Here is a 421,565-nt window from a genome sequence, read left to right as displayed (position 1 = left end):
TCAAATTATATTCTTTAAATAGGTGCAGTTTCTTATTGTGTATGTAGTATACCTTAATAAAGTTGTTGTTAAAAAGGAATGCATTTGATGGGATTCATAGCAGATCAGAGACAGAAAAACAGAGGATTAGTGAATTGAAAGACACGCTGCAGAAAGTATTCACATTCAAGCATAGAGAGAAAAGGAGGGAAAACACAGAAAAGATCAGCAGAGACATGGGACAGAGTGAAAAGCAGTGCCACAGAAGAGAGACTACATAAAATGGAAAAAAATGCTTGTGTGTCTTTGTTGAAAATATTATATAAATGATTCTGCTCTTGATAAGGCAACATCTAGCATTCAGACACTGAGTCAATTAATTTTAAGAGTGTGGAAATTGGAGTATTATTTGACAAAATTTGGTAGCATCATGACAGAACGTTTATGCATAAATCAAATATCAAGAGCAAAAAACTATTACATGTTGCTTAGGGGATGAAATACAAAACTCATTTATTAAAATGTTAGCAGGTACTATAAAAATATTTGGGGATAAGTTAAGAGATGCTAAATATCACTCATTATCTTAGAGTTAATCCCTAATGTATGTAGCACAGATAATAATTATGATTAGGTTTATAGACTTCTAAACTCAAATACTTCTAAATGTCCACATTTTAGGGGATTTTTGTCACACTGGAGAAAGATTATTTAAAATTTGTAATAAAGTATTTACAAACACTGAACTTGGCAAAAATAATTTGGAAAGCCAGAAATAAAACAATGGTGCAAATATATGTGGGAAAAGTGACATTGCAATAGATCTTTGAAAAAAATTATATCCCATTCTATTTCTTTTTTTTAAAGCATTGTTTCAACTTGATAGTGAACAATGCAGTCAAAGTCTCTTTTAACATGATTGAATTTAATAAATATCTTCCAAGAAATATACAACTCCTTTTCAGCTTCAGTTAAACATTTGGGTGTCCTGGAAAACACTGAATATAAATTTGAAACCACTGTTAGATATGTGATGGGAAAATCAAGTTGATACTATCATGCCAATAAAAACTCAGTTACAAATACTGTGTAGTTATCTTTTTTAAAGTGATATTAATAAAGAGCACAGGTTCTGAAACACCAGCCAAAGTTCTACTTTTAAACATATCCATGTCTAAATTTATTAGCTTATTGCTAACTTGGCATGACGCTTTAAGTAAAGTGAGGGATTTAAACAAAATGGTACAGAAAATTCAGTATACCAAAAAAAATTTTTTATATACACAATACTGTGAAAAACCTCAAAGTGATTAGGAAATTCTTCAATGAAAAACTAAATGACGATGTTTACAAATATATATATATTTGTAAATAATATATATAAATATATATTATAATAATATATAAATATATATTATATATAATAAATATATAAATATAAATATATATACTTATATATATATATATAAGTAAATATATATATATAAAAATATATATATACACACACACATATATTTGACTTTAAAATAAGATGCAAAGCCCCTTGACATGGAGTTCCATTTCTGCAACGTGGAAAAATATTAGGATATGGTGATTTTAGTTGCAAATCCCTCAACCCACCTGGGACCTAAAACTAAATTTTAAAATCATATCCCTATCCTACATTGGAAACTGTAATGTCACTTTAAAAATAAACGTTTACAATACTGAAAGAACGTAATGATCATTTCAGTCCTCTACCCTAGATCCCTCCTCTTCAAATACACTCCCTGGACCAGGGGCATCAGCATCACCTGGGAGCTTGTTAAAAATGCAGGCTCTCAGCCCCCCTGCAGCTCACCTTAGTCTGAGTCTTCATTTTAACACAGCCCCTGGGCAATCTGCATGCATATCAGAGCTTGGGCAGCCTGGGACCAGACGGCATAGGTAATCCGAAGAATCACGGTGAACGTGAACTGCAACCACTGCTAAAATGTGCAGTTGAAATGGGCAGTGAATCCAAGTCAGCAATGACACTGATGGGGAGTGAAAGCAGGGACCGAGCATCTCAGGTTGTCTGACAAAGTCTAGCATAACTTCCACAGAAGTACTGCAATATCTTTGCAGCAGTAATTTACCACATTTCCCAATACTCTTGCATCAGGATGTGTTTAACTTTGCTTAATATGGCTAACCAGTAAAGAACAAAGCGTCACAAAATTCAAATTTAGTGAAAACGACTTATGGTCGAGAGCGACCAAAAGAGACTGTCACATCCAGTGACCAAGATGTATCAGAGCAAGGAAGCATTGAGACTCACGAGGAATTTTATTTCCATGAAAGCAAGACAAGTGACTGTCCTACAGAAAACTGGCATACGCTAGTGACTTTACATTTCTAATCATTGTGCTAGTTTCTCTCTCTCACCTCAGGGCATTTGCTTCTGCTGTTCCCTGTGCATGGTACCCCTTCCTCTCCAACTCTGCTGACCTTTCAGGTCTCAGCTGAAATGGCATTTCCTCAGAGAGGCCATCCCTGACCCAGCAAACAAGGTCAGTTTCTCCCAACATACACCCAGATCATCCTGAACTTCCCCTTTCTCCACCCATCATCTTGTCACTTCCCCCTTAAACATCTGCTTTCCTCTCTGAACCATGAGCTCCACGGTGCAAGAACTTTCTGTCATTCTCAACCCGCTGACCTTGACCCTCTATGTATGATTAGGTGCTCAATAATTGCTTCTTAGCTTAATAAGCAAACAAATGGTGACCCTATTCACATTAAACGAGTCATGACTCTGCCTTCTAGTTGTACAACCCTTTATTCTTTTTAGTACATATTTGCTTCATTGAGTTCTGTTAGCCCATTTGGCCCTCCAAAGACCCAGATCCACCTAGGTAGCCCCTTTCAGCCCTTAAAATGCACATGAGACCTCCAACCTCTCAGATCCAAGCATGGCTTAAGGTTGCCTGCCTTCCAGGCCCAACTCTGCCGCTTCAGACCTGTGTCTTGGGCGAGTTCCCTCATCTCTCTGCGCCCCACTTCCCTTGTTTGTACCCACCTCATAGGTTCACTGTGAGGAGTAAATGAATATGTTGGAGCAGTGCCTGGCACCTGCCAAAATGTTGGCTATTGTTACAGGAGAAGAAGAAGCCAGGCCCCAAAGACCATGTACTGTATGATTCTGTTACGTGAAGTTCAAGGACAGGCAAAACTAACCTGTGATGACAGAGGTAGGTCAGGATAGAGGGGTGGGAGGCCCACATGTTGACTTGAAAGGGGTGCACAGCCATCTTCCCGGGTGCTGGAAATATTCTGAATCTTGATCCAGGTGGTGGTTACACAGACGTGTGTGTACGTAGAAATGTATTCTTAAGATCTGTGTGCTTTGCTCCATGCAGTTTTAACCTCATTTAAGCAGAAGTAAGGAATTGTGACCAGTCTCCTCTTATCTTGGCATAGAAGACGTCCCCCAAGTCCTTCTCTGCCTCCCACCAAGAGCCTTAGAGGGGAGCTCTGGTGAGTTTTAAGTCTCTCCCCTTGTTTCTTTCTGTTGACACTCAATAAACCAGATTCCTTTCACTGACCTGGCCTTAAGCCTGACTGGGGTCCGACAAGGCCACATTCCAGGAGACCAAAAAGGGAAGGTGGGGGCGTGAGTATAAATGGTCCCATCCATAGGGTAAGAACCTGGGCTCTCCTTGCAAATCAGATGTTGTTGGTGTGACAGGGCCGCAGTGCCGACTCCCACGGTCCCCACCCCACCCGAGCAGAGCCAAGAGTGTGCCGGGTCGGGATTGCTAGTGGCTGAGGTCTCAGGTGTATTGGTTTACTCTGGTTTCAGGTGCTAGAAATCCAAAGCAAGCGGGCTTCTGCAAAATCAGAGCAATTTACTGGAAGGCTGCTGGTGTATTTATAGAACATAACCATGGAAATGGCAGGGCCTCAGAGACACCTGGATCCCAGCGCACTCTCTCGCCTCTCTGCTTCTCTCAGCTTGATTCTGTCAGGCCTGCTTTCTCCGCACAATAGAGCATGGCTGCCATCAGTCCCTGGTCTTATGCGCTGTAGCCTGACACTAGAAAGCCTGCTTCCCTTGAATCCAGTCCAGAAAAATCTCAGAGGAAGGCTCTGCTTGGTGCATTTTGAGCCCGGGGCCCATCACTAGACAAATCAACTGTGGCCATGAGGGTGGGACATTCTGACTGGCAACACCCACCAGACCACCTGGTGGTTAGAAAGTAGAAGGGAACAGGGGCCCAAAGAAGGTGTCGTTCCCAAGGACTGGTCCCAAGAAGGGGCGCTGAGCAGGGTGGACAGTTGTGGAACAGAGAAGGGTGCCACTTAATCCACGGGGCCCTGTCTGGTTACTCTCCATAACTTTGCGCATAAGTTTCTCAGTCCAGGGATCCAGAGATGAGGCCAGCAGGGTCCTCCTTTTGAGATCCAGCCAGCTCAGCAGGTGGTCAGAGGAAGCGCCAAAGAAGCATCAGTCCTCTCTCAGGCCAGGACCCTCAGCTCTACTCACTGGGATCCCAGAGGCTGGTCCTTCAGCTGCACCCTGCTCAAGCTGTGACCAAGCGCAAATCCCCTTCCCTCTCCGGGCCTCAGTGTCCTCCTTTGTAAAATGGGAGCGATGGAGCTAACTGACTGGAGAGACGGCCAAGTCCCCTGAAATGCCCAAACCGCCCGGATTTAAAGCTCGGCTCTACCTTAGCAGCCATGTGCCCTGAGCGATTCTTTTTTTTTTTTTTAAACAATTTCAAAATTACAAAAATATTTGCAAGAATAAGTCAAAGAACTCCTGTATACTCTTAACCCAGATTCAAGGTCAACTTCCAACGTGCTGGCATATTTATTTAGTCATTCTTCCTCTTGTTTTTTTCCTAAACCACGTGAGAATACCTTGCATACATCATTCCCCTTTACTCTTCTTGGTTCAGTGTTTCCTAGGAACAGGGACTTTTTTTTCTCTCTTACATAACCACAGTACAGTTACCAAATTCCAGAAAGTTAACATTGATGCAGTATCTCCTAGTCAACAGTCCGCATTCCAAAGTCACCAGTTGTCTCAGAGTCCCTGCAGCTTTTCCCTCCCCAGCGCTGAGTCCCGTCCGGTTCAGGAATCACACGTGGCCGTCAGGTCTCTGCAGCCCCCTTTGGGCTGGAATGGTCCCTCAGCCGTTCCTGGTCTTCCGTGACACTGCCGTTACTGAAGAACACAGGCCAACTGTTTTATGGAAAGCCTCCCCGTTTGGGTTTGTCTGATGTTTCCTCACGAATCAGCTAACGGCGCCGCCAACCAGAACATTACACAGTGTTGCAGCCTTTTCAGGGCGACATGTATGGAGGCACGTGATTCCTGGCCAAGTCTCACCAGTGCTGTTGATGCAGATCGCGCAGTCAGCGTTGTGTCTGCTTTCTCCGTTGATCAGTTCCTGTTTTCCCCCTTGCATTCAACAAGCTGCGGGGAAACACTTTAAGGCCATGCAAATAGCACGTTCCTCCCCAAATCTGCCTCCCTGGATTCAGCATAAATTGACATTATTTGCAAAATCAATCTTAATTATGATTGCTGTTAAACTGTCATTTTCCGATTCCACCTTTTCCTCCACATTTATCAGTTGACATAGTAACATAAGGGAGAGCCCTCCCATCTCCCCCACTTACTTATTTTCTATTTATTGTTAATATGGATTCATTGATTCTGATTTTATTCAACAGATTATGATCTAGTACTGTCTATTTTTTAATTGGCATAAAGTATACATAACATAAAATTTACCATATTAATTATTTTTTAATTGGGGGGGTAATTAGGTTTATTTATTTATTTGTTATTTTTAGTGGAGGTACCAGGGGTTGAATCTAGGACCTCATACATGCTTAGCACACACTCTTCCACTGAGCTATACTCTCCCTGCTTTAACTATTTTTAAGTGTACAGTTCACTGAAATAACTAATTTCACAATGTTGTGCAACTATTACCATCATCCATCTCCAAAAATTTTTCATCTTCCTAAACTGAAACTTAGTCCTCTTTAAACACCATCTCCTCATTCCACACCCCGTCTCCAGCCCCTGGCAACCACCATTAAACTTTCTGTCTCTAGGATTTTAATTACTTTAGGGACCGCATATAAGTGGAATCCTACAGCCTTTGTCCTTTCCTGACCGGCTTAGTTCACTGAACAGAATGCCATCAAGTTTTATTCACGCGGTAGCATGGGCCAGAAGTTCCTTTTCAAGGCTGAATAATATTCAATTGTGTGTATACATTTTGCTTATCCGCTTTTCCATCAATGGACATTTAGGTTACTTCCACCTGTCAGCGGTTGTGAGTAATGCTGCTATGGATGTGGATGTACGACATCTCTGAGATCCTGCTTTCAGTTCCTCTGCTATATACTCAGAAGTGGAATTGCTAGATCATGTGATCATTCTATGTTTAATTTTGTAGGAACTGCCATCCTGCTTTCCACAACAGCTGTACATTTTATGTTTCCACCTGCAAGGCACAAGGGTTTCAATTTCTCTACATCCTTGCCATTACTTTCTTTTCTTTTTTCATATAATAGCCATTTTGATGGATGTGAAACTGCATTTCCTAAATGACTAATGATTTTAAGCATCTTTTCTTGTGCTTATTTGTCATCCACTTTTCTTCTTTGGCTAAATCTCCGTTGAAGTGCTTTCCTCATTCTTTTAACTGGGTTGTATGTGTTTTTTCTATATTCTGGATATTAATCCTTTATCTGATGCACGATTTGCAAAATTTTTCTCCCATTCTGTGGGTTGCCTTTCACTCTGTTGGCAGTGTCCTTTGATGCTCAACAGTTTTTTATTTTTGATGAAGTCCGATTTATCTGTTTTTTTCTTTGGTTGTCTGTGCTTTTGGTGTCATATCTGACATATCATTACTAAATCCAATCCTGTATCATTTTGCCATATTCCTAACACTTTTTAGTTCTTTTTTACCTTCTGTGTCTTCCCTGCTCCAGCCCTGGAATCAGCCATTTCTCCAAAGAGCCCAGGTTGTGTTTAAGGGCAATGAAATAGAGAAACCAAGATCTAGGTGCTAAGTGTGCTCATTGTTGTTGGAATGTCACTGCTTCCAGGCTCTCTTCAGTTGACCCTTCAACAATGCAGGAAGTTAGGGGCACCAACCCTCTATGCAGTTGAGAATCTGCACATGACTTTTATAGTTGGCCCTCCTTATCCGTGGTTCCCCCGTATGTGTGGTTTTATACCCACAGATTAAACCAACTGCAGGTTGTGTAGTTCTGTAGTATTTACTATTGAAAAAAAATCTGCATATAAGTGGACGAGCACAATTCAAACCTGTGTTATTCAAAGGGCAACTGTGCATACTTGTGAATACATATACATCCAATCCCACAGGCTCTTTCCCTCATCTCACTCTTGGGGAATAGCTGAACCTCAGATTCTTCATCTGAAAAATGGGGATTATAATTGCATCTATCCCAGAGGATCACTGTAAGGTTTAAACTTGAAAAGATAATCCATTTTTTAAAATACATTAGCCTAACTTGATTGATAGATTCAGCACCATCCTGGTCAAAATCCCAGCAAGTTATGAATCCCAGCAAGTTTGTGACTGTCAACGAATTAATTTTAAAGTTTATGTGGAGTGACAAAAGACCAAGAATAGTCAACACAATATTGAAGGAGAAGAACAGAGTCAGGGAACTGACACTACCTGATTTCAAGACTTGCTATAAAGCTACGTGATTAAGACAGTGTGGTGTTGGGGAAACAACGGACAAATGAAGCAGTGGAACAGAATACAGAGCCCAGAAATAGACCCACATAAATATAATAAACTTTTCCTTGATAAAGGAGCAAATTCAGTGCAATGGAGAAAGGCAGTCTTTTCAACAAATGGCTCTGGGACAACTAGACATCCATTTGCAAAAACAAAATGAACCCAGACACAGGCTTTACACCCTTCACAGAAATGAACTCAAAATGGATCCTAGACCTAAGTATAAAACACAAAATTATAAAACTCCTAGAAGATAACATAGGAGAAAATCTAGACAACCCTGGGTATGGTGGTAACTTTTAATCTTATTACATTTTTTTGTTTGTGGGTTTTTTGTTTTTTTTTTTTTTGGTGGGGGGAGTAATTGGGTTTATTTATTTTTAGTGGAGGTACTAGAGATTGAACCCAGGACTTCATGCATGCTAAGCATACACTCTACCACTGAGCTATACCTTCCCCCACGGTGATAGCTTTTTAGATACAACACAAAAGCATGACCCATATGTCTTAGTCCATGCAGGTTGCTATAACAAAACACCACAGACTAGATAGCTTATAAACAGCAGAAATTTATTCTCACAGTTCTGGAAGCTGGAAGTCCAAGGTTATGGTCTCAGCATGGTTAGGTGAGAACCCTCTTCTGGGTTCCAGACTTCTTTTATCCTCACAAGGTGGAAAGGGCTGAGAAATCCTCCTGGAGCCTCTTTCATAGGGCACTAACCCCATTCATGAGGGCTCCACCCTCGTGATTTAAGGACCTCTTAAAGGTCCCACTCCCTAACACTGTCATCTTTAGTGGGTAGGATTTCAACATATAAATTTTGAGGGGTCACAAACATTCAGACCATAGCACCAGGAGAGAAATAATTGATAAGCTGAACTTTATTTAAGTTAAAAACTTCTGATCTGTGAAAGACACTATCAATAAAATGAGAAAACATGCCACAGACTGGGAGAAAATATTTGCAAGAGACATCCAAAATATACAAAGAACTCTTAAAATTCAACAATAAGAAAATGAACAATTGATTGAAAAATGAGCATAAGATCGGAACAGACAACCCCAAGAGTGAACCCTAACATGCACGATGGACTTTGGGTGACAATGATGTGTCAATACAGGCTTATCGATTGTAACATGTACCAATCTGGTGGGGGATGTTGAGTGGGGAAGTTGGGGGTGGGCAGGGGATATATGAGAGATCTCTGTAACTTCTGCTTAATTTTACCGTGAACCGAAAACTGCCTTAAGAAAATCAAATCTATTTTAAAAAATACATTAGCAGAGTGACATTTAGTAAGTATTTAATAAGTGCTAGCTATTATGATTGTCCTCACTATTTCATGCCCCATCCAGTGCTGACATGTAAATCGGAAACAGGGTACGAAAAAAACTCTAAAAATATGCCTGGTTCTGGGGGGAAGGTATAGCTCAGTGGTAGAGTGTGTGCTTAGCATGCATGAGGACTTGGGTTCAATCCCTAGTACCTCCATTAAATAAACAAACAAACCTAATTACCTCCCCTTCCCCGATTTTTAAAAATAAATAAATAAAAATTAAAAATTTTAAATGCCCGCTTCCTATTTTAAATCCCCAGGTTTAAATCCCTAAGCATAAACTGACAGAGAAGGGAACACTGGGAAATGTAGACAGTGAACATTTATTGAGTACTTACTATACGCCAAGCAACTTTGTTTATTTACTCATATTACCCTCACAGCATCTGCTGAGGTATCTTCTGCAAGGCAGTAGAATCTCTCCACGGTTGGACTGCATGGTTTCAGTACTGGCCTTGCCACTTACAAGCTGTGTGACCTTAGGCAAGTTACTTAACCTCTCTGTGCCTCAGTTTTCTCATTTGTTTAACATAAAAATAAATGGGTTTGTACCAATCTCAGGGATGTTGCATGGATTAAATAAATAAATGAAGCACATATGACAGGGACTGGCACACAGCAAGCATTTTGTGTTCACTGACACTATTTTAGAGATGTAGAAACTGAAGCACAGACAGGTTAGGTCACTCACTCAGGGCCACACAGCTGGGAAGGGGCAGAACTGGAATTTAAACTCAGGCCTTCTCTGATGATAGACAAGCAAGTGTATAAGCAATTACAATGGTACTATAAGCACTGTGAAAGGAGATAGTTTGTAATCCGTGGCAGCCCTGAGGAGGCCTTTCAGCAGGTCTGGGGCAGATCCGGAAGGCTGGCAGAAGAAGAAGTTACCTGAGTTGTGGCTTAAAGGATGAGCCGAGGTTGCCAGGCGACCAAGCGAGGAGGTGGAGGAGAGCAGGGAACATGTGCAAAGGCCCAGGGTGAGATGGGCGGGGGAGGCTGCAGGGAGTTGAGGGCGGACGGGTCACGGAGTGTAACTTGAGGATGACAGCAGCTGACGCTCATCACAGACCGCGGGAGCCAGCGGGAACCGTCACAGCCTCGAAACCTCTCTATTTAGTAGCAGAACTCTTTTTCAGAGAAATCCTTATGATTCCTAGAACAGAAAATTGGTGAAAGCAAAGGAGTTTTAGGGGAAGGGGGATAGTTCCCAGGGACCCCCACCCCAGCTTTCCTGCCAGCCTTGCTCATCTCTGGAGAACCCATGGGGCCTCAGCCCGCAATCCCACACCTGAAGGAACTCAGGCCCAGATGCAAGTGACAAGTGAGGGCCCACCTCTCCTGGGGCACTGGAGGCAGGACTTTGAACTCCCAGTGCCAGGCCCTCTCTCCTCAGGATCCTTAGAAGCTTTTCTGAGAGATAACAGTTTGAATAGAGTTGGGAAGAAAAGTGAGGGGCAGGCAGTGTGGCTCAGAAAACCACAAAGCCTCCCTTTTCTGGGTCTCAGTTTTCCCACCTGTACAAAGGGGGGTGCTGCCCAGGATGACCTCAGGGACTCTGTCCACCCCTGGATCCTGAGGCCATTGGCTGGGCCTCAGCCCCTCTTAACGGGCCCGCATCCGCGAGCCCCAGATCTCAGGCTCTGTCCCTCCAAAGAGCGGGCAGTGGGTGCCCCAGACCTGCCAACCCGAGCACTGAGCAGAGGGCCGGGAGCCCGGAGGCCAGAGGCTGATGTGATCCAACCTGGCGGCTCACAGTATTTTTAGGCCTCTGTGTGCCTGCCACTGGGCTGGAAGCAGATTAGAGAAAAACAAAAATGCAATGACCTCTGCTTGGCCTGACAGTGCCACCAAAGGGAAGGAAAGACTTTGAGAAAAAGCTAAACAGCCTTTGTTGGTGGTGGTTTTTTTTTTCCTCCCTCCTCTCAGCAGTAGGAGCAAGGCCAGGACCCATGAGAGGTTTGAGGGGCTTTGGGAGGGCCCCTCACTCTTGCAAATACCTCGTTGGGACCGGGAATTTCCTCCCATCTGCCCTGGACCCCTACCCCTGGCCACACCCCCCACACCTGGCTACACCCCCACTTTGCCTAGCGCCTTCGATGGCTCTCCAGTGGGACCCCTGCCAGCCTGTAACCAGGCCACACTGCCCAGTCTTCCCCTAAGGCAGCCCCGGTCATTTACTGAACAAACACATACATTCCAGGCTCTCCCCTCAGCACTTTCTACTCGTTTATCCTCACACAGCCTCACGTTTACAGATGAGCAAATTGAGGTTACAGAGAAGGATAAACCCGCAGAGTCGGGACTCACACCCAGGTAGGCGGGTAACCTCCACCTGTGCCTTCAGGCTGCTACGCTGGGTGCCTCTCCTCTGAAGCAGCCCCAAGCGCCCTCCAGCCCGCCATGACCTCTGAGGTCACCCCTGTGCAGTGGGAGCCGGTTGTCCCGGGGTCACCGTTAACAGGTGAGTCGCCTGTCCACCCCATTCTCCACTTGCCTCTGACCTGCCGCTCCAGGCTGCCCTGCCGGTTGTTCCAGGACCTCCCCCCACTGCTCCTCCCCAGATTCCTCTGAGTAACCCGAGTCCAGCCTGGAGCGCTTACACAGTTCTTGCTGAAAGCCCGAGGGAGTGAAAGGAAAGCCGAAACCCAGGCAGCAGATATCTCTGCACTGGCCCCTCCTGCCCTGCAGAACCGGCCCGGGGGCCCCTCCTGGCTGCTTCGCTCCTTGGCCCTTTGCTGCTCTGCCGGTGAGAGGTCGTGCATCAGGATCCCTTGTCCTCTTCCCAGACTCTAGGAATCCTTACTTCCCAGGCCAGCCCCAGCCAGAGCAGCAAACCAAGAAAAAACCCCACAGTCTCTTCAAAGTTGCGGCCTCCTTGCTCTGGCAGAACACAGCGATTCGCATTTGGTTCCTCCAGGAAAGGAAAATCTCAGAGAACAGAAGGGCCCTGGGAGGTGCTTTTCCAGCTGGAAGAGCGGTCTGTGCCCAAAGGGTAACTCTAGTGCCACCAAGGAAATGGGTTCCTGTTGAGGACAGCTCTTCCTTCTGGCTCTCTGACAAAACACATGTAGCAGCTGTAACGACCGAGCAATCTACCCATGGGGTATCTTCCCCAAAGTTTATTTTGTCTCCTGTTATCTCTTTAAAAGGCACTCAGTGGAGGAAGCTCTCCCCTGTCCGTAAGTAAAAATTTGCACCCTCCTAGAGCTTTTCTTTTTCTTTCTTTTCTTTTCTTCGAGTTAATCTTTAATATGCTAATATGAGATGTAAGTTTCTTATCCTTTTTTTAAATTGAAGTATAGTCAGTTTAGAGAGCTTTTCTGATCATTCCCAGGTGTGATGGTTCACTTTATGTGTCAACTTGGCTGCGCCACTGGGTGCTCAGATATTTGGTCAAACATTATTCTGGGTGCTTCTATGAGACACCCAGATGAGATTAACATTTGGATAAGATTAGCATGGAAATCAGTGGACTTTGAGGAAAGCAGATTGCTCTCCACAATGTGGGTGGGCCTCACCCAATCAGTTGAAGATCTGAATAGAAAGACAAAAACCCAGCCTTCCACTAAACAAGAGAGAATTCTCCAGCAGATGTCCTTTGGACTTCAGACTGGAAGTGGAACATGGGCTCTCCTGTGTCTCCAGACTGCTGGTCCAGCTTGTGGACTGTAGACATGCTAGCCTTCATGATTACATGATTCAATTCCTTATAGCAATTCCCTCTCTCTCTATATATATATATCTAGATCATTAGACCCTCAATGCAGGGAAGACCATTTGAATCTTGGTCTGGAATGTCTTATCTATGTTATTTGGTGACTGAGTGGGAAGTTGCAATTTAACATCCTGTTACACACACACACAATGATATGTGCAAAGAGATGGAGAATGGTTTATACATTGAATTTTGGTGGGGAGAGCTCCATGTGTGTCTGGACAGGGAATGGACTGGAGGGTTGGCTTGAGGGTAGAAGTTGAGGACTCTGGGCTCCCATTCCACCATTTTACAACTTCCCTGCCCTACCTGCTCCACCTTTCCCACCCACAGCTCCCAGGCCAAAACCAGAGAAGGTGAGAGAAGATGCTTTGCACAATAAAGGAAGAATTTGAAGAGGGGGAACAGAAAATGGTGAAAGATGGCCTGAAACCTAAAAGTCTCTCCCTAACATCAAAGCCTGGCAAGATTCCTCTAAAATTCACAAGCAGGGTCCAGCCCCTCCCCTGTGAGTGGACACTGAGCCACTCCTCATTCTTTCTGTGGGGCTGGGAACTCTGCAAAGGCAGGGACAACTGGGTCTGTCATGGCCACCACTGGATCACCCAGAGTGGGTGACAAATAAAGGTCAGATGATTGACTAGGGAATCAGGGCAGATATTAAGCTTTGGGATGGGCTGAGATTGCCCACCTGTGTGCCCAGGACTCCTATTTCATTCTGTTCCCTCCCTTCCTTTGTCCTACTGTGGTCATATGAATTATATCTTCATGCATTATAAGTCCATCAACATATTCTTGTAATTATTGCTTTATGCAACTGTCTTTTAAATTAGACAAAAGAGAAAAAAAAGAGCTACAAACAAAAAAATACATGCATGCTATCTTCTATCTTTACCTAAGCAATGACCTTTCCTGGTGGTTTTTATTTCTTCATGTGGATTTGAGTTACTCTCTGGTGTCATTTCATCTCAGCCTGAAGGACTGCTTCAGGTAAGCATCAAGCAATAACATCTCTATTATCCCCTCCTCCCTGCACATAGGAACCTCTAATCTACTTTCCTCTCTATGAATTTGACCACTCTCAGTACCCGATATAATTAGGATCATACAATATTGGTCCTTTTGTACCTGGCTCATTTCACTTAACGTAATGATTTCAAGGTCCATCTGTGTGGTAGCATGTGTCAGTACTTCATACGTTTTTGTGGCTAAATAATAGTCCATTGTATGAATATCACATTTTGTTTATTCATTGTTGACGGACATTTGGGCTGTTTCCATCTTTTGGTTATTGTGAATAATGCTGCAATGAACACTGGCATACAAGTATCTGCCTGATGGACTTCATTTTTTGAAGGATAGTTTTGCTAGGTATAAAATTCTCTGTTGACAGTCTTTTTTCCAGCACTTTGAACATATCATCCCATTGCCTTCTGTCCTCTGATGAAAAATTATCTGTTAAGTTTATTGAGGACCCCCGTGTGTGATGGGTTGCTCCTCTCTCTTGCTGCTTTCAAGATTTTCTTTCTCTTTGTCTTTCAACAGTTTGATTATGATGTGTCTACCTGTGGATCTCTTTGAGTTTATCCTGCTTTGGGTTTACCTCTGTGAGATTGTTGAACTTCTTTGTTGTATAGAGTATTGTTTTTCATCAAATTGGGTCATCTGACAATATGTCTTTGAGTATTCCTTCTTCCCCTTTCTCACTCTCCTTTCCTCTCCTTCTGGGACTCCCATTACATGCATGTGTTTTGGTGTCCTTGATGTCCTTGGTGATCTCTAAGGCTCTGCTGCTTTTCCTTCATATTTTTTTTCCTTTCTGTTCCTCAGACTAGATAATTGAATTGATCTATCTTCACATTAACTGATTCCTTCTTCCACCAGCTCAACTCTACTGTCCTACCCCTCTAGTGAATTTTCCATTTCAATTATACTTTCCAATTTCAGAATCTCTCCTCGGTTATTTTTGTCTGTTTTATTTTATAATTCCTAACTCTTTATTGCTATTCTCTTTTTGGTGAAACATTATTCTCATACTTTCCTTCACTTCTTTTGACATGGTTTCCTTTAGTTCTCTGAACATGTTTAAAAGAGCTGATTGAAAGTCTTGTCTAGTAAGTACAGTCTTGCCTTCTTCAAAAACAGTTTTAATGGCTTCTTTCTTCCCTGTATATGGGTCATATTTTTCTGCTTCTTTGTGTGTCTTGCACTTTTGCCAAAATGTTTACACTTTAAATAACGTGTGGCAATTCTAGAAATCAGATTTCCCCTCCTCCCCAGGGTTCAGTGTTGTTGCCGTTCATGGCTGCTGCTGCTACTTTTGGTTGTTCAGTGACTTTCCTGAACAAACTCTGTAAAATCTGTACTCATTGCCACGTATGGCCACTAAAATCTCTGCTTGGTTAGCTTAGTGGTCAGCTAATGATTGAACAGAGATTTCTTTAAATGCCTTGAACCAGTAAGTCTCCCAGCTTTCAATGGGAGGCTCTGGGTGTGTTGAGACACGCTTTTAATGTTCCATCAGACAGCTCACAAACTCTGCTTTCCACTTCAGCAGAGCCTTAAGGTCAGTCAGAGGTGAGGGATGAGGGCACCTCAGGTCAGCCCTGCATATGTGCGTGTCCTTCTAGACTCCCCAGAATATACCAGAGCTTTTCAAAGTCCGCTATGAATTTCTCATTCCTCAGCTTTTAATTTTTTTCATTCAGCCTATTGTTCGTCCCATCTGTTATCAGTGCCTCAGGCAGCTTCGATGTTAAATTATTACTGCTGATCTTTTTTTTTTTTTTTTTTTTAATAAATGTCCCCCAGGGAAAGGGCTGTTCACACTGACAGGGCTAAGTCAGGTCAAGTAAAGACAAACTCTGAGAGTGGGGATTTCCAAGTAACTTCCAGCAGGTCAAACAGTGACAATGCTCTGGAGACAGGGCATTTTAGGGAGCACCCAGCCCTTCATGCCCCTCCGGAGGCTGCTAGGTTGCTGGGTTTCATGGCTACTATGATTGTAAAACCATCAGTTTTCAAGGCTACTGCAGAGCTAGGGTGAGGAGAACAGAAAGGGATAAGTTAAAATGCCACAAAGTGCACTGTTCTTACTGAGATTCAGTTAGTTTTTCTTAAAATAACTGTTCCTGGGATTGTTGTAAGCCTTTGATTCATTTCCAGATTACTGAAAATGTAAATTTTGACTATTTTTGCCAGCACTCTCATTGCCCTTCTGAACGACTGGATTTTCAGAGGACCTTACTCCATATTCCAGGAGTGCTCTCCCCTCCCACAAAGACTTTGAAATTAAAAAAATTTAAATGTGCAACTCAAACAAAAGAGCTTATAAATTGAGATGGTCTGTGGGCCATCAGATTTGTGGTCTCTGGCCCCCAAAATAAGCCCTCTGAAATATTCATTTATCTGTACAGAATTGCAGGGGAGCAGTATACACAGTGATTTCAGAGAGTGTGGTCCCAAGACTCCCTACGAAGTCTGGTTATGATGTTCTCTCCTGTCTCTTCCCACCTTTCAGACCACATGCCTGGCCCTTGGCTGGGATCCATGGCCATGGTGGCCACCCTGGTGGGCCTGGCCCCTGCTCCTTCACCTCTCAGCCCAGGACTTTCCTCAGGCCCCTCGAGGTGGGCAGTGAAGGGGCTGCTCCTGCAGGGAACACTGTCCAGGAGAGATGCAGTGGGTACAGAGCCTGGTAGAGCCCAGGACCTGTTCTCAGGCAGTTTCTCATCATTTGATCAGTGCACTAACCCCTTGAGACAGGAGGCACAGAAAGGACCACAGGGGAGATGTCTTTTGGATGCTACTGGTTGGTCAGACAATTGGGCACATCTCCCTGACTTATGAGTGAATATGGGACCTTGTAAATGTCTGGGTGTATGAGCATGAATATGTGTGTGTGTGTGGCTATGTGAATGTGTGAGTGTGTGTGTGTAAATACGTGAGCTTGAGCATGAACGTGTGTGAACGTTTGAGCGTGTATAAGTGCGTGGCGGTGTGTGGAAGTAAACGTGCCGGCAAGTGTGTGTGAGTGCTCGTGAATGTGTGCATGTGCGACTGTGTGGAATACATATGTGTTAGGTAATGCAGTGCGGGTGTGTGAGTGTGTGAGTGTGAGTGTCATGAGCATGAATATGTGTCAGGTTTATGCATATTTGAGTGCAAGTGCATGAGTGTGTTAATTGTGTGTGGATCAATGTGCACAGATGTATCAGCATGCGTGAATGTTTGAGTTTGTGTGTGCAAATCTCTGTGTGTGAATGAGTGTGAGTATATGTGAGGGGAAATGTGTGTAAATGCTTAAGTGTATATAGATCTAAGTATGTTTGAGTGTATAAGTGTGTGTGTGTATTATTGAGCGTGTATTTAGATGTGTGAGTGTGTAAGTATAAGTGTCAGTGTGTGTTTGAGAGTGTGTAAATATACGGTGAGTGAATGGATACATGGGTATGAATGCTTGAGTGTGTAAGATACGAGCACACAGGTAAGTATGTGCGTGTGAGCACATGAGTTAGCGGGTGAATTGTCTGGGGTGTGAACGTTTGGCGGAACAAGTGTGCGTACGTATGAGCGTGTGCGCGAGATGAGTGTACGTGCAGAGGGTATCTGCGGGTCTGGAAAGGCAAGTGACTGATCCACCAGAGCTTGGAGATAAAGCCCCGTTTCTCCCCTGCGATGTGCAGGGCAGGTGTCCCCAGGCAGGGAGTCAGGTCACACCCAGCAGAAGTTCACCTGCCCAGTGCAGCACCCATGCGGGGCCCTAAGGGCCCCTGGCCTCCTGCTCCCTTGTGAGTCACTCTCCAGTGGCCAGGCAGGGCTCCCGGGCACAGGTCTCCTGGCTGTGGCCTCAGGTCCCCACCGGAGTCAAAGAAGCCTGGGGTTGACGGCTCACCTTGGCCTCCAGGTTTGCCATCTGAGTCATGGGGAGGTTAAGCCTGTCTTATTGGCACTGTTAAACTTTTGCAAAGGCTTTGAGGCAGGAAGGGCAGGTGTGTTCTGGAGGTTGCTTTTAAAACCCTGCTTCTATTTGAGGAATAACAGGGTAGCTCCACGTTTTGGAGGCCGACACTGTGCTGAGGACTTTGCACTTATTACCTCGTCCGATCTTCCCAGCAGCCATTAGGAAACCCCATTCAGGCTGAGACAGACCTGGCTTCACCAGGCCATCCTGGGAGTGGTTAGCTGTGTGACTGTGGTCACCGAGAGCCCCTTCAGTCCTGGCTACACATCTGGTCAGGGTTGCTGGGGTCCGTCTGGAGGGGGGCAGCCCTGTACTTGTCCTCAGACCGCCCCTCAAACTTCGCCCCCTCACCTCCTTCCCTCTCCTTCCATCTTCTTCATCACATCATCCCGTTTATGTCCTTGATAACAATCTATAACGGTCTTCGTCTTTTATTTCTTTGTTGATGTTGATGCTGCCGCCTCCAAACTCTTCGAGGCAGGTACTAAGTCTGTCCTGGTCAAGGCTGAATCCACCGCATTTAACACAGCTCGTAGCACATAGTAGGTGCGCAACGAATACAGTCACTGACTGGCGAGGCATTCACTCATGCATATGCCACAGAGGTAAACACCTCTTAAAACCGGTTTCTCACTGGAACCTCCCCTTCACAGAGCTCAGTGTGGCATTCCTGTCTTGAGTTTTTGAATTGGCTGATGCTAAGATTCTAGAACTGCACTTTCACACATTTCAGTGATTTGAAAACTTCGGTTCTTGGTCCTGCTCAGCCAGCGGGATTCTGGCTCTTTCTGGCACCAGAGTGCCACCTACTGGCTACAGATGTATCTTCAGTCTCGGAACAGTCCCACCTCTCAAACTAGGAATGAAATTGGAGAGGACCCAAGCTGGTAAGAAATTGATAAAGTGAAACAATGATCATGGAGGATTCTGACAAGCACCTTGGTGGGGAAAGATAGGAGCCCTCTCTTCTTCTCTGTCTGCCCACTTTCTTGAAGCAATAAATTCCTCTGAAGACTTCAATTCTCAAGTTCCAGGGATCTGAGACTCCAACAAAACTTCTCTCCCTCCCTTCAAGTCGGCTTCCTCAAAGCCTTCCCCAGCCCACTAATTGCTCAGGCCAAACCCTGCAGGACCCTGGAGAACACCTGAACACCTCCTTTTCTCCCATGTTCACTCTAGTCCATCAGCAGTCCCTATCCGTTCCATCTTTGAAAAATACTAGAAACTGCCACTTCACATTACCTTCCTGCTCTTACTCTAGTCTGAGCTGACATCCTCTCTCTACTGGAAATGACTCCTCTATCGATGTTTCTCCGAAGAAGATACACAAATGGCCAACAAGCACGTAAAAAGATGCTCAACATCTTTTAGGAAGTTGTAAGTCGTTAGGGACATGCAAATCAAAACCACAACGAGACTCCACTTCACACCCTCTAGGAAGGCTGTTATAAAAAGCAAAAACACAAGTGCTGGCGAGGATGTGGAGAAATTGGAACCCTCGCAGACTGCTGGTGAGAATGTAAATCGGTGCAGCCACTGCGGAAGACAGTCTGGCAGTTCCTCAAAAAATTAAATATAGAGGTTAGTTCTTTCTCTCACCACAGTTGGTTGAAGTTTGGATTTTTTTTTCACTCTTTCTGGACTCTACAGTTCTTTCCAGGCTAGTTTGTAGCAATTTGAGAGTCTTGAGCATCACTTTCTGCAGAATCCAAAGATCTAAGAGGAGCTTCAAGCTGTGGCTGAATTTCCAGAGGGCTCATCACAGAAGCTTAACTCAACCTGGACCCTGGGATCTTCTCAGATGCCCAGTGAAGACAATTCCCAGGAAGATTCAGCTGTCTCACGACCTAAGTCAGAAGTATTAATAAAGAACCTTAGTAACTTGACTCTCAACCCTAGTGCCAAATTCCCTTCTCTTCTACCAGAATGTCTACCCCAGCAGGGTGGACAGGACAGAGAAAAGAACTTTCGAGGGTTTGGTTGAGACACAGGAGGAGGGGTGGAGCCAAGGTCACTGAGAGGGTGGAAAGGGTGACACAAATCCTCAAATAGGGCCACCTCAACCAGCATCCTCTGCTTCAGAAGGCAGAAGGAAGCTGACGCAAACAGAAATTTTGTTACATAGGTGGGTATCCGGTTGGGTTTTTTGGAGAGGAGGAAAGGGGAATTGGCTTGGACTTCCTGAATCTCCACGAACTCTGGAGAAATCAGTTCATGTTTGTAATTTAAAAGAAAATAGTCAAGGGGAAGATGTAGCTGAGTGCTTAGTAATGCACGAGGTCCTGAGTTCAGTCCCAGTACCTCCATTGAAAAACGAATATATGTGTGTGTATGCATGACTGTCCCATTGCGCTGCACACCAGGGATTGACACATCATAACTGACTGTACTTCAATTAAAAATAAATAAATAAACCTGATTACTCCCCCACCCCACAAAATAAAAGTTTTTTTTTTTTTAAAGTTTTAGGTTCACAGCAAAACTGAGCAGAAAGTACAGAGAGTTCCCACATACCCCGACCCCACACATTCACAACCTCCTCCACTAGCAACTACCCCCGCCCAGTGGTAAACGGTTACACTCGATGCCCTTACATCAGCCCATCACCACCTAAAGTCTGTAGTTTACGTTAGGGCTCGCTCTTACTATTGTGTTTGTACTTTTTCACATGGGAATACTGTGCAGTGAGAGAGCAAATACCTGGGCACAGAATGTCCCATAGCGGAATGAGCCACATTTAACATTCAGAGGAACGTATTTTTATGAACTATCAGCTGCTGTGACCATTACAAAGTGACCCACAATTTGGCATTCTTTGGCACCTATACATCTCAATCCTGCCTTCTTTCCCCTCAAAAAAGTTTTCAGGTTTGACCTGTTTTTTGTTTGTTTGTTTGTTTGTTTAGTGTTCTGTATCCCAAAGGCTATTCAAATAACCAACATTAGATTTGAGGATTGTTCTATCTCTTTAGGGTAAAATTAATCCATTTCATAATTTTAATTATAAACCCAAGTAATTCATTTCATTCTTTTTTCCCGACAATCAGGAGATTTAGTTGCAGCTGTCATTAGTGCCTGTATCATAGACATCTTTCTGAGAATTCTAGCATGGAGAATAATTATGACATGGGGTTGATTCAGCCAAAAACCTCATTCATGCACTCATTTTTTCTTGCTGGTAATTTTAGGATCACTCTGCAGCAGCTAGGGAAGGCTACCCTATGCTAGGACAGACTCTATACTAATATTTTGATAACCTATAAGTTCTGTGATGTCTTTTTGTTCGTTTGGGTTTTTTTTTTTTTTTTTTTGGACAGGAAGGTAATTATGTTTATTTATTTAAACAGAGGTGCTGGGGATTGAACCCAGGACCTCATGCATGCTAGGCACTCACTCTACCATTAAGCTACACCATCCCCAATTTTTTATAAATCATTTTTTATGGGGAGGGGTAATTAGGTTTTAATTAATTTATTTATTTAAACAGAGGTGCTGGGGATTGAACCCAGGACCTCACGCATGCTAGGCACTCACTCTACCATTGAGCTATACCCTCCCCCAAATTTTTTATAAGTCATTTTTTATGGGGAGAAGTAATTAGGTTTTAGTTAATTTATTAATTTTAGTAGAGGTGCTGGGGATGGAACCGAGGACCTTGTGCATGCTAAGCACGTGTTCCACCACTGAGCTATACCCTCCCCTCCTATGATGTCTTTTTTCCTGTATCTCTTTTCTACCTTGATACCGGTAACATAAAGAATCTACGTAGTTTGCATTTGAATGACTTCAATACACTTTAGTTCCACTTCTTGATTTGATCCAAAGAAGCACAATGGATATGGAGTATTGCCTGTTTTAGGAGCCTGCCATCAATAAGAGGAAACCCAACACCAAGAATTTGAAGCAAATTATTTTGTGTGGAAGGAATGTAAAGAAAACATTTGGTGGTTTGACTAGAGCATAATTCAGGAAGGGTGTATTAACTAGTGCCTCTGTTTTCAAAACTTTGAATTCTAATAAAATTTTTGATGTGCTATTCACTTTTCAGTAGCAAATAAATGTGTGTACAGAGGATCTTATGAAAATTTGAGGCACATTGAGCAACTTTAAAAAATTCTAGTCTTTTATTCTTGTTCTGAATCTTTTTATTTTTCACTTGTTCTTCCTAGCTATGTATTCAGTCAACAGTAATTCCTATCCTTATCACATTCCTAGGATGTAAAGGTCTGGCATTCGAATATTTTGTGATATTGTCCTGTTGGGAAGGAACCTTATGCATCTGGGTAAGGTTAGAAAACAAGGACACAAAATAAACAAATGGGACATAATTAAACTTAGAAGCTTTTGCACAACAAAGGAAACTATAAGCAAAACAAAAAGACAACATACAGAATGGGAGAAAATATTTGCAAAAGATGAGACACACAAGGGCTTAATTTCCAGACTATATAAACAGCTCATACAACTTAATAAGAAAAAAACAAACAACCCAATCCAAAAATGGGCCGAAGACCTAAACAAGCAATTCTCCAATGAAGACATACAAATGGCCAACAGGCACATGAAAAAATGCTCAATATCACTAATTATCAGAGAAATGCAAATCAAAACTACAATGAGGGATCACCTCACACCAGTCAGAAGGATCATCATTCAACAGTCCACAAACAATAAATAGAGGCTGTGGAGAGAAGGGAACCCTCCCACACTGCTGGTGGGAACGCAGTTTGGTGCAGCCGTTATGGAAAACAGTATGGAGATTCCTCAAAAAACTAAAAATAGACTTACTGTATGATCCAGCAATCGCTGTAAATTAGGCTGCTCCTGGAACTTCACACAAATGGGGTCACACAGTAGGTAGTGCTTTATGTCTGGCCCCTTTGCTCAGTTTAATGGTTCTGAGATTCAGCTGTTGCAGGAATTGGCAGTTTGCGCCTCTTCTTGGATGGAAGGACATTGTCCAGAGTGGCCCCAATTTATTTATTGGTCCACCTGCCAATGGACAGTGGGCTGTTTCCAGCTTTCAGCAATTATGAAGAGTCTTTTTGGCAATTACTAACCTTGCTGTCCAAGCCTCTGGTGGCCAGGAGTCCTCGTGTCCAGGGGCGTCTACCTGGAGCAGAATGCCTGGTGCAGGCTTATCTTTCAGTCAAACTGTTACCAAACCAAACTTGGGTCCACTCGCCCGCACACAGTAACTCCAATCCACTGACGCCAGACTGTGCTGAGGGAAAGTGCAGCGTTTACTGCCGGCGCCCAGCAAGGAGTCCAGGCAGCTAGTGCTTAAAAGACCTGAACTTCCTGAAAGCTTTCAGGGAAAAGGGAAGGCGGGGGGCTGTGGGTGTGTGATCAGCGCGTGGACGTTCTTCTGATTGGTTGGTGGTGAGGTTACCGGGAGTGAACACCATCAACCTCCTAGTTCCAACGGGTCGGGGTCCATGTGCTTGTGGGCGGCACCCAGTTAACTTGTTCCACCTGGTGGGGGTTTCAGGCTCTGCAAAACAGCTTAAAGGATATGGCTCAGAATATTAGCAACAGCCCTGGAGGAGGAACGAGTCCTTGCCTTTGTTTAATGGCTAAACTATTATTATTTTGTCTTGCTTGAATGTTTTCCTTTCTTTCTGCATTTTCTCACGTCTCTGATTAAATGTACTATTTGGAATTCGGAGAAGTCTAGGAGACCAAAGTTTTTCCACAGACAAGAGGCAGGTGGAGAATATGGTGGGGGAGTGTGTGGGGGGGTGTCTGTTCCTGGAAGGGTCCTGCTAGGTTACAAAATGGTAAAGAAAAGAGGCTGGACTTTGGGGGGGGGGGTTTGGGGGAGGAGGTAATTAGGTTTATTTATTTATTTTTACTTATTTATTTTTTGACGGAGGTTCTGGAGATTGAGCCCAGGACCTCATGCGTGCTAAGCATGAGCTCCACCACTGAGCTCTACCCACCCCCACCCCCACTTTGCGTTTTCACTCTTCCAGCAGCACCGAGGGTTCCACGTGTCTCACGCTCTTCCAACCCTCGATGGCGGCATCAGTCTCTCTGACTTGACATGGGCCTTGTCTGCACAATCAGGCTTGTCCTGACGGGAGATTCTGCTGACCGGGCACTCAGCCGAGATCCCAGAGACCAGTGTTCAGCCCCAAGGTGACACCTACCAGCCTTGTGACTGAGTCGCACCATTCCTCTCTCTGGGCCTCAGTCCCTTTGTCTATAAAATGGGAGAGTTAGCTCCAGAGCTCAAAACCGGGCTGTTGTTTTCCTGACAAATCTGGCCCCCACTCGTTTGACCCGCATAATGATATATGGACTTTGCATTGGTTGCCAATCTGTAGAAATCGGCAAGTTTCATCTAAAACCAAGATTTGGGCCTCTTTTGAGAAATGAGTCCTTCCCTCATGGCTGTGGAGGGCTGGGAGAAGTGCCTCCCACTTAGAGGTCTCCTGTCAGCATCAGGGGCTCAGCCTATGTAACTCCAAAGGCCTGTCTGAAAAATATGAGCTTCTCTGAAGAGGATCCTGGAGTGGGGGATTGAGGCTAAAGGGTGTTAGGGTTGCCAGATTTGGCAAATAAAAATTTAAGACGCCCTGAGTGGCGGCCTTTTGCCTGCCTAGGAGGCTGACTTCAAGGACTGCAAGTTCAAGGTGCAATTCTGATCCTTACCACCAGGAGGAAGCAGAGCTGAAAAGTTGACCTCAGTCTTGCAGGAGGAGAGCGGTCCTCTGCTGGGACCTGGGGATGAAGCAGGCGGGAGGGGCCGCAAGGGGGCCCCAGGAGGTGCAAGAAGCTGAAAGGCGATGGAGGAGGGAGGAGCCGATGACTGTGCCTGAGCCAGTGTCTGGCAACAAGGGGAGGGCCGAGGGGGAGAGGTTGTAATGGGTGTGATCAGAAGGCTTCTGGAAAAGGAGACTCTTGAGCCAGGCCTAAAAGACAGGAAGGATTTGGATAGTGAAGGAGAAGGGCCCTTGAGGAGGGAGGCAAGGTTGGAGCAAAGGCGTGGAGGGAGGAATGAGTTTGCACAGGGAATGTAGCCTAGCAGTAAGCCAATGTCAGAAATTCTCAAGTACTTCAAACATTGTTTTAGTCGTTATTTATGGATACAAGGGATAGAAACCCACCTCGAACTGACATGACTTAAGAAAAAAAGAAAAAAGTATGCTCTCATGTAACTAAAAAGCCCAGGAGAAGAAAGACTTCAGGCATGGCTGCATCCAGGAACTGAATCAAATGGTGTCACCGTGCCTCTGCCTCTCTGTCTCTTGGCTCTGCTTCTTCCTGTGGTGGTTCCATTCTCAGGCAAGCTGCCTTCTCCAGGTGGCAAGATAGCTACCAGCAGCTTCAGGCAGACCCCAGAACATTCTAGCAACCACCAGGCAAGGAGAGAACTTCATTCACGATTCCACCAGCTGTCCTGGCGGTTACTCTGATTGGCCTGGCCTCTGTCCCATACCCATCCAGAAACCAGTTGCTGCAACTCTGATTGACATGGTCTGAGTCCCAGGCCACCTCTGTTATGAGGGGTGGAGCCATCTCCCCCTCTCCCCTGCCAACCCTGTGATACCGGGGAAGGGGATAGTCTCCAAAGGGGAAAAGCAAGATGGTTTTCTCAGAAGATGGCACAATGTGTGCTGGGCAGAGAAAAAGAAGAGGCACCTGTACCAGGTTCTCACCTGAGGGATGGTCAATCAGAAGTTGTGGGGCAGAGACGGGTGAGGCATGAGGTTTATTTTTGTTGTATGTTTATTTGTTTGTTTTGCTTATTAAATGTGAATATACAAGTGGTTGTTTTAAAGCCAAGCCTATAGCCTCCATCTCGGCCCAGACCTCCAGTGCGCCTTACCTGGACAGCGGCAGCCTGAACTCGTTCATGTGATGACTAGTTAGTGGCATCTACCATGCCAGGTGCTGTGCCAGAAGCTGAGAGCACAGCAATGAACAAAAGAGATAAAGTCCTTGCCTTCCTGGAGTTTATAGTGTGATGGGGGAGATGGATAAAAACAGACAGCTAAATGCACAATGTGGCCAGTGATGGTTAAATGCTGTGAAGAAAAATCAAGCAGGGTAATGGAAGGTCAGTTGGTGTGTGTGTGTGTGCGTGTGTGCATGTGTGTGTGTGCATGTGTGTGTGTGCATGTGTGTACATTTGTGCATGTGTATGCATGTGTGCAATTTCATACAGGATGGTCAGGAACATTTGAGCAGAAACATGAAGGTGGTAAGAACTGACCCAAGCTGAGATCTGAAGATGAGCGTTCTGGGCAGAGAGAGCAGCAAGTGCAAAGGCCCTGAGGCAGGAATGAGTTTGGTGTTTTCGAGAAACGACAAAAATCCTCAGGGCTCTAAGTGAAGGGGAGAGTCAGGAGGGGAGGTCAGAGGAGTAGAGGAGACTGAGGCAGGTGGTGCAGGGACCTGTGGGCCACTGTGAGAACTTCTGGTTTTACTCTCCCTAAAATAAAGGGCCAGGGGAGGTTCTGAGGAGCAGAGGGACATGATCTGAGTTTGGTTTTTAAAAGAACCATCTAGCAGGAAATATTGAAAAGATACATGCACCCCAATGTTCATAGCAGCACTATTTACAATATCCAAGACAGGAAACAACCTAAATGTCCATCAACAGATGACTGGATAAAGAAGCTGTGGTTTATTTATACAATGGAATACTACTCAGTCATAAAAAAGAATGAAATAATACCATTTGCAGCAACACGATGGACCTAGAGATCATCATTCTAAGTGAAGTAAGTCAGACAGAGAAAGAAAAAATACCATATGATATGACTCATATGTGGAATCTAAAAAAAATGACACAAATGAACTTATTTACAAAACAGAAGGAGTCTCGCTGATACAGAAAACAAACTTGTGGTTACCAGGGGGGAAAAGGAAGGGGGGAGGGATAAATTGAGAGTTCTGGATTTGCAGATACTAACTACTATATATAAAATAGATAAACAACAAGGTCCTACTGTATAGCACAGGGAAACTATATTCAATATCTTGTAATAGCCTATAATGAAAAAGAATGTGAAAAGGAATATATATGTGTAGTGTGTAACTGAATCACTATGCTGTACACCAGAAATTAACACAATTAACTTCAGTTTAAAAAAAAAAGAAGGAAAATAAGAGTTGTAGATTGCCTACATTAGGAAGATGTGAGGATTAAAATAATTCAAATTCTTAGAATGGTGCCGGACACATGGTAAGTGCTTTGGAAACGTTACCCTATTATGAATTACCTCTTGGGCCCAGTCACAGGCTCTCTGAGAAGCCGCAGGACTCAGTCTCAGCTCGAAGACTGGCCCACTGCTCATCCTTCCTGATTCAAAAAAACCCTCAGAAGTGTTAATTCACCAGAAACAAAATTGCAGAATGAGCCCTTCAAGGCCATCTAGTTCAGTCCTCTGTGACCATTTTGCAGAGAGGGAAACTGAGGCCCAGCAAGGAATTTACCCAAGTGATAAATGGGAGGCAAGATGGCAAACTTTAGGAGAAAGATTTTGGAACAGACAGACTCAGGCTTGAAGCCCAGCTAAGTGACCTTGGGTCAGTTCCTCTGCCTCCCTGGGCCTCAGGGTCCTTGTCTGTAAAGTGAGTCATCACTGCACCTGTGGCTGGACATTGAGCGATGCTAAGTGCTTGTTACATGTCAGCTCCTGTGTCCCACCAACATTCCCCTGAAACATGGGCATGTATGTGGACATTCTGGAGGGAGGGGCCTTCCTAGACACCCTGGCCTGGGGGGCTTCAACCCCAGGCCCGCCCCCTGGTTCTGGCTCCGCACGAGTCTCCCAGCTCAGCAGAGGCCCCTGTCTGGCCAGCACTGTGGTTCCACCAGGAAATCAATCCCGGCTGGCTGTCACTCACCGCCCCAGCGCCGTGGAGCTGCTTAATTGCATAGATGTTGGTGCCGCCGCCAAGGCCTCGTTCGTCAGAGCCGTGTGGTCACAGCCGTGCTTGGCTGAGAGGTACATTCATTACGGAGACAGCTTTCATCGGGACTTCCAGAGGGACTGGGCGAGGAGCGGAGCGGGCAGGCACGCTCCGTCCCCGGGGGGCAGCAGGCCTCTCGACTTCACGTGGGGCCCCTCTCCGCCCAGGCTCGATGCTTCATGAACATGGGCTCACAACAGCCCCACGAGAAAGGTGTGGTGTTTCCGTCCTCGTCCTCGTCCCCGTTTTACAGATGGGGCGGCCGGGGCCGGGGAAGTGAAGTGGCTTGTCCAAGTTCACTCAGATGACGAGAGGGGCCGACGGCTGTGGGGTGGCCTCTCAGTGGTAAGGATGCTGATACGGATGATGTCACAAGAACACTGGCACTTCCAGGTTTTGAGAGTTAACGGGGCACAGGTGTCATGCCAAGCACCTTTACGAACTGACTTTATTTCACTTCGACTCAGATACGGATGAATAGCCCAGTTTTCCCCGCTCCCTTGTATGTGGCTTTGGGGAGGTCGCTGACCCTCTTCGGGCCTCAGTGCACTTGTAACCTGTCAACAAGTCTTTTTGTGTGTGTGTGTTGGGGGGGTTTACCAAGCTCCCGCGTGCCTGGATGGGGTTTGGGGCTGGGGTGGGAACCCAGGAGGGAGGGGACGCAAGGCTCTGTCCTCAGGGAGTCAGATGTCTGCTTCCAGCCCCGAGGCAGAGCCATGTCTCCCCGCATTTCTCTCAGTGTCTCAGGACACAGACCGCCTGCCGCACGGTGGCGGTGGCGGTGGCGGTGGCGGGGTAGGTTGGTAGCATGGTGGTGCCTGCCCCAGGAATTCTGATTAGGAGGCCTTAGGGGCCCGGGGACCTGCATTTAAAGAAACTCCTGGGGCTGCTGGTGCACAGCGACTCCAGGCGGCGTGGAAGCAGGTTCTGCACCGTCTGCACTTCATCAAAAGCCTTGTGAAGAGAACGTGTCCTCCATCCAAAGCCTAAGGAAGGTTATTTGGGTCATTTAACAAATTGATATAAAATTAAACAAGTTTTAAAAGTTAGAAAAGTCATACATGTTCCTGTTAAAACAGTCAAACAGCGTAGGAGGGTGAAGTAAGAACTTTTAGCTCGCCTCCCAGAGCCACCGAAGAAAACCACGCTCTGAACGCTACTGATCACCCACCTGGGGCGACACACTGTGCTGAGCACTGGGGACGGATGAGGAGGCGAGGCAGACAGAGTCCCTGCAGAGCCAGTGGCCGTGACCTTGGCTGTCAGTGTTTAGTCAGTGCTTGCTTACAGCGGCCAGTCCTGACCCTCATCCTTATTACGGTGCCATGGGGTGGTACTGTGATTATTTCCCTTTTACAAAAGACACGAATGGAGCATATTGTCCAAACTACAATTTCCCAAGGTTTGTCAGAGTACAGCCAGTATCTGAAGCTCTTGCTGAGGCCATGCTGAAATGCAGGTTCCTGGGCCCCCACTCGCCTGCTCCCTGGAGCAGGGCCAGGCACCTGCATTTTCACACACACACCCTGGTGTCTTTGACCCCTGCTCAATCTTGAGAACCACTGCCCTAGCTGTCCTGGGAGGTGGCAGGACTTTGAAGAGACCCTGGAGGTGGTGGGAACTTGAAGAGGAGGGAAGCAGCCCCTGAGGGTGCAGAGCAGGGCGGGCTCACCCACTGGGTCTCTCTGAGGCTGAGCGCCATCCACGCAGAGCCTCCCCACCCCAAGGCCGGCAGCCCTTGAAGTTTCTCCCTCTCCTTCCCAAGATGTGCAATTATCCCCGCCTCCAACCCCCAGGCAATCCCAGCTGCTTTTTTTATGTCTTATTAGTCAAGTGGAACATTAATTAAATGTGAGAATAATAGACCCGGAGATGAAAAAAAATTGTAAAGCCCAAGAAAGAAAAGAAGTCTATTCACAGGGCTGCACAGTAGCTGGACCCCGAGCTGTGTGACAGCGAGGAGGGCTGTCACCCTGACGTCCTCACTCGGCCGGGTGACTCAAGGCGGCAGGCCTTTAGAAGTGTGTGGCGGGTGGCTGGTGTGGGGAAGCGGGGGCGTGGAGGGGGAGGCCAGGGAGCCAGGAGAAACCAGGGTCACCATGGGGCTCTGTGAGGGAGGGGCACAAGGCGGGCCACCATACTGTGATAAAGCAGACCCTGTGGGAAAAGAAGGAAGTCCAAACTGCCTCCCCTCAGCCCATCCTCACCCTCCTGCTGGCTGCCCCTGGGTGAACTCCTATTCATTTCTCAAGGCCCAGCCCGAAAGTCCCCGCCTCTAGGAAGCAGAGTTAACCCTTGCATTTCCCAGGCTGTGGCAGCACTGGGAGGAGCAGTCTGTCACAGTGCAGGTTCCTATTCCCATGTCCGTCCCCCTCAGGGTCCTCCAAATGAGGCCCGGTGCTGAGCAGGTGTTGACGAGCAACTGTGTTTTGGCAAGACAAATGCTGGAGCTGGTCAGTTCTGGTCATAAAACCCTCCTTTCAAATTAAGTGTTGCCCTGACATCCAGCCAGTACAAAACACGTAGACTAGAGTTTTTTGAACTTCTTTATGTGACATGCAAGGTCCTTTGTGACCTCACCCTCACCTACGTCTTCAGCAGGGCTTCTTGAGTGTGTTCCTGGACCACCTGCGTCAGAATCGCCACGGGACCCTCCCCAGACTGACCCAGTCAGAATCCCAGGGAGTTTGAGGCACCTCAGTCTGCAGGCCATGCTGGGGAGTGGGAGGAGGTGGTGATGGGCAGGCTTGGACTCTGCTGGAAGTCTGTATAAACGCACCTTTGCCACCGCCCCCTACCACCCCTGCCACTGCCATCACTGTCAACAGCTCTCCTTCACCCAGCAGTAGAGTTATCTAAATTAAACACAGAGCTCCTAATGAAACACTGAGAGTTATTACACACTCCTCTACCTCCCGGCAAAGCCTCTAATTGACTCAGCCATCCCGAGGAGGCACTGAGAACATGGTGTGGTCCACCCCAACCCTGCCAGAGAGAAGGGGCTTAGAAGCCGGAAGGCAGCTCAGCAGGGCCTGCCTACCTGCTTCCTTCACCAAGATCCTAGAGCTGGAACGCCCGCCCTGGGTGGGCTGGGGTGGGGGGAGGTCAAAGTGGACCTGCGCAGAGAGTGGCCCCTTCCCCAGCCCGCCTGCCTTCCTGCCTCTGTGCTCAGACTGTGACGGCTGATGCCGGGCCGCTGGGCCAGCAGGCTTGGGCCCCTCCTGGGCTAAGTGAGCCCCTGCACGTCTGCTCCGTGCACCCTCACACCCCCACACCTTTTGCACTTTCAGTCCCCTGTCCCTTGGCTGTCCCTCCTCTCATTTCCCCAGCTGGTAAACTCCAGCCTCCCCTCTAGGACTTGCCCTGACAGTTCCCACACTCCCGGCAGAAGGAGCTTCGCTCCTCGTGCTCCCAGGGGACACAGCTCCAGCCTGGTTCCTTTGGGTCACTTGCTGTTGGCACCCCAGTCACTAGGCCCTGAGGGAGCCCAGGGCACTTGGAAAGGCCACCCGTAGGTTTTCCAGGCCACAGACCCAGCTGAGGTCCCAACCAACAGCCAGCCTCAGCTGCTGCTGAGGGAGCCTTCAAGACACCACCAGGCTCAGCCACAGTCTGACTGTAACAGCACAAGGGACCCTGAGCAAGAGAGCCCCCAGGCTGAGCCCAGGCAGCCCCGGAACTGTCAAGAGAGTAACAGAACATTCTGTCACTCTGTCAGTTACTGTTTTAAGGCACTAAGTTTTGAGGTGATAAGAGACCAGCACAGATGGGGACTCCTGGGATTGGGTAGTAGGGGTGGGGAGCTCTGAAACGACCAAGACTAAGTTTCCACTCCGTAGTGGAAAGAGAGCTTGAGATGGCAATGAAGTGTCAATCTAGAAAGTCAACATTTTTGCATATTTGGCTTCTAGACTTTTAGATACGGAAGTCATATCCTTTATGCCAGCTGTGTGACCTTGAGCAAGTCACTTTCCCTCTCTGAACTTCAACCTCATGATCACGGATGTGACGTGACTGGCGCTCACCTGGCGGTCCTTGTGTGCTCATCCCTGCTCCCACCGCCGCAGGAGGGTGAGGTGCCCAGGGCCTCTCCTTGCCATCCTCCATCTCCACGCGCCGGTCACACTGCTTCTGGGGACACACATACTCTCCTCCCACCACCCTCGGTGCTGAGTGAGCCAGGAGCCTGGCGATCAATGACCAGTCCTGCCTGGATGAGCGCTCTGCTTGTTAGAAGTGCCTGCCACCCCTGCCTCCCTCCTTCCCGACTCCTGCTGAGTCAGAAAGTAGAAATCTGCTTCTTATCCCATTCGTCCCACCCCACTGGCCTGGAGCGGAGACCTGGTCACTCATCCTGCCCCCTGTGCTGGGCAGGGCCTGGATGGAGACACAGACCTTCCAGGGACTTTGAGGCTTCTGGCCAGTCACCTCTCCTGCTTGTCATTTAGCCTAAACATTTACCATTAGTCCAGATAACGAGACCTGTTTACTGAGCACCGATTGTGTGGTGACAGGGCACCTTGTACATACATCTCAGTCAGTCCCATGAATCCCTGTGGCAGGCACTCCAATAAGGTCTGCTTGATGGAGGAGTAACTGAGAAGCAGATAAGTCACTTTTCCTGGAATTCAATTGGGCTTGAATCAGGCCAGTCCCAGGGCTCCCTGCCCTCAAGGGCCATCAGTACAGCCTCCAGATTCAAGCACCATCTTGTCCAGAGCACAACGGGAGAAATCCTGCGGTGCTGGTGAAGGGACAGGCAAAGAGACCTACTGGGCGTGACCCTTGCTTCACGGGTTGAGATCCAACAACTGCCTATCCTGAGATTGTCCCTTTTGGACAACAAGCCATGGTTTTGTTTAAAATACAGTTTGATACATGGTCCCTTCTGCTGTTAATGGGCCACCCTTCCTTTTGGTTTTAGGGACCCAACAGACACTGGGTGCCCTGCCCATTAAATCTCTTACTTGGCACTTGATGTCATTGTCCCATTCGGTCCTCACAGTGGGTGTCTCTGGATGTGTTTATCTCTGGATCTATGACTCTGTGTGTCCATGTGTACCCTTGGTGTGTGTTCCTGTGTGTCTGTCTTGTGTCTGTGTGTCCTTGTGTGCGTGTGAGTCTCTATATTAATCTCCACGTGTGTACATCTGTATGTGCTGAATGTGTGACCTTTTCTTTACCACCTTCCTGGCATCCTGCTTCCTTGTCTGTTCCATCCCATCCCAGGAGCCAGCGACCCTGGCCTCTGTCCACCATGGACCAGCCTGGTGGCCGTGACCCGTCCAGCCTCAGCACTCAGTCCTCCATCCCAACCCCGGAGTGGAAGCGTCGGGACTGTGTCAAGGGTGCTTGAAACCCACGCCTCCATCAGCCTGACGGCAGCGGCGAATCCATCTGTGACTCTCCGGATACGGACTGAAAAATGACTGGCAATAACAGCAGGGGAAGGGTGCCTCTCCCCGCACGACTCCAGCTAGAATTTATTAAACTTTCTTTTTAAATCTCTTTTAATTTCCCTACCTGATGGGCTCAGCTGGCTCATCAGTCATGGGGCACCGCTGGGCGAACCGCACCCTCGGTGCTGCTGCGCGACGCCCGGCCATGCCCACCGCCTCGGCGCCCGCCGGCGCCCGGTGCCCCGGCCCCACCCTCAGCCTGCGTCCCTGAGACGGTCAGGCTTATCCTTCATCAGAACGTTGTCATCGCTGCATCCGTCTCCGCGCTGTGGAACACTGGCTGTGATCACAAGCGGAAGAGGGAGGCCTGAGAGCATGTTTATGGGGAGGGGTCTTCAAGTTTATTATCTGCAGGGCATTCAGAACCCCTTGTGCTGGATGTCTCTGTTTGACCGTCCAGATCCTCTTTCCCACCTCCCTTCCCTGCTCCATGCTTGGGCAGCCAGCCTTCCTCAAGGGCTCCCTTAGCCCCTGGTTTTATTGTGGGTTCAGCCAATGGTGATTCCCAGAGAAGACCAGAAGAGAGAAGAAAGAGGTTGTGGTGTTTAATCCTCTGGCTCCTCTCCATGGGGTCCCTCACCTGACGGTTGCAGCTCCTGCCAAGACCCTCCCCATCCAGTCCCTCTTCCCCTGGGTTCTGGTCATCACTGCCTCGTTTCCCCCTTTAGGCTCAGAGATGCTCCCCCACCCCCACCCCCCCGGTTCTGCACTCTCCCTTGTACAGTCGGCTCATACTTTCATAAATATCCCGTTTATTGAATTATCCTCAAACCATCCCATTTGAGGATGCCATCTATTTCCTAGTAGGACACTGACCAATACACTTTCTCTCCCTGGACCATAGCAGACATACTTTTGTTATTTAAAACGTTTTAAAATCTAACTATATGTATTTCTTACGATAAAAGTGCCTATTGGGGAAGAGTCAGAAAATGAAACAACTTTCACTTTCAAAGCACCAGCTCTGTTTCAGGCAAGACGATGCCAGGCACGTGCCTCATTTGCCCACACCACTTCTGTGTGTATGTTTTACTACCTTTGTTGTACAGGTGAGGAACTGAGGCTCAGAGAGGTGATGTGACTTGCTGCAGTCACACAGCAAGGTGGTGGCGGGCCGAGGAGTGGAGACCAGGTCTATGAGATTCCAGAGTGCTTTCTACGACCTGCCCCACCTCCTCAGAAGCCCTTGCTTATCTGAGCATCATTCAAACTGTCCTGACTATCTCTCTGGCCTCAAAACCAATAAAGGAAAATCTATTTGCTGTAGCCAGCTGGGCTCCCAGAGTAGCCCTGGAGATGAGCCCAGTCTCAGCCTTTGGCATGGCCAGGCCCAGGATGCTGGTGACGGATGGTTCTGTCTCACCTCTCTGCCCCAGTTGTGGACTAGAGTTAAGAGAAGACCTTCCTTATGATTTCTCCCCCCAGAATCCATGCCCTAGATCTGTACCCACAAATAACTCCTGGCTACGTGCTGATAGAGGCATCAGAAATGGCGAGGGCTGGGTGGGTCTGCAGGGAGGGAGCAAGTCTCCTGCACTTGGCCAGCTTCACTTTTCCACCTGCACATGGTGGCCCCTCCTGACTGCCCTACTCACTCCCCTCCAGCTTCCCTAATACTACCCATTCTTCAGCACCCTAACCAGCCCCACCTCACACTTCGAATTTGGCTGGAAATCTCCAGTCCACAGAGGCATCTTCCCATGTGACACATCATTGGTGCTGTGTGTCTTAGCACATACTTGCTCTCTTGCTGTTTATACTGTTTTTCTCTTGTCTCCCAGGTGCCCTAGGAGCTCCGTAAGGCAGGCAACCAGCTTACTTCTGTCTCACTCACTTATTCACAGATTTACTCACTTATTTATTGACTCCTTGACTTGCCCTTTCATTCATTCACTCAATCACCTAAAGCATTTTATTATCCTTAAAAGCTTTCTGGTCTCTCTTGGCCACATATGAATGAGATCAGGAAAATGACCCATCTTTTGAAAGTGCAGGTCTGGTATCGTCCACAGGGGCAAGCTGAGTCCCGTGACCCTGACCTTGTGAATGGCCTTGACCTTGCTTTGTTCTCTCAGAGACTCATGAGACTTTGGGTCACTTCCCCACAGGGACACTTCTCAGGTAGAATTATCGCTCCCCCTGGAAGATGCAGAATAGATCAAAAAGAGCCTGGGGCACGGAGCCCACAGGCAGGACAAAGCTCCCTGCACCCTGCCCCTTCCTGCCAAGCTACACTGTCAACATCTGAGAGGTTGTGTATCATGGTGGTTAAGAGTCAAAGACTTGGTCTTCCACGCCTGACCCTGGGCAAATGCCCACGCTTCTGGGTTTCAGCTTTTCCTGTATGTAAAATGGGAATGACCATAATACTTAAATCACCTAATTTTTATGAGGATTTAATGAAACAGTGCATGGAAAAAACATCTTGCTTAAGGACTAGTGTGTAGTAGCCAATTAGTCGGCTGAAAACTGTTTATTATTATTACTGCCTACGCATTATTTTCATCTTCATTTTACAGAAGGAAGACTGAGCCAGAGAGAAGTTAAATAGCATACCTACACGCGCACACACACGCACACACACAGTGAACTAGTGGCTGAGCTGGTGCTTGAATACAGACCTTCAGAGTTTGAGGCAGAGGCTAAGACACGGGAATTTGCTCTGGTGTCACCCGGTCCTCCTTCCCCGCCCTGGGGTCCCTTTACTTCTTTGAGTTTCATCTGTTAGTCATTAGGCTGCAAGTGACAGAAAGGACGGCCAACTCGACTTAAAAAAGGACCTCTCAGCATACCCAGTGATGTGTTCAGACGATGTCATGAGACACCAGTTCCTCTCCACTTCCTGGCTCAGCTACCCTTGCGGTGGCAACACTGACAAGCACAGTGTTCCACGAGGTGGTGAAAACGGCCCCAGCAGTTCTGGGCTTACACCCCACAGCCCCAGCATGAAAGGCGCACCTCTTCCCATGTGATTTCAGCACAAGCCTCAAGCTGGAGCCTCGTTAGCCTTGCTGGCCACACCTCTGTCCTTGAACCAAGCCCTGCGGCTGGGGCCACGCACACCGTGCCTGGCCAGGCTTGGTCACGCGGGTCTCAAGGCGGTGCCGGCCCTACACCAACCAACAGGCCTGGGGGCAGAGGAGCGTGCTTCTCCTTTGCAAGCCCGGGGTCCTGTCATAAGAAAAAAGTGGACTGGCGGATGAGCAGACAAAAATAATAGCCGCCTACACAAATGGGAATAAGAAGACGTTCTTTCACGTCTGTGAGAATGGTTTGTGATCACGCAGAGAACATTGTTGGTGCATCTTTGGACCCCTGCATGTGTCCTTTTTTTCTTGTTGTCCTTGACGTCCATTTCACCCAACTGTATCCCCTTACCCTCCTCAGTCCCCAGCATTCCTCTTCCAGCCCTTCCCTCCCTCCATCTCTCTTCCTGAAACCACAGCAGGATCTCAAGAGATCTCAGTACGGGGCAGGAGGCCTTACCAGTTAGGATTTCAAACAACAGAACACAACTCTAGCTAACTTAGCTAAATGAGGATTTACTGCTCAGCAGGAAGACCAAAGGCTCAAAGCCAAAAGGAGGGCCTTGGGGAGTCCAGGCAGCAGAGACTTTCCAACCGTCTTGTCCCAGAGCTGCTGCTGGCATGAATGTGCCCCCAGCAACCCTGGCATCTCTCCACCCAAGAGTCTAAGACCCAGGAGAGTGGATTCCATAGGCCAATCTCAGACCACAAGCCGACCTCTCAAACTGGGCTGGGGTGGCGTGGCTGGTGGCCCATCAAGGCCACACTGGATTGGGATAAGGCAGCTCCCCAGACGAAAAGACGGCCCCTGCTTACTGGAAGACAAAGGGTGGATAAAGGCGGCCAGAGCACAACAGAATCCACCCCAGACTCACAAGTGAGTCCTCACAGGGCGATGAAAAGGAGCACTTGAACTCCGAGGAGGGACAACGGGCATCTCACTGGGCCACACTGATGGTCTTCTCCGCCTGTTGCCACTCCAACTCACTTGTAACACTCAGGGTTCAGACCCCCCGTATTCTGAGGACAAGCTCTAATTAGCCCAGAGCATCGGCGTAGCGCCTGCTTGTGGCTGACAGCAAGACAGATATACCTAAATGGCCAAGGTGATTTGCAGTTGGTTTCCATTTTTCACTTCTAATAAGAGAAGCGATGGCAGGGGTGGGGACTCGTTATCTGGGGCTGGCCTGATGGATGACAAGGTGTCTGATCTGCCAGCGACCGCGGCTCACAGGCAGCACCCGGTCTGCCACCCGCCCCCGCCCTGCCCCACCCGAAGCGCTTCCGATTCCGTCCTCATCAGGATGAGCATATATCCTCTCCAGCGGCTCGAAGATAAGCTTCATGCTGTTTCAAAAGTCAGAGTCTCGCTCTTTCTCTGTTATAGGCTTTGAGACACTAGACTCCGGGTTGAAGGGTGGCTTCAGGTATTTACTCTTTCCAAATACTTTCTGTTAAAAATAATAGTTCCTTTAATTTAGTGAGGAGAAGATGTAACCAAAACATCAAAGAGAACTTTGCCAAAGGAAAACAAATTCTCCATATTCATCACCATCCTAACACGGGCTGTTTGCACCTGGATAGATTCCGTTCCAGTGGGATCTAGTGGAAAAGCTCTGGAATAACGCAAACTGGATTTCGAATCCAAGTTCCTCTCTTTCCTGGCTGTGTGACTTTGAACAAGTCACGTCACCTCTCTGAGCCTTAATTTCTTTAAACAGGCAGAATAATTTTGACCTCATAGGACTCTGTGCATTAAATGAGAAAAAAAAAATGTGTGCAGGGCACCCAGGAGTCGGTTCCTACCCACAAACCCTTTCTGCTGTCCCTCACCAGCATTCATCTCTCAGCACCTACTGGGTGCTAAGCTCTGTGGGAGATGAACGCACACTGTGTCTTCAGGGAGATTCCAGGCTATCAAGCAAAGAACAGAGAATGAAAGAGTAGACAGGTTAAGTGTTGAAGGAGGCGGAGAGGGTGGCCTATTCATAGGTAAAACATTAGATCTAGACCAGTGACCAACTGGACCCTAGGATGACCACTGGACCCTGCCCCAAATGAAGCCACAGATACATGTGCCAAGCATGTGCACATTGACCTGTATACCCGGGCACAAACACACACACGCGCACAGGACACAGGCATGGACTGTGTGTATGTACATATGTATGCTCGAGGAGCACGTGTGACACAGAGCCATGTGCACAAACACACGTGTGCACATGCTCCACACCCCCTAAATACATCAGACAACTCTCTCCAGAAGCCCCTCCTGCGCATTCAGCTCCAAGCCAGCCCCGTGTGCTGGTGGTGTCCCGGCAACCCCCAGGCCCTCCCTGAGCACAAGCTCCATTCAGCAGGCTCCAGCTGGGCAGAAAATTGCTCTTTGGAAACAATCTGGACCACACAGACCTGCAATTGGCCTCTCAGCATGAATGTAAGACCTCAGGGGGCACAGGGCCTGGGTTGGTGGGGGCTCACGACTTCAGCTTGTCAGCCTAGACTGGGAGTGTAGAATCCTGGCCTGGTCCTGAGCCCAGATGGGGCAGACTCTGCCTGGCATCGCACAGTGAGTCCGAAACCTCACCAGTCCCAGAACATTACCCATCTCTGGACCGTGGTGCTCTGGCGAGGGGAGGCAAGGGATGAGGCGCCTCTGCTCAGGAAGGGGAGAGGGAGCAGGTCCTTCAACAGCTTGGACTCATCTATTTCCGGTTCTGCTTGTCCTGACTTCCTCCATCCTCCTGCCCCTCCGCCTCCAGGAAGCTTTCTCTGATTGCTCTGGCCCGGGGCTCTCCTTGTGCCCCTCCAGGACTGCTCCCTACGTTGTATGTCCCTCCTTCTGGTAAATATCCTGACCCTTGCATGTGTGTCCAGAGATGGTGGAGAAAGGCTGCCTTTGAGCCCACTCAGGTCGAAAGACAGGACCAGGCAGCTTGGGCTCACTGGCTCTGGGCTGAATGCGTTCATTCCTGCACTCAGTCATTCACTAAATCTTCACCAAGTGCCAGCTCTGTGCCAGGAACTGGATAAACAGCAGGGAATAAGAAGCTGTCCTCACGAGGCTGAGGTTCCGGTGTGCGAGGCAGACAATAAGCAAGGGACAAGGAAATGAATATTCGGTTGCACTGAATGATAAAAGCTGGGAAGGAAGAGAGAGGAGGACGGACACTAGGTAGGACACTGGTCTTGAGGTTGTTGCTAAGTCATGGAGGGACTCAGGCAGACCTCTTCCCTCTCAGGGTTTTGGTTTCGTCATCTGTGCAATGGGGACATAAGAGACCTTGTTTTAATTGCTCAGCATGCAGCTCTTCGTCTAGTAGGTGAACCCCAATATGCCTTTGGTGAACCCCCTCAGTCCACACTGTGCAGGTGGCACTGACTCCACCCCTAGCCCCAGGACTGGCCAATCTGAATCACAGTCATGGTGACATGAGCCAGGCTGGGCCAATGAGAACCAACCCTGGGACTCTTGCTCTTAGGGTAACTCAGCTGGGAAAATGAGGTCCTGGGGACACCTATGGCCACTTTTCCAGCCTTGAGGATGGTCAGCCTGAGAATGCAGCCATCTAGAGGGAGGTACAGATAACAAAAGGAGAAATGGGACAGACTCCTAGTGACGTCATTTGGACTCTGCCACACCTGAAGCTGGTCCTAAGGCTTTATGTTATTGGCTACATCGCCCACACATCCCCCTTTTATTTCGCTTAAGCCGATTTGGGTTGTGTTTTCTCGCTTGCAGCTGGTAAGGGGGATCCGCCAGGGAGGGGGTGCTTTCTTCCTGGTAACTGTTTGGTTTTCACGGGGAAGCTGATTTGTTAGGCACCGGCGTGTGGCCAGGTGCCGTGAAGCGGATGAGGAAGCCAGGGAGGCGCGTGGGGCGGGGGCAGACAGGGCTGAGCCCAGTGGGGCACACAGGCATCAGGAGAGGGTGGACAGAACGGGGTGAGACGGGCAGGACACTTCACAAGGAGCAAGGGCTTCATGGAAGCTCCTCACTGGCTCAGCTGTTTCCCTTTGCTTCCTACGTACACACGACTCACCGAGCAGACAGAGGGGTGCTCTGAGAGAATACATCGGGTCACAGCTCTCCCCTGCTTTAAACCCTCTGTTTTCCCACTGCCTTGAGAATAAAATCCAAACTCTTTTACTCTCCATGGCCAACAAGGCCCCAGGGAGATCTGACCCCCTCCCCTGCTTCTCCCGTTGTGTGCGACCCTCTCCCAGCCCCACACCCACTGTGCACCCCAGGCCTGGAACTGTGCCTGACACCTGGGCGTACACTGGAACTACTTTTTGAATAAAGAAGTAAGTCAGTGATTGAATTCAGAACTGAAAATTTCCCGGTGCATTCAGCATCAACAAAGTCATGCCTCATTTGGGTCAAAAATCTCCAACGGAATGGGCAAGGGGGAGTCTAAATAGAGAGATTTCTGGAGCCAGTTTCTTTGGAGAAATTGCAGACACTAAATGGGTTCTTCTTCCTGGAATCCTTGAGATAATTTTTATGATCTTGGGGAAGAGAGGGCCTTTATTATTTTGATAGCAAAAGCAGAATACAAATACAGAAGGAGAAAATGAATATATAAAAGTTACCATTTTCTGTAATTGAAAAACCACCCTGTGGTGGATACAGAAACTTACACATGTGATAAAATTGCACAGAACAAACTGCACACATGCACACCCACGAGTCCAGGTAAAACGGGGAATCTGAATAAGGTCACTGGATTTTGTCAGTGGCTGGGGTACGGCTGTACAGTTTTATAAGATGTAACCATCAGGGGAAGCTGGGTAAAGGGTACCTATGATCTGTTCGTATAATTTCTTACAACCCAATGTGAATCAACAATTATCTCAAAATTTGTTTCTGCACCCAGCTCCGAAGGTCTGTTGTCTAAGAGAACATTCATGTAGCAGACAAAGAGTGAGATAATGAGAGAAACACAAATAAAAAGATACACACAGGAGAGAATCGGAAGTAGATTGAGACTGAGACTGGGAGACGCACAGAGAGACAGAGCGGACACACACCAAAGAGACAGAAAGACAGACAGACAGAGTAAGATGGAGGTGGGGTTGGAAGGGGGAGGGAGGGTCAGAGAAAAGAGGAAGAAAGGGGTAAGTGGACCTGGGCTCTGATCTTGACTGTGTCACCTCTGGCAAATGTCTCCCCCTCTCTGAGCCCAATTTTCTCATCCGTACGGCCCCCCACGGGGGAGGGGGCGGGGCACAGTTTTCAGAATTGCAAACCCGATGGCCTGCGGGCTATTACCAGTTCATGGTGCGTTTTCTTAGATCCCTATAGTATTTTGAAAGAGTCCGAATGAATAACCAACATTTAAAAACCAGGAGAGCCCAGGAAAAATCTGGACTTCTGACTTCTCTTCAAAGTCTGTTGAAAAAACCGTGAAAAAAAATTAAAAGGTAGGCTAGGTAAGGCTGCTTCAGGCCTTCTGCAGCTCAGGGTTGATAAAGACCCTACAATGTCTGTGGGACATCTCTGAACAAGGTGCAGAACCCTCCTGGATTGAGAGACAACCAGGCTGTTTCCAAATTCTGGCTTCTATAAGCCATGCTGCACTGAACTCTCTGTGTAAACGTCCCCGTGCACAGGTGTGGGTGTCTGCAGGATGAGCTCTGAGAAACAGAATTGTCTTGTGGAAGGCACACAGGTGTTAAACTTTCAGGTTGTCACCCGAAGAGGTGTATCGATTTACGCCTCCACTATTGTATTTGAAAGGTAACAGGTCTGTGTCTGTCTGGTTTAATGCTTAGCTAGGATGACAATTCTTCAAATCTTGGAGCCTGGCTGGGAGATGAAGCCTGGGGTTTCAGGCTTGTCAACTGCCCCGAGCCAACCATCTGACCCTAGGGACATAAAGTGTGCCCGGGGGTTGGGAAGGCATTTAGGCCATCTCTCCAGACTTCAGCTTCTTCATCTAAAAACAAGGAGCAGACTGGAGCTGGTAATCTGAAATTTCCCTTCCACCTCTAACCTTTAAAGTCTTTCTGTCTCCCTGGGCCTCTGTCTCTACCTGTAAAGTGGGACTAATAGTCCGTATCTCATTAATCTTGTGAGGTAAGGATGATGTAAGAGTGATGTAAGGATGCAACGAGGTGGTGGATGTATGTGCCTGGAAAGTTGGGAGCCCTGCCAAGGAAAGGAATAATAATTGATAATTAAACACTTTTGGATTCCCTTGCCAAACCACCAGCATGGCCTGAGGCATACACAACAGATACTCAAAGGTTTAGGCTAAGGAAATACTGTATGCAGAGGGAGGATAATGTTGAGATTATCTCCAGAGGTAGGAGATGCCTTTCCTCTGCCTAAAATGTGGGTCCTTCTACGTGTGCCTGGCTAACTTCGGTGACTCCAGGACGGACCAAGGAGCCTGGCACACTGTCGATACCCGTTAAATGTTTCAGGATGGAGGCTGTGCCCAGGGCCAGACGTGGCAATATTCTCTTCCAAGGCATCACGCCACCCTGGGGGCTGATTGGCGGACAAGCGCCTTTGCTTTTCCTCTGCGTTTCTCCTCCCTGTATCCCCTCCCCTCCTTCGCCTGGGTGGGGGTAGATCCAAAAATACTTTTGTCCCAGGGGTCACTAATGCCCATGTCCCTCCTCTGTGACCAGGGCAACACACTGGAAGACAGCAGGGAGTGGAGGAGCGTGTGGTGACCAGGGCTGCTGTCAGGAGGAAATACAGGGCCACTTTTTTTTCAAGAGACTTTGAAGAGAAGTCAGAAGTCCAGATTTTTCCTGTGCTCTCCTGGTTTTTAAATGTTGGTTATTCATTCGGACTCTTTCAAAATACTATAGGGATCTAAGAAAACGCACCATGAACTGGTAATAGCCCGCAGGCCATCGGGTTTGCAATTCTGAAAACTGTGCCCCGCCCCCTCCCCCGTGGGGGGCCGTACGGATGAGAAAATTGGGCCCAGAGAGGGGGAGACATTTGCCAGAGGTGACACAGTCAAGATCAGAGCCCAGGTCCACTTACCCCTTTCTTCCTCTTTTCTCTGACCCTCCCTCCCCCTTCCAACCCCACCTCCATCTTACTCTGTCTGTCTGTCTTTCTGTCTCTTTGGTGTGTGTCCGCTCTGTCTCTCTGTGCGTCTCCCAGTCTCAGTCTCAATCTACTTCCGATTCTCTCCTGTGTGTATCTTTTTATTTGTGTTTCTCTCATTATCTCACTCTTTGTCTGCTACACGAATGTTCTCTTAGACAACAGACCTTCGGAGCTGGGTGCAGAAACGAACCCGCGCCAGCACCGCGTCCCGCCGCTTGCGCCTCTTCGCTCCCCCTTTCTCCCTCCCCGCCGCCCCCGCCCCACATTTCCGGCGGTGCGGGCGGGCTGGGTACCCACGGGGCCGGCTGCCGTCAGCGCCCCTTCCCGGCGGCCGCGACCCCTCCCCGCTGACCTCACCCGCGCCGCCGCTAGCGCGGATATAAGCAGCGGCCCCGCCGAGCAGCGGACAGGCGGCGCGCCGGGTCCTGCGAGCGCTCCCCGACTCCTGACCCGCCGGCTCCAGACCCCGACTCTCCGGATTGGAGCCCCAGATCCCGGACCGGCCCCGCGGAGCTCGCGCCGGGCAGGTAACCACTCGCCCCTCCTGCCCCACAGGCGGCGTCCGCTGCCCTGGACAGGGGGCCCCCTGCCCGCCCTCGGGCGCGCCCCGGGGAGAGCGGCGGCGTGTACCCCGGGTTTCCCCCGGCGCGGGCTCACTGGCGGCGCTCCCTCCGGGGCGCGCACGGCCCGGCGTCCGGGGCGCTCGCGCTGGGCGCCGGGGGAGGGCTGGCGTCGCACGCCCACCCGGGTGCCCGCTTGCGGTCCGCGCCGGGGCTCTGCGGCGGCGCTAGGCAGCCAGGGCGTCGGCGCGAGAGCCCGGGAGTTACCATTCGAATCCGACGTTCGAAACAGAATTTTCGCGGTGGAATCGAATCTCAGCCTTAGAATCTCGATCTCAGCGCTAGAAATAGGATTTTAGCGGTGCAATTAACGTGGAAAGTAGGATCTTAGCGTTAGAATTCGATTCCTAGCCTACCACAGAATCTTAGAGTTAGAAACAGAGCAGCGTTGCAAACAGAATGTTTAGAGGAGTGACAGAGAAGAACGTTGCGTTGGGACCCTTGGGGAGAATTTTAGCCTGCGGCGCGGCAATTGGCATCCTGGCCGTCGGGCCTGCGCTACAGTCTTGGTTTACATTCCTGGCGCGTCACCCCCAGCGCGCTGAGAAGTGGCGGTGGTGACGGGGCTCCCAAGGTCTCCGGGCTCGCGCGGGCACAACGCAGCGCCGGCAGGCCCTCCAAGCACCGCTGTGAGGACGCCCAGAGCCCAGGGCAGAGCCTCCTGCCCTAAGGTGGAAGGTAGTTCTGCTCCCGGGAGGGTGTTTGAAAGGCTGGTTCCCCAGCCTTGGGGACCCGTTGGAACAGCAAAGGGGGCGATAGAGCCGGCTGGGAGGGGGGCGCTGCGCACTTATGCCGTCTCCCTGTCCTCCCGACCCAGACGCCGAAATGCCCGGCCCTTGGTTTCTGCTTGCCATGGCTTTGACCCTGACCCTGACCGGTGTCCCGAGTGGCCACGCACAGCCAGAGATGGCCCAACAGGAGGCAGCTATGGCTGCCGAGCACCTGGATCTGGACAACCTCCTGCGCCAGGCAGAGCGATTCCTCTTCCTCCAGGAAGACCTCCAGCGGCTTCGAGAGGACCAGGACCAAGGCGATAGCGACTCAGGTGAGCTGCGGGATTGTCTCGGGCTGCGGTTTGAGAGGAGGACAGGAGGAGGCCGAGAGAGTCAGGAGAAACCCTGACAGATGCAGAGGGGAAGGAGCGACTTGGTCGTCCAGCCTCTTGCCTTTCAGAAGCTCAGAAACTCTCCTTGGCCACACTCTCGGCAGGTTGTGAGTTGACCCCTTCCTGGAATCAGATTCCTCTCCCATCTCAGCCCTGGAAATACCTCACAGAGAGCAGACCTTGAGTGGGAAAGATTCTGTGTGAGAGACAGTCTTTTTGTGGTGACAATTTTAATTACCACCTACTGGGCACATATATGCCAGTCACCACTCTCAGCACTTCAAACACCTTATCACACTATTTGATCTTCCTAACCACCTCTTCCATAGGTACTGTTAATACCGCCATTTTACACAGAAGAAAACTGAGGCTCAAAGAGGTTAAGTGAGTTGTTTATGCACACAGCTTAGGGAATGGCAGAGCTGGGACTAGAACCAGAAGCCATGCCCCGACCATCTGTGTGAGTGTGTGTGTCTATGAGGCCTGAGAGGCAGGCGCAAGCCCCTGAATCAGGGTGAATGGTGTGGGAATCTGTCTTGACTGGGAGGAAGGCTAGAGTGGGCACCCAGGGGCCAGGGGCGTCCCTCATTGGCTGGCCTCTTTCCTTTCCCAGAGTCCCAGATCTTTCAACCTGACTGGTTCTCGAAGCGTCAGCATCCAGGCAAAAGGGAGGAGGAGGCAGAAGACGGAGTTGAAGAGGAGGAGGAAGAAGGAGGGGCTGCCGGCCCCCACAAGCGGCAGCACCCCGGCCGGCGGGAGGACGCGGCCGCCTGGTTGGTGGATGTAACAGAGCAGAAGCGCCAGCACCCGGGCCGGCGCTCCTCCTGGCTCGGGTACACTTTCACCAAGAGGCAGCACCCAGGCAGACGGCTGGTGGATCCCAAGGCCCAGAGGAGCTGGGAGGAGGAAGAGGAGGAAGAGGAAGAGGCGGGGGAGCTGATGCCTGAGAAGCGCCAGCATCCCGGGAAGAGGGCCCCAGGAGGCCCATGCGGGCCCCAGGGATCCTGTGGTCAAACCAGCCTTCTGCTGGGCCTCCTGGATGACCTGAGCAGGGGCCAGGCCGAGGAGAAGCGGCAGCACCCTGGGCGGCGAGCGGCCTGGGCCCGGGAGCCCCTGGAGGAGTGAGCCTGTTTCCCGCAAAGTCCACTTGGGGTCTAAGAATGTCTTGAGCCCTGTATGCCCTACCCCTCTGTGACCCCTCTTTCCTTCCTCCTGAGATGCCTGACCATACACCCAAGCTCCCTGTATACACACACATCAAGCCCCTGGCCTCGCCCGCCTAGTTCAGGGACATGAGAAAGCCAGCCTATGAGTTAAAACCCCATATTACCCCACTTTGTGCCCCTGACAAGGGAGCAGATCCCAGAGTCCCTCTCCCCTAACCCCGTAGGCCTGCTCACCTCCTTAGCCCTGGCTAAGATGACCCTGCTGTGTTTTCTAAGGGATCCCCAGAGTGGGACAGGGTGCCTCTGGAGTGAGCAGCCAGCGAGCGTGGGGTGGGCTTGAAGCTGTCACGTCCAAACCCAGCTCCCACCCTTGCCAGGACTGGCCACGTGTAAACTTCACCCCCAGGACCCAGGAGCTCCTCCTCTTCCTGGGCATCCTTTTGTGGGGGGGAAGAGCCCTGACCCATGGCTGTGTTCTGCTTGGGGGAAACACTGTTGGTGGTGCTGTGCTGTGTGGTGGCTGAGGGAATACGCATGTGGAGGAGAATGTAGACGTCGCCCTGGAAGCTTGTATATAACCCTCTAGGCACCTCTCCCTTATCAGTGATAGTCATCCTGCTGATAATAAAACGTGCATCTAGATAATCTCCGTGGTTGCAGTTCTGTCTCAGCTGGTGCGGGATTTCTCTTTTCAGCATTGGGGGGGGACAGGCCCACAGCTCCCCAGCTCTGCTGAGAAGGGAATCCTGGGTGATGACAGGTCCTTTCCACTGGCCCCATCTCAGAACAAGCTTGGCAAGTGGTCAGGGGCTCTGGAGCCCATTTGACACCTGGGGAAACAGCCCTGGAGAAGAGGAAGGGCTGGCAGGGAGACACACAGCTGGTGGGGTTGGAGCCGCGGGTGTGAGAGCAGCTCAGGACCCTGCCTGGAGTTTGCCTCATTGGTGAGAGGGCTGGTCTGGCTCAGGCTTGTAATCACCATTGTTCTGCAGCAGGAATCAACAGTCTGTGTCATCCGGCAGGCACAGTGAGGACAAAGGACCAGACTGTGGCTGGGGACTCAAACCAGGGGCTTTCTGGGGCCGGGTAGGGAGACAGCCTGGGTGTAGGACAAGAGGGAGTGGTGGAGACTTGGGCAAAAATCAAGAGGCCATCTGAAGGCACTTAAATCCAAACACTTTGACATCATGTGAATCAAAGGATGATGATAGTAACAAATACACAACACTTACTATGTTCCAGGCATTTCTTAAGCACTTTACATATATTAATTCTTTTCATCCTCACAATAACCCTAGGCGTTACTATTATTAGGCCAAATTTCCTAAAGAGGAAACCAAGGCACAGAAAGGTTAAGTAACTTGTCTGAGCCCATTCATTTGATGCCTCTGACTTAAACTAAACTCTGAGATGTCCTCAGGCCTTGGACTCTGAATTAGACACCCTCTGTTTGGTGGGTGGCTGGGCTATTTGGCTTTTCTGCAAACAGCTATTGGTCACCTTTTGGCGGAGGGAAAGGAGGTGCTGGAAGGGGATCTGAGACCCAGCTTTTCACCTCAGTGAGCTACAGTCCAGGTGGGGTGGGCATGGAGCGAGACTTGGGGTTTATAAAATACATTCACACCCATCATCTCTGCTTATATTCCCAGAAACCAGCTGGAAAATTGAGCATTTGATGGATTTTCCCATTTTCCTCACTTTCAGATGAGGGAAGGAGCACAGAGGTGACGGCCTCTCCCAAGGTGCCTGCAGGTAGAGCCGGCCTTCCCTCCAGGCCCTCTGGGCTCTTAGTCACTGGCACCACCAGGGAGATCAGGGCCCTAGAAGGAAAACCTCCACTCGCAGACCCACTGCAAAGGCAGACACCCTAGTAGAGGTAACAGGGACCGCTTACAGAGCACTTCCTGGGTGCTCAGTGCTTACAGACACTTTCCCAACTGACCCCACGGCCGCCCCAAGAGGATGGCTGTCATGTCCTTTTGCAGTTGAGGAAAGCTGAGTTGCACTGAGTGTGTGTAAATGAAGTACTCCCCCAAGAATACACCCCACCCTCTCTTCCTTCCAAACTTGGCTGGCATGGGGGTCGTTACCTCCTCAGATATGGGGCCATTTGAAGAGCAGCCCACTCCCCCAGACACGTCATGTTTTCCCCTCTGCCCCTGAGAGTGATCAGACGAGTGTAGCATGATGGAAAGGGTCTGGGCGTTGGCTTCAGTCCTAGACAAATAAGTAAACCAATTTGAGCCTCAGTCTTCTCATCTGTAGTATGGGCACAGTAATCCCTACACCTTTCTCAGAGTTGTAAGGATTCAGTGAGATAGAGCGATATGTGTCCAGCTCCCAGCATACTCCCTGGCACAAAATAAACCCTTGAGAAGTGGCATCTTTAGCTCTAGTGATCCCAGAAGGGACTCAAACTTGAGCCTTGCAGCCTCACTTGTCCCTTTCTTTGTTTATCCTCTAATCACACACAAAAAAAAGAAAAAGAGAGAGAAAAAAAAAAAACCCAGATGCTGGGGCTTTTGTTGCAAGTCCTTGCCAGGCATTGGGGCTTTATCCTTATGAAAGTCTAATAGATAAACAACAAAGTCCTACTGTATAGCACGGGGGACTGTAGTCAATACCTTGTAGTCACCTGTAATGAAAAATAACACGATACTTATGTATATGTCTGACTGAGACATTATACTGTATGCCAGAAATTGATGCCACATTGTAAACTGACTATACTTGAATTAAAAAAATAAAGAAATAGAAACAAGAAAATGAATTTTAAACAGACTCTCCAACATAGTAAACAATCTTATGGTTACCAGGGAAAGGGGGTGGGAAGGGATAAATTTGGGAGTTTGAGATTTACAAATGTTAGCCACTACATACAAAAATAGATTTTAAAAAGTTTCTTCTGTATAGCACAGGGAACTGTGTTCAATATCGTGTAGTAACTTATAATGAAAATGAATGTGACAAGAAATATATGTATGTGTATGCATGACTGCGACATTCTGCTGTACACCAGAGATTGACACATTGTGACTGACTGTACTTCAATTTTTAAAAAATCAAAAAAGAAAGACAAAGAAAATGAATTTAAAAAAAAATAAGTCTATGTGCCGCTCCCAAATACCCCAGTCCTTCTCCCTCTCACGCACATGCCTCTTGCTGGGATGCCGCAGCAGAGATGCCGCAAGTGCCTGCCTGCACTTCCCAGGTGGCGTGGAGTCGTACGACCAGCCCTGGCCAATGGGCTGCGAGCAGGACAGGCAGCGAGTCAGTCCCGGGCTTTCTTCCCGCCCAGGAGGACTGGGAGGCCCTCTGCTGAGATGGCAGAGCAGGTGTTGGAGGGACTCTAGGCCCTGCTGTCACCAGATGGAAGTTAGATCAGACTTCTCACGTACAAAAAATAAACTGGCATTGTACTAAGTGGCTGAGATTTCAGGGTTTCTTTGTTACCACAGCAAAACGTAGGCAGTTCTGACTAACACAGATGCCTCCCACCTTACTCTCTCTTCGCTGAAATCCTTCCCACCTTTCCCTTCTCCTGTGTGTCCGCCTTCATCAAAGCTGCCTAGATTAGAGTCTGGCTCAATACATATTTGTTGAATGGCTGTTGAAAGCTTGATATCACTTCCATTTCAGTTTTCTAGTCTGACTCCCAGCCCTTAAGGGGCTGCCCTTTCAGTGGAGAGACAGGCGACCACTTTGTAGTTAGCAAAGCATGCAAGGTAGACATAGATGGCAGAGGAAATCAGTCTGGCTGGGCAAAGCAGGCTTCCTGGAGGAAGAAACAACCAAGCTGAGTCAAAGGACGAATAAGAGGAAAGATATTTCAGGCAGAAGGAAAGAGCATTAACAAAGGGAAGTGGGAAGAAGGCAGTGTTCTTAGAGTGGCTAACACTGGAAATGTGAGGTGCTTGGCCCCTCTTGCCTCCCCCACCCATTTTCCAGCCCTGAAGGGATGTGCCTCATCCAGGCCTAGTTCCTTAGCCAGTCCTCCCCGCCCCCTGGTTCAGTCCACACACGGACTCTGTCACTGCTTACATGTGTGAGAGTGAGAGAGCATGTGGTTTGGGGTGGAATCATGGAAGCCTTCCTGTGGGAAGGGGCACTTAAGTTGAACTCTGAAGGATGAAAGAAAAAGAAAAAATTTCCCGAGAATTTACTCTGGGCCCAGACATTGGGGAAAGCACTTTTATCCCCACTGCTCAGCACATAGTAGTTGATCTGTGAATATCTGTTGAAAGAATGGATTACCTGTCATAGTCATCTCCACTTCAGAGAAAAGGAAATTAAGAGAGAAGTGAGGTGACAGTTCTCAGCTCATGAGTCTGAAACTTGGGGGTTGCCTCTATGCCTCCCCTCCCCTAGCATCCAATTTTCACTGTGCCCTGTAAATTCTACCTCCTAGATAAGCCTCAAGTCTACCCGCTTTCTTCCAGTTCCTCTGCCACTACCCTGACCCTGGCCACCATCGTCGTCACTGCTGGGCTATTGCTTCCACTCTTGTCCCCCAAACCCATTCTCCCCACAGCCGCCAGAGGGAAGTGCGGCTCTGCCCATGGAACCCACCCTGCTTAAGACCTACCCGTGGTTTCTATCTCACCTGGAATAAAATCCAAACTCCTTACCAGGGCTGCCCGGTCAGCCTCTTTTCTGTTTCCCGAGCACACCGCAGGGTCTTTGTGCATGTTCTTCCCTCTGTCTGGAGCCCCCTTTTCTCCTCCGCCACATATTCCCCAGGTTACCACCTAGGGTGCTTCCTGAATTGTGGAGGTTGGGAAGCAAAAGCTGCATCTCCCAGACTCCCCTGCTGCTGGAGCTTTGGAAGCACAGTAAGTTCTCCACAGGGATGCTCTTGTGTGAGCTTTGGAAGGGCTGCTTTGGTGATTCCTGCTGGAAAGCAAGGTGACAGTGGTGTGTTTCTGCAGCAGCTTCCTGGTGTCCAGACTCCAGTTCTGGAAGTATCTAGACTCATTTGTTGACAGAGGCTTTGCAGCCAGCTTCACAGCTATGGCAGCACGCTCCTTTCCCTTTCAACAACTGTATCGGGGTGTATTTTACATATCACTGCAGGAATACAATTCAGTAACTTTTAGTAAATTTACCTAGTGGTACAAACACCACCACAAATCAGTTTTAGAACATTTTCAGACCCCCAATAAGATCCCTGTGCCCATTTACAATTTCTCTCCTCACTCTCAGCCCCAGGCAACCACTCGTCAACTTTTCCTCTAACAATTTGCCTTTTCTGGATATTTTGTACAAACAGAATCTATAATACGTGGGCTCTTGTGCCTCGCTCCTGCCAATTGGCATAATGTTTTTGAAGTTCGTCTATGACTGTCATGTTTTGTTAGCTTGTTCTTTTTTTATTGCTGAATAGTACTTCAAGTAGTGGGTTCCTGAGCTCAGTGATTCCAGTGGCAGCCTCCTCATTTCCCCCTTTCCTGACTGGAAACAGAGGAACCAGCTTCCCTCAGGGCGCATCTCTGGTGTTACTCTGCAAGCCCTTCGGCAATTTCATAAGCACCTTATTCAAGACATTCAACAACTGGTACAGGACAGGCATCAGCCAATCAGGGCTCAGGTCCAATAAGAAGGGACGATTGGGACACACCTGTGAGGCCACAGCAGTGCCAGGAGCTGAATGCCAGCCTGCTGTGTTAACTCTGTCCATGTAACATTCCTACAGTGGGACCTATTTGCTCAGCTGACTCCTGATGAGTCACACTAGGTGACTTCTCCTCCTCCTCAGCTGTCGTTTTGAGGCAGGAAGCCCCATAAAAAAGACCAGCAGGACCCCCAGGCAGGGCCACTACTCTCCTGCCAGCACCATCTGGTTCCCTGGCCCAGAGGCTCTATCTCACTTTTTGCCTCTGAAACGACTTACTTCTAGGAAAGTGGAACTTACCCCTAAAATTCTATTGGTTCCCTGAGCTCACTCCTGATTGGTTATTTCTTTCACTCCTGATTGGTCCACTTCCCTAACTTCTGATTGGTCCGTTTATAGTACTTTATTTGCATGGAGCTCACTCCTGATTGGTTCTTTCTCTCACTCTTGATTGGTCCATTTCTACAAAGCTTGTTCCTAATTAGTAAACTTTTGTTATACCTTATTTGCATATGGTGTTGCAAAGTGTAAACTGGCAGCCTATAAAAGCCTGTGTAAACCTTCAACTGGGGTCCAGAGCTTGGAGTGCTATTCCTTTGGGCCAGGTGGTGTAATAAACCTGAGTTCTCCAACTCTCTGAGTGCTGTTTGGTCTTTGGCCTGGATCCAGGTTGCTGTCACAACTGAGCTATAACACTGAGCTGTCACACATTTTTCTGCAACAATTTGAGACAACGCCTTGTTGGGATGTGGCTGCATCTCGCTCCTTACTTGCAGCCGTCACAGTTTGTAATTATATCTGTCTTAGCCTGGTTCCCCTAGCACCAGACCCAGAGACCAAGGATCTGAGGGCAAGTCATTTACTGGGAGGGTGATCCCAGGAAGCAGTGGTCTGGGAGGGGGCAGTGATGTGGGGAAAGGAGGGAAGTGAATGCAGATGCACGAATGAGCAGGTTTCCCTTGGGAAACCGTAGAACAGGTCTCAGTGTCCCACACGACAGGGTGAGGATGCTGGGGACCGCATCTGATTCCCATTGATCAGCAGTTGAGGGCTGCTCCTGGGGATGTTAACACCCCAGCCCTTCCAGCTTGTCCCGAGCACCCACCACGAGAGGCCCCGGGGTGAAGAATCAGGATGATGTTGTGTGTACCGCCAACCCAAAGGTTGTAGGCTCTGCCTGTCACTACAAAGCTGCAAGGCCAGCCTCAAGGCTGGCCCCGGGGCTAAGTGCTTATGCTGTGACCCAGCAAAACTTCTGCCTAATTACTCTGCCTTTTAAAATGCCTTGGAGGACCCCAAACGGCCTTCTGTGGGTGCTGGTTTTCACCTCTACACTGTGCCACAGGAGCCTACTCCGCAGAGACTTCCCCCTCAAGATTTACGCCCCCACTTCACGGGTGAGAGGTGCCCGTCTTGGAGAGGTGAAGCGACTTGCCCGAGGCCACACGTCTTGGCACACCACCGGGCTCGCCCCAGTTCTGTAAGACTCCAAGGCCAGCGGTCTTTCCTCCACCCCTGCTGCCCCTCGCTCGGGCAGCTTTGAAGAGCTGGAGAACACTTCTTCAAGGAGCTGCCTCTCACAAATTCAGCGCCGCTGCCTATGAAAGATCCCAATGTCACGACTTCCTCTGTGTTCTTTAATTAATTCCTTCTGCGAATCTTATTTTGATTAATTAAATGCAATCAGAGGACTGGTTTGCCGAGAGACTCAGTTCCTGATCAGGCCTCTTGGGTGGTGGGAGAACATGTGGGGCTTCTTACCTGAAGGATGTTGGCAATTAGAGCCCATTTCGATTGCCCGGGTGTGAGCTGACTGCCTTGAAGAACATCAATTAGCTCAGTGGCTAAACTGTGCTGAGAGTGACGGGTTACCAAGGGGATCCGTGGTCAGTGCCAGGATTTAAGTGGCTCTAGTCTTCGGGGATCATCTTTCCTGAATCGCAGCCACGTTCTGGGCCTGGTAATTATTGGCAAGCTGATTAGACCCTGTCCACGGTGGAGAGTGACTCCCTAATCGCCAGCTGCCGGGAAGGAGAGCTTCCCGGCACCGACGCAGGTGCACCCCGTCCGACGTGCCAGAGGCTGGCAGGCACACGTGGGAGGCGGCCACTTCGGGTCTGTGGCCAAGGAGATGGCCTAGGGCACACACTGGGCTCAGCCCAGTCTCCCCTGGGCAGAGCACGGGGTCTCAGGGTAGCCCTGGAAAGCATGGACCCCCGGCCATCCTTAGGAGGTTAAACATTATCTCCAAGGAGATGCCCAACGAGGAAGAAAGGGGAGTCCCTGTGAGTGCCAGGCTCTGAGCTAAAAATTGTAAGTCAGCGTTTCCTGAGCACTTGCTCTGTGCCAGGCGCTGCTCTGACCACTCCATGGGAAGCAGGGCATTCAACCCCCTCGAGGGGGAGACTGAGGCACAGAGATGTTAGGTGATTTGCCCACAATCTGAGACTTACACCCGGCCGGTCTGCTTCCAAGTTGAACAGCTGTGGAGTGCTGACACTCATGCTTCTCGACACTGTTCTGATGACCTCTCTGGCCCTAAGACCCTTTCAGGGCACCCACAAGGTCTTCGCTTTCCTAACTACGTACGTGCCTGAGGCTTTCGTACACTTCAACCCAAATGTCATCCATTGGGTAAACGCAGAAGCAGATAAGAGGACCCAGTTGTCTTTTATTCAGTCAGACAATTTAAAAATTTGTGAAAATGTGAACCAGTGTTGCTTTTCTCAGGAAACTGTGTTTTATTTGGGAAACTATTTTTTCCATAAACATATTTTAGTTATGTTAACACATCATGGATTTGTTAGTTATCTTTAAACAAACCAACGTTCAAAAAATCTCATGTTAATTTCTAGCATGGGAAATATCAATAGATACAATCAAAAGTTCTTTAGGGGAGTCTCAATTTTTCGGTGCAGGAAGGGGTACTGAGAGCAACGAGACGGAGATGCACGGATACTGTTGGAAAAGGAGCTGGAGTCAGCACTCCTGTGTTTTGCACAGTTCTGAGTGCTTTATGTATGTTGATCTACTTAATTCACACCCAGGAGGTAACTATTGTAATTATCTGCATGAGAAAACTGAGGCACGGAGCAGGTAAGTCTCTTGAGCAAGGCCACACAGTTGGGACGTGGCCTAGCCCACCACCAAGCCAGGCCTCCAGGCTTCAGTCTGAGCTCTGGGCCCTGGCTCTGCACCCCACCTCCGGATGGCACGCTCACACTGACTAGGGGGGTGCCCACATGGAGCTCGGGGCTTACTAGTTTTAATGGCATCATCCTAAGTTCCCCAGGGTAAGGACATTTCTGCACAGAGACATACAGCACTCTGCCTAGATCACACAGCCAGGAGGGGGGCTCTCACCAGCCTGATGTGGCCCCGCCCTGAGCTGGCTCCAGGACTTCCGTGGGAACTTTTGTCCAGAGGCTGTCTCCCTTCGCAGTTGCTACACTGGTAGGAAGTTAGTTGGGGGTTGCTGGAGGCCACCTGGCCCATGCAAAGCAAGAACCTGGTTGAGAATCTTCACCAACCAGAAGACAGTCAAGGGCTAGAGAGCAAGACTGACATCTGGTGACTTTGAGACCCAGATCCAGTCGTACCTGATACCCTTGGTCTTGTCAGTTACGTGAGCCAATAAATTCCGTTTTCTCTCAAGTCATTTGTGTTTCTTTCAAATATAACACAAATTTTAACACAATGTATAAATGTCATACTCTTTGAGCGTGTTTTCGAGTGGGGAATGCCTTCCTTTCTCCTACCCTATCTTGCAACAACCACTTCCCTGGGTCCCTGCCCAGTTAACGAGGTCTGTGAGAAAGGTCTCCAGTCAGTGCCTAGTGCAGTAATAATAAAATCACTCATGTTCAGAACCTGTGGCAGACACTGTTACTTGCCTTCTCAATAGACATTTTCTTCATTTACCTCCGGTTTTGTTCAGGTGTCAAGCAGCCATGCATCTCCAAAGAAGTGACTCTTCATGGGTCCAGGCGAATCATGAAAATTCCATTCTCTTTCCAGTGATCTGTTTAGGGGTGTTTGTTACTCAGTGAAATATGAGATGTCAGTGGGGAAAAGATGGGCGCCTTGGGAAAGGGTTCCTTGCTGATAAAACAGATGCACCATAAAAAATCATCTCTCTTCTTCTGGTTAATGTCATAATGTTCTCAAGTGATGTCCGGGACTCTGGCAGCCATTTCATGACCATAAGGGCAAAGCCTGAGATCCAAGTCAATCCGCTGGGAACAGCAGAGTGGAAAGATGGATACATCTGAGTCCTTGACAATGTCATCGAGCCACGTAAAGTTAACCAACCCCTGGAGCCACAACATCTCCAGACATCTTGTTAAATGGGATAATAAGATTGACTCATTGTTTAAACCACTTCTAGTTGGGCTCCTGTTACTTGTGGCCAAAAGCATCCAAACGGCTACAGAACCTGCCATTTCAGTGTCATCGCCTGCTGCTCCCCAGCTCTCGTGCTCCTCCACCCTTTGCTGTCACTTGTCTTGGTTGTGCACTGTCCCCAAACATGTCACGCTCTTTCTTGCCTCCACATCTTTGCCCCACTACTCTGTCTGCTGGGAATGCTCTTGCCTATTCATCCTTTAATACCCAGGGGCTTGGGGGAGGGTGTGGCTCAAGTGGTAGAGCGCATGCTTAGCATGCGTGAGGTCATGGGTTCAATCCCCAGAACCTCCTCTAAGAATAAGTAAACACTAAATAAACCTAATTACCTCTCCCCACCAAAATAAATAAGTTAATTGAATAAATAGACTTAAAAACAAAACCAAACAACTTTAATGTCACTCCTGCCTCTGGAATGTTCACAACACCGATGGTTAGTTTGGATGACCCTCCCCCGTACTCCCGTCCACCACCAGCCACCCGGGAGCACATCTATTCCCCTTCGGAGGGGAGGGTGAAGAACTGTGTCCCTAGGACCCAGGAAGGATGCTCCTCACGTCCTCTGTGGGTTTGTCATGTTCTGAAATTGCCTCCAAATTAATGCTACGTCTGTGAGTTTATGTGGCAGAATGAGCTGGTTAAAAGACAGGCTTTGGAAGCCGACAGCCCTGGGTCTGAACCCAAGTTCCGCTCCACCATTAGGCAGCTGTGTGCCCTCCAACAGCAAACAACCTCTCTGTGTTTCAGCCCCCAGCACAGAGCACAGATGGCCAAACCTAGGGTGTAGTGAGGATTTAATGAGCTGAGGCAAGTAAAACATTTAATTTAGTGCCTGACACATAGCAAATTGTTCATAAATGCCAGCCCTTGGGATTATTACTTTGTTAGTGTGTGTGTGGTTTTTTGTTTGTTTGGTTGGTTTGTATTTAATTTTTGTTGGGAGAAGAGTTTCGAGCTTTCGTCAGATTCTCAAAGTGATCCACCATCCAGGAAGGTCAAGAACCCTTAGTTTGGGAATAAAAGGAGCGTGGGTCGGCCTGCTGGTGTGGGGATATGCTGGTAAACGTGTGTCTCGCCTTTGTAAAGCCCACCAGGATGGAGAACGACTGTGTCACTGCCTCCTCCAAGGGGTCAGGATGCCCGACCTGGCCAGGATGAGACCCCCCCCCTTACCACCCCTCCCCCGAGGCCCCAGGTCCCCGTGACCTCAGGGCTCTCCAAACGCCTCATTAGCGCCTGCTGGGAGCACAGCCAGCCAGCAAGGCCTCCGAGCCTCTGCCCAGAATGCCCCTCATTAGAGCAGAAGGAAGCGGCGGCTCTGACGGAGGCGGACAGGGCCTGCGGTCCCTTTGTGTCTGGGCCTGATGACTCAGGAACATCGCACTTCTGAGGAAGCTGCTGTCAGCTCAAAGCGGTGGCTCCCGCCCTCTGAGCACTGTCCCCCCACCCCCACCCCCATGATTTTCCAGCCCCAGGCCCCAGTCCACTGTCTACGCAGCCAGCGCGAAGCTGTGTTTATAATAAACCAGTTCTTTACTCATTGGTCCTCCTTGTGGCCAAGGGAGGGAATCAGGCCAGGAGGCTCCAGGGGGTGGGGGGAGGGCAGAGCCAGGGTTCAGACTCTGGGGTCCCTGCTTTAAATCCACGGGGGGTGGCAGTGCACACTTCGTGGCAGGCAAACCAGCATGGGTCCCCGTTCTGCCACTTTCAGGCTATGGTGTCAGGCGAGTCATTTCTACTATCTGTCTCCTCATCTGCAAGGACGGATAATCACACCTGAACCCCTACACTGCAGAGAACTCATGTCACAGGTCAGCACCAATCATGTCACTGTCCTGCTGACATCCCTCAGCAACGCTCCCAGCCCTCAGGACACAGGCCACATTCCTCCGCCTGCCGCTCAAGGCCCTTTGTGAGCTGGATGCTGCCCTTGCTTGTCTCAGCACCCATCACCCACCCCATCCAATCACACCATACAGACGGAATGATCTCTCAGCCCACACAATACTGCCTCTTTACCTGGCATCCTTCCTGTCTCTCTTTTTGACCTGGAAAAATCTCAGCTTCAGTCTCAACTCAGGCACCTCCTCCTCCAGGAAGCCTTCTGTGACTTCCTCCTACGTTGGACCAGGTAACTCCTCTGGGATCCCACCTGCCAGAGTGGGATAGACCTGGCCCTCATATTCTGGGCTTCATCTCAAGCAGTGCTTCTCAAAGTGTGGTCCAGCATCATCTGGAAACTTGTGAGAAATGTGACTCCTCGGGCCCCACCCCAGACCGGAATCAGAAACTGGGAGCAGGGGGCCCAGCAATCTGTGTTATAAAAAGCCCTCCAGGGAATTCTGACGCTCAAGTTTGAGAACCACGGGTCTAACCCAGTGCTCTGCAGCCTGCTGGATCTCTGCGTTTGAGGTGCCTCATTACATCGGCTGCCAGGTGATCTCAACTCCAGCACCTGCTGCAGGAGGGGGAGGCCCGGGCTGAGCTGTGGCTCCTCTGGGCGCCTCGAGCTAATGGAGTTACTACCGATGAGAATTTCCACCTCACATCCCCTCCTACCACTTCCTGGAGATGCTCAACCAATTTCTTTCTTTCTTTCTTTCTTTTTTGGTTAGAACAACTCAGCAAAATAAAATGCTCAACCAATTTCAAATCGTAACTTTCTTTTATTGGCAAAGAAGACTTGTCAGCACCTATCTAGTTTATTTCTCATCAGTGCCTGTCCCCTCCTAATCCTGCCCGCTGGAGCCTGCTGAGCTGGAGAATCAAACTACGGTCACCTGCCTCTCCAGGAAAATGCCATCAATTTCACGTGGCTCCCCTTAGATGCACCGAATGTTGTCTGGAAAAATACTTCTTTTCTTCTCTTTTCTTTCCCAGCACCCCACCAGTGTGGTTCAGAAAGCTGTGAGCGTCTTAGTGGTCTCAGTGTTTTCTGCCCCAGGTTCCCCTCCCGTCAGAAGAGTCATTTCCCTCAATCGGATCCCCCTCTTGCCACCTCTGGAATCTGCCAACCTTTCATACTAGGAAGTTCTTCTTGGTGTCTAACCCAACTCTTCCTTGCTGTCACTGGCTCCAAAGCAGCCTGTGATATATAAGGAGTAAGTAGTTTTATCTCTGTTTTACAGCTCTGGAAACTAGCAAACAGGCAGGCAGTGGGTGCTCAATAAATGCTGGTTTGGAAGATGAGTAAATGAGGAGATTAACAAAATTTGACAATTGAAAATGACCATTTACTCTGAAGATTATGGTAAGTAGCTCAGATTTAGTCAAACAGCTAACAACTCTATGAGGTAGATATTGTTTTATTCCCATTTTACATCTTAGGAAACTGAAGCTCAGAGAGGGTAAACAATGCGCCTAAAGTCACACAGCAATTTTGTGATAGAACAGGCATTTGAACCCAGGTGAACGAATTGTACAACTGGGGGCTCGCTTCCCAGACAGTCCCTTGAGTGTTGCTTTTCTGTGGGGGCAGCTGTCACAGGAGGCGTCCAGCACCTGGAGACTGAGGATGAGTGAGGGTGAGGCATGAGACACAGACCAGTGAGTCCCACAGCTGTCCTTTGAAGAAAGGCTCCCCAGGAAGACGGCGGCAGGCAGCGGTGGAGGGGATGATGGTGTCTAGGCAGGATGTGCCAACAGGTCTAAGTAAGAGGCCCCTTTCCCTGCCCTAGGCTTGTGCTAGAGCAAAGCTTCAGGACCAGTGGTGAGCAGCAAGGCCAGAGCTGCCCCTGGTGTGTCTTTTCCCTCCTCTCCCCCTCCTCCCAAGCCCACCATCATTTGTAATATTTTAAATTTACTCAAGTAATAATGTTGACTTTGAAAAAACACACAAACTTAAAGGCTGTGGGTCGAGTTTATTCAGTGTCTCACTGAGGACTGCAGCCCAGGAGACAGGCTCTCGGGCAGAGCTACTCTTCCAAAGAGGCCAGGGGGGAGGTCAGCACACGTGTGATTTCGGGGAAGGGGTACGTGCAACCAGGCACGCACCTCAGTAGAAGGTCGCTGCTAGTCACGAGGGACAGAAGTCTCAGTTAATGGTTTTAGTGCTTTTCTAAGCATGAGGAGGTGCAAGAGTTTAGGTTCATAAAATTTTCTCCTGAAAATACCTAACTACCTGAAGGCCTGTTCTGCCAGTTTTCCCAGAGCACAGAGCGCCCCGTTCCTGATCGCCACCCTGAACCCCTTGCAGGGCGTGCTGAAGGTCGGGGGCTGCAGGGACTAATGACCTAATCCTTGTAGAGCCAGATGGAAAGCGACCTTCTTCAGGTGGCATAAATGAATACGTTATCGTTTTAAAATGCGTGTAATAGATAGATCTGCAGCGCGAAAACCAGCCTCCCTTTACAACTCGCCACCTCCCGGCAACCCCTCTGAAGAGAGGGCGGCAGTTCTGGGCTTGGAGGAAGCCGGCCGCGGGGCATCGCAGCGAGGGAGGGGAGGGGTCGGGGCGGGGTGACGGGAAGGGCGCGTTTCGGAGTCGCCTGTGCTTCGTGAAGATCCCGCAGACGGCTCACAAGGCCGCCGGTCTCAGCAGCGCCTCCTGAGGGACGGCGTGCCGGGAGGAACCTGAATTCTCAGGCCACCCCAGCGCACGCGCTCACCGAGGGGCGGCCTTTCAGGTAGGGCGGTGGGGGAGGGTTTTTAAATGTAGATTTTGTTATTATTCAAGTGTGGGGAGACCCACAGCCCGGGAGGCAACTGCCGTTGAAAAGACGGTTCGTGACTCCAAGTTCCTGGCAGGAGGGGGCTCGTCGCTCCGTGGGGGGCCCCAGAGGGGAGCGCCGGGGCCGGGAGGGCACATGTGGGCAAGAGGTTGTACTGTGGGTTCTGTGGGAAGGAACGGGTGAGGCGGGGTAAGCGGGTTTGAATGAGCCCAGCGGACTCGGGGGCCTCGGGGCTGTCCCTAGTCGTTGGGTGTCTGGCCCTGGGGTGATGAGGCCCGGGGGATGGTGGCCCAGGGTTGAGAGTCCCAGGAAGGAGGTGTGTGTGTGTGGGGGGGGGGGGTTGGGGGCTCTGGATTGGTTAGTGTGCACAGCAAACCCTTTCCTGTCTCCAGGAGCCGGTCACCTTGGGAGGGGCAGTCTCTCCAGAGCCTGCAGGGCCTCAGAGGTGGAAGCTTCAGAAATCAGAAAAGGTAAAAGGCGCGGTTCACAAAGGGAGGAGCCAGAAACTCGGGCCTAAGGACAGTGCGCCAAGGGGGGTCGGGTCCGCCAAGGGGGGAGGGTCCGCACCTCCAGGCCTGGGACCTCGGATCCCCAGCAGGGGCAGGTCCCTCTGGGTCCTGTCCGCTTGTGACCTCCGGGGAGGGTTTGGCGTAGGGGAGGGACAGTATGTGACCTCTAGCTTCTGTGTGAAGAGCTGCGGAGGGCAGAAATGCCCACTGTGCTGGGCAGCACATAGGAAGCCCTCCACAGGGGTCCGCTGAAAGGATGCGTGTCGAGTCTCCGGAAGGAAACACGGATTTTGGCGCCAGTTATGCCTGTATTTGCTTGTTTGCACCCATCACATGCACACACGCTCTCAGGCGTCGTTTCCAATTATTTCACGTACATGTATTGTCCCTCTGCTCTGTTCATTGTCCTAAGATGCTCGACCTGGGCTGATAGAGACTTCCTCCTGTCCTTTTCAATCACGGAGGTGGTTGATGTGGGCAGAACATCTAAAAGGGAAATTGCTGGGACAAAGGGCACAGACAGATACAAGTTTTGTAAATCCTGCCAATTGCTCTACTGTAGGGCTGTAAGCAATTTATACTCCAACCAATGCATGAGATTTGAGGGCACCCATTTCCCCACACCATTTCCAACACTGGCTGTTATCGGTCAGTCTATAATACTTTTTGGAAATTAACCTATTTCTAATACACATTCTACTTGATCCCCAAAGTGGTTTGAAGCTGTTTTGACTCAGAGACACGCGAGGAAGCATTTTAGAATCGTGTTTAAGTGACATGGACTCTAGAGTCAGACTACTTAGGTTCACATCCCAGTAACAACACTTGAAGGCTGTGTGACCTTGGCAAGTTTCTTAACTTCTCTGTCCATGGGTTTCTTTGTGGTAGGATGAGAAAAATAAGGTTGTGGTAAATGGTAGCCATAAAAATGCGCCTCTGAGGTTTCCAGCGATGGGGCATGTCATGGACTGGCTCAGCGCCAGGCACTGAAGGACCCCCAACATTCCCACAGACACCAGGTTCCTGTGGCCTGCTTCCAGCCAGCCGCTGAGAGCACCAGGCCCCTTCCCATGCAACAGGATGCCCCATGGGTCTGGTGGTTCCACCTTTCACCTCCTCCTTTGACTTTCTTGCCTCCCTTTTGTAAGGACCGTTGGAATTACATTTAGGGTCGCCCTGGATAACACGGGATACTTTCCCATTTTAAGATCGTCGGTCACATCTGCAAAGTCCTTTTGATATATGTCACAGTCACAGGTCCTGGACATTTTGGGGGGCTGTTATCCGCCCAGCACACTGCCCACCTTCCCTCTCTTCCTCTCCTTCCCGCAGGACTCAGACCTGCCCTGTGGTCGGATGCCTCTCTCAGATAAGGCACAGATGCCCAGTTAAATCTGAACACTGGGTAAGCAATGAATAATTTTTGAATAGAAGTAGGCATGGGCCATGGTGCATAGAACATATTTATACTACACAATTATTCATTGTTTCTCTGACCTTCAGATTTAAGTAGGTGTCCCGTGTTATCTGTTTGCTCAGTCTGGTGACCGGACTCTAGCTTCTCCCACACTTCCCCTCACAGGTATGGTCATGCCTCCTAGGAACCACTGTGGGTACCCAAATCCGTGGATGCTTGAGTCCCTTAGTGGCAGCCCTCGGTATCTGCGGGCTCTCCATCCACAGATTCAACCAGTGGCAGATGGAATTCCATCCCGGGTTGGTTGACTCTGCGGATACTGATGGCCGACTGCATTTTCCCCAGTCAACCTCTTGCATGTCTAATAGTCTAATCCCACATTGCTGTCTGCTTCTCAGAGGATGCCAGCTGACACGTGGAGAGGAGTAGGTGAGTGCACACAGATCACAGACGCGCGCCTGGTCCCAGGAAGCAGGTGCTTGCTCTCAGCAGCCCAGCCAGGGATTCCGTGTGAACCTAGGCCTGTCTAACTCCCCAGGCTGGGCTCCCTCCTCCTTCCCCTCACCTCTCCCGCACTTCATAGGTGCTCAGAACACATTCATGGGAGCTGAGTGTATTTGCACGTTTACAGACTATTTTCGGAGGACGCCAAGGTTTGCAGTTCCCCTGGAGAGGAGGTCTGAGCGTGAAGCTCACTTTGCAGTGAAAGTCCTTGCCAAGCTGTTGAATTTGTACCCTGTGAATGTTATCACCTACCACAAAACTAAAAAAAGTTAAACATAGTTTGAATTGAACTAAATTAATTGCAGTTTTTATATCTTGGAGGCCCAAATTGTGCAGGAGGCCAGGAGGCCACCAAATGGCCTGAGTGCCCACCTTGCTCTGAGAGGCGCTCCCCACCGCCTCTGTTCCTGGAGGGTTTGTTTTTTTTATTTGAAGTAGATTCGATTTACAATGTTGTGTTAGTTTCTGGTGTGCTGTATAGTGATTCAGTTATATATATAGACATATACATATAAATTCTTTATAGATTATTATAAGATACTGGATGTAGTTCCCTGTGCTATACAGTAGGGTCTTGTTTATCTATTTCATATACAGTAATTTATATCTGCTAATCCCAGACTTCCAATTTATCCCTCCCTTTTCCATTTGGTAACCATAAATTTGTTTTCTGTCTGTGAATCTCTTTTAGTTTTGTAAATTAGTTCATTTGTAACAATTTTTTTAGATTCCACATGTAAGTGATATCACATGGTATCTGTCTTTCTCTGTCTGACTTACTTCACTTAGTATGATGATCTCTAAGTCCATCCATGTTGCTGCAAATGGCATTATTGCATTCTTTTAAATGGCTAAGTAGTATTCCAGTGTATAAATATACAATTTCTCTTTTTTAATTGATGTATAGTCAGTTTATAATGTGTCAATTTCTGGTGTACAGTATAATATTTCAGCCATGCATATATATACATATATTCCCTTTCATATTCTTTTTCACTATAGGTTAATACAAGATATGGAATTATAGTTCCCTGTGGTATACAGTATAAACTTATCTATTCTATAGATATCAGTCACTTGTGTACTTTTTTTTAGATTTCATGTATAAGTGATATAATATGGTATTTTTATTTCTCTTTCTGGCTTCTTTCATTTACAATGACAATCTCCAGGTCCATCCATGTTGCTGCAAATGGCATTATTTTGTTCTTTTTTATGGCTGAGTAGTATTCCATTGTATATATATGCCACAACTACTTTATTCAGTCATCTGTCAATGGACATTTAGGTTGTTTCCACGTTTTGGCTACTGTAAATAGTGCTTCTCTGAACATTGGGGTGCAGGTGTCTTTTTGAATTAGGGTTCCTTCTGGATATATGCCCAGGAGTGGGATTGCTGGATCTTATGGTAAGTCTATTTTTAGTTTTTAAGGAATCTTCATACTGTTTTCCATAATGGCTGCACCAACTACAAACCCACCAGCAGTGTAGTTCCCTTCTCTCCACACCCTCTCCAGCATTTTTTGTTCATGGACTTTTGAATGATGGCCATTCTGACTGGTGTGAGGTGATACCTCATTGTAGTTTTGATTTGCATTTCTCTGATAATTAGTGATACTGAGCATTTTTTCATGTGCCTATTGGCCATTTGTATGTTTTCATTGGAGAATTGCTTGTTTAGGTCTTTTGCCCATTTTTGGATTGAGCTGCTTGTTTTTTTGCCATTAAGTTGTATGAGCCGTTTGTATATTCTGGAGATTAAGCCTTTGTCAATCACATCATTTGAAAATATTTTCTCCTAGTCCATAGGTTATCTTTTTGTTTTATTTATGTTTTCCTTTGCTGTGCAAAAGATTATTAGTTTGATGAGGTCCCATTTGTTTATTTTTGCTTTTATTTCTGTTGCCTTGGGAGAGTGACCCAGGAAAACATTGCTACAATTTATGTCACAGAATGTTTTGCCTGTGTTCTCTTCTAGGAGGCATATGATGTCCAGTCTTATGTTTAAGTCTTTAAGCCATTTTGAGTTTATTTTTGTGTATGGTGTGAGGGGGGGCCCAGCACCTAGGAATGGGATGGAGAGGCAGCAAGTCTCCAGCAAGCACCAGAGACAAGGTTATTTTCATTCTAAACTTCATTGATTTACATGTGGCTGTCCAGGTTTCCTGACACCGCTTGTCAAAGAAACTGTCTTTTCTCCATCGTATGTTCTTGCCTCCTTTGTTGAAGTTTGATTGGCCAGAGTCTGTGGGTTTGTTTCGGGGCTCTCTATTCTTTCCCATTGACCATATGCCTGTTTTTGTGCCAGTACCGTGCTGTCTTGACTGTGGTAGTTCTGTAGACTCACCTGAAGTCTGGGAAGGTCATGCCTCCGGCTTCGTTCTCTTTCCTAAGTATTGCTTTGGCAATTCTGGTCTTTTGTGATTCCATATAAATGTTAGGGTTGTTTGTTCTAGCTCTGTGAAAAATGTCCTGGGTAATTTGACAGGGATCACATTAAATCTGTAGATTGCTTTGGGTAGCATGGCCATTTTAACAATATTAATTCTTCCTATTCCTGGAGGTTTGTTTGCAGGGCCAAATTCTTACATCAATGCCAAACACTGACCTTTGATGCTGGACGACCCTGAGGACCTCCTCAGTCGTCCCGCCACAACGTTCCTGACCCACCTGGGTCCTTCTCCAGTAGCAAGGAGACTGGTGTGGAGGCAGGAGAGTATCTCAGACCTTCTCTCACATTTCCTTCTCCAGCAAAATAGGAGGAGGCAGGGCTCACGCAGGGAGCTAGAATCACAGAAGCTCAGCATTCAGTCAGGGAAGGTGGAAAACTTCTCCCCAACCTCCCTGAAACGTATCTTCCAGTCCATGCTTGCATGCCTCCAGATATGGGGACATCACTCCCTCAGAAACAGCTTTCCTAACTAGCACAGCTCTGCCAGGAAGAAAGCATTCCTTCTTGGAGATAAGACCTGGTGCTGTGTGACTGTCCCATGACATCCTTGTGGGTCCTTGCTCTGCCCCTGGGCCCCCAGATCCTGTGAGCTTGCTGCAGGGGAGCCCCCAGGATGCTTCCTCCGGATCCTTGGGACTGGAGCCTGCTTGGCCTCCTACTCGCCCTGGGCATGCTCAGCCCGCCTCTCTCACAGGGCCCAGCACCTAAGAATGGGATGGAGAGCAACGTGTTTTCAGAAAGCACCAGAGAAAAGGCTGTTTTCCGGGCTTGCCCTGGCTGAGGCCTGCGGATGCCTGAGTGTCTCACACAGAGGGCAGCGGGGACTAGAACGCCAGGTGCCTATCACCCCGATTCTGTGCCCTCCTGCAGGACTGGACACTCTCAGCCAAAGTTCAAGCCCTGATACTGGCTTCTCCATCTCGGACACCTCCTTCTGTTAACCCATTCTGTCTCTTAAAAAAAAACAGATTTATTTTTAAAAGTGAAAAAAAGGTCCAGAAGACCCAGGAGTAGCTACTTTTTCTAGTTTCTTGTGTGTTCCCCTAGGGATATTTTAAGCATTTTCAGAATAGCTGTGCTGTCCCTGACTTGGGAGGTGTCCCCTCCCCTCCTTTTCTGTGCAGCCCTGGAAGGCAGCCTCTGTTCCTGATCCCACACACCCTTGGGTGTCCCCCTCTGCTCCCTCCCAGGTGTGGTGAGTGTACCCCTGGCTCTGGACAAAATGACTTTGAGTGGTATATGGCTTAAACTTTTGATAGTCTAGCTTTTGTCTCAATGTGTATTAAAAACAAAGAGACTAATACATCAAATTCATAATTCCACATCTGCCTAAAGTGGGGTTAAAATTTTTAAGTGAGTTGTGTTTATGGTAAATAATAGGCAGTTCGTAAAAAGCACAAAATTGTACAGGAGCCACAGGGACAGCTCAAAAGCGCGAAAATGCTGCTGCCGTAACAGGTGGACCGAGAAAGTGAGACGGGGGCTTAGCTCCTGGAAGCAGCCCACCCAGCAGTTGGTCGAGGAAGGAATTCTCAGTCTTGGCTGAACATCAGAATCACATGGAAGTGTTAACAACCCCGATGACCAGGCTGCGTTCCACGCACGGACGCAGGACCAGCATCAGCTTCGTTTAAGTCCCACCAGGGAGAGGAGGGTGGTTCCTAGAGCGCCCCGAGCCTCTCCGGAGAGGAGAATGTTGGGCGCCCCCTGCCGGCGGGCGGAGACGCATGCTCCCACTCTGGTGGGATTTGCTGGAGGATTTGGGGGTGTCTTGTAAACCCGGGAGAGGTTGGTTGGCTTACATAAGCTGTGCCCCAGGCTGTGTATTCACAGTTAACAGGAGGAGGCTATTTAAAGCAGGAGGTTGGGCGGCATGTGGGAGGCCACCAGGTCTGGCGCATGGGCTCACGACGCAGGCAAAAGACATGCCCCAAATTCTGATCCTCGGAGTTCCACCAAGACCAAACAAAAATAGATGAAGAAGGCAGCGGCCAGACAGCTAATTAAAATGTTTAATGCACTTGGTGATATTCCTATTTTTCTCCCAGCTAAAATGTTATCTATTCCTATGCTCTGGCCTTCTGCTCATGAAGTTGAAGGTCATTCATAACTCACCAATTCACTCATTTAGCAAATAATTCCTGGGCCAAGTCCTTTGCGGGGCACTGGGGGATAATAACAAAAATAATAATAGCTTACAGTCACTGAGCACTTACTTTGTGCCAGGAACTATTCTGTGTACTTGCAAGTGTTAACTCATTTGGTCCTCATGCAATCCTATGCAAAGGGTCATTATCCCCATTTGACAGGTGAGGAAACTGATATGCAGAGAGAGTAAATAAATCACTCAGTTTCTCCTGGCTAGAATGTGGCTGGTGCCTGACTAAGACAGCGCTCCTTCCTTGAGAAGCTTACTGTCTGATAGGGTGACAGACCTGGGACTCACAAGAGATGAAGTGCCACTGCTAGGAGAGATCAGTGAGGGCAGGCCCTTGAAATGGGTTTTAGATGTTAAGTAGGAGTTAGCCAGGCTTCAAGGGGGTGGGAGAAAAGGGAAGGGCACTTCAGGCAGAGGGAATGGCCAGTGCGGAGGTGGGGAGGCAGGAAGACAGCACAGCTTGTACCGTAAGTAAAAGGCAGTCGGATATGGACGTAGGAAAGACACTCTTCAGTGCTCTAACCTGTGTCTGGAACAGGGCAGGAGGGGGGCCTTGCAGGGGGCTCTGGGAAGTACACCTGGGGTCCCAAACTCAAGTTTCACGGGTCTAAGAAATACTCAATGTTTCCAGGGCAAGGGAAGGGAGACAGGGTGTTCTCTGTGTTTGCTCCACCAGGAGGCAGGGTCCATTGAGGGGACCCGGAAGCACCACGTGGTTGTCCCTGCCCTGTTCCTCTCACATCAGCTTGTTCAAGAGGAGCAGCTGGTTTTCCAGATGACCCCTGCCCAGGCTGGGGCCTGCCCCAGTGCACACCCAGAGTGGGAAAGAGAGGGAGGGAGCTTTTGGGTAGAAGGACTGAGGCTTCTGAACTGGCTCCACAAGGCACTTACTCACCCACTCCCCGAGCCTCAGCTTCCAGATGTGTGTCCCCAAATTCATAAGTTGCAGACCTAACCCCAGTGCCTGAGAATGTGACTGCATTTGGAGATGGGGTCTTTAAAGAGGCAATCGAGTTAAAATGAGGTCATTCGGGCGGGCTCTAATTCAATATGGTGTCTTTATAAGAAGAGGAAGCCTGGACACGGAGGGAAGACCATGTGGGGACCCAGGGAGAAGGTGGGCATCTGCAGGCCAAGGAGAGAAGCCTCGGAGGAAACCAACCTGCTGACAGCTTGATCTTGGACTTGCAGCCCCTGGGACTCTGAGGAAACACATTTCTGGTGTTTAAGTCACCTGAGCCTGTGGCACTTCGCTGTGGCAGCCTGGCAAACTAATATGCTGCCCTTTGGGGTGCCTCCCAGAAAGAGAAGAGTCTGCTTCTTCATCCTTGAGTCTAGGCTGATCTTGTGACTTGCTTTGGCCAACTGAAGCTGGGCAGCAGCTGAATGACACTACCGAGCTCAGGCCACTGTTGAACAGGCAGCTGCTGCTTTTTCTGGGCTGTCATACAACCGACTTTCTGCTGGTGACAGATGATGTGGAAAGGAAGAAAAGGTGGTCGGTAGGGGAGATCTGACCACCCGCACAGTTGGCAGGAAGGAGCCCAGACACGTTGGGGAAGACTTGGCCTCTCCCAGACGTTTCTCCATTTTGTTCATCTTTTGGGGTCTTCTGCTCCTCACAAGTTCACTGTGGTTCGCTGTCCTGGGTTGTCTGATCTGCTGGGCAGGAGGGTACAGGGCAGAAGCCCAGCGTTCAAGATAGGTTCAGGATCCAGAGAGGAGGGAGAGAGAGGCAGACACTAAGCCCATGGGACTTGTACTGCTATGTTTTCCAGTCCAGGGGCTCGCCTCCCTGAGCGGGGGTACACAGTGGGTACCTGCGGTGGAGGCAGCCACCCCTTCTCCTGCCAGCTGGCTGACCTTGGTGACTTGACAGCCTGGCAGAGGCCCAGCCGGAGGCTCGTGGAGTACGGACCCCATCGGAGGCCTCTGGGGGCAGAGATGCCAGCTGTCCACCAGAGATGTGTGCTCCTCCTGGTGGGTGGAGCTGTTGCCAGGATGTAGCTGCCCAGCCTGGGACGACAGTTCCCAGCCCTCCTTGCTTCCTGGGGGTGGACCGTGGGACCAGTTCTTGCCAGCGAAGGTGTGAGAGAGTGATGTGAGCTGCTCCCAGCTCGGAGGGATGAAAGTGGATGTGTCTTCTCCACTCTCTCTTCTTCCATCTCCTGGCTGGACATCACCTCCTGGGTGACCTTGGACGCTGTGTGCTGAAGCTGACAGTGGCTTTATTGTTCTGCAGTCCCCAAGGGAATGGATGACTGCGTGGTGAGAGGTCCCTCCTCCACCCACTGGCCCACCTGCCCCAGGTCACATATTCATTCACTGAGTCCCGTAACGAGCATGTATTGCGGGTCTGTTATGTGCCTGCACAGTTGGAGGCTGGGGTGCAGCAGCAAATGAGGCAACGTTCCGACCGCGTGCAGCTGGCATCTCAGATCAACACACATCATCAGTGATGAAGGAAGTGAATGCAGGGCATGTGCACAGCTTTAAAAGGGTCGGGTGCGACCAGGAGCAGGTTGGGGGTGAGGCTCCCTGAGTGCAGGAAGGAGGCCAGCGGTGCACGGTCTGGGAGCCAGTGTCCCCTCAGTTTTGCACTCTGGGTGCCTTACTTGCCTCGCCTGGTCCCAGCTGCTGCCTGGGACGTGCTCCTTTGATAGTGCGGTCGGGGATGAGGGGTCCTTAGTGCAGAGGCCTGAAGGAGGTGAGGGAGGGAGGCATTTAGGAATCTAGGAGACTAATGTCCCAGCAAATTCCCGCCACTGGGGTGCGCACCCTCCTCTGCTGAACAGCAGGGGGCAGCCTCGGAAGGCCCAGGACGGGACCGGCCGGCTGCGCGGGTCTTACGCGGTCCTATGGCGCCCCCTGGTGGCTGGCTTGGCTCCTCGCAGCCCTCTGCTCGCCTGCGTGCAGAGCCCACGAAAAGAGAGTACGTTAGAAAAAGGAGGTCTCCCTCCACCTCCCCACCCCAGAGGAACCGCCGCTGGAATTTGTGTTTCCTTCCAGGGACTCAGCATGCACCTTTCAACTGACACTTACTGAGGATTTACTACGTGCCAAGCACACTTGGCATTTCTGCCCTCTCCGTTTCTCCTCAGTACCGAAGCCAGAGGTCAGATCCTGTCCCTCCCCTACTCCAACCCGTCCCCTGGTCCCCATCCCCCTCAGAGTAAAGGCAAAGTCCCTACAATAGGCGTCACTTGCCCTCTGCCCGCGAGCTCTAGGCCAGGATTCCTGTAACTCGCTCCATCACTGCCTCTGCCAGCCACATTGGCCTCTTTAGTTTTCTGGCGGGGGTAGGGGACAATAAAGTATAATAATTTTTTATCACTTTAACCCTTCACAAGTGTGCAATTCAGTGTTAAATACATTCACAATTGAGTGTAATTGGCACCACTATCTACACCCAAAACTTTTCATCATCTCCAACAAAAACTCAGCACCCATGAAACACCAAATCCCCCTCCTTCCCTGCCCTCATCCCCTGGCAACCTCTATTCAACTGTCTGTCTTTGTGAAGTTGTATTCTAGGAACCTCACATTAGTGGAATTGTACAGGATTTGTCCTTCTGTGTTTGGCTTACTTCACTAAGCACAATGAAAAAGGTCCAACCATGTTATAGCATATATCAAATATCTGATATATGATATATCAGATATCAGATATTTTCAGGGCTGAACAATATTCCATTGTGTGGATGAACCACACTTTGTTTATCCATCATCCATTGGTGGACACTTGAGTCGTTCCCACCTTTTGGCTACCGTTCTTAATGCTGCTGTGAACACGAGTGCTGGCCTCATCACTTTTTTCAACCTGCCAGGCACACCCTGCCTTGAGGACTTTGCGCTGGCTGTTCCTTCTTCGTGGTATATTCTTCCCCAAGACACCCACATGGCTCATTCCTAGCTGCCTTCAGGTCTGTCTTCTAACGTTGCATTTTCAGGGAGGCCTGCTCTGAGCACCCAGCTAAATATGGCCACCTGGCCCTCCCTGTCCATTTATTTTTTCTTTTTTTCTATAGCACTTATCACTTTCCAACATACTGTGTAATGTGCTTATTTAGTGTCTGTGTCTCTCTGCTAGAATGTCAGCTCTAGGAGGGCAAGAATCGCTGTCAGTTTGGTTTATCTCAAGCACTATGTGGACAGGTGCTCACACAAAGTTTACTGAATGAACTTAAAATTGTAATCCTAAGTCAATTCTGAGTTACACATTTTAAACTGGAGGCACAAGTATAATGTGTGAGATGCGCTACATGCCAAACTCTCCTAAATACCTCAGACACTTAAAGTACTGCGTCTACACAGATTACTTCAATCCTGGGCCGAAACTGGGATTAACTTCTCTACCGGCTGAGCGTGCGCATCTCCAGAGATTTCGGTCAGAGGAAAGCGATCTGAAGTTGCAACCAACTAGTGTGATATGATTTTTTTCTCATGACCTGAGGACCATGCTGACTTATTCTTGTCCACAGCGCAGTGAAGGGGATGAGTGGGAGCAGAATTCCATGCCTTCCCCACTCTCCAAGCCCAGGGCTTGAGTCCCGGCACGGGGTACGTCTGTTGGATGGAGGGGGGCCTCTCTCTCACGCACCGAAGATCTCTCTGGGCCGGTGGCAGCCCTGCTTAGTCTAAGGAAATGCCAGCCTGTGACCTGCAAATTGGGTGGCCTTGCCGCTTGAATGCCCCCAAGTCAATTCTGAATTTCCTCCTTTTCAGATCAGCAGAGGCTGCCACTCCCCATCCCCTCCCTCACTGGGTTCAGCGAATGTAGCTACTATTTGATTCCTTTCTGAGTTCCCATCTGCCAGGGCCATGACTCTCAAAAATATTTCCATGAACCAGATTGGGCCCTCACACATCCTCTGGCGGTTTCTGACTCAGCCTGACAGGACTGCCAAGGCATCTGAACACCACCTCCTTCCTTCTCTTTAGTTACCAAACATTTACATAGTCCTTCCTGTGGGCTAGGCACTGTTCCAGCACTTTCCAAATGTGGACCTATTTAATCCTTCAACCTAGGAGGGAGGTACTATTGTGATCCCATTTTGCTGGAGAGGAAACGAAAACTCAGAGAGCCTAAGCGACCCGCCTGGGGTCACACAGCAACAGGGCTGGGACTGAAGCCCGAGTCTGTACTTGGAACCACGACGCTTCCCTCCCTGGAACTTTCTTCCTGTTATTCTTTTCTCCCTCTTTCCCTCTCTATCATCCCCTTCCTTCCCTCTTTCCCTCTCCTCCTTCCCCATTCTCTGCTTCCTTCCTTCCTGACCCTGAGCGGCCGCCAGCTGCTTCCCCTGGACACCACCCAGCCTGGCTCATCCTCTGTGGATTCCGCAGACCAAGCCTCCCTCCCGCCGCCCCGCCTGTCCTTCGTCACGACTTGCGTTTCCCTGTGCCAGCAGACGGGTGCCAACCTCTGTCCCCAACCTCAGTGCAGGTGGCAGCAGCCTGGGAACTGGGGCTGGGCCAGGCCGGGGAGTCGGGGAGGAACCGGGGCTCGGGGGAGCCGCGTGACGGGCTGCAAACGCGCCCCTGACGACAGTCCCCACAGCGTGCCTCCCCTTCCCTGCTCAGCGATTTCATTGTGATGCCAAGACATCTCGCGCTGCCGGGGGGGTGGACTTAGATAATAAGGGGCCAGAAAGAGAGAGATCAGAGAGGGAGAGAGGGACGAGGGAGGGAGGGAGGGGGAAAGAGCGCGCGCCCTAAGGCGGAAGGCAAAGGTGAAGACGTCCAGTGTCAGCCATGGGAAGCGGCCCCTCTAGTGTCAGGCAAACACTCAGTTCGTGCAGGAACTTTCCTAAGATGCTCAAAGGATGCAGAGGCATGTTCTTCCCCGTGGCCGTGCCTCGGCACATGCTGTTCTCCTGGCCTGGAAGCCCTTCCCTGTCATTTCCACCCGAGGGCTCCGCTCATGCTTGTCGCCTCTGGGAAACTGTCCCTGAATTCTCACAGAGGATGTCATCAGCCTCCCCTTGAATGCTAGAGCTGCTGCCCACGTGTGCACACCTCTCTCTCTCTAACTGGCTTATGAGCATCTGTGTCCCCTGCCAGTGGAGGCCACTTCGAAGACTAAGACCATCTTGCCTTAACCTCCTCACACCTTCTATTTCTATCGCCGGTCCACGGCTGGGGCCTGGAAAATGCTGAGAGATGCAGAAAGACTCAGAGATCAGGGTATCAGGCCTTCACAGAGGAAGGAGTTGTAGGGTTTGGAAATCTCAAGACAAGATGACTCTGGGTTCAGTACTTACCAGCTGTGTGACCTTGGGCAAGTCACCTACCCTCTCTGTGCCTCAGAGTCCTCACTTACAAAGTGGGAATGATGTTAGTTTGTACCACATAGATTTGTTTGAGAATTGGTTAAGACGTGTAAAGCACATAGAACAGTGACCAGCACATGTGAATCACTCTGTAAATATTAGTCATTATTATTATTATTATTATTAAAATGGAAATAGTAAGATAGTTGCCCAAAGGAGTTGACTAATTAAAGCGCTTTTGATAAACTGTAAAGCATACAGGAAGGTCTTTGCCGCCCTTGTTCTTTAAAATATCAATACAATGGAAGTGGCTGATCCCTCATAATTTCCAGAATTAATTCACAAGTTGCGGGCCACATTGCCATTGCTTTTTTGAGTATAGGAAATGGTGACTGTGACACCAGCTTTTGTAAATCATAGAGTGACAGGCAAAATCATGACGGTTTAGTAAAAGGTTCATCACCTGACCCCAGACGTAGTTCTGCCCGGGAGCACGGCTTGTTCTGGGACCCCTTTAGCCCCAGCCATGCAATACAGTGTTTTCACTCCCCAGTCCTGGCTACCAGGACCCAAGGAAGAGTCCAGCGACAGAGGCAGTTCCAGTGAGTCGCTCTGCTTCTGACAGGTTGGCAACTCTCTTGTGTGTGCCAGTACACAAGGCGGGTGGGGCGTCCCTGACCACACCTCCTAACCCTGCAAAGTGAAAAAAAATGTTGCCATCAGGTTGAAAAAATAAAAGAGCTTGCAAGTCTTTGGAACCCATTTAATCTGTATAGATGGGAAAACTGAGGCCAAGGGAGGGGACAGGACCTGTTCAAAGTCACAAAGTAAGATGCAACCAGGGCTAGATCCCAGGTCTCTGGAAACTGAGCTTCTGCCCTTTCACTGGTGATGACCCTCGAAAAGCTCAATGCTCTCCATGCTGGGAGCCTCATGTCCTTAAACAGAAGGTGATGGAGGCCCAGGGCTGGTCGCAGAATCAATGCTCTTGCCCAGAGGCAGAGCCAGTGTTAAGTACACCCCCACACACCCCTTCCACCCCACATAACCTCACTCGGTCTTCACAATCCTATGAGGTGGCAACTATGATCTTTGTCCTTACATTACAGATTGTGATACTAGGAGTCAAAGTGGTCAAGTAAAACTGCTGGAACATGAATCGCGGTCGACTTCTGACCCCAAAGCTCAGGATCTTTCCATCATGTTCTGGAGCTCCTCTTCTGGGGCCCAGGTCATGGCTAAAGGCCAGCACTTGTGCAGGGCACAAAGCAAATAGCTCCCAAGGACTGGGATGGGGTTTTGTCTCTGTATACCCTGTGGTACCCAGCACAGCGCAGGGCATGGAGTGGGTGCTGATTGAGCATCCTGTCTTTTTTTTTTTTTTTTTTTTGGTATACTTGACATATAACATTGTATCAGTTTCAGGTGTACAACATAATGATTTGGTATTTGTATATCATGCAGAATGAATAGTTAAGTCTAACGCCAATACATATAGTTACAAACATTTTTTTCTTGTGATGAGAAGTTTTAGGATCTGCTCTCAGCAACTGTCAAATATGCAGTACAATATTACTAACTGTAGTCACCATGCTGTACATTATATCCCAGGACTTATTTATTTTGTAACTGGAAGTTTGTACCTTTTGAATCCTTTCACCCATTCCTCCTGCCCCCTCCCCCCAGCCCCCACCTCTGGCAACCACCAATGTGTTCTCTGTATCTATGAGCTTGTGGGTGTGTGTGTGTGCATGTGGGCGTTTAGATTCCACATATAAGTGAGCTCATGTGGTATCTGTCTTTCTGTTTGACTTATTTCACTTAGTGTAACGCCCTTTAGGTCCATTCACATTATTGCAAGTGGCAAGATTTCATTCTTTTTTAAATATATCACATTGTTTTTATCCATTCATCCACTGATAGACAGGTTGTTTCCCTATCTTTCTTGGCTATTGTAAATAATGCTGCAACAAACACCGGGGTGCAGATACCGTTTTGAGTTAGTGTCTTGTGATCTTCAGATAAATTTGAGTTAGTTTCTTGTGATCTCCAGATAAATTCCCAGAAGTGGAATTGGTGGATCATACAGTATTTTTAATTTTTTTAGGAATCTCCATAACCTTTTCCACAGTGGCTGCACCCCTTTACACGCCCACCAATAGTGCACAAGCGTTCCCTTTCCTTCACATTCTCCCCAACACTTATTTCTTTTTGATAACAGCCATTCTAACGGGTGTGAGGAAGATATCTCATTGGGTTTTGATCCGCGTTTGAAAACGGTGCAGATTTTCTTGACCATGCGCTCCATGCCTGGGGTGGATACTAAGCCCCACCACGTGGTTGTATTGCAGGCCTTTCCACATCCTCCAGGTCTCCTGAATATTCCTCCTGTCTCTAGCTCTCAGGAACTTTAATAGAATCAAATTAATTTAGAACTACAGTTAGGGGCGCGATAGGAAGCATTCAAGACCCCTTGCTGCCTCATTCACTGCGCACCTCGGTCAAGGGCCAAAGAACCACCGGTCTGGACTTTCCCATCTGTACAATGGGGTAGAGGGCAAGCTGCTGGCTTTAACGTCCGGCGCCTCGGACGTCAAAACGTCGCAGAATTACCGAGACTCGCCGCGCCGGTTCTTTCGGCGCCTGCGCAGAAGCCGCCGCGCCTCCGCGCCCGGGGACTCCTTCCGGGCTCCTCGAAGACTCGGCGCTCCTCCGGCGTCTGTCAGCCTGCCCTTCAGATTCGGCGCCGCCGCAGGCGCGCCTGCCGAGCGCCGAGCAGTCGATGGAGATGGCGGCCGCGCTTGTGTGAGGGACCGAGGAGGCCCAGAGCCTGGGTCCGAGAAGAGGACAGGCCTGCGCGCCCGCGGGAGCCCGGCGCGGTCCAGAGGGCCGGGCAGGCCTGCGGGGCGCGGCGCCGCTCTCCTCGGGAACGAGACGGGCGGACCGTGCGGCCGCGGGACCCGGGTGTTGTGGTGGGTGTGGCGCGCGCGGTGGGAGCCGCGGCTCTCGGGCCGCGTTTCGCTCGTGTGCCTGTGGTGCTTGGGCCCTGGCCGTGTGGTCGCGCGGGCCGTGTGAGCTGTGTTTGGTTCCGCGGCTGGGAGTGGGCATCGGGGGATCGTCTCCCGCGCGGTTGCGTCTGGGTCTCCGCTTGTGGGAGGTCGAGGCGTTTGGGTTCGCGGTTTGTGTGCAGTCGTCTGCGGTGTTTTGTGCGGCGTCTGTGAGGCTGTCATGTGTGCTCCGTGGGGATGAGCCTTTCCCGGCGCGCGTGACGATGCGACGTGTGCACGTCGTGTTGAGTTGAGCGGAGGGCGGCCGCAGGGTGTGCGGTCGCCGCGGCGTGTGGCCGGCGGCGCTCCCGCTGGACGGAGAGTGCAGGACATGGAGATTTTAATCTGGATTTTGGACATGATTTAGGGTGTGAGGAGCTTGCGTAGGTTACGAACGTGGAGCCTGGCTTGATGGTGTGTGGTGGATCTCTGGTTTGTGGTGGGTGTTTGGTTATACGATTTGAGTTCGTTCATTCATCCATCCGTTCATTCCCGAGTGGAGCGTTGCAGTGCGTTTCTCCGTGGTTGGTGCCAGGCACTGACCTCCCTGCTGGGGAACGTGGACATGGCCTCTGCCCTCACAGAGCTTGCAGGCTTATGAATTTACTTGCTTTGTGTACCTGTGATTATAGATTGAGGTCAGTGCTGTGAAGAGACGTGCAGGACTGTCCGACGGGAGAATGCCTCAAGGAAGGCATTTCCTTGAGGGAGTGAGGGTGCCTTGAGAGGTGGGCAGTGGTGTGGGGTTGGATTTGCGGTTGGTAGGGCTGAGTGCGTGGGAAGGAAGGGGGCTCAGGTGAACCGCTGTCTGGGCAGGGGACGGGAGCTGCTATTTCCGTGACCATCTGGAAGAGAGGCTGAAATCTGCACGTATGTAGATTGAGCTTTTTAGCGGAGAAGGAAAACAGCGACCTGGCGTTTCATTTGTTTATTTTCTGGGTCACTGCCGCCCTTCAGATTTGGGAATGAGGCAGTCTCTCCTCCGTGGCCCTCTAAGCAGGGCCATCCAAAGCTCAAAGCTGAGGGTCATACACTCCCCTTCACTCTACTCTGGTTTGTGGCCTCACATTCTTGGGGAGAAATTTCTCTGTTGTGGGATGGTTTTGTCCGGATTCTCCCTATGACTGGGAGTCTTTCTAAGGTGACATTGGAAGTGACTTTGCCATGGCCCAATAAAACTGGAAATGTAACTTAGTAAGTCCTGAATTGTTTCAGCATCAAACCCTTTTACTTTTTGAAGCAGTGAGAACATTAGGCTTGCTGGCATATAAAACCTAGTAAGTTTATTGGAGAGAACGTACTCTACAAACGTAGAGATCTTTCTTTTTGATCACTAGATTTCTGGTGCTCCTCCTTAGACTGAGATTGGGAGTTTGGTTTGGTTTTGATTTTTGGTTTTTAGGGCAGACTCTATCCCTTTTACGTCAGTGCATTTTTGACATAAGTGCAAGAGCTCAGTATATGTGGTTACAAAAATGATCAGGGTAAAGAGAGTCACATAAAACTTCTGCTTGATAACTACCTCGACATTTCCCCACCAGCTACCGTGGCATACAAATTATGAAGTCGGATCATTGGAATGAATTGCCTTGGTATTGTGTTTACTGTTGAAGTTGTGTTTTCCTTTCTTATCTTCAAGAATCTGTGCTTCCCCCTTCATTGAGTTGCCATTGTCCAGTGATGTTCTCACATCTTAGAAGGTTTTGTATTTTGGGCTAAGGATTTGAGAAAGCAGTTTGTGTTCTCATGCTTGCACTGAAAAACATTAAGTGCCCTTGCTGAATTGTGAGAAGAACAAAGAAAATTTTCAGTTGCTGCTAACTTGCCTGAATTGATTTTTTTTTTCCCCTTGCTTTTCTTTCCTTAGGCCTTCTACTCCAGAGAGGAAGCCGCATCCGGGACCATGATGCCACTTCCCCGTCACCTGTGTGCTGCTTGGTTAAGCTAGTCCTGTGGGAGCCCTGGTCCCTTGTGGAAGAATCAAGCTGACTCTTGGCATGAGGCCCCTGCCTTGCGGGGGCTGAGAGGGACCCTGCCATGGCGTCTCTGGATGACCCAGGGGAAGTGAGGGAGGGCTTCCTCTGCCCTTTGTGCCTGAAGGACCTGCAGTCTTTCTATCAGCTGCAGTCACACTATGAGGAAGAGCACTCTGGGGAAGACCGTGATGTCAAAGGGCAAATTAAAAGTAAGAGGCCAGGATTTTCTGCTTACCCCATTCTGTCATTGGGAACTTTAACTCATGGGGCGGTTTTCGTCAGCTCTCACATTGCCACCAGAGCATGATAAACAATAGTGAATTAATAGTAACAGTAGAGGACACATACCTAGTGCTTTCCATGAGCCAGATGTTGTTCAGAATCTTCCCATGTATTAACTTCGTTTTATCCTCACAGTAACTATATGACTCTGAGCCCCATTTTACTGATGAGGATACTAGGCAGAGAGATTAGACACAGATAACTTGCCTTAAGTTACACAATGAAGTAGAGCCTGGCTTTTAACCTAGTAAGTGTAATTGCTGTCCTCTGCTGTCTCTTGCTAGACTATTTGAATTATCTAACTGCCAGCGTAAGAGCGTTCTGGGGCAGAATTCCTTTCCTTTGCTGTGTAAGTGGAGGCACGCTGTACACTCATTTACCCGTGACAAATTCAGGCCTTCCTGCCGTCCTTACTTCTTCAACTAGACCTTGTCCTCCCAGCCCAGGAAAAGGAAGGCATACTTGAAATGTAAGGAGAAAAACCCAAAAAGTTAAAACTTGGTTTTTGAGCTTCCAAAGACCCTCAGGTCCTGGAGGGTTGCAAAAATAATTTTGCAAAGTCATTTTGACTCTACAGAGTATTCACTTCCCAGACTTTAGATTCTGACTTCTGAGTACGATGCCGCTGCTCTGGAACTGCGTCTCCTAGTGATTCAGCTTAACGCCGGCAGCGTGTCTGAAGGCAGTGGGACTAAAAAGGTCTAATACTGTATCCACAGTTCTTTTTTGGGTGGCAGAGAAGGAATGATCATGTATTCCTAAGTGAACTTTGGCATCCACAGATGTGAGTCACATGTGAGTCACATGCTTCCTGTAATCAAATAGTCCCACTCCACATCTCACTTTTCAATTCAGAAAAAAAGAGTTGTTGAAAGTGCTAACCTTTATAACTTCTGTTAAAAACATGACAAAGTCAATCATTTTCAAACATCCTGAGGGCTGTGATGGACTAGGTGGCTTCTGGCTGTAGAGGCTAAAGCCGAGTCGTAACTCTTAGGAAGCAAAAAAAGAAAAAGAGAGAGAGAAATCTGTGTTCTTTCATATACATTGTTACTGCATTTGATCCCCCGACAACCCTGCAGGAAGATGTTGGTCTCATTTTATAGAGAAAAAGTGAGGCTCAGGGACGTGGAGTGACTTATCCAAGGGCACGTAGGAATCCACAGAGCTATGCCTTGACCCCATGTCCTCCATCACCTCTAAGCCTAGTGCTGCTCTTTGTGCGTGGCATCACTGATGAGGTGAGGCCATGCATTCCAATCACAGCATGCACTGCAGCTGGAAATCTAACACAAAAATAAGCTGATTATCTAAGTGTCCTTTGGACAGCTGAAGGGCCTCCCTGATTTTCAGTGAGCGTCCAGTCTTAGTGTCACCTGAACTGACTCGTATACCGTGATTTCAGTAAGAATTTGATGCCAGTGGGTAGAGAGGTGAGAGAATGTCCTCACATTCCTGTGATGCTGACCCTTTTATTAGGGGAAAACGTGTAAGATTAGGGAATAACAGATATGGGAGTGTATTCAGAGAATACTAGAGTAGAAATCTTGTTCCTTGTGAAAGTAACTTGAGAGACTTCTCATGTGTTTTCCCCTCCATTTTCCCCCCATCTCTACCTCAGAAGAACTAAGAGATTGAGTTAAGCATTCCTTTAGTACTATTAATGATCATTTTTTCAGTCAGGAAGAAATTCTTGCTTGTGTTGCAGTTTTCTGTGTTTCAGAATCAGGAAAATAAAGTTTTGAAGGTTGACACTGAAGGTTTTTGAAGTGTCCTTTAAAAAGCAAATCACCTCTCCATTTGGTCTTCTGGTTCTTAGAAATCTTATGACATTGCTAGTTTCAGGCAAGTGAAATGTTAAAGCAAAAGAGTAAACCTTGGTATCAGATTTTGGGGCAGTTTAAAAAAGAAAATATAAACGTGTTACTACAAAAAAGTGGTCAGTGAGTTTGGGTCCCAGGCCTGGTTCAGCTTCAGTTTAGCACATTTACAGTACATAGAAGAAAAGGTGGTTAAAATGAACTGTGGGTTTGTAGGCGTTTTAAAAAAACATATGGGATTATTCTTAATTGGCCCTCTCTTGAAGGACTACACCCACCCCAAAAGGTTGCCAGACGCCTTTCCTCTGCGTCCTAAAATGGTTAAATGGCATGGCCTGTCTATTTAAGTCTACAGTTGATTCTTGTTTGCAAAAATGAATTTGTATTTGCTAACTCCAGTTTCCTGTCTGCTGAATTCTTTGTTTTCCTCTCCTATTGTTAAGAAAGACTAATTGTTTTAGAAGGTGTTGTTCAGTTCTGGTGGGCCTTATTTTTCCAGTTGGAGAACACCATCCCAGAGTGACTTTCTAACAAAGGCGTATCTCTAACTGTATCAGTTTCACCCCCTGCCTAGCAGCCCCTCTATATCTGCATTTACCTAGATTTTTATTTTTTTATTTTTTGTGAGGGGGAGGTAATTAAGTTTATTTATTTTATTGCTTCTTAGTGGAGGTACCGGGGATTGAACCAGGACCTCCTGCATGCTAAGCAGGCACTCTTATCACTGAGCTATACCCTCCCCCCTGCATTTACCTAGATTTTTGAAAAGCTGTGGGGGTGTTTTTAACGTTAAGTGACAGAGCACGTCAAAATCATGAGAATTCCATGAAGTATTGATCTATTAAATGTAAAAGAAATTATATCATTTTGTATTAAATCTGATATTCTAGTGGCAGAAATGGATAGAAGTCACCTAGATTTAAGAACATTAATGAGAGAAACTTGGAACTGAGAATTTTTTTTCCTCACCAGTTGACTGTTGTTCCATTTTAACAGCAGGTCCTCTCACCTCAGTGTAGGTGGCTGAACCCCTGTTCTGCAAAGGCACAGATTTCAAATCGGTGCTGTCCGGGGAGAGCTGGAGCTCTCGTTTCAGATAAATGAGGTTTCCAGTTCCAGCCCTGCTGCCTGTAAGCTCTGTGATCTTGGGTGAAGTAGTTTCTCCCCCTCTTTGATGTCAGGTCCTCAGTTGTAAGGAGGGTTACCACCTGCATCATGCTGCTGTGGGCATGAACTGGCATCACGTATTTGATAGTGCTTTGCTTTGTGCCTGGTGCATACAAGGAATCAACCCAGGAAATGTCATGTTCTCTTCTTACCAAGTCTAGTTTTCTTTGTGTTGTGTTGTAAGTTTTATATTCATTTCTTGAGGTTTTTTTGTCAGTATTCTAACACATGCATTCAGTAAGTGAGTGGAGGAAGAAGTCCATGTACAGTTGCGCATGATGGGGAACACCGTCTTGGGATGTTGGTTTGGCTGAATCCCATCCTATAGGTAAATGAGGAATGTTTACTCATGAGTCCCTAGGATAAGTGAATTAGTACTGTAGATTTGATAAAAAAAAAACAAACAAACCCAGAAACCTTTTATTTTAATTGAAGTGTCAATGAAAAATTACTCAGTAGATCTAAGAAAGAAATGGAAAATTTTATTCAAGCCAAAATGAGAATTATTACTTGGGAACAGCATCTCAGAAAGCTCTGAGAACTGTTCTGCCCATTAGAGTCAAGGCATAGTTAGAGATGTTTTCTTCAGGCACGTTAACAGTTTACACAATCCAGATCTAAGTGTCGTCATGGCTCCTTACAAGATCAAGAAGGAGTGTTACCTTTTAAGGAGCGTCTTGATGCCAGGAAAATGTTGCTCTTTATGGTTGAGCAGGTATTTCTGCTGGTGGAGGAGGTTTGGTCGACGCATTACGCAGATACTCCGGGCACAGTGCAGGGAGAGAGGAAGTCAAAGGGCAGAGAACATTTTTTATGTTTAAATTATTTTGTCATGCCATAAAATATGAGTTTTATTTCACAGAGGTATCTTTTACACATAAGTTTTTAAATGTACAATTCAGTCAGTTGAAAAATGTATGTACCCGTGTAACCACCTCTCCAATTAAGATAAAGAAAAAAACATTTCGATCACCCTCGTCCCCTCATTCAATTTGATTTAACCCTTCTGTTGGGCTCTTCAACATGGCAACGAGCAGTAATTTCGCTATGTATCGGCCACGTGAACCAACTTACTGCTAGGACTGACCGATTCATGGATTGCTCTGTGATATTTGTACTGAGGCGATTGTGTACTTGTCATTGCATTTTATTTAGGATCCAGAGTTTTCTTGAGCATTTTAAACAAAGCATAATTATTTCATCAACTCCTATGTTTTGAGATTTCTCTCAACTCTTTACTGGGTATTCTTCGTGGATTCATTTATGATTTTGTTCCATTTTTCAAGGTCTTGTCCAGAAGGCTTGGAAAGCAAAGAACAGGCTGTTGAAACGGGAAGGAGATGACCGAGCAGAGGCGGGGACCCAGGGATATGAGTCCTTCAGCTATGGAGGGGTTGACCCTTACCTGTGGGAGCCCCAGGAGCTTGGTAAGAAATTTGTTCGTTCATTCAGCAAATGTTTATTAAGCATCTGTATGTTTTAAGAGTTGGCTGAAGAGGCACCAGTAAACCAGAATGGCCTCAAGCTTCATGTGGACCTTGTGTCCTGGTGAGGGCAGAAAACAGACGAGAATGAGCCAGCACCTTCTCTGTTAGGCACTGCATTGAATGCTTTACAAGCGGACTCTTGTTTAGGCCTCCCAGCACTCCCTGGGGACCTGCCCAGGGTCAGACAGCTGGGAGACCCCGATTGTGGGGAGGAGCCAGGTCTCTGTCATCAGCTCCGGCACCGTCCGCTGACTGGGGCTGTCTCTTCTCATGTAGACGTTACCAGCCTCGTAAGCACGGTTTGTGCAACTCAGTTTTCTGAAGCACGTAATTATAGTTTCATTTACTTACTTTCAAAATAATCATCTTTTTGGGGTGATGAAAATCTAAAACTTATTTTGGTGGTGGTTATACAACCCTGTGAATATACTAAAAACCATTGAATTAGTTTGCTTTAAATGGTGAATTGTATGTATTTGAATGATAACTCAATAAAGCTTTTATCAAAAAGATCACACCACCCAGAGCTGAACTAGCTAATCCTACATGTCCTTGCACTGTTACATGATTGCAGTCATTAATATTTTCTGTCCATGCAATGGATAAATGATTGTTCCATGACAGTTTATTACACTTTGATATTCATTATCTTGTTCACCTTTCACAAGAGCCTTGTGTAGTGGAATGAGTTGTGAGGAAACAGGCTCTAAGAAGGGCAGTGATACTTACCTGGGCTCATCTACCATATGGTGCCGCTGCCGAATGTGTCTTCTTGCATGAGGAAAGTCCTAGAATTGCACTGTCCAATGTGACAGCTACTAACTGTATGTGACTACTTACATTTAAATAAATTAAAGTTAAGTAAAATTTAAAGTCAGTTCCATAACCACATGTAAGTGCTCAAGCTCCACGTGTGGCTAGTGCCTACCGTATTGGAGAGTGGAAACATTTTCATCATGGCAGGAGAAAATGGCTTAAAAACAAGACCATACACATATAGTTATTAGTTACATATGAAAGACAATTAGTAACATGAAGGAGACATTTCAAGCATGTGAATTCTTACTAGCTTTTTGATAGCTTATTTCATGATTGCCATTGTTAAATTATCAGGGTGATTTTTCAGTTAAGTTGCCTGTTTCGGCAACTGAAGGAAGTCACAAATTGTGGATGGTCAGATGAATGGCAGATTTTAAAAGTCAGTGTTTATTGTCAGCCCTGAGAATTTGCAACTAAAATTTGATTAGAGTATGGCTAGGGAAGAAAAGGAAGAGAGGATGGTTAGGAGTGCAGCGGGTGAGAAACTCCGGATGAGGGAAGGTACATTGATGAGTAGGCTGTCATTGGAAGAAATGAGCTGAGTGCTGGGAGGGTTGGGGCACAGGGCCGGGTTTTCAGAAGAGGTGACACCGAGCGGGGATTTTCAGATACACTCAGACAACAGGCTACTAGAAGGATTGTTTAAATTTGATGAGAAACCATGTTGTACCAACTTTGGAAAGTAAAGAACAGTATGAGAGATTAAAAAAAAAATCACCCATGATGTTACTGCCCTTTTTATTTAACACAAATTCATGTGCCAGGCAGTGTTCTGAGGATTTTATAAATTTTAACTCATTTAATCCTGAAAACAACCCTGTGGGGTAGGTACCCCTGTTTCCTCCACATTATAGATGCGTACTCCACATTACAGAGGGGTTGAGGGACTTGTCCAGGGTTGTACAATGAGTGGCAAAAATGAAACCGAGCGCAGGCTGGCTCCAGAGTCCAGGCTCGGTCCTCGAGGCCTTTCGTGCCATACTTTTTGGCCCTGAAGTAACCCTAGTTAACAACTTAGCAAATTTCCTTTCATTTGCTTTTCTAGTTTTAAAATTTTCAGTAGAACTCTAAAATCCTAGCATTTTTACTTGCTTTTGAAATTTGTTGAGGATAAGCAGCAGTTAGAGAGGCTCCCCCAGAGAAATGACGAGTCACTCGTCTCCCCTCCTTGCCTCCTTCTAGGTGCTGTGAGAAGCCACCTTTCCGACTTCAAAAAACACCGAGCTGCCAGAATTGACCATTATGTAGTTGAAGTCAATAAATTAATTATCAGGTTAGAGAAGGTAAATTTTTTTGTTTTAAAACACTTTTTTTCTGCAAGTACAGATTTTCTGGGGGTGAAAAATTACCTTTCTGCAGCATGTGTCATATATATGGTATATGTCTGGTGTGGGCAAGGAAACGCCCCAGCAGGTGCAGAGGGTGTGGTGGACAGTTCCATCCTGGGCCCAGGTTGACGACTGGCCTCATATCCAGCTTCCCTTTTCCTTCCTATGACGCCCGCTTGGCTGCTGGAAAACCTTTATGCCTTCAGTCCTTTCCTGGCTGGGGTGTCCCGAGTACCATCATACAGTGGGGCAGACTGTGTGATACCATTTGATGGAAACAGAGAGCCTGGTGACCAGATGTGTGAGGAGTGCAGGGCCAGCGTGCAGTGTGGGAACCTCTTGTTCTGTGGAATGAGAGTGCGTCTTCAGTACCTTGATTGCTCTGTTTTACTTGGACCCTAGAAATGCTTGTTGCGTACAAGCCAGGCTGTGTGGTGCGCAACCACAGGTTCAGTTCTTGGCGTGTACCTTGTAGGGCAGAACTATGTGGCCAGTTTCATTGTCCAGGAGGACTGTGGAGAACTGGGGGGCCCTTGTTGCTTTCAGCAGCCATCCCACCCCATCCTCGCCCACCCCTGGTTGTTGCTTAAATGGGTAACTGACAATAAAGAGGTTGGAAATGGGTCGCGGGAAGGGAGGTGCCTTCTGAATGCCACGCGAATACTCTGTCCCCCTTGAAGTTGCGTCTGTGACCCTGGGCTTGGGGAGGATGGAGGAGACCTGAGAGGTGCGGGTGTGCTCATTCCCACTTGCTGCCTCCGCCTGGGGAAGGTGTGTGCGCCCCCAGACTAATTCTCCCGGCACCCTTTTCTCCCTGTCAGCTTACTGCGTTTGACAGAACAAATACCGAGTCTGCTAAGATCCGAGGTAACTCGAGAACTTTGCTCATTTCCCTCCCTTCTTCATCTTTCTGCCTGACCAGAGCTCTTTTTCAAAACAGCCTGCTCTTTTGTTTGTTTGGTTTTTATTGTGTTCTTCCCAAAGCAATAGAGAAGTCCGTGGTGCCTTGGGTCAACGACCAGGATGTCCCTTTCTGTCCAGACTGTGGGAACAAGTTCAGCATCCGTAACCGCCGCCACCACTGCCGCCTCTGTGGGTCTATCATGTGCAAGAAGTGCATGGAGCTCGTCAGCCTGCCCTTAGCACGTAGGTGATGTGGAGGGGGGGCCCGGACCCTCCTCTCCTCTGAGACCGGCTTGCTTACTAATCCTCACTGGCTGACTTGGGGATTTTTTTGTTTAAATGAGTGGCCCTTCATTCATTTACTTGTTAATTCCCTGAAGCCCATTACAGCATAGGCACAGTGCGAGGGGCCAGGGATACAAAAGCCTGTAATGGGGTTGGCAAACTTTTCCCACAGAGGACCAGACAGTAAGTGTTTTAGGCTTTATAGACCATGTACGGTCTCTGACATTTCTTCTTTTTTAAACAGCCTTTTTGAAGTGTGAAAACCGCACTTACCTTGCAGGCCGTACAAAAACCAGCCGGACTTGCCCGCAGGCTGTTGTTTGCCCACCTCTGGTCTGTAGGCATCGTGCATTCCCCCAAGGGGTCCAGCGTCCAGCAGGGGATGCTCACAGTCACTTTATAAAGAGACAAGTATGACGGGAGGAGCTGTCAGGCACGCAGCAGAGCTGACCAAATCTCTGTCAGCTCTGCTGGAAGGACAGGTGAGGCTTTGAGAGGAGACTGTAGGAGAGGGTCTTGAAAAATGAGCAGCGGGCTAGTCCTTTCCTGTGAGCAGAAAATCACGAACAGCTCAGGGCCATGTGGAGCAGGCTGTTACGTCACAGTACGGGAGCCCCCGAGTGCTGTGGAGGCTGGAGAAGAGGGGGTGCGTGGATGCCCAGGGTTGGGAGGTGACACGTGAGGGGAGCCTTGCAGGATGACCGGGGCTGCAGGGAGGTGGGGAGGCGGGCGTCCTGAGTGCAGTGAAGAGCAGGTGCCCTGGCAGGGAACGTGGAAAGGCCAGGGAAGGTGAGTAGACCAGCTAGTACAGAGTCGGGGTGGGGGCAGGGGGAGCCCTGTTTGAGGATGTGGGAACGAGACTGCAGAGGTCAGGTGGAACCCGATGGTCCAGAACTTTGAATCTCAGCTGGTTCAAAGTTGCTAATTCTGGGACTCCCGGGTGGTTTGCGGCCCTAGAGAGTTCCGCTGACGCTGCAGGGTGTCTGGATGACATGGGAGAAGCAGATGTGTCCTCTGGCCAGCTCTGATGTCCTGTGGGCACACGTTGCCTCGACATGTTACCTTCTCCCCAGGACAACTGCTTGTCTCACCCAAAACTATAAGCTGTGCTTCGAGGGCACTCTTGGGCTAGTTAACTTACTGGGCAGCTGCTATGGGGCGGCGACCCTGGTGGAGATGTCGGGGTACAAGTCTAAAGAAGACAGTTCCCACCCGCGGAGTCGCAGATCCCTAGGGCAGCTGTCGCGCAGGGGGACAGTGGAAGGTGGGAGGCGGGGGTAACATGGTAGGAACTGAAATGAAGGGCAGACTTTTTGCCTTAAGGAACTGGGAAGAGCTCTCTGGAGGACGTGCTGTTGGAGCTGAGCTTTGGAAGGGGTGGGAGTGGGCGTTTGGGCATGGGGGAAGGCTGTGGAGGACAGTCCTGGGAGAGCCCAGCTTGTGCGTGAGGCACGTGGTAAACGAGGTGGGGCAGGAGGTGGTTAGACCAGGTTAGGAGTGGGCCTCGGAGCTTCCCAGACAGGCTGTCCTCGGCCGTCTGGCTCTTCCTGGCTGCGGTGGCGTCCGTCCCACCGCAGAGTCTGAGCCCAGGGAGCAGAGGTGCGGGTGCTTCTTGCCTGTAGGCAGAGCCTGCTCCCACTGCACTGACACCGTGGAGTCCGCAGGCGGTTGGGTGGTTGGAGGCTGCGGGCTCACTGCTGCCTGTTCCGTGCTGCTCTTACAGACAAGCTCACCAGTGCCAGCAAGGATTCCCTGAGCGCGCACACCAGCCCCAGCCAGTCGCCCAGCAGCGTCCATGGCTCCCGCCGGGGCAGCATCAGCAGCGTGAGCAGCGTGAGCTCTGTCCTGGACGAGAAGGACGACGAGCGGATCCGCTGCTGCACGCACTGCAAGGACACGCTGCTCAAGAGGGAGCAGCAGATGGACGAGAAGGAGCACACCCCCGACATTGTGAAGCTCTACGAGGTGACTCGCGGCGGCCTTGGCCTGCACCGCGGGCCTTGCCGTGTGCTCCCTGTGTGCCTACAGATCTGGAGATGCTTTGGGAAGCTGTTACTTTGAGTCATTTTTAGTTTCTGCCAGAGGGCACTGGCTGGGGCCCTGGATGAGTCACATTCCCTGGGCATGTTGCAACAGACTTGTTCCCTCCCCTTCCTTGCCTTCTTGAAAGTGGGAGTTTGGAGGCCTCGGTGGCCCAGGGGTGGGAGGGGGAAGGGGGCTGCCGTGGGGTGTGGCCAGGTCCTGTGAGTGAGGGCAGACGCTGGGGCCGGTGGTGAACAGTGGGCCAGAAGAGTCCTGGGATGCTCACTTGGGAGTTTGAGAGGCTGCCCAGAGGCTTAGAGCTTCCCCTTTTAAGTCCATTCAAATATCTCAGTTCTCGTTACCACTAGCGACCCCAAAACGCCTTCAGTAGACCCTGTGTCAAAGGGACATAGCTGGTACAAGAACATGTGGTTTAGAGTCAGACCAGGAGTGAGCCTGGCTCAGCCTCCTGATGGCCAGGTGAGGCCTGCAGGCCGAGACGATGAGCCAGGTGGGGGGTGGGCAGGGAGCCGGTAGGAAATGGGAGGAGGAAGCCAGCCCAGACAGCGGAAGCAGCTTGTGCAAAACTGAGCAGAGGAGGAAGGTGCTGCTGTTTGATGATCACTGAGTGGTCACTGTTAGCAGTTCTGCAGGTCATAGAGGGTGTTTCTGGAATCAAGTGAAAATACTCAGGCTGCTAGAAATGGTGTTAAACCTTTGCTGAGCTGCAGACGTAGCCATTGTCCGTCCTTCACGTGGAGCTCGTGATCTGATAACTTGTTTTTGTAATGAGCTGCCATGCTTTTTGCTTCCACCTTTGTTGAAGTGATCCCCAGCAATGCCTTGTGCTGGTGTCTGGCGTCACCTGGCAGAGCAAGGATGTTGCAACTAGTTTCTTTTCTCTGCCTTGGTAAACTCGGATGACCCGTGTCCTGGAAGGCCTTGCTCCTCTCAAAAACAGCTGGTCAAAGTTCACCCTCACTGTCTTTCCTTCCTGCAAGATTTTCTGCTTGGTCTGTAAATCAGAAAATTGATAACAACAATCAAAACAAAAAAACACTCTGCATTTTTTTCATTTTAGGAAACTGCACATTTTAAACATCTCTGTTGATGCAGCATAACTTCTGGGTAGGCTTTTCTGTACCTTGAGAGCACAACTCACCTCTTCTTTTTTGTTCTTAGAAATTACGACTTTGCATGGAGAAAGTTGACCAAAAAGCTCCTGAATACATCAGGATGGCAGCCTCACTAAAGTAAGCTATTCCTCTCTGTTTTTCTCATTCACTGGTGACTGTTCTCTGGCATTTTAGGTCTCTGCTTTAGTAGCTGAAAATGAAAGTCCTGAGTCTGGCCATGCTCTTCTTCTGCCACGGACCACAGAGACTCTTTATCATGTCTGTATTTCTGTGTGGTGCTCATTACAGTCCTGTGCAGTCGTGTTCAGGTGACCCCAGCTCTCTGGTTGAGCGTGTCTGGGAAGGGCCTCGGACGACGGGCACCCCTCCCAAGGGCTGCGTGCCTCATGCTCATGCCTGGGTAGATGCCACTTCAGGGTGACATTGAGATGTCAGGGCTGAGAACAGGCATTTCCTTTAGGGCAGGGGTTGGCAAACTTTGGCCTGCAGGCCAACTTTCACCTATCATCTGCTTCTTTTTTTTTTTAATTAAAAATTAATTTACACCCCATAAAATTCACCCTTTTGAAGTGTACAGTGGTTTTAGTACATCCGTCACATCACATGTAACACAACCATTCACAAGATTGTACAGCCATCACCACTGTCTTAATTCTGAAACATTTCCATCATCCTAATGAGAAACCCCAAACCCACCAGCAGTCACTGCCCTTTCTCCCCTTCCCTGGCAACCACTTGTCTACTTTCTGTCCAGAGTTGCCTGTTTTGGACATTTCATGAAGATAGAATCCTAAGTGTATGATCTGTTGTGTCTGGCTTCTTTCACATAGTGTAACGTTTTCAGGAGTCACCCCTGCTGGAGTGTGTACCGGAGCTTCGTTCCCTTTGCATGAAGGCGTTGTGTGGGCTGGCCATGTTTGTTTATCCATTCTCCCTTGATGAACATGTCGGTTTTTCCCCTTATGGCTATTAGGAATAATGCCTCTATGAATATTCGTGTGCAGGTTTTTTTGTGGACATATTTTTAAATTTCTCTTGGGGATATACCTAGGAGTGGAGTTCTTGGGTCATATGGTAACTCTGTGTTTAACTTTCTGAGGTGTTGCCTGTTTTCCAAAATGACTGCACCACTTCACATTCCCACCAGTGTATGAGAGTTTCAGTTTCTCTGCATCCTCCCCAACACTTACTGTTGACACTTGTTTTTATAAATTAAATGTTACTGGAACATGGCCATGCCCATTTGTTTGGTTACTGTAGATTTTGCTGCAGAGTTAAATCGTTGGAACAGAGTCTGCGTGGCCTCCAAAACTGAAAATAATGATCTGGCTCTTGACAGAAAGCAACTGCCGGCCCTTTCTTAAGAGCACTGATCCTTCTGGAAGTTGGTGATGTGTGAGCTAGAATGCGCCACTGCTAGGACCAGACCCCGCACGCCTTTCCCGACCCGCAGAAAAGCAAATTACTCACGGTGTCCAGTGTTCTCACTTGGAGGATTGTCTTCCTTTACTTTAAGCCTGTGTTGCCCACCTGCCACCTCTGCAGTGATGTGTGGGGAGTTAGTACCTTGTTTGGAACTGACCTGTATTTTTACACGGACATTTACTGTAGCAATACTGTACAGTGGTCCCAAAAAACAAAGGGTGTAATCCTTCATGATGTCAGTGACCACATTCAAAGCCCACGGTGGGTGTCACATACAAAATAGTGAACTTTTTGTTTGTATAGTCCTTAAGGAGTTTCCTGACTTCTGACTCTGTAAACGTCTGACTTACAAAATATGAAAGGCTAAACCCAGTGGTCTGTGGCAAGAACACCCCCTCCCCTGCATCTCTCCCTGCTTCTCTGGGGCTCTTCTTCCGTTCCCTGTTCCTCCCCAGTGCTTCCCAGCTTACAGGGAGGGAAGAGAGCTGGGAAAGGAATGGAAAAGAGGCAGGGAAGCTGTGTAGGCCCTGCCCCGCTTCCCCACGGCCCCAGCAGCAGACTGTGGGAGGAGAGGAATCCCTGTTTGTCGAGCCTTCTCTGCCACCACTGTCCTAGGCCAACCCCCTTCTAGCTGCCCCTGCCAGACCCCAGTCCTCTTTCCAGTCCTTTACCTAGGGCGTGGTTCTGAAGAACAGCAGGGAAAGGACACAGTTTCTTCTCCCCCTGCAGTTCGCTGAACAGTAATTCACCCAGTGAAGTATACTGCCCTTCCTGTGAGGAGGGTGGAGGCAGCAGCTGGGTGATTCTGGTGCAAACCTCCCTGACACGGAGAGCCCTTGGCTTGGAGCATCTGTCTTGTGCTTCTTTCCTCCCTGGAACTTCCTGGAGTCAGCACCGCCCCTCTCCACTCCCCTGCCTGTTGGTTTGAAATTAGAGCAGGACTACCTTCTACCTGGACGCCAGCAAGGAGGGCTCTGTCCCTGGCAGTTTGAGCTGGCTGCCAGCGTCTCCTCGTGACCTCGGGACACCCAGGGGCTCCTCTCCCCGAGCCCTGTTGGTTTTTTGTTTTGTGCCTCAGGCATGATTGTGGAGTAACGGGCTTCCCTACCAAGGGGGGACTGCCACTGCTGAGCACGTTTCCAGGTGTGTAGCTCCTGCTTCTCCAAAGACCAGTTCTCAAGGGCTTTACGTCAGAGCATTGCATTCTGTCACTCATTCATTCAGTGGATAGTCATCGAGCATTGGTTACGTGCCGAGCGCTGCTCTGGGTGCCGGGGCTGCAGTGGTGGACAGTGAGGACAGCTCACTCTCGTGGGCTTCAGTGTGGTGGGAGCGCAGACCATAACCAGGTGCTCAGGTAACGAAGGAGAGCGTCAGCCGGGCGTGCTGGGTGCCCCGAGGGACAGACAGCTGGCTGATGTGACTGTGACCAGGGCAGTGCTTGTAGATTTGGGCCGCTCTTGCCACATTCCACGTGACTCGGTGACGTCAAGACAAAGTGTGAGTCTTCTCAGTTCTGGTCTGATGTTCTTTTTGCAAACCGTGCAGTTAGAGATGATGAAATGACTGCTGAACCCTCAGGTCACAGCACACACCAAGATTTCTCCAGCTGGGCCTGCCTTGTAGATGGGAAGATAGGTAAACGTGGCCGTTCTTTCTGCTTATGAACTGAAATTGCTGCTGCCTCAGGAAGGGAGCTGAGTGGCCATCGCTGAGGCTGGACTAATAGCTGAGAGATCGTCTGAAATGTTTCTCGTCGCAGTAAACACTGATTAAGCCTGTCCCATGTGCTAGTTACTAGAGATATAAAAATGAAAAGCCCTAATCACTGTACTTGGAATTCAGCAGTCTGGTGGGAGTGGCAGACTTGTAAACGAACCCTTCTGAGATCACATGATAATTGCTGCTGTTCCTCTGAGGCTGGGGTCAGCCGCCTCTGGCCTGCCCTGAGGTCCTCCTCCAGCCTGGGCAGAGTCACTCCCTCTCACCTCCTTTCTTGAGTTGGAGTCCAAGTGCTTTTCTCATCCAGGGAGCATCTGCTCACGAGGCCCAGAAGCACGGGCACCTGGCGCGGCGCGCTGCAGGCTGAGGCCCGGATTCCTCGCTCTGCGCTCGCACTGTCCCTCTTCTCCCTGGGCAGTCTTTGGGTGAGAAGAGCCGTGCACCTTCTCTGACGTAGTGTGACCAGCTCACTTAGTAACCACTTCACGCATCTCGCTAGGTGCAGTGAAGCTGTTCGGGGAGATTAGGCTGGAGTACAGTCTGTCACGTTCATTTTGGCGACGAGCTTAGGAGCTGGACCTCATAGGCCTTGGCGCCAGTGTGCCCCTGCGGTGCCTGCAAAGTGCAAGCAACTTCCAGTTGATTAGCACTTACATTTTGAAAAGGAATGAGCACTGTGTTATACACAAGAGTCTGAAATGCTATTTGGAAAGAACTGCCTCCCCTTTTGTGAGCCCCAAACCTTCAGAGTCCTTTTACACCACAGTCTTCATTCAGCGCGATGGAGCTTAGATCAGACATCTCCGTGATTTCTCCCTAGTGCCGGTGAGACGACCTACAGTCTGGAACATGCCAGTGACCTTCGCATGGAAGTTCAGAGAGTGTATGAGCTCATAGACGCTTTAAGGTGAGGTCTGTTAGGTGATGGCTTCCCCGCTGCCCTGAGTGAGGGTGGGTGGCTAGCAGACCTGAGCTTACCCAGTCCTGGTGCCAGAGGGTCTGTGTGAGGAGGAGGCTGCCACATCTCAGTAGCTCCTGGTTGAGGATTCCTAAAGGAATAGGAGCTGATTATCGACACTAGCCATGTGCTAGCCACTGGCTGTTTCCACACAGAGCAGCTCCTTTATTCTACCAAAGCTACCCTGGGGGTAGGGATTAACACCCCCATTTTATAGGTGAGAAGATGCACCACAGCTCGCACAAGTGCTGGAGCCACAATGGAAACCCAGATTCTTTCTTGAAGTTGACCTCTGCTTTTTAACCGTGGACTGTTGGGTTAGACCAGCCCTTTGCAGCCTAGGAAGTACAGTGACTCAGAGAACAGAGATGTGGAATCCTTGTCCATCGTGCATGCAGCACTGGCTATATAATATGCAGAGCCTGGTGCAAAATGAAAATGCAAGTACCTTGTTCGAAATTATTGAGAATTGTAAGACAGTGATAGCAGAGTATTAAACTAAGCGCAGGGCTCTTCTGCTGCTCAGGTCAGCCACCCACACAGCTGGCCCTGCACCGGGGGCTCAGTGTCTCGATGGCTGAGTGTCCTTCACCCCGTGCTTGTTAGGGGCTCTGGGTACAACCAATGGGTAAGAAACGGGCTTCACCTTCAAGGACACCTCAGTGGAGTCTAACCCATCTCTCCACAAATGTTGCCGGCGTGCAGGCCTGGCAGCCAGCGACTTTTCATCCGTTTCGGAGGCTGCAGCGCTTGTTGCGTTGATGTGTTTGTTCCGATTCAGTAAGAAGATCTTAACCTTAGACTTGAAGCAGGACCCTCCGCCACATCCAAACACTTTGCGGCTGCAGAGGATGATCAGATACTCAGCCACACTCTTCGTGCAGGTAAAGCTGTCCCGGGCGGCAGAGGTGCACCTCCCTGCTCTTCTGTCACCCAGAAGCTGATGGCTTCTTTATTTTCTGTTTGTACACTTATTACTTTATAAAATTAAGAATGTATTATGCCACATTTAGAGAAAAATCTGGATTTCAAAGAAAATACTCCTTTTAGTTCTGTGTCCCTAATATCATCATCATTCTGACATATTTCCTTTTTTATTCCTTTTGCATTGGCTGTAAAAGTATTTATAATTAGTGCATGTTTGCCAATTTCTTTCTTTTTGTTTTATTGCTGAATTTTATATCATAAGCACTTTTTAATATAGCCCTCAATAGCTCTTGTTTGAATGGCTACAGGATGCTGCTTTGACTGGGTACATGGTCCTTATTTAACCACCCCCTTTCACTGGGCACTGACGGATCCCATTTTTTGCTGTTGTGAGTATTGATGGACACACCTGCACGCAGCATTTCCTCCTGGGGATGAGCTCCTACAGGACTCTTCCTGGGCTGCTGCTTGGGAGGAAGCAGCTGCTTGTGCAAGGGCAGACTGGACCTAGGTGGTTGGATCCGAGTTGTTTGTACCTAGAAAGCCCTCTTGAGAGTCAGAGTCATGCCCCCTGGGCTCCTGACAGAGGGCTCCAACAGTCCTGTTGGTGTAGTTTTACAACACCATGATGCAGAGAATTAGGCACTTCCTCCTCTTGATGTGTGACTGCATTTCCTGGTCATCAGTGAGTTCCTGTGTGTGCCAGGCAGTGTTCCAGGTGTGGGCGTCCTGTGAGCAAAGACAAACATTCCTGTTCTCATCAAGCTTATAAAGAGGGAGAGACAAGAAACAACTGAAATACATAGCTTATCAGACAGTGAGAAGGGCTGTGAGAAATGGAAAGAGGGAAGGGGCAGGGCTCGGATGGAGGCTCAGGAGTGTGGACAGGGCGGCCGGAGAGGGCCTCGCTGAGAGGTGAGTAACTGGGAGGTCTGGTGCTGAGCATCCTGTAGGGCGAAGGCCGGCCCGTCTGGAAGTCAGCTCTGGCCAGTTTCGGGGTGAGGTCCTTTCCTGCTACTGCTGATGAACGTGCCTGTGCTGGGGGGAGCGGCTTAGCGCAAGTGGGCTCTCACTGTAGAGGGTCAGGCTCGTTTCCTGAAGGGCTTTCAGTGTAAAATTGTCTGTGACTCCCTGCAGGAAAAATTGCTTGGTTTGATGTCGCTGCCAACCAAAGAGCAGTTTGAGGAACTGAAGAAGAAAAGGAAGCAGGAACTGGAGAGGAAGAGGATCCTGGAGAGGGAGGTGAGGGAAGCACGGGGCGGGCGTCCGGATGCTTCCGCGCAGCCGCTGTGATCAGAGAGGCCCCTAAAGGCCTCCCTCCCGTGAGGCTGTCCTAAGTCAGAACCGCTCACTCTCTAGTTTGCATTTGCCTTCTGTTCTGTTCTGGCCTCACTCTCATCTTTAGAAACCAGAATAATTGTTTTTCTACCCAGGTCCTAGTTCTCTTGCAGAGGTTCTGCTGATTTTCTCCTGGGCAGAACACCTCGGAGATGGGCACCCCTCCCTCCAGCTCAGGCTAAGGGGCCCAGACACCAGGCAGTTCTTTGCAGAGCACTTTGGGACGAGCAGAGTAACACGTGTGTTCGTGGGAGATTCTGGTGTAGAGGAGGGGTAACAGACCTCAGAGCTTTAAGGCAAGTGTAAGGCCAGGGAATCTAAGGCTGAGAAATGCTTATCCCTTTACTAATTGTTACTCATTATTTTATTCTTGAAAATCAGGGTTTGCCCCTCCTTTCCTTCCGATAAAAAAGCATGATTTGATTTTAGCAGTTGGATATCTTAGTCCTGAGGTGAGGAGTTGGAGTCCCACTGGTGCAGGGATATTGGGACCGCAGAGGGTGTCTGGCAATGTGGCTGTTGTTGGCCTGGTGACCATGTTCTTCTGTATGGCTTTGGTTTCTTCCTAGGCTGCCCTGGAATCCCAGCGAAGGCTTGAGGAAAGGCGGAGTGACCTGGCGTCTCGTGCGACCAATGGGGAGGTGGCATCCCTTCGCAGGGGCCCTGCCCCTCTGAGAAAGGCTGAGGGCTGGCTCCCGCTGTCCGGAGGTCAGAGGCAGAGTGAGGACTCGGACCCCCTCCTCCAGCAGATCCACAACATCACATCATTTATCAGGCAGGCTAAGGCTGCCAGCCGGACAGATGAAGTGCGCACCCTGCAGGAGAACCTGCGCCAACTGCAGGACGAGTATGACCAACAGCAGACAGAGAAGGCCATTGAGCTGTCCCGGAGGCAGGCCGAGGAGGAGGACCTGCAGCGGGAACAGCTGCAGATGCTGCGGGAGCGGGAGCGAGAAAGGGAGCAGTTCCAGGCAGCATCCCTGCACACGCGGACTCGGTCCCTGGACTTCCGAGACAGCAGGCCCTTTCAGCTGGAGCCAGGCAGAGAGCCTCGCACCCACCTGGCTCATGCTTTGGATCTGGGCTCTTCCCCAGTTCCGGGCAGTGCAGCCCACAAGACCCCTTCACCCAGCTCAGCTCTGGAGCCCAGCAGAGTGTGGTCTGGGCCCCCGGTGCTCGGCCCAGGGTTCCTCCCCCAGAGCATCACATCACAGCACAGTGAGGTGCCCTCCCTGAATCCCTTTGACGAGGAAGACCTCTGCAGCCCCGCGGCAGAGGGCGCGGCCAGCCCTCCTGCGGCAGAGCCTCCCTGCGACTCTGCAGTCCGTGCCCACAAAGAATACAATCCTTTTGAGGAAGAGGAAGAAGAGGCAGTGGTGGGGAATCCCTTCACTGACCCAGACAGCTCGGTCCCCAGTCCCTTCGACGAGGAAGATGAGTGTCCCCATCAGAGGCCCTCAGGTCCCCCTGTTCCTGGCAACCCCTTCGAGGAGGCCCCGGGTACCAACCCCTTCGAGGTGGACGGCGACAGTGGGCTGGAGGGCGAGGAGCCCATAGAGGAGGAGCTCCTCCTCCAGCAGATCGACAACATCAAGGCGTACATCTTTGACGCCAAGCAGTGCGGCCGCCTGGACGAGGTGGAGGTGCTGACGGAGAATCTGAGGGAGCTGAAGCGCACCCTGGCCAGACAGAAGGGGGGCGCCCACTGACCATAGTGGGCAGGGCACCCACTGACTGTGGACTGTGGTGGCGCAGGGCACCCACTGACCACTGACCGTGGTGGGTGGGGCACTCACTGACCGCAAACCATAGATGGCAGGGCATCCACTGACCATGGACTGTGGCAGGCAGGGTGCCCCTGGGGCTGGTGGGAGCCAGGGCAGCGGCAGGGACGGCTGCTGGGGTTGATGCGGAAGGAAGAGGGGCCAGAATGAAGGCGCACGCAGGTTGTGGGGAGGAATCTGCTGTTTCGTGCTGTGCACTTGGAGCTTCTTCCACGGCAGTTGAATAATAAAATGGGAGCTAAAACAGGAAGAATCAGCATTCATTTGCTGTTTCTTCCTGTTCAGTTTTTTTTTTTTTTTTTTTTGATGTTGTTAAATTGGGTTTTCCCTTTAGAAGGGACTTTGAATCTTCACTGCCCAGATGCAACGAAGTGCAGTTCTGTTGGGCCCTGGGCAGAAATGGCTGCCCTGCGCCTCGTGCGTCCATTTGCTGCCACCTGGTGTTTGGTCATTATGCAGTATTATAGGGCAGCCTTACAGGGGCCCTTCTTTTAGGCAAGACAGATGAGATAGACTCCTTTAAATCTCCCTTGGCGCTGGCAGGTCTGTCCCTGTCACCTGGGCGCCCTCTGCCCTGCTGGGCACGTCCTGCCTGTGCAGTGGAAGGGCAGGTTATTGCTCTGAAGGCAGTGGTTTAGACCCAGGAGAACCCAGCATCTCTTTTTAAGAGGGGGTGATGGGGGTTTCCACCCGATGGGGGTCTGTTTCCTACTCACTTTGCATCCTTACTTGTTTCTCCCAGTGCGGGGCTATCACTGTGAGTCTCATGAGCTTTCTAGAAAACAGGAGGGGTTCACCTTTTGGTTGATCGAGGTAGTATAATTTGGGAGAAGAGCCAGAGTGTCGTTCTGTGGAACTGAATGACGGCTGGGACAGTTGTCTGTCCCTGGAGAAAGCTCCCTCTAGAGCTCTGGCAAAATTACTCTGACCTGGGCTTTTTCCAAAGGCCCAGTCTGTGGTCTAGGAACTGGTGACAGGAAGCGTTTGTGGAATGTGGTCAGAAGAGCTGGAGCTTCCCGGAGTTAGAAGGTGAATTAAAACAACTTCCGAGGCGAGCTGACAAGCCGTCTTCCCTTTTGGTTCATCTTGTCCTGCCCTTGGCCCTGGTGAGATATGTTCTTACCCATGTTTAGTATTAAGAATCTGAAATGTTTGAAGGAGGCACAAGCTGGGCTCATTCTGGCAGAACTGCAGTACTTGAACTTCATCAATTAAGGGCAAAAAGGGAAATTGTTAATTAAGCTCTGGTGCTTAGGTTCACAGAAACATAGCCCTTAAGTGATGTCTGATGTTATGATAACCCAAGTGTGCTCAGCTCGGGTAGAGTTCCTGCAGTTACGCTTGTTAATTAATGAACAGTAACTTACCACTAGTCACTTTATGCCCCTTTAACTCTGGGTCATGCTCTCCCTGGTTACTGGTGTGAGAGCTGAAATTCGTGTTGTTACATTCTGGGGAGACCCCTGTTGATGTTGGGAGTGTCTGAAAAACTGTGTGGTGTAAAAGTAATCTGTATTTGTATTAACACTATTCACATTTCTTTGGCACCTGCTGGATCTTTGGGCTGAATGATAGGGTCCTGTACAGGGCCACAGGAATGGGGAGTGGGTGGTGGAGGACCCCTGGAACTTGGGTTCTTTTCCCAGAGGACTGTGAATGGGTTACTAAGGTCTGCCGGTTGCCAGGCTCACTGACTGTCATAGTTTTGGGAAGTCAGCAGTCAGGCATCTAAAATGTTGCCAGCTGCAGGCATCTTTTCTTCCTCAAGCCCTTCGTGCTGTGGCTCTGGAGGGACTTCCAGATAGCTGCATGCTCCTCCCTGCTCAGCCTGTCATTTCTCTCTGACTGGAGAGAAGGAAGCTCCCTGCACTGAAAGCAGGTATTTCTAGAAGCTGTACGCTGCTCTCCCTCATGATGACTTTTCCAATGAGAGTCTCTCTCAGTCAGCTGGTGGTTTCAAGTAAGACTAGTTTACTAACTATACCCCTTTCCTGAAATCAACAGCAGGTGGCGATCTGTAAGTAGCTAAGAGCACAGAACCACACACATAGTAAACATGTTTTTAAATTTAAAAATCACTGAATATACTAAAACAAACTAAAGCCCTCTGATGTGATTGGATTCTTCCGTGGCTTTATTCCCCCATAATCACAGACACGACAGGAGTTAGAATTCTCTACCCCTCAGCTGTACCAGTTCTCAGAATTCACACGGGCACAAAGTTGGATTTACAGAGATGGGTTAATGTCAGGGGAAAGACAGCCCATGAATTGAAATCACAGCTTCAAGTTCTTACCTCGTGTGAATATTTCACCCGTCCTGCAGTCCTTCAAGGCAAACAGCTCCATCTCATCAGAAAATGAGCGAGTCCTTGATGTGACGTTGGCAGAAGTCCCCAGACACGGGTCATGTATGGAAGAGACTTTGGGGGATTCAGACATCACACGAAGCTGGCTTTTCCCTTTTATGCCTTGTGTTTCTCCCCGGCTAATACACTACGGACACTTACTCATTATACTTAGAACTCAGCGTGTTTCTGCTGTTCAGGTGCTGAAGTGCACCCAGGTCGTCAAGAGCCACCTGCTAGCTTGGGCACTGGCATATTGAGGTGACGGGACTTGAGTTACGAAGCTGGTGTGTGCGCCAGGTCACAGACTGCGGTAGCAGGTTGCGCTGGCCGTCTGACAGCGACAGGCTGAGGGTTACGATTTGCATGCACTACTCTGGGGCCTTGTACTGGAACCTTTTTAAAAAATAAAATAGCATCCGTTAGTGTTTGGGGGTGTGTGTGTGTATGTGCACACCTGTTGTGAGGCTCAGCAGATAACATCCCTCCCCGCCTTCCTTCCTCACCATCTGGTATCAGAAGACAGCCCCAGCTCCTGTGTTACCTGTGTGCTTAGGGCCTCTGGACAAAGTCAAGGTCGCTGGGCTCCTAACGGGGTACGTGGGGTTCAGGTTCTGCCCTTGCCCTGTTACTCCTGCAGTGCTGATAACATGATCCGTCTCCCACAGGCAAGTGCAGCACCCTTTGAGGTGGTGACTCAGGTACTCAGCTGACACACGAAGGAACAGGTTGAGAGAGGTGAGCCGGGGCGGGCGGGGGGGGGGGCGCGCGGAGCCAGTCGGTGGTGGAAGGAGGGTGTAGCGTTCCCGCCTGAGGGTAAGCACGCTCAGGGTTACACCGCTGGGCTTGCAGCCCAGGTCTGGTCTCCCTGACTCCAGAACCCACGCGGTCCCAGCCTGCCGTGCGTGCGGACATTCAGGTTTCTAACGGGTACGAGGTTTCATCCACAGGAAGCACCTCCTCTGAACTTGAAGGTCAAAAGCCCTTCTGCCTAAAATGCTTCAGTAGCCTAGCATGGTTTTAAGAAATACTTCGGAAAGGACTTCTGGCTTCAGCTCAGGCACGCAGAGAGTTTGGAAGTTGTCACTCCTGTCCTTACAACAAGGAAAAGCTGGGTAAACTCAAAATCAATGACTTTCTGGACCCATCAGAGAACTGAGTTTGCAGGACCTACTGCCCCCTAGAAACCTGGAGAGGGGCGCAGTCACCGGCAAGAGCTGCTCACCCGCAGCAGAAGCAGCCGGAGCCGGCACTGGTAGGAGCCGGGATGTGTCCCTGGAGGCCGAGTGCGGACTCACGGGAGTGAGAAACCCCGGGGCCACAGCCTAAGGGACACCCCACATTCTTACGGGTTTTATCTCCAGGGACCTCGCCTGGTGTTCACAGGTAATTGCTCTAGCTGGGGGAGAGGAAGAGTAACCTTTATAAAATAAACTCAGAGCATTCTCCGTAACAAAGGCCTAGGGATGGGGGTGGGAGACTGACCCGAGTCTGACTCCACCTGGGGGAGGGCATGCCTACCACTCCAGCCCCTCCACTCTAGCCTTACTGTCTCATCCAGGCGTGGGGAGGGTACTTTTCTGTACATTTGACTACTGACACACTTCTGACACTAAATGTGTGTGTGGAGAGGGTTCCACACTGACCAGTTCTCTGACGCCAGTTGGTTGTCCTACAATTCAGTTCTGACACTACCTGGAGTTAGCACCAGATCCCACACGATAAGGGGTCAGTCCCTCAAGACCGTCTCTCCAGATGCCAGTCACAAGTGCAGGCCTCTGGTACTTCCGAACTTCTGTGAATCGGGTTTCTACAATCCCTCCCATGGTTTTAATAATTTGCTGTAATGGCTCAGAGAACTCAGGGAAACAGTTTACTTACTAGATTATTGGTTTTTCAGAAAAGAATGCAACTTAGGAACAACTGGATGGAAGAGATGTGTAGGGCAAGGTGTTGAGAGGGGTGTGGGGCTCCCGTGCGCTCTCTGGGCAGGTCACCCCAGCACCGTGGTGTGCTCACCCATCTGGAAGCTCTCCCAGTCCCTCGGGTGGGGTTTTTTAAATGGACGCTTTATTACACAGGCATGATTGATTAAATCTTTAAGCCACTAGTGATTAACTCAACCCTCAGCCCCATCACCTTGGAGGTCAGAGGATAAGGAGGTAGGGCTGAAAGTTCCAACCCTCTAATCATTTAGTTCCCCTGGCAACAAGCCCCCCTTAGGGGCTTTCTAAGAGTCAGCTCATTAACACAAACTCTGGTGATACTGAAAGGGGCTTGATGTGAACAACAAAAGCTACTCCTTTATCTTTCCAGGGCTATTTCAGGGACGGGCAAAAATGAGGTATGATGGAAGACGCTCCTATCACTCTTGAGGAAATTACAAGGGTTCTAGGAGCTCTGGCCAGGAGCTGGGAACAAAGACTGAATATATTTATTACAATATCATAGCGGGTTAAGGAACACAAAGGTCACAGCCCAAGGACACAGGCCCACTAAAATACTGAGATTTCATCATAAAACAGAATGCCTCCCCTCCGCCACACCTTACCACCAGGCCAGTTCCACTGTAAGAGTGGATTACAGCTGGAAGAGATACAAAACACAGACTTTCTAGGGAAGCCCAAAGTCAAGAGGAAAGAGAAAAGCAAAGACACTACAGGAACTTGAAGCCTCTGGCACCTACAGTTACTGCAGACGTTAAACACAGCTCAACTCCTAACCAGAATAGCAGCTCCACACAGCAGAGGCTTGTTTACCTCAGTTCCTATTACCTAATACAGCCAATAGTATCTGATTTTCAACAAAAAATTACAAGTGTGCTAAAAAGGGCAAGGGAAAAACCCCCGCAGTCTGGTAAGGCCAATCATTCATTACAACCAGGTTCAGATATTACACACGTTGGAGTTATCAGACAGGAACTTTAAAATAACTGATTAATATGTTAAAGAGTCTAGTGTAAAAGTAAATAACGTAAGAACAGATGGGTAATGTAAGCAGAGATAAGGGAACTATGCAAGATTGCAAGAAAATGCTAGAAATGAAAAACACTAACAAAGAATGCCTCTAAAGGGCTCCTCAGTGGACTGGACACAGCCAAGGAAAAGAATCAGCGTGGAGATGGGTCAATAGAAATTTCCCTACTGAAGTGCAAAAGGAAAAAATAACGGGGTGGGGGGGGGGAACCGAAGCCCCAAACAGAACAGACCATCCAAGAACTACAGAACAATTTCAAAAGAGGTAAAATATATGTAATTGGAATACTAGGAGGAAAAACAAGAAAATAAAAATATTTGAGTTAACAATGGCCAAGAACTTTATAAAATTAACGACAGTTGGGTTGGGTATAGATTCCTCAGCGGTAGAGGTTAGCATGCATGAGGTCCTGGGTTCAATCCCCAGTACTGCCATTAAATAATAACAGAAAATAGATCAGTAAACCTAATTGCCATGCGCACCCCCCAATAGTGTTAAAAAGAAAACAAAACACACAAGTAGAGTGAAATATTTAAAGTGTTGAAAGATCCTTCTCCCACCCCTCAACCTAGAGTTCTCTATCTGGCAAAATTATCCTTCAAAGTGCAGAAGTAAAAACCGTCTCAGATCTGTAAGAGTACTTCAGAAATGCATCTCACCCGCATTTCGCTTTTGAAGAAATTGAGCTCCAGGGCTCTGAAGCGGCTGAACTAGGAAGGGGTAGTCCACAAACTTGCCTTTTTTTCCTTTTGCAAGTAAGTTTTTTTTAAGTCAGTGTTAGAAACTGTGCTGTCCTAACCCTTCATTTTAAAACTGGAGAAATTTGAGAAAGAAAAACTGACGTATCTGAGGTTGAACACAAAGTTATTAGTCGACTAGGTTCTCAAGCTGAGCTCTGCTGAATTATCTCCTACTGTAAGCTTGTTAAGTTTGCTCCTGTGTAAAATATCTCCCCCTGGCGGAGGGGAGAAAGGATGATTCAGAGGCTCCAAGAGCGGGGCGTCCTGGCGCGAACACGCCCGCCCCAAGCCGCCCCGCCGCCCCGCCGCCCCAAGCCGCCCCGCCGCCCCGCCGCCCCGCCGCCCGAGCAAAGCTCCGCCCTCCGGGACTACAAGTCCCCGGCGCGCGCTGCCCGCCGGGAGGCGTCTCCTGAGAGTCTGCGCGGGAAGTGGAACCCAGCACGGAGCAGCGGCGGCGCAAGGGCTGCCGGGCGGCGTGTGCTGCGTTCGTGTCTGCGCGCGGCTCAGCTCGCGGCGGGCTGTCCGCCCCCCCACCTCCCGCCGCCGCGATGCCCATGAAGGGTCGCTTCCCGATCCGCCGCACCCTGCAGTACCTCAGCCAGGGGGACGTGGTGTTCAAGAGCTCGGTGAAGGTCATGACGGTGAACTACAACACGCACGGGGAGCTGGGCGAGGGCGCCAGGTCAGTCGGAGCCGCCGGGGCCGCCCGCGGTCCCGCTAATAACGTGCGCGTCGGGTTACGACCAGGCGCTGCGCGGGCCGCCCGCTGAGGCGTGGGGCTAGCCCCCAGGTGGGTGCCGTTGCCCCCCTTTCACAGGTGGGCAGCCGCGCCGGGTTCCACGGCCAGAAGAGGACCGCAGGGCCACGCCGTGCCGGGTGGGGGCCAGGCTGGGCCGGGGAGGCCGCAACCTCCTTAGCCTCCGGTGCCCGGCGGGCGGGCGGGCGGGCGGGCGAGGTGGAGCCCAGCCCCGGGGTTGGGGTGGGGGGGCGGACAGACCTGCCTCGGCCCCAGCTCTTCCACCTGCTGGCTTTGGGCGAGTTGCTCCCCCTCCGGGTCCCGAACGGGGATGACACCTATGTCCCAGGGCCGATGTGGGGGTGCAGTGAGAGAAGTAACAGCTGCTGCCATTTATTGAGTCCTCGTGTTTCTCGTGCATTAGCTCATTTGATGTTTATAGAAACCCCTCTGTTCTCCCCACTCCAGGGATGAGGAACCGCACAGAAGTTAAGTAACTTGCTTGTCCGGGGTGCCCCAGCCCGCTAGTGAGTAGTAGCTCTGAGGGTGCTTCTCTCTGGAAGGTCTCATCACCGTTGTAATTACGGGTCGTGTCAGTGTCAGCTGCGCCGTGGCAGCCCCCTCCCCCCGCCCAGCCCTTTAAAGTGTGTCAGCCCGCAGCTGAGTAGGGGCTTAGTGAGTGGACGCTTGCCAGGGAAGGGTTTGAATTGAACCTTGAGGCATCAGCAGTGCTTTGGGCTTTTCAGGTATCAGGTATACATTTACTGAGTGCCTGCTGATGGGAATTCAAGTCTTGTCCTTGAGAAACTTTGGGATTGGGAGTGTGGGATGGATCAGAATGAGACAGGAGAGTATCTCCCTGTGGAGGGGGGCCCCACATCAGGGCCTTTAGTGCAGGGCTGTTCAGGAGCCAGAAGCTACCACCTAGGAGTTTGCCTTCCGCAGGTGAATCCAAGAACTTGGACCTGCTTGGGTGGGATCAGCTGGCATGAGGGCTCCCTAGAAGAGTCAGCCTTAGGGGTGAACGGGCACCCAGATACTCCTTCGGAACCCACTTTACGTCCATCCATCCACATCAGGAGTCACAAGGGAGAGGCCAGGCAGGCACCACAAAGGAGGGAGGCAATCTGGATGGGCCTGCAGTCAACTGAAAACATGCCCTGTCTCATGGGGCTATTCACTGCTTGGCTTCATCTTAGCTTTGTTGGCTCCATGGAGAATTTCTGACTTGGCAAGAAGCCAGAAATTCATATTTCTGTGAAAAACTCTGGCTTTTAAAATAGTCAATCAAATAGGCCTGCACCCACAGACATGCTCAAGTGTTTTAATGCTCTCTAGGTAAACAGCCGAACAGCCATTCTGTGTTCCACTGTTCCTGGCGGTAAGGGCTTGCCTGTCCCACCGGTGGCCTTTGGGGTTTCAGCTGCCCGACTTGCTCTGTCTAGCCCCGCAGGCTTTTGCTTGTTCCTGTGCATTCAGCTGTCCCTGCATTCGGTGCAGCCCGGGGCTAGCCCGTCTCAGGGTGTCTGCTGGGTGAGTGGGGAGCTGCTTTAGTCAGTGTCTGAGAGCTGAGTGCCTGCTCACCTCTGCCAGGTGTCCTTGCCTTTAAGATGCGGTAGGAGAAGTACCAGCAGCTGGTCTGGCACTCACTGTGCCCCAGGCCTCGGCACCCAGGTGAATCCAGTGATGACAGAACGGTGTGCTGAAGGCTCTGTGCTCATAGCCCCTGCTCTCTGACTTACTGGTCATGTGACCTCGGGCACTTTACTTAGACTTTTTGATCTGTTTCCTTAATGTCAAACCCCACCCTCCAGGGTTGCTGTGAGGATTCCAGGATAAAGTGCCCAGCAAGGTGTCTGGCACACAGAGCAGGTGCTTAGCTAAAGGTGACCTGTTATCAACTCGCTCCCATGCTTTGGCAAGAACCATTTAAAACGCCCTTTTGAATTTTTGTCCCAGTAGTTCTAGGTGTGAGAAGCTCCTGCAGGGTGTGCCCTGATTTATTTGTATGACGTTGTGTGATGCGGAGATGCTCTGCTGTCGGGTGGGAACTGAGTCGAGGCGTCCTGAGCCTAGGAAAGTCCAGTCCCATGCGCTGGACTTCTCCAAGGCTTACGTAGAACCCCACCTCCCCTTCCTCCCCAGGGCAGCAACTTTCAACTCTTTGACACAAACACTGATACACAGAGCAGTAACTTGCCCTGGGTCATCCAGCTGGGAAGTGGTAAAGCAAGGTACCACTCACACCCTCCCCTGGTCTGCTGTGTGCGGCCAGGTGTCCGCAGGAAGCAGAGGGCACGTTTAGATTTGTGGAGCCTTTTAATCAAGGGACTATTTGCAAAGATGTGGCAAGGATGAGCGAAAGAAACCACAGGAAGCAGTTTAAGACTCCAGGTCTAGGCTGCAGAAGCGAGGCGGAGAATGACAGCTGAGACCTGGAGGTGGAGAGTGTTGCCTAACTGAAGCCTGCAGGCCGGGCTGAGCCTGGGAGATGAACGCCTTGGCTCTCCCTCCTTCCTTTGTTTTGCCGGTGTTCCCTTTGGGCAAACCGAGAAAGTCCAAATCAGTCAGTTGCTCGGGATGGAGAGCTGATGAAGAGGGATCCAGGCGTACAGTTGACTCATAATCTGTTTAATCATTTGGGTGTTTAAGTGGTTTCTGCTCCTTTGCTGCAACAGATAATGCAGTAAACCTCACACGTGTCTTGGCATTCAAGTGTGGAAATACCTGAAGGAGAGGGGAAACCGTTGAGTCAAGATCTGTGCTGGTTCCAAACTGACCTCCAAGGATGTTAAACCGATTCATACACTTAAGGAAACGTTTCGCCACTTTTATAACTTTAATTTTTTTTAAAGCTATCTAAGAGGTGAGAAAGGATCACTTCAATTTATATGACTCTGCTGGGAAGATACTGAGGACCCTTCCTGGGGTGAGAGGCCACGTGGGTTTCCTCCTGCTTGCGGCCTTTGCTTTGGTGCTGAGTTTGGCGCAAGTCTAGTTGACGAGGTGTACAGCTCCACATGAAGCAAATTAACCTCTTGGGTGTTTTGCAGACACTTTTCTTCTGGTTTGGCAACTGTTGATTTTGTTTTTGGTAAAGTTTGCCAGGCCAGGGTTTTAATGTAGTCAAATGTGTGTTTTAAACCTTCTAAGCTGAGGGGCTTCGCCACTCCTAGGTGGTAAAAATATTCCCCATGTTTGTTTTCATGGCTTCATGTATCTTTAAATCGTGGTACCATTTACATAAAGTGCTCACCTTTAGACACACAGCTTCTCACACTGTGCGTGCACCGTGTAACCATCACCGAGGACGTTGCATGGTGGCATTGTTGTATTTATACTGCTGTGGTGAGTTTTAGGTTGGTGTGCAGCATGAGGCAGGGCTACAGATTTCATTTCCCTCCAGTGACAAAGTAGGAGTCCCAGCCCCCACGTTGGGAGAAGACACTAGTGGATTCCTGAGAACTGCTTTTCCTCAGCTCGCCTTTTCAGGGGAGGGTGGGTCCTCTGAGAATCTGGTGAAAGTTTTGGACTTTCTCTTTAGAAGAAATATACCGGTGTATCAAATTCTAGGTTAAAGACTCTCTCAAGTTTAATTTCTTCCCTTTTGCAGGAAGTTCGTGTTTTTCAACATCCCTCAGATCCAGTACAAGAACCCCTGGGTGCAGATCATGCTGTTTAAGAACATGACACCGTCACCCTTCCTGCGGTTCTATTTAGGTGAGTGCGGGGCCCTCCGCGTGGCCCAGGACCCACTTTCCTGCGTCCCTCCTCCTCCTGCTGCAGCCGGCCCCGCGGCTCAGTCCCCAGCTCTGTTCCTGGCACACAAGGTGGCTGCCCAGATCTGGCCTCCTTCCCGCCCTCTGCAGCCGCATCCCCGGGCCTGGCTCCCCGGGCCGTCTTTCTGGGTCCTGTCCCCACACTCTGATGCTTTGCTCACACCAGTCCCTCTGCTGGAAATCCCCGCTCTACTTTTCGTTGCTTAATTGAAAAAAATAAATAAATAAACCTCTGAGAGTCAGCTTGGGCACCATGTCCCCCAGGAAGCCTTCCCTGCGCCGGCTCGCGGCGCGCACGTGTCTGCCGGGTCCTCTCCGGACCTCCCATGTGTCCCTGCCACTCTCCTGCCGGCCCAAGGCGCTCAGGGGAAGGTGTGTTCAGCTCAGCCGGGCTCAGTGCCCGGAGGTCAGGAGACCAGGCGTCCTCGCCGGCTCTACTCAGTCGTGCTGACCCTGAGCGAGTAATGTTCCCACTCAGTATTTCTCGGGGAAGGCAGAGCGTCTGCCTACAGGGTCACGGGAATCAGATGAGGTGTCGACTGGGAAATGCACAGCCATCAAAATGATGCCTTTTCATTCATTCAGCAAATAGGTAGCGAGTACCGCGGAGGGGGGACCAGGCACTGTTCTAGGTACAGGGGGTCTCAGGGCCCCCCAGGCAAAGGCCTCTGGCCCCATAGAGATGATGTTCCAGCGGCCGGAGACAGTGAACAAGAAACTCAGTAGCATGGTTTCTTAGAAGATAAGTGCTGGTGAAGAAGGGAAGATGGAGCGGGTTGTGTTGAGGAGGAGGGTGGCGGTTTGGCGGTTTTGTGCACATACTCTGTGTTGGTGTTTTTAAACATTAACTTTACGGAGTATAATTTACACATAATAAAACGCACAGGTCTGTGCACAGAACGATGCGTTTGACAGCTGTCACGTGCCTGAGTCGCTGCTCCCCAGGGACCCGACAAAACAGCTTGTGATCCTCAAAGTCCCTGGTTCTGCTTTCCAGTGACTCCCCACCTGCATGGGGTCGGGGGGGGGCAGCCGCTGTTGGGGGTCCTTGCGCCATAGCTTAGTTGGGTTTGTTTCAGAAGTTAACACGGACAGAATCTCACCGTACGGCTTCGTTTGTGTGTGGCCATTACTCATATCTTTGAGATGCGTCCACGCTGCGTGTGTCAGTAGGTGATCCATCTACCGCTGAGTAGTTCTGCTTTCTGGGAGGATACTGCAGCTTGTTTATCGGTCGCGTTGATGAACGGGGTGGGGGGTGTTAGGTGCTGGGACAATGACAAGTGTGAGATTTACTGGAAATGTAGGGGGGCAAGTCTGCAGCGGGCGAAGCAGGTCTGGGAAGCAGGGCTGCCATCTCGGAAGGAGGTCCCGTTGGAGGGCCCCTCACAACGCAGGCGAGGAGTGGGGCCCTGCGTCGGGCCGAGGAGGTGGGGAGAGCTGGGGGCGCTCTGCTCCCAGAGGCTTCCTGCAGGGGCCTCGCTTGCGGGGAGACTGCCTGGGGCCGGCGGGGTGTGGGCTGCATGCAGAGGGAGTGTGTATGTGTGGACACAGGCCCTTGGTTCCCCCCGGGCACGAGCCTCCTGGAGGCTCGAGGGGGGAATCCATTTCCTTGCCTTTTCCAGCTTCTGGAGGCCCCCACATTCGTGGCTCATGGTCCCTTCCTCCAGCCGCCTTCACATCTGGCCTCCTTCCCTCTGAGCACCTCCCGGGAGGTTCTCTGAGGACCCTGTGACTTGTGGGGCTGCCGGATTATCCAGGAGAATCTCCCTGTATCCGTGTTCTGACATTTAATTGCACCTGCAGAAGCCCCTGGGCCAGTCCGCTGTCCTGCTCACAAGTTCGGGGAGGGGGGCGTGGGGGGCCTTTCTTCTCATCACAGTCAGTCTTCTCACTGTGTGCCACTCCCATGGGCGGGTATCTCCTTGACATTTTAATTTGCATTTCACTATCTTTTTCTTGTGCTCATTGGCCATTCATGTATTTCTTTTGTAAAGAGTCTGTTTCGCTCTTTTGTCCATTAAAAAAACAATTGGGGCTGTTTTCCTGTTGAATTGTTTATATATTCTGGATTCAGTCTTTGTCAGATAGGTTTATTGTGAATATTTTCTCTGTCTGGTTGGCTTTTCATTTTCCTAATGGTGGGGTTTTTTTGGTATATATATATTTTTTATTGAAGTACAGTCAGTTTACAGTGTTGTCAATTTCTGGTGTACAGCACAGTGCTCCAGTCACACATGAACTTAATATATTCGTTTTCATATTCTTTTTCACCATAAGTTACTACAAGATACTGAATATGGTTCCCTGTGCTCTACAGTATGAACTTGTTGTTTATCTATTTTATATATAGTAGTGTGTATTGGCAAATCTTGAACTCCCAATATTACCCTTTGCACCCTCTGCCCTCCTGGTAACCATGTTTGTTTTCTACATCTGTGAGTCTGTTTCTGTTTTGCAAAGAAGTTTGTCTTCTTTTTTTTAGATTCCACATATAAATGATATCATATGGTATTTTTCTGTCTCTTTCTGGCTTACTCCACTTAGAATGACAATCTCCAGGTCCATCCATGTTGCTGCAGATGGCATTACTTTTTTCTTTTTTATGGCCGAGTAGTATTCCATTGTATAAATATACCACAGCTTCTTTATCCAGTCATCTGTCAATGGACATTTAGGTTGTTTCCATGTCTTGGCTATTGTAAATAGTGCTGCTATGAACATTGGTGTGCAAGTGTCTTTTGGAATTAAGGTTCCCCCTGGATATGTGCCCAGGAATGGGATTGCTGGATCATATAGTAAGTCTATTTTTAGTCTTTCGAAGACTCTCCATACCATTTTCCTTAACGACTGCACCAAACTGCATTCCCACCAACAGTGTAGGAGGGTTCCCTTTTCTCCACACCTTCTCCAGCATTTGTCATTTGTGGGCTTCCTAATGATGGCCATTCTGACTGGTGTGAGGTGATACCTCATTGTAGTTTTGATTTGCATTTCTCTGATAATTAGCAATATTGAGCATTTTTTGCACTTGTATGTCTTCATTGGAGAATTGCTTGTTTAGGTCTTCTGCCCATTTTTGGATTGGGCTGTTTTGTTTTTTTCTTACTAAGTTATATGAGCCGTTTATATATTCTGGAGATTGAGCCCTCATCAGGCTCAACTTTTGTAAGTATTTTCTTCTATTCCGTGGGTTGTCTTTTTGTTTTGCTTATGGTTTCCCTTGCTGGTCCTAACGGTGTCTTTCGAAGAGCAGGAATTTTAATTTCGGTGAACTCCAGCCTATCAGTTGTTTTATGTTTAGTGCTTTTTGTATCTTGCCCAAGAAATCTCTGCCTGCCCTGAAGTCTCAAAGATTTTCTCCTGTGTTTCCTTTAGAATGTTTATAGTCTTAGATTTTACATTTCGGTCTGCATCCACTTGAGCTATTCGAGGTAGGGACCAAGGTTTAGTTTTGCTTTGTTAGATTGGGCATGTTCAGTGTTACAGCACCATTTGCTGAAAGACAGCCCTCCCCCTTACTGAATTTCCGTGGCATCTTTGCCAAAAATCAGTCAGCCGTGAACAGATAAACGAAATCCGTAAATGCACCCCCTCAGCCACGAAAAGGAGTGAACCTGACACGGTGCGATGCAGGTGAACGCTGACGACACGGCCGCTGAGAGGAGGCGGGTGCAACGGGCCAGAGCGTGTGGCCCCGCTTGTGTGAGGTGCGCGTCCCCGCAGGCCCAGCCGCGGGCTGGCGGGAGGGCCAGGAGGTGGCTGCTTCAGGGCTTCAGGGCTTCTGTTTGCGGTGATGACGAGGTGCTGGAATCTGGGTAGTGCCAGCGCTTGCACAGCAGAGTGAATGTACTAAAAACCACCGGGCTGAACACTTTAAAATGGTTAAAATGGGAAATTTAAGTTACGTGTATTTTACAACAAAAAAATCACTTGACCATGTATTTCTGAACTGTTTTTGCCTTTTAAATTTTTAAAATTGAAGTAAAGTTGACATACAGTAACATTGTTACAGGTGTATAATATAGTGATTCACAACTTTAAAGATTATACTCCATTTATAGTTACTATGGAATAGTCGCCGTATTCCCCGCATTGTACAGTATATCCTCGTAGCTTATTTTATACCTGATAGTGTGCATGTGTCACTCACCTACCCCTAGCCGCCCCCCCCCCGCTCCCCACTGGCAACCACTAGTTTGTTCTCTATGTCTGAGGCTGCTGCTTTTTTGTTACATTCACTGGTTTGTTGAATTTTTAGATTCCACATATAAGTGATACCATACAGTATTTGTCTGTCTATCTGATTTACTTCACTTAGCAGAATACCCTTCAAGTCCATCCATGGTGCTGCAAACTGCAAAATCTCATTCCTTTTTAATGGCCAAGTTGTACTCCAGTGTGTGTGTGTGTGTGTGTGTTTATGTACACACTACATCCTCTTTATCCAGTCATCTGTTGATGAACACTTAGGTTGCTTCCACATCTTGGCAGTTGTATATCTTTTAGAATTCGGGTTTTGGTTTTTTTCAAATACATACCCAAGAGTGGAATTGCTGAAGTAGTGGAGTAGGTTTTTTTTTTTCCCCCCCCAGAAATCTCCATACTGCTTTCCACAGTAGCTGCACCAATTTATGTTCCCACCCACAGTGCACAAGGGTTCCCTTTTCTCCACATCCTTACCAACATTTGTTATTTGTGGTCTTTTTGATGATGGCCATTCTGACTGGTGTGAGCTGATATCTCACTGTGGTTTTGATTTGCATTTCTCTAATAATTAGTGATGTTGAGCATCTTTTCATGTTCCTGTTGACCATCTGCATTTCCTCTTTGGAAAAATGATTTTTCATTTCTTCTGCCCATTTTAAAATCAGGTTTGTTTTTTGATGTTGAATTGTATGAGCTGTTTATGTATGTTGAATATTAACCCATTATCGGTCATACCATTTGCAATATTTTCTCCCAGTCCATAGACTGTCTTTTAGCTTTGTTTACGGTTTCCTTTGTTGTGCAAAAGCTTTTAAGTTTAGTTAGGTCCTATTTGTTTATTTTTGATTTTGTTTCCTTTGTTTAGAAGGATCCAAAAAAATATTGTTACAACGTATGTCAGGGTGTCTATGTTCTCCTCTAGTTTTATGGTAGCTGGTCTTTCAGGTCTGTAATCATTTTGAGTTTCTTTCTGTACACGGTGTTAGAGTGTTCTCATTTCAGTCTCTCAGAGATCTGCCCCGTCTTCCCAGCACCACTTATGCAGAGACTGTCTTGTCTCCACTGTGCACTCTTGCCTCCTTTGTTGCAGATTAACTGACCGCAGTGCGTGGGTTTACTTCTGGGCTCTCTGTTCTGTTCCGTAGATCTATGTGTCTGTTTTTGTGCCAGTACCACGCTGTTTTGATTTTGATGCTTGTAGTTTTGTAGTAGAGTCTTGAGTCAGGGCGTGTGATTCCCCAGCTCTGTTCTTTCTCAAGATTGTTTTGGCTGTTGGGAGTTCCTCTTTTTGTAAATTCATAATATGCCTTAAGATCAAGTAGTATAAATTCCACTTTGTTCTTTTCTCCCCCCAAATTACTTTGGCTCTTGTAGGTTCTTTCCATTTCCACATTTACTTTAAAATCTTGAGAAAAAAAAAATCTTGTTGCCAGTTGATTGAAAAAAGTTTGCTGGGATTTTTATTGGAATTCTGTTGCAGATCATTGGGGATAATGGGCTTTTTTTGGGTGGGGGATTAGGTTTATTTGTTAATTTTTAATGGAGGTGCTGGGGATTGAACCCAGGACCTCTTCCTTGCTAAGCATGTGCTCTGCCCCTGAGCTCTACCCTCCCCCGATAATAGATATTTTAATAGTATCGAGTCCGTTTTGAGATGATTGCAATGTACCTTTCAGTTCTCGGTGCCCAGCAGACAGCTGTATAGACAGACGGCTGGTGTTGTACATGGGCCTCGTGTCTTGCAGCCTTGCTAAATTCACTCATTTCTAGTAGTTTTTCTTTTCTAAATTCCTTAGGAGTTTTTACATACACAGCCATTCCATCTACAAATGAAGCCAGTTTTACTTCTTTCCAGTCTTTTTAAAACCCTTATTTACCTTTATGCCAATCTTTTTCTTTCCTTTTTGGTGGATTTTACTTCACTGGCTAATGTGAGCTGTAATACTTTGCATTTTTACCAGTAATTTAGGGCAGTTCTGATTACTCTGCATCCTCACTAGCACTTGGTGGTGTCTGTTTTAAAAAACCTTAGCCAATGTAATATTTCATTGTGGTTTTGTGTTTTTCTTATGACTAATGATACTGAGTATCTTCTCATGTGCTTATTAGCCATTTATTTGTTGTTAAATGTTTATTCAGATACTTTCCCCATTTTTGTTTGGATCGCCTGTCTTACTGACAGTGAATTGTGAGTACTTTACGTAGTTGGGGATATACAGTCCATTATCAGATATATGCTCTTTTTCCTCATTGAATTGTCTGGCCATCTTTGCTGAAAATCCCTTGACCATAAATTTACTAAGTTTTTTTCTGGATTCAGTCCTGCTCCTGTAGTCTGTTCTGCTCATCCCACACTTACTGTAGCTTATAGTAAATTTGAAGTTGCAAAGTGAATGTCCTCCCATTTTCTTGTCAAAGTTGTTTTGACTGTTTTGGGTCCTTTGCATGGATTTCAGGCACAACTTGTCTGTTTCTACAGAACATCTGATTTTGACAGGGAATGACTGAATCCGTAGACCGGTTTGGGGAGGACTGCCATCTTAACAGTATTAAGTCTTTCTATCCGTGAACATGGAATGTCTTTCCATTACAAAGGTATGCTTTTGTACATTCCTAAAGCTCATATGTGCTCCTACCTAAAGAACTATGGAAAAATGGAGGCAGAACTGTGGGTGATGTAAACATTTATTTTACTGTTAAAATGTTTCTCCACCGAAAGCAAATCCCAAATCACCACCATTCGAGGCTGAGGGTTGCCCTGCTGAGTTCTCAGCTTTCTTCCCCCTTTACCTCCTGTTTCCAGATTCTGGGGAGCAAGTCCTGGTGGATGTGGAGACCAAGAGCAACAAGGAGATCATGGAGCACATCAGAAAAATCCTGGGCAAGACTGAGTGAGTTGCTGGGGTTGACGTGGAGGGGCGCAAAGGTCTCCTCAGCCTGGAGATTTGAGAGGGAGGAGACGGTGTGCTGGGAGGGGTGTCAGAGGGCAGACTGGCCAGGGAGCGGGGCCCGGAGTCCCCTGTCACTGAGCCTCAGAGCTGCAGCTCCCTCCGCTGTGAAGATAAAGATGGTCCACGGGAAGCAGATGCAGCTGACAGGCCCTCGTGGCTATGACCGCGCCCCTCCTTGGGAACCTCAGCTTGGAGTTAGTAGGGGTCCGGCCCCAGCGCCTTTTCTTTCCGTGAGCAGAGGAGGAAAGACAGGAAAGTCTGTCTCGAGAAAGCGCAGGCGGCCCCGTCCTGATTCCCACGGGCCCTTCAGCTGTGCCGGCCTCCCTGCGCACTGCTCCCGGCCCGGGGAGCAGGGTGGGTCTCCCTGGCAGGTGGCCGGAGCCGTGTTGCCCACGCCCGTCTTGGTCTTTGGCAGGGAGACCCTCAAGAGAGAGGAGGAGGAGAAGCAGCAGCTTTCTCACCCGGCCCACTTCGGGCCGCGGAAGTACTGCCTGCGGGAGTGCATCTGCGAGGTGGAGGGGCAGGTGCCCTGCCCGAGCCTGGTGCCGCTGCCCAAGGAGATGAGGGGGAAGTACAAAGCCGCCCTGAGAGCCGCAGCCAAGGACTGAGGCCCCGGGGCCCCTGGTTCTGTCCCCAGAGACTCTGAACATCTCTCTGCGATAAAAGGGTCCCCTTCACACACCTGTGTGAAAGCACGTGGGGGGAGGGGGAGGGGGGGCTTCGGCTGTGCTGCTCAGTGAACACCTCCGCCTTCAGGGCAATAAACTGCTCCAGGCTCACTCAGCAGCTTGGCTTCTGACTGCCCTGCGCGGGGACGGGTTTGGGATCGGGAGGCTGCGAGGCCACAGCCTGGGGATGCCCCGTCTTGGCCCTGTGGCCTTTCCTGGTCTCCGGGGCTTCGGCTCTTCTTCCTGACCCTGCTCTGCGCTGCTGTGCGGGGGTCTGGCCGGAGCCGTCCGGCTGGTCATGTGGACGCCCCTCCAGACAGGCTTTTTGGGACTTTCCAGAAATCCCCGGGCGAGCCTCCCTGCAGTGCCCGCTTGTTAAATTAAAGCCACCTGACTTCCGGGTGTGGCTGTGCCGGAGGCACACCCTTCCCTGGGGAGCCCCCCTGGCGGGGACTTTCGGGCCCTGGCCCGAGGGCTGGCGGCGGCCAGTTCTGCCCTCCGGCTCCCGTGTGGAGGTTGAGACCGTGGTGCTTAGAAGAGCGGGGCCATCTGAGCTCCTCTGCGGGCTGGAGCCTCGGCCGAGGCCTAACGCTCGCCACGAGACAGGGAGAAAGGCAGTGCCTGCCCCCTGAGGCACCGGCCGTGGGAAACGGGGGACTAGGGTGTCTGGTGTAAATGTGGGAGGTTATCCCGTTGAATTGGGAGAAGTTGGCCTGCTGTCATGTCTGATGCTCAGGTTGTGGGTCGCTGTGGTTTTGTACCAGCCCTGTGTGCAGGGTGATGGCTCGTGGGGCTTGGGAGGGAACGTGGGCATGTGGAAATGGGCAGGTGTCCTGAATGACCACACCCCATCACCATTTTGGAGGGTAGCTGGAAACTCCTGTCCTCCATCTGAAGCCCTGCTGCGTTTCTGACACCACAGCTGGCCGATGGCCGCCCGGGCTGTCACAGTGGTTCACGGGGCTTTTCAGAAAGTGTTGGTTCCTTTGGTCTGGCTCCAGGGCTGGTGAGACATAGCCTTGGGAAGACAGTCCTTCCCTCCACAGGGGCCCCCAAGGGTTGCTACTAGGAGATGGCCCTGAACCAAGCCGGGTTTTGGCCCCTCTTTAGAGAGAGAAGAAACGTCCAGTGCCTGATGGGTGGCGCTGTGGTTACTGTTTGCTGGACTGTTTCATAGGCGGCAGGCGACGTTCATGGAATAAAATCTCCTTAAACGTTTGCCGTCTGTTCCCTACTTTAACAGTGATAAAAAGATGGGTTTACGACTTACAGAAATGGGAAGAAATTAGTAAAGATTACTATGAGGCTTTTATAACTGACATACTTTAATTTTACTTGCATAAGCAGTGGTCCCCAGATGGGTTTTGGCCTTGTTCTAGGCAAGTGACCGGTCTTCTTACGAGAGGCCAGACAACATAATGAGCAAGTTCTGACTTCTGAAACTTTAAGAACACGTTTTTTACCCTGGCTGGCAAATACCCTTACAGGGTGTCTCCTGGTTTGAGGCCTGGCTCTATGCGGCCCAAGCTGTGCTTTGCTCTTGAAATGTCTGTGAGGCTTCTTGGCCGCCACACCGAGGAGCGGCCCCACTGGGAGGATGTAGAGGAGATGATTTTCCAGTAAAGGTATCTAAGTCCAGTGCGCCATCTAGTGGACCACCAAGGGCTAAGGCACGCTGGGCCACGGCTGAGGTGCGGTGGGAGAGTGGGGCTGACGACCAGGGCACTTACGCGCCACCTGCCTGGGTTCTGGCAGGGTGTGCTGGGTGCCTGTGGGGGGCAGGCCCTACCAGTATTACTGTTAGGAGGAGAAATGAGCAGGATACACGTTAGCCTTTAATTCACTTTAATAGTATAAACCTCATTTAGGTAGTAGTAATTAAGCCACAACAATAATGCCACATGGAAACAGCATTTAATAAAATGCATAAAGCTAATTCATGCACTGCAATACACTATATACAAACACAACAATGCAAATTCTTCTCCAAGACTGAAGACATTGATTAGGTATAAAATTCAGTTTAAAAAGAAACATGCTATTTTTTAAATGCCATCACATAAACAAAGCTGATTTCAATCTACAGCCTTCAACAGATTTTAAACCTGGAATTAAACTGTAATGGCATAAACAGTATTTTCTATATTGTGAAGGGCAGAGGTTACAGAAACGGTCCCAAGAAAATCTAACACCCAAATTTCCTTTAACAGACTTCTTTCAAAAGGCCTGGTAATGCAGCTACATTTTAACAGAGAGGTCCAAACTACAGGTAAAAACTATGGTTTGTACTATGAAAAATGTACATCTTTCAGTTATAAAACTAGCTGAACACTGGTTTACAAGGTAACTGGGAGAACGGAGAGACTAGAAAAATAGTCCAGCACTGGAGTCCATGAGCGCCCGGGTGTTAGAATGATAACCGATCACACTTTCCTAAGGAAAAGCAATTTTTAATGTGGAGTCTGCTGTTTCCAGGCGTCATCCTAGGTACTGAGCTTCAGCACAGTCTGTCAGCCGATAAATGCTGCTGAGCCTTTCCCCCAGCATTTCAAAAGCATTGCTGGTTCCTTAACTGCAAGTACAGCTGGGCATTGAAGACGCCTCAGACCTCCCTCACCCCACCCCCAGGACGCCTTTTTTAAACTCAGTTTAATTATTCTTAGATTACAGTTAAGAAAAGTAGCCCCAAAGGGAAACTTCTAAAGATCCGTTTGGAGGCTGTCAGGCTTCCTCCCGCTTGTACTTTAACTGGAAAGCCACCTCCCACAGTGTGATTGTCACGCCGGGCCAAGACGCGGAGAGGCCCGACGCTGCGGGAAGCTGAAGGCTGAGGATGCGCCGTCTCACAAAAGGCACTGAGTACTGTGGTCTCAATGAAGGGTTTTCAAACATGTCTTTTTTTTTTTTTTTTTTAAAAAGCAACCTGTGGACGATGAGTTTCTGCACTTACCAGGTGGCGCCCCCACCAGGCCCCCGCCTGCCAGGTCTGTGAGCCTCTCCGGCTGGGCCGGGTCTCAGTTTACAGCCCGATTAATGGGGGAGACTCGTCAGGATAGAGTGGGATGAGGAACATTTGCATCTGTGGCTTTAAGGGCATACATCCATACTAAAATCCTATTTTTATCTGAAATTTAAAGATTTTTAAATCATAATTTACAGAAACAAGGTCAGTGGACTTCATTTACGTGCTACATTTAGAGAAGTAATTTATGATTTGTAATTTATAATTTTATGTTATAAAAGTTAGCAATCACCATTCATGCTTATTTTTAAAGAATACTTGTTTTTCGACTGTGTTAGGGAGATGGTCACAGGGCGGTGCCCACATTTGCTGACCGAGCCCAGGGCAGGTGGGCTTTTGCTACCGCACTGGGACTCGGGCCCAGACGCAGGCGGGATGGCGTCGGCTCTCACAGCCGAGTTCCTTTGCTCAGGCCACAGGTCGGTGTGTAATGACTAGGTTCAAAGTCCCCACCTGGTTTTGGACATGAGGATAGACTGCCTTCTAGCTTCCTGGCCCTTGTCTGAGCCTGGAGAAGCGAGTGTGGTCCTGCCAGGGCCTTTCTGTCTGGAACTCTCGGTGTAGCGATTCTGACCTCTGGCCTTTCCCAGCCAGGCTCACCCAAAGGAAAATGGAGTTAAGGATATCTCAGCAGACCTGTCCTGCGACCTTGGGACACCCACAGCAACTTACTGTGGCAACTCTTGTCACGGGTTCTCTGTAAAACAGCAGAATCTGGGTACGTGGCTACACGTCTGTATACATAATGTACACCTATGTACACACACGCTATGTACACTGTACACGGAGAAGGTATAAACACATGTACATTCATCCAGTCACACAAGCCTATAAATCTGTACACACACGGCGCTGCCGCGGGGACCCAGGGCAGGACACGCGTGCACGCCGGAGGGAGGCACACGTAAGAGGCCCAGGACCCATGAACAGACGCCCACCCCCTGCCGCAGTGGGGGGCTGGCTCTGCAAATTTACATCAGAGTTAAGACATTTTCAAAGCGCCGCATGCCCTAGAGAGAACGGGTGGGACGAGGGGAGCACGTGGGCCTCTTCCCTGCCTTCTTGGACCTTCCCAGGCTCTGAAGGGCACCACCCTCCGAAATAAAGGTGAGCATCGGAAGATGCCGCTTTCCATGACCTGGACTCAGGAGCTGCGATGTCCCCGACGACCCCACCACACTTGGGCCACTTCCACTGGAAGGTGGGCAGGGCGCTGCCAGGGTCTAATCTCATCAGGCCCTGGCACCTGGATCCCCAGCCAAGGGCTGCTGGTGGGGCAGACGTGCCCCTCTTCCCCGAGTCACGGCACCGCTACAGCACAAGCCCTTCCAGTGCGTGGCTTCCCACATCCCGGCGCCGCATCCATCGCCACCGCCTCGGGACAGAGTGCACGTTTAATACTGACACTGACAGGCTAGAAAACAATCCCTCTTGAGGGCAGTTACACAACATCTTACAAGTGACTACACCTGAAATTAAATACAAAACCCAAACGACAAAGGAACCCCAACCACAGCCTCATGGCAAAGGCTAGACAATAAATAATGTACCCCCCCACCCCATACAGACATCTCAAATCAAGGGTGGTAACACATTTCTGTAAAAATACTTCCCAGAAATAACTTGGAAAATGCTTGAGTAATTTGGTCTTTTTCTAAATCTCTCCCTGTTCTGTTTTGAGATTAGATGTAATGAACTCCACAAATTCCAACACCTAACTGTCCAGCGTCACCTGAAACAGCTCTGGAAGAGAGCGCACGTCACTGAGCAGTGACAGTGTGTCCGTCCCACCCCCCTGCTAAGGGGGGATGGGGAAGGTGGCCTGGGACCTCGCTCCGTGGCAAAGGACCCGCTCCTGGCTTATTCCGCTCAGATTCAGGCGGCAGAGGGCTGGTCTCACATCACTAAACCAGAGTTTAACAAACTTTCAAGAGGTTAAAACCCTTGTGAAAGTTGAGCCCAAATATTTGCTTGCAATCTCCTTAAGTAATTGCCTTTGGGCTTCTCTTAACCAGTTTGCCAAGAGAGGGAATGGACCCGCTGGCAAAGGCCTAAGATGATGGGGACAGCGAGAATTCAGGGAACCTGGAGCCGATTCGCAAGGAAAAGCCCACTTCCAGGTCTGGCCAAGAGGCTCCGGGAAACGTGTGTGTACAAAGCCCACAGCGGTCCACTGGAATCAGCTGTCACCAGTGAAGGGACTCGGGGGCAGGGCCGGGTAGAACCAGCGGCCCTCCTGAAGCATGTCACTCCTTGCCCGAGTGCTCACGCCTCCCCATCCCGACACGCCTCCACAGTGCCGTGGTCAGGACCTCAGTCTAGGTTTAAGCCTCAGAGACACAGGCCTGCCCCTGGAAGGAGGGGAGCCAGCCAGCACCAACCTCTGCACCACCAAGAGCTCAGACGTGACACGTGTTCCCAGGGAGCTGCTACGTCACCCACAGACATGCTTACATTCAAAAAGCAGAACAGAAAAATAGGCAACTTGCTGTGTAAGACACACACACGTGCTTCAAAATGCCCTCTGCGAAAATCCTTCACAAGCAGAAATGACACACACCTACCTTGGCCATCCTCTTGGCCAGTTTTATCTTAATTTTGAAATTTAAATCACTTCAAAGTTAGAAAACCAAGAATTTAAGCTGGCAAAATTAAATCCTTTCCATCATTTTATAATGGGCACCCCTACCATTTCTCAAATTTGCTCCCAAAGCATGAACTACAAATAATATAATCAAATCCAAATTTTGGTGCCGACAACTTCAGAGGAAAGTGGCCCGCTCTGCTGTGAGCAGCCCAGCACCCACGCACAGCCGCGGGCACCTGCCTCGCTCCCCTCCACTTTACACAGTCGGGCTGCGCGTCCAGACGGACCAGGACGCCTGGAGGCACGAGTGCTCAGGACATCCTCTGATGAAAGCTTGGAGAGATGCCGCTTTGGCCTCACACTGTATTTTCTTAACCTGGGCTACACAGAAAGGAAGTACCACGTGCCGACCCAGCCCCATTGCTTATTCACATCTGTGGGAGTTTACAGGTGCTTTCCTCTGACACAACTGCCCCCAAACCACATTCTGTGTTGTAAGCGACGGCCGCTGTAACTCACAAGGAGAAGGTAACTGGGAATTAGGGGTGGTTTTGAGGAGCAGGCGGCCTGCTTCTGCACCCGCCATCCAGGACACTCCAGGGGTGTCTGCGGGCACAACTCTGTGGAACTCAAGTGCGAGAGGTGCCAGGACCACCAAGAGACCTGCTGACAGAGGTGCTGAGTCTGGAGACACTGAAAACCGTCCCACTGGGTGCCAACACCCACCTCTGCCCGAACTGCAGGAACACAGGCCCTTCTCAGGGGGCATCCGGGGTGGAAACTGTTGAGAAGGGAGCCCTCCCACTCCTCCACCTGACCACGTGCAGCCCCCCACACTGCAGTCAGGAAGTCCTGTTAAGGGTTCAAAATGCCCACCTTGCACCTTTTGGTCAGAACACTTCATCGGCTGTGGGTGGCGGAGGTGTGCTGGGGACGTTTTCGGTCGCTGCAGGAATTGGCAGTTAAAGTCTGACTCGTCTAATCCAATTCTGAGAACCAGTCACCAGAAGAGAGCCCGGGTTTGGAGAAGCCTGCGCGGCCCGTCAGAGCAGGCAGGGCCAGGGCCCCCGACAAGCATGAGCTCTGGCTGAGGAAGCTTCGAGTCTGCGTCACCACGGCCGTGCTGCCACAACCCCACTGACTGCACGGACAGATAAGCCACATCTCACCCACTCCTCGGAGCCGAGCTCGACACCAGCGATGTGCGCGTACAGTTAGGAATGATGCCTGCCTTCCTTAAACACAAATGATTGTCTCCTGTACCCTATTGCATTTTCACAGAAATCATTAGCATTTCGGCAAAAGACACAGTTTTCCATTTGCCCTGCACAAAGGCAAGATGTTGCGAACATCACACATTGATAAGAAGTGCTTAGAAAGTGCTAATATTATTACCCTGGTAATTAGTAGCTATTAATTCCAAGGACATTTTTAATATATACACACATACTGTTCTCTTAGGTTCTTTTAGTTTTTAGTTTTTTTTTTTAATACTAGTCTCTGACGTTATAAAACTTTGCTTTTCTTTTTTTGCCCTTTGAGAATTTCTAAATACAAATTGAGTTAAAAGATTGTTCCAAAATCTGCTGCTTCATCAAAAGGCATTAAAACATTTCTTATGGCAGGAAAAGATCCTACTAGTCTTTCAGTTGCTACTGTCTGGGGTTAACAGGAAGCAGCTAATGTACTGGAGACCCGTGCACGTACCAGGCGCCACCTGTCTGTCTGTCCGAGCGGCACTGGGCCCAGCCCGGCAGTGGGGGCGTGCGAGCTACAGGCTGGCTCCGGTGATCTGGCCGTTGTACTCCGCGGTCTCCATCTTGAGGATGTAGGGGATTATGCTGTCTATGGAGACGTTGCCGATGAGGCCGGTGAAAAACAGCTCCTCCGTGATGCTGGAGCTCATGAGCCTGAGCGCCGGCAGGCGGACGAGAATCCGGGCCAACCTGTGAGAGGGAGGGAGGGCCGTCAGAGGAGGGGTCCGCTGCCGTCAGACTTCGTCCTGGATGGGCTCCTGGGGCCCTGCCTGCACGGCTCAGCAGGGAACAAAACATTCACTCTCCACCCTGCTTGTCTGATTTGTCTCTTACAGGAATTCATCACGAGGAAAAAAAAATCACAAGTGAGTGCAAAGATTATGTTCAAATATGTCCCCTTCATTGTTTATAACAACTCTCTCCAACCACACTGACAAGAAAAATCTGGAAACCTGCCACTGGAGGGCGGGTTAAAATGAAGGACGGCGTCTCTGTGTAACCAGTCACTGCGTACTCATGGGGGGGGTGGGGAAGGCTGCGCGGCGGTGAGCGCGGTGCGACCTCCCCAGCACGTGTCACCCGTGTGCACCTCAGGGGGCAAGGTTTCTGGAAGGACGGTCACTAGAGCGCCAATGGCTGGCCTCTGGCATTGGGATCTGGAGTGACTTAACCAATTCAAGCTTTTTCTATAGTTCTCTAACTTCCAAGTTTTCGCATTTTATAATTTAAAATAAAGCAGTAAGATTACTTTTGTTTTGAAGAGACCCTGGGAGGGCACATCACGGCCCTGTCCTGGCAGGTCGCTGGACACTCTGAAGCATCCGTGGACGGGCCGCCCCATAGCCAGTGCCCAGAGCGTGCTCACGGCAGGGCTGGCCCAGACCAGAAACGACCGGCATTTCCATCAGCAGGGAGGTGGTAAGGAAATTACGGCACCTCCTTGGCCACAAAAGATGATGAGTGTGTATTTCTATTTTATGATTCCAACTGCACATACGTGAGAAATTACTGGAAGTAAATACATGAAATGTTAACAGGTATCTCTGAACAGTGGTATTCACACAGAACTAAAGTTTTCTTTTTGCTTTCCAGAATGTGCTAATTTTTTTCTGCAGAGTGAATATTAAGTTATTTTTCAAAAGGGAAAATATATTTGTATTATGCAAGCGGTATTCCAGCACCACCATCCATCCGCCCAGCCACTGTGGGCCCTGCAGGTGCCAGAGGAGCCGACAGGCTGCAGGGTCTCGGGAAATCAGCAAGGCCATCAGGGAGGACACCACAGCTGGCCCTAAGATACTGGCCAAGGTTTCTACCAGAGGTGCAGTCTCGGCAGAGATGCAAAGAGCAGGAGAGCACTTCAGGAAGAGCGAACAGCGTGAGCAAAGGCCTGAGGACAGGAAAGGGAGACGACGACTGTGCTGAAGCAGGCTACAGCCGCCCTAGGGCCTCTCTCTGGGGAGCGGTCTCGGTGCTTCTGAGTCCTGTGAGAGGCTCCCTGCTGTCATGTAAGGCCTGCCCTCTTCCCCCCCGGGCTCCCTGACTGGACCAGCTGTGACTCAGGACTTCTCAGAAACACGTACTTTCAAAGGCCAGAGAGCTACCGTTCCCGGTGACTCCCGTGTGCTGGGGCTCACCAAACAGCCCCCAGAGGGGCCTCTTCCAGCCACAGGCTGTGTGGGAGTGGGCCCACGGCCTCCTCAGGACAGCGTGCCCGCACGAGCCCTGGCTGAGGGTGTGTTACTTGACAGCCCCATTCTGTGCGTGTTGAAGCTGGAGTTATTCTAGATTTACTGTGAGGTCTTCAGCAATTGCAGGAGAGAATGGATCCTGCTTTGGCAAAAGCTGTGTCTGGGCCGTCGAGGTGTGGCTAAAGCAGGCAGGTCAGCCACAGGCCCCCAGCCACACCTGAGAAACAGTCCCCCTGGGGCTGGGGCATCTCAAGTTCACAGGGCACCTGCTGACTGAGGTCTGTTTGCAGAAGACACGAGGGGGAAAGGTGGGGAGGGAAATATTATGCTTGATGGGGCCCCAGAATCCACATGGGCCTCCAGTGGGTCAAGAACTGATCACGAGGAAAGAGCTCTTCCACTTGGCTGGAAGGAAAGCCTGCCAGTACACTCTGCCCTATTTCAGAACACCTTCCTATTCAAATCTGCATGAAAAAGGCATATATATGTATTTTTTGCTGCACAAACATTATAAATTTTCACTCAAATAAAGGGACTCTTAAAATCAGTTAATCTGAGCGTGAAATTATTATTTTGTGCAACCCCCTCACTCTTTATAGGGGTCGGACTTGGTTTCTGTCAACGAAAACTTCTTGGTCAAACACTCTGGCTAGTACCTACCGCCTCTTCAGTGGATGCAGAGCAAAGGGGCCGAGCTTCTGACTATTGTGGACAAGGGTGTCTCCGTGAGAACCCACATCTCAAGCCCTAAAGGAGATCACAACTTCCAGCCCCTCAAATTACAGAGGAGCACCCCAAGGCCTCACCCAGCGGCACGCGACGGCCTGTAGCCGCGCCCCCCGCCCCCCCCACGACCCGCTGGGAGGTGCGAGGACTGAGTGCGACCACACGGAGCCCCACGGGCTGCGTGCGGACGGCTGGCGCTGCGGGTGCCTCACCGGTAGGTGTCTTCCGAGTAGGTTTTCTGTACATAGTCCTGCAGCTCCATCTGGGCCTTTTCCTGGAATTTTTCAATCTGGCTTGTGCTGGTCAAACCTGGATGATCTGAAAAAAGAAAAATACCCTAAACTGCCCTCTGTATTTGGAAAGCCTCACTTGCAAACTTCTTAGTACTTATTTTTAGTCAAACTTCTGAAACATTTCTCAGGTACAGCAGGTTGAACCCTGAAGGCTGGGCTGGTCTGGATATTGCTGCTAGAATGCTGGTTTCTCCTGTGTGTCCCGCCAAAGCCAAAAGGTTCCCAGGAGCGGGCTCCGGCCTCCTGGGTGGCCACACCAGGCTGAGCAGCACCCGCCCCGGGCTGGCTCTAGACCTGGGGCGGCTGCCTGCTCGCTCTGGGAAGCACACACCACATGAAACGAGAAATCATCGCCTGCTTTCTAGACATTTAATCACGTAATATCTCCCATTTTGTATCAGCTGTTCTGTTGTCGGTGAGTGGAGGGCGGGGGTCCACACTGTCCAGCCCCGCTGTTGAGGACACTACACCGCTCACTGAGCAGCCTCTAGGAGGCCCGAGGAGAATGGCTGAGGGGGAGCGAGCCAGCCTGGTCCACTCTTACTTCCCACCTCTTGTCCCGGTGCTGTGACCACGCCCTGTGGCTGCCCTGCAGCTGCCACTGCCCTAGGGCCCAGGGGGACTCGTGCGGTCTCAGTCTGGCTGCATTGTACGTCTAACATACCTAAAAACCGGCAGAGAGCAAAACAAAACAAATCAAAACAAAAAAGGGCGCTGGATGGGGAGCACAGTGGTCCCCTGGCACCCACGGGGCACTGGTTCCAGGCCCTCCCACGGATACCAAAATCCACGGATGCTCCTCACATTAGCGGTGTGGCATGTAACCTAAGCGTGTCTCCCCATGTACTTTTAAGTCACCTCTAGCCTACTTCTAATACCTAACAATATAAATGCTATGTAAATAATTGTACTTAGTTGCTGGTATACAGCAAATTCAAGGTTTGCTTTTTGGAACTCCTGGATTTTTTTTTCCATTAAATATTTTCAATTCGTGGTTGGCTGAACCCACAGATGTGGGACCCATGGAAATAGCAGGCCAACTGTACACTCAAATTTGTTGGCCGAGGTCCTGTTTGACCAATGGCTTATAGTCAGGACACAGATGAGGTCCAGTCAGTGTATGACGTTGGCTGGCACTCTAGTGGGTTTCTCTGGGAGGGTAAAGGCAGGATTTAAAAGAACGTATGTATGGATGTGAGCTAGCAAAGCACACCTACCGTGGGAACCTCCAGTCACACAGCGTTCGCCAGGGCGCTCTACACTGCCGACCCCTGACAACGCGCCCACACGCAGAGACACCAGTGGACACAGGTGGAAGCTGCCCCGCGCGCCCCCGGGCGTCTTACCGGGGCTGAAGAGAACTATGGCTTTAAGGTACGCGTACTCGTAGCCGTCCACGTCCAGCCTTGCCATGCTGTTACAGAACTCCTGAAGCTTCCAGATGTGCTCCATGACTTGCTTTATCCGATCGCCAGAAAGTTTATCTAGAAATCAACACCACAGATCCTTTGAGAAGGGCCAGGGAGAATAGCACGAGGGCCACAGACTGAAAAAAGATGAGAATGATTTCACTCAAACGAAAAACCAGTTCTCTCAAGAGCCGCACACCCCAACTCCAGCCCACCGCACACTCTGCCTCCACAGCCAGCACTGGCAGGCGAGTGGCCCCGGCGCAGAGGGCCGACTTCCTTCACCCTGTGCTGAAGGCCACGTGCCAGTTCTCAGCAGTGGTTAGATTTTCTAAGTCTCTGCAGGCACGGATGGAATATCTGCCAACCTGAACATGCTGGCAGTTTTTGGTTGCCGAAACAATTTTATCTGTTGTCTGATTTAGTCCTCGTGACAACAGCTTACTGTTGAAGGTCTATGGGATGTCCAGGATCACTATTAGTGTTATTATATTCAGTTAAAAACAAAGAAAACTAAAGCTCATTTGTGAACAAACCTAACTTAGATTCAATAAAATGTTGCAAGGTTTTAAAAATCACCTTTATATAACCAATCCAAAGGAATAACTAGAAAAACGAAGGAGTGACTGGTAACCCACATTCTGAGGTCTCACACCTGGGTGCTCAGTTTCAATCCGGCCACAGGCGCGGCTCTGCTGGGCTAGCCTGGACCCCGGGCAGTGTGTGCTCCCTCCACGGCGCCCTCAGGGCGCCGGGACGCGCAGCACGCGGAGGCCGCACAGGCTTCGTCCCAGTCCTGACACGGCTGGGACCTGACCACCCAGCGTCAGGGGAGGCACCTGTTCATTTCACGCCCCGGACTAGGGCTCCGTGTGACGCAGCAGCGTGCCCCGGCTCCCAGCTGTCCCACTGGCTGCTTCATCCGGGCAAGCCAGGGAGCTCTGTGGGACCTCAGTTTCCCTACATGTAACCCTGAGATAGCAGTTTCTACTTTCCAGGTGTGAGGACTTGTGAGACACCACACATGAAAGGGTAGTCTGTCCATGAAGATGAGAACAAGCTGTGACTGTTCTGAAAACAATACTACATCGTTACATATTGGAAGATAACAACTTTTTCCAATAACCTCTTTTTCCTTTCATCCTCATTATATGAGAAAAAGGCAGTCAGGTAGAAATTTAAACATTCTGACCGTGAGGGTCCCGTGATGTGAAAGTTAAACTTCCCTCAGCTAAGGATGCTGTGGGACACAGGCTGGCCGCAGCCCCGGCTGACCTTCCTGGATGCTGTTCTGCAGGTGGTTGACGATGGCGGCCAGGATGGTGGAGAGGCTCATGACTTGGGCACACTGGGCCAGGCCCAGGGTGAAGAGCTCGTTCCAGCAGGCCCGCACCAGGCTGGTGTTGCAGTCCTGCCTGGAGACAGAGGCGGGTGGGTGAGGGTGCCCGTGGCACGTCCCCAAGTCCCCCCACAGCCTGAAGCTGCTTCAGCATGTTTGTTGAAGGCCTATGGAATGTTCAGGGTCACTCTCCATCAACACCACTGTCTATGAATGTCTTCAGTGAAGTCCCTCTGAGGATGAACGGTCTGTCTCTTAACAGCCACGGGTGGCTTATGAGAGGCTACAGCGATCAGAGGACGGACAGCCGAGGGTGGGCCCTGAGGGCCAGACACTGGGACTGCAGCAGGGAGGAAGGGTCAGCTGCGGGGGCAACCTACCCTCAGGGCAGCACGGCCGCTGCACCACAAAACCACCTGTCCTCCCCTCTCAGGAGCCCCCGGATGCAGCGCCTCCTCCTTGGAGTTCAGGGTGACTCCTGCCTGCTCCACTCCGGCCCCTGCTCCTCACACCAAACCCTCGGCACGTGGAGGAGGCACAGGAAAGGCCCGAGGGACATCGCAGCATTGGCAACCGTGGTCCCCTCGCTGTCAGGCTACTGACTACACTTATCAAGAAAAATCAGGCCAAGGAAACAGACTGGAAGTGCCCTCAGAGATCCTCCCGGCCACTCCTAGAGCAGGGGGCTGGGGGGCCCTGCCCGAGGACACACAGGGAGAAGAGCCCTTACCCGAGGGCTTGGAAGGCCGGGATGGACCGGGCCCAGTGCATGGAGAGGAAGAGCAGGCGGGACGCGGACTCGCAGATGTAGTGCACGTTGAGGTACTCCGGCATCGGGCTGGGCATGGTGAGCTGGGGGAGAGAGCACACGGCACGGGGGACCGAGGGACGGCAGCTCTGTCAACACACGAATCCCTGCCGTGTTTCAACACTCGTGGCCGCCAGAGTCACCGTCTCTGACGCTGGAGCCCCGTACAGACCAGCCGTGCAGAGCAGGTGTCCTCTGCAGGGGCCGCACTGACTCCCCGTGCTGTCCTGCCCAGTGAACAGGCTCTGATGGCCCCAGGAATGTGGAATGACGGGAACCTCCCAGCTCACCTACACAACTCCTGCCTCAAGTACTCTGTTACTTGTTCTAAGGTGATTCCATTTCAAGCCACAGTCTAACTGAGGTCGGGGCACGGGGTCACTCATGGGCTCGCAGGGATCTGGCAGGTGGCCTCAGTAACGGGGGAGAGCGAGCAGGAGCCCCGAGGGCAGGAGGGCTTCCCACCGACAGGATGTCAGACTGGGCTCCGGGAGCCCAGTGTCTAAGAGGGGCTCTAATGCCTCTGAAGCTCGGCACCCTTGGACAACCATGGGCAGGGTCCCAGTCTTCCTAAGTGACTGGCCAGACCTCTCCCAGCAGAGAATACAAGGGGAACTGGAAGACTTGGTCTGAAGACCCAGAGACTAAGGAGCTTCAGGGAAGCTAGGAGTGTCCTGGACAAGTGAGGCCAGGAGGGGCAAGGGCAGGGAGACGCTCAAGGACCCGGCGGCAATCTTCTAGCCTATCTGAGCTCTTCTTTCTGGGGCTCTAGAGGGCAAGAGGTCAGGCCCAATGGCTGGGAAAAATACTCACTGGAATAGACAAAGGGCCTGCCTGAGCCTATGCTGAAGCCAAGCCGTCACCGGAAGGCAGACGGCAGAGTGGCCCTTGCTGGGTAGCCTGCATCAGCCTGTCTTGGCAATGACAGGCGGTCAGGCCTCCTTCAGGGTCACCTTCAGAGCCAAATGGCCACATAAGCAGAAGGTGAGTGAAAATGCTGCAGAATGGGACACTGCTCTGCAGTACAAGGTCCTGACCAAGCACCACTGTGTGGAAATTTGCTCACATCAAGGTTTGGTTTTTAAACTGAGCCTGGCTGAGGCCGGAGCCCCTCCCCCAGCAGGGCGACTGCCCTCACCTTAAACGTGACGTGAGTGTCTGAGAGGAGGGGGCCTTCGACCTCGATGATGGGCGTGGACTGGTCTCTGCTGATGACGTGGATGCTGCCCCCTCCGCCGCCGTCCAGCCCGTCCGCCAGGCTCGGGGGCGAGGAGCCGTCCGTGGTATTAAGAGCTTTAGCTAAGGTGTCAAACGCCCTGCAAGCAAAAGTGAGGCGAGCAAGTGTATGAATCCGCGGCTTCTAGGAGGAGGAGAGCTCCAGCTGAGACGTAATTTAGGAAAATGACGCATCAGGAAGATAACCAACTTCCCCTTGCTGAGAAGAGGAACGCGGCTTCCACGTGCTGTCTCCACAGCGTCTTGGGCACTGAGCTCTGTGTTCCTTTCGTGTGTAAGTTCTACTTTTCACGACTACTCTCTGAGGCAGAATTCTCTCCATTTCACATATGTGAAAGCTAACTCCTCCATGACCGCCCACGTAGCAAGCAGTAGAACCAGAATTCTCCCAAACTCAAATCCCCTCCTTCTTCCATCGGATCTAGATCTAGGTTTTCTATCAGACCACAAGTGAACACGAGGACCGGTGCCCTCCAGTGGCCCCAGCCACACACCTGCCTGGCCTGGCAAGATGGGCAGGAGTGGATGGTCCAACGGGAAAGGAGCAAACCCTGACCCTCGCAGCCGGGTGCAGGCGCCTGGGCCAGCCGGCGCCGTCTAACAGCTAGTGTCTGTCCGCCCTGGTGAGTCGAGCTAAGCTCTAGGCTCACCGCCTGGAAAAAGGCTGCATGACTGATGCTCAGGGACCATAAACAGCAACCAATACAAGTAACAGCTTTCCCCCTACTTCCAGTGAGTTACTCAGTTTCCTTTATTAGCTGGAATAAAAAGTTTTTAGATTGTTTTATGTCATGTGGTATCAGTGAGTCCACGTTCACATGACAGACGTGAGGGGCCCCGTGACGATCCCACAATCCTTGATTAAATACAGGGTGGGCGTCAAGCCGCTGCCACCCACCCTCACGAGGCAGCGCCTGCGCGCGTCGGGAGGGGCCTCCAGCCTCATGGGCTCGTACCGAGTGATCTCACTCGCAGACTGGTCCTCCGGCTGCATTTCCGAAGTGTCACCATTGTTCAGGGACTCACTTAGGTTGGCAAGGGAAGTCACCACATTTGCCAGTGTGCCCAGGGCCCCCTGGCTTGTTTCAGCCTGTTAATCAGAAAATAACAGCGTCAAAGGTGCACACACATGACTCTCAGGGCAATGAAGGTATAAGGCTGCTTTAAAGCCAGCTTCTATGCAGGTAGGACGGGGCAGCATGGGGAAGAGCTTTTTGGGGAGAAATACTTCTGGCGGTGATAGTAGTTACACAAATCTACACATGTGATGAAATGGCAGAACAAAAACAGGTAAGCTGGATGTCCCCAAAATTTAAACCTTTGAGCTTCAAAAGACATAATCAAGAAAGTAGAAAGACAGCCAGCCTCTCCCCCTCAACCACACAAGACAACCCACAGAATGGGAAGAAAGTTTTGCAAATCACCCATCTGATTTAGTAGCCAGAGTATCTGAAGAACTCTTATAACTCAGTGATAAAGATGCGAATCAAAACCACAATGAGAGACCACTTCACACCCACTAGGATGGTCATAATCAAAAAGACAGATAATAACAAGTGTTGAGAGGATGTGCAGAAAGCAGAACACGCACAGACTGCTGGTGGGGGTATAAAATGGTGCAGCCGCTGGGGAACACAGCCTGGTCATTCCTCAGAAGTCTGAGCAGAGACTCGTCTAATGTAAACGACAAGAGCAGTCCCACTCGCAGGCACATACATAAGCGGTGTTAAAACATTTCCACAGAACACCTTGCATGCAACGCTCACAGCAGCATTACTCCTAAAAGCCAAAAAGCAGGAACACCCCAAACGTCCATCAGCTCATGAATGGATAAACAGCACACGGTACAGCTATTCAGCAGCACCTTATCTGGCAATAAAGAACCATCAACCACCGATACATGCCACAACGTGGATGAACCTTAAAAACATTAAGCTAAGAGAAAGAGGCCAGTCACAAAAGGCCGTATATTGTATAATTCCCTTTATATAAAATGTCCGGAACTGATAAACTATAGCCAGAAAGCAGATGAGTGGTTGGCAGGGGTTGGTGGGGGGTAGTGACTGCTTAACGGGTTCAGGGTTTCTTTCTGGGGTGATGAAAATGTTCTGAAACTAGGTAGTGGGGGATGTTATAACAAGCTGAAAACCACTGAACTGTACACTAAAAGGGAAAACTTTCTGGTATGTGAATTATATCTCAAGTTAAAAAAGGGAAAGAAAGCCAAAGATACACTCAAACAAATATGTATACACAAATGATGTGTATACGTGAATGTCTGCTGTATTTTGATTATAAAAGCGAAAAACTAGAATCAGCAGAAAAGATCATGAACGACTGATTAATAAATCACAGAACAACTATGTAACAGAATTTCACGCAGCTGCTAAAAGACATAGGTCCCCAGGACAGACTGCTATGCTGGAGGGAGGACGCTGAAGAAGACTGGAAAGGGGGGACAGAACAGCACCCACACGTGCACCAGCACCACGTCCTGCCTTGGTTCTGTACTGCTGTGCGGGACGCAACCGCGGGAGAGACTGGGTAACGCGTACAAGGATCGTTGTAGCATCTTTGTACTCACTCAAAGCAAACGGTTTTGAATGTGTAATGATTTCAAAGTAAGAAGTTTAAAAATCAGTTTCTGGAAACAGCCAGCTTTAGGTGCGCTGCTTGTGCCTGAGATTCATGACAGGCTGCTGGGCGGGTCCTGTCACTCCAGGGCAGAAGCGGGGACAGCTCTGTCTTCACCACTGTCCTTCTCCACCCAGCGACCACCACGAACCTCAACAGTTCACATGTACTGAGGGCTCACCGTGTGCCACGTGCTTTATAAAAGTGCCTCGCTCGAGTTTCCCAGCACCCCTGTGTGGGGGTCCTGAGGTGGAGAAGGGAGGGCACGGGGCGACCAGGAGTGCCAGCTGGCCCTGCAGTCAGTCTCCGCACAGACGGCATTGCAGAACGGGGGCTGGGCGGGCCCTGGTGACCAGGAGTTTACGGTGGCTTGGGCCTAACTTTCAGGATGGTGTCCCCACCCAACTACGTAGTCAGTCACTGTCTGCCGGGTGATGGCAGGGAGCCAGGCATGATTTGTCACCACCGCCCAAGGACAGGGGGCTCGAAGCCCAGCTGAGGACCAACAGGCAGAGGGCAGCTCTCTGTGCTGGCCACCAGCTCCCATTTTTGCCTTTTCTTTCCCAAAGGAGGATGTTCCTTAAGGCCCTGTGTGTGCATGAGAGCCGGCGAGAGGGAGGCCCGCAGGCCTGGCTCTGGCTCTGGCTCTGGCTCTGGCGGCAGCACCAGCGCTGTTCCCGAGCTGCTCCTTCCAGAGCAGAGACGCTGGGGCTCGGCTGGGGCTGCTGCACCATTGCTCAGGTCGCATCAGGGACAAGAGGGTGAGAGAAACACCGGGTTCCCGTGCCTGGAGCCCCCCTCCCCTGGTTATCTCCACAGGAGACAGCCAGCTCTCCCTCTCTCTCGGGGTGACAAACATCTCTCTGTCCACAAGTTAAACTCCCTGTGGTTGATCTGCTCTGTCCGTTCTAGAATTGTTAGAATCATGGCTGAACTTCTTCCTGCAGATCATCCAATAAAAAGGAACCAGAGGCTTCTGCAAAAGGCCATCTCAGGGTAAGTAGCTCCTTTCTCAGCTCGCCAATAGTTTGCCGATGTGTGTACCAGGTGAAAGCCTTAAAAGAGGAGAGAACCACAGACTTCTCACTGAACTGAACTCTAGACCCTGACATGTAAAATGACCATGATCAGCCGGCTCTGACTGAGTTTCCAAAAGGACACTGGCATCCCTGAAATAAATCAGAGCACAGCTGTATCAGAAGTAAATGGAGACGCAGAAGGCCACGCTGTCAACGCAGTCTCTGAAGGCCAGGAAGGAGGCACACACATTCAGAGAAGCAGCCTGCACTGCGACGTAAAGGTGAAGGAGAAAGCGTAAGTGGAGAACGTCACCTTGGAATCCGTGGCCAGGAGAACCGTACCATCCTCACGTATCAAAGGCTGCTGGATGTTCACAAGCATCCCTGGATCAAGAAGACCTGTTTGTCTATTTAAGACATAAAGAAACCCAGAGTAGCTTCCAACATTTAATGTACAGTATGATCATGCTGCATTTACCTGCCTCGTCCACACCTGCAACGCCAAGCAGAAGGAACGCTTTAACTAGACTCAGCCACTGGGTGACTGTACAACCCCCTGTTCTAGATGTGCACTAAGTCAGGTCTATAGCCTAGGAGGGGAGGACACAGGTGCACAGCCCCAGGCTTCCATGCTGACCCCAGACTGCGGCTGCTCTGCTGACAGCGTTAACCTGACCTCAGAATATCACCAAGGCACTCCCAGCTCCAGTGCTGGCTATGATACATTGCAGACTTCTTGTTTTCCCTTTCTATTCCTTTAAAATTAAGTTCAATAGATTACATTAAAAAGAATGTACGAGGGGGAGGGTATAGCTCAAATGGTAGAGCGCATGCTTATTAGCACACACGAGGTCCTGGGTTCAATCCCCAGTACCTCCATTAAAAACAAAAAACAAAGAACAACTAAATAATAAATAAACAGACCTAAAGACCTCTACCCAAAAATAAAAGTAACCGTGGCACTATGTAGGACCACACCTGGGTCTTAGGCCTTTTATCTGTACCGCACAAAAGCCCCAGTCTTCAATCAGGAAACAGCTGTTTCCCCACATGAATGACGCCTGAGCTACAGCACGTAACCTGAGCCCGAGACAGGAGAAATCCTGACCCCATCTTAAGTCAGCCATCTTCAGGCCTGTCCAGAGGTGTGGCTGCAGTGGCCCCAAAAAGGGAGGGATGAGGCCCAACAAGATCAAGGCTGCAGCGGGGGGAGCCACATGAGCCCTTCCCAGGGTCATCGCGCCTCCTCTGGCTAAGCCCGGAGGCGGCCCAGGGTGCTGCCCTTCGTGAAGACGGGCACTGACCTTGCTCCGTCCTTGTCCGCCACGAACGTGGGCGTGGCTATCAGAGGGCTTCGCAGGTCCTTCCGGATGTAGATCTTCTCAGTCGACGCAGCGCAGTTGCTCGGCTTCTCCCGCTGCACGTCGAAGGGCTTCCGTTCACTCTGCACAGCTTAAACCACAACATAAACACGCGTGTTGAGAGGGAAGATTCCAATCAATAGAAACCTCATCCTTCATGGGGAGGGACAGGTCCTTCTGCGGAAACCCATCACCACAGGGGTAAGCTCCGTGCTAGACGCATACGGCTCAATGCTCACGGTGGACTCTGCAGCCAAAGGAGAGAAATGCTCAGAGCCAAACAGTGTCGTCAAATAAAGGCACAGAAAGGGCTCAAGGCGGCGGCACCGCCGAGGAAGTGCAGCGTGGCGTCTGTGCGGCCTCACTTCCTGTGGCCGACGGAGGGACCCTCTCCAGGAGAACACCCCTCACCAGAGAGCTGCCCACGCCCTGCCGGCAGAGGAGCCACTCCAACGTCCAGCTCAAGCCTGTGCAGCCTCCGCCAACGGTTAAAGGGGGCGACATCACGTGACGCCAGCGACCTCTCCCTCTTGCAGTCTGGTATGAGAGCAAGCACACGTGCCAGAAACACCGAAGAAAATAAAGACCTTTTCAAAAGAAAGAAAAGACGACCCCAGACCCAACATGTAAGTGAGGCCCTGGGGGCAGGCTCCTCCCCGGCACCACGCTCATCCCACTCCTTGGCTGCTGCCGATCCGTCTGGACTAGGTTCCCACTACGGAATCTGACCGACCCCGCAGGGCTGACACCGCGTCGCCCAGCTGACCCTGAAGGTGAGCCACGATGAAGCCTCCGCAGGTGCTGTTTTCTTAGAGTGTTTAAAGCCAGGTGTGGAAACCTCGCCCTCTCCCTCCTTACTACCTCACGTGCCCTAATACTCACATTCCATCTTCATGCCCATCTCCAGGCATTTCTTCAGCCGGCAGAACTGACAGCGGTTCCGGTGGTGTTTGTTGATGATGCAGTCTTGGTTGCTCCGGCAGCTATAGGTCAGATTTTTCCTTACGCTCCTTTTGAAGAAACCTTTGCAGCCTTCACAGCTGACAGCCCCATAGTGACGGCCTGAAAGGGAAAGGGAGCCTGAGCAGCTCCCCAAAGGCAGAGGCACCTGCCATGGGCCCTGCGCTTCAGGGAGCGCAGCCATGGTGCCCAGGGCTTCACATAATTTTTCTACCATCTTTAAAGCAGACTTGTGAGGTTGTGATAGAAAAACGGAAGCTCAGTCAGGCTATGTGACCACTGGTAAATGGCATGGCCCTAATGCTCCAATTCACAGCAGGAGCGCATGGCAGCAGGCTGAGGTGTTCTGCCCGCTGGGCGCACCAGGTCCTGGCTCTGCAGCCCCGGGCTTGCGGAGCCCCTCACCTCCCCTGTCCCACCATGAGGCACAACACAAGCTCACGCTCTCTTACTGGCAGGGTCTCACCCTGCACTTCTCCCTCTGTGAGTCATGCCCTGGACCCCCCAGACTGAGGCGGACGTGGGGAGGGAGCAGAGTAGGGACCAAACCTGGGGGGCCCAGGCCCAAGGAAGGCTGCCACAGATGGTGCTCACTGGCATTGGGTATTGAAAATGCAGTCCTGGAAATACATTTACTAAAGACAGGTTTTTCCTAAGCTTGTTTATTTTGGGGTCTCTACGTTCTAATTACCTCCAACATTAAAGAGAGCCCCAGCCTGCCTCTACTCTGCTGGGACCGACCTCGACTATGCTCCTGTGGGTGGTCTCGTATAACCCACGGCACAGCTACATCACAGGGGGACAGTTCACAGGCTCATCACAGACCCATCGTCCTCAGCTCTGGCACTTGGAGGCACTCTCCCAGTGTGCACTTGGGAGGGTCTCGACTGTGTGCCTTTAAGAACAGTCATGCTAGATGGCCACGTGGACATCGTTTTTCCTTCCCCGCAGTGGATTTCTCTGGGCTCTCTAGACCTTAGAGTGATCTCTGATATCTGGAGACAGCAGCACTGCAAGCCTGTGATGAAGCCTTTCCTTCAAGCCCAGAAAGGGAAGCCAAGCAGATTTGGTGGCCTCTGTTATGTTCACGCTTCATTCATTTGTTCCGAAGTTTGCAGAGTGACTTTCCTTGCTGAGCAAGAAGATGGGGATAAAGACATGAAGGGCTCAGTCATGGTTCTTGCTCTAACAAAAACAGTACACTCTGGTGAGGAAGGCAAGCCTGTAAGCAGCGGTGAGAACAGGACACACACGATGCCCAGAGAGGTCTGTACAAAAGGGCAATGATGGGGGAGGCAGCGCTGGCCCCTGCCTGCAGGGGCAGGTGAGGGCTTCAGGGGCGGGGCGGGGCAGGGCAGAGTGCAGCAGGCAAGGCTGGAGTATCTGGCCTCCTGCAGGGGCTCGCCTGGGGCTGTCTTCCTCTCAAGAGGCTTGGTTCAGCGTTTTTTTTTTCTTTTTTAAAGCCAGGACCACAGAGTGTCCAAAGGTCCTGTGAATATAGTGACCACAGAATAAAGAGAACCAAGCAGTCATTACAGAACTCAGGCCAGTGCCCTGTAGTTTTATTAAATGCGTCTCCACTTCTTCCTGATGGCCTCATCACTCATGGCTCCCTGCCGTTAGGGTTGAAGTCCGAGTTTTCGGGTCAGACACCTTCTTTAGTCTCCTTGTACGCACAACCCTAACCATGGACGCTCAGGAGCGATTCCCCACAGAACCAGTAGTCTGGACGTTAAACTCTCTGGGCCCTGGCCCCGCCAGCTGGAGCCCCGCTTCTGCTTTACCCGACAGCACACACTCAACCACCAAGGTCACCACCACGACCTCCTCCAGGCCCTTTCTGGACCCTGGGACACCAGCCAGAATCGCACGCCCTCCTATGCCTCACACTGTCTCAGTGAGGGCTGACAGGCACAGTCCGGGCAAAGGAGGAACAGACAGCAAACAGCTGGTGAAACGGCAACCACTGTTCAAATAACAGCTCGAGCCGAGAAGCGACTCCTTTCTTAGCAGTACAGCAGTGCCTGGCACTCAGCCACGCCGTGCACAGCACAGAAATGGTTTCCCGACTTTTCCTTTTGATTCTTACCGTCTGACAAACTGGTCTGCTTATTATTCATGCCACCACCCCAGCAGGAAAAGCGGAGTTCATGTTTTCAGACCTACAACCCTCCCCGATGATGTTCGTGAGGCCGGTCCCTGACGCGCACCCAGGGGCCCCAGGGTTACTCACCCGACGCTTTGTCGCCACACACCACACAGTACTCGACCACCTGGGGCCGCTGGACCTCGGCCTTCCCCAGCAGACGCTCCACAGAAGCAGAGTCAGTGACAATCTAAGAAGAATCAGCAAACAAGCAGGGTGCTGATGAAAAACCAGAGCACGAAGCACAGTAATGTTTAACTCAATTCCTAGTCGTGGATTTCTAAGCAGAACTCTGGGCAGAACCGGGAAAAGTTCACCTGGCAACTTGATCTGACACCTGGAGCTGGACCAAGCCCCTTCAGTGGTGGGGTGGGGGCTGTTCAGAGTCAGACACTGGTTTTCAGTGCTTCCCGATAAGCCTGCTCTCCTCCTTCCTGTACCTGCCCCAACCCCATCCCGCCTGCCAGAGCAGGGAGAACCAGGGCAGAGGTGGAGACCAGAACCACAGGAACACGGGCCGAATGAAGAGCCGGGCCAGGCTGAAGTAAGACTGAGGAACAAGTCAGTCCTTGCCTGGCTGGGGTCATCCCTTGGTGGTGTCCCTAACATCATGGGCCAAGGGCTGTCACCATGTGGCCTTAGTTGAGTACAACTCTACAGTGGCCTCATGCCATGTGCTCGGGTCGGTCTCCTGTGGGGCAACTGACTGTGCCCGGCTCAACTCCCACGATCTGAGCACTGCTCCCCCCACTCACATGCTGGCTCACTACTTTAGCCGAGGCAGCAACTTGCTATGCGTGCGGGTCCCCAGAGGACCTCCTAGAGATAGATTTGGCCTCCACGGCAGAGGTAAGGGTCAAAAACAAGTCCAGTAGCGGAAGTGCTGAAACAAACACCTGTCAACAGGTCTTACTTGGATCCTGCCGGGGACAAGGTTGTCGGAGGTGGTGAATATGAGCTGCTTGGCGCTGGAGGTCTCGGGGGAAGCCAGGATCACCTTCCCAGTTCCCGCTCCATCTGGGCTGGTCAGGATGAGCTGCTGCTTGGGGGACCCGGAGGCGTCCACTGCGGTGACTATCTGGATCTTCTGTCCTGTCTGCTGGTCTGTCACGATCTACAAGACACAACATGGAAGCTGCTCTCATAGAGCAACGCGCGGTGGCTTCCAACACCGTCCTGGAGTCGGTGCTGGGTAGGGACAGTTTCACCAGTGTTGGGTGAAATGAGAAAAAGATGACAACAGGCAGCTTTTCAGAAACCAGTTTTCAAAAGCTGATTTTATTCTAGGGTGATATCATCCCTACGATTTTTACAATTAAAATGCCCTTTGGAAGTGTGGGGAAAGGACAACTGGATGAAGGTGGCCAAAAGGTACAAACTTCCATTTACAGGATAAGCACTGGGGCCGTGACCCACAGCACGGCGACCGCAGTTAACTCTGCTGTGCGGTGTACTGGAGAGCTGTTCGGAGAGCAGATCCTTAGAGCTCTTATCACAAGGGAAAAAAATAGCTTTCCTTTCTTCTGCATCTTTTTAAGATGGTGGATGTTAACTAAACTTATCGTGGCAACCATTTCACAACACATGCAAGTCAAGTCATTGTACAGCGCTCCGGACACTCAGTGCTGCGTGTCAATTACAGCTCAACAAAACCGGACAAAGAAAGGCCCTTTCTGTCATGAAATGAAGACAATAATGAACAGTAGATCACAGACTTAACTTAAAAAAAATCCTTGTCCCACACATAATAGAAACATGGGAAACACCAACCTTTTTGGAATGCTGCTAATCAACAAATCCCCAGACCTCGGAATGGCTGCCTTAAAGAAGGGCTATTTCTGAAGGGAAGGCCCTGTAAACAACCCAGCCTTGGAGTGACTGAGTACAGGGAGTCCCTTGCTGACACACACCCAACTTCTCCCACTTCCTGACTCAGAGGTACTTAAAGACAGGGCTGACACCGGAGTCAGGGCTGCACCACGCCTGGCACATGGAGACAAGGCTTCAATAGAAGCCTGTGGCAGCACTGGAGGCCGTGGGTGCTGACTTCCGAAAGTCCTGGCCCTGGTTCCTCCGGGGTACCCACCATTCAGGTGCCCAGCTGCCACAGCGATCTTATCTAAGTGCACCAGTCACAATTAAAATCGTTGCTATGGTTGAGCTACTTTCCCCTATTCTGTTCATGAAGTGCTTTGAAGCTGTTCTAGTCCCCTTCCTGCCTCTCCTCCAGGCCCAGGGCCAAGCCTGGAGCACTGCCCACCTTCTCCCCGAGGACACCGGCAGGCCCTCACTGCAAACAAGACTCCTGGGGGAATCACGGCTGGGCCTTGAGCACAACAAGATGTGGGGCATCTCTGGCTGGACTTCAGCTCCTGGCAGCACGTTACGGGCAAGTCTGGCGCCAGCCCCGCCTCTTGCCAGACTTGCTTTGTAACGTGGCATCCCAAGGTTCAGACAGCAAACTCACATGGAGTCCAACACAACAGCTTCGACAACAGTCCAATATGGAAAATCAACCATGCTGGTTGGTTGAAAAGAAAATGACACAGGCAAGGAAAGAGTCCTCACTTAACATGTGTTTACTGGGTGCCCACTGCGTGTCAAGCACTGATCTTGGTACTGAGGAAGGAGACAGGAACCCGGCGGGGAGCTACCTTCCACAGGGGAGGCAGACTGTGCCACGAAGAATGCAGTCAGCACAAGTGCCACGGAGAAAACCAAAAGGCAGGTAATAGGTAAAATGTGACATGGGGATGGTGGCAGGGGGCAACATCTCTGAGGCAGTGACGCTGGACAAAGACCCGAACAAAGCAAGAGAAGACGCTGTGCAGAGATGCTGCGGGCCCAGCAAGCACAGGACCAGAGGCCACAGGCTGGGCACAGAGCCTGGCTGACGGCCAGGCACAAGCCCCAGCGCAGGGCCACTTCCAGGTGATGGCAAGTAAGATCTTCGGAGGCTGAAGATTCAGAGAGAAGGGAAGGAAGGACCTTCCTTTATGAAAGCGGTGGAGAGTCCCCGGAGCAGCGCAACCTGAGACAGAAAACCGTGTAAGAAGAACTGCTAGAACACTCCCCGCTCAGCAGGAGGATGGTGACCAAGTGGGTGCCACACGCTGCCCTCAGCTGCCACGGAGGGGACTCCTGCTCAGTCTGGAGGGAAGCAAAATGGATTCTGAAAGGCCCTCGCAACCTTGAGACCCGAGAGTCAAATGTTTGACTTCCTTTTCACGTCCGTTGGTTCTTGTTTTCTTCCCAAAATGTTTTTTTGTGTGAAGAAATGAACAGTCCTGGGACCGAGGGGGGTCTCCAACTTCCTGCTTCGACCAAGGCAGGCGGCTGCAGCCTTGCCCGCCGTGCATTCCGAGAGGCAAGCCCCACGCGGAGCGCACACGCCACTGTGCCACACCCTTTCCTGCCGCTCCTGGTCCTCTGGTGGAGGCCTGGCGGACATGGGCGGGGGGTCGGGGCAGGAGATGGGGACAGTGACTGATCCAGATGGTGACAGCTGCTCTTGGTGGCTATATGTAACACATCCAAAAGCCCAGATTATTCCCCCCCCCAGAACTCAGACTCACGTAAGTTCAGTGAATTACTCACAATTTTTTTTTGTCTTTTTGTTTACCTTTCCCTCATAAGACGTTCTCATTTTCCATTTAGAAAAATAAAAAAATGAATGAAAATCCATGAAAAAACTAAAAATGTAAGTAGAGAGAGAGAGAAAAAAGTCCCTCAAATACGTTACTGGAAGCCCAGGGTGACCACGAGGCAAACGAAGACCCTGCTAACATGGGCAGGCAGGCCCCTGCTTAATGAGACCGAGGAAACGTCAAATTGAGAGGATCTATCCAAACATTTGGGTCTCCTGTGCAGGAGTGGGAGAGAGGTGGTGTGGGGAGAATCATGCCCACCCCCCAAAAAAAAAGTTTAAGCCCTGACCCCAAGACCTGTGAATGTGATCTTATCTGGAAACTGCCTATGCGACTGCGACTGAGTTAAGATGAGGCCCGCCCGAATGTGGGTGGGCCCCAAATCCAAGGACTGGTGCCCGCAGACGGCGTTCGTGTGACGACAGCGGCAGAGACTAGAGTGACATGCCACAAGCAAGGAATGCCGAGGCGTGCAGGATCTGGGGACAGGCAAGGAAGGGTGCTTCCCTGCAACCGTAAGAGAGAGCACAGCCCCGCCAAGGCCTTGATTTTGGGCTTCCAGCCTCCAGAACTGTGAGAGGGCGGATTTCTGCTGTTTATTTAAGCCCCCAGTCTGTGGTAATTTGTTGTGGCTGCCCCTGGAAACTAACACAAGCACTCTCTGTTTAATTTCTTTACTGGAAGCAATTATTCATACTCCCCGCCTGTGAACAGTAACAAATGGGGTGGGGTGGGGGGGCGGTTACCGTACAAAGGGACAAGGGACGTCGTTTTCTGTGACTTTTACGGCCTCCCGTAGCTTGGCTACGGCCAGCGCTGCTTCAATGCTGGTTCTGGAAAGGTGCATTTGTTCCAATGTAACCAATAGATTACGAACAACTCGAGTCCACCGTGAACCCGGGGCTTGATGACACACGGTTCCTCCCGTGAGAAGCACCAGGTGAACCCAGAGCGCACGACGCCCGGGGAAGCGTGCTGCGCGGGAGAGGCAGCCGCGGGCCTCCCTCAGGTACAGCGCTGCGATAGCGCGGTCACCACGTGCCTCTTCACTATCAACGTATGTAAGTTATGCAGTTCTTACTAAATCCATACCTGTTTTTAACTGTCACCAGCAGCTTCCGAGAGCTGTGCTACTCACCTCAGCTTTCCCACAAGCCCCGGGAGCTTCACCACACGCTTCCGCAGAGGGTGGGAATTTGCAGGATGCACCTGTCACGTGATAGCGGAGCTGACTGTCCTCTACCAGCCCAGGGCCTCCCTCTGCAGCTCCACCCCAGGACCTCAACATGACCGGACGCACTGCCCTTCTCCACCTGCCCACTCTGTGTCCCAGCCAGGACTCCGTCCCGGCCAGGCTGGGCTCATCGTTGCTGCTGTAAGGAAGCTTGAAGGCAGAAGCCAGCCACTAGGTAACTTTTGTTTGATTTCTCAAAATTTAACATAAAATAAAACATAATTCATTGCCAACTCTAAAAATGGAATATTTCCCATAAAAATTAGATTTATAGTTCTTTTGACAAATGAGCAGCTCTGGCACCAGCTGGCTGGGTGTGGTGGCCCTGTTAGCTGAGGCACAGCTCTCTGGTTCGCCCACCTGCCGCCTTCCCTCCTTCTCTGCTGCCACCTGGGCCTGTGCTCCTGAGAGAGGGCTTTGCGGCCAGAGCCACGGACCGAAGGCCTGCTCTGCTGCTGCTCAGCCGCGTCAACGTGGGGCAGTCACGCAAGCTTTCTGACTTCTGAGCCTCTGTTTATGTATCTACAAAAATGGACTGCTAGGAAAGTGATAGTACTTGGGACACTGCCCAGAACATAACAGGACCTTGAGAAAAGCATTTCCTCCCTCTGAGCTCACATACTTCTCTCCTCACTTGGGAAGTCTTGTCCCTTTCATGCCATCAAATTTCCCCCACTGAGAAAATCAGGACTTCGTACTGCAGCTCAGTCCCTGCCATTTGTTCCTCAGATACAGGCAAAGGGCGAACTCCGTCCGTGCCAGGCGCTCGGCTAGAACACGAGAGCCACGGAGCTGGTGCCTGCCTCGCTGAGAGCTTAGAGGAAAAGACTGGCAAAATACCAGTAAACACACCAACTAGTAAACAATCGAAGTTTATGATACATGTTATGAAGGAACAGATCAGGCTGGGGTAAGAGAGAACAATACAGGCGCTTAACTTCAGAAGGAGGCCAGGGAAGGCCTCCGTGATCAGGTGACATTAAAAACCACACTCGAGGCTGAGGAGAAGGAAGCCAGGTAAAGGTTGAGGGGACAGTGTGTTCCAAGCGACAGGAAACTCTGTAGCATAAGGAGAGCCCTAAGAGGAAGGAAGCCTCAGAACTGAGTCAGGCCAAGGCCCGAGAGAGGGAGGCGGGCTGGCCCTGCTGGGAGTGAGGAGTCCACCCTAAGCACAATGAGAGCCACTCCAGGGTTCTTCCCGCCCAGAATCAGGTCTTCCAGTTTCTTATACTATTTGATACCTATCTTACACATATGTTTTTATATAAATACACTAAATCTGTCATATCACTAAGGTCAGGGTACATTAGAGTAACACCAAAAATGACTAAATTTAAAATTACAAAGGTAAGATAAATCTATGTAAAATTTTTTGACCTGTGCAAAAAGGTAAATGTGTTTCTTCCTTAAATATAAATTTCAACTCATATGAATAGTTAGTGTTCTCACAGGCAATGATCAAACAAGTATCTTCTCCTTTTAGCCCCACTAGCTCAGTTCCTACAAGTTTAGGCAGATAAAATATCCGACAAAGCTGTCTTCCTTGAGTAAAATATAAAACAGTACTTTCGAAATACACTCAAGTGAGGGAATGAGAAATGCTTCACATTTTAAACACATCTCCCTGGATTTTGGATGGAAAAAATGCAGATCCTAAACACGCGGAAGCTGAGGAACCATTAGGTGCCCCTGGAGTGGCCCAAGGGAGAGCTGAGGCCGTGGGTCCAGAGAAGACGGGGAGTGACAGCAGGTGCAGGCGGGGAGGTGTAAGCGCCTGGGAGAACAAGGAGTCAGAAATGACTCTTGGGATTCTAGCCTGAGCAATGGGTGGTGGAGGGCCAAGAGGTGGTAGGAATTCAGAAATCTGGTTTTGGCTTGCCAAGGACGAGATGCCCAAGTGAATATGTCAAGTAAACTACCAGGTAGATGAGTTGGAGTTCAAAGCATACTTCTGGTTTCATCTTCAACATGTCAAGAGCTTGTAAGTCATCATATTGTCCTTAAAACAAGAAAAAGCTAGATGAACTGAAAATCACTGACTTTCCTTGGGCTCATCAGAGAGCTGAGTTTGCAAGGCAAACTGAAATCTGGAGAGATGTGAATTCACCAAGCCTGAGATCTGCTCATGTGGCTCAGAAACCAAGCTGGCAGGACACACAAACGGCAGCAGCAGTGCAGCTGCAGGCTCCTGGCGGGGAGGAGAGACTCCTGGGGATGACAGCCACAGAGGGCCGCAGCTTCACGGGCTCAGCTCCAGGAGCCCCTCGCAGTTCTCCGGTTCTCGCGGGGAGGAGAGAGTCGCCCTGGAGGCTCTGGCGGGGGAGGCGGGGGAAGGGGAAGAGCATCTTTGTGAAATATGCTCAAGGTGTCTTCCACAACAAAGTTCTGCTCCCCGGGGAAAGGACTTCACCAGAGCCTCATCCCCCTGGGGAAAGTGCGTTTCTTTAACTCCAGGCCCCTCTACCCTTCCTTTCCCATCTAAGTGGGGGCAGGGGAAGCTAGCGGAAATTAAGAAACACTTGTGAAGGTCACAGGCCCACTAGAACATTGAGATTTCATCATAGATTACAGACTGCTCCCCCTCCCTCACACCTGACCGCCACACCAATCGTTGTACAGTAACAACGGATTACAGCTGAGCTTCGAGACACAGACTCAGAGGAGGAGTATCTACGGAAGCCCGAAGTCAAGAGGAGACAAAAACCAAAGCACTAGAGGAGTTAAAGCTTCCGGCACCTACAGCTAGAGCAAACATTACATACAGCTAAACTCCCAGCCAGATTAACAGTCATGCGGGAGGCTTATTCACCTCAGTTCCTTTTACCTAATACAGCCAATGATGTTTGACCTTCAGCAAAAAAAACTACAGGCATTCCAAAAACACAAGAAAAACACAATCTGGAAAGACAAAACAAGCATCAGAACCAGACTCAAACATGACACAACTGCTGAAATGATCAGATATGGAATTTAAAATAACCCATCATTAGTATGTTAAGGTCTCTGAAGGAAAAATAGACAACATGCAAGAACAGATGAGAAATGGACACAAGATGGAAATTCTCAGAAAGTAGAAAATTCTAGAAATCAAAAACATTGTAACAGAAATGAAGAATGCCTTGATGGGCTCAACAGTACACTGGACACAACTAAGGGAAAAACTGGTCAATAGAAACTTCCCTAACTGAAATGCAAAGGGGAAAAAGAATGAAAAAAACAAACAAAAAGCAAAACCCAGAACAGAATATCCAAGAATTACGGGACAACTTCAAGAGATAAGGTATGAAAGGGGGAGGGTATAGCTCAAGCAGTAGAGCAGCAGAGCGCATGCTTATTAGCATGCACAAGGTCCTGGGTTCGAGTCCATTATCCCCTCTAAAAAAAGCGAACAAATAAATAAACCTAATTACCTCCTCCTCCCAAAAAGTAAATAAAAAAAAAAAGAGAGATAATATATGCATAATTGGAATACCAGAAGGAGAATGAGGAAAAAATATTTAAAGTAACAATGGCTGAGAACTTTCCAAAATTAATAACAAACATCAAACCACAAATCCACAAAGCTCAGAAAACATAAAGCAGAAAAAATGCTGAAAAACTACACCTAGGCATAGCCTATTTATAAAGGCCAAAGCCAAATTAAAGATCAGCTTAACTTTCCCTTTCCTTTTAGAATTTTTTTCTTCTGTCCTTTCCATATGTACATAAATCTTCATAATCATTAGATCAACCTAACTTGGTGGGCACCTTGTTCCCATCTGCTAGCTATCTCCTGTCATAAAGACATCAATGGGGGCCCTCTACCTCCCCCAGTCAACTAGCTGGCACAGGTGGTCTCCCCAATTTTCATACTTCCTGAACCTAGTCACACTGCAGAAAACCAAAGAGATAATCTTGAAAGAAGCTGAGGAAAGAGGGGGGAACCTACCTCAACTATACAGAAACAAATTAAAGATTTAAAGCAGACTTCTTTTTAGAAACCACATAAGACAGAAAGTAGTAGTACAAAATATTTCAAATGTGTTAAAATAAACCACCAAACTAGAGTTCTATATTTGACAAGAGTAGCCTTCAAAAGTGATGAAGAGTCCACCAGTGGATAAACAAATTACAGTATATACATACAATGGAATATTCACTAGCCATGAAAAGGAATGGAGCACTGACATACGCTACAACATGGATAAACAAACATGCAGCCACAGAAGGTCACATATCGTATGACTCCACTTACATGAAATACCCAGAACTGATAACCCTGCAGAGACAGAATTCAGGTAACGACTCGGGCTGGAGGGAGGGAGGAACGGGGGCCCCTGTCCAAGAGGTATGGGGTTTTACTTCGGAGTGATGGAAACACTTTAGAACTAGACAGAGGCGGTGGTTGCGTAACGTTACAAATGTACTAAATGCCACCAAACTGTTCACTTTATCTTAAGTATTTTGATGAAAATCATTAAAAATAAAAGTTAAGGTGAAATAAAGACTTTCTTAGAGAAAAACTTAAGAAATTCACCACCAGCAGATACGGCGTGAAATGGGGAGTATGGAGAAGTATCTCAGGAAAATCTTAAAATCCACAAAGGTGGCAAAAGAAGCTTTAAGCCAAGATTTGGCCCGAACAGAATGGACACAGCGGTCAAGTGAGTGCACCGTGACCTCTAGCATGTCAAACTTGGTATATGACATGTTCAAGTGTGTTTTTCTTTTAATTACCTTGAAAGCTGGATTAAAAAATGAAATTTGAACATAATGCTTGTGTAATCTGGGAAGCAGTTAAGAACACAATTTGAAAACCACTGGGCCAGAAACACTGCACCTGATGAAAACCCATGAAATTTACTGAGAAGCCAGACTTTGTGACCGGATGGCTCCAATCCCGCCTCCCCCTCAGACAAGTGGGTGCTCTCCTACTGCTCTCCTTATGCCTCCATCTCCTGCCAGTTTGTGTGCTGGACCTCTTATCCCAGAAAAACAAAACCTCTCAGCCCCACTCACAAGGTTACCTCCCCCGCTCTGAGGACCGCCACCCTTCCCACTTGGCCCTAAAGCCCTTCTGCAGCCACTAGGACCCCGTGCCGTGGATGGAAGTCTATGCATCAGAGCAGCCCTCTGCCGGTCTGCATGGCTAGGTATGTTGGTCTTGTGTTGACTAGCGCCTTAATTTTTGTTATCATTATTAAAAACAATAAAATAAATCCTGGAATGGGAAGAAAATAGCTACAGAGGACTTAACTGGGGAATCTGATGAAATTTTAGAATACGTACTATGGATTAGATAGTGGCATGTTTCAATATGGAACTTCCTGATTTTGGTAACTGCTTTGTGATGATGTAAGAGAATGTCCTTTGTTCTTAGGAAATATATCCAGGGCAAAGAGGAGTAATGTCCCCACTTTATTCTCAAATGATTCAGAAACAAGACGCATACACACATTCAGAATGTTACAGCAAACAAATGGTGAATCTGTGTCAAGGGAACACAGGATTTCCATGTAGTATTTTCCATTAAGTTTGAACTTACGTGAAAATAAAACATTAAAAAATTGCTACACAGCTGCTAATATTTATTGATGTCTTCTTCCTATAGGTTTACAAACATTATCTCATTCATCGTGTTAAAAATCTATTAGATAGGTACTATTATTGTTGTCATTTTACAGCTGCAGATGTTATGGAAACTTTCCCCAGGGTCACACTGAGTGGAAACAATACATGACCCCACGTCTGTTCCATTCAGAGCCAAAAGCTCCGAAACGATCCACAGCTTGTCATCCTTACTAAATAATCTTTCCCTCCCAGCCTTACCACAGAAGCCAAGCACTGCTGAGCTCCAAGTACTGTTATTCATTAAAACATCAGAAAAACATAGTCTCTTCCCAGGCCTCAGGGGATTAGATATCCATCACTGAAGTCAGGGCTAGAAATGAAAGCTTCATCAAAGCCATCGGCACCAACATCAAGAACCAAGAAATCATTCTATAACTGTAACTTTCTTTTGAAAAAAACAAACCCTGAAATACTCAGTTCAGCTGCACTGAGGTATATCCAGTTTTACTGACAGTTCACATTGAAAAGATTTTCAACTATATTTACTCCACATAAAACACATGCTAAAGGGTTATCGTCCTTAGAGAAACTGAAAGCTCAACACTAAAGATCTATTCTACAAGACTTCTGCTCAAGGAGTCCTAGAGCATTCCAGCCAGGACAGTGGTGGCACCACAGGCGGGAACAGCCCCACTATACGAATGGGATGCTTGAATAGTCCTTAGGAAACAGAAAGGTCCTCTTACACCAATACAGAGGGATGCGTACTCTCGCTAGAAATACACACTCGCCGCTGACAGATTCTTCTGGGGGAACTTTCTATGTTCTCATCTGTCCTCAGGTGGCTGTGAAACCACGATGTAACAGCCATGGTTAAATGCACAAAATCAGTTCCTCTCCCAAAGTCGTGAGAGCTATGTAGGCGGGATCCTAACACTTACTACGTAAAATTATAAAGAACTCATTTAAGTCATAATCAGCAAATAAGAACAAAGTAAAAGAGAAAAAAAATTTATCTATATAAAGTTTCTAATTCTGAGGAACAGTAAAACCTCATTAATACTGGATCCATTACTTCTGAATTTCCAAAAACTCAGATGTGTTTCCTATTTGGTGTGAAGTTAAAAAACTGATAAGTATATGAACTTCTGTATTTATGATAAAATATTATGTAACTCAGACATATCAGAAATATAATTTTTAACTCACTCCATCTTACCTGTTATAACTCTTCGATGCTTGGTTTATAATAGCTCATGAAATCACTTTTAAGAGTGGGAAACCACTATAGAGACCATTTCGTTATTACAGCATACTGATCGCTTACACCGCGCTTGAAACACAGAGTGAGAGCAGGCCTTTCACTCACTCACTCTAAATATCTGTCCACCTGGTACTCTCTCAAATTCATGTTATATAACAAGTGGAGTTTTTTGCCGTTCATTTCAGTTCACGATTTTTGGTTTGGCCTTTCAATCCAGCGTGTTGAGATAACTATGAACCTTTAACCTATGTGTGTCATCAATCATTTTCCCTTCCTCCTGCTTGTGGACCAAGATTTTGATGCATATACCTTCTCTTTGATAAATGGACAAGAGGCAGGCTCAGAGCCCTGGGGAAGACTAAACTTCCCGCAAATGAAAATCAGTTAGTTAATAATAACAGTAACACTAGAAACAACAGTTACTATATACTATCAGTACACACCAAACATTATTATGTGCCATCCACCATTCTAAGCATTTTGCAAGAATTACCCATTGATTCCTCACAATAACCTTATGACATAAGTACTGCTATTATGTATACTTTCTAAATGAAAAAAATGAGGCATTGAAAAGTTAATTTTCCAAGGTCAAAAGAGCTGTAATGTGGGGTGCTGGATTTGACTTCTGGGGGAACCATACTCTTAACTATTAGGACACACTGCCTCTCAATTATGACTCATGTAAGTCATAAAACGGTACTTCATTCCAATAGTTTGAAACCAGAATTTAAAATTTTGCATTAAAAGTTAGCTAGCTTAGTAAATGTGAATTCTTTCTTCTTTTCTCTTTTAATAAATGAGGCTGTACTGTACTTGATGCCCAAGAAGCACAGCTTCTTAGTGAAACCCTTGGGCAAGGTTGTCTTTGGAACCGATTCTGGGAAGGTAGGGCTGCCTCTGGGCAGGTGGCTGGAGCCACGTGCGACTGGTCAGGTACCTGAATGCGCTGAGGTGAGGCTACTGCAGAGTCAGTGGAGATTATCTGGATGCGCGGGGAGGGGCTGGTCATCCCTGGAGATTCCGGCCGAGAAGTCTGTATACGTGGTACCTGTGGGCGAGAAGCGGGCTGGATCACAAGGGGGCTCAGAAAGATGCCCAGTGGTGGCCGGAGGACCATGCCTCTTGCTTTCACTGTGGCTTGGAATGATAAACTTGCATGATTCTGGATGACACAAGAATCTGTGAGATACTACCACAGGATGGCCTTAAAAAACAGCTAAAACAGCTGCTTCTAATGATGAAAATGCAAGAAAAAAAGGAATTTTCAGGTCTGCTCTGCACAACATCAATAAAATAAAAAGCTACCAAAATAACTTCTTAGAGACGATCTTTGAATTTTTTCACTCTTTCCAAAGCCAGCTGTAAAGCACTCCTTTAAGATGACAGTTAATCAGAAGAAAGGTCCTCACGACACCATAGAGAACGGCAAGCAGAACCAGAATTACACTGAAAATTACTGAGATTAGTGAAAGAGTCTGACAACCTCCCCTACCCACTGGGATGAAACTGAAAGAAGCTCATCAATAACACAAGGTCAATACCCACCAAACACAAGGTTCAAGGTTCTGATTGGTCACCTGGACACCCACAGTGAGCAGATGTTATTCTTCCTTGAATAAAAGTATATGACAAATCAACACTTTTCAAACTTCCAAAAAATAGAAAAGAAAGCAACACTTTCCAATTCATTCTATGAGGCCGTTATTACCTGATACCAAAACCAGACATCACAAGAAAACGACAGACCACACTCCTTATGAATATAAATGCAATAACCATCAACAAAACACTAGCAAAACAAATCTAGAAGCATAAAAAGAATTATACACTATGACTAGTGGGACTTATCCCAGGAATGCAAAGTGGATTCAACATACGAATCAAACAACATAGCACACCGTATTAAAAGAACCAAGAACAAAAGCCACAAGGTCATCTCAACTGACACCGAGAAAGCATTTGACAAGACTCAACACTCTTTCACGGTAAAAACACTCAACAAACTAAGAATAGAAGGAAAGCTTTCAATCTGATAAAGAGTATCTATAAAAGATAACCAAAATAATACTTAACGGTAGAAGACTGAAAGCTTTCTCCCTAAAATCAGGAACATGACAAGGATGTCTGCTTTCACGACATCTACTTGACACTGTACTGGAAGTTCTAGCCAGGGCAGTTAGGAAAGAAAAAGAAACAAAAGCAGCCAGTCTTGGAAAGGAAGAAGGAAAATTATCTCTACCTGCAGACAACATGATCTTGTATTTACAGAAAATCCTAAAGTGTCCACAGAAAAACGATTAGCTAGTAAGTTTCAGAGCTGCAGGCTATAAGATCAACACATAAAAACCAGTTATCTTTCTGTATGCTGGCAAAGAGCAATCAGAAAATAAAATTAAGGAAACAATTCCATTGACCATACCATCAAACACAAGAAAATACTTAGGAATAAATTGAACAGAAGCGCAATATTTGTATACTGAAAAACAATAAAACATTGTTGAAAGAAATTAAAGGAGACCTAGGTAAATGTAAAAACATCTATATTCCTGGATCAGAAGACTTAATATTAATAGTTAAGTATCAATGCTATCCAAATTGATCAACAGATTCAACATAGCTGCTATCAAAATTCCAGGTGCCTATATTGTATACATTGACAAGATCATCCTGAAATTCATGGAAATACAAAATAGCCAAAACAACCATGAAAAAGAACAACGTTGGAGGACTCACACTTTCTGTTTCAAAATTTATTATAAAGCTACAGTAAATCAAAACAGTGTGGCACTGGCATAAAACACAGACACTCAGACCAAAAAAATAGAACAAAGAGCCCAGAAATAAACTCTCACATATATGGTCAGATGATTTTCCACAAAAGTGTCATGATAATTCAATGAGGAAGAATAGTATTTTCAACAAATGGTGATGGGACAACTGGACACAACCTAGAATGAAACTGGACTCCACCCTCACACTACATGGAAAACAGTTAACTCAAGAGAGAATTCTGGGAAGATGTACAATAGGAAGCACCAGGAATCTGTCTCTCTACCTAGACCACAACCTCACTGGTGGTACCTGTCTGATGTACCTATTTTGTAACTCTAGATTCTATGGAGGCTTGCAATTTCCACGGGAAGCCTTGGACAACAGATGAGTTAATTTTGGTCAACTTCAGCTCCTAACACAGTAGCTGCTACCCATCCCCCACCCCTACCCTAAAACGGGCAGCTGGGCACATGTTCCAGGAGCAGCCTGCACAAAGCCTGTGGGAGCCAGGCTGGGCAAAGGTCCCCTGTCCTCCAAATACTGGGCATATGTGTTCCAACTGCTGATTGCTTCTTCTGATCCCAGAGGTGCAGACAAAGAAGGGCAGCCACGGCCGCTGTACTTCCCTACTGTTGCTAGCTTCTCTGACTCTGTCTGAAGTCATTTCCAGGGGACTTAAAGGGCTGTACTGTTTTTCTCCCTTCCCATTTTCCTCTTTTTCCTCTTTTCAGAACCAGACATTAAGCATAAGGACATTCAAAAGCAACTGCACATATGGGGAAAATGAGAAAGTAACTGTGCATGCTCAGGGAAAGGCACAGGTTTAGAAAAGACCTTGGAAGACCTTATGTTTACATGTCAGGATGTGCCTTGGCACAGAGACAGCCTACAACAGCACAGTAAGAAGGTAACAAACAACAGCAAATACTTGAAAAGACAAAGATCTGATTTCCAGAGTTACCACATTATTAGATTCAAATGTCCAGTTTTCAATAACAGCAACAGCAAAACCACAAGGCATACAAAAACCAATAGACTAAAGGTCCACTCAAAGGAAAAAATCAACAGAAATTACCCTTGAAAAACATCTCATGTCAAATCTACTAGACAAAGACTTTAAAACAACTGTCTAAAAGATACTCAAAGAACTAAAGGAAGATGTGGTAAAGTCAGAAAATAATATAGGAACAAAAGGGAAATACCAATAAAAATATAGAAAACCTAAAAAGAAACCAAAAAGAAATTCTGGAGCTGTAAAGTTTAACTGAAATGAAAAATTCAGTACAGGAATTGAAAGGAAGATTTGAACAAGCAGAAGAATCAGTGAACTGGATGGAAATTAGTGAGTCTGAGGAACAAAAAGAAGAAAGATTGAAGAGAAGTAACCAGAGCCTAAGGGGTCAGCAGGACGCCAGTAAGCACACCAGTACGTGCACTGTGTGAGAGGGGTCTTGGGGGGAGGGGTGGGCAGAGGGGATATTTGAAGAAAACAGTGGCTGAAAACTTCCCAAATTTGATCAAAGACGTGAACATGAATATTGAAGAAGCTCAAGGAACTCCAAGTAAAAACACAAAGAAATCCAAATCAAGACCCATTATAATCAAACTTTCAAAAGACAAAGAGAAGGAGAAAATCTTGAAAGCAGCAAGAGAGAAGCAAATTGTTTCGTACAAGGGACCCCCAATTAGATAATCTGCAGATTTCTCATTAGAAACTTTGGAGGCCAGGAGACAGTTATACAGTCACAGTGCTCAAAGAAAAAGAACCTCCAGCCAAGAATCCCATACCTGGCAAAACTGTCCTTCAAAAGTGAGGAAGAAATCAAGACATTCCCAGATAAACCAAAGCTAAGGGAGTTCATGCTCACTAGCCCTGCCATGCAAGACATGTTCAAGGGAGTCCTGCAAGGTGAAATGGGAAGACACTAGGGTAGCACTTTGAAGCCTACTGGAGAAATAAAGATCTCCATGAGGGCAACATATATGGGCAATTATAGAAGCTAGCATCTTAGTTTGTAACTGTTCTTTTATTTTTCTACATTATTTAAGAGACAATACATTTAAAGAAAAAAACCTCAATTATTAGCGTAAAAGCTAGTATTATTGTAACTTTGGTCTGAAATTCAAAATCTTGTTTTCTACATAATTTAGGAGACCAACATATTTAAAAGAATTATTAGTTTATGATTTTGAACATACAATGTATAAATAGATGTAATTTTGTGACATTAACAACTGAAAGGAGGTAGGAACAGAGCTGTAAAGGAGGAATGTTTTTGTATGTGATTGAAGTTACGCTGGTATAAATTCAAACTAAAGTGTTGTAACTTTAGGATGTTAAATATAATCCCCAAGGTAACCACAAAGAAAACAGCTACAGAATACATACAAAAGGAAATGAGAAAGGATTTTAAAACATATTCTACCCCCCCCAAAAAAAAAGAAAAAAGAAAGAAAGAAAGAAAAAAGAAATAAACTAAACATAAAAGAAGACAGGAATGCAGGAAATGAGGGACAAAAAAGCTGGAAGGCACATATAAAACACAAACAAAATGACAGAAGTCCCTCCTCATCAGTAATTATTCTAAATGCAAATGTATTAAACTCTGCAGTCAAAAGAGATACTGGCAGAAATACTGTAGAGAAACTCATGTTGCAAGTATACACTGCATACAAGAGACTTATTTTAGAAACAAAGACACAAATAGATTGATAATGAAGGGAAGGAAAAAAATATTCCATGCCAAAGTAACCAGAAGAGAGCAGAGCTATACTAAAATCAAACAAAACACTTTGAATTTTAAAAGGTTATCAGAGACAGACAAGGATATTTATAGTAATAAGAAGTTCAACACAGCAAGATGTAACAATTAGCAAACACACACCTAACAACCAGAAAAACATGTGAAGCCAAAAACAACAGAACTTAAGGAAGAAACAGACAGTTCTACAATAACTAGAGACTTCAACAACCCATCTGAATAATGGACAGAACCATCAGACAGAAGACATGTAAGGAAACACTACAAACTAACTAGCTCTAACACTATACAAGAGCACTCTACCCAGAAACGACAAACACACTTTCTTCTCAAATGCACATGGGACATTCTCCAGGACAGGCTGTAAGTTAGGCCACAAATTAAATTTCAACAAATTTTAAAAGATATCATACAAATTACCCTCTCTGACCATAAAAGGAGGAAGTTAGAAATCACCAACAGAAGGAAACTGGAAAAAATCACAAATTTGTGGAAATTAAACAATACATTCTTAAATAACCAATGCATCAAGGAGAAAATCACAAGGGAAATTAGAAAAAAACTCAGACGTGAATAGAAATGAAAGCACAACATACCAAAACTTAGGGGACATTGCGAAATTTATGAACTATAAATGCTTACATTCAAAAACAAGAAAGATTTCGAATGAACAACCTAACTTTTACAACTTTACAACTAAGGAGGAAAAAAAACCAAACTAAATCCAAAGATGGCAGGAGAAAGAAAATAATAATCTTTGTATTAATTAATTAATAAAGAAGAGAGAAAAAAAATCAACAAAACTAAACGTTGGTTCTTCAAAAAGATCAACAAAATTGACAAACCTTCAGTTAGACGGACTAAGGAAAAGAGAGAAGACTCAAATTACTGAAATCAGAAATTAAAGTGAGGACATTATTATCAATTCTACAGAAATGCAAAAGATTATAAAGAGAATACTATGATCAACTATGCTTGGATAATCTACATGAAATGGACAAATTCCGAGACACACAAAACCTACCATGACTAAACAGTGAAGAAATAGAAAACGCGAATAGACCTATTAATTACTGAAGAGACTGACTCAGTAATAAAAAATCTCTCCACAAAGAAAAACCCCCGGACCTAATGGCTTCACTGGTCATTTCTACCAGCATTTAAAGGAGCCTTCTCAAACTTTCATAAAAAAACTGAAGAGTAGGGAACACTTCCTAACTCATTCTAGGAGGCCAGCATTACTCCGGTATCACAGCCAGGCAAAGATACTATGAAAAAAGAAAATACAGACAAGTACCCCTCACGAACTCTGATAAAAGAATCCTCAACAAAACACTAGCAAGCTAATGTCAGCAACATATTAAAAAGATTACACTCCATGACCAAGCCAGACTTATTCCTAGAATTCAAGGATGGATCAACATACAAAAACTGATCAATCCAATGCACCATATTAACAGAATGAAGAAAAAAGGCATGATCATCTCAATAGGAGAAAAAGCATTTGAAAAAATTCAACTTAGGGACAAACAGTGTTTTATCATGTTTCATGATAAGAACATTCAACACACTAGGAATAGAAGGAAACTATCTCAACATAATAAAAGCCATATGTGGGGAAAAACCCCACAGTAAACATCCTACTCAATGGTAAAAGACTGGAAGATTTTCCTCTAAGATAAGGAACAAGACAAGGATGCTTGTTTTCACCACCTCTACTTAACAATGCACTGGAGCTCTAGCCAGAGCAATTAGGCAAGCAAAAGGAAGAAAAAGTTTCCAAATTGGAAAATACGTAAGACTTTTTTCAAGCAGCCTACATATATTTGGATTCTAGCCCAGCTCAAGCCAAAGCTCCTTGAAGCCACTCCTCCTGAAAGCTCCGCCCCAACATCAGCAGCCTCGCCCATACCCTGTCCTAGGAAGCCACACCTACTAGAGATCCAGAAGGGTCCCCGAGGGTCGGGGAGCCCCATCCGTGGTAGCCTTGCCCCTCCCTGCCCCTTCCCGGAGGTGATGGTATGATTTTATACACAGAGAATCCTGAAGATTTCTCTCTCTCACTCACACACACATGTATCTTTATAAAAGCAACAGACATCATGAATATTATTTGACACACTTCAAATAAAGACATCGTCACAGGAAAAGTAACTCTTCCCTAAATGGTCATCAAATTACTGTACATTCATGGTCACTAAATAATTAGCCTCTATTTCGTAAACCACAGAAATCACAATCCTCAGATCAGTGTATAGGAGGAACAAGAATGCCTCTGAATTCCTGTAATCTGTATTTTGACTTAGGATCATACAGTGCATTGTGAAAGGCTTTATTTAGACTACGAGAACTTAATCTATGTTAATTAATAAAACTGAATGGTTTTTAGTATGTTAAAAAACACACACCAACACACAACTCTTAGAACTAATAATAAATGAATTCAGGAAAGTAGGATACAAAGCCAACACACAAAAATCAGTAGTGTTTGTATACACAAATGATGAACAATCTGAAAAGAAAATTACAAAAACAATTCTAACTGCAATAGCATCAGAAAGAATAAAATAATTGGGAATTAACTGGACCAAGAAGGTAAAAGATTTGTACATCAAAAATTATAAAACTTCACTAGGAGAAATGAAAGACATAAATGGAAACATATTCATGGACTGGAAGACTTAATCCCACTCAATATTAAGACTTAACATTGTAAAATGATTATAAATCAATAAAAAATGTTAAAAAAAAAGAATATTACTCAAAGTGATCTACAGATTCAATGCAATTCCTATCAAAACTCCAATGATGTTCTTTGCAGAAATAGAAGAGCTTATCCTAAAATTCATATGGAATCACAAGGGATTCCAAAATAGACAAAACTACCTTGATAAAGAACAAAGCTGAGGACTCACACTTCCTGATTTCAAAATGTGCTACAAAGCTACAGTCACAAAACTGTGGCATAAAGACAGCCATATAGACCAAAGGAATAGAGATTGCAGAAATAAACCCATGTATATATGGTTAAATGATTTTTTGACAAGAGAGCCAAGACTATTCAATGGGGAAAGGACAGTCTTTTCAGTAAGTGGTGCCAGGAAAACTGGATATCCACATGCAAAAGAACAATGTTGAACTCTTACCTTATACCATATGCAAAAATTAACTCAAAATGGATCAAAAACCTAAATATAACACCTAAAACTATAAAACTATAAGAAGAAAACACAGGAGAAAAATATCATTACCACTGGATTTGATATGATGAATGATACCAAATGCACAGGTAACAAAAGAAAAAAAACAAATTGGACAAAATTAACTTTTAAAATTTATGCACAGAAAATAATATCAACAGGGTAAAAAGGCAACCTACAGAGTGAGACAAGATATTTATAAACTTGGATCAGGTGATGGCTTCTTAGATATGATACCAATGCATTAGCAACAAAAGAAAAATTAGATAAACTGGGCATCATCCAAATTTTAAAATTTTGTGCTTCAAAGAACACGAAAAGACAGCCTACAAAATAGGAGACAGTTTTTGCAAATCATGTATCTGACACATGGACATGTACACGTAGACTATAAAGAACTATTACAACATAATATTTAAACAAAACAAAGAGGCAAGGGAGCTGAACAGAAATTTCATCCAAGAAGATATAAAAATGACCAGTAGCATGAGATGGTCAACTTCATTAGTTATTAAGGAAATCCAATTAAACCCACAATGAGATACACTTCACACCCACTAGGATAGCTACAACAAAAAAGATGGACAATAACAAGTGTTGAAAAGGACGGAGAAAAACTGGAACTCTATACACTACTGGAGAAAATATAGAATGGTACAGCCTCTTTGGAAAACAGTCTGGCCAATCCTCAAAGGTTAAACATAGAGTTGCCATATGAACCAATAACTCTTCTCCTGGGTATATACTGAAGAGAAAGGCAAACTTATGTCTACAAAGCAACCTGTATAGAAATGTTCACATCAGCGTTATTCATAACAGCTCAAAAGTAGAAACAATCCAAATGTCTAACAACCCACATGTCTATCAACAGATGAATGGACAAAGAAAATGTGGTATATATTTATGCAATGGAGTATCACTGGCAATAAAAAGGAATGAAGTATTGATACACGCTGTAACATGGATGAAATCAGTCACAAAAGATCATATATTGCATGATTTCTTTTACATAAAATGACCAGAATAGGCAAACCCATGGGGATAGAAGCTAGATCAGTGGCTACCCCATACACACAAAGTAGAAAACAGGGCTGAAGGGATGGGGGAAGGGAAACAGCTGCTAACAGATACAGGTCCTTTTGGGGATGGTGAAAATGGTTTAGAATTAGGCAGTGGTGATGGCTGTACAACCTCGTGAAGGTGTCAGAAACTACTAAACTGTACACTTTAAGGAGGGTGAATTTAATGTAAGTGAATTATATCTCAATTTTATAAAGCACAGCATAATAAATTAGTGGGGTGGTTAAGAAAATACTTTTTCATAAGCATTAATTTTACCAACAAAAAAGTCACTAGAAAAAGATAACAGAATGCAATATTCTCACAGTGATTTTTGGTTTACAAAATGCTTATATTATAAATTAGTTTTCTCTTGGTTAAGAGGCAGGCAGTCCAGGCGCAAACCACTTAGAGATGGCTGATGTGCTTCAAATCTGGCAGACGCATCTCTCAGCATCCATGCACACATATCTGCTAGCTATGCTTATTTGTAATTAATTAAGAATAAAAGGCTGGCAGTCGCCTTATCAGTGCAAAGACATTAAATCCTTCTTTAATAATGAACATACAGAATTTTGGTTAAGTCTATTATTACTCTGCCAGTTAATTCTACCCATTTCAGATACTTTAATTTCTTAACTGAGAAAACAGTATGCTGACTTTCTGATTTGGATACTCACTTTATTTTTTAGAAGTCTTAAAGTAACCAGCATTACCTGAGTACTCATAGGCTACAGAATCAGACAGACCTGGGCTCTAAAACATGTACTCTGACCCTGACCAAAGTCACTGAAACTCTCTAAACTTCAGGCTTCTCAAATTCAACATACACATATTTGTTACTACTTTATGGGATTGATGAGAGGGTTAATAAATAATATGTTAAGTATTAATTCCATTCAGTACATAGTTGCTATTAATACTATCACAAACTTCCTGAAAAGTTTTTCTAAGTTTTAAGCAACCTAAATTATAAACAGTGTATAAGTATCTTTGTTACACATGATAAATTGTACTGAGGGTCTCCTTGAACAAAAAATTCTTATTTTCTTTTTTCCATTTTTCTTTTCTTTTTAATTAAAAAAATACTAAACCCTACCTCACATCATACACAAAAAGTAGAAAACACAGGTGTAAATCTTCATGACCTTGCATTAGGCAATGATTTATTAGCTGCTATACTTAAAGAAAAATAAACAAACAAAAGATAGAATGGGCTCTCTCAAAATTAAAAACATTTGTGCTTCAAAGGACACGATAAAAAAAATAAAAAGGAACCCACGGAATGAGAAAATATTTGTAAATCACATATCTGATAAGGGACTTGTACCTAGAACATATGGAGAACACTTATAATTCAATAATTATACCAAAAAAAGCCAATTAAAAAATGGGCAAAGGAGTTGAAGAGACCATTTCTCCAAAGAAGCTATACAAATGGCCGATAAGCCTGTAAAAATTGCTCAACATCATGAGTCATTAGGGAAATGCAAATCAAAACCACATTAGAACACCATTTCATGCCCATTAGGATGGTGATAATAAAAAAAGGAAGGCAAGTATTAGTAAGGATGTGGAGAAACTGGAACTCTCATACACTGCTGGTGGGAATACAAAATGGTACAGACACTTTGGAAAACAGTGTCAGTTCTTCAGTTAAACTTAGCCCTGCCATATGATTCAGCAATTCCATTTCTAGGTATATACCTCAGAGAAATGAAAACATATATCCATGTAAAAATTGGTACACCAGTAGCAGCATTATTCCTTATAGCTCCAAAGTGGAAACAACCCAATGTTCACCAACTGGTGAATGAATAAAATGTGGTAAATAAACACAATGGGGTATTATTCGGCCATAAAAAGGAATGAAGTACTGATTTCATGCTACAGCCACATATAGTACGATCTCATTTACATGAAATGTCCAGAACAGGCAACTCTAGACAAAGACAGAAGGCAAATTAGTGGTTGCCCGTGGCTGGGGGAACAGTAAAACGGCAGGGAGGGGGATATCTAAGGGGTGTAAGGATTTCTTTTCGAAACAATGAAAAATTTTTTGGAACTAGATAGGGGTTATGACTGCACCACCTTATGAATATACTAAAAGCCACAGAACAGTGTCCACTTTTAAGTAAATTGTATGGCATGTGAATTACATCTTAATAGCACTCTTAAAATTTTTTTAACAAATGATGAACAAATAAACAATTATTCATTCCATGGTGTAAGGAATCTGGATAGAGGTCACCTTTAGGGAGGAGGGTGGGCGCAGTAGTTGGGAGAGGGCTAGGAAATTCTATTCTGTTCTTAACCTGGGTAGTGGTTACATGAGACTGTTCTCTCTGTGGTAATTCATTGTGTACCACACTTATGAACTGTGAACAAATGTACGTTATATTGCAATAAAAGCTTATTTAAAAGAATAACAGTATTCAAAAAGTATTCCACAGGGACTCCGAGAAGCCTTCTAAGTCAGTAAGCCACAGGGACTCTTGCCCACACTTCCCTAGAACCTGCTAAGCACTGACCTTGTGCCCCCTGGGGCTGTGCGCTGGGTGTGCCCAGCAATCCGAGTGGCTGTGCCTTCCAGCGTCTGTGGGGGAGGGTGGACAGCTACAGCAGAGGACATGTAGGTCGGTGCCAAGACTATCTGTCAGCTTTCCAGTTCTGCCTGAGCTACAGTTTAAATGTCCTGGATTCTGGTTCCCGCACACGATGGGATACGTTTTCAAATTTTATGATTCCGTTTGTATGAGAAGCCCAAAGGCCTCTATAAATTCGCATGGGTCATGTTGGCAACAGGCTCCCTGTAGCTCAGTAATCAATTTAGATTGGGTGAACAGATTTGACTTTCTCTGGGATTCAGCAGAGGGATGCTTCACTCCAGAAGTGATGGGTGAATGGGAAGATGTTTGGGATCTCCTACTCCTGCGGCCTTTAAAGAGACAGTGTTTCTACTGGCACCAGTGATGTCATGATGGGACCTCCCAGAAACTCCTGCAGCTGTGTGAATTTAGAGTCTAATTTTTATGAACAGACACCAAGGCAGGGAGTCTACTTTTTTTTCCAGAAGCATTTTGCTGAATATCACTTAGCACAGTGATAGAAAGTTAATTTAGTAACAAGGCTTAAAAACAGTAGATGCATTTCTGACTAGTGGCAGCTCTCCTCTCCATCCTCTCCTGCCGACCTTTTCAGCACCTGATACAAGTCTTGGCCCTCTGCCTTAGGCTATTATCCACTCCTTCAATCTGCTCAAGCTGCAAAGAACACGATCATTTAGTTCACACTGAAGTATTAATGCCTGTGTTATACGTGGCAGAGAACCGGCACTTTGACAGGATAACTGCTAATCCAAAGGACTCAAACCATGAGCAAGTAGGGCGTGAAAGTATGTTTCGACACAGGTCTTCCAGAGCATAGTCCTTGACTCACACTTAAAGGGTAAAATCAGCAGTTCCATTTCACACCCTTTCTAAAGTTAACCATGCTATGCAGCCATTATGGAAAATAGTATGGAGATTCCTCAAAAAACTAAAAATAGACTTAATATATGATCTAGCAATCCCACTCCTGGGCATACATCCAGTAGGAACTCTAATTTGAAAAGACACAAGCATCCCAATGTTCACAGCAGCACTGTGTGCAATAGCCAAGACATGGAAACAAACCTAAATGTCCACCAACAAATGACTGGATAAAGAAGTTGTGGTATATTTATACAGTGGAATACTACTCAGCCATAAAGAATGATAAAATAACGCCCTTTGCAGCAGCCCTGGAGAATGTTATTCTAAGTGGAGTTAGCCAGAAAGAGAAAGAAAAGTACCATATGATATCATTTATATGTGGGATCAAAAAAAAAACAAAAAACAAAAAACAAAACCACCCCACAAATGAACTTATTTACAAAACAGAAACAGACTCACAGACATAGAAAACAAACTTATAGTTACCGGGGGTGGGGGGAAGAGTGGAAAACGATAAATTGGGAGTTTGAGATTTGCAGATACTAACATATATATAAAATAGATAAACAACAGGTTTCTTCTGTAGAGCACAGGGAACTACATTCAATATCTTGTAGTAACCCATAATGAAAAAGAATATGAAAATGAATATATGTATGTATATGTATGACTGAAACATTATGCAGTGTGTGTGTGTGTACACCAGAAATAGAAACAACATTGTGAAATGACTATACTTCAATAAAATAAATAAATAAAGATAACTACACTTACCCAACACACAAATGTTTACCGTCTAGAGTTCAGGAAAGTTTTGCTGCTTTGGCCAACCTGCCAGGACTCCTGGGGTTGGCACCCATGTCCTGCCCTGGGCCCCCGGAGTACCTACATCTTAGCACTCTCCACAGGGCCCTTCCTGTAACTGCTCAAGTCCACCTCAGAGGGCAGGAGGGAACATTTATTTTACTCCCAAGGTCAGGCACGTATTAGTCCCACAATGACTGGTTAGAGAATGAGCCCTTTCTAACTTTGGGAATAAATAAGAAGTCCTTTTTATAGTCCTTGATAATGGGACTCCACCTACACCTTTTTTTTCAGTTTTACTCCACTCTTGTGTCTGTTGGCTAATTAAACATTCTGCAGGTACCAAACAACACCTGCCTTGGTAGTTTATTACATAAATAAACCAAGGTGTACTGGCTTCCATTGACACATATGGGATTATGAGGCTGATGGGAAGGCTCATACTGGAGTAAGAACCGTCTCTATTCCACCATAACATGACATTGCCTTGGCAGCATTTTTTAAGGAATTAATTTTTAGAAAAAATTTGTGTTAACAGGCAGTCATTTGCTATAGGATGAACAACTAGGTTGAACAGCATTCAGCTAAGGAGCAAAATTAAAAGTTTCTAAATCTGTAATTTATTCTGGTTTTTGGCTGCAACATTCCCATGAGTTATTAATAGGGCAACAAGGTTCACACCCTGCAGGGGGCGGGGAGGATCCAGGTCATTTAGACCCAACATGTTACCAGTCTCAATCAGGAACTTCCAACTTCTAGTGGAATAATGAACAATGTAAACAAATACCTAAGTGGGTAAAGGGTTTCAGGCAGGGGCCATCTCCAGCCTGAACTGAAATGTACCACATTCTCCTTTTACTTGTATTTCAGAGGACCATGAAATAATAAGCGTGGTGAAGGGTCAGCGCGCAAACAGTTAACCTTCCTTTGTGCTGCAACTCGTATCACAGAGGAAGAATCCAGAGGAGGCTGCTGGGCTTCACAGTGCTCACCTCTCACCGCAAACCAAGGACCAGAGCCTTATGTCACCAGTGTCCATGACCCTACCCTATGCCTGATAAGCGGGAAGGCCAGCTCTTCTTTATACTAAAGTCAATGGAGGCATCAACCCTCAACATTATAAATCAGCCTCATTTATATCAGACTTAACTAGTTTTTAAATTTGCAAGTTGATAATACGTTTAAAAAGATTAAACTACAGCTCTACAGTCTTGGGCACAAAAATAAAGAACCAAAATCAACAGCCACTACCCCCAATTATATAAAATGAGGTGTTTAAGCATGACAAGGTTCACCACCACTGTTCAGAGGCAGGTTAACTTGCTGAAAACAACAAACAGCTCTTGCCTCCCTTGAATCCACCCAGCACACTCAAATACAAGTTTTTGTGAAGAAATAATTTGCTAGGTGCTAAGAATAGCAATCGACACTAAACTGATTTCCTTCACATACATAATAGGCATCTAAACCCACTGCTATTTTACCAACTGCTCTAAAAACAAGTGCCTGTGAAACACGCTGCATTACAAGGAGGCTTCCCTCCAGAAACAGAAAGAATGAGAACAGCTTTCAAAATTAGTCTTGTTTTTCTTCAGGACACTACACTTACCATGCCAATGGCTCTCTGCAGCTTTATTTACATTTTTCCTCAGCAACCTTCCCGGCCAGAGAGTCCAACCAAAACAGCCAAGGGTTGGTGGGGGAACTCATCTGCCAGTGCAGATCCCTCCACCAAGACCAGGCGGAGCTGCGTAGAGATGCCCTTTCTGTGACCCTGCTCTGCTGAAGGTCAGGTACACCATCACTCTCTGTAACTAAGGAAGCAAACTGACATGTTCCTGCTGTTCCACCAGCTGCTGAAGCAGTTTGTCTAATAACGTGATTAATTGTTTCTAAGGAAGATGTACTTTGCTTTACGAAGTTCTCCCTTCATTTAGATTGTTGCCTTTGCTAAATGCCACCCTCCCCACAACCCCCTCCAGACCACCTTTCCTGAATGAGAGCTCAGAAGAATGTTACCATGGTGTCCCACCAACTCAAAACAGTTTTAAAACTACAAGGAGTAAAGGGAAGATTTGGAGAACTCAGAAGTACCACATTCTGCATACAGCATTTTCAACTTCACAGGACATTAAGACAGTATTTTTAAAGGTATGGGGTCTTCGCAAGTTTCTTGTTCATTCAAAGGGAAGGCAACAGCATAACAGTCTGCATTACATTGAAAAACCACAAGAATAACAGCGCTGGGCTCATTTAACCAACATCTGACTACCTCCACCCAACCAGTGCCAGGCATGTGACTACTGCTCAGGTCTGAGCTCTAGCCACCCAAGCCTCCTATTGTAGTGAGCGCGAGTGAGAGACAGGAACAGGCTTCTAATGCAAGCCTCCCACCACCCTCTTCCCCAAGGCCACAGAGGAAAGGGAGCTCCTGAGGGAGGTCACAGAAAGTTAGGAGGTGGAGCTGGAACAGCAGATTCTCTGGCCGGGGGCTAAGAGCACTTGGCCCTAAGCCAAGCTGTAGTCTGCATCTGACACGGAGACTCACTACCTCATTAAGGCTCCCACAAACAACTACATCAAGTGAATCCTGATCACTTGTCAAAAACCAAACCAAACAAATGAAGGCCTGGGGGAAGGCTAGGAAGAAGGTGATTTTAGGGAAATTTACTTTTATATAGGATGGGAGGAGGGGATTAAAAAAGGAAGGAAATTAAAAAAAAAATAAGTTCACATCACTGTGATAAATAATGAACACAAGTCTGTATGCTAACTTAAAACAATCTAAGGTAAAAGCATATGCCATCCATTTTCCAGATTCTAGCACAAACCTAGGCACCACAATCCAAAAGGGAAAAATTAATCAAGGGGAAGAAAAGATGATTCTCCTTTTTTAAAGGGGAGACTAAAAGTCTTTCCACTTCAACAACTATTTAAAGTTCTAAGAAACACTCTATTCACTAAGTACAGTCAATAAATGACACGTCAAGGAAAGATTAATCCCAGGAAGCAAAAAGCTGAAAGGCCTAACTGTTGAGATCAACCAGTCTGCTCTCTCATCAAAAAAACTTGCTCATGCCCTCTGACCCGGCAACGCTACTTCCAGGAGCCCACCTTACACAAATCGCCCGAAGAACAGAAATGGCTTTATTCGTGTGTAGTCCTAAATTCTTTTCCTAGGTAATGCAGGAATTCCTCTCGGGCTCAGATGAGGCAGAGCCCGCCTCCAACTGCAGAGGCAGGAAATGCCAGATAGTCGCAGGTCTGGCCTCCCCTGGAGGAGGGCAGGGGTCAATCAGACATGGCAGGAGCCCGGGTCTGGCCTTGGGGTGGTGCGCAGCCACGGCCTTAGACCGGCTCTTCCATGAGCTCTGGGTGTAGCTCCTAGCTGCAAAGCTACTTCTCCAGTCCTCCGGTAATTCTGTCAAGTTATCCATCCATCCTCATTTATATTTTAATGTTTTTTAAAGAATCTAATTTCTGTTTAAATCAGCAAGAGGTGGTTTCTGTTGCTATTTGCTATTAGACCCCTTCATCACTGGTAAAGCATGAATATATTTATCAGTGTTAATTCATAATACAAAAAGGTCAGAAGCAACTTAAATGTCCCCAACTAGGAGACAGGTTAGTAAATTATACTATGCTCCACTGATACAAAATTATGTAGCTATGAAAAATGATGGTCATTGCAGCCTATGTAGTGACCAATAGAAAGGATAATGACATTCAGTCTGTGAAATTAACATTCTGTGAAATCAAAAGACACAAAGTTGTATGCACAGGGTAATTACAACTGGATGACATGTGTATGAAAAAAAAAAAAAGGACCAAAAAAGAGTAAGTTTATTTATTCAATAAAGAAATCTTAACACTGAGTGCTTACTATGTTCCAGACATTGTGTTTTAGATACTGGAAAAACAACAGTGAATGAAACAAAGTTCCTGCCTCCCTGGAATTTACATTCTACGTGATAAACAAGTATACATGTTTGTCAGGTTTTACCGAGGAAAGTTAAGAGTAAGGAAGACACAGTGACAGAGTCACTGGTGGAACGGTTGTTATTTTACATGGGGAGGTGACAAAGTACTAAAATGATAGTGACAGATGTGTCAAAATGGTGGAAATATGATTTTCTTCTCTTTTTCAAAATTTCCAGAACGTTGTATCACTTTTATAATCAATTAAAAAAAAAAACCTGTTTCCAAAACAAAGAACTGTCACTGAAGATATTTTAAAATTAGGCTATACATTTCTGCAACTACAATCTAGACAGAAACACCTTGGTGGGCAGTTTGTTACTTGCAAACACACTTAGATACAATGCCAGATCCCGTCTGGGTGGCTTGGGACAAGTCCCTTAATTGTTCTAAGCCTCTGTTTACTCATTTGTAAAATTGAGGTTAATACCACTTTCATCACAGGATATTGGAAGGACTAAATGAGGCAATAAGTGCCAAGCGTGACGTGTTATATAAACTTAGAGCATTCCTATACAATTGCTCTGAGGAAATCAAGTTCAGTGTTAAAACTACTGATCTTGAGTTAGATGTTATTTCTTCCTATAAAAAATGTTTAGCTTTTTGGTTTTTGTTTTTTTTCTGGGTAGACAAAAAAAATTTCTAATCCACTATTCTGGGACCAATAAAAGAGTGTCATATCCAAAGCCCTTTTTAAGTATGAGACATTAAAGGTATAAACCTTAAATGCAGTGAGAGTTTAAGAAAGGAGATGTCCTCACTGACAGATCGTCACCATTCATTCTGTTACAGACAAACCAGAGGAAATTATTTTGACACAATCCTTCTACGTAAGGCTCAGCTCTTTCACAAGACATTATACTTCCTCACTTCCTGTGTAACTCTTTTTCTCCTACCATATTACAAACAAATAGGTCTAGTCTTATTCTAAACTAACTTTATTCCAAATCTGCTCTCTATATTTCACCTACAAAATAGCTTCATCTTACTACTGTTGTCATAGCTCACGTGCAACCACCTGACTTCTCCATTACATCTTCCATGACAGCTGTGCCCAGGCATTTACACAAAATACACATTACTTTATAATAAACTGCTTTCCTTTTATTTCTCCTAAATAGTTATTGTATTAGTGATGTTTCTGAAGTTATTTGTGCATGAATGGTTATATTTCCTATGAATATCTTTCTAGTATAGCAAAAGGGTCATTAAAAAATACTGCAGTAAGTAGGAGCACTGGGTCTGAAAGGAACTGAAAACCCCTAGAAGGAAGGGTCACACGGTACGTACTCACTGAATGCTTCCTGAATTAACAACTGAGCTTATCAGTGGCCCAGGTACTTCTTGCATGTAAGGCTAAATGACTACGAAAAAACTGTTAAAAACAAAAAAGGAAAAGAAAGAAAAAGAGAAAAACTCTGAAGATAAAATTCCACCCAGATAGCTTTCAATCCAGCAATCCTATTTGAAGTCTAGAGAAATACACCCAACATGTGAGCCCAGGAGGTGTCACATTCAAAGATGTTTGTTGTAGCACTATTTATGTTTGAGAAAATGCGGAAACAACTTAAATGTGCTTCTAAGTAGAGTGACTAAATAAATGTAGCTCTAATATATGCAATACTATGATAGTAAAAAGAATTATATATATATCATTACATCTGAGACAAAGTAAAACAGGCAACTTGCAGAACATCCTATCTATCTAGTGTGATTCCATTTACTTTAAAGTAGAAAACCTACATATTTCTATAGTTACAAATGTATGAACACAAATACTTAGGAAAAAAGTCCAGAAGGTAACACACCAAACTAAAAATAAATGAATTTCAAAAAATTAGAATCATATAGACCAGATTCTTACTATACTGTGATTAAGCTAAAAATAACAAAAGACAATCATAAATGTAAAGCCTAGAGCTATAAAACTTCTACAGAAAACACCAGAGAAAAACCTTTGTGATCTCAAGTTAGGTGAAGATTCTTAGATATCTATGACATCAAAAGCATAAGTCATAAAATAAAAAAAGCAAATTAGACTTCTTCAAAATAAAAAACTTCTCCAAGAGACATTGTTAAGAAAATAAAAAGATAAGCCTAGATCGGGAAAAAATATTTGGAAAACATATATCTGATAAAGGATATGTACCTAGAATATATATATAAAGAGCTCTCAAAACTCAATAATAAGAAAGCAAACAACTTAAAAAAAAACAGGCAAAAGATCTGGACAGACACTTCATCGAAGATGACATACGGATGGCAGGTAAGCACATGTGAAGCTGTAAACGCAGCCCTGGTAAAAGCAAGCAAGGAGAAAAGAGGGAGATGACACAAATAATGCAATACTAGCAATGAAAGGAGCTGTAACCAGAGGTGCTTCAAACATTAAAAATATAAAACACAGTTATTCTGAACAACTGTATGACAATAAATTTGAAAACTCAGATGTTGAAACAAAATTTTAGGAAAACATATAACTTATTGAAACTGAGTCATTACAAATAAACAATCTGAATAGTCCTTTAAATATAAAAGAAATTAAATCAGTAGCTAAAAATCTTTCCAAGCCCTAGTAGTTTTACTGGAGTTTTACAAGCATTCAAGAACCAAGTAATTCCAATTTTACATAAATTATTACAGAAAGTAGAAAAGGAGGGAACCGTCTTCCAATTCATTTTATGAAGCTAGCATAACCTTGCTACCAAAACTTAAGAAAATTTAAAGCCAGTCTTACTCATGAACACAGATGGAAAATTCCTAAACAAAATGTTATTTAGCAAACTGAATCTAAAATATGCCTGTGTAAATCATGATTAAGTTGAGATTAACCCCAGAATTAAGACAGGTTTAACATTACACATCAATCTGGGGAGAGGGTACAACTCAGTGGCAGAGCGCGTGCTCAGCATGCACGAGGTCCTGGGTTCAAACCTTAGTGCCTCCATTAAAAAATAATAAATAAGTAAACAAATAAACCTAATTGCCTCCCCCCAAAAACCCAAATCAATCTAATTCGCTGTATTAACTGATCAAAAGAGACAGATCATATGACTATCTCAGTAGATTTTTTAAAAAGTGATAAAAACCCAACATCTCTGGAGTATAACAACTTTTTTTTCCAACTAGGAACAGAAGAGACTGTCTTGCTGAAAGCATTGCTTTTAAGACGAGGAACAAGACAACCTTGCCTGCTTTCACCACTTCTATTCAACACTGTACTGGAGATTCTAGCCAAGAAAGAAAGGCAAGGAAAAAAAATCCAAATGAATACATAGTGAAATTATTAGAGTAAGAGATGGATTGCTGAATTTTAAAAAATCTGTAAACAAAATCACGTGCATTTCTATGTACCAGCAAGAGTTGGAAAACAAAATTTTATTATAGTATTTACAAATAGCATCATAGAACAAAGTATTGGGAAGCCAACCAAATGAAAGATATGCTATATTTTTGCAGAAAAAAATTAAAACTAAATAAATGGAAAGATTTGCTATGTTCATAAACTGGAAGACTCAATGTCATCAAGATATAAATTCTAAACTCATTCATAAAGTAAATGTAATTCCAATTTTAAAAAGCCAGCAGGTTTTTTTCTTTATGTATATATAACCTAATAAATTAATTTACAAATTTACACGGACGATCAAAGGACCAAGGATCTTCCCAACACTCTTAAAGACAAAGAATAAAGTGAGGGAAATTTGGCCCTTATTATAAAACTTCATACAATACTTAAATGTCAATTCCAGGGGGTCCAAGGCCTAACTCTGAAAGGCAAAAACTCTCAATCTTAAGTAGACAATTTAACCATTGTGACTTTGGGGTAATGATGAATTTATTAAGACATAGACAGTGCAAACAAAAAAGGAAACAACTGAGGAATATAACATATTGTGAAAAGAATGAAAAGATAAGCCATAAACTGAGAATATTTTCACAAAGCATATAACCAAAAGGGATTAACATCAAAAATACATAAAAGAACTTTTACTAATTAATGAGAAAAGACAAAACAAAAGTAAGTTTAAGAACACAGTTTCACAAAATGAGGCAGCCCATAAAAATAAAAAAGCATGCTCAATGTCACTAATAAATGAAGAAATGTAAATAAACCATACTGAGCAACAATTTCACATACACCTGATTGGCAAAAAACTAGAAAGTCAGGTCCTACTACACATTAGCGAGAACGTGGAGCATCGGTAATTCTCATCCAGCCAACGCTGATGGCAATGGATGGGGTAAAACCCTTTGCAAACAGTCTGGCGTTGAACATGAACATCCCGTTCAAGCAAGCCAGCCGGCTATCAGCCATGTAACTAGAGAAGCTCTTGCTCATGTACACTAGAGACATGTGTAAGAAGGTTTCCGGAAGTGCTGTTCCCAATCTCACCCTCACCCTGTCATCCCCCAAAGGGGGAGTGATAAACAGTCCAAATGTCCACCAGCAGCAGAAGAAATACATGAGACAGCCACACAATGGAACACTGTAGCTGTGCCTAGAGAGAAGGAAGCAATTGTAGATTCACACACCAACACGACCAAGTCTCAAAAACATACACTGAGCAAACGATACAACTAAGAGACGATGTACAAAAGAATTACTTTGATTTGAAGTTTAAAATTAGAAAAAATAATGGAGCAACATATATACAGGTGGTAAAGTCACAGAGAAAAGGAAATGGCTCCATAAAATTTAGGACAATGGTCACACACAGTTACTTCAGAATAGACTACACTTGACCCTTCATGTCAAAAAGAAACTAAGAAAGACAAAACACTGGAGCTAATTCAAGCCCTCTCCCTTGGTTCCTGACCTTTTCCCTGTCTCCACAGCACCCTCCCCACCCCAAACCAACCCATGTGCATAGCCGAGAGCCACAGGCTTGAGCCCCAACAGATAACTTACTCAATTCCATAGGGAAAATGAGTCAAACTAATCTATTTACTGAAAACTGAAGTTTATATCCTTGAAATGTGACATGCCAGACACATATCAAATATTAGAACTGGCAGGGTTTGGGTGCTTTGGCAGTGGCTGTTTGGTTAAAACTGATACGCAACGTTGCTAAAGTGAAGGGGAGAGTTGCGGGAAGGACATTCAGAACCCAGGCTCAGGATGTGCGACCGTGCCCCCTGGGAAGTGGAGTGCTGGGAGGCAGTGTCTCCCCATCTCTTTGAGGCCGCATGCTCACTCCTCTTTGCTTTTTTCTGTGTCTCGCCACTCTCCGCCTTCTCTCTGAGGACCGGCTTTCTCTCACTCCATGTTCCCCAGCAACCTGGGCTCATACCTGGCATCAGCTCAAGCCCAGACGCTGTATGATCCTCTAACCCCAGCGTCTACTGCCGCCCTTTACTGACCATGTATGTGCCAGCAGACATGTCATTTAACCCTCCCCTGAACCTCGGCTTCCTTAACTTTGGAAAGTGACAGCACCAGTTCACAGGTATTACGTTAAGATCAAGCAAGGCGATACACGGAGCTTAGCAGTACCTGGCGCACAGTAAGGGCTCAACAGGCATCGCTGTTAGCAAAGCACGCTCTGTTGCAAGATCATTTCTGGGATGTGAATTCAAGTCTACAAAGCTGTAAACAGAGAAATGATACCGTGAAACAGTTGAGATCATCCTGATTTGCAAGTGATTGCTCCCAACCCCTTAACACTTTGTATCAGAATGCAAAGCACACTGCCATTCACGCTCCCAGGAATTCAGTGTTGTGAGAGACGCCTGTTTGCACCAGGTTCTTCCTCTTGTCTCATTCGGGCCATGAGCTCTGTCTCGGAAAAGCTCATCGCATGGTTCTTCCCAGTCTATGCATTTATGCAGCAATTCAGCATCTTTAACCCTTCCTTATAGTCTCCCTCCACAAAGCTACTTTCACCTTATTTTTAAGACAAAATCCTGTATTTACTCTAATGTTTGATAATTTAACATCTTTTAAACTATATTAGCATTTTTATTAGGATTAATTATTATTTTTGTTAGAGCTCTGGGTGACCCTGAATGCTATTTTCCCATAAGCTCTGTTATTTTCAGTGTGTAGAACATAAGGTTTTTCAGAAATGCGTATTTCATGTAAGGACAGAAATGCTTGCTTTCCAATTGTTAAGAGTAGGAATCTTACCAGTTCAACTCAGTCTATTAGGGACATACTTTGGCTGAAGCCACTTCAGACCAAGGAGTGAGCGGGGGCAGTGTGGTATGGGCGTGGCCATGCAGGTGAGTCCCACAGCAGGGACCACGGGCAGCAATGGTTTAAAAACAGGGAGTACCTCAAACTGCCCACCATCAGGGAGGAGAGTGTGGTCTGTCCGGTCAGGAACTCAGTGCAGCAGTCTGCACGATCAGGAGGCTCCTGGTTCAGCTCTCAAAGATGGGCCAATCTGCTCAAATTCTCCAATGGCTCCCAACATACACAGAATAAAATACAAATTCCTGCCACGGCCTATATAATCCACGGTCCGGCCTTACCTACCACCCTGCCCTCGTCTCCTACTGCCTCCCCTCTGGTTCCCTGCACCCCTGCCACACAGGCCTCTGCACCATCCCCCCACTGTGCCAGGCCTGCGCCCCTCTTCGCTTCCTGGAGCACACCCCACGCCCCGATGCTCACACCCGAGTCACTCTCTTACTGCGCTCAGGCCTCCATTTAAACGTTACCTTCTAACAGATGTCTTCCCTGCGTGCGCTCCCATCACCTCCTATCCTCACTTTCCCTTATAGTGCTTACTGCTCTTGACATTTTTCGTTTCTTTAGATGTTTGTTGTTTCCCAATAGAAGAGAAGCATCGTGTGAGCAGAGTATCTTAAAAATCAGAACAATCCTAACAGCCTGCACACAGTAAGCACGCCTTAAATACTTCCTGGTACGGTCAATGGCTGGGGTATTTACGGAGCACACTGAAGTCTATCAATGAACTACTTCAATTTGCTTTACCAGTAATACTTTCCCTGACTTCCAGTTAAATACAGCAAACACTCACATGCATTTATCACCTCTGCTCCTTTATCAGATCACATTTAAGCAAGAGTAAAGGATTTTAAAAAATGTATAGATGCACAAGGACAAAAAGAACAGTCAAGGAGATGACAGTGGATCACAAATACTAACACATTTTAGGAAGATGGAAAGCAGATGGTGGAGTGGAAGCTGACTCAGCAGGCTGAACAAAGCTGAACTCCAAGTGGCTAGAGGGGAATACAAATGACAAACAAGCTAATCCCCACCCCAGAGCCCTGGAAAGGCGCAGTACCAGATGCGGAGGTCCCACAGAAAGCTGGGCTGAGAGACAGGCTGAACACCTCGCCACCACGGCCACACCTCCTCCTTCCCCTGCAGGGAAGGGGCAGCCTACAGGGCCCCAGACCAGACACATGAAACCATCTTCGCAGTGAGGAGGAAGCCCCCATTCTTCAGTTTGCAGAGGCAGATTAAGTACTGAAGGTGAACCTCAAACGCCAATCTTGCACCACAGCCTTAAAATCAACAGCAACAAAAATATTGGCAACAATGCATATATCCCCAGACAGGAAACGGAACAATTCTTGCCCAGTGAAACTGAATGGCCACAGAAAAGAAACCTACAGCCAGTGACACCGTCCAAACAAAACGTGTTGGTGCCTATCTAATCACCCCAAAGTAAAATCAAACCAAAGTTGACAAAACTTACTTATGTTCGGAAAGTGTTTCTGTTTTCAGTTTTAAGTGCTCCATTTTTAAATATGAACCAACAGTAAGGAACATTAGCTACTTGAAGAAAGCTTCCACATGAAGAAAGCTTCCACATAAAACAAAAAAGAGCTTGGATAAAACAGCAACTATGTAAGAAGCAAACAAAAACTTAAAAAGAGCAAAAAACTGCAATGAACACCCTCACAGAAAGAGGACAAAGTATTGCATCCATGAGACAAGAAAACGTTGCCATAGGTTACGGGTGGCAGGGCCTGGGCGGAGGAGGGAGGGAAGAGCATGGCACCTGCCCAGGGGCTCCTGGCCACACCCGAGGGGCAGGGATGGAGGTGGGGGAACCCAAGAGACAAGGCTGTGGGCTAAACCTGCTCCTGCAAAAATAGAAACAAAGCCAAAAAGAGAAAGGATAATTCTTCAGACAAAAACAAAAACCACTCGGGAGTAAAGGAGCAACAGGCCAAAGTGGCTTACCTACCACTTCAAGACTAGAAGTTGCTATACTAGAACTAGAAACTAAAGGCTTACCTGCAGAAAACAACTGAAAGGCGGAGAGTCCAGCCTCTGATGAAGCAGGAGAGAAAGAAGCCAAAGCACACCAAATCTTATCAGTAGTCCCTGTCACTTCTTGCACAACCCACAGGAATACTGTTGTCAGCTGTTTTGTAAACACAAATTTTTTAGTAGATCTTGAAACATTTTTAGGAAGGAGGGAATCCCACCACATCCCATTTTTCAAGCATCAATGCTCTCGTTTTTTGTTTTTGTTTGTTTGGAGAAGTGAACCATTTGCTGGTTGCTTGTTTTCAGTACAACCAGAAAGTAATGGAAACAGTTGGGTACTGAATGCGGGACGCTTTGTCTTGGGTGTCAGCTTAAAAGGTCACAGATAAGGGTGCTTTTCATGTCCTATCATATCAATCACGCTGAACCTGACAACTTTGAGTCGCAGTTGTGCATTTACTATTCCTTCAGCATTTCAAAATTAGTTCTGCTCTCTTGTTTTCAGTAAAACTGTTTGCTAGAGAAAACCACTCCTTGATCTTGGCTCTGCCTGTCCGAACTGCCTGCTCTCTGTAACATCTTTGGTCATGCTCGTCCAGTTTTCCTAGTAACTTTGTTAATGTGCTGCAAAAGACTGAAAATGTGAGTATGTATATATTAAATGTGAATTAGTGGGACTTATGATGTAACAGTTTATCAACATTTGAAGATACTGGTACTTGATATCTTCTTAAAAAAATTTCTTCCAAAGTTTAAGCGAGAATAACCGTTTAGAAAAAAACCTCACAACTGCATGGCTTTGTAAATGTTCAGAATGTACATTATAACAAATACAAATTGAAACATCTGCGTACTGATCCTCAAAAACAACCAATAAAATTTCAATTGAGAAAGGAAAGAAAAGTTGCTATAAAAGAAAAAAAAAAGAGTTCCTAAAATGAAAAATAAGATAGCAAAAAGGAAAACAGTTGTAGAAACAAGAAGAGCAGGAGCTGGGTGGTTACTATGTGCCACAGTGCACACCTGCTACCAGCCAGGCCTTACCCACGGCGACTCTGAAGCCCCACAATGCTCCTCCACAGTAAGTACAGTCATTAACCCGCTGGCCGGCTGGAGATGCTGGCACAGCAGGTGAAAGAACATGCTCAAGCAACTGGTAAGAGCTGAAGACAGGTCTAAGCCAGGAGATCTCCCTGAAAGTAGATGCAGCAGAGCTGGAAACAGGAGAGAAAAGATGAGGAAATGAAAGGATTAGTCCAAGAGCTCCAGGATCTAATTAATTAGGAATTCTGGAGAGAGACTGGAAAGGTACTGAGGGAAGAAATTATCAGAGAACTAGTCTAAAACAACTTCCTAGAACAGGGGGACATGAGTTTATAGACTGAAAAGACCCTCTGAGTGCCCGTACAATTTATGAAAAAATAAGCACTCTAAGAGACATTCCTGTTTCATTTCGTAACAGGGGTGAAGAGAAGATTTTAACAGTGGGTGCGGGGAGGGGGCAGCACAGGGGAAGGCAGTAAAGGCAGGAGAGAATGAGAGAAAAGGGCCTACGAGGACCAAGGTGTGAATGGCCTTCTCAAAGCTGGAAGGCAATAAAATGATGCCTCGATATTCTGAAGTAAAGTTATTTCCAATTTAGATTTCTATTCCCAAACTATCAATCATGTGGGTGTAAATAAAGACATGTTTAGATATGTAAGGTCTAAAAACAATTTGCCTCTGATGCACCCTTTCTTTGGAAACTATTGGAACATGTTATTTACTTTTTTTAAGGGAAAAAAACCAACAGGAACTCAAGGAAACAAAGAATCTAAAACAAGAGAGAAGTAAAGGATGATAGCTGCGCAGCAGGCTTACAGAGCAATCAGTACTGATTGGAGCAGGAGGTCAGAGGACTTTAGAAGGAATGTTTTCACAGGAAAATAACAAGAAACCGAAAATTCCTCTGATTTGTTTGTATGAAAAATAGTATTTAGAGGGTTCTATAACTATACTGGAGATACTGGGAAGTATCTGTGGTAGTATCCTAATTAGGTAATAGAACATTAACTTATGCAAAGAGGACTTAATTAATTTTATTGGAAGATAGAGGAGTGAGGCACTGAGTGAAAACTGCAGCTTCTGTCTACCTGCTAAGTCAGAACATGTCTAATGCCAGAAATGGAAGCAGAAATATTACAACTGATTTTGCAGAAATAAAAAGGATTGTAAGAGTACTGTGAGCAAATGTATGCCAACAAACTGGATAACCTAGATGAAATGTATAAACTCCTAGAAACATACAACCTACAAAGACTGAATCATGAGGAAACAGAAAATCTGAGTAGACCTGTAATGAGTAATCAACGCCCCACCCCCACCCCAAAAAGCCCTGGACAGCCCTAGTGAATTTTACCAAACATTTAAAGAATCAACACCCTCCTTCTCAAACTCTTCCAAAAAACTGAAGAGAAGGGAACACTCCCAAACTCATTCTATGAAGGCAGCATTGCCCTGATACCAGGCAGACAAAGACACTGCAAGAAAAGAATACTGGGTAACAGCATCCCGGAACACCAATGCAAAATTCCTCAGCACAATACTAGCACACTGGTATCAGCCGCATATTAAAAAGATTATAAACCATGATCCAGTGCAGTCACTCCTGGAATGCAAGGATGGATCAACATACAAAAATCAATCCATGCAACACACCACAATAACAGAAAGAAAGGAGAAAAAAACACAAGGTCACCTCAACTGAAGGAGAAAAGGTATCTGACAAAATTCACACCCTTTCATGATTAAAAACCTTCAACACACCAGGAATAGAAGGAAACTATCTCAGGATAATAAAGGTCACATATGAAAAACCCACAGCTAACACTGCATTGTGATGAAAGACTGCAGTTTTCCTCTAAGATCAGGAGACAAGGATGACAAGGATTTCTTCTACGTCAACTTATGAGAAGTTCTAGCCAATTAGGCAAGAAAAATAAATGCAAGGCATCCAAATTGGAAAATAAGAAGTAAAACTATATCTATTCACAGAGGACACAATCATCCATGTAGGAAAATCAAAGTACTCCACACACACACACACACAAACTGTAACAACCGTTAGAATAAATAAATTCAGCAAAGTTGCAGGATACAAAATCAACACATAAAAATCAGCTGTACTTCTGCACAGTAACCATGAACAATGCTAAAAAAATTAAGTAAACAATTCCATTTATAAAAGCATTAAAAAGAATAAAATACTGCTGGAGTAGAGGGAAGGAGGGAATGGGTGTGAGTGTTTAACAGGCAGTTTCAGTTTGGGGGCAGGAAAAGTTCCCAAGATGGGTAGTGGTGATGGTTACAGAACAATCTAGTTAATGCTACAGAACTGTACACTTAAAATGGTTATGATGGTAAATTTATTATTTTACCACAGTTAAAAAAAAATCTCTTTCAAAAATGGGTAATGTCTAACACTGATTTTTTTTTTTTAAAGGCAGGATAAAGATACTTTTAGACTAAAGGAGTTAAATGCCAGAATAAATCAAATTTAGAGACTTGAGGATAAGGGTGTGGGTGGTCAAGAGATTTCTGTTTTTTGTTTCAAACCAAACATAGTATTGGCCAACATTTAAATCTATGTATATGTACTACTTTGACAAGAAGATGAAAACTTAAATGCCAGTTTGTAAAAGGGCAGAATAACGAAACGTAATGAGTTAGTCTTTCCAGGACACTGGAAACCTGAAACCCGAGCAGTGACTTTGCTTTTTTACACTTGAGGATGGAGCCAATGCTGAGTTTTGTTCAAGAACTGGGAGAGCCCTATGTTTTTAACCATTCCCTTACATGGAAGCGTGAAGTTTTCTGCAATGGTGATGCAAGCCCCGATAAGAAAGGGAGGAAAGGGTCATAAGATTTTGGCTGTTTTCTCCGTGGTGACAGGATCTTCCAGTTCAAAGAGTATCTGTCGGCTGACAGCCACTCAGACAGCACAGGGCCCAGGGGAAAGCCTTGCCAAGATCTGCAAAGCCACATCACATCCACTGCGTAAACATGCGCGCAACTTACCCTCTGGGTGTGAGTGGTCTCCTGCCAATCAGGAAGTGACTTAAAATGCTCCAATAACTTCTAAATTTCTCCTGACTTAAAACATCTTGTAGAGTTGGAAGTGTCTTTATTTCACTTAGGCAATTATGAAAAAACATACAGTATGTGTGTATATGTGTGCTTTAAATTTCCAGTTACACAGGGAAATTTTAAATGCTTAAAAAATATTGAAGCCCTTTAGAAAAATTTATTTCACATATGAAAAGCAAAACTAATGCTGTTAGATGTGATTCAACCTCCCACTGCTTCAGCTACAAATTCTCAACTGTCAACTATCCTTAAAAAAAAAATTAACCATATTTTTTCTTTATCAAGTTTCATAGTCAATTCCATAGCACACAGATTTAGCAGAAGCCTGGATTTAGCCATGCTTCTGACACTGTAACTATGGAAAGAATGAAATAGTTAAGTTTAATTTGTTTAAATAAGCATGTTACTGACTTTTAGAAGTTTTATAATTAAAATGTGGAAAGTAAAGATATTGAAAAAATAAACCTATTGTTGTGATCATTCTGAAATGTACAGAAATATTTAATCACTATGTTGTGCACCTAGAACAGTGTTGTAGGCCAATTATACTTCAAAACACACACACACACACACAAACTCACAGAAAAAGAGATCAGATTTGTGGTTATCAGAGGCAGGGGTGAGGGTGATGGGAGGGGGAATGGGAGGAAAGCGGCCAAAAGGTACAAACTTCTGGTTGTAAGATAAAGAAGTACTGAGGACACAATGCACTGAGATGATTAATGTAATCAACACTGCTGCATGTTATATGTGATAGTTTTTAAGTGGTAAATCCTAAGTTTTCATCACAATGAAAAAGTATTTTCTTTCTTTTTTAAAATTTTGTATCTATGTGAGATGATACTTGTAATCATTTCATGATGTATTTGACTCAAATCATGCTGTACACCTTAAACTTACACAGTGCTACATGTAAACTATATCTCAATAAAACTGAAAGAAAAAAATTTTAATAAAATAAACAATCAACCTATTGTGTAGTGTAAAATCCTGGGCTCTGAAGTTACTCAGATGTGGCAAAGTAATCTCTCTAACCCTTAGTTTCCTCTTATTTAAAGGGGGGAAAATAATGCTTTCCTTATAGTGGTAATGGAAATACTAAACGAGGTGATGAACTAAGCATAACACCCAGCACATCACGTACACTGTACGTGGCATATAGCTATGGATACGTATCAGACATACATACTTTAAAAACTGGAATCAAACTTACATTCTGCTGTTTTTTAATGCATACTTTATTGTATATGTAATCATGCTTTACTGTTTTGGAAAGTATATAATTCTAATTAAGAAGTGGAAGTTGTCACAAATCCCTTTAGTTTTTTTTTTTTTTAATTTCTTTTTGTTCTTTTATTTGGAAAATAACTTCCTAATTTTGGAAGTGGCATCTGGTTGCTCTCATATATTGTTTTTGAGAACCAGTTTTATTGAGATATAATTCACTACCATACAATCTACTCATTTAAAATGTGTAATCAATGGCTTTTAGTACATTCACAGATATGTGCAACCGTCACCACAGTCAATTTTTTTAAGTACTTTGTTTACCTTTTATTGTATTATTTATTTTATTTGGGGGGGGGTAATTAGGTTTGTTTATTTTTAGAGGATGTACCAGGAACTGAACTCAGGACCTCATGCAGGCTAAGCACGCACTCTACCACCTGAGCTATACCTTCCCCCCACCACAGTCAATTTTAGAAAATTTCGTCACCTTAAAAAGAGACCCTATACTCTTCAGACATCAATCCCAATACCTTGCCCTAGGCAACCACTGATCTACTTTCTATCTCTACAGATTGCTCTGTTCTGGACTCTTCATGTGAATGGAATAATATGTTGTCTTTTGTGACTGGCTTCTTTTACTTGGTACTATGTTGTCAAGGTCCATCCGTGCTGCAGCACTTCATTCCTTTCTATAACTGAGTAATATTCTACTGTCTGAATGTACCACATTTTGTTATTCATTTGTCAGTTGGTAGACATCTGACTATTCCTACCTCTTGGCTATTTTGTATAATACTACTATAAACACTGGCGCACAAGTTTTTGCATGGACATATGTTTTCATTTCTTTTGCATGTACAGCTTGGAATGGAACTGCTGAGTCATACAGTAACTGCGTGTTTAGCTTTTTGAAGAACTGCCAGACTGTTTTCCAAAGTGGCAGCACCATTTTAGCGTCACCAGTACTGCAGGAGGCTTCCAATTTCCCTGTGTTCTTACCAACACTTGCTATCCGACCCTTCTTTTTCCTAGCCATTCTAGTGGGTGTGAAATGGTATCGCACTGTGGTTCTGATGAGTAAAAATTAATGAAATAGAGAATACGAAGACAATAGAAAAAAAAATCATTGAAACCAAAAGGTGGTTCCTTGAAAAGATCAACAACTTGACAAATCTTTAGCTAGACTGATCAAGAAAAAGAAAGATTCAAAATACGAGAATCAGAAATGAATGAGGAGAAATTGCTACTGACCTACGGAAACAAAAAGGATTATGAAAAGAACGCTGTAAACAGCTGTACGCCAACGAATTAGATGGCTTAGATAAAATGAACAAATTCTCAAAAAAAAAAAAAAGGAAAAAAAAAACCACACAAACTACTGAAACTGACGTAAGAAGAAAAAGACAGTATGAATAGACCTTTAGCAAGTGAAGAGACTAAATTAGTAACAAAAACAACTCCCTGCAAAGAAAAGCCCAGCCACACGGCGTCATTGCTGAACTCTACCAGACATTATCAATAATTCCAAAACACAGAGCATCACACAGTTTGCGAGTGGCAGGGCCAGGATTTAAACCAAGCAATCTGGCTCCGAGAGTCTATATACTCTTGACCGCTATGTTAAACTGTCTCTCTGAATAACTGAATAAATCTGAGCGGTTATAGGATATCAAGTTGTTACACTGTGTCATTAGACTTTTGTAGTTAACCTTGGTAATGTGACTTATCTGATCTACAGGGGAAAAGGTTGCTCTGGAGGCCTGAGGTAAAATCCTTTACACAATTAACAATGCTGCTGTATCTCATTCATGGAGCAAAAGTATGGCACCTGCTAAAGCCCTTTATTTATTTTTACTTCAATGACTTCTCACAACAACCCCAAGATAAACAGGCTCTATTACTATTCCCATTTTTGAATTGAGGAAACTGAGGCACAAGGCAGTCACCCAGACAGCAAATGGCAGGGCCAGGATGTAAACCGCAATCTGGCTGATCCCTAGAGACCCTCCTTTCCACTTGGAGAACCTGTCCCTGCCTACTCATCCCATGCCTGACCCCTCACAGAGAGCTCCAGTGAGCGGATGCCAGCCCTACTGTTCACCCGTGCCTGCTTCTGGCCAACGGCGGGGAGGGGGTCTGCTCCTCCACTGTCTGCTGACTGAATAAAGCACCACCCCACACTCACTGTGAATGACTACTGATCTGCACTTTCCTCTCAGTTACTGTTCAGCACTGAAATGATGAACTGCAGGCGCTCACTCATTGAGCTGATCTAATGTTATATATAGTTATATGCAGCTTCAAGTCGTTAAGCCTGAACTTTCAAAATAACAGCATGGAAATCTAGGTAATATTTTAAAGAGGACGATTGCTTTTGCCTTCCAAAGTAAATGCCTCCTGTTATTTTGGAAGTCTCCTAAAAATGTACTTTTTGCCATGGGAAATAACAGTTGCACTAAATTAATATATGAAATTCCATTTCCTGACAGAAATAAGGCTTCTGATAAAAAATTTTAGCCAACAAATTTTCTGAATGCATACACAAAATTTGTATTACCCTATAAAATTACTATAGGTTACTACCACAGGTTGCTACACTGACCTCTTTCCCTAAAGAATTAACGATGATCTCTTGGGCAGTGGTCCATATACTAGTCTCCAAGTCGCCCTCAACTGAAAACCACATTAAATGCAAAATTAACCCTAAATAGATGAAAAACCAACAATGATTTTCAAGGTAATCATTCCTATCACAAACTAAAGCAACAAATAAAACACAAGCATTTTACTTTCAGAGTTCTGTGGCTCTTTCAAAAATATAATATTAAAAAAACCAAAATCTATCTGCTTTATCTTCAGCTAAATATTAACCATTATTTGCTGGGGGAGAAGGATGATTATACTGTTGCCTTAAAGTTAACGTTTGATCTAAAATCTGAAAAACCTGCTCACCATTTTTATTGGTTTAAACTGGCATGTGTGTACTTAGTTTTTATTTTTTAAACTCCTTATTTAAATGTCTATTCTTTGGTAGATCTGTATCTTCGTCCTAGAAATATGAGCACTGGTTCAAAAAATGCAAAATCTGAATCCTTCTAATGGCACAGTGTGATATGTGGTTTATTGGAGGAGCTTTGGAAGAAGTGAACAGAATTGGGTCACTGTACCCTTGGCCAATTACTTCTGTCTTTGAGCCTTGGTTTCTTCACCTATCAAATGGGAACAGTGGTCGTACCAACCTCAAAAGGCTGTCGAGGACTGAAGTCCTTGTAGAGGGCCTGGCACAGCATGAAAAGATCTGGCCCTACGTCCCTCCTTTACGCCTCAAGTCGCCTGAGCACACCAAGCTACTTCATGTCTCCATCCTGCCTTTACACAGGTTTCTGACCTAGGATGCCCCCTCCCAGCATCTGCCACGGGTTCCTACCTGCATCCTCGGGTCTGTCTAACAAATACTTACTTGGATCATCCTCCTCGTATGGAGAGACACATCTCACTGTTTTGTAACTACTCCTTACGCAGGCTTCGAGAGCTCTAAAGGAAGGAGGCTCATTCACTTCTGTATTTCTTAGCACCTAGCAAAATCCCCAGTACATGGCAGATGGTCAATAATGACTACAGAATACACAGAATCCAGCTTTCCACTATATGCAGTATTAACAGAGTATCAAATGTGCAAGAAACTAAGAGCCTTGGACTTAAAACTATACTCACAAGTTTGATAAGCGTCAGATTCTTTTACTTTTTGTTCAAGGTGAAATTTTTTCAAGTCACCTTACTGTATTCTGCTAGGCCAGCCTATTCATGCAAAGATACTTTAGGAGTAAATGTTCCTGTGACTGTAATTTTTTCTTCTACGGCAGCATCTTGCTTTGGATTTGGATCACATGCTGACTTCTTCGGGACTGTTTGGAAACAACAGAGCACATGGAGTTACTTTTCCTTTTAAAAGCAAGGGTGCCAGCTATGGTGCTAGCCCCTGTCACTCACCTCAGCCACCTGCTGGGTCCCCACTCTGTGCTGAACCAGCCCCTCCATATTTGTAGCCATGGTGAAGCAAGATCATTAGAGAACCTGTTTGGAAAGATGCAGCAACTTCCATCAGGTGGAGAGAAACCAGGCTACGTGAAAAACATCAGTAATCAAAAGTCATCTTTGGCACTGTCCTGTGCAGATTTTGCCCTCTACAGGAGACAGAGCTAGCAGGCTGAGCATATCTGGATATGCAGCACCAGCTCCTTCAATTACAGGCACCAAAATTAATTAGCAGAAACACTTCAATTTGGAAACAAGACTTCCCCTGGTAAATACAGATGAAGATGAATTTGAAACTTTAATTATTGGGTCTCTTGGGTTGTAACAGCTTGGTTCACCTCTCAGGCAGGCGGGATCACACCTCTCTGGATAGCTCTTGTCACGTATACTGAACAAGAAGGTGGCTATCTGACAGAGTGTGAGATCGACTTTGGATACAGAGCAGGAGACTGCTATCATCAACTACGCTTCTGTTACTAGTGACCCGAGCGAGGAGCAAAACCCTGCCCAGGTGCTAATACACCTCACTCAGGTTGAAAGGCAAACACTATCACTAACAAAGAAAGGAAAGAAGAAGACTGCATTACTAACATGGGCTAAGAACATGGTACCCATAAATTTATCAATCTATATTTTAAAGTCCTCATTAAATTAGGAAACCAGCTAATTCAGCTTTCTATTAACAGAAAAGGTATGCCCTCATTTGTCTCAAAATTGAGAAAGATCATCTCAAGACCAAAAACTACGCTCGTCTCCTGGGTCAGGATCACTTGAGTGCAAGCACTATTGATGAAACAGACTCCCTGGTCTCTTCAGGTCATAAAATATAGCTCCCCTGACTCGTCCCTAAACTCTGTGCAGTAACTCTACCACAAAGAATTCAGGACAAAGGGATCCCATTTTGGACCTAATTCCTGGACAAATCAAAGAGTTCATTACTGACTGCACAGGTTGCGTGGTTAACAGGAACTTAAAGCTCTTGTAGTTTATTTCCAGCATTTACATATACAATCTATACAGTCCTACCCAGTATGTAATACACAAATGCACACAGTTCATCTGCTCTGCCCCTCCCTCAATCACAAACTGGACTGTTTTGCAATGCAACTTTATAAAACAGTTTCCTGTAGTTCTCACCTGAAGTATTATATCCATCAGCACTAAAGTCTATAAAACTTCCTCACACTCTGGCAACTTTCTGTATTATTCCACCCACTATTAAATAGCCACTTCTATTATCCTAATTCCCTTTCAGATTCGTGTATTGCCAAAATGGTAATCAGAGAGAAAGGAGAGCATGAAACCGTGATTGACAAATATAAAAGAACCGGCCCTGCCAGTTCAAGGAGTCAAAACCCTGTAAGAGCAGGTGCCACACCAACTGCTACAAAGATCCCAGGTCACCAGTGTCAGTAGTGAATCATCTCATAGAACAGGGTCAGGTCTAAGACAGGGGGAAGTGTTTCTGGTTATGTATTCTTTTAACAAGTAGTCAACAGTTTTAACTTTTGTTTACTTTTCTTTGTTTCTAGAAGAAAAAGCAGAGAAACACTCTGGTCTTCTCCCCTACTTACAGTTTGGTTCTAACTAATAAGGGATGGAGGGAAGAAACATCATTTCACATGTACCAGAAAAGTTAACAGACTGTTGTTAAAAACACAATTACTGCACAGGAAAAGCCTAGAGTTCTAATCTTTTTTATTAAAACATTAAATAAGAGCTAAGGAAGGGGGGAGGGTATAGCTCAAGAGGTAGAGTGCATGCTCAGCATACACAAGGTCCTGGGTTCAATCCCCAGTACCTCCTCTAGAAATGAATTTACAAATTCCCCCCAAAACACAGACAAACAAAGAGCTAAGGAATCAAGTGGATAAAAACAGCAAATATACAATATATTAAGAAATAAAATCCAGGGGGGAGGGCATAGCTCAGTGGTAGAGCGCATGCTTAGCATGCACAAGGTCCTGGTTTCAATACCCAGTACCTCCACTAAGAAAGGAAGGAAGAAAACCCAAACATGCAACTGCAAGTATGAATTCTATTGCTTTTAGGCATTATTAGCATTTCTGTTGCTGTTAGCTGCAGTTTGACGTAAAAATAATGAATTTGAATATTACAGAAATATTGTTCAGGAAGTGTTATTGAGTAGCACAGAAATAACAAAATATTAGAAAGGCGTATCTTTCTACTGAGTTTCCCTACAAGAGGTGCTTGATCTTTCAAGCTCTGAGTTGAAGTGGATTAGACTTAGAAACTCAGAAAACTTTCTAAAATGACTCACTTTAATACTGAATTTGCAGGACCAGTCAACCTCAGACAGGGTACGGTTGTCCCAATGACTGCTAATGACCGATGATTACAGACACTGGGTCACAGAGAAGCAAGCAGCAGGGCACTGTTAAGCTTAAAAAAGCTAAACATTCTAGATATTAATTATCTGTTGATTACATAAATTATAAATATTTTCTTCTCTCTGTGGCTCATCTGTTTACTTTCTTTATGGTGTCTTTTGACAAACAGAAGTTCTTAAAGTTTCATGAGGCTCAATATATTAATATTTTTCTTTTACAGTTTGTACTTTTAGGCTTTATTTATGAAAACTGTCCTACACCCCCAGAGTCACAGCATAATTTTATGTATCTTCTTATAAATGTTTAAGAGTTTAGTCTCTCACATTTAAGTCCTCAATCCATCTGCAAATCAATTCTTGAGTCTGATGAGGAATTAGGATCCAATTAATTTTCTTTCAGTATAGATGATCAGTTTTCCAACACCCTTTACTGAACAATCCATCCTTCCCTCATTGATCTGCAATGCCACCTCTGCCATATCTCAGGTTCCCCATATGTGTGGATATAATTCGAGGTTCTCTGTCCTAGCCCACCACTGCTCTCCTCCTCTATGCCACTACCGTTACCTTTGCTCTATAATGAGTCTGGCTCTCTGGTGGGGCAAGTGCCCCCCACCTTGCTCTCATTTCCACACCAACTTCCTGGACTTTCTCAATCGCTCAATACTCAAGAGCAGTAACCTTTCTTGATACACTTGAATTCTTACAATTCTTGATCTCACTGTTGGTTTTCTGCCTCCAAAGGAGCTTTAGGTAACATCAACAGCAGCTTTGGAAGCTGCTTAAAAATGAACGAGGAAAGTGCACCTTCTGGAAAAACAAGCAGAGACAAAGAATGAGAATGAGAGTGAAAGAGAAACTATGAAAAGATTTCAATAAAGATTTAAATCCAGTGACAGCAGATAAGTGAGAAAGTAATTCACAAAAATTATTCCATTTCATCATTTTTGAAAATAACTTATCCTCACATATCAACCAAGACAGAGGCTTCCTCTTGCAGGACATCACAATGTAAGAAGTAAGTAAAACAAAGTCCTCCAGTGATGTCAGGAAGTGAGGGAAAACGTAACTCAAGCGAACCCCAGGGGAAAAAAGATGATGTGAGGGGGTCAGACTCTCACCTGAGAGCTTGCAGAGACACAAAGGTCACATAGTGAGAAGGAAGGGTAAAGTTTTAGAAAGGATACTGGGAGATGGTTATCAATTAGGGGCTGTCCTTCTAGAATGAGAAGCTCCAAGGAACAATGGGTTGTGTCTACACACAGTTTGAAAAATCATACTTATTAGCACAATATAATTTTGCACTTGAAATCTGAAAAACAAAACAGAACCAAAAAACTCTACAAAACAGAACTAAAAATACTACAAAGTAAACAAAGCACTTTAAAAAAACCACCTTGGCTGGTAGCTAGCATGACAATGCCGACAATAACTAACAGTCACTATGTGAGTGGTTACTATGCACCAGCACTGTGGACAGAACACTGAAGTAGCTCTTGGTACAGAAACCTGAGTCTTCAAAGGCTGGCGCTTGACCCACTTGGCTCCCTAGCCCTGGAGGACTGCCCCCGCCTCCATCAATTACCTAAAGAGCTATAAAATTATCTTAAGTTAAAATAAAACCTGTTACAGATATTTTCCAATTGTGGTTTTGAACCCATCAAGTTCACCCTCCATCAATCCTTTCAAAATAATTACGCAATAAGCTGGCTGCTGATAATTAATAAGAAAAATAAGAAGAAAAAGAGGAGGGGGAAGAAAAAAAGTCCTTGTCCTTGAACCTTGAAGAACTTCAGGAGGAAACCAGTAAGAGCTGTGCGACGTAAATGCTACAGAGTGTCCGAAGGAAGCAGCACTCTGGGAGCAATGACAGGTTCACCAGAGAGAAGCCGTTTACACTGGGCCTTGAGGGAAAGTGGGAGTTTAGCAAACAGGGAGGATGGGACAGAGTTCTCAGTGGAGCTCAGAGCTCGGACAAACTGGCAGGTATGAGGAGACCAGCAGAGCTGAGGAACAGCAGGCACCAGGTGGGGAACTGCCCAAGGGCAGGGGAGGAGAGAACAAGAACTAACAGAGGTTTGGCAGAGAAATGAGGAGATCACATCAAGATCTTCAAAAAAAATCCTCTGGGCAAGTGTGGAGATGACACAAAAGGAGGCCAGTTAGAAAGTGGTGGCAACAAAGACTATGAATGAAGGCAGAGTCTTAAATGTAACTTGAATTAGTGACTCTTGCCCGTACAGCACATGATGACAACAGGGCACAGTACCTGAAGTGTGTCATGTAAACCACAGAATGATGGCGTAAAACGTATTGATTGGCCTTTTTTGGCACTAGGTTTTATAACATAAATTCTTTCAAATACAGGTACATCAATACCACTCTTAACAAACAAGCAGAGAACACAATGGTGACTTTAATCAGCTCTTCAGACTTACAAAAAGGGTACAGCTGACCAAATTTTGCAGTTTCTTTGTTTCAGTGGGGGGTGCTCCAGATCCTACTGAAGGGAAAGCTGCGCTGGGACTGGGAACACCTGAATTCCCACTGAGTTGCCAAAACAGCCCAGATAAGCTCTCCAAAGGGGCAGGCTTAGAAGCCAGCATCTCAAAGAACAATAAACAAGTCCTAGCACAAGGAAACTCTGTCTTCATTGACAGGAATGGCTGAGCCTGCCTCTCCCTTCACAGTCAACCGATTCACATCGTCCTTCTTTATGTATTACGTGGTCCGTAATTATGTAACATTCAAAATATTTACTTTCTTGGTATTTTCTCATCTAAACAAATCCTAAGTTCTGAGGCTCTGGCACTAAGTTAATTCTCTGATACTGAACTGCATCGGATTATTGTTAAGAACAGATCTTAATACCCATGTAAAGTGCCTAGCACTGTGCCTGGCACACAGTGGGCAGGCGATGCATGGGAGCCAATGGCCACAAGGAGATGGTACACTTCTACTTTCTCAAAGGAATCTGAAAGCAACAACAAACTGTAAAGTGTATAATGTAATCAGGAATAGGTCTCCTACTTTGACATAAGATCCACACAAACTTTAACTACATACATGCGTGTATGTGTGTATGTATGTATATACATGTGTATATTCATTCTGTTAAACTGCACAACTGAACAAAATGAAAGGGCTGAATTAGCATAAATCTCACAAATATTTAAAAATCAATCAACACCTAATAACTATTTGCAAAATACTACTGGGTATACAACTTCTTGATAGGGACAAGGTATTCAGTGTAAATTTTATTCTGTGATTGTCAGAAGTCTCCTTATACTCATGGGAAAATAAAAACAGAAGGAAAAAAATAGGCTGAGTGACAATTAAAAAATGAGAAATACATAGCTCAAGACTTGAAAACAGGAAAGGATGCTCACAGGGATGCCTCTAGGGTCAAGTTCAGACATACATCCTGTCATTGGAAACCTTGCCACTATTTAGACTCAAAGATTACTCAGCTTTTGGATCAGGTGATTTCCTGCCTCAGAGGAAACTTGCTTCTTCCATATTACAAGTCTGGACTATAAGAAAGCGGCAGCAACGGGGTGTGGGGGCTGGGGAGGTGGGTGAGGAGTGACTGGTGGGGGAGAGAAGTGGCTCTCAACTACACAGTTCCTATGCTACCATTTTCCATGTGGAGATCTCCCCTAAAATACCACTGTACACCATGGGTGGTTTTCCTCCCCTTACCAAGGGCCCAAGTGTGAGGGTAAAATGGACCCTCGTTTTTTTTTTTAGCATGACCCAGAGATGGAAGGCAGGGAAGCAGGGCCGATTTTCTGAACATCTACCATGTGCTGTATATCAAACCAGGCATCACTTAATCCTTAACATGCCTTCTGAGTAGGTATTACTGGCTTCACAAATACAGACAGAAAAAACGGAGACTCGGAAGTTTAATCAACTTGTTCCAAGTCGGCCAGCTGGTAAGCAGTGACTCTAGGATTCTAACTAATTCATGCTTCTTTAACTCTAAAATCACAGCATTCCCTGTACCCCAAATGCCCTTCAAAACAGCTTCGCAGAAAAGGAAGTCAAGAGAAAGGAATTTTAAAGGGTGCAGGAGACCATTTAATCATCCAAAAGAAAAAACTGCTTACACCAATAAGCAAGATCATTTAATAACTCATTTAGCTAACCACTAATTCCTAAATTTATATTTATATTTCAGTATTACTCACAGAAGTTCCTGACCTAGCTCCACCCAGACAGTAACATGAGTTTCTTCAGAACTTAACACACTGTTGTCCCTTACAATTTTACCTACATAATAATCATATTGATTAAAGCAGTGAGGATTAAAAAAAACAAACATGCAACAGTGAAGATAATTTTACCATTTTTCTAAAGTAAAAAATTTTACTGAAGTATAACATGCAAATACAAAAAGTGCACAAATCATAAATGAAACAGCTCAGTGAATTTTCACTAAGTAAGCACAAACATGTAACATACATCAGGAAACAGAATGTCACTAGCACCCTAAAAGTCTCCCCTGTACCCCCCTCAGTCACTTAATTCCCTTCTCTCCTGACTTCCATCATCATGATTTGTTTTGCTTGTTTTTGAGCTACGTAATGTATTTGTGTGTGTGTGTCTGGCTTCTTTCGTTCATTATTTTTGTGATGACCATGAGCAGTTAGTGCATTTTCATTCCTGTATAGTATTCCAACACATGGCAACAATGCCACACTTTATTCATCCATTCTGTAGCTGATGAACATTACAGCACAGATGGCCCCTGACTTACAGTGGTTTGACTTACGGTTTTCGACTTCATCATTGTGTGGAAGTGATATGCATTCAGTAGAAACTGTTCCTCAATTTTTGAATTTTGATCTCTCCCCGAGCTAGAAGTATACAGTTCTGATCCTCCTTTGGGATGCCAGGCAGTAGCAGCTACAGCTCCTAGCCAGCCACGTAACCAAACAACCAGTACACTTCAAACCATTCTGTGCCCAGACAACCATTTTGTTTCTCACTTTCAGTACAGTAATCAACAAATTACTTGACATATTCAATACTTTATTATAAAATAGACTTTGTGTTAGATGATTATGCCCAACTGTAGGCTAACTTAAATGTTCTGAGCACATTTAAGGTAGGCTAGGCTAAACTATGATGTTTGGTAGATTAGATGTATTAAATGTATTTTCTAAGTATGATACTTTCAACTCACAATGGGTTTATTAGGGATATAACCCCATCATAAGTCAAGGAAGATCTATCTGTACATGCCTTTGGATGCAATGCTATCTTTTCATTTGAAAATTTTCCTACTTAAAAAATTTTTCTTTTACTTCTTCAGAAAAGAATTATGTTATAAACTTAATTTTTACATTAAAGTGTTATGTTAAATATAATGTTATATTAAATATTATATATTTAAATATATAATTAAATATATTAAATGTCGACAAATATATTCTAATTCCCAGTCTCTTCAGCCAAGGACTGACATATACTTTGAGATACCTGCTTTTAACCTCGGTAAAAAGTGATTTTTCAATAATTCCAGGCTTATTCGCCTTATCAACCTAGTAAAAGGATACTTTATTGCAGAAACAATGGAAGAGTGGAGAGAAAGAATGAGGGCAGTAGAAATGACATTTCTGAAATGTTCTACAAATACCTAATCAGATTCACCATGTAATAAATGCCACCGGGGGAATGCATCCTGAAGTCTGTCTGCAATGTTTACCTTCTTAAATGCCATCCAGTCTCAGCTGTGTATCCCTCTCAGTGGAGACCTGCCTGCCACACAGAAGTGTGCAATTACTGGAGTTTTCATTGGAAGCCATGTATGGGCAGTCAGGTAAGAAACTTTCCTCACTCTTTGGGTAGCATCCACCCCATTTTCTAGGCCCCCATATCTTCTCTCACATCTTCCATTAATCCAAACAGGAGACAATGACATCCTTTCTTATCGCTAGCATATATTCTTCCCTATCGACAAATTAACATTTCCAGGGATTAGAATCTTCAGGGTTACTGCTAACTTTGGAATGAAAAGTTTCACCTCTCATTGTGGACTTTGGGCTCTTATTACAGTGGAGAAGGTAATTTTTAATGTCCCTAAAAATCACACTTTGCCCTTTAGTGTGGCTTTTATCATTGTAGGCTACCTGGAGTCCAGGGGTAATCAGAATGACAGTTGAGCATCTGAGCCAGACTACTCCTTTCCCATCCTTAACAATTCACCTCCCATCCCTCTCCTCCAAGACTCCCAGATGCTCGGTATGACTCTGCTCTTACTGTCTCCCTAACAATGCCCTATGTCGTTGCCCTGACCTGGGCTTTCGTGTTCTCTGTCCACTCCCCATCACTGTCACTGTGCGCCATGCTAGTTAAGCTGTTGTTCCCTTTTGGTCCAGAACTCCTGCTGCTTGAAACTCTAGCACTCAGGCATAATAGGTTGAGGCAAGTGAAACTCCAACAAGAGTATATCTTTTACAATGTGTGACAGGAGTATGAGTGTGTCCATTAGGTGAAAGATGATAATTACACAGAGAGGGGAGAAGTCCACATTATTTAAGTTCCTCATAACCAGCAATAAGGTGAGAAGAGATAAAGTAACCTCAGGCAGGGGAATTCTGCATCAGGTGTGAGGCTGGACTTGATGAGCCTTAAGATGGATTCCTTCACGAATTCCTCCCCCACAGTACTGATTAAGGGGGCCTAGTGTCCACTCTAGGAGGTGCTTTGGAACTAAATGAGCATGTGGCACACAGGTAAGAAAACTGGAGGATAAACATCCAAATGAGAGCCCTCACTATGTGCAGACATACTCAGGAAGCAAGGTACATGAGGCCAGCAGTTCAGTGCCGAGGTCAATGGGGGCCCTGCCCACCTGCCCTGCTCTCAAGGCCATCTGGACAACAAGCTGCCCCTGTTCCTGGCTCCAACCTCAATGTCATCTCCCACCTGCCCATTTTGTAAGTGGGGAATGTGTACACCTCAGAGAGGCCATCCACCCAAGGTTCCAGAGACAGGTGCTCTGCTGTCACTTAAGAGAAAAATGTGAAAACTTCCCGGAAGTCCTCATAAAGTGAGGTTTTTACATATAGGGTTTTTCTTCCTTTTTAAAGGCATGTTGCCAAAAAGAAAATTTCAAGGTCACCATAAGTACAATGAGTAAAAGCAATAAATAAGTAATTTAATGGTATAGAACAATATATAGTTTTTTCATTAAACTATCAGTTCTCTGGTTACTCTGAGTAGGAAGTTCAGGAAATCAAAAGTGTTGTTTGGTTTTTTGGGGGGAGGAGGTAATCTGGTTGATTGATTTTTTTAATGGAGGTACAGGGGACTGAACCCAGGACCTCATGCATGGTAACCTTCCCTCCAGGGAATCAAAAGTGTTGGATTGAACAAATGATAACAAAAAATCCTTGAACAGGATAGAAAAGAAACACCCAAAAACAAACAATAAAAGAACTAAGTAAAAGCATGACTGTTGTGCTGGCTTTGGCAGCACACATACTGAAACCTGGAATAATACAGAGAAGATCAGCATGGCCCCTGTGCAAGGATGACATGCAAATCTGTGAAGCGTTCTGTATTAAAAAAAAAAAAAAAGTATGACTGTTGTTTTAAAAATAACATAAAATTTTATTTGTAAAATCTGTATTATGTAAGTCAACAAAAGTGCTCTATTCACCAGAATTTTAAGCAGAAGCTTACGATGTATACTTTGTAAAATCTACCTTTAACCTTGGTAAAGCAGTTACAAGGTGATTTTCAGTAATTTCATTATATAAATCAATTTATCTTTGGAAAGATAAATATTTTAGATTAATGGCTACTGAGACTTTCAACTCCCAAGTCTCTGCAAACCCACTAAATCTTCTCTGATCCCTGTGATAGATGCAATCAGCATTTTTATTTCAAGAAAATCAAACTGATACTTTGATTTTTCAGTTAAAGTAAATAACATAATACTCAGGCTGTTTACTAATGAGTTCCATGTGAACTCATTAACTTTCATGTAATTTACCTTGTAATTCAATTAATTATTAAATTATCTATTTCTTGCCTTAAAAAAACATAAATCAACATACAAGTGGGTAAAAAGAATTCATCTAGGTTATCTTACCTATATTTACATCTCCAGGCAGTGTCTTATATGTGAGGGACCACTTTCTAAATTCATCCAAATACCCTAACAGATTTATTTTATTGCTGGCACTGCTATCTGAATTGCCAAACAAGCCCACATATAAAGGCATCATTAATAAGCAGTAACTTAGTTATCCGTGATACCACAAATCATCAACAATTCACTCCACTCACCAAGTAGTGCCAGCTATTCAGTTAAAAGCTAGAGATATAATGGTGCACAAAATACTTCCTGTCAAATAAGGGGAGCGGTACCCATCAAACAGTCACATTACAGAACATAATTACAAAGTGACATAAATGTTATAAAGGAAAAGAACACCATGTGAAGTTAAAATCTCATCTAGACTGGCACTGAGCATTAGGAAGGACTTCCCTGAGGAAGTCGTGCTTTAGCTGGTGTTGGCAGGAAGTAGGGGGTGGGAGCCGGGGGCATGTGAGGGTATCAGGCTGAGGGAACGGCATGTGAAAGGTCCTGAGGTAAAGGTAAGCCACATCGTCAAGGAAGTCGAAGGCAGGCCAGTGTGTGTAGTGCACAGGGAGCTAGGGGTACAGGAAAAGGTCTTAGAAAGGTTTTAAAACAGGGAGCAGGAAAAGGACCTCTACCATTATATCCTGGTAGGACTTGAACAATATAATGCCTGTAAGAAATTTTTGAAAATTGTCACGTATCCCATGTTTTTGTGAATACTATTAGTTCCACTACTTCGTTTTCTAAATTTTGGTCGGGATGCCAAATGACTGTCCGAAAGGAGAAGAGCCAAAAGCAGTACAGGGTTCTAATCCAGTGTTTTACCCCTGCGCCGCACTGCCTACAATTTTCACTCTATCGCTTAACGAGTTCATTGTCTTTCCCAGACAACTAGTGCTTCATGACAACAATAACCCCAATCGTGAGCATTTACTATATGCCAGGCACTTTCCCAAGCTTTTTATTTTACATGAATGCATTTAATCCTCAATTCTAGAAGGAAGATTCTATTACTGTCCTGATGAGGACACTGAGGCTCAGAAAAGCTAAACAACTTGCCCAGTCACACCACTAGTAAACGTTGGCACTGTTAACCACAACACTACTTAGCTTCTGCCTACAACATTTTACAGGTGTGTACGTATTACGTATATTTGGGGGAGAGGGAGAGAACAGAACTCAGGTGTAGAGAACTACATTCACATACCTGACACCAATCAATGTCTTAAGTTATCCAGTCCTGGGTAACAGTGGGGCTCAGCAAATATTTGAGGAATTGATGATGAATGTAAGACGATGACAAAGGATTCGAATCTGGAAGTAAACTCATTTCCTGAGGCTCCCCCCACCCCGCCCGCCATGAATTCACCTGATGGCTATTATTTTCCTTGACTCGAACTGACTATTAAGTTGGAGAGTTACTCTCCTCTGCCTTTGCCGTAGTTCACAGACTTCAGCCCGGGGGTAGAGGAGTTAACGGCAAGGACAGTGAGAGGGTTCTCCAGCCTCGCTCACACCAGACGCTTTTCCTCCCGGGGCTCTGCACTAGTCCGTCTCTCTCGGGAACGCTGTCCCTTCTTTCGGTTCCTCCATTCAAACATCACCTCCTCACAGGGCCTTCCCCGACCATCCAGGTCTCCCCAGACCCTCCTTAACGCTCCAGCCGGTCTCATTTCACTTCCTCCGCGGGGCTAGCACTCTCGGAAACCACCTCTAACTGTCCATTCACCGCACCCCCAAACCTAGGAGGGCCGGGGCCTGGTCGGGCCGGCTCTCTGGATGACTCCGCTCATACGCGCAGAGACCACAGCGGGGTTCACCTGTGCTCCCTCAGGCCCTCAATACCCCTGGGCTCTCCACTCCCGGCGGCTCCACACTCCGTTTTCAACAGCAACACCGTTTTTACATGACTTTGAGGTTCACAAAGTGGCCTGGACTCCATTTTCTCAGATGAGCCCCTCAAACGATCCTGAAAAAGGAGGCCTGGCCTGGCGAGAACCATCCTCCCGCTTTACAGCCGCTGAAATTGAGCCTCAGAAAGGGGATTGGCCTGCGGCCGCGCAGAAAATTCAAGCAGGAGCCCTAAGGTGTCCGGATTCCGAAGAGTCCCTCCCAGGAGCCGGCGCCCGTGTTCGGGACGCTCCACCACCTTGACCACCATTCTTCCACCGCACTCCTTCTGGACGCGCTCCAGGCCGAGGCGGCCGCCCGTGCCTCACCGCGGCCCCGCGCCCCACGCTCGCCGCGGCCGCGCCCCGCCCCCTGCGCCCCGGCCCCACGCCGCGCCGCGGCCTTTGCTCCCGACCAGCCAGGGCTGCCGCGCCGCTTGGGGACCGCCCCCTCCCGCCACAGCCAATCAGTGGAGCCTCGAGGGGGCGGAGCCGCCGGACCAGGCCCACCTATCTGGGCATCAATTGGCCAGCCCAGCCGTCGATCACAGGGTCGCGCCCCGCACCCGCCTTCCTCTCTTTCCTCCACCCTCCCTCCAGGAAAAACGGCGGTTGGGCCACGGCGGCGGCCAACGGCGGGAGGGAAGCGGCGGGGAGAGGAGCCGGGGAGCGAAGGAAGGAGGGCCTGCAGGGAGGAGGAGGCTATGAAGGAGGAGGAGGGGAGCCCGGCCCAGCCCGAGCCATCGCCGCCGAGAACAAAATGGCGGCGTTGGCGGAGGGCCAACTGTGAGGCGGGGCCGCGGCCGTCCCCCTCCGCCCCCACCCTCGCGCCGGCCGGGCCGGTCAGGGGGAGCCCGCTCTCTTCGCCCGGCCGCGGGCGGGGAGGGGAGGGGAGGGGAGCGGCCCGGCCCACTATGCAAAGCGCCCGGCGCCGCCGCCGCCGCCCCGTGGCAAAGGTAAAAGGGTCGGGTTCAGCCGCCGCCGCGGCGCCTCCATGTCCGCGAGCCAGGCCCGCCCCCTCCGCCGCCGGCCCGAGCCCGCCCCGGCCCTTTTTCAATTTTACCTCAGGATTTGGCGCCAAAGCGGCCTCGAAGCAGGTCCCGTGTCTGCGGCGGGCGGCCCCCGGCGCGGAGGGCAGGGCGCGGGGAGGCCGGCTTCCCGGCGTCGGCGGATGGCGGGAGCCCCGGGCCGCGGGCTCGCGGGGCAGCGGGGGAGAGACGAGACGCCGAGGTGGGAGCGGGGCGGCGGGGGCGGGCCCGGGGGTGCCGCCGGGGTCGCGGGGAAGCGGGGGTTTGTTATTGTTTTTTGTCAGTGAAAGGTCAGAGTTCGTGACCCCGGTGCCGCCGCCGCCGCCGCCCGCGCGCTGGTAGGAGGAGGGCGAATGTTCTTCTTCCTCTTCCCAGCGCCAGCCTCGCCGCGGCCGCGGGGGGCGGGCGAGCACGCGATTGGCTGAGGCGCGCGCGCGCACCGGAACGCGGCGGCCGGCGCCGCTCCATCCGGCCCCGTGGCGGCCCGGGCGCGGGCGCTGGCTCCTCGCAGTCCGGCGGCGCCTGGGCCCCGACTCGGCCGGCCCCGCCGTGGGGCACAGTGGAGCTTAAGTGCCGCGGCCGTCAGGGTGGAGGGTCGGTTGGTAGTTTTGAAAAGCCAGAAACGCCGGGCACCGTTATTCGGGGGCCCGCGAGCTCCCGGAGGCCGGGTACGGGCTGTGTTCTCGCCGGGACCTCCTCCACCCCGGCCTCCGCTGCGCCGAAGCCTCTGTTTATTGATTGAAGAAGCAGTGACGCGGCAGAGCGCCTGCGGGTCGGAAGTGGGTGGTTTGTCGGGCGGGTATTGAACCGTTTGTGCCCTGCTCGGTACAGGTGGTTTTTAATTTGGGTCTGAAAGGTCTGAGGATGCACAAGCTTCTGGGAGTATCAGGTAAAGTGTTGAAACCTTCCCAAATCTATTATTTATGGTCTTTTCAGGAACCTGTGATCCAAACGTCCGTGCGTCTTCTCGCGATTTGGAACTAGTCAACAGCGATGCTTAAGTGTATTTAGAGAGAGTGCAGAATTGCTTAAATGTATACGTATCATTGCTTCTCTTGATCCTACGGATCTTCGGTTGTAGGTTTGCATTAGATACTTGTCTTTTAATTTATGGTTTGACTTGCTTTGGAAGGTGCTGACCGCTGTTTTATCCTACCTGCCCTTAAGTGCTTAGGCTAGGCCCCTTGATCACTGTGCTTTGTGGGCGGAGATCCCCTGCTGATTGATTTTTCCTGCACTTTTGCTTGTTTATTATGAATAAATACTGACTCCCAAGATGGATGGGTTAATCTTTTCTCTTAAACAGTACCCATTTGGGCTTTTATAAGGGTGACACCAACTTTGAGTATTTTGTCCATAATCTTGTGATTTTTCTATTTGCTAGGAAACGCTTTAAGTACGTTCCTTTTCCTTTCTCCCTTGTTCTCACCTTGCAAGGAAGTAAGTGGGGAAACGAGAGAAATTTATAACGTCATGGTGAACCACAGGTCTTGAAGCTGGAAGAGGTCTCAAGAGATGATACAGTCAAATCGTTTTCTGTCAGAAAGATTTTTAAAAAGAAATGGGTGAGAACCAGAAAGGTCAAGTGATGTGCCTCAGATAACCCTGTATTTTGATGGTAAAACCTTGTAAACATGGACTGCTTTTTCAATGTGTACTCCTTTTCAAAAACTTAAGTTTTTAATATGTAATCCTTCTAGATACAGCTTTACACACATCAGTGAGGTTTTTTGCAAACACATTGCAATTGTACCAGATTTTGAAATGAATAATAAACAATAATTGTTTCTATGATGGCTCATAGTTTTCTTAATTTTCTCCATTTAATACTCAGCAGCTCTGTGAACAAGGCGCTGCTATTTCATTTTACTGAGGTGCAGGAACTGAGGCCAGGTAAGTGAAGTGAGCTTCCCAGTGCTACAGGTGCAGAAAAGGAAGCCAGGACTCTGATCTTGTCCTTTTGACCTTAAAGGGTATGTTGTAAACGAGGCCATAGTGGTTTGTTCTATTTGTAATAGTATTCAGTAAATTTCCGGTTAAAGTTTAGTTGTTTAATATTAATATTAAAAGTAGTAGCAAGCATTCATAATCTTGATGTGCTTGAGCACTTTTCTTCCCCTGAAAACAGAAGCACGTACAATCACACAGACTGTAGTATCAGCAGGTAACAGCCTCCTGCAAGCTGAGTTCAGCATTGCCATAGTCCCATTTTTTGGTCCATTGTGTTTTCCACAGAAGTTTTTTAGTGAGAACTCTTAGTGACTTTGGAACACTTGATGGATTTTATAATTTAAAAAATACACATTGTGTAAAAACATACATGTATTTTTATAGCTATACTTTTTTTGACTATTAATATGAAGTATCCACATTTGCATTAAGAGTGTTTTATCAGCCTTTAAAATACAGTGTTTTTGATTGGGGTGCATTTCAGAACTGCCAGGCCCTGTTGGTTATGAAACTAAGCTCTGGGTGTGGCCTGGCATCAGCACTTCTACCGAGCATCACAGATCATTCTGATGCATTCTACAGGCCTAAATCACTGATCTAACTCCAAAAATGCACAGCAAAAAAAAAAAAAAAAAAAAGACACTTTCTGTTTAACCTTTTGAATGCAATTTAAAAGATTTTTTTCTTTTTAATTTTTTGACTATGCCTGAAGATGACTCCTTCAAAGAGACAGGGCTCGGCAGGAATGACGTGTCTAGTGTGTGCATCATCTCAGCACCTACCCAGTCTGAGCCTTGTATCCAGAGGTGCCTCCTCTCTCTTGCTCAGCCCTCAAGGCAGTGCCTTATACAGGGTGGATACAAAGTGGGCATCTACTGGATGAATGCACTTCCCAGCAACAGTGGATGATGAACGATGTTCATCTCATTATCCCGTTTTTATAGATGAACTTGGTAAAGACAAGGTTTGGTGACTTCCTGGAGCTGTGATGTGAGCCTGGGGCTTCTGGCTTCTTGCACAGTGTTTGTGAGACCTCTGCCTTCTGTGGTCCTCGGGCAGGGCTTTTTTCCCAAAACACTTAACCAGTCTGTTCTGCAATCATTAACTGAGAGCAGGAACGATATCATGAGTTTCATTTTGTACCTAACAGAGTAAATGATTTTTGCTGTCCAAGCTTATTTTAAAATTGCATTTAAATGATAAATGTTGAGTCAATGGGAATCAAGTTTTGATTATGTGATAGCATAAGTAATGGTTTTCCTTTTTATTTTCATAGACGGGAAGACAGTTACCTTCATATGTACTTATGTACATCTTTATCAATTTTTCTGTAATAGCTTATGCTTTATTACTATACACAGTAATGATTTTGTGAAACTTGTTATTTGTGTAATTATGACGTTTATAAAATAAACTTTTAAACCTCATATTACTGTTATTAGCCTTTTTTAAAAAGAATGGAATCTAAGCAGATGTAATCACTGAACACCAAATTGCACGTTAACCATTATCCTGTTTAATCTTCATAACAACCTTGTGAAGTAGATGGTAGTATCTTTTTTTTTAACAACTATGGGGCTGAGGCCTTAAACAGGATGCCTTTTCCAAAGTCACATGGCTAGCATGTGGTGGAATGTTTATTTTATTAATAGTTCTTTCTGCTTATTTCTTCTGTCCTTGAGGACTTTGAAAGGATGAAAACCCTCTCTACCCACCTCCATGGTTGTCACAGTAGAAGGCTACTTGGAGAAGTCTCAACTTCTATGTAAATGGTCCTTGTTCTTCCCAGGAGGAGAGAGTGACCGACCCTGCGGTGAATGGGTGGCTCTGGAACACAGGAACGCTGCCCGAGTGGGTCCAGAGCCCCTCCAGAATGGCTCTTACTGAGAGCCGTGACCCTTTGGTTTCTGACCTGGGGCTTCCTGTGCCTTGAAAAGTTGTATTTGGCTCAAGTATCTTGGAAACATGATGGAAAATCAGATGATCTTCTCAGAAAAATGCACCTGCCCTTGGTCCCCTGTTTTAGAATATGCTCAGGAGGATTTTTTTTTAATGTTGCCTGAAAAGGGACTGTCAATTTTGAGGCCAGCACCTCCCAAAGAGCTAAACTACTGGGGACTGCCAGCCTTTCCCTCACAAAGTAAAAACTCAGTAGCATTCCTTGAGTTTCTTAAAGAAGGGGTTATTTCAACCCCACAGCCTGTTCACTACAGGCCAGGAAATGACCTCGAAGCCAGAGGTTCCTTGGAAAAGCCTTTCTCTTCTGTGCTTTGCTTTGGCTCCTGACCTGCACCTTGCGGGGAGGGTATGATGCCTGAGGCGGCTTGCCTTCCAGGAGGTTAGGGTACACTGTCAGGACTGAGGGTCTAAACACCACCCAACCCTCCTCGTTCTGCCCGCACGTTAGGCCCCTCCTGCTCTGGTCCCTAGTTTAGGCCTTACCTGTCTCACTGCTGGGCTTCCTAACCTTCCTAACCAGCTTCAACTGGCCGCCCTCCCCATCCATTGCTTCATCCTTCCTTTCTTCCCGCTGCTGCCTGAGCGATCAACCACTCCTCGCCCTCCTCTGTTTATAAGTTCTTAAATGGCCTCGCCCTCTTCTGTTTATAAAGTTCTTTAATGGTTCTGCATTGCTTAGGGCTAAAGTGGAAACTCAAAGGCCTAAAGTGGGGGCTGTGGTAGGAGTCTGGCGGATAATCTAAAGGAGGTCTGTAAACACCATTAGCATGTTAAACGGTGGTAGTGACACCTGGAGTGCTCGCTACCCACTTAAAGGGGTAGCCCCTCATCAGCACCTGGAACGTAGCTCAGAGATGACGTATCTCAGATTTCTCAAGAGAACCCGGAAGTCCAGATTTGTAAATGAACTCTCTTAACTTTAAAATGTTGGCAGTTTGCAAGTGGCTTTTAAACTGCAGGCCAAGCAGCATCTCCTCAGCATGGTTCTGGGCCTCAGAACCAGTTAGGGACCTTTGCTAGTGAGATAAAATCCAAGGCCTGAGCCAGGGCCGCTGAAAGTCCTTCACAGTGGGTCTTCTCAGCCCCTTTCAGGTTAGAACATCATTCAGCGGTAGTGGAATCACTTGCACTCGGTGAGAATTTTGATTCCTTCTATTGAGCATACATTGTCAACTGTCAAGGAGAGGGAACTTGGCAGGCAGGACACAAGGCCCCTGTTTAGAAGCTGAATCCAAAGTGTGTGTGTTGGGGGTGGGGGCCTGTTCCTCCTCCAGTTCTTATTTTTTCCAGAGAAGAAACTTCCTGTCTCCTGCCAGGGCAGGGCAGTCACTTGTCTGTATAGGGTCAGAGGGTGAGGGTCTTAGGACTCCTTACAGAGACTCTGAACTGTGCTGCCACTAGTCCCCCACCCCAGCCTTCCCAGACCCTGTACCTCCTGTTCCAGAGCCTTCCAGAGGCAGGGGCCGGTGTGTCCCCCAGCACCTGTCCCTGGGGGGCACTGTGGCGTTAGCTTTCTCCTCTGCCAAGTGAGCTGCCACTGTCCATGAGTGTCAGACCTTCCAGAGAGGAGCTGACCATTCCCGTACCCTGTGCCTCTTGCATTTGCTGTCCTTTACATCATACCTCTGCAGGTAGTCACCGGCCTGTTAGTGGGTTTTGGCAGGGAGCCAAAAAATGCATGTTTCCTGGTTTTCTATAACTGCATGACTAAGCACATCCAAACCCAATGTCCTGAAAACCACAATCACTGATTATTACCTTGTACTTCTGGGGGCTCAGATAGGAGGTCCTCTCTCAGAGTTTCGTGGCTGCAGTCAGATAGTGGCTGGGGCTGGACCATCTGGAAGGCTTCCTTGTACGTCTAGTGGTCGATGCTGATTGGCAGCGTGAACACTGACCCATGGCCTCCGTGTGGCCTGGGCTTCCTCACAGCACATGCTGCTTTCCCAGAGCACGTGTCACAAGAGAACAAAGTAACATCATACACAGGGTCACTTCCTCTGCTGCTGGCCAGGCTCAAGGGGAGGGGTACACACTTCACCACTCCACAGAAAGAGTGTTGAAGTCACACTGTAAGAAGAAATGCAGGAGGGGGGTCTATGGTGGTGGCCGACTTTGACAGAATAGACTCAACCTCACGGGTGTTCAGTTTGTCTTTAAATGGAAGACCAGCATGGTCTTTCTAAAACTTGGAACTGTTCTGGTCACCTACCTGCTTTAAGGCATCTGAAGGCTCCCACAGTCTCCTCGTAACTAAGTGCAGTGGGCCTGAGTGACCTGGCTCCAAGCTGCCCTTCCTGTCCCGTGTGCTTCCATGACTTCCTCCCGCGGCCCGGCCCTTCTGGACTGCCCCGTTCCCTGAACACCACATCCTCCTCCCACACACCCGACTCGTTCTACTCGCTGCCTCCAGGGGCCTCTCCGACTGCTTTCCCCGTAAGGCAACCCCCAACTCTGAAGTCACCCCCAGGAGCTCTTCCCTAACATACCTCAGGGCTGTCATCCGGCCTCCCCCGACTCCCGCGCTCCCCCTCACTCCTACCATGGAGTTAGGGCGCCGTCTCAGATGTGAGCTCCCGAGGGTAAACAGCCACGTGTCCCGTGCTCAGTGCCGCCTGGTGTCCCTGAGTAAACAGCGCCTGGGCGCCAGGGCTGCGGCCCCTCAGCAGCCCCGCCGGCTCACACAGACAGTCAGCCTCTCACCCGCCCCCCTCCATCCCCACGGACTCGGCTCAAAGTTTCTAGCACCAAGAAACACAACGTCATCATACTAACTATGCTCTCCAGCTAATCAATCCTGGAAAGAAATGCGTGTTTCTTGAGGCCCCAGGTTTCAACATGAAATTCGATTTGTTCATAGATGTTTCGGGTATGATTTAGGTAAATCGGCAGCACTTCTCTGGGTTAGGAAAGTCAATACTTACCAGTCACCGGGTATCAGTTTCATTCAGCAGAGTCAGTTTCCACAGCAACTGGAAGTTCATAATGTTTTCGTCGAGGAGGCTGGCACCGGCAGAGGGCGGGCAGCCTGGGTGTCTCCCCACAGCCCAGATTCGCCATTATTGACTGTGGGCCTTTGGACCAGAGACCCAACTCCCGAGTCTGTTGGCTCCGCATCGGCTGAGGCTGTGCCACCTACCAGGGTGGTGAGCGTGGAAGGAAGGACCACAGAGGCTGCTGGACCTCAAAGCTCAGAACTCTTGACTTCAGCCCTGAATGGAACACCTTAAATCATGTTTGAAACTTTGAATGTCTAATGCACTATGTTAAATTTACCTAAAAACTTAAAATATGCTATTCAGCAAATGTTCTATCTATTGTGATTCTTCCCCCAAAGAATTGTCCAGAAACACTATACTGTTGCATCTTTGATGAGAGGTTTTATCCCTATAGTTTTCCTGAACAAAGAGGAAAAAGACTTAAATTTTTTCACAAGGGAAGCTTAACAATGCCAAGGGATGTATCTGGGGAAAAGAAAAGCATTTTTTAAAAATGTTACTTAGCAGGCTTCTTTTTGTCAGGAGGGCATGTGTTTTTGAGCCTGTGTTGTGAGGAATGGATTCATAGAATGAGACAGCGATATCATGATTGTAAAAATGGAGGGTCTTTGTGGAGTAGGTGAGAGGTTGAGATTTAAGAGAAGTTAGTCAAATGGTCACAGCGAGAACCAATTGCTGGTCACTTTTCACCCTGCCCCATAGAGTCAGATTCAGGGTCACAATGAGTGGTCCTGCAGCTGCTATTTTTAAAGAGCTGCCTAATTCTGTGCTTGTAACAACCTTCACAATTACACTCGCTGGAGTAGCCGGGCCTGGGGCTTGGGCACAGCCGAGTACCGGAGCGGTCAGAGGTCCCTGATCCTCGCGGACCCCACGCGGCAGGGTTAAGCCCCGGCTGCTGGATCTGAAGGGCCGCGGCCTGACTGGGGGTGACAGTCCTTTGACATCCTGCTCTCCTGTGCACGTGTCGTTCCCTGGAGCAGGTGCTTGCTGCCCACACTTGCCCCGAGACAGACTTGGTGCAGCTGTCAGTGAACAGCCCCCTCCCAGCCCTCCTTTGGAAGGAATGTGAATTCCACCCTGAAGGAGAGGGCCCGACTTGGAGACCTTGAGGTCAGGGCAGTTCGCACCTGAGGGGGGAATCGTTCCAGAAACCAGAGTCACTACGGAAACGCTGCTGGCAGGAAACTCGTTATATTTTAAAAGTTCTATAACGTTGGTGACTCTTAGCTCCTGGAAAATTTTATCATTTATAATTTACACACTAATAACAGGGTTTTTCCCTTAATGGCTACAGTATCCATTTCCTGATGAAAAGAATTTGTGTTGCTTTGCCACGAATTTTACACACTTTTCCCTTTTGTAATATTCTGAAGCATTCAAAAAATAAAACTGGAAACGTCATTACATTTGAATGTGTGACTTTAAAAGTCTTCCATTTTGGCTCATTGTGTCTAACTGCAACTTTGTGCTCTTTATTTTTTTCCCTTATCTGATAGTCTTAAGCTAGTGATTAAAATTTTCTTCCCATAATCTGTCGGTATAAACATTTTACATCAACAATCAGGTATGATTGAAACAAAAAGGTCATGAAATGGTCCTTCAGGATGACGGAATGTTCTGCCGCCCTCTGCTCTGCTCTTTGGTGTGTGGGGCAGGGGTGGGGTCCTGGTCGTGACCCATTGTGTAGATTTCATGACTCACTCCCAGAGTTTGAAAAAAGGATAAAAAAACCTCATTATGGTGCTTTCTTCCTTTTTTCTTTTCTCCTTCCTTCCACACTTTCTTAATACAGATTTTCTCTTGTGCAAGCCTCTCCCCCACTCTCTACATTGGCTTTATTGTAACGGAACCCTTGGAAGATGATCCAAGTGGAGAAGAGGCCTGCTGTCGTTCTGCTCTGTCAACACAGAACACCCTTTCCCAAAAGACATCATCAACTCTCTGTACAAGGAAAAGCCCGAGACCAGGCAGAGAACTGGTCTGCAGATCGCTCCGCGCCCACGAGGGTGTGATGAGGGTGGCCACAGGGTCGTCAAGCTTCTCCAGAGGAGAGCTCTGTGGAAGGGGATGTTGTCCTGCTGGGCATTGCCGCTGCAGTCTCAAATCTGGCGCAGTTAGGCTGGCTTCCCCTCAGTGTTCACCACCTTGGCCGTGTAGTTCTCCTGAGAATGTTTGGCACGTGTCAAGTTCCAAAAGGTGACTTGCAATCCTGTCTGATGAAACCAGTGACAGCACTGGTGCCTAAAACAGTTCAGACACTCTTGGGTCTCGTTTCCTCCAGCTGAGGGTCTGACTATACGCTGCAGACAGACCCTGTAAACTGGCACCAGATGCCAAGTCTGGCCACAAGCCGAGGACACTGCCCGTGACTGAGTGGAGTTTTTACTCTTATTTAAGATGCAGCTGAACCACCCTTCCTCTTTGAAAGCTTCCCAGACCCTCCCAACCCCAGATCCCCACTCTGCCCGTCCACAGCCTCCCGAGGCCATTGTGGACACTGGGGCCCCTCCCCAGGCCTAGAGAGGGGATGCGTGGGCCACAGGAGGAGCCCAGGGCCATGCATGCATGGGGGTGCTCAGCTCGACCTCGGGTGGCTGTCTCAGGCCACAGACGGGTCTGAGCCCACACAGCAGTCCGCAGGGCCAGCCGTCCCTCTGCAGCTCCTCTCCACGCCCCGCCTGGGGTGGGGGGCAGCCTTGGAAAAGTGCCAGGTTCTGGCTGCAGCAAGCTGCACATTTGTGGTCTGTCACCCTAGACACACTGCCCTGGCTTCACACGACCACAGGCTCCGGGCCACGCCGCACTTGCCCCGGCCCGATTTCACTTCTGGAAATAGCCCCCTCCGTGGGGGGTGCGACCCCCCAGGACAAAGAGGTGTTCTGTGAACACCTGCCCTCCTCCCCTCGGGGCTGGTGTGGCGAGGGTCGGATGGCTTCCTTCCCCAGACAAGACTTCCTGGCAGCTCTCACAGAGCACGTGCTGACTACAGCTTTCAGGCTGAACTTCGCACCACACAACGTACGTTCTTAAAGGGTTTGAGAATAGCAAGTAATTGATCTATTTTTAGGTTATTATTATTTACAAATCCATCTTAGGAATTCTAATCTGTTCCATTATGTAAGTGAGAAAAGTGAGCTGAACCCCCAAAGTCACTTACCTTAATCCCTCACACTTGAGTGTTCAACCTAACATGTCAATTATGGAATACACTAGAAGTGTAAAATGTTAACTTTTTTTTTAAACATGTGTACTTCAGGTTTTAAATCTCCAGATCCCCATCTTCCATTGAGGTAAATCTTGTGCATATGATTGCAGAAAAATAGAACGGTATTCACTGTTGCAATCAGTATACTGAAATAATGTTGGGTTATATGCATGGACTGTATGTTTCATGATAACATCTAAGGATTCTGTTTGGATAAAGAAACACAAGATTCAGGCTGACTCAACACTGTGTTATGGCTTTGGAGGAAGACGTCCTACTGACTGGTCCTCTGCAGTCAGATTTCTGTCGATTTTAGGAGGGAATTCACATTGCAAGGATCAGAAAATGGCCCATTGTATCAGCTCACATGCATTCAAGGGAGGTGCTACGGCGGAGAAGTCACAGCGTGGGTCTGCCCGTTGCGAGTGTGTGACGCTGGGCAAGTGACCGAACGCTTCCACTCCCCACGTTCCTCATCTGCGAAACAGGAATGATAATAATAATAATAATAATAATGAGGAGAAGAACTCACCTCAACAGGTCCTTGGGAGAATTAAAGGAAGGGGCAGGGTTAGGACGCTTAGAGCACTTCTTGCCAAGACGCCAGCTGAGAATCACACAGAGGTCTTCCAGGAGCCAGCGAGAGGTCGGTGCTGCTCGGCTGCCGATTTCACAGCGGTGGTTGACTAGGGACATAAAAGATCAGTAACATCAAACCTGCCTCCTCAGTCCCACTGACGCTAATATTTAGCAAACATGTATAATAGATGGCCGAGTGATGGCCATTACTCTACCACGGAACGTCCCCCAAACCCATGGCAAGGCACAGGCCTTGCACCACACCAATCCACTAGTCTTCCCTCCAGAAGACGTGGTCCGGGGCGGACAGCGGGAGAGCCCCCAGCAGCGCCCTCGCCCCCAGCTGCCTGTCTGTGCCCGCCGGGGCAGTGCCCTCGCAGTGACTAGAGTAAGTGCGGTCTTGGAGCCGTGGGGCGCCTGCTGGGGGCTGCTAAGACAAGGTTACGGGGAGCTGAGCCCTCCCTCCTTGGGGCCTATGAACAGGCCGGAGGGCAGCCCCAGCCCTGGGGGGCAGTCACCAGCCAGCTTCTTGGGAACCAGCCCTGGAATCAAGCTGACGATGGACAGCAGGTCAGAGAAACCCAAAGAGCTTGGAGCGTGGGGGACACTGTTTAAGCCTGAGCCTGCCCTGCTTTCCCACCTCCACTTACTGAGCTGATTTCCTGTTTAAGCCAGTGCTGTTGAAAATAGACATCTTAGTGTGGACACAGTTGTCCTCTTGCCTGACCATTAATACATGGAAGCTCAGGAGTTTCCCTGATCATAGAAGCCGCGTATCACAGGCTGAATCCACTAACCAGAGAATATTCCAGGATGTCACTGACTTCGCTTGGTTGCAGAAGGAAACTGGGGCTTCAATCTGCTCCCACCACTCCCAGCCCGGGGGGCCTGAGTCCCCATTTAGGGCCTCTGCCAGTCAAGTGAGAGGCTGGACCAGATGGAGAAAGGACTCTGACTCGCTTCTGTGGCTGCAGCAGGGCCACCAGGGTCCCCAGCACCAGCTCACTGGTGCACGCCCAAATGCCACCTGGGTGACAGCCCCTCACCTGCCTAGGCCGCATCCGAGGGAGAGCAAGTGGTCAGTGAGTCTGTCAGCCTGAAATGCAGAATTATGATTAGGACCCAAGAATTCCATCAGTGTCCCCGAACTCTACTGTCCCCTGGTGTGCTCCGTGTTAGTGATAACAGACAGAGTTCTCACTACTTCCTAGGACCAGTCCAGACTGCAGACACACATTCAGCCTGCCAACACGATGTAAAGTAGGTGCTACCTGCTTCCAGGGCTGATGGCCTTCCGTGCACGTCTACAGCCACCCGCGGTGCGCGGTGCCCCCTGAACTCTTTGAGAAGCTGGATTGTTCTCTGCATGACAGGCAGGTGAAGGCACCAGGGCTCAGAGCTACTGGACAGAGTTCTGGTTTCTGAGCCACAGCACAGCCTGGCACAGCATCGCTTCCTCCCTGGAAACACAGCCATTGCTGGGGATGTGCAGTGGAAGGGCTGCCCTGTGCCCGGGGAGCAGGGAGCAAAGGCTGTCGAGGGGCCTCGGGTAGCCACTTGTCCGGCCTCCAGGCCCAGTGGGAAGGAGCACCTCAGGCCAGGTGGGCAGTCTCATCCGAGCTTCTCTGGGCTGGCCCCGTGGACAGATGGGTGACATGAACCTGTGAAATGGGCTGGACAAAGAGAAGGGCAGGGGAGGAACAACGAGCAATGCCGGCCAGTAGAAATTGGCTGAAGCGAGTAGGCAAAGAACCATGGGAAGGATGGGTGCAAACCATGCCCAGGGAGCCAGGCAGTTCCCTGCCGGCCACATACCAGCTGTGGAGGATCTTGGTAGCTGCTTCCTTTTATAAAACCCATCCAGTATGTTTTATTGATAAACCAGGTGATGTGATTAGAGTAACTATTCACTGAGGAATAAAAGCCATATTATCTTTTTTCTTTTTCTAAGTAGAGGGTACTGGGGATTGAACCCAGGACCTCGTTCTAAGCAAGTGCTCTACCACTCAGCTATACCCACACCTGCCATGACCTCTTCTTTACAGAGTACCAGAAACAGGATTTATACAGTAAAAGAGGCCTTCAGATGACTTTCAGACACAATTCTGCCAGGAGCTCAGAAATCGACAAAGGGCGGGGGCACAGAGCAGGCTGGGGAAGCGCACACCGCCTGCGCTGGAGTCTTGCTGCGCTTTTTAAAGGCTCCATTCAAATATGTCCGACGATGAAAATGATTCTGCTGGAATCAAGTCCTCAAAAATTAACAAGAGGCCCTGTCTAATCACTTAGCTTGAATCATTAATTAAATGTTTACTCAAACTGCTTTAAAGAAGAACTGTAAACTAGAATAAAAAAATTCCCCTGAAAAAAATTTAATGTAAGTAACTCCTGGATGGTGCTTTTTACAAGAGGCCTGTCAACAAATGTGTTTTTTTTAGGGGACAGGACATCAGAAAATGATACGACTGCTTTTTTATTTTGATGAGAGTAACAAAGGGTCCCCCCACCACTCTGCTTTACGTAAAAACATGTCCAGCATCGCGAGTAGCAGTCATCGGTGGGAGGAGAGCATCCGTAAGCCACTACTTCCCTGCTCCCTCGCTGTGTCCAGAGCCACCGGCCAAGACCACGCATCCACCTCTGATCGTATTCTGTTTTCTCTCCTTGTATCTCTTTCAAGGCTTCGTTAACACAGCAGGAGGATAACCATGTGGATAACAAGAACAGTTCTCATACACATCATGCTGTCGGCTCGTGTGGGGTGAACTCAGGAAGGCACACAATAAATTAAAGCAGACCCTGTCTCTTCGGAGGGTTTGCAGCGACCTCCAGGGCCGGGGGCCGGAGGGGCCAGCAGCCGAGAGTTTCCAGCACGGGCGTGGTGTTGGGACCGCAGTGGGGAGGAGGGGGTTCCTCTTTTGAAGTCACGTCAGCCCGCAGGTCGGTGGTCTCTGGGAGGAGAGCCCTCCCTCCCGCTCCGGTGCAGCGGGGCCCCCGCTCCGCAGGAAGGACACTCCTGGCCACAGCCGGGCTCGCACAAACCAACGGCTGGACGCCTTTGCTGAGTACTGGTGGCAAATTAGTCCACAGGACTCCACTACTATCAACTTAAGTAAATCACTTGGAAAACAGAAGACTGGAGGCTGCTGCTCAGTAAAACAATAAAGTGCTTTCGATGAGAGTAGCTGTCATTTTACCGGCTGTTTCCCGTTCCACCTGAGGCACTGACGTCAATGAGATGAAAGGCGACAGTGTTTTCCAGGAGCAAAAGTTGTAACAGCTCGTTTCTACTAAAAAGCCTGCACTTCTAAAATGTACTTTCCCATTAGTTTCCACGTCTTCATGTTACTAAATTTTAACTCTACCGGAAATGGAAACGGTTTATGCTGGGAGGGCTGGTGGGGGTGGAGGGGTGGGGTGGAAAACACGAAGACGGGAAGGTCCATAAATATCCCTTAGGGGTTCCACTTGTGAAGGTGTAACGGGGGTCAGCGGAAAAGGTCAGGTCCCGTGCTGAAGCCAGCTGTGTGTCCGGACGGGCGGAGACACGGATCGGCTTCTGGAAAGGTCCACGTATCAACCTAGGCGTGTATTCTGAGTCCATGTGCTTGGTAACTGCTATAACACACTCGCACCTTCCATGGCCTCGATCCACCTGCAACACAGAGGAGAGGGAACGCTTGGTGTGGTGGCTCTGCCTGGAACTCTGGGCGTGGAACCCATGAGTGACTAGATGACGCTACTATTAGCCTGAAGTCAGCGACCAGGTCCTGTTTGTATTTGTTTCCCTGGCACTTAGCTAAGGGCCTGGAGTGTAGTACAAAGGTTGCGGAATCAACGCACGCCTGCATGCCAGAGTCATAACCCAGGCAGACCTCGTTTTACTGTGCTTGCTTTGCTGTGCTCAGAGATGCTGCATTTTCTACAAATCGAAGGCAAGTCTATCAGCACCTTTTTCCCGACATTATTAACCCACTTTGTGTCTCTGCAGCACATTCTGGCAATTCTCACAATATTTCCAACTTCTCCATTGTCACTACACTTGTTATGGTGATCTGGGATCAGTGATCTTGGATGTTACTACTGCAAGAAGATTACCACTTGCTAAAGGCTCAGATGATGGTTAGCTTTTTTTTTTTTTTTTTTAGCAAAAAACCATTTTCAAGTTAAGGTCTGCACATTGTTGTTTTAGACATACCGCTATTGCACAGTTAATACCGTGTAGGGTAAACAAAACTTTTATATGCAGTTTGTGCCTCGCTGTATTGGAATATTCGCTTTCCTGGGTGGTCTGAAACCCAACCCGTGGTATATCCGAGGTCTGCCTGTGGACGTGAACCTGTTCTGCTGCTACCCAGGGGACCTGGTGGAACAGGACAGCTGGAGAAGACAGAAGCCAAAGCCCAGGGTTAACGGCTCGGTTCCTCTGAGAGGGAGGCAAGGAGACGCAGCACTAATTCTGGTACCTCTGAGCAGAATTGGAATCCTCTGCTTTGAAGCTATAAAATAGGGTTTTCTTGTGGTAAAGGTGAAATACAGGTCCTACTTCACTGCCGCCCTCCTCCTTCTCTGGAGCGATGGTGAAGCCTAGCAGGGGCATGCTCTCCATGGCCACTGTGTCCTGCAGAGGGACAGAGGGAAACTGACGTTAAACGCGGCACTCCCTCCAGGGCGCGGCTCAGCGGTCACCGGTGCCGCCCTCCACGTTCACGTGCCTGACGAGCCCTTCTGCGTGGCGCGTGCTCTGGCAACATGGAATAACCACATGAGTACCCTTCGCCCCCGCTTCCCACCGGGACCAGTCACGAGGAGGGAAGAAACTGAACAGTCCGTGACAGCATTTAGGGCCCAGGCATTTTCACCTTCATATTACCTTGTTTAATGTTCACAACAATCATAGAAGGTGCCACTCCCATTCGAGGAAGGAACTGAGGCTCAAAGAAAGGTAAAGGACCCCCAACATCACACAGCGAGCAAGGGGCAGAGCCAGCATTTGGACCCATGACCACCTCCTAACCCCACTTTCTTCCTACTGACTCGATCAGTCAGTGACTCAGTTGGATCTCTAGAGTTACTCCAGTTAAGGAAGCCTGTATTCACTCCCCAACCTCATACTGTGAGGCCTTGCTCACAGCGCCTCCACAGGGACCACTCAGGGTGCCTGCGCTATAAGGCTGCTGACAGTTCAGTGACACATACCCAGAGGCACAGATGGATCTTACCATCACAGTGCTAAGTGGCAAAAGAAAGAGCTTTTCATATAGCGATAGAGATATTTTTATACATACATACATTTATGTAAAAATCCACATTCCTAAAGAATACAACTTTATAAAATCACACAAACACAGAGAGATATAATGAGTTAAGCATATTAGAATGGTTGCGGGAGGAGGAGGAAGGGGAGAAGAGTTCAGTTTAAAGGGAATCAATTTTCAAAGACTGCTAAATCAGAAAAAGCACTTGACAGAATTCAACAACCATTCATGACAAAAAAACTCCCAGCAAACTAGGGACAGAAGGGAACTTCCTTAATCTGACAAAAGGCATCTATAAAATACCTACCACTAACATCATACTCAACAGTGAAATACTGAATGCTTTCCCCCTAAGACTGAAACAAAGCAAGACAGTGCTCTCTGACCAATTCAATTCAACATTGTACTGGAGGTCCTAGCCATTGCATTAAGGCAAGAAAAATAAATAGAACACATAAAGATCAGAAAAGAAGTAAAACTATCGGTGCTCACAAAGGACATATTCGATTACAAAGCAACTGCTAGAACTAACAATAAGTTCAGTGAGCTCACAGGATAATCAGTTTTTTTTTTAATACTTATATATCAGCAGGAAATAACTAGAAAATAAACTCCATTCAAAATTGCATCCAAAAATAAAATACTTTAGCATAAAGCTAACAGAAATGGAAGAACAGAAGTGTAAGACCATTACACTGAAAACTACAAAACATTGAAGAAGAATTTAAATAACTGAATAAATGAAGATCTGTCCCAAGTTCATGGATTGGAAGATTCAACATTGCTTAGATGCCAATTCTTGCAAATTGATCTATAGGGTCAACAATTCAAGATGGAATACTACTCAGCCATAAAAAGGAATGGCCTATTGCTGTATGCAACAATACGAATAAATCTCAAAAACATCACAATGTGTGGAAGAAGTCACACGATTCTATTCGTGTGAAGATCTAAAGGAGACAAAACTAATATACGGTGTAAAAAAATCAAAACAGTGTGTCGCCTCTGGGGAAAAGGGTGAGGCGGGAATTACAGGTGTACGCCTTAGTCAAAACTTAATGAACAGTACCTTTAGGATCTGTGTACTTTGTGATATATAAATTGTACCTCAAAGGAAAAAAAAAAAAGATACACAAATACTGAACTCTAGGGGGAAGGATACTTTGAAAAGCACCAAAAAGTAAGGTGGATGGGGGAATGAATCAATAGATCCATAAAGGAAGTATAGTAAAATGCTAATTGATAGTCTAGTTGATGGTATAAAACAGTTCATTGTAAAACTGTTTCAACATTTCCTTTTGTTTGAAAAGTTTTAAAATAACAAATATATTAACTAAATAATAAAATATTAGAAAGAGTAAAAAGGATTCCTATGTATTTCTGACAGTCACTCTCTCCTACGATTGTTACCTAACAGCAAGTGCATGAGCTTTGGGCTGCTTCGGGGTGCATGACGGGGCTCACGGTAGTGTAGACGGTGAACACTGGCTACCCACTTTAACAGATCTTTCTCTTTGATGGAATCGGAAAGCTTGGCCCCGCCACTGGCAAGGCTTACTGAGAAACTGCACAAGTTCCTCTCTCTGAAGAAATGGCTTTGGAAGCATACTTAAATCTGTCTTTTAAAATCAGCCCACACTGTCCCTTCTGCGATGACTGTTGCTCAGGGCTTGGAGACTGGGTTCTCCATTCTCAGACAGGATCCACTCTGTCTGGTGGTTGGTGAATTATCACTAGTCTTCGTCCATCCAGCTAAGGTAGAGCTTCTTTCTGAAGTGTGTTCTGTGCAACAGTGGCTCCCCCATGAGGAAGGGGCTGTGGTCAGGCCGGCCTGGGGTGCCCCACCTTCTGGAGACCCCAACACACCCTCAGACATGAGGCACCGAGAGGCACGACTGTGAGTAAGTCCAGGCACTGCCTCCTCAGGGTCCCTCAGACCCCAGTTCTCAGAGGGCCCTGTGGGTGGCTCTGGGGGACAACCATGAGGGAGACGCTGCCCCAGCCTGCAGACGGGCCAGTTTGAGGAGGAGATCAACACTCTCCTCGGCGCAGAGAGCCCTGTCTGTGGCCTCATGAGTGGAAGGGCCCCTTGGGGACGGCCCGGCTCACACAGCGCCTGGGTCACTCAGGCCCACAGCGGCCCCTCTGGGTCTGTGCCCCTGCTGGGATGGGGCTGACCGCAGCTGTCACAGCCACAGGGAGCTCGAGAGAAAAGCTTTACACTCCGAAGAAGGAAGTGCCTTCTGCCCGGTCGCCGGCATCGGTGGTCAAGGGAGAAGGGCCAGCCCTGAGCTGACCGCATGTCCTCATGGGTAAAGCACCCACTCTGTGCAGCTGGGCAGGATGCATTTAAGTCCTGTCTTCAAAGTGGGTTTAGCCTGTGGAGACCACCAGATGGTGGGGCCTGGACAAGGAATGTCTCACATTATCCCACAGGTTCAGCCCGGGGAAGGACCGGAGCATCCCCTGCTGTACAACCAAGCCCACACCCGTCTGCTCCAGGAGCACGCTTGGCCAAGGCCCTCTCCCCTGTATTTTGGCAGACATAAATGTAAGATGTTCTGTAATATATATAAACATAAGCTTTACTTAGTAGAAGAGTTACCACGAGGCACTATAGTTCCCTGAAAAGTGCACAGACAAAAAGGTGCAGTAGTTTCCTCCAAGCTGCCGAGTTTTGTCGGAACGACTGAGGTGGAGAGCAGAGGGAGCTTTCTTTTCCCAGATGCCGGGCCCGCGACACCCAAACGTGCCGGGGCCCAGGCCTGCCTGCTGAACCACCTTATCCCCACAGGGAAACGGCAAATCCTTCACATGAAACAGATGCGCGGCTGTGTATCCACAGCAACGCTCAGCGCGCGGCATCCCTTGGTAGTGACTGGCCGGGGGCCACACGCAGGCCTCGCACCGCCCACGGCTGGGGCGCAGTGCACACCCCACGCGGACGCTCTGGGGCACGGGCGTGACCCGCGGGCCCCCACGGGACAGAGGGGAGAAAGCGGGGGCACCCTACCTCGCTGGCCACGTAGGTGTAGAGCACTTTGCCTTTGATGACGAACCAGAGCTTCTTCCAGTGCCGCTTGCCCTTCTTACACCGGCTGAGGTAGCCACTGATGGCGGAGCCCTCTCCGGAGGCGGCCACCTGGCAGAGCGAAGCAGGGCCGTCAGGGCAGCAGGGGGCGGGCAGGGCTCAGAGAGAGCACTGCAAGCCGGCTGGCAGAGTGTCTACACCGCTTTGCAGTCTGAGCCTTGGATGAGGACTCAGGGTACCTCCAGCACCTCGAAGGCAGCAACACAGCACCGTGTTTGAGAGACCGGACTGACGGTATGGACGGGACCGGGAACAAAAACTGCTTGCAGGGGTGCTGCCCCAGGGGGGCTGCAGATTCCTGGTTCTCTCCCCCAGCCCCCAAGCCCTCAAGTTACAAAACCACAGATACTCGGGGGAACGTTTCTTCTTTCTAAAACCGATTCTTACACTTTTCAACTTACCTCTTTCTTACAATTAAGATGGGATCCCTCTTAACAGACACTCACTACTATGAAACAGATAGACAACAAAGACCTACTGGACAGCACAGAGAACTATATTCGATATCTTGTGATAACCCAGGATGGAAAAGAATCTGAAAAAGAATATGTGCATGTATATGTATGACTGAATCACTTTGCTGTACACCTGAAACTAACACAACAGTGTAAATCAACTACACTTCAATAAAAAATAAAGAAAAAGGGATCTTTTCTATACTGTTTACCTACAAGGTTCTATGATCTCCTGCCTAATGAATTTGTTAACGCCTCTTACTATCAACAGTAGTGGTGGCTGTCTGTGGGAAAGGCTTTACTTGGGGATTAAGAACTTGGGCTTGGAGCAACACCAATCTCGGGTTCCAACCCGGGCTTCACCAGCTACTAGACGGGCCACGTCAGGCAAGCTCCTTCCTGCCTCTAAGCCTCGTGTCTTTCCAGTAAAACTGGAGGTAAATGATGTAGGATAGACCTGTCAGGTACTGGGCCTGACCCACAGTAAGGGCTCCACAAACACTGACTCCCCTTTTGGAGCAAGAAGGCCAGGTTTTGAAATAATTTCATCTGACTGTCTCATGTCACTGATGGGGAAACTGAGGCCCAGAGGAATGGAGGGACCTACCAAAGGTTGAAGCCCAACGTGGCTGAAGACAGGGTTAGAACTCAGATCTCTCTGCAAATGCCCTGAAGGCAGCTAACTTCAGTGCAGGGAGAGGACGCTGCAGCCAGCTGGACTGCTTTGAGAAGTACCAGGAAAGGAACCTGCCCGCCCACTGGTCCCAGGACCCCTGACACCAGACACGGCTGCTCTCCCCACGCTTGACCTGCTGGAGCAGCTCAGAGCGAGGAAGGCAGACTGGACAGAACACGTGAGAGAAACCCGCTCTGCGATCCCTTCCTGCCAGGTGCTCGGGGGCCGCGATCCCGCAGACCGTCTCATGGGAAGCAGGTCTTATTGCTGAGGCGGAGCAAGGGGGGAGGGGGAAGGGCGGCGGGAGCCGGGGGCACATTCCCCCTGGGGCTGCTGCAGAGCTCAGGGTGCGGTCTCTGCTGAATAATAAAAAGGCTGTCACTTAGGGCAAAAATTGCCATCGTGGCTGGGGCAGATCCACACTGCACCAGGATCAGAATGGCCTGACGTCAGAGGGTAAGAACAGTGGTTCTCAAAGTCTGCGCCCGTGGAATACTCCGGTTCTCAGCTCACGGAGACACCACGGTGGGAGTTGGAGGGTGAACTTTTCTGTTTGCAGAAAGGGAAGAGTTAAGTAAATGACGTCACAAGTGTGACATTTCTGTGTATGAACTAATGTGAAATAATGATATCGAAGATAAATTAAGTGCAAGAAACATACAGAAGATTCAACATAATTATGTCATCTTATGGGTTAAAAAAGGATGTGACCGCCTCCATTATGTATAATCATAAACATTTCTGGAAGGATCCATATGAAACTTCACGGTGGTTACCTTTGTGAAGTGGGACTGAAGGAGTCTGGGGGAGGGAGAGAAACCCACTTTTCATCATGTAGTCTTCAGGGTTTTGAACAAAATTTTTATCACATGTTATTTCCAAGATTTTCAATATGCAAAAGGAAGTAAGTTAATGGATAGAACTGTACCCATTTTAATGTTTCACCTCTAACACTTTTTAAACCCTTTCCACCTGCTACTCAATAATGAATATTAATGAACAAACTCAGAAACATCTGATCACTCTTCTGACAGCTTGCACATTCACGGGCACGCGTTTGTTTGTGGTTGTGATTACAATGCAGACATACTCTGGTCCTATCTGCAGAACAGAATCGAGTTGGGCCAATGCTGAGGTTTCCTGTAAGGAGTCCCACAGCTCACCCCCCAGGGTAGCAGACCGGGGCAGCTCGGGGAGGGGCTGACGTGGGGGAGCGGAGCAGGACTGGCTGCTTTAGTCCTGAGTGCCCAAGCGATCTGGGCAGTAACCCTGGGCACCAGTCAAGACTACGGGGAAGAGGAAAAGAAAGCGCTGGGGGGACAGAAGGGGGAGCGATGTCTCCCAGCACCACCTACAGCCCCCTGGGCCCTGTCCTCTGCCCTCGACAGGCATCCTCTTGGCCACGTGCAGGAGGCAGGGCTGTTCCTCACAGCTGCCTGTGTTACTGGAGTCAGAATGTGTCCCATTAGGGATCCTCTTGCCCAGAAGAGCTGGGTCCGGCTGGGGTGGGGGTCCGAGCCTGTCCCCTGAGGGGGATGGAGAGCCTTGCAAATCCCCTGCCTCCCATGCAGGCAGCCCCACCTGCCTCACCTCGGTCAGGGCTGAAGGGACTTTCCTCTGCTTCTTGAAGGCCGAGGGGTGGATGCTGTGGAAGACGGACGAGAAGGCGCTGCTCGAGAAGCGGGGGGCGGACAGGGGGAAGCTCATGCTCACGGGCCGCTCTGCAGAGGGACAGGCCACAGGAAGGGGTGAGTGTCCGCACGGTGCCCGTGAGGTCAGAGCTCCCGCCTCCCCCCACCCCCGAGATGGGAACCAGCCCCACTTGGGGGTTAAGTGTGGCCAGAGAGATGGGCACACCCCCTCTGCTGACACAAAGGCAGGGGGCAGGGGTGGGGCAGGCTTTCTCAGGTGCCGACCCTCCTCCTTCATGTCTCCCTGAGGCTGGGCTGTCCTCCCCGATGGCCTTGGGCATGGTGGGGGGGTGGACAGAGAGGGGCAGTCCTTGGTCTTACACCCAGGGTCCACCTGCTCTGGGGAAGCCTGTCCCTGAGCTCAGCTCTTCCGGCTCCTCCCTGCACAACACCCCTGCTACCTGGCTCACAATCCTTATCCCCAAAAGGTCCCCTAGGACACAGGCCTGCAGAGAGGGCTGCTGTGGCAAAGAAGACACGAGTGCCTGCCTACTGTCCTCGACACAGAGACGCACAGACCCAGCATTCCCCAAACTGAGCTGCCCCAGGAACCCTTCCTCCGGGTGCACTTAGGGATCTTCCACAAAACCGACACATCGGGAAATGGTGCCCCCCCCACCCCATGTGGCTTTTAGGTCCTATTTCTTCCTTGAGGGCTACTTTTATTCTGAGCCTCCCTAGGAAAGCGGTTTCCGACATGAGCCAGGGGCTGGGGAGAAGCCAGGAGGGGAAGCAGGGCGAGGGTGGCCCTGGGTACCTCTCATCAGGCCTGGGACATCCCCGCCCCTCTTCCTCAGCTCCCCGAAGCAGCCGTCGCAGACCTTGGCCATGCGGTCCTTGAGGTACTTCAGAGGGTACTTGTTCCGCGAGCAGTTCCGGCAGACGATCTGCAGGTGGGGGGGGGGGTACGCGTGTCGGGGGGGGGTCTCAGTCTTCCAGCACGTGCAGAGAGGCGTGTCCCCCACTCTGCTGGCCCCCCACCCCTCCAGGACCCCATGTTCTGAGCACAGTCACTATGTTTCTGTGAAAGTGCTTAGCTGTTTTCCTTTGTGAAGAAATTGAGATGTAAGTGATAGATAACATTACATTAGTTTTAGGTGTACAACACAGTGATTCAATATACACATATATGGCTGGGCCTCTGAATCTGCAGGTTCCACATCCACAGATCCAACCAACTGTAGATCAAAAACACTCAAAAAAAAATTCCAAAAGCAAAACTTGAATTTGCTGAATGCTGGCAACTACTTATGTAGAATTTACATTGTCTTTATAGCAATTTAAACACCATTTACATTGTATTTGGTATCATAAGTGATCCAGAGAGGATTTAAAATATATGGGAGGATTGTGTAGGTTATATGCAAATCCACACCATCTCACATAAGGGACTCGGCATCCTCAGAGCTTGGTATCCATGGGGTCCTGACCCAGTCCTGCCCTGGCCACCTGGGGACGACTGTATGATGCAGCGACCACCAGAAGTCTAGTTAGCACCCATCACCACACAGAGTTATTCTTTTTTCTTGTGATGAGAACTTTCAAGATCTACTTTTCTCTTAGCAACTTTCAAATACACAACATATTACTAACTCTTGTCACCATGCTGTAAGCTTATCTGTGTTTCTGACGAGCCTGTGTCACTAACCATGACGTGACATTTTTTCTCCCAGGACAAGAACCGTGCACGCTACAATTTTCTTTTGAGCACGTGGTGGTGTAGTGGATCAGGCCTGGGATCTGGAGTCCGAGTTTGAGGATATCAGCAAAACGGGAACGAACAACCCCTACTTTGCAGGGTGGGTGTGACACGCCCCAGTCTGGGCCCAACACGCCGCTGGACACCCCTCAGCCCCCACCCCGTGCCACCTCGGTGCAGGGGCTCCCCGTGAGGGAGGCTCACCTTGCCGCAGGCGTGGCAGTGGTGCCGCCTCAGGGTGAGGGAGAAGTCGCAGCCGCAGTTCATGCACATCATCACGTGTGTGACAGGCACCAGGGTGGGGGGCCTCTCCCCCAAGCTGACCCCCAGCCTCTCGCGTATCTGGAGCAACAGAATCGGATGAGCAGCATTGTCAGGAGACCAGCTGGACAGGCACACCCTGTCCTGCGCGGGGTGTGTGTGTGTGTGGCCCAGGGTGGAGCCTACTAGTGCAAGCCCCTCTGTGTCCTCCAGGGAGAAACAGAGCTGGAGGTGCCAGGCTGTGGGTGGCACAGTGACGGCCCAAGCCGGTCGGAAGGAGGACCCAGTGCCCTGACGGAAGAAGATGCAAGTCGTCCTGGAAACCCGGGGCCGCCCCACTCACCTCCACGCTGTGCTGGAAGGCGGCCAGAGCCCGGGCCTTGTGGTCCTCAGGGAGGGCTCTGCTCAGGCAGCTGTGCCACTCGTCCCGTTCCGCACAGGAGCTGTGGGCGCGAGCTGGAGTGGGCCAGGGCGCAGGGGCTCTGCCTCCCGCCCTCTCAGGGCTGGCGGGGTGCTGGCCGCCCCGCCCCTCCCCCACGGCTGAGCCTCCCGCACCTGAAGTCCCACCAGCCAGCACCCGCCCCCTGCCAGGCCGGCCCCGGCTTGCACCTCAGCCCCTCCGCCTACGAGCAGGAGCCCCGCACGTTAGCTGTCCTCGGGGCCCCGCCTGTAACCTGGGAACGCCAACGCTACCCCTTCAACTCCCAGGGCTGCCGTGGGGAATGAAAGGACCCGTGGGGTGTGGACAGGCTCTGTCAATGGCAAAGCACTGTTCCAGGGGCATAAGCGAGGCTCAGAGGGTCCCATGCTTTAGGGTGTGGGCTGGTAGGGGCCAAGGGCGGGGTATCACGGGGAAGGGAGGTAGACAGATGCTGACAAAGGCCCCAGTCTCTCCACCTTCCTCCTCATCTTCCCACATAACTTCCCTGACACTCACTCACCCAGAAAGCAGACTTCTTTACCCCCTTCCTGAGTGGTGGGCGCCACACCCGGCTGAGCTGCCCAAGAGGCCGCGGGTGGAAATTCTCACAGGGCCCACTAGGTGTCGCTCCCACCCCGCGCTAAGTGTGCAGACTCTGCGGGGAGAAGGATTTGGCCTAGGAGGGAGGGTGGTGGGCAGCCAGATGCCGCGCAACCCTAGAAGGAGGTGTCTGGGTCCCCTGGAAGCTTCAGCGTGTAGCATCTGGGCTATCAGGAAGGAGACTGACCTGTCAGTGACAGTGGCTCCTTGAGGCCACTTGGCCAAAGGGCAGTGTTCCTGCCTAGGAGAAAAGGGCAGCCCCACCTGAAGGGCTGAGCGTGGCCTGCCACTACCCTCGCTTCACGTTTGGGCAAAAGGAACCATGCCCTGGGCCTCCTTATACCCCTGATTTCACCTGGAGAGGCCACAGAAACCCACCCAGGCATCACCTCCTCCAGGAAGCCTTCCCTCACTCCCCTAGATGCGGTGGTCACTCCTTAGAATCTCCAAGGCTCCTTCCACCCCCCCAGGCAGGAGACAGCAGTGGAGAAGCGCCCTGGGTCACAGTCCTGCGTCTGAACCTCAGTTCTGCCTCACATGGCTCATGGGGGACACCTCTCCAGGCCTCAACTCCCTGTGCAGGGGAGGAGCTGCAGGCCCCACCTCCAAGGTGGGGGTGGGGGTCAGAGGAGACACCTGGCACCTGGCAGGTGCCCGTGCATGTCACTTTTGTTGTCACTACTAACTATTACAGCAGTTACGTTCCGCACTGTAACCAGTTCACAGCTCAGCCTATGAAGTGGGCCCTCCCCAAGCCAGTCAAGGTTTAAACGGTCTGTGTCTTCAGCACAGGACCGCACACTGAGGAGCAGCTAATAAACACTCAGTGGGCGAGTGCATCCACCAGACAATGTGCGCCAGGGCGGAGTACCGTCCCAGGCCCAGGGCCACCCCACAACGGGACCTGCTGCCGCCTGTCATGTGCTGCTGGGAGGAAAGACACACAGACCTAGGGAACCCTGCCCCCCCCCGCCCCCATGCCCAGAGCAGCCCCTGGCAGGAGCCCCACCTCCCCGTTTCTGAGCTCCGGGGACTGGAGCTGCGCTTGCCCTGGAAGAGGGGAGGGGGAGCTCCTTCTCTGTGGGAAGCCAGAGAGGACGAGGACGGATCCCTGGGCAGCCTGAGGGCTGAGGAAAGCAGTCCCTGATAGAAAGCCCTCACCCTCAGACGGGGAAAGCACAGGGCTGGCTGCTCACCCCTTATCTTTCTTTCTCTCTCCAGACGCGGCAGCCTAAACGCAGACCCCTTTATGAACTAAGCTGCACCACGCACTTTCCTCTGGCCTTAACTTTTCTTACTCCTGTGAAGACCCAATAATCTGTAGGGTTTTACAGCCGTGAGGTATTGTGATTGTCAGATTTAAGCAACGGACTCTGGAAACCCCTCAGATTCTATGTAATGTTTTATGTGTATGCACATTGTTTCTGGGGAGAGAAGCCATAGATTTATCAGATTCTCAAAGTGGTCTGCAACGCAAAAATGGACAAGACATGATGAAAAAAACAAAAGTCCTCTGACCCAAAAGGATACCGAAATGAAAATGGTAATAGGTGTAGTATCTGTTGTTCCAAACTTTCCCATCGTCAAAATCCTGCCCCAGATCCTCCCCCGCCCCACGCCCCATACCTCGCAGACAGAGTCAGGCAGGACTCGGAAGTCTCGATCTTCAGGGCGTAGGGCACTTTCTCCATCACCGGGCGGCTGACCTGGAAACCGACAGCAGCCCTCAGGTGGGGGCAGTGGGGGTGCCTCACAGACCGGATTCTTCTCCCGGTCCTGCCACTGCCCCTCCCTGAGCCAGAGCTTCCTCATCTATAAAGGGCAAGCCTTTCTTTTGGGCAGATGCTGTGTGCTGGAGGAGGGGGTGACTCTGACTCTGCACCGTCCCCCTCAGAAGGCTGTGAGCGTCCCTCTTAGAGCCCATCGTGTGGGACAAGTCGCTGCTCAGCGGCCACCCTCCCTCACCACCTCTCCTGCTCAGCGGCCACCCTCCCTCAGCATTTCTGTAGCAGGCTCCTGAGCGGAAGCTTTGGTCCGCGGTGCCCTCTATAGGCTCCTCCAGCCCTCACCTCTGCCCTCCGTTCTCCCACCTCAGTGTCCCCTCTCTGACCACTTCACGCTACACCAGAATTAACTTTCTAAAACTTCCTGCTCATCACAAATCCCCATTAGCTCCCAAGGGCCCCATATTCGGGACCAAGTTACACTGAGCTTGGTCACAGAGAACCCGGCCCTTCCCGCCTCTCCGACCTCACCCATGAGACTGTCTAGCTGGGCTGGCCTCTCTCTCCCCTTTAACAGGTCTCTGTACTTCCACGTTCACAGCAGCATTATTCACAGCCACCAGAAGGTGGAGACAACCCAGTCCATGGATGGATGAAAGGTACACAAAGTGTGGTCTCCACATATGATGGAGTACTACTCAGCCTTAAAAAGGAAATTCTGATACCTGCTACCACAAGGATGAACCTTGAGGGCATTATGCTCAGTGAAGCAAGCCCATCACAAAAGGACAAATAGTGTGTGATTCCACTCACAGGCAGTCCCACAGTTAACTAAATCCATAGAGACAGAAAGGAGGATGGTGGGGGTCAGGGGGACAGAGAGGAGTCAGTGTTTAATGGGGACAGAGCTTCAGTCTGGGAAGATGAAGAGTTCTGGGGATGGATGGTGGTGGTGGTTGCACAACAATGTGAATGTACTTAATGCCACTGAACTGCACACTTAAAATGTTTAAAATGGTAAATTTTGTATTATATGTATTATAAACACACTTAAAAAAATTAACACCTGCTTGTTTTCTTCCTCCAAGCCTTTCCTATACCTTTTCCTCCTCCTATGACTCCCTTCCTTCTCTCCTTCAGCCTCTACCCAAATATCCACTCTGGGACTCAGCCCCCCTCCTCCAGGAAGCCCTCCCTCACCCCGCTCTCCCAGGACTACCTGCTGTAACTCACATGATGGGGCTCCGGCTCCTCCTCTGCTGGGTCTCCTCCTCCCCTGGGGTCTACCCGCCCACCCTGGACTCCCGCACTGGGGACCCACCTTCATGCTGGCCACCTCCAGCGTGTTCTTCAGCCGGTACTTCCCGTCCTTCTGCGGATACGTGTACAGGAGCACATCGCTCATCTGGGGAGAGGGGACCCGTCAGACATGACTTGGCCCCGGAGGGCTGCATGGGCGTGTCCTGGAGGATCCCTTGTATCCCCAGGGACCCCCGAGGGAGAGCAAAGCCGCTCTGGGCTGAAACGTGAGCCGCTTCCCCACAGTCCCGCTTTGACGCAGACACTCAAGAGGAGCAAAGGCGGAGACTCACAAAAGGTGAGGTCTGGGAACATTCAGAGGCCCAAAAGGGACACAGCCCAAAAGGGACACAGCCCAAATGTCTACCGGTAGGTGACCGGACACACAAACTGTGGTGCAGCCACGCTGCTCAGCACAGCCACTCGGCCACCAGGCGAACCAAGTGACACACAGGACGACGGGGGTGGACCTCCAGCACACATGGAGTGACAGAAGCCGGACGCAGAGGGGTGCACGCTGCTTCCCCGGGACCGTGCTGGGGGGCTGGGTGTGCTCTGATCTCGACCCCGGTGGTGGTGCCACCATGGTGTGCAACTGTCAACACACACTGACACGTACACTTAAAACGGATGCATTTTACTCTCTATAAATTAAGCCTCCATAAGGCAGAGCTAGGGAAGGGAAGGAGGGAGGGAGGGAGGGAGGCAGGTCCCGAGGACAGGGAGATGGTGGTCCTGCTTGCTGCTGGACCTCCAGTAACATAGCAGGCGCCCCACTACTGTCTGCTGAGTGAACAGCTGAAGCTGCCCGCTGCCGTGCAGGGCAGACAAGAGAAACCCAGCGAAGACACCTCACCTCCCTAGGAAAGTGTTCCTGCTTGGCTGAGAGGTTTATAGCTTGAAGAGCCAATGTCACGCTCCGGGTGGGGCTGTGGGCCGTCAATCCTGACCCTGCTCTGCAGCAGCTGTGTGACTATGGACAGGCCGCTTCCCTCTCTGAGCCTCAGCCACCCCACCTGCCACGTGGGGGACATCCCCACCCCCACCGCACTGTGAACACTGAGTGGCGCTGGCGAGCCCTGGCACACGGGAGCCAATGTAAACCAGGGTGTCCCGGGGATGGGACAGGACAGGCATCTCAGGGTCTGAAACAGGACAAGAACTCGGGATTCACCCTCGTCTCCCTGCAGAGTCTGCTGAGGAAGCAGAATGGGTGACTTTTCCCACCACTGGCCCTTCTGGCCAGGGCAGTGCCGAGACCTGGCCTGGGCACAGAGCTGCTGTGTGACCTCAGGCAAACGCTTCCTCTCTCTGGGCCTCACTGTCTCTACATGGAGTTGGAGTAGACCAGGTCCAGCAATTTTTTTGGTCAAGGGCCAGAGAGTAAATATTTCAGTCTTTGTGGGACAGATGGTCTCTGTCGTAACTGCTCAACTGGGCCACTGGAGCCTAAAAACAGCCACAGACGATCATAAAAGAATGCGTGAGGCGGGGTTCCAACAGGCCTCCGCTAACAAAAGGCAGACACTGTTGTCACCATCTCCCCCTCTCATAGGGAGAAACTTGAGGCACAGGCTGGCTTGATAGCCTCCCAGGATCCCAAAGCTCCTCTGTGGCAGAGCCAGGGTCGCGAGTCAATGAGGCTGCCTCCACGAGTGTCCAGGGTGGTGTGCTGGGGGGGCCCGCACGGTGACCAGGCCCCACCCACCCTGGGGAACTGCTGGTGTCACTCACCACGGGGCCCCAGCCTTTCTGTGGCTGCCCCTGCTGCCATGGCAACGGCATTAGCCCCTGAGGCTCCCTGGGTGGTTCAGGACCACGCTGCCTCCCAACTGCCCGCGGACCTCCTGTCCTCTTCAAAGCGTGTTTACAGCCCCGTGGAGGGAGGAAGAGGGGCTCCTCATGGAGGAGTAAGGGGGAATTTCTCTCAATAAGGAGCCACCAGTGGGCAGCCCCACCTACTGCTTGGGGCCAGAGGGGACACCAGGGCCACTGTGGGAACCCCCCCCCCCCCCAGCATCACGGAGGCCCCTGCGTGCTGTGGGCAGATGCCCTGACTTTGCTCACAATAACCTCTGTTAAGGTTATTTTATGAAATTAGCATGCGAGAAGGAAGAAAAGTTCTTCCTTAAGTACATTTGCCATGGTGCTCGCTGGCCCAAGAGCCTGTCCGTCTATCCATCCTCCACCCACCTACCCCTCCAGGGGGTAACTACTAACACCCACTCAGTGGGAGGTCCTGTCCTGAGGCAGAGAGAAGAAGGGGTCCGAGGTTCAGACCTGGGGGGGGGGCCTTACGGACCAACGACAAGAGGAAGGAGAGACCAGGCCTTTCATTGTCCATGGCTGAGACAGAGGCTCCGGGGAGGGGCCACACTGATGCTGGAGGGAGCCCGGGGGAGGGAGAGAGGGGAGGAGAGGAGAGGGTGGGGAGGGAAGGAGGGGGAGGGAGTGGGGGAGGGGGAGATGGTGACACTGTGTCTCTGCCTGGCATCTGATGTCCCTGTGACAGGCACAGGGACAAGGGGGGCACGGCCAGAGGGGAGACGGAGCTCAGTTTGCTGCAGTCTCACAGCCAGCAAGCAGCAGAGCTGGGACGTGAACCCAGTCTGACTCCCAGGCCCATGCTCTTTGCTACCAGCCCAGACCCCCCCACTTTCCATCCTGGAGAAGAAAGGACTCAGGAGACCCAGTCATGGGCTCCAACTCACCACAGGGCTGCCCTGGGGCGGAGACCCATGTCCTGTGGGTCCTCAGAGGGAAGGGTGGAAATTCTCATCAAATAAGTGGTTTTTATGCGTCAGACACATGAGGCCCCCCAATCAGTTCCCCAAACTGCCTAGGATTTCCACTTTCTTGGTGGGAAACTGGAGACTCAGACACGTCTGCGACTGTGTCAGGGCCGCAGAGGGGCTGAGTGTCTGGTGAGGATCTAACCGGCTCAGCCCAGCTCATTCCCGCCCACATGGTGTGCATTTCTTCTCAACAGAAAGTTCTCAAATATTAGGCTCTAACATGGAACAAGGACGGCTTCCTCACTGGACTCCAAGATCCACAACAGGGCGGGGGCCCCATCTGCACACCCCACACACATCCTGGGACACAGGAGGAGACAGACAGGAGCTGCAGAATGAGTGACGTCACAGCAGGCAGCGAGCAGAGGTCAAAAAACTACCGAGAGAAAGGGATTCAAGCATCTGCAGGGACTTCAGGACCCTTCTGAGAACTCAAATCCGAGCATCCAGTGGTTGGCTCTCAGATCCCTCTCAAAGCTCCCCAGGGATCCTAGCTCCTCCTGCCTTTAGCCAGATGTCCCCGGGCACCGCAGCACCACCGACCAGGGCGAGGGAGGTGACAGGTGGCTGTTAGGAGGGAGCAGCGGGTGGGGAGCCCCTGAGCTCGGACCACCTGTGCTCCGTGCAGAGCAGACTGACCCATGCAGCCCGGCGGAGGCCTTGGGACATAAGCTCAGCTAACCTGCCCGGCAGCTGCAGACTTGGGATCCCCTTCTCCGGACCATGAGCTCTCCCCGGGATTCAGCCCCAAGTGGCTGAGCCACAGTGTAGACCCCACTGGGGAGCGGAAGAGCCCACCTGCAGCCAGTGATTCCATGAGACCCACAGAGCTCCTCCCAACACGCCGAGCTGCTCACGCCTCTACTCTTTGCTCATGCTGTTCCCGCTCCTGAAACGCCCTTCCTTCGTGCACCTGACAAACTCCTATCCTTCCTTGTGGGCTTAACTCGGGTACCATTTTCTCCAGGAAACACACGACACACTCAGCACAGTGCGGAGCACCCAGTAAACACTCAATGTCAGCCGCCACTGGGCCGCTCCGCTTTCTGTTCCCTGCCGCTCCTGCATCCTCTGCTTTGCTTCCCTGGCTCTGAGATTCTGCCCACACTGTTCTTATAACTCGGTCTTTACAACAGGCACGGGGGGAGGAGGCCAGGGCACGTGATGTTCGTCTCTTGGTTCCCAGCGCCCAGCTCGCAGGAGGTGCCGGCTCAGTACACGTCCGCACAGACAGGCCCTGGACACCGGCTCAGAGCCGCCCTGCTTCCACTTTGCACACCACTCCAGCCAAGTGTAAGGAGGCAGCCACGGCTGACAGCAACAGCAAGTGACAGCTCACGGGGAAGGAGCCGGGAGAACTTAGATGGCAAAGTGTCTCAGGACTGGCACGAAGAGCCGCCTGCCGCTCAGCAGCCTCTGAGGTGGCTGTCGCTACATCACAGGCTTGGTCACTCCCTGCGGTTCCAGGCCGTGGCTGTAAACCACCAGAAATGTTACACCATAGCCCGCCTTGTGCTCCGTGGAGAAAGGCTGTGGCTCGGGTCAAACCCTGGTTCCCTCGGGGCCTCTGCCTCCCCGCTGCTGGGAGATTCGCCACGTCAACTCCCCTTACATGTTGGATAAGGCAGTTAACAGTCATTCCCAGTTTAAGGACATTTCAGACAGGCACGTGGATCATTAAAATTTGGCAACATTCCACTCAAAATCATTCAAATAATACATGAGGGATGGGTTGTGGCTTCCAAGGGTCAAGCTCTCAGCTTTCTGGAAAGCTCGGCTGTACAGAATGACCCTCCTGCTAAGGATTCGGCTCTGGGCTAGTCCTCCTCCCTCCTTTCCAGACGTCCTGGAATACCGGCCCCAGAACACTGCGCAGAACTGGACAGTCCCCAGCGCCTGGTCGGGGGCCAGGTACTTACCAGAAACAGGTGCCGCGGCCGTCTGTTTTTCCCTGTTACTTTCATCAGCGTCCCTTCCTTCAGAAACTCCTGTGGGGGGAGAAGCAGACCTCGGGGGTCAGGCTGATGCCCCCTACTGTCCTGGAGAAGGGTGGCGGGAGGCCTTTGAGTGGAAAACTCAATTTATGGTGTTGTCCAGAGTTCCAGAGCGGCTGATGGGAGAATTCCCAGCATAGGAGAGGTGGTCTGTGCTCGGAAGAGCAGCTCTGGAGACAGGTATCTGGCCTTGCAGGATCACCCGCCCTGAATTACACCAAGATCTAGACACTGTTCCAGCCAGAGCGGTCCAAAGAACGACTCGCCCCTTGGTTTGCCATCACAAGGGGTCCAGTCAGAGAAGAGCCTCTGAAAGTTTGCTAAAATAGATGCAAACCTGTGAACAGTTGCTACTATAGCCCCCTTAATCTGGAGGATAGAAACAGGTGTTTAATAAATATTCACTGAGCTCAAGACCCAGGCCAAACCCCTAGGTGTGATTTTACAGACGCTCAGACCAGTGAGATCCCTGCCAGTGTTGAGTAAAATCTCCCGAGCACAATCTCTCACTCTTCTGCTTCTTGCCCTTTATGGACGGTAATAGGTAACAAACACAGCTTTTACTGTATAAAATTTTTTTTGACTATTTTTGAGCTGAGTTTTATGCTTTCCATTTGGAAGCTTTAAAGTGGGTAAATTTGTCTCTTGAAAAATGTTATTTTTAAAATGCTTTGTTGGGACTCCTGAGAGATGGTTCCCCTGATTTCCCAGCAATGCTGAACTAAACTAAGAACACTTGGTGTCTCTTCTTCTCAGAGGTGACAAGGACCCAGGGAACACTGAACTCAAGTGGCACTGCTCCTTTAAAGGCCCTGAGAGTGGAAAAGCCCAGGGGTGGCAGCCGGGGGCCTGGGGAGCCCAAAAGAGCCCGCACCCCCCCCGCCGCCTCCCTCCCCGGTGCAGCACCTGCAGCCCGGCCTGTCTGGGGCCAGCCCAGCTGAACAATGGTGCTTATCAGGGCCTTGCCCGCCTGCCTGCCTGCCGGGCCGCCCTCTGCCCCTGCCCCTGGCGGGTGGCACTCACCCTTCCTGGCTGGAGGAGATCCCCTTGGCCCCGAACGCTGTGCTCGATGTGGACCAGCTTCTGCAGGTTTTCCTGTGGGTGGGAGCAGGCGGTGGGGGGGAGATGCTCAGGGCCCCTTGTCTCCTCTGTAAGGAGTGGCACTGCTTCCTCGTCAGAGAAGGAAACGGAGCCCAGAGGGCCTCGCCCCCTGTCCGACCTCCTGTCGGTGGCAGGACTGGGAACTGAGCCCGGTCTGCAGGACGCCAAGCGTGTGGGCTGCCCAGGTCGGCTAGTCCCTCCGGGCCTGGGGTCGGACACCACCAGCTCTCTGTACGCCACAGGGGTGGTCACTTGGCCTTGCTGCTTGTCTGCCGGCCACTGCTCCTACTCTAGCCTGAGTCCCCTGAAAGGCCTGGAGCATCCAGACTTCAAAAGCCCAGAGGTGACAGATGCCCGTGGACAGACTGGCTCTCTGGGCCTGCAGCCTTGGTGGGGGCACATCTGAGGGAGGGAAACCAAGAAAACACATCGTGGGGAGGAAATGGTTCCCTGAAGAAAAGCAAGTGTGCACGGGAGCTCCTTGTCAGTCCCTCACTGGGCATCCCCAATACATGAAGGGACAGGCCTCCCTCCCCTGGGAACACCGCCCCATAATACTGCAAATAACGAGCACCTAAACCATGGGGCAGGTGCCCCAGAACCTTATGCAGGGTTGGATCTAAAGTTAACAAACAAGGTGAAAATCGTGTGTAGAGAAAATGCCTTGAAAAAGCCTTTGTACCGTCCCTAGTTTAGGGCATAAAATCCTACATATTAGAAATGTATGAAAGTTGTTCCACTTCCACTTATGACAGAAGAGTGGCGGGAGGACAAGGCCCCTACCTGAACAGAGAAAAAGCCAGAGCTCCTACGAAATCGTAGCTCTCCTTATGCCAGTTGGAGAGCTGGGCTCCCAAGGCCACCAAGTGAACTGAATCCCACAGACAGACCAGCCCCTCCACGGACACACGAGAGAGTGTATGCGCCGGAGGGTGGGCAGAAAGCGGCTAACATGTTAGTGGCTTCTTAAAGGTCAGGGTGGGCTGGTGGGACCGTTTAGAATAACAGGGAGCTCAGACACAAGGGGAATTTGCAGGAGTTTCTGCCAGGTGTTTACAAGGAAGGCTGGGGGCCAGAGAGAACCCCTCCTTGGTGGTGAAGGCATGCAGGCTGTCACTGGGGGGCTGGCACAAAAACCTGCCTACTTCCCCAGGCCCCTCTCTCCTACAAAACCCTTCGGCCCCTGGGGAAGGCGAGGCAACACCCCCTCCCAGAGCCCAGGCAAAGAGCCATCCACTGCTTCTGGGGAAAAGGCCGAAGTCACAGCTGTCTACCCCAAGTTGAGAGAGCCAACCTCTTGGGCCCAGGATCGTGCACCCACACAAAGCAGAAACCGTTCCAAGACCTGCCACAGACGCGTGGCAGAGTTCGGCTGCCTTGCAGGGGAGGGACGGGAGTGCTGGCAGAGCCAGGCTCGGAGGCCCTACTTAAGACTGAGTGACAGGAACCAGCAGTCTACCTCTGAGAAGGGGCAAGAACACACAGAGATCCCTTCTGTGGTGCAGGGATTGCTAAAAGCTGAGGATGGAGTAGGAATATGAGGAAAACTCTCTGGCACCTCAGGCCCCCACAAATAGCATTAGGTAATGGCAACCCCCTTCTAGAGGAGCCCCGTCTGCGGGGCTCTGAAGGTGACGATGGTGACAACGAAACCCAAACCCAGCTCAACTGCTGACTGGACTGATGCAACTCCCACCCTTGACACGAACGGCATGACCAAAAAAGAGGCATGCCCACTTCTGGGGGTAGATACCATTTCCCTCAGTTCCTCTACACATGAGCTATGGTGTTCAGACATTACGAGAAACACACAAGAGGCAAAAGAGAACCCCAACTGATTTTCAGTAGACAAAGCATTCAAGAAAACCAGAATGTGAGGTGACACAGATGCTGGCACCATCAGACAAGGACATTAGAGTCACTATGATTAAAATGTTAAAGGAGCTAGTGGAAAAGGTGGACAGCATTCATGAACAGATGGAGTTTCAGCAGAGATGGAAACTACACAAGAGAGTCAAATGGAAATGTGAAAAATAAGAAATGTGGTATCAGAAATGAAGAATTCCTTTGACAGACTTAGCAGCAAACTGAACACAGCTGAGGAAAGGATGAATGAACATGGAGATAGGTAAGCTAAGATAAACCAAACCAAAACACAAAGAGAAGAGAAGAGTGTGGGGAAAAACAAAAACAACAGCAGCAGCAGAGCATCCAAGAGAGTTTTCCAAAATTGGTGAACAACAACAAACCACAGATCCAGGAGGCTTAAGAATCATAGCAGGATAAATGCCACCCACCCCCACTAAAAACACACGTATTCAGACATCATAGTCAAACCTCTAGAAGTCAAATGTAAAGAGAAGATCTGGAAGGCAGCCAGAAAAAAAGGGACACATCACATAAGGAGGAGAAACAGAAACATAGCTGATTTCTTATCAGATACTATGCGGGCCATAAGACAGTGGAGTAGCATCTTTAAAGCAGTGAAAGAAAGTATTGGTCAACCCAGATTTCCAAACCCAGGAAAAATATTTTTCAAGAAGGTAGACAGATTGATCAATTAAGTAAATGGACGTTGGGTGGTGGAGCCAGGTTTCTCCCTGTTGGAGTGGAAATTTACAGACAAGCCAGGGGAGGAGGCTGGTATGGTAAGAACTGAAGATACCAGTTAGAACTCATATTTACCTTACAGATGCAGATGGTTATGTATAGAAATAGCTATAGATATATTTCTGTGCTCTGTAGCTAAAAGAACCTAGAAGAAATGCCACCCCAGTAGCAATGAGCATACCTGATGCCCAGATCTTGGTTTCTAATACCATCATCCAATTAAAGGAACCAGAGTTCCTTGGAGAAATGGCTGATTCTAAGACTGGGGCAGGAAATATACATGAGTCTGGAGCATCTTATAGTTCCAGGAGGTAAGGAAGTTCTCAAAAAATAACTAAACAAAATAAAAATCCCCACCCAAACCCACACTAACGGGCGTATGTGAAAGGGGCACAGGGGTGAACTGGTCCGTCTCCCAGTGGCCAAAGCTAGAACAGTTTGAGAAATAAAATTAAGTAGATGCGATTATAACCCAAACACAACATAGATATCCATCAGTCCTTACTGGTATAACTTATTTATTAATACTGAATACATTAATAAATGAGGGAGAAGAGACAAATCTCCCTTGCAGAAGAGTTCCAAATAATTTAGGTAGACACTCCGCCCTCAAGGAGAGGGCTGTTCACATTGACTTTCCTCCAAAGAGGATGGACAGGGCAGGTGGGGGGTAATCTTACAGTGGAGAAATCTGACAAACGTGACCTTGGCCAGGTGGTCAAGGTCAACACCGACGGTCATAAATCACGTTGCCAGTATGTACCCTTCACACGATGTGACGAAAGTAGTACTTTCAGTGATCTTCCTCCCCTCAAAGTATAAACCTAGTCTAACAAGGAGAAAAGCACTGGAGAAGTTCCAGCAGAGGGCACCCTACACCCCACCTGACCAGCCTTCTTCAGAACTGTCAAGGTCATCAAAATCAAAGAAACTCCCGGTCAAGAGGGGCCTAAGGAAACGCGGCGCCTAAATGCGATGTGATAGCCTGGATGGGAACCTGGAGCAAACATCAGGCAAAAATTCAGGAAATCCGAATGAACTGCGGTCTTTAGTTAACAATACTATGTCAGTATTGGTCCTTTAACGCAACAACTGCACCATACTAATGTAAGATGTTAGTAACTGGAACTTGTGTGGAATACATGGGAATTCTCTGTATTATTTTAATTTCTTCTGTAAATTTAAAAGTGTTCTAAAACACTAAAAAATGAACTCTATTCAGAAAGCAGGATGGAGGTAGCCAGGGCCTGGGGGGAGGAGGGGATGTGGCACCTCAGACTGGGTGTTGGGTGGTATGTGGGTCCCATTCTGAATCGGTCTGATGGTGGAATCTGGCTCTGCCTAGACATCATACCTCCAGCTATGACTTTTGTGAGGAATTGTGGGAATGGTTCAATGTGAGCATAAACCTCAAATGAACGTTGCCTCCTCCAGGAAGCCTTCCCTGGTCCTCACGACCAATAAGTACTTTCCAGATTCCACTCAAGGCCATGTGGATGCATGGAAGGCTTTGCAAACGGGGGGACTGGTACCAGTAGACGTATTTTAACAGGATCACTCTGGCTGCCAGATGGAGAATGGGATGGCAGGGCTGGGAGGTGAGGAAGCCTGAGTTGGGAAGTGGCTGGAGTGGGGTGGGAGCAGAGACAGAGCCCAGCGCATCCTTCAGGAATACTCACACCACTGAGCTCTGCCTCAGGGTTGGGCTTATCTGGGAAGAGTCCTAGCCCCGCCCCAGCAAGCCTGAGGCAGAGGCCCCAGGCCCCGAGCAGGCCTGGTGCGGCACCCACCGGCAGCTGGGGAGACAAGAGCCGGCCTGTGCATCCTGGCGCAGCAGCCAGCCTGGCCCTTGGGCAAGGCCAGGAGGGCGTGCGGCCGTGGGCTACTCCAGCTCCTGCTTCAGGAGGGCGCTGCACGCAGGAGCTCGTGGCAGGAGGGGCGACGCGGCCCTTCCTGACCTAGCTGTTCCTGGTGGAGGCAGAGGCTTCGCTCACCACAGGGAAGTGTGGAGAGCCCAGCTGTCTGCTGCCGCGTCGTGACAAGGCGCCGGCTCCAAAGCACCTCTGGTTTTTGGCTGCACAGAGAGAAATCTCACTGTACGTACAAGATGCCAAAATGACAAAGTGCAGGGAGCTCATGGACTGGCCTAATGACAATGGCGTGTCTGACCTGCTGGATTTTCACACCGAGTGGTACACACCCTCCACCAGCGCCCTCTCTCCCTAGACTCTGGTCCAGCCACGCCCAAGCTGTTCCCATCTCCCAGCCACTGCAGGTGGCCCTCTGAACTCTGACATCCCCCCTCTTCGCCATCTCAGGCCTGTGCCCAGGCCAGGCCCTCCTCCGGGACCACCTCCCCTCCCTCTGCCTTCTCTGCAGGTGCACAGCCCTCCGTGTGGGGGCACTCCTGCACCATCTCTTCCCACATCTCACAGTCCCCGCTGGAGAGACGTCTCCCTTCTCCGAACCTTGGGGCACTTTCTCCCTCTCCTCCATCGTGGTCCTTCATGTCCTCATGTTTGCTGCTCCACAAAGCTGTGACTTCCTCCAGGCCTGGGATTCACGCCTTCTGTCTGCACCTCCACCCCCGGCACAAGATCTGACACACGGCAGGTGTCCCACAGAAGTGATTTCCCTTCCACTCTCTCTGCCTGCGGATGGCTCACTACAAGCACGCTCTGTGCCTCTGCCACAGCAAAGTTGAGCAACTGCTCAGCGCACATTCCACCGTCCCTCCCGTCTCTGCCCATGCAAGGCATCACCAGCTGATCCCTGAACTCTCTCCCACAGAGCTAGGACTTGGCCTCAGGATCATTCTCAACACACAGCTCTAACCCATTCACATCTCAGTGGAGCAGAAAATACATGGACACGAGTAACCGTGGAAACCACTGGAACAGAGATAGGATGTGTGACAAAGCTGGCCATCCTGGACAGAAACCCAATAATATCTGATTGGTGTCTCCCGAAAGCAGAGACAATAATATCTGACAGGTGCTCCCTGTCAGAACTGTGTGTGTGCTTAGAGCTCCCGTGTTCCCCTGGATGAACAGCTCTCAAACTTTTGTGGGCAAAACATCACCTGGGGTGCTCGTAAAAAATGCCTGTCTCTGGATCCCAACCCCAGAAGTGCCACTGGGAAGATCGAAGGCCTGCCTAGGAATCTATAGTTCAAAGAACATTCCAGGTGCGGATGCAGATGGCCTCAGACCACAGTTGGGGCATCAGAACCGTGTCTGTGCAAGTTTGCAGCCTCTCTCATCACTCAAATGATGACCTGGAGACCCAGAGAGGGACACACAGGACCTGGGGTCATACAGCAAGTGTCAGGGCCAGAACCCAAGGCTCTCTGCAAGATCCCACGAGACAAATGGTTGCCTGCACTGCCCCCTCCCCAAGAAGTGGGGTCTCACAAGGCAGCCCTGGGCAGAGTGCGGGGCTCCTGGACCCGCACCTGAGGGAAGGTGCCCAGGGCCGGACTTACCCCTTGCTCCATGCTGTCATTGGCGCGGTCTGTGACTTTGGAGACGAGGGTCAGCGCACCTGCAGAGAGAAGCAGAGCAGAGCACAGGGCCTTCTGGGGAGAGCCGGTCTCACTGCCCCATTCTCACCTCTTCCCTGTCGGCTGCCCCTCCCCCGATGTCCCCGCTGCAGTCACAGGGCCTTGTATATGGGAAGCACCAAGCCTTCCCATGCTGGGTCAGGTCACATGCCCAGTCCCAGCTCAGCCATTGCTGCCTAAGTGACCTCGACGTGACAGGACCGCTCTGTGCCTCAGCTCCCCTGGCTTTACATGGAATGTTAAAATAGGGACAGCCCTGGCAGGTCACATGCAGGGACAGCTACGCAGAACCAGGAGGAAACCGGGAGTCTGGGGTGAGTGCTTCAGAGCTGGCCCCACCTCCTATCACCAAATTCTGGTCGCCCCTTCTCCTCCCCTGACTGGATGTCAGCCCTTCCCGGGGAGTCTCTGTGGCTGGGGTGAAGAGGGGTCATCTCAGAAGCCTGCACCCCCAGCTGGTGGGGAGGGGGCCGTGCCGGGCGCCTGGGACCTGGGTAGAGTCTGGAGTCGGGGAAGAGGGGCTCTGAGGTCACGTTGGACTCACCCTGCGTGTTATCGTACTCGGCCGAGTCCGGGCACAGGTTGTTTAAATAGTCTGTGGAGTGAGCAAGAGCAGGAGTCAGTGTGTCCTGGGGAGGCCAGCCCCTCCTGTCCACAGCAGGAGCCTTCTCTCCAGAGATGGAAGGAAAGTCCCAGAAGAACAGGGTGTCCCCACCCCTCCTGTTTGCCCCATCACAGCAACACATGAGCACACCAAGCCCCTGGGATCACCACAGCATCGTGGCCACCGCTGCCAGTCATTCAGTCATTCAACAAACATTGACAGAGCGCCTGCTGTGTGCCTGGGACTGCGATGCACCTTTGGGATACAGATGCGGAGATGAAACCTGCCTCCAAGAGGCACGCAGTCTGCTGCAGGAGGCACGTCACCACCGACCTGGTAGAGCGTGATGTTAGACCTTCCATACGTGCACACCACAGGGCTCTACACGGGCTGGCCTCGCTCCCGCTGCCCCTCCACATCACCCTTCACCGGGCAGTGTTGGCATTCTCACTTGTTCTTGAACATGCAGAGCTCGCTCCTACCCCAGGGCCTTTGCACTCACTACCCCTCTACCTGGTGCTTTCTTCTTCCAGCTCTTCATACCGCTCACGCCCTCACTTCACTGAGATCTCTGTTCAACGGCACCTCCTCGGAGAGGTCTTCCCTGAGGGCTGTGTCTACTAAAGCAGCCAGGTTCTCCTCTAAGTCCTTAATCTGCTTTATTTTTCTTTAGAGCTCTTATCACGGACATACTACACTTTCATTTCCTTATTTGTTTGAGCAAAAGCTCCGCAGCATCACAGACTTTGACTGCTTGCTTCACTTCTACCGCTCCAGCACCTAGCCCAGGGCCCAGCAAACGGGAGAGGCCTAATGAGCACCTGCTGAATTAACGTTGAATGATTAACGGGCGGATCAGTTCTCCGCCCCCGGCCTGAACGTCTGTTCTCACAGCCTGACCGCTCCCAGGAGTTACGTGCATGCCTTTAAGTGCGGGTGCTGTCTCTGCACCAAAGCATCAGCTCCTAGGCCAGGGGTCTCTGCCCACTCGGGAGGCAGATGCTCAGGACAGAGGTAAGGGTGTCCTGGCAGGTGGAGGGAGCAGAGGGGATGACATTCCCATGGGAGAGTTCATGGAGAAAGAAGAAAAGAGGACCTGGGACTGAGCCCCGAGAAACACTGACATTTATGGGCCCGCGGAGAGGAGAGGTGGCCAGTAGAGGCGGAGAGGGAGCTGTCAGAGAGGTCGGAGGGAGGCAGGGAGAGAGGAGACCACAGAAGCGCCAAGAGGAAAGGGCTTTGAGAAGCAGGAAGTGGTCAGTGGCAAAGCCACAGAGAGGGCCAGCAGGTCGGAGGGGGCAAACGTCCACTGACTCAGGAGTGCTCCGGGGATAACAACGGCTTTGGGGGAATGAGACCCACTGAGACGGGGGGACACGCAGAACCAGGGAAGCTGTGAGTTCCTGTGCGTTAGGGTGGGAGAGGCTGAAGGGAGACACAGGAGGTGGCCACTGGGCAGGTTTCCACGTGGCAGCAGGGGGTCCGAGGCCCAGCCAGAGGGAAGGTGCTGGCCAGGCAGGCGGCCGCCTCCCCGGCCCCTCCCGTCTCAGTGGGAGGAGGCGTGACGGCACAGCTCGCCGGTCCGCCCCATCCCCCGGCAGGAGCCCTCCTCCCCGCACCACCTCGGTGTGCCTCGACCCCGTGCGCAGCCCACCTGTGAGGAGGACCTGGTACTGGAACAGGCGCCGAACCACCCTCAGCATCTGGTGCTTCACATTCTGGCCGCCTCCCTGCTGACTCCGCTGCTCCCAAGGGACGAGCAGAACAGAACTCCATGAGACCCAGCCACAGGGCTCCGGCGCCCCCCACACTGTCCCATCAGCACCTCCTCCAGGCTGAGCACCTCCCCGTCTCCAAAGCCAGGCCCCCTCTCCAGGTTAGCACCGCCCGCCCGCACGTGACAGGTCATTCCTTCGGGCTCGCAGACTGTGCTACACTCAGCAGCACGTCTCTCCCAGCCCCCACTTTGCATCTAGTGTCAGTGACAGAAGAAAGTCCTTGATCTGGCTGCCCAATAACTGGATCCACAGTTGGTGGCCCTCTGTTGGCCACTCCCATGGCTGGGGCCCCAGCTTGTTTTGTGCTTCTCTAGGAGAATGACCACTAAAACCCTCCTCATGGCTGAGGCCACGCCTGGGGCTCACCAAGTTGTCACCGATGGCCCAAAGGGGGATTTTCTAGGTTCTTCCCCCTGCTGGGTCACCCCCACCCTCCAAGGGCGGCCCCTCTGGCCCCAGCCTCAGGCCTACTAAGAAGCCCCACTGATCTGCATTCAGCACCCCCGCACTGACCCACACCCCTGCATCCTTAGAGTGGGTTTGTGGAGGACCAAGGGACCCACCTCAAACTCCTGGACAGCAGCTGCCAGGCGGGGGGACTGCAGGCAGCTCTCGCCGAGCAGACTCAGGTACCTGTCGAACTGCAGGATGTGAGCGGCGTGGTGCTCAAACCCCTGCTCCCGGGCCAGGAAGACGTCAGCCACCTTCTGCTGGCCCTCCCTGCAGCCAAGGGGGAGGCGGGGACAGGACAGTGAGAACCAGCCTGTGACCACCCCATGTTAGACAGTGGGGGCTGGCACTGCATCCCCAGTGGGGGTCCCAGGCCGAACCTCCCACAGTTGTTTTACTTTGGGCCGACGACCCAGCACTCTGGTGTCTTGGCTTCCCCATCAGCCAAATGGAGGAGACACGTGGGGGTAGGGTTCTGACACCTCTCTCCAATTCCCCAGAGCAGCGAGGAGGCGGGTGGAGGGGGTCCAGGGGCCGCTCACCAGTGCACCAGCCTCTCCTCCAGCTCCTCCAGGATCCCCTGGTGAAGGTCGCAGATGGCTGGGAGTTCACTCAGGCCACGTCTCAGCTCCTCCCTGGCCAACGTGTCCTTGCCCTCTTGGTCCATCTCATCCAAGGTCCTCAAGACAGCTCTGTGGAAATCCTGAAACCCCGAAAGACCAGTTACACACGGGTCGATAGGACTGAGCACAGGTCCCCCTTCCTGGCAGCTCCCCCGCGGCTTTGGAGGCCTGGCCTCCATACAGACCAGGACACGGGGCCTCACAGCAGTGTCTCAGACCCTGTGAAACAAGGGTGACAGCACGCTCCTGCTGATCACAGGTACCCGATGGCCAGAGCCCCCACGCAGCTCCTGGCACGGAGCAGGGTTTAAAGCATGGTCATTTCTCCCCTTCCTTGTGGGAACTTGGCTGCACACTTTTTTGCCAGATGGCTAAGGGGTTGGGTAGCCCCTTCCCGGAAGGAGCATAAAGCTCTTGCTTTACTAGTGTCCGTCTTTGAGGAGGTTCACGGGCCGCCCTGCTTCACAGCACAGTCTACAGAAATCATAGGCACCCGCTCCCGAGTGAAAATGGTGAGGACGGCGACCGGAAAAACACTCGCGTGTAGTGCCAAGAAATGAGGGGGGTACAAAGCTGTGCCCCCACCCGAACACAGCTGTGTAAAAAGTGAACAAAGAAAAGCTAAAAGGAAATGGAATAAAATGTGAACAGTGCAGTGTCAGGGGCGTGGAATTAGGACTGACTTTTTTCTTTCTTGCCTCTGTTTTCTAAAATTTCTGCATGATTCAGTGCTTTAAAAATTAAAGTAAATTTAATAAGTATTAAAATTATGAAGAGTGTTAAGACTTCTTTCTCACAACAGAAGTACCTGATCTTCAAATACACCTGCAGGAGGCCCAATCTTAAATACATGGGATCCTGAAACCACCCTGAACAGTGAGCAGTGCACATCAGGGGAGCTCCGCATCAGAAGTCACGGGCCAGCCGTGGCCTGGCCCACATCCAGGAGGCCAAGGCCCCTTGACAACACTCAGGAAGGGTGATCTCTGCCTTGTTCAGCCGCCTCCCTGACGGGGAGCTCACTGCGGGGCAAGACAGCTAATCCCACTGCTGAACAGGTTTCACTGTTAGAGACTTAAGAGTTTTCACTCTCTTAACACACACATCTGAACAGGGAGTGAGCCTGAGAGGCAGGGAGGTGGGACAGGGGCAGAAGGCGGGGAAGGAGGAAAGGGAAAGGAAGAAAACATGAGAAAGCAGAGGGAGGGCACTGATGGAGGGAGGGAGACAGAACGGGAGGGGCAGAGGCTGACGGAGACCTCAGGGCACTGCCCCCAGCGCATCTGCAAAGAGGCCACTGTGCTCCAGACGGCTCAGCAGATGCGGAGGTTACGAAGGTCTCCACTTCCTGAACACCTCATCATGTCCCAAGCCGACCTCCTGCCACCCACTGCGGCCTGCTCTGCCGGGAACCGCGGGGGGACACGGGGAGGGCGGCCACCCTGCCTGCAGTCCCGGGGCGGAGGATGAGCTAGTTCCTGCCCGAGGCCGGCCCTCCCCGCCCCATCACTAAGGTCAGCCTGGGGGGCTGAGTCTTGAACTCGTAAGTGGGTTCTCTTTGCAGAAAGCACGTGTGTCCTTAAGTGGAGGCCACAGGCTTGAGCCGGAATCAGAAACCGAATCCCACTGCACCTGCGCTACCAGAGCCTTTCCTGAAAGCATGTCTCGGAGGGCGGAGAGAGTGTGGACGACAGCGAGAGGGCAGCTGGGTGGGGGTGGCCGGCCCACTGCGGGGGGTGGTGCTTTACTCTTATTTCTGCCCACAGCTGGCTCTGGACACGGGTCATTCTGAACCTGGAGCAGAGGTTTCCCTGCTGGCCCGGGGGTCTCTCCTGACCCTCCCACTCTTTCCCGGTGAGTCGCGGTGTTTATCAGGACGCAGCCTCCAGCCCCGCAGGTCTTCTCAGCCCTGGCATCCCAGAGAAAGAGAGAAAACGTGCTGATGAGGCCGGTAACGCCTCCTGCTGGGCAGCGGTTGAGAGAGGACTTTCTGCACACTCCCTCTCCGGTCCGTGCCAGGTTCCAGCCCAGCTACCCCAGAAGGGATCCCAGGCAAGCTGTCAATCTATCTGTGCCTCAGTTTCCTCACCTGTAAAATGGGGATACCAGTACCACCAGGTACACATAGCACAAGGCTCCTGAGAGGCTCATCCTAATGGTTAAAACTGCTTTGTAAACTGTGAAGCGCTACCCCATGGCAGTAATGGTTCTGTTTTAGACATGACATCCTCAGAGCAGAGCCACTGCTTGCCTGTGGCCTCCCATGTTTTTGAAGTCCTGAAGAGTATGTGACACAGAAGAATTTTATAACGCTTGCTGATTGATGGACTGCAGGACCCTTATTTGACAGAAAAGGAGAGTGAGTCACGGGGGAGCCAAGACCTGAATCGGGTCACCCTGATGCCCAGATCCGAGCACAAGGGAGTGGGTGGACGGGGAGGGGGGAGAGGACAAGCAAAGACAAAGCTGATGGCTGCATGTGTATCACACTCCAGGGAGCTTAGATATTAACTGCTTTGCAAGCTGCTTTCTCACCTGTAATTAATTCTCACTAAATTGACTCAGTCCCAATGGGCAGGAAGGCCATCACCAGCATAACTCACTCCATCAACTGGAGCATAATTGGAATCACCACAAACATCCGCTCTGCAGACTCGTGCATCGGCGGGAAGAGCCGAGTGCCCGCCACTCCATCCATCACTCCCTGGAAGGTTTCTGCTGTCCCAGTAGTCCTGGCCTGTCATCGCCCCTGGGGGCCTGGCAGCCACCGCAGAGAGAGCAGGGAGGTAGAAGATACACAGCCTTCATCCTCTCAATTTTGAGTGCCTGCTCTGCCCCAAGCCCTGAGGGGAAGGTGGGGGCAGGAGAGATGCAGTCCTGCCCTCAGAGAGTCTGCAGTCTAGGGGCAAAGTAGTGAGCAAAACGATGTCAACACAGGGGAGTGGGTGTTGGGACGGGGAAAAGCACGGGGACCAGGGGAAGGAGGCCTGGCTTAGCTCCAGGGAGGCAACACCCACACTGAGACAAGAGGGGGAGTGCTCCAGGTGAGGGGACAGCATGTGCAAAGGCCCTGAGGTGGAGGACGGCCTGAGTTGGGTGTGGTTTGGGTGCTGGAGGTATGGGTAAGAGTGGGCATGTGTGTGCACGTTGCACAGAGGACTGGAACATGATAATGCAGGAAGGTCAGACAGGGGTCCCATCCCACAGGGCCCTGCAGGCTTTTTAAGGGACTTGGGTTTCATCCTGGGGTGATGAGGAACCAGTGAAGGATGCTAAGCTGGGGAGCAAAGTGACCAGGAATCTGTCTTAAGAAGTTTGCTTTCTTGGGAAAATAAACTGGCAGTGGCCGGATTGGGAGCAGGACCAGTGAGAAGGCCGTTCCAGTCGTCCAGGAGAACAGGGGAGAGGCCAGGACCTACGGTCCCATGAGGGGAGAGAGTGCATGGATCAGAGACAGAGAGACTAAGTAATTTGCCCAAGGCCACCAAGACGGCGGGATCTGAGCCCAAGGGGGCCCGACTCCAGAGCCCCAGCTCGCCCCACTGCTCCACACCAATTCCTCCTCTTATGACTGGCCAGATGGCAGAGCGACTTGCCCAGGTCAAGGAGCGAGACTGGAACCCAGATCTCCAGAATCCTGGCCAAAGCTCTGCCCAACCTCAGAGACCATGGGGCAGCCTGGCGGAGAAGCCCGAGGTGAGGACAGCCTCTGCCTGTGGATCCCAGAGTCTCCCGGGAACTCTCAGGGTTCCCAGGACCCCGCTCCAGGCTGGCCTGCAGTGGAAGCAGGGTCCTCACATTCAGGGGCCTGGTCTCCTGGCCACTTGCCCCTTCTCCAAACCCACCACTGTGTTCTCTGGGTGACACAGCATCTCCACTCTCTGGGCTGAACTGTTGGTGGGTGGCCAGGATGTCCTGCTCCTTGCAAGCGGTCAAACCACGGATGCCACTGCTGGAAGGCAAGTGGCTCACCAGAATCCCACGCGGCCAAGTGCACACTGTCAGCCATGACCCACTTACGTCACCAACATGCCCCTGTCCCGGAGGCATGACGTCACTTGGCCTGGCCGGTAACGGGAAGGTACTTTGGAACCCTGAAAATAATTCTCTGTGGGGCATGCGAAGATTTCTTAAACTGTATACAAAGATTACTAACCACAGAGGGAGAAAAATGGACTCCATGTTAAAAGATGAATACGGAAAAAGAGAATTTGGTTGTTCAGTGTACAATCCCGGTTAGTTTTGTATAAAATTGAAATTGTTTTAAAATAAAAGGTTAAAAATAATTTTACAAGTGATTAAGATGAGAAAGAATAAAATGCTTAGGAGTAAATTTAACAAAGGAAGCACAGAACCTGTGCTCTGAGAACAACAAAACATCATTGAAAGAAACTGAAGACCTAAGCAAACAGAACGGTGTCCCACGTTCACGACTTCATATAACATTGTTAAGAGGTCAGCACTCCCCAAATTGAGAGGCAGATTCATATCAACCCTTATCAAAATCCCAGCTGCCTTTTTTACAGAAATTGACAAGCTGATCCTAAAATGCGTATGGAGACACAAAGGGCCCAGAAGAGCCAAACAACCTTAGAGACAAACAAAGTTGGAAGACTCACGCTTGCCGATTTCAAACCTTGCTGCGAGGCTACAGGAATCAAGACTGCGTGGTAATGGCCTAAGAACAGAAGGCCACTTAGATTAATGGAATAAAGTTGAGAATCCAGAAATATTTGTGGTCAAGTGATTTTCGGCAAAGGGCGCTAAGAAAATTCAATGGGAAAATAACCCTTTGAACAAACGGTGCTGCTAATTGGATATCTGCAGAAGGACGAACATGGACTCCTTCTTTAGGTCATATACAAAAATTAACTCAAATTCAAAGACTTAAAAGTAAGAGCTAAAACAGTAAAACTCTTTCTAAAAAACGGGAGTAAATCTTTGTGATTCGGGGCTAGGCAAAGCTTTCTTAGCTATGACACCAAAAGCACAAGCAATGAAAGGAAAAATATAGATAAATTAGACTTTATCAAAATGTAAAACTTTCTTCCTTCAAAGGATATTCTTAAGAGAGCGAAAAGAAAACCTACGGAATGGGGAAAAATACTTGCAAATCACGTATCTGTTAAGGGACTTGTACACAGAATTACAATAAAAAGACAACCCATTAAAAAATGAGCGAAGGACTTGAAAAGACATTTCTCCAAAGAATATAAACAAATAACCAAGAAGCACACGGAAGGATGCCTAACATCCTGATTAGTCACTAGGGAAATACGAAACAAAGCCCCAGCGAGATAGCACTTCACACCCCCCAGCATGGCTAGAATTAAAAAGACATGAAACAGCCAGCACGGCAAGGAAGTGGAGAAACTGGAACCCTCGTGCTGCGGTGGTGGGGATGGAAAATGGTACAGCCACAGCGGAAAACAGTCTGGCAGCTTCCCAAAAGGTTAAAAAGTTACCATATGATCCAGTGATTGCACTCCTAGATATACACCCAAGAGAAGGGAGAACCTATGTCCACTCGAGAACTTGTACATGCATGTTCACAGCAGCGTTTTCAGTCAAACGCCCATCAGCTGATGAATGGATAAACAAAGACGTGGTCCACCCGCTCGGTGAAATTTCCCTTAGCCGTGAACAGGAGTGAGGCAACAGCACAGGCTATGACACGGATGGACCTTGAAAGCGCGAGGCTGGATGGCAGAGCCAGTGTCAAAAGACCAACAACTGTCTGACCCTGTTCACAGGAGGTGTGCACGGTGCAGAGACAGACCTGGACCGGGGGGCGCCGAGGGCTGGGGGGGACGGAGCAAAGGTGTAGGGCCTCTCTGGGGTGACGAGAACGTGCTAAAATCGAGTGTGGTGATGACTGCAGTGCTCTGAACATACTAAAAACAGTTGAATTTTATACTTTAAACAGATAAATTGTATGGTATGAGATTTATCTCAATTAAGCTGTTAAAAAATTGAATAGGGAAGCCACAAATTGGGAGACCATAATATACATATCTGAAAATGGACTTGTGTCCAGAATATTTAAATAACTCCAACAAATCAGTGAGAAAAAAGACAGACAACCCAATTGAAAAAATAACCCTAAGACATTTTTCAAATGAGAATTTCCAGTGCGGGGGTACAGCTCAGTGGTAGAGTGTGTGCTTAGTGTGCATGAGGTCCTGGGTTCCATCCTCAGGTTCTCCATTAAAAAGTTTTAAAAAATATGTTTTTAAAAATGAGGATTTTCAAATGGCTAATAAACAGGAAAGACACTTAATTTCATTAATCCTCAGGGAAATGCAACTTAAAACTGCAGGAGAAGCCACACACAACCAGCAGAAGGGCCACGAGCCAAACGACTGACAGTACCATCTGCGGGCAGGCGTGCGGAGGCGTCAGCCCCACTCGTCGCCAATGAGGGCGCCTATCGCTGCCACCCTTGTGTAAACCTACTTGGTAGTTTCTAGTAAAGCTAAATCGATGCTTACCCCATGACCCAGCAATTCCACTCCTAGATGAACACTGAGGAGAAATGAGTGCCCATCTCCCCTAGAAAACACGCGTAACATTCACAGCAGATTTACAACAGCCCAAAGGGAAACAGCCCAAATGACCTTTAACAGGCGGACAGACACACCACCGGTGGTATAGCCATACAGACGAACACTAGTCGACATAGAAAGGGGATGAGTCTCACACATCAAGCTGAGCAAAGAAGCCAGAGACAAAAGAACACATAATTCATGATTCCATGCATATGAGGTTCAGGGACAGGCTAAACCAATCGAATGTGATGGAAAGTAAAGTAGTGGCAACCGCCGGGGGTGGAGGTGACAATGACCAGGGAGGGGCATGGGGCATCTTCTGGGCAATGGAAATGTTCTATCTGGATGGTGGTGGCAAGTGTACACACATGGACATATTAAAAATTTGAGCCCCACCCTTAAGATTTGTGATTTAACTTAAACTGTATGTAAGTTACAAAACATTTTCTAAAAAGCAAAATAGTTCTCTGAGGTCCCTGAGGGGAGTGAGGACATGCAAGTGCCCCCTACTGTTTTCACGCTCCTCCAAGCCCTTCGTGGCCCCTGCTGCCCTCACAGCCAAGTTAACCTCCTTGGCCAGGCACTGAGGGCTAGTCCCTCCCACCTCTGCCCCAATGCCCATTTCTTTACACCAGCGGTTCTCCGAGCTGCGTGTTCAATGGGATCACCTGCTCAACTGATTCAAACCCAGCCTGCTGGGCCCCGCCCCCAGTGTCTGCTCAGTAGTTCGGGTGTGGGGCTGGATAATTTTCATTTCTTCCAAGTTCCCAGATGTCCCTGCTGCTGCTGGTCCCAGGAACACACTTTGGGAACTGCTGCTTTGTAAGAACCCTCTTTTCCAGCCTGTGTCTTTGTTCTGTGCCTCCAGCATCTGATCTATACCTTGTTCATCTTTCAAAGCTGCTTTGAACGCCACCTCCACCATGAGACCTTCCTGGGTTACTTCAGCAGTCAGTCTAAGGGACTCTCAAGTGTCCTACGGCCTCCAGAGACCTGGGTCACAGCCTGAAGGGCGCCACCCTGATCCCAGAATGTCTCTGAAGTCTCAAACTATGGCTTAAAAATTAATGCATATTTTACATTATTCTCCGGAATATATCCATGCCCAATTTAATTTACTTAAAATTACATATCTAGAGCAAAGCAGAGGCTCTTAAAAAACGTGCTGTGTTTCTCCAGTGGCCTTGAGTATTCCCCGGCACCTGCTGCGCACGTGGGGCGGGGTCACCTGCATCCCGGCCTGAAAGGCAATGGCTTTACAGAAGTTTGCACTGTCAGGCTACTCACCTCCTCCAGTTAAGCAGAGAGCTGACCGCGGCTCACTCATTTTTGTTTCACCCTCAGACTGGCCCGTCTTTGCTCACAACTGCGCTGATGGCTGCTTGCTACTTTCCCACTAAGTTCACAGTGTCAGGTGCAAATTAGAATCACCTGGGAGCTTTTCAACTCCTGATCACCAGGCTGCACTCCAGACCAATGAAACACGTATCTCTGAGGGTGGGAGCTGAGCCTCTATTTTTTTTAAAGCTCGCAGGGACCCATGCACAGCCAGGGCTGCGGACCAGTATTCTAGAGGTTGCTGGCTTCCAGGGGACAGGAATCACAGGCCGTCTGTGCTGGAAGACCTTACAGGATGGCCCATTTGTGGGTGTCAAATGTTCCTGTCCATCAGTATTGCTGGAGGGCTCCTTAAAACACAGATGGCCAGGCCCCACCCCCAGGGTTTCTGACCTAGCAGATCTGGGCGGGACCCAGGAATACGCACGCCCACAGCCCCAGGTGATGCTGCAGGCTGGGGACCACACCGATGTGGGTGCGCTTCCCTCACTGTGCTCCCTGGGGACCCAGCTGGGGACCCGGCTTACGGGCAGTGGAGGCAGAGCCAGCTCTGGCCTCCACCCGCCTTTGGACAAAAGCACCTCCACTTTCATCCGCTGTTCACACTGGGGTGCTGAGGAAAATTCCACTTGAAAACAAGCTCCCACCAGCCATCTCAGGGTGAGGGATGAAGGAGAAAGAGCCTTTTCAAGGTTATACAGCAAGTTTTTTTCCTGGACTGAACGAAAATATAGAGGGAAGGGCCACACGCCTGGGGTGGACACTTTCTCTGCTGAGATACCCCCAACAGCTGCTGCCTTCCCGACCTGGGGAGCTCACCCCGTTCCCCCTCACCCCAAGCAATTCTGAGGAAAAAGGGCATGTCTTCTCACACTCAAATAAAATCTGCTACTCTCTGATCCTCCCGAAGATCAGCGTGCTCACTCTGCCCTGGAGCAGCCCAGCCAAGACTTAGAGGCAGAAGTAGCCGCATTCCCCCCGCCCCAAGGGCAGGGGCTGCAAAGACAAGTAAGAGACAGTCACACTCCCTGCCCCTGCGAAACACATCCTCCTGGCACCACATTCCCCAGCAGGAGGCCGAGTGAGGGCTTGGTCTGGCCCCCAGCATCATCCACCCCCAGCAAACCCCAGACCAACCTTCCCTACAACTCCTGCACTGCGTCTGCCCTGCTGGAGTCCTCAGGGCTCCCAACTCCAATGACTCCCTTTTGAAACACACTGGCTCCCAGCATTCAGGCTCTCCCTGAAGACCAGCTCTCCAGATACTCCCTGTACACCCCACACTCCCAAGCCCTCCCCTCTGTGCACTTAGTTCTGCTGTTCCTACCTGCTGAAAGGCCTGTTTCTACTTCCTGTCCATCCATGTCCATAGCAATGCCTCCTCTTCCAGGAAGCCTTCCTTGACTTCACTCCTTCTGCTCACTCTGACTGGTCCTGCTCACACTGATTCCTCCCTCTTTGGGCTCCTTACCACCTAATAGGACTACTCCACATCCAGTTGTTTCCTCCCCTTCTTAGGGCTCTGGAGTCAAACAGCCCTGGCCCCACTTCTCACTGGCTGTGTGACACTGAGTAAGTCACTCACCTTCTCCTGGGACTCAGTTTTGGACCCATTCAAACATCTGAGAAATGCTTACTGAGTACAAGCTACGTGCAATTAAATGAGTCAATGTCTGTAACCTGCCAAGCACATATGGGAGCTCAAAAAATGCTCCTGCCCCCACCGGTCCCCACATCTGGCACATGGGACACTGACTACAACGAGAAGCTAGAGCTGGCTGGGTGAGGAAGCGGGGCTAGCACACCAATCTAGGTAAATAAACGCATAAATTCACTACCAAGTCTCTCTAGGTCCTGCGTTCGCCCATCATGTCAGCACCGAGGCCACAGACAAACTCCCACACGCTGATAAGGGAGGGTTTCTGAATGACTCTCCTCCTCTGAGCAGTGTGAGCAGCTGGGCTCCGTCCTGCAGTGTTCCTTGCGGTGTTTCCGATGCCCCTGCACCCCTTCTAGCGGCCCCACCACTGAGGAGAGTGGGTGGTGCGATCAGTGGTCAGCGGGAGGGGTGCGGGGAGGACCTGGGAGCCTCTCACTGCCCTGCACTGCGTCCTCCTAACACTCCTCCCTAAGTCCTTTCGTCCTCTCACGAAAGCCTGCCAGTCCGCAGGCTCACCCCCTCCAGGGCACCTCCTTCCTACCAGGGTACCTGAGAGCCCACTCCTGACTCTGCAGCCTCCCTCGAGGAAACCTCGGTCTCTTCAGGAGCTTCAGTTACCCTCTACACTTGACCACTTCTGGTGCACATCCTGCACCCAGCTGACCACAAGCATGTCCTTCCTCGAGCCCCCCACCCCAACGTAACTCATCATCTGTCCCCAAGCCTCGCCTGACCCTCTCCAGCACTTGGTTCCTTAGTGGGTCAGCAAGCCAGAAACCTGGGGTCAGCCTCCCTTTCCTACACCCGACAGCCCACCAATCACCAGGCACACAGTCCTCCAACCTGCCTGCAGCACCACAGTCCACTGTCAACCCAGCTGCAATCACCCAACAGCCTCCTATGGACCTTCAGCAGATTGAAACCAAACCCCAAACCTGCCCTGCAGGGTTTGCAGGGCTCTGGCCCACCCTCGGCTGGCCCTAACACTCATCCTTCTCTCACTCACTCACAGCACTCCAGCCAGCCTGAACTTCTTTCAGCTGCCAATCACACCGTTCTTGAGCTGGCCTCTGGGCCTTTGCACATGCTGATCTCTTTGCCAGCTGCAAGCCTTCCTCACTGCTCCCCACCGGACTAACTCCTCCCCATCCTCCAAGTCTCAGCTTAGGCACCTTTCCTCTGGGAATCCTTCTCTGACCCCTGGAAACTTGGGGCAGGCACCTCCCTGGAGCCTCCCCAGCCTCTGGGTGCCCCCACCACTGTATTAATATTATTTCTTTTCATGCCCACCTCCCTCCTGGACTGTCAGTTCCTGGAGGGCAGGGACCTCCCTCTTGTCATTCCTCCATTAGAGCCCATGGGAGGAGCTCAGGAAATTATCTTGATGAAACAAACATTAAGACCGTTGGAAGGACTGACCCCGCCATCACTCACTCATCAGTTATGTATTGAGCACCAACAGTGTACTGGGCATCACAGACCACTGGGAATGAAATCTGTCGGCTCTTTGCCTTCAAGGAGCTCCAGGTGCAGTGAGGGAAGCAGGCAACAAGCAAACATCTAAAAACAACCCCAAATGCACAGAGCAGAGCAGACAGAATTGAAGGGGTGTGGACAACGCAACACCCCCAGTCGGAGACGTCACTAACCCACACTCAGGGAGGGACCCACGCTGAGACAGGAAACCGAGGGTGCAGAAGACTCAAACAGCACCACCGCCGCCCTGACGTCTGTGGAACACCCACCCAGCCGAGCGAGACACATCCCTCCCGAGCACACACGGGACGTCCTCCAGGACGCGCCATGTGTCAGGCCACAGGCGAGTCTCAGTACATTCAAAAGGGCCGAAACCACACAAAGCATATTCTCCACTCACTTTGGAGAATGGAACCAGAGATCAGCAGTAGAAGGAAATTTGGGAAATTCACAAATATTTGGAAATTAAGCAGTTTAAAAAAATTTTTTTTTCCTTTGGAAATTAAGCAATTTTAAATAACTCTAGGTCAAAGAAGAAATCACAAGGGGAATTGGAAAGTATGTGACACTGACGAAAATAAAAACATGACAGAAGAGATTCATAAATCAGATCGGTTTAGATGGTGAAGAGTGCAGTGAAGGGAAGGAGACGGAGCAGGATAGATCCCTGCGTCGCACTCTGGCCGCAGCGTCATCCCTGGGGAGGCACCGCCCTGTGCTCTGCCTCTGGGACTGGCCATGGCACTTGCTCTCCTACCGTCACCCTGGGAAAAGCCTCCCCTGGGTTCCCGCTGCACCTTCAGCCTGGGCCCCAGAATAAACACACAAGAAACACGGCCACTGATCTGAACCCAGCTTTGACCAAATGACTTCCAGTTGACCCAGCCTCCCTTACAACTAGTAGTGCCCAATGTGATGGAAGTAGAAGTTGTCAGAGGCTTTCAGGAAATCTGTTTCAAGTGAACTAACTCAGCTGGGGGCACAACCTTTTCATTTTCTCCCTCTCTTCTTCTTCTTGCCTGGGACACGGATGTGATGGTGAGAGCTGCAGCAGCCATCCTGTTTCACAAGGAACCTTGGAAATGGAGGCAGCAGACAGATGGAACCTTGGTCCCTGAGACTGTTTGGAGCTGCCAAACTTGACCTGGATCTTTCTTACTTCTGGACTTATTTCACAAGAGAAAAGTACCTCTAAATTATGCAAGGCAGCATACTGGGTTTTTATTACTAGCAGTTGAGCACAATTTTTAACTAACACAGAATTATTAGGAAAGGCTTCTGTAATATACTGTATTTTCCAAAAATAGCCCTAACAGTATCTCTTATTTCACACGGTCTTCATGCAACGTGAACTTGATACTCTTCCCACTGAACGGCGAAGACTATGTTCCCTCCTCTTGAATCTCCTGGCGTCTGTGACTGTCTCAACTAACAGAGTGTGGTGGAAGTGGTGCTGCTTTTACAATCTTGCTACTTCCAAGCTAGATCACAAAAAGGCCATGAACTTCCTCCTTCCTCTCCCTTGGGACACACATTCTTGGAACCCAACTACCATGCTAGGAGGAAGCCCAAACCTGCCCATGCAGAGAGACTACAAGTAAGTGTTCTGGCCACCCATCCAGCTGAGGTCCCAAACAGTAGCCAGCACCGACCAGCAGCTGGGTGTGTTCGATTCCAGCCCCTGGCCATCGAGTCACTCCTTGTTTTTAAACCTTCTCCAGACCTCATGGAGCAGACACTCTGTCCCCACCTTGCCCTGTCTGAGCTCTTGGCTTGGAAAGTTTGTGGGCATCATGACATGGCTGTTTTATGCCACAAAATTTGGGGGCACCACTTCTTTGGAGAGAAGACACTTAAACTGACGCCAGAATGAGAAGGAAGAACTGACTCTGGGAAGGTCAGGGGCAGGACACGCCAGCAGAGGGAAGGGTGAGTGCAAAACCCGCACAACAGGCCTGCAATTGCAGCATGTGAAGGACAGCAAGAAGGCCAGTGTGGCCAGGCCCACGAAGGAGGAAGTGGCCAGAGGTCATGGCGCAGGTGCAGACGCGGGGGACTGGATCACTCAGGGCCTCTGGGGTGAGGAACCCTCTCCTGGGCCATCAGACGGCGATAACTAACTTCCAGAGTTACTGCCCCCAGCCACCAGGCTGACTTCTGAACAGGCCTTCATGCCTTAACCCGAAAGAGGGCCCAACAGTAGGAATTTTCTGCTTCCGCTAGGAGAAGAATTCTTTTTCAGATGAGAAAACAGAGAATTAAAGGTGTCTGGGGCCACACCTGCTGAGAACCTCCCGTGACTCACTGTATGCAAGGGAGAGCACGGGCCCCTGGCCTAAGGCGCATTAGGTCCACCCCGTCTGGTCCTAACCTTGTTTACGGGCCCGTCGCCAGACCTGCTTCCACCTCCAACCTGCCTTTCTCAATGTATCCACATTCTAACAACGTGTGACGACACACCCTTCTCCACACACACATCGTGTACTTTCAGGTCCGCGAGGGGCTGGTGCTGACCACCTGCCCTCCTTCACCACAACCACCCTGGCCTGGTGGGCTCCCTCAAAGCCCATCTCAGTGGCGCTTCTTCTGCCAACTGTCCTGGACGTCCCAACAGGGAATAAGCCTCTCCCTCCCCCAAGCTCCTGCAGAATTTTGCACAAATTATAATCATCACAGAGCAGCATAACTGTTAACTGACATAGTACTCCTCCCCACCTCAACCCTTTCCCTCGACAGAAAAAGCAAGACCTCCTCAAGGGCAGGTTCTGGGCCTTTTTCATCTTTGGGGCTCCAAGACCTATCTCAGTGTCTATGGCACTGTAAATATCCTGTGACGTTCAAACCAGAAGGATGGAGGGATGGGTGAGTGGATGGATGGATGGGTCAGTGGGTAGGTGGATGGGTGGGTGGATGGGTGGATAGATGAGTGGGTGGGTGGGTGGGTGGATGGATGGATGGATGGATGGGTCAGTGGGTAGGTGGATGGGTGAGTGGATGGGTAGATGGATGGGTGGATGGGTGGGTAGATGGATGGTTGGATGGGTAGGCGGATGGATGGATGAGTGGTGAATGGATAGATGGATGGGTCAGCGGGTAGGTGGATGGATGGGTGGGTGGGTGGATGGATGGACATACAAGTAGTAGATGAACTCAGGGTGGAGAATGGAAGCATGGATGTATTGTTAGATGCATGGACAGATTAAAGGACAAACGAGTGGGTGAATGCCTGGTTAGATGAGTGGGTGAGAGGTTGATCACAGAGACAGATGGGCAGTTGGAGTAACATATTTATGACTGGGTTCCTGGAAGGAGAGAGCACGTCTTTAAACCAGAAGTCAGCAAACTTTTCCTGTAAGGGACCAGATAATAAACATTTCAGGCTTTGTGGACCACATATGGTCTCAGTCATGTATTATTCTTGTTTGCTTTTTTTCACAAATGTTTAAAAAATGTAAACTTCTCTCAGTGAATAAACTGTACAAAAACAAGATTTTGACCAACAGAATTCAATTTTGGGTGACCAGAATTTTTAGTAATCCCTGAGGTAGCTCTATCTACCATGTGACACACATAGTTGAATTTCAAACACACAAGGCCAGAGGCCATCGCAGCCCCACTCTCCACAACAGCCCGGTAGAGTCAGGACTGTTCCAGCCGGGGAGGTTAGAACGCGCAGCCAGCCCCTCCCCGTCACCGGGCAGCCCTGGGATTCCAGCAGCAGCGGATCTCTAAGGAGAAACCCTGAGAGCACCCGCCACCCTGAGCAGTCAGACAAGGTGCAGGGATGGGAGAGGCAGAGAACGTCCCCAAATCTGTGGGTCTTCTTTAGACTAGCACTCCCGGCTAGGACTGGAGTCACGTTGGGGGCATTTCTGCTGCTTCTGTCCCCACAACCACTGACGTCACGGCGCAGCTCCAGACCACAACTTCCTGCATCTAGCTTACGAACTGCGGTTTTTTTATGGGCTCTTTTTTTGCCTCCTCAGGATGTTGTTAGGATTACCAGCGGCTTCAGCATCTTTCCAACTGGCAGGAAGTGGTGCAAACACAGATGGAAGTTTCCCAGTTAAAATCCTCTTAACAAAGTCATAAAATAAAAATGCCCAGCCCCTCTGACACGCTGCCAGCTCAGGAGCAAGTGAGAGAGAATCAGAGACGGGAGACGATGCTTCCTGCCTTTGTGGGACAGACCTTTCAGGTGTGTGCCTGGGGCTGGTACGCGTCATGCCCGGGGCTTGGGTTTAATCGTGTGCACACAGTTCTCATCCTGAAGGGCAAAAATGAGGGGCTGGGAGTGTGGACCACCTCCTGGGGACCTGGGTGCCCCTGCACACATGGTAATGTGAAACCAAGGTGATGTCACCGAGAGGGACCTCAGTGGGATTTGACCGGAGACCTGGCTTGGTGCCGGGTGCTCTCCTCCCTCCAGGGAGGCCCCTGCCCCACAGAGCTCCAAGGGCGGCGGGGACGCATGGTTAACACATGACGACAGTGCACTGGGAGGCAGGAGGCCCCGGGGTTCATCCTGGCTCAGCCACCATGTGACACCGGCCAAGTCACTCCCTCTGAGCCTCCACGTCACCACCAACAAAACATCCAGGATGGACATTCCCAGCTCTGACGTTCTTGGAAAGACACGCGAACAATACAAAGCCGCGCAGGATCAGATGCTAGGCTCCTCCCTGTGACCCAGCCCCACGTCTCCCCCCAGGGAAGCCTGCCTAGATTCCCCGAGGTTGTCAGTCACGCCCCCAGTGCTCCGGGTAGTTACTCGTTCACTAGTCTGTGTCCTCCTCTGGACAGACTGCCCCAAGAAGGGCTCTGTCTGATCTGATTTTCTATTCCCAGCTCTTGTCGCACAGCAAGTGTCCAAAAAAACGCTGGTTGAAGTGAATGGAACAGACTGCACAGGGAGCCTGTCCAGGCCGTCTGGGGGGCTATGAGGGTGGCAGTGCTGGGACCCCAGGTGGTCCCTGCGTCTAGCCTCCCCTCCTCTAAGAGTCCAGAGGATTCCCCCTCTACCCCTACCAGGCACAGACAGACCCACTGAAGGGATGTGCTATTCACCTCCTGATGCACATGAATCAGGAGACGGACTTCCCTGAAAAGCCTCGGGGAATCCCGGCCTCCATCTGCGGAGGTCATCTCGGCCTCCTCGTGGCTCTTCTGCCTCTCTGTCACAGCCTTGTAAAAGGGCAATTAGACTTGAACAATTAAAATGATTAACTCACCAGATGTAAGTGCTGGAGCATCTCCACGTACCTGCGGGGAGAGAGGGTGGAGCGTGCATTAATCCTCCTTCTGCGAAAGCCGGGGAGGGTGACGGGCCGTTAACAAGCGCAAGGCCACAGGCAGCTGCTTGGGGACTTACGCTTTCTCCGAAGACAGCAGTTCCTGTGCGATGACGTGGGCCCTGGACTGTCCTTCCACCTGCGGGAAGAAACAGAGCCATCAGGAGGGACAGTACTAGAGGGGGCAGCAGAAGGGGGGCCCCAGCTCCACGGCGGCAGGCTTACAGAAGGCCGGTCACGCTGCCGGAGGCAACTTCCACGCACCTCTCAGCCCGCCCCCGGCACTCACTGCCTGCGCCATCTTCAGCCTCGGCAGCCTCGCCTGTGAATGTGGACGCTCACGGTGTCTAACTCGGAAGGTTGCTGCGCTGGCGCTCCGCCCAGTGCCTGGTGCACTGTGAGCACTCGGAAAGCTGCCGCAAGCACGCCCGTGGACTCTGCCTCCTCCCGTGGCCCTGCCGTCTTGAACACCCCGTGGCTCTCTGTGCCCGGCGAGCTCTCCCTTCTCGCTTTTGCACGTACCACCCCCTCGGTGTCCTTTTCCCGTCCTCTGCCCGGCTAACTCCCAGTTATCCTAGAAGACTCAGCCACAGTATCCATCACTTCCTCCACGGAGCCCTTCCTGACCCCCTCCCTGAACTGGTGGCTGAGGTATCCTTTCTGGGCAGCCCCTTCTCAGGACACAGATTGCGTCTCCCCTGCAGGCAGGGACCCGGAAGTGCACCTGTGCAGGGCAGTGCCTGGCACAGGGCTGGTCCTCTTTTGTTAGTGAAAGAACACAGGAGTGAGCGAGTGAATGAATGAATGTTTGTGCCACTTGGGAAGCACTGCCTCTCCTGGCTGACTCAGAAGGTGAGCCATTTAAACCATCTGAGCCCCAGCCTCCTCACCTGCGAGACTCCGAGACTCCGGATGACTGAGATTTTGTCCATAAACAAGAAGGGCAGGCGGGGCTGAGCAGAGACTGTGGCCCCAGACCTGCTGGATATCAGACCCCTGCCAGTGGACTCGGAAGAGCAGAGACAGTGGGGCAGCCTGAGAGGACAGGTGGGGACGTTGGGCCTGTTTCCCATGTGTGGGCAAAGCGACTGGAAAAGGCCCTTCTCTGCCGACCCTGGGTGTTGCTAACCTCAAGGAGCCACGGTCAGCGGACCGTCCACTCCAGGGACTAGAAACGCACCCCATGTCGGGGGAGCAGCCACATGGGGCTGCGGTTAAGAGCACAGACTCCAGAACCAGGCAGTCTGGGCTCAAATCCTGCTTCTGCCTTGTATTAGTTGAACAAGTCATTTAACCTCTCTGTACCTCAATTTTCTTATCTGTAAAATGGGCACAGTGGTGTAACGGTCTCTCACATGTCATGTGCACACATCTCATGACGTTGAAGATAAATGAGGGAACACATCCACAGAGTGACCATCTCTGCGTATCCGCACGTCGCCCTCTGTATCTGTGTCTGTGTCTGACACTTGGAACAGTGTCTGCACACAGTCAGCACAACAGACATAATGGGTATCATTATCCTTGTGGTTCTGGCACCTTGAGGCGGTACCAGGAACAGAACCAAGTGCCCAGCAATGAAATAGGAACAAATAATTTACAGGGTCAAGTAGGGAAAGGCCTCAACTGCAAAGTGAAGGCTGAGCGACTGCTCTGACTCAAGCAGTCGGGGCAGAGGGAAGCAAAGGCACCCTGGAATCAAGCCCCTCCAAGTTCAAAGCCTGGCTCCAGCCTCGTGGAACCGTGTGACAGCTGGGAAACCATGACCTCCGAGCCTCAGTCTTTTTCATCTGAGACACGGTGGAGAACCAGCCCGATCTGGGCTTGGTGATGCTCTCCCGACTCTGGGCATCTGCATTTGCTGTTCCCTCTGCCTGTGACGCATTCTTACTTTTTGACTTTCTCAGGTCTCTGCTCAAAAGTCACATCCTCAATGTGGCCGTACATGACCACCCAACGCAGAGAACTCCCACAGTCATCCTTACCCCAGGGTTCTCAGCCTTGGCACCACGACATTTTGGGCCACACAGCTTTCACTGTAAGGGCTGGCCTGCGAACTGCAGGACGTTCAGCATTCACGACCTCACCTACTGGATGACAGCCGCAGCCCCCTCCAACCTGTGACAACCAAGTATGTCTCCAGACGTTGCCAAACGTCCCCTGGGGGCCAGGGGCTCACGGGGGTGAGAATCTCTGCTTGCACCCTGTATCCCCTGCCTTTTTCTTTACTGCAGTCACACCACCTACTGTTATCCTTGCACACAGGAGATGGTCAAGAAACATTTGAATAAACAAATGAAATGAGATAGAGTGCCCTGCACGTAGTAGGTGCTCAGTAAATGAGCTCCCTTCCCTCGCTGGTCTGCCCCCAATAGCTCCCTGGCTGAGAGCACGGTGTTTTGGAGGTTCCAGCCTCTCCAAGGCCACCTAACAGAGCAGGACCTGGGCCGCTGGTCAGTCTCCCTCCCGCCTCTCACCGCCGCCTCTCTGATGGGCACCGCTCTTACAGCAGCCACAGGGCAGGAGGGAAACTTGTGAGGCCCCAGCCTCCCCCAGCCTCCCCCGACCACAGGCGTCGACCCAGGCCCACTGCCTGCCTTCTGCATCTGCAGGGCTCTGTGGGCGAGAGCAGCTCACTGCCCAAGCAGGGGAAGGCTTCGTAAACACAACCCTCACAACGGAAATGCATCCTGCAGGACGGGCCTCAACAGCTAGGAAAACCCTGTGGTCAAGCTTCCAAAAAGAGAATTACTTTGTAGAGAAAGGAGGTCTGTCCTTTTAGAGGAGGACAAGAATCCAGATGACCTCCAGCCTTCCAGGGACCTGCGATTCAGTTCTCACCTGTCACCCAGCTTGACACTGAGACCTGTGCTCTGAGGTTAGGAGGCCAGGGTTCAAGTTCTGGGCTCTACCCCTTCCTATACTTGTGCCCCTAGACAAGTCACTTCTCTTCTCCAAGCTCCACCTGTAACATGTGGGTGATTAATAATAATAATATAATACCTACTTAATAACATACCAGCTAAATTTAGTGAACACTTGGCTTGTGCTAAGCATGGCTCTAAGTTTTTCCCATGTATTATCTCACTGAATCCTCCCTACAACCTAAAGGGTAGGTACCCTTATTGTGATCTCCATTTCACAGATGAGAAAACTGAGGCACAAATATGTCCTACTCTTTGCCCAGAGTCATTGCTAGTAAGTGGCAGAGCCAAAATTCAAGCACAGGTATCTGGCTCCAACATCCAAGCACTCGGCAGCGTATCTGGCACTAGGTTAAGTACCCAGTAAATGGTGTTTCTGCTCATTGGAGGAGGCGGGGTTTTCAAATCGCAGAACACCTCTGCTTTACCAGCGCTGTGAAGGCGGTAGCAGGGGTCTAGCACTCCAGGCGGCCCAGGCAATTCCCCTGGCCTCAGCTCTTCCTGATTCCGCACCCTCAGAGAAGCGCTCACCGTGGTCCCCAGCAAAGAGACCGGGGCTAGAAGTCAGGACACCCGATCCACATCCCAGCCAGCCCACGGGTACCTACGTGACCGAGCGCAAGCCCCTCTCAGATGCCTGTCTTCCCACAGGGCAAGAGGGGTCATTGCTCCCCACTGCAAAGACCAGATGATGAGATGATGGAGGCAGTGGTCTCGCCCCACCTGAACTTTTGGAGTTGCCGTTATGACCACTCACAATCTCGAAGCTGTCGGGAGGGCCTCCTATGAGGGTCGGGGCACGGGCCGCTCTGCACGTCTCTCCCAGCCCCCCTGCCAGGTGGGCAGGCTCTGGGTGGGCTGCCCGGGCCGTCCCGCGTTAGTGACTCTGCCGATGATGGATGTGTCTTCATCGGCTGGACAGGGAGGCCCCTTCAGAACTGCTCCTGGGCGTTGCCCGACCGGGCCATTCAGCACAGATGTTTGTTTAACCAGGAAATGAGCCCCGAGGTTGGCGGCGGTGTCCAGGGACAGGCTTCTGGGAACAGGTCCCTCCCAGGGCTGCGGGGCTGTGGGCTGTGCTATCGCATTTCTCTGGCTGGCGCGCCGGGCATTACAGCCGGCAGCCGTGGCCCTCCTGCCCGAGGCCCAGCGGCTTATCTGCTCTGCTCCCTGGGCGGCCCAGCCCCACTTCCTCCCCTGGCCCAGGCTCGCTGGCTATTCTGGGACCAGGGCCGGCTGGGAGGAACAGCCCTCCTCCAGGTCCCCTCCAGGCTAAACAGTTTAGCCTGGACTCAGGGGTCCTGGTCCTTGCCCGTGACTCAGTTTGTCCAGCTATAAAATAGGGGTACTTAGCCTCCTTCTAGAACAGCAGCTCCCCAAGGCTGCTCTGAGAAACTCTGGGATTCTGCACCCCCCCCCCCAACTGTGTGAGCCCGGATTTTCACTGAAGTTGACCACAACAACATTTTCAACAGACAGTTTGAGAATCCAGGGGTCTCCTATGAAGCCAGGCTGAACAGTGTTTGTAACCATGGAAAACCTAGTCAGTCCTCTCTCCCCGCTGGCAGGCCTCCCAGGCTCACACCTGTCTGCCTGTAATCACCCTCATCTCTGTCAGATGTCCCGACGCCTTGGTGCCAGGCTCAGTCCCCCACCAAGGGCCCGCCTGTGCCCTCGCCCGCCTGTGCTCACCTGGGCACGGCCCCTCCATGCCGTGGCCCTCGGCCTCTCGCCTCCTGGAGCCCTCCTTCCTCCTCAGACGGCGTTCCCGACAACTGTGTCTGCTCCACCACCCAGCCCCGGCCCCGGCCCCGCTCAGGGCCGCCCTGCTCCGAGGTGGTGGGTGGGGATTCTGGGCCCCCGAGCGCCCTGCCACCCTCAGCTGAGCTCGTCCCTTGCCCACGAGGGCGTAGCCTCTGACCTACTCCCACCCCCTCAGGTGGCGGAAGCTGCCTTCTGCGGTCACTTGTGGCCCCAGCTCCCACAGGAAGCACATGTCGTCCAGCTCCACGCTCAGAGCCCGTGCTGTGGGGTCAGAGGACTTGGGTTCAAGTCCTGGGCTCTACCCCTTCCTAAACCTACGCCCTTGGACAAGTCATTTCTCTTCTCCGAGCCCCACCTGTAAAACAGGGGCGATGACAACGCCTGCTTGTTCACACAGCAGCGGGTGTCTGCCAAACACTCGGCACGCGCTAAGTCTGGCTCCAAGCTTTTCACGTGGGTTATCTCCCTGAATCTTCCCAACCACCTATGAGGTACTATTATCATTACCTCCATTTTACAGATGGAGAAACTGAGGCACAAGTAAGTCCTACCCCTTACCTGTGTCTCAGCCTAAAGAGCCTTTCCAGGCACCATTCCTGCATTTCTCCCTGCCCCACAGAACTCAGTGTTATTCCGTAAGCCCACTTTGTTTTCCCCCATCTCCGGGCTTTTTGGCTCATGCAGGTTCCTGTGGCCAAAACTTCCCTGTGATCTAATAAGTGTCTCTAAGTCACATGCTTGGGCAAAGCGCCAGGGCAGGCACCCGGCGGTGTGTGTCTGCCAGCCTCCTCTGCCACACATCCCGTCAGAGGCGGGGGAACCACATCCGGGAAGAGGGAAGGGGCTGCCGTCCACAGCTGTTTCAAGCCCTGGGGGAGTAGTCTTAATCAGGCTTCGCTGTTTTGAGGGTCCCGGTGAGGGGGTTTGCTGGAGACGGGGGCGTGCTCAGGGAGACAGGCTGGCAGGCGGCACCAGTCTCCAGGAGAACATGGTCTCCAAGGCCCCTCCGGGCACCACCTGCATGGACATCATCCTTCCCCTTGGAATGAAGACCGAGTTTCCAGCACAGCTTTCAGCGGCTGCTGGAAAATTCAGACAGGAGCTCAGAGAGAGAGGGCTCATTTTCATCCCAGCTGTGTTCCCACGGGTGGCAGAGAAGGGCTGAGGAGGGCAAAGGAGAGGCAATGCCTGCAGGACAGCGTGGGAGGAAAGTGGGACCAACCAGAGCCCCACCTCCCAGCTCCCCCAGGACCAAGTGGTCGGCTTCTGGTTCATGCTGACACCCTGCCTGGTTCCAGTTCCCAAGCATAGGCTGCTGTGAGTCTGGGTCTGGCCCGAATACTTAAGAAAACCTTCAGTTTTGGAAAAACTCTGGTTCTGGGTGCAAATTGTAACACATCAGCAGCGTGTTACCCCAGAACGCCCCGAACGAGGCACCAGGAACCCTGACTTCTACTCCTGGCTTTGCCTGCAGGTGCTGGACAAGCATGAGCTAGTGCTGGCCGCCCCGGGAGCCGTGTGCCCCTTCCTGCAAGACAGCGCCGCCTCGGGCATAGCCGACTCCGCGCCCACCTTCCCTCTCCCCACGCCTGGCACCACCATCCTGCTCTCTGCTTCAGTGAACTTGACTGCTTTAGGCTCCTCCTGTAAGTGGACTTGTGCAGGAATCAGCCTTCGGTGACTGGCTTACGTCCCTCAGCACCCTGTCCTCCAGGGTCATCCACCTTGCAGCACGTGACAAGATGTCTTCCTTTTAAAGGCTGGATAACACTCCATCTGATGTGGAGACCACACTGTTTATCCACCCACCCCTGGACGGACACTGAGGGCAGGTTTCACGTCAGGTGCTCTTATCACAGCAAAACATGACAAAGTGACCTCTACATGCCTGTCAGCTCTCTCAGCTCCTAGGATCCCGGGAGAGTGGCGCTGACTGTGACTGGCAGCTCTCACTGCAGAGGCCAGCATGCGGCTCACACGAGACACAGCCTTCTAGTCCCCCCTCCTGAACCCGAGCTCTGTCCGCCCCCCCCACGGTTTGTGCATTTGTTCCCTGCCTAAGCACATTCACTTCCTACACCCACCTGAGCAGTTTCGGGCTGGCTGTCCCACCAGGGCTGGGAGGCACCTGGTCTGACTTGAGGCTGCTGTACCTTCGGCCCTTAGGAGGGTGCCTGGCACACAGTAGGCGCTCAGTAAGTACTTAGTAAATAAGTAAATTTCTGTTAGGAGGGATGGGTGAAACTGGATGAGGAGACAGAGCTTGAGGTGCAGAAGGGAGGGAGTTCAAGTTCGAGAGGGGGCTGTTTTCTGGGACGGAGAACAGGCTGCAGTCTGAGGAAGCTGCTGCAGGCTTAGCACAGCCTCCCCTGGGCCTCAGGGACCGCGCCCCCGCAGCGGAGCCAGCGCGCAGCCGGAACAAGGGGGCTCGCAGTCCCTGGCACGGAGCGGGCAGGCACCGAACCCAGGCTGAGGACTGGCGCGGGGGAAACAGCCAGGACTCAAGCCGACCCGCTAACCCAGGCAGACGATCAGGGCAGGGCCGCAGGTGCAAGGCCTGGGGGCACGAGGTCAGCAAGGGGGGTCAGGCCAGGCCGCCGCCCCCCCACCCCGTGCAGTCAGGGAGGGGACATCCTGCGTGGGCGGGGGCCAGGGAGGGTGTGGCAGGACAGGTCTGCTCCAGAGGACAGGGCAACCTTCTGCCTGGGCTCAGGGGTGGACCTGTCCAGGAAACGGAGTGACAACAGGACTGAGGCCAGGGAGGAGGGAGCAGGGAGGAGCCCCCAGCTCCTGGGCTGGTCTTGGGGAGCTGGTATTTAGCTTGAAAAGTCCCCATTAGTCTGAAAACCCGGCTCGTTGTCAGGGAGGGGCGACTCGCCGGCCAGCCTCTGAATGTCTCCTTTCATTGCTAAATCTATTTTTGTCCTTCTCGATTTTCATCTTTTTGCCCCCTCTTTCCTTCAACCCACCCCTTTTGAATGTCTGCAAGCTGGAGAGAGAGAGGTCAGACAGGTGGGTGGACCAGCTGGGCTCAGCTTCCTGTCCTGCTCCAAAAACCTCTCCCCTCCCGACTCGGTCACCCCAGAACATCTGGGAAGGGCGGGGCTCACCACTTTTTATTTATTGTTACATAAACCTTATCACACTGCAAGGAGGGTGGAGTTCACCAGCTCACGAGCTCACCGCCACACCCCAAACGTCCTCCCACGGCCCCGGGGGCGCCGTCCTGACCACTCACACCTGGTCTATGTCTGCCCTCCCTGGGACGGCTGGAGGTGGAAATCTGGGTCCTACTTCCCCCAGGACATGACGGAGGCACAGGGAGGAGAGGTCTGCTTTTTGGAGAAACAGAATTTTTGGAAAGAATGGAAGACAAAAGAATCAGGAGTAAAATGCACCTCTCACCACCCCGCCCCACCAAAAGAGCCAGGGAAGACTGCTCACCCTGGGGAGCGCCAGGGATCTGGAACAATCCCGCTCCGGGGCTGCCGGCTGGGCTGCCGGGAGCACACTGTGCTGTGGCAGCCTCGGGGCGGGGGTGGGAAATTTAACAGCAGGCAGAAGACCGAACGTGCCCGCTCGCTGGTCCACCGGCCCCTCCCGGATCCACCTCGAGGAAAACATGTGTGTGTGTGGGGGGGTGCATGATAAAGGGTCCTGCAACGCGGTCAGTAGGGCAGAGACATCAGGGACTCTGTAATACCCCTCAGCAGCCGATGGCAAAATAAACGGCAGCAGGTGCACACGCTGAGACGCCATGCAGCACTGAGAACGCAGTTGGACCTCTGGGCACCAGCGTGGGAAGGCCCCTGAGGTTCTCATCAACGAACCCAACCGAGCCACCCTGGGTTTCTTACAGTTTGCTATGACGTATGGAAAAACAGCACCTCCACAGCCGATACCATCCATTCCCCTCATAGCAAACGACACACACAGGTGAATACAGGGGAAAGTTCTGGAAGGACACACACCGAGCTGTGCACCACAGTTACCCCCAAGAGCACAGGGCTGGGAAGGCGGGTCCCGGGCACTTCCACCCTCGCCTGTAATGACTTCACACGTCCTGAGGAAAGTCTAGCAGAGCACGCCTTGTGCAGCGAAGACCTGACTTCTGAAGGTGGTGTCACCTCTGCTAAGTCGTGAAGGCCTCGTGAGGGAGGACGAGAGGGCAGAGGGCGGCAGGTGAGGAGGCCGGGCCCCCAAGAGTGAACCGACCTGCTGCAGGGAGTCTGGCTTCCCCGTCTCTGCTCTCAGAATGACAGGATGCTCCTGTCCCCAGCGTGGCTCCCTATGTGGGCCCTGTCCCCAATGGGCCACCGGATCCACCCAGTTCTGGCCCCAGCAGGACACCAGCAGTGTGACCTTGGGCAAGTTACTTAACCTCTCTGAACCCCTGTGTCCTCAACTGCAAAACAGGGACAATGGTACTGACTTCAAAGTTGTAAGGAGTGAAAGAACAGACAGCTCACTGTCTAGCCAGGGAGGAGCAGGAACAAGGGGAAGGGGAAGGGGACAAGGATGAGCTGGGGTCCCTGCCTGACACCCGATGCCCAGTAAGAAGGTCTGAGCCTCTACTGAGACTTGGACCCCAAGACACTGCCCGCCTTTAGACAAATGACAGCCCATCCCTCGGCCCTGCCCCTCTCAGCATCACTGCAGGGCACGGGGACACCAGCTCTCATTCTAAAACTGTTTTCACTTAATGAAACTCAATCATACCCCTTAATCCATCTCACCCTCACGATTTCCACTTCACAGATGAGAAAACTGAGCCCCGGCGGCCCAAGGTCACTGGAAATCCAGATCTGACTTTGTTCAAACCAGGCAACAATGTTCCATGTCATCCCCAAAGGCTCTGGGAAGCCCTGAACTTCCTCGGAGCCTGGAGACGTCAGCAATCACCCTGTATCAGCAACTCCGGCCCCTGTGTCTGCCATGTGTCTTCAAGCTGCAGCCTCAGCAGGTCTGAGACTCAGCCTCTGTGTCCAGCTTGAGGACAGCTGTTTGCAAACAGCTCCCTCCACACCAAGAGGGGAGGGCGTGGATGGTATACCATCCTCTCTCCACCCTCACCTCCCAGACCCACACTTCCCACCAGCCCCCGGCCTGGAGGGAGCGCCCTACCTTGTGGGTGAGGCTGGGGTCTCTTGGAGCACTGTCCTCCTCCTCCGAGCTCCCCTGCTCTTCATCCGACGTGAGGTCCTCCTTGGGGGCTGCTGTTGAGATGGGACAGACCTTGTAGGGCTCTGTGTAGGCACTGGGGTCAGAGCAGAGGAGAGAGTGGTTAGACCTCCCTGTCCAGCAAAGGGAAAGTGAATGGGCCAGGGGACCTGCTAACGCCATGAGCCAGTCACAAGCGCTCTGTATGCAGAGCTCTGTGTCCTCCATGGGGACCCAGAAATGAATAAAATCAGGCACAAACCTCCTTCCTGCCCCAACTCCAACCAGCCTGTCCTCCTTGCAGTTTCTTGGACATGCCAAGCTCTTTGCTGCCTCAGTGCCTTTACACATGCTGTCTAAGACAGCCTCGTCTCGCTCATCTCCAAAAGGGAGGGTGTGATGCTGAAGGAAGGTACAGATAATTACTATGAAGGCAAGAGGTCTGATTGGTCTGGCAGCCTGGACTGGACTGGTCAGGCAGCAGCGTCAGTCCTCAAGGTGGCCGTGTCCTCTGGGCCTGAAGAAGGGATGTGATGGTGTGGCAGAGAGTCAGGGATGGGCATCGCAGCCCCTCGCCCTAGCCCTGCCATCAGCCAGACCATGCAAGGCACTCGTTTCCACCTCGGCTACTGGGGGATAATGATGTCTGTCTCATTTTCCCAGCAGGTGTTGCGACGACTGACACTTACAAAGCATATACACGTGTGATGATCTCATGTCTGTACAACTGACTATTACGTAGCCATCGCCATTAACTGATTAAGTAAGTAATACATTCACTCAGTAAGTATTTATTGATTGTCTGCTTTATGCCAGGCACACAGCTAGGCAGTGGGTAAAAAATAAAGCAGATATGGTCCCTGTCCTCAAAAAGGGAAAAGCTAACATATGATTACAAATTGTGACATGTGAAGGAGGCGTTTTCACAGAGAGTAACGGGGTTGCTGTTTAGACAGATCAGGGAAGGCTTCTCTGAGGCTGAGACCAGGAGGAGGAGCCTTGTGATAGCACAGGGAAGTGTTCCAGGCAGAGAAGCAGCCTGTGTAAAGGCACTGAAGCAGCAAAGAGCTTAGCATGTGACATAAGCCAATCGGGAACAGAAAAACACTCTCTTCTCTCCCTTCTAAACCTTCCCCACGGAGGAGGCTCTCACCCATCACAACAGCCTCCTTGCCTGCTCCCTGCTCCCAGCCTCCCTCTGCACATAGCAGAGTGATTGTTCTACAGCAGAGATTGTGCATGCCACCCCTCTTACTCAAGAACCTTCAATGGCTCCCTCTTGCCTTTAGCAATGTGGTCCCAGACAACTTCTCACAAAACTCTTTATACTAAAAATGCAGGCATCTGCTCTCATTAAATTCTTATCAAATACTTATTCCTGCCCTCTGGGAATGTTGCAATGAGATGCTGGAGTGATGGATAATTGATGGATGGACGGGTGGGTGGGTGGGTGGGAGAGGGGTGGTGAGGACGGAGCATCCACTCTCTGGAGCAGCTGTACTAACTCTAGCCCAGGCCTTACGTGAGCAGCTGAGCAGGCACACTGCCCTGGCCTCAGGCCTTGGTCCGGGGGAAGGGCGGCGGGGGTGGGGTACACGGAGAGAGGAGACACTGAGCCTTAGGCCACAGTGGAAGCAGAGGCCCTTCCTGGAGCTCCTTCTTGACTATGGGCGGACTCAGAAGCATGGCTACCTATCTCCAGAGCAACTCGAGCCCAGGAGACAAGGGGTCTGCCAGGAGCAGGGCAGCGTCCCCTGGTCCACACAGGGGCCAAGAGGCCAGACAGATCAGGGACAAGTGGCTTGTTCCTGCCCGGGCTTCTGCTGCCATAGCATGTGTGTGGGGGTGTGGGGTGTGTGTGTGTGTGGGTGTGTGTGTAGTGAGGGCTTGTAGCCAGGCCCTTGGGTGCAGAGGCACAGCCCCGACCCAGGCTAAGCCACAACCCACTCTGCTATCCAACCGAACCCCCTTCTGGCTACACCTCTTTCTTCTTCTTTTTCAAAATTTACTTTTCGTTCTTTTCTTTCAAACTGAGAGCAAACAACATAATTTGCAACAAGATGTCTACGGTGGAGGTGTACAAAGGCACGTGAGAGCCTCCCCTCCTGGAACCACTTTCCTCCTCTTTCACTGCCCCTCAACACACCACCAGGACCACCAGTGCCCCCCTCTAAGGAGCTGTCCCCAGCCCAAACGTCAGGGACACCGCGCTTGCTTAGGGAGCTCAGAACCACGCTGGGAGTGACTGCGTGGACAGTCTCATTGAGCCCCAGCTCCCTCCTCCAGAGCTTCCTCATCAATTTGCAGCGGTGTGCCGTCCCTCCACGAGGAAAAGCCACATGAGGCCCTGGCAGGAGCCACTGGGCTCTGTGGAGGACGACCAGTTATGAAGAGGGGTGCAGCGGCTAACCGTGCGCCCAGACCATTCCTCCTCCTCACCAAGGAAAACAAGGTGTGGCGGGCCTTTTCCAGAACGTGCTGTGAAGGAGGACAGGGTTCCCAGCCAAGCCTCCCACAGGGTAAAGGGTGTCACCATCCTCCCAGGCAGCAAGTCAGAAATCAGAACATCTCTCGCACAGCCAGCCGCCGTGCAAGAGCATTAAACCTCTCCCAAATTTGCCTTCCAGCCTTTCCCGACTCCATGGCACCTCTGTCGCAGCCTCGTGGTCACGCCATCTCTTGCCTGGACGTCGGTAACAGTTACTTCCCTGTCTGCTCCGCTCCCCCTGGCTGCCCTCCCATCTGTTCGCCCCATGGCCAGAGTGACCTTCTCAAACCCAAGCTGATCTTATCACCCTCTTGCTTAAACCATTCAAAGATACGTGGCCCCAACAGCTCAGCCGGCTTGGCAAGGCTCTGCTCAACCTGGGGCGCGGGAAGGTGGGCGTCCTTGGGCCCTGATGCTGCCTGAACTCTCCCCAGCATCAGATACCGCTGGAACTTGGGGGCTCCACCTCAGGCCAGGCAGAGGGCTGCGATCCGCAGAGCAGAGCCATGGGTGACACTGGGGGGAGAGTTCATGGAAGCCAAGCCCCCAGACAGGGGGAGGGGCTGGCTCAAGGGCATGTGGCAAACCTGGGCCTCTCCACGTCGCTCCTGTGGGTGCCTCTGCCTGCACCCTGTCCCATTTTAGAGACATGAAAACAGAGGACCAGCCAGGTTCCCTCAGTGCACTGATGTGCGGAGGTGGGTCTCAGGCTGCAAGGGTGGAAAGGGCTTTCTTTTCCTTCTCTGTGGTCGTATTTCCTCTCTGAGAGGCAGCAGAGGGCAGGGCAGTGAGAGTTCACACCCTCCGGCGGGGCTGCCTGGGTCCGAATCCTGGCTCGGCCACTCACCGGCCTCGTCTGACCTCTCGGAGCCTCGGCAGCGCCCAATTCACCGAGCTGCTGGGGGGGATTCAGTGAGTCAAGTAACGTCAGGCACTAAGACCAGTGCCCAGCACACTAACTTTGCGAACGTGAGCTCTTCCTCACCAGCTCGGCCGGGCTGCACATGGCTGTTATCCACTGACCGTTGTCCAAAGCTGGCTCGTTTTCCACATTTGCTGCTATTCTGACCTCCCCCGAAGTGAAAATACCCATGAAGTCACAGTCCGCATTCTTCTGACATTTTAAACTCAACCATATAATTACAACGTGCTTGACGAGGGCGATCCTGCCCTCCACGGAAGACGCACAGGCCTTACAGAGACACACCGGTTCCCGCCGACGCCTTGGCCAGCGCCCTTGGTCCAGCCTCGGCCTCCGTCAGAAAGGCAGCCCGGGCTCTTTTTACTCTCCTTCTTCCTCGCACTTCTGTTTTCTAGAGCGGTCTCACACAGGAAGGCAGGAGACCAGGGTTTGGGCGCTCCGATGATACCCTGGCCTGTCTCACTGTCCTATGTAGGGATGGTGGGCACAACAGACGGGGACAAACTGCCACTAAAGATGTGCCTTCACAACAGAAAAGAGCCAGTGCAGCCCAACGCCTTGACAGAGTCGATGAAAGCTGAAGTGACAGGCCTCATCCTGGGCTGAAGTCATTAGTTAAAAAAGCAAATCGAAACAGTCTCGGACCACAAGTGTCAACAGAGCAGCTTCTGGAGAGTCCGATGCTCGCTACCAGGCTGAGCTTCAAACACAGAGGGAGGAAAAACACCTCCGAGAGATGTTTTCTTAGCAACTTCTGCCCAAACGTTCCGACAGGCCCTGGAGAGCTTGTGTCCTGGCTGAGTAATCACTCTTGCCTTGGGGACAGACTGGTACGGTCCATCCATCTCCCCAGTCCGTCAGCGTAAACCTCTGAGATGGGCCTTTGCACGGTACGCACTAAGGAAGCCTGCAAGGCTCTGTATTTTAAGCTGTCTGGTTCCTATCTGTTTAGTTTTTTGGTCATTCAAAAAAACATATTTTAAGAGCCCTCCATGTTCCAGACTCTGTACTGTATGTAGTTACTGGTAATAGGGTGGCGAACAGACAGATGTTGTCTGGTCCACGGCCGCTCTAGTCAAAATGCCCACTATAATTGTGACTAAGTGAAGCCAGCATTGTCTCCAGACACTTTCTTTGAACACACAATACACTACATACGAGAAAGCCCTCTGGCCTGAACACCCACCCATCTGCTCACTCACCCACCTGTACACTCTCACCCACTGGCCCGTTTATCCGCTCATCATTCACTCCCTCCCCTTCTCCCTCCATTCCCATCCCCCGTCCACCCCTCCATCCACCCACTCATCCACCATTCATCTACCCAGCCACCCATCCACTTCGCCATCCACCCTGAATCCATTCATCCACCCACATACGTGGCCACCCTTCCATCTCACTCAACTTTCCAGCTACCCAATTATCTGTCTTTCCATCCATCCACCCCCTTACTCGCCTATTCACCTAATACGAATTGGCACCTACTTCCAAGCGCTGACACATGGAGGAACTAAAGACGACCAGAGCTCTCTCCCTGGCTGCCGGGGGGCACGGTGCGACGCGCTGGGTAAGCTGGCGGGCTCAGAAGTCAGACGTTTGGTCTGAATCCCAGCTCTACCACTTCAAGCAAGTTACTTAAACTTTCCATGCCTCAGTGTTTTTCCTTCTTAATCTGTAAATCAAGGGCAATGACACATGCTGGGAAAACAGGCTAAAGGCCATGCGGTCAGCACTGAAGTTTAAAGACCAACTGGACTAGAACTTTGGCATCAGATGAAGGAGAGTCACCGTGTGACCTTAGGCAAGTCACCCAATCTCTGTTTCTTATCTGTGAAGTGGTGATGACTGTGTAGGTTCATCGTGGGATTAAATGCAAACATGATGGTGAGAGCGGCCATTGCCTGGAACGTAGTAGGTCCTTTCTGGCCAGCCTGCCGGAGAGCCAAGTTCTAAATCCCCAGACTAGTCTCCACAGAGCTGCGTCCTCGCTCTGGCTTGGCTTGCTTTAAAAGGATCATAAATTAAAGCTGCCCAAAGCTCGTTACCTTAAACAACCCTTCAAATGATCACAGTTTTTCTCAGGAGCCCAGAGTTGTAAAAGGACCAGTGCATCCACGTGGGGGGGTGAGCACTTTGAAACCTGGCCCAGGGCTGCCCAGCTCTGCCCATTAAATCCCATCCTGTGTGACATGCACTGGGAGCCACAACCCCGAGCACGGCCAAAGCAGCCTAATAACTCATGAAAAAGGGGACACCCCCTCACTGGGAACCTCCCGGTGGGCGCCCTGGCCCCATGCTCCGCCCGTGCTGGTGCAACAATATGTGTGAAAACTGCACATGGAACATCCTCTGGCTCCGCTGAGATAGGCTGGGAACGTTCTGAAGCTCGCCAGCTTGGCGGGAGGGGCAGGGGGCTTCAGGGCTGAGCCCTTTGGGAGCTGGGAAGTTTGAGATGGAGGAGACACAGTGACTCGGTGAATGTGACCATCCTAACCAGAGGAGCAGCTGGGAGAGCCTGGAGTGGACGGAGGGGAGGGCTGGGCACAAAATCGGATTTCCAGATTCTGACATTCAATCCTGTCCCTCATCCACTCCCTAATCCCTCAGCACCTTCAGAGTTCACGCAACTGTCCCTCCAGACTTCCCCTTCTGCTCTGTTACTTCCTTGTCACTCAAAACTGACCCCTCGCAGGTTTCCCTTCTTCAAAGGGACATTGAGGTTTTCATGGATACAGATATCACCTGCACTGTAACCGGGAACTTTCCATCCGATACAGTGGAAATTGCCCAAGGTGGGGCTCAGAGACCCAGGAGTCCTGGACTCACTGCTGACCCACCGCACGATCAGGGCTGCATGACTGTGCTGGTGGGCCTCGGTTTCCACATCTGTAGAATGGAGGTGGACAACAAGACGCCCACGGACATGAAGCCATGTGCTGAGACTGGGCCACATGCACCCGATGGCCCGGGGGCCAGGCTCCGAGAGCAGCTGCCTGCCTGGAGTGAGTCTCTGCTCCGTTCCCTTGGAGAGAACACGGCCTACACCCAGGGTCAGCCAAGGGATAGTACTTGTAATGGTTCCCAGAAACATGATTGAAGGAGAGGCTTTTTAAAAAATTCAATTTCCATTTTTCACTAAGTAAAAACAGAAGTGCATCCTTGCCCTCTGTCCTGCGACGCCCCCACCCTCTACTTAAAGCACAGCTTCGATGGCTTCATAGGGATTTGTCTTCTTGTTCTAACAGCTTTAGTGACATATAATTCACATACCATAAAATTTACCCTTTCAAAGTGTGCAAATCAGTGCTTTTAAATACACTCACAGAGTTGTGCAACCACCACCACTATCTAATTTAGAACATTTTCATTAACCCAAGATGAAACCCTGTACTATTTAGCAATCCATCACACTCCACCCTCGCCCCAGTCCCTGGCAACCACTAATTTACTTTCTGTCTCTATGGATTTGCCTATTCTAGACATTTCATATAAACAGAACCATACACAATTTGTCCTTTCGTGTCTGGCTTCTTTCACTTAATACAATGTTTTCAAGGTCCATCCCTGTCACAGCATGAAACCAGTAATTCATTCATTATAATGAGCAAATAATATTCCACTGCATGGCTGGACCACATTTTGTTCAGCCATCCATCCAGTGATGGGCACTTGGACTGTTTCCCTTCTTGGCTAGTACGAACAGTGCTCCTAGCAGCATTCACATAACAGTGTTTGGGTGGGTATGCCAGGAGAGGAATGGCTGGATCATACGGTAACTCTGGGTGTAACGCTTTGAGGAAATGCAGACTACTTCTGGTTGCATCATTTTGCATTCCCACTGGCAGTGTTGAGCATTCTGATCTCTTCATATTCTCATCAACACTTGATATTCTCTGTCTTTGAAAATTTTAGCCTTCCCAGTGAGTCTGAACTGGTTTTACAGAGACTGTCAAGGAATTCTGTCCCCCTTGACCCCAGCTTGGCCTCCTCCCACCCCAAACACACACTACTGTGTTTCCTATTCAAAGAGAAGTAACTGACTACAAAGGCTTTTTATCAGACAATCAGCTGAGATTCAGAGGTCCAGGGAGAAAAATTAAAACTTTTGGAAGATCTTTAGAAAATGACAGATTAAGATAAAGAGGTAACATACAAGTGGAGAACCATAAGCCGGAGCCCCAGGCTCCCCACCCTGACGGCCTCTCAGGCTCCGGGTCAGGAGGCAGAACCTCCCTCTTGCAACTCGGGGCCCCGGCAGGGCAGTGGAGAGAGCCCTGTGTTTGCGGCCCTAAGCAGCAGCCTGGTTCCGCCCGCTGACCCCGGCATTCTGGCCAGCTCTGGGGCCGCAGGAGGGGGCAGTGTTCGAGGGCACGAGTGTTAGAATTCCACCTCCCAAGGTCCCGACTCAGTCCTGCCGCTCTCAGCCCAGCGACCCGAGGTCAGCTGCTTGACATGCCTCAGTTCCTCGTTAGTAAAACGGAGACGATGAAGATTTACTCCCCCAGGTGTATGAATGAGACCACGACGGGATAGGTGAGCTGCTCAGCACAGCGCCTGGCGCTATGATTTGCCACAATCAGTGTGAGCTGAAGCCAGCGCTGAATGAATCAGGCAGAGCCTTGAGGGCTCACAGACCTGGCTTCCAGTCCCTCCTCCGCCACCAGCTTGCTGTGTGACACCGGGTGGGCCTTTTCCTCTCTCTGGGCCACCATTCCCTCATCTGCAGAATAAGGGAGTTAGAGGATCTCTGAAGGCCTTCCCACCATGATGCTCCGTGAGTCTGTGTCCAAAGGGGTCCCCTGCAAAGTCGAGGAATTCTGTCCCAGTGTTTCCTGCCATGTCCCTGCCTTTGTCAGCCGTCACATGCAGCCAAACCGCTGACTCCCTGGCCCACACACACCTCATACCTTCTCATCTCTGTTCCCCTTCCTGCCTGTCCCCCTCCCCTTACCCCTCCAAGCCTACCACGTGCCACCTCTTCCAGGAAGCCTCCTCCATCTCTCCAGCTGGGTGGAGCTCCTGTCACCATTTACCATACTCTCCGTCACTGCATCAGGTCCTCGTTAGCCACCAGTTCTCTCAGGGCAGGAATCACGGGCCCGCTATGCGCTTCTGTATCTTCCATGAATGGCACACAGTAGGTGCACAGCAAGTGTGTGCTGGGTGACCAGCCTCCCCAGCTATTCATCTGATGTCCCATCAGACTGCTGGTGAGCCCCACTTCATTTCTGTGCATCCGGGCAGGGGCTGGGCACACAGTAGGTGCTCAACACCTGTGGTGGAAACTGAGGATGCTGGGGCTAGCCAACTTTAGTGGATAAATGAGCTTCTTTGCTAATTAGGCCATAATTTTATATTGCTTCAAGTATGGCTGAAGGTGGGGTGGGGAGAGGCCGGATCTGGCTCGTCCACAGGTTCAGTGGATGCTGACAGGTGGGTTCAGTTTGCAGATGGGCTCCACAGCTGTCAGCCCTGGCACCCAGAGCAGGGAGGAACTCGGACACATCTTCCTTCTGGCGTGTCTGCTCTGGGGTTCGGGGGAAGCCAGACCACAGGGGAGGCAGGAAGGGCGGGGGAGCCAGGGCTGCCACCCCAGCAGCTGGAGACGATGCCGTGGCTGGAGAGTCACAAGGAGCGCTGTAATTTTATAACCGCACACCACATCTGAAGCTGCCAGGAGCTACGAGAGGGGCCTCTGCGGTGTGTGCGTGCGGTGGCCTGAGAAACAGCCCCCTCCCCCACCCCTCCCCTCCACACCCCCCTACACGGACGCAGCAGCCGTGGTAGCAGAGGCAGAAGCCGGCGATTTTAGTGCTTACAACGTGCCAGGCACCTTGTGCGTCTTCTCAACCACCGTGTCCTGCGGGAATCAACAGGCCCATCTCACAGGTGGAGAAACGACGGGCAGGGTGCGTGCAGAGCTGGGAGGGAGCCCGGCTTCTGGGCCCGTCCTTTCACCTGCAGGTCTACACCGCTTCCACAGCAGGAGCGGCCACCTGCACACACCCCGGGGATCACCCCGTCTGACCCTCTCCGCCGCTTAGTGAGGGAAGCACCCCCATCATCCCCTCCCTTCACCTGGGAACGGGCTCCGGGAGGCTAAACACCTCACCTTGCCCAGGGCCCGCTGTGCTCCCCTCCCGCTGGCTTCTCCCAGAAGGAACCACAGGCCGGTGTTCCGCAGTGGGCCCACCCACAGACACGCGCATCCACCTGGTTCACTGCTGCCCTCTCTGCGCGGGGAACACGGACGTGTGAGAAGGTGCAAGCAGTGTGGACACATGGCACAGGGACAGCCACCCTGACAAGCCAGTCACGTGTGGCTGGAGTGGGACGCCTGGGTGGGGGTGGGGGGGACACACAGCCAGACAGAGATGGACACACGGAGGCTCAGACCCAGAAGGGGAAGGTGACACAGGGCAACCCCCTGGACCCAGACTCCCAGCACCACACACACTCTTGTCACGTGGCTCATCTGTGGTTGTGCCCGACTCCACGCACCTCCTCTGCCCCAAACGGGGAGGAAGCATTTTTAGACAAATGCCCTCCTTTGCCAAAGGCCTGTAAGAGCTTCTGAGTCTACCCTGCTTCTCAGGGCGTGGCTGCTGGTCAAGAACAGATGCCTAGGCAATCAGCCCAGCAGCCCGGGCCTAGGATTCTCCACCCCAGACCCGGCTCTAACCTCACCTCCTACTCCAGGAAGCCCTCCCTGAACACTGAGGCAGGCCCACCATGAACCTCGTAAGGCTTAAGCTTCGGGCCCCACACCTGCATGTCTCTCAGGCGCTACAGATCATTTTATATCCTTCATTGCATAGTCTTCTTCTTAACGAGACTCCCCAAATTACACAAGCTTCAGAATCTGCCCCTGCCCCACCACACCTGCCTGCAGAGGCCCTGCTCCCCTCGACACGGCCCTGCACCCCAGCCTCACCTGCTAGTGGCCTTAACTGTGCACAGCGTTTCTCTCCCTCACCAGACTGTGAGCCTCTTCCCATTGGCCCGCAGTGTCGAACTCTGCATCGAGCAGGTGCTCAGTTAACACCTGCTGGTTTTAATGGACTCTGGGAGGAAGCAGCTCCAGACAGGTTCAAGTCTGCATCATGATTAGACATGGATTTGGGGCATCCCCAGATCAGAGCTGTCACCTCCCCCCGGCCCAGCACAGGCACAACGATGTGCAGCAGACGGGGTGGCCGCAGCCAGCGCCGTCTCACCCGGCACATCTCACACCTGCTCACCGTCTACCCGTGCCTGGTGCGGGGGACGCGGGGATGGAGGAGGTACCCTTTCTCTGCTCCTGACGCACCCACAGCCTGGCGGGAACGCAGACTGACAAGCAGGGGAAGGGTGGTGAGGGCTGCGTGTGCAGGAAAGGGACCCAAACCTACGGGGGGGGGGGCGGGGGGTGTCACAGGAAGGTGAGAGCTGACAGTCCAAAGGCTGAGCAGGAGACAGACAGGAGAAAGAACCTGGGGGAGAACACAAAGGCCCAGAGGAGAGAAACGCTGGAGCCGTGTGCTATGGGGTGAGGAAGGCTAGGAGAAAGGGCTGGTGAGGCAGCGGGGTCTCAAATGCACCTGGGCTGTGCATCCCGGGCCTGACGGGAGCCAGCGAAGGTTCTAGCCAGGGGGAGACCTGCCGCGCTCCCTGGAGCGTCCACCCTTGTCACGTGGGAACAGCAGTGGGAGGAGGCACGCTGGGGGCAGGGAGACCAGAGAAGGCTGGTCACGGTCTTGGGTGGAGGGACAGCGAGGGGTGGGCTCAGGGAAGGCCGCGGGACCACAAGAGGGGGCGGTGTGGGAAGCAGCAAGCTGTTGTCCTGGTCACGGATGAGAAACCGAGGCCCCGAGACACCAGGGGATTTGCTGAGGGTGACCCAGCAAGCCAGGCGCAGCCTCCAGACTTAAGCTCAGGTCTCCTCGTCCCAAAAGAACGCTCGTCTCTCAAAGGGCAAGGCTGGGGATGTAAAAGCAACGAGACAGCCCCCGACACCCGGGCGGCCTCAGTGAACGCTAGTCCCCTTTCCAGTTCTTACTCAGGCTTTAAAAAATAGCCTGTGCTCCCAGTGTAATCAACCTGGGAGCATTTTTACAAAAGGCCAGTTCACACACGCTTCTCAGGCACACTTCTGTGGCCTAAGGGAGGCCAACCTACACTCTCAGGGTCACAAGGCTGAGCGGGATTGGCTGCTCTCCTGCCTCTACCAGCTGGGCTGTGGGCCGCACGAGGGCTGCGGCTATGCTGTGAACTGGTGAGGGCTGTGGCAAGTCACCCATTTAACAGGTGGGGAAACTGAGGCCCAAAGCCGAAGGACTAGCAGTAGGTCTCCTGCCACCCAGCTCAGAGCTCTGCCCACGCTCCCTTGGGAGGAGGGGTCGGCTGGCCTGGGGTTGAGGAGGCCTGCGGGGTGCGGCCGTCCTAGAGGGAAGAGGCAGTGGAGGGGCAGGCTGCCTAGGAAGTGGGACCTTTCCCTTCTACAACAACAAAAAGCCTCGTCCTTGGGGTGGGAAGAGGGGCCCCGCCCTCAGGACACATCTTCCTCCCCTCCTCTACCCACCCCCTAGGCCTTGTCCTGCACTTCCTGTCAACACCCACACTTCCTCCTGGGGAGGGCCTGGCGGTGCGGGGCCACACCCCAGCCTGCGAGCCCAGCACACAATGGCTGGCCCGGGGCTCCACCGGCCACTCCACACCCCAGGCCTTCCCTGGGACCCAGAGAAGTGTCACCCTTGGCTAAAGCTGGACAGTTCAACACTCTCCTGCCAAAGGCAGGCAGAGGAGGGCTTGGGGGGGTAGGGTGGGGGCGAAGGTCTGCCCTGGGTTGCAGAGTGAGCCTGGAATGCGGGTCACGCCCTGCTCATCTGCACCAGCACCTTCTGCCCCAACTGCCAGTCCGAGAAGTGAGGACGCTGCCTGGGAGCACAGACTCAGGAACCAGCCTGCCTGGGTTTCCAAAACCTGGTTCTCTGCCACTCACCAGCCATGCAGCCCTGGGCAAGTTTTCTGTGCCTCAGTTTCCTCATCTGTAAAATGGGGGAGAATAAGAGTACTGATCTCATTGTGTTTTTGTGAGGATTTAGTGACTGGAAATATATATATATACATATATATATGTATATATATATATAAACACACACACACACAAAGGCATACGTATGTGTATATATACATACATACACACTTGTATATCTCCCAGAACAGTGCCTGAGACATAGTAGCTACGTCACTGTTGCGGTTTTTAAGTGTTTACTGACCATTCCCTCCAGGACAGACCTACGCCTGCAGGCTACAGCCCAGTAGGGATGCGTTTTGGGGTTGGATTTCCAGCCTTAACACAGTTCAGAGTTGGAAAGATTGTCCTGGGAGTCAAAAGCCTCTTGTTCTGCCAGCAACTGGCCCTGTGACTCTGGGCAAGGCCACGCCCCATCCCTGCACCTCTGCGTCCTCACCTGTAAAATACGATTGATTAAAGTCCCCGCTCTGTCTACATCCTGGGTTGTCGGGAGAGTAAACGAGACAGTGGACAGGAAAGCAAATCACCGCGTCAGGGTTTAAGGTGGAAGCTGGCATTCCCAAGCAACTCATCCCCAAACGTTATCTTCACTGATAAACTCTGACTCTGTCTGAGTGTGGTTAACATCACAGCCACAGTGAGAGCGTCCTGTGCCCCAAGTCCCGGCCGAGCACCGACTGGCGGGACCTCTCACTGCGTGACTCCTTGTGACAGGCCTACGAGTGGGTGTTACCATCCCACGTTACAGATGATAAAACTGAGGCTTCAACTGCATAGCTTATGCTCTAAGAATGGGCCACACATGAGTTCCTTACAGCCAAGCTGGTATCGGCCCAGCACTTCACAGTCTACAAACACCTCCGCATCTTTGATCTCAGTGGACTCTCATCACCTCCAGCTGAGAGAGGAGAAAATGGGGACCAGAGAGGCCTGGCGACCTGCCCACAGGGTCCCACAGTAGAAAGCAGACATGGGGACGAAGCGCTTGCCTGGCCCCAGGCTGAAGGGTCTCCCCCACGCACGACAAAGCCTCTCCAGTTCCCGATCGGGGCTGGGCCACGTCGGGAGACCCTCCCCCCACTGACCCCAGGTGCCGTGTGAGCAGTTCTGGGGCCCGTGGCTGGGTGTCTGGAAGTATTTAGAGCCACGCAGCTAAGCCTGCTCTGTGTGAGTAATTTCTTTGAAGCATGGGTTCTGAGAGTCAAGTTGTGACGCCAGCTGGCACAGCCTTTCCCCACACGCCCAGGACAGAGACGACACTGGAAGGCTGGGAAAACCACTGTCCCACAGGCCATTCTGGCTCGGGACGAAAGAAAGTGCTGGAAAAGAGGCAGTGAGCTGGAAAACAGCCCTTGAGGACGGCTCGGCACAGTGCCCACCTCCCTCAGCCCCATCCTCATGAATCCATCTCTCAGTCCCCGGAGCCCCCAGGCCAGCTGAAACATACTCTTCCACTGGGAGCTCAGACTGCACCCGGGTTCAGTGATGAGTTTGCCCCCAGCTGGTGACCAGGTGAAAAGTCTTCTGTGAAACCAGCTGGGAGACCATCCCTGAAGGAAGTTTTCATGGGAGTCGCCTTTGCAGGGAAGAAAGTACAGGGCCTGGTGGGCTGAGTTCTCACCTCTGAATCCGCACCAGCCCCACACCAGCCTCCGAGCAGCCCTCCTCCCTGTCCCTCCACCTGCTGGGCCACCTGCCCACCGCCCCAGCTTCAGTCTCAGCCTCTCCCCAGATTCTGGACTCATTCTGCCACTAGTCAGGGAGGAACTGGGCAACTTCATTCGGCTCCACAGGATCTGAACATAAGAAGGGTGTCAAGGCGGTGTCCACACCGTAGAGCCTGTAGGTCAGGGCACGCTGGGCAGATCACCGCTCCAGAGCCCTCCTCGCCCATGCTGTTACTGATACGAAGCCCACCGTGTAACCCTCCCTAACCTAGGGTCTTGATAATCTCTCTCACAACCCAGCCTCAGGAGTACTGCTCCCTTCATCCCACCTGCATCACCTGTCCCCAGACTCCCTGGTTCCCAGAAACTTTCCAAATCTCTGAGAGCATTGCACAAAAGTGCAATGACGCCACAGCCTTGCGTGGGAGACAAGAACCCTGTCCCTGGAGGTACTCAAATGACAGCTTGGTGAGCACTGAAGCATCTAGTGAGCGGTGGGATGGGGCCCCAGATGCGGTGGGGCACCCTCATCTTGAAAGTCCCTTCCAAACCCGAAGTGACTAAGTTCATTCATTTTCATTTAAGCTTCCCAAGGTAAAATAAGTTATGAGTTGATGTGGCTGGCAAATTGAAGATGGCTTCAAAATGCAGCTGGATGAAACCCTTCCTGCAGGAGAGTCGCCATCTGCCTTCAGAACCCTTACCATGGAAATGACGTGGGGTGGGGGGAGCGACATCAGGAGGGGTTTGTTGACATGTACAAGTGACAGAAAGGGAAAACAAAAACAAAAAACCTGGAAGCTCTTGGCATTTTCTGAGCTAAGGCAGAATTTCTGTTAGAACTTGAGCTGAGGTAGACACCTATCTTTCTCAGCTACTCCAAAGCAAAGCCCAGGGGTAGGGACTTCCCTGCACACCTTAGAAGGTAATGAGACACCAGTCACGGGCTCCTGCAACTGACCAGACCCGCAGTATCCAGTTAAGATGGGCGCTGAGGGAAGGCCTTTCCAGGAAGGAGAGTCCAAACAAAGGCATGGAGACAGGTGGGTGAGGCCTATTTGGGAGAAATCAGGTTTCTTCTGTATTCAGGCGCACACACCGCTAGCTCTTTATAGACACTGTCTAATTTTGTTCTCCCAACAAGTAGATGCAGTAGGGACATCAACTCCGAGATGCAGAGACCTGAAACCACTCACTGTTAAACTGTGTAGCCAGGGTTTTCCACCAAGTCTGCCCCACTGAACAGCAAGATGCTTAGGCACTGTGACGTGGATCTATGTGTCCAGGCTGGCCATCCCTGGAGGGACCTGTCCCCCATCCCTTCCTTTTCATAAATACAGGAGTGCCAGCCAGGCCCCAAGGCTGCCTCTCCTCAGCAGTGGACCTGACCGTGGGGGAGGTGACCTCTTCACGCAGCTGGCTGAGGAGAAGTCACGTGGTTAGGGGAGCGTTTCTCCAAGGTGCAATGGGGGTACCTGGGGGAGTCTGTTATAAATGCAGGTTCCTGGGCCACACCCCAGACCCTGTGGATCAGAATTTCTGGGTGTAGGTCCTGGAAACCTGCATTTTAAAAACCTGCATTTTTTTTAAAGGCATAGTAAGAGCTGAGAAATGTTGCAGATAAACGGGTAACAGACTCAGGTTCAAAGCCCAGACCCCCAGCTGTGCAACCCCGGGCAAGCCACTTCTGTTTCCTGAGCCTCAGTTTCCCCAACCGTCAGACAGGACTCCCTTCCCTCTAACCCAGCGGCTGCTGTGAGGACCAAAGGGAGGTAGGAAAGCTCTCTGGGTATGCACAGGTGTAGACCTCAGGAGACCTGCGTTCCTTCCAGCCCCAAACTGGTACTGTGTCCATGGGAACCTAGCCTGATGGGGAGCGGCTGGCTGTGACCTCATCGATGGGGCGGCTGCGGAGGGTCAGGGTGGACCCAGCACACCCCTAGTCAGGGCGGGCCAGCTGCCTGGCATCCAGATGGCGGTCCGTGTGCAACGCCTGCTGCAGGGCCCTGTCTGCAGACTCGGCGTCAGCCCTTAAGAGAGCCCAGATTTCAAGGCCAAAAGGAAAAGACCACAGCAGGGAGGACACCTGGCACAGCACACAGCCTCACTCCCCCTCCAAGCTAGAAACTCACAGCCCATGTAGGGGACAATCTCCAAGCTGCAGAGACCCAAGGGCTCCTTGGCTGCTGAGCACAGTACAACTCAGTCCATCTTGTGCAATTTATATTTACAGAGACCCTGCCGTGTGCCAAGTGCTGTGCTAAGTTCTGGATGGGGACCCTCCTTTTCATGGAGAGCCAGAGTCTAAAAAGAAAAAAAATAAATCAAGCAAAATGTCAAGCATAAGAAGTAGGCAACTTAATTTAGATTCTCGTTTTCTTGAAGAAACATCAAGTTTTCAACTCTCAGGATTTTTAAATTGAGAATAAGAAACGAAAGACTTCATTTGATAAATGTAACTAACTCTTAAAAATAGAATTCTTTTTTTTTTTTAATTTTAAAAGTGAGGAGGAAGACGGTGGGGAGACAGCACAGCATAGAGGTCTCACAGGGCAATCCGCGCTGGACAAGATGACCCCAAGGACAGAGGGACTCGTGTTTGACACCCACCCTCCTGACAACTGTCTGCTCCCCCAGCACCCACACCTTCACCTCCATACACTGTACTGAACACGCAAGACTCCTGCCAGACAAGAAGGAGCGGTAAGGAATGCCTGCTCAGCGGGAGTCTGTGTCCAGGGGACCTCCAACCGGTAACACGCACGCGACGCAAAACATGGAAGGCGGCAAAAGTCCCAGGAGCCGTAAGAGAAGGAGAGAGAAACTGCTGGGGAAATTCAGATGCCAGCAGAGATACCATTTGTGGCCAAAAATTACAACACAGGCTTCAAGGAGAAGGTGGGACTTGAAACAGGTCGAACTGTGCCCTGGGGAGGATGTGACCCTGCAGAAAGAGTCACAGTGCAGCTGTGGGCAAGGGCCAGGGAGCTGGACGCTCAGTGCAACGGGACGGAATTCCACTTGAGGGACAGAGCAGAGATTTGGCAGGAACAGGTCCCAACAACTGTGCAAGACCTTGAGGTCTGGACAGGGAAGAGCCCCAGTTGAGGAAAGAGGGGTGGGCCTCCAAAGCCTCACAGCTGTGGATGCGGCCAGCCTCCGTGACCCACCAGACCTGCGCTCTGATGATGGGGAGAAGGCCACACTCAGAAGTGCCTGGCCCTCCAGGAAAGCCCTTCCCGGCCCCAGGGAGCAGCTGGCCCCATGTTGATGGGTGAGCGGTGCCTGAGACCTGAGGCCTGAGGTCAGGGGAGAAGCTCTCCCTGGGCTCCTTGTGCGGAGACGGCGGAGGGGCTGCCGAGAACACTGCTCCTGGTTTGAGGACAAGTTGGCTTTTTCAGCTTGGAGATGTTACCCTGGGTCCCAGAAAGCTTCAGCTGCCCAGGACGAATGCCCATCCAGGAAACAAGGGCACCGGATTAGCCTGTCAGGCTGAGCTGCACAGCAGAGATGAAAGCCAAATGCCTGAATTTTAGCAACTGCCCAAGTCCTCCTTGGGGAAAAGGACTGCAGAGAGTCGGGGGTGGGGACCCTGGCACCCTGCAGGGGTGGGTGGGGTGGGCGGGGACCCTGGCACCCTGCAGGGGTGGGTTGGGGGGCGGGGACCCTGGCACCCTGCAGGGGTAGGTGGGGGGGGGGGCGGGGACCCTGGCACCCTGCAGGGGTAGGTGGGGGGGTGTGGGACCCTGGCACCCTGCAGGGGTGGGTGGGGTGGGCGGGGACCCTGGCACCCTGCAGGGGTAGGTGGGGGGGTGTGGGACCCTGGCACCCTGCAGGGGTAGGTGGGGGGGTGTGGGACCCTGATACCCTGCAGGGGTAGGTGGGGGGGTGTGGGACCCTGACACCCTGCAGGGGTAGGTGGGGGTTCTGGGACCCTGGCACCCTGCAGGGGTAGGTGGGGGGGTGTGGGACCCTGATACCCTGCAGGGGTAGGTGGGGGGGGCGGGGACCCTGACACCCTGTGGGGATAAGTGGGGGGTCTGGGACCCTGATACCCTGCAGGGGTAGGTGGGGGGGGCGGGACCCTGGCACCCTGCAGGGGTAGGTGGGGGGGTGTGGGACCCTGGCACCCTGCAGGGGTAGGTGGGGGGTGTGGGACCCCGATACCCTGCAGGGGTAGGTGGGGGGGCGGAGACCCTGACACCCTGTGGGGATAAGTGGGGGGTCTGGGACCCTGATACCCTGCAGGGGTAGGTGGGGGGGGCGGGGACCCTGACACCCTGTGGGGATAAGTGGGGGTTCTGGGACCCTAACACCCTGCAGGGGTAGGTGGGGGGGCGGGGACCCTGACACCCTGCAGGGGTAGGTGGGGGGGCGGAGACCCTCACACCCTTCAGGGGTAGGTGTGGGGGCGGGGACCCTGACACCCTGCAGGGGTGGGTGCAGGCGGGTAAAGCCCAGGGTAAAGCACTCTCAGGTGACTGAGAACTGGGAAGCAGGCAGGAGAGGGCTGTTTGGAGGGGCAGGTGCCCCTCAGCCCTGTCTGTGAGGTCAGCACTGCCTGGTGCCTGGTGACGGTGCCTCCTTTCACATCCAGGTTATGGGAGACAGCCTGGGGAAGCCCACCTCCAATCTGTGTCCTCCCTGGATGAGGGAGAAAGGACAGCTGTCAATTATAATCACGCCCTTTGGTGTCTGACTTTTCCTGTATCTTCTCTGAAATCTTATCCTAGAAAAACATGTCTTCTCCTTAAGTAAGCCTGCTCATCTCCTTCCTCCCTCCAGCAATCCCTTTTGTGTCTCAGACTCTTGAATTATTCATGCTGACGATAATTTGATACCAACCCGGGCAGAGCAGCGTCTAGCCCAGCGGCCGGGCTCTCAGCACCCTCCTGCACATGCTGCACTGCCCACCCAGCTCCCACTGCCTCGCTTTTATGAACGATCGTCACAGCTCATCCTCAGTTCCCGTCGCAGACGGGACTGACGGCGCAGGCCCGGGGCAGGGCTACTCTGGAGAGCACTCTGGCAACACAGCACCCCGGTCCCTGGCCGCCTCTCCCGTGTAAATAAGCCAAACACCAAAGAAGGCTTTAATTACAAGTATGTTCACCTGAGCGTCCTTACAGCACAGCCAGAAACGACCAGGGCCCTACAGACACAGCGGAAGGGAGAGCGCACGTTACTTCGGGGCACGTTCACCCAAATGGAGTATCCGAGCCGTCCCCGGGCGCCGCTGTGTCGGCAGAGCCTAGCACAGACCGTCGCCTAGTCAGTTTTTAAAAATTTAGTAAGTGATTTAACAATTATTAGGCAAATATTTATAATATGCAGTTAAGTAAAATAAGCAAGATAAGAGTTTACGCGCAACCTGACTACCTCCACGTTACACACTAGAGACACTCACACAGACAAGGACAAAGGACACCCCAGTGCTGACAGGGATCAAGCTGGCCCTGAGGGACTGCCTTCTCTCTAAACCTTCACGTATTTTCATAAAAGTGTGTGCGTGTGTGAATCAAGTTAGTAACTGCAGCGCCTTCAGAGGAGTACAAGGTGAAACAGCCCAGGCGTCCGTCAGCGGGTGACTGGGTGTTGGAACTCCCTGCAGCCATTAAAGAGGACGGGGCAGGTCTCGTGCCTGGACAGAGAACAGTGTCTCAGGTGACAGAAGCAGGGTCGGAAGAGTGTATTCAATCCGCTTCCATGTATGTTTAGAAGCAGTCAAGGGTCGAGTCAGGCTGTGTGTGTGTGTCTGTCTGTCTGTCTGTCTGTCCCCATATGTTTGCACACGCATGATGTGAAGAGGGGCTCGAAAACAGATCAGTGGTGCGAGGTTTTGCGGCAGATCTGAATTTCTGAAGGGCACGTTACCTTCTACAAAACATTTAAAAAATGGTTTTTGAACCAAAATGAACTGGTCAAACTTCTCTCCCGCTGGACTACTGCAACAGTATGACTTCCTCCTTCGTGGTAGAATTCTGGCCACTGCAGTGACCTCTGTGACCCTGTGCTGTGTCACCCAAGGTGGGGTCCTGCACCTCTTGCCGTCTAAACACAGGTCAGCTCATCAGATCAGCATGGGGTTGGGGGCGTTATTCCAAAGGGGAAGGACAAGGTCTGGGGCAGTCAAACCTCCTGGGCCCTCCCCGGGGCAGGGGTGGGGAGAACCGCAGGGCCCAGACCACAGATACAGCTACTATTTGCAAACAGTTCTAAGTTTACAAAACACTTTCCAGAGACTGTTCCCACTGGACCTTCACATCAAGTCTATGGTGTACACAGTACTATCTCCATCCACAGCAGAGGAGACTGAGGCTCAGAGAGGTGAGATGAATTCCCTAATCCCAGCTCCAAAGTGGCAGATCTAATGCAGAAAATACGTGCATTTCCCACTTCCTGGCGTGGAGGAGAGGGAAGGCGAGGTGCTGGAAACACGCTTTTCCCTTCTCGGTGCTAACAAACCCTTCCCATATCAAGCATCACTCGAGTCATACCTAATCCTTTGCCATATTTCAACTACATTCTCTATTGCTTCTAATCACTTGACACAAAGCTGTGCAAATGTATTCTCCCAAAGTCCCCAAGACAAGCCAGAACACAGCCAGCCACTGCAGGGGGGCGGGGGCGGGGCTGGGGGGCTGGGTCAGCTGTGCTTTTTTCTCCATCGTTTTGGGAGAAGGGCATGGGGTCCCCTGGAATGTCAGATGACCCCGTTTTCCATCTTCTCCTTGTTTGAACCAGAATATATATAACTGGTCCCATCATTGTATTTGGGGAGCAGACAACTTGTTTCTTTAGTTTCCTAGGTTCACAGATGGAGAGGAATTATGCCCCAGGATGGATGAGACCCAGAGCCTCACCCACATCCAGGGAGATGATTTATATGAGATCTGGGATTTCTGAGCTGATGAGATGCAGATGAGATTCGTTGAGAGGATGCTGCCATGGGATGAGATCTTTGGGGACCTTGGGATGGAGTGAATTTTGCATTTGGGACAGACACAAATCTTTGGGGGCCAGAGGGTGGACTGTCATAGGTAAAGCAATGGCCTTCAAAAAATGTCCAACCCCAATCCTGGGACCTATGGATATTTTGCATTGCATGGCAAAAGAGACTTCACAGATGTATTTAAGGTTACAGACACCTTCATAGGGAAATTATCTTGGATTATCTGGGTGGGCCTTAAAACAGAACACTTCCTCTGCTGGAGTGAGAGATCCAAAGTGTGAGAAAGGGTCAACCCACTGCTGCTGGAGGGGGCTCCATGGAAAACCTGCGAAAGAAGGCAGACCACCTCCAGGAGCAAACCCAGCCTCAGTCAAAAGTCAGCAGGAGTAGGGAGGACCTTGCTCCTGCACGGATCTGAGGTCAGCCAACAACCTGAATGCGCCTGGCCTTGAATTCTCTCCCACAGCCTCCAGATAAAAGCCCAGGCCAGCTGAAACCTTGGTTTTGGACTTGTGAGACCCCATGTGGAGTGCCCAGCCTGCTACACTTTGTCAGAAGTCTACAGAACAGTAAGGTTAAAAAGTGGATGCTGTTTTAAGCCAATAAACGTGTGATAAACTCTGATGGCAGCAACAGGGAACTATTATGTCATCTCAGAAGTCACTTCCCTGAACCCTTCGTTTCTGCAAATGGGGAAATTGAGGTTGAGAGAGCGGAATGCAACAAACAGACAGAAGCAGCGGAGAGCCAAGGAGCCCAGATGTCCAGGGCTGGTTCTTGCTCTCACAAGGAGATGCAGGGCTCCATGCCCAAAACCAAACTGTAGAGCACAAGAACACCTGTGTGAATGACCATCATCAGTCACTTCTGATGCAGTGATTCACAGAGAGCCCGTGAGCAGATCCCAGCCTGCCTCCATGTCTGCGGGAGAGTCCACACAGGCTGGACTTGATTTATGCCAAGCCCAGCTGCTCCTCAGGCCAAAAAGACAGGTTGGGACAGGGCAGAGGCCGACTCAGAGACCAGGATTCTGAAAAGCCACAATCTAGAGAAGGCTAGTCCTTGGGCGAAAGCCACCTAAATACATCCCCCCACCCCAGCGATTAGCTCTAATTGGCCTATTCAGGGGGAACTAATTCATACCTGTCACCAGGGCATCGTAGGTTAGAAGCTACTTGAGAACGAAGCCCCCCTGAGCTGAGCAGCGGTCCCTCCAGGGATAACTGGGAGGCAGACAGGACCCCAGCCTCAAAAGACATTGTCACATCCACCCCCTCCCTGCTCCAACTGTGGGGGAGAGGAGTCTCATGTAATCCCAGAAAATTTCCACAGAGGCTGAAACAGGCAGGGCTGGTCTAAGGAGGGCGGGTAGGGCAGGGGGCGCCCAGACTGGGAGTCCCACCCACAGCCGCCCCACACTCTGCCTCCCATCCACCCGCTGCCCTTCAGAACCCCTCCCCTTCTGCCACTCCCTGCGCGCAGTCGGTCACCGTGCCCTGTCCTGTCTTCGGACACCCCGGGCCCCTCTGACTGTGCGCCTGCACGTGTGGTCTCTTGTTCAGAGCGCCCTTCTCGCACGTCCTCACCTGGCCGACGCTGACTCGTCCCTCAAGCCTGGCTCAAACGCCCCACTGGAACCCTGCATGCTCCTCAGGGAAGCCTTCTCTTCGACGCACCTGGCTGCTCCTTCTGTGCTGCCAGAATCTTGTTCATTTGCCTCCTGCACCATAATCGCACCTGGTCGGCTGTTTATGGATACCCCCGCCCCCCGACTGTAGGCCGGAGCTGCATCTGTGACCCTGGCCCCCACTCCTGCAGGGAAATGCCCAGTGGATGCTCCTGAAGTTGGCTGGAGTATTTCTTTCCAAACGTGAGGCTCACAAATGTTTCCCAAGGTCAGAATTACATGTGGTAAAATCCCGGACCATCCGGAGCCTGAGAAAGTCTGTTGCCTGATCCCCTTGGTGCACACAGAGGGAGCAGAGGCCCCGGTCACACAGGTGATGCCAAGACAGGTGAGATGCAGAGTGAATGAGAAAAGGAAGGAGCTGGGGGTGAGTGAGCCCCTGGGTGCGGGAAGGGAGGAGAGAGCAGTGGGTGTGCAGTCTGACCTGTCCAGGGGAAGTGAGGGCACTGGCCAGCACACTGTGCGTCACCACGGCCAGCGAGGGCTTCCTCGTCCAGGGCTGAGCCAGCAAGAGGAAGGGCCTGGCTCTGGAGTTAGACAGACCTGTGTGTACACCCCGGTTCTCCTCTCCACTTGTGTGGCCCCACACAAGTAACATCCCTGCTCTGAGCCTCAGTTTCCCCATCTGAAAACCAGAGCGATGGCCGTACCTTCCTCACAGTGTCCTTCCCGACCCTCTCCCTCCATCAGGTTAATTCCTCATCACAGCTCAGGACTAAGCCCCAGTCTCACTTTCTCAGAGGTCTTCTCCAGCCACAAGCAGGTCAGGAGCTCTCAGAACTGCCTGCACGTCCTTGGAGCACTCAGAACAGTTGAATTTAAACACTCAACTATGTAGTCGGGCACTTCCCGCCTGAGTCCCCGAGCTGACTGCCAACCTGCCCTGTCTTTCCTGTCGTCCCAGCGCCAAGAGCACTGATGGGGCTCAGGAAGAATCTGCGTACAGTCCCTTCTGGGTGGTGCGTCCCTCTGAGACAACACAGTGCCCTTCAGCCTCTGGAGGACATCCCTTTGTTGAACAGACTTACTGGGCATCATCTGGGTACCAAGCCCAATGCCAGGTGCCAAGGACACAGGGACGAGCTGAAGCGGTGATGCCCGGGGGGGCCCACAGTGCAGTGAAAGGAACGGTTCCACAGACACCACAGGTGGGCGGACTCAACACAGAGCTGCCCAACCTGGGCGGGGAGGGCAGGAGGGCCGTGCTCACCTGCTGGGGTCTGGGGAACACAAAGAAGGCTTTCTGTTCCAGGATACTGCCCCGAGCATTGAATACCGCATCTGAAATTCCCCCGCCAGAGTGCCCCGCCCTCCGTCTGCTGCCCTCTCGGTCCTCCTCTCCATCATCACTTCACGAGGGCGGGAGGGCACCCAGTGGAAGGCGGACTGAGGACCAAGCCCCCTCTCTGGGCCTCAATTTTCCCCTCTGTAAAGTGGAGGAGCTCAGACAGGCCAGTGGTGCCCCGAACCTCACTCTCCCACGCTGGGAACAGGGGAGAGTCTAAGAAAGACCAGAAGCTGGGGCAGAGACTGCCATGCACACATGTCCCTTCACCACCGTGCTGCTGGTCAGCCATGGATGAGGCCTCGGGGCCTCCTGGGCTTGGGGGGGGGGGGCTCCTTATCCCAGAGGCTGAGCAGCTGCCTGAACGCTGGTCCCTGCTAAGCCACTGACTCACTCCGTGGCTCTCAACCCAGCCTTGACCTCTGGTCTCAGGCCGGCAAGGAAACTTGGGCTTGGACCAGGGACCTCCCTGGAAGCCAGATGTAGCATCTGCAAGGAGCCTCCCGGGAGGGGAGCAGGGGCCCGGAACAACCCTGAGCCCGTGGCAGCACCTCTGTTCTTCTGCCATCACCCAGAGCAGCTTCAGGTGTGCCCAGGACCTGCCACAGCCTGTTCGGGTCCACCCCGGGTCCGCCTCGCTCAGCTCAATTCCTCACCGGTACACGCGGCCCAGTGGCTACGCCGCAGGTACCCAAGTCCTACGTCCAGCTCTGCCAGTGGCCAGCCGTGTGACCTTGGACAATACTCTTCCAGCCTCCAGTTCCTTTTCTGCTCTTACCACCCCTTCCCCAACATCTTCCAAACCCTCAGCCTTATGGGGACCTTCTCCTCCTGTCCTTCCTCAGACCCCATCTGCATGTGTGGTACGATCATCATAACTGAACTGTATTCACTGAGAACCCACTTCATGCCAGGCCCTGCACCGAGCGCCTGGCACGGGCTCCTCTTAACCATCAGGTCCCTGTCACTCTGGTGTCCCCATGTTCCAGTCGAGGACACAGGGAAACATCCCTGGAAAATGCTAACCACAGGCCCCACGCAGAAAACAACTCTGCCTGACAAGCTCCTGGTCTCCTTCAGCTCTGTTCAAATTTTGCTTTTCATCGGAGTCTTGCCTACTCCAAATGATGGCTGTTGGGAGAATCAACAGAGCTACTAGGCATGGAAAAGCTGTGCAAACTGTAAAGTGCAGTGCACATGCCTATGGCTGCCACATCAAGGTTTCACAACTTTCCCAACTTCCTGGATTTTCCAGGCCAGCTTGCTGGCCCACAAAAGGAATCGGTGGGACAGCCTGTCTGGCAGGGGCTCAGCCAGCCCCTCTGCACACACCCACAGTGAGGGCAAATCACTGCCCCAAGGTGGGGGCAACTCCTGCCAGGAGCAAGCACCGCTCAGTGGCGCGGGGACCCCTCCTTGCGCCCACCCGGTGGGTCCTGGCTCCGGGCTCTGTGTTCTCAGACCCTGTCTGCCTGCCTCCTCCGCTGCATGCCTTGGGGCCTCAGTGTTCTCACCTGTGAAACGGGGCTGACGGTCACTGAGACACTGTGTATGGAGCAGTGGCGCATACACTCATGACTGTTGGCAGACACGGAATCTGCCGAGGGCTGTCTCCTTTCCCCACTGGTGTCGTTAGTGTCATTTCCGTTCTTGTAAAATGGATGGTGAGGGGTCACTAAAGTCCAGAAGTTCACGGCCCAATAATTCCTGACCCCTAAACAGCTTCTCAACCCACCACTCCTTCCTGCCAGCAGAACAAAAGGCCTGTTTTTGAAAGATGTGCAGAAACCACCGTTTCTCCACCTCCCAGACTGTGTCTGGCACAGGGGGTCTGTAAATCTGATTAAATTATTGGTGAACAAGACTTATAAATATGTATACGTGACAGACAGTGCTTATTAAAAGAAGCCAGCCCATATTATGCGAGAGGAGCTGCAGTTTTCAAACTGTAGTCCTGAGAAAAGCCAAGCTCTTGTGGGCCAGGATTCACAGATGTTTGCCTGGAACGTCACAGAGGCAGACACTGCGATAGCATTAACAGTGACCACCAGAGCGTACTAAGCACTTACGAGGACCAGGATCCAGCCAAATTCTTTGCAAGCATTAACTGAGACAAACCTCACAACAGCCACTTGAGGTAGGTAGCGCCATCGTCACTGCTTTTTACAGGTGAGGCCACTAAAGCACAGAGAAGTTAAGTAATTCGCCCAAGGACATACAGCCAGTAACCGGCAGAGCTGGGATTTGAACCCAGCCATCTGCTCTAGGAAACACACTCAGCGCCCATAATCATCACCTCTCATGAGGCCAAAAGGGGAGCACTACAATCCATAACTCCCAGTGTCCAAGATTTCTATTCATCGTGACACTCTTGTTAATTAAATTCCTATGAAAGCTTTCAAACTTTTGAATTTAGGAAAGATAATTATAACAGCAAGCCTTGCCTTCCATGTTGCAGCTCTGAGTAATATTTCATTTGAAAAGGATCCTGTTGCAACAGAAAGTTTGAAAACCACTAAGATTAAGTGTGTGAGGAGCCCCCAGGGAGCCCTAAATAACCAAGCCTCCCATGTGCTTCGAGGCGTCTAGGCCTTTGACTCTGGGAGAGGCCCGCTCTCCTCCTCCAGGCGGGCCAGGGCCGGAGCCCCGCCGCACACACCTCTTCAGCATTTCAGAGGGCTCATGTGCAGTGGGACTGGGCGTGAAGACCTGTTTCACTGCACCAGGAGGCGCCTGTGGAACTCATCTCACAGCTGTACTCAGTGTTCCTACAGTCTCCTGGGGCCTCTCCAGCCTTGGGGCCTGGACACCTTTCGGGGCTGCTTCCTGGGGACTCTACATGCCCAGCCAAAAATTACCCCCGAGCTCGGACTTCCTGGCCTGTGCAAGTCAGGAGAGATTCTGGCCTGCTTTCCACTGCTGCTTAATTACTGACCGTGACGGAGGCTCACTACCGCACAGGGCACCCCTGCTGGACGCCTCCCTCAGTGTAAGAAGCCCCATCCTGACAGTACAGTAGAATGTATGGACTCTGAGCAGATCCTGTACGGCAGGACTTTTGGGTTTTGTTTGTTTTCGGTGTGTGTATGCGTGTGTCTTATTTTCTTAATTAAAATCATGCAAGCAAGCCTGAAATTTCAAGTTCTCGGATCATGCCTTGACCTGGAGAAACTTCTCTTGGGCCCTGTTCAGGGCTCTAGATCAACCCAACGCACATAGAGAATGGGTCTGTTTACATAGAGACCAGCCACATCATCCCCCAAAACAATCTCAACCCTAAGACGTCTGTTTCACAGGAAAACAGCCAAAGACAGAGGCCTCTCCAACACGTGGAAACTGCACTTCTCAGCTGCAAGCTCAGAATTCCCCGACACACAGCTGAGCGGTTGCCTGTGTCTCCTGGAGGCTGGACAGTCTTGGGACATTCTCAAGGAGCCTGATGAAACACATTAATTCATCACTCAGAAATTATTATGAGCTTTTTGTCCTGTTGACCTGGAGTATGGTGAGCACAGATGATAAATTCCCCGAGGGTCTTTCCTGAGCGCAGCCAGGCAATCTTAGGAAGCGTTAACCTCCTGCATAACATCATCCCTCTGACTGCTGCTGCCACAGGGCGCACTGTTCTCTCTAAATAGAGTTTTTACATCATCGCGTGGCCATGAGGATCTAAGCAAGGGGACGGTCATTATGGGCCGTCCACTCTGAATGCCTGTAACGAGGACATTTCCGTTCTAAAGATCCATTCCCGTTGTGCACCCTCGCCTTTGACACCTGGAGGTCAATTCCAGCTGGGCTGCTCTCAGAGAGGGTGAATCAGAAAGAGGAATCCATACCTAGAGACACCTTCCTTCCGATCCTAGCTCCGTCATTTATAGGCTTACAAGTCATGTTACCACCCTGAACCTGCTTCCTCTTCTATTAAAAAAGTAAGACTGGATAACTACTCCCAAAAGGCCATCCAGCAAATTCACTGAAGTGAGGCCCACAGAGTGATACAGGACCTCCCAGCATGGCTGGGAGCACAGATGCTGGAAGCTGCCTGGGCCAGACTCTGGCTGTGCTGCTGGCCAGCCATGTGCCCTTGGGCCCTTCACTTAACTGCTTTGTACCATAGTTTCCTCATCCGCTGAGTGTAGACTTAAAAAAAAGCGCCTGTGTGGCAGGGTTTTTCTCTGGATTCACTGAGTTAACGCCTGTAAAGGGGCTGAGACAGTGCCTGGCATCAGTGAATACGCAGCGACGCCCCCCGAGCCGTGGCGCACAGCGCCCAGAAGCCAAGCCCACGGCTGGCAGTGTTAGTTCTGAAGCCCTCATGCTGCCCCTGAAGGCACAGCGTTCTGGACTCTGCCCGACAGCTCAGTGATGAAAGCCATCATACCGCTTGAACCAGTGAGGACACTGAGGCTCAGATCGGATGACACGGGCCATAGCTCATCTCCTTCGGCTGGGCTGCTGCCTCTCTGCTTGTCAGAGAGGCGCCCTGAGGACCCCACACTGGGGAGATGCAGAGCAGCCGGAGCTCTGGGTCCCCCTGCTCTAAGTGACCATGTAGTAGCCGTGGCTGGGAGGCCGTCATACCACAGTGGCTGAAGAAGATTTAGACACATTACTGTGGGGGCTTCTTTCGCCCCACCACCCACCACGGCTGACGATGACTGTGCCAGAGCACCAGCTATCATGTCACCCCCTCACTCTAAAACCTTCAGTAGCTCCCCACGGCTCACAGATCAAATTAGTTCACACAGGGAGCACAAGTCCCAATGCAGCACACTCCCTCTCAAGACTTTCCCCAGCCTTTCTGCCCTCTCTGGTGCGACTGGGCCAGCTTCCTCTCGGTTCCCGGGACCACCACCACCTTCTGTAATAAGCCCTCAGATGGGGGCACAGAACTGCTCTTCCACAGGAGCCAGTTCAGGGCAGTCACAGGTGGGAGACGGACCTAAGACCCAGATGCTCAAGAATCACACAGCCGGGGCAGAGCCGGGACCCAAGTTCAAACTCCACATTCTGGGAGTATAAGGAGACACCCCAGAACCACCTTGAGAAGCAGATATATTTTGCTCCACTTCCAAATTGTCTGCTGATGTCTGTAAACATACAGGTCTTTAAGAGTTCAGTTAACTCAAACATTTTGGATCCTGACACTTCCCTCCAATGGCGTCTCATTAAAGTAAAATCCAAATCTTTTACAAAGGCCCCTGCACACCCCATCCCCGGGCACTCTCCCCACTGCCTTCTACTCGCCAGCCACCCTGGCCTCCTGGCCTCTCCACAAACCTCCAAGAGCCTCCAGCCTCAGGGCCTTCGTCCCTGCTGTTCCCTCCACCTAGGATGCCCTTCCCCTGACGATGTCTGGTCACCATTCAGGTTTCAGTCAGTTGTCGGCTTCCCTGACCACCCTGTCTGAAACACCCCCCCACTGGTCGTTTCCTGTCACATTGCTCTTTTTTCTTCTTTGTCACAAAAGAGTAATCTCACCACAAAAGAATGCTCGCATCATCTCTGATTATCCTGTTTACTTCCCGGTCTGTTTACCGTCTGCCTCCCCCCAGCAGAGCACCAGCTCTGCCGGAGCAGGGACTCAACTGAGCGCTCGCCACCACGGCCGTACCCGAACCGCCCCCCGCCCAGCAGCACCTGGCACACGGGAGGCACCTGATACATATTTAGTGAAGAAATGAGCCGAACACAGAGATGACTTCTGCTCTCTGGCTGCATCCTTTGCATAATGTGCTTGTCCCCAGTGCAGGGCCGGGAGGAGCGAGGCCCAACAGAGACTCAAGCACCATCCAGACTCAGGCTGGAACAAAGACCTCGCTCCTCCTCTGGGGCTCAGCTGGTCAGGGAGACCTGCCACTGACATTTCACCAAACAGCCCGGGCAGGAAGACGGTCTGCTGGTAGTGAGAGTTATTGTCACGCCTCCCACAGAGGGAAACCCTGACTTTATGAAGGTAAAACCACACTGTGATGAACATTTAATCAGGGTTTCGTCTATATCATAGCTCTGCAAGGGGAAAAAAAAAATAGTTGGGGGCCATAATCTCATGCTAGTAAATGTTACAGTGTGTTCCTGACATGGTTTTCTTATTAGGGTCCTTCCTTGTAAATTTTATTGCATTTAATTAAAAATTATTGCTGAAAGAAACAGCTGCAGATGGTCTTATTTTAAGTCAGAAAATTAAAAACTGAATATTCTCATCAGTCAATTTCAACAAGCAGCGTAGCTGCCTGCATTAGGAATGTGATGGTTTTGAGATTATAATAATTTTTATGGCATTTCCAGGGCCTTTCAATGAAACTTAATGAAAGCTCTGCATGGGTTCATTTGTCAAAAACATAATAATAGGAAGGCTCCTGGCTTACAGGCAGATAGAAGGATACCAACGAACACCACCGCCAGGACGTGCCAAAAACCCAGCCACGCAGCTCCCAGCACTGTTGGAATTAGCCGGTAGGAGGCTGGGTTGCAGCTCTGCCATATACCCTCCCAAGGATGTGTGTCTACAGCCGTAAATCACCTTTGTTTTACAACGATGTGTAATTTTGCTGCTGCAGCACTGTCTGTGGTTGTGAAAAAATAAGTCAGGTTTCACTTGCTCAGGGAGTCACTTCACCCAAACATCTACTGCAGTCTAAAGACATAGGGGTGCTGGGGGCCAGGGACGGGGGAAGGAGTGGCCCTCAAGCTGGATTTTGCACTGGATTTCAGAATTTTAATTGGAGTTGCTGTCCTTGGTCTGGATTGTCTGTGCTATTGCCTCCCCTCAGTTTCTAACTTGGCTTGCATCCTATAACTTTTATTTCAGGGACCAAATTCTCATCGTTTCTTGCTATGTCTTTTATTGGAAACCAACTCAAACCTTTCATTTATTTGGGATGAGACAGACTGTAAAAGAGAAATAGGAGACTAAGGAGAGAAACGCACAGGGTGACAATGGAGGCTGGGCTGCTGGGCACATCCTAGAGACAGAATCCACTCCTCCCTTCCCGCTGCCACAGCCCTGCGTGCTCCTCATTTCCCTGGAGGGGCCCTTGCGACGGCCTCTTGACTAACCTCCCTGCTTCCCAGCTCTTCACGCCCTCCATCCTGCCAACAAAACATCCACGTCAACGCACCGTCCCCGCCTCTGCTTCCCCCGCTGGACACCGCCAGGTCTCCCCGCTGCCCTGGGGTAAAGGACAGACTCCGAGAGCTGATGCATGAGGCCCTTCTTAGCAGGGCCCTGCTGCCTTCCCACGTCCACCTCGCAGACGTGGGCGCTGAGCGCCGTCTCAACACCCCACGGTCTTTCCTTACCCTGGACTCGTGCCCAGGCTCATGCTCCTCCTGGACTGTCTGTCTCCATCCTGAACTCCCGTTCCTCCAGCCATCCCCTTGGGCACCCCCGACAGCGAGGGCTGCCCGCCGCCCCTCCTCCAGACTGCTGGATGGACCTCTGACAAAAACTCTATTAACTTTCCCCACCAGCCAGTCAGAAACACCTTGAGGGCAGGAAGCCTCACCCTCTGACACTCGGAGAGCAGCTGCCGTTGAGTGGACGGCAGCAGATGCTCTGTGTCTGAGATGAGGGGAACTGTTCTCCAGACTAAAGATATCGAGGTACCTTCTGAACCAAGGTTAAGTCCTTTTCACTGTGGCTTTGCCTGCTAAAACCCACAGTCCCACGTTTCTGTCCTTTCTCGCACCTCTCTCCTACCTCCATGTGTCAAAACCCTACTTTTCCTTCAGTGTCCATCCAAATGCCCCCATGTCCATGAAGCGCCCCACCCCCTGGACTCCTACTCCTCGGGTCCAGAGCATTTTCTTTCCTGCGTTTCAGGGACTTGAGTCTAAGTCCTCTTCCCACCCCCACCCCCCACCGACCGTATGTCCCCTGAGGCCAGGCCCACCTCGCCACCTCCGTCTCCGTGTCACGGGGCACAGCTCCTTGCTCAGAATTACTCACTTCTCAAACAGCCGCCGTCAGTTAGCAGCAACAGTCAGTCACCTGGATGTCCCCACCCCGTCCTCACGTGCGTGCTGGAGCAGGTAACCGGAGCTGCACTCGGACCACGAACAGCCCGGAAAGGGAGCCCGGAAGCGCTGGACCCTCCACAGGGCAGCAGCTCGGGGCTGAAGCGCGTGCAGCTCCCCCACCGAGCAGGACAGATGGCCTCTCTAACCCCAAGCTGCGGCTGCTCCTCAGGCACAAAGGGCCGCAGGAGGGAAGGGTCCCCATCCCCCCGCCCCGCCGCCCCGCAGGAGGGAGAGACATCTGAGCACCTCCTTAGCGAGTCCCAGGAAAGCCAGTCAGCCTTGATGAGCTGCCAAGAGAACACCAAACCCACCAGCCGCCAGAAAAGACAGGAGAGGGTCCTTCCACTTTCCCTGAGCCTCTGGGGCAAATCTCGGTGGTGGCCGCGGCAGCCTGTCTCCAGCAAGGGAGACGCTTCACCTTTGTTGGATGAAGACCACCAGCTAACGTCGCAGCCAGAGAAAGTGTGGGAAGTGGAGATAGTGCTGGGCTGGGAGTCGGAAAGACTTGGGTTCGAGTCTGGGTTTGATGGAGGATAGCTTATAACACTTCACTGGGCCTCAGTTTTCTCACCTGTAAAACGGGGACTGGAAATTCCTCAGGGGCCTAATTAATTACGAATTACAAGTGAAATAACAGCTATAGTTAGAGGGGCAGAGAGAGGCCCCTCTGCTATGAGACTATGGAATCATAAACCCTGGTCCTGACTCCACATCCAAGCTGCTCAGGCTGCTGGCTGCAGCCCTGACTCCATCGCACACAGAGCTTAGAGGTGATCCTGACAGCACAGCCCGTGGCCGAAGCTCATAAGTTCATGGTCCCAGTTTATGGATGTGAGGTCCTGAACGCTGAGTCAAACACAGGCAGAACAGCCGTAGGAGAGAGAGACAGAGGGACAGAGAGACACCCACTCAGTGAAAGGGCCCGGCTTCTCCACCCACACCTCTGGAACCAAGTTCCGGTCCTGTATCCAGCACTGCGACCCTAGTCTCGACACTCAGTAACAGCTAGTGCTCACTGATCCTTTCACTCCCGGCCGCATTAACTCGTTTCATCTCAGTGACATCAGGAGGCTGGCACTACCATCACCACCTCTTGATGGGTGAAGAGGTGCAGAGACCTAAGTCACACTCAGTCACTCAGGCAGTAGGCGGTGGAGGGCAGAAAGCCAGGTGGCTCGGCGGGGACCTGCAGCCTCGGCCCTGTGCTCTCACAGGCTCCCTCCGCTGCCGCGTCCCCATCCGTAAACATGAAAAGCCACCCTAGGTGCATCAAAACCAATACGCGTGAATAGCTGGAGGGAGCGCTGGAGAGAAAGAGATGAGGAGAAGCCAGCGTGGCAACACGTCACTGGTAAAATCTAGCTGGTGGGCACGTGAACATTCACCGTGAGACTCTTCCAACTTTTCTGTACGTTTAAAGACTTCCATACTGAAGTGGGGCAAAGTGGCAGCAGGGCTGTGTGTCGAGGCATAATGCTGAGAGATTAAAGCAGACTCATCACGGTGCAAAAAGCAAACTTACAGTTAAGGGGATTTAAATGAGACACTGAGGACAAACCAGTGTGCGTGGCGTTTGGCATCAAATGGGTATTTAACAAGCATATACAAAGCACCTGGAACTGCGTTTCAGAAGATAATAAATAACAGTTCCTTCCCCTAGTGAAGCTCAAAATCACCAACACATCAACATGCATTTATTAAGCTCCTGGTGCATAACCAGCATATCGAGGTCCTGGGCAATCCTGAGAAGTAAAGACTGGGATTCCCCAACCCAGAGTCCTGACTGAGGACATACAACATCCTATCTGAAAAGGACGAGTGCTGGACTAGACCACTATTGAAAACATTTTTTTTTTGTATGAGTCAATTCAGGAAAAAAAGAATGCTGTGGGGATACACTTTAAACTAAACAATGACAAACTTTTCGTACACCAAGGGGAACATGTATATAGGTAACAGTGTATACAATTCTACCTTATAAGATAGAAGATGGTTAATAAGAATATTATTGTAGCCCTAAAATGCTATTATCTGTGTACACAAATCTCAAAGGAAGTAACTGCATAGAAGAAACTTCATAATCATCATCAGGGCCTGAGCTGCTGCTCGGATTTAGGGATCTCTAAGGACTCCGAATTCTATTACATACTCTACACATTTCTTGGAGGGAGGCACTTGCAGTGGAAAAAGGACTTAGATTTAAATAACACTGAATCACACCATGAGAGAGTTACTCCTGTTTCAATTCGTTTGAATCCTTCTGATTACACTAAGCAGAGGGTCTCTGTGTGGTGCCAGCACGCTGAACACCTCTCCCTGCGTAACAAAGGGCCCGAGCTTCCAGTTCACGGCCACGGCAAGTAATAACCTCAAGCTGGACTCTACCCGTGCTATTTTATTTTTCTCTGTATCTTATTTTTACAATTGCCTTCTGTTTATGACAACTAATACTGTTCTTCCATTTCCCAATAGCGACAAAAAATTTCCTTTCTAAACATTTTCTAAGTGAAAAAGATGGACTGATTTAAACAAAAACAGTGACAGTATATGGCTGAGAAATACAGGTCTGCTCCAATCTTACCATTTTACAGAAGAGCAGACCGAGGCCCAGCCTCTCCCAGGACCCCACAGCAAGTCAGTGACAGAGCGGGCTTTGAAGCCACGCCTCCCGGAGCGCTGTCCTGCGCTCCTTCAGGACTGCCGGTATTTGTTCCGGCTTCTGCGTCTGATTCTCCCACCGAAGTAAGGTCTGGGGCAGGACAAGCAGCAGCAGAAGGAAGGAACTGTCTCCCCACCCTCTCGTCCGTCCCGTCCAACCCCACGCACCCCAGGCACGTGTCTCAGATCAGCAGCACCCCTCTGCTTGACTCTCAAAGCCCCCATTCAGGCAAAGAGGCAGTGGGGCCCCACCCCCAGGGCAGATCCTCCTGCCTCTCAATCTGATGTGCCTGAAATCTTCCCTGCCCAGACGTGTTCCAGCCCAGAGCGGGGATCTCTCTCCCTCTGCTCCCATCTGTTTCACGCAGGAAAGCGGAAGAAAGCTTTGCTCACTGATTGATGTCCTAGAGGATGTGGTTCCTGCACAGGAGACTGATCCCAGTCAGTCTGGCCTTCAGTGAAATAAATTCAGAGTGAGGCAACAGTGCTTTTGAAATTTAGAGTCTGATGGTTCAGGATACTCAACCAAGGCCCCAGGCTGTAGCATCAAATGTGAGAGAATGAGGGGAAAGCACCCAGCACAGTGCCTGGCACACAGTAAGTGGCCAAGATATGGTAAACATGGGCATTTTCTTGGGTACTTTATTCCCTTAATATCACCTTAGTTTGGATGAAGGGAGCTTTTTGTGGTTTTTGGACAAAGTACAGATGAATGCAACAGGGCCTTTGTGTATGGCCAAGTAGACTTAGCACTACACAACCCCAGGGCACCATACATAGACTAAAGGTAAGTGTGACCCTGGGGTTGTGCAGTGCACAGCCTGCACAACCAGACCTGGCATCCCTTAGCATAACTCACCACAAATTCCTAACCAGGAGTCAGAAAACCTGAGTCTTAGCACTGATCTCTCCACTAAATTGCTGAGAGACCTTACACAAGTCTCTTTCCCTCTCTGTGCCTCAGTTTCCTCGTCTTAACAGAACCAAATGTCTGAAGTTCCTTTTCAGCTACAAAATTCCATGATTCTACAGGAGCAGATTTCAATTTCTGAAGGGCTGTCATACAGAAGAGGAAATGAGCTCACCTGCCTGGCTTGAGGGGGACGAGCCAGCATGAGTAGGGGGAGGGTTATCAGGGGGAGATGGCTTTTGACTCAGAAAGAAAAACTGGATCAGAGCACCTAGCGACTGACGAGGCAGCTCTGGGACATGGCGAGTTCCCTGTGGCTTGAGGAATTCAAGTACAGACTGGGTTAAGAGAGAGACTGATCAGAGGTGGGAGGTTGGACCTTACGCCCTTTGAGGTCCTTCCCAGCCTGGAGATTTCAGGGTTGCAAAGCATGGCTCTGTTCTCACTAGTGTTGGAGGCGTCAGCCAGGGCTGGGCCTTGTCAAACCCTGCTCGTAACTATCAGTGCAATGAACTTGTCTCCCAGCCACTCTCACCCTCTTAAAGCTCCAAATTAAACTGGGTGCTCCCAGCAGCACTGGTGTTTACCTTTGCTCTGGCAAACAAACCTAGAAAGAACCAATTAATAGCCTCACCCAGACTTGGGGCAGAGAGGAGATGGAGTCGGGGTGGGAAGCCATGTAAAAAATTCAGGCGAATAAAGCATACAAACACGTCTAGTGTCTGTACTCCAGGGACGGCTGATGCTAATTGCAAATCATTCTTGTCTATTCATTACCGCAGGTCCCCGGGGAACTTCTAGCAGCAACAGCTGTGGAGGACTGGGCTGAGCTACTGCGCACGAGGGGAACGAATCAGGGTTTTCTTTAAAATTGCCACCTTTCTGACTTTTCATTAATTCAGATCAGGCGCCCCCAAGGGTGTAAATGGCTGAGGTTGAATCGCAGTGCCTCTAAGTTGCATCCGCGATGTACAAGGAACAGCAAGATTTGGCAATTATCCACTTGGGACGATCAATAACTGCATTCAGTCAGTCTCAGGAAGGTGTGTCCGAAAGCCCCCGCTGTTGTCAATAATAGCAGTGTTTCATTCTGGCTTCCAAGGTGACTGAGCGGCCCCCCCCCAAAAAAAAAACCCAGCTTGGATGTACCTCTTAAAGACCTCTATTCAGAAATTTAGCTCAGGGCATCCTTAGCTCTTCAAGCAATTTAAATAAATTGTCTTTTCCAGTTCCCTTGAATAGAGTGTATATTTACACAATAAAACGGTATCAGTCTCAATTTAGGGTATTTTCCTGATGGTGAAAGAGATTTAGTTTGGCAAGATCCCAGAACCTTCTCCCTTGGTGACGTTCCCTGAGGCGAGCAGCAAAGCCATGCACCTAGGAGAGGAGAAATGCACCCCAAGTAACAGAAATACACACGCTCACACGTGTGCCGTATTCGGCACCTGAGAAGACACTTTCACACAGCTCAGACACTCCGATGACAAGGAAGGAAACGGAGTTCACGTACCTTTCTGCCTCCTGCTCTGCGCTCTGCTGTTTGCTCTCGAAGGCATTAAAGCTGCTCATGTCCACGTAGCCGTCATTCTCGTTCGCCGTGGACAGGGCTCTGCTCTGATCTTCGAACAGCTTCGTAAACGTCCCGGCCCTCGCGGGCCTCCGGGGCGGAATCTGGATATTCTCGTAGTCCGAGTTCATGGCTGGGATGTTCTCGTAGTCCGAGGTGTCGGCGTTGGGGAACGAGATGGAGCGCGGCTTGGTCAGGGGCAGGGGCAGAAAGGGAGGCCGGGAGCGGTCCTCGAAGGACTCCACCCTGGACACTGTCCTGCTGAAGGGGACACCCTTCCTCTTGCCGCTGTCCCTGCAGAAGATAAGGGAGGAGGGCGAGTCGCAAGCCCGCGCCTTGCCGGTCCGCACCTTGAGCTGGGGGGAGTTGCTGAGGCTCCTCCGGTCCAACTCCAGGAGCCGGGCCGGCCCGTGGTAGCTGGACTCCGAGGAGGACCTGGAAGAAGACACGTTGACGTCCACATGCACCTTGCTCTCCGTCTTCTTTTTAAAGGTCAGCGCCAGGAGCCGCTTGAAGGACGACTTCTTCTTCTTGGCGTGCCTGTCTGGGGGCTCGCTCTCCGCCAGGAGGGAGGGTGAGCTCTTCGTGATGGGCTTTTTGGTGATGCAGGCCAGGTCGAAAGGGGGTGGGATGTCGACCACGGAAGACGGCGTGGAGGTGCCACTGGACGGGAGGTGGCTCCGCTGGGAGAAGCTGCCGGAGGAGCCGATCACGCAGGGCAGAGAGAGGCTGTCGTCCTTGCCCCTGATCCTGCGGGCGTCTGAGCCGCATGCCTCGGGCTCCCGGTACAGGGGCACGGGAATCTCCCGGCCTTCCACGGAGAATGACCGAGGGTACAATGTGAAGGCTCTGGGCTTTGCTGGCAAGGCCCTGCTGACATCCAGGGGCTTCCCCTCCAGCGACAGGCCCATCTTCCTCACCTCCGTGATGGCACCTCCAACACTGACGGCTGACGAGCCAGCTTCTGGTCCCATTTCTTCCGGGACGGTTTCTGGGACGTAGCCAGCCACCTTCCCAGAGTGGGGCCTGGCCCTCGCGATGACGTTCTTCCTGTCAGTGGGGACCAGGCCACCCTCGGCATCAGAGCTCACGTCTTCCTTTGTGCCATTACCACTCAGGGCGTCTGAGGCAGCCTGGTCCTCAGGCATCTCCCCCTCCCCAGGGTCCATTCCGCACACCAGACCAACTCCCATCTCGTAGGGGTTGGTGAGTGCATCGTCCATGGCGTCCTCGTCCTCTGGCAGGACCACCACGTCAGGGACAGAGGGGCTGTCCCCGGCACCACCCTGCAGGGAGCCACGCCGGCCACATCCAGTCCCAGCCACGGGGTCCTGCCCCGCATGTTCCCCCTCCTGCGGCTCCTGCTCTGACTCTAAGCCCCTCGCCGACCTGGGAAAAGGAGAGTAGCTTTTACTGCAGAAGGAGGTGCTCTCGGTCGGGAAGAACTCGTAGGGACTCCCTGAGAGTGGAGTCACGAAGTCGTCCACACAGTCACTCTCGAAGGGAACGATCTGGCAGCTCTCCTCCGCCGGTTCTTCCTGCGTGGGCTCCTTGCCTTCTCGAGGGTCTTCTCCTGCCTCCTGGGAGACTGCTGTCAGATCTTCCAGGTCAGCTTCCTCATTCTGGTCTGGAGGCTCAGCCTGACCGTCCTGGCCACCACCGCCGGGGGCGTCCTCACACTCCTCCTGGGAGGGATCCAGGCTGTCTACGGCTGCCTCTGTCTCCGGGGCACCAGTGACCAATCCGTCGCTCTCCAGGGGTGTCTCGCCAGCATCTTCGGCGTCCCCCTCAGCGGGCCCGCCAGAGTCCACACCCTCATCCGACTCTGCATCGGTGCAGCCTTCCTCACCATCCTCCTCTGTCTCCTGGGGGTTCCCAGAGGGCCCGGGCTCGGGGCCACAAGCTGCTGGATCCTCCACGCCAAAGTGCATTCGAATGATGTCGCTCGGAAAGACGGCCTCCCCGTCCTGAGGGCTCCCGGCCTCCAGGACGTACTCGTGGTGTTCTTCCACTGGCTTCTCTTCCTCCTCACTCGTGCCCTGCTCCTCGGCCCCCGGGTTGCAGGCACAGTCCTCGGCCCCCTCGTTCTCAGGCGTGGGGGGCCCACCTTCATCACCCTCTCCACTTGGCTCTGCTTCAGCTGGGGCTGCCACGTCCTCTGTGGCTGCTGTCCCCTCCTGGTCACTCTCCTCGCCTCCCTCCTGGCCCTCCTCCCCGCTGGCCTCCGTGACAGCGTTCTCCACAGAGCCCCTGTCCCCGAGTCCATCTTCTCCCGGCGGAGCCCTGGGGACCACGATGTAATCGTCGGGGGTGGGCCGCGGCTCCTCGCAGAGGCCCCTGTCCACGCAGGGCAGCTTGCCGTTGCTGCACTGGCTCAAGCTGTTGATCATGTAGAAGCTGGCCCGCCACTCGCTGGGGGTGGCCAGCCTGGGCTTCGGGGCGATGGGGGGTTTCGGCCCCCTGGACATGGAGTTGGGGCTGTGAAGACTCTCCGGCCGGGGTGACGAGGGGAACTTGGGTGCCGTCACTGGCGTCAAGGGACTGGCAGCCTTCGGCTTGGGAGCAACAGGTGGCTTGGGTGAATCTAAAGCATAAGAATACAGAAAAGGAGAGAAAAAGCAGTCACCTTTATGTCCATTCAGTCTCCTACTGGCCAGCCCTCACGGGAACACTGAGATGGTTTCCCAAGCCATGAGGACCCCATGGACCCTGTTCTGTCACAGGTTTACGCCTCCAGCAGCATCTTTAAAACCTCTAGACTTTCCACTAAAGGTTCACCCTGTAAGCAAGGTGGACAGACCTCTCTTCTGCACACAGCCCAGCTAACAGAACCCCACCGAACGACGCCCTGCACTCCTCAAGTAAGTGTCCGCCTTGCTGTGCTAGTTCACTCGACAGCTGTGTGTTCAGGGCTTTCCGCGTGCCCGGCGCTGTGAGACGGCGCTGATGGAAACCGTCGCCAGCCCGGCTGCCCTCCCGGGGCCCACGTTCATTCTACCGTTAGTTCACTGGAAACCTACTGTCTGTACACATAGCACTGGGCATGTTAGGGTCTTCCAGGGCCAAGAAGAGTACTTACAATTGAATCAGGGAGATGAGACTAACAGGACAATTTGAGGACCGAGCCGCAGATCCTTGGAATATTATGACTCAATATCTCCCCCCATTATCTCCTGCCCTCAAAAAATGATACATCAAAGGTTTGGGATGGCAGCATGTGATTCTTCTGAGGGTCACCTCTGAATTCTGTATGTTTCAGGACTGGTGTCCAGCTAACTGCCCTGCATCCAAATTGCACAGGTGTCCAAATTTCGTGGGAGAAGTTATACGGTCTTTATCAGCGTGGATATTTGCAAGAGGCCTTGTCCCATGTGGACGCTGAGGATCTACGGACACGGCAGAATAGAAGACGTGCAGCCGCAGCTAGGGAAGCAGGAGTGGCCGTGGCAGGGGAGACCTCCTGCTTGGGGAAGGGGAAGTTTCAGCTCACTTTTGCAGGATGGGAGGGGCCTGGACAAGTGAAAGGGCCCACTTCCAAGTTTAGCATCTCTCCTGCCACAGCCCCCTGCCCTTCATCCAAGCCCCTCCACGCTGCGGGCAGAGTGAGGAACACAGACTTCCAGGAATGCAGCTCCATCCCGACACCTCCACTTCAGAAGCACTGCCCGCTCCCACGGCCCAGGATTAGGATAGACAAGTCTCCCCTCAGCCCAGTCCCATCTCCCAGTTCCATCCCCACTAAGCCTTGGGTGTGGTACAGAGCAGCCCCAGAGTGCCAGCCTGCTGTGACAGAAGGAAGACGGAGCAGAGGGCTGGGAGGTCCGTCAGCAAACTCCTCCCCCCCATGCACTTGACTCCCAGTTCAATCCTTGCAGATCCAACCCCAGCTATCTTGAGTTCAGGGCTGTCTGACAATATAATGTCAGCCACATTTACCATCACACACTTGATTTTACACTTTCTCACAGCCACATTAACAAGTTGGAAAAAAAAAAAAAAGAAACAGCTGAAATTAATGTTAACAATACTTTTTTTCAACCGAATGCATCCACAATGTTCTCATTTTTGGATATTATCATGTAATCAATGAATCATGTTTAGATCAGCAGGTAATCGATATACAAAATTTATTACCAAGACATTTGGCATTCTTTGTCGTACCAAGTCCTCGAAATCTAACATGTATTTCACACTTATGGCGCATGGCAATTCCGACTAGCCACACTTCAAGTGCTCAGCAGCCACACGAGGGTGACGGCTCTGGTGCCGGCCAGCACAGCGCTCGCTGGTTTTACCCTGTCTCCGTGGGACTGTCCAAGTGGCACCTCAACTTCAGTATGTCTGAGGCCAAAAGCAGTATCCTCTCCCCGAAACTGGCAAAGCTGTGTAAAATGCAGCTGGGGAGGCCCTAAAGGAAATAAAAAAGGGCCAGAACAGCAATAATATAGGGCTACAAAGTCCATTCCTGAAAAGGCCTGATTTCAGAGCCTCAGTTGTGTGCTGCACATAAATTGAATGAACTTAGTCATCTGGTTTCCCAGTGCACAGCTAATGAGGAGGGGTCTAGGGAGGCAGTGAGAGCAGGAACACTGCCTTTGTAAGATAGGGTAGCTGAGGGCAAGTAAGGGAGAGAAGGGGCACCGCTGTCAGGGATTTAAAGGCTAAAGCACCCACTGCCTCAGCCCCCTAACCCACACCCACATCTGTCCGCACCAACACCCAGGCCAGCCACTGACATCCAGAAAATAACCCAGAGTCTTCAAGATAAAAGAAGAGACTTTCCAACCCCTTATTTCCATAAGCAATCAAATATGTCCTCATTTAGAAAAACTTCTGTCCAATTTAGTTTTTAAAAAACCACAAATTTTGGAACTTAAACAGCTAAGCTTCAGCTCCCTGTCCACGTGGAGGAACAGAGTAATAAGCCTTTGGAGCCTGGTGATCTGAGTTCAGATACTGCCTTCGCCACGTATAAGCATTAAAGTCGAGCCTCAGATTCCTTGCCTGTAAAATGGGTACAATAGTAACACCTATTCTCAAGAGGCTGTTACAAAGATTAAAAGATAAGTAATATACTGAAAGTGCTTAGTAGCAGGACTTCGTGTAGGATCACTCAACAGTAGCTGCTGTGTAGCCGAGCTCCCCAACCCTACACCTTCCCCTGCTACAGGTCCCCGCTCTGCACTGATCCATAAAGTAATACTAGTGTCACGCACTCAACATCAGGTGTCAGGCATTCGCATGACACTGTTCTTCGGGGGTGGGGACTCTCATTTCTCATCCGTAACAGGTGGTGTTTCGCATGGGATCCAGGAGAACTGACGGAGGGTCAGATGGGCCATGAAAAATGACCGTCACCTGGGCTGCACCGCTCCCACCCCCACCCCATCCTTCATCCAATCAAGATATTGATCCATGGGCGCCGTCTCCTCGGAAAAGGTTACAGTGGGCGTCTGAGGCGTGATCCTGCAAGAAAATGCCTTCCCCAGAGGAGCCAGCGAGAGTGACGAGTACACAGAGTCCACGCCCTGCTCCCAGCTCTGGGGCTCCGCGCGTTTCACCCGCATCCTCTCTGAGATCAAAGGATGCCACGGTCAGAAAGGCCTTGCCTGATGCCTCACGGAGAGGTGAGGAGACTGAGGCACAGAGCAGGGGGGTGACCGGCCTGGATCACTCAGCGAGCTCCCAGCAGGGACCCGGCAGGACGGGGCTTTCTTGCTCCCTGGTGCAGTAACTTGAACCTCTTCCTTGAACCTCTGCCTTCACCCTTTTGCCACTGAGCATTTCTTCTCCAGCGGAGACTCAGGGCTCCCAGCTTCTGGTGAAGCAGAGGGGGGCAAATTGCAGAGGACTGAGGCCAGAGAGACCAGGGGCAGCTAACCATGTGAGAAAGTCACGTAAGGCTGCGTAAGAACGACTAACTGATCAGAAAGTGAATGACTGGCTTTCCTTTGCTCCCAACCAGTTTTCTTTCATCTAATTCCATTACATAGATATTTACTGAGCACCTAGTATGTGCCAGGCATTCATCTAGACTCTCTGGGTATCTTAACAAATAAAACAAAGAACTTACAGTCTAGTGGTGAGAGATAAGCAATAAAAAAGATTAAGTACGTCATGTATCATATGTTATCGTATCATATGATGATCATAAAGCCTATGGAGAAAGGTCAGGAGGCGGAGAGTTTTGCAATTTTAAATAGAGTGACCGGAATAAGCCACATGAGAGGACATCAGAGTGAAGACTTGAGAGAGAACTCACCTGCCGTGTCCAAGGAGGCCAGAGTGGCGGAAGGGAGAGAGGGAGCGAAGCGTGGAGCAGGAGGTGAGGCCAGAGGGGCCTCGGGGAGGGTGCAGATTACACCTGGCCTTGAGCAGAAGGACATGCACACTCCAGCTAATGTGATGAACTAAGCAGAAGTGGTGAGGATGGAAGCAGTGAGGAGGCGCTTGCAATAATCTGGGGAAGAGGAGGTGGAGGCTGGGACCAGGCTGGCAGCCGCGGAAGTGGTTAAAAAAAAAAAAAAAAGGTCAGATTCTGAATATGAAAGCAGAGCTGGTGGGATTTACCAACAGCTTGGATTTGGGGTATAAGAAAAAGAGAGAAGTCAAGGAGAACATGAAGGCTTTGAGCTGGAGCAACTGGAAAAGTTAAGTTGCCACCAACTGAATTGGGGAAGGCTGCAGGTGCCGGGGAAGGAAAACCAGAATTTCCTATCCCACACCTGGGAGGAGATGTCAAGCGGGCTCTTGGATGGAACAGTCTGGGTTCCCAGAGAGGTGGGGCTGGAGGCAGCCATCAGAGGGATGGACTAAGGCACCAGCCTGGTGAGGTCACCAAGTGAAGAGCGCGGGCAGAGACAAGAGGGCGGCCCAGAAGGGAGCCCCGGGGTCCCAAGGTTTTGGGAAGGAGCCACCAGAAGAGACTGAAGAGGGAGGAGAGAAGATGAAGTGAGTGTGAGAGCTTCCAGCCCTGCTCCCTCACTGCCTCCCTCCCAGAAAAGGAACCAGACAGCCACTCTGCCCTCAGTACTCAGTTAGCTGGTCTCAGACCAATCCTGCCTAGAGAAGACCCAGGGGAGAGAGACACCAGGGTGCACGCTGAAGGACAGGGAGGATTTTCATAATCCGAAAAGAGGCTGGGTGTTCCAGGCAGAGGGAACAGAATGTGCAGAGACCCAGAGGCAGTTAGATGCAAGCTCTCTGGGAGCTTGGTAGAGCCCAGTTTGGCTGAGCTTCAGAGTATGGCGGGGATGGGGGGATTACAGGATAAATCAGAGCAGGGGTTTCCTCCTCTGGGTGAAGCTTAACTTTCTGACTGTCCAGAACCCAGCATGGATGGAACTCCTGGACCCTCTGCTGCCTCCTGAGTCCCTCTGGGGGCTGCATGAACCTTCTCTCTTCTGTACCCAGAGGCTGGAGGTCACACCCTCCACACCCTGAGTTACCAACGCCCAGGACCTCCTGGCAATCTGCTGGGCCTGAGGATGACTCAAATGCAGAACACCCTTCCAGCCGAGATGCTAAGAGTTAACTGGGGGATGGGGAGTCACAGTGACAGGAGGAAGAGATTTTTAACAGCTCCTGGTGATAGAAATCATCCCCAGCCAGCCCCATGGTACCGGTTTATATTTTCCCTCTCTATTTTAATTAAATATCTGTCACTCACACAGTCATGCTGCGGCTCCCTTGTCAGCTATGCAGAGGTTAAATCAGGAGGGGCGCTGCGAGGAGCACTGGCCCGGGAGTCAGCAGCTCTGGTCTTCCCTCCTGCCTGGCTCTGCTGCTGACTGAAGGTGAGGCCTTGGGCCAGTCCCACCCCTCCTCAAGCCTCAGTCTGCACATCTGCAGAGTGAGGGGACCGCACCAAACAGTAAGTGCTTCCGCTCTGGCTGGCTGCAGCCTATGGCACTCACAGCTTTCCTGGCGATGTCACCTGACAGTCCCGTCTTTAGCCCCTGCGTCTGTTTCAACAGCAGTTCACTCCGCTCCCCCTGGAACTCTCATAACCATATGTTCCAAGAGTAATTATCTTCCAATTTCACCTTCCAATTGCATCTTAATTTAACTTTCATTCTGGGTGCCTGCTGGAACGTCCGAGCCAAGCCTGATCATTTCTAATTAGGTTGTTGTTAAGCTAGTCCGGTGACCCATGACCTGGAGGGCCCACAGCATGGGACAGAGTGGAAACCACATGGGCCCAGGGCTCAGACAGACCTGGACTCCAATGCCAGCTCTGCTGCACATCGGCTGTGTCGTCTTGGGCACATCACTCTGCCTCTCTGAGCCTTGGTTTCTTTCCGGTAATAAAATGGAAGAAATACCCCCTTTTTAAAATAAAGCTGTTGAGTCCAAGGGAAATAACAGGTCTAAGATACCTAATTAAGCCAAATTGCAAAGATTTCCTGTGAACCTACTATGTGTTAGGCACTGGATCAAAAAGCAGGCTCTCGGGCTGGACAGTCTGTTTCAGTCCTCTCTCTGCTCCTCGTTAAGTCAGTGACTATAAAAATCCCTGAAGCTTAGTTTTCCCACCTATAAAATGGGAACAGCAGAAGCATTCACCAGAAGGTTACTGTGAGAACTGAACTGCTACAAGTAAAACACTTAAAAGCAGCACCTGGTTCAGTATTAGCCGGTAATTTATTGGTCACTTACAACGTGCCAGACACTGTGTGAGGCACCTCACAAGCTCTGTTTAATTCAATCATGAGAACTCAATGACAGAGGTCTTATTATCTCCATTTTTCAGATGAAGAAACTGAGGCATAGAGAGGTTAAGTAACCTGCTTCAGAAGGTCACATAGCTAAGTGCATGGTGGTTCTGAGATTCGGTCCCACAGAGTCTGTAAACCACTACGTTACATGAGCAGGACACCCAGAGCACGCCACACAGAAATCATTCTGTGAGGCCTGTGATTGCCAACGGACTTAAAAAGTAACCAGGTTTATGCTGGAGGCAAATTACAGGATGGCTGAACCCAAGAGTGGTAACTGTTGGGACTTCCTGGGACCAAACCTGCCTCTCAGTGTATTCCAACTCACTCCATCCCCCAGATTCTCAGAGAAGGGAGGGCTTGCCCATGCCTCATGCAGGGAGACGTGGGAAAACTGGACCAGCTCTCACTATTGTTTCAGAGCGAGTTTTATTAGGAGTGTAGGAAAGAGCCAGCCTGCCTCTCTCCAGGCTGTGCTAGATGAGGCAGGAGGCGACCTTCTTCCTTGGAACCCTGCTCCAGCCTCTTCCACTCCCCAAAGGTGGCACCCCGTTCCCACCCCCACCCCACTATTCTGCGACCAAACTCATCCACTGGCCAGGTGTCCACATGCCCAGCAACACAGGGCCTGGACACAGGGAGGCGGCTGCCATAGTCCTAAGCCCCCAAGTGTCTCCTTTATCAGCTCAATGCAGCCAAACGTCTCCCATCTGCACCTCACTCCTAAGACAATGACTTTTTTCACTAAAAAGATTCTAAAAAGAAAAAGCCCACAACACACATACACACACTCAGGGCAGCAGGATATGGTTCCAAGACAGCCAAAATGGTGGCTTCCTGTTTCTTTAGGGATGTGTGTTTTGGAGTATGGCTTCGGACAAGGGTGTTGGTCGGGGAGGGAGCTGCCTTCTACTAAATTCTAAGAGAAAAATATTAAGAGTGATAATCGCTCCTTGGCAGGCAAATGAAGTTAGCTGGGACTGCAGACTTGCAAACTCGCCTCGAGGGAACTTTCTGCCCTACCCGTGGAGGAGTCACGAATCCCGAGAGCTGGGTTCCAGGCACAGCCCATCTCTGAGTCTCAGTTAATAAATCTGTTAAGTGGCACGCCTCTGGAGGGATCGCTATTTACTGTCAAACGCATTCTGGATTTCGCGGGACCCCTGACCTGGCAGAGTCAGATTTGCAGGGCAGAGAGACACGAGGGCTGGGAGGGAACGCCCGGAGTGCGGCTCGGCCTCGGTGTCCCCCAGGCGTTTGGTTCCCGGGGGCGGCCCAACGAGGGCTCCAGGCCAGGGCACGGTGGGGGGGGGGCGCTGCGGAGGGGTGTGATAATTTAGGGCTTTTCAGTTCCACCGGAGAGCGAGCTCCAAGTCTGGGGATCTAGGAGAGAGAAGGGAGCAAGGAACCTCTTAAGGGCGCGCCGCGGGGGAACTGAGGGACCAGGAACAGACTCCAGCGTGGGCAAGAGCTCGGACGGATCCTGTTGGCTACGAGGGGCCTCGGAGGGGCCAGCGAGGGCCAGGCAGGGACCCCTGAGGAGCAGGCGTGAGCGTTTCGGGGCGCGACCCAGCCGCCTTTGCGAAGGGAGCGCCCTGCGTGGCGAGCGGATCCTCAATGTGGGGACGGCGGTGGAGGGGGGATAAGGCCGTACGGGCCGGGGTGCGGCCTCGCCGGGGCTGAGGAGGCGTCCCTGCGGCCCCCGACGTCCGCAGCCTCCGGGGCCGGGGCACTCGGGACCCGCCCAGCCCTCGGCCGGCCGAGGCGGAGCCGGGCGGGGAGGTCGGGGGGCAGCTCGCTCCGGGCGCCCCGCGGGCTCCAACTTGAGCGCCGGGCCGGGAGCCCCTCGCGCGTCCCTCGGCGCCTGAGGCGGCGCGGAGCCTCCTACCTGCTCTGTTCATCTTCCAGCGCGCGGAGCCCGGGCCGCCCGTCGGTGCGTCCGTCCGTCCGAGCGCGAGTCGGCGCGCCGCCTCACTCCATGGCCGCCCCGCGGGGCCCGCACCCCCCAGCGCCCGCCCCGCCCCCAGCGCGCGCCGGACTCGGCTCGGCGCGCAGGGCCAGTGGGGGCGCGGGGCGCGAGCCTCCGGGGCTGGGCGGGGCCGGGAGCCGTGGGGGCGCGAGCGCGGGGCGCGCGGGGCGGCGCGAGCGTCGCGTCCACGCGGGACTCGGCGCGGCGCGGGCCTCCGGGGGCGGGGCCGGGGGGCGCGAGCGCGGCCGGGGGGCGGCGGCCGGGGCAGCCCGAGGCGTCGCGTCCGCTCCGGTTCCCGGCTCCGCGCGCGGCGCTCCGGTCGCCGCGCCTCTGCCAGTGTCGCCGCCGCGGCCGCTGCGCCTCCGCCCCCTCCTAGACGTTTCCTCCCGCTCCCGGAGAGGAAGGCTTTTTTTTTCCCCTTTCTGCTCTGTCAGGGATCGAGGGAGCCGAGGGGCGAGGCGCCCCCGCGCACATTTAAAGGGGCCGTGGCCGGGGGGAGCCCGGACGAGTATGGGGCGGAGGCAAGGGGGAGCCGGCGAGCTGGGCTCCTGAGGACTTCCCGGTCCCTTCGCCCAGCGGACCACCTATTACTTTATTTTCAACCTTGGGCTTTCATTCAGTTACGGGCCAGGCACCGTGCTGAGGGCAGAACAAGACAGCCCCAAATTCTTCCCACCTGGAAGTTAGATGGGAGGTTAGTGGAGACACAAGACAAATAAGCAATAAACATCATTTCAGTGTGATGAGGGCCTTGAGGGAGACAAACCAGTGTCGTGGGGCAGAGCAGTGGCTCTCAGCATGCCGACCAGCACGGTAACTGTTACAAATGCAGGTTCTCAGTACCCTCCCCAGACTTACGAATCAGAAATCCCGTGCTTAACAAACACTTCAGGCCCTTCTGATGCAAGCTAGTTTGAGAAACACTCAAGTAGAGAATGAGTGATCACGGAAGGCCTCCCTGAGGAGGTGACATTGAAAGAGAGACCCAGCGGATGGGGAGCCTTTCTTTGTTCACTCAGTGCACACCGGCCAGTGCCTCCTTGGGAACAGGCCTGGTGCTGGGTGACACAGATGACTCAGAACATGCCTTCACCCTTGAGCTCCCGTGGGATTGGCCACACAAGCACAGGCAGTTCTGCTTCTCCCAACAAGTGCTGGGATGGCGACGGGCATGCACAGGAGCTTGTGGCAATGCAGAGTGGAGAAGTTTCCAGCAAAGGAAAGGCCTTCCAGGTAGAGGGAATAGCGTGGGCAGAGGCTTAGAGGTGTGAAAGGCACCGCCTGTTGGAAGAGCCTCAGGGGTTTGGCAAAGCAGGGAAATAGAGGGTGGCAGCATCTCTGGGGCACAGAGGGGTCGGGGTGAGCGGTGCTTTGAGCGCCATACAGTCAGCCATTGACAGCTGGGGGCAGGACCACGTCTTCCATGGATAACTGGCAGCTACACTCGTGGAACATGTACTGTGTGCCTGGCGAGGTGCTAAGCTCTGGATGTGCCTGTTTACACATTTAAGCGTCACCACAACTTCATGAAGCTGGTATCAAAATTCTTCCCTCAGGAAACTGAGGAAACTGAGTTAAAAGGAGCTTTCCTGACTGTTCTTGCCCTGGTTGCTCCATGCCTGCCTATCCAGAGCCCAGCTCAAAGTGTGGCCTGTAGGGATGGGGTGCGCAGAGGTGTGGAGCTCAGCAGTAGGGCACGTGCTTAGCATGCACGAGATCCTGGGTTCAATCCCCAGTACTTCCATTAAAAATAATAATAAAATAAATTTAAAATGATTTTTAAAAATAAGTTATTTAAAAATAAAATTTTAAAAGGTGTGGCTTGGTCATTTGGTAGTTTAGTTGTGAGTCCACCGTGTGCCAGGGTGTAGGCCTTCCACAATTCCAGAGCTCTGTGGGAGGGGCGCGGGGCTGGGGTATCTGGATTCATGTTAGGCAATTCAGCCAGTGTCTCCACTATGTGGAAGTTGGGGGTGTACATGAAACACACCCCCTCACTACCATCACCATCCTTTCCTGTCCCCCAGATGGGGAAGAAAGGCCCAGAAATGACCCCTCGCCAGGGTGATGGCTCCAGGACAGGGGCTGTGTCTGCTCTGCTCACCCTGCAGCCCTGGCATCTAGTGTAGAACCCAGCACCTAGTAGGTCTTCAAAAATATATATGTTGTCCACAAAAATGAAGACCTAGGACAGAGATTCAAACAATTGTTTGGGATCACTTTGGTTTTCTGGGATTGAAGGTGGCAGAGGTGAGGATTTTTGTGACTTTGACCAGCTGTGCCAGGAGCTCGCGAGGAGGCAGAATTCCGAATGGACACGAGGCACTTCACAGCCTTGGCTGTCCTCCCTGAACCCAGACACCTCTGGTCCAGCCTCCGGGCCAGGCGGTCCCAGGTAACCAGATGTTCTTGCTGCGGAGATGAAACACCTCACTGCTCTGAGCGAGGCCTGTGGAGCAGCAGCAGCAACACCATCGCTCGGGCACTTCTAACAAACGCAGAGTCCCAGGCCCCACCCCAGACCTGCCAAGCTAGACTCGGCACGTTAGCAAGGCCTCCAGGTGATCTGCTTGCACGTTTGGAGAAACATTAGGAAACTCACCTCATTTCTTTTTGGCCAGATATGCTGCCAAGGTACGCAGAAGCAGAGAAAAGACAGCCCAGTCCCCCAGGTTCCCACTGGGGTGAGAACTCAACCCTCTGACCGCTGTCTCTTTATTCAGACATTATTGGAAGGCTGGTAAGTTTCTGGCTATCTGGGGGCTGGCAGCCAGCAGATGCAGATAATTAGGTGCTCACTAAAAATATATAATTTATAGGAAGGTCTGATGCGAAGTGTTTCATGAGCCAGTTGGTGCCTGACACACAGACGTTCAGTGCACGCAGACTGAAGACAGGGGTCAGTACATCTCAGTCAGGTAACGTGGAAAGGCTCTAAGGAGGGGAAGCTCTTCCCCGTCGTTGTGAAAAATCTCACATAGCGTTTCACACTCACCCAGCACTTCCATATGCCTAGCCAGGTTTGGAGGTTTGGTTTGGCTGTTTTCTTTTAATGCCCACAGTATGGAATGAGGCTATGAACACTTTCAGGCAAGGGCCTAGAGTGTACTTCAGTTTCTCCAAATTCAGGAATGAATCTGATCCTTTGAAAGGACCTTTTCATCTCTGAGCCTCCCCAGAGTCCTTAAGCCTGCAGCCTTTTGTGGAGAAATTTTTTTGCCTCTGGAACAGAAAATAGGTGGCAAAATTTGTGCTCCCCACACAGGCTCTTAATAAACTTTATGGATCCCTGCGTGGGAGTGGTAGCAAAGGTGATGGAGGTGATGAAGGAGGTAGGGAGGTGTTGGAGTGAAGGAGGGGCAGAAGCAGCTGTGGAAGCCGCGGTGAAGCTGGAAGGCGTGATGTAGTTGGCGGTGGAGGAGGGGGTGGAGTCAGTGGGACACCCGGGGGTGGTGGAGATGGGGCACTTGGGGGAGACCGTGGAGGTGGGGGCGGTGGCAGAGCTGATGGCAGAGAAGGTGGGAGGTGTTTGAATATGGGTACAAATGAGTGAGTGGACAAATCACTTCGATATTTGAGGCAAGAAAAAAAGTTTTAAAAATGGAGAACGTTCCTGGGAATTAGCAATAAAACCCAAATAACCTAAGACCCCCGAGGCAAGAGCTGGAGAGAGAGGCCCAGGTAATTCAATCAACGGCACTTACCCTTCCCCGCAGGGCCTGCGGAAAGAAGGGGGGGCAGGAAGAGACCTCAGTGCTTTGCTAAGACCCTGCCACGACTGTTGAATTTGGGATCCGAGGCTCAGCGCAAAGTCTGCTTAAAAAGGTCGTCACACCAGTGGCAGCTGGGAAAAACCCCAAGTCTGAACCTGTTCAGCTGGAACCACACGGTGGTGTGGAATGATGGGCTGTGAAGCTGAAATGCTGAGTCCTTTGTTCGCTTGGATGTGAAAGACCAGAGGGCTTTACAGACGGCTGGTGCTAACGCTGGCGGCTGGATTCACTTGGTCCCTGTAGAACGAGCCACAACCGCTCACTGAGTCTGGGGACGGCGGTACCCGCTACACAGCACCTGACCACGTGGGGGTGATGACCATCACTGCTCTGGTTTTGAGCTCTTTTCACACACCTGTTCTTCCCAAGAACCCTGTAAAGGGATGGTCATCACCCCACTTCACACATGGGAACACTGAGGCCCAGTCAGGGGAAGTGGCCTGCCCTTACAGTCCAGCCAGGAATCACACCCCGTTCACTCTGAAAACGTGCTCTGAGCTCTTAACCACCAAGCTACGTGGTTTTCTCTGCGATGGGCACAAAGTCTGCCAAGGTTTTCGTGGGGTAGGTGTTATGCTCAACAGATCAGGAAACTGTGGCCAGAGGGGAAAATAACTGGCCGGGGGGTCCTACGGTGAGTCAGGGGATGCCAGTGCTGGAACCCACACCTCCTGACATCCAGGGCCAAGTCGGAATCACGTGGAGCCTGAAACCTTGCACCTTCTCCTTGAATTTTGTTTTCCTGCAGGAGCCCAGCAGGGTGGGGGTGGGATACCTGCAAGGCAGATCCACAGCAGGAGTCGGGCCTCCTTGACCAGCCTCTCCCTCTTTCTTCCTTCCTATCTGCCTTGGATGGTCAGATTGGCCAGCAGCTCCCAGCTTCCCAGTGATGGCTGAGCTCACATCTGCAGGAACATGGGCAGGGGAGTCCGAAGGGGCCCACGCTGTTGCTCTGAGATGTCCATAGAAGAGCCAGGTGGGAGCCTCAGAGCCTGAGGCACGTGGTGGAAGGGCCTTGGAGGGTGCTGAGCTGCGGCCACAGTGACACTGGGGACAGTGATGAAGGCTGATGACTAGGGCCCCCTTTACATGCCACTTGTGATAATGTGATTGCATCAAGATCTCCACTTCACAGATGAGAAGACTGAGGCTCAGAGAGGTCAGAGACTTACTTAAGACTCTGAGCCGGTGGGGGAGTCTGTCTGTCCCCAAGGCCTGTGCTGTTGACATTATACCATATTTGTCCAAGGTCAGCCTGGCAGATCAGGACCAGAATCCTAGGTGCCCGGCCTTCTTTCCTCCCTCTCTCCCTGCCTCTCCCCACCCCCACTGCCGCCTCCTTCTTTCCTTCCATAAAAATGCAGAGTGCCTCCTCTGTGCCAGGCACTAGGCCAGGTACGGGTAAACAGGCCAGACGCACTCCATGCCTCCCTGAGCCCCAGGGCGGCTGCGGAAGCAGGACACCCAGTGGCAAATTACCCATCAGTTTGATGGGAGCACTAACAGGGGAACACAGACCTCCCGATCCCCCTCAGAAGCCTTTAGACCCTGCCGAGGGGTGACGGAATCAGAGCTGGCCACCGCCGGACCCTTTAAGACCTGAGGCCCCTCCCCACTGAAGCCCCGTCCTGCACACATGTGCACACACAATGCAGCGTAAAAAATCAGGACCCTCCAGGTAGACAAATGTCTCCTGTCTTGTTATGATCCTTAGGTCTCCTGGGTGAACCACCTCCCTGCACACAGCTTGGGTGACCTTGGATTGAAACCGCTGGAATCCAGCCCCCGTCCCCACCTGCCTGCAGCCTGGGCCAAGCGCGGCAGCAGCACCGAGCGTGGCCGTGCTCTCCAGAAGCAGAGAGCGCTCGGGCTCTGTGAGCCCCACTGCCACACCTCCCAGCCGTGCAGGGTCACGAGCCACACTGCCCTGGGTGTGCCCCGGGCGGGAGGGCACGTCCCAGCCTCAGTTTCCCCAGCCTAGCTAGTAGTATTTGCTGGGCACTTCTTTGGTGCGCTCGGTGAGTGTTCTGCATATGTTAGCTCACTCAATCCTCTCAATAAACCTATGGTGAAGGCAATGCTAATTACCCCATGTTGCAGGTGGGGCCACCGAGGCACAGAGAGGCCGAGGCATTCTCCCAGGGACACACAGCTGGTGAGCAGTGGGAGTTCCACCCTGGTTCTGGGCCGGCTTTCGTGCCCAGTTCAGCTCACTGCCTCCCGGGAGGGACATGATAAATAGTGTCTGCTCGTTAAGTGAGACATCTTCTCTAAAGCATTCAGGAGGGAGAGGAGGACACAGAGGGCACCCAAGAAGTGGTCATTGCCACTGACACATCTAGTACCTGGTGGTGTTCCGTCAACGTTACTGATGGGGTCCCCAGACCCCACAATCAGAGGGGGAGAGGGACAGGGCAGAGCACCTGTCCCTGGGATGGGTGCGAGTGGGCAAGGTGGGGTGCCCTCAGGAGCACGGGGTGGGGGAACAATCACGGTTTTGTTTCCTGAGATGGGGGCTCTTCCATAAACTAGGGCCCAAAGCCAGCCACCTTCGCACCCCAGCAGAGTCCCCCTGGATTTCCCAGTTTCCACAAGGAGCAGGTATGCCTTTTGTCTCCAGGGATAAAATGCATGTTATGAAAAAGGAAATGATCCTGGCTCCGCAGCCCCTTCGGCTGTTGACTCCCAGGTCCCCTGGATGGCTCACCCCACAACGCCGCGGCTGTGACATCTTCCACTTCAGGGCTTAGCTCCGCTTGAAAGTAACTGAGTTGCCTTCCTGGCTCCAGGAATGGGCAAATATCAGCCAGACACCTGCCAGGCTCCAAAGACTGGTTCAGTTCACGTATCTCCCACCCCAGCTCCCACCCTGCACACACCCGGGCCAGGCACCAGCAAGGAGGAGCCAGGTTCCACCAGTCACTGGCTGTGGCCCTGGGCAAGACGCTTCACTTCTCTGCACCTCAATTTTCTCCCCTGTAAAATGGGAACAATGAGACCCTTCCCTCGGGTTGTGGTGAGGATTAAAGGAATGTTAGCCCCCCTCTCTTCCCTTTCCTGTCCTTGAACTCACAGTTTGGTCCAAGAAAAGGGCTTGGGTCTGCTAACAATGACACAGTAGAGCTGAGGGCGACAGCAATGGACTGAACTGGGCTGAGGGACAGGAGGAGGGGCAGGGACATTGGGCTGGGCTTGAAAGGTCAAGTGACATTTTCCAGGTGGAGGAGTAGGGTGGCCATTCCAGGTGGGGATGCAGCCCGAGCAGCACCTGTGGGGCTGGAAGAGGAGGCAGGGTTGGGCCGAGGTGAGACGTGTGCTGTGGACAAGCTCTCCGAGGGCCGGCCAGAGTCTGGACTTTACCCTGTAGGTAGGTAATGGGGAGGGAGTGACAGGGTCAGACCTGTGGTAGCTGGAGAGGGAGGGGAGCCAGGGGACAAGCCTGCAGGTGGGATGACCCGAGGAGGCTGGGGCCGGGGCCTCAAGAGAGATTTGGGCCTAAATTCATGAATGTTCCAGACCCACAGTTGCAGGGGCTCAAATGCAAACTAGGACGGCTTCCAGGAGGAGCCAGGCTTTGCTCTGCACCCCAAAAAAATCACACCCAGCAGAGGGGAGCAGGAAAGGGCATGCCAGATGGTGCGGGAACTGGGGACCATGTGTCTGGTGGGTGGGTGGGGGGGTGCATTTAGGGGAAAGAGGCAGGCAGGGGCCTCAGGGGCCTTTGTCCAGCAGGCCTTTGACTTCCCAAGGAAGGGCTGAACCCTGGGGGAGGGGAGTCTGGAGCTGGGCAGGGCCACTCGGAGTTTTTATCACCACTGGGTGGGATCCAAGGTCTGTGGAGGAAGTGACCGCCCTCTTCCGGCCAGCCATTTTTTTTCCTTCTGCTGCCCCTTTGGCTTTTTCCCGAGGCTGCATTTCCACCACGGCCCCTGCTGGCCAGCTGGGCGTGGGCAAGGCTCCACCACACACCCAGCGGCCCGGGTGGCCCAGCCCTCGGCTTCCTGCCCCTCTTTGGGCAGGCTGATTGGAGGAAAACAGCCCTTGAGCCTTCTTCAAAACAGGAAACTGCTCTCCCTGCTTCCTGAAGGACAGGAACTGTCCCCACGGCAACCATGGGACAAAGAGGCCACGTTAACCCTCTGAGGTCGAGGCTGGCTGAGGCCCTCCTTGCCAGCCCCTCGTGGGTGTGGCGCCGCACAGGAGTCAGCCTCCAAGTCTCAGCGCTGTTCTGAGGGCAGGACAGGGCTGGGGTCTTACAGCCCTTGGACAGACGTCAACGTGGAGGTTAACTCAGAGGCGAAGGCTTGGCCGCACGGCGAGTCGAGTGCAGCGGGGCACACGGTGGGGTCCGGCCGTCTCCGTTGAAGTCTTGGCTCCTTGCTGGTTGTACCCTGGGCCGGTGGCTTACCCTTCCCAGCCTCAGTTTCTTCCCCTGTGAAATGGGCCTACGGCACAGGGCTGCTACGCATGTGTGCTGAGGTCCCCGACTTGTCCAACACCTACTACTTGTGAGCTGGTCTAGGTCCCCGTTTGCAGCAGTGACCACAACATTAACAGCAACCTTCTGCCTCGCAGGCTGAGCGCGTACTCGGAAGGCCGACGGCCAACAGGTCCACGTGTCTGTGCAGAAGGGAGACTTGCAGGGAATGACCGAAACTATGAGGGGGCAGGGGAGTGGAGTGTGGACGCTGGGGGACAAGGACACCTGGGCAGCATTCGGGCAGGGGGCAGCCGGGGAAGCCTGGAGGCGGGAAGGGCTGTGCTGTCGGGGACCAGCAAGGCGCAGGGGGCGGGCGAGTGAGGAGCAGGCAGTGGCGGCGCAGGCTGGTCATCAGAGCCTTTAGGTTTATCTGAGAGCACGGCGGAGCCAGGGAGGGTGAAGCAGGCAGGGCACTATGATTCACATTTTTAAAGATCTCCCTCTGGCTGAGGAGACAGCCAGAGTGACAGGGACTCTTAAAGGAGTGTTTCCTGGGGGACCTTGACCTTGGACCCCGGAGAGACCCGAGTCCTGTGGAGAGGCTGTCCATGGTGGTGTCAGGGGCGTGGCAGGGCAGGGGCCCGGACTTTTCCTGGACCGTCTACCAGGATACACCCTTCCACCCTCCCTCCCGCTCTCGACGCCCAAGGGCGACTGCAAGGATGCCGTGCAGGCAGCTCCTGCCCTGTGGCAGCAGCTAGTCTCCTCGCCACGGCCTCGGAGACCCACCTCACCAAGCCCCCTCCCTGGGCTCCAGCCCGCTGACCTTCCCCTCCATCCCAGAGTCTGCCCAGCTCCCTCCAGCCCCTGGGACTTCTCCTGCTCTCTAAAACACCCTCCCAAATTCTCTGGTGGCTGGACTGACCCCCCCTCACCCACCCATCAGGTCTCAAACGCCACCTCTTCACAGAGGCACTGCTGCTCACTGCCCCACCCCTATCCTTCACCACCCCATCACCCAGTGTCTCTTCTTAGCCCACCCTGCACATTCCCATATCCGAGATGGCCCCATTATTGATCTGTTTCCCTGGGTGGTGTCCATTTCCCCACCTGGAATGCCGGCTCCAGGATGGCAGGGCACCTGGAGCAGAGCCCGGTACTCAGTGAGCGCCGCTCTCCTTTCTGCTGCATACAAAAGGGACAGTAGGGACAGAGACCCTCCCCCCTTTCTGGGCCTTGTCACCAAACCCCATTCACCTCCACAGTCTGAAGAGACGGTGGTTTCCCGGCCCGAGGAGTTGGTTGGAGGTGAGGGAGTGAGGGTTAAGTGTTTGCCCTATAAAGGAATGGATTTTGTTCACAAATGCTACAATCACCAAGCACTATGTTGGGGGCTAGTACACCAGGAGGGATGAATCACTATCCCCATTTTTCAGATGAGGAAACTGAGGCTCAGAGAGGCAAAGTCCCGAGCCCAAGACCTCACAGTTGGGAGGGGGCGGAGTTGAGGGGAAACCCGGGCCTGACCCTCCCGAGAGCCTGGGCCGTTCTCCTTAACCTTCCGCAGAGCTGAAAGGGGCTTCGCGCACGGATGAGAGAAGGTGATGGGCTTTCTGAAAAATCTCCGAGGGCTTGTCAAGGCCACTGCCACTGGCCACGTCTCTGGGTTAAGACAGGGGAACACAAACCTCCTGGTCTGAAGAACCCTCTGGGCTGGTTGAAGCACAAATTCCAACGCCCTCCCAGGCCTGGTGCGGTAAGAGTGCCCGTGGATGAAGTGGAGACTCTTCCCTTTGCAAAACGCAGGGTGAAGGCTGTGGAGGCCCCGTTGTGCATGAAGACTGGGCTGGGAGGAGCACAGCCAGAAAGCCTGAGGTGCTGACTGGGTCATCAGAGGAGCACCTGTCAGTTAACAGTCCAACAGTGTGTGGAAACGTCTGAGGGGGCAGGAGCTGTCCACACCTGCCTTGCTGAGCTGAGGCAGCCCCGCAAAGCCCCTGCCGAGCAGTCAGTTCCAACCTCCTACCTCTGATAACCGCCTGCTTTTGACTTTCCCCATGTCCTCATAGGGCCGTCCTCCCCTCCTGGGACAGCTTTGCAGAGATGGGGGTCACCTTCCCTGATACACCAGCAAGACCGACGATTTGGAAAGAGGCATTTTGATGAGCCACAAGGCCGAGTCCTGATTTATTTTCCCCTCGGAGCTCCAGAGAGGAGCTGCGTCTCTGCCGGCCGGTGCAGAGGGCGGGAGAGACAGCGGCTCTGGAAAAAATGTATTAATTAGCTTAATAAGCGCGTGTGCACCAGTGCGGAGGGACCTGGAGGCAATGTGACCCCCTGTCACAGACACCATCAATTGCTGGGGTGAACCTCCCCCATCTGAAATCCAGACACTTAAGAGAAGTGCATCAGGCTCAGGCCGGGAGCATCATGAAAACACTCAGCACTCAGGGCACCAGCGCACTGCCCCATGGCTGTGGCTCCCCCCACTTCTAGCAGGAGCCGCAGTCAACACGCACAGTTCCCTCCCTGCGGGAGCTGCCTCCTAGCCGTCTTCCGACCGGGGGCTGCGGGCTGGGGCCTGAACCTCCAGCCCAGGGGGACCCGACCCTCCAGCCCAGGGGGACCCTTGCGGAGAGGGCCTTCTGCACATGGTCTCACGAATCCGATTCTCTCTCCCAGCGTGATCTGGGGACAGAGCTCCGACAGCTCAGAGGTTGGGACGAGGGTGTGGACCACACGTGGGGTTTGACACCAGCCCCCCCCGCCCCCCACCATTTCCCAGCTCTGAGCCTCTGGCAATTCCCTGTCCCTTCTGGGCGTCCCCCTCCTCAGGTATGAAATAGGGCATTTCTAGCACCTACTGTACTTGCCTGTTAGGGGAGATGAAATAAGACACTGACCGTGCCGCGCTGAGCCCGGTGCCCGCGCCTAGTGACTGCTCCGTGTGTTAGATGTAGGTGCTGAGGGCCACTAACCAGGAGCGCCTGGCACAAAGCAGACGCTCGGGTTTGATGCCTTTTAGCTGGGAGACACTTGCCTGTGTTTGTGAGGTCTAACCCACACGCCATTCCTCACTGACTTGACAGTTCGTTAACTAATTTTTAACTACTTATAAATACAGTTTGTCCAGATTTCACTGATGAACAGACAGCAGCATCCAGACCTTGGTCCCCATGGCACAGCGTCCCGGGAGCTGGTCATGCTCTTCATTTCGAAGCCTGAAGAGGCTCTGCCGCCCGCAGGCTGCAGACGCCCCTGCCTACGTAGGCGTGGGCTCGGTGCCTCCTCCCGCTGGCGGAGCAGTGATGCTTTACACACAATCTGTTTAGTCATCACAGGCACCCTGTGTGGCAGGCATGATTATACGCATTTTACAGATGAGGAAGCCGAGGTCCGGAGACCTGCCTGGGAATACAGCGGCAGCAAGCAGCCAAAGGTTGTGATCCCGGGTCTGCTGTGACCACACAGCTGGGGATTGTCCCACCGTACTTAACTCAGGCCCGTCCCGACCAAAACGAAGATGACTCCCCCCAAAACAGGGGCAGCTGCAGCACTTACGAGGGTTTGAGGGGCTCCCAGCAGCTAGGGCACCCCCGGGCGCGTGTCTGTAACCCTGGCCTCTCCTCTGAGGTTCACTCAGCCTCATTTACCAGCATCCTCTTTGTGCCAAGCCTTGGAGGGAACCCCGGGGGTCAGACACACTCAGGGAGCAACGGGGAAGCATCGCTGGTTCCTGCCTCACTCCCAGGCCCGGCGACACTGCCGTGGGACCCAGGGCAAAATGGAAATGCAGCGCCTCCTGTCCGAAAACTAAGAATTTCAGATGGTGACAGCAGAACATGGGGGTTTAAACGCAGCCCTGGGCCCTCCTGAGCGCGGGTCACTGTGCGGCTGGCCCTGCGCACACCAGTGCTAGGAAAGCAGCGTCGCGGAGCGTGCAGCCCCCAGCCTGCACAGAGGAGCAGCCAAACACGTGTGCTGAGTAGTGAGCTCCCCCCAGCTTCCCCCAGTGTCCACACGGACACAGGATCGTGAATTTGCAGATGGGTAAACTGAGGCTCGGGACGGCTCCTGCCTCGCCAGGCCTCACGGAAGCCCGGGTCGCAGCCTCCCGCCTGGCATGCTTGCCCACTGTTCCAGGCTGACCCCGATCCCGACCTTTGTTTTCCCGATCCCAGAAAGAAGGGGTAGTGTTTACCACAGGCTGAAGCTTATTGTATTTTTGTGTTTCCCAATAATTGATTCCAACAGTTCCTACAGACGTCCTGCTGAAGGAAAACATGTTTTGCTCAGTCAACCTTCGACTTCCTCACGGCGCCACAGTGGTGGGGGCCCACGGCCACAAGGAAAGCGTGGGGTGACTTTTCCCTTGGTTACTTTATTTTTTCCATCTCGCTGTCGGAGGACAACAAAACATGTTTTCCTCTTTCACTGAAGGAAATCGGAACTTTCTTACTACTTGTTGCCTAAAATTCATCTTCCTACTTCTGTGAGTATCCTGGACTGGGTGCGTTGAGTGAGCGAACTTCAAAATAAAGGACTGTCCTTTACTTTACTGAAAGGACAACTGTCACAGCCCAAATTTTGGTTCACATGAAGCCATCAGATGCCACTGAAATTCACCTTGGCTTCCATATCAGAGTCTGTGCACGCGTTTCAAGTGGCTTTCTCATTCCAAGTTCTCGCAGGACTAGGCAAACACACACAGAGCCAACACCGTGGTTGAGATGACGGAGTTCACTGCAGCAGACACGGGCGTAGGGTGTGAGGCAGGAGTCAAGAATCTTTTCTCCCCCACGAGCATGTTCAGCTAACCCAGGATCCTCATTCCACTCTGCAGCAGTGTCTCCGTCGTCATAAATCTGGGGGTCCCGCCCAGCCTGGCCTAGCTCTGGACCTTCCGTCCTGCTGCCTTAGTCTAGCTGTCTACCTTTTGCCAAGGCCGCCTGTCTTAATCACTGTTGTGTCCCCTGAAATGGATACATCACGGTTGGCTTAATAACTGCTCTACTGCTGAACGTTTAGGTTGTTTCCAATGTTTTATTTTTATGACCTGCGTTGTTGCACTAAGTCTTGGCAATAAAAACAGCAGTGATAGCTGAGACAGCGTGCCAAGCTCGGAGTGCTTTCCATATATTAACTCGCTTAATCTTCACAGCAGCCCTCGGAGGGAGGTGCTATTGTGACCCCCTCTTTGAGCGACGAGGCCCTTGGGGCACAGAGGGGGCCGGCGGGGCTGGGGTCCGGACCAGGCAGGCAGGCAGGCAGGCCCTGGAAGCTAAACTTTGTCCACTCCCCTCTAGAATCAGCGCCTGGGTGAAAGGGGAGTGTGGGAAGGAATGAACCAACTGTAGGCAGGGACGCCTTCCTCGTCTTCTGGAACTAACAAGGGGGCCCGGTGCCGCGGAGCCCGAGCCCCAGGGCCCCACGCAGGCTGCACCACTCACTGGCTGTGTGACTTTGGGCAAGTCGCTGCTCCTCTTTAAGCCTCAGTTTCCCTATCTGTAAGATGGAGACTCACCTGTCTGGGCTGTTGTGGGGCTCAGGGGATGTTCCCTGTCTTAAACATCTTGACTGATGGCCCAGGGGCCTTGGTGGCCTCAGAGGGCTCCTCCCAAAGATGTCTTTGCTTTGCAGACATTCTGGGCTTTCTTGCTGGATCAGGAGGAGCCCTCCCCGATGGGGAAACTGAGGCCTGGAGCAGCTGAGAGCATGCTTCACGCGGCCTCTCTCTGCATCTAGAGATCTGAAGCCCAGTGCTTTCCTGAGCAGCAGCCCAGCAGGGCGGGCGCTCCCGCGGGACACCCCTCTCCACGCACTGTGGCGCAACTGCTCCTTCAAGGGCAGCCCGTCTCCCCAGCCCAGGATGGCTCTGAGTAAGCATCTGTTGATGCTGCCGGCTTCCCGCAGCCAGACCATGAGCTCCGCTGCCAGAGCCTGGCACAGGCGCACACCAGGCGGTTTGGCTGAATGGACGAATGAATCTCATCAGGCAGTTACCAGCGCCAACCACCTGGGTCTGCCCGGGACTGAGAGGTTTCCTGGGAGGCAGGATGCTCAGAGCTAAAACCACGAGTGACTTGGTGAGACCAGGACAAGTGGCTCACCCTGAGTCACCACTGTGCGGCAGGCACTGGGTTGAGCCTCTGTGGTCATGGCTCCATCTACTCCTCATGTGTGAGGTCAGGTCCCCTAGACGCAGAGCCTGGGTCAGGGATCCAGGTGCACACGAATTACTAAAGAGGTGCTCTCTGCGGGAGCGAGGGACGCGAGGGCGCAGGAGCAAAACGCCAAGTGAGGCTGTGGTCCCGGCTGGAGTCTGGCCTCAGACTGGCCCTCCGGGAGCTCGGGGGCATCAAGAGCCCCGCACAGCTGGCCCCACCTTGGAGGGAGGGGGCCCTGGAGAAGGGGGGGCAGCTGACAGCGACGCTCCAGGGACGGGGCAGCTGCCAGCCGTTCGCAGCCAACATCACTGCAGTTCTGGGCCTGGGGCACCGTCCAGTAACAGGGATCAGAGCACAGTACCCGGTGTCCACTCCACCTCGTAACAGCCACGGGGGGAGGTCAAGTTAGGACTACAGCCCTAATGACCCTTTTAACCCCAAACCCCCAGTGGAATAAAATCTGAAGTCCTGGCCGTAGTCTGTCTCCTCCCTGATCTCCTCCCTGAACTGCCCGGCGCCCGCCTCTCCTCCACCGCTGCGCACAGCGCAGAGCTTCGCCTGAGCAGGGCCTCGTCCTTGCGGCTTGCTCCCCGGCCCGGCTCTCCCCCTGGGAGTCCCCTTCTCATCATTCACGTCTCAGCTCAAATACCGCCTCCCTGCAGGGCCGTCCCTGGGCACCCTGACCGATGCCCCGCAGCGCTGCTCACCGTCCCTACCACGAGCCTCTGGCTCTTCTATTCCCACGTCTTCGCTGCCTGCATTGCTGTCTGTCTATTTTCTCCAGTTGCTTCACATCTGCCTCCAGCTCCACGCACAAATCCCCAGCAGCGAGCTCCTATGTTCTGCAGGGACTTGATAAATATTTATCAAATGAATGAATACGCCCCCACTTTATAGCTGACAGGTGGAGTCTCTGAAAAGTCACATGACTTAAAGGAAGGGTCACCTGCCACCGAGGGGCAGAGCCAGAAACCAAACCAGGCAGACCCCCGGCTGGGCTCCCAGCCCCAGGCTGTCCCACCTCCTTGGCCGCGGGGGCAGCTCGTGCTGGTGCAGACGGTGTCTGATTGCGCACCAGGGGCAGAGCTTGGCCCCGAACACGCAGATGTGTGGGGAGCAGAGCAGTGACAGGCCGCTGCTGAGAAGCCCTTCTTGCCTCTGTGAAGGGGCAGCAAGGGGCTGCGTGTGCTCTGCCTGCATTTCCTGGGACTCTGGAGCCCCTTCAGCCCTCAACGCCATCCTGCGATCAGAATGCGCGGCCGGCTCCGGGGCGGGGTGGCGGGTGCTGGGTGCTGTCGGCCAGTGATCAATGTGAATAATAAACGTTTAGAGTTAATAAGCTCGAGTTAACTCCTCTCGCTTCGGTGACTAATGGGCTTCCCGCAGCCCATAACTCACGCTGTCGGTGAGCCTGCCTTCCCTCCACGGCAGCCCCAGACCCGGCCTGCTGTGAAATGTTGCCCAGGGAGGCAGAGGGACCTGGTGTGGCCGAGCCCTTGTATTTATGGCCGAGCCCTTGTATTTATGGCCATGAACGCAGGGCTCTGGGGGAGCGACAGGGTCTTTCTGGCTGGTTTCCGGTGCCTGAAAGGAGATGGGTTGGGGTGGCGGAGGTGGGCATCAATCTGCCACCAGGGGCTGGGGTCTGCGGGCGAGTGCTTTCCCTTCCCAGAGCTCCAGTTCCTCATCTGTCAGGGAAGATAATAACAACCTGGGCTGTTCCAAGAATCAGGGATGTGAGGGATAGAGAGTGCTGGGCAGCGGGGAGGGGTTGATCAGTTCTGCTTGCAAATGTGTGAAAAGTTGAGGGAGAAGAGAAGGTAGGAGGAGTGGAGTTACAAAGATCCCTCACCCACACGCCTCAGAGGGTGGTCCTTGGACCAGCAGCACCCAATCTCCTGGGGACTTGCTCGAAATGCAGAATCCCGGGCCCTGCCCCAGACCTGGTGGCCTGGAGTCTGTGTGTGCAAGATCCCCCTTGATTTTGGTGCATGTTTCAGGTTGGGAATCGCGGCCTAGACCAAGCATGGCCGTCAGTAACTGGTGCTTCCCTTCACCAGTCCCTTGATGGAGCAGACATCACTAATCAATCTTCACCAGTCCCCTGATGGAGCAGACATCGCTAATCGGTCACAGCTCTCGCACCAGCAGAGCCCAGAAACGGCCTCAGAGTCCCTTTCTGCATAGCAGCCTCCACCAGGGTTCAGAGTGGGCACACAAGGTGGAAACTGGCTGTTGTCCAGGTTGGAGACTCCACACCCCTGAGTCTCTGACCAAGATCAGGAAACCCAGCCCAGTCCCTTCTGCGCTGTTTCTGGAACCAGCACAGTTCCCAGGGTAGGGGAGGTAGAATGTGGGAAACTGAGGCAGGGAGAACTCACGGGCCGGCGAGCTTGCGTGAGGGGAGGGGTGGACACGGGAATGTCCCCTGAGGGCGCAGGAGAGGGTCTGCGGTGAGCCGGACTCCCAGCCCTGCAGAGAGAGGATGACCTCCTGCCCTAGTGCCCCGTGTCCATTATGATGGTGTGACAAAGGGACCTCCATAAGAACCCCCTGAAGTGGCTTTTAAGAAAAAGTATTTATGACTCAAATGACTGGAGCTGTAAAAACTTACTGTGAGAGTCCAACAATACAGAAGTGACACAAGAACATAATCATCTTGCTCCTAGCCCCCTCCTGCCCCGGGGGGACAATGCCAGCAGCTGAGTGACTACATCTTTCCATTCTACTCTTTGCTCTTTCAAAACATATTTACAAAAGGAAGATCGTGCCGTACGCCTGGCTTTGCAACTTGATTTTTGCCCATGAATATATATCACAAACACAGTTCCAGGTCCACACATACAGCTGCGAATTATTTAATAGAATGAGTGTCCCAGGATTCAATCATCGCCCTGTTGAGGGACACTTAGGATGTTCCTTTTCCTTGAACAAATACCCTTGAACGTATCACCTCCTGCGTCCGTATGGTTTGACAGGATGAATCCTCCGAAGTGGACTTGCCAGATCGAAGAGCACACACATTTTAAACTTTAATGGAAACTGCGGATTATTGTCCCAAAAGATTGTGAGAGCCCACACTCCCACCAGCAGTGTCAAAACATGCTTGACTGTCCCCTCCTTGCTGGCACTGGAGGTCATCAATAGTTAATGCTGTTTTCCAACCTGAGGGGAGAGAAGCGGCACCTCACCGCTCTTTCCGTTTGTGCTCCCACGGCACCCTGCGCAGCCGACGGCTCTGCGCTCACTGACTGGCCGTTCGCATCTCTGCGGTGAGGGCCCTGATCAGAGTCTTTGCCTGTGTGTCTTTATTCTTGCTCCGTATTTTCAGGCACTCTTTGTATGTTACTGTTAGCTCTTTGTGCATCTGACACGTGGCCACCTCTAAGCCAAAAAGAGGAAAGCAGAGGGATAAACGCAAATCCTTGTTCCTGGGTCTACAAACCCGCAGTAGCTTGGAAGGAGGAGGTGGGGCGCTCTGTCGGAGGCAACGGTGGGATGCAGCTTCTGAAAGAGCTAGACTGGGACAGAGGTGCACTCGTAGAGAGACAGGGTTTAAAACGTGGTGCCCGCTTCTGGGGAAGGCCTTCAGCTCATTCTGAGCTGCTGGAGAAGGGCTGGAGCCCCTTCCCGTGAGTAGCTGGCCCCGCTCAGCCTGGAACAGAGCGGGGCTGTTGCGGGACGTGGGAGCACATGGGCTCTGGGCCCAGGGGCAGAGTGGGGCCCGTGGGACACCCCAGGGAGCTCAGTTTCCGCTGAGAGTAAGGGGGGATTTCTCCTGAACCCCCGTTTTTAGAATTGTGTCTCAAGCACCTCCTGCTCCTTCCCCTGCTTTCTCTTCTCAGAGTTCTTACAATTTCTAACGTGCTGTAAACATTAATTTTGTGAATTTGTCCGTGTCTCCTCACTAGAAGGTCAGCTCTGAGTACAGACATTTTTGTCTGTTTTGTTCACTACTGGGTCCCTTCAGAAGTGCTGTGATTGTTCCTCCCAGCCTGAGCTGTGCAGAGATGGGATAGGCTGCCAGTAGGTAGTGAGCACCCCATCAGGAGAGGTGAGCAAGCAGAATCTGCCTAGCCATCTAGCAGGCTTTCTGTGCAGGGGCTCCCAGCATTCATCTGCAATCCTCTCATCAAGATGAGATCTGGAAGGGCCTCTGGATCAAAAGGAGACCCCCGTCCCCCGGGCCTCCCAGGGCTGCGAGGGGCCTGCACGTCAGGCAGCCGGGACACCAGAGCGCTCCAACTGGGTCAGCTTCTGTTTATGTCCTTGTCCTGGCCCATCCTGAGCCCGGCCCCACCCCTGGTCAACCCCAGTCCAATCTCAACTCTCCCCCCAGCATGAGACTCTCGTGTTTTGGAAAATCAACCGGCATCACCCCAGACTGAAAATATCTCAAAATATCGCCTGCGACTTCCTCCCGTTCCTGAGGCCCCCTGCCTAGGCAGGCAGTAACCTTTCCCTTAGTGTTGATTTTCAAGAAAGGCTCTTCCATCGCTGGGACACAGGGAATTTCCAGTATTTTTCTTCCTCTGCTTTTTTTTTTTTTTTTTTTTTTTTGGCCTTCAGACGCTTACATTGTGTTGTCCTGACGCAGCTCCAGGCAGTGTTTGGCCCCAGAGGCCTGGGCTGGGTCAGCGAGGCCTGGACCAGCAGCCCCAGCTCCTTGGGCACAGGAACAATGCCTCCATAATTCATTGAAAACTCCCCTCGGATGACTTTTTCCTGTTGCTGATTGTCCCCGTGTTCCAGGCCTGCACAAACTGCCTTTTCCTGCAGCTAAATTTAAAAGAGCCAGACCCTGGAAACGGTGCACCGGGCTGGCCTCGCTGTGGGCGCAAAGGGGGGAGGCGGAGTGAAAGCACAGCCACCAGCCTGACATACGTACATGTCCAGGTGGCCGCGGCCCTGTCCTCATTTTAATTCCCCAGACTACCCTTAGAGCCTCTGGAGCCCCAGTCACAGGCCTTGGAGCTCAGGAGAGCCTCCTGGGTCTGCAGAGGTTAGAGAGGGCCAGGGCGCTGTCCCAGAACAGGGGAGCAGGCAGGTCGGGGGGCCCCCAGGGCAGTGCCAGACCCCCAGGCGCTGGATTCACAAGGTGCGGAAGAGGCGCCCAGGAGGAGTGAGCCTCCCACCGCTGGGGGTGGGCAAGCCAAGGTGGCGCGCCGCCTACCAGGGATGCTGTCAGGGGCTGACAGGCCCAGGTGGGAAGCAGGTGGCCGAGGGCCTTCCCCACCTTCCGTGGCTCCAGCCTCGACCCAGGCCAGCAAGTTCTAGTGGGAACGGAGACCACAGCCTCGGCCCTGCTGCCTTACAGGCCTGGCCCGTGGCTCTGGACAAGAGGGGAGCCAAACTCTCTGACCCTGACTTGCAGCCCTGCCGCCGACCTGCCGCGTGACCTTGTGCGAGTCTTTTTGCCTCCCTGTGCCTCAGTGCCTGCATCTTCCAAATGGGAATAATCAAAGCACCTTCATCACAGAGTATTTAGGACAAGTGAGCAAGTTAACACCTGTAAAGTGTTCAGAATATGCCCGATACAAAGTAAATGTGATAAAAAAAGATGATGATGATTGATGTCGAGGGACTTTGAGCGGAGCTTTTGCTTTTCACAGGTTGGAAAGGGCAGCCCTTTGTGTGAAGCACTGCCCTCTCTGGGGGGTCAGATTAAACCCCCAGCGTCTGGGGGACCTGGTTTTGCCCCTAACAGACAAGGCCTGGCAGGCAGCCGCTGGCCATGGCTGAGGCCGAGTCTGGGGACAGATGCCGTCCCGAGGCCCCTCACTCCTGCTCCCGCCCCACGTGGATCTTTCATGGGCCGAGGGGCCCAGCACGGCACCACTACTGCCCTGTCACCCTGACTCAGTGCCCATCTGCCAGGGGACCTCACCAGCCCCGTTCCCCCTGTGTTGGTCCCCATGTCCCGGGGCTGCTGGGACGCAGCGGGTGACAGTGTCCAGAGAGTGGGGCCAAGACATGGGAACCCTGGCCGTCAGGTGGGGAAACTTGGTGCTGCTCCCGAGCCCTCAGGAGCAGGGGTCAAGGCGTGGGGTCAGAGCATCAGACAGCGCAAGTGTGGGCAGGTCTGGCTGTGTGGAGACGCCCTCGTGGACTGGGGACCACAGGACGCAGACCCAATGTCCTCAGCTGGTCCCCAGCCTCCAGAGCCAGCGAGGTGGAGAGGCAAAGGCTGGATCCCACCGTCCCTCCTTCTCAGAGGGAACAGCCCGGGGACAAGAAGGAAGAAGGGAGCGAACACCACAGACGGGAGCAGGCACAGAAGCACCCCAGACAAAGTGACAAAACTCACAGCTGCCCTGCACACACGTTACTGAAGGGTGCCTCCCCGGCGCCAGTATTTACGCAGCACCTCCGCGATGTCTGCCACATTTATTGACTGAATATCTATTACTAGACCCATTCACACTTTCAACTTGGATGTACCTGAAAGAAACTTCGATCACTGTCATGATTCGCCTTCTGACCACGGTCACCGCAGAATGGGCGGGTGGAACATAGACCAACACTGTTAAATTCTAGCCAAACCCTGCTGCCTGCAGAGGCTCAGCTTCAGACCGGCTCCCCCTGGGCTAAGAAGGGAGATGAACAAGTGTCAGAAGGGTGTCCACGATGGGGCAGCCCCCGCCTGGGACTCTCCTGGATAGAATGAGAGGATGGGCCCTGACTGCTTCCACCTAAAATGAACTGCTTACAGCCAATGACACAGCTGATGAGCGTCCTTGAAGGTTCTAGAGAGGTGAGAATGCCAGCCCTCCTCAGGGAGCCCCCTCCTGACCTCCCTCCCCGCATGACCCCCAGACCAGCTTGGGAAAGGGTCCTGGACTTCAGGCTGGGAAACCAGGATCTGGCCACACCGAGGTCTCAGGGCATGTGACCTTTTCCGGAATCTCCTTTATAGCTTAGAGCTCCAGTGTCCCGCGTGCCCGAAAGCTCCTCCCTGAGCTGAGAGGTCCTCTTCCACCTGCAGGGGAGACGCTCGCACGGGGGCCTGGAGGAGGTGGCGTCAGTGCTCTCCACCTGGGTGACTAGAGGCACCTCCCACTAACACAAACCAAATGTGGGCAAGTCACCTAACTTGGTGTCTCAATTCCCACTTCTAAAAAATGGGGATAGCAGAAAAACAGAGGACTGACGCCACCTGACTGTAAGATTTTCTCTAAAGCTACAGTAATCAAGACAGGGTGGTATTGGTAGAAGAACACATGGATTCGTGGAGCAGAAAAGAGAGCCTGGGAATAGATATAATCAACTGACCTTTGACAAAGAGCAAAGGCAACACAGTGGGGAAAAGACAGTCTTTTCAATAAATGGGGGTTGGGACAACTGGACCTCTACATGCAAAAAAACAAAAACAAAAACAAAAAAACCCTAGACACAGACCTTACCCTCTTCCATAAGAATTAACTCAAAATGGATCACTGACCTAAATGCAAACTGCAAACATAAAACCCCTAGACGGCAACAGGGTAAAATCGAGATGACCTTGGGTGATGCCCTTCTGGATAGGACACCAGAGGCGCTATCTGTGAAAGAAGTAACTGACGGGCTAGACTTCATTAAAATTAAAAACTCCTCCTCTGCAAAAGACAATGTCAAGACAACAAGAAGACGAGCCACGCTGGGGGAAAACACTTGCAAAAGGCACACCTGATAAAGACTGTTACCCACAATACACAAAGAGCTCTTAAACTCGACAAGGAGACGAACCACCCGATTAAAAAATAGGCAAAAGGCCTGAACAGACGCCTCATCAAGGAAGACGCATAAACGGCAAGTAAGCGCGGGAAAAGACGCTCAAAATCATGCAGCATTGCGAAGGTATAAATTAAAGCAATGAGAGCACACTGCACGCCTGCTTACACCACCAGAATCCAGGACACGGACGACACCAAATGCTGGCGAGGATGTAGAGCAACAGGAACCCTCATCGTTGCTGGTGGGAATGCAAGATGGTGCAGCCACTTCGTTAAGCAGTTCGGTCGTTTCTTACAAAACTAAACACACTTTTACCATATGAATTAGCAACCACATTCCTTGGTATTTACACAAATGAGTTGAAAACATATGTTTCCAAAGCATAAACAAGAACCTGCATATGGATATGTGTAGCAGCCTTATTAATAACTGCCAAAACATGGAAGCAACTAAGATGTCCTTCAGGAGGTGGAAGGATAAACTGTGGCACATCCAGAAAATGGAGTATTATTCAGCGCAAAAGAATGAGCTACCAAGCTGTGAAAAGACAGGGAGGAACCTTAAATGAACATTCTTAAGTGAAAGAAGCCAACTGGAAAAGGTTACAAACTATGATTCCAACTGCATGACATTCTGGAAACGGGAAACCCACAGCAGCTGGGGCTGGGGGGAAGGTGGAGCTCAGAGGGTTCTGAGGGCAGGGAAACTACTCTGATACCATGACGGTGGCCACACATCATTCTACCTTTGTCCAGACCCACAGAATGTACAACACTGAGAGCGAATCCTAACGTAAACTATTGGCTGTGGGTGATGACGACGTGTAAGTGCGCGTGCACCGCCAGCAGCGTACCACCCTGAGGGCGCCGCTGGTGAGGAGGGCTGTGCTCGCGTGCGTGGCGGGTGCAGGGTGGCGGCAGGGAGGATATGGGAACTCTCTGTACTTTCTGCTCACTTTTGCTGTTAACCTAAAACTGCACTAAAAAAAAAAGCCTATTTGTTAAAAACTGGAGAGACCCTTCATCCTGGGACTAAGGTCGGGCCCCAGTGAGGGCATGTGAGGACAGATCTCAGTGCAGGGTCTGAAGGCAGAGTTAATTAATTTGGAGACCAAAGGAAACATGGGGTAGGGACTTAGGACTGGGCAAAGTCACCCCCAAAAATGGCACATCTGTAGAGTCTGCAGGTGGAAGAAGAGGCAGGCATTAGAGACTACTCTTTTCCGTGGACGGCTAAGGAAACTGAGGCCCAGAAAACTGCGTAATGTGTCTAGGGTCACAGGGCTGGGCGAGTGGGCGCCAGCTCTGTGTTTTTGGCCGCTACCCTCAAGGTGACTGAAATAAAGCTTGTCGCTTTCTTATCTGCGGTACACCCAATTTTCTATTCTGGTTCTCTCTTTAAAAATGCGGATCACAACCCACTGAATGGATTTCACAACTCACTAGACTCCCGGCAGGATGTGTTGGTTCTCTGAGACCCTGAGGGCTGGGGGCATGCCCACTGGCTACTCCCCAGCCCGTCAGCATCCTGCAGCTCCAGGCCCCCCTCCCAGCTCCCCTACCCCAACCCCATTTCGCTTTCCTCCAACCCCACAGGGCCAGGAGCTGGAGCAACCCAATTTCTCTTCCACACTCGAGCTGACAGCTCCAGGGCAGCTCCTGGGTCCCTGGAGCCCCAGAACTGGGGACGCGAGGGAGAGCCGAGAGCGCAGGGCCCACCCCACTCTCCCTGGCGGGGAAAGTCATTAGGATGCAGCCCTCGGTGAGCTCCAGCCTAGCGGGCCTGAGCTGGGGGGTGGAAGAGATGGCTCCGAGATAGGGAGCACCGATGCTTCATTCCTGCTCCCGGCAGGCGGCCGAGCCCCTTAACCCTCGATGGAGCCGGAGCCTGGGAGGCAGCCAGCAGGTGGGCCTTGCTGCAGAGGTCGGCACTGGGCTGTGGGCTCTTCAGCCACTTGCTCGTTAATAAACAGCCTTGCTCGTCCACATTTTCCGAGCGTGAGCTGAGTCTTTCCTTCTGCGTTATTATTACATTGAATCCACTCACGGCCCCGGAAGGGTGCTGCTGGGATCATCGCCACCTCACAGAGGGGGAATTAGCGGCCCAGAGACCAAAGGCTTGGACGGGAGGAGCGAGGGAGAAGCAGGTTTTGTTTTCTAAAGAGGGAGATACTTTCAGGTTCTGGGTGAAGGATGTCAGGGGCCTCAGCAACTGGGAGCCTTGGATTTACTCCACGCCTTCCAGGGACCTCCTGGGTTCTCAGCGGAGAGGCCCCACCCTCTCTCGGGCGAGCACCCTGCTCCTTCTCCTGCCTCGGTTTACTCCAGGCACAGACGCCACCGTGCTGTGGGTCTCGGGCTGGCTCTCACCCACCCGTGCTGCGTGCTTCTGACGCCCGAGTCGCTGTGCGCGCAGCCTGCCCCCGCTGCTCACTGTGACCAGCTGGCTTTACGTGCCGCTCCTGTGTCCAGCTCCTTGGTGGAGACACTCTAGTTCTGATCATTTGTCTTTTGATTCTTGGTTGGTTTTTCCATGCAGATGACTGAATCGCCTGCAAATAGTGGCAGTCTTATTATTTCCTTCCTCACCCTTGTATCTCTGCCATGGACTGAGTGAACATTTGTGTCTCCCCTAAACTCACATATTGGAGCTCTAACCCCCAGTGGGGTGGCATTTGGAGGTGGGGCCTTGGGAGGTGATCAGGTTTAGATGGGGTCATGAGGGTGGAGGCCCCATGAGATTAGGGCCCCTATAAAAGAGGAAAAGTTTGAGAACAACTGATCTTCTAAACGTGTGGTAGAATTCACCACGGAAGCTGTCAGGTCCAGGGCAGTTATGGTCCAGGTGCAGAGACAGGTTCACCTACTCTGACTCTTCCTCTGAGTATCCTGCGAATTCCTGCCTTATCAGTATCTCTCTGCCTCCTAACAAGCCAAATGCTTCCTCACAGGCCTGTCGCCTTAGTTCCTCCACCCCCGCCCTTGTAAGGCACTTTCCGTTTCATTCTTAAAAAAAATCACTTCATTCTTCTTGCATCTCGTGTCGCTGTGGAAAACCTGATGTCAGTCTCTTTTTTTGTGGTCTTCCCTCTCTGCCTGGTATCTTGTAGAATTTTCTGTTTCGTTTGCTCAGATTCCACTCTGATAACGCTGTGTGTGGGGATTTCCTCGTCTCTTCTGTTTGGTACTCTGATGTCTTCCATTCTGAAGTCTTTCATTTTCCTAAAAGATGATATATTAATCTTCATTATTTCTTCAAATGGCTCCTCTTCTCAACTTTCATTTTCTGCCCTTTATTTTCTCTTATAATCGGGGTTTGGGCACTTCCCTTTCCTTCCTCCACATCTTCCGGGTGTTTTTTCTCTTCTGTCGTACATACTGTCAGCCCTTCCTGGCGCTTTCCTGGGACGTCCTCGGTCTGATCTTCCAACCTGCCAGTTGGTTCTCCAGCTTTCATCTTACAGGTGTGATGTTCTTTACTTTAACTATTATACTTTTTAAACTCAGAGTTTCCACTTGTTCTTTTTTGCGATTTCTTTCACTTGATTCACATTGCTAATGTATTTCCTTATCTACTGAGCTACGTTGACTCTGCTTTTTTTTTTCTTCTGGTCTTACCAACAGTTCTTCAAATGGCATTTCTTGTCCAATTTCTCACCTCCTTTTGCAGTGAATGATTCCTCCGATGTTTAGTTATCTTAGCCTTTGAGCTCATATTTCCTTGATCATGTCAGCTCCTCTGTTGGCGTGTTTTGGGGAAGAATGAAAGGCCAGGTCCCGTTTACGTCCCGTTTACACCACGGAACTTCTTCATCACTCACCAGGCAAATCCTTTGGATAAAGTACGACTGTAAAATCCTCGGGGGGCGGGGGAGGCAGCACCCACCATCTAAAGGGGGCCTCCTTTGCCTGTGATCCAAAGCCTCTATAGAGGGAGCCGGTGAAGGTGTGAGTGGCCAAAGGCACCTGGTGAGTCAGAATCTGGCCCCTGGTCAGTTAGCATCTGCTTTCATCAGCATCTTAACGGACGAGGCCTCTACACTCCCGCAATACCACCCCTACACCGGTGCCAGCGGCCAGGCCCGTTGCCGCTGTGGCTGCAGCGAAGAGGCAGGTGAGGGCTGTCCCAGAGCTACACCGCAGAGACGTGGGACAGAGCTGAGCGGATGCCATGCCATCCTCCACTGTCACCTCCACCCCCTGTCCTCAGGCTGCCGCCACCCAGTCACCCACGTACGCCACCTCAGGACATGTCTAGCCTTCTGGGGTTTTCTCGAAGGACTTAGTTCTTGGAACCCATGCTTTTCTCTTGCTTCCACAGTTCTCCCAGGTTGGTTGGCAGGGACGGAGACAGCAGTCCACGCCAGTTTGCCATGTTGGCAAAAACCAGAATTGCTCTCGGTGGATGTTCATACCTCGTGGAGCAGACACCTTGCAGGCTCCATCTCTGGCCCCACTGGTCTTTGGATGAAGGGGGAGATTTCTGAGTGTGTTTTTGGGCTTTAGCCTGAGAAGCCCCATCTTATTTCAGTGGAAAGGTGCTGGAAACTGTCTGACTTCTCTTCTGTGGTCTCAGGCACTGGGATAGCTCTGCAGAGACGGGGACAGTGGGTGAGCCTCCTTTAGGCTTTGGGTTCAGGCTGAACCGCCCCAGGCTCTCCAGCCACTCCTCACAGATTGGGGTCTGCAGCACGGTCCTCGACCTGGCTCATTCCTCTGGTCATATAGTAAGTGTGCCTTTATGAGAAATCCTTATAAGAAATCACTAAATCGACTCTCGAATCTCTGGTACCATCTGACATCCCCACCACCAGTGTATGACGGTTCTAGTTGCTCCGTATACTTGCCAGTACCTGGTATTTGGTTAAAAAAATTTTTTTGGTCATTTTAATAGGTGTTTAGTAGTATTTTCTCTGTGGTTTTAATTTGCATTTCTTTCAAGACTGATTTAGGCATCTTGTTGTGTACTTTTTTTTTTTTTTGCTGTCTATATAGCTTCCTTTGCAAAATGTCTGTTTAAATATTTTGTCCATTAAAAAAAAATAGGCTGTTTGTCTTCTTCTTGAGTTGCTATTATAGAAATTTATATTTTTCTCCTGGTTTGTGGTGCACCATTTTTTTCTTAGAGTTTCTTCCCCTCAAAAGAGCTGGAGTTTTTAAATTAGGTGAAGTCCAATCCACTGTTTTTTCTTATATTTTAATTTTCATTATTTATTTTCATGATGTCTTCTTATCATTGTAGGAAATCTCTGCCTTAAAATCACAAATATTTCCTCTCCTATGTTTCTTCTGGAGGTGTTATAGTTTTAGCTCTTAAGTTAACACCCATGATCCATTCTGAATTAATTATTGTGACTGGTGTGACACAAAGATCAGTTCCATATTTTCCCCATATTCCCATTCAGTTGTTCTGGCACCATTCGTTGAAAAGACTGCCCTTCCCCACTGAATTGCCTTGTCGTTTGTCCAACGTCAATGGACCACATGCACATGATTCTGATCCTGGACTCCACCTGTTCCATTTATCTATACGTCTGTCCTTCTGTCAGTGCCACACTGATCTTAATTATCGTAACTTTATAGAAAATCTTGAAATCAAGTAGTGTAAGTTCCCCAATTTTGTTCTTTTTCAAAAAATTTTGGCTACTCTAGGTCTTTTGTATTTCCTTATAAACTTTATAGTCAGCTAGTCAATTTCTGCTAAAAGAGAAATTTTCTACTGAAATTTGGATTGGAATTGCATTGAAGCCATACATCAATCTGAAAATAACTGACATTAACAACACTGAGTCCTCTAAGTGGACAAATTTCTAGAAAGATACAACCTACCAAGACAGAATCAAGAAGAAACAGATAATTTGAACAGCCTGATCACTAGTAGTAAAATTGAATTTGTCATAAAAAAACTCCCAGCAAAGTCCATGACTGAAAGCCTTCACAGGGGAATTCCATCAAACACATAAAGAAGAACTAGTACCTGTCCTTCTCAAACTATTCCAAAAAAACTGAAGAGGGTGGAACACTCCCAGATTCACTCTATTAGGCCACCATTACCCTGATGTCAAAACCAGACATAGATACTACAAAGAATAAAATTACAGGCCAATATTTTTGATGAATATAATATTCAACAAAATATTAGCAGACCAAATCCAACAATATATAAAAAGGATCATACAACGTAACCAAGTTGGATTTATTCTAGGGACACAAGGATAGTTCAACATTGGCAAATCAATCAACGTGATACACTCATTAACAAAAGGAAGGATAAAAATCATATGATCATCTCCACAGATGCAGAAAAAGCATTGTGACAAAATACAACACCCATACATGACAAAAACTCTTATCAAAGTGGGTATAGAGGGAACATATTTCAATATAATAAAGGCCATTTACGACAATCCACTCATACTATACACTCAGTGGTGAAAAACTGAAAGTTTCTCCTCTACATCCAGGGAGAAGACAAGGATGCTCACTCTCGCACTTTCATTTAACATAGCATGGAAGTCCACACCAATCTGACAAGAAAAGGAAATAAAGGGCATCCAAATTGGAAGAAAAGTAAACTGTCACTATTTGCAGATGACATGATGCTTTATATAGAGAACCCTAAAATTTCCACCCCAAAATATTAGGACTAATGAATGAATTCAGCAAAGTTGCAAGATACAAATTAATACATAGAAATCTGTTGCTTTTCTATATACCAGCAATAAACTATCAGAAAGAGAATGTAAAAAAGCAATCCTATTTAAAAACCACATCAAAAAGAATAAACTACCTAGGGATAAGCTTAACCGAGGAGGCAAAAGACCTATACTCTGAAAACGATAAAACAATGATGAAGAAAACTGAAGATGATACAAAGAAATGTAAAGATATCCCGTGCTCTTGGATTGGAAGACATCATACTGCTAAAACGGACATACTACCCCAAGCAATCTACAGACTTAATGCTATCCCTATCACAATGCCTATGACGTTTCTCAGAGAACTAGAACAAATAATCCTAAAATTCACATGGAACCACAAAAGACCCCAAGCTGCCAAAGCAGTCTTGAGAAAAAGGAGCAAAACTGGAGGTATCACTCTCCCAGACTTCAGACTATACTACAAACTCAGAGTAATCAAAACAGCATGGTACTGGCACAAAAACAGACACACAGATCAGTGGAACATAATACAGAGCCCAGAAATAAACTAATGCACCGATAGTCAATTACTCTATGACAGGAGGCAAGAATATACAGTGGGGAAGAGACAGTCTCTTCAACAAGTGGTGCTGGGAAAACTGGGCAGCTACATGTAAAACGATGAGATTAGAACATTTTCTCACACCATACACAAACATAAACTCAAAACGGATAAGGCCTTAAATGAAAGACCTATAACCATAAAACTCCTAGAAGAGAACATAGGCAGAATACTCTTTAGTACACATTGTAGCAATTTTTTGGGACCTGTCTTCCAAGGCAAAAGAAATAAAAGCAAAAATAAACAAGTGGGTCTAATTAAGCTTAAAAGCTTTTGCACAGCAGAGGAAACCATTGATAAAACGAAAAGACAACAAATGGAATGGAAGAAAATATTTGCAAATGATGCAACCAACAAGGGGTTAATATCCAAAATACACAAACAGCTTATATAACTCAATATCAAAAAACCAAAAAGCTCAATCAAAAAATGGGCAGAAGATCTGAATGGACATTTTTTTTTTGATGCACCATTCCTGGAGGTACCGCAATACCAGGGCAATGTGTAGAGTAGATGGAACGAGCTCCCACTCCAACTCCCTGCTCCAAAAATCCATCCAATATATTGTCCTCAGACAGAGGACGTAACAGACATTAAACTGATAAGAACAGATACTATACTTGATCTTAGCCAAAAGGCTGAGAAGTGATGAATGGACATTTTTCCAAAGAAGATATACAAAGAAGATGGCCAACAGGCACATAAAAAGATGCTCAGTATTGCTTATGATTAGAGAAGTTCAAATAAAAGCCACAATGAGATATCACCTTACACCTGTCAGAATGGCTGTCATCAAAATGACTACAAACAACAAATGTTGGAGAGGATGTGGAGAAAAAGGAACACTCCTACACTGTTGGTGGCAATGTAAGTTTGTGCGGCCACTATGGAAAGCAGCGTGGGGAGTGCGGAGGTTCCTTAAAAAACTAGAAGTATATATACCATATGATTCATCAATTCCACTCCTGGTTGTATGTCCAGAGAAAATGAAAACACTAACACCCCTGTACCCCAGTGTTCAAAGCAGCACTATTTACAACAGCCGAGATACGGAAGCAACTGAAGTGCCCATCAACAGATGACTGGATAAAGAAGATGTGATACACACACACACACACAAGCATGTGCAATGGAGTATTATTTAGCTGTAAAAAACAAAGGAATTCTGCCACTTGCAGCAACATGGATGGACCTAGAGAATATTATGCTTAGTGAAATCAGAGAGAGAAAGACAAATACTGTATGATACCACTTATATGTGGAATCTAGAAAATAATACAAATGAATGTGTATGTGACACAGAAACAGATTCACAGATACAGGATATAAACTAGTGGTTACCAATGGGGAGTGGGAGGGGAAGGGCAAATTAGAGGTACGGGATTAAGAGATACAAAATACTATGTATAAAATAGATAAGCAACAAGGATATATTGTATAGGACAGGGAATTATAGATGTAATCTTGTAATAATTTTTAATAGAGTATGATCTGTAAAAACACTGAATCACTCACTATCTGTATACCTGAAATATAATATTGTAAACCAACTACTCTATATACTTCAATAAAAATAAATTTCAAAAAATACTTTTTCCAATACACAAAATGATATATATTTCTCTTTAGGTTGTTAACTTTTCTCAACAATGGCTTATGTTTTTTAAAAACTGAGATAAAATTCACAATTTTAACTACTTTAAAGTGTACAATCCAGGGCCTTTCAGTAGATTCACGATGTTATGCAATGATACCACTAACTCCAGGACATTTTCATCACCCCAAAAAGGAAGCCCATACTTTTTAAGCAATCACTCTGCACTCTAAATCCCTCCTCTTCTCCATTCTCTGGCAACCACTAATCTGCCTTCTGTCTCTATAGAGATTTGTCTGTTGTGTACATTTAACATATGTGGAATCATACAGTATGTGGCTTTTTGTGTCTGGCTTCTTTCACTAAGAGTAACGATTTTTAAGTTCATCCACATGTTAGCATGTACTAGTATTTTAACTTTTTTAATGACAAAATAGCATTTCACTGAATAGCTATACCGCATTTTGTTTATCCATTCATCTGTTCACAGACATTTGGGTCATTTCTACTTTTTGGATAATGCTGCTATGAACATTCATATACAAGTTTGTGTATGTGAGAGTCCCTATTTTTTGATTGGTGAATTTAATCCATAATCTACTCACATTTACTGTAAGTTTTTCTTTTTTTTTTTTGCTTTCATTCTTGAAGGATATTTTTGCTGGATATAAAAATCATAGGTTGACTTTTTTTCTTTTAGTACTTGCACTGTTTTAGATGAGAAATCAGTATTCATACTTTTTCTTCATTATATAATAAGTCTTTATAATTCTAAGATCTTTCTCTTATTATCAATTATCACCAATTTGATTGTGATGTACCTTCATGGTGTTTCCTTTGTGTTTATCCTGCTTGGGATTCATTGAGATTCTTGCATCAAATACAGAAGGATTTCGGTCAGGGTTACCTCAAATATTTTTTAACCATCTTTCTCCCCTTTATTTGGGGTCCCTAATTATATATATATATATATTATATATTATATACAATTACATGTTAAAAATCTAGAAGTATATATACCATAAGATTCATCAATTCCACTCCTGGTTATATGTCCAGGAAAAATGAAAACACTAGCACCCCTGTACCCCAGGGCTCACAGCAGCACTATTTACAACAGCCAAGGTACGGAAGCAATATATATATTAGACCACTTAATGCTTTCTCACTGGTTACTAAGGTTCTGTTCATTTTTTCAGACTTTTTCACCCTCTGAATTTTACTTTGGCTATTTTATATTGCCCTGTCTTTTAAGTTTACTGATCTTTTCTTCTCTAGCTATTCTTCTAATCTACCTTTACTTATGCCTAGCATATTTTTCAAATTTTACATCCAGGTGTTTTTGCAGTTTCTGTTTCTCTCATTGTGTTCTACTAAGTAATTTTAAATTTTATAATAGCTCTTCTAAAGACCTTGCCTGCAATCTGCATCACTTCTATGTTTTCCTAGTCTGTTTCTATTGACTGATTTTTTTTTTCTGGTCATAGCTCATATTTTCTTGTTTCTTCACATACACAGAGAATTTTTAAAATTGCCTTCCAGACGTTGAATGTTATGTTGTTCTGTTATGTTGAATGTTATGCTGTGTCTGTATTTACTGTTCTCCTTTAAAGAGGGTGAGATTTTCTTTTCAGGCAGTTCAATTCACTTGAAGATCAGCTTGATCCTTTCAAGGCTTGTTTTCTCATTTTTAAATTGACATATAGTTTATGTAGAGTAAGGTTCACTCTTTTAGGCATATATGTCTATGAGTTTTGACAAATGCATAGTCAGGTAACCACTGCCATAATCAAGATATAAAATAATTTCATCGCCCTCCCACTTCCCCAAATTCCCTCATGCCCTTTGTAGTCACCACCAACCCCGCCCCCACCACCACAGGCGACCACTTCTCTACTTTTTCTGTCGCCTTGGTTTTGTCAAGGATTGTTTTGAAACTATCAGGGAGTGTGCAGATTAGCCTTTACTACAAGACGAGTTTCCTGGGGTCTCCACTGGAAGATCCAGGTCTTGCAGTTGGATGGAACTTGAGTCTCTCCCAACTCTCAGTTCACAGCTCGCTTCTGGCTTCATGAAGCCACACCCTCAACACCTGCAGTTTAGCATTCAGCCAAGATTCAAAGAGTCCCCTCTGCAGACCCCCAGAGCCCTCCCTGCAGAGCTCCCTCTTCAGACACCATGCACCCAAATTCCATTCACCACTGGCTCCCCAAATGCTCATCTCTCTCCTCAGTTCAGCAATACTGTTGTATTCTGCTTGGATTCTCCTTCTGTGCACCGTGGTCCAGAAAGTGTCTCCGGCAGAAAGCCGAGGGGACTGTAGAACCCACTTTGTTTCTCTTGTCCTGGTTGGTGTGTCAGGAGGACTGCTCCAGTACCAGTTACTCCAACACATCTGGAAGCAAAATTCAGTCCATCTTTTGTTTCATATCTTGTTCCTTGCTTACATTTTCAGATCCTTTTATTTAAACAGTGAAATATATTCATTTTATATTGCATCTGACAATTCCAATACCCAAAGTCTTGGATGTCTAATTTAATGTTTGATGTTTGTTTTAATTCACTTTGGCTTACTTAAAACAATTCTCGATTGTGAGCTCACGTTCAGCTTGATTCTCTCTGTGGGAATCCTGTGAGGTCTTGGCTGAGAGTGAATGTCTCTAGAGGGCATTTGTGTTTGCTTCTGCCAGCCATCCTGGGATGATACGAACTGGGTTTCCCAGACCTCACAGACAGAATATATATATATGTAAACCCAAAATTTCTGGGAAGGCAGACCTGAGTTAAACATTCTCAGGATCCTCAACCAAAATATTTTTCTCTGAGACAGACGGTCAAGTCCCCTTGTCATTTCATGTGTATCAAGGGTTCCAGATTTATATCTGGGGTCTTATTTAAAGCTTGGCATCTTGTTCAGGCCAAGACTTTGCTTCACGTTTCCCTACAACCATTAAAGCCAGGCTGCAGGTCACTGGGGTCAGAACAGCCTCAGGACAGCTATGGTTTTAGCACTTGCTGACCACTGGGCTTCCAAGTCCTCTTTCCAGCCCCTGACGATTTTCCTTACTTTGTGAGTGCCAGTATGCGATTAAAGGGGTATTTGGTTTATGCTGGACAATATTTCTATGTGTTTCTTAACAGGATGTTTTTTTTCCCCCCAGGCCATTTGATCCATACCATTGCTAGAAATGGGAGTCTGATCTCTGTCTTGCTGCCCTTCTCATCCCTCCTCCCCCTGGCCCAGGTCCACCTCCACACAGAGGAATGAAGTGGGGGAGTGGATCTGGCACCTGGGACCTTGCCTAGTGCAACCACGTGCTGACTCTATGGCCTCTGGCAGTCCCTGCCTTTCTCAGGGCTCCGTCCTCCTCCTATTAAGGTGAGAGACTGGATACCTCGATCCCTGGGTTTCCTTCTCATTTTAATTTTTTTGACTCTGAGTCTGTTTGTGGATAGTCTTCCTCTCTCCCAGGCCTTCTACTGGGTCATCTTGGACAAGAATTGGGAAAGCATGCTCCTATTTCTCAGAGGCCCTGGGGCTTCTGACCATTCCATGTCCCCTGTCAGCCTGAGGACCTGGGAGGTGAGGAATTAGATCACCCCTTAGTCCCCTGCTGGCCCAGATGGCACACAGCAAGGTCTAACAAAGCCTACCCTCCCGGCTCTGGCTCTAACCCCACCCTCACTTCCTCCAAGAAGTCGTCCTAAAAACAGAGGCCCAGTAAAGGAGAGGGCTACTCCATGCATGGTAAAGACTGGTAGTTACCTGGTAGTGGCTGCCTGCCCCTTTGTGCTGAGGATGGAATCTTAGGCATCACTTGGGTTCAGAAGGCTGTGATTGATCAATGATGCCTGCAAGGGCCTGGGGTGAATGGCAGCAACCTGTTGTACCACGTTTGCCATCTCCGTAATGTCCACTTGAGCTATGCCACACTCTTTTGCTTGAGGATGCCATAGACCTCCCCATAGCCAGGAAGAAGATGACAGGAGGGAGCTTGAAGGAAATCTCATTATCCTAGTCAGGTAAGAGTCGTGACTTTCAGATAATCTCACACCTCCCATCACGCCTGGTTTGCTGAGGGCACAGCCTCTCCTGGTGCTTCCATGAAGGAGGGGGCTTCCCCTTTCCTTCCTCCTCCCCAGGGGACCCCTTCTCCTTCCCACCCTGTGCTCCGCCAGAGGGAGGCATCCCTGCTCATGTCAGCTCACTTCTGACCCCGTTTCAGCGTGGCAAGCACCTTCAGAGCATGCAAGCTTAAGAACACAGTACATCATTTCAAATCCATTTCTAGGGGGACAAATGTATAATTCAAAAAAAGGCCTTCGAATGATACAGAGGATAAAAATTAAACATCAAAGAATTTGAGTTAAAAAAGCATCTGTTTACAGAGGGAGCACAAGTAGTTAAGTGTGCCCAACGCTGCCCACGGACCAGGGCCTGAAGTTTCTCGCTCCCCGGCCTGCAGAGCAAGGCAGACCCTCTGAGGTCCTTGCCAAGCTCGGAAGTGGCTCTTGGGACCCCAGACAGGTGGGCCCAGAGCTGGTGTGACATGTGCCCCGCTGAGGTGTCGGCACACCAGGGGGGCTGCCATCTCTGGGCCCCGTGATGCTAGTAAGGACTCTTCAGGCTGGCAGCTCGGGGGGGGGGGGGCGTCTAATCTGCAAAGGGCACTGAGTTTGGGCTCAACGGGGATGTTGGCACACCCAGGCCACAGAGGCTCTGGCTCTCCCAGTGCCACCAGGGGGGCCCTGGGCGTGGCCTGTCACTGCCCTTCCACCCCACGCCAAGCCCCCTCCCTCCCCCCACACTCCCTCCCCATCGCTCTCACCTCTCCTTTTGTCTCTCCTCCCCTCACCTGGCTTTCTTGCTCTCTCTCTCCTGCTTTGCCCGCTCACCCTGTTCTCCTCCTGGACCACAATCCGAGCCTTTCCGCACCCAGCCAAGGGAGGGAGGGCACATCTGAGACCTCACCAGGGCTAGTGTGTCACTGGCTTGCCCCCCTGGAGACCTTCACTTCCTTGGCAGTGGGGCATTCTCAGACTGACTTCAGCTGCCACAGAGGAAGCTCTGGGTTGAAGGAGCCACATTTCCAAGGCCTCGGCCTGGAACAGGATCGTCGGGAGCCTCTGGCCTTGTAGGGGCCAGCCTACCCCACAGCCTCACCCAGACGCTGGAGGCAGGCGTATTTATTTGGCAGAGCTCAGAGAAGAGGCAGGAGACTGGGGAGGCAGGGCTGGGGGGCCGGGGGGGCGCATAGGAGGGGCTGCGTCCAGGCCAGAGCTCCGGTCGGCCAAGGGGGCGGCATCACTTCTTGGAGGCCTGTTTTTTCCAGGGAGCTTTCTTATTGCTGTTCCTGGCTTTGCTGAGAAGATGCAGGTCTACTTCAGGCTGCTGCATTCTAAAAATCAAAACAGAGAGAAGCAGATGCTGGGAAATGGGTGGAGAGGGCTGGTCTGATGCCGTCCACAGCCCTCCCTGGCTGGGCTGAGAAGGGTGGGCCCCTCTGCCTGTCCAGCCGAGGCCTCTGGGCGTTGCTCCAACCTGGGGGTTCCAGAGGCACTGGTGACCTTTCCAGGTGCCCACAGTTTTGCTTTTCTATCTTCGTGAGAAATTTGTGATTTTTACACTCTTGCAGAACACGATTCACTTCCGAGTTACCAAGGCCAGAGCAGTGGACTTTTGACAGGTCTGGGAAATTTCTCGCAGGGAGGCAGAGGGCAGTCTCCACCCTTCTCAGACCGATGGGTCCAGGCCGCTGGGCTTCGCAGCAAAGTCTACAAAAGGTCTCCAATTCCACCACCTAGGCCACTGCCAGCAGCTCTAGGGAGCAGCCTGGATGCCCAACTAGACCTTGTGTTGATAAAACTGGGAGCCATCTGGGATCGCTGGAGGACCCCTGCCTGGGGGGAAGTGACTTCCCCAAGGCCACTTACCCCACGTGGCCTCTGTGGTCTGTGGCAGAGCCAGGGGCCCGGCCGTGAGCCACACCCATTCTGCCGACCACAGGAGGGACCCTGAGCCCCAGGTCGGGGTGGCCACCTACTTCTTCTCAGCTTTAAGGGAAGACTCTTCCATCTTGTCCCCCACGGCCAGTGAGGAGGCGCTTCCTTGGATGTCTCCTGACACTGCTTTTTTGGGTGAGTCACAGTCTTCCAGGCCTGGGATGGAGGGCGAAACGCTGCAGGAGAGGCAGGGAGGGGAGGGAGAGCTCAGCAGAGGTACAGCCTAAGGGGGCTTGGAGCTGGGGTGCCCAGGCAAGGGCCCTTGCTGGGTGCTGCCCCTTCAATGTTCCAGTTCCGAGAGAAAAGGGTGCGGGTGCTTCTCCTCCCAAGGTGGGTGAAGGGAGACCCCCCAGGGACCCGGAGAGTCACTGGAGGTCGGCTTCCCTGGCTTCTGTTTAAGGCTGCAATTGCCCTGTGTCCATGAGCCCAGCACTGACCACTGGAAAGGCCTGCTGAGGGGGCTCCGCAAAGTGAGTGGAGGAGGCAGACAGGAGGCCAAGGAAACAAGTCCTCTGGTACAGTGTGATGGGTTGACTGTGTCCGCCTAAATCTTCATATTGGAGTCCTAACCCCAGGACCCCCGAATGTGACCTGATTTGGAAACTGAGTTAAGATAAAATCACACCAAAGTAGTGTGACCTCCACTCTCATCTACCTGGCGTCCACCAGGTTCAAGAGTCTAAAGTCCAATTTCTGATCAAGCCTCTCCCCAGCTCGAGAACTATCAATGGCTCCCCATTGCCTGTATGATCGGGTCACAGAAACTTTTAGTTACAAGCCCTTCCTCTGCCCATCCAGTGCCTGTTTACCCTTCAGCAGGGCTCCTGCTCCAGCTGGTCCTCCCAGGACTCCTCATGAACTGGTCCACAGAGACCAGCTCACACCCGGAGAGCCCAGCACTGCCGCATCCTGGGAAGCTTCTACTGTCTCCTCTCCATGTGCTCAAGGGTCTCATCTCACCAGCCAGGCCCGGCCCACACCTCACATGCCTCTGGTTCCACTGACAGAGTGGCTCGACCCAGAGCAGATGGGCGGCAGGCCCACAGTATCACAAACCAGAGCCCCGCTGAGAACCACCACGGCCAGTTAGGGAAGCTGCCCGGGTGCGGAGGTGGGGAGGTCGCTTAGGTGGAGGTTCGAGGGCCAGCTCTGCCATGCCCTGTCACTGCACAAGCAGAGAGCAGGCACCCTCTTCCCGGGGCCTGGCTAGACTCCCCTCTGAAGGGGTCGAGGTGCCTGAGGACAGAGCAAGCAAGGCCTCAGGAGGCGGCCCCCGGCGAGCCTCCCTGGGCCGCGGGCGGAGGCTGGCGTGAACAGCTGGCCAGGGCGAGCACCGTCACTATGGGGGGCCTGGCGGCAGCTGGCTGCCCCCAGCCCCGGGCCCGCCACTCACAGCGCCAGCCTCGGAGGGGGCCTGGCGGGTGCGGCGGGGGAGGCTGTGGGCACAGCTGACCCAGGGAGAGAGCGGGCTCCCGTGCCTGCCCCTCCTGCCTCCCCCGAGGGGCGTGTGATCAGGTGGCACACGGCGAGGAGCCTCCCCTCGCATGCGGCTGGCACCTGCAGTTTGCGAAGCCTGTGCTTGACAGCGTACAAGGAGCACTGCAGCTGACACCGCCTCCCGAGGACCCAGGGCACCCGCAGCGCTGTGTCCCGTCTGACGTGCTCCCCGTGCCTCGGAGCACCCGGCCGCTCCCGCTCCCAGGGGCTCTGCGGTTCACAGCGCGCGCCGCAAGGCAGGGCCGTACAGTGCGGGAAGCACCGCCCGGGCCCCCGGCTCACGAAGCGCTCGGGAGCAGGCTGGTCTCCGGGGCTGGGCAGAGGGCGCACGGAGTCACCGGACTCTGCAGCCCACGGGGCACAGGCTTTGTCAGGCAGGTGGCGCCTGACAAAGGACTTGGTCTTCCACAGATTTCAGCACAGCGTGCACAGGGCTCCGTAACTTTCTGGGAATACTGCAGCTCACACAGGCTTTGCACATCACCAGGCACGCGACAGTTCACAAAGGACTTCGTCATCACAGGGCATGTCACCCCTCACAGACTGATTCTCTGGACTCCCTGCTCTGAGAACAGTCCTGAAAGAACGACGTCCCCCTCCCACCGAGAGAGGACAAGTGATGCCACCCAAGCCGTGTCTGTGGCGGAGCCTGGCCCCCGCCTCTCCAGGACCTTCCCTGTCCTCTCTGCTCCCTGCACTGGAGGGAGGGGCTGCACAAGGGCCACCCAGCCCAGCCCCTCTGTGGGGGGGGTCACCCCCCAGACCCCCACATCGCCCAGCAGCTAGGCGTGGAGACCCCCACTTCACTCTCCTCTCCCTACCACGCTTGCCGGATGCCAGGCCGGGCCCTGTGGGGTCACGCATGGCAAAGGCAGGCCCAGGTGCTGGCAACCGCACCGACAGCTGGGTGAATTTGTGCTCTGTGGCCCCGAGGTGTGGACTAGGCTGGCTTCCCATCCCCTTCCAGTCCTAGGTGGACAGAAGTGGCAGGAGGGGGTCTCCTGAGACTTTCCGCGCTGGGCACACGTCAGTGAGCAGGGTGGAGGGCAGGCAGGTGGCACTGCGGGGTCCCCTCGCCTCCCACCTAACCTACCCCTACTCCCGGGATGGGCCATGGCTTGGCATGTCTGGGGAACTCCAAGCACCACTAGACTGAGAAAAGGAGCCAAGCTGAGTGGGGCGCAGGGGAAGGGCCCCCGTGGAGGATGCCCGACAGCAGGGCATTCCAGCCTTGCCCCTCCTGGGCCCCTTCTCCACAAACCTGCTGGGCTGCCCTCCTACTCAAAGCCCCGACATTTGCCGGCTGCACCCAAGAAGGGGGCAGTCGTCCCGGCTGGGGAATCAGGGGGCCTCTGTCTTGCCTATAGCTAATCTGGCACCACCTCCACCATCCCCCAACCCCTTGGGTTGGGGAGCACATGGTGCCTCTTGGCGTTTTCAGGAGGCCCCTTTCTCTGCAGCGCCAGCCCTCCTTGCCCTCTGTCACCTCTTTGGTCACCACCCTGCTCTGTCCCCGCTGCAGCTCACGAGCTCCCATCACAGGGCCTGCCAATAGCATGACCTCTCATGGCCACGAGGACCCCAATGAGGGAGGAGGGGAAAAGCAGCGTCCAGGTGGGTGCAGCCCAGACCAACGAGGCCACCACCTCCTCCAGACGCCACCCCGTGTGTTCCAGTCATCCTCGCGGCCCAGCTGCTGCCCACTTCACCCAGAAGCTTTCCTGACGGCTCCAGCCTGCTGAGCCCTCCCTCGGTCGGGGCTCCCATGTGCCTTCCATCTGGGGGCCCCTCGCACATCCATCCCCAGAGCCTCAGAATGTCGGAGAGAAGCCAAGAGGGCAAGGAAAGGGCTGGGCCAGCGTGGACCCAGTGCCCAGCACAGGGCTGTCCTGGGGATGGGGTGGGGGGTCACCATCCACTGAACAAATGAAGAAAGGAAAAAAGGTTCAGGGGCAAGAGGGTGTCAGGGGGCTTTGGCCTCATTCAGCTCTGGTCTCCAGGCTGGTCCTGGCTCCCAGCTGCAGCTGTTTACTGGACCGTGGGCCTTCACTGGGCCTTGCATTGGGGGCCCCATCCTTGGGGTCAAAGACGAGGGCCATGGCAGCTGCCCTCAGGGTCCCTCTCTTCACCCGTCCCCTCAGCCTGGCTGCTGTGCGTGGAGGGGCTCAGAAGGCCCCCTCCCAGGTGGGCCGACGAGGAGGAAGGAGGTGCAGCGGGAGCAGCCCAGGAAGCCTCCGTGGGGAACAGGCTCATGCTGGGACTGCAGGCCGAAGGGCAGATGTGGACAGGTCGGTGGAGCAGGCGGGGCACAAGCTAGTGGCCGGGGAAAGAATGGGACCTGGTGCTACCAGAGCAGAGAGGGTGGGCTTCGGACAAAGTAGCCCATGCCCTGGAAGCTCGCCAGCCAGGGAAAAACGCCCCTTTCCTCCTTGTCGGCTGCAAGCACCCACAGAGCACCTCCGTCCCCTCTTCAAAGTGGTTTTTAAAAGCGCGTAACATAAAACTGACCATCTTAACCACTTAAAGTGTACAGTTCAGTAGTGTTTCACATGTTCACATTGTTGGGCAACAGGTCTCTAGAATTTTTCTCATCCTGCAAAACTGAAACTCTGTCCCCCTTTAGCAACCACCATCCTACTTTCTGTCTCTGTGCATCTGACTCCTCCGGGGACCTCGCGTAAGTGGGATCACACAGTGTCTGTCCTTTTGTGACTGGCTCATTTCACTGAGCACCATGTCCTCCAGGTTCACCCTGCTGCGGCAGGTGTCAGAACATCCTTCCTTTTTAAGGCTGAATAATATGCCACCGTGTGCAGAGACCACATTTTCTTTATCCGTTCTTCTGTCAATGGACACAAGAACTGCTTCCACTTCCTGGGTACTGGGGATAGTGATGCTATGAACATGGGTATGTGGACATTTCTTTGAGACCCTTTCAGTTGTTTTAGGGATGCACCCAGAAGCAGAATTGTTGAATCGTACAGTGATTCTAAGTTTAGTTCTTTAGGAACCCCCATACTGCTTTCCACGTGGCTGCACCCTTCAGCAGTGCATAAGGGTCCAATTTCTCCCGATCCTCACCAACACCAGTCAGTCTATTTCTGTTTCTAACAGCAGGCACCCTGATGGGCGTGAGCCGGTTCCTCACTGTGCTTCTGACGTGCATTTCTCTAACGCTCGGTGCCCCTCACTCCTCACATCCCGGGTCTTTGGATCAGCGAGGGTGGAGCAGGTCCAGGTCTTGTCCACCTCCAAACCCCCAGGGCTGAGCATGAGGCTGGATGTGAAGCAGTTGCTCAGAAACTGAAGGAACAGCATAACTTTAGGCTGCAAAAGGGCGGCCTCTGGAGAGAGGAGCCTCCCATCACTGGGGGTGTGGCATGGGGCGGCTGGACGATCATGGCAGCCAGCTGTCAGCAGACACTCTGTCTACCAGCCCTTCCTTATTTTGGCCCCAGTCTGCCTCCCTGGGACAAAATCAGCCCTCGGTCATCATTTGGCGAGCACTTCCCCAGGGCCTCCGACATGCTGGGCCCTGGGCAGGAGTGGAGGACAGGAAGAGAAGGGAAGTGTGGGGTCAAGGGCATGTGGGGCAGGACACCCATCCCTTTGCTGGCTAAACACACATGGAGACCTGCAGCCCCTTTCCCACCCACTGCCTGGGACTCAGGGCAGGGCTGTCCCCAGGCGGCCCCACAGCCTCTCCCCGGTTGTCCTTGGGCTGGTGTGTCCCCACCCTCCCTCTCTGTTTGTCACAACCCATCTACTTGCTAGTTGGGACCCCTCCCCAACCTCAGTGGGGGCTCCAGGGCTCCTGGGCAGCCAAGAACCTCCTTGGGCTGGAGAGGGCCGGCTCCTCTTCCTGCTCCCAGGCTCTTGCTATGACGGCCCTGTGGACCCCGAGCCCACACTCGTAGGAGGAGAGAGAAAACTGAAGCACCCCTAGCCCTGGGGTCTGGCTCCCAGCCCTGCCCACCCCCTGCATCTCCTCTGAGACCTGTCACCTCTCCCTCTCTGGGCACAGCTGATCAGCGAGTCTTCACATACTCGTCCAAGTTGCACATTTAGGGAAAAAGTGGATGGGCTAAGCACAGAGGTCTCCCCTCCAGGCTGCCACCAATCGTCACTCACTGGATGCAGCCCCATGGGCGGCCAGCTGAGTCACACCTGTCCATCCCGTCCATAAAGACATCAGAGGGGTTTCACCCAGAGCCTTCTTGGAATCCAGATATTCTAGGCTGATAGCACGTCTCACACGACTGGTCTGGTTACCCTGCTGGCGGAGGAACTGGGTGGGAGGGTGGTTTGGAAACATGTCCACGAAGTCTTGGACACTCCTCTCCTGCACCAGGAAGTAGGGTCTTATGCCCCTCTCTCGAACGTGGGCTGGCCCTGGGGACTCCCATAAGTGGAGGTGACGCTACATGACTTTAGAGGCCACGTCATAAAAGGCAATGCAGCTCCCACCTGGCTGTCTCTTGGGACACGTGCTCTTGGAACCCAGCCGCCACCTGGAGACTCCGGGCGAGAACCACCCGGCTGAGCCCAGCCAGCCCCCAACTGTTGGCTCTCAGAGGCAGTAACAAACAATTGTGTGGCTTTACACTGCGAACCTCGTTTCAGTTACAGGTAGTAGGAATGGCTGTTATGGAAACGTTTTCTCATAGAGATTCCATTCCCTTTTTCCCTAAGTGCTTTCAAACTGTCCACCTGATAGGCCATTTCAGAAGTAGGAGGAGTCCAGCTGCTTTATAGTTTTAGGGATCTGCCCCTTTCCACGTTCAAGAACCAAGGTCATCTGTGTGCATGTGCTTCTCTTATTCTTTCCCCATCGTTCCTCAACACTTGTTGTAAGTGTACCATTGAGTCCTTTCCGAAGCCCTGAATATGACAAATTAGGAGCCTGGAGGTCATTTTAGTGATACCAACAGCAGCACTGACAACCGCAGTTTGTAACCTCTCGGGAGGTGTCAGTGAGACACAGTAGTTCACACGTATGATCGCCTCGTCCTCACAACCCAGTACAGCGAACACTAAGCTCATGCTCACTTTACAGGCACAGATACTGAGGCACAGAGAGGGTAAGTGGTCTGCCCGGGTCACACAGCTCAAGGTGGCCCGACTCCTCCTTCCTGCCCCCTCATCTATCTCAGGCATAGGCCGCCCTTTTCCATTAAAGGCCATCCTTTGAGGACAGAAGCCAAATAAGAGCTACCAAGAAAGAGTTTCTGAAAATGCCATCACTGTCCTTCCTTGGCACCTTCCAGCTGCTTCAGCTCATCCTCATTTCGGGCCCTCCTGACGCATCTTCTCCCTCTGTCTTTGGTTATTTCTTACTTACACCTGAGCAGCCCCACTGCTCTGTCTTCCCTTCTCCCTGGCATTGCTGATGCGCTTCAAGGACCTCCAAGCCCTCCCCAACTTTGAGTCTTGGCTGGGGATGGGGGTGCTCTGACCCTGCTCTCTGTGCCATCGGCATCTGCCCTTCTTAACGTCCACAGGCTCCTCTGACTCCTGCCTTCTCCATTCGGCATTCTGGAATGCGGGGGCCACGGCGTGACCTCCATGCCCCAGGAGTGGATTTCCCCCAACTCTCTATAGGGTCAGGCAGACACTCTGACAAAAGGCCAACTCAGTGCCCTGGGGTGACACTGGTGCCAGCACTCCTAGAAAACTGAGGGCCTGGTGGGAGCAGAGGGCTGCCCAGACTCAGTGCAGTGGGGGCACAATCACAGGCGAGTCCCCGCCTGCAGGCAAGGCCTGCCCAGGCACCCCAGAACCCACCTCTGTTCCCCAGTACAGCCATCAGCAGCACCATGAACCCCGCGCTCCTTCCCTCGCCCAGGCTTTGTGCTTCTCGAGAGATCCACCTTTGCTGATTTCACTAGCCGGGGCCCAGGCCCTCCCACAGCACCAGCCCCTCCCTCGCTCCCTTCCACCCTGCCCACCCCTCACCTGACTTGTGTCCTGCTTTACCTAAACTTGTAGTTCTCTGGCAGGAAGTAGCCCATCTTGCAGTCCTGTTGAGCCTGGAAGATCTGTTTCAGCAGATTCCGCCTGCTGACGCCATATCCATTCAGAACGCAGCCCCCAAAGAGGAGCTTGCCCCCAGCGAACATCTGTTGCACACAGAAGGGAAAAAGCGGGGCCTCAGCGCACCAGCACCACGTCTCCAGGCCGTGCCGCGGGCGCTCGGAGCTTGTCCCGAAGCCCAAGCCTTTCTTTGCTGGTTCTGGGGAAGGGCGTTGCCCTCCCGGAGTCCCCCAGTGGGGAGTGACTGGGTCTGTCCCCAGTCCAGGCCTCCAAGTCAGAGGACAGTCCCACCATCCCAGCCTTTGCTCCCTGCAGGCCAGACCAGCTGACACGTCCCTCCCCAGAGCCCTGGTGCTGGAGGAGTGCCTGCCTGCTCAGAGGCCCCAGCCCGCGCTGCCTCTAGCCCGCTTATCCATGTGCACCAATGAGCTGGTCCCCTGGAGGGCAGGAATCTTGTCCCACTGCTCTCTGAACCCCACCCTCTACACGTCAGTCTCAAAAGAGAGGCCTGTCCAGAGATTTCTGTGCAAGGATATCCATTAGTGTTATCTGTTATGGCCCAAACCAAAAAGGAAATAACAAACATGCAACAAAAGGAACACAGGTAAAGAAATCAAATGATTCTTATGCTGCGGTTAAAAATCCTAATTAACAAGCAGGACCTCAAAGTCAGAAGAAAAGCCTAGACAAGCCAGACACAGGGGTGCGGCCCAGGGCTCCCAACAACGCTGGCCAAGCAGGCGCCTGGCGCGGGAGCAATGAGGCTGTCTGGGCTATGTGATGAAGTGATTGTTTTCTAAATTGCATTTTTCAAAATTTCTACAATGAATATATATGTTTTTACATACCCTATTTTTAGTAAAAAGTTACTTAAAAACCAACGGATGAAGAGAATTTGGTTCTCCGGGCTAAGCATCACCTGTCCCTCTGTCTCCTGGGATGGGGGACACATGGGGTCAGTCTGGGGACAGGAGGCCAGGCTTTATGCACTGGATGACTCCGGTCAGTCCTGCTCTCTGAGCCTCAGCCTGGATTGGGGAGGGTCCCACGGCCTGCTCCCGGCCCCCCACACCTAGAGACTGGGGTGGCTGGAGTAGGGGGCGGGGCCCCCAGGCCCCACTCACCAGAACCATCCCCTGCGTCACCCCATACTTCTTCACCATCAAGGGCGGGTCCCTCTGCAGGGGGCTGTCCAGGTCATACCGCAGCAGGCGGTAGGGGTCATGCCGGCACTGCCGGAAGAGAAAGGCGTGCCCATCACCTCCGGGCCAGGGGTACACTCAGACTCCCACGTGCTCAGCCAGGCCAGGCTCCCCCTGAGTCCTGGAGTCCTGCCCAACACCCCTCCCACCTCCTGCCCAGCGGCCCTTCAGCCCCTGCGTGCACCACTCCTTGGCTGTCCCTAGAGGACGTCCTGGATCCATTCAGGGCCCCCTACTGGTAAAGGCCATCACGGAGATGGCTGCCCCCACCACGTGACATCCACTAGCCCAGCTTCCGGGGTCTGCAGGGCTTGCTCATTCCCTTTGCCTGGGAGAAGCCCTGCAGAGACGTAAAGGTGTACGTGTTCCTGGGGCACCCGTTTCCAGGATTCCTCCACCCTCAACCCCACACTGGCTGCCCCTCTGGACATCTCCCAGGCATTCAACCCAGTGCCAGCACCTGAATCGAGCCTACATCTCAAGGTGGGGCCTGGCCAATCCAGACTACAGTGGGCGCTTCCCCTCCCTTTTCTGGATGCTGCAGGTCCATTAATGTGGCTAACGTGTAGCGTGACATTTCCTGGTTTTATCCATCTTTTATTCCAGATGCCCCAGCTGTCTTCCCTGAACTTACAGTTTAAAATGTGAAACACAGAGCTGCACCTGGGGTTTCACCTGTCAGTCCCTGTGGGATGCGCCGCAGTCCGGCCTGTCCCCCGCCCTCCTCAAACCCCACTGCTCACTGCCCCAGCCCTTCAACCACCTCGGGTCAGGCCCTGCCGCCCGCAAGCTGCCTGTGGCCAGGCCAGGCCCTGTGCCTTCCTGTGCGCACAGACAATTATTAGTGAGCAATTAATAGCCCAGAGAGAAACTAAAGTCAACTCTAACTTCCCATGTGGGCAGGGAGTGCATCTGTACACCGGTGGGTGCAGAGCAGTGCTCGATAAATGCTCACGGACTCTAACTAAGTTGGAACTGGCTCCAGAACATACATGTGGCTTTGACGTATGAGACTTGTAAAAAGCCTTCTGGTGTCTGATCAGAAGGGTTCCAATGCCAAGCTCCAGGCACTGCTGGAGTGCAGGCCCGAGGGTGGACGCTCGAGGATCAGACTGGAAGGGGCATCCCCAGGGCAGACAAGGGAACTTAGAACTCAGGGCTACAGCCAAAGGGAGACAGGGCAAAGGCAATGGCCTGGAGAGGGCACAGGGCGAAGAGGATCTAAGGAAGCCGGCAGTGGACATGAAGCTCTCCTGCTCATGGGGCACCCTCTGCTCCACCTGGTCTGGAGACGGGCCACCGCGTGAGATGTGCTAGCTGACGCAGAGTGACCATGAGGCTCAGAGCAACACTGTAGCAAGGAGGTGGGGGTGGGTACACACAGCCCTGACTGACAGACCTCTGGGACTTGAACCACAGAGAGCCGCTGCCTCTGCTGGGACCACTCACCCACCTGCCAAAACCCTCTCACCCTGGGAGACCCTGGCTGACCCTCAGGGGGGGCCAGCCCCATTCCCGGGCTCCTACACACTCAGGCCTGTCCTCTAAGCCCCCTGTCGGGGCTGATATCAGTGTGGCCCCCGAGCCTGGCACAGGACCTAGACACAGGACCCGGCCAAACACTGCTGAGCCCCAGGGCCCAGTGGTGAGCGTGTCTCTTCTAAATACTCCAGGACATGACCACACACTGCAGCGAGTGCTCTGGAAGAAAACTGCAGCCCCCTGACCTGTCTCAAGGTGAGGAAAGGCCCCCACCTCGAGTGGTGACATCCATCCAGGGACAGGAGGGGAGTGGGAGAGAGAGAAGAGGGTTGTGGACGGTTGGGAGTGTGTGTGCAGAAGACCAGGAGAAAAGGAAGTGAAAGAGGGCCCGTGTCCTCTCAGCTAGTCCCGGCCCCGCCAGGTCTCCCCCGCCTGCCCCCTGGGCCAGCCCGGGACCAACCTGGATGCAGGGCGAGGCGCGGCCCTGCTGCCGGTGGTTGTAGAGCGTGTCCAGCAGCCACTGCAGCTGCCCTGAACTGGAGGGGTTCTGGCCCGACACTATCCCGAACACCAGCACCTGGCTGGGGTCACGGGGCGCCGACAGGAAGCGCTCCAGCTCCACGTCGGACACCTGGGGCGCCCTCACCATGCACCTGCAGCCTGCCCGGACGTCCTCCTTGCGAATGAGCTTCCGCAGCACCAGTGGGCAGTCTGAGGGCGAGGCTGCCCACCTGGTGGGGCTGCGCATCTCTGCGGCCTTCCCTCTGCGAGGAGGAACCAGAGGGTGGCGCTCAGTGGGAGGGGCACGGACCCCTGCCCCCAGGCCCTGCTCCAGGTGGACAAGGCCCCGCCACCATGGGGTCAGAGTCCAGCTGCAGGCAGTTCTAGCCTGGCCTCTGCCACCAACATGCAGTGCCACCTTGGATGGGTCCTCTAACCTCTCTGTGCCTGTTTTCTCACATGCAAAATGGGATCAGCATGGGAAGCATTCATTCATCCAACAAAAATTTGGTGTTGTCCCGAATGCCTATCTTTCTCTCACACCCCATGCCCATCTGATCCAACAGCAAGCCTGTCCGCTCTGCATTCAAGACAAACCTGGAACCCGGCCACTCCTCCTGCCCCCCTCCTAGTACCATGGTCCAGGCCTTGGTCATTTCTTGCCTGGATGCCCACAAAGCTCACCTTGTCACCTTCTCAAGTGAGACCTTCTCTGACACAACAAGCTTCCCCCTTGTCCCCAGTTCTCTCCCTTAGCATCGCTCACTATCTAACATACTGCATGTTTTCCCTCTTTATTTTGGTTATTGTACTTCTCCATCCCAACAGAACATAAGTGCCACGAGTCCATGAGTTTGGAGTGTTCTCTTCAGTGGAATAATAGTAAAGAGGCAATAGATATTCAACAAATAGTCAAGCCAATACTTAGCAGGGACCTACCACGTGCCAGAGCCACGCAGGGCGGCTGCAGGCTGCGAGGGGCTCTGTGTTTGGGTGGGGACAAGCACCACCCAAACAGGAGGCGCTGCTGGGGCCCTGCTCTGACTGCCGCTGCCGCGCACCCCGGCGGGCGTTTTGCAGCGCCCACAGCCCTTGGCAGGGACACCGTCTTGGTTTATTTTGTGATAATCCGGAGCAGAAAACAGAAGGCTCCTACCAGGTGAAGGGGTTGCCCAAGTTCACACAGCAATTAAGTGGTTAAGGGCTAGGATCAGAAACTGGATCGCCCTAAAACAAGGGCAATGCAAGGAATTTACTGCTCATAGTTACTCAGAGGCTCTTTGATACTAAGAAATACTTGCTAAATACACTTAAGAATTATATTCTTTTTCAAGAACCTGAACATCTGGGCCAGGGGCAGTTTGGACCTATTAATCACAACTTATACCAAGATAAGTCTAAAGTAGATGAAAGATTTAAATGTGGGAAATTAAGCCATAAAAATTCTAGTAGAAAATATGGGAAAATTATTTACAATTTTGGAGGAGGGAAGGCCTTTCACAATTATGACTTAAAAGTCCAGAAATCATGATAGAAAAAGCCTGATAAGAGCACTCACCCTGGGAGACACAGAGGTAATCTGCAAAGACTGGAAGAATACACGTATTTTTTGGCTCCATGTCCAGGTAGTTAAGAAAGTCTCCATCAAATTTCACTAACTGATCATTTAGCTAAGCAGAGACTTCAGTGACCACATGTGACAAAGAATACAGTCTTCACAAAAGTAGTTGAGAAAGGTCACTAAATAAACAAACAATTACAAACTACAGGAAAGAACAACAAACCCTAGAGAGAGGGGAGTATTTGATTTCTAGAGTTACTACATTATAATATTCAAAACATTCAGTTTTCAACAAAAAATTACGAGGCATAAAAATAAACAAGGGAGTATGGTTCATTCACAGGAAAAAAGAAATGAAGAAAAACTGTCCCTGAGGAAATCCAGATATTGGGTTTACTGGACAGAGATTTAAAATCCACTGTCTTAATTATGCTCAAAGTGCTAAAGGAAACTATGGACAAAAAAGCTAAAGGAAACCAGGAGAACAATGTCCTACCAAATAGAGAATATCAATAAAGAGATAGAAATTATAAAAAGTAACGTATCAGAAATTTGAGCTGAAAAGTACAATAAATGAAATAAAAATTCAGAAGCAAATCTGAACAGGCAGAAGAAAGAATCAGCAAACTTAAAGATAGTCCAGCTGAGATTATCCAACCTGAGCAGCAGAAAGAAAATAGAATTGAAAAAAAATTAGTAGAGCCTAAGATATCTGTGGGACATCATCAGGAATACTAACATACATATATGGGAGTTCCAGAAGGACAAGAAAGAAAGGAGCAGAAAGAATTGCCAAAAGCTCTCCAAATCTGAGTTTTCTCCAAGAAGCTCAGTAAGTTCCAAGCAGGAAAAATTCAAGGAGATCCACACTGAGATGCATTATAATAAATTGTTGAAAGTCAAAGACAAAGAGAGAATCTTGAAAGCAGCAAGAGAAAAGTGACTTATCATCTACAGTGGGTCCTCAATAAGATTAACAGCCAATTTCTCATCAAAAATCATGGTGGCCAGAAGGCAATGGGATGACATATTTAAAATGCAGAAAGAAAAAAAAAATATTAACCAAGAATTCTATCTTGAGCAAACTTAGCCTTCAAAAATGAAAGAGAATTCAAGAATTTCTCAGATTAAAAAAAAAAAAAGCTAAGGAAGTTTGTCACTAGTAGGCCTCCACATGAAATGTTAGAGTCTTTTAGACTGAAGTGGAAGAATACTAGACAGTAACTTGAAACTATATGAGGAAATAAAGAACACTGGTAAAAGTAAGTAAAGACAAAACCAGTATTGTTATATTTTCAGTTTGTAACTCCTTTGTTTTTTCCTATATGATTTTAAAATACAAACATACAAAACAATAATTACCAATCTATGTTCACTGGGCACACAATGCACAAAGATGTAATTTGTGACAACAACAACGTGGTGGGAAATGGAGTTGGGAGACAGATTTTGTATACTATTGAAACTAAGTTGGTATTAATTCAAACTACATTGTTCCTGTAATTCCCCAGAGGAACTAAGAAAATACCTTAAAAATATATAGAAAAGTAAATGACAAGGGAATCAAAACCATACACATTAGTCACGGTTCTCTACAGAAACAGAATCAACAGGAGATATATATAAAAGGGAATTTATTTTAGGAATTGGTTCACATGGTTATGGAGACCAAGAGGTCATACCATTCGCTGTCTGCAAGCTGGAGAACTTGCAGGAAAGCTAGTGGTATAATCCAATCTGAGTCTGAAGACCCCAAAATCAGAGGTAATTCCCAGTCCCAGGACAAAAAAGGCCTAAGAACCACGTGGCTGCTGTGTAGGTCCTGGAGTCCAAAGGCCCAAGAACCAGGAGCTCTGGTGTCTGAAGGCAGGAAAAGATGGACTTTCCAGCTCAAGAAGAGAGAGGAGGAATTTGCCTTTCCTTTGCTTTTTCGTTTCATTCAGACCCTCAGTGGACTGGATGATGCCCCTCCACATTGGTGAGAATGGGTCTCTTTACTCAGTGTACTGAATCCAATGCTAATCTCTCCCAGAAACAGTGTTTTACCCTCAGCCAGTTGACACATAAAATTAACCATCACACTATACACTAAAAGAGAGAGAGAGAGATGAAAAGTCAACAATGGAGGAACTGAGGAACAACAACAACAACAACAACAACAACAACAACAACAACAACCAAGATTTACAGAAAACCAATAAAAGAGATGGAGAGAATGGGGTGGGGGGAATGACCCAACTATATGCTCTCTATAGGAGGCTCATTTTAGGTACAAAGACTAAACTAGGTTGCAAGTGAAAGGATGGAAAACTGCAAGCCAATAATAACCGACAATGAGCAGGGGTGGCTAAACTAATGTAAGACAAGAGTAGACTTTAAGTCAAAATTATTTCAGGAGAAAAATTAGACCTTATATATAGAAAAAAGGGTCACTGTCTCTAGAAATATAACCATTATGAGCATATATGCATACAACAATAGAGCTTCTAAATATATGAAGCACAAACCAACAGAACTGAAGGGAGAAACAGAAAATTCTACGATAACAGTTGGAGATTTCAACACCATGCTTTCAAGAACAGAACAACTAGACGAAAGACAAACAAGGAGACAGATAATTTGAAGAACATTACAAGCCAACGAGATCTAAGAGACATATATAGATCATGTAACCCAACTACAGCAGAATATACATTCTTCTCAAGTGCACACGGAACATTCTTCAGGATACACCACATAATCACCTATGAGAAAGTCTCAATCAATCAAAAAAGAATGAAATCATACAAAATACCTATCCAACAACAATGGAATAAAATTAGAAATTAGTAACACAAGGAAATTTGGAAAATTCATAAATATGTAGAAATTCAGCAACACATTCTTAAACAGCCAATGGATCAAAGACGGAATCACAAGGGAAACTTTGACACTAATTAAAACAAAACAAAACAAAACAAAACATACCCAAACTTACGGGCTACATTGAGAGCGGTACTCAGAGGAAGATGTGTAGAACTGAAGAAGAAAGATTCTAACCAATCTGACTTTACACTAGAAAAACAACAGCAAACAAAACCCAAAGATACCAGAAGGAAGGAAATAATAATGACTGAAGTCAAGATAAAGAAAATAGAGAATAGAAAAGCAATATAGAGAAACAACTAAAAAACATTGGAAAAAGATTAACAACATTAATCTTCAGCTAGACTGACTAAGAAAAAAGAAAGAAGACTCAAAGTACTAAAATCAAAAATGAAAGTGGGACAATACTACTGATCTTACAGAACTAGAAAGGATTTTAAGAGCGTTTTGTGAACTGTACATCGGCAAACTAGATGCCCTAAATGAAATGGACAAATAGAAACACGCAAGCTAGCAAAACTGACTCAAGAAGAAATACAAAATCTGAATAAGCCTCTAACAAGTAAAAATACTTAGGAATAAATGTACCAAGAAAGTGAAAGGCTCATGCAGTGAATGCTATAAAACACTATAGAAAGAAAATTTTAAAGACCTGAATAAATGGGAGACATGTGCTTGTATTGAGAGACCACTGTTACGACAGCAATCCTACCCAAAGTGATCTATAGACTTGGCACATTTCCCATTAAAATTCTAACAGCCTTTTTTTTGCATAAGGGGAAAAGCCAATCCTCAAATTCACATGGAATTGTAAGGGGCCATGAATAGTCAAAACTACCTTGGCAAAGAAGTACAAAGTTGTGGAGGACTCAAACTTCCCGATTTCAGAACTTACTATAGTGCTACAGTCATCAGCGCGCTGTAGTACTGGCATGGAGACAAACATACAGGCCACTGGAGTAGAATGGAAAGCCCAGAAATAAATCCTCCCGTATATGGTCAAATGGTTTGTGACAAGGGTGTCAAGACCATTTAATGGGAAAGGGCAGTCTTTTCAACAAATAGTGCTGGGAACACCGGGATCCATGTGCAAAATAATGAGGTTGGCTCCTAATCTAACACTGTATACAAAAGTTAATTTCAAATGGATCAAGGACTTTAAATGTAAAACATAAAATACAACTTTTAGAAGAAAACATTGCAGAAAAGCTTTACAACATTGGATTCATCAATGGTTTCATGGATAAGACACCAAAGGCAAGGAAACAAAGGTAAAAACAGACAACTTATACTTCATAAAAGTAAAACTTATGTGCATCAAATGTGCAGGTACTACCCACAGAGTAAAAAGGCAACTCACAGAATGGGAGAAAATACTTGCAAATAATATCTGATTGCAAATAATATATGACATTAATAAATAATATATGAGATTAATATTCAAAACATATAGATAACTTTTAAAACTCAAAAAAATTACAAACAACCCAACCGAAAACTGGGAAAAGGACTTGAATAGAAACTCCTCAAAAGAAGATATGCAAATGGACAATAAGCACATGAAAAACTGTTCAGCATCACTAATCATCAGGCAGATGGAAATCAAGCCCACAGTGAGACGCCCCCTCACATCCATTTGGATGGCTGCTATCAAAAAACCCAGGAAACTGGAATGCTTGCCCTGTTGGTGGGACTGTGAAACAGTACAGCCACTGTGGAAAACTGTATGGTGGTTCCTCAAAAAATTTTAAAAAATTAGCATACAATCCAGCAAATCCATTATGGGTATATACCCAAAAGAACTAAAAGTGGGTCTTGAAGAGATATTGTACACATGTTCATAGCAGCACCATTTACAATAGCTAAAACGTGGAAGTAACCCAAGTGCTATTGGCAGATGAACGGATAAGCAAAATGTGGTTATACACACAATGGAATATTATTCAGCCCTTAAAAGAAAGGAACTTCTGCTGTATGCTGCGACATGAATGAACCTTGAGGACATTATATGAAATAAACCACAGAAAGTCACAGAAAGACAAATACTGTATGATTCCACTTATGTGAGGTACTTAGAGTAGACAAAATCATAAAGACAGAAAGTAGAATGGCGTTGCCAGGGGTTGGGGGAGGGTGTCAGTGTTTAATGGATACAGACTGACAGTTTTACAAGATGAAAAGAGTAATGGAGATGGATGGTGGTGATGGTTGCACAACATTATGAATGCATTTAATATCACTAAAATGTACACTTAAAATGATTAGGATAATAAACATTATATTATGTGCACTTTACCACAATTATAAAATTGAAAAAGAAATGAATAGATGCTCAACTTCACTTATAACAAGATAAATACAAAGGTGGAGAGAAAAAACAGCCACAGAACAAAAGACACATTCCGTCAAAGGAGCAACGATAAGACGGAGCTGACTTCTTAGTAGAAGTGTTGGAAGCCAGAAAACAGCAGAAAGACATCTTTAAAGGCTGGATAAATATAACTGCAAAACATAGGAAATAGCCTTCAAAAATGAAAGTGAAATAAAGATATATTGAGGAAAAAAAAAAAAGACACCAGCAGACACACTAAAACAATTCTAAACACAAAAGGAAAATGATCCAAAATGGAAGCATGAAGAACAAAGAAAGAAGACAAATAAATATTCATGCAAAAGGAGGTATCACGACATATTTCACAGTCATTAAAATATCATAAGAGAATTTTTTAAAAAATTTATTTCAACATATTTAAACATTTAAGTAGGTAAATCCCTAGAAAAATCCAACTTACCAAAATAAACACAAAAACAAACAGAAAACCTGAACAGTCCTATCTGTATCAAAATTAAAAGTTTTAATTAAAATCTCCACTGAAAAAAAATTCTAAGACAAATGGCTTCACTGGGTAAACTCTACCAAATATTTAAGGGAGAAATAATCAAGTACATACAAGCACTAGCAGGTAACAGGGGGAAAAAAACCAAATACCTCCCAGATTGTTACACTTTAAAAGGCCAGTCTGATGAGAACATGACAAGAAAGGAAAAATTATTGGCCACCCTCTCTTGTAAATACACGTACCAAACTTCTACATAAAATATCAGCAAACCAAATCTAGCGATATATAAAAAGGGAACATATCAAAACCAAGTTGGATTTATGTTGGGAATTTAAGATTAGTTGAACATTTAAAATTTAATCAATAAAACTCACCACAATAGTAGAATAAAGGGAAATATCACATGTTCAATAGATGCAGAAAAGGTATTTGATTAAATTTAATATCAATTCACGATAAAAAAAATGCTTAGCAAACTAGGAATAAAAGAATACTTCTTTAACCTAATAAAGGGTCTCAAAACAACACCTAGAGCATAACAGAAAAAATACTGAAAATGCTTCCTCTAAGATGGGACTGAGACAAAAATGTCTACTATTACCATTTCTGTGGAACATTGCCTTGGAGGACTTACCCAGTGCGGCTAGGCAAGAAAAGAAATCAACAGGTATAATATTGGAAAAGAAATGAGTCTTGCTGAAAGCAGTTCTGTGTATGTAGAAAATCCAAAAGAATCTACTGATACACTATTACAAGTGAACTGAGCAGGATTGTTGGGTAAAAATTCAATGCGTAGAATACAACGTGGTTTCCAGTTCAGATTCAGATTGAGAAAGCATACTGCTCTTCATCTCATTAAACTAAATACTCTGAACAGAATATGCTTTTTAACCAGTCTGATGACTCTGAAAGGCAAATGGCAGCCGGTGGGTTGTGGGAGGGGAGCAGAAAGCCAAAACTTGCGGCGCAGTCAGTGCGGTGGTGTTTCCTGGTTTTACTTTTTCCCCTTCCTCACATCCCAGCTTAGACTTGAGGAGGACCTGAATCAAGAGAAGTGAGCAGTGGGACTGGTTAGTAAAAACTCCAAGCAAAGACCTTCCTTCTAGCCAGAGGACTCAGAAGAGAGGGCCCTGGGATCTTGAGAGTGTGGAGAAAATTCTCTCCCTGTCTCCTCTTGCCCCTCTCCTGGCTCTGTCACCAGGCCACTCCTAGCGGCGTCACCACACTGCTGTGGCAGCAGTGATGTGGGCACCTAACAACTCAGGGAAATCTGTCCTTCCGGGTAGAGGGACAAGGAAAAGGAGCCCCTGCCGGGCAGCGTGTGGGCGGAGTCCCCACTGTTTCAAACATCCCTCTTCTCTTGCCACTTCACCCAGGGGTAGGCTGGGTTGTGAAAAACCAGGTCAGAGTGTCAACAGCTACAACTCGGATCAGAGAATGGGGCTGCTGGGAGCTGGCGCGTGTGGAGAAAATCCTGCAGAGGAGGGAGCAGAAGGGAGCCATTTTCACGCATGCACTGACATTAAGTCCTGGGCTCACATCCAACATGTGCACACATAGAATACCCCGCAAAAGCACAGCAAGAGCTTTCAGAACTAAACTACCATAGAAACCGCTGCCCTAGTTACAGAGTGACCCCTGAGTACACTGAGTACAGTGAGGAGCAGAGCTAAACAGCACTGTAAATACTAGGAAAACGAAACCGACATTGGAACCATTACTCACAGAAGACAAGACAGAACTTGCAGGCAAAGAGATTTTAGACACAACATCACAAGCACAATCCAGAAAAGAAAAAAATGATAAACTGGGGAGTATCAAAATAAACTCTGCTCCACAAAAATACTGTAAAGAGAATGAAAAATCAAGCCACAGATCGGGAGAAAATATTTCAAAGTCATATTGCTGATAAAGGAATTATATCCAGAGTAAGGACTCTCAAAACTTAACAAGAAGAATACAAATGACCCAATTTAAAATTTTGAAAAGATCTGAACAGATATTTCACCAAAGAAAATACATGAATGGCAAATAAGCCCAAGAAGAGATGCTCAACATCATTAGTATTTAGACAAATGCAAATTAAAATGGTAATAAGATACCACTAGACATCTATTACAATGTCTAAAAGGGGGGGGGGGAAGCTGACAATATCAAATAGTGACAAATATTTGGAGCAACTGGAACCCTCCTACATTGTTGATGGGAACGTATAATGGAACAGTCACTTGGGAAAATAGTTTGGCGGTTTCTTATAAAGCTAAATATACATTCACATACAACCCAGCAATCCAACACTAAAGTATTTACTCAAGTGAAATGAAAAGCTATGCTCATATAAAAACCTGTTCTTGAGTATTTATAGCAGCTTTACTAATAATCACCAAAAAACTAAAGACAATTCAAATATCTTTCCATGGATGAATGGATAAATAAATTTTCGCCCTTCTATGCAGTGTGCCTTATGCAGAGAAGAGGTAACACAGGAGACCCGGGGCTGCTGTCTTTAGAAGGACCTGCTTACAAGGCTGGCCCCTGGCTGGGTCTGGGAACTTCGCACTTGAACCATTTCCTACACTACGCCCAGACTGTTTGTATAAACAACGTGATTCAAGTTGAACACTTGCTTTCCTTCCAGCAGCCTGGAATTCTGACATTTGTTAGGCAGAGAGTACCTACGTGACCAGCATCCAATAAAAACCTTCAACAACACGGATGAATCTCACATGTCTCATGCCAAGTGAAAGAAGCTAGACTCAAAAGGCTATATACAGTATAATTCCATTTACATGACATTCTGGAAAATGCAAAACCATAGCTGCAGAGAACAGGTCAGCCGTGGTTAGGAATTACGGGTGAGGGAAGAGTCTGACTACAAAGGGGTAACATGAGGGAATTTTTTTTTTTAGTTGGAGGGGAAGGTGATGAAACTGTTCTGGGTCTTGGCTACAGTGGAGGTTATAGAACTCTATGCATTTGTCAAAACTCACGGACTTTTACATGAAAAAGAGTAAAGTTTACTATAAGTAATTTAAAACTAAATTTAAATTGAAATAAAATCAATTACCTTTCTATAACCAGGAACAAACAGAAAAATTAAAACATAATTTATAAGAGCACACAAAAATTAAATACCCTAGAATAAATCTAATGAGAGACATAGAAGACCTCTATGCTGAAAAATCACAATATATTATGGAGAGATTAGAGAAGCTAATTTTGAATAAACAAACAGATATACCATATTCATGGATTGACATACTCCAATATTACAAAGACATTAACAACCAAATTGAAATCCCAGGACAATTTTTTAAATAAACGGGATTATTCTAAAATTATATGGAAGTGTAAGTGGCCAAGAATAGCAAAACAGCTTAGAACACAAAGACTGAGAACTTATTCTGTTGTATATCAATACTTACTATAAAGTTATGATAACTAATACAGTTTGGTGTTGGTAAAGTTTGAACAAATAGGGAACAAAATAAGGACTCCAGAAAATGACCTTTGATTTACACACATGGAGCCCCTCGATTTATGACAGAGTCTGCACCAGTAGGGGGTGCTGGATCAGTTAAGTATACATGCGGGGGGGGGGGGGGATCTTGGCTCCTACTTCATGTCATACACAGAAATCATTTCCAGGTGGGGGGTGGATAAATGCAAAAGTTACAAGGTAAAAACCACTAGAAGGCAACTTGGGAGAATATCGTCTTGTTGTTTGAGTTCTTAATTAGGGTACCAACACTAATTACAAAGAAAAAGATTGAAAAGTGGACATTAAACTTAAAACTTCTGTTCATCAATAGACACCACTGCCAGAGCAGAAGTGGGAGAACCATTTCCAACATGTGTAACTGACAAAAGTCTTGTATCCATAATATATAAAGAACTACAAAATATAAATTAAGAAAAGACAACCAGTAGAAAAATGGACAAGGGGACTGAACAGGCACTTTGCAAAAGAGAATATCCAAAACGGTCAATGAACAATTGAAAAGGTGTTCCACCTCTGCAGTCACCAGGGCAATGCAAATTAAAACCCACTTAATCATGACAGAATGGCGGTAATTAAAATGACTGACAACAGCCGGCGTAGCAAGGATGCGGAGCAACTGGAACTCTCATACACTGCTGGGGGGAGTGGGACTTGATACCACCATTTTGGAAAACTGACAGTTTCTAGCGGGACATACACATACTCCACGACAGCAATTTCATATCCAGGCATGTGCCAACCAGAAATAAGGACACACGCAAATACCAGCACAGGTTTTTTTTTGTCATCACCAAAACTGTATCCAACCCAAATATCCGTCAGCATTAGAATACACAGACTTTTTAATGGAGTCATAAAATAGATTACTACATAGCAATGAAAATGAGCAAACCACTGCTACATGCAGCAACACGGGTACATCTCACACTGTAACACTGAGCAAAAGATGCCAGACACTAACAAATGCATATTGAATAGTTCTATTTAAGTAAAGTTAAAAAACAAACTAGCCTTCCCGTCGGGGAGGAGAGTGGGATTACTGACTGTACTGACTGCGAGGGGACGAAAGGGAATTTCTAAGGAGCTAGCAATGTTCTGTTTCTTGGGCATTATAGGGTATGTCCACTTTGTGATACACATTGAGCTATACATTTAGGACTTGCTCATTTTTCTATATTTTATATAATTTTTAAAGTTAAAACATGAGGGATATATAATTTTTTAAAGTTTTCTAAGAACCTCATGAATCAGATGATGTCACTTCCAGACTCAGAGCTACGGTACGGCCTCCTCTAACACTGAGGGCTCCCTGGCCCGGCTCCTGCCTGTCTCTTGGTCCTCAGGTTGCATCCCTCTCCCCGCTTCCTCACAGCGCTCCACTCTGGTCTTCTCACTTTCCCTCACACACACCAAACTTGTTCTTGTCTCGAGGTCTTTGCACGTGCCTTGTCCTCTGCCTGACGTCCCCTCCCCCAATCCTTCTTTGTGGTTACTTCATATCGCTCAGGCCTCCTTTAAAGTATCTCCTCCTCAGAACAGCATCCCCGACCATCCACCTAACCGTCCCACTTCCGGGTCACTCTCCATGCTGGGGTTTGGTCAGCATTTTCTATTCGGAACCAGACAGTAAAAATTCTAGTCTTTGCAGGTCAGATGGTCTGAGTCACAATGACAACATCTGTCTTAGCAAGAAAGCAGCTACAGACGATGTGTAAATGAGTCAGCATGTCAGTGTTCCAATAAAACCTTACTTATGGACCCTGTCACTTGAATTTCATGTCATTTCACATCATGAAAAATTCTTCTTTTGACTTTTTTCCTCCCAAGTATTTAAAAACATAAAAACCACTCTTAGCTCAGGGAGGCAATGGGACCAGACATGGCCCCGGCCGTAGCTGCCAGCCCCTGGTCTGTTCTGACCCATTTCCCCAATTTACTTTCCTCCTAGTCCCCATCACTGTCTAAAATGATTCCAGCTGCTCAGGCTTACCTTCTCTCTTTCCCCACCCCTGGAATTTCAACTCCAGGAGGGAGGGGCCTCGTCTGTCCTGCTCGCTGTTGGTGTCTCCTACCCATCACAGCATCTGACCCACAGAAGCCAGAAGAAATGAGGCCCCAGCTCACCTGGCTGTGACCACGGCCTTGGCTTGGACTTTGAAGGTCTTCTTCTGAGCGGGGCTCACAGGAGCCGACCCAGGCTCTTCTTTCGAAGACTCTTCAATCAAGGACTCAGGTCGGACTGACTGGGATTGTAATAAAAGGATTTCTCCCGAGTATAAACTTAGCTTGTTGCCTCGCTCGGGAATGGGCCCAGATTTTAACCTGGCTTGACTGACTTCCGCATCTTCCCTTACTGGATATTCGATGGTTAACAGGCCTGCGAGCAGAGACACAGCCGCTGTCACCCACCTTGTGGCCCGGCCCCCGCCCCCCGCCCCTGTGAGGCTGCACATCTCCCTCTCTGGGCCTTCACTCTTGCTGGTTCTGCCGCAGGGCTGCCGCCTCTCGGCATGCGGCACAGTGCTCCGGGCCAGGTGCAGTTAGTGGGTCAGGAAGCGCTGGCTGAATCTAAGAACGAGGCAACCTCATTTCTGTTCTCTCATCAAACCCAGCTTAGATCCCTCCTCCCCCAAGGGCCTGTGTCACTCGGCTCTGTGTCCTTTGTAACACTCAGAATAGACTGGGTACAGAGTGCATCCATGCTGTTCCCCGTGCCTCCATGTTTAAGTCATTTCCATCTACACTCTCTGTTACATCGTATTTATTTGTGTTCTTGTTTGTTTTCCCTACTAGACTGGAGAACTTCTGAGGCCAGGTACCTCTCATTCCTTCATTCACTTACCAAACATTTATTGAAAGCTGGGCACCGGGCATACAGAGATGACCCCATACAGGGTTCCCTGCCTCTGGGAACTCCTAGCAGGAGTGTAGTGGGGCATGGGAAAACAAAGAAATATTCAAATGCTAGATAATAAGATTCATAATGCTATGCGAGCCCAGAGGAGAGTGTGACCTGTTCTGCTAGGAGGTCAGGGAAGGCTTCCTGGAGGAGGCGCCTAGTTGAACTAAGTCTTTAGGGACAAGGAGAAACCCCCCCAGGGAGTCCGCGGTGGGCAGCACAGCCTCTCTGGGCCCAGCCAGGGGGTGGCATAGAGTCGGGGGGCGGGAATGTTCCTTTGTCCCCAGGCCCATCAGCAATGAGGAGAGCCCAGACATGGGAGGGGTCCCGAGGCCGCCCACACTGGCCCTGGGGGAGCTCTATGGGCTAACAGGAACAGCCTGGTGAGGGGGCTGCTCATCTCGCTTCTATCGAGAACTTCCACAAGGAGAGAAACAGGGGCTGCAGACGGAGGACAGGCAATGTGGGAGATGGAGCCAGAAGGTGAGCAGGGGTGGGGGTGGGGACAGAGAGAGTGACAGAAAACCAAGGGAGACACCAGGGAAAAAGCAATCACGCAGAGAAATCAAAGACATTAAGACACATGGAGAGTGCTCAGAAGCTGATGCTGGTGGAGGTCGCCTCCTCAGCTGTGTGGCCTCGAGCACGTGTCCCCCCGACTTCTGAGCCTAGCCATCCCATCACCAGTGGGGAGTCCTGCTGCTGTGCCACTGCCCTGGGGTGGTAGAGCTGTCCATGCAGGTGACTTGCAGGTGGCCAAGGATTTGGGAAGCCACTGGGTAGGATTCCAGCCCCCTCTCTGGCTCCTTACCTGCCGCCAACAGGATGGAGTTCATGAAGCGGGACACTGTCTTCTGAAACCGCCTCTTGATCTCCACCAGGGCCCGGCTCATCTTAGACATCTTTTCGTCCATGATGCTGATTCGGCGGGCCAACTGTGGGGAGGCCGAGGGGAAGAGCACTGTCACCTGCCCCGCCAGGAACTGTCTGCCCAGCCCAGTGACCACCAGGCTCTGCCCTGGCTCAAGGATGTACCATGTCCTGCCTGGACTCCCCACCTCCCCTCAGCCCAGCGAATCCCTGCACACTGACCCAGCCACCTCTGGTCTTTGCCTGGGACGCCCTCCGCCCTCTCCATGCCACCTGAAGACAGAGGTTAGCCCTTCACAAAGTTATCATGTGTGTGGGAGCCTGTCTTCCCAACTAGACCCTATGCTCCTGGAGGACAAGGACCAGTTCTCGGTCTCCTTTGTGTCTGCATGCCCATCATACAGAAGGCGCTCAAGTAATGCTTGTTGTGTTATGAATAACTGGATGGACAAATGCCTCTCTGGAGCCTTTGCTGCCAGTCTCCCCCTGTTGAGTGCCCCCCAGGATCCCCCTCACCCCTGCTGGCAGCTCTTGGCCGAGAAACTGCCCTGGACCAGGGTTACAGAGACTGACTGGTCCCCGTGGGGCGCCAAGGCCCAGCCCCTGCCTCAGTCAGGGATTACTCCACAGGGCCGTTCTGGCTCCGGGACTCCCTGTCGGACGGCTGAGGCCGCCCTGCAGCTCCATCTCTGCCTCTGCCAAGCAGAGCGAGGCCTAGACTCCAGAGTTAATGGCAGCCGGAGTCTGACTGTTTCTCCAGGAAGCCCTGGCCGACTTCCTCAGCCAGCAGCAGTCACTCTCCACGCTGAATGTGCACATCCGCCTACCCCATCCCTCCCGCCCAGGGTCCTGGTCACTTTTCACTTTCCTTATCCCTAAACTTTGTCAGCCCCTTGAAGGCAGGATCCATGCTGTCTATGGCTCCCACTTCACACAGAGGACGTGCGAAATAATTTTTCTTCTGCAGAACTGAAGACTCAGGTGGAGAGAGTGGGGTGTGCGGTGGACAGACTTCCTGAAGAATGACGTCAGCCCATGTCCCTCTTTGCTCTGCACCAGGACTTGTGTAAAATGCCTCAATTAATAGCAAAGTGCAACCGTCTTTCTTGTTGGCCCCAGTCGCCGCTTCTGGGCTAATTTTATTTATTTATTTGAAGTTTATACCCAGGCTTGCTCCCAAAAAGGATCTGAGGCAGCACTGGGCTAATAAAGCATTTAAACTGAGGCATTTCCTCGCTTCCAAAGTGCTGCCTTGATAGAAATATTTAGAGAGGAGCCTGGCCACAGGGCCATAAAAGCTGGGACCGCCATTCTGCCTGTCACTCTGATGGGTGGTTCCTTCCAGGGTGATGGGTGTCTGGGGAAAGCATTAAACAAGTTTCCCGGTGACAGGGAGTGTGAGGGAGAGGGCCACCCTGCCCCCACCCCCACTCCCCTAGACTGCCAGGGGCTTGCTGATGGGGGACAGCCAACCCCAAACACCCCCCCCCCGGCAGTTGAATGGATTGTGGAAGTGCTGGATAGGGGTGTGGGGAAGCGGGGTGGGCCTGTACATATCACTACACAGACGCGGAGACTGAGGCCCAGTAAGGGAAGGGACTGGCCCACGGCCCGAAGCCCCCTCCTTGCCGAGGCTCTCTGCCTGCCCCCTCACCCAGCAACACTTCTTGGGGGCTCCTGGTAGATCTCATAGTCCAAGAATCTAAGATAAGACAATTCGCTGAGCCTCAGGATCTCATGTAAAAATATTCCAAGATGCTTAATCTGGAAGCTAGCTAAATCCATAATAAATCTGGTATTTCTTCATTTGTTGTTGATCTAGTTAGAAGGCTGTAACTTACAGTTCACCTCCCCGCATTCTAAAACAGAAGAGGTCACAACCTGAACGCTTTTTGACAAGTCAGCCTCTTGGCTCAACCCTGACGACTACTCTCTGGTTTTCAGAAGCCGCCTTCATGTATCTGTCTCTTTATCGCTCTGCTAAGTGCCCCCAGGACGGTTATGCTTTTTGAATTACAATGTTCCTTTTAATACACAACTTTCCAGCCGCCTTCAGCACTGTCAAACTACCTCTGTGAGCTTCCCTGACTGCGGACCCCACCTGCCAGGCCCCCGCCGCCCAGGAGAGGTTTGATGTGAGCTGCGTGGGTAGTTTTAAACGTTCCTGAGGCCACATGAAAAACGTTCTGAGGAGAAGTTAATTCTAATGACATACTTATCTAACCCAATACATCAAAAATATGATTATTGCAACATGCAGTCAAAATAAATGAGTAATAAGAAACATTACACTCGCTTTTCACACCAAGTCTCTGACGCAGGACGTCCACTCACGTACAGCCCATCTCGACCTACAGTTGTCACATTATGAGTGCCTAATAGCCATCTGCGACCCAGGGGTACCATACCGGACAGCACAACCCTGCTCTTCTGATCCCAGCTCCCTAGGGCTGCGTTTAGGTAAGGAAATACAAGATGTGAATGACTGAGGGGCTTTCCTAGCCTAAAGGGCACATTTGGGACACGGACTTGGCTGTTCATGGGGTCTTCAACTGCTTACGTCCTGGTCCTCAGCCACGTTCCAAATTTCAGAGATCACCAGAAAAGAGGTTGCCAGAAAAGAAACAAAGCACTACTGCAACGTTATGGGAACAACAGCAAAAATTCTATTACCTATTGCCTTCAATAAGAAAAGCAAATGCACATTTTAAACCAGTCTTAAAAGGTTTTCAAGAAATATAGATTCGTGACTTCATACATCCCGTGTACTTAGTCACCTAACAATGACTTTCAGAGTCAGCGTATGGAGCCACATTGACAGATGAGTCATTTCAGCCCAGATGGGCTCAAAATCCTGGGGTTGCTCTGCTCTGTGGAGTGATGAGTGCAGGCTGAGTCGCAGGATCCAAGCTTCCCGGGTGCTCTGAGGCCCCTGTAACGAGCATTCTCCCCATGGACCCCCGCAGCTCCCACAGCGCCCCCATCCCCCGGCACAACAGGCCAGTCGAGCCAGATCATGACCTGTGTCGATGGGCTGCCCCTTCCATTAGACTGAGAGAATTTCAGAGACAAGAGGGAGCGAGACTCCTTCATTCCTACGTCGCCAGCAGCCAGCCTGGCACGTGCAGGTGCTGGTACATGTTTGTCAAATTAGCTAAGGAGCTGATGAAGTTGGAATGCTGCTGGAATGAAGGACCAGTGGGAGAAACAGGGGCACCGCCTCCCTCCAGGAGAAGCGCAGCTGTCCTCTGTGTCTTGTTCAGACGACACGGGTCTCCAACAGACGCCTGCCTCCCGTGTCCCCGTGTAAAGGCCAGACATGAGGCCGGCTGCTCCCGGGGGCGCTGTCCGCCCTGCGGGCAGCCAGCCTGCGGCTTACGGTGGCAATGCCCTCACAGTGCAGGGCCCGCCGCTGGGTGACTGTAACGTATCCTCCAAACCTTCTGGGAGGGAAGGGGTGCTACTACTAGTCGCTGGCTGATGGGTGAACACCGGGACTGGCCCCAGGCAGACTAGGGGGTATGGTCTCCTCGACCCCGCCCCCAAGAGGCCCTCCTCAGTGAGCCAGTCCCACGCAGCACCTGTGTGTGACACAGGCAGCCAGCGCCACCCCGGAGCCCTGGGCCACCCCAGTCTCATGGTGAACGTCAACTGTCCTCCTCCAGACGATAAACTCCTTGGGCATCAGGGACTCTGTCCCCTTCATCCTCCCCACCTCTTTCCACAATGCTGACTCTTGACCAGGCACACAGGAGGATCCACAAAGACCCAGTGAACGAAGAACTGGGTTTCCTGCCTCCACTCACCCCCTGAGTAAGTACTTCATGTGAAGCAGTCCTTGTGCTGGGCCCGGGGGCAACAGAAAGCAGTAGGAACCGCAGGGAATTCCCGGTTTAGTAGTGAAGGCTGGCTTGCAGGAAGGCAGTGCTGGGGTGGAGGTGAGTCAGGGCTGGGAGGGCTGGGCAGGGGGAGGGGACTCTACTTGGGACGGGCAGGGGGTGGTGGAGAGGGTCATCAGCACGTGGGCAGTTATCCTGTCCAGCACCACCTCTCCCTCTTCTGGTATTAGCACCACCACTTTCCTTTAGGAATACACTCCTGCCTCATTGTCTGCCCAACTGGTACACGTGGGGCTGATTGCACCCCTCTGCTCCTGGGACGGACATGACACTTGAGCCTGGCCAGTGAGAGCAACACACACTCCTGGCCACAGAGAACGTTTCAGCCGCGGGCAGCAGATAGAGCCAATAATGTTGGTATTGGCACTTCTACTGGAGCACTTAGGAAAGAGAAGCCCTCCTTCTCCGAGGGAGGCTGAAGCTGGTAGATCAGTGAGCCCAGGGGTGCTCATGACCATTTTGTCACCAAAAGGAGAGAAACTCCTTGAGAATAAAGCCAACAAAGAGGAAGGCAGAGCCAAGAGATGGGAAGATCCAATGGAATCATCTGAGGGCCTGGATCTAGCCATTCCTGAAGCTGCCTATCTACAGACTGACTACAGTTTACTGAGCCAGTACAGGCTCTTTCCATGCTTAAGCTAGTCTGCACTGGATTCTGTCACAACTGGAAGACTCTTGGTAGAAGCTTCACGGAGAAGGTGGTACTCAGGGCAGACAGGGAACGGTGAGTAGGAGTCCATAGGCGGAGAATGTGGGGGGCCTTGTACAGGGAAGGCGAGACAGGAAGGGCAAAGGCGCTGAGATGCGAAGTGACGACCCACGCTGAGATGCCCTGGGCTCAGGCCGGGGGGCCTGGTCTGCGTGCCTTACCCGCTTATCGTGCGGGATCCCGTGGGGACAGTTGTTGGCCGATACAGGGAGTGTCACTGTCTCGTTCAGGGAGGTGAAGGTGACCGTGATGGAGTCCTGGCCTAGCACCGTCAGCTTCATCTGCTCGTTCACCTGCGGATGGAGAAACCAGGACTCAGCGGACCCCTGCTTCTGTTGTCCCGCCCAGCTCTCCCCGACCCACCACAGAGCACAGAGCCCCTCCTGGCTTGGGGCTGAGGCAGCTGTAAGAGCTTTCTGGTTATTATGTCGGAATTTAACTTTCAAGGAGAAGACCCAGGAATTCCAGTTTCTCTTTGGGGAATTAGCAGAAACAGTAATGACGGCTCCTCACGCTGTCCCTTCACTTTCCAAGTCAAACTTGGAAGCAGCTGTGAAGGAGACATAGGTGACCAAGGGGCGAGTCGGCTTCAGTTCCGGGAGAGCTGGACAGGAATGCAGTGCGGGTAACACTGCCCCGGAGTGTGCCGACGCGCCCACCCAGACACCGGGTCTGCCCAGGAGTCCCGCTCCACACGCGCAGCGCTGCCTTGGCAGGGGGCCAGAACTGCCCCTCTGCCGGTAGTGGGCAGGCGGCAGGAGGGGACCCCGCCAGGGCCGAGCACACGTGCTCCATCCCCTCCCCTGCATCACCCAGGGTGTCGCCACTCTTCCCCTGAGGAGGTGCCCCCCTTTCTCATCACTTCCAAAAGGGTGGGATTCCCTATGTGGCCGTCCCAGAGAGAAGCCGGGGGAGGGTGAGCGGCCCTTATAGCCACTCTGTCCTCACTGAGACCTCTGTGGTCGGGGGTGGGTCCCAGTTCTGCCTCCCATGAGCAAGCCCCGGGGCCTCTCTGAAGCTCCCAGTCTTCACTATGGAAGAGCTGAAAGGCTACTCTTAGGTTCAGATGAGATAAAGATCATGGAAGTGGCTGCATAAACCACAAAGGCCCACACCAACACGAGCAGGTACCGTCAGGACACGGCAGAGCAGCACACACATGGGGCCCCGGCCGGTTCACGTGTGCAGTCACACGCACGGCGGCTCCACCTGAGGGCCTGGGAGCCTGCAGCTCTACGTCTGCCTGGTGGCGCCTCCCCAGTCCTCCCGCCCCTGACCAACATGCACCCCGGGATCCCTCGGAAACAAGAAAGCACTCTCCACCGCACTCCTTCCATGTCCTTCTACGACTGCACTTAATGGTCTAAAGATCCACACTCCCCACCAAGCCCCTTCCTCATTCTCTGCAGTCTGGATGCTAGTCCCTTCCACACCCTGGCAACGTCTGATCCATGACCATCTTCCTGCCAGGTCTCTGACACCTGCAAACCTGTCCATCACTCTCACCCTACAGAGACACTGCCGCCACTGGTTCTCCTCCTAGAGAGGGGAGACTAGAGCTGTGAGCTGTGGTTGGACAAGACTGCCACCTGCTAGCTGGGCACTTTGAGGCAGGTTGCTTAGCTTCTCTGAGCCTTGGGACAATAACAGAATCTTTCTCCAGGATGCTGAGCAGATCTCACAGATTAAATAAGCAAAGGTTTCACTGTTTCTAATTATCCTGCTCTCTGGGTGGTTTCTTTTCCTCTCCCCAGTGTCCCAAAGATGGTGCTCTACCAACTCAGCCACTGCTCATCTTCCTGGGAGGTCATGAGCCAGGCACAGGTGTCCATCACCCACCATCTCCGACCCTACGTGAGGACCCCCATCACAAGGGCCCAGCGAGATATGCCCACTGAGCAGAATCAGCCCCTCTAAAACCACATGGATCCCTGAGTCTCTCAGAAACTTCTTCATTTCCGCCCAGACACACACCCTCCACGTGGGGTCATCTGTAATTCCCTCCTCTTATTTATCCCCTGGAGCCCACTTCTGAATGCCACCGACTTCCTTTACTCAAACAGCCCTTTCAAAACATATTACAACTACTCTCCATGAGGCCCGGCCCGGCTAGTAACCCTTAACTAATCTTTCCACTAGTCCCATCCACTCATCTTCCCCTTTCCAGTCCACCTTCCACACAAACGCTGGACCGAGCATGCCAGCTCTCAACTTAAAAACTAACCAGCTGGTTATACTCCCAATCTAGCTGCATCCGCTCCCAACAGGCTGACCCTCCCATAGAACTTGAAAAAAAATACAGAAAACAACTACCAAAGGCCCAGAAGAGTGAGCAAAAGTAGGCAGATTTTGATGAGCCCAAACTTAAAAGGCCCAGCATAGGATGCCTTTCATTTTTAGTGTTAGCTTGAAGGCAGGCCACAGTCATGGCCAAAACCACCATCTTTCTGGCCCAAAGAACCAAAGGACAGAACGTGGGGCAAACTACAGTCACAGGAAAGGAGAGGATTTCAGAAGGGTCAGAGAACCAGAGCCCCAAGTTCTATAAGTAAACAGTCCACAGCTTGGTCTGATCCCTGAACCACATGTGAGCAGTGCAGACTCAAGGCAGCTTGCTTCTAGGGAAACAAAAAACTGAACTGAGATTTGACTTGCTGCCCACTGTGGGTGAGACAAAGTTGGTGGCATGAGTCTAACCAAGTTCATTGCTTGTTAAAACAGAAATATCAACCCTCTTCAGAGAAATACATTAGGATTCAGAGACTCCAATGTCAGCAATCCAGTTACTCAACATGCGAACAATCAGTGAAGTGTGAACAGTTCTCAAAACAACGGATAACCAATCCTGTGTGGTATGTCTCAGGTGCTGAAATTATCAGACAAGGACTTTATAGCAGGTTATTTAACTATACTCAGTGAGGCAAAGGAAAATATACTTGTGGTGAAAAAAAATTAGGAAATCTCAGCAGAGAAACAGAAAAAGTGAAAAAGAACTAAATGGAAATTCTACAGTTGAAAATGTATAAGGGGGGAGGGTACAGCTCAAATGGTAGAGCACGTGCTTAGCATGCACGGGGTCCTGGGTTCAATCCCCAGTACCTCCATTAAAAAATAAACAAATAAACCTAATTACCTCCCCCTGCTCTCCTCCCCACAAAAAAGAAAAGAAAATATGTACCTGGAATTCTAAAATTTCACAGGATTAGCCTTATAGTAGAATAGAAATGACAGAATAAAGTCAGTGAGCTTGGAGATAGATGCAGCTAAACTATCCAATCAGAGAAGTAAACAGAAAAATGCTGAACAATGACAAAAAGAACAGAGCCTCAGGGACCTCTGGGACAGTATTAAAAGGTCTAAAATACATGTAGTTGGAGTGTCAGAGGAAAAGGGAAGAGACTGGAGCACATTTTCCCCCCAAAATAATGGCAGAAGGCTTCCCAAATTTGGTGAAAGATGTAAATTTACAGATTAAAGAAGCTCAGTAAACTGCAAACAATTTATATGAAGACAACGCCATCCAGACACACGGTCAAACTTAGAAAACTAAAGAAAAGAGAGATTCTGAAAGCAGCTAGAGAAAATTAACAGTGGCTTGAATAACTACAGACATCTCATCAGAAGCTACGGAGGACAGACACAATGGAACAGTATCTTTTAAATGCTGGAAGAAAAAGAAATCCAGCCCAGAATTCCATATCCAGCAAAAATATCCTTTCATAAAGACATTTTTCACATGAAAGAAAACAGAGCATGTTTTTGCCAGCACATAGGCATTTCAAGAAATGCTAAAGGAAGCTCTTCAGGCTGAAGAGACATGACACCAGAGGGAAACTGGGATTTTCAGAGAGGAATGAAAAATGCTGGCAACAGTAAATATCTGGGCAAAAGCAAACTGGTCACTGCAGCCTCCAAGACAGCATGCAAACCCCTCAGCCTGCCATCCGATGCCTCCGCCCCACGACACGTGCAGCTCTCACCTTCTTTTACTTCATGAGAAGCACTTGTGAACTTCTAATGATGCCATCTGAGTCCCAACTCCCAGCCTTCACAGACGCGACCACGCTACCCAGAGCGCTCTCCTTGCTTCCCTGCAGCTGCAGGAAATCTCACGCACACACACTCATGAACAACTCAGGGGCCACTTTGTCTTCCAGGCCACGCCTGACGGCACCAGCCCCTACCGTGCATTTCTGCGTATAGCTCCCGAGAACAGGACAATGTACAGTGCAACACACTGCCAGGGCACATTAGTGATGTCAGAGCACCCTCATCGCCATTGTTTCATTTAGTTCTCACAAAAGCAGCGCGAGGCGGGAGGGAGGTTCGGGTGACCCACCTAGGACTGATGAGGCACCAGGACTCAGAGAAGCTGAGTCCCTTTCACAAGGCTGCACAGCCAGGGTTTAGCAGAGCTGGCACTAGTACCTGGCTCCTCAGATTCTCATCCCAGTTCTCTGTCCACTAGGCAACACCGACATGTAATACATGGTGCCTGCCTGCAACCTATTCATAATATTTTTGGATTGTAAACTTTTTATACAACTACCAACAGGTAAATATTAAAACAACAATGGAATACACCCTGGATTGGGGATCTTGGACCTGGTCAAGCAGCAGAAAGACTTGTGAAAACCGCAAAATCCAGAACCCATAACAGACGAATTGAATCAGAATCCCCAGACGCTGTGCCTGGGGTCTGTGTCGCTGTTAAAGTCCCACAGGTGATTCTGATATGCAGCCGCCAAGGAGAACCTCTTCATCTCATGACTAATTGTCAGATGACTGACATCTGTCATTTCAGGCTGGATTATGTTTTAATCCAGACAGCGGGCACTGGGAGAAGAGAGAAATAGATGCGGGCTGGAGTGCCATGAGGACGGGAAGTCTGAGCAGGGCTTTGAGGAGGGAAAATTTGGCTTGGCAGAGAGCGAAGATGTATTTCAGGCCAGCGGGGCAGGGAGGGCGAGACATGTTCAAGGGACTGAATGTTTCTGAGCAGAGGTATGATCTACAGGAATCGTGATACAGGAATGGGAATCCAGTGGCCGGCGTAGAGGATTACTGGAAGGGCACGGGATAGGAGGCTTGAGCCCCGCCATCAACTCCAAGGGTGCTTCTGCCCAGAGTGCTTACCTTGGGTGGAGTTTATGTTCTGTGATCTTTCTCTGAATCCCAGCCCTATGAGCTTCTTCCTCTCTCTCAGCCCTTATCCTTCTCTACCACATGTTCTTACTATTCCCCTAATCTTTTGAGTTCCCTGAGGGGTCCTGTTTAACTTTCTATCCCCTAGATTGGTGATTTTCAGCACAAGGTGATTTTGCCCCACAATGTCTGGAGATATTTCTAGTTTTCACAGCTGGGAGGGGCACTACTGGCCTCGAGGGGGATACTGGTAAATATCCTACAGTGCACAGTTATAACGAAGAGTTCTCCATCCCAAAGCGCCAGGAGTTCCCGGGATGAGAAACTCTGTCTTCGGTAAAGTGACAAGCACCCTCAACTGCTTTATTAGTAAATTAAGTGTATTCAGTTATTATTTATTATTACTAATTCAACATAAATTTATTATTTAATAAACCTTCGATGAATAGCTGAATAACCAAATCAATGAAAAAAGAGTTTGTGTCTATCAGCTACCTTTGACTCCCAGATTTTTTGATTTCACGGACGGTAAAGTTGTAAAAACAAAAACTGGGGAGACCAATATAGAACTACTAACTTTTCTTATTGTCACATACAAGCATTAAAAATAAAACTACCAACTATTGTAACAGTTACTTCCTAAAATAAAGGACACTGAACTATAAAAATGTAATATTCACAATAAAAGTAAAATAGGAAGGATACTACCCAGAGAGGTCAGTATGGCAGCTGACAGCTGCTGTAGGCTGGTGAAAAGTCCACTTCAGCCAGCTCTGGACCACTGCCCACCAACCTGGGGACCTCCGAATGAGATTACAGGAACCCTGGGGCCAGGGCGCCCATCTTAGCAGGCAGCCCTCGGCGCTCAGCGCTGTGCAGCCCAGGGAAGCCCCCAAGCCAGCCCCGCCTCTGCTGCCCTCCCCTACCTTGTATTCCAGGGACAGCAAGGTCTCTGTCTTAGAGCTCCAGCTCCACTTGTGGACGACGTAGCCCTGGTAGTCGTTGGTGGTCCCACCTTCCTCATCCAAGACCAAGACGTATGGGCAGCTAGGAGAGGCACAGAGATGAGGCGCTGCCCCGCAAGGAAGCCCTCATCACCGCAGGCCCCAGGCAGGCAGGGCTCTGAGACTCTGCCCTCGCTGGAAGAACGGTGGACTCCTGCAGGCAGCCCGGCTTCCCCTGCCTCATATGGTCTGAGGCCCCTTCACACCTGCCGGCGCGGCCTGGGGAGTCTGTTGGGAAGGACAGATCTCAGGGAGATGGTGGAGGCTCAGGAGAAACCCAAGGGGAACAGAAATGGAGTGTGTGCCTGTAGTCCAGGAGCCTGAGTATAGAAGACCTCAGGCACCAAAGTGGGAAATGGAACGTGCACAGCATGAGAGTCACGGCTTCACGGACAGTTCCTTATGAAAACCAGACAAAATCAGTATCTGGCTGCCAAGAGCGTGTGCTTCTCTTAAAAGACCTCACAGAAGTAGCGCCTATGGCCTCTCCTTCACTGCTTCCTGGTATAAAACTCTCCTCTCCCCTAAAGAATTCCTCCATGAATCTAGTCAACAATCAAGACGGTCTCAGCGCCCTGGGGGCACAAGTGGAGCAGGGCCTGGGGGGGTCTCCCTTCTCACCGGCCGTGGCACGGAGCCATGGGTGAGGGCCTCGGAGCAGCTGTCCCTGCAGGCACGGCTTGGCCCTGCCTCACTGCCTTCCTAGACCTCTGGACACTGCCCAGTCCCTCCTTTCCCCAGGAGCCCCTACTTTCCACCTCAGCGCCCCCACCCTGTCACCCCTAGAGACACTTCCACGGGGCCAAGATCCCCCAGCCCACTCACCGGGACTTCAGGTTGTAGTGAACGCAGCCCTGGCCTTCAGCATTGAACATGGCCAGGAAGGAGAAGCTGGGCGTGTCGTTAAAGAGGCAGGTGATGGCTCTCCCTCTGCAGCACGTGGGGATCTGACACATGGCGATGTTCCCGGACGGATAGCTGGCAGGATGGGTAAGCAGAACTAACAGAAAATTCTCCAGGCTCTGCGCTCAGGTGCCTTGTGGAAAGCAAGTCTGCACATCCAAGTGTTTTAGCTGTTTGGTGCATCATTCCCAGCCTTCAAGACCCTCCCTGCACTTTGTACAGGTAGCAACTTCAAAAGCCCATCCATCTGTGGTCAATTTATTTTCAACAACGGCGCCGAGACCATTCAATGGGGGAAAGAATACTCTCTTCAACAAATAGTGCTGGGACAACTGGGTACCACATGCGAAAGAATGAAGCCAGAACCTTGTCTCACATACCGTGTGCAAAAATCAACTCAGAAATGGATCAGAGATCTAAATGTAAGAGGCATAACTATAAAATTCTTAGAAGAAAACATAGGGGTAAGCAGTAGTTTGTCAGACATGAAGCCCAAAACACAAGGAACAAATAAAAAAATAGAAAAATTGGACTTCATCAAAATTTAAAACTTTTGTACATCAAAGGATGCTAACATGAGTGTGAAAAGACACCTCACAGTATAGGACAAAACCCTGCAAATCATGTGTCTGATAAGGGCCTAGTATTCACGGTGTATAAAGAACCCTAACAACTCAGCAAGAAGAAGACAAACGACGGGCAAAGGACTTGAATACACATTTCTACAAAGAAGATTCACAGAGATGACACATGATGTTCCAGGTCATTAGCTATTAGGACAGTGCAAGTCAAAACCATGACAAGATGGTCCCTTCACACCCACAACAATGGCTGGAATTAAAAAACTGGAAAACATCAAGTATGGTCAAGGATGTGGAGACACTGCAGCCCTCGCCGACTGCTGGGGGAACGCAGAACGGCGCGGCCACTGGGGGAACCATTTTGGAGGTTCCCCAGTAAGTTAAACACAGAATTCTCATCTGGCCCAGTAACTCCACTCTCAGGTAGAGACCCAAAAGAACCAAAAACAACGTGCAAATAAGGACTTCTACAGGGATGCTCACGGCAGCATTATTCACAACAGCCAAACGACGGGAACAACCTAATGCCCATAAATGAAAGGACAGATTTTAAAAGCGGCATGTCCATACAATAGAATATTAGCCAGCCACAAAAAGGAAGGAAATTCTGACACGTGAGACAACGTGTACGAATTCTGAACACACTAAGTGAAAGAAGCCAGGCACAAAAGGCCACGTGTCGTAAGAGCCCACTTATACGAGATGTCCCAAACAGGCAAATCCACGGAGACAGAAGGCAGCCTGGGAGCTGCCAGGGAGGGCCGGGTTAGGGGGAATGAAAGTGGGTGTAGGGTTTCCTTTTTGGGGTGAAAAAACGTTCCAGAGCTCAATAAAGCTGTTGGTTGTACAACGCCGTAAATGTTTTAAATGCCACTAAACTGTACACATTAAAAGCATTAACTTTACGTCCTATGAATTTCACCCCAATCAAAAAACAAAAGGAATGAACTACTGATGCATATACTGCAACACTGGAAGAAACTTGAAAACATTCTGCTCAGTGAAAGCAGCCAGAAACACAAGGCCGCACATGGTATGTGATTCCACGTCTATGAAACGTCTGTGAGAGGCGAAGGCAGAGACAGAAAGCAGGTGAGCAGAGGCCAGGGACTGGGGGGACAGGAAGTGGGGAGTGACCGCTTCAGAGGTACGGGTCTTCTTCTGGGGTGATGAAAAAGTGCTGGAAACCAGGCAGTGGTGATGGCTGTACAGCACTGTGAACGCACCAAATGCCACAGAACCGCACACTTCAATATGCTTGAAACGGAGACTGTGACGTGCATTTTACCGCATCTATAAAGACATGCAGCTCACACAGTGGTTCTGAGTGCTCAGCAAAGCCCTAAAGGGACAGTGCTGAGCACAGTAAGGGGCAGGGGGGATTACAGCTTGCTTTCAATACGATGAGTTTGTACCTTTGCATGAAAAGAGGCCTTGAAGGAAGTCTGAGGGCAGAATCGATGACTGAGGGGAGAGAGCCAAGGAGATGCAGATGCCAAGCGCCCAAATGAAAGGAACGTTGGGCCAGTTCCGGGGTCTGACACCGGCCAGTGCAGACCTGCCAGGGCTGGGAGCTCTCTGGCATTCCTGGGGCAGGTACATAATTTCTACCTGAGAGCGTCGCCCAGCAGTCTCCGTGAAGACAGAATAGCTGCTGGGCGCAGGGCTCTGTGGAAGCCAGGAGGGACGGAAGTGTCTCCCAAACACCATCTCTCCTCCAGAGGGGCCAACAGCTGTGCGTGTGTTTCGGCCATTTGAACACAGTAACACAGACTCTGCCCTTCAAGATCACTGTGTCCGACTTCCTCATCTTATAATAGGGAGAAGTGAGGCCCAGACAGATGGAGTGACCTGTGCAGGGTCACCAAGAACTGGGTGTAGCGTCCAGGCCCCCCAGGACTCACAAAGCAGAAATACACTAATGGCCAGGATGCGATGATCCTGGGGTCGGAGTCAAGCACACCGGCATCACGACAGCCTGCAGGCTTGGGTGGTCCCACCAGGGATTCTGAGGCAGGTGACAGAGCACGGGTCCCGGGAGGCCGGGCTGCTGCGCCCCGACGGCGCACGAGTCCACCTCGCCTGGCCCTGCGGTAGCAACCTAACTCACAGGCACGGCTCCGTGACCGGCTCAGGGGTACTCTCACCCAATTCAGTGTGCAGTCAGGAAAGGGGGGTGGGGGTCCCATGACCCCTGGAGTGGCAGCTGCTTTGGACGGAGTGTGCTGAGCACCACACTCAGGGTGCTGGAAGCCGGGCTGAGCGAGTGGGATGAATGCATTCATTTATGGTCAGAGAAACAAGGGGACTCCTTTGACAGGCACTGCAGATCTGAATTCCCAGTTCAGTGGAGAGGAGGCCAAAGGAAGCACGGGGGCCGCCCCCAGTAGACCTGCTGGGCAGCCTGAGACAGCTCAGAGGGCCACCCTCTCCTCCAGGGGTCAGGGGCCCTGCCTGCTTCGTGCTGTTTTTAGTAAAATGAGGTCCCCTCCAGTTCTCTGCAGGAGGAAATAATCCTGAAAGGCATAAAAAGGGTGCTGGCAAGAGGGCCCTCAACGGAAGTGATGAGGCCCTTGGGCCCAGGCCTGGCTCTGCCATCAAATTCCTTCCGTGACATCGAGACCCTCTGGGTCTCGGTTTCCCTGATCCTATGACGAAGGGACAGGAACGAATGGCTTAGTGTCTCTTTGCATCTCGTCCCCTTAGGCTGCAGAGCTAGGAGTGAGCACTTTGCCCTCTCTCGCCTCAGAGCCTTGCTGCCAAATGGGCTGTGCATCTGGGGTCTGGGCCGGCTCTGGAGCATGCTGGGGAGCGGGCAACAGAACCCCGCAAGGGGCACATTGGTCCAAGGTGACTTCCTGACCCACTGCTTCTCACCCGGCCTCTCCAAAGGGAGCCCTTTCTTGCCCCGTCACCACCCCCATTTGAACTCCTTTCCCTCATTTCAGAAGAAAGCAATCAAATTAAAGTTCCTCCCTCTGAGACATAAATGCTACATTCATTCCATTCCATTAATCCGTCACGCATAATACTCGATAAACATCTATGAATGAAGAAAGCACTCTGACTCCATTTGCTCTAAAACATGCGTAACTCTCAGGCTCCACCCTCCAAAGAGGAACTGCATGTTAGAAATCTTAGTTTTCCTAAGTGAAGAGTTCTGAAATCCAGGTCCACAGGCAAGCTCTGGAGGTCTGCAGACCCCTGCCATCCAGGTAACATTTTACTTGCACATGAACCAGGGCATATGTCTGGGGAGAGGGGCTACAGCTCTCCCCAGATTCTCAAAGAGAAAATGTGCCACTCGCATACCCGAGACTGGGACCCAGCTGCCCACACGCTCATGAACACAGACGTCAGCTGCAGAGCAAGCCAGGCGCAGGCCAGGCGGGGTGTTTGGGGTTCAGGTTAGACTCCAAATACATGGACCTCCTGGGCAGAGTATGCAAGAACTACAGGGCTTGACCACTGAGCCAGGGACAGAAGACGAAGACTGCCGGGGATCTAGGGCCTCCTACCCGCCTTCTCTCGGCTGGAGAGGAATCGCTCCGTGTCTTCAACCTCTTCTGGTCTGGGAGAGCCTCGAAGGCAGAGTCGGCTGCTCACCGCAGCCTGACCTGACATGCGCTCACAGACAGTGGGGTTTGCTATGTTCTGGTTGATCTGGACTGAATTTGAGGCTTGAACCTTGGAACTTCTTCCTCTGACCCTCCTGAGTCTGACCTGGACAAACTCTCACTACCCTGGAGGACCCGTCACCAGTCTTCACTGATCAACTTAAAAGCCAAAGTAAACACTCAGGCTTTTTCTTTCAAGCCCTGGAGTTCTCTGGGCTGAGCTGCTGGGAGAAAGGGCAGCAGCAAATAAAAGGATACTACACGAAGGAGGAGCCGTCGTAGAAGGAGTAGTGCAGCTTGATGGGCTTCTTGGGGCCCTTCCACTCCTGAGAGCGCCGGCCCGAGTGCAGGTGGTGGGCGGGGGGCTGCTGGGGGCTGGGGGTGGGGGTCTGAGCACCCGCGGGGTGCGGGTGCTGGGAGCTCGGGTTCTGAGCATCCCCTCTGGGGTTCGACGCTAGATGAGAGGGTATCTTGGTCCTGTAGTTGCGTAAGACCATGGGGTAGAAGACATTACTCCCCTTCCACGAGATCTTTTCAGCTTCTCTGAAGGGAAGGAGACCAACAAATCCTCCAGCTGATTGGCTACAGCCCCTCCCCAGCTCCCAAGACTCCATCCCACTTCCTGATCCCCAAGTGCCTGTCCCCACCCCAACCCCTCGTCCTCAAAGCAGTGCTTTAAGGAAGAACTGGGAGGGTCCCCATGCCCCTGTGAGACCAGCCCTGGCCTGACCTCCACCTTCTGCACCCGGGTGGGGACCCATGGGGTGGGACTGTGTGCAGAAGTGGGTGGGGGAGCTGGGGTCTTTGATCACTCCCCCAATCCTGAAGTTACAAAGGAAGAGAGCTTCCTTCCAGAATGTCACAGTAAGGGACAAACAGGGTGGCTGTCCTCTACCTATGTTCTACAGCTGAGGGTCACTCAGTGGCCTGGTAGTCCCAGAACACACATATGGCTTAGATGTGACTAGGTCTGGAATCATTTATGGCCCATGGCTTGGGCCTTTGGGGAAATGCAGGCTTGCTTCTAGGACTAGTGGGACCCACAAAATCATAAGTATCATTAATCATCCATGTCAAGGCTTTTTGTTTGTTTTGAGAGGTGTTTCTTTTTTCTTAGGAGGACATCTGACAAATTATGTTGAGAAATAAATATTCTTAGCTGTCAGGCTGTATAAACTGTGAGAAGCCACACAAAGGGGTCTCCCTGGTGAGGAGGCAAAGGGCATGGGCCCGGGGCCAGGCCCACCGAGCCGTGGGATCTCAGGCCATGCCCAACCCACCTGCTCGGGTACCCCAGATACCTCATCTGCAGAATGGGCACAAACCCACCTTCCTCGTAAGGTCACAGCACGACAGAAAAGGACTACTGAGTGGGGACGGCTGGGGACATGTGTGTGAGGGATGGCCAACACCCCACCACTGTTGCTGGGGGCGCTGGGTAGCTGACAGGCCCTGGCACCCCGCCCAGGCACATCTGAGATCCCCTCATGCCCACGGCTGTGCCCTCTTCTCTCATCTGCCCCCAGCCCTTAAGGTGCTCACATAAGGTGACACAACTCCTGCAGCTTCTCCCGGGCTTCGGGACAGGGGTCGCTGAGCTCGACAATGTCAGAGGCAGAGGGTCCTGTCCCGCGTTGTAGGGATGTGAGGCCTACTTCTTCCATGTTCTTGAATTTGCCTGCAGTTGGAGAGGAAGAGGTTGGGGAGGGGTTTTAGAAGATGGTTTCTCAAGACGTCGTGTTCACCTGGGGTGAGGGGTTGGGGTGAGCGGGAGGGCAGCATCCCCTGAGACTCAGAATAGTCAAGGGAATCGTCCACGCCTCCAGGCAGGCCACTTGTAGAACAGAGATGTCATCCTGTGAGTCAACCGAGCGTGTGTCAGGAGCACCCATGCAGAGGGATGAATCCAGTCCTGCTTCCCCAAGGGCGCCTGGCTCTGCGCAGGGAGGGCACACACGTGGCTGCCGTGGATGTGGAAGGCATTCCCTTCTGATACTTCTGACCAAAGACAAGAGTCTCAATTCCGTCTCAATGGCGTCAACACTTCTCTGATGCTGGCTTGCCCCGGCCTGCTGCAGAGGGCAGGGGGTGTCAATGGAGATTTGCGATGTTTGGGGGTTTGTGTGTGTGTTAAAATACATGTATCAAAAATTTAGCAACTTGTAATCTTAAGAGTCCAGTTCAGTGGTATTAAATTAAAAAGCAGTTGTTGTGCACCCATTGTCATCATCTATTCCCATAACTCTTCATCTTTTAAAATTACAACTCTAACAATAACTCCTCCTCACAAAGTCCTTGGCAACTGCCAATCTACTTTCTGCCTTTATGGCTTTGAATACTCTAAGTACCTTGTATAAGTGGAATCAAACAGTATTCATCTTTTTGTGACTTGGTTTGTTTCATGTAGTATATCCTCCCAAGGTTCACCCACGTTACCACATCTTGCAGAATTCCCTTCCTTTTTAAGGCTGAATCATATTCCACTGCATGTAAAGGCCACATTTTCTTTATCCATCATCTATTGATGGGCACTTGAGTTGCTTCCATGTTGTAGCTGCTGTGAATAATGCTGCTATGAACACTGTATAAATATCTCTTTGAGACTCGGTTTCTAATTCTTCAGGGTATATGCCCAGAAGTGAAGTCACTGGATTGGATGGTAATTCCATGTTTAGTTTTTGAGGAACTGCCACACTGTTTTCCACAGTAAACGTGGCTGAACCATTTACACTCCCACCAACAGTGCACAAGGTTTCCAACACTTTCACCAATACTTGCTTTCCTTTTTTTTTTTCCAGTAATAATCATCCTATTGGGGGTGAGGTAGTATCTCACTGCAGTTTTGGTTTCCATTTCCCCACTGGTTAGTGATACTGAGCATCTCGGAATGTGTTTATGGTCCACCTGTAGATCTTCTTTGGAGAAGTGTCTATTCAAGCCCTTTGCCCATTTTTGAATTTTTTTGCCCTTGAGTATTAGAAGTTCTCTACATGTTCTGGATATTAATCCCTCATCAGATATATGATTTGCAAATATTTCTGCCATTCTGTGGACTGCCTTTTTACTCTGTTGATAGTGTCTTTTATGCACAAAGTTTAAACGTTTTGATGAAGCAGAATTTGTCTATTTTTTTTCTTTCTTGACCTTTGGTGTCATATCCATGAAATCACTGCCAAATCCAACGTCATGACACTTTTGTCCTGTTTTCTTGTAAGAGTTTTATTGTTTTAGGTCTTACATTTAGGTCCTTGATCCACTTTGAGTTAATTTTTTATATGGTGTTAGGTAAGGGTCCAACTTCATCCTTTTGCATGTGGATATCCAGTTTTCCCAGCACTATTTGTTGAAAAGACTATCCTTTCCCCATTGAAAGGTCTTGGAACCCTGTCAAAAATCATTTGATCATATATGTAAAGATTTATTTCTAGGCTCTCTATTCTATTCCATTGGTCTATGTATCTGTCATTATGCCAATACCACATTGGTTTGATTACTGTAAGTTGGTAGTAAGTTTTGAAATCAAGAGGTGTGTGTCCAACAGTTCTGTTGTTTTTTTTCAAGAATGTTTTGGCTATCTGGGGGCTCCTGAAGATTCCATATGAATTTTAGGATCAGTTTTTCTATTTCTTCAAAAAACATCATTGGGATATTGATAGCAGTTGCACTGAATCTTAGACCACTCAGGTTACTATTGACATTTTAACAATATTAAAGCTTCCGATTCATGAACATGGAATGTGTTTCCATTTATTTGTGTCTTCTTTAATTTCTTTCATCAATGTTTTGTAGTTTTCATTGTACAAGTCTTTCACCTCTTTGGATCATTCCTAAGTGTTTTATTCTTTTGTTACTATTGTAAATGGAACTGTTTCCATAATTCCCTTTTCAGACTGTTCACTGTTCACGTATAGAAATGCAACTGATTTTTGTGTTGACTTTGTAGTCATTTATTAGTTCTAACAGTTTCTTTTGTGCAGAATATTTAGTGTTTTCTCCATATAAGATCATATCATCTGCAAGCAGAGATAATTTTAATTCTCTCTTTCCAATTTGGATTCTTCTATTTATTTTTCTTGCCTAATTGCTCTGGTTAGAACTTCCTGTAATACAGTGAACAGAAGTGATGAGAGTGAGCATCCTTGCTTTGTTCCTGATCTTAGAGGGAAAGCTTTCAATCTTTGACCATGGAATGTGATGTTTGCTGTGGGGTTTACACGTATGACTTCTACCATGTGAAAGTAGTTTCCTTCCATTCCTAGTTTATTGTTTTTATCGTGAAAGGGAGTTTTGTCAAATGCTTTTTCTGCATCCATTGAGACCATGTGAATTTTTCCCCTTTATATTGCTAATGTGGTGTGTATGTTGAACCATGCGTGCATTCCAGGAATAAATCCCACTTGGTGTCATGTTGTATAATACTTTTAATATGTTGCTGAATTCTGTTTGCTAATATTTTGCTAAGGATTTTTTAATCGATATTCATCAAGCATACAGGTCTGCAATTTTTCCCATGTCTTTGTCTGGCTCCAGTATCAGGGCAGTAGTGCGTTGGGAAGTGTTCCCTCTTCAATCTTAGGGAAATTTTTTAGAATGACTGGCGTTGGTTCTTCTTAAAATGTTTGGTAGAATTCATCGCTGAAGTTATCAGGTCCAGAGATTTTTCTTTTTGGGAGATTTTTTGATTATTGATTCAATATCTAACTATTTATAGATCTGTTCAAATTTTCTGTTTCTTCATGATTTAGTCTAAGTAGGTTTTGTGTTTTGGGAATCTGTCCACTTCATGTAGGTCTCCAACTTGTTGGCATATAATTGTTAATAGTACTCTCTGTTAATCCTTTTTGCTTCTGTAGAATCAGTAGTTTTTCACTTCCGATTTTAGCAATTTGAGTCTTCTTTCTTTCTAGTGCATCTAGCTAAAGATTTGTCAATTGTGTTTTTGAAGAATCTTTTCAAAGAATCAACTTCATTGATTTTTCTCTGTTGATTTTCTACTGTTTAGTTTATCTCTGCTCTAATATTTATTATTTCCTTCCTCCTCTAGCCTGGGGTTTAGTTATTCTTTTCTAGATCCTTAAGTTGTAAAGTTAGGTTGTTTACTTGAGATCTTTCCTGCCTTTTAATATAAGCATTTATAACTATAAATTTCCCCCTTAGCAGTGTTTTCACTGCATCCCATAAGTTTTGGTATGTTATGTTTTCATTTTCATTTGTCACTAGTTATTTTCTAGTTTCCCTTGTGATTTCTTCTTTGGTCCAGTGGTTGTTTAAGTGTGTGTTGTCTAATTTCCACAATTTTGTAAATGTTCCAGTTTCCCTTCTGTTATTGATTCCTAACTTCATCCCACTGTGGTTGGAGAAGATACTTTGTATGATATCTATCTCTTTTAACACACTGAGACTTAACTTTGGCCTAAAGTATGACCTATCCTAGAAAATGTCCATGTGCACTTGAGAAGAATGTGCATTCTGTTTTTGCTGTTTTGTTTGGGTTCTGCAAATGTCTGTTAGATCTAGTTGATTAATTGTGTTGTTTGACTCTTTACTTCCTTGTTTCTGCCTGTTGTTCTATCCATTATTGTGAGTGGGTTATTGATGTCTCCAACTATGATTGTAGAACTCATCCATTTCTGTCCTCAGTTTGTCAGTTTTTGCTTCATATATTTCAATGGTCTATCATTAGGTGATAAATGTTTATAATTGTTATATCTTCTTGCTGTATTGAAACTTTTATAAATATAGAATGCCTTTCTTTGTCTCTTGTAAACTTTTCTGACTTAAAGTCTATTTTATCTGAGTGTGAATCTAAGCATAGTAATAGCCACCCCTGCTCTCTTTTGGTTACTATTTGCATGAAATATCTTTTTCCATATTTTCACATTCAAACCCACTTGTGTCTTTGGATCTCAAGTGAGTCTCTTGTAGACAGCATGTAGTTGGATCATGAGTTTCTGTCCATTCTGGCAATCTGTCCTTTGATTGGAAAATTTAACCCATTTACATTTAAAGGGATGACTGACAGGGAGAGAGTGGCTTCTGTCGTTGTGTTTGTTTTCTATATGCTTTACTACAGTTTTTTGTCCTTCATAGCTTGCATTACTTTCTTCATTTCTGTTTATTTGATTTTTATAGTGAAATTTAAAAATTTCTCTCTCATTTCCTTTTCTAAATATTGTAAAGTTATTTTCTTTGTAGTTCCCATGGGGATTACACTTAACATTCTAAGGTTGTAACACTCTAATCTGAATTTTTACCATCTTAATGTCAATAAAATTACATCTTTTTACATTGCATGTCCCAAAACATAAATTAATCATTCTTTTCTTTAAAGTTTTTTTTTTGGGGGGGGGGAACATAATTAGGTTTATTTATTTATTTATTTTTAGAGGAGGTACTGGGGATTGAACCCAGGACCTCATGCATGTTAAGCATGCGCTCTACCACCTGAGCTATACTTTCCCCCTGATAATTCTTTTAAACACACTAGTCTTTCAAATCATGTAGAAAATAAGATTTGGAGTTACAAACCAAAGTTAACAGTAATACTGGATTTTACACAAATAATTTTTAAAAAATATATTAATCTCTTAAATCACATAGGAAAACAAAAAGTGCAATTACAAACGACTGTTACAGTAATACTAGCTTTTATAATTTCCCATTATTACCTTTATTGAGATCTTTATTTCTCCAGTGTCCTCGTATCTTGTCATTTCACCTTGCAAGTCTCCCTGAGTCCTTGAAGACTTTCCTGCAGTACACATTTAGTGGTCATGAACTCCCTCAGGTTTTGTCCATCAGGGAATGTCTTAATGTTGCCCTCATTTCTGAAGGACAGTTTTCCTGGATTCAGGATTCTTGGCTGACAGGTTTTTTCTTTAAGCATTTTGAATATATTGGCCCTGTGCCTTGTATCCTCCAAGTTCTGATGAGAAATCTGCTGGTGATCTTATTGAGGCTCCCTGTATGTGATGATTCACTTCTGTCTTGCTGCTTTCCAGGTTCTCTTTTTGTCTTTTGAAAGTCTGATTACATATGTCTTAGTGTGGGTTTTTTGAGTTCATCTGAGCTTCTCTGATGTTTATGTCTTTCATCAAATTTGGGAAGTTTTCAATCATCATTTCTTTAAATATTTTCTCTGCCTCTTTCGATTTCTCTTCCTCTTCTGGGACTGCCACAAGCATATGCCACTTGACGGCGTCCCACAGGTCCCTTAGGCTCTGTTCATTTCTCTTCAGTCTTTTTTCCTTCTGTTCTTCAGACTCAGTAATTCCCATTGTCCTGTCTTCAAGTGTGTTGACTTTCTTCTGCCTGCTCCAGTCCGTGGATGCCAACGTTTTGTGCTTATTTCAGTTCTTTCACAGTTACCTTCAAGGCAAGTGTTAGATGGTGTGAGGATATGATGACGTGAAATAATGGAAGTGAGCCTTGGTGGCTGAATCTCCAGAGGCATGCATTCAGGTCCTGCTTGCTTCTGAGCCTCTGCTGCCCACCTGGCTGGAGCCACATGATCTCCCTTGGCACATGCGGCTCGGCCTCACCTTGGTCTCAATAATAAACCATGGCTTCAGGGCCAGGGGTATTGCTTACGCTCCAAGTCAGCCCGGAAGGCCTCAGAATGGCGTCTTCCTAACTGTCAGCCAAGCCTTGGGGCTTCTGGCTGGTGCTTGGGTACCATCTCTGGAATCTGCCACCTTGAGTGGTTCCTGGTCCCTTCCCTGATGTCTCCTGCCACCAGAGACTTGGCCCTGGGGCCCAGTCACCTGCTGGGTGACCTCCTGGAACACCTGCTGGCCTGAGCATCCATTTCTGGCCTGCTCCTGGCTGCTTTGGGTCCCCAGGTGTGACCACCAGGAACCACTGCTGACAGGCTTCTCTCAGTTCTCTTCCTGTAAAGGTGGGCTACTCTCCGGAAATGGCTGTTGTCCTCTCAGGAAGGAGGTCCAACTCCTGGAGCCTGTCAGCTCCAAGTGTGCATGGCCCTGGAACTGCAAAGGGGGCCCGCTGGCAAGGTGTGACAGCACGTGTGCATGGAACATAGCAGAGGTCCCAAACCCAAAGTAACTTAAAACCACAATGACTCAATGATATGTTCTTCAAGCTAGGGTACTGTAGCGTGAACACACGTATAATTAATAGTTATGCCAAGACAATAGCATAAATTGGGACTTTCTTGGGCAAGCCAGGACACACGGCTACTTATAAACTATTAAGGAAGGTTGACCATCCATCCTAGCACTCATTATGAGAATAATTCCCAAACAGTCTCAGGAGCCTGTAAGAAATGCAGCATCATTGAGCATACATCCGAGTGAGAGTGATACAACAGCACGAGGTGATCACACCTTCGGGTGGCAGCCAACAGTCATGCAGACGAAGAGACCAGTAGACATACATAACTTTTGCTTTGCAACAGCCGTACTCAAGGCATCAACCTTGAGGTCATGAGGAAGAAAAATATCATGAAATCATGCAGTTTCCTGAGGATACTTTGTTTCCCCACAAAGTGTGTGCATCAATTTAGGGCCAGATCAGGAGGGGATATGATAAACCAGAAGCACATGAAGTGGGATTCCAGAGGTGATGCTCAGAGTGCGGAGAAAAACGCAACAACAGATATAAAGGACCAGAGGGAGCAAGGCGGGGAGGCTGAGGATGTCAGCTCCTCGAGGAAAGTGCTCTTTGTCTCAGAGTCCACCTGTGTACCTACAGCCTTCAGAACAGTGACCGACAACCAGCAACTGTTCAATAAACATTTGTTCACTGACCAAAAGGCTATAGGATCAACCTGATATGGAAAATGAGGCCTGGAGGAAGCCAAATCACACAGCCAGCCGGGTAGGCTCGGGAATAAAATCCAAGCTTCTCAACTTCCAGCGTTACCTCCAGTGTCTGTGGGAATCACTGGACAGTTTGAGCATCCTAACCCTCTGTGGGCCCCCCACCATTGCCTTGTGACCGTGGACCCCCACCACTGCCTTGTGACCGTGGATCCCCCCCTCACTGCCTTGTGACCGTGGACCCTCCACCACTGCCTTGTGACCGTGGATCCCCCCCTCACTGCCTTGTGACCGTGGACCCCCACCACTGCCTTGTGACCGTGGACCCCCCACCACTGCCTTGTGACTGTGGACCCCCCACAACTGCCTTGTGACCGTGGACCCCCCTCACTGCCTTGTGACCATGGATCGCCCCCCACTGCCTTGTGACCGTGGACCCCCCACCACTGCCTTGTGACTGTGGACCCCCCACCACTGCCTTGTGATCGTGGACCCTCCTCACTGCCTTGTGACCGTGGACCCCCCACCACTGCCTTGTGAATGCAGTTTCCCCACCCTCGCCACTCTGCCATCTCAGCCTGGGGGGTGCCCTGGGAGTTCCACGAGTCCTCCTCTGCCCTCTCCAGCCCAACTCATCTCTCCTGCAAGCTTCTGGGTGCATAGAGCTGCTCTGCTGTCTGCTCTCACCTGCTGCCTGTTCTCTCCTGCAAGCCCTTCCTTCTGCAACAGAACAGGAGTGCCCTCGATGTCTTTGTTTTCTGACCACACAGATTGGCCCAGGTGGGGACACATGGTTAAGTTTGGTATCCAAATACCAGATCCTGGTTCCCCTACTTGCTGGATGAGTCTGGGCAACACAGAGAGGGGTGAGTATGGGATAATGTAGGAGGTGGACGATGTGAGTTTGGTGAGGGTGTTTCCCCAGATGAGGGGAACCACATGAACAGAAATGGAGCACTTGCAAACATTCAAATGACGAGATCGCACGGTGGAGTGACTGGGTTGAGATATGTCACCTTTTACAAGAAAGAATCTGTCAATAGCTTTTGGGCCTCCAGCCAGGGCAACTGTGAATCCTTCCTATCAGAAAATCAGATCAAACCATCGACCCAGAGGAACCCTTCTAAACCCCTCCCCTCCCCACCCGACCCTCACCGCCAAGATGGGTCAGAAGGTCTCGCCGGGAAGCACTGTTACCTGTTTTCTTCTTGCCTTCCTTCCCGGTTGAGAGGGAGAAGCTCAGGCAGCCAGTAGAGGACTCGTAGACAAGCTGGTACGGCGAGTTCACGCCCATGGCGGGGATGTTCGTGGGAGACTCTGGAGCGCAACAGAGAGGGATTCTGCTTTCAATTTGTACGTTTTAATTTGCTTTTAAACAGAAGTGTAATGATAGATATTTTGTCCCAGCAGTATGGTAGGTCAGATATTCTAAAGTGACCGGTTGTTACAAAACAACCAGATTCTGGAAGAAAAAGATTTCTTAATGCTGGAGGAAGCCCATAGTAATTAAGAGAAATCTTTAAAGTCCCTCTACAGCGCCCCTCCCACCCCCACCCAACCCTGAATATGATGCAATGACATCAGAGCAGGGGGCAGGGAGTAGCAAGCAAGCACAAAAGGTGACGGCGCTCTAAGGATAAATGCAGGTGTAACTCCTGCACTAGCTCAGGAGAATCAACACTGGACCGGCTGGAAGGGAACTGAGAGCAATCTGCTTCCCTTATCTGAGCCACAGAAACCAGATGCTTCTTCAACAACGGATCAGTCTCTTGCAGAATCACACTGTCTTGATATTTGATATCTGATCATTTGATATCTGACCACTTAAGATTTAAAATTAAGCTCCCCTTCACTTGTGGCAAATCTTGATCATTCTTCTATAAACCTCATCAAACCACTTGCTTAATCTTCCCCCAAATACGGTCATATCACTGGTTGGGCATGAAACTGCTAGGAAATGTTAAGCAATTCATCACAGCTCATTCAAATTCATTAAAGGAAAATGGCAAACCTGACCTCATGTGTAGGCAAAAACAACAGCCACAGGCTGCACACTGGATGACGCAAACACACGATCACTTCACTGGGGATCCAAAGGCTGAAATCAGGGCCAGACAAAGAGAACTAACCAGAGCCAACGTTGGGAAAGACGGAACAAAACCAGTCAGCCCCTGACAGTGTAGGGAAAATTCGCCAAGAAAGCATTATTTAGCAAGAACTGTATACATACTGAGACCATCTGCCCCAAATCCCTCCCCTGGCAGATTAATCTTAATAACCAATTCAGCAGCAGTAAGAAGCAATGTGCATTAAGTTGCATATTACAATATGTATTATACTAATAACAAAAAACCTGGAAACCTAAACATTTGGTTAATTACGGAACATGAGTGTTAGGAGTCTACACTCACTCAAAATGACAATTACTAAAGGTATACAGCCATTGGAAAACACTGTGTATGCCAAGAAAAGGAAACAGAAACAAAAAAATCGCCGTATTCTTAGAAAATACGCACGCGCGCGTGTGTGTGTGTGTGTGTGTGTGTATACACATAGAGAGAGAGGGAGAGAGAGAGGCACCACAAAGGAAAGTACAAAAGTGAAAAATAGCTATTCTGTAAAGATGGCAAGATTATCTGGTTTTCTTTTTTTTTTTTGGTACTTGTTTTATTTAATAATATTGCCATCAACTAAAAATCAAGGAGCAGTCTAGTTTTCTTTGCTGACAAGCCAGGACCAGCAGGCACTGGACAGGGGAACAGGCAGAAAGGAACGCCATCACCGAGGAAACAAGCTCAGCGGCAGGCACCCTGCGGCAGGCAGGCAGGGAGACCAGCGCACACTCAGCTACAGCTAGGGGCTGCTTCAGCAGCTAAACGGTCTAGAAAAGCAAAATTCATGCGAAACAGACCAACGAGAGTTTGAACGTTCCTCTCAAAGCCCTGGGAGAGCTATCTAATTCAATCTTCTAGGATGAATGCTTTTCCAAAAGAAATAGATCACTCCTTTATTTGTATTTTGTCACAGATTTCCTTTTCAAACTCTAGGCTTGTTTAGAGAGGAGCGCCAGGAACAGACGTGCCAGCGAGTGGAGAGCTTTCCTGGGGAGCACGACGGAGGAGAGGCTTCTTCAGAGCTCTGCTGATGCAGCGGGATGAAGGGAGTCACCGAGAGGCCCTCTGCAGATGCTCCTCCACTGGGTCAACCACAGCCCACGAGGGACGCGAGAAGCCCCTGCGTCACAGGGGGAAAGCCTGCGACCATCAAGATGCTTGAACACCTTGTGAGGCGGAGGTGCTGGCGTGAGCACAGCTTCCCCTCCAGGTGAGGGGACGCCGCGTCCAGGCAGGATAGCACCACGCAGGCCTGAGGGTGGGCGGTTGGGCCGGGGCCACCAGGACCCTCCCACGGACCCGCAGGCCCACACAGCAGACCACTGGGCAGCCCTTTCCCAAATGAGGTGCATCTCCAAGCCCTCCGCGGGAGTGCAGGCACAGAACCCTGTCTACTGCTAAGCGTCTGCACAGGCGGTTGGAGCACAAGGAGAGGACCCACAGCTGATCCCAAACAGAGCAGCAGGTCCCGTCCCCCTGAAGCAGGGAGCCCCACTTCATGGGAAACAGTGGAGGGGGTTGCCTGATCGGGACTTTACCTCAGAAAAGGAAAGCAAAGTTTATCAAAATAACCTTCTCTATCTTATATTTAACAGAAATTCGTTGGTATTATAAGCACATGCTAATCCTCATAAGAAATAAAAACGACTGTGTTGATTCTTTTCCTCAATGGCTGCACGATAGCAATAAAACACGAGCCCCCTCACATTTGGAAAACTATCCCAGGGCTTTGCCAGTGTTTGTTTTAACCCTTTGATGCCCAAATCGCCCTTTCTCCATGCAGTGCTCCCCGAGCCGACGCTCCGGCTCTGGCAGTTAGCCAGTTCCGCCCCGGCGCTTCACGGGTGGCTCCCGGGGGCACACACGGCTTGGCTGCACCGTGTGTATGTACACACAGCATCACATGCTTAACCTCCAACCACTGAGCAAAGCCTGGCAAACATTCAGGGTAGGGAGGGATGTTAAATGAGGAGGGGTTTCATAGGTGAGGGACAGATGGTTACGGGTATAAAGTTTTATATTTTTACCCTATGAAACCTCCTGACAGTGAGGACTGTGAGGCGCTCAAAAGGAACACTTGCACACCCACCAAGGCTGAGACACGAGGAGTCACTGTGTCTTTGGGATCGCAAGACGCTCCCCTCTCCCTCTGCAGAGACTGTCCCCCAATTCCACGCCGTGACCCACTCAGCTTCCATGCTTGTGCTTTGTATGATGTACCCTCAGGCAATACATTGTTATTTTGTTCTTTCAAACTTTACTTAATAGTATTGTACCAGATGTGTCCTCCCGCTGCAGAACACTATTTTTCAGTTTATCTACGTGGATATGTGTGCTTTCGCGCTCGGTTCATTTTCACGTCTCATTATGTCCCATCACCTAAGAAGACTGTGACTGATTTTTCTCCTGCTGATGGACATTTAATTTGTTTCCATTTTTTTCCACTCCAAACAATTCTGCAATAAACATTCTAGTACGACTTCTTGCACACGTGTGAGTTTCTCTAGGGCAATGCAACTCTCAAGAGTGGCCTGTGGCCTGCTATGAATCCACACCAGGCCATGACCAGGTGAGCCCAAAAATGGAGAATAAACATTTAGAAGACTCTGTAGCAATTTGATGCTGCTGTGACGTCATTACCGTATCTTTTAATGAGGCCAGAAATTTTACAAACTGGTCCTTCACCGCAGACAGTTTGAGGAGCACAGCTCTGGGGAACGATCGAGCAGAGAAACCGCCGGGTTGTAAGATGCCAGGGCATCCCCCACTTGCAGAGACCACCAAGCTGCTCTCCACTGGAACCGTGCCGACTTACATGCTCACCTGCAGCCTCCGAGAATCCCTGCTGCTCCACATCCGCCTCAGCTTTTAGAAATGACAAAGGTTCCAACTGAGGGCTTGACTTGTCCCCTGCACTCCTGTTGGCATTGTTTGACCTCCCCCACCTAAGAGCCGAAGCTCAGGCACCCACCTTTCCTCATCTGTGCGACTCCAGAGCCACCTTTCCCGACGGTGCCGATCAGGAAGTCGAAAGCCATCTCCTTGGCGTTGAGGTGGAGGAGCTGGCTGGCCTCCACGAAGCGCCTCGTAATGTCCAGGGGGTTGGCATCTACTAAAGGAATCAACAGAGGCAACTCATTTCCCTCCAGCACGGGGCTAACGCTTCCAGAAGAGGACCTCCATACACGGTCCAGGAAGTAAGGGGGAGTGGAGACCTACTCCCAGGAGAGCGAGCGTGAGGGGACCTGATTTGAGGACCTCGGGCTCCCAAGACCTGTCAGGTGGCACCTTGCCTTCTGCCCCCCTTGCCCTCCTCTCTTCCTACCCACAGGCCTGGGGACCGATGCTGTTGACACTCAGATAACTCAGAATCCCTTATGGATGAAGCTCTAGGTCCTTGATCTTGGGATGACGTCCTCACTGTGGACAGACCCCAGTACTCACGACTCTCCTGGTTCTGGCTCTGCTTGGCTGTCTTGCTACCCACCCTCCAGCCCTCCCGGCTCTCCCCTTCCCTGGGGTGCTGCCGCTCTCCACGTCTGCATGGTTCCAGAAACGCCACCCTCCAGTACCTCCGCCCTCCCGCTGTTCTCATGGCCAACCTCTCAACCTGGCCTGGCAAAGCTGGGGGAATGGGAGGAAAAGAGAACAGAGGGAGTGAAAGGATGATTCTTGAGGGTGGTCTCGGGAAGGAGTTCAGCTGCAAAGCTGACCCTCGTCTGACAGCTCTTCACAGCACATCCTCACATACCTGTCTCGGCATGGGTGTGTGGTGGACACAGACACGCGTCCAGGCCAGGCGCTTCCTGGCCCGGAGAAAATGCGAATCCGGCGAGCCAGCCTTGCCAGAATTACCTGACACGGACTCCACCATGGCCTTCATCTTCAGGGTGAGGAGCTCTGTCAGCAGGTGGATGGACTGCCGCTGGAACCTGCGCAGGGTCTCCTGGCTGGAGGCCGCCCGGTGGCTGTGGCTGTGGCTGTGAGAGTGGGTGTGGAACTTGGCCGGCCCCGTGGATGCGGGCAGCTTCGGCAGCGGGAGCGCTGGTGGGGGCGGCTTCTTCTGTGTGGGGGCCTGCACGGGGGCTGATTCCACAGGCATCATGGGCGGGGCTCCAATGCTGATCTCCAGGCCCAGGATGTCGGATGGGGTGGGGATCATGGGGTCGGTGATCAGCTCCTCCCAGGTGAACTCAAAGATGTTTCTGATGCCCTTGGGTACAGAGATGCCGGCGTTCCGGCAGACGAGGAGCAGCCTGGAGATTTGCGCCAGCAGCCTGGGGGCCGTGGCGGTGCATTGCTGGTACAGGTTTCGGGTACTCTTGCCGTCATTCATGCTTCCAGGGCACGTGTGCCGCTAGGTGACCCTGTCCATCGCAGACAAGGGGAAGTTCAGCAGTAAGGAGGCCTGGCACACCGACAGCTGCACACAGAGCCCAAGTTCTACTAAGGCAAGGCCTTGGGGACAGACAGAATGGAAGTGCTGGCACGGCCCTTACAGGTCATTGAGCCAGTGCATCCTGTCCAGGAGGATAAAGAAATATTTGGTCACTCTCCCCACGGAGGGCAAAACGACACCCCTCCACGTCAGAGATCACGTTAGCGAGTCACCACGGGGAACAGCAGGCTCCCCAGACAGTTCAGGGACAGTCGCATAAACGGGGTGCCTCTGGAGGGGCCCCGGGCAGGAGGAGGGGGAAGGACGGGGAAGGGACGGGGGTTCCCACGCACCTTTTGCAGTCAGAGAGCTGAGGGTGGAAGACCTGCTTGTGGTCTGTCAATGAAAACCTGCAAAGACAAAAGACGTTTCCTTGGTTTTCTCCAGAGGAAGATGACATGGGAGCTCCTGGCTGCAGGGCAATGGAAATGACAAGGACAGTGACTTTCCTGAATTCCACGACCAGTATCATTTACCACAAATCATCGAATCTAGAACTTGATGTAATTTATCGTTAAGATGAACCCTTTTAGGAGAAAGAAAAAAATCAGCATAAGATGCCATTGACCGTAGGACACATCCCAGTGTCAGAGAGGTTCAAGCGGGAACACGTGTCCCTTAAAATCGGTGAACCAGAGTAAATATTTCCCAGGTCAGCAGAACTTCTTGAGGGGCCTCCATCAAGCGGGCAGATGTGGCAGCAAGGTTAGCAAATGCCATCAGGCGGTGGTTTTTAAGCTGATGTATTTCTAAACTGTGTTTTATTCTTACCTTCTTAACGTACACCAAAAACAAACCACTGGTGGGAGAGGGAGTGTGGACACCCTGATGAGCACAAAGACGGCTAGAAAGATCCAGAGATGGACATCCAGGGCTCCGTAACCAGACCTGAAAGCTTCACCCACCGGGTCAAAGTGGGCCCCACGAGGACGTTCTTCGGTGACGTGTCAGCACAGCCACACGGGCCAAGACGCCTACGTTTAGCACCTCTTGATCGTGTGCTACACAGAAATGATTTCTTTCTTTTAATCCCTGAGGGGCTTTGTGAGAATAGGAGCCGCTGTAAAGAATGCTCGAGAATCCAGAACACGTAGGAAAGGCTGATCTGAGGGAAGCTGAAAGCAGAGCGGGGCGGGCTCCTCTGTCGCCTTTGCCAGCATTTCCACGCGGGGTGGGCCAGCTGCCCGCTGTCTGACCGAGGCGGCCCCAGCAGCACACCAGGCGCGTCGGCCGTTAGGGCAGAGGCTGCTGGCTGGGCGTCGAACACCCCTTGTTACTGCAGACTTCCAACCATCAGCTCTACCACCTTCCATCCTGACCCCACACCCACCATGTCCACGGCCCTTTTCTCCCTCCAGTCCTCATCCTTCTGCCCTTAAAACCATGTCCTCTGGAGCCACCCCAAGTGTGCGACCCCAGGACCGTGCCCCGGTGCACACCCTCAGCGTTTACAGAGCAGGCGCACGGCCACGATCTGGTGCAGCCACCCTGGGTGAGGAGGCTGACGTCTCTCTGGTTCCCCTGACGAGGAATCGGAGGCTTAAAGAGACAGGGCTCGTGGTCGGGCGTCACCTGCCTGCAGAACCCGGCACAGAGGCCTCTGCAAGCAGGACATGACTCCACCAGGCCTGCGAGCCGCCTGCCCATCTATCAGCAACCAAACCTCCAAGGAACAAGTGGCCCATAGAGCAAAGCCTTCTGACATCCAGCTGGTCTGCAGATTAAGTGGCTTTCTACGACCATTTGCTGACCCCCGGCATCTCTATTCCTCAGCTTCGGAGACACAGAAAAATAGGTTCATTTTTGAAATGATAAATCTACAGAACAAAGAAACCATTCAGAATCTCGGTCATCTGGGCAACCAGCCAGAGGGATCTGACCCTGACCATGCAGGGCAGACTTGTTTCAAAGCCAGGACTCAAATGAAGAGAAGACGAATACAATCCTTGAAATGTTAAGTGGTGTGAGAAGCTCCCCCCTCCCCCAACAGTGTCTTTCTTCTGAGGTTAATTTTGAAGATTGTCTTACAGATAAAAAAGCTGGTTGTTAGAACAGCTTTATTGAGATATAGTTCACATACCATCATAATGCACCCTTTTAAAGTGTACAGAAGTTTTAGTATATTCACAGCTGTGTGGCCATCATCACTACCTAATTTTAGAGCAGCCCCCCACCCCGCCACAGAAGCTTGTTAGCAGTCACTCCCCAGTCCCCTCCCCTCAGGCAACCACTAATCTACAGGCCACCTCCACAGGTTTCTCCTGGACGGTTCACATAACGGCGTCATACGAGGCGTGGTGTTCTGTGGCTGGCTGCTTCCCCTCGTCCTGTTGAGGTTCGTCCATGCTACAGCACATCCCTGTGTCAGTACTTCATTCATACAGTATCTCACCACAGGGGAGACCACAACGTGTTGATCCGCTCAGTACGTGACGCTCCCACTGTCTGTCTATTATGAATAGCGCTGCTGTGAACACTCAGGTACAAGTTTTCGTGTGGACAGATGCTTACATTCTCTTGGGTTATACCCAGGAATGGAATCGCTGGGTCATGTGGTACCTGAACGTTTAACATTTTCAGGAACTGCCAGGCTGGTTTCCAAAGTGGCTGCACCACTTTATAGTTCTTTTTACAAACCACGGATGAGGTATAAGTCTCCCCACCTCCTCACTTGTTCCTGTCTCTTTGTTTCCCAGGGCCATCCCAGAGGGTGTGGCGCGGTGTCTCGCTGTGGGTTTGCTCTGCATTTCCCCAGTGACCAGTGATGCTGGGCATCTTCTCATGTTTACTGGCCAATTTATACCTTCCTTGGAGAAAAGTCTGTTCAGATCTAAAAGCTGTTTGTTTTTTAAAGAAATGTCATTTTAAATTAAATACAAAAATAACCTTTATTTATTATCATATATTCATCTCTTCGAAATTCAGCTACAGTTGACCGCGTGACTACATTCTATCCTGCGAGATGAAGGTGGAGCTGTTGGGTAGGGCCCCGGAAATGTTTTCAGAGGTGTCTGTCTTCACAGAGAGAACTTTTTTTCCTTACTCACTGCCCTTTTCTTTCTTCATGTCTAGAATGGATGAGATAGCTGTAGCTCGGCAGCCATCTGGAGCCATGAGGGTACAGTGAGGACAGAAGCCATGCATCAGAGGAGAGCAAGAGAGCCCGGCCTCCTGCTCCCATCGTGACGCCCCCACACCAGCACTTCAACACCTGCCTCCAAACTTGGGATGAGCCCCTAGTCCTTCTAGGCCATTTCATTCAGGCCTCTTTCCCTGCAGTCAAATGTGACTCCTGACAGCCAGCTGTGCTGGGACAACGCCTCTCCCTCCTTCCCACACGTCCAGCTTTCATTCTGCTGGCCATGCATTCTTCCATCACTGAGACACGGGCCTTGCCCTCAAGCAGTCCAATATTTAACAGGCAGAAGAGACTTATAAAACTGACTTATGAAATTACCAGGGTCACACTACAGAAAAATGTACAAAGCCCATGAAAACTGAAGACAGAAGTCTAAAGGAAGCCGCACTGAAGTCTGTCAGAAAAGATGAGTATGAATTTGCCAGGCAGGTAAGGAGGAGAAGGCATTCTTGGCAAAAAGAACAGTATGTGCAGAGGAATGGAGACGTTTAAAGCATGGCGGGTTCTGAGAGCCATGAAACCCATCAGTAAGGCTGGAGTTTGGGGGGGTCTGTGGGAGAGGGAGCAGACGAAGACAGAAAAGGGGTCCAGAGCCAGATCGCGAAGGGCCTGTATGCTGTGCTGAAGAATCCGCGTTTGTCCTGTAACGATACACTCAACACGGGCGCCCAAATGTACTGTCTTTAAGTGCCGGTTGCGTGCCATGTGGTCTCATCTCTGCAAGTGGAGGGCAGGCACCACGTCGTCTTCTGCTCTTACAGTCTCCACGATGCGAAGCATGACGCTAAGTGAGCCGCCATGTGCCAGGAAATAAAAATATTTGTGGCATCAGAGTCCAGCAGACAGCTAAGAGACACCCGCAGACGGCTGCAGACAAAGCTTCAATTAACAGTTCCCACAGAGAAGTGAGAAGATGGTGGGAGACGCTTACAAAGGCTATGGAAGAGGCCCACGGGCCCGGCGTTGTCATTCAGCTACTTACTGCCTGTCCCCTCCAAGCGGGCTCGGGGCAGGACAGAGATGAGGGAGGGGCGCGCACGCACAGGCCACAGTGACAAGTCAGGAAGGGGCAGAAGGGGAGCCCAGAAGAGGCAGGTCACTGGCGGCTAAGAGCCCAGGCCGCACCACCTTGAGCCCAGCACTGTGGAGACTAAGCCCTGCCTCCCAGGACCGTGAGGACTAAGTGAGGTCATGTGCCTTCAGGGCTGGCACAATGCCTAGCACAGAGTTAAGTGTTCAATGAATGTGAAGTAGAGAAAGATAACTATTTGAAGTGGTTGAAGGAGGCTGCACAATGGCAAGGACAGAAACTGGTGCGGAAGCAGAAGCTGACTAGTGAACGAGGAGGGGCAGGAAGAGCGTTCCAGTTGACGGGAGCGGCACTCGTTCAGCCTGGAGGCTCTCAACAGCCTGGCACGTTTAGGGAACTGCGAGTAACTAGGGGACGCTCCAGGTTATGGGGAGAGGGGTTGTGTGGAAGGGGCGGCAGCGGTCTGCAGAGAGGAGCTGGTGTAAAAGGCTGAACCTGGACTTCATCTTACCCGTGACGGGAAACCACAGAAGGACGGCCAGCGAAGGCGGCACCTGTATTTCAGGGGCCGGCAGTGTGCTGGGAAGAGCCTGGGGTGTGTGGCTGTGGTGGGGGCTGACCAAGGTGGGAACTGCACCCACAGCTCTCTGATTTCTGCCTACAGTGAAAGAGACATTTCCAGCCCTTGGTGCACTTGGAAGAGCACTTCAGAAGGCCCAGAACCAGCCAAGCCGCAGGGGTGCCCAGTGGGGTGCAAGGAGAGCAGCGGTGAAAAACGGGAAAGCTCTGAACGGGCTTTGGAAAAACCAAGAAGGAAGCTGAGGGGTAAATTCAGGCACAGATTTTAAAAAAGGGCATACTTCCGTCTCACACCGGCACTGATCCAAGAATACATTTTGGGGTAGAAGTTGTATCCATTCATTTACTTGAAAACAAAAGTAAACTTAGTTCTCTCAGGTTATCTGGTCCCGATTTTCTTTGCTGTTTTCTCTTGCTTCTGTCTCTCTCTGGTTTTAAGCAGAATGCTTCTGATGAGGACAGTGAGCATCCAGAGGTACCCGTGCGACTGCTACCCTGGGAGCAAGTGCAGCTGCCGGCGAGGACGGGCCGGAGAATGAGCTGCACCCGACGTGTGAAAGAGGTGGAGACAGGATTAGGAAGATTAACAGATGCCGTCCTCTCCATCACTGCGTAAGGAATGTTCTGGACACGCGTGAATGCTCTGAGCAGACAGCGGAAGGAAGGGCTGAGCTACAGAAAGAGGAGGACTGACGCAGGCAGAGCGGGGCGTGTGCGCGGGACCACGCTTAACCGCCTGCTGCCCGGGAAGCTGCACCCACGGCCGCCGTTCGTCCTCAGGGGGGATTCACTCAACCACCTGCATCCTCCACCAGGGGGATTCACTGTGGTGCCAAGGGTCCTTAAGATGAGTCTCCTGGTAAGACCCGTCGAGAGGCAAAAAAAGATCAACCCTTCAACCCAGTGATTTCAGTTCTGACAGTAACGCCCAAGGGAACGGTTTACAAAGGGGGAGGGAAGGTACTTGGATAAAGACAGTTAAACCCAACAGAACGATGCTTATAGCCACTTCACTCCTACTAGTGAAATAACACAGCCAGCCACCGAGGGTGTTTAACAACGATGTAGATTAACTTGATGAACTATTAGGCAGCAAAAAATAAACTGAGCTCAGTCTTAGAAAAGATGTTAAACTGAGAAAGGAAACCACCAGTGGGTAGATCTACACTGATTACAGGTCCCATAAACACCGATGCAGATCATAACTGGAAGCAGAGATACAAAGCCTTTCCTTTTTAAGGTAAAGATAATATTTCCAGAAAGAAGACAATAAACATGGGCCCCCTGCAAAGACAGCAGCATGTCCTCAGACAGGCTTGTGACCAGGGGGCCTAGGCTGCAAGCAGGGTCCCTTCTTGTTTCCTGGTTTTCATGAACTTCCTGAAGCACCGGGACTGTCCACGCAGAGAGGAATGGGGTGGGAGTGAGGGGTCCAGAGCTCCACCCCCTGTTAAGAGCGGGGGCACTTACTTGCTGTTAACGGCCAAGCAGAAACAGGACACAGTGTACCCCCGAGAAAGGGCTTGCAACCAGGCGAAACTGCCAGCGAGCAGGCGAGCTTACAGTTCGTGAGAACCTGGCAGTCAGCAGGCCAGTGGGGAAAGACGCTGTACAAATGGAGGGTGGAAAAGTAGGAGTACTTTACGCTGGACAGACGGACGTCTACCAGGTCTGGGTATACAAACGGCCGAGGATTTACTGAGAAACCCGGTAGCAGAAGATCACACGAAGCCTGGGCGGCAGGTCTTCACTGAAACACCCTGCTTCATCTGCCTGTCCTGATTTCCCCGTTCTCCCAATCGTCTACACCATCCCACCATTCTCCCAACTCTGCCCCCACGCGGACTTCGAATGTTAAGCGGACGCCCACGGCCCACACCAGCAGAGGCCTCACCACCAACCTGCCGCACGCGCAGGTGCGAGGACCAGGGGAGTTTCACTTTCTCTCACAGTTTTCTGCAGGCCAACACACTCTTCTCAATCATCACCATCCTACCTTAGCCATGTAGTTTCCTGCAGGAACTGCTTGACATACAACTGACTTAGTTCAATTCACTGGCTGAAAAGAAATGAAGCACATATGGCGTGGCTGCTCTGCGCTGTACTAACTGTAAAGACCAGTACCCACCTCCATTCCAAGTTCTAAATTCTACTGCCTCACCTGTGTGTCACAACAAGCTTAGCTGAGAGCCATCCTGCAGGCTGCACTACGGCTTTAAGAGGAAATAAATTATCCCTCAAGTCTTTGGCAAATGCACAGCTAAACATAGCAGGAATCTCATGTATATGGATTTAAAGTTTCTCCTTTGGGAATTCTGCAAGCAAACAGAATGATTTATTTAGCCAATTCAAGCGAACTGTATCAAAACACACACAGGCCACGAGAAAAGATTACAATGAAAACAAGCAATTCAAAGCAATTTCTGATCCAAAACACTTCGCTTAGCTCCACACGGCCTGAATGAGGTGTGGTCATGCTTTCTGACAGGAGATTTCAGCACTGCCGGCTCCCAAGTTCAACACAGCCACAGGAGTATTGTGACTGCTTCATGCAGCCTGGAAGAGGTCTGTTTGCCAATCCTTCAGTTACTAACGGGAGAGTTGTGTACAGACCACAAAGCGTGTAAAAACAGGTCATTTGCAATTGTGCTGTGCACTCAGTACCACTAGATGTGTGTCTTTTGAGCATCTGAAACACGGTTAATATAAGGAACTACACTTTAATTTGACTACATTTAAAACTTGATAATCAATCCAGTAAACTTTTCAACATGTTTTAAGTATGTCTGGAACAACGTAGGTATGTGAATCTACTTTTTCAAATGTATTATTTCATGAACTCTAAACACAGATCATGCATTCCTCGTGAAAATCTGGCATCTGAATTAAGATGCATCGTAAGTGGGCTCACAGTGGATTTTGAAGACTTGATGTGAACAGAAATGTAAAACACCCCATCAGCATCTTCCGTTCACGGATTAAGTGTTGAAATACTTCAGATGCACTGGACTGACATACAGCCGACCCTCGAACGGGGTCTAAACCGCGTGGGTCCACCTGCAGGCGGACTTCTTCAACAGGGCCACAGCAGCCACGGCGGGCCGAGCGGTGGCTGTGGACCTGCAGACACAGTGGCTGAGTGTGGGATGGGAACATCCACCGATTCCGGTGCCCACAGCAGGTCGTGGAACCAACCCCTACAGACACCAAGGGGTGCCCGCACAGCACAAAATTCACTTCATTCTTTAAGTGTGGATCCCAGACACTGAAAACGACACACAAAGCTTATACCCCATCTCTACCAGGCAGGGCTGTTCTACAGCGCTGGTCTGCAGTCTAAGGACTCCAGCGCCCTCTGCTGGACACACTTGTACAAAACGGCCCCGTGAGAAATGAACCACACTTAACACCTTAACTCTGGGTCAGAAACGGAAGAGGCAACAACCGGCCAGCAAAACACTCAACTAAACGCAAGCTGTTAAAGGGGGATTAGACGTACACTGATATGGTCTTTGAAATCCCAGAGAATCTGACGTAGTTCTATCAGTCAACAGTGACCACGAGCCCACACGCACTGACTGCTCTACTGCCCACCGTGGGTGCCCTGGGCAAGGACAAAGGCTACCAGGTGGCCCTTCTGTGGCTGCTGGCTCCCGTACTCAAGGGCTTAACGCTGCCTGCAGTCTCCCTGTCCCTTCTCCACAATCCGCCTCTCATGTCCTGCTCTACCTTATAAATACACCCTTTCCCATTTTTCCCATATTTGTCTACTGTTTTCCTTTTTTTCTATTTTTCCTTGTGATTCTAGGATATCTAGTAATTCTACGTTTTCCTTTTAGTGCAAGTTTTCTTTTTGTCTCCTCCCCTTTTGTCCCACAAGCTGTTTCAACTGGTTTTAGTTCTACGTTTAGGTCTGTGCTCCATTCTGAGGTGGTCCTGCATGTGGTGTTAGGTACGCATTCAGGTCCACTCTTCCGTGTGCAGTCAGCTGTCCCAGAACCACCTGCTGAAGACTGCTCTTTCCCCACTGGGTGCTCCCGGCCTCACTGTCAGAAGCGAACTGACCACAGATACAAGGGTTTCTCTCTGGACCCTCAACTGTTTCACTGATTTGTTTTCCCTCATACCACAGTTTTGATTCCTGTCGCTTTGCATTAAGTCTTGAAATCAGGAAGTGCGAGTTCTCCAACTGTTGTTTTTTTAACTTTGTTTTGGATACTCTGAGTCCCCTGCAGTTCTGTATGTGCTTTAGGGCCATCCTGTCAATTTCTGCAAAAAGGGCAGGTGGGTCAGTTGCGTTTTCACGTATCTTTGTTAGAGGAGGTATGTGCCTCAAGAGGCTGACAGAATGAACGTTAGTAAGTCTGGCAACTTTGCCCATGATCTGGATTTTAGAGGTTAAGTTTGCAAAAATTTGGGATTTTTGTCTCATCTAAGACTGCTTGACACTAGAATAAAAGGCAGAGCGGAGGGCGCTGGAGAAAGCACAAGCCCGCAGCAAACAAGCACCTCAGAGGCTGCGTGTGGGGCCTGACGCGCCACTGAGACCCCGCGAGGCCAGCCACCGAGCCTCCCTGCACTCCAGCTTGTAGTCCATAATGAGAACGCGGCTCCCGTCAACCTCGCGTGCCACGGGCTCCTGCTGGCACAGGGAGGGCTCACTGCCCAGGGAGGTGGCTGCAGGAGCCCTGCGGGCATGGCCGCCAACTCCTACTGCTTGTCTGCCGCTGTGAAGAGGACTCGGAGGTGCGACGGGTCGAGGACGGGCATGGGATCCAGGCACAGGAAGTCCTTCTGGAGCCCTGCTCACCTACTTGTTGCTAGTAAAGACAAAGGGGCCCAGCTGCCCCTCACTCCAGCCCAAGTCCACCCCAACCAGGCTTGTGAGGTGACTCAGCTCCCAGGAGAGACGACAGCCCAGACTGGGAGCAGAGCTGAGAAACCAACCCCGACAGCTAAGGAGCACCTGGCTCCCTGCCCAGGCCCGGGAGCCTCCACATGTGCCCCGGTCACTCAGTCTGCACTGACGGAGCGCTTGCTGTGCGCGGTGTGACAATCACCACTCAGGAAGGGGTGGCAATAAAAGCAATGGCTTCGGTGTCTTCCTTCTGGATTATGAAGTTCTCCTCCCTGGTCGTCCTCATCATTTCAAATGTCACTGCTTCATACTCCACAGCTCAGGGAGCTCCCGGAGACCGGATCACTCTGCCTCCCACACAAATGTCCCCCCACGTGCCAGGCAAAATTCCTCCTGCAGACGTTCCATCAAGTGAGCTGCAAGCTGGCAGTGGCAAGAGGGAAGGAGGTGGGCCCTTAACTCTGGGTAAGTTGTGGGAGGGGGATGAAGCAGAGTGCCTCTACTCCAT

The 421,565-nt window shown here is 50.0% G+C and overlaps 6 protein-coding genes, 1 long non-coding RNA gene and 3 other non-coding genes across 23 annotated transcripts; 4 read left to right on the top strand and 6 right to left on the bottom strand.

Moving 5' to 3' along the window:
- Positions 1 to 8,933: 8,933 nt before the first annotated feature.
- LOC116158298 (uncharacterized) lies at positions 8,934 to 23,087 on the bottom strand. 2 transcript variants are annotated; one of them, XR_010384757.1, is made up of 3 exons: positions 22,553 to 23,087; positions 18,116 to 19,611; positions 8,934 to 10,239 (listed from the first exon to the last, which is right to left on the bottom strand). It is a non-coding gene; the product is annotated as an uncharacterized LOC116158298 (long non-coding RNA). The 2 variants fall into 2 exon arrangements; XR_010384758.1 differs by having other exon boundaries at positions 19,007 to 19,611.
- A 20,611-nt stretch (positions 23,088 to 43,698) lies between these two features.
- On the top strand, positions 43,699 to 46,790 carry TRH (thyrotropin releasing hormone). Of its 2 annotated transcripts, none has more exons than XM_031470959.2 (3): positions 43,699 to 43,781; positions 44,692 to 44,919; positions 45,593 to 46,790. In XM_031470959.2, exons 2-3 carry the CDS (start codon positions 44,700 to 44,702, stop codon positions 46,102 to 46,104), a joined length of 732 nt encoding a protein of 243 aa, XP_031326819.2. In that variant the 5' UTR covers positions 43,699 to 43,781; positions 44,692 to 44,699; the 3' UTR covers positions 46,105 to 46,790. The 2 variants fall into 2 exon arrangements, with proteins under 2 accessions (XP_031326819.2, XP_010983192.3); XM_010984890.3 differs by lacking the exon at positions 43,699 to 43,781 and adding an exon at positions 44,063 to 44,552.
- A 13,896-nt stretch (positions 46,791 to 60,686) lies between these two features.
- Positions 60,687 to 101,343, top strand: RBSN (rabenosyn, RAB effector). 5 transcript variants are annotated; one of them, XM_064496216.1, is made up of 13 exons: positions 60,687 to 60,785; positions 61,223 to 61,300; positions 79,057 to 79,374; positions 83,721 to 83,861; positions 85,923 to 86,023; positions 86,890 to 86,935; positions 87,053 to 87,214; positions 88,980 to 89,221; positions 90,461 to 90,531; positions 94,382 to 94,468; positions 95,301 to 95,403; positions 96,584 to 96,688; positions 97,354 to 101,343. In XM_064496216.1, exons 3-13 carry the CDS (start codon positions 79,227 to 79,229, stop codon positions 98,491 to 98,493), a joined length of 2,346 nt encoding a protein of 781 aa, XP_064352286.1. In that variant the 5' UTR covers positions 60,687 to 60,785; positions 61,223 to 61,300; positions 79,057 to 79,226; the 3' UTR covers positions 98,494 to 101,343. The 5 variants fall into 5 exon arrangements, with proteins under 5 accessions (XP_064352286.1, XP_031326821.2, XP_064352287.1 ...); XM_031470961.2 differs by lacking the exons at positions 60,687 to 60,785; positions 61,223 to 61,300 and adding an exon at positions 76,848 to 77,114; XM_064496217.1 differs by lacking the exons at positions 60,687 to 60,785; positions 61,223 to 61,300 and adding an exon at positions 77,188 to 77,603.
- Positions 101,344 to 105,066: 3,723 nt separating this feature from the next.
- MRPS25 (mitochondrial ribosomal protein S25) lies at positions 105,067 to 118,192 on the top strand. Its single transcript, XM_064496215.1, has 4 exons — positions 105,067 to 105,313; positions 108,981 to 109,087; positions 116,159 to 116,246; positions 116,722 to 118,192. The coding sequence occupies exons 1-4, from the start codon at positions 105,180 to 105,182 to the stop codon at positions 116,912 to 116,914; spliced, it is 522 nt and encodes a 173-aa protein (XP_064352285.1). The 5' UTR covers positions 105,067 to 105,179; the 3' UTR covers positions 116,915 to 118,192.
- Positions 118,193 to 118,802: 610 nt separating this feature from the next.
- On the bottom strand, positions 118,803 to 201,012 carry NR2C2 (nuclear receptor subfamily 2 group C member 2). Of its 8 annotated transcripts, none has more exons than XM_064496211.1 (14): positions 200,702 to 201,012; positions 152,598 to 152,708; positions 140,876 to 141,076; positions 140,050 to 140,152; positions 137,739 to 137,918; positions 136,800 to 136,947; positions 135,809 to 135,902; positions 132,799 to 132,932; positions 131,745 to 131,922; positions 130,529 to 130,695; positions 129,735 to 129,874; positions 128,397 to 128,534; positions 126,970 to 127,075; positions 118,803 to 124,529 (listed from the first exon to the last, which is right to left on the bottom strand). In XM_064496211.1, the coding sequence occupies exons 2-14, from the start codon at positions 152,667 to 152,669 to the stop codon at positions 124,355 to 124,357; spliced, it is 1,836 nt and encodes a 611-aa protein (XP_064352281.1). In that variant the 5' UTR covers positions 152,670 to 152,708; positions 200,702 to 201,012; the 3' UTR covers positions 118,803 to 124,354. The 8 variants fall into 8 exon arrangements, with proteins under 8 accessions (XP_064352281.1, XP_064352282.1, XP_064352283.1 ...); XM_064496212.1 differs by lacking the exon at positions 200,702 to 201,012 and adding an exon at positions 199,119 to 199,990; XM_064496213.1 differs by lacking the exon at positions 200,702 to 201,012 and adding an exon at positions 198,957 to 199,112.
- Positions 197,119 to 197,226, top strand: LOC116158394 (U6 spliceosomal RNA). The gene has a single exon (XR_004142699.2). It is a non-coding gene; the product is annotated as a U6 spliceosomal RNA (small nuclear RNA).
- A 12,806-nt stretch (positions 201,013 to 213,818) lies between the features above and the next one.
- FGD5 (FYVE, RhoGEF and PH domain containing 5) lies at positions 213,819 to 318,119 on the bottom strand. Its single transcript, XM_031470965.2, has 21 exons — positions 317,997 to 318,119; positions 307,335 to 309,975; positions 270,179 to 270,311; positions 260,447 to 260,505; positions 260,307 to 260,337; positions 243,973 to 244,133; positions 243,544 to 243,700; positions 242,857 to 242,944; positions 241,143 to 241,193; positions 240,521 to 240,579; positions 234,349 to 234,420; positions 233,251 to 233,319; positions 228,559 to 228,642; positions 227,140 to 227,219; positions 224,836 to 224,935; positions 224,436 to 224,573; positions 223,290 to 223,419; positions 222,432 to 222,562; positions 219,633 to 219,761; positions 215,828 to 215,982; positions 213,819 to 215,016 (listed from the first exon to the last, which is right to left on the bottom strand). Exons 1-21 carry the CDS (start codon positions 318,007 to 318,009, stop codon positions 214,980 to 214,982), a joined length of 4,518 nt encoding a protein of 1,505 aa, XP_031326825.2. The 5' UTR covers positions 318,010 to 318,119; the 3' UTR covers positions 213,819 to 214,979.
- A 29,752-nt stretch (positions 318,120 to 347,871) lies between these two features.
- On the bottom strand, positions 347,872 to 348,062 carry LOC116158378 (U2 spliceosomal RNA). Its single transcript, XR_004142687.1, has one exon. It is a non-coding gene; the product is annotated as a U2 spliceosomal RNA (small nuclear RNA).
- A 5,778-nt stretch (positions 348,063 to 353,840) lies between these two features.
- C17H3orf20 (chromosome 17 C3orf20 homolog) lies at positions 353,841 to 419,973 on the bottom strand. The gene is made up of 17 exons (XM_064496207.1): positions 412,223 to 419,973; positions 411,745 to 411,801; positions 410,869 to 411,380; positions 409,985 to 410,125; positions 406,097 to 406,216; positions 397,662 to 397,797; positions 396,378 to 396,662; positions 391,844 to 391,996; positions 390,941 to 391,061; positions 385,031 to 385,162; positions 380,203 to 380,326; positions 378,617 to 378,869; positions 365,684 to 365,987; positions 363,664 to 363,771; positions 362,483 to 362,625; positions 355,051 to 355,185; positions 353,841 to 354,405 (listed from the first exon to the last, which is right to left on the bottom strand). The coding sequence occupies exons 3-17, from the start codon at positions 411,347 to 411,349 to the stop codon at positions 354,312 to 354,314; spliced, it is 2,730 nt and encodes a 909-aa protein (XP_064352277.1). The 5' UTR covers positions 411,350 to 411,380; positions 411,745 to 411,801; positions 412,223 to 419,973; the 3' UTR covers positions 353,841 to 354,311.
- Positions 402,506 to 402,579, bottom strand: TRNAV-AAC (transfer RNA valine (anticodon AAC)). Its single transcript has one exon. It is a non-coding gene; the product is annotated as a tRNA-Val (tRNA).
- Positions 419,974 to 421,565: the final 1,592 nt, after the last annotated feature.

This window comes from Camelus dromedarius, chromosome 17, assembly GCF_036321535.1.
Source record: "Camelus dromedarius isolate mCamDro1 chromosome 17, mCamDro1.pat, whole genome shotgun sequence".
Classification (NCBI taxonomy): domain Eukaryota; kingdom Metazoa; phylum Chordata; class Mammalia; order Artiodactyla; family Camelidae; genus Camelus; species Camelus dromedarius.
The sequence above is the reverse complement of the archived record's forward strand: the minus strand, read 5'-3'. Positions and strand labels throughout refer to the sequence as shown.

Bases quoted from the DNA above. Each gene is read 5' to 3' on its own strand.
- FGD5 (XM_031470965.2), bottom strand. The intron at 234,421-240,520 runs GTAAGTCCGGCC...TCCCACCCACAG, and splicing joins ATGACAGCATGGAGCAAGGG to GAAAACCTGCAGAAGCTGGT. The intron at 215,983-219,632 runs GTAGGGTGCCCC...GTCCCTCTGCAG, and splicing joins ACACCTACGTGGCCAGCGAG to GACACAGTGGCCATGGAGAG.
- MRPS25 (XM_064496215.1), top strand. From the start codon at position 105,180: ATGCCCATGAAGGGTCGCTTCCCGATCCGCCGCACCCTGCAGTACCTC. The intron at 105,314-108,980 runs GTCAGTCGGAGC...TCCCTTTTGCAG, and splicing joins GAGCTGGGCGAGGGCGCCAG to GAAGTTCGTGTTTTTCAACA. The intron at 109,088-116,158 runs GTGAGTGCGGGG...TCCTGTTTCCAG, and splicing joins CTTCCTGCGGTTCTATTTAG to ATTCTGGGGAGCAAGTCCTG.
- TRH (XM_031470959.2), top strand. From the start codon at position 44,700: ATGCCCGGCCCTTGGTTTCTGCTTGCCATGGCTTTGACCCTGACCCTG. The intron at 44,920-45,592 runs GTGAGCTGCGGG...TTCCTTTCCCAG, and splicing joins CCAAGGCGATAGCGACTCAG to AGTCCCAGATCTTTCAACCT.
- C17H3orf20 (XM_064496207.1), bottom strand. From the start codon at position 411,349: ATGAATGACGGCAAGAGTACCCGAAACCTGTACCAGCAATGCACCGCC. The intron at 385,163-390,940 runs GTAGGGGAGGGC...CTCCATCCGCAG, and splicing joins TGCTGTCCCTGGAATACAAG to GTGAACGAGCAGATGAAGCT. The intron at 363,772-365,683 runs GTTGGTCCCGGG...CTCTTCCGGCAG, and splicing joins GCGCCTCGCCCTGCATCCAG to TGCCGGCATGACCCCTACCG.
- NR2C2 (XM_064496208.1), bottom strand. From the start codon at position 152,777: ATGGTCCTCCGGCCACCACTGGGCATCTTTCTGAGCCCCCTTGTGATC. The intron at 129,875-130,528 runs GTAAGGGCTCTT...CTCTGTCTCCAG, and splicing joins CCGGCCTTCCAAGCCCTCGG to GCAGGACTGCAACACCAGCC. The intron at 127,076-128,396 runs GTAAGACGCCCG...TTCTTTTTTCAG, and splicing joins CATAGTTCTCTTCAGCCCCG to ATCATCCAGGTTTGACCAGC.
- RBSN (XM_064496216.1), top strand. From the start codon at position 79,227: ATGGCGTCTCTGGATGACCCAGGGGAAGTGAGGGAGGGCTTCCTCTGC. The intron at 89,222-90,460 runs GTGACTCGCGGC...TTTTGTTCTTAG, and splicing joins ACATTGTGAAGCTCTACGAG to AAATTACGACTTTGCATGGA. The intron at 90,532-94,381 runs GTAAGCTATTCC...ATTTCTCCCTAG, and splicing joins AGGATGGCAGCCTCACTAAA to TGCCGGTGAGACGACCTACA.